This window comes from Oncorhynchus gorbuscha, linkage group LG14 (assembly GCF_021184085.1).
Source record: "Oncorhynchus gorbuscha isolate QuinsamMale2020 ecotype Even-year linkage group LG14, OgorEven_v1.0, whole genome shotgun sequence".
Classification (NCBI taxonomy): Eukaryota; Metazoa; Chordata; class Actinopteri; order Salmoniformes; family Salmonidae; genus Oncorhynchus; species Oncorhynchus gorbuscha.
Genome location: NC_060186.1, coordinates 29,661,855 through 30,238,570, shown reverse-complemented (window position 1 = coordinate 30,238,570; position 576,716 = coordinate 29,661,855). Strand labels below are relative to the sequence as shown.

Here is a 576,716-nt window from a genome sequence, read left to right as displayed (position 1 = left end):
TTAGAAATGACTTCTGTTCTGAAATCCCGCAGCTGCGGCCTTGGATTGATTCATGTAAATGCTAAATCATTGATTTCTAAAATTGCCTTTATTGTGACTCTTCTCAAAACCGACGCAGACGTTTTGGTTATAACCTAATCTTGGCTAAAGAAGTCTGTGCCGGACTCTGATGTGTATCTGACCTGTTAGAATGTTTTTAGATTTGACAGAGGGGCTGTCACCATATGCATAAAGAGCAAGTTAAATGTTTTTCTATCCATTAACATCTCTGTGCCTAAGCAATTTGAATGTCATCTCTTAAATGTGAGCCATGGTAATAATCTGAAGCTCGTGGGGATTTATCACCCGCCCTTTGCCTCCATATGTGCTCTTAACAAATTGTCTGACCTGCTGTCTAACTATTCTAAATCTGAATTATTAACAGTGGATGATCTTAATCTGGACTAGTTGACACCAACATCTGATAATCTGAAAGATATTTGTACAGAGCTAAATCTAACTCAACTAAACTAACTCGCATCAACTTGACTAAACACCCGGAAAAATTTACTCTCTTAGCTATTATTCTAACAAATGCTCCTCATAAGTTTACAGGCAGTGGAATATTTGTTCCATTGCCAGCATAAGAGACCTTAAACTGCCTTAAATCTCGCTCACGAATCATTACAAATGAATATTATAGACATTTTAATGAGCAACATCTTTTGTCTTAGCTGGGGTTGAGTGACTGGTGGGTTATGTCTGTGGCAGTCCTTCAGACATTTCAGAAATACATGTCTATCTATGCATGGTTAAAAAAGCAATATTAATATATTTATTGAATTGAGGATTCACCCCTTTGTGGCCCCAGCAGGTTTTGACAGCCTCTTGTACCAAACAAGACATTTGTAGTGGAGAAAAAAAGAAGGAAGGGAAGCGCTGCTAAGGTACACCATTTGATTTAAAGGAGTGGATACATAAGTCATTGGACAACACCTAGTAAGCAATACTGTACACATTAAAAAGTGAAATACTGTAGATATGCTTTTAATAACAGCTGTTTACAATGATAGTCTCTGAAAATGTATCTCATTCCACTAGAGGGAGTCCTTTAGTCACCTCAAAACAGATTGTGGAGAATGATGCTCTAACAGACTCACATACTTTATTTTCAGTTCAACCATTTTGTCTATGATGTATTAAGTGCCTTGGTAAAGATTGACGCAAAACATATCCACAGGGGCTGATTTACTTGACCCCGTCTTACTAGAGCTCTCTGCCCCACTCATTGTTGAACCTTGAACATGTATTTCTTATTTAACAATTGCTTCTGATGTTATCCCTAAGATTTGACAAGCGGCAAATGTCCTCCCCCTAGATAAGGGCGGCGTTCCTTCTGACTTAGTTAATTACCATCCAATATCCAAGTTATCTTGCCGAGACAAGATATTAGAATCCCTGACCAACTCCCAGCTAAGAACTTTAACTTCTTACTGTATTCTAAACATGCAACAATCTGGTTTTAGACCTGGACATAGATCTGTTTCAGCCACTAAGCTTGTCTTAGATGATGTGTTAAACTGCCTAGATCATAAAAAATATTGTGCTGCCTTATGTATAGACCTTTCCAAGGCATTCGACACCGTTGACCATTCCCTACTCATTCAAAAACTGTCTGAAATGGGCCCGGATATGGAGTCTTGCAAATGGTTTAAGAACTATTTGACAGGCAGGACACAATGTGTGCTTTCTGATGGTGTCAAGTCTAGTTTCCTCGATATTATGAAAGGCGAACCGCATGGGTCCGTATTGGGACCTGTTCTCTTTACTCCTTATATAAATAATATTGGTATATGATTTAAATCCTGCAATATCCATCTGTATTCACTCAATACAGTTATGTATGCCATTGCACCGACTGTTGACCAAGCTATGTTATAGCTGCAATCTGATTCGTTACATTACAAAAAGCCCTTGTTGATATACAGGGGTGTCAAAGTCAAATGGACGGAGGGCCAAATAAAAAATTTAGCTACAAGCCGAGGGCCGGACTGTTCGAATGTTCATTGAAAATTTTTTAAATGACGCATATAGTCTAGTGAACCTAATTGAACCTACTGAAAACCTAACAAATATATTCCAATATGATCAGATAAATAAAGCAATATTTTCTTATGGCTCTGTCAGTAATCTTTAATTTTCAACAGACACAAAAGACAAATTTCCTTTATATAAAAATCCCCATAACATGAACATTAAATGAAAGAAACCGGTATTCAAGGCACCATCAGTAGCCTATATTTTCTATTTTAGCAAAAGTGGGCTAAATTTACTTCAAAGAAAAAAACAATAATAGCAATTTTCTATCATCCACTCAACTGAAATATTTTTAAAATATAATTGGATTGAAATACAATAAAATAAAGTGCAAAAATCTATTAATCAAAAACAACACTTTGTTTAAGGAGAAGTAACATGCAGTGAAAACAAATATTAAACTTTAACTTTTAAACTTGAACTGAGTAAAAACTCTAAATATGTGATTGCACAGTAATGTTCACTTGTTTGAGGTTGAGGGTGATACTTGGTGGTGTCCCATCTTTTCCACAAGTTCATCAATGTTCGGGGTAAGGCTCTGAGCTGAGGAAATCCTCAGAATTGAGTGGAGGTGTTCAGCAGTAAGTCGACTTCTGTGTGATGTTTTGTTCAAGTTCATCAAAGAAAACAGTTGTTCACACAGGTATGTGCTGCCAAACATAGACAACGTTTGAGCAGCCTGGATGCGTAGCTGGGGCATTGTGTCTCATTTACACATCTTGACACCTCTTCATACAAATCATGCCCCGTAGTTGTGCCATGCATAGGACGTAAAGCCAAAAACTCCTCTGTCACGCTTAGGCTGGAGTCCACTCCGCGGATGAAAATTGACAACTGGGCAATGTCAGAAATGTCGGTGCTCTCATCCACAGCCAAGGAATATGCAATGAAATCTTTTCCCTTTTTCACAAGCTGCTCTTTTAGATTGATGGACAACTGGTCTACTCTCTCGGCAATGGTGTTTCTGCTCAGACTCACATTTAAAAAGAGTTGCCTTTTTTCTGGGCAAACTTCGTCACAAACTTTAATCATGCAGTTTTTGATGAAATCCCCCTCCGTAAATGGCCGGGCTGATTTAGCAATCTCTTCTGCCAAAATAAAACTGGCCTTGACAGCAGCCTGGCCTTGTGATTTGGCTTTTTTGAACAGAGCCTGTCGAGATTTGAGGCCTCGTTTTAATTCCTCTGCCTTTTGTAGCCTTTGTTCCATGTCCATATTCTTGTTTTTGTCCGCGTGTTTCGTTTCATAATGTCGTCTCAGATTATACTCTTTCAGTACCGCCACACTTTCTCCACACAGAAGACACACAGGTTTTCCAGCTACCTCCGTGAACAAATACTCCGACTCCCACCTTGTTTGAAATCCCCGGTTCTCAGTGTCCACCTTCCGTTTTGCCATTTTTGATGGGTATCTGAAAGTTAATTTTACTGTGATGCTGACAACTGCTGTGCCAATAAATATTGAAATGAAGCAGCCTACTGCTCGGTGCGTCACCGTTGCATTGTGGGAAATGTAGTATTGGTGCGTGTAAAAGATCTGCGGGCTGCCGGCTTGCTGCGGTCTGCGGGCCGGTTCTAATAATAAATCAAGATCATCCCAGGGGCCGTAAAAAACCTTCTCGCGGGCCGGATGTGGCCCGAGGGCCTTGACTCTGACATATGTGATATAAAACGTTTACTTAATGCAGGCAAAACGAAATATATGTTATTCTTTAAATTAGAGAAGAATGTCTCAGATGGGCTACATTTTCACTTATAAATATCTGGCCGTTTGGATTGATACAGATCTAACGTTTAAAAAGCATACCGATGAGCTAGTTAAAAAGCTAAGATTTAAAGTGGGTTTCTTTTTTAGGAATAGATTTTGCTTCTTCATGAACAGCAGGAAGCAGCTTGTAACGTCAACTTTCCTGCCAGTTCTTGACTATGGTGACACCATTTACCAGAAAGCAGCAGCCACTACTCTTAAACCTTTGGCAGCCATCTACCATAGCACCCTTCACTTTATTACAGGTGACAGTTTTAATACTCCTCGCTGCATCCTGTATCAGAAGGTCAGCTAGACCTCACTAAAATCCTGTAGATACCTTCATTGCTCCCTTCTTGTTTACAAAGTTCTGCTCCAGAAGCATCCATCATACCTCACTCCCCTGTTGAAGTATTGTCACGACTCCTGCCGAAGGTGGCTCCCCTTCCTATTCGGGTGGCGCTCGGCGGTCGTCGTCACCAGCCTACTATCTGTCACTGATCCCTTTTTTCCCCTTTTCTGTTTATTGGTTTCACCTGTGTCTAGTTTAGGCTGATTGGTTGGGCTTTATTTACCAGCCGGCCCACCTGCTGTTGTGCTGGATTATTTCGATGCACATGTGGACACGGCTGTATGTCACGGTTGTCCGTGTGTTTGGGTTTTTGCTGGACTGTTTAAGTCCCCCGTGTTTAGGGCATTTGGTTTGGTTGGCGTCTGTTCACTGTTGTGGTGCATTAAAAGTGAACGCTACCCTGAACTCTCTGCTTCCTGCGCCTGACTTCTTCCCCACTACACCCCGGGCGTTACAGAATCCTTAAAAATGGAGTCAGCAGGAGCTGCTGCCAACCCTCTCCCATCGATGGAGGAACGTGTCCTCCACCATACCATACATTAGCTCAACCGTCCCGTGGAAGGGACACCGATCCCGAAGAAGTTTTAATGTCCCGTAAAATGTATTTCAAATACATGTAGATAGATTTACATCGTTGCTCAAATGCATGTAATGCCTGACAATATTCCAGAAATGTATGGATAATGACATCAAGTCTACACAAGGTGGCCAAAGTGGTTTCTTAATTCGGCTTCATAAATTCTTTACGTATTGATCAACGGAGATCATTTTTGGAACAACAAGCCAAAACTTGTTTTGTGATATCATTTGAATGGTGATGGTGAATAAAAATGAGCAAGTTTGATTTTACCAAACGTTTACATTCTATCATCAAGAGCATATGTTCAAAAAACTAGTTTTCCCATCTCACGTGAAAAAAAAATTACTATAAGGTTTCTGTACCAAATATTAAGTTCTGCTTTTCTGATGTATCAAATATTTACGTCATGCAATAAAATGCAAATTAATTACTTAAAAATCATACAATGTGATTTTCTGGATATTTGTTTTAGATTCTGTCTCTCATAGTAGAAGTGTACCTATGATAAACAATTACAGACCTCTACATGCTTTGTAAGTAGGAAAACCTGAAAAATCGGCAGTGTATCAAATACTTGTTCTCCCCACTGTATATTAAAACAACATTTGGTTACGATTTTGTTTGCTTTGATCGTTTTGAACAGGTTTTCTTTTAGCTGTTCGTGAATGCAAATGTTTTTCTTGAGGCAAGTCGAATTTCAGGAACCTAAATTTACGCCCCTTCGTTAATGGTACTACCCTAGTAGGAGTGGGAACATTAAGTGTTTGTTGTCATTCAAAGAGCGGGGAGTTGTTTTCGTACACATTTTTTAACTTGAGAAATACTGCACCTTAACTAGATGTAAAATTGAGCTACTAAGACCTCATCGGCAAAAACGTAAAATAATTCTGACTATTTTGAGGTAATGTTGCTGGCTTTGTTTTTGCTATGATGGCTCAAGAGGGACCAACGACAGCAATATTGCTGCTTTTTTCTTGTTTTTCAAGCAAAGTTCTTTATAGGGAGTATGAGAGCACAGACGGTCGCTTCGCCTAGCCAAGTTCTGCTAGGAGCAAACCGAAACTATGTATGCGGACACCTTTAGAAGTCTTGGAGACTTGATCAGGCTGACACTATTGGCTCTGAGACCCGTCTGAAACAACTTTACTAGTTTTCTGTGGTGTGTGTGTGTGTGTGTGTGTGTGTGTGTGTGTGTGTGTGTGTGTGTGTGTGTGTGTGTGTGTGTGTGTGTGTGTGTGTGTGTGTGTGTGTGTGTGTGTGTGTGTGTGTGTGTGTGTGTGTGTGTGTGTGTGTGTGTGTGTGTGTGTGTGTGTGTGTGTGTGTGTGTGTGTGTGTAAAGAACTACCTGAGCTCCCATAATTGGGCTTGAAAGTATAGATTTTATTACCCCTTTTTCAAATTAGGTCGTATGCTTTAATGGAGTAGCATAGTTATGCAGTGAAATAAGACCAGAATAATAGAGAGAGAAAATAATTAGGGGGAAAATAAAATATATACTTATGGAACGGTATGCATTTTTCCTTCTCTCAGGTGATACATGCAGCAGTGTAGAAAGGGGTCAGACAGGGAGATGAAACACTACTCTAACTCAGCCTCTCAGACGTGTAATAAGAAACAAGAGAGAAGAGTCAGTGGTAGTGGTGGCAGAGGACTTGGCCCATGGGGAAATTACCAGGACAGTTTTTAGTGCCTCTGAGGGGAAAACAGCAATGAGCTGTGGTAAATATCAGAAACCTTATTTGGTTCGCACCTTTCATACAAAATGTAAGTGGGTGCTGTGACCTTTTGAGAAGATTTATGAGCCAGCACTGCAGGCATCTGTCCAACAGTACAGGAAAAGACATGTGAGAGGGGAATCTGACCCATTTACTCCATTTGACAGCTAGAGAGGGAAGAGCTGATCCCTCTGATATAGATATGCTTCTCTTGACTCCTATCCAAACCAAACAAACAGACCAACACTCATCCACCTGCCCACACCCATATTCATGCATGCCTGTGTGCACACACACACACACGCACACTTACACACCCCATGCCTGCCCAGTACCCTATGTTGAGTGATGCCTGTGCCAGCTCAGAGAGGCGTATTGGTGCTATGTATAAAGCTACTGATTGAGTCCTGCCTGTTTCAGTTTACCTAACGTCTGCCTAGCATTTACCCAATGTCTGCTGCCTTTATAAGGACCTGTGGAGAGCAATGCTCTGTGCTGCTCTCCCTTGCTCAGTCTACCCCCTCCAGACTGGTACCCCTGAAAGGAGAGAGAGAGAAGTAAAAAGTCAAATCTGAGCAAGGTCGCACACACACACTCCTCTGATAATCTGGCACGAGTGAGCCCTGTTATTTCTCAGCATGAAGGTCTGGTTCTAGGTCGGTATTGGCTTTCAGTGTCGACCCTCGCCAAAACATTACACACCCCTATCCTTACCCAGACCTCCACCCTCTCCATGCTTCAGACAGGTGTCTGGACCAAAACATACTGTTGTTCTCCATGGAAACTAATCAGACAGAATGGATATTGGTTAGGTGATGGGGGTGTTGTCATTCACACACCTTTATATTTCTACCTGTTCTGACTGTGGTTTACGTCATCATTCTGACTTTCTGGAAAATGGTAAGAAGTGTTTTACCCTCATTAAAAATGCTTTAATGAAGGATGTTGACTGATTCCACTCTGTGTGTGTGTGTGTGTGTGTGTGTGTGTGTGTGTGTGTGTGTGTGTGTGTGTGTGTGTGTGTGTGTGTGTGTGTGTGTGTGTGTGTGTGTGTGTGTGTGTGTGTGTGTGTGTGTGTGTGTGTGTGTGTGTGTGTGTGTGTGTGTGTGTGTGTGTGTGTGTGTGTGTGTGTGTGGGTGCGTGTGGGTCCCCACAGGGATAGTAAAAACAAGGAAAATGCTCCCATTTCCCACGTCCCCATGACGACAAAGGCTATTTTAAGCTTAGGGGTTAGGTTTAGTGTTAGGTTTGCAATTGGGGTTAGGGTTAGGTTAGGGTAAGGTTTAGGGTTAGGTTTAAGGGACATTTAGAATGTAAATAAGTTTTAGGTCCCCACAAGTTAGAATAAAAAACAATTTGCATGTGTGTGTGTGTGTGTGTTGACTGCCTGTGCCAGGGCAGGAGAAATGTGAGGACTGGGTGTGTATTTGGTTCATTAGACTGCTGTAATAACACAGGCTGTGATGTGTGTATGAGGTCAGCTCTAAGGATTCTCCTCTCCGCAGTGGGAGTGAAAACATTCAAGGTATGACAATGGACAATCAAGGGTTATTTTTCTCTCCCCTGCAATACCTCTAATGTACATTTACCTGTTATTTAAGAGTATCTGTTATTCAGTGAAGAGTAAATTACTCTATATTACATTCCAAATCCTATGGGGGCACAAAGCAGGGACAATAGAGTAGAGAGGATAAATACTTGTCTAAATGAAATGTGTCACTATGAACACCATAATCTCACCTAATAATGGGGATTAGATTAAGAGTGGATGACCACCCAGGATAGCTCACAGAAAAGGAGAACAAAAATGCATTTGCACACGCTGTCACGTTCTGACCTTAGTTATTTTGTTATGTCTTTGTTTTAGTATGGTCAGGGTGTGAGTTGGGTGGGTTGTCTATGTTCTTTTTTCTATGATTTGGGATTTCTGTGTTTGGCCTGGTATGGTTCTCAATTAGAGGCCGTTGTCAATCGTTGTCCCTGATTGAGAACCATACTTAGGTAGCCTGGTTTCACTTTTGAGTGGTGGGTGCTTATTTCCTGTTTAGTGTTTTTGTCATTCACCTTACGGGACTGTTCGTTTGTTATTTATTGTTTTGTTCAGTGTTCTTGTACTTCATTAAACACTATGAACACTTACCACGCTGCACCTTGGTCCTTCTCTCTTTCTCCCAACGACGAACGTTACACACACACACGCACACACACACCCACACGCATACTACTGATGTGAGTTCACCTTTGTCAAATAGTACCTGTGAGAATAGGTCATATCCTTAGAGACAAGGTCGGCAAGGCAACAGACTCCCCTGATCTCATGGCAACTGCAAATACCAATGTATGTAGAACTTCTTCTTCTTTTTCTCTGCTCCAGTTGTTAAAGTAAGACAAAGTTCATTGTCTTCATCATGACTTTATTTCACAATCACTTTCTCCCTGGAGAAACCAAAGGGGAACATCATGAGGAAATATTGTTGGTTACACCCCCCGCCTTATCAAATGATGTCTTAGTAGTAATTTTCCTACCAGAGTTATGGTTTGCTTTTAATGTCAAGGAAATGTTATACAAAGTCAGGGGGATATCCCTGACTGAAACTATCTGACATTGTTTTAATGATGAAGTTAGTTAGATAACGTTAGATAACGTTAGTATCTCAGGCCCTTTACCCAGACCATGTTACCTAATAATAAAACATTAGTCAATGTTGCAGGTATTGTATTGCTCATGTAAACCTCATGCATTGCATGAGGCTTTCAGGTATTTCCACCCTCCACAGTGATTGAACTGACGCAAAGCCAAACCCCCACCCCATGCCCAGCTGCAGGCATTTATTTAAGTAATAATTCCAAAGAGGCTGATATTTGAAGGATATATTGGCACGGGTGTTGTTTTTATTTAAAAAATGCATTTAACTTTAACTTAAACTATTTACAATGATGGCCTACTCCGGCCAAACTTGGACAACGCTGGGCCAATTGTGTGCCGCCCTATGGGACTCCCAATCACAGCCGGATGTGATGCAGCCTGGATTCAAACCAGGGACTGAGGTGACGCCTCTGGCACTGAGACGCAGTGCCTTAGACCGCTGCGTCACTTGTTAGGCCCAAGACGAAGTGCAGCCAGAATAAGCTCAAAAGTACCTGCATTTGCATAAACTGTTTTCTAGTGACATTTATTTGCATACATCAATAACAATAAGCTGATGAGACGCGATTTCGCCCGGCATAGAAAATGTGCTTACTTGTCAGGACACTGTTGTTCAGAGGAGCTTTCCAACAACACATATACAGTAACATAATCACTTCAAACTGAAGCTGGAAAGACTGCAAATTAGCTGTGTTTCGTTATATCTTTTTTCAAATTACATTTTTTTTTTATCTATAAAAATTATGGCAGCTGAATCGTGATTTAAACTGGTTGAGAAACGTTGCCTGCCTACACGTTCATTACTATGGGACAGCAGGAGATCGAATTTGAAAATTGAAACAATGTTGCAAATGTCGGACAGACAGACAGCAAGGTTTATACAAATCTCCGCTGTTGAAAACTAAATGTTAGTGTAAAAGAATGAGATAATGTCTATAATGGAGATCAAGTTTATATGTTGCTTGGCTGGGCTGATGAGACAGTGGATTGCGCAGTCAGATGGAATAGAGTAAATAGGCATTTCAACATCATAGATTTAGCCGGTGGCAACCGGCTCGAATGCGGTTTTAACCAATCAGCATTCAGGATTAGACCCACCTGTTGTATAGTATTGGTATCATTCTAAAGTATGTTATACAAGAAACTCCAACCTATGTATAGCTCATCAACATATCACAAATCACACAGGGGTCAGGCCTGTAACATGTAACAGACATGTTCTATATCTCTCTCTGTTCTCTAGGTGTAGGCATTTACATATCAGGCATGACACAGCTCCAGGATTGTAGTAATCCCACACCTTATGTATAGCTCATCAGCACATCACAAGTGACATAGGGGTCAGTCATGTAACATGTCTTAATTATTTCATATCCATCTCTCTGATCTATATACCCCCTAACCCCTGACATGTGATCCCCCATACAGGACAGGAGCTCTTAGTTGAGAACAGAGAGGATGAGACGCTCCCTGTCATCACCGTAACGTAAGGACTGTAACATCTCATCTGGACATAATTTAGGATCTGTAATCATCCCGTTCCCCTGCTGACATCACCATTAGACCAATTATACTGCAGGCTCATCTATCCTGTGTCTGATCAGAGACCGTTTAGACTTCCTAGATCAATGGTTACCAACCGGTCGATCTTCAAGGCATTCCGAGTCGATCACCAAACATTTCTGTAGAATATCTAACGACAAAGCCTTGCGCTGCTATTTTTTGCAAACCGGGTAGGCAACGTGTTCCCATTTTGAACCATTTAATTTGTCTGAAGGGACAGATTCCGCCTCCCGGTGAACCAGGAGAGCTAAATCAAGTGTGCCTACCGCGCTGGCCAATCAGATAGCTAAAAATCATTGCGTCAACAGCTTCCATGACCCCACAGCAAAGTGTGATACTAGCCTATGTGAGATTTCACAACTTTTAAAACCATGACCGGAGAGAGATTGTCAAAGAATACTGCAAAGAGTATGTTCATGTTTAAGTTTTATTCAGCACTGCCAACACTGTGTTTATTCAACACTTTTCCAAAACATATGATGCGCTTCTCCCTACTTCCACTCATGCTACAACCAGCACTGCAGCTGCAATGAATGAGTAGCCAAGTGTATTGACAGGCCTGCCTTTTTATTCTTTGCAGCTCATTGTGTCTATTTTAATATCTGGGAATATTTCACTTCATTTGTTCATAGGAACAACATGCATTTGTGGCCCTCTCTCTGGTCAGTCTCACAGGAGGGAGGAAGAGAGCAGGGACTGTGAGAGGCAGACCCTCTGCTGCTCTCTCTCCCTCCCTTCGCTGAGACTGACCATCAAATACAGGTACCATTTGGTACAGTAAATGAAAAACATAATTATTTGCTAATTATTTCAATTTATGCTCAGATATGCCTTGCAAGTGATACAACAACTGATAAATGTTTTTAACAAAGCTTGAGTTTTGAAATATAATATGGTCTGAGAAAGAACAACATTGGCAGGCCAAGCATATAGCCAATATGCTGTGATTATGTATTAGGCCTACAGCACAAACCTCATTCCTACAGAACTGTTTTTATTTGTTTAATGTTGCATAGGCTTACACGTGGTAAGTCATGTTGAAAAAAAATACAGAGCGGTAAGATCTCAGCTTGCTTTTTGACTCCGAAAGTGATAATGACTCAGAACAAGATGGTGACCACTCCTATGGGTTTCCGTGAGTTACTATTTCTGAGCACACTGATTGGTCACATTCTGCCAAATGAAGGCTTGGAATGATGAATGAATGGAATTGTAATGTCCTCCAGAATACTGGAACCCATGCTATTTACCAACCTTCAATCAATTGTTTATATAGGTCCTAATCAAGAAAACGTCACAATACAATGCAGAGCTTTCGTAATGACTGCTGGGGGGCAAGGAGACCCCCAGCTCTGCTAAAACCATTGACGATGTGCCGTTTTCAAAGGGATTGTTAAATAAATGTTATAACTATTTGGTTTAAATATCATCACCTCTTGAAGGGCATAGTCAGAACTACACATTTCCGACGATTCCACATTTAGCTCTATCATCAGAGTTATACAGTTTTCATGATCAGTAAACATCAATTTATTATTTATTTTCAGATACGTGAGAGAAGTTGACGCATTTGGCAAGTTGCTAGCTAGGCAAACAGCGTGTCATTTAGCTTGCTTCATCAGAGATGAGGCTTTTGGTAAGAATTTGACATCGGCAAGTCCTCGTCCTGGTAAAGTTGTCAGTCTGACTACTGTCATCACCAGTATAGATGGCAAGCAAATCAAACAATATTTGCATATAGCCATCTACAGTGGGCTCCTGACTGGCAATGCACAAACAATTCTTTAAAAAATCTAAACAAAATAATTATAGAGATGAACTCATAATACCAACATGTGAGAAATACTGTACTTTATTAATGCGACTTTTTATTGATAACGACCTATTGCTGAGTGTGGATTCCAGAAATCAACCCCCAAAAGTAACCCTCCCCATTGGCCTTCCAAAACCCTCATGCACCCAGAAAAAGACACACACATGTACGCACGACCTAACACAAGTTATTGGGACCCTTGCTAAAGATGAGCAAAAAACACTGTATGAAATATATAATACATATTCTGAGCTATATTGTATACTACACTTTACAACATTTTCTCAGAGAAAGAGATTTTGTTGAACAAGTTTTTATTTTTCTCAAAATGATAGGGCACCCATGTTTTCAATACCTTTTAACGCCTCACATTGAGAGGATAACGGCAATGAGCCTTTTTTTAAACAAAAACATTTGGAGATTAAAGAACACATGGGGGGGGATCTTAGAACATTCCTCCATACAGAATCTTTCCAGATCCTTGATATCCTTCGTCTGAGTTTATGGACTGCCCACTTCAATTCAAACCACAGGTTTCCAAGGGGTTTCAAATCCAGAGACTGAGATGGCCATTGCAAAATGTTGATATTGTGGTCAATTATCCATTTTTTTGTGGATTTTTATGTTTGTTGGGGCTATTTACTTGCTGGAATATCCACTTGTGGCAAAATTTCAGCCTCCTAGCAAAGGCAACCAGGTTTTTGGCTAAAATGTCCTGGTACTGGGTAAAGTTTATGATGCTGTTGACCTTTCTGCTTACACTTCCTTATTTAGATGCCAAAACCACCACTGGTGTCGTGGCCAAAGAGCTCTATTTTCATGTCGTCCAACAAAAGTAAATGCTGGGAGTTTGCTAAACCGCATGAGAATTTAGATTGTAACCGGTGTTATGGTCAGATTACATGAAAATAGAGCTCTCTCTCTCGCTTTCTCTCTCTCTCTCTGGCTCACTCTTTTTCTCTCTCATTCTCTCCCTATCTCTACAAGACTGCAGCAAAGAGTTATCATTTCTCCCTCTGGCTCTAACATTGAAATCCAAAACAGATATTGGTTGAGAACTAATAGCTTTTCAGAGCCAACCTGCAGTCCCAGCTGAAGCCATTTACTAATCTTTAATAATGTTTAGTTTATGTGGGATGGAGAGCAGCCAGTCAGATAAGAGAGCTGGTGCTCCCTGAGAGAGCAATGACCTGCTGTCTGACCACGTTAATAACAGCACGCTGACGCAACTGGATGGAAACACACACATTTCCGCCCACACGCAGTCTCACGCACAGCGCTCACATGTTCACAGACAAAGAAACACACACCATATTAGCTATCACAGATTGATCACTTGCTTGCTCGCTAACTCTCACTCACACACACATACACACACACTGATTTCTTGCACACATGGGCCAATATTTTAAGTAACATTAATCAGTTTTGCACGTACCAAGCACAAAAACCCTTGGCTTGTGGTGACTAATTGTCCTTCGATGTGGTATGTATTTTTTTGTTGTTGAGCTGCACGAATGTTTTAAAAAGCAAGTGTGGGCGTTAATTAGAGAAACTAAACTAGACCAGCTACACATCTGAACCTGGACTGTCAGTACCGCTGTAGTGTGTGAGTTAATTAGAGAAACTAAACTAGACCAGCTACACATCTGAACCTGGACTGTCAGTAACGCTGTAGTGTGTGAGTTAATTAGAGAAACTAAACTAGACCAGCTACACATCTGAACCTGAACTGTCAGTACCGCTGTAGTGTGTGAGTTAATTAGAGAAACTAAACTAGACCAGCTACACATCTGAACCTGGACTGTCAGGCCCGCTGTAGTGTGTCCCAAATGGCACCCTATTCCTTATATAGTGTGTTTCCATTGACCAGAGCCCTATGAGTGAATGAGGTCCCATTTTCCAATATGTTATGTTGCGTCAACTATCTAGAAGCATAACTTATTAAAGTCCCGTAGATCTCTTCACTATTCCCTTTTTGTTTACAAAGCTCTACTACATTCCGACTTACCTAACTCCGCTATTAAAATATAATGACGTAAGATACAAAACCTATTCACAAGGATGGTTAACTCTTGAGGTTCCTCGGGTCTCCAGCGAACTAGAAAATCCACTTTTAGTTTTAAAGCACCTCATTGCCGGAACCATCTACAAAATACATTATAAATGTATGTTCTGTTGCCGCTCAGGCAGTTACATATATTGACTGGGGACATTCTTATTGAGGAATGTGACCGTTTTTCTTGAACATTTGTGTCGTGCTGTATTTTACATTTGAATTTGATGTCTATGAAATTGTATATGCAGGACTCCCTCGTGAAAGAGACCCTGGTATCAATGATGACTCCTTGCTTAAATAATGATAAAAAAATATGTGTGTATAATAATCCAATGGGGAAACTATTTTTGGTTTAGTTTCCACCCAAATGTCTATCACTGTGCTTCACTCATTGTAAAGTTCAACAGGATTACAATTGAGATATTTTGTTGAACTACACAACATATTGATGTGTTATCACTGTTCCTCATCTATTAGCAGAACCAAATGACTTGGATTTCAGTTGAGATTACATTCGAAATTCAAAAAGCACTCGCACATCTGAGCTATCTTTTTTTTGCAGGTGCGTGGGTAACAGTTGAATAAAATGAGAAGGAAGTTAGACACACTGGTCTTGCTAGTATCACTGCTCTTTAATAAGCTTTACGTGTCGGCCTCACGGCCTTCACCAGAGCTTTTGAGACATTAAAAGTACTCGGTACAAGTTAGAAATGCCGTTCGAGATTCTGCGCATACTATTACAGCAATTGTGAAGATCTCCACTGACCTATTTTGAACATGTAAGCTGTATATGATTACATAACAATACATTTACAGACCAAGTAACCTCACAATGTGGACATATATGTGCTACTAATTTTAAGGTTGAATGTTACATGGTAAGAAAGCTTTAGGCGATCTACTGTATTACTAAGGTGATTACTCTGTTAAATTACACATTTCCCGAGGTAGGAATATCACCAAAATATGATCAATGTCTCATTCGAGAGAAGACAACCTCCAACATTATGACATTGTCCCGTATTGAAAACTGACATTGATAGATGCTTTTGTGATCTAAAAGTCGTATTCCTAGTAACATCCAGTGTAGTGAGAGCGGCTTTTCACAATGCTACTTCATACCTGCCGAATTTCTGCCTGCTTGAATAGCAATAGCTCAGATGCACATGAAATGAACCTGGGAATCGACAGAACATCACTCAGAGATGCACAAAAACAATATAACACTCAAAACGGGTGAATCTGTTTTTTAAAACCTTACAAAGAAATCCAAGTGAACTGCCACTTCCGGTTCTGGAGGTCTGAAGTTTGTGCAGGCTTTTGTTCCAGCCCAACACTTACACACTTGATTAAACTAATCATGATCTAAATAGAAAGCAATGTTTAGTTGACTAGTTTAATCAGGTGTATTAGTGCTATGCTTGTGGAACAGACTATACACATCGTATACAGCTCTCCAGGCCCAGCGTTGCCATGCCAATCCCTGAGTTAGGCCAATAGCAATTATAATGGCAAACTACGGCACAACTCAAATGGCACCCTATTCCCTATGTAGTACACTGCTAAAATACACTAACCATGCTGCCCCTGGTCATCACAGGCTTATCCATATGATGAATGTCATCAGAGTGGCACAAGGTCTGTGTTTGACACAATACATTATATAGTCTCATTCATTTATCCTTCACTCAACAATCTGCCTTTACACAGCCAAGATCACACACTGTACTGTACCACATACTTTACATGCCTGTCATTCATAGTCACATTGAGCTCCAAAAGTATTGGGACAGTGACAAATGTTTTGTTATTTTGGCTCTTTATTCAAGCAATTAGCATTTGAAATGAATCAATGATTATGACGTTAAAGTGCAGACGGTCAGCTTTAATTTAAGGGAATTGTGATCCATATCGGGTGAACCATTTTGAAATTACAGCACTTTTTGTACATGGTCCCCCCATTTTAGGGGACCAAAAGTACTGGGACAAATTAACTTGTGTTTTAAAGTAGTAAAAAGTTAAATCTTTGGTCCCATATTCCTAGCACGCAATGACTACATTAAGCTTGTGACTGTACAAAGTTGTGACTGTACAAACTTTTTCTATAAATGTACTGTTTGTGTTGATTGTGTTTCAGGTTATTTTGTGCCCAATAGAAAATAATGGAAAATCATGTATTGTGTCATTGCTGTGACTGGTACAGGCCTAAAACGTGTGTGTGTGTGTGCGTGTGTGTGCGTGTGTGTGTGTGTGTGTGTGTGTGTGTGTGTGTGTGTGTGTGTGTGTGTGTGTGTGTGTGTGTGTGTGTGTGTGTGTGTGTGTGTGTGTGTGTGTGTGTGTGTGTGTGTGTGTGTGTGTGTGTGTGTGTGTGTGTGTGTGCGTGTGTGTGCGCGTGTGTGTGTGCGCGTGTGTGTGCGCGTGTGTGTGCGTGTGTGTGTGCGCGTGTGTGTGTGTGCGCGTGTGTGTGCGCGTGTGTGTGCGTGTGTGTGCGTGTGTGTGTGCGCGTGTGTGTGTGCGCGTGTGTGTGTGCGTGTGTGTGTGTGTGTGTGTGTGTGTGTGTGTGTGTGTGTGTGTGTGTGTGTGTGTGTGTGTGTGTGTGTGTGTGTGTGTGTGTGTGTGTGTGTGTGTGTGTGTGTGTGTGTGTGTGTGTGTGTGTGTGTGTGTGTGTGTGTGTGTGTGTGTGCAGGACACCAGTGAGATGTGCGATGACTACACGTGAATACGTCTGTAACCATGGTGATGCATGATGCCTGCTGTGTTTAGAAGAAGAGAGAAAGAGAAGGGTGGTTGTTGTGTTTTCCTTAGTGTCTGGGCAGATGAGGAGAGGACGGGCGCTCCTGAGAACGAAGGATAAACAAACATACGAATGGATACGAATGGAATGGATGACAAAATCAACAGGAGGACACCCATTAAGCATTAGACATCAGGCAACGTCTTTTGGCAGGCTTTTTTTGGTCCGGACTTGCCTTGACAAAGAATTGATCAGTCTATAATGTTAATGATAGGTTTATTTGAACAGTGAGAGACAGAATAACAACAAAAAAATCCAGAAAAACACGTCAAAAATTTTATAAATTGATTTGCATTTTAATGAGGGAAATAAGTATTTGACCCCTCTGCAAAACATGACTTAGTACTTGGTGGCAAAACCCTTGTTGGATATTACCGCCTGGTACGGCAACTGCTCCGCCCACAACCGTAAGGCTCTCCAGAGGGTAGTGAGGTCTGCACAACGCATCACTGGGGGCAAACTACCTGCCCTCCAGGACACCTACACCACCCGATGTTACAGGAAGGCCATTAAGATCATCAAGGACATCAACCACCCGAGCCACTGCCTGTTCACCCCGCTATCATCTAGAAGGCGAGGTCAGTACAGGTGCATCAAAGCTGGGACCAAGAGACTGAAAAACAGCTTCTATCTCAAGGCCATCAGACTGTTAAACAGCCACCACTAACATTGAGTGGCTGCTGCCAACACACTGACACTGACACTGACTCAACTCCAGCCACTTTAATAATGGGAATTGATGGGAAATTATGTAAATATATCACTAGCCACTTTAAACAATGCTACCTTATATAATGTTACTTACCCTACATTATTAATCTCATATGCATACGTATATACTGTACTCTATATCATCGACTGCATCCTTATGTAATACATGTATCACTAGCCACTTTAACTATGCCACTTTGTTTACATACTCATCTCATATGTATATACTGTACTCGATACCATCTACTGTATCTTGCCTATGCTGCTCTGTACCATCACTCATTCATATATCCTTATGTACATATTCTTTATCCCCTTACACTGTGTATAAGACAGTAGTTTTGGAATTGTTAGTTAGATTACTTGTTGGTTATTACTGCATTGTCGGAACTAGAAGCACAAGCATTTCGCTACACTCGCATTAACATCTGCTAACCATGTGTATGTGACAAATACAATTTGATTTGATTTGATTTACTTACATCCACTTACCACTGCCCCTGCACATTGACTTTGTACTGGTACCCTCTGTTTTTAGCCTCGCTATTTTTATTTTACTGCTGCTTTTATTTTTCTATTTTTTTACTTAACACATTTTTGCTTAAAACTGCATTGTTGGTTAAGGGCTTGTAAGTAAGCATTTCACTGTAAGGTCTACAACTGCTGTGTTCGGCGCATGTGAAATAACATTTAATTTGGCTTACAGTCATCCAGTGCATTCAACTAAGGTAGATAAACAACAAAATGCCACATTCATAGCAACAACATAAAAATCTGTAACCATTACTCAGAATGTTATTGTAGTTGAAGTCATCTGTTGGTTTATTCTTTATGTTGGACTACTTATAACATAATTGCTGCCAATTTTAAAGCTTTTGAAAAAGCTACCATAAGTGCACGTGTTATTTGGTTGCAATTTAAAGTTGACTCCCCTTTCCTATTAAGAGACGTGAACGATTATTAATGTATATGATGCTTACTTAATTTAGGATGTCTAGCAGTTGAAATTTGGCCATAGAATCAATGACTGAAAAAAAGTATTTTCAATGTCTGTAAATTATATATTTTCAATGTATTTTTACCTTTCATTCATCACCTAAAATGTCCGTATCTTTTCAACGTTCATATAAGACGTATTTCTGACATCCGGAAAAGAGGTCTTCTAAACCTGAAAAGCACGTGATTTCAACATAATTTTGCTTACTGGGTGCATGTTTATGTTGACTGGCACAGCCATGGAAAAGTAGGAAAAGCCTCTCTGGTGTCCACCCAAAGTCACAGCACAATGGTGTAAGTTATGAGCTCACAGTGTTTCATATAGGCCTGCTTTGTATTTATAAATGAGGGCCATGCTTGCTTAAAAGATAAACAACACGCTCAACTCCACATTAAATGACCTTAAATCGGGCGCTGAATCCTCGTATATAATCCAAAGAACAAAAATAGGACAGCACTCCGGTGAGTAAACTTAAATGAAAAATCAAATAAAAACAACCAGGCTCTCAGGAGCCAGGACTTTGGGAGGAACTGTCCAGCACAGAAAATACCAGCCACATGCAGAAGGAGCTACAGTACACGAGCTAAGGCAGGAATTTCTCAGCTGCAACCATCCACTCTAAAAGAGTCCCACAAAAACCCAGAACCAAGCCAACAGCTGAATCAGTACCCACAGAAACCAACCAACCAACCAACCAACCAACCAACCAACCAACCAACCAACCAACCAACCAACCAACCAACCAACCAACCAACCAACTAACGCACCAATCCAGTTGACCCATTTCATCCCCATCGCACTGGAGAGGTGGCCACATCACTGAGTGATAGAGAGGGCCTCCACCATCTTCCCCCTTAGAAGATTGTATTATCTACACTACACCAGAGGAGAGATTTCCACCCCGCCACCATCCAGAGTGTAAATGTCAGCCTCTCTCGGGACTCTGTGCTATGGCCCAACATACACCTGGCCCACCATCCCATCTTCAGCCTGGACTTGTCTTTATGATCATGTACACATGTACAAAGAGACAGTCTCCACATTCGAAAGGGCATTAAAAGATGTTGCTCTGTGTGGCCAGTCCGCCTCACCCCACAGGAGCAGTAGACCAGCCACCAACTCCCCTAGACAAATTAGACACTCCTTTAGACATGTGTCTGGTGGTGCTTCACAGAGACTGGAGACCAGCCACCAACTCCCCTAGACAAATCAGACACTCCTTTAGACATGTGTCTGGTGGCGCTTCACAGAGACTGGAGAACAGCCACCAACTCCCCTAGACAAATCAGACACTCCTTGAGACATGTATCTGGTGGCGCTTCACAGAGACTGGAGACCAGCCACCAACTCTCCTAGACAAATCAGACACTCCTTTAGACATGTATCTGGTGGTGCTTCACAGAGACTGGAGACCAGTCACCAACTCCCCTAGACAAATCAGACACTCCTTTAGACATATGTCTGGTGGTGCTTCACAGAGACTGGAGACCAGCCACCAACTCCCCTAGACAAATCAGACACTCCTTTAGACATGTGTCTGGTGGCGCTTCACAGAGACTGGAGACCAGCCACCAACTCCCCTAGACAAATCAGACACTCCTTTAGACATGTATCTGGTGGCACTTCACAGAGACTGGAGAACAGCCAGCAGACACTGCCCCCCACACCACTCTCCACCACTTATCTCCCAGGAACTGCATGCAGATACACTGAGCTATGCCCAAGCTATACGCAGTAAAAGAGATCCCACACAGAGTTTGGAGCATCGCCGGCCACACTTCCCTCTTCAATACCCTCTAAAACCTCCCTCCCGTGCTACCAGACCAGGCCCATCACAGCACAGCTCAACCAGACCAGGCCCGTCTCAGCACAGCTCAACCAGACCAAGCCCGTCTCAGCACAGCTCCTCCAGAGCTGGCCCATCACAGCACAGCTCTACCAGACCAGGCCCTCCTCAGCACAGCTCAACCAGAGCCGGCCCATCACAGCACAGCCCTACTAGAGCCGGCTCATCACAGCACAGCTCAACCAGACCAGGCCCGTCTCAGCACAGCTGAACCAGACCCGGCCCGTCTCAGCACAGCTCTTCCAGAACTGGCCCATCACAGCACAGCTCTACCAGACCCGGCCCGCCTCAGCACAGCTCTACCAGAGCCGGCCCATCACAGCTCTACTAGACCAGGCCCACCTCAACTCAGCCCAGCTCTACTCTAGGATCTGCACAATTGGTGGCTGACTAAATAGTTTTTTGCCCCACTGTAAATGGGCAAAGTATGATTAATAAAATAGGACACAATTTATATTAGGACTGACAGTCTGGAAACATGATTATATGGAAACATGGTTCAATAGTTTTGTCTCTTATTATAATGTATTTACAGAAAAGGGGAGGAGTGGCCATATATGTACAATTTAATTTTATGGCATCCCAATCTTTAAATATTTATGTTCCCAAGAAAGTTGAGCTCTTGATTGTAGATGTGTTCGTAAACCAGAATAAACATTAATTTGTTGCTGGGATTTACCGCCTCCATTGCTGCCATGGCGGATGCTATTGGTGCTATATCTGAGTGTTTAACACCTTTTCTGTCCTCGGTGTTGGTCATTTTACGGGATTTTAATCTGGATTGGCTATCCCTGGCCTCAGATCAATTTAAGAGTTTATGCATTGATTTTAATCTGACTCAATTGATGTCAAAACCCACACAGCTAAATGTGAAAAAACCTGTTAACTTCTTATGGCTGGGGGCAGTATTGAGTAGCTTGGATGAATAAGTTGCCCAGGGGTGCCCAGAGTAAACTGCCTGCTACTCTCCATTGATTGATTTAATTACTAATAACCTCCATAAATATGTGTCTAGTGGAGTATCTGCACATGATCTCAGTGACCATTATCCCATAGTATGTATTAGTGATACGAAACAGCAAAATGCTAATCCTCGTTTAATTAAGAAGTTACATTTTTTCTGCTCAAGGATTTTTACATGACATGTTCTACTCTGATTTAGCCACCGTCTCCTGTATTCCTGAACCTGAGTTGGCTCTAGAAAATGTATCCTCCATATGTATTCCTCTGGCAGATAAACCTTCCCCTTTTAAACAATTCAGATTCATCTTAGATCGTAACCCTTGTGTTTCTTCTGAGTTATCTGAGTGTTATGCAGGTGAATGAGGACCCAAAAGCGACTTGGCGAAAACAGAGTCTTTATTCCAGTAAAGGAAATATGCAATACTCCTAGACAAATCGGAGCGGTAAACAAAGCATAAAAAACTAATTCCACTCGTGGTGACGAGGACAGACTGGAGACTCGACCATAAACTGTAGGTTGCCTCGGGAAGGCACCGACCGTAGCAGACTCAGACACCTGCTCACACGCAGCATCTGAGGGAAACACGACACGACAGGGCGAGACAAAGACACAGCACGGTGAACAATATACAAGGATCCGACAGGATAGAAACGGAAGACAAGGGGAGAAATAGGGACTCTAATCAGAGGGCAAGATACGGAACAGGTGTGAAAAGATTAGATGATTGATTAGGGGAATAGGAACAGCTGGGAGCAGGAACGGAACGATAGAGAGAAGAGAGAGAGGGAGGGAGAGAGAAAAAGGGAACGAACCTAAAAAGACCAGCAGGGGGAAAACGAACAGAAGGGAAAGCAAAAATGACAAGACAATATAAGACAAAACATGACAGTACCCCCCCACTCACCGAGCGCACTCGAGGAGGAATCCTGGCGGCAACGGAGGAAATCATCAATCAGCGAACGGTCCAGCACGTCCCGAGACGGAACCCAACTCCTCTCCTCAGGACCGTAAACCCTCCCAATCCACTAAGTATTGGTGACCCCGTCCCCGAGAACGCATGTCCATGATCCTACGTACCTTGTAAATAGGTGCGCTCTCGACAAGGACGGGGGGAAGACGAACGGGGTGCGAAGAAAGGGCTTGACACAGGAGACATGGAAGACAGGATGGACGCGACGAAGATGTCGCGGAAGAAGCAGTCGCACAGCGACAGGATTGACGACCTGGGAGACACGGAACGGACCAATGAACCGCGGAGTCAACTTACGAGAAGCTGTCGTAAGGGGAAGGTTGCGAGTGGAAAGCCACACTCTCTGGCCGCAACAATACCTAGGACTCTTAATCCTACGTTTATTGGCGGCTCTCACAGTCTGTGCCCTGTAACGGCAAAGTGCAGACCTCACCCTCCTCCAGGTGCGCTCACAACGTTGGACAAACGCTTGAGCGGAGGGAACGCTGGACTCGGCAAGCTGGGATGAGAACAGAGGAGGCTGGTAACCCAGACTACTCTGAAACGGAGATAACCCGGTAGCAGACGAAGGAAGCGAGTTGTGAGCGTATTCTGCCCAGGGGAGCTGTTCTGCCCAAGACGCAGGGTTTCTAAAAGAAAGGCTGCCTAGTATGCGACCAATCGTCTGATTGGCCCTTTCTGCTTGACCGTTAGACTGGGGATGAAACCCGGAAGAGAGACTGACGGACGCACCAATCAAACGACAGAACTCCCTCCAAAACTGTGACGTGAATTGCGGGCCTCTGTCTGAAACGGCGTCTAACGGGAGGCCATGAATTCTGAACACATTCTCGATGATGATTTGTGCCGTCTCCTTAGCGGAAGGAAGTTTAGCGAGGGGAATGAAATGTGCCGCCTAAGAGAACCTATCGACAACCGTAAGAATCACAGTCTTCCCCGCAGACAAAGGCAGACCGGTAATGAAGTCTAAGGCGATGTGAGACCATGGTCGAGAAGGAATGGGAAGCGGTCTGAGACGACCGGCAGGAGGAGAGTTACCTGACTTAGTCTGCGCGCAGTCCGAACAAGCAGCCACGAAACGGCGCGTGTCACGCTCCTGAGTAGGCCACCAAAAGCGCTGGCGAATAGAAGCAAGAGTACCTCGAACGCCGGGATGACCAGCTAACTTGGCAGAGTGAGCCCACTGAAGAACAGCCAGACGAGTAGAAACAGGAACGAAAAGAAGGTTACTAGGACAAGCGCGCGGCGACGCAGTGTGCGTGAGTGCTTGCTTAACCTGTCTTTCAATTCCCCAGACTGTCAACCCGACAACACGCCCATAAGGAAGAATCCCTCGGGATCAGTAGAAGCCACAGAAGAACTAAAGAGACGGGATAAGGCATCAGGCTTGGTGTTCTTACTACCCGGACGGTAAGAAATCACAAACTCGAAACGAGCGAAAAACAACGCCCAACGAGCTTGACGTGCATTAAGTCGTTTGGCAGAACGGATGTACTCAAGGTTCTTATGGTCTGTCCAAACGACAAAAGGAACGGTCGCCCCCTCCAACCACTGTCGCCATTCGCCTAGGGCTAAGCGGATGGCGAGCAGTTCGCGGTTACCCACATCATAGTTGCGTTCGATGGCGACAGGCGATGAGAAAAATAAGCGCAAGGATGAACCTTATCGTCAGACTGGAAGCGCTGGGATAGAATGGCTCCCACGCCTACCTCTGAAGCGTCAACCTCGACAATGAATTGTCTAGTGACGTCAGGAGTAACGAGGATAGGAGCGGACGTAAAACGTTCTTTGAGAAGATCAAAAGCTCCCTGGGCAGAACCGGACCACTTAAAACACGTCTTGACAGAAGTAAGAGCTGTGAGAGGGGCAGCAACTTGACCGAAATTACGAATGAAACGCTGATAGAAATTAGCGAAACCTAGAAAGCGCTGCAACTCGACACGTGACCTTGGAACGGGCCACTCACTGACAGCTTGGACCTTAGCGGGATCCATCTGAATGCCTTCAGCGGAAATAACAGAACCGAGAAAAGTAACGGAGGAGACATGAAAAGAGCACTTCTCAGCCTTCACGTAGAGACAATTCTCTAAAAGGCGCTGGAGTACACGTCGAACGTGCTGAACATGAATCTCGAGTGACGGTGAAAAAATCAGGATATCGTCAAGGTAGACAAAAACAAAGATGTTCAGCATGTCTCTCAGAACATCATTAACTAATGCCTGAAAAACAGCTGGCGCATTGGCGAGACCAAACGGCAGAACCCGGTACTCAAAATGCCCTAACGGAGTGTTAAACGCCGTTTTCCACTCGTCCCCCTCTCTGATGCGCACGAGATGGTAAGCGTTACGAAGGTCCAACTTAGTAAAGCACCTGGCTCCCTGCAGAATCTCGAAGGCTGATGACATAAGGGGAAGCGGATAACGATTCTTAACCGTTATGTCATTCAGCCCTCGATAATCCACGCAGGGGCGCAGAGTACCGTCCTTTTTCTTAACAAAAAGAACCCCGCCCCGGCCGGAGAGGAAGAAGGCACTATGGTACCGGCGTCAAGAGACACAGATAAATAATCCTCGAGAGCCTTACGTTCGGGAGCCGACAGAGAGTATAGTCTACCCCGAGGGGGAGTGGTCCCCGGAAGGAGATCAATACTACAATCATACGACCGGTGAGGAGGAAGGGAGTTGGCTCGGGACCGACTGAAGACCGTGCGCAGATCATGATATTCCTCCGGCACTCCTGTCAAATCGCCAGGTTCCTCCTGAGAAGTGGGGACAGAAGAAATGGGAGGGATGGCAGACATTAAACACTTCACATGACAAGAAACGTTCCAGGATAGGATAGAATTACTAGACCAATTAATAGAAGGATTATGACATACTAGCCAGGGATGACCCAAAACAACAGGTGTAAAAGGTGAACGAAAAATCAAAAAGGAAATAGTCTCACTGTGGTTACCAGATACTGTGAGGGTTAAAGGTAGTGTCTCATATCTGATACTGGGGAGATGACTACCATCTAAGGCGAACATGGGCGTAGGCTTCTCTAACTGTCTGAAAGGAATGTCATGTTTCCGAGCCCATGCTTCGTCCATAAAACAACCCTCAGCCCCAGAGTCTATCAAGGCACTGCATGTAGCACCCGAACCGGTCCAGCGTAGATGGACTGACATAGTAGTACAGGATCTTGATGGAGAGACCTGAGTAGTAGCGCTCACCAGTAGCCCTCCGCTTACTGATGAGCTCTGGCTTTTACTGGACATGAATTGACAAAATGTCCAGCAAGTCCGCAATAGAGGCACAGGCGGTTGGTGATCCTCCGTTCCCTCTCCTTAGTCGAGATGCGAATACCTCCCAGCTGCATGGGCTCAGTCTCTGAGCCAGAGGAGGGAGATGGTTGCGATGCGGAGCAGGGAAACACCGTTAACGCGAGCTCTCTTCCACGAGCTTGGTGACGAAGATCTACCCGTCGTTCTATGCGGATGGCGAGTGCAATCAAAGAGTCCACACTGGAAGGAACCTCCCGGGAGAGAATCTCATCTTTAACCACTGCGTGGAGTCCCTCCAGAAAACGAGCGAGCAGCGCCGGCTCGTTCCAGTCACTAGAGGCAGCAAGAGTGCGAAACTCTATAGAGTAATCCGTTATGGATCGATCACCTTGACATAGGGAAGCCAGGGCCCTAGAAGCCTCCCTACCAAAAACTGAACGGTCAAAAACCCGAATCATCTCCTCTTTAAAGTTCTGGTAATTGTTAGAACAATCAGCCCTTGCCTCCCAGATAGCTGTGCCCCACTCTCGAGCCCGGCCAGTAAGGAGTGATATGACGTAAGCAACCCGAGCTCTCTCTCTAGAGTATGTGTTGGGTTGGAGAGAGAACACAATATCACACTGGGTGAGAAAGGAGCGGCACTCCGTGGGCTGCCCGGAGTAACAAGGTGGGTTATTAACCCTAGGTTCCGGAGGCTCGGCAGACCAGGAAGTAACAGGTGGCACGAGACGAAGACTCTGGAACTGTCCAGAGAGGTCGGAAACCTAAGCGGCCAGGTTCTCCACGGCATGACGAGCAGCAGACAATTCCTGCTCGTGTCTGCCGAGCATGGCTCCTTGGATCTCGACGGCAGTGTTACGAGCGTCTGTAGTCGCTGGGTCCATTCTTTGGTCGGATCCTTCTGTTATGCAGGTGAATGAGGACCCAAAAGCGACTTGGCGAAAACAGAGTCTTTATTCCAGTAAAGGAAATATGCAATACTCCTAGACAAATCGGAGCGGTAAACAAAGCATAAAAAACTAATTCCACTCGTGGTGACGAGGACAGACTGGAGACTCGACCATAAACTGTAGGTTGCCTCGGGAAGGCACCGACCGTAGCAGACTCAGACACCTGCTCACACGCAGCATCTGAGGGAAACACGACACGACAGGGCGAGACAAAGACACAGCACGGTGAACAATATACAAGGATCCGACAGGACAGAAACGGAAGACAAGGGGAGAAATAGGGACTCTAATCAGAGGGCAAGATACGGAACAGGTGTGAAAAGATTAGATGATTGATTAGGGGAATAGGAACAGCTGGGAGCAGGAATGGAACGATAGAGAGAAGAGAGAGAGGGAGGGAGAGAGAAAAAAGGGAACGAACCTAAAAAGACCAGCAGGGGGAAAACGAACAGAAGGGAAAGCAAAAATGACAAGACAATATAAGACAAAACATGACACTGAGCTCATTCAGATGAGAAATCAGGCCTGGGCCAAAGCAAGGAAAAAGCAACAGTTTCTCATCATTGCATTCTATACCAGAAAGTTGATTGGCCTTCTTTGATGTCACAGTGGTTGATGCCACAATCTCAGGGATGGCTATCTCTGAAAATTCTCTGGAAATGCTCTACTGAGTTCAGCAAATCAGCTTTTCTTGCACCTTATTATGTGGAACAATCTTCAAAATATTCTTAAAGTTGATGTTCTGGTGCCTCTAGGATAATTCAGAAAGGTGATTGAGGACCTCATTACTGATGAATGCGATGTTCTGGTGCCTCTAGGGCAATTCAGAAAGGTGATTGAGGACCTTATTACTGATTAATGTGATGTTCTGGTGCCTCTACGGCAATTCAAAAAGGTGATTGAGGACCTTATTACTGATTAATGTGATGTTCTGATGCCTCCAGGGCAATTCAAAACAGTGATTGAGACCTTATTACTGATTAATGTGATGTTCTGGTGCCTCCAGGGCAATTCAAAATGGTGATTGAGACCTTATTACTGATTAATGTGATGTTCTGGTGCCTCTATGGCAATTCAGAAAGGTGATTGAGGACCTTATTACTGATTAATGTGATGTTCTGATGCCTCCAGGGCAATTCAGAAAGGTGATTGAGGACCTTATTACTGATTAATGTGATGTTCTGGTGCCTCCAGGGCAATTCAAAACAGTGATTGTGGACCTTATTACTGATTAATGTGATGTGCTGATGCCTCCAGGGCAATTCAGAAAGGTGATTGAGGACCTTATTACTGATTAATGTGATGTTCTGGTGCCTCCAGGGCATTTCAGAAAGGTGATTGTGGACCTTATTTTTGATGAATGTGATGTTTTGGTGCCTCTACGGCAATTCAGAAAGGTGTTTGTGGACCTTATTACTGATTGTGATGTTCTGATACCTCCAGGGCAATTCAGAAAGGTGATTGAGGACCTTATTACTGATTAATGTGATGTTCTGGTGCCTCTACGGCAATTCAGAAAGGTGATTGAGACCTTATTACTGATGAATGTGATGTTCTGGTGCCTCTACGGCAATTCAAAGAGCTGATTGAGACCTTATTACTCATTAATGTGATGTTCTGGTCCCTCTACGGCAATTCAAAACAGTGATTGAGACCTTATTACTGATGAATGTGATGTTCTGGTGCCTCCAGGGTATTTCAAAAAGAGGGTTGAGGACCTTATTACTGATGAATGTTTTTTAAAATTCGTTCTGCTTGCATTTTCTGTTCTTCATGTAAATTGGTAAAAGAGACCTTGGTCTCAATATGACTCCCTGATAAACTAAAGGTTAAATAAAATACAAATATACAAACACACAATAAAGATACATTAGTATGTCATAACCTAAATGTAAGGAGGGTATTTTTGGCCTACATATTTATAGAGAAAGAAAAAGAACATTCGTCATTGAGACTTGCTGGGCAAAGGTGCCCAAGCACTTGTTCCAATGTCTCTGTGGAGATGTCATTTATCCCTATCTCCTCCCCTATGTCGCACCTTCACCAATTCAATGCCCATATAACGTAAGGTCATGATTATGGCGATTGAAATGCCTGGCAACAGGTCATTCTTCATTGTTTTGTGAATGGAGCTCTTATGCTCACAAATCAATGCTTGCTTGGATATTAATGGAGGACTTATTCAATTTTTTATTTATTTTACCTTTATTTAACCAGGCAAGTCAGTTAAGAACAAATTCTTATTTTCAATGACGGCCTGGGAACAGTGGGTTAACTGCCTGTTCAGGGGCAGAACGACAGATTTGTACCTTGTCAGCTCGGGGGTTTGAACTCGCAACCTTCCGGTTACTAGTCCAACGCTCTCTCTAACCACTAGGCTACGCTGCCGCCCCAGTGTTGCAGTCAGACATGCAAAGTAATTCAAATAATTCAATAAAACCAGTACAAATCATGATAAAAGTGAAAAAGCCAAAACTAAGCACCTTTAATGTCTGCTGGTCTATACGTGTGCCAAGACACTCTCCCAGTGTAGTGTGTGCTCTTGCAAGTGTGAGTGCACATGTTCTTACAAGTGTGTGTGTGTGTGTGTGTGTGTGTGTGTGTGTGTGTGTGTGTGTGTGTGTGTGTGTGTGTGTGTGTGTGTGTGTGTGTGTGTGTGTGTGTGTGTGTGTGTGTGTGTGTGTGTGTGTGTGTGTGTGTGTGTGTGTGTGTGTGTGTGTGTGTGTGTGTGTGTGTGTGTGTGTGTGTGTGGCAAATATCAGTGCATGCCACAGTTATGAGCACACAACGTCTGATTCAGACCTCTGAATCACTGCACAAACAGAACACAGGAATGTAATCACTCCAAGCAGAGAGCAGAAGATGGAGAGAGAAAGGGAGAGATAGACACGGAGAAACACAGAGAGAGAGAGAGAGAGAGAGAGAGAGAGAGAGAGAGAGAGAGAGAGAGAGAGAGAGAGAGAGAGAGAGAGAGATTGACACAGAGAAACAGAGAGAGAGAGAGAGAGAGAGGGAGATTGACACAGAGAAACAGAGAGAGAGAGAGAGAGGGAGAGAGGGAGAGATAGACACAGAGAAACACACACAGAGAGAGAGAGAGAGAGAGAGAGAGAGAGAGAGAGAGAGAGAGAGAGAGAGAGAGAGAGAGAGAGAGAGAGAGAGAGAGAGAGAGAGAGAGAGAGAGAGAGAGATTGGGCCAGCCTGTCAGTCAAAGTCCTGGCAGCAGCAACCAGCAGCCCACTCCACTAGTGACCACATACCTGCATTCTTTACTTCTGACCATACATAGAATCAGCCCCTATCACAGACTGCCGAGCTGAGACGCGCTATAAATATTGATTTTAGATACTTTGGCAAGTTCAAACTGTGAGGTAAACCCTGAAACTATGAACAGTTCGTTTTTTTAAATAAATAAAAGGAAAGAACTGAGTATTACTGTAATCTTTTTCTAGTCTGTGTGCTGTGCTGACTGTGATGTGACATACAGTACCATTAATTATATAGAGAGTGGACTGAAGGGCTTCACTCATTAACGTTAGACCATTGCTAAAGCACACCTCTGACATATGAGACTGATGTGGCTGTCACTCAGTGTCACTCATTGTGTCACTCAGCCTGCCAAACAGACTTTCATTAATCAAAGGCTCTTACCCAGAGAGACGAACACACCAACAACAGACATGAATTGCGGTATAGTATTCAGAATAATAATTGATTAAAGTAACTAACTAACTAACTAACTAACTAACTAACTAACTAACTAACTAACTAACTAACTAACTAACTAACTAACTAACTAACTAACTAACTAACTAACTAACTAACTAACTAACTAATGCAGTCAGACATGACTGTTTGGCTGTCTTGTCCCATCTGCATACAACACATTGATGCTAATGACTCATTAATCTATGGTATCTGTTGCTAATAAATACATTTATTGAATAACAAAATAATAATTGTTCAGAGACAGGGACGTCCCTTGAGTCCATCTAAACTCTGTCCAGAGATGCTTTCTGTCAATCAGACTCTCTTTTACAGTGCATACCCTAAAATAAAACTGGGATGTGATGAATTCATCCAATGACAAATCAGAAGAATAGCCCAATGTGATTAAACCATTATGGCCACTGTTCCCTCACAGATTGCCATAATTACACTTACAAATAGAATCCTATGTAGGACTAGGTGCCCCAAATTGCACTCTATTCCCTACATAGTGTACTTTTGACTAGAGCCCTATGGGGGCGATTCCACACCAGGACTGCCTGAAAATATTTTGGGTATCTCAGATTGTTCTGCCAATTCTCACATAGGATCTTCATCGTGAGGAAGGATGTTTGACATGCTTTTTACATTTGCATCACATATTTTGGGGGGGAGATCATGATGAGAGTGGCCATCTTAGGCACTTTTTATAGCTATAGATGCCTCCTGTAAGACTCATCTTGGTGTCATTATCCTCCTTATAGTGTGCTCTAACATATGGAGTATGTCTAGATTAATAATATAATAATAATAAATGCCATTTAGCAGACACTTTTATCCAAAGCGACTTACAGTCATGTGTGCATACATTCTACGTATGGGTGGTCCCGGGAATCTAACCCACTACCCTGGCGTTACAAGCGCCATGCTCTACCAACTGAGCTACAGAAGGACCATAGATCATAAAATACAATTTAGTTTGTTTGGAAAGCAAATGCCTACTGATGAAAAGAGAAGACTAATCCATCTGTAGAAGCTATCAAATGTTTTCTCAGCTCTCAATTTTGAGCGAACAGCACTGTTTTTCAAAGTAGTCTAGCCTGAGAAAAGCTATTGGTGCAAGAGCATCGGCCAATGCATATTCATGCTTTCTTTCTCAGTGGGTGAGTCAGTGCCACTCAAAAGTTTATTTAGTAGCCTATAATGTAGCCTATTATATTTCTTCCTAATATTGTCTCTTTTCATTGTCCTGGGCTATTGGTTGCATTCACAATGAGGTCTTTTTTATTGATTTCAGTATTTCAATGTCTGAGTAGCTACTCATTTCGGTTAATTGTGTGGTATTAAAAAATATTCTGCTAATGTCTCCAGCAGGGGTTGGAACTGGTTCAGGGAACAGAACAGAAAACCAGGAAAGATCAACATTTTTCAAAGATCAGAAATGGAACCTGGAACGAAACTGATCCATACTGTTCTGAAAAATAATCATTCTTTTAAAAGCCTGGGAACTGGTTTGTAACGTTTTTTTTATGTTTCAGGCATTTTTTTTATCAACTTCCACAACAAGCGCCTCGGCAAAGCCCTCTGTCTGTTACTCAGATTCCAGTGTCTGCATGCAAGCTGAAAATCTGTGCTTGTGCGTGTTTAGGCGACCTGCCCCTCTCCCCTCTGAAGCATAGGCTACTGTACTGACATTACTAGTTTGATTCAGAAGATAGGGAGTAGAGATTTTTTATTAGCTACAAAATAATGGATTCACTTTTTCAATGCTATATAAGGACACTATAGTCCTATTTATTCACTACAAAAAGGTAAGACGTGTTTTTAATTGTGGTGCCACTCTGCACACACAAGCTTGTTTGCTAGCTAGCTCAAAGGACAGATGAAGATAATACATGTCATAACAAGATGCCCAGCGGTTGAAGCCTCCTCCTCAACCCTCTCTCACTCTCTCCCCACCCTGAAAAATCTCAGTGGCATCTTGTGCCATTGACTACACTTGTCTGTCACGCATGTAAACAATCAGCTTTCCTGCACTGACTGGTGAAGTCATTTAATGAGCTAAATGTAAACAACAGTTGATTTCACGGGTTGAAAAAGGAACAGAAAGGAACCATATAAAACCAGTACTTTTTGGGGGTTGGAACCAGTCCAGAACTTTTTCTTCCTCTGGTCGGGAACAGTGGAACGAAAAGAAAAAAAATAGTGGTTCTGTTCAGAAAGTAACGATTGGAAAATAATTTTGGTTACAATCCCTGGTCTCTAGTCATGTAAATTACGTAGAATTGCATGAAATGTGTTAATGAAAGGCCCCCAAAAAATGTGGGTGTGCAAATCCTGGGGTACGGTGTGTGTTCTGTTGGTTTGCCTGGGATTTGTGGAGTAGGACAATGCCTATCTATGCACACATGCACAAGCACAAGCACACGTACACACACGCATGCATGTGCATACACACGCAAGCATTAACAGCTCCGTAAGATAGGACTGAGCCCGTAATTGCCTTATCTGTGGAAGGCCCAGACTTCAGCCATGACCTCAGTGCGCTGGGGTGGAAAAGATCTCTGGTATTCTACAGCCATCATTGTTTTAATGTGACATCACAATGTGTGTGATACACTTTCACACAATCAGCACTGGAGTTCCCATTACTGGGAAGTGGGGAATATTCTGATTGATTATGGTGGGAATCACACACATACCAATGCATGAAGACACACGCAGACACACACATACTCACATGAAGACATACAGCCATACAAACATACACACAAAACACAGACACACACATATCTTCTGTATCATGGTCTTGGTGAAGCCTACACTAAATATTACAAGAGTCTATGCATATCAGTGCTGCCCAATGAGAAGAGTCGTCGTGGAGAGGTCGTGGTATCTGTGGATTCAGAGCGAGAGAGAGGTCATGATTAAGTGACACTCATCCTTCATGCATGACAGATTTGGTGGTCAGGTCTGGAGAAGAGCCGACAATAACTGACATCATCATTAAGGGACAATTATCTTTCTAAAATGATTAGAAAAAAAAACAAGATTGGCTTGCTACATCACTGGGGCTAAGCTCCCTGACAAAAATGTAATTCATTACATGTGTTATGTTTTATATTTCACATGTATCCTAAAAAATTTTTTTTTAAATATATTTAACGATTTTCTTTCCGTATGGGAATTCTCTCCCTCTGTCCTCTTACATCACCTTTACCTCCTATCTCTCTTTCGCTCTTCCTGCTCCTCTTCCAGCTCATTCTCTTTTTCTACAATATCATTCTCCCCTCTGGTTTCATCAGACCAGAGAATCTTTTTTTTAGGTGTCTTTTGGCAAAATCCAAGCGTGCTTTCCTGTGCCTTTTACTGAGGAGTGACTTACGTCTGGCCACTCTACCATAAAGGCCTGATTGGTGGAGTGCTGCAGAGATGGTTGTCCTTCTGAAAGGTTCTCCCATCTCCACAGAGGAACTCTAGAGCTCTGTCAGAGTTACTAAGTTACTAAGGTTTCTTGGTCACCTCCCTGACTAAGGCCCTTCTCCCCCGATTGCTCAGTTTGGACCGGCGGCCAGCTCTAGAAAGAGTCTTGGTGGTTCCAAACTTCTTCCATTTAAGAATGATGGAGGACTCTGTGTTCTTGGGGACCTTAAATTCTGCAGAAACGTCTTGGTACCCTTCGCCAGATCTGTGCCTCAACACAATCCTGTCTCGGAGCTCTAAGGACAATTCCTTCAACCACATGCCTTCGTTTTTGCCCTGACATGCACTGTCAACATTCCCTCAAAAATCCAAGATGGCATAGCAGTCAGGCATCGTTGTCTTTGTCTTGTCGTGTCCCATGTATATATCTTTTTATATCTTTTTTTCTTCGCATATCTTTTTTTTTTCTTAACCCCAACTTCAACATACTCTCCTGCAACCCGTCTCACCCCATGTGTTATGTATCTGCTATTTTCTTTACTTTAGAACCGAAACCCCCAACAGAAGCTAGCCAGCTAATTAGCTACTAGCTAGTAGTCAGCTAGCCACTGCTAGTGGTCATCAGCTAACCTTTAGTCCAGACAACTCCTGCCAGTCCGCACAGCGCAATTCAACCCAGAGCTTATTGGACTTCATTTTCTCCATATCCCCAGATTCCTACCACAAGCTCTGAACCTCTTCACCTGGATCATCGCAGCTAGCTAGCTGCTATCCAATTGGCTTCTCCTGGCTAACGTCTCTGTCCTGAAGCAAGCACCAATTAGCCAGGAGCTAGCCTATGCTAGGCCCATCTCCCGGCTAGCTGAAGAGGTCCATCAGCCACTCTTTGGGCTACAATACCTATTTTGCCAATTGGCCTGGACCTAATTTATTGCCAATACGGAGCCCCGCCGATCCATCACGACTGGACTTCCGACGTAATCCGCCCAAGGTTTTTTTTTCAAAAGGCTCCTCCATTGTGACGTCCCCTGAATGCCCATCTGCTAACCTGCTAGCCATGGCCTACTGGCTGTCGAGAGTGTTAGCTGAAGTAGTCCATCAGGCAATTTACAACACAAACCCCTGAGGATCCATCATGACTGGTCTGTTAGCTGAAGAGGTCAATCAGTCAATTTACTACATGAACCCCTGAGGATCCATCACGACTGGTCTGCCGACGTAACTGCACGAGGGGGCTACAACAGATTTCATCCATTGCGACGTCCCTCTTTGGCCCTTCTGCTAGCCTGCTAACCCCGGCCCGCTAGCTGTCTGAATTACCGTGTCTCCAGCCCGCCCAGCTACTCACTGGACCCTATGATCACTCGGTTACGCATGCCTCTCCCTAATGTCAATATGCCTTGTGCATTGCTGTTTTGGTTAGTGATTATTGTCTTATTTCACTGTAGAGCCTCCAGCCATGCTCAACATGCCTCAGCTAACCCTCTTGTCCCACCTCCCACATATGCGGTGACCTCACCTGGTTTAATTGATGCCTCTAGTGACAATACCTCTCTCATCGTCACTCAATGCCTAGGTTTACCTCCACCAAATTCACATCCTACCATAACTTTGTCTTTACATTATGCATTGAATATATTCTACCGCACCCAGAAACCTGTTCCTTTTACTCTCTGTTCCGAATGTACTAGATGACCAGTTTTTATAGCCTTTAGCCATACCCTTATCCTACTCCGCCTCTGCTCCTCTGGTGATGTAGAGGTTAATCCAGGCCCTGCAGTGCCTAGCTCCATTCCAATTCCCCAGGCACTCTCATTTGTTGACTTCTGTAACCGTAAAAGCCTTGGTTTCATGCATGTTGACATTAGATTATCCTCCCTACGTTTGTTTTATTCGCTGCTTTAGCAGACTCTGCCAACCCGGATGTCCAAGCCGTGTCTGAATCCTGGCTTAGGAAGGCCACCAAAAACCCTGAAATTTCCATCTCTAACTATAAACCTGCCCTCCAAATACACCTCTGCTGTCTTCAACCAGGATCTCAGCGATCACTGCCTCATTGCTTGCATCCATAATGGGGCTCCGGTCAAACGACCACCCCTCATCACTGTCAAATGCTCCCTAAAACACTTCAGCGAGCAGGCCTTTCCAATCGATCAGGCCCGGGTATCCTGGAAGGATTTTGACCTCATTCCGTCGGTAGAAGATGCCAGGTTATTCTTTAAAAGTGTTTTCCTCACAATCTTAAAGAAGCATGCCTCATTTCTGTAGAACCAGAAACAGATATAACCCATGGTTCACTACAGACCTAACTGCCCTTGACCAGCACAAAAACATCCTGTGGCGTACTGCATTAGCATCGAATAGCCCCCGCGATATGCAACTTTTCAGGGAAGTTAGGAACCAATATACACAGTTAGTTCGGAAAGCAAAGGCTAGCTTTTTCAAACAGAAATGTGCATCCTGCTGCACAAATCCCAAAATGTTCTGGGACACTGTAAAGTCCATGGGGAATAAAAGCACCTCCTCCCAGCTGCCCACTGCACTGGGAAACATTGTCACCACTCATAAATCCACGTAAATTGAGAATTTCTGGCTTTCCACCTGGCCACCCCTACCCCGGTCAACAGCCCTGTACCCCCCACACCAAGCCTCCCCATTTCTTCTTCACTCAAAGCCAGATAGCTGATGTTCTGAAAGAGCTGCAAAATCTGGACCCCTACAAATCAGCCAAGCTAGACAATCTGGACCCTCTCTTTCTAAAATTATCAGCTGAAATTGTTGCAACCCCTATTGCTAGCCTGTTCATCCTCTCTTTCGTATCATCTGAGATCCCCAAAGATTGGAAAGCTGCTGCGGTCAGCCCCGTCTTCAAAGGTAGAGACACTCTAGACCTAAACTGCTACAGACCTTTATCTATCCTACCCTGCCTTACTACGGTCTTCGAAAGCCAAGTTAACAAACAGATCAACAAACATTTCTAATCCCACAGTACCTTCTTCGCTATGGAGTGTGGTTTCGGAGCTGGTCATGGGTGCACCTCAGCCACGCTCAAGGTCCGATATGAAATCATAACCTATATCAATAAGAGACAATACTGTATGCAGCTGTATTCAAAGACCTGGCCAAGGTTTTTGACTCTGTCAATCACCATATTCTTATCGGCAGACTCAACAGCCTTGGTTTCTCAAATGACTGCCTCACCTGGTTCACCAACTACTTCTCAGACAGAGTTCAGTATGTAAAATTGGAGGGCCTGTTGTCTGGACCTCTGGCAGTCTCTATGGGGGTGCCACAGGGTTCAATTCTCTGGCCGACTCTCTTCTCTGTATACATCAATGATGTCGCTCTTGCTGCTGGTGATTCTCTGATCCACCTCTACACCGACGACATCATTCTGTATACTTCTGGCCCTTCTTTGGACACTGTGTTAACTAACCTCCAGACGAGCTTCAATGCCATACAACTCTCCTTCCGTGGCCTCCAACTGCTCTTAAATGCATGCTCTTCAACCGATCGCTACCAGCACATGCCTGCCTGTCCACCAACACTACTCTGGATGGTTCTGACCTAGAATATGTGGACATCTACAAATACCTTGTTGAGACTGTAAACTCTCCATCCAGACTCACATTAGGAATCTCCAATCAAAAATTAAATCTAGAATTAGCTTCCTATTTTTTCAACAAAGCATCCTTCACTTATGCTGCCAAACGTACCCTTGTAAAATGGACTATCCTACCAATCCTTGACTTCGGCGATGTAATTTACAAAATAGACTCCAACACTCTACTCAGCAAATTGGATGCAGTCTATCACAGTGCCATCCGTTTTGTCACCAAAGCCCCCAAAACTACCCATCACTGCGACCTATATGCTCTCATTGGCTGGGCCTCAATTCATATTCATCTCCAAACCCACTGGCTCCAGGTCATCTAAAGCCCCGCCTTATCTTAGCTCACTAGACACCATAGCAGCACCCACCTGTAGCATGCGCTCCAGCAGGTATATTTCACTGGTCAAAGCCCAAAACCAATTCCTCTTTTGGCCTCCTTTCCTTCCAGTTCTCTGGTGCCAATGACTGGAACGAATTGCAAAAATCACTGAAGCTGGCAACTCATATCTCCCTCTGTCACGTTCTGACCTTTATTTCCTTTGTTTTGTCATTATTTAGTATGGTCAGGGCGTGAGTTGGGGTGGGCAGTCTGTTTGTTTTTCTATGATTTGGGTATTTCTATGTTTCGGCCAAGTATGGTTCTCAATCAGAGGCAGGTGTCATTAGTTGTCTCTAATTGAGAATCATACTTAGGTAGCCTGGGTTTCACTGTGTGTTTGTGGGTGTTTGTTTCCGTGTCTGTGTTTTTCACCACACGGTACAGTTTTGGGTTTCGTTCATTCCACGTTTATTGTTTTTGTATTCAGTTGTCCATGTGTACATTTTCATATTAAAAGAACCATGGACACTTACCACGTTGTCCTCTGATCCTTTTCGCCTCTCCTCTTCGGAAGAAGAGGAGGAAATCCCTTACACCCTCACTAACTTTAAGCACCAGCTGTCAGAGCAGCTCACAGATCACTGCGCCTGTACATAGCCCATATATAAATAGCCCATCCAACCACCTCATCCCCATACTGTTATCTATTTATTTTGCTCCTTTGCACCCCAGTATCTCTACTTGCACATTCATCTTCGGCACATCTATCACTCCAGTGTTTAATTAGCTATATTGTAATTATTTTGCCACTGTGGCCTATTTATTGCCTTACCTCCCTTATCTTACCTCATTTGCACACACTGTATATTGACTTTTTTTATATTGTGTTATTGACTGTATGTTTGTTTATTCCATGTGTAACTCTGTGTTATTGTTTGTGTCGAACTGCTTTGCTTTATCTTGGCCAGGTCGCAGTTGTAAATGAGATCTTGTTCTCAATTAGCCTACCTAAAGGTGAAATAAAATAAAAAATAAATGTGAGACCTTATATAGACAGGTCATGTCCAATCAATTGAATTTACCACAGGTGGACTCCAATCCAGTTGTAGAAACATCTCAAGAATGAGCAATGAAAACAGGTTGCACCTGAACTCAATTTCGAGCCTCATAGCAAAAGGGCCTGAATACTTAAGTAAATAAGATCTTTATGTTTTTATTGTTAGTACATTTCTTGGAGTCACGTGGGACAGCGGGAAAAGATAGCAACACTTTAGAGAGCTCCTAATACCTGCATGAAATCCAACGGCATACACTTTCAATTTATTCTTAATAAATTGACATGAAGTACAGTTTAATATAAAGATCATTTACATGAGAAACTTCAAGACTTCAAGACTAACACGCAGTATTCACAGAAGTGTTCACAGAAGGCCACATTGACTAGTACACTAACAGCAAGTCCTCACGAATCCCCCGACCAAGACATGGATAAACACGTAAACCCAGAGACATTGGTAAATTAGAAGAAGCTACAGTTGAAGTCGGAAGTTTACATACACTTATGTTGGAGTCATTAAATTTGTTTTTGAACCACTGAACACACAATTTCTGGTTAACAAACTATAGGTTTGGCAAGTCGGTTAGGACATCTACTTTGTGCATGACACAAGTCATTTTTCCAACAACTGTTTACAGACGGATTATTTCACTTAGAATTCACTGTATCACAATTCCAGTGGGTCAGAAGTTTACATACACCAAGTTGACTGTGCCTTTAAACAGCTTGGAAAAATCTAGAAAATTATGCCATGGCTTTAGAAGCTTCTGATAGGCTAATTGACAACATTTGAGTCAATTGGAGGTGTACCTGTAGATGTATTTCAAGGCCTACCTTCAAACTCAGTGCCTCGTTGCTTCACATCATGGGAAAATGAAAAGAAATCAGCCAAGACCTCAGAAGAAAAATTGTAGACCTCCACAAGTCTGGTTCATCCTTGGGAGCAATTCCCAAACGCCTGAAGGTACCACGTTCATCTGTACAAACAATAGTACTCAAGTATAAACACCATGGGACCACGCAGCCCTCATACCGATCAGGAAGGAGACACATTCTGTCTCCAATAGATGGACGTACTTTGTTGCTAAAAGTGCAAAAAAAAGAGCAAAGGACCTTGTGAAGATGCTGGAGGAAACAGGAACAAAAGTATCTTTATCCACAGTCAAACGAGTCCTATTTCGACATAACCTGAAAGGCCACTCAGCAAGGAAGTAGCCACTGCTCCAAAACCACCATAAAAAAGCCAGACTATGGTTTGCAACTGCACATGGGGACAAAGATTGTACTTTTTGGAGAAATGTCCTCTGGTCTCATGAAACAAAAATAGAACTGTTTGGCCATAATGACCATCGTTATGTTTGGAGGAAAAAGGGGGAGGCTTGCAAGCCGACGAACACCATCCCAAATGTGAAGCACGGGGGTGGCAGCATCATGTTGTTGGGTGCTTTGCTGCAGGAGGGACTGGTGCATGAGGCAGGAAAATGATGTGGATATATTGAAGCAACATCTCAAGACATCAGTCAGGAAGTTAAAGATTGGTCCAAATGGATCTTCCAAACGGACAATGACCCCAAGCGTACTTCCAAAGTTAATGCAGAATGGCTTAAGGACAACAAAGGCAAGGTATTGAAGTGGCCATCACAAAGCCCTTTCCTCAATCCTATAGAAAATTTGTGGGCAGAACTAAAAAAGCATGTGAGTGCAAGGAAGACTACAAACCTGACTCAGTTACACCAGCTCTGTCAGGAAATTCACCCAACTTATTGTGGGAAGCTTGTGGAAGGCTACCCAAAATGTTTGACCCAAGTTAAACAAGTTAAGGGAAATTCTACTGTCGTGTCTATGGCATCATTACACTGAAGATTGTGATTTTAGCAAATCAATTCCCTGTAATTGTTATAACGTGATTAAACTAATCATGTAAATGTAATTAACTAGGATGTCAGGGCACCAAGGAAAATCTTCAGATTACAAAATTATAATTTTCCTAATATAACTTTCAGATATTTTCATATCTGATCAATTAGTCTTCTTATTAATTAATTATTCTTTACCTCATGTTATTCTCATTCCAAATGTCGTAAATTGTTGGTTATCTGCACGAACCCAGTCTTCACTATGAATCATCCATACATCAATTGTCTCAATCATTTCTTTATTAACAAACAAAATAGTCACAGAAATGCACAAACAAACAAACAAAGTAGATATGGTTACAAAGAAATGATAGGGAATGAGCCCTAGTGGGCTAAACCAGTATGGCGGCTTGGTAGACAAAGGGACTGAGAAGGGCGCGAAAGACAGAAGACACTACACAGTTGATGATTATAACAATTGAAATGCTAATCCTTTGCACATGAACGCACACTCATTCAGAAATAATTGCAATAAATACATGTATTTACGTTCAGTGTGTCGTCGTGATCGCTGTTGGAATCATCCTTCTTTCTGTTGGAAGTTCATCCACTCGTCTTTCGTGGTTAGAAAGGATTCTTCAGAGTCACATTCCGAAATGTTCTTACAGAATAGATGTTTCGGTGGTTGTCAGCCTTCGCATTCAATGGTACACAATTCCTAGCTGCAGACTAGTAATTACAATCGAAGATTTGCTCTTATTCTGTCGGTATCGATAGTCTCAACAACCATTACAACCTTAGGGTTTATGGTCTCTACTTAAACCTTAGCCCTCTCGGTAATCGAGGTAAGCTTGGTCTCCTGGGAAATTGCCAAGGTGGGGGTAATATCCAGAACGGTAGGAAAGGGCTGTCCCATGACACCAGACCAATGTCGGTGCTCATGGGGCGGGCCTATGACTGAGTTAACCTCTCTGGGATTAGTGGGACGCTAGCGTCGACCTCGATAACAGCCAGTGAAATTGCAGGGCGCCAAATTCAAACAACAGAAATCTCATAATTAAAATTCCTCAAACATACAAGTATTATACATCATTTTAAAGATAAACTTCTTGTTAATCCAACCCCAATGTCCGATTTCAAAAATAATTTACGGCGAAAGCATACCATGCGATTATGTTAGGACAGCACCTAGCCACAAAAACACACAGACATTTTCCAGCCAAGGAGAGGGCTCACAAAAGTCAGAAATAGCGATTAAATTAATCACTAACCTTTGATGATCTTCCACTGGTGGTACTCCCAGTTACACAATAAATGTTTGTTTTGTTCAATAAAGTCCCTCTTTATGTCCAAAAACCCCAGTTTAAATTGCCTCGTTATGTTCAGTAATGCATTGTATCAATAACATCTGGTGAAATTGCATAGAGCCAAATCAAATTACAGAAATATTCATCATAAACATTGATGAAAGATACAGGTGTTATACATAGGCTTAAAGATAAACTTCTTGTTAATCCAGCCGCTGTGTCAGATTTCAAAAAAGTAAACCATGCTATTATCTGAGGATAGCACTCCATCAAACAAACACATAACATTCATATTTCAATCCGCCAGGCACGACACTAAATGCAGAAACAACGATATAATTTATGCCTTAATTTTGAAGATCTTCTTTTCTTGGCACTCCAATATGTCTATAAACATCACAAATGGTCCTTTTGTTCGATTAATTCTGTCGTTATATATCTCGAAAATGTCTATTTATTTGGCGTATTTGATCCAGAAAAACACCGGTTCCAACACGTGCAACATGACTACAAAATATCTAATAAGTTACCTGTAATCTTTGTCCAAACATTTCAAACAACCTTCCTAATACAACTTTAGGTATTTTTTAAGGTAAATAATCGATCAAATTTAAGACTGCGTTGAAAACTGTGTTCAATAGCGGATAAAAACAAATTGAAGCGAGCCCCAACCACAACAGGACACTTCACTCAACCCTCATTCTGAACTGCCCTACTTATTCATTTCTCAAAGGAAAAACATCAACCAATTTCTAAAGAATGTTGACATCCAGTGGAAGCAATAGAAACTGCAAGCAAGCGCCTTATAAATTTAGATCCCCACTGAAAAACATTGCAAAAAAAATCCTGGTTGGTTTGTCCTCGTGTTTTCGCCTGTCAAATATGTTCTGTTATACAGACATCATTCAAACAGTTTTAGAAACTTCAGAGTGTTTCCTAACCAAATCTACTAATAACATGCTTAACCTAGCTTCTGGGCCTGAGTAGCAGGCAGTTTATTTTGGTAACGCTTTTCATCCGGAAGTGAAAATATCGCCCCCTAGCCTAGAGAGGTTTTAAACTCCAAAAGGAATTGGAGTTGCCTTCATTAAACAGTTTATTTACATTACATAATTTCACAAATTGTTTCATCTTTCATTCATTTTATACAACAATTGGATGCAAGCCTCACAACTGAGACCCTTGTATAAACAGAGTTATGGTACTGTGGCTGTATTGTCTCTCATGAGTTTCACAAACATTAAATGAAATGGACCGGTCATAGTAGGATTCTTCCCCGACCGTGTACACATTCTCCAAAACATGGACATTGTCCAGTTCTCAAGTTCTATGATGGAGAAGAGGTTTGTTTGTTCTCCTGTGAAACCTTCTGCCTCTATTCTGCCTGGCCATGAGGAGAGAGACTCCTCTAGGAATTTATGACCTGCGATAACAGAGCCTGGGTGTAGGGGGAAGAGAGAGATGGTGAGAGAGAGAGAGAGAGAGATGGGGATGGTGCTTGCTATACCCAAAGAGAGCCACGTCATGACACTACCAAATACTAATTGAGTGTATGTAAACTTCTGACCCACTGGGAATGTGATGAAGGAAATCAAAACTGAAATTAATCAATATCTCTACTATTATTCTGACATTTCACTTTCTTAAAATAAAGTGGTGATCCTAACTGACCTAAGACAGGGAATTTTTACTAGGATTAAATGTTAGGAATTGTGAAAAACTGAGTTTACCTGGTATTAAAAAATATTTTGGAGGAGTTTGTATCATTTGATTTACACAACATCTTTGAATATGTTATTTCTTGTTTGTTTCATAATAAAAAATATTTAAGACAAAAAAACTGAATTTGAGTGTGCATAACTATTTACCCCTCCTAAGTCAATAGAGCCACTTTATAATACTTTATAGAGCCACAATTACAGCTGTATGTCTCTTTGGGCATGTCTCTATAACCTTGACATATCTAGCCACTGGGATTTCTGCCTATTCTTCAAGGCAAAACTGCTTCAGGTCGGATGAGTTCAGCTGGTGTACAGCAATCTTTAAAACTTATTCGGGATTGGTGTCCCTTCCACAGGACGGTTGAGCTAATGTAGGTTAATGCGATTAGCATGAGGGTATAAGTAACAAGAAAATTTCCTAAGACATAGACATATCTGATATTGTCAGAAAGCTTAAATTCTTGTTAATCTAACTGCACTGTCCAATTTACAGTAGCTATTACAGTGAAATAATAACATGCTATTGTTTCAGGATAGTGCACAATTTTGAACATTCATTTAGTTTAGTTAATAAACAAACGAGTTATTAAGTGATTCATAAACAACATCAGGCACATTTGGGCAGTATTGATTCAACAATTTGAACAGAAATGCAATGGTTCATTGGATCAGTGAAAGACTTTACACATACACTGACAGCCATCTAGTGGCCAAACTCTAAATTTACCTGGACTGGAATAATACATTATTGCTTTTCTCTTGCATTTCAAAGAAAACAAAATAACGGTTGGTTCTTTCTTTGTATGATCATTTACCAGATCTATTGTGTTATGTTCTCCTACATTCCATTCACATTTCCACAAACGGCAAAGTGTTTCCTTTCAAATGGTACCAAGAATATGCATATCCTTGCTTCAGGGCCTGAGCTACAGGCAGTTAGATTTGGGTATGTCATTATAGGCGAAAATTTAAAAAAGGGGAGGATCCTTAAGAGGTTTTGAAGTCATACAACAGGTTTTCAATTGGATTGAGGTCTGGGCTTTGACTAAGCCATTCCACAACATTAAAGGTTTCCCCTTAATCCACTTGAGTGTTGCTTTAGTATGCGTAGGGTCATTGTCCTGCTGGAAGGTGAACATCCATCCCAGTCTCAAATCTCTGGAAGGTTTCCCTCAAGAATTTCCCTGTATTTAGCTCCATCCATCATTCCTTCAATTCTGACCAGTTTCCCAGTCCCAGTCCTGCCTATGAAAAACATCGGCATGGTGTTCTCAGGGGGATGAGAGGTGTTGGGTTTGCGCCAGACATAGTGTTTTCCTTGATGGACAAAAAGTTACATTTTAGTCTCATCTGCAGCTACTTCAGGGTTCTCTTTGATCGCTTTGTTGCCTCTCTGATTAATGCCCTGCTTGCCTGGTCTGTGAACTTTGGTGGGTGGCCTTATCTTGGCAGGTTTGTTGAGGTGCCATATTCTTTCCATTTTTTAAATAATATATTTCATGGTGCTCTGTGGGATGTTCAAGAAACTGAAGATCTCGTACAACGCTGTGTTTACACCCTTCACAGAACAGTGCAAACTCTCCCTAACCAGAATAGAAAGAGGAGTGGGAGGCCCCGGTGCACAACTGAACAAGAGGACAAGTACATTAGAGTGTCTAGTTTGAGAAAGAGACGCCTCACAAGTCATCAACGTCAACAGTGAAGAGGTGACTCTGGAATGCTGGCCACGTGTTCTGGTAATATTGCTAGCAAGAAACGCCAATTGGGTTGAACGTGAGATGTCTTTAGTAAACCCCCATTCCCGAATTGAAGGGGACCTTTTTGTGCTTGAAGTGAATGTTTTTGTACAAGAACGGCTAGCTTGGCATTAGTTATGCTAGAAAACAGAGAAAAGCCGTTCTCCTTTGTTTACAGAAGAAATCCCGCGCTTTGCGTAACAGAAGTTCCGCCTTTGCTGGAATCCCGTGTGATTTCAGCTTTCAGGGGTAAGTGACCCCTTGTGGTTAAGAATCGGCAGCAATTTCTTGTGATTTTTTAAATCTTCCATTGTGATGGAAAAACATTTTCTCACATCTGTAACAACTGGTTACACTTCATAATATACAACCAACCTCAACTGATTGGATATTGTTGTCTCATTCAATTTAACTTTGGGACTGGGGGCAGTATTGAATAGCTTGGATAAAAAGGTGCCCGGAGTAAACTGCCTGCTACTCAGGCCTAAAAACTAGAATATGCATATGATTAGTAGATTTGTTTAGAAAACACTGAAGTTTCTGAAACTTTTTGAATTATGTCTGTGAGTGTAACAGAACTCACATGGCAGGCAAAAACCTGAGAAAAAATCCAACCAGGAAGTGGGAAATCTGAGGTTTGTAGTTTTTCAAGTCATTGCCTATCGAATATACAGTGTATATGGGATCATATTGCACTTCCTAAGGCTTCCACTAGATGTCAACAGTCTTTAGAACCTTGTTTGAGGCTTCTACTATGAGGTGGGAGAGAAAGAGAGCTCTTTAAATCAGGTGTCTGGCATGAGCTGATCATTACATTTACATTTAAGTCATTTAGCAGACGCTCTTATCCAGAGCGACTTACGTGAACACCCGTGAGAGCGACCTGCGTTCCACGAAGACAAAGGAATTCTCCGGTTGGAACATGCATAATTACTGAACCCTCACCCACAGAAAGATTGATCGCTGACCTCAGCAGCGATTTAAACCCAAACTATGCCAAAGGGATGAAAATGTTAGATCACAATGCAATAAGCAAAAATCAGCAGAAATTGCGGAAAATGCCCTCCAAAATAAACCATCAGGCGCAGGCCCTGTAAAGGTTCTCTCCAGTTTAGCTAGGATGTATGGCCGCCATACATCAGGGTCCATTACAAGCAAGTAACGGTTGAGATGAAGGGACGGGTGGAGAGAACCAGGAAACTATTGACAAAAGCAGAAAGGAAAAGATAATGCTAGCCGAGTAACTGCGTTTCAGAACAATTTGTTTTAAAGAAATGGCAAAAACTTATGAATACGAACGAGCACAAACTCTTCAACAAAATTGTCTTCAACAGGAACAAAGTAACCTTCTACAGGAACAACTCAGTTTAGCCCAAATAAATACGCCGAAGTCCACGCCAAACTAGATAAATCTGCCGAGTTATCTACAAACAGGGGTGCGCAACTTAATAACACTCAAAGCAATAATGTTCTGGTCCAAATGCTGCAGACCAAAGAAGATCAATTAACGAACACAATCACCAAGTTGGATGACATAACAGCGGAACTCATTGAAGTCGATGACCGAATGAATGATGAGAGAAGTCAGGCGAGGAATATGGACAAAATGATCTCTGAACAAGTGGAGGAAATCTCATCACTGATTTTATTAATTCATTATTTTACCAGGTCAGTTGCCTGAGAACACGTTCTCATTTGCAGCAATGACCTGGGGAATAGTTACAGGGGAGAAGGGGATGAATGAGCCAATTGTAAACTGATTGTCGCACTGCACTCAAGACCTCTACCTGCAAACCATGACAGATAAGTATGAGGCTGATCGGAGCAAGTTCGACACTCATGTGTCTACAATAACTACTCTAAGCACCAAAGTGGACTCTGCTATGCAGCAGAATACCACCCTTAGGTACCACCACTTCAAATCAAATCAAGTTTTATTAGTCACACGCGCTGAATACAACAGATGTAGAACTTACAGCGAAATGCTTACTTACGAGCCCATAACCAACCATGTAGTTTAAATAAAATATGAATAAGATATAAAAGTAACAAGTAATTAAAGAGCAGCAGTAAAATAATAATAGCGAGACTATATACACGGGGGTATCGGTACCACATGGAGAGCGTGACTCCGGTTGCAACCAAGCTCGTAACCGGAGCTTGGTACACAAAAGAGTGAAGATGACAGAAGGTTTCAGACTTTACCTCTCTCAGGTATCCCTACGTCTCTTCCACTTGGCCATTCGGCCCAGAGAAGAATGGTGCATCCTCGCCAACATAGCCTACATAGCAACATCGCTATACACCAAGTCACTTGGCTCTGTCATAACCTCACATGGTCTCTCCTATCATTGCTATGCAGACGACACACAATTAATCTTCTCCTTTCCCCCTTCTGATGACCAGGTGGCGAATCGCATCTCTGCATGTCTGGCAGACATATCAGTGTGGATGACGGATCACCACCTCAAGCTGAACTTCAGCAAGACGGAGCTGCTCTTCCTCCCGGGGAAGGACTGCCCGTTCCATGATCTCGCCATCACGGTTGACAACTCCATTGTGTCCTCCTCCCAGAGCGCTAAGAACCTTGGCGTGATCCTAGACAACACCCTGTCGTTCTCAACTAACATCAAGGCGGTGGCCCGTTCCTGTAGGTTCATGCTCTACAACATCCGCAGAGTACGACCCTGCCTCACACAGGAAGCGGCGCAGGTCCTAATCCAGGCACTTGTCATCTCCCGTCTGGATTACTGCAACTCGCTGTTGGCTGGGCTCCCTGCCTGTGCCATTAAACCCCTACAACTCATCCAGAACGCCGCAGCCCGTCTAGTGTTCAACCTTCCCAAGTTCTCTCACGTCACCCCGCTCCTCCGCTCTCTCCACTGGCTTCCAGTTGAAGCTCGCATCCGCTACAAGACCATGGTGCTTGCCTACGGAGCTGTGAGGGGAACGGCACCTCAGTACCTCCAGGCTCTGATCAGGCCCTACACCCAAATAAGGGCACTGCGTTTATCCACCTCTGGCCTGCTCGCCTCCCTACCACTGAGGAAGTACAGTTCCCGCTCAGCCCAGTCAAAACTGTTCGCTGCTCTGGCTCCCCAATGGTGGAACAAACTCCCTCACGACGCCAGGACAGTGGAGTCAATCACCACCTTCCGGAGACACCTGAAACCCCACCTCTTTAAGGAATACCTAGGATAGGATAAAGTAATCCTTCTCCCCCCCCCCCCTTAAAATATGTAGATGCACTATTGTAAAGTGGCTGTTCCACTGGATGTCATAAGGTGAATGCACCAATTTGTAAGTCGCTCTGGATAAGAGCGTCTGCTAAATGACTTAAATGTAATGTAAATGTAATAGCCAACAAAGCTCGGCTTCTCCTCTTTGCCTTTCGGCCCACACTTCCTCACAGGATGAGGCAAACCCTTACGTTTGTGTTGGGGTCTATATTCAGAACCACATTCCTGTAAACCTAAGAGACGATCTAATGTTAAATACTGTTGATGTAATGTGGCTACAGGTTCATCTGCCTCACCTAAAGCCCATTCTTGTGGGAAGCTGCAATAGACCACCAAATGCTAGCAGTCAGTATCTGGATAATATGTGTGAAATGCTTGACAATGTATGTGATATCAACAGAGAAGTTTATTTTCTGGGTGATTTAAATATTGACTTGCTATCATCAAGCTGCCCACTCAAGAAAAAAAATCAAACTGTAACCAGTGGCTGCAACCTGGTTCATGTTGACAGTCAGCCTACCAGGGTAGTTACAGCATAGGAATTAAATCATTAAATCATCAATATCTGTTGTCACATCTTCACTAATGCTGCAGAAATTGACTTTAAAGCAGTATCCAAATCCATAGGATGTAGTAATCACAATATAGTAGCCATATCTATGAAAATCAAAGGTCCAAAGGCTGGGCCTATTATAGTGTATAAGAGGTCATACAAGAAGTTTTGTAGTGATTCATATGTTGATGATATAAAGAACGTTTGTTGGTCTGTGGTGTGTAATGAGGACCAACCAGAAGCTGCACTTGACACATTTATGAAACTACTTATTCCAGTTACTAATAAGCATACACCCATTAAGAAAATTACTGTAAAAACTGTGAAATCCTCTTGGATTGATGAGGAATTTAAAAATTGTATGGTGGAGATGGATGAGGCAAAAGGTATGGCAAATAAATGTGGCAGGACAACTGATTGGCAAACATAATACAAAATAAGAAATCAAGTGACTAAACTAAATGAAAATAAACTATATTATGAAACAAAGATCAAATACACTGCTCAAATAAATAAAGGGAACACTAAAATAACACATCCTAGATCTGAATGAATGAAATATTCTTATTAACTACTTTTTACTTTACATAGTTGAATGTGCTGACAACAAAATCACACAAATATTATCAATGGAAATGAAATTTATCAACCCATGGAGGTCTGGATTTAGAGTCACACTCAAATTAAAGTGGAAAACCACACTACAGGCTGATCCAACTTTGATGTAATGTCCTTAAAACAAGTCAAAATGAGGCTCAGTAGTGTGTGTGGCCTCCACGTGCCTGTATGACCTCCCTACAATGCCTGGGCATGCTCCTGATGAGGTGGCGGGTGATCTCCTGAGGGATCTCCACCCAGAACTGGACTAAAGCATCCGCCAACTCCTGGACAGTCTGTGGTGCAACGTGGCGTTGGTGGATGGAGCGAGACATGATGTCCCAGATGTGCTCAATTGGATTCAGGTCTGGGGAACGGGCGGGCCAGTCCATAGCATCAATGCCTTCCTCTTGCAAGAACTGCTGACACACTCCACCCACATGAGGTCTAGCATTGTCTTGCATTAGGAGGAACCCAGGGTCAACTGCACCAGCATTTGATCTCACAAGGGGTCTGAGGATCTCATCTCGGTACCTAATGGCAGTCAGGCTACCTCTGGCGAGCACATGGAGGGCTGTGCAGCCCCCAAAGAAATGTCACCTCACACCATGACTGACCCACCGCCAAACCGGTCATGCTGGAGGATGTTGCAGGCAGCAGAACGTTCTCCACGGCGTCTCCAGATTGTCACGTCTGTCACATGTGCTCAGTGTAAACCTGATTTCAAATGTGAAGAGCACAGGGCGCCAGTGGCACCAATCTTGGTGTTCTCGGGCAAATGCCAAACGTCCTGCACGGTGTTGGGCTGTAAGCACAACCCCCACCTGTGGACGTCGGGCCCTCATACCACCCTCATGGAGTCTGTTTCTGACCATTTGAGCAGACACATGCACATTTGTGGCCTGCTGGAGGTCATTTTGCAGGGCTCTGGCAGTGGTCCTCCTGCTCCTCCTTGCTCAGAGGCGGGGGTAGCGGTCCTGCTGCTGAGTTGTTGCCCTCCTACGGCCTCCTCCACGTCTCCTGATGTACTGGCCTGTCTCCTGGTAGCGCCTCCATGTTCTGGACACTACGCTGACAGACACAGCAAATCTTCTTGCCACAACTCGCATTGATGTGCCATCCTGGATGAGCTGCACTACCTGAACCACTTGTGTGGGTTGTAGACCCCGACTAATGCTACCACTAGAGTGAAAGCACCACCATTCAAAAGTGACCAAAACATTAGCCAGGAAGCATAGGAACTGAGATTGAACTGTGATTGACTTGGAGTTACATTGTGTTGTTTAAATAAGTGTTCCCTTTATTTTTTTGAGCAGTGTATTTAAAGATGATGGTAAAAAGCTTTGGGGCACCTTAAATTATATTTTGGGGAAAAAAGTAAACTCAGCTCCATCATTCATTGAATCAGATGGATAGTTCACCAGAAAGCCCAGTGATTTCTGGGGGTCAAACTACCTGCCCTCCAGGACACCTACACCACCCGATGTCACAGGAAGGCCATAAAGATCACCAAGGACAACAACCACCCGAGCCACTGCCTGTTCACCCCGCTATCATCCAGAAGGCGAGGTCAGTACAGGTGCATAAAAGCAGGGACCGAGAGACTGAAAAACAGCTTCTATGGCCATCAGACTTCAAGGCCATCAGACTGTTCAACAGCCACCACTAACATTGAGTGGCTGCTGCCAACATACTGACTCAACTCCAGCCACTTTAAAAATGGGAATTGATGGGAATTGATGTGAAATGTATCACTAGGCACTTTAAACAATGCTACTTAATATAATATTTACATACCCTACATTATTCATCTCATATGTATACGTATATACTGTACTCTATATCATCTACTGCATCTTTATGTAATACATGTATCACTAGCCACTTTAAACTATGCCACTTTGTTTACATACTCATCTCATATGTATATACTGTACTCGATACCATCTACTGCATCTTGCATATGCCGCTCTGTACCATTACTCATTCATATATCTTTATGTACATATTCTTTATCCCTTTACACTTGTGTGTATAAGGTAGTAGTTTTGGATATGTTAGTTAGATGACTCGTTGGTTATTACTGCATTGTCGGAACTAGAAGCACAAGCTTTTCGCTACACTCGCATTAACATCTGCTAACCATGTGTATGTGACAAATAAATGTGATTTTTTTTATTTGATTTAATTTACTAGACAAATAGTAATTAAAAGCACCACAAATGTAAATTCTTGCTTCAGCTGGCCACTTGTTTGAAATGATAGTCTCTGAAAATGAATCTCATTCTACCCGAGTCCTCTAGCCACCTTAGAACAGATTGTAGTGAATGAGGAAGTCATATTTTATTTTTATTTTGACTATTTCATGTCTATGATGTTGTAAGTGCTTTTCTAAAAATTGATGTAAAAAAAATCCATAGGGGCTGATTCACTTAATCCGTTCTTACTGCAGGTCTCTGCTCCACTTATTGCAGAACCGTTGACCTATATCTTTCAATTGTTTTTGGTGTTATCCCTAAAATCTGGAAAGCGGCACATGTCCTCCCCCTACATAAAGGTAGAGATCCTTCTGACTTATACAACTTGTCATGTTTTGTCTTAGATTGTCTTGTCATTTTGCTTTTCCTCTGTTCATTTTCCCCCTGCTGGTCTTTTTAGGTTCGTTCCCCTTTTTCTCTCTCCCTTCCTCTCTCTCTTCTCTCTATCGTTCCGTTCCTGCTCCCAGCTGTTCCTATTCCCCTAATCAATCATTTAGTCTTCCCACACCTGTTCCTTATCTTTTCCCCTGATTAGAGTCCCTATTTCTTCCCTTGTTTTCCGTTCCTGTCCTGTCGGATCCTTGTCTATTGTTCACCGTGCTGTGTCTGTGTATCGCCCTGTCGTGTCGTGTTTCCCTCAGATGCTGCGTGGAGAGCAGGTGTCTGAGTCTGCTAGGTTCAAGTGCCTTCCCGAGGCAACCTGCAGTTCTTGATCGAGTCTCCAGTCTGTTCTCGTCATTACGAGTGGAATTATGTCTTATGTTTGTAAAATTACTTTTCTGGATTAAAGACTCTGTTTCCGCCAAGTCGCTTTTGGGTCCTCATTCACCTGCATGACAGAAGGATCCGACCAAAGAATGGACCCAGCGACTACAGACGTTCGTAACACTGCCGTCGAGATCCAAGGAGCCATGCTCGGCAGACACGAGCAGGAATTGTCTGCTGCTCGCCATGCCGTGGAGAACCTGTCCGCTCAGGTTTCCGACCTCTCTGGACAGTTCCAGAGTCTTCGTCTCGTGCCACCTGTTACTTCCTGGCCTGCCGAGCCTCCGGAACCTAGGGTTAATAACCCACCTTGCTACTCCGGGCAGCCCACGGAGTGCCGCTCCTTTCTCTCCCAGTGTGATATTGTGTTCTCTCTCCAACCCAACACATACTCTAGCGAGAGAGCTCGGGTTGCTTACGTCATTTCACTCCTTACTGGCCGGGCTCGAGAGTGGGGCACAGCTATCTGGGAGGCAAGGGCTGATTGTTCAAACAATTACCAGAACTTTAAGGAGGAGATGATTCGGGTTTTTGACCGTTCAGTTTTTGGTAGGGAGGCTTCTAGGGCCCTGGCTTCCCTATGCCAAGGTGATCGATCCATAACGGATTACTCTATAGAGTTTCGCACTCTTGCTGCCTCTAGTGACTGGAACGAGCCGGCGCTGCTCGCTCGTTTTCTGGAGGGACTCCACGCAGTGGTCAAAGATGAGATTCTCTCTCGGGAGGTTCCCGCCAGTGTGGACTCTTTGATTGCTCTCGCCATCCGCATAGAACGACGGGTAGATCTTCGTCACCAAGCTCGTGGAAGAGAGCTCGCGTCAACGGTGTTTCCCTGCTCCGCATCGCAACCATCTCCCTCCTCTGGCTCAGAGACTGAGCCCATGCAGCTGGGAGGTATTCGCATCTCGACTAAGGAGAGGGAACGGAGGATCACCAACCGCCTGTGCCTCTATTGCGGATTTGATGGACATTTTGTCAATTCATGTCCAGTAAAGGCCAGAGCTCATCAGTAAGCGGAGGGCTACTGGTGAGCGCTACTACTCAGGTCTCTTCATCTAGATCCTGTACTACTATGTCGGTCCATCTACGCTGGACCGGTTCGGGTGCTACATGCAGTGCCTTGATTGACTCGGGGCTGAGGGTTGTTTCATGGACGAAGCATGGGCTCGGAAACATGACATTCCTTTCAGACAGTTAGACAAGCCTACGCCCATGTTTGCCTTAGATGGTAGTCATCTTCCCAGTATCAGATTTGAGACACTACCTTTAACTCTCACAGTATCTGGTAACCACAGTGAGACTATTTCTTTTTTGATTTTTCGTTCACCTTTTACACCTGTTGTTTTGGGTCATCCCTGGCTAGTATGTCATAATCCTTCTATTAATTGGTCTAGTAATTCTATCCTATCCTGGAACGTTTCTTGTCATGTGAAGTGTTTAATGTCTGCCATCCCTCCCATTTCTTCTGTCCCCACTTCTCAGGAGGAACCTGGCGATTTGACAGGAGTGCCGGAGGAATATCATGATCTGCGCACGGTCTTCAGTCGGTCCCGAGCCAACTCCCTTCCTCCTCACCGGTCGTATGATTGTAGTATTGATCTCCTTCCGGGGACCACTCCCCCTCGGGGTAGACTATACTCTCTGTCGGCTCCCGAACGTAAGGCTCTCGAGGATTATTTATCTGTGTCTCTTGACGCCGGTACCATAGTGCCTTCTTCCTCTCCGGCCGGGGCGGGGTTCTTTTTGTTAAGAAAAGGACGGTACTCTGCGCCCCTGCGTGGATTATCGAGGGCTGAATGACATAACGGTTAAGAATCGTTATCCGCTTCCCCTTATGTCATCAGCCTTCGAGATTCTGCAGGGAGCCAGGTGCTTTACTAAGTTGGACCTTCGTAACGCTTACCATCTCGTGCGCATCAGAGAGGGGGACGAGTGGAAAACGGCGTTTAACACTCCGTTAGGGCATTTTGAGTACCGGGTTCTGCCGTTTGGTCTCGCCAATGCGCCAGCTGTTTTTCAGGCATTAGTTAATGATGTTCTGAGAGACATGCTGAACATCTTTGTTTTTGTCTATCTTGACGATATCCTGATTTTTTCACCGTCATTCGAGATTCATGTTCAGCACGTTCGACGTGTTCTACAGCGCCTTTTAGAGAATTGTCTCTACGTGAAGGCTGAGAAGTGCTCTTTTCATGTCTCCTCCGTTACTTTTCTCGGTTCCGTTATTTCCGCTGAAGGCATTCAGATGGATTCCGCTAAGGTCCAAGCTGTCAGTGATTGGCCCGTTCCAAGGTCACGTGTCGAGTTGCAGCGCTTTTTAGGTTTCGCTAATTTCTATCGGCGTTTCATTCGTAATTTCGGTCAAGTTGCTGCCCCTCTCACAGCTCTTACTTCTGTCAAGACGTGTTTTAAGTGGTCCGGTTCCGCCCAGGGAGCTTTTGATCTTCTAAAAGAACGTTTTACGTCCGCTCCTATCCTCGTTACTCCTGACGTCACTAGACAATTCATTGTCGAGGTTGACGCTTCAGAGGTAGGCGTGGGAGCCATTCTATCCCAGCGCTTCCAGTCTGACGATAAGGTTCATCCTTGCGCTTATTTTTCTCATCGCCTGTCGCCATCTGAACGCAACTATGATGTGGGTAACCGCGAACTGCTCGCCATCCGCTTAGCCCTAGGCGAATGGCGACAGTGGTTGGAGGGGGCGACCGTTCCTTTGTCGTTTGGACAGACCATAAGAACCTTGAGTACATCCGTTCTGCCAAACGACTTAATGCCCGTCAAGCTCGTTGGGCGTTGTTTTTCGCTCGTTTCGAGTTTGTGATTTCTTACCGTCCGGGTAGCAAAAACACCAAGCCTGATGCCTTATCCCGTCTGTTTAGTTCTTCTGTGGCTTCTACTGATCCCGAGGGGATTCTTCCTTATGGGCGTGTTGTCGGGTTGACAGTCTGGGGAATTGAAAGACAGGTTAAGCAAGCACTCACGCACACTGCGTCGCCGCGCGCTTGTCCTAGTAACCTCCTTTTCGTTCCTGTTTCCACTCGTCTGGCTGTTCTTCAGTGGGCTCACTCTGCCAAGTTAGCTGGTCATCCCGGTGTTCGAGGCACTCTTGCGTCTATTCGCCAGCGCTTTTGGTGGCCGACTCAGGAGCGTGACACGCGCCGTTTCGTGGCTGCTTATTCGGACTGCGCGCAGACTAAGTCGGGTAACTCTCCTCCTGCCGGTCGTCTCAGACCGCTCCCCATTCCTTCTCGACCATGGTCTCACATCGCCCTAGACTTCATTACCGGTCTGCCTTTGTCTGCGGGGAAGACTGTGATTCTTACGGTTGTCGATAGGTTCTCTAAGGCGGCACATTTCATTCCCCTCGCTAAACTTCCTTCCGCTAAGGAGACGGCACAAATCATCATCGAGAATGTGTTCAGAATTCATGGCCTCCCGTTAGACGCCGTTTCAGACAGAGGCCCGCAATTCACGTCACAGTTTTGGAGGGAGTTCTGTCGTTTGATTGGTGCGTCCGTCAGTCTCTCTTCCGGGTTTCATCCCCAGTCTAACGGTCAAGCAGAGAGGGCCAATCAGACGATTGGTCGCATACTACGCAGCCTTTCTTTCAGAAACCCTGCGTCTTGGGCAGAACAGCTCCCCTGGGCAGAATACGCTCACAACTCGCTTCCTTCGTCTGCTACCGGGTTATCTCCGTTTCAGAGTAGTCTGGGTTACCAGCCTCCTCTGTTCTCATCCCAGCTTGCCGAGTCCAGCGTTCCCTCCGCTCAAGCGTTTGTCCAACGTTGTGAGCGCACCTGGAGGAGGGTGAGGTCTGCACTTTGCCGTTACAGGGCACAGACTGTGAGAGCCGCCAATAAACGCAGGATTAAGAGTCCTAGGTATTGTTGCGGCCAGAGAGTGTGGCTTTCCACTCGCAACCTTCCTCTTACGACAGCTTCTCGTAAGTTGACTCCGCGGTTCATTGGTCCGTTCCGTGTCTCCCAGGTCGTCAATCCTGTCGCTGTGCGACTGCTTCTTCCGCGACATCTTCGTCGCGTCCATCCTGTCTTCCATGTCTCCTGTGTCAAGCCCTTTCTTCGCACCCCGTTCGTCTTCCCTCCCCCTCCCGTCCTTGTCGAGAGCGCACCTATTTACAAGGTACGTAGGATCATGGACATGCGTTCTCGGGGACGGGGTCACCAATACTTAGTGGATTGGGAGGGTTACGGTCCTGAGGAGAGGAGTTGGGTTCCGTCTCGGGACGTGCTGGACCGTTCACTCATTGATGATTTCCTCCGTTGCCGCCAGGATTCCTCCTCGAGTGCGCCAGGAGGCGCTCGGTGAGTGGGGGGGTACTGTCATGTTTTGTCTTAGATTGTCTTGTCATTTTGCTTTTCCTCTGTTCATTTTCCCCCTGCTGGTCTTTTTAGGTTCGTTCCCCTTTTTCTCTCTCCCTTCCTCTCTCTCTTCTCTCTATCGTTCCGTTCCTGCTCCCAGCTGTTCCTATTCCCCTAATCAATCATTTAGTCTTCCCACACCTGTTCCTTATCTTTTCCCCTGATTAGAGTCCCTATTTCTTCCCTTGTTTTCCGTTCCTGTCCTGTCGGATCCTTGTCTATTGTTCACCGTGCTGTGTCTGTGTATCGCCCTGTCGTGTCGTGTTTCCCTCAGATGCTGCGTGGAGAGCAGGTGTCTGAGTCTGCTAGGTTCAAGTGCCTTCCCGAGGCAACCTGCAGTTCTTGATCGAGTCTCCAGTCTGTTCTCGTCATTACGAGTGGAATTATGTCTTATGTTTGTAAAATTACTTTTCTGGATTAAAGACTCTGTTTTCGCCAAGTCGCTTTTGGGTCCTCATTCACCTGCATGACACAACTACTGTTCATCTACAAATTATTTTGCCTTTACAACGTTTTTGAAACCCTGGCAAACTGTCAGCTAAGAACTTTTTTGACTTATTATTATACCAATCTGGTTTTAGACAGTGTAAATTGCTTAGATCATAAAAGGCATTGTGCTGCCTTATTTATAGAACTTTCCAAGGCCTTTGACACTGTTAAAGATCACACTCTCATTCAAAGGTTGACTGAAATAGGTCTGGATCAGGCTTCTTGCAAATGGTATGAAAATTATCTGTCAGACAAGACACAATGTGTGATTTCTGATGGTGTTAAGTCTAGGTTAGTGGATATTACGAAAGGTGTGTCACAGGGGTCAGGATTTTTGCCTGTTCCCTTTATTCATATAAATAATATTGGTCTGTTAAATCGTATTAATCTGTATGCAGATGATACTGTTATGTATGCCATTGTCCAAACTGTAGACCAGGCGTTGTTAGAGCTGCGATCTGACTTTGTTGCCTTACAAAATGTCCTGGTTGGGTTAAAACTTAATGTGGGCAAGATTAAATATACAGTGCATTCAGAAAGTATTCAGACCCTTTGACTTTTTCCACATTTTGTTACGTTAGAGCCTTACTCTAAAATGTACTAAATAGTTTTTTCCACTCATCAATTTACACACAGTACCCCATAATGACAAAGCAAAAACAGGTTTTAAAAATATTTGCAAATGTATTAAAAATTAAAAACTGAAATATCAGATTTACATAAGTATTCAGACCCTTTACTCACTACTTTGTTGAAGCACCTTTGGCAGCGACTACAGACACAAGTCTTCTTGGGTATGACGCTAAAAGCTTGGCACCCCTGTATTTGTGGAGTTTCTCCCATTCTTCTCTGCACATCCTCTCAAGCTCTGTCAGGTAGAACAGCTGTACAGGTGTAGAACCTTTTGAGGATCTGAGGACCCATCAGGGTCCTTTAGGTGCTTTTTGGAAAATTCCAAGCGGGCTGTCATGTTCCTTTTACTGAAGAGTGGCTTCCATCTGGCCACTATACCATAAAGGCCTGATTGGTGGAGTGCTGTTGTCCCTTTGGAAGTTCTCCCATCTCCACAGAGGTACTCTGGAGCTCTGTCAGAGTGACCATTGGGTTCTTGGTCACCTCCCTGACCAAGGCCCTTCTCCAAATCATGTCCAATCAATTGAATTTACCACAAGTGGACTCCAATCAACTTGTAGAAACATCTCAAGATTACTAATGGAAACAGGATGCACCTGAGCTCAATTTTGAGTTTCATAGCAAAGGGTCCGAGTACTTACGTAAATAAGTTATTTCTGTTTTGTTTTTTTATAAATTTGCAAACATTTCTAAAAACCTGTTTTCGCTTTGTCATTGTGGGGTTCGGATGAGTTTGATAAAATATATATATTTAATCCATTTTATAATATGTATTTTATAATACTTTCTGAACGCACTGTAACTGTGTCCCAACATGGGTAAATGTCGTTTCCAAAATCAATTTACTGTCATCTACTTCACAGCCATCCTCGTCGAGATCACACGTGACCATATAGTTTTTTTAATGATGTAGTCTATTGTGTTGTAATGATGTGTTCTTTTGTTCTTGTTTGGACACCAGGAAGAGTAGTGGCTACCTTGGCAGCAGCTAATGGGATCCTAATAAAATACAAAAATACTAATACAATATATTTTCATTTTATATAGTTTTTAACTTGAAATATTATTTTATTCCTGAAGAACACCAGATATGAGCACCAACCACTCCCCATAAAACATGTATTTTTCAACTAAACCCACTGTAACCCACTGTAGCCCTTATAGCTGTCAGGGATGATGAGTTTAGAGAGATGTAGGTACAGGAGATGTCGCATTGTTCCTTTGGTGCCTCTGTACCAACTTCTTGATGTTCTTCAGAGAGGGCATTTCTTCCCAAATCGACACAGGCAAGCCGTGTGTACTACGATACAAAAGTTGGTTGGTTTCTTCCTGGGTTTCCAGCCTTCTCCTTCAGGCCATTCATCACCTTTTGGATCCGAATCCAAGCCATTTCTGGGATATAGTTGTGTTCTCCAGATAACCTAGGTTATGCTGTAACAGCAGTTTTCATGGGCACACAAATCCAAAATAATTCATAATTTTGGAAAATTCTGCTATCAAATTAGTCACCTTAACTTGATTCATAACATCAACATTGATAGGCCTATAGTGACATTAACATGGTTTTTCACTCATTACAAACAGACTTATTAGACTGTTAAAAGTGTAGGGGAAAGGCAGACATTTTATATAAACACTGTATTTCCGTGGTCCAAATTCCATAATAATTTTCATTGTCAGACGTTTTCCCTTGGTAGGCTTACACATGTGTCTCTCCTCACTTGGAAAGCCTGCTTACTGATGCTAATGAAAGGGCAATCGAAAGTCATACTAAAGCTGATAACTGTGATTTGATTACATTTGTGAATAATGATAATGATGATGATGGTGAGAGCCCAGTATGTCAGAGTTTACTAGGAGTGGTGGGTTGGAGTCAGGCGCAGAGAGCAGGGGGTTTGAAAGATCGTAATTTATTATCCGGCACAAAACGGTCAAGCCAAGATACAGGGCGCATAAAACAGACCAGCCCAAACACAGGACCAAACAGTCCGGAGAAAACAAACACGAAAACACATCCACAACCAACAGAGTAGCAATCCCGCACAAACCTAGACGGACCTAACAGGCTTAAATAGACATAAATCAAGAAACAAAACAGGGAACAGGTGCAACCAATAAGACAAAACGAAAAGGAAAGGGATCGGTGGCGGCTAGTAGACCAGCGAAGACCGCAGAGGGCCTCCCGAACAGGCAGGGGAGCCACCTATCGGTGGGACTCGTGACACAGATGGACTGCAAACCCTTAAATCATATCCTATTGTTACTTTCTGTCTCTAAAAGCACAATGTTTACAGTTCTATAATCATGTGACAGTCTTTTTTTATTCAAACTAATCAAAAGCCTACACCCAACTACCTCATTCCCATATTGTTATTTATTTTGCTCCTTTTGCACCCCAGTATCTCTACGTGCACATCCTCTGCACATCTAATCACTCCAGTGTTAATTGCTCAATTGTAATTCTTTCGCCATTATGGCCTATTTATTGCCTTACATCCCTAATCTTACTATATTTACTGACACTGTATATAAATTGTTCTATTGTGTTATTGACTGTACGTTTGTTTATCCCATATGTAACTCTGTGTTGTTTGTGTTGCACTGCTTTGCTTTATCTTGGCCAAGTCTCAGTTGTAAATGAGAATTTGTTCTCAACTGGCCTAGGTGAAATAAATAAAATTAAATAAAAATAATATTCTGCCCATATGAACACATGTATTTTAGGCCATAGCCTAAAGAACAGCTATACATGATTTAATAAAAAGTAGCAAACAGACACAACGTTGACATCAGAAATAGACATCTCACTTCACAGTTTCCCGCCCAAATACAGGGAAACTTGACATATTTTGATGTATTCTGCAAACCATGTTCGTTAAGTGCGCGGGGAGGTCTGTACATAGTGTAATAGCTAGCGTAAACATTGTCATTTAGGATAGCTAGATTTATTAATTTCACAACATGCTCTTTTCCACAGCAACGTATTCACTGAGTGCAGTCAGTCATTTTGTGATAAGGTTAAAAGCTTATAGTGACAGATTAGCGAAACAGAGGCAGCGTCTAGCGGTTAGCGGGCCTGAGGAAGAGAAGGATGAGGCTGGTGGGACAGGAAGCGTCTCGGCCGGGTAGGCAGTACTGGTCAGCTAACATACATGACTTGTAACGTGTTTGTTTTCACAACGCATTGATTTACTGAGGGGTTAACGAATGCGCTCCCCAGGGGCTGACAGACCCTGTTTAAGCACAGCCAGTGATGATTAGAGCAGTGTGTGTGTGTGTGTGTGTGTGTGTGTGTGTGTGTGTGTGTGTGTGTGTGTGTGTGTGTGTGTGTGTGTGTGTGTGTGTGTGTGTGTGTGTGTGTGTGTGTGTGTGTGTGTGTGTGTGTGTGTGTGTGTGTGTGTGTGTGTGTGTGTCAGAGAGATGGCTGTGTGTGTGAGAGATGGCTATCTAACCGACCCACCCTACATTAAGACCAGGGACCTGTCTGTCTCATGTTTCTCCTTCCCTCCAGTCAGTGTTGATGTGGAGGTGGTGCTGGTTTAACCTCATAGCTCAGAACTGCAGCCACCATGGTACATGGCTAAACAGATGAGCAGTGAGAGAGATCACAGCAGGGCTGTGGTCAATTCTAATAGACGTAAACTTACATAACAATTCAAAATGTTTAAAAAACTGCATCTATTTGCAATAAACTGAGTAGTAGAAGCTATTTCATTCAAAAGTTTTTTTTAAAGTTACATGTAAAAAATACAAATAAATCTAATTGATCCCAGCCCTGGTTCAAAGGGTCAAACAACTGGCTAATCTAACATTTTAATTAGTTTAAATTATTTATTGTTATTCACTGCACATACAGTGTGTGTGGATGCCTGAGGTCCATAGCATACCATTAGTGATTCTGTATTTTAATCTCGTATAGTGTGCAAAATAAATTCTGTTGAAGTGCTTGACTTTTGACTCAACCTTCGTGCATGACTTAGCAGAAAGAAAATAGCGTGAAACTATTTACTCATAACTGTATAATTGTAACCTTGTTCCACAGTCTCATTTGCTCGCTGTGACCTCATTTGAAGAACTGTCCCAGGTGCAATAAATGATTGGTGTGTGGTGACCTCACATAGCGTCTCATTGGCCGGAGGTGAGTTTGTTCAACAACCACCATGTCCCATTAGTCAACGATGACATCGGCACAAACATGAGATTCTGGCTTTTCCTTGGCCTTCAAGCATCATTTCCTTCATATGGAGCATTTCAAAGTACTATTGGAGTGTGTACTTACTCCAACACTTCTAATGCTGTTGCTACAGCTAATACTAATAATGAATGGTGTCTGTTTAAACCTTTATTTATCTGTGAATGTGTCACTGTGTCCTGTTTGTGTCCATAGTGTACACAGGTGCTGTTTGACACAGGCTGGGGTCTGTGTTGTCTGTCTGGCTCATACTTATGACATTACCTGTTGGAGAGAAGGCTGTAAATCATCTAATAATTACCACAATAATATTCCACTTGTATAGGTCATATACTGTAAGTAGAATCACAAAACACACACACACGGAATCCCAGAGCTCCATGGGATGTCATGTCAGTGATGCATGCAGGTTTTCGTTCCCCTCCATGTGTCCTTCCCATGCAGTCCTTCTTTATTCATCCCTCCTTCTATCCCTGACCCCCTTTCCTTTTCTCTCACTCCCATTTCTGTGTTTGTTTGGTCTGAGAAGTACAGACCTGTCCTGTTCATGATGATTACGCAGACACAGCCATATAGACAAAAAATACATTTAAAATACCTTTTTTAGTATATATGTCAAATATAAAACTTGGCCAAATAATGTATGTTAAAAAAAGAGTAGATAATACGTTATAAATACATTCAAACATCAAACATATATAAAGGATTTTTTAAAGTGTGTATATATATATATATATATATATATAGGAGGTTGTTAAGCCTTAATTGGGGAGGATGGGCTCGTGGTAATGGCTGGAGCAGAAGAGATGCCATTCCATTCTGCTGTTCCAGCCATCATTATGAGCTGTCCTCCCCTCAGCAGCCTCCACTGATATAAATGTATGTCAAACGTACATCACAATATACACTCAACGGCCAGTTTATTAGCTACACCCATCTAGTATCGGGTCGAATCCCCCTTTGCCTCCAGAACAGCCTGAATTCATCAGGGATTGTAAAAGGTGTTGAAAACTTTCCACAGGGATGTTGGTCAATGCTGACTGGATGGCATCAGGCAGATGCTGCAGTTTGGATGCCGGTACATTCATGCTGGGAACAGCCCATTCCATCTCATCCCAAAATGATCTAATGGATAGAGGTCTGGGGACTGAGCAGGCCACTCAAGTAAAATTAAATCACTGTCATGTTCCAGGCAATGTTTTTCCACTCCTCAATTGTCCAGTGTTGGTGATCGCGTGCCCAATGAAGCCTCTTCTTCTTGTTTTTAACCGATAGGAGTTGAACCCGGGGTGGTCGTCTGATGCAATAGCCCATCCCTGACAATGATCGGTGAGTTGTACGTTCCGCAATGCCGTTAACACCACTGTTGTACTGCGCCATTATTCGTCTGTTTGTGGCCCGCCTGTTAGGACTGCTGTTTTTACAGCTGTTTGAAACTGGTGGACCAAAACTAAAGTTCTTTTGGTTATACTTTTGTTTTGTTCCACCAGTTTCAAACAGCTGTAAAAACGGCAGTCCTTCGGTTTTGGTCCACCAGTTTCAAACAGCTGTAAAAACGGCAGTCCTAACAGGCGGGCCGGGCCACAAACGGACAAATAATGGCGGCGTTATAATGCCACATACAAAAGTAGGTGGATACCCCTTCAAATGAGTGGATTCTGCTATTTCAGCCACAACCGTTGCTGACAGGTATATCAAATCGAGCACACAGCTTCACCATCTGGCAGTCTGACAGACGAATCTCGGTTTGGTGAGCTACCTGATTGATGGTTTGGTGGAGGAGGAATAATGGTCTGAGGCAGTTTTTCATTGTTCAGGCTCCTTATAGCTCCAGTGAAGGGAAATATTAATGCAACAACGTACAATGACATCCTATACGACTCTAGCCTTTCCAGAAAAGTGGATGTTGTTATAGCAGCAAAGGGGGGACCAAGTCCATATTAATGCCCATGATATTGGAATGAAATGTTCGATGAGCAGGTGTCCACATACTTTTGGTCATGTAGTGTTTATTTCACATCAATTTAAATGGTTCAATGATTCCCTATACTACAATGAACAAAGAAATAAACGGAACTTGTAAAGTGTTGGTCTCATGTTTCATGAGCTGAAAAACAATTACTCACAGAAAGCTTATTTTTCTCAAATGATGTGCTGAAATGTGTTTACATCCCTGTTAGTGAGCATTTCTCCTCTGTCAAGATAATCCATCCACCTGACAAGTGTGATATATCAAGAAGCTGATTAAACAGCATAATCATTACACAGGTGCATCTTGTGCTAAGGACAATAAAGATCCATTTAAAATGTGCAGCTTTGTCACACAACACAATGACACAGATGTCTCAAGTTTTGAGGGGGCGTGCAATTGGCATGCTGACTGCAGGAATGTCCACCAGAATGTCCATTTCTCTACCATAAGCCGCCTCTAAGGTCTTTTTAGAGTATTTGGCAGCATGTCCAACCGACCTCAGTGGCTGAAGCTACTAACCTGGAAGCTGAGCTCTCTCACTCCTGCCGGTCTTTTGGGAGGGAGGGTGGACAATGAGCCTGTTGTAGCGGATGTAAGCAATGTACCCATGCTCTCTGGCAGTTTTCATGGCCGGGATAAGTTCTTCCCATCTCTGGCGCACAGCTTCCGAGTAGTTAAGGAAGATGTTGGTTCCTCTCAAGTTCTTGGCTCTCTCCAGAGCAGCCATCTTGTCCTTAAACTTTAGGAACTTGACTACTATCAGTAGTCTGTCACCTTGGCTGGTTACATGTTATGCAGGTGAATGAGGACCCAAAAGCGACTTGGCGAAAACAGAGTCTTTAATCCAGTAAAGTAAAAATACAATCATAAAGCACAATTCCACTCGTAATGACGAGAACAGACTGGAGACTCGATCTTGAACTGCAGGTTGCCTCGGGAAGGCACTTGAACGTAGCAGACTCAGACACCTGCTCACCACGCAGCATCTGAGGGAAACACGACACGACAGGGCGATACACAGACACAGCACGGTGAACAATAGACAAGGATCCGACAGGGCAGAAACGGAAAACAAGGGGAGAAATAGGGACTCTAATCAGGGGGAAAGATAGGGAACAGGTGTGGGAAGACTAAATGATTGATTAAGGGAATAGGAACAGCTGGGAGCAGGAACGGAGCGATAGAGAGAAGAGAGAGAGGGAGGAAGAGAGAAAGAGGGGAACGAACCTAAAAAGACCAGCAGGGGGAAAACGAACAGAGGGAAAAGCAAAATGACAAGACAAAATAAGACAAAACATGACAGTACCACCACTCACGGAGCGCCTCCTGGCGCTCTCGAGGAGGAACACTGGCGGCAACGGAGGAAATCATAGATCACAAACGGTCCAGCACGTCCCGAGAAAGAACCCAACTCCTCTCCTCAGGACCGTAACGAAAAACGATAAAAAGGGAAACTAGGGTACTACTCTAAAAAAAAAAAATGAGACACGGGTAGAGAACTGAAAGCTTTAGAGCAAACAGGACCAAACAGGCCAGGAGAGTAACAACTAGGGACAGACTGAGACACAGCAAGGGCAGGAACAAGAACAGGAGAGATGCGATGGCAGGGAACAGACTGAGACCCAGCAAGACCAGGAGCAGAAGCAGAAAAAAATTACCAGACTTCTTCTGCGCGCAGTCCGAACACGCAGCCACGAAACGGCGCGTGTCACGCTCCTGAGTAGGCCACCAAAACCGCTGGCGAATAGAAGCAAGCGTACCCCGAACGCCGGGATGGCCAGCTAACTTGGCAAAGTGAGCCCACTGAAGAACAGCCAGACGAGTAGAAACAGGAACGAAAAGAAGGTTACTAGGGCAAGCGCGCGGCGACGCAGTGTGCGTGAGTGCTTGCTTAACCTGTCTCTCAATTCCCCAGACAGTCAACCCGACAACACGCCCAACAGGAAGGATCCCTCGGGATCGGTAGAAGCCACAGAAGAACTAAAGAGACGGGATAAAGCATGAGGCTTGGTGTTCTTAGTACCCGGGCAATAAGAAATAACGAATTCGAAACGAGCGAAAAACAACGCCCAACGAGCATGACGCGCATTCAGTCGTTTGGCAGAACGGATGTACTCAAGGTTCTTTTGGTCAGTCCAAACGACAAAAGGAACGGTCGCCCCCTCCAACCACTGTCGCCATTTGCCTAGGGCTAAACGGATGGCGAGCAGTTCGCGGTTAGCCACATCATAGTTACGTTCCGACGGTGACAGGCGATGAGAAAAATACGCACAAGGGTGGACCCCATCGTCAGTATCGGAGCGCTGGGACAGAATGGCTCCCACGCCCACCCCGACGCGTCAACCTCAACAATAAACTGTTTAGTGACGTCAGGTGCAACAAGGATAGGAGCGGATGCAAAACGCTTCTTGAAGAGAACAGGACAACAATCATACGACCGGTGAGGAGGAAGGGAGTTGGTTCTGGACCGACTGAAGACCGTGCGCAGACCATGATACTCCTCCGGCACTCCTGTCAAATCACCAGGTTCCTCCTGAGAAGAGGGGACAGAACAAACAGGAGAAATAGCAGACATTAAACACTTCACATGACAAGAAACGTTCCAGGAAAGGATAGAATTACTAGACCAATCAAAAGAAGGATTATGACACACTAGCCAGGGATGACCCAAAACAACAGGTGTAAAAGGTGAACAAAAAATCAAAAAGAAATGGTCTCACTATGGTTACCAGATACAGTGAGGGTTAAAGGTAGTGTTTCATATAATATACTGGGGAGAGGACTACCATCCAAGGCAAACATGACCGTGGGCTCCCTAACTGTCTGAGAGGAATGTCATGTTCCCGAGCCCAGGCTTCGTCCATAAAACAGCCCTCCGCCCCAGAGTCTATTAATGCACTGCAGGAAGCTGCCGATCCGGTCCAGCGTAGATGGACCGGTAAAGTAGTACAGGTACTTGACGGAGAGGACCGTCTAGTAGCGCTTATCAGTCGCCCTCCGCTTACTGATGACCTCTGGCCTTTAACTGGACATGAAATGACAAAATGACCAGCGGAACCGCAATAGAGACAGAGGCGGTTGGTGATTCTCCGTTCCCTCTCCTTAGTCGAGATGCGAATACCCCCCAGCTGCATGGGCTCAACACCTGAGTCAGTGGGGAAAGATGGTAGTGTCGGGGAGAGGGGGGACACAGTTAACGCGAGCTCTCTTCTATGAGCTCGGTGACGAAGATCTACCCGTCGTTCAATGCGAATAGCGAGTTCAATCAAAGAATCCACGCTGGATGGAACCTCCCGAGAGAGAATCTCATCCTTAACCTTAGCGTGGAGTCCCTCCAGAAAACGAGCGAGCAACGCCTGCTCGTTCCAGTTACTGGAGGCAGCAAGAGTGCGAAACTCTATAGAGTAATCCGTTATGGATCGATTACCTTGACGTAGGGAAGACAGGGACCAGGAAGCTTCTTGCCCAAAAACTGAACGATCAAAAACTCTTATCATCTCCTCTTTAAAGTTCAGATAATTGTTAGTACACTCAGCGCTTGCCTCCCAGATAGTTGTGCCCCACTGCCGAGCCCGACCAGTAAGGAGTGATATGACGTAGGCAATCCGAGCTCTCTCTCTTGAGTATGTGTTGGGTTGGAGAGAGAACACTATATCACACTGGGTGAGAAAGGAGCGGCACTCAGTGGGCTGCCCAGAATAACATGGTGGGTTATTAACCCTAGGTTCCGGAGGCTCGGAAGACCCGGAAGTAGCTGGTGGCACGAGACGAAGACTCTGATACTGTCCTGAGAGGTCGGAGACCTGAGCGGCCAGGGTCTCAACGGCATGCCGAGCAGCAGACAATTCCTGCTCGTGTCTGCCGAGCATCGCTCCCTGGAACTCGAGAGTAGAGTAGAGAGAATCCATAGTCGCTGGGTCCATTCTTGGTCGGATCCTTCTGTTATGCAGGTGAATGAGGACCCAAAAGCGACTTGGCGAAAACAGAGTCTTTAATCCAGTAAAGTAAAAATACAATCATAAAGCACAATTCCACTCGTAATGACGAGAACAGACTGGAGACTCGATCTTGAACTGCAGGTTGCCTCGGGAAGGCACTTGAACGTAGCAGACTCAGACACCTGCTCACCACGCAGCATCTGAGGGAAACACGACACGACAGGGCGATACACAGACACAGCACGGTGAACAATAGACAAGGATCCGACAGGGCAGAAACGGAAAACAAGGGGAGAAATAGGGACTCTAATCAGGGGGAAAGATAGGGAACAGGTGTGGGAAGACTAAATGATTGATTAGGGGAATAGGAACAGCTGGGAGCAGGAACGGAGCGATAGAGAGAAGAGAGAGAGGGAGGAAGAGAGAAAGAGGGGAACGAACCTAAAAAGACCAGCAGGGGGAAAACGAACAGAGGGAAAAGCAAAATGACAAGACAAAATAAGACAAAACATGACATTACAGGTTTTCTAGACCTGTGGGGGCACGCTCCACCCATCTTCCTATGATCCATCTGCAGCTTTTCAGTGATCATTTTCCCTCCTTTCTCCTCTGACTCGGCCCAGTTCTCATGTGAAGACTCTGGTATGCCACCGACAACAATGTTATTCCTCCTGGATTGTCCCTATAGATAGTCTGTTTTCCCAGTCATTGTTAATAATGATTCACAGACAGTGAAGTCACGTGGACTTACAGTTTGTGGTCATATTGCTGCAAGTCTCTTTGAGGACATCCACCTAACCTTGAGAGAACTGAAAACTGTTCTTAAGGTCCTGGACCACTCTGGTCAGTACTCTCTGGTCAGATTTTGTTAGTTGAGTCTTGTATTTGTATTTATTAAGGATCCACATTAGCTGCTGCCAAGGTAACAGTTACTTTTCCTGGGGTCCAGCAACATTAAGGCAGGTATAAACACAATTTAAAATAGTACATGACATTATATTTCATAACACTTTACCCAATACATTTAGTGTCTTCCCCCAGGCCAATACTCCACTATCACACATGTGACCGACTGGCTCGATTCCATCCACCTGACAGATGTGGCATATCAAGAAGCTGATTAAACAGCATGATAATTACACAGGTGCACCTTGTGCTAGGAACAAAAGGCCACTCTAAAATGTGCAGTTTCATCACACAACACAATGCCACAGGTGTGTCAAGTTTTGAGGCAGCGTGCAATCAGCATGCAGACTGCGGGAATGTCCACCAGAGCTGTTGCCAGACAATTAATTAGAATTGTTTTGTTTGGCGTCTTTTTCTAATAAAAATAGATTGTATGCTCACCACTCTGCGCCTTGGTCCTCTTCTTTCAACGGCCGTGACAAAGCGACATGCCGACGACATGCCAAGCAGTCAAATCCACTTGGTATTGACCCCACAACTAGTGTCTTATTCAATAAGGGCAGGCTTCCAGGACACAGATTAAGCCTTTAAAATTGCCATAGTAGAAATCACCCACAATAACCCATGTGTAGACTACAATATGTATTCAATTGTAGTCACATTTAATAGACAATCAACCAAATTAATTTATTTTGTGACAACAATATTACAGACAAAACCAATTGTAGGCTTTAACATGGGACGCAACATTACAGTAACAACTAGATAAATACATGAGCTATATTGTTGCAAGTAGGATATTTCATTTATTTGTGTTAGAAATGTGGATCATGTAGGCCTATGTAATTAGATTGTAAGGATAAAGATGTATTTAATATCTAAATAGTCATCCACCCAAAACAGTAAACATTCATTGATAATAACCAATGATAGGTAGAAACATCAACCATTAATCAGCATTTAGTGTCACACCCTGATCTGTTTCACCTGTCATTGTCTCCACTAACCTCCAGGTGTCACCCATCTTCCTCATTATCCCCTGTGTATTCATACCTGTGTTCTCTGTTTGTCTGTTGCCGGTTCGTCTTGTTTGTCAAGTCAACCAGCATTTTAGTATCAGCTCCTGCTTTTCCCCAGTCTCTCTTTTCTCGTCCTCCTGGTTTTGACACTTGCCTGTCCTGACCTTGAGCCCACCTTCCGGACCACTCTTCATAGGACTGCCTGCTGTCCTGTACCTTTGCCCCTGTTGCTGTAATAAACATTGTTACTTCAACACGGTCTGCATCTGGATCTTACCTTTATCCTGATAGTAGTGCCTTCTGCTTCCAAAAAAACAGAACGTTGTCTCCCACAATTCTTTGGTTCCAACTTCATGTTGCAGTTGGTGAGAAGCAACTGCAGAAATGTCCAGTCAAGTGCAGTTGAAAGTTCATGACCTTTGATCACGTGGTTGTTGTAAAGGTCATGCAGTCGACATGTAGTCGCAAGTCTGACAATTGTTATACCCATAATGCAATAAAAACATGAGCTGGCGCACACCCAGAGAAAATGGTTTTATGTAGAGGTGCTGACTAATGACAAATAAACTATAAGCTATGAAAATAGAGTCGCACACTCCATATATAACTCCCAGTAATGTATGCCAAAACATTCAGGAGATAAAGGTGCTCAAAGTTGACCTATTTAGTATCCCCCACCGTACAATGAGACATCCATGTCTTCATTACTGGAAAATATAAATGGTTGAGATTTATATCATTTAAAAGCCTATAAACAGGGTTGTCAAACTGTTTCTTTTCTTAAACATATATATATTATTTTACTTTTAACGTCAATTATTTAAAAAAATCTAATCTGATTTCTTTCAAATTAAAATATCAAATTTTATTGGTTGCATACACATATTTAGCAATGGTATTGCGGGTGTCGTGAAATGCTTGTGTCCCTAGCTCCAACACTGCAGTAATATCTAACAATACACACATCTAAAAAGTAAAATAATGTAATTAAGAAATATTAGGACAAGCAATGTCAGAGTTGTGTGTGTGTGTATATATATTGTTAGGTTCTGAACAAATCGAGTAAAATCTCAGACATCTAGAAAAAGCTAAAACTGTGTTAATTCAACCCACTGGGTGCTTCTGCTGCGAACACAACATACAAGTCACAAAATAACATATTTATACCGTCTGACTAGGCAGTCACCTCCTTTACAATTCTCAGTCTGTTCCTCCAACTGGTATTGTCATGGCCTGCCTAAATCTAGGTGTGGAAGTGTGTGCATATAAGATAGGACTGTAGTCAAATAGTGGTCCTTCTGTAGCTCAGTTGGTAGAGCATGGTGCTTGTAACGCCAGGGTAGTGGGTTCGATTCCCGGGACCACCCATACGTAGAATGTATGCACACATGACTGCAAGTCGCTTTGGATAAAAGCGTCTGCTAAATGGCATATATATATATAACCCAATCAACCCAATCAATTACTGGGAATTTATATATGGAGTGTGCGACTCTCGTTATTTTTTATACCAAAAATGCAACATGCCAAAAGTGATCTTCTCGAATATGCCTAATGTTACTAAGAAAAGACTATAAAAGACTATAAGTTACCTGCCTGACCATACCGAGGGCCGAAATTATGATAGTCTGGAGAAGGAAAGGCTAATCATTGTGGAGGAAATTAAAAAGAGAAGGAGAGATTCAACATTCATCAGTCAGAAGATGCACCTGACCTTTTCTCTGTGAAGGACAGAGATTGTCAACATGGCTCCAATGGTATCTGAGGTCCAGGACCGATGGCCCGTCCTATTTTGTCCAGATGAGGTAAATTGAGTAGATTTTTTTATTCTTTGATAGTTGCTGCAGACTGAGCATGTGTCTTTCATAGCTTGGCCGTAGGCTTAACTGTACTTTCATTGTCAAGATAGGCTAGACAAAATGTTCACAATCTTGTGGTACTACTTTAACCGTGTGTGTTTTTCTCTGTCTAAAGTTGTACTTTCAAAGCCTATCAAGTAGCAGGCAGTATGAGCTTTCAGCAAAGGCCTTTGATCTGTTTCCTTTTTGTTGCCATCAACAGATCCTTGATGTGTTTCATTTAAATGTGAGGGTGACGTATGTTAGCTCAAGGGAGCGCCTCAAAATGTTTAATCTTTCAGCTATTTAACACGTTTTAGCACTATCGGCATTTAAAGATGCACTATGCAGAAATCGCTCCGCTATTTCCTGGTTGCTAAAATTAGAACAGTATGCCTAATTTCAGTTTGTGACAAAACATCACTGTACCATCTAAACTGCTGTGAAATATATATATTTTCCATAACCGAAAATATTGTATTTTCAGTTGTTTGATCCTGGTGTACAAACCCGAAAGTATAAGCTATTCTTAAGCATGGGAAGCATAGAAATAGCACACATAGAACATATCTACCGCTTCTTAGACTTGCGTTCAATGCGAATGGCAGATCTATAACTCACATTTCTATGTGAATTATGTTGGGTAGCCCAGATATTTACAAATTGCTTTAAGGTATCATAAATGCCACAAAGTACTCACAAATATGTAAAGTAAATCCTATTTTTTTCTTGTATGTATTGTTTTTCAGAACTCCAACACTGTGGCACACCGGAAAACAACAGTCCTGGAAGGTCTACCCTTGTTTGTTTGCGAAAATCCAGCAAGGCTACTGAAGACGTGTGTTAATGAAAGCACCTCTGCAGATTTGAAAAAGAACTACCATACAAAGTACAATTCATTCGTGGGGAGGTATAGATTTGAACCCTAAACCCTAACCCTCCAGCAAGGCTACTGAAGACGTGTGTTAATGAAAGCACCTCTTCAGATTTGAAACAGAACTTCAATTTAAAGTACAATTCATTAGTTGGGATGTATAGATTTTTGACTGATCATGTATGTTTCACACCCATTGTCTTTGTTTAACCAGGACACCACTCCAGACCTCCTCATCACGGTTGACAACTCCATGGTGTCCCCCTCCAAGAGTGCAAAGAACCTTGGCATGACCCTGGACAACACCCTATCGTTCTCTGCAAACATCAAAGTAGTCACTCACTCCTTCAGGTTCATGCTCTACAACACCCGTAGAGTACGACCCTACCTCATACAGGAAGCGGCACAGGTCCTAATTCAGGCGCTTGTCATCTCTCGTCTGGATTTATGCAACTCGCTGTTGGCTGGGCTCCCTGTTTGTGCCATGAATCTCCTGCAACTTACCCAGAGCCTAGATAGGAAACAAAAAGGGTCTAGGAGTGTACCTCAGATATCTAGTCAGATATACAGTATAGTCTGTAAAGAGTTGTCTCTCACACTCTGCTATCATAGAAACCATGAGGAAGATAGTTCTGGTATCTCATATAGTATTTTATGTTTGAATGTAACTATGTTTTTTTTTACTATTCGTATTTCTTAGCATCCACAACTAGCTGCTGCCGAGGCAACTCTTCCTGGGGTCTAAACAGGAAACAACACAACAAATAACATACATATGACAACATTTACATTACAATTTAGCCATTCAAAGCGACTCACAGCTACGACCCACAGCTAGTGCATTCATCTTAAGATAGCCAGGCGAGACTACAAAATATCAAAATCATATCAAACACAAATCACATACACTATACAGTGCAATCGGAAAGTATTCAGACCAATTGACTTTTTCCACATTTTGTTACGTACTGTCTTATTCTAAAATTGATTAAATACATTTTTTTCCTCATCAATCTACACAAAATACCTCATAACGACAAAGCAAAAACAGGCTTTTAGACATTTTTGCAGATATATTAACAATAAAAAACATAAATACCTCATTTACATAAGTATTCAAACCCTTTGCTATGAGACTAGATATTGAGCTCAGGTGCATCCTGCTTCCATTGATCATCCTTGAGATATTCCTCAAACTTCTTTGGAGTCCAACTAAGGAAGTGGGGGAGAAGGGCCTTGGTCGGGAGGTGACCAAGAACCTGATGGTTACTGACAGAGCTCCAGAGTTCCTCTGTAGAGATACGAGAACCTTCCAGAAGGACAACTATCTCTGCAGCACTTCACCAATCAGACCTTTATGGTAGAGTGACCAGACGGAAGCCACTCCTCAGTAAAAGGCACATGACAACCCGCTTGGAGTTTGAGACCTAAAGGACTCTCAGAACATGATTAACAAGATTCTCTGGTCTGATGAAACCCATATGTAATTATTTGGCCTGAATGCCAAGTGTAACGTCTGGAGGAAAACTGGCACCATCCCTATGGTGAAGCATGGTGGTGGCAGTATCATGCTGTGGGGATGTTTTTCAATGGCAGGGAATGGAGGACTAGTCAGGATCGAGGGAAAGATGAACAGAGCAAAGTACAGAGAGAGCATTGATGAAAACCTGCTCCAGAGCGCTCAGGACCTCAGACTGGAGCGAAGGTTCACCTTCCAACAGGACAATGAGCCTAAGCACACAGCCAAGACAACGCAGAAGTGGCTTTGGGAAAAGTCTCTGAATGTCCTTGAGTGGCCAGCCAGAGCCCGGACTTGAACCCGATCGGACATCTCTGGAGAGACCTAAAAAGAGTTGTGCAGCAACACTCTCCATCCAACCTGACAGAGCTTGAGAGGATCTGCAGAGAGGAATGGGAGAAACTCCACAAACACAGGTGTGCCAAGCTTTTTAACGTCATACTCAAGAAGACAAGAAGCTGTAAACACTGCCAAAAGTGCTTCAGCAAAGTACTGAGTAAAGGGTCTGAATACTTACGTAAATGTAATATTTCAGTTTAGTTTTTTAATCAAATTTTTTTTAACTGTTTTTGCTTAGTGATTATGGGTTATTGTGCGTAGATTGATGAAAATAAAAACTATTTAATCCATTTGGCTGTCCGACGGACGAATCTGGATTTGGCATATACCAGGAGAACGCTCCCTGCCCCAATGCAAAAAGCCCACTGTAAAGTTTGGTGGAGGAGGAATAATGGTCTGGAGCTGTTTTTCATGGTTCAGGCTAGGGCCCTTAGTTCAAGTGAAGGGAAATCTTATTGCTACCGCATACAAGGACATTCTAGACGATTCTGTGCTTCCAACTTAGTGGCAACAGTTTGGGGAGGGCCCTTTCCTGTTTCAGCATGACAATGCCCATGTGCACAAAGTGAGATCCATACAGAAATGGTTTGTGGAAAAACTTGACTGGCCTGCACAGAGCCCTTACCTGAACCCCATAGAACACCTTTGGGATGAATTGGAACGCCGACTGCGAGCCAAGCCTTATTGCCCAACATCAGTACTCGACTTCACTAATGCATTTAGGGCTGTTTGGCAGAAAGACCCTGCAGCAACGTTCCAACTTCTAGTGGAAAGCCTTCCCAGATGAGTGGAGGCTGTTTTGGCAGCAAAGGGGGACCAACTCCATGTTAATGCCCATGAGATGTTCGAGCAGGTGTCCAGGTGTCCACATACTTTTAGTCATGTAGTGTACATAATAAAATACATACTGTACATAATTAAATGCAAAATACTGAAGATGCAAAATGCTGAATACAAAATGCATTCAAATGTCTGTGTGCCTCTTCACAGTCCCTGTCATGCCATAAGGTGTTCTTTTATGTGGTTTTTAATCTGGTTTTATTGCTAGCTTGAGTTACCTGGGTGGCAGAATGTTCCATTTAGTCATGACTTTATTTCATACTTTGTTTCGCAGCCTCTGTTCTGGAACTGGGGACTGTGAAGAGACCTCTGGTTGCATGGCTTGTGTGACTAGACATCCAGTCATTATGTCACAGCCCATGAGGGTCTTTCATGACACCACATGATACAGAGCTGACTAACCATGCCAGTAATCTTGTGAAAACATACACATGCATGTACTTTTAAGGATGTTTTTATCCCATATGCAAATATAAAACCGTTATAACAGCATGTTATAAGCATGTAAAGTTTGAGTTGATATCCTCAAGTTACATTCATACATCGATACCTCATTCACAACACTTAGAATATGTATAACACAAAGATGATCTAAATTACATCTCGTCATTTGACCTCCCTGGCTACAGTAAATGTACACTATGTGATGCTGATATATTAGTGAGCGTTATGAGTGGTCCTGTTCTACGGGGTAGTCTATGTTCTGTTGGCTGTTATCTGTAAGTCAGTGCAGAGGCAGCGGTAGACCTGGGCTAGATATCCACAGTGTTTCCCTTAAATGGGAAACTAACACGAGGAGAACCAGACCTATTGTGTTCTCTCCTCAGCATGTGCCTGATTAAGACCAGATTGGCCTGTGGTTGGTTGGTTCTGACATGCATCCAATTCCCACTCAGGGACGGAGCGAACTGTTTACTCTCTGCTATGCATACATTTGCTATGATTTCTGACTTCACTTTCTTTTTTCTCTCTTCTCCAGTGGAAAACAAAGAGGGATGTGTTCCAATGCCAAACGATTGGTCTGATTAGAAGCTGCAGGCTGGGGGGTTATTGCTGTGTTAAAATGACCAGACATGCAGATAAGAAAACTTAAAAGTGAAGAGCCTGACAAAATCATTTTGTTCTGTTCCAATCTGACTAAGTTAAGACATTATGAAAAAACCAAGAGTTATGTTTTTTAACAGATCGAGTGGTAACACTGGAGGGTGGCTGACAAAGTACATTTTCCTAGCTTCTATTCCACTATTGAACTAGGCTATACCAGCTCTCAAGAACCCAAGGGGGGTATATCCAGCCCTTGAATTCTTAAACTGAAGGTATGGACCATATCTGGATCAATGAACTACTATCCAGACACTCTGTTTTAACATTTATGAACTGTATTAATCCTCGCCAGTGATAAGGTTTTGGAAATCTTTGGAACTTGAATTGAATTCATTTTTGGGTAACAGACATATACAACAAACTGTACAATGTGGACCCAGAGGATATCCCTTGAAAGTATTCGTTAAAATGCTTGTTTCCAAAGTGGTTATCGATGGTAAAAATGTTCATATAAGCGAGAAAGAATCTTTCAAATACAAAAGATACACTTACTGTACGCTGTTTAGCAAGGTTGAACCCAGCTGTTTTCACACACTGCTTCAACTACAACACATCCTTTCACCTTGCGCTAGCTTTTCCATTGGACCATTCCATTCCAAATTTCCGGTTGGATTGTATGTGGTTCTGGAAATATAGCCGGGTACTAAACTGCATACAGTATGTGTATCTGTTGTAAATTATTAAGTTCCAAATGTTTCCAAAAACCGAGGAATATTCACATTAAGATGGAGCATTTGGACAGCATCCGACAGCTTTGGAGTGTTAGTGCATTTTCCTCACATGGCAAAATGTGACGTGGAATATCTCCACTGTCATGGAATGGAATTAGAGTCATGAGAAGGGTTAGGCTATATTGAACTCTTGGACCTAAACATCTCTTGTCTGTCACAAATGTTGAATAAAATTATATTTTAACTTACTCTACCAATTGTCCATGGGGATGGTTCTCATATAGGGTGGAATTTGAGATACGAGTCCCCCAGACTACAAGTCCCCTACGAGTTATTGCTTGTTTGTGCACATTTGGCACAAGTCCAGGACTTTTATTTTGACAGGAGGAAAGCTGAGAAGAAGTGGGTCTACAACAGACCCACGTCTGTTTAATAATACGTTCCTTTGGATATTTTGTCTCAAATTCCACCTATAGAAAAACCAACCCCACAGACAATTGGTAGAGTAAGTTCAAATATGTGGATAAACAATAAGAAAGTACGAAATGTGATTGATTGATGTAAAAATATTACTGTGTATATCACTAAGTATTTACTGTGGAAAGGAATGCCCATGCGATTTGAGGAAGATAATCAACCAAGAACCAAACGGCAATGTATTGTTCCTTTTTATGCTCCGTAGTTACGTCATCATTATTCCGTAGGTACGTCATCAAAACAAGCCAGAGTCGGTCGGATCGCATTGACACAATTCTGACCTTCACTTGAACAGTTACCCAATAAAGTAAGTCGATTTGCCTATTTATATCTTGACATTAAAATAGCATTACTGTTAAGTTCAATGTTGAGGTTGCTGTTTTGCTTGTGTGCTTTTTTTATTCATGCCAATGCGAAGTCAGATGATCAAGAAATGCTAACGTTAACTGGCAAGCTAACGTTAGTTTGCCGTCCGTCCAATCTATCTGGTGGTGTCATATTACAGTTTGTATATAACTAGGCAAGTCAGTTAAGAAGAAATTATTATTTACAATGACGGCCTAACCCGGCGACGCTGGGCCAATTGTGCGCCGCCCTATGGGACTCCTAATAACGGTTGTGATACAGCCTGGAAGCAGGGTCTGTAGTGACGCCTCCAGCACTGAGATGCAGTTCCTTGTACCACTTCGCCACCCAGCAGCCAAAGTCTGTGGTCAAATACTTTAAATAGGTACAAGGCTTATCAGTTAAACAACCCTCGTGCAACTTTGTCATCCTATTTAGCCTGTCTGTGTGTAATGTGTTCTAGGAATTTGTAAGCTTTAGCAGGATGTCTGTAAAACAGGCTTCAGTCCATGCTAAATGGATCATCGGCAGAGTGATCGGGACCAAGATGCAGAAGACAGCAAAAGTTAGGGTCACCAGACTGGTTCTGGACCCGTACCTGCTCAAGGTAAACACAGACGGGGTCAGCCCAATGTCACAGGTGGGATCTCCCACGGGAGAAAGAAAACGTCTTGACCATTAGTCCGAGAGTGACACTGATTTTGAAGTTGCTGGCAGGGCTACATCATCACGAGACAATGAGCCTGACTCATGCCCATTACATTAGTACTCTAGGCCAGTCCAGCACATTCACTTAATAGGTGCATATATATGGAGGCAACCTCTCCTCGTCGGCTTTACGTCATCTGCACTGAAAAAAAAACTAGACAGATACCGGCAAATTTGTATAGAAAATTCTCTATTGCTTTGGTTATTTCTCACTCAATGTTATAGCTTATTTTTATTCAGGGTACTGTAACATCTACCATCCCTAGTTGTCCAACAACTGTACCAGTCCTCACTCTCACCTCTCTCTTACAGTACTACAACAAGAGAAAGACCTACTTCGCCCACGATGCCTTGCAGCAGTGCACTGTGGGAGATATAGTCCTTCTGAAGGCCCTTGCTGAGCGCAGGTCTAGACATGTGAAACATGAACTGGCGGAGATCGTCTACAAGGTGGGCAACGTGGTGGACCCCCTGACAGGGAAGAGGGTGGCGGGGAGCGAGTTTCTAGAATGCCTCACTGACCCCCCACACAGTCTGGAGCAGGAGTGTCCGACGCTAACAGAGAAATTACAGGAACTCAACATCTCTGCTGCTACCTCTTCAGGTGCAACCTTGGTCTCGTCATCCACAACCACACCTTGACTTTGCATCATTATTTGATTGGGGTGATTTGTATTTTGTATATCTATGTTGGTTTTTTTTCTAACTCAAAGTGCTTGACGTTGTATGGGGGTGTAACTAATCACCAATTCCACCTGCTGTTATTTGATGTTTTTGTTTGTCATTGATTATGTTGTCTTGGTTTATATGCAATCCTGCAATCAAGTCTAAAATGTTTCCATCTTTAAATTTAAGGTGAATTCATTAGATTTCAGGTGTTGCATAGTTCAGATGTTTTGAATTCAGGTTGTGTAAATCTATTAACCACATCCAATGCCATACAATTATATTTTATCATCAAATAAAAAGACCCCAATGGGAAAACAGTCATTTCCCCCTGCATTTGTTCCCCCACATAAGCCTACATGAAGTTGTTGATACAAACTTTTGCTTCATTCATTTGGATTTATGTTGATCAGAGGCATGCATTTAATTCTCATTTTGATAAAAGATCATTCAGATGACTTCACGTTGACACATGCAATGATTTTTGGTCATAGCATCCTGTGGTCACTTTTTCAGATTTGTCGGTATTAGTGAATGTGGCTTTACCGCCATCTAGTGGAAACAGTTGATATTCTATTTTGTATGACCTGGAACGTTATAGCAGAGTTTCTATACCCAGATACGAGTTCGAGAAGTCAATGAGAAAAGTAACATTCTTCCTTAGTTGTTCATTTTGCAAACTAGTTTTTCCGAAATAGAAAAAAAACAACCAAGAGTCGAGGCAATATCTTAAGCAGTTGAACTTATTCCTCCAACCTCGTGAAACAAACCGTTTTCATTTGCGTCGAAAACAACTTTATATCGAAGGAGTCCCGTTGACGGCCTGCACATGCGCAGTTATGCGTAAAACGACGCGATTAGGCGCTTCTACGCATGAGTTTAGCTTGCCAACGTCGCTATGACGCATCATTCAGAGCCCCACCACAAAAATACATATTTTTGGGAGGGGTTTCCTGTTTTGCATTTTATTTTGGCAATTAACATGTGTCACATCTCAGATTACACTATCAAAATAAAGAAAGTCGCACACTCCATGTATAATCTCCCAGCAATTTAATGGGTATTTACCAATGTTTCGGCATCACTGTGCCTTCATAAATAAACATAATGGAATATTGTACATCATATTAGCGTCAACATACATTGTTTCATTCAATTTCACATAATTTCGTATTTCATTTTTGTTACATGTAATCTTTTGGTTCAACCTTAATATATAATGAGCATCAACAGGGGGAACATATTAGGTGTACGCTAAAAAGCTGTAAAAATATTTTTTACATTTATAAGACTTGTTCATAAAGGAAAATGTGTTCATAAGAAGGGCCTGAGATCAAAGTCAATATTCAGACCACTAGGGGTCAATGTTTTTAGGCAGGATATCCATTAAGCCTCTCTTTGTAGTAGTAGGATCTCAATGTTACCTCTCCTTGGTAGAGCAACAAGCTCAATGTCTGTATATTTGAGGGAGGAGATGGGATGGTTAGCTTCAACAAAGTGAGCTGCTACTAGATAGTCAATGTTCTTACACCTGATTGAGCTGCGATGTTCAGCTATGTGTTGTTTTAATTGTCTTTTCGTTTGTTCTATGTCGGCTTTTCCACATGACAGGTGATGAGATAGATTACTCTCTTGGTCTTTTATGAGATGATTACCCCTCACAGGGATCTTTCGACCTGTATGTGGGTGTCTGAAGAAAGATATTTTTATGGTGCTATTACACTGTGCGCATGAGCCACATTTGTAGTTCCCATTTGGGATAGGTGTCAAGAGTATCTGAGTGGGCTCAGGGGGCAGGTCAGATCTCGCCAAACTATCTCCAATATTGTGACCACACTTATAGACCACCAGTGGGGTTTCCCTGAAGAGCTGTGCAATTTTTTTGTTGTCTGATTGCAGAATATGCCAGTGCTTTTTCAGAATTGCTTTAATTTTCTCCGAACCCTTGGTGTACTTAGTACAAAAGACGGTTGCCCTGTTTTTCTTCTTTGGTTAATTTTTAATAATTCCGCTCTTGGTTTTTAGTTTGCCGTTAGTCAGCACCTCCACCCACACAAGCTATTTTTCTGGATGTGTGCCAGCTCATGTTTTTTTATCTGTTGTTTTTTTACATATCAGATTACAAACAATATTTTTTTAAACCATATGATTCAGTTAATAAAGCTGCATACAAACATGGTCTCTTTTTGTTTTCTAGAATAAGGAAGCTCCAAAATGCAGGTGTTTCAGCCTAGCTCAGTGCTTTCTGTGGTGGGGCAAGCCAGCAGAAAATACGGAGCGTTGCGCCGTGATTGGCTCAGTGTTCTGTCACTCATGGGGACACTATGTCACGTCCAAGTCTAAGGGTAGAGCTAGACAATTCAAGCCCTAGAGTTACATTACCTGCCATAGAGTTACATTAGAAGTGCCCATCCAAGAAGGCTCAAGGTGATTGGCCACAGCTAAAATGACATCAAATCACGTATCTACAGTTGCATTATAGTCATTAGTCATTTAGGTCAACATTGGATCATTCAGAGATCCTCACTGAACTTCTGGAGAGAGTTTGCTGCACTGAAAGTAAAGGGGCTGAATAATTTTGCACGCCCAATTTTTCAGTTTTTGATTTGTTAAAAAAGTTTGAAATATCCAATAAATGTCGTTCCACTTCATGATTGTGTCCCACTTGTTGTTGATTCTTCACAAAAAAATACAGTTTTATATCTTTATGTTTGAAGCCTGAAATGTGGCAAAAGGTCGCAAAGTTCAAGGGGGTCGAATACTTTCGCAAGGCACTGTATCTAGTGGCTATGCAGGCCATGGAAGACCTAGGACATTTTCAGCTTCCAGGAATTGTACACAGATCCCTGCTACATGGGGCTCTGCATTATCATGCTGAAACATGAGGTGATGGCGGTGGATGAATGGCACGACAACGGGCTAAAAAGACAATTGTGTTCGTTGTCCATAGCTTATGCCTGCCCATTCCATAACCCCACTGCCACCATGGGTTACTCTGTTCACAATGTTGACATCAGAAAACCACTCGCCCACGCGATGCCATACCACGTGGTCTGCGGTTGTAAGGCCGGTTGGACATACTGACACATTCTCTGAAATGACGTTCGAGGCAGCTTATAGTAGAGAAATAAACATACAATTCTCTGGCAACAGGTCTGGTGGTCCTTCCTGCAGGCAGCATGCCAATTGCACGCTCCCTCAAAACTCGAGACATCTGTGGCAGGCATTGTGTTGTGTGGCAAAACTGCACATTTTAGAGTGGCCTTTTATTGTCCTCAGTACAAGGTACACCTGTTTAATAATCATTCTGTTTAATCAGCTTCTTTATATGCCACACCTGTCAGGTGGGTGGATTATGTTGGCAAAGGAGAAATGCACACCATCAGGGATGTTAACAAATTTGTGCACAAAATTTGAGAGAAATAAGCTTTATGAGACCAACACTTTACATGCTGCGTTTATATTTTTGTTCAGTACATGAAGACTATGCCTTTGTACATAGATGGAAACTGGTACAAAATACACGAAAAAACATTGCCCACGTTATCCGATTTCCTGGTGTTTAGGCCTACTGTTGGTCAAGGTCTAAGACTCCGTTTACACAGGCAGGCCAATTCCAATTATGGGCAAAAGAGCTAATCTGATTGGTCAAAAGATGGTAAAAAAATATCGAATTGGTCTGTCTGTGTAAACACAGCCTAATGCTGTACATAATAACAATACACATCTAACAAATACCACATTATTTGATGTCTAGATTGAGGAAAGTACAGTGCGCTCTAAAATAGAGACCTCCCAAGCTATGAAGTCAGCGCTAAGTGAAAAACCCAGTTCAGTGAAGGCAAAGGTTGTTTACTGTATCAGGTTTCCCTCTCTCTGTCTGGGTATAGCTCACATGCAGTTGTTGACCAGGTAAATATACAGTATATAAGAATGCTGATTAAGTTACCTCTTACCTACTTATGATAAACCCCTGTATTCTTTATCCAACAGGCAGCTGATGTTAGGGAAGCTGTCGATCAAATCAAATAAAAAATGTAATTGTATTAGTCACATGCGCCAAATACCACAAGTGCAGACCTTACAGTAAAATGCTTACTTTACAAGCCCTTAACCAACAATGAAGTTTTGAGAAAAATAAGTGTTAAGAAATAACAAATAATTAAAGAGCAACAATAAAATAACAGTAGCGAGGCTACATACAGGGGGTACCGGTATAGAATCAATATGCAGGTTAGCTGAGGTAATTGAGGTAATATGTTCATGTAGGTAAAGGTAAAGTGAGTAAGCACAGATAATAAACAGAGTAGCAGTAGCGTAAAAATGGGGGTGGGGGGATGAGTCAATGCAAATAGTCCAGGTAGACATTTAATTCACTTATGGCTTGGCGGTAGAAGCTACAGTAGCAAAGAGAACAGTCTCTGACTAGGGTGGGTGGAGTCTTTGGCAATTTTTAGGGCCTCTGACACCGCCTGGTATAGAAGTTCTGGATGGAAGGAAGCTTGGTCCCAGTAATGTAATGGGCCATATGCCCTACCCTCTGTAGTGCCTTGCGGTCGGAGGCTGGGCAGTTGCCAGATGCAACCATTCAGGATGCTCTCGATGGTGCAGCTGTATAACTTTTTGAGAATCTGAGGACCCATGCCTCTCCTGAGGGGGAATAGCTGTTGTCGTGCCCTCTTTGGACCATGATAGTTCGTTGGTGATGTGTACACCAAGGAACTTGAAGCTCTCAAACCGCCCCCGTGTTGAGGATCAGCGTGGCAGATGTGTTGTGTTGTTACCTACTCTTACTACCTGGGGGCGGATCGTCTGGAAGTCCAGGATCCAATTGCAGAGGGAGTTGTTTAGTCTCAGGGTTCTTAGCTTAATGATGAGCACAATGGTGTTTAATGCTGAGCTGTAGTCAATGAATAGCATTCTCACGTAGGTGTTTCTTTTGTCCAGGTGGGAAAAGGCAGTGTGGAGTGCAATAGAGATTGTGTAATCTGTGGATCTGTTGGGGCAGTATGCAAATTGGAGTGGTATATGGTTTCTAGGATAATGGTGTTGATGTGAGCCATGACCAGCCTTTCAAAGCACTTCATGGCTACAGACGTGAGAGCTACAGGTCGGTAGTCATTTCAAATCAAATCATATTTTATTAGTTATATGCGCCGAATACAACAGATGTAGAACTTACAGTGAAATGCTTACTTACGAGCCCCTAACCAACAATGCAGTGCAAATAAGAATAAGAAATTAAAGTAACAAGTAATTAAAGATCAGCAGTAAAATAAACAATAGCAAGACTATACACAGGGGGATATCGGTGAGTCAAGGTAATTGAGGTAATATGTACATGTAGGTAGAGTTATTAAAGTGACTATGCATAGACGATAACAACAGAGAGTAGCAGCAGTGTAAAAGGGGGGGCGCAATGTAAATAGTCTGGGTAGCCTTTTGACTAGATGTTCAGGAGTCTTATGGCTTGGGGTAGAAGCTGTTTAGAAGCCTCTTGGACCTAGAGTTGTTGCTCTGGTACCGCTTGCAGTGCGGTAGCAGAGAGAACAGTCTATGACTAGGGTGACTGGAGTCGTTGACAATTTGTAAGGTCTTCCTCTGACATCGCCTGGTATAGAGATCCTGGATGGCAGGAAGCTTTGCCCCAGTGATGTACTGGGCTGTACACACTAACCTCTGTAGTGCCTTGCGGTCAGAGGCCGCAGGAGGCTCTCGATGGTGCAGCTGTAGAACCTTTTGAGGATCTGAGGACTCCTGGGGGGGGGGGGATAGGTTTTGTCTTGCCCTCTCCACAACAGGTAGGTTACCTTGGTTTTCTTAGGCACAGGGACTATGGTGGTCTGTTTGAAACATGTTGGTATTACAGACTCGGTCAGGGACAGGTTGAAAATGTCAGTGAAGACCCTTGCCACTTGGTCAGTGTATGCTCGGACAACACGTCCTGGTAATCCGTCTGGCCCTGTGGCCTTGTGAAGGTCTTACTCACATTGGCTGTGGAGAGCGTGATAACACAGTTGTCCAGAACAGCTGGTGCGCTCATGCATGCTTCACTGTTGCTTGCCTCAAAGCGAGCAAAGAAGGCAAGAGAGCCGGTGTAGTACGATTCAATCTTAGTCCTGTATTTACGCTTTGCCTGTTTGATGGCTCGTCAGAGGGCATAGCGGGATTTCTTAGAAGCATCTGGGTTAGAGTCCCGTTCCTTGAAAGCGGCAGCTCTACCACTTAGCTCAGTGCGGATGTTGCGTGTAATCCATGGCTTCTGGTTGGGATATGCATGTACGGTTACTGTGGGGACGACGTCATCTATGCACTTTTTTGATGAAGCCAGTGACTGATGTGGTGTTGTCCTCAACGCAATCGGAAGAATCCGGGAACATATTCCAGTCTATGCTAGCAAAACAGTCCTGTAGCTTAGCATCTGCATCATCTGACCACTTCCGTATTGAGCGAGTCACGGGTACTTCCTGCTTTAGTTTTTGCTTTTAAGCAAAAATCAGGAGGATAGAGTTATGGTCAGATTTGACAAATGGAGGGCGAGTGAGAGATTTGTACGCGCCTCTGTGTTTGGAGTAAAGGTGGTCTAGAGTTTTTTTTCCCCTCTTGTTGCACATGTAACATGCTGGTAGAAATGAGTGAAAACGGATGAAAGTTTTCCTGCATTAAAGTCACCGTCCACTATGATCTCCGCCTCTGGATGAGCATTTTCTTGTTTGCTTATGGCTTTATACAGCTCGTTGAGTGAGGTCTTAGTGCCAGCATAGGATTGTGGTGGTAAATAGACAGCTATGAAAAATATAGATGTTAATAGTGTAGTCTACAGCTTATCAAGAGATTTGTATTTGTATTTATTATGGATCCCCATTAGCAGCAGCTTCTCTTCCTGGGTTCCTGCTAAATTAAGGCAGTTATACCATTTTAAAAACATTACAATACATTCATTACATAATTCACAACACACTAAGTGTGCCCCCAGGCCCATACTCCACTACCACATATCTACAAAGCAAAATCCATGTGTACGTGTGTGTATAGTGCATATGTATGCATGTGTCTGTGCCTATGTTTGTGTTCACAGTCCCCGCTGTTCCATAAGGTGTATTTTTACCTGCTTTTTAAATCTGATTCTACTGCTTACATCAGTTACCTGATGTGGAATAGAGTTCTGTGAAGTACTGTGCGCCTCCCATAGTCTGTTCTGGACTTGGGGACTGTGAAGAGACCTCTGGTGGCATGTCTTGTGGGGTATGCATGGGTGCCAGTATTTTAAAACAGACAGCTCAGTACCTCTTACAAAAACAAGTTATGAGGAAGTCAATCACTCTTCCACTTTAAGCCATGAGAGATTGACATGCATGTCATTCATGTTAGCTCGCCGTGTACTTTTAAGTGCCAGCAGTGCTGCCCTGTTCTGAGCCAATTGCAATTTTCCCAAGTCCCTCTGTGTGGCACCTGTCCACACGACTGAACAGTAGTCCAGGTGTGACAAAACCATGGCCTGTTGGCCCTGCCTTGTTGATAGGGCTGTTAAGAAGGCAGAGCAGCGCTTTATTATGGACAGACTTCTCCCCATTTTAGCTACTGTTGTATCAATATGTTTTGACCATAACAGTTTACAATCCAGGGTTATTCCAAGCAGTTTAGTCACCTCAACTTGCTCAATTTCTACAAAATTGATTACAAGATGTGGCTGAGGTTTGTCCTAAATACATGGTTTTAGTTTTGGAAATATTTAGGACTAACCTATTCCTTGCCACCCATTCCAAAACTAACTGTAGCTCTTTGTTACGTGTTTCAGTCATTTCAGTTGCTGTAGTAGCTGACGTGTATAGTGTTGAGTCATCCGCATACATAGACACTCTGGCCTTACTGAAAGTCAGTGGCATGTTGTTGGAAAGATTGGGAAAATAAAGTAAGGGGCCTAAACAGCTACCCTGGGGAATTCCTGCCTCTACCTGGATTATCTTTGAGCGGCTTCCATTAAAGAACACCCTCTGTGTTGTGTTAGACAAGTAACTCTTTATCCACAAAATAACAGGGGGTGTAAAACCATAACACATATGTTTTTTCCAGCAGCAGACATAAGGGCACAGGGAGAGATCCAGATGCAGACACGGGAGTCAGATGGTTCAAGTCTCTGATATTTATTAGTATCCAAGCGGCAGGCAAAATAATGGTCGTGGACAGGCAAAAAGGTCCAGGAGGTACAGAGTGGCAGGCAAGCTCGAGGTCATGGCAGGCAGAATGGTCAGGCAGGTGGGTTCAGAGTCAAGACAGACAAGGGTCAAAACCGGGAGGAGTAGAAAAAGAGAGATATGAAAAAGCGGGAAAACCATGCTGTTTGACTTGACAAGACGAACTGGCACAGAGAGACAGGAAAAACAGGGATAAATACACCGAAAATAAGTGATACCTGGAGGGGTTGGAGACAATCACAAGGACAGGTGAAACAGAACAAGTCTATGATCAACAGAGGTGTGACTTGGGCTCAGACTGACTTCAGTCAGACTCAATCCACAAATATGATGACTTGCAACTCGACTTTGACTTTAACACCAATGACTCGTGACTTGATTTGGACTTGAGCCTTTTGACTCAACCTGAGTTGATACCCTAGCCAAGCCCAAATATGAAAAATTATGCTATTAAAAAAAGTGTGCAGCGCATCAACTATTCATTTAACGGATTACATTTTGAATTGGACAGCAGCCAATCAAATTGTGCCAGCTGACAAAAAGTTGTGCGTGGCAGTGCAGAGGAACGTCGGTGAATTCCGATGGAGCCCTTGGAAAGATGATACCCAAAATTATGATTTTTGGATATAAAGACGACGCTGTATCAACAAAAAACGGATTGCAACTTGCAAAACACGTGGGAAGAAAATGACAACGGAGGGCATCTATTTCCAACTTTGTTCGACATTTGAAGCTTCACAAAGAATGGTAAGTCGTGGCTAATATAGCCGACAGCCATATAGTTTATAATTTTACTAGTGTAGCATGTAGGCTAACGTAACGTTAAATCAATGAGCCTCCACACAGTCAGTCAGTCAGTACAGGAACGTGATCATTGCACCCAAGATTGAGCTACACCTGGCTGTTCCTAAAACCATTGACATACTTTAGCCTACTGTAACCACACAGAGAGAGTGTGTGTGTGTGTGTGTTAAGGTTGGGCGATTGTGTACAAGCCTACATCGGCAATTGCGCCCCATAGCGATCCTCGATAGTCGATCACTATTGGGGGGGGGAGGTCTTTCTCATGGCTACACATGTATTTCCATGGAAATATAACGTTTATTTGGAATGTAATACATATATAGATCTTTTTAAAAGCATTCATGATTTGCGTAAATGTAATATATGAACTATTACTCTTGTTAAAAATATGAAATGGTATTACATTTGGTGAAGAGCACATTAGGGACTTGAAACTCAAAGTTTAGAACTTGAGACTTGACTTGATCCTTGACGGTCTTGACTTGAGACTTGACTGCTAAGACTTGAGACTTACTTGTGACTTGCAAAACAATGACTTGGTCCCACCTCTGATGATCGATAATCTCAAAAGCTGCACTGAAGTCTAACAAGATAGCCCCCACAAGCATCAGTCATTTGTGTACAGTGGCTTGCGAAAGTATTCACCCCCTTGGCATTTTTTCTATTTTGTCACCTTACAACCTGGAATTAAAATAGATTTTCGGGGGGTTGTATCATTTGATTTACACAACATGTCTACCACTTTGAAGATGCAAAATATTTTTTCTTGTGAAACAAACAAGAAAGACAAAAAAAACAGAAAACTTGAGTGTGCATAACTATTCACCCCCCAAAAGTCAATACTTTTTAGAGCCACCTTTTGCAGCAATTACAGCTACAAGTCTCTTGGGGTGTCTATAAGCTTGGCACATCTAGCCACTGGGATTTTTGCCCATTCTTCAAGGCAAAACTGCTCCAGCTCCTTCAAGTTAGATGGGTTCTGCTGGTGTACAGAAATATTTAAGTCATACCACAGATTCTCAATTGGATTGAGGTCTGGGCTTTGACTAGGCCATTCCAATACTTTTAAATGTTTCCCTTGAAACCACTCAAGTGTTGATTTAGCAGTATGCTTAGGGTCATTGTTCTGCTGGAAGGTGAACCTCCGTCCCAGTCTCAAATCTCTGGAAGACAAACAGATTTCTCTCAAGAATTTCCCTGTATTTAGCGCCATCCATCATTCCTTTAACTTCTTGACGCACCCATCCCGTTAGCGGAATCATTTTCATCAACACTCGCTGAATTGCAGCGCGCCAAATTCAAATTAAATCACAAGTGCAATATAGCAAAACACAGCTTAGCTTGTTGTTAATGCACCTGGCGTGTCAGATTTCAATACAGCTTTTCGGCGAAAGCATAACAAGCGTTTATGTAAGAACATCTCTCTCAGTAGACACAATATTACAAACACCTAGCAGCCAAGTAGATTGGTCACGAAAGTCAGAAAAGCAATCGATTAAATCGCTTACCTTTGATGATCTTCGGATTTTTGCACTCACGAGACTCCCAGTTACACAATAAATGTTCCTTTTGTTCCATAAAGATTATTTTTATTTCCAAAATACCTACATTTGTTTGGCACGTTATGTTCAGAAATCTACGGGCTCGAGCGGTCACGACATCGCAGATGAAAATTCCAAATAGTATCCGTAATGTCCACAGAAACATGTCAAACATTTTTTATAATCAAACCTCGGGTTGTTTTTAAAATATATAATTGATAATATATCAACCGGGACTGTCCCTTTTTCAATCGGAGAGGGAAAGACAATGGCTGCCCCACTCTGTTGCACAAGCAAAACTCTGCGAACACCCAGCTATCCACTGACACGATGTTATCTTTCTCACTAATCTTTCAAAATAAAAGCCTGAAACTATGTCTAAAGACTTTTGACACCTTGAGGAAGCCATAGGAAAAGGAATCTGGTTGATATCCCTTTAAATAGAGGCAAGGCATCCAATGGAACAGAGAGCTTTCAGGAAAAACAACACTTCCTGGTTCTGTTATACTCACAGACAATATTTTGACAGTTTAGGAAACTTTAGGGTGTTTCTATCCTAATCTGACAATTATATGCATATTCTAGTTTCTGGGCCTGAGAAATAGGCAGTTTCAAATGGGTACGTTTTTTTGTTGTTGCCAAAAGCGAAAATTCTGCCCCTACACTCAAGAAGTTAATTCTGACCAGTTTCCCAGTCCCTGACGATGAAAAACATCCCCACAGCATGATGCTGCTACCCCGCTTCACTTTGGGGATGTTGTTCTCGGGGTGATGAGAGGTGTTGGGTTTGCACATCAGGCTTTCCTTGATGGCCCAAAAGTTCAATTTTAGTCTCATTTAACCAGTACCTTCTTCCATATGTTTGGGGAGTCTCCCACATGCCTTTTGGTGAACACCAAACATGTTTGCTTATTTTTTTCTTTAAGCAATAACTTTTTTTCAGTCCACTCTTCTGTAAAGCCCAGTTCTATGGAGTGTATGGCTTAAAATGGTCCCTTGGACAGATACTCCAATCTCCTTTGTGGAGCTTTGCAGCTCCTTCAGGTTTATCTTTAGTCTCTTTGTTGCCTCTCTGATTAATGTCCTCCTTGTCTTGCAGGCTTGTTGTGGTGCCATATTCTTTCCATTTTTTAATAATGGATTTCATGGTGCTCTGTGGGATGTTCAAAGTGTATGATATTTTTTTAGAACTCAACCCTGATCGGTACTTCTCCACAACTTTGTCCCTGACCTGTTTGGAGAGCTCCTTTGTCTTCATGGTGCCGCTTGCTTAGTGGTGTTGCAGACTCTGGGGCCTTTCAGAACAGGTGTATATATACTGAGCTCATGGGACACTTGGATTACACACAGGTGGGCTTTATTTAACTAATTATGTGACTTCTGAAGGTAATTGGTTGCACCAGATCTTATTTAGGGGCTTCATTGCAAAAGGGGTGAATACATATGCACGAACCAATTTTCACTTTTATTTTTTTGAGTAATTTTTTTCATTTCACCTCCAATTTGGAATATTTTGTGTATGTCTATTACATGAAATCAAAATCAAAATCTGTTTAAATTACAGGTTGTAATGCAACAAAATAGGAAAAACACCAAGGGGATGAATACTGCATTGTCGGAACTAGAAGCACAAGCATTTCGCTACACTCGCATTAACATCTGCTAATCATGTGTATGTGACAATTAACATTTGATTTGATTTGATTTACTTTTGCAAGGCACTGTAAGTGCCATGCTTGTGGAGTGTCCTTCCCTATAATGAATGTCTGGTGTCAATTTGGCTACTGTGAAATAGTAAACTTCTGGAAAAAATGGTACAATGCTAAGGGTTAATAACAGGCTGATTGGTCAGCTATTTGAGCCAGTAAAATGGGCTTTACTATTCTTGGGAATGACTTTAGCTTCCCTCCAGGTCTGAGGGCACACACTTTCTAGAAGGCAAATAGGAGTGGCAATATCGTCCGCTATTAACCTCAGTAATTTTCCATCCAAATTGTCAGACCCCGGTGGCTTGTCATTGTTGATGGACAACAATACTTTCTTCCCCTCTTCCACACTGACTTTACATAATTCAAAAGTACAATTCTTGTCTGTCTGTCATGGCCTGACTTGTTTCACCTGTCTTGTGATTGTCTCCACCCCCTCCAGGTGCGCTTATTTTGCCTGGTGTATTTCACCCTGTGTTTTCTTTCTCTCTGTGCCAGTTCGTCTTGTATGTTGTCAAGTCAACCAGTTGGATTTTCTGTACTCCTGCTTCTCTTCTCTTTTGCCAGTCCTCCACAACCATCCCACAGTAAGTTGGGTGAATGTTGTCTCATTCCTCCTGACAGAGCTGGTGTAACTGAGTCAGGATCGTAGGCCTTCTTGCTCGCACAAGCTTTTTCAGTTCTGCCCAGGTCAGGGCTTTGTGATGGCCACTCTAATACCTTGACTTTGTTGTCCTTAAGCCATTTTGCCACAACTCTGGCAGTATGCTTGGGGAAATTGTCCATTTGGAAGACCCATTTGCAACCAAGCTTTAACTTCCTTACTGATATCTTGAGATGTTGCTTCAATATATCCACATAATTTTCCTACCTCATGATTCCATCTATTTTGTGAAGTGCACCAGTCCCTACTGCAGCAAAGCACCCCCACAACATGATGCTGCCACCCCTGTGCTTCACGGTTGGGCTTGGCCAATAAACTGAAACGGTCCATTGCTAGGTCCTTTGCGGTTGAAGACTTCAACCGGAACCTGGCTGAACTGGGAAACAGCAGACCGTGGATTGAGAACCCAAAGCTGAGGGGTCGGTTCTCTCACAAATGGCTGCCACTGTCACGGGAAACTTGGTGCGTGAGGGAAGAATCAGGCGCAGAGAGCATATAGTTCCACAGGAAGACGTGCACTTTAATATCGCACTGAGAACAATGCCCAACAACACAGGGCGCGGAAAATGTGGACCAACCCAACACACAGGGTACCAAGTCCAGAGCACGAACACCAAAAAACATACACACGTAACATATAAGTAATCCCGCACGAATCAAGGGCGGGTAAACGTACTTTAAATAAGGAAGCCCATCAAGCACACAAATAGACACAGGTGCAACTAATAAGACAAAACAAACAGACAACGAAAAAGGGATCAGTGGCGGATAGTAGGCCGGTGACGACGACCGCAGAGCACCGCCCGAACAGGCAGGGGAGCCAACTTCGGAGGAAGTCGTGACAGCCACAAGCTCAGGTTTCACATTGATTTGTAAGTATAACTTTTTAGTGTAACAGGCTGATAAATGATTGATTGTTAAAACCTGTCTAGGACACAGGTTCCGCTAACGGAACCTAATGCAACCGCTGTGCGCTAAGAAGTAAATATATTTCTCCGCCATGTTGGAGTCAACAGAAATACGAAATTACATCATAAATATTCCCTTACCTTTGATGATCTTTCATCGGAATGCAGTGCAAGGAATCCTAGTTCCGCAATAAATCGTTGTTTGGTTCCATAATGTCCATTACTAGTGTCCAATTAGCTACTTTTGCAATATATCCACATAATTTTCCTACCTCATGATGCCATCTATTTTGTGAAGTGCACCAGTCCCTACTGCAGCCCTAGTTCACATGTCCAAAAGCTGGCGCTGGTCCAGGCGAACTCGGACGAAAACTTTAAAAAGTTATAGCCCAGGTCGAATAAACTGGTCAAACTAAGTAGAGAATCAGATGGGTTGAGATGTAGAGATGGGTGCATGTGTTTCATGATGAGGTGATGAAGGTCACCATTTACACACATAATGGGTTTGAGCTGCAGAATTAAGCTCTCAAGTATGGTCATCTGGAAGGCTACAAAGTGATCTGTTGACAGTCTTGGTGACCAACAGCCATTCGAAAGTCAGTACAATAGTTTATTCTTGTATTTGTTTTATTTTGTTTCAGTGTATTTAGTCTATTCTCATGAATATGCTCAGTGCTTTAAAATGTGGATTTGAATGATGTAATTAGTCACTTCAATTTAATCTTTGCACCAAGATTCACAGAGCTGAATGTGAAGTGCTCGTCAACTTACAAAAAATACAATCAATCCACCAAACCGTTCCTGCGAGACTGATCCCGCAGGATGGTATAGCATGTCACCAACTAAATTAAGAAGGCCAGCACAATCAGGGCAGAGGAAGACACCAAAGTTGGTGAAGGGGTGTTCATAGTGAGGAGCCAGACTGACCCTATAGGCTGGTACTCTGGGAACTTTGGGAATGATTGTACGATGCCCTCTTGCACATGCAGAGTGGGGGAGATACACACGCTCCCTTGTAAGCCCTTCTGTGCTGTTTTTAGTTTAGTTGAAGGGTGGGGTTGGGATCAGCTCGGGAACGTCAACAAGGACAATCCCCTGCTGAATCTCCATTATGCCACTTTCAGCCAACAACCCAACTCCACATCTGAGCAGGATGGTGATTTTGATGAAGAAGATTTCCGTCCATACGGAGGTCCACCTGGAAGAGGACCTTTAAGGTGTTGCACGACCAATGTGCAGGCTATCTTAAAGAGATCACAGACCTCACTTATCTCCAAGATGAAGAGATCATGACTGACCTGTGTCACACCCTGATCTGGTCCTTTATGTCCTTGTGATTGTCTCTATCCCCTCCAGGTGTCACTTATTATCCCCGGTGTATATATCCCTGTGTTTCCTGTCTCTCTGTGCCAGTTTGTCTTGTTTGCCAAGTCAACCAGCGTTTTTCCTTGTTCCTATTTTTCCCAGTCTCTGTTTGTTTCTAGTCCTCCTGGTTTCGACCCTTGCCTGTCCTGACTCCAAACCTGCCTGCCTGTCTGTTCTGACTACCAGCCTGCCTATCCCCTTGTACTGTTTTGGACTCGGATCTGGTTTCTGGCCCCTGCCTGGCCTGACCTCGAGACTGCCTACTGTCTGGTACTGTTTGGACTCTGACCTGGTTTATGAACTCTCGACTGTCCCCGACCTCCCTTTGCCTACTCCCTTTGTTATAACAAATATAAGAGCTCTACCATCTGCCTCCTGTGTCTGCATTTGGGTCTCGCCTTGTGGCCCTATAATAAGAGTGATCATTGTTCATGAGGAGGGACTGATGTATATTGAGTAATTGATTTGAGAATGTTTTAGTATGTTTATAACTGTAGAAGTGCATTAGGAGTAGTAACTAGTGTGTTATGGGTTAGATGGAATGATATATGTGAAAATGTATCTGTAGCAGGGGGAGGTCCACACACAGTACTCCTTACAGTACCTCTGATTCCAAGATGGCGTAGCAGTCAGACGTCTTTGTCTTTGTCCTGTCGTGTCCCTTGTATATATATTTTTATATATTTTCCTTCGCATATCTTTTAAAAATATTTTCCTAAACCTCAACTTCTACTCTCCTGCAACCCGCCTCACCAAATGTGGCGTGGATGTGTTTTTTTCTAAAGTATTTCTATTTACTTTAGCTCTGGAATCCGTCAACTGAAGCTAGCCAACTAACTAGCTACCAGCTATCAGTCAGCAAACCACTGCTAGCAATCATCAGCTAACCTTTAGCTTGGAAAGCTCTTGCCAGTTCGTACAACGTGACTCAAACTAGAGCATAATGGACCTATTTTTCTCTCCATGTCCCCAGATTCCTACCGCAAACTCTGAACCTTTTCAACTGGATCTTCGCAACTAGCTAACCGCAATCCCGGGTGACTACTCCTGGCTAGCGTTTCCATCTCGGAGCAAGCATAAATTAGCCTCCCACCGAAGCCCACTACTGGGCTACAATATCCGGACCCCTTCTACTGCCGGTTCGGGGCACGGAACCCCGCCGATCCTCTAAGACTGGAATACCGACATAATCTGCCAGAGGATTCCAACAGGCCCCTCAAGCGCGACGTCCACTGAAGTCCCATTCTGCTAACCGTGGCCTGCTAGCTATCTAGAGCTACTTGGAACCCTACTTATCCACGACTGGTCTATTGACGTCACCGCATGAGGAGGCAAAAACAGACTTAGACTTAGCCCCAGCCTACTAACTGCTAGCTTGTTAGCCCCGGACTGCTAACTGTCTGAATCACCATGTCCCCAGTCAGCCCAACCACTCACTGGACCCATATGATCACTTAGCTACACATGCCTTTCTCTAATATCAATATGCCTCGTCCATTACTGTCCTGGTTAGTGATTTCACTGTGGAGCCTATAGCCCTGCTTAATATGCCTTAACCAACCATGTTGTTCCACCTCCTACATATGCGATGACATCATCTGGTTTAAATGTCTCTTGAGACTATATCTCTCTATATCTTTTACTCTCTGTTCTAGATGTCCAATTCTCATAGCTTTTAGCCGTACCCTTATCCTACTCCTCTGTTCCTCTGGTGATGTAGAGGTGAATCCGGGTCCTGCAGTGCCTAGCTCCACTCCCGCTCTCCAGGTGCTCTCACTTGTTGACTTCTGTAACTGTAAAAGCCTTGGTTTCATGCATGTTAACATTGGAAGCCTACTCCCTAAATTTGTTTTACTCACTGCTTTAGTACACTCTGCCAACCCGGATGTCTTAGCCGTGTCTGAATCCTGGATTAGGAAAACCACCAAAACCCCTGAAATCTCCATTCCTAACTATAACATTTTCCGCCAAGATAGAACTACCAAAGGGGGCGGTGTTGCAATCTACTGCAAAGATAGCCTGCAGAGTTCGGTCTTACTATCCAGGTCTGTACCCAAACAATTCAAGCTTCTACTTCTAAAAATGCACTTTTCCAGAAACAAGTCTCTCACTGTTGCCGCTTGCTATAGACCACCCTCTGCCCCCAGCTGTGCCCTCGACACCATATGTGAATTGATTGCCCCCGTATATCTTCTGAGCTTGTGCTACTAGGTGACCTAAACTGGGACATGCTTAACACCCCGGCCATCCTACAATCTAAGCTTGATACCCTCAATCTCACACAAATTATCAATGAACCTACCAGATACAACCCCAAACCTGTAAACATGGGCACCCTCATAGATATCATCCTAACTAACTCGCCCTCCAAATACACCAATCAAGATCTCAGCGATCACTGCCTCAATGCCTGCATCCGTAATGGGTCTGCGATCAAACGACCACACCTAATCACTGTCAAACGCTCCCTAAATGCCTTCTGCGAGCAGGCCTTTCTAGTCGACCTGGCCGGGGTATCCTGGAATGACATTGACCTCATCCCGTCAGTAGAGGATGCCTGGTTATTCTTTAAAAGTGCCTTCCACGCCATCTTAAATAGGCATGCTCCATTCAAAAAAATTAGAACCAGGAATAGATATAGTCCTTGGTTCACTCCAGACCTGTCTGCCCTTGACCAGCACAAAAACATCTTGTGACGAACTGCATTAACACCGAATAGCCCTTGCGATATACAACTTTTCATGGCAAGTTAGGAACAAATATACACAGGCAGTTAGGAAAGCTAAGGCTAGTTTTTTTCAAACAGAAATTTGCATCCTGTAATACAAACTCGTGTCTGGGACACTGTAAAGTCCATGGAGAATAAGAGCACCTCCTCCCAGCTGCCCACTGCTCTGAGGCTAGGAAACACTGTTACCACCGATAAATCCACTATAATTGATAATTTCAATAACCATTTCTCTACGGCTGGCCATGCTTTCCACCTGGCTACCCCTACCCCGATCAACAGCCCTCCACCCCCCACAGCAACTCGCCCAAGCCTCCCCACTTCTCCTTCACCCAAATCCAGATAGCTGGTGTTCTGAAAGAGCTGCAAAATCTGGTCCCTACAAATCAGCCGGGCTAGACAATCTGGACCCTCTCTTTCTAAAATTATCTGCCGAAATTACTAGCTTGTTCAACCTCTCTTTCGTATCGTCTGAGATTCCCATAGATTGGAAAGCTGCCGCGGTCTTCCCCTTCTTCAAAGGGGGAGACACTCTAGACCCAAACTACTACAGACCTACAGTATATCTATTCTACCCCGTCTTTCTAAGGTCTTCGAAAGCCAAATTAACAAACAGAACATTTCGAATCGCACCGTACCTACTCCGCTATGCAATCTGGCTTCAGAGCTGGTCATGGGTGCACCTCAGCTACGCTCAAGGTCCTAAACGATATCATAACCTACATCGATAAGAGAGACATTACTGTGCAGCTGTATTCATCAACCTGGCTAAGGCTTTCGACTCTGTCAATCACAAAATTCTTATTGACACACTCAACAGCCTTGGTTTCTCAAATGATTGCCTCGCCAGGTTCACTAACTACTTCTCTGATAGAGTTCAGTGTGTCAAATCGGAGGGCCTGTTGTCCGGACCTCTGGCAGTCTCTATGAGGGTGCCACAGGGTTCAATTCTCAGGGTGACTCTCTTCTCTGTATACATCAATGATGTCGCTCTTGCTGCTGGTGATTCTCTGATCCACCTCTAAGCAGACGACACCATTCTGTATACTTCTGGCCCCTCTTTGGAGACTGTGCTAACTATCCTCCAGACGAGCTTCAATGCCATACAACTTTCCTTCCGTGGCCTTGCTCTTAAATGCAAGTAAAACTAAATGCATGCTCTTCAACCGGTCGCTGCCTGCACCTGCCCGCCCATCCAACATCACTACTCTGGACGGTTCTGACTTAGAATATGTGTACAACTACAAATACCTAGGTGTCTGGTTAGACTGTAAACTCTCCTTCCAGACTCTCCAATCCAAAGTTAAATCTAGAATTGGCTTCCTATATCACAACAAAGCATCCTTCACTCATGCTGCCAAACATACCCTTGTAAAATTGACCATCCTACCGATGCTCGACGATGTAATTTACAAAATAGCCTCCAATACCCTACTCAATAAATTGGAGGCAGTCTATCTGTAACAATCGTCGTTGGAATGAGACCAAAGCGCAGCGTGGAAATGGTTCATACTTAATGTTCACAAAAAAACACAAACAAAATGACAAAACGGAGAAAACAAAAGCGCACAGTTCTGTCAGGGAAACAACCTAAACAGAAAACAATCACCCACACCTGACCAACTAAAACAAAGACATAACAAAGGAACTAAGGCCAGAACATGACACTATTACAGTGCCATCCGTTTTGTCACCAAAGCCCCGTATACTACCCACCACTGTGACCTGTACGCTCTCGTTGGCTGGCCCTCGCTTCATACTCGTCGCCAAACCCACTGGCTCCAGGTCATCCACAAGCCCCTGCTAGGTAAAGTTCCCCCTTATCTCAGCTCGCTGGTCACCATAGCAGCACCCACCTGTAGCACGCGCTCCAGCAGGTATATCTCTCTGGTCATCTCCAAAACCAATTCTTCCTTTGGTCGCCTCTCCTTCCAGTTCTCTGCTGCCAATGACTGGAACGAACTACAAAAATCTCTGAAACTGGAAACACTTATCTCCCTCACTAGCTTTAAGCACCAGCTGTCAGAGCAGCTCACAGATCACTGCACCTGTACATAGCCCATCTATAATTTATCCCAAACAACTACCTCTCCTCCTACTGTATTTCTGTATTTTCCTCCTTTGCACCCCATTATTTCATTATCTATACTTTGGACTTTCTTCCACTGCAAATCTACATTTCCAATGTTTTACTTGCTATATTGTATTTACTTCGCCACCATGGCCTTTTTTTGCCTTTACCTGTTATGCAGGTGAATGAGGACCCAAAAGCGACTTGGCGAAAACAGAGTCTTTAATCCAGTAAAGTAAAATACAATCAAAAAACACAACTTCCACTCGTAATGACGAGAACCGACTGGAGACTCGATCTTGAACAGCAGGTTGCCTCGGGAAGGCACTTGAACCTAGCAGACTCAGACACCTGCTCACCACGCAGCATCTGAGGGAAACACGACACGACAGGGCGATACACAAACACAGCACGGTGAACAATAGATAGGATCCGACAGGGCAGGAACGGAAAACAAGGAGAGAAATAGGGACTCTAATCAGGGAAAAGGATCGGGAACAGGTGTGGGAAGACTAAATGATTGATTAGGGGAATAGGAACAGCTGGGAGCAGGAACGGAACGATAGAGAGAAGAGAGAGAGGGAGGGGGAGAGAGAGGGATAGAAAAAGGGAACGAACCTAATAAGACCAGCAGGGGGAAACGAACAGAAGGGAAAGCATAATGACAAGACAATATATGACAAAACATGACATTACCTCCCTTATCTCACCTCATTTGCTCACATTGTACTGTATATAGACTTATTTTTCTACTGTATTATTGACTGTATGTTTGTTTTACTCCATGTGTAACTCTGTGTTGTTGTATGTGTCGAAATGCTTTGCTTTATCTTGGCCAGGTCGCAATTGTAAATGAGAACTTGTTCTCAACTTTGCCTACCTGGTAAAATAAAGGTGAAATAAAATAAAAAATATAAAAAATACCCTGAATACTCCGACAGGTTTAACACTTATGTTAAAATGGTTGTTGGAGAAGTGTCTTTGAGGGAGGGCCACATGTTTAGGTGTCATATTGAGAATGATGTTATAATGATTTATGAGGTTGAGTTTATTGTTTTTATTGTATTCTACATAACTGAGAAAACCTCCGGCAAGGTAAAGCAATGCATGCACATGCTTATACAGTATGTTAAAAAACAATTGGCTAGAGGATGGATCTTTTACTTCTTTCTAGCTATATGTGAAAGCATCATTTACATTACATTTAAGTCATTTAGCAGACGCTCTTATCCAGAGCGACTTACAAATTGGTGCATTCACCTTATGACATCGAGTGGAACAGTCACTTTACAATAGTGCATCTAAATCTTAAAGGGGGGGGGGGGTGAGAGGGATTACTTATCCTATCCTAGGTATTCCTTAAAGCAGATGTTTGGTCCTGATTCCCCAGTATGGTTGAGGAAGCGGAGAGACGGTTGATAAGTAGAAAGGGAGGCAGATTGCCTCCATTGCAATACATACAGAAGGTGCTTCTCCTTCTCACTTGTACTGGATCAAATTTAAGGGTTGGGACTTAGTAAGTCCCAAAGGGGGGGAATATATGGGTGCTTTCTGTTAAGAGAATGTGTTTCTTGTTAAAAGGCTGAACAGCTCTAAAGGGAGGCACTATGTGGCACTATGTGTAATCCTGGGATGTATTTATTGGTATAATTCTATAACGGCCTATAGTTATCTGTACTTAATCCTACAATGGCCAGTAGTAATACTATAGTCCGATAATGGCATGTCGCAATCTAATAATTGCCAAGAGTAATGAAACTGTATAAAAGCAGTTGGTCTATGGGCCAGCTTGGCTTGTTACTTTGTAATAAAGTCTATTCACAATTTCCAGTATCTGCGAAATATGATTGAGCGAATATTTCCACGACATTTCCCGTGGTTGAGAACCACTGTTGCAGCTAATAAACCTGGGTTGTTTATAAACAACCAAGTCTTGTTTTTCTACATCAACAGTATCCTCTCTTGAAATCGGGGTCCTTGAGTTTTCCAGCCATAGCCTGCCTACTCTATATGCCAGTGATCGAAATCAACACAGGTAGGCTGCAATTGTTTTCATACATCATCGGATTGGTCGTTGCCTGAGAACTCTAAACCAGCATAGGTGTCGAGCCTTATGACTTTGTGGCTGTGGTAATTCGTGACTAATTAACAACCTTAGCATTACGAAACTTCTATTCGATCAAATAAGCCACCTGTAGAAAATAAACCATTACATTTTTGTTAACCTAATTCGACACTCATTGACCTCCATACAAAAACAAATCTATGAAAAACCCAACCTGCTGGAGAAGATTTTGGCCCCAGTTATCCCCGCTGAGGTATAATAATGCCACTTTCACATGCTAGTCAGAATTAGAAAACTCTTGCTGATTCGTTGAACACGGCACGTGTATACCACTTAGTATACCACTTAGTAACTTGAACATTTCAGAGTTTCCTAGTTCCGACTACCACATGAATGCAGCATAAGAACGGGTTGTCCCTCTCGCTTCACCCCTCCCTCTTCTTGGGTGGATATGAGAGGGGATGTGGATAGTATTAATAACTGGGTGAGAACAGCAGCCGAGCGGAAATGGAGGAAAACTCGCCTCCCTGCGGACCTGGCATCCTTTCGCTCCCTCCTCTCTACATTTTCCTCCTCTGTCTCTGCTGCTAAAACCACTTTCTACCACTCTAAATTTCAAGCATCTGCCTCTAACCCTAGGAAGCTCTTTGCCACCTTCTCCTCCCTCCTGAATCCTCCTCCCCCCCCCCCTCCTCCCTCTCTGCAGATGACTTCGTCAACCATTTTGAAAAGAAGGTCGACGACATCCGATCCTCGTTTGCTAAGTCAAACGACACTGCTGGTTCTGCTCACACTGCCCTACCCTGTGCTCTGACCTCTTTCTCCCCTCTCTCTCCAGATGAAATCTCGCGTCTTGTGACGGCCGGCCGCCCAACAACCTGCCCGCTCGACCCTATCCCCTCCTCTCTTCTCCAGACCATTTCCGGAGACCTTCTCCCTTACCTCACCTCGCTCATCAACTTATCCCTGACCGCTGGCTACGTCCCTTCCGTCTTCAAGAGAGCGAGAGTTGCACCCCTTCTGAAAAAACCTACACTCGATCCCTCCGATGTTAACAACTACAGACCAGTATCCCTTCTTTCTTTTCTCTCCAAAACTCTTGAACGTGCCGTCCTTGGTCAGCTCTCCCGCTATCTCTCTCAGAATGACCTTCTTGATCCAAATCAGTCAGGTTTCAAGACTAGTCATTCAACTGAGACTGCTCTCCTCTGTATCACGGAGGCGCTCCGCACCGCTAAAGCTAACTCTCTCTCCTCTGCTCTCATCCTTCTAGACCTATCGGCTGCCTTCGATACTGTGAACCATCAGATCCTCCTCTCCACCCTCTCCGAGTTGGGCATCTCTGGCGCGGCCCACGCTTGGATTGCGTCCTACCTGACAGGTCGCTCCTACCAGGTGGCGTGGCGAGAATCTGTCTCCTCACCACGCGCTCTCACCACTGATGTCCCCCAGGGCTCTGTTCTTGGCCCTCTCCTATTCTCGCTATACACCAAGTCACTTGGCTCTGTCATAACCTCACATGGTCTCTCCTATCATTGCTATGCAGACGACACACAATTAATCTTCTCCTTTCCCCCTTCTGATGACCAGGTGGCGAATCGCATCTCTGCATGTCTGGCAGACATATCAGTGTGGATGACGGATCACCATCTCAAGCTGAACTTCGGCAAGACGGAGCTGCTCTTCCTCCCGGGGAAGGACTGCCCGTTCCATGATCTCGCCATCACGGTTGACAACTCCATTGTGTCCTCCTCCCAGAGCGCTAAGAACCTTGGCGTGATCATGGACAACACCCTGTCGTTCTCAACTAACATCAAGGCGGTGGCCCGTTCCTGTAGGTTCATGCTCTACAACATCCGCAGAGTACGACCCTGCCTCACACAGGAAGCGGCGCAGGTCCTAATCCAGGCACTTGTCATCTCCCGTCTGGATTACTGCAACTCGCTGTTGGCTGGGCTCCCTGCCTGTGCCATTAAACCCCTACAACTCATCCAGAACGCCGCAGCCCGTCTAGTGTTCAACCTTCCCAAGTTCTCTCACGTCACCCCGCTCCTCCGCTCTCTCCACTGGCTTCCAGTTGAAGCTCGCATCCGCTACAAGACCATGGTGCTTGCCTACGGAGCTGTGAGGGGAACGGCACCTCAGTACCTCCAGGCTCTGATCAGGCCCTACACCCAAATAAGGGCACTGCGTTCATCCACCTCTGGCCTGCTCGTCTCCCTACCACTGAGGAAGTACAGTTCCCGCTCAGCCCAGTCAAAACTGTTCGCTGCTCTGGCTCCCCAATGGTGGAACAAACTCCCTCACGACGCCAGGACAGCGGAGTCAATCACCACCTTCCGGAGACACCTGAAACCCCACCTCTTTAAGGAATACTTAGGATAGGATAAAGTAATCCTTCTCACCCCCCCTCCCCCCCTTAAAATATTTAGATGCACTATTGTAAAGTGGCTGTCCCACTGGATGTCATAAGGTGAATGCACCGCACCAATTTGTAAGTCGCTCTGGATAAGAGCGTCTGCTAAATGACTTAAATGTAAATGTAAAAAACATTGTTAGTGGGGGCAGTTACTGAGGCTATACCTAAGACTTCAGGGAGGAGAAGGAGGAAAGCAGTCCCATGTTGGATGCAGGAATGTGGGGAAATGGCGAGGATTAGGAACAGGGCATTTAAAGTACTGACTGAAAAGGATGCATGACTTCCAACATCTGAGGAGGAGGGGCAGAGGGGTAGAGAGAGAACAAGAGAGGAGCATCCTGGAGTGCTGGATAGGAGGAAGATGTAAATTATGTGCTGAATTCACCATTTACCATGACAGAGGTAAAAAGGGTAAAGATGCAGTGTGCTATGTTATGTTGGCCCATCTAGGTAATAAGGCACTGGATAAGGTTTTGGTGTTGTGCAACAGCGTGTGGGAGGAGGAGAAACTACCTGGCAGTTGAAAGGAGGCAGTAGTGGTACCAATCCAGAAGCCAGGGAAGGACCCAACGAGGCCAACAAGCTATTGGCCAATAGCTTTAACATCACATGCATGTAAGATTATGGAACGTATGATTACAGAGAGGCTAACTTACTTCCTGGAGAGCAGGGGGCTAGTATCGCCACATCAGAGTGGAGTCAGGAAGGGACAGGGAACAATGGACCCAGTGCTCTGCTTAGAAGCAGAGGTCGGGAAGGCTCAGGTGAACAAGGAGACTGTTGTAGCTGTATTTTTTGATGTGGAGAAGGCATATGATATGATGTGGAAGCAGGGAGTTAATCAAGCTTGATATTGTGGAGGTAGGAGGAAGAACGTACAACTGGATAAAGGATTTCCTGTTTGGAAGGCCTATCTAGGTGAGGGTGGGAAAGTCACTAACAGGCAGGTGCCTGGTGGATTATGGTATACCACAGGGGAGTTTGATTAGTCCTATGTTCTTCTCAATCGGGATTAATGATGTGGACTCTTAGGTTGAGCCGGATATTGGGAGGTCATTATTTGCAGATGGGGCCTTATGGACGAGGGGACGTAGTCAGGAAGGTACAGTAAGCAATTGACGAGGTAGAGCGGTGGGCATTAATGTGGGGTTTCAGGTTCTCTGTAGAGATAACTCAGACAGTGTTCTTTACCAGGAGGAAGGTGGGAGACAAGGTTTGCTTGAGGTTATATGGGAGAAACTATGAGAGGGCGGGGGCCATCAGGTTCCTTGGGGTATACTTTGACACTGGACTGACCTGGGCAGAACACATCAAGAGAGCAGTGGGATGTAAGACGTGTAAGAAGGTGCTAAATGTGATATGCTGTCTGATGGGGAAGGAGTGGGGGGCTGGGCGTGCCTCACTGAGGACCATGTATGTTGCATTGATCCAATCTGTAATAGACTATGGCAGTATAGTTTATGATTCGTCAGCCCGGACCTCATTGGAAAGGCTAGATGTCATACAGGGGCAAGGACTCAGAATATGTAGTGGGGCGTTTCAGTGGCTGCACTACAGGTGGAGATGGGGGATATGCCATTGCAGATTTGGAGACATCATCTGGCAACGAATTATTGGGTCAACCTACAGGGACATGGGGTGTCTCATTTACAGGCATGCTGGAAACATGAGCGAAGACAGAACACGAGCTTTGGGTGGGTGGGTAGCTATTCCTGTAAATCCACCATGGCTTCTCCTGCCTCCAATTGTTGGTCCAGAAGTTTTTGAGAGACTAGAGAAAGATAGGGTGTTGATCCATTTGATTAGTTCAAGAGATGTCTGGATACTGTGCATCAGGATTTTGTGGTCATTTTTTAAATCCTTTATTTAACTAGGCAAGTCAGTCAAGAACAAATTCTTATTTACAATGATGGCCTAGGAACAGTGAGTTAATTGCCTTGTTCAGGGGCAGAACAACAGATTTTTACCTTGTCAGCTCTGGGATCCGATCATAGCAACCTTTCGGTTATTGGCCCAACACACTAACCACTAGGCTACCTGCCACCCCATTTACATTATTTACAATTAGTTGAAAGAGTATATTGAGTAGAACGTTATTAGATATAGTCTCAAATATTGTGTTGTATTTTTTAAGAGCAACAGGGCTGGCAGGTAGGATTTAGTTTCGCCCTGTCGCTGGACCAAACTCCAGTACAGTAGGTGACGGTAAAGCACCATATAACGTTGGATGCCACCGCCGATAAACACCACTGAAGAAGAAGCAGAACAAGAACAAGAACAACTCTTCCTCTGGCTATAGCAAGTATTCAATCAAGCCGGGGAAAGATGGCGAGCCGAGTCCTTCAGAAGGTGGGCAACGGCCTGAAACAGACGAGAAACGGAGTCCAGATGAACGGACAAGTCATACTTACAATCAGGTTAGTTGGATATTTGTATGAGAAAGTAAGTTTGAAAGTAAATATGCATTTGATCGTTAACAACTCTTTACACTTCCCACTAAGCCAGTGCTAGCTATCTAACTTTAACGGAAACTGTTTACATTTTAAGAAGCAAACGGAACGAAACAGGGAGGGACCTACCTTAATTTTACCCAATAGAAACTCTCGTTTTCGTTGCAAAACCTTTTCCGTTTGGGGGAAGCAGTTTCAGTTGCAAAACGTTTTGCAACAGAATTGGCGTAATGAATACACCTGAATGACGCTGGAATGCGAAGGGAAGCCAGCTAACTAAGAGGCTAAGCTGGGAGCTTAACACTTAAAGGTTATTCATGACTTGGTAGGACATTTCTACAAAACTGTTGCAACGTATCGACACTTTTAAATGGGTTTTGCACCGTTTATATATAATACTTGTCCTATCGTTGCAAATCAGTGCACATGACAACTATTTGCAGAACATTTGCCCGTGGAATTGCACTGCAGGTTAGTTGGCTGCGTAATAGTACATTTGTAGGATACAAGGGAAGTTCAATTAACATCTCTTTCAAGGTCATAGACAGTGTTGGGGAACGTTAATTTTAAAAGCAACTCATTAGTTTACGTTACTGGCATTGAAAGTAACGTTAGTCGTCATTACTTTTGCGTTTCCAAAACCAGAAAACCCTCATGCCTTGCGTGTGAAGGTCTTTTTATGCCAAGTAGAGGGCGCACGCTACCTTGGAATGACTTGCCTACTTAGTACCAGAGGTGTGGACTCTGATGACTTGAGGCTCCGGTCCAAACACTTAAGATGCACCTTATCCCCTCAGCCCTCAAATTAAGTGGACACTTCTGATGACCTCTCATGACATGTGAGGATTATACATACATTTACATTTACATTTAAGTCATTTAGCAGACGCTCTTATCCAGAGCGACTTACAAATTGGTGACATCCAGTGGAACAGCCACTTTACAATAGTGCATCTAAATATTTTAAGGGGGGGGGGGGGTGAGAAGGATTACTTTATCCTATCCTAGGTATTCCTTAAAGAGTAATAAAAAATAAAAATACATAACAAGCAAAATAGTAATAGTCACATGCAAACTCATAAACCTAAACAAACAAATCATAGTAATGAATAATACACGTTTTAATTACCTTTTTGTTTTTCATTTTAGTGGTGCCATATTGTTTAAATTAATTTATAAAGTGAAAAAGGTAGACCCTTTGTGAATGTGAAATGTACCTAATAGCAGCAGTTGAATTAAATATACTGATCTATGTCAGAATTTCTGAAAAATAATTATATCAATCTATTAAATAGTACAACTGGTCCTATTTTTATTTATTTTTTTGTAACAAAATTCTGTCAATCCAAAAAATTGTGCTATAAATGCAGGCAAAAAACAAATGCAAAATTGTCTCCTCCATTCCACAGAAATCACATTTATAGTCAATATTCAGCTTGAATCTTTCCAAAACATTTTATTCTCAAACCAGTTACAAAAAAGATACTTATTTTTAAGTCATATCTTTGTTGTTCCATAGAAAGTATCTGTGAGGGGAAACATTGTTTATACGCTAACATCCAAGCTAAAATTGCCTGCTTATGGAATTTGACCATTCAGATTTATATATATCTAGTGAAACAACTGGCTCCTTGTTCGATCTGTGATATTGTCTGCTGTACTTCCTCTTTGAAGTTGTCAGACAGTCAACTCTGTGGATATGAGCTAACGTTACTGTAGTGGCTTTAAACAATGTCCCAACGCTAACTAGGCCACTTCTATAGATGCCATAACAGTATGTTCCAATGCGTTTTCCATCTATCCAAGAAAAGGCAAACCACTTTTGGTGATTTCTGGTATATATTTTAAAAAATCTATCGCAGCATATTTTTGGCCTCATTTAGCAGATTTAAGTAGAAACCCGTTGGAAATTAATGTTAAATTCAATTTTATATTCCCAAAATTGTTATTGCTGCTTCCTGTTGACAAGACCTTTTTGATAAATAGCTGAATGTCTAAATAGTTTTGTATCCAAACCAATATGCAGAAACAGTTTGCGATTATTGAAAACATACTATCTACACATACAGTGGGGTAAAAAAGTATTTAGTCAGCCACCACCATTGTGCAAGTTCTCCCACTTAAAAAGATGAGGCCTGTAATTTTCATCACGGTACACTTCAACTTATGACAGACAAAATGAGAAAAAAAATCCAGAAAATCACATTGTAGGATTTTTTTTAAATGAATTTATTTGCAAATATGGTGGAAAATAAGTATTTGGTCACCTACAAACAAGCAAGATTTCTGGCTCTCACAGACCTGTAACTTCTTCTTTAAGAGGCTCCTCTGTCCCCCACTCGTTACCTGTATTAATGGCACCTGTTTGAACTTGTTATCAGTATAAAAGACACCTGTCCACACTCCAAACTCCACTATGGCCAAGACCAAAGAGCTGTCAAAGGACACCAGAAAGAAAATTGTAGACCTGCACCAGGCTGGGAAGACTTCTGCAATAGGTAAGCAGATTGGTTTGAAGAAATCAACTTTAGGAGCAATTATTAGGAAATGGAAGACATACAAAACCAGTGATAATCTCCCTCCATCTGGGGCTCCACGCAAGATCTCACCCCGTGGGGTCAAAATGATCACAAGAACGGTGAGCAAAAATCCCAGAACCACACGGGCGGACCTAGTGAATGACCTGCAGAGAGCTGGGACCAAAGTAACAGCCTACCATCAGTAACACACTACGCCGCCAGGGACTCAAATCCTGCAGTGCCAGACGTGTCCCCCTGCTTAAGCCAGTACATGTTCAGGCCCGTCTGAAGTTTGCTAGAGAGCATTTGGATGATCCAGAAGAAGATTGGGAGAATGTCATATGGTCAGATGAAACCAAAATATAACTTTTTGGTAAAAACTCAACTCGTTGTGTTTGGAGGACAAAGAATGCTGAGTTGCATCCAAAGAACACCATGCCTACTGTGAAGCATGGGGGTGGAAACATCATGCTTTGGGGCTGTTTTTCTGCAAAGGGACCACGACTACTGATCCGTGTAAAGGAAAGAATGAATGGGGCCATGTATCGTGATATTTTGAGTGAAAACCTCCTTCCATCATCAAGGGCATTGAAGATGAAACGTGGCTGAGTTTTTCAGCATGACAATGATCCCAAACACACCGCCCGGGCAACGAAGGAGTGGCTTCGTAAGAAGCATTTCAAGGTCCTGGAGTGGCCTAGCCAGTCTCAAGATCTCCACCCCATAGAAAATCTTTGGAGGGAGTTGAAAGTCCGTGTTGCCCAGCAACAGCCCCAAAACATCACTGCTCTAGAGGAGATCTTCATGGAGGAATGGGACAAAATACCAGCAACAGTGTGTGAAAAAACTTGTGAAGACTTACAGAAAACGTTTGACCTATGTCATTGCCAACAAAGGGTATATATCCGTCGCCAGACCCAATGGCTCCAGGTCATCTATAAGTCTTTGGTAGGTAAAACCGCTCTTTATCTTAGCTCACTGGTCACCATAACAACAGCACGCGCTCCAGCAGGTTTATCTCACTGGTCATCCCCAAAGCCAACACCGCCTTTCCTTCCAGTTCTCTGCTGCCAATGACTGGAACTAATTGCAAAAATTGCTGAAGTTTGATACTTATTTCTCCCTCACTAACTTTAAACACCAGCAATCTGAGCAGCTTACCGATCGCTGCAGCTGTACACAGCTCATTTGTAAATAGATTGGATGGGCTATATACCTCATCCCCATATTGTTTTTATTTACTTTTTTGCACACCAGTATTTCTACTTGCACATCATCTGCACTTCTATCACTCCAGTGTTAATTTGCTAAATTGTAATTACTTCTCTACTATGGCCTATTTATTGCCTTACCTCCTTACTCCATTTGCACACACTGTATATAGATTTTTTTTATTTTATTATTGACTGTACACTTGTTTATTCCATGTGTTAACTCTGATTTTGTCGCACCTGCTTTGCTTTATCTTGGACAGATCTCAGTTGTAAATGAGAACTTGTTCTCAACTGGCCTACCTGGTAAAATAAAAGTAAAATAAAATATTTGATTAATCCCTCAGGGGCCAGATTGTTTCACAGTTCATGGTGTGCAACATTCTGGCCCCTGTTTGTCAGACTGATGGATAATCAGACATAAGTTCATAGATGACCAGCAGGATTAGATTTGAACCGTAAAGGCTATATATGATACACACACTGCACGACCCATGTTCAGATGACTTAGCTGGTTGTCTTTTGTAGGGGAGGTGGGGATTTAGATAATGTTAGCTGACTAGGGGTGATTAGGGGAGGGAGGGAGATTTCAGTCACTAAGCTTCTCGTGACAGTCTTAATTAATAGTTCTCCAACTTATGTTATTTTCTGATCGTGGTTTTCTATTACTAATCAGGTAGCAGCTTAACAGTGCAACACGGATGCAGATAGCTCATTAATGTAATGTCAACAAACTCCTTGGCTTTCCGTGTGTCTTTTTTTTGTTGTTGCTTTTTGTCATAATCATTTTAAATACTCCAGTAATTGTTTTATATAGTCGACAAGTTACCTGGCCATAGAGTATCTTTTCGCAGAAAGCAAACCTCAATCGTTCCGGTGCCAATGCTGAAAGCTCCTCAAACTGTCTGGTTGAAAGCCTCCCCTCTTACCCAGGCCTGCATCCCACCTGTCTGGTATAGGTATCCATGCCACTTACCTCCTACTCCCCTGAGTTTCGCTCACCTCCAGCACACATTTCACGCACACACCGTGGTCTCTGATCCTAATTTTACCTTTAGCCTGTGGACATCTGGACTTTTACACAGGAATTTGTATTAATTGGCTTTATTGGTATTTTATTGTAGATTATTTATTGTAGCTTAGGCCCATCTGTTATTAGTGCAACCTCCATAGACCTAATATTTTAGACTGGAGTCTTAAACGCAGTTTCTTTTTTTCTCACATTGATAGGCTACAAATGAATATGTTGCTATTGTCTATCTTTGACTTTTAAAATGAGGATGATGCATTTTCGTCCTGGGAGAGACCATATGCTTTCCCTCTATTGAACTGGAGAACTATTGCGCTTACATGTCTGGACTGTTTTGGTACTTAACCATGTCTCTGGACGTCTCTGGACTGTACGCACCTTTTGAAATATGTTGTGTTAAAGACTGGTTCCTTTTGGACTATAGTCCTAGTGCTGTCTGTGAATCCAAATGCAGTAAAATCCTATCTAGATTTTCCATTATTTTGCTGCTTTTACTGTCAGGAAATATGCAATCCAACCCAGGTCCTGACATTTCTACCCCCCCAAAGATAGAGGGTCGGAAGTTTCTGCAAATAAAAACTAGATTTAAAAAAAAAAAAATTTAACAGCCGACCCAGATGTATTTATGCATACTGAAATCTACCTAAAAAAAATCTAGCAACCGCAAAAACTCATGCTGCTTATGCCAAATCCTTTACTCTGCCTAAATCATGATGCAACAGGAACCGGGATTCGTCGGACCAGGCAAGTTTTTTATTTTTTTATTTTATTTATTTATTTATTTTTCTTCTCAATTGTCCAGTGTTGGTGATGGCGTGCCCACTGGAGCCGCTTCTTGTTTTTAGCTGATAGGCGTGGAACCCGGTGTGGTCCTCTTCTGCAATATCCCGTCCTTGACAAAGACAGACGAGTTGTGCATTCCAAGATGCTGTTCTGCAAACCATTGTTGTGTTGCGCTGTTATTGTCTGTAGCTTGCGCGATTCTTGCCATTCTCCTTTGACCTCTCATCAACAAACTGTTTTCCCCCACAACCCTTGGTTCTCAGATGAAGTAGCTGAAATCATAAGAACTAAATGCTCTGTTGGCTAAAGCAAAAGGGTCTGATTCAGCTGATAATTGGATGGCTTTTAAACACCTTTGAAGTCAGGTTGTGTCTATGACTCGAAAGCAGACCACTACCTCAAATCTCCTGCTGATCATTTTGAGTAATCCTTACAAATTTTGGCAAGTAGTGAAAGGTTTGAACTGCAAAAATGATGCACAGCTTCCAAAACAACTGCTGGTAAACTCAGTCTTTTAATCTTTTTTTTTTGTGATGCTGGTTCCCTTCCAATTAGTTACCTTAATTCATCAATCAAGTACAAGGTTGGATCAAAAACCTGCAGACACTCGGCCCTCCATGGAATAAGTTTGACATGTGATCTAGACCCCTGCCTACTACTATTTTTAGCTGCAGATACCATTGCTCTACCTTCTTTAACATGCACCTTCAACCTCACCCTAGAATGTAATGAAATCTCCAAGTTGTGGAAGGCAGCAAATGTCCTACCTCTTTTGAAAGGTGATCCCACTCTCTAGTGAATAACTATAGGCCCATATCTCATTTCTGTTTTGGCAAATTTATTGGAGTCCCTAGTCAAGCAGCTTAAAGCCTACCTACAGGAAAACAATATGTTGTGTGGCATGCAATCAGGTTTCAGGCCAAGCCACAAGCACTGTTACAGCAACTTTTAAGGTTTTGGATGACATTTTACTATGCCCTGGATAAGAAGTGGCATTGTGTATCTGTGTTCATAGATATGTCAAAGGCGTTTCACACTGGACCATACTAAAGTTTGTTGGGATTACTGTTCACTTTCTGGAGTGGTTGTGAACTTACATGTCAAATAGAACCCAGTGTGTGAAGGCAGATGGTTTTAAGTCTGACACCATAGAGCTGCACTCAGGTGTGCCTCAGGATCAATTGGAGCTTTATATCTATATCAACAACATTGGGAGATAGAGTCCGCTGATGTACATTTTTATGCGGATGACACTTCTCTTAAGTGGCAGCAGTTTGACTTTTGAAAAAGCTCAAACAGCTTTTAACATCCATTCAAGTCTTTTTACGATTTTTAAAGCTCGTTCTGAATTCCTCAAACAAAATGCATGGTCCAAGGCTAAACATTCTGATAGCCATGTCATTGCTACTGGCTCAAATAGCCCACCAATCAGCCTGTTGGAAACTTTTAAAATAAATTGTTTGATCAGATACAATGCTATTTTACAGTAAACAAATTGACAATGCTTTCAACACACTTATAGGGAAGGACATTTCAACAAGCACATGACTTACACAAATGACTGATGATTGGCTGGGAGAAATTGGTGATAAAAAGATTGGGGGGGCTGTTAGACATCAGTGCGGCTTTTGACCTTATCGATAGTAGTCTGTTGCTGAAAAACGTGTGTTATGGCTATATTGTGGATAAAGAGTTACCTCTGTAACAGAACAGAGGGTGTTCTTTGATGTAAGCCTCCAACAAAATCCAGGTATAATCAGGAATTCCCCAGGGCAGCTGTCTAGGCCCCTTTTTTCAATCTTTACTAATGACATGACACTGGCTTTGAGTAAAGATGACAACACTATACACATCAGCTACCACAGCGACTGAAATGACTGCAACACTTAACAAAGAGCTGCGGTTAGTTTCAAAATGTGTGGCAAGGAATAAGTTAGTCCTAAATATTTCAAAAACTAAAAACATTGTATTTGCAACAGCATTTACTAAACCTCAACTAAATCTTGTAATGAATAATGTTGTAATTGAGGCAGTTGCGGTCAAAACATTGATACAACAGTAGCCAAAGAAGTCTGTCCATAATAAAGTGCTGCTCTGCCTTAACAGCACTATCAACAAGGCAGGTCCTGCAGGCCCTAGTTTTGACACAAAAAATAACTCTGCAATTTCAAAAATTGCAATTGGCTCATAACAGGGCAGCACAGCTGGCCCTTGGATGTACACAGCTAATGTTAATGATATGCATGTCAATCTCTCCTGGCTCAAAGTGGAGGAGACATTGACTTCATCACTACTTGTATTTTTGAGAGGTATTGCCATGTTGAATGCACCGAGCTGTCTGTTTGACTACTGGCACACAGCTCAGATAACCATGCATACGCCACAAGACATGCCACCAGATGTCTCTTCAGTCCCCAAGTCCAGAACAGACGATGGCAGGCGCACAGTACTACATAACCATGACTACATGGAACTCTATTCCACATCAAGTAACTCATGCCAGCAGTAATATTAGAATAGATGCATAGACACATGCATACAAACACATGGTAACATTCACACTATACACACATTTACACATGGGTTTTATGTTATAGGCCTGAGGGCCCCTATTTGTTGTGAATGTATTGTAATGTTTAAAAAAGTGTATAACTACCTTAATTTAGCTGGAACCGAGGAAGAGTAGCTGCTTCCAAGGCAGCAACTAATTGGGATCCATAATACACATACCTTGGAAGGAAATGCCATAGAGCAAGTCAAAACTTACAAATGTTTGGGAATGAGAAGCTGAGCTTCACTAATCATCTTGAGAACCTGGTAAAGAAACTCAAATTGAGAATAGGTTTATTACCAGCCAAATTCTTTATTACGAACCAAAACTGTGACACATTACTGTGATCTCTAGTGCTTTTGGCTGGTTTTCATTGACTCTACTTATGATTAAACATTAGTATACTGTGTGTGTGTGTATATTGAAAAATAATATCTCAAGGAGACCATCCTGGATAAGTAAAGGTTAAATAAAAATATATGATGGTGTCCTAATGCTGTCTCACGTCTTGTCAAGGAGTCTATCAGCGTCCACCAATAAGAACCGTGAGGACAGCTGGTTCAAGTCTCTGTTTGTCAGGAAGGTCGACCCCAGAAAGGATGCCCACTCTCAACTACTGGCTAAGAAGGAAGAGACCAACCTCTACAAAATACAGTGTAGGTTCTCTCACACACACACACACACACACACACACACACCCTCAAGGGTTTGGTTGTGACGCCTGTGAGTCTACACTACAATTGCCTCATTGTGTTTTTTTTAACATAGATTTAAAGGTTTCAGACTTTTTTCCCCAGGCCACGCCCACACTCTGTTACATGCTGGATTACCTCTTTCTCTTTTACAGTTCACAATGTCAAGCCCGAGTGCCTTGATGCTTACAACAAGGCAAGGTAAGGTACACCTACCTCCGATCAAACTCTCGAACGGCAGCATTGTTAGACTGTTATTGTTAGAGTCTAAATGCTTTTGATGATGTCTGTAAGAAGATCAGTACAGCGTCACCAAGATTCTGAATGATTATGTAATTTTTGTTTTGTTATGCGTGTCCTCAGTGAGGAGGTTCTGCCCTCCATCAACGCTGACTCTCACTACCCCTGTGAGCTGATTGGCACCTGGAACACATGGTATGGAGAGCAGGACCAGGCTGGTAAGGACACACTCCTACACATGCTCGCACACACTCTCACCTGGTAGCCTAGTGGTTAGAGCGTTGGGCCAGTAACCGAAAGGTTGCTGGATCGAATCCCTGAGCTGACAAGGTTAAAAATCAGTCGTTCTGTCCCTGAGCAAGGCAGTTAACCCACTGTTCCCCGGGCACCTAAGACGTGGATGTCGATTATGGCAGTCCGCCGCACCTCTCTGATTCAGAGGGGTTGGGTTAAATGCAGAAGACACATTTCAGCTGAAGGCATTCAGTTGTACAATTGACTAGGTATCCCCTTTCCCTCCCCTCTCTGTGTTGCAGTTCACCTGTGGCGATATCGGGGAGGCTACCCAGCTCTGACGGAGGTCATGAACAAACTCCGTCAGAATAAGGTTGGTAGAAAAGTTGGCTCACAAATGTCGCTATATAGGGTTTCTATAATGAAAAGTAAGAAATTCCTGCACAGTACTTACAATACTGTGTTATTACTTTGAATTTCATCTTTTGAATCATGTTAGGTATGCATTACAAAAAACCTGCATATGCCTCCTACCAAATTTGGGAGTGCATTTCCTTTTCAGTTCTTGAACCAATACTTGTGGTTTTGTAGGTGTTCATGGAGTACAGGAATGAGCGGGGGAAGATGTTGCTGTCTCGTCGTAACCAGCTGCTCCTGGAGTTCAGCTTCTGGAACGAGCCCACCCCCCGCCCAGGACCAAACATCTATGAGCTCCGCTCATACCAACTCAGGGTTAGACTGACTTTCTCTCTCTGTCTCTTTATCTCTCTCACTCCGTCTAATCCTCCTCCTCTCTTCTTTCAGCCTGGAACTATGATTGAGTGGGGAAACTACTGGTAAGGCAGGTTCTCTTATTTTTCTGTAGGATTAGCATAAATATCCTCCTTTTTAATTTGACACTTCTTAGACACCGACGTCACTTGGTTCCTTCTATCATGTAGTTGATACACCTGTACAGTACCTCTGATCTGCACTTCTGTTTCACGGCGTCTTGAGCATGACTAAAAATGGACGAGGGATTGTTATGTGAAATACGATTATTCGATATCGTGACTATAAGTAGAATATGGCTGCTGTAATTTGTCAATTCAAACCACTGTTTGACAGAACAACAATGTCAAATCCTTATACCTGGGTGGACTGAACAGCGATGCAGGAAATTGGATGATTGGAACATTGCATTGATTAATACATGAAATCGATAACTCAATGGTGAAATCGTTTTATTTATAGTTTTGAAAAATCTGTCTGAAGCAAGATGGTGTGTTCAGCAGAAGGTATCCGTATTCCCTCCGTGCTCTGTAGTTATTTAATAACACAGGATGAACACAGGATGAACGACTGCAGTCATAAGGCTGCTTGATTGGCTGCTGTGTGTCATGTGACATCAGCGTGTGTTCCGTGTGTACGGCAGGGCTCGGGCCATAGAGTTCCGGCAGCAGAACAGTGAGGCTGTGGGAGGGTTCTTCTCACAGATCGGCAGCCTCTACATGGTACATCACCTCTGGGGTAAGACGGGACAACCACAAGGATCAAATCAAATTTTATTGGTCACATAAAATAAACTTTCAAAGTTCTTGAAATGTTCCATATTGACTGACCATGTGTTAAAGTAATGATGGACTGTCGTTTCGCTTTGCTTATTTGAGCTGTTCTTGCCATAACATGGACTTTGGTCTTTTACCAAATAGGGCTATCTTCTGAAATCAAATGTTATTGGTCACATAAACCTGTTTAACAGATGTTATTGTGGGTGTAGCGAAATGCTTGTGCTTCTAGTTCCGACAGTGCAGTAACATCTAACAATTACACAACATATACCCAATACACACATCTAAGTGAAGGAATGGAATATATAAATATTTGTACGAGCAATGTCAGGGCAGCATAGACTAAGATACAGTAGAATAGTTTAGAATGCAGTATATACAGAGTAATGCAAGTTATGTTAACATTATTAAAGTGACTAGTGTTCCATTTATTAAAGTGGCCAATTATTTCAAGACTGTGTATAAAGAAGGCTCTATATAGCCCCTCTGTGCTGGAGATGGCTATTTAACAGTCTGATGGCCTTGACTAATTAATTTCCAGGCAGACTACTGATTTTTATTTACTTATTTCCCCCAAGTGGGCTCATTCCACCCACACTGCCAATCAGACGGGTGCAGAATTGACTGCCAAATGCCACATCGATAGCTAAAGTGCCGGGAAACTAGATTCAACCCTGCCTTTTGTGCGTATGGAACATTTCTGAGATCTTTTATTTCAGCTAATTAAACATGGGTCCAACACTTTACATGTTGCGCTTTATATTTTTGTTCAGTATAGTTTACCCACTTTTTTGCGTCAGACTTTGACATTGCAAACATGGGTGACTCGGCCCAGAAGAGCCACATGAAGGGGGAAAGATGCAACGCTGCATCTGGCGCTAGTTCTACATTGACTTTTTCTCTGCAACAAACTCCAGAGCTTTATTTGCCAATCGCCTCATTCACTTAGCGCCCGCGATAGCGGCAGCCTGCTCCTGCAGTTCTGGGAGCCGTTCACGTGCCGTTTTCCTCACATAAAAGAAACTTAACTCTTTGACTTGCCACTGTCAGTACGAACCCTAATTTTGAGCAGTGTTTCTTAATCCTGCCTTAGCTTTTTTTTTTGCCATACCTTATTCAAATAATCAGTTCATCATCAATAAGTGGAATCAGGTGTGTAGTACTAGGGCAAAATCTATAATGTCCACCACTTTGGGTCCCCAGGACCAGAATTAACGAACACTGGGTGACATGGAAATGTACCTGGGATACATTTTGTACCAACTCAATTATTATAGTTTCACTCTGGTGTCTCGTTTTGAATTTGCTGTATTTTGTTGAGTTGTACATACATTGTACCTACTCAACAAAATAATGAATCAACTATACAGCATGGACATTTTTCAGGGACTTTGATATGAATGCTTTCTGTGTATTGTCTGTTTCTAGCCTACAAAGACCTCCAGTCGAGAGAAGACACCAGGAACGCAGCTTGGCAACATGAAGGCTGGGATGAGGTTGTCTATTACACAGGTCAGTTGGCTCTTTTTCTGTGTATCTCACTCGCTGTCTGTCCATCCTTCGAGCGACATTATATATGAAGAGCTGAAAGTGTAGTAATATGTTTAAGTGACCCTCTTCATTCCTCTCCTCTGTCAGTTCCGCTGATCCAGCACATGGAGTCCAGAATAATGATCCCCATGAAGACCTCCCCTCTGAAGTAACCCCTGCCAGCACCCAGGGGAGATCCCGACTACCAAGCCCACCACCACACTGATATGTAGACAACGTAACTGACCAACAATGTGCTCTCACTGTACTTCCAGGAGTTTCAGCAATGACATCAACACGCTTGACACTTCTGCTTTCACTTATATCTTTTTGTTGTCTTTCCTGTGTCGGCATCAAATGTCTTATTTCGGTCAAAATGACATGCGTACAGAATGTAGATAGTAGGGCTCTAACCAGACTTGGAGATGTTATCATTAATTGTAAATGACTAGTTGGACTGTGACTCTCCCATACTGCTAGACAGGGGGACAGGATAGGAACGGTTTCTCGATGTATTACATGTGAAATCCAGTGCTTTATTAAGAATCGTGTACATATTGAATTAAACTTCTGATGAAAGATGAGTCTGTCTCGCAAGCTCTTTGCTACGCATATCTTCATTAGAATGGGAGAGGAATAAAGCTGTGGGTCTTGGTAAATAACTTATCAAAACAGACCTTAAACCGGAGCAGTCCTGTAGGATTTCGCACCAACCATAATCTAGCGCACCTGATTTGAATAATTAGCTGGTTGCTAAGCAGAAGCAGGAAAACCGCATCTAGAATGTCCCCATAATCTAAAATAGACAAGTGGCATGGACAATATCCTTACTATTAATGGAAGTCAGACATGCTTTGTTTCTTAAAAAATATAGATTTTACTTCAAAAACCAGCTCTGTGACATGTTTTTTTCAATGACAGCTTGTGATCAAGACTGATACCAAGATATTTGTAGGAAGTGTCGTGTCTCTGACTTCTTTAATGTGACGACAAGCTATTTTATCAAATTGATTACCTAACGTTTGATAACACGATTGAATTAAACCATGCAACGGTTAACTCGTCAATAACCTGGGGCACCACGGAAGCATTAGTTTATATAGATCGCATCTCTGCATGTCTGGCAGACATATCAGTGTGGATGACGGATCACCACCTCAAGCTGAACTTCGGCAAGACGGAGCTGCTCTTCCTCCCGGGGAAGGACTGCCCGTTCCATGATCTCGCCATCACGGTTGACAACTCCATTGTGTCCTCCTCCCAGAGCGCTAAGAACCTTGGTGTGATCCTGGACAACACCCTGTCGTTCTCAACTAACATCAAGACGGTGGCACGTTCCTGTAGGTTCATGCTCTACAACATCCGCAGAGTACGACCCTGCCTCACACAGGAAGCGGCGCAGGTCCTAATCCAGGCACTTGTCATCTCCCGTCTGGATTACTGCAACTCGCTGTTGGCTGGGCTCCCTGCCTGTGCCATTAAACCCCTACAACTCATCCAGAACGCCGCAGCCCGTCTAGTGTTCAACCTTCCCAAGTTCTCTCACGTTACCCCGCTCCTCCGCTCTCTCCACTGGCTTCCAGTTGAAGCTCGCATCCGCTACAAGACCATGGTGCTTGCCTACGGAGCTGTGAGGGGAACGGCACCTCAGTACCTCCAGGCTCTGATCAGGCCCTACACCCAAATAAGGGCACTGCGTTCATCCACCTCTGGCCTGCTCGTCTCCCTACCACTGAGGAAGTACAGTTCCCGCTCAGCCCAGTCAAAACTGTTCGCTGCTCTGGCTCCCCAATGGTGGAACAAACTCCCTCACGACGCCAGGACAGCGGAGTCAATCACCACCTTCCGGAGACACCTGAAACCCCACCTCTTTAAGGAATACTTAGGATAGGATAAAGTAATCCTTCTCACCCCCCCCCTTAAAATATTTAGATGCACTATTGTAAAGTGGCTGTTCCACTGGATGTCATAAGGTGAATGCACCAATTTGTAAGTCGCTCTGGATAAGAGCGTCTGCTAAATGACTTAAATGTAAATGTAAATAGAGATGCTATCTCCTGGATCCACTCTTAAAGATCTGAAGATCTTTTATATCAATAGCAGTCGATCATTCATTATTCTTTACCTTCTATCAGTCTCATCTGAACGTCGTAAAATTATTGCTTATCTGCACGGACACATTGTTCTCTTTTTTTTATTTTTTTATACACAAATTGGCTCAATTATTTATTTACTAACTAATTAAACAATACATAACATTGAGCTGGTGGTGTGGTGATCTGGTTTGCCCAGTTGAGGTCGCCTTTGTAGACTTCTGGGTTGTCGTCGAGTGAGATGTTGTGGTTTTCTGTGTCGGTCAATGTTCTTACTAGATTTGCTACCTTTCCAGCTGCAGTCTAAACTTTTTCTTGAGTGATCAATAGTTCAGAGTTCATACCATTTCACGCATGGTGCAAGCTCTCATGTTTTCTAGCCTGTAGAGTTGAAATTAGACTTGGCCCTTTTTAAAAGTGAGGACAAGTCCTTCATGGTATTTGGAACTGAGGTGACTTTTTGTCACGGAGGCTATTATTTAAATGAAAAGGGGTTGGTTCATAATTTCCAACCAATGTCTATTCACTTGGGTGTGGCTCCTGACTTAGTTCAACTTTACAATTCTCTCATTTTAAAGGTTAACATCACGTTGCATCATTTTGCAAATAGTTTCATCTTTACTCTTTAATTTTTATAAAAAAATTAGATGCAAGCCTCACAACTGGGAACCTGTATAAACAGAGTTAGGGTAATGTGGCTGTATTGTCTTTATATGGTCACAAACATGAAACAAACGGACCGGGTCGTAGCTGGCTTCTCCACTGACCGTTTGAACGATGTTCAACGAAGATGTTCATAAATGACCAGCAGAGTCAAATAATAATAATCACAATCACAGTAGTTGTCGAGGGTGCAACAGGTCAGGACCTCAGGAGTAAATGTCAGTTGGCTTTTTATAGCCGATCATTCAGAGTATCTCTACCACTACTGCTGTCTCTAGAGAGTTGATAACAGCAGATCTGGGACAGGTAGCACGTCCAGTGAACAGCTCACGGTTCCATAGCCGCAGGCAGAACAGTTGAAACTGGAGCAGCAGCACGGCCAGGTGGACTGGGGACAGCAAGGATCTGATCAGGCCAGGTAGTCCTGAGGCATGGTCCAATGATGTGAAAAGGCCAACCAACGGAGCAACGGAAAATAACACAATCTACATACAATTTCATTTATCATTTTTTTTACAGCATTATCAACGTTATTTATTTAGATTGTAAATATTGGTGGTGTATCAAACCTTGGGGCACCCCTTTATTTAACTCAGATTTGACACCATCTACCTTGATGGCCTGAGTTCTGTCATTGAAATAATTATGAAACCGTCGGCAATAGTCTGTACCCAACCCTATCGAGGACAGTTTATTCAACAGAATAACAGTGTACAGTACAGTATCAAAAGCTTTTGACAAGTCTACAAACATGTCAGCACAATTATTTCTAAGGCATTTGCAATATTATTTACAACAAGCATGGTAGCCATAGTGGTGCTGTGATTAGGTCATAATCTGGATTGATTAACATTAAGAATACCATTTACAGAGAGAAAATAACGTAGCTGTTTGGGTCAAATTGTCAGCCCCTTATGACTTCTTGGTGTCAATAGCTAATAAGGCAGCAATAACTTCTGTTTCTGTGAATTGCCGATAAGACAAACCCCGACTACCATCTCCCATGTGCGTGAGGTTGACTGATCATCCATCGAGGCAACTGGAGGCTTTAATTGGGAAGAACAGTTGACTGACTGGCCAAGACCAGTATGACCCCCATTTCTTTCATAAAGAATGCAGCGGAGATAAAATGATGATTAATTAAAAGCATCACATCTGAACTTTTCCAGTAATAATACAGGAGTCTAAAACTACTTGCTTTAGGCAGGGAAGTAAATGAATTACCCCGCTTCAGTGAATTCAGTGAATTTTCCAGAATTTAGTGGGATCACTAACAGAGCCTGTCATAGTGCTAGGGAGTAGTTTGATTAAGACTGTTTAACCGAGGCAGTGCACGCACTTCTCAATTGCCTAAATAGCTGCCAATCAGTTAACATGTCTAGCCTTGGCCCTGGCTTGATTTCTTATCTAGAGGTCTGAGAGTACAGGAGAGTACCATGGGTTATTTCAGTTTTTGACTCTGAGTCACTTGAAAGGGGCATGTTTATCAGCCAGAGGTAAAAATGGATGAGAAGAAATGTGCCAAAACAGGGTCTGGAATGCAAGCCAGAAGAAAAAAAACTCACGAAGGAACGCCTTGGGTGAGATTTTTTCAAGAATTTATCTTCACAATTATACAACGGTCAGAGTTCTTCAATTGTGTATCTCTTATGCAAGCTGTAGAGCAGTGGTCTTTTTTTATTCTATCATCTCTGAAAATGGTCTAGTCTGTAATTGTTCTTATCCATAATCAAATGATTCAGCCATGTCTCTGAGATAACTGGGGGTAATTCCAACGTGTGTAGTACATGGGGATGTGTGAAACTTACTCCTCAGCCTGAAGTATCCCAACTTGCACCAGCAAATAGCTAGCTTGTTCGCATGGTGCAGACTGGTAAGACTCTTCAGGTGGGCGGTCACGTGTGCTAGCAAGGCAGAGGTCCAGAGTTCGTGCTAGGTATTGGCCGAATTGGGATGATGTCAAACTCGCTAAGTGTGACGGCCTTTACACACATACGATCCAATAAAATTGAGGAATCCAAGAATATGTTTAGTTATTATCCTTTTAATAATTCAAAATCACTGGGATGTCAATCATGGAACTGTATGACAATGTTCAAGTCATCATGAACGGTTCTCCAGGTTTAATCTTCTACGTGGGGTCTGGAGTGTGACTGTTTGAGGTTGTGGACAGGTGTCTTTTATACTGATAACAAGTTCAAACAGGTGCCATTAATACAGGTAACGAGTGGAGGACAGAGGAGCCTCTTAAATAAGTTACAGGTCTGTGAGAGCCAGAAATCTTGCTTGTTTGTAGGTGACCAAATACTTATTTTCCACCATAATTTGCAAATAAATTCATTAAAAATCCTACAATGTTATTTTCTGGATTTTTTTTCCTCATTTTGTCTGTCATAGTTGAAGTGTACCTATGATGAAAATTACAGGCCTCTCTCATCTTTTTAAGTGGGAGAACTTGCACAATTGATGGCTGACTAAATAATTTTTTGCCCCACTGTATATGTATGTGATTTTCTCTCTTTTATTTTACAATTTGCATCATGTTAAATATTAGACACTAGCATAATTCCATTCTGTTTATCTTTCTTCTGTCATGTCCTTGTAAATTGTCCCTGAGGGTCACTAGCATTAGTGGATCATAGGCTAACTTTGTGCAATGATTAAGGACATGTAGCCTATTGAATCATGACACAACTCCACGTAGAAGATTAAACCTGGAGAACAGTTCATGACGACTTGAACGTTGTCGTACAGTTCCACGATTGATGATAATCAAGGTAGATTTATTGGATTAATGTTCTACCCCTGTTGTACACTTTTTTCCACCTTCCAAGATGTAATGAATTGAACTAGAATATGACGACCATGGAAATAAGAATGAATAGATCAGGCTTGGAACTTCTAAACCTTGCAATTTGACTGGTAAACTCATAGGTACATTTGCAATGGTGGACCTGGTATTGTCATGCAGGGTAAAGAAATGCCCTGTGCATGTACATTTACTGAGCGCCACAAAGTAACCTCTGGAGTGGGGGGCAGATCAGAATTGACTGGGGGAGGGGTGTTAAACATATTTTTTGGCATTGGGGCGGGTTGTGTGTTTTTTTTATTGGGCACAGGGGAGGGTTCTCTTGTTTACATTTGCTCTTTTGCAGGTTTTACTATATAATATCTTCCATCCTTGCCAAATTTCCTCATCTGCTTGCATGTGCCTCCCCTATATCAAGGTGTTTTGATACTTCCTTTATGTACTACGTTTCCTCATGTGCTAACTTTTACGATACCACAGGTCAGTATAGTCTATCAGTCCAATGGTCTATCCTGCCCTCTACAGTGGTATGTGGATTGTTTCTCCAGATCTGCAATAGGCTAACTAGCAATCATACCACACATAAAAACAGTCAAAGCTGCATACATTTTTTATATGAATCGACAAGAAAGAATAGTAAAAGCTGATAGGCAGCGGAGAGGCCAGGTGCATCATTGCGCATGAAAGAACAGTGAAGACATGAGACACACAGCTCAAATCTCACCTATTGATCAATCAAAAGGCCTGTGATTTGCCGTTTCATTCAATCTGGTTCAGATGTGGATCTACTCTCGACAGCTTATGGAGGTCTAGAAAGGCACAGCAGCAGAACAGTCTGGCTGTATTTTTTACAACTGATACTAAATGCGTTGTCTGTTGCAGATCATCATTCTGCCAAGTCGTCCTATTGTAATGTGGTCACATATGCCCCCCTGCAGGCCTAGTTATTGAGGAAAGCTTAACACATACTCTGCATTCTTTACAATTCAAGCGGCTATTCCTCGTGCACCTAGAACCTAACGCTTCAATTTAGCCTAAATACCTTTTATATGTGGCATAAACACAACCAGTCGCAATCTTTCAATCTGATTAGGCTACTTCAAAAATGTATTACATTTTTCCCCCCTCGTCAATTACACACAATACCCCATAACGACAAAACAAAAACTGTTTAAAAAAACAACATTTTAGCTAATTTATTAAAGTATTCAGACCCTTTACTCAGTACTTTATTGAAGCACCTTTGGCAGCGATTACAGCAACAATTCTTCTTGGGTATGACGCTACAAGCTTGGCTCACCTGTATTTGGGGAGTTTCTCCCATTCTCTGTAGATCATCTCAAGCTCTGTCAGTTTGGATGGGGAGCTTTGCTGCACAGCTATTTTCAGGTCTCTCCAGAAATGTCCAGTCGGGCTCAAGTCTGGGCTTTGTCTTGGCCACTCAAGGACATTCAGAGACTTGTCCCGAAGCCACTCCTGCATAGTCTTGGCTGTGTGCTTAGGGTCGTTGTCCTGTTGGAAGGTGAACCTTCACCCCAGTCTGAGGTCCTGAGTGCTCTGGAGCAGGTTTTCATCAAGGATGTCTCTGTACTTCGCTCCGTTCATATTTCCCTTTATTCTGACTAGTCTCACAGTCCCTGCCGCTGGAAAACATCCCACAGCATGATGCTGCCACCACCATGCTTCACCGTCGGGATGGTGCCAGGTTTCCTCCAATCTTGGTTTCATCAGACCAGAGAATCTTGTTTCTCATGGTCTGTGAGTCTTTAGGTGCCTTTTGGCAAACTCCAAGCAGGCTGTCATATGCCTTTTACTGAGGAGTGGCATCCGTCTGGCCACTCTACCATAAAAGGTGTGATTGGTGGAGTGTTGCAGAGATGGTTGTCCTTCTGGAAGGCTCTCCCATCTCCACAGAGAAACTCTAGAGCTCTGTCAGTGACCATCAGGCCCTTCTCCCCTATTCCTCAGTTTGGCCGGACGGACAGCTCTACGAAGAGTCTTGGTGGTTCCAAACATCTTCCATTTAAGAATAACGGAGGCCACTGTGTTTTTGGGGACCTTCAATATTGCATAAATGTTTTGGTACCCTTCCCCAGATCTGTGCCTCGACATAATCCTGTCTCGGAGCTCTACGGACAATTTCTTTGACCTCATGGTGCTCTGACATGCACTGTCAACTGTGGGAGCTTACATAGACAGGTGTGTGCCTTTCCAAATCATGTCCAATCAATTGTATTTACCATAGTGAACTCCAAGTTGTAGAAACATTTTAAGGATGATCAATGGAAACAGGATGCACTGCAGCTTAATTTCAAGTCTCATAGCAAAGAGGCTGAATACTTACAGTAACAGTCAAAAGTTAGGACACAACTACTCATTCAAACTATAAATTGACTTGATTATTTATTTACTAACAAGCTAAATTTCTACATTGTAGAATAATAGTGAAGACATCAAAACTATGAAATAATACATGGAATCATGGAGTAACACAAAAAGGTTTAAACACATCTGTCATGATGTTGTTATCGTTAATGTGATGACATGCTATTTATTGAATAATAAACTGTTTATAATTATGTGATTACGTTAATCATGTAACCATTAACCCAGTAACCTGAGGCACCACAGGAAAATTAATGAGTTACCAATTCCAGTATCACCTCAAAGAATATCAGAATATTGTCACGTTCTGTCCTTAGTTCCATTGTTATGTCTGTTTTAGTATGGTCAGGGCGTGAGTTGGGTGGGTTGTCTATGTTCGTTTTTCTATAATTTGGGATTTCTGTGTTCGGCCTAGTATGGTTCTCAATCAGAGGCAGCTGTCAATCGTTGTCCCTGATTGAGAATAATTTATAGGTAGCCTGGTTTCACTTTTGAGTTATGGGTGTTTGTCTTCCATGTCAGTGTTTGTTACCACACGGGACTGTTTCGTATATTTCACGTTTATTGTTTTGTTCCAGTGTTCTGTTGTGTTTGATTAAACATTATGGACATTTACCACGCTGCGCATTGGTCCTCCGATCCTTCTCGCTACTCCTCCTCAGAAGAGGAGGACGAGATCCATTACAAATATATCGATTTCATAGCAGTAATTCGTAAATCTGCAGGTCTCACTAAACCCAGGTCTCACTAAATCATTCCGTACCATACAAATTGACTTGATTATTTATTTACTAACAAGCTAAATGATAACATAAGATACACATACAGAAAACAGTCTAAGTTATTGGTTAGAACTTAATACAATGACAACAGGTCCCTAGCGGACCAACACACAATGACATGTGTTACACAAGATGGAGATTTAAAGAAAGAGAGAGAAAAGCACACTTGGATACATTTGTAAACTTTGCTTAGTTTAGCCCAAACACCTTGCCCCGAACGGCCTTTCTTATAGGTCAGAATTATAATGCATATATGTACGCGTTGGGCCATCTCTTCATGGACCGAGTTTAGCTTAGTGGGATAGGTTTTTGCTGACACCGTGTTCTTTCGATGGCCACGTCTCCTTAATTACTGGGTGTAAGTCTCTGATTGTCCACACGATTTCACAATGTCCTATATAATGGTTGTCTGTTTCCTTGAACTCATTCTGTGAGAGTGGTCTTCTTAGGAGACTAATCAGCCATGTCAACGCTCCCAGCTTGGGTAGGAGGGCTGTGTAGACAATCAATGACTTGAAGAGAATAACCAGTTGGTCCTTCTTGAATTCACCTTTTTAGATACAGTACTCAATCGTAGCATTGATTGTTAAGAGGTTCTTTTGTTCTCTTCCTCGTGTTGCGTTTCAGGGTCACAACTAATCGCAGATCACAGCTGCAGCGCGCAGTCAACTTAGTCTGGTATGAAAATGATTAACTCACATGTTTTATACCCCAGGGTAAAAAGGGGTGTTCCCGTCTTTATAACACGCTCGCTGGGTTCCCTGGGGCATAGCCAGTTACTCTTCAAGTTAATGTTTCCATTATAAGGTTGTCTTTTAACTTTTAATGACTTCACAAAATCGACATTCATTTTTACATTCCATCTATCATTGTTACCACCATTTTGGCTGATGAAATATAATGTCCCAAAGTCCATTTATTGCATGTTACAGACCACTCTTAGCCTCTCTGCGGGAGGGAGAGATATCTCTGTAGAACCGTGATCCACTGGAACCTGAGCCAGTCACGACACATCAAACTATATTTTAGATTTTTCAAAGTGACAGCTTTGCACACTCTTAGCATTCTCTCTACAAGCTTCACCTGGAATGCTTTTCCAACAGTCTTGGAGTTCCCACATATGCTGAGCACTTGTTGGCTGCTTTTCCTTCACTCTGCGGTCCAACTCATCCCAAACCATTTCAATTGGGTTGAGGTCAGGTGATTGTGGAAGACAGGTCATCTAATGCAGCACTCCATCACTCTCTTTCTTGCTAAAATAGCCCTTACACAGACTGGAGGTGTGTTGGGTCATTGTCCTGTTGAAAAACAGATTATAGTCCCACTAAGCGCAAACCAGATGGGATGGCGTATTGCTGCAGAATCACCATTCACCTACTCTGCGTCTCACAAAGACATGGCGGTTGGAACCAAAAATCTCAAATTTGGACTCATCAGACCAAAGGTCTAATGTCTATTGCTCGTGTTTCTTGGCCCAAGCAAGTCTCTTCTTATTAATGGTGTCCTTAAGTAGTGGTTTCTTTGCAGCAATTCGACCATGAAGGCCTGATTCACACAGTCTCCTCCGAACAGTTGATGTTGAGATGTGTCTGTTACTTGAACTCTGTGAAGCATTTATTTGGATTGCAATTTCTGAGGCTGGTAACTTTAATGAACTTATCCTGTGCAGCAGTGGTAAGTCTGGGTCTTCCTTTCTTGTGGCTTGATGGTTTTTGCGACTGCACTTGAAGAAACTTTCAAAGTTCTTGAAATGTTCCATATTGACTGACCTTCTTGTATTAAAGTAATGATGGACTGTCGTTTCTCTTTGCTTATTTGAGCTGTTCTTGCCATAATATGCACTTGGTCTTTTACCGAATAGGGCTATCTTCTGTATACCACCCCTACTGTGTCACAACACAACTGATTGGCTCAAACACATTAAGGAAAAAAATTCCATAACTTAACAAGGCACACCTGTTAATTAAAATGCATTCCTCATGAAGCTGGTTGAGAGAATGCCAAGAGTGTGCAAAGCTGTCATCAAGGCTAAAGGTGGCTACTTTGAAGAATCTAAAATCTATTTTGATTTGTGGTTACTATATGATTCGATATGTGCTATTTCATAGTTTTAATGTCTTCACTATTATTCTACAATGTAGAAAATAGCAAAACATTATTATTTTTTTAAACCTACCAAAAACCCACTACTGAAATTCCACTACTTTGGCCCTATCTGCTCCTGCACCATGCTAATGACCTCGGAGAACGGGACACCACCACTCAACACACCCTGTAACTCTGAAGTCAAATCTCATATATCCAAATACTTCTCTGCAGCTGCCACCAACACATCTATTTTCTGTGATTTACACTCCATTTCTGCCATACAGTTTATAACCATTGCTATGAACGCTAAGAATCCAATCTTACTGAAGCATATATCACTCTTTGGCCTATCCCTCTGTGCTGGCACAGATCTACTACTCACAGGGATCCCCTCCAGATCTCTCACCTTACATCTCGACATTCTTCAATGCCTCAGCATACAACACCTTCTGCCTCTGGCCACCTCAACCGGACTCTCACACCGGACACCTCCGATCCCCAGCAACATGAGCACCCCCTACCGTTGAAACACAATTCTATCCCCCGAAACTACACAATCCTCTGTCCCATGCCCTCCGGCACACTTCCCACATCTTGGCATCTCCCTCCTCCACACTGCTGTAACATGACCATTAAGTTGCACCTGAAACAGAGTAGTGGATTCGGTACAAAAGCTCTAACCGGATACCTGATATATCCTAACATGACTGTCAGGTAAAAACTCTTGACTGACTCCTCTGTTTCACCACGCTCATCACCGGGTCTGAGTCACACCAAAAGGCAGGCGTCACAAATACCAGGAATCTTCAACTTCAATTTCTCCACCTCCACACGTATTGCTACCCCAGATATAATTCCTTTCAATGATGCCCTATTCCAAAGTGTGAAGCAAGAAACAGATCGACACAAGTTGGAGCACCCGCTCCCTCTGGACAGAAGAAACACAAACAAGTCCACTACAGGTTACCTTCACTGATTCCACTGAACCTAACTCCTTCCCCACCCATCCTGAAACCACAAATGGATCCACCAAAAGGCAAGGATCTACTTTCTCCTAAATGTTCTCATACTGGACCAGATCCTTAAAAAAAATAAAAAATAATGTCCATCAATGCCAGACTAAGGCTCCGAGCTCTTCGCCACACCTTCCACCTAACTTATCTCACCCTCATTCGCTTTCATTTCACCTCCAGAACTTGGTCTGGCACATGGTTCACTGTTTGCCCTTGACATCAATCTCTTCAACACCCCATCGCCATCTCCACCCTCTGCTTTCCTCATTCTAGTCAACTTCTTCAACCACCATTCTTCCACAGGAACCCACCTTTCTGTGTCTCTGTCCCAATAGTCCTCTTCTGTCGCCATCTGAGAATGTTCAGATCTCTTGCAATTATGTCAGCCAATGAACTCATCCACATTACGCAACGTCACGTAATGCCGGACATTTTACACATCAATGTTAGCGTCTTATAATCGTAGCGAACTCATTTAAATATGTTTGACCTTAAAACCGTCATCACATGTGCACATCATACAGCTTTGTTTAGAAAACCGTTAGCTCAAGCAGAGTGTTACGAATCCCCTTTGGCCCGACAGACTAGTGGAGATGGTAACGAGACCCATAACATAACTCATGCAAATTATAACAGTGAAAAAGTAAAAGTGAGAACGAAATAATCACAGACAACTAAATTACCATCAAACACATGGTTTATTAGAAAACACACGGTAATGGGGGGAGGAGCAGGAAAAGGGGCTGAGCGGGACCAAAGGAAAGAAATAGTAACTATTCAAAAACACCCCTAAACTAGACTAGCCTATTTCAACAACAGCTAACTAACCAAAAATACAGTGGGTGCTCCGCCCAGTTCTAACTAGTGTTTTTAACAAAGTTTACCTATGGGTAGTGTATGCCCATGGGCGACTTGTCTTGGTTCCCCCTTTTCCCATGAGCAAACAAACACAAACAAACTGGTAATTATACAACAGGTGGGTCTAATGCTGGACGCTGATTAGTTGAAACCACATTCCAGCCGGTGTCTATTCCACAAGTTACCACCGGCTAAAGCTATGACGTTGAAATGCCTTTGAATTTTCCTCTGTTACTCTTTCACATTCCATCTCCTTTCTTCTTTCCACTATCATCAAGCTGTAATGATAGACATTTTAGAAAATTCAACATCTACCCTGTCTGCACATCTTCCCAGGCAACCACCGCAGCAGGAATGCTGTGATACAAAATCAGCTTTCCCAAGGCAAAAGGGGGATATGCTGTGAAGCCTGTAAAGACAGGCCAAAGGGGGGATACGCTGTGAAGCCTGTGAAGACAGGCCAAAGGGGGGATATGCTGTGAAGCCTGTAAAGACAGGCCAAAGGGGGATATGCTGTGAAGCCTGTAAAGACAGGCCAAAGGGGGATATGCTGTGAAGCCTGTAAAGACAAGCCAAAGGGGGGATATGCAGTGAAGCCTGTAAAGACAGGCCAAAGGGGGGATATGCTGTGAAGCCTGTGAAGACAGGCCAAAGGGGGGATATGCTGTGAAGCCTGTAAAGACAGGCCAAAGGGGGGATATCCTGTGAAGCCTGTAAAGACAGGCCAAATGGGGGATATGCTGTGAAGCCTGTGAAGACAGACCCAACATACTGTAAGGCATAGTTATTCATTTAAAATAGAATTTCAGGCACATACATTCCAAATACTAACATTGAAAAAAAAATGCAATACCAAATATTGCATATTCAGACTCAGTACTCGTCAGTGAAGAGCACTTTTTGACCGTCTTGTCTGGTCCAGCGACGGTGGATTTGTGCACATAGGCGACGTTGTTGCCGGTGATGTCTGGTGAGGACCTGCCTTACAACAGGCCTACAAGCCCTCAGTCCAGCCTCTCTCAACCTATTGCAGACAATCTGAGCACTGATGGAGGGATTGTGCGTTCCTGGTGTCTGCCACTGCGAGGACGATCAGCTGTCCGTCTTGTCTCCCTGTTGCGCTGTCTTAGGCGTCTCACAGTATGGACATTGCAATTTATTGCCCTGGCCACATCTGCACATCCTCATGCCTCCTTGCAGCATGCCTATGGCACGTTCACGCAGATGAGCAGGAACCCTGGGCATCTTTCTTGTACTGTTTATCAGGGTCAGTAGAAAGGCCTCTTTAGTGTTCTACATTTTCAGAACTGTGACCTTAATTGCCTACCGTCTGTAAGCTGTTAGTGTCTTAATGACCGTTATACAGGTGCATGTTCATTAATTGTTTATGGTTCATTGAACAAGCATGGGAAACAGTGTTTAAACCCTTCACAATAAAGATCTGTGAGGTTTTTTGGATTTTTACAAATTATCTTTGAAAGACAGGGTCCTGAAAAAGGGACGTTTCTTTTTTTGCTGAGGTTATGATATCACATTTGGTAAATTATTATCATTTACAAAAAAATGCATTTGGACGGGAGATGAGTGTTCAAAATATACAAGTCTATGGGGTCCTGCAAACTGGAGGGTGGTGGGGTGCCTATATTGGGCATATGACTCCAATATACAGTGGGGAGAACAAGTATTTGATAACCTGCAAAATCGGCAGTGTTTCGTACTTACAAAGCATGTAGAGGTCTGTAATTTTTATCATAGGTACACTTCAACTATGAGAGACGGAATCTAAAACAAAAATCCAGAAAATCACATTGTATGATTTTTAAGTAATTCATTTGCATGACATAAGTATTTGATCACCCCCCAACCAGTAAGAATTCCGGCTCTCACAGACCTGTTAGTTTTACTTTAAGAAGCCCTCCTGTTCTCCACTCATTACCTGTATTAACTGCACCTGTTTGAACTCGTTACCTGTATAAAAGACACCTGTCCACACACTCAATCAAACAGACTCCAACCTCTCCACAATAGCCAAGACCAGAGAGCTGTGTAAGGACATCAGGGGTAAAATTGTAGACCTGCACAAGGCTGGGATGGGCTACAGGACAATAAGCAAGCAGCTTGGTGAGAAGGCAACAACTGTTGGCGCAATTATTAGAAAATGGAAGAAGTTAAAGATGACGGTCAATCACCCTCGGTCTGGGGCTCCATGCAAGATCTCACCTCGTGGGGCATCAATGATCATGAGGAAGGTGAGGGATCAGCCCAGAACTACATGGCAGGACCTGGTCAATGACCTGAAGAGAGCTGGGACCACAGACTCAAAGAAAACCATTAGTAACACACTACTCCGTCATGGATTAAAATCATGCAGCGCACGCAAGGTCCCCCTGCTCAAGCCAGCGCATGTCCAGGCCTGTCTGAAGTTTGCCAATGACCATCTGGATGATCCAGAGGAGGAATTGGAGAAGACAAAAATAGAGCTTTTTGGTCTAAACTCCACTCGCCATGTTTGGAGGAAGAAGAAGGATGAGTACAACCCCAAGAACACCATCCCAACCGTGAAGCATGGAGGTGGAAACATCATTCTTTGGGGATGCTTTTCTGCAAAGGGGACAGGACGACTGCACCGTATGGAGGGGAGGATGGATGGGGCCATGTATCACGAGATCTTGGCCAACAACCTCCTTCCCTCAGTAAGAGCATTGAAGATGGGTCGTGTCTGGGTCTTCTAGCATGACAACGACCCAAAACTCACAGCCAGAGCAACTAAGGAGTGGCTCCGTAAGAAGCATCTCAAGGTCCTGGAGTGGCCTAGCCAGTCTCCAGACCTGAACCCAATAGAAAATCTTTGGAGGGAGCTGAAAGTCCGTATTGCCCAGCGATAGCCCTGAAACCTGAAGGATCTGGAGAAGGTCTGTATGGAGGAGTGGGCCAAAATCCCTGCTGCAGTGTGTACTCTAACTTCCGCGACGCATATAAGGCCCTGCCCCGCCCCCCTTTCGGAAAAGCTGACCACGACTCCATTTTGCTGATCCCTGCCTACAGACAGAAATTAAAACAAGAGGCTCCCACGCTGAGGTCTGTCCAACGCTGGTCAGAACAAGCTGACTCCACACTCCAAGACTGCTTCCATCACGTGGACTGGGACATGTTTCGTATTGCGTCAGATGGGAATATTGACGAATACGCTGATTCGGTGTGCGAGTTCATTAGAACGTGCGTCGAAGATGTCGTTCCCATAGCAACGATAAAAACATTCCCTAACCAGAAACCGTGGATTGATGGCAGCATTCGCGTGAAACTGAAAGCGCGAACCACTGCTTTTAATCAGGGCAAGGTTTCTGGCAACATGACTGAATACAAACAGTGCAGCTATTCCCTCCGTAAGGCTATCAAACAAGCTAAGCGTCAGTACAGAGACAAAGTGGAATCTCAATTCAATGGCTCAGACACAAGAGGCATGTGGCAGGGTCTACAGTCAATCACGGACTACAAGATGAAATCCAGCCCAGTCACGGACCAGGATGTCTTGCTCCCAGGCAGACTAAATAACTTTTTTGCCCGCTTTGAGGACAATACAGTGCCACTGACACGGCCTGCAACGGAAACATGCGGTCTCTCCTTCACTGCAGCCGAGGTGAGTAAGACATTTAAACGTGTTAACCCTCGCAAGGCTGCAGGCCCAGACGGCATCCCCAGCCGCGCCCTCCGAGCATGCGCAGACCAGCTGGCCGGTGTGTTTACGGACATATTCAATCAATCCCTATACCAGTCTGCTGTTCCCACATGCTTCAAGAGGGCCACCATTGTTCCTGTTCCCAAGAAAGCTAAGGTAACTGAGCTAAACGACTACCGCCCCGTAGCACTCACTTCCGTCATCATGAAGTGCTTTGAGAGACTAGTCAAGGACCATATCACCTCCACCCTACCTGACACCCTAGACCCACTCCAATTTGCTTACCGCCCAAATAGGTCCACAGACGATGCAATCTCAACCACACTGCACACTGCCCTAACCCACCTGGACAAGAGGAATACCTATGTGAGAATGCTGTTCATCGACTACAGCTCGGCATTCAACACCATAGTACCCTCCAAGCTCGTCATCAAGCTCGAGACCCTGGGTCTCGACCCCGCCCTGTGCAACTGGGTACTGGACTTCCTGACGGGCCGCCCCCAGGTGGTGAGGGTAGGCAACAACATTTCCTCCCCGCTGATCCTCAACACGGGGGCCCCACAAGGGTGCGTTCTGAGCCCTCTCCTGTACTCCCTGTTCACCCACGACTGCGTGGCCACGCACGCCTCCAACTCAATCATCAAGTTTGCGGACGACACAACAGTGGTAGGCTTGATTACCAACAACGACGAGACGGCCTACAGGGAGGAGGTGAGGGCCCTTGGAGTGTGGTGTCAGGAAAATAACCTCACACTCAACGTCAACAAAACTAAGGAGATGATTGTGGACTTCAGGAAACAGCAGAGGGAACACCCCCTATCCACATCGATGGAACAGTAGTGGAGAGGGTAGCTAGTTTTAAGTTCCTCGGCATACACATCACAGACAAACTGAATTGGTCCACTCACACTGACAGCGTCGTGAAGAAGGCGCAGCAGCGCCTATTCAACCTCAGGAGGCTGAAGAAATTCGGCTTGTCACCAAAAGCACTCACAAACTTCTACAGATGCACAATCGAGAGCATCCTGGCGGGCTGTATCACCGCCTGGTACGGCAACTGCTCCGCCCTCAACCGTAAGGCTCTCCAGAGGGTAGTGAGGACTGCACAACGCATCACCGGGGGCAAACTACCTGCCCTCCAGGACACCTACACCACCCGTTGTTACAGGAAGGCCATAAAGATCATCAAGGACATCAACCACCCGAACCACTGCCTGTTCACCCCGCTATCATCCAGAAGGCGAGGTCAGTACAGGTGCATCAAAGCTGGGACCGAGAGACTGAAAACAGCTTCTATCTCAAGGCCATCAGACTGTTAAATAGCCACCACTAACATTGAGTGGCTGCTGCCAACACACTGTCATTGACACTGACCCAACTCCAGCCATTTTAATAATGGGAATTGATGGGAAATGATGTAAATATATCACTAGCCACTTTAAACAATGCTACCTTATATAATGTTACTTACCCTACATTATTCATCTCATATGCATATGTATATACTGTACTCTACAACATCGACTGCATCCTTATGTAACACATGTATCACTAGCCACTTTAACTATGCCACTTTGTTTACTTTGTCTACACACTCATCTCATATGTATATACTGTACTCGATACCATCTACTGTATGCTGCTCTGTACCATCACTCATTCATATATCCTTATGTACATGTTCCTTATCCCCTTACACTGTGTATAAGACAGTAGTTTTGGAATTGTTAGTTAGATTACTTGTTGGTTATCACTGCATTGTCGGAACTAGAAGCACAAGCATTTCGCTACACTCGCATTAACATCTGCTAACCATGTGTATGTGACAAATAAAATTTGATTTTGATTTGATACAAAGCTGGTCAAGAACTACAGGAAACGTATGATCTCTGTAATTGCAAACAAAGGTTTCTGTACCAAATATTAAGTTCTGCTTTTCTGATGTATCAAATACTTATGGCATGCAATAAAATGCAAATTAATTACTTAAATCATACAATGTGATTTTTCTGGATTTTTGTTTCAGATTCCGTTTCTCACAGTTGAAGTGTACCTATGATAAAAATGACAGACCTCTACATACTTTGTGTAGGGAAACCTGCACAATCGGCAGTGTATCAAATACTTCTCCCCACTGTACATATATTTTTGTTACTGTCAAATGATGTTTTGCCATGATTTTAACCTTTTATTTCTCATGAGTGTTGATCAATATCTTGGCTATGAAAGATTTCAAATAAATGTCTGATAAATGCAATTCTGTATTGCTGCTGTTTTGTCTGATATCCAACAGTTCATGATCAGCTCTGTTGACCATGAGCATTTTGCAGAGAAAATGGGGTGAGGTATACTATTTAGGCTCGGAATGACATGTGGCCCATTGTTTCCCTTGTTACCTGGCAACGATCACTAGGGTGCTTCCAACAACTGTCAGTTAAGGCGAGCTCATGAATATAAGCTCCCCGCCCACTCAACCTGTTCATTCAGGCTTCCTGATAGTTAGAGATGAAAGAAAAGGTGCCGTTTCTTCAATACTGAGCATCTTTAATAGTGTAAAAAATATTATGGGTCATGTTTTAGTTATTCAAAGGCAATTTTTATTTGGGACCTTCAATCAGAGGAGTTCTAGCAGGGATAATCAACTATATTGAGCAACAAGCTTGCGGGGCTAAATAAAACCATCTGCGAGCCAAATTCAGCCCGCCAGTTGGGGAAACCAGAGTCATAGGAAACTTTACCACTGCTGTTCTAAGAGGTCCAATTTGTATTTTATGACAACACATGAGCCTTTTCATATACATTTGATTTGTGAGCTTAATCATATACATTAATAAAGAATAAGAAATGAAAAGTGCTTGAATTTTAGTTTTTGCAAAAATCATCTTTATCTATGCTCATTTATTTCAGAGTGAAAGAATCTGGTGAAGTCACTTTGCTAGGTAGGTGCAATATGCTATCTTTGGTCTTGGCCATTTGATTCCTGACATTGGGTTTGTCTTTTTCTATGGTGCTGTGCCGGTCCATAGACTGGATAGGGTATCAGACGAGCAGGGAGATGAGCCATGTTATCAGTGTGTTTCCCTCCACAATGGCTCCACTGGTTGGGTTGAAGCAGCGCTCCAGATCACACAGGCTATGTAGGCTGGCCTCAAACGGAACCTGGCACGCAGAGGGAGGGAATCATTTCTCAAGTAATATCTGCATGTCTAACAACCTTAACAGGGTAAACGGGTAACAAAAATGCCATGGAAGAGGCATAAGATCAAATGTTTCACACATTCAAGCCATAGTAAAACATCAACAGTACAGTATATCTTAGGTTTGTGTAAGTGTAATGGACATGTTTAGTGTCCTCTGTAAATGTGTGACTACATGTAGCGTGTTGTTTCCTGATTATTGTGTTAGGATGTTCTGGGACTGTTCTCAGGGAGGGGACTGATAGGACAGAAACAAAGGAACACATTGTTACTTTGGCCCAACACCTAGAAACTATGTGTGTAAGGTCATGATCAGCCTATTGCACCCTGAGAGCAGAGACACCTAGTTTGTGCATGAGTATAAAAAGTGCAAAGGGAGAGCATCCCTTCAGAGCTTCTTACAGACTTGTACTTTGATTATGAAGCTTGTTGTAACCTCTCTGGCCTTGAAAATAAAGATCTGTTCATTTAACTTTGAGTCCTTAGTGGTAATTTCCACTAAACAAGTTAACCCCTTACTGGTATGTGAACTTTGGGGGGTGTTGAATCAGTGTGTGGTGTGTTTAGCCTACCTCAGTGAGAACAGCTGCCTCTGAACCAGGCTGCAGTAAGTCCTTTATAGCAGCACAGCAGCACCTGGTCTGCTCCTGTAGCATCTGAAACAACCAACCAACAAAACATGTACTCATTTACAGGTAGATTCACTTACATGCACGTTTGACCAGTGCTTAATTTGTAAATGGGGAGGTGACGGAACAAAAGTGAGTGCTACATTTGCGTAGTGGTATAGAGCAGAAGAGTAGAGGCATTTACAGAAGTTGCACACATGAGGAACATTTTTAGTAGCCTAGGGTCTAGGAAAATGTTGGCCTTCTATAAACACATTTAATGCAATTCTACATCATTTTAGATGACTGGAGACAGGATATTTTTTAATACCACACAAATGATGGAAATGGCAGGCTACTTTGACACTGACCAAAACGACCTTGTCTTGAATCGATCAATAGCCTAGGCCTAGGTGTGTGGAAACAGAGCAGAGCGGACGAGAGATCATAGAAAGTGAATCTCATTCTAGTTATATGAGAGATACTGGCGCGCTTCTCACACAGCCACGCGTTGGTCTCAAACATAGATTACAATGTTGCGTAAATCTGGCCCGGTCCAATCCAAATCAACTCTTAGAGTATTAGGCCTGGTCTACTTTATCACATCACATTGTTTTTGTGGGGGCAGGAGAATTAACAAAGAGTCAACTTGAATGATCTTTATTTGCTTTTATTTAAATGTTTACATTGCAAAAAGTTACAATTATTTTTCATGCCACGAGAAGTACCGGACAGTCCAAAACGGAGAGGTGCCTGATCCTGTTGCGTCAGTATCCGGCTCAAATTAAACACTGCTGTTGACAATTCAAGTCCATTTGAGACCTTTTTACTATTCTTTTCAGAAAGTGTATCCAGAAGAGTGTGTGGTAGGAAAATCCCTGTCCCCATAGCATTAACGTGCAGTGGCATAAAGTAACTAAGTAAAAATAGTTTGAAGAAGGGGAGAGTGGGGCATGTTGAGCCATTTTTTACATTCAGCATCACTAGATCAAGGGAAATATAGTATTCTTTCTTTCTACATACACTACCAGTCAAAGGTTTGGACACACCTACTCGTTCCAGGGTTTTTCATAGTGAAGACATATATGTTATATCTGAGATTCTTCAAAGTAGCCACCCTTTGCTTTGATGACAGCTTTGCACACTTTGACATTCTCTCAACCAGCTTCATGAGGTAGTCACCTGGAATACATTTCAATAAATAGGTGTGCCTTGTTAAAAGTTCATTTGTGGAATTTCTATCCTTCTTAATGCGTTTGAGGCAATCAGTTGTTTTGAGACACTATAGGGGTGTATACAGAAGATAGCCCTATTTTGGGCAACAAGTGCTCAGCATATGTGGGAACTCCTTCAAGACTGTTGGAAAAGAATTCCAGGTGAAGCTGGTGGAGAGAATGCCAAGAGTGTGCAAAGCTGTCATCATGGCAAAGGGTGGCTACTTTGAAGAATCTAAAAAATAAAACATATTTAGATTTGATAAACACCTTTTTTGGTTACTATATGTTTCCATATGTGTTGTTTCATAGTTTTGATGTCTTCACTATTATTCTACGCTGTAGAAAATACAAAAAATAAAGAAAAACCCTGAAATGAGTAGGTGTGTCCAAACTTCTGACTGGTACAGTATGTTAATAAAAACATATTCTTTTATGAATTTATTCATACTATTTTATCCTTCCACGAGATATACTGTCAAGGCCGTTGCTGGAAGAAGACCCAAGGTGCAGCGTGGTGAGCGTACATTTTATTTTTTATTTCAAAATGTCCCCAACAAAACAACAAGCGAAAAAACATCCGTGAAGCTTACAGGGCATTAGTGCCACAAACAAAGTTAACTACCCACAACGAAAGGAGGGAAAAGGGGCTACCTAAGTATGGTTCCTAATCAGAGACAACGATAGACAGCTGTCCCGGATTGAGAACCATACCCTGCCAAAACATAGAAACACAAAATCATAGAAAACAAAACATAGAATGCCCACCCCAAATCACCCCCTGACCAAACCAAACCAGGGCGTGACATACACAAATCGAAGGTTGCTATCCAAGCCAGCTGGTCGTTCGTTTTATCGGTTCGGCTGCCAGAAAAGCGACCCAGTCGTCAAGTCTTTTTGTTCTGTATCTATGGATGTGACCCAATCGTTCTATTGCCATACTGGCTGGCAACGTCCTTATCCCTTGCTTGCTAGTTAGCCAACTACGGATAATTTACAGTCATGTCAAACAGTGCAGCCAAAATAACAACAAAGTTGCTGCATTTGCATTTGTTTAAGCTGTTTCGAGTGACATTTATTTGGATACATCTATAACAATGAGCTAATGATACACGATTTTACCTGGCATAGAAAATGTGCTCTCTTGTCAGGACATTGTTGTTCAGAGGAGCTAGCCAACAACACAGCTAACACAATCACTTCAAACTGAAAAAGGAAAGACTGCAAACTAGCTGCATTTAGCTTTGTTTGACCTATTTTCTGTGGACATTTCTTTATATATCCATGAAAATGATGCCAATTCCTCCCTGTCTTGCCAGACTCCCGACCCCTGCACGTTCATTACTACAGGACAACTGGAGATCGAATTTCAATATTGAAACAGACAGCGAGGTTTATACAAATCTCCTCTTTTGAAAACTCAGGTGTTCCAAAATGGCATAGCAGTTCAGACGTCTTTTGTCCTCGTCTTGTCGTGTCCCGTATATATATATATATATATATATATATATATATATTTACAACTTTCTTCACATACCTTTTTATATATAAAGTTTTTATTTTCCATTTCCATCTTCAAAACACTCTCCTGCAACCCGCCTCACCAATTTATATTTATAAAAAATAAAGTATTATTTACCTCAAATCTGAAATCATCCACAGAAGCTAATCCAGAAGCTAGCCAGAAGCTAGCCTGAAGCTAATCAGAAGCTAGCTAGCTTCTTTACTGGCTAATCATTAGTATTCAGCTAACCACGGTTTCGCTCGAAAATCTATCGGCAGTTTTGTACGGCGCGGCTCAGACCGGAACATACCGGACCTATTTTTCTCTCCATGTCCCTGGATTTCAACCGCTAACTCTGGACATTTATACCTGGATCTCGCAGCTAGCTAGCTGCTATCCGGCTTTCGTCGATTCCGGAGCAAACATCAATTATTCCGGAGCTAGCCAGCTGAAGAGTTCCATCAATCACTCCTGGGCTACAATCACCTGTCCGGACCCGGTTTACTGCCAACGCGGAGCCCCACCGGGCCTTCACAACTGGACTACCAACGTTATCTTCCCGGGGAGTTATCCGGCTGGCTCCTCCGTCGCGACGTTACCTGAACGCCCATCTGCGGTCCGCTAATCGTTAGCTGTCTTTTCAGATAGCAGCTGATTAGACCTATCGGACCATTTACTTTTTTGTTTACATTTTTTCTTGGGCCTCTATAACTATATCTATTGTTTGTTTTTTTGTGTGTGAATTGTATTCATCCCCTCTACCACACGGAACCCCACTAATCCTACCGACGGAAACGCACGAGGTGGCTAATCAAAGACCTCCATCCTATGCTAGCTGTCTAAATCGCCGTGACCCCAACCAACCTCACTACTCACTGGACCCTTTTGATCACTCGACTAAGCATGCCTCTCCTTAATGTCAATATGCCTTGTCCATTGCTGTTCTGGTTAGTGTTTATTGGCTTATTTCACTGTAGAGCCTCGAGTCCTGCTCACTATACCTTATCCAACCTATTAGTTCCACCACCCACACATGCAATGACATCTCCTGGTTTCAATGATGTTTCGAGAGACAATATCTCTCTCATCATCACTCAATACCTAAGTTTACCTCCACTGTATTCACATCCTACCATACCTTTGTCTGTACATTATACCTTGAAGCTATTTTATCGCCCCCAGAAACCTCCTTTTACTCTCTGTTCCAGACATTCGAGACGACCAATTCTTATTGCTTTTAGCCGTACCCTTATCCTACTCGTCCTCTGGCGATGTAGAGGTGAATCCAGGTCCTGCAGTGCCTAGCTCCACTCCTTTTCCCCAGGCGCTCTCTTTTGATGACTTCCGTAACCATAATAGTCTTGGTTTCATGCATTAGAAGCCTCCTCCCTAAGTTTGTTCTATTCACTGCTTTACCACACTCTGCCAACCCGGATGTTCTAGCTGTGTCTGTATCCTGGCTTAGGAAGACCACCAAAAATTCTGACATTTTCATCCCAAACTACAACATTTTCAGACAAGATAGAACTGCCAAAGGGGGCGGTGTTGCAATCTACTGCAAAATAGCCTGTAGAGTTCTGTCCTACTATCCAGGTCTGTACCCAAACAATTTGAACTTCTACTTTTAAAAATCCACCTCTCTAAAAACAAGTCTCTCACTGTTGCCGCCTGCTATAGACCACCCTCTGCCCCCAGCTGTGCTCTGGACACCATATGTGAACTGATTGCCCCCCATCTATCTTCAGAGCTGGTGCTGCTAGGCGACATAAACTGGAACATGCTTAACACCCCAGCCATCCTACAATCTAAACTTGATGCCCTCAATCTCACACAAATTATCAATGAACCTACCAGGTACCTCCCCAAAGCCTTAAACACGGGCACCCTCATAGATATCATCCTAACCAACTTACCCTCTAAATACACCTCTGCTGTCTTCAACCAAGATCTCAGCAATCACTGCCTCATTGCCTGCATCCGTAATGGGTCAGCGGTCAAATGACCTCCACTCATCACTGTCAAACTCTCCCTGAAACACTTCAGCGAGCAGGCCTTTCTAATCGACCTGGCCGGCGTATCCTGGAAGGATATTGATCTCATCCCGTCAGTAGAGGATGCCTGGTTATTTAAAAAAAATGCTTTCCTAACCATCTTAAATAAGCATGCCCCATTCAAGAAATTTAGAACCAGGAACAGATATAGCCCCTGGTTCTCCCCAGACCTGACTGCCATTAACCAACACAAAAACATCCTATGGCGTTCTGCATTAGCATCGAACAGCCCCCGTGATATGCAGCTGTTCAGGGAAGCTAGAAACCATTATACACAGGCAGTTAGAAAAGCCAAGGTTAGCTTTTTCAAGCAGAAATTTGCTTCCTGCAACACTAACTCAAAAAAGTTCTGGAACACTAAAGTCCATGGAGAATAAGAACACCTCCTCCCAGCTGCCCACTGCACTGAAGATGGGAAACACTGTCACCACTGATAAATCCACCATAATTGAGAATATCAATAAGCATTTTTCTACGGCTGGCCATGTTTTCCACCTGGCTACTCCTACCCGGGTCAACAGCACTGCACCCCCCACAGCAACTCGCCCAAGCCTTCCCCATTTCTCCTTCTCCCAAATCCAGTCAGCTGATGTTCTGAAAGAGCTGCAAAATCTGGACCCCTACAAATCAGCCGGGCTAGACAATCTAGACCCTTTCTTTCTAAAATTATCTGCCGAAATTGTTGCCACCCCTATTACTAGCTTGTTTAACCTCTCTTTCGTGTCGTCTAAGATTCCCAAAGACTGGAAAGCAGCTGCGGTCATCCACCTCTTCAAAGGGGGGACACTCTTGACCCAAACTGCTACAGACCTATATCTATCCTACCCTGCCTTTCTAAGGTCTTCGAAAGCCAAGTCAACAAACAGATTACCGACCATTTCGAATCTCACCATACCTTCTCTGCTATGCAATCTGGTTTCAGAGCTGGTCATGGGTGCACCTCAGCCACGCACAAGGTCCTAAACGATATCTTAACCACCATCGATAAGAAACATTACTGTGCAGCCGTATTCATTGATCTGGCCAAGGCTTTCGACTCTGAGGATTTGGTGATTGACATTGGCAGACTCAACAGCCTTGGTTTCTCAAATGATTGCCTCGCCTGGTTCACCAACTACTTCTCTGATAGAGTTCAGTGTGTCAAATCGGAGGGTCTGCTGTCCGGACCTCTGGCAGTCTCTATGGGGGTGCCACAGGGTTCAATTCTTGGACCGACTCTCTTCTCTGTATATATCAATGATGTCGCTCTTGCTGCTGGTGAGTCTCTGATCCACCTCTACGCAGACAACACCATTCTGTATACTTCTGGTCCCTCTTTGGACACTGTATTAACAACCCTCCAGGCAAGCTTCAATGCCGTACAACTCTCCTTCCGTGGCCTCCAATTGCTCTTAAATACAAGTAAAACTAAATGCATGCTCTTCAACCGATCGCTGCATGCACCTGCCCGCCTGTCCAACATCACCACACTGGACGGCTCTGACTTGGAATACGTGGACAACTACAAATACCTAGGTGTCTGGTTAGACTGTAAACTCTCCTTTCAGACCCACATCAAACATCTCCAATCCAAAGTTAAATCTAGAATTCGCTTCCTATTTCGCAACAAAGCATCCTTCACTCATGCTGCCAGACATACCCTTGTAAAACTGACCATCCTACCAATCCTCGACTTCGGCGATGTCATTTACAAAATAGCCTCCAATACCATACTCAACAAATTGGATGCAGTCTATTCACAGTGCAATCCGTTTTGTCACCAAAGCCCCATATACTACCCACCATTGCGACCTGTACGCTCTCGTTGGCTGGCCCTCGCTTCATGCTCGTCGCCAAACCCACTGGCTCCATGTCATCTACAAGACCCTGCTAGGTAAAGTCCCCCCTTATCTCAGCTCACTGGTCACCATAGCAGCACCCACCTGTAGCACGCGCTCCAGCAGGTATATCTCTCTGGTCACACCCAAAACCAATTCTTTCCTTGGCCGCCTCTCCTTCCAGTTCTCTGCTGCCAATGACTGGAACGAACTTCAAAAATCTCTGAAACTTGAAACACTTATCTCCCTCACTAGCTTTAAGCAACAACTGTCAGAGCAGCTCACAGATTACTGCACCTGTACATAGCCCACCTATAATTTAGCCCAAACTACCTCCTTCTCTACTGTATTTATTTATTTTGCTCCTTTGCACATTCTTCCACTGCAAATCTACCATTCCAGTGTTTTACTTGCTATATTGTATTTACTTTGCCACCATGGCCTTTTTTTTGCCTTTACCTCCCTTATCTCACCTCATTTGCTCACATCGTATATAAACTTGTTTATACTGTATTATTGACTGTATGTTTGTTTTATTCCTCTTCTACCCTGTCACAGCCTCTCTTTATCAAGCTCAGACTCCATGTCATCGGACCTTGTGGTCCTCTGCTACTCTATCATAGCCTCTCTTTCGCACAGGTACATCTACTTTTTATTTTTTGTCAATGTAGCTCTTTAGTTTTATTCAGTACATTTGTTCATCCCTTGCTGCTGCTCGAACAGAGTCTTACCTTCTCTCACTTCCTTGGCTGCTCTTTCAAGAAACTCAAGGGGGGCTAGACTACTGATTGTTTTACGTTTGTATACACAGGGAATGATGATGGCAGCAATGTACCAATTAAAATACACTATTTTGAGTTCACATGCATGACAAATTGTAAAAATATTATGCATATTGTGCCTGATTCCAATTTAGGAATTGATGCCTTTCCTACGCACTTCTCAGCAGTTGGTATTAAGACTTACCTTCTGAAGGTAAGTAACAGGCTTTGCAGGCGTGGTTCCCTTGCGCACACTGAATAAATGTCATTCAACTGCTGAAAACCCTCCCATTGCTGGTAAACAGATTTTCTTGTGGAGATTTCATTAAATAGGGTTTTCAGTGTATTTATCTTAAACCATTCCTTTAAATATGGTGTACCTCTAATTAGAAATTTGTCGACAGACGAGAATACATTGTGAGAACAGGTTCAGAAAATAGGGATCCCTGAAAGAAATCAATCCAAATATAGTTTTAACACCAATTGGTAGATTAAAAATACTTTTAGATTTATTAGGCAAATTTTAGTGTTAGGAAAGTACGTATAAACCATTAAAAAAACTGTTTTGGAGAGCCTTTACGCACAAAATATACAGTGCATTTATAAAGTATTTCCGAACCCTCAACTTCTTCCACAACTTTTTGTTACATTACAGCCTTATTCCAAAATGGATTATATAGTCCCCACCCCATCAATCCACACACATACCCCATAATGACGAAGCGAAAACAGGTTTAGACATTTTAGAAAATTTGTTAAAAATAAAAACAGAAATACCTTATTTACATACACTTAGGTTGGAGTCATTAAAACTCGTTATTCAACCACTCCACAAATTTCTTGTTAACAAACTATAGTTTTGGCAAGTCGGTTAGGACATCTACTTTGTGCATGACACAAATAATTTTAAGTAATTGTTTACAGACAGATGATTTCACTGTATCACAATTCCAGTGGGTCAGAAGTTTACATTAACTCAGTTGACTGTGCCTTGAAACAGCTTGGAAAATTCCAGAAAATGATGTGAAAATGATGTCATGGCTTTAGAAGCTTCTGATAGGCTAATTGACATAATTTGAGTCAATTGGAGGTGTACCTGTGGATGTATTTCAAGGCCTACCTTCAAACTCAGTACATCGTTGCTTGTCATCATGGGAAAATCAAAAGAAATCAGCCAAGAATGAGATTTTAAAAAATTGTAGACCTCCACAAGTCTGGTTCAACCTTGGGAGCAAATTCAAAACGCCTGAAGGTACCACATTCATCTGTACAAACAATAACTCGCAAGTATAAACACCATGGGTCCACGCAGCCGTCATTCCGCTGAGGAAGGAGACGCGTTCTGTCTCCTAGAGATGAACGTACTTTGGTGCGAAAAGTGCAAATCGATCCCAGAACAACAGCAAAGGACCTTGTGAAGATGCTGGAGGAAACAGCTACAAAAGTATCTATATCCACAGTAAAACAACTCCCATATCGACATAACCTGAAAGACCACTCAGCAAGGAAGAAGCCACTGCTCCAAAACCACCATAAAACAATCCAGACTACGGTTTGCAACTGCACATGGGGACAAAGATTGGAGAAATGTTCTCTGTTCTGATGAGACAAAAATAGAACTGTTTGGCCATAATGACCATCATTATGTTTGGAGGAAAAAGGGGGAGGCTTGCAAGCCGAAGACACCATCCCAACCATGAAGCACTGGGGTGGCAGCATCATGTTTTGGGGGTGCTTTGCTGCTGGAGGGACTTCACAAAATAGATGGCATCATGAGGTAGGAATATTATGTGGATTTATTGAAGCAACATCTCAAGACATCAGTCAGGAAGTTAAAGCTTGGTCGTAAATGGGTCTTCCAAATGGACAATGACCAAGCATACTGCCAATGTTGTGGAAAATTGGCATAAGGACAACAAAGTCAAGGTATTGGAGTGGCCATCACAAAGCCCTGACCTCAAACCTATAGAACATTTGTGGGCAGAACTGAAAAAGCGTGTGCGAGCAAGGAAGCCTACAAACCTGACTCAGTTACACCAGCTCTGTCAGGAGGAATAGGCCAAAATTCACCCAACTTATTGTGGGAAGCTTGTGGAAGGCTACCCGAAACGTTTGACCCAAGTTAAACTATTTAAAGGCAATGCCACCAAACACTAATTAAGTGTATGTAAACTTCTGACCCACTGGGAATGTGATGAAATAAATAAAAAGCTGAAATAAATCACTCTACTATTATTCTGACATTTCACATTTTAAAAATAAAGTGGTAATCCTAACTGACCTAAAACAGGGAATTCTTACTAGGATTAAATGTCAGGAATTGTTAAAAACTGAGTTAATGTATTTGGCTAAGGTGTATGTAAACGTCCAACTTCAACTGTAAGTATTCAGACCCTTTGCTATGAGACTAGAAATTGAGCTCAGGTGCATCCTCTTTCCTTTGATCATCCTTCAGATATTTCTACAACTTGTTTGGAGTCCACCTGTGGTAAATTCTATTGATTGAACATGATTTGGAAAGGCACACACCTGTCTATAGAAGGTCCCACGGTTGACAGTGCAAAAACCAAGCCATGTGGTCGAAGGAATTGTCTGTAGCACTCTGAGACAGGATTGTGTCGAGGCATAGATCTGGGGATGGGCACCAAAATATTTCAGCAGGATTGAGGGTTCCCAAGAACACAGTGGCCTCCATCATTCTTAAATGGAAGAAGTTTGGAACCACCAAGACTCTTCCGAGAGCCGGCTGCCAAGCGGGGCTTTATGGTAGAGTGGCAAGAATGAAGCCACTCCTCAGAAAAAAGGCACATGACAGCCCACTTGGAGTTTGCCAAAAGGCACCTAAATGACTCTCAGACCATGAGAAACATTATTCTCTGGTCTGATGAAACTCAGATTGAACTTTTTGGCCTGAATGCCAAGCATCACATCTGGAGGAAACCTGGCACCATCCCTACGGTGAAGCACGGTGGTGGCAGCATCATGCTGTGGGGATGTTTTTCAGCGGCAGGGACTGGGAGACGAGTCAAGATCGAGGGAAAGATGAAAGGAACAAAGTACAGAGAGATCCTTGATGAAAACCTGCTCCAGAGCGCTCAGGACCTCAGTCTGGGACAAAGTTTCACCTTCCAACAGGACAACAACCCTAAGCACACAGCCAAGACAATGCAGGAGTGGCTTCAGGTCAAGTATTTGAATGTTGCCCAGCCAGAGCCCAGACTTGAACTCGATCGAAAATCTCTGAAGAGACGTGAAAATAGCTGTGCAGCAATGCTCTCCATCCAACCTGACAGAGCTAGATAGAATGCAGAGAAAAATGGGAGAAATTCCCCAAATACAGGTGTGCCAAGCTTGTAGCATCATACCCAAGACAAGTAGAGGCTGTAATCGCTGCCAAAGGTGCTTCAACAAAGCACTGAGTAAGGGTCTGAATACTTATGTAAATGAGATATTTCAGATTTTTTTATATTTCTAAAAACCTGTTTTTGCTTTGTCATTATGTGGTATTGTGTGTAGATTGATGACGAAATAAAACAATTTCATCAATTATAGAGTAAGGCTGTAACATAACAAAATGTGGGAAAAGTCAAAGGGTCTGAATACTTTCCGAATGCACTGTAATATTTACTTTTGACCTTTTACTCAAGTATGACAATTGAGAACTTTTTCGACCATTCAAAACCATTACTTTCACGCAAGTAGTAATTTACTAGGTGACTAACTTTTACTTGAGTTATTTTCTACACTGAACAAAAATATAAACTCAACATGTAAATTGTTGGTCCCATGTTTCATGAGCTGAAATAAAAGATCCCTGAAATGTTCCATACACACAAAAAAAAGCTTTCAGTATTTCTCTCAAATGTGCACACGTGTTTACATTCCAGTTAGTGAGCATTTATCCTTTGCCAAGATAATCCATCCACCTGACAGGTGTGATATATCAAGAAGCTGATTAAACAGCATGACCATTACACAGAGATGCACCTTGTGCTGGGGACAATAAAAGGACACTTTAAAATGTGCAGTTTTGTCACGCAACACAATGACACAAATGTCTCATGTTTTGAGGGAGCGTGCAATTGGCATGCTGACTGCAGGAATGTCCACCAGAGCTGTTGGCAGAGAATTGAAAGTTCATTTCTCTACCGCCTCCAATGTTGTTTTATATAATTTGGCAGTACATCCAACCGGCCTCACAACCACAGACCACTTGTAACCACACCAGCCCAGGACCTCCACATCCGGTCGTCTTAGACCAGCCACCCAGACAGCTGATGAAACTGTGGGTTTGCACAACTGAAACATTTCTGCACAAACTGCCAGAAACTGTCTCACGAAAGCTCATCTACGTGCTCGTCGTCCTCACCAGGGTCTTGACCTGACTGCAGTTCGGTGTCGTAGCCGGCTTCAGTGGGCACTGGCACACTGGAGAAGTGTGCTCTTCGTGGATGAATCTCGGTTTCAACTGTACTGGGCAGATGATCATGTGATCAATGTTGATTAGAGTGCCCCATGGTGGGGAGGGGGGGGAGGGGGGGTTATAGTATGGGCAGGCATAAGCTACGGGAAATGAACACCATTGCATTTATCAACGGCAATTTGAATCCACAGAGATACATACTGTACCGTGACGAGATCCTGAGGACCATTGTCGTGCCATTCATCACCTCATGTTTCAGCATGATAATGCACGGCCCCATGTCGCAAGGATCTGTACACAATTCCTGGAAGCTGAAAATGTCTTCAGTTCTTCCCTGGCCTGCATACTCATCACACATCTAAACTATTGAGCATGTTTGGGATATTCTGTATCGATGTGTACGACAGCATGTTCCAGTTCCCGCCAATATCCAGCTAGTTTGCACAGCCATTGAAGAGGAGTATGATAACATTCCTTAGGCCACAATCAACAGCCTAATCAACTCTATGTGAAGGAGATGTGTCGTGCTGCATGACGCAAATGGTGGTAACATCAGATACTGACTGGTTTTCTGATCCAAGCCCCTGAATCTTCTTTAAGGTTGCATACAGATTGCATATCTGTATTCCCAGTCGTGAAATCCAGAGATTAGGGCGTAATGAATTTATTGCAGTTGCATCTCTTTTTGTTCAGGGTAGTAAGATATCTGACATTTGAGTGTTTTTTCCATCACTGTTAACATGTGTGAATGTGGACTATAAGGCCTGTCAGAGCCGTTACCAGTAGCATACATACCTGTATGTGAGGGCTGGAGGTAGCAGCCTTGTCTGGGATCTTGGTGCGGCGTTGTCTCTCCATCTTGGGGCTGGGGGAGGAGGGGGCGCTACTGTCAGCAGGCGGAGAGGAGACGTTACCCCCAACACAGGCTGAGGCCAGCTGAGCATGGACTGCACACAGTCTAGAGGAGAACACATGGGGTGGTGCTGGTGGTCACAGAGGTTACATTACATTTAGTTACCAACATTCATTTAATTTAGTTAAATACGGTTGGTGAATTCAACTAAAGTAGATAAGACAAAAGGGTTTAGGGAGAGATTCTGGAAGAGATACAGTAAGAAATATTACAGAGGGAATGGATACAGATGTGGCCAGGTCCATATCGACTTCCGGCTCCTAAACGAACCATATTAGCCACTCGTTAGACGCTACAATATGGTGATAGCTCCATCTCGCCCCTAGCACCTAGGCTGCTGTACATGGAAAGCAGCTACCTACTTCGCCATGCTGACGAGTTTCTGTCCACACTGCAGCTCTATGACAGTGCAGGCTGTGGCCCTCATGGCCGAGAGTGGCACTTTGTTCAGCCCAAACAGCAGCATGACCTGACGAACACAGAGACGAAAGGAGAAACACTGTCAAAGTCAAGGCAGTGGTAAGGCAGTGGTTACCGACCTGTTTGACATGACAATAAGTGACAAGGAGTTGGTAAGATAGCACAAAACAGATCTGAGACCAGGCTAGCTCCTTCTATGGTTGATGAGTGTGTGTGGTTGGATGAAGAGTGTGTGTGTGTGTGTTGTGTATTGTACCGTATCCGTGTCTTCTTGGGTGTGGCTGAGAGCAGGCCGGTGCCACTGGATACACAGCTGCTTCCTGTCAGCAAAGGACCAGGGGTACATCTGAGCTCCCATAGTGCCTCTCACTGTAGGACACATCTTTAACACAAACAAAATCAACATACACTTGAATAAACATGCCAATACAAGACATGGTACAGTATATGCATGCATCTCTTCAGGATTCAGCCCATAGTGCCTGTACCTGTATAATCTGTGGCTGCATGATGATTTCAGTGGGGGGTTCAGGGGCGCAGCAGGACTCTCTGTAGCCCACCATGTGGGAACAGAAGAAGGTCTGGAGCTGAACCAACCTCAGCGCCAGACTACTGTCTTCTGACTGGGACACCAGGCCCTCCACACACTGGGGCACCACTGGAACACACACCCACGTAGGCAAGCATGCACACATACACACATGCAGATGAAAATCTCTGAACGTCAGGTAACAAAATTATTTACTGTGACACCGGGGTAGTGTACCTTGGCGCATGGCGATGTGCTGCAGGTTGAACAGGTGTTTGTAGTAGCGGGACAGGTGGACCCATGTGAGCTGGGAGCGTTTCCTGCTGCTCAGCCCTGGATCAAGCTCTGGAGACGAGCTGGAGACAGTCCTCACCATCACATCTATCCCTCCTGGTAGAGTCACACAACACACAGACAGAAATATGGTAACTAGCACTGTTACGATTTCCATAAAGAAAAGACATGATATCTCCTTTCCTCATAAAGAGGAGAGAACATTACAGAACCGCTAACAATGTAGATCACAATCTAACACGAACATGGGCACGAATCACACTACTGTAGCGACTTTTATAATAGCTGTTATTGTAAGACCAGATGTAGCCCTGGCTAAAGGAAATAATGGTTGTAGTGAGGGATGTTTGTTTACCACAGGGGTTGAGCAGGTCGTTGGAGGCAAAGTCAGGCAGGAGCTTGAGGGAGATGAGAGGCAGGTGTCCTCCTTTAGCTCCGGTACTACCACACAGCTGGCTACATGTGGACATGGCTTCAGACGCCTGAGGAACACACACAACATTATAAGTGTGTGTGTGCGTGTGTGTGTGTGTTCAGTCTATTTACCTTAGTAGCAGCTCGGACAGAGACCCAGTAGAGCAATAAGTAGGCCTCCCCTGGAGTCAGGCCTCTGTTCAGAGTTGTCCTGACACGCTTCCAACCTGGAGGCTGAAACAAGACAAATACACGCCATGATGCAGGCGTACACACACACACAGTCCTCTCCAAAGACAAATACTGCCCCGCGGAACCACAATTGAATGTCTCATGACACAGACAGGTACCTTCAGTATGGCATTTTTAGGTGGTGAAGGTGGGACGGGGTTCTGCTGGTCCTGAGTTGCTGGGATGCTCTGCTCCCACTGGTGCAAGTACACTAACGCCATCTCCAGATAACACTTACGGATCAGCCTGACACACACACACACACACACGCTTTAGTCAAACAAGCACACTGGTGTTTGAGGAGGTCCGTACACTACTCTCAAAGATGATCATTCACACTACTGTAGGCGACTTACTGTAGATTGTGACTCTGGGACAGAGAGATATTGATGCTCTCCAGTAGTGTCAGCGCAACTGTCTGAGGCTGGAAGTCACCGAGAGACATCAGACAGCGCTCCACCATCCCTGGACACAAACACACACCAAAAATAATCAAACCAACATGGTCACTCTGACATTCAATGAGTAGATGCACACATACATATTTAATCTCATGATTGAATAAGGTTGGAAATAAATGTTTTACCCTTGCAGTAGAGGATATCAGCCTCCAGCTGTCTGTCTCTGGTAGCGCATGCCTGGGAAACGAGCAGGGCTGACTGCAGCACCTCCTGAGCACACACCCAGGGATGGCTGGAGGGGCTGGGGGTAGACAGGCTGGAGGAAGGGGCGCTGGTCATGGCCTGTACAGCCAAGCAGTGACCTGTTCAGAACAGATAGAGAGACTGATTAAGTGGTTGTTCATAAGATAGGTACTGGATGTGGACCTATGTGCATTACTGGGTGGAGACTTTTGAGAACTATGATACAGTATGAATCATACCCAGGCGCATGGTGGCCTTGGCCAGTAGTGGGAGATGTGGGAGGTAGATGTTAGAGAGACCAGGGGCTGGAGGGAGGATTACTCTGCCTCTCTCTCCCAATGACACACTCTCCCCCAACACACACAGCTGAGAAGAGACAATGCACACACATTAAGACAAATCAGTGTTCCGACTGTAATACAGGCAGTAAGGTAAGTTAATCGGGTGACAATGTAAAGGAATAATGAACAAGTGTAAGTCGCTCTGGATAAGAGCGTCTGCTAAATGACTTAAATGTAATGTAATGTAATGTAGAGAGGAGAGAGGACTTATACTTTGAATCTAGCCTGTTGTGGTACAGAAAAAAAGAGACAGGAGAGGTAAGAAAATAAGACTGTGGTTGGAGTCATGAGAGAAGAAAGAGATGTTGGAGGGACTATGTCTGACAGACCTGTTGCTGTAGTAGTTTCTGTGTGAGCAGGTGTAGGGCCTGGCTGCCTGTCCCTCTCAGATCACTGAGCAGTAGAGTAGCCTGGGCCAACGTTACACTGGAGCCAGGAGGCAGACAGGAGTGACCCGACAGAAGACTCACTGCCTCCTATAGTACACAACACATTCATAAGTCTACTTGTATGTATAGATTAGCGTATACACTAGTAAAGAATGTGTGTATAAATATCTACTGTAAGTGATTGAGTGGTCGGTATGGAATTATAGAACGATTATTACACAGACTAACCAATATTATACAGACCTGATCAATTGTAATGTAGTGTTGCACGGTATACCAAAGCTTCTGATACCACAACATGAAAAACGGTTCAGTACTAACATTTTTGTTCATTAATTTCGGTACTTCTATCGTGTCTCTCGTCGTATAGTGAGTGATTGAGAGGATCACGTCTGTCGAGTAATTGGTCTGAATTTTCTCAAGCTTACTACTGAATGTTCGTAGTGGTAGGCCAGGTTTCCTATAGTAGACATTGGTAAGTCAGCTGACAAGAGTGCGAGACACTTTTGAAAAGCAAGGAGTGCGAGAGAAGACAGGGAGAGTTATCGGGCGTCTGCCCACAAAACGAGTAACGAACAGCAAAATCAGACAACCCCATAGTAGAATAGTTTAACTATGTACCTAGTCGTTGTGCGTTCCATGCGAGAAATAAAAATTCCTATCGAGGCGCAATCAAGTTGCGAGTGCAACAGGGAGAGAGCCATGCATTCTGATAAGAAAATGTTGTGCTTTGACTGCAGTTTTGATGGCTTTTGATAAAAAGTCAGGGGATCGCAGCTTTCCATTGCTATCTCATGTATTTCTCAACTCCAAAAAATGAGCCTGAACTGTATCAGCATAGTTTGTCGCATTAGCGACCCGCAATTCGACATGACTGCATAGGGGAGACAGGGGCTAAATGTAACACAGGTCAATTGTAACAGGTAGGCCTACTTTATATTCACTGTTGCAAGTTTTTGGGGACATTAAAGTAATCAATACATTAACTAGTAACAAGATACTTTTTGAGTTTGGTATCTAGGTAATGATTAGCCCAATGGGGTAGTGTAATGTGTAGAACTTATGTTGAATAATAAACTACATTTATCAATCTGACTCCATTACCATGTGAATAGATGCTTAAATCATGCATATATATCCATAGCTATAGCCAGCTTGCGAGTCTCTGCATTGCTATGGAATAATTTAATTATATTTGATTCTCAAATATTAAGAGGCTTATGGTACTTATGAGCTGTTAATAGTTAGGCCAGTAACCGAAAGTTTGCTGGATCGAATCCCTGAGCTGACAAGGTAAAAAAAAAATCTGTCGTTCTTCCCTGCAGGGAGCCACCATTGGGAGACATCAGGAGTTGCTACATGGCCTTTTGGAAGGGCTCATTTCCTTGATGGAACGCCACGATAATGGGTTATTATTGAGAAAATCAGGGAGTTAGCTCAGACTGTCTGCCACATCTGAAAAACCCCAATAACTCATTTTTACCCTATCTGTGGTGAGTTTGTACAGTCTATCTCGACTCCCCGTGAACCCTGCTTACCTCCTACAGAAAGATATTTGGGGAATCCTGATATTCAGGGAATCCTGGTACCTGCTGGGGTTTTCTTTCTCAGTGCTCGCTTATTTTTGAGCTACAGCCTTCTTAGTTTTCTTCAGACCGTTCGAAGATGGCGTATATAATTGGGCTAATGTCGGGAAGGGCGCTCTCCTGGGCTACGGCAGTTTGGGAACAACAATTTGCCATTTGTAGTCATTTGGAGGAATTCATGGCAGAGGTGAGAAAAGTTTCCGAGTCTCCGGTATCCGGGAGAACGGTGCCCAGCAAACTGCTTGACTTACGTCAAAACTCCCGTAGTGTGGCAGACTACGAGGTGGACTTTCGCACGTTGGCCGCCGAGAAAGTCTGGAATCCGTAGTCACATTTCGATACTTTTCTGCACGGATTATCTGAGGAGGTAAAGGATGAGCTAGCTGCTCGGGAACTGCCTGTGGACCTCGACTCTCTTATCGCCTTAACCATTAAAATTGATGGACCCCTTCACCTCCTATGGAATCCGGAAGACTCTGAAGGCAGCTCTTCGTGGAGTCGTTGAAATCACCCGAGCATCTACGACAGGTGAGTTGGATACTCCTGAGCCTATGCAGTTGGGAAGAACTAGGCTATCAGTTTGGGAGCGCTCACGGAGGATGAATAATAACTGTTGTCTGTACTGTAGAGGGGCAGGACATTTTATTGCTACCTGCCCTATTAGGAAACCCTTGTCTCTAGTGGGTGTTCCCTAATTCCCATCACCTGCACACCCCTTTTTGCTCTTGTGCTGTGGGGAGACCAATCTAAGGCTCCCCAAGTTCTCATTTACTCTGGGACTGATGAATGTCTTATGGATGCCACAATAACTTCAGAGCTTGGTATTCTTGGAAGTCACCCATAGTACTGTGCCCGTTCAATTACGGGTTTCTGATAACCACAGTGAGACAATAAAATTCCTCCTCATCGCATCTCCCAATGTTCTGGTTGTGTTGGGATTTTCCTGGCTCCAAAAGCATAAACTTGTGATTGACTGGACCACAAGCTCCATCCTGGGTTGGACTCCATTCTGCCATTCCCACTTCCTTCAAGCAGCACAGCCTTCCCCTAGTCGTCTTCCTCAGGAGGTTAGCAAGACTGTGGATGTCTCTCTTATGCCCACGGAATACCATGACCTCCTGGAAGTGTTGAGCAAGACACGTGCTACTTCCCTTCCCCCGCACCGTCCTTATGATTGTGCCATTGAACTTCTCCCAGGCACTACCATACCTCGGGGTGGGTTGCACTCTCTCTCCCGACCAGAGACCATTGCTATGGAGGAGTACATAGAGGAGTCTCTGGCCACTGGGGCCGCCCGTCCGTTTGCATCTCCTGCTAGAGCAGGGTTTTTCTTTGTGGAGAAGAAGGACGAGACCCTGTGCCCGTGCAATGACTACCGAGGACTTAATGATATCACTGTCAAAAATCGTTACACCCTACCTCTCCTCTCCTCGGCGTTTGAACCTCTCCAGGGAGCTACCATGTTTTCCAAGTTGGACCTTCGGAATGCCAACCACCTGGTTCGGATACGTGAGGGGGATGAGTGTAGTCGGCGCGATGCTTTGCCACATCGGGTGCATAATCCTCATGGGATGGAATGGGATGCCCTTTATGTGACAGGTTGCCCCTCATTCGAGCTTCACGCAGGATAAGATCCTTGGTCTTGAAACTGTGACAACAGATGATTACTGGGCGAGGACGTTGGCCCGGTCCAGGCACTGGGACAAGGGAGCGATGTGCGCGGTCCAGCTGGGGATCCGAATCCAAAACATCCGATCCCATTGCATCCTTCAATAGCTTGGCGAAGAAGTCGGTGGGGCGAGAGCCCGCCTCTACCCCCTCTGCCAGACCAACAACGCGAAGGTTATTACGTCTGGATCGGCCCTCCAGGTCCACCACTTTCACAGAAAGCCTCTGCACAGTATCCTGCAATGACGTGCATAGCTTCTCTAACTCGTCGATCCTACCAGCATTGAATTCAGAAGCTTTCTCAAGGTCCACAATACTTTGGCCATGCGAAGCGACCGTTCGAATGATGCTCTCGATTTTGGTGTCCAGCTCAGCAATAGTGGCCTTAAGATCCTCAGCTATAGCAACACGTAGCTCCGCCAAAGCCCGGGTAAGTTCTGTAAGTGTCACGTTGTTGCATGTGCCTCCCGCCATGTCTGTCTCGTTGTTTAGTGGGGAGTAGGCCTCCGTTGTGGATTTATTGTCCTTTGGTCGCTTATTACTCGCCATTTTCATATAAAAAGTTACAATCTTGTATTAGAAAGAAATGTTTGTTGTAAAAAGTGCCATAAAGTAGGTTAAATTAGATTATTTCGCAAAAACGTTGCAGGAGCCTCTCACGCACAGCCGTTCACTCCAACATGCTAGCTCCGCCCTCAACTTTACAATTTTTTTACTAGTGTATACGCTAATCTACCGTCCAGGGTCTAAAAACCATTCTCCCTACCTCTTGCCTTGCTGCCACTGTAGATTGGGGTATTGAGAACCTGGTTCGCGAGGCGGAACGCTCCCAGCCTGGATCTGAAGGGGGCCCGGCTAGCCGGCTGTTTGTTCTGAATCCAGTCCGGTCCCGGGTCCTGGAATGTGCTCATTCCTCCAGGCTGTCCTGTCATCCAGGGTTCCGACATACACTAGCCTTCCTTCGACAACGATTTTGGTGGCCCACAATGGTCCCTGACCTCTCTGCCTTTGTCACCACATGCACTGTATGTGCTCAAAACAAGACGGCAAGCTCCTTCTGGCCTCCTACAGCCACTACCGGTTCCTCATCGTCCCTGGTCTCATATATTTCTGGACTTTGTCACTTGGCTCCCTCCGTCTGATGGCAACACTGTCATTCTAACGGTAGTCGACTGGTTCTCCAATGCCACCCATTTCATCCCTCTCCCCAAACTACATTCTGTCAAGGAGATGGCCCAGCGTATGGTACAGCATGTCTTCCGGATCCATGGACTCCCGGTAGACATGGGTCTCCTATCGGGATTCTCGTCTCAGTTCTGGAAGGCATTCTGCACCCTTATTGGGTCGTCGGCCAGCCTGTCATCCAGATTTCATCCCCAAACTAACGGTCAGTCGGAGCGAGCCAACCAAGACCTGGAGACCACCTTAAGGTGCCTGGTCTCAACCAACCCCACTTCGTGGAGCCGTCAACTGGTTCTGCCACGAGACTCTCCCCTTTCGAGTGTTCCATGGGGTGTCAGCCTCCACTCTTCCCTGAACAAGAGCAGGAGGTCAGCGTACCCTCGGCCCAGATGTTTGTCCGCCGCTGTCGACGTACCTGGAGAAGAGCCAGGCAGCTATTCTCAAGACCAACTCCAGATATCGTCAACAAGCGGACCGTCGCCGGACCCCAGCTCCCCGCTACCGCATTGGGTATGGCTTTCCACTTGGGATCTGCCCCTTCGGGTAGAGTCCCGCAAGCCGTCTCCCCAGTTCAGTGGTCCTTTTCCCATCTCCAGAGTTCTGAGTTCCACTGCTGTTCGTCTTGTGTCACCCCGTATCCTCCGTATTCACCCTACCTTCCGGCGCTGATAGAGATGGCCGCCCCGCTTCGTGTTCCTATTTTTTTACGTGTGTAATTATTACATTGGTACCCCAGGTAATCTTAGGTTCCATTACATAGTCGGGATGAACTACTGAATATAAGAGCAACGTCAACTCACCATCATTACGACCAGGAATACGACTTTCCTGAAGCAGATCCTGTGTTCTGCCTTCCACCCAGGACAATGGATTGGATTCCAGCTGGCGACCCAAAACAATGACGCCGTAAAAGGGGCAAAGAGAGCGGTCTTCTGGTCAGGTTTCGGGGACGGGCACATCGCGCACCGCTCCCTTAGCATACTACTCGCCAATGTACAGTCTCTTGACAACAAGGTTGATGAAATCCGAGCAAGGGTATCATTCCAGAGAGACATCAGAGACTGTAACGTTCTTTGCTTCACGGAAACATGGCTCACTCGAGAGACTCTATCGGAGTCGGTGCAGCCAGCTGGTTTCTTCACGCATCACGCCGACAGAAACAAGCATCTTTCTGGCAAGAAGAGGGGCGGGGAGATATGCCTTATGATTAACGAGATGTGGTGTGATCATAACAACATACAGGAACTCAAGTCCTTGTGTTCACCTGACTTAGAATTCCTCACAATCAAATGTCGACCCAAGCAGACACATCGATGGCCCTGAACAAACTTTATTTGACTCTATGTAAACTGGAAACCACATATCCTGAGGCTGCATTCATTGTAGCTGGGGATTTTAATAAGGCTAATCTGAAAACAAGACTCCCTAAATTCTATCAGCATATCGATTGCGCAACCAGGGCTGGTAAAACCCTGGATCATTGTTATTCTAACTTCTGCGACGCATATAAGGCCCTTCCCCGCCCTCCTTTCAGAAAAACTGACCACGACTCCATTTTGTTGCTTCCAGCCTACAGACAGAGACACACAGAGACACACGCACACACACGCACACACACACACACAATTACAGTACCATGTTCTAAGATAGAGAGTCAACGTTAATGAGTTGTGCCGAGAGCAGGGGGTTCACGAGAGGAATGACAGACATATACTAATATATGATCACATACAACCGTAACAGAGTTAATTAAGAATGTACCTTTCAGCTTCAATGGGAACCAATCCTTCAAAACTAACCTGCTCCACAAGCTAGCTTGAAATGTTGAGGATAGAGCCATCCAATTGGTACCTTTTGGGTAGCTCAAACTGTTGGTATGTTGTCAAGGAGGATGGTGTTGTGACGTTAGTACCATTAATGCAATGACGATTATTGTATCAAATAATTACATACCACATCAAATTATTGCGCGATTAAATTACTCATGTAACAATAAACTCATTAGTAATCTTGGGGCACCACGGAAAAAGTTTGTTGAATTAGTTACCGTTTCCCAAATTAATTCTACAGATATAAATATATCGTTATCATTTTAGTCATCCATTTTTAATCATTATTACGTCATCAGTCTCATTCTGAACGTCATTGACTTCCATCCATTAATTATCATTATTACCTCATCAGCCTCATTCTGAACGTCGTTGACTTCCATCCATTAATTATCAATATCACCTCATCAGTCTCATTCTGAACGTTGTTGACTTCCATCCATTAATTATAATTTACCTCATCAATCTCATTCTGAACGTTGTTGACTTCCATCCATTAATTATCAATATCACCTCATCAGTCTCATTCTGAACATCATTGACTTCCATCCATTCATTATAATTTACCTCATCAGTCTCATTCTGAACGTTGTTGACTTCCATCCATGAATTATCATTATTACCTCATCAATCTAATTTTGAACATCATTGACTTCCATTCATTATCATCATTACCTCATTGTAGTATCCTATAAATCTGCACAAACTCTAGTCTCCATGATGAATCAGCAATACACAAATTTGATTATTTATTTATTTACTAACTAAATAATCACACAGAAATACATAAACACACACACAGTACAGTCGTGGCCAAAAGTTTTGAGAATGACACAATGTCACGCCCTGACCTTAGAGATTCTTTTTATTCTCTCTATTTTGGTTTGGTCAGGGTGTGAGTTGGGGTGGGCATTCTATGTTTTGTGTTTCTATGATTTTCTATTTCTATGTTTTGGCCAGGGATGGTTCTCAATCAAGGAGAGCTGTCTATCGTTGTCTCTGATTGGGAAGCATGCTTAGGTACCCTTTTTCCCACCTGTGTTTGTGGGAAGTTGACTGCTGTTTAAGGGCACATAGCCGTTGAGCTTCTTGGTTTGTTTTTGTAGTGTTTATTGTTTTGTTCGACGTCATTTTGATTTAATAAAGAAAATGTACGCACAACACGCTGCACATTGGTCCTCATCTTTCAACAGCTGTGAAACACAAATATTAATTTTCACAAAGTTTGCTGCTTCAGTGTCTTTAGATATTTTTGTCAGATGTTACTATGGATAACTGAAGTATAATTACAAGCATTTCAATTTGTAAGTCGCTCTGGATAAGAGCGTCTGCTAAATGACTTAAATGTAAATGTAAATGTCATAAGTGTCAAAGGCTTTTATTGAAAATTACATGATGTTGAGGCAAAGAGTCCATATTTGCAGTGTTGAGCCTTCTTTTTCAAGACCTCTGCAATCTGCCCTGGCATGCTGTCAATTAACTTCTGGGCCACATCCTGACTGATGGCAGCCCATTCTTGCATAATCAATTCTTGGAGTTTGTCAGAATTTGTGGGGTTTTGTTTGTCCACCCGCCTCTTGAGGATTGACCACAAGTTCTCAATGGGATTAAGGTCTGGGGAGATTCCTGGCCATAGACCCAAAATATAAATATTTTGTTCCCCGAGCCACTTAGTTATCACTTTTGCATTATGGCAAGGTGCTCCATCATGCTGGAAAAGGCATTGTTCATCACCAAACTGTTCCTGGATGGTTGGGAGAAGTTGCTCTCGGAGGATGTGTTGGTACCATTCTTTATTCATGGCTGTGTTCTTCGGCAACAGTGAGCCCACTCCCTTGGCTGAGAAGCAACACCACACATGAATGGTCTCATGATGCTTTACTGTTGGCATGACACAGGACTGATGGTAGCGCGCACCTTGTCTTCTCCGGGACAAGCTTTTTTCCGGATGCCTCAAACAATCCGAAAGGGGATATATCAGAGAAAAGGACTTCACCCCAGTCCTCAGCAGTCCAATCCCTCTACCTTTTGCAGAATATCAGTCTGTCCCTGATGTTTTTCCTGTAGAGAAGTGGCTTCTTTGCTGCCCTTCTTGACAGCAGGCCATCCTCCAAAATTCTTCACCTCACTGTGCGTGCACTCAACACTTGCCTGCTGCTATATTCCTGAGCAAGCTCTTTACTGGTGGTGCCCCGATCCCACAGCTGAATCAACTTTAGGAGACGGTCCTGGTGCTTGCTGGACTTTCTTGGGCGCCCTGAAGCCTTCTTCACAACAATGCAATGATACGTCTCTATTGGACTAACCCGATATGACGGCTTGTTAGACAATGATTCGTCCCTATTGGACTAACCCGATATGACGGCTTATTAGACAATGATACGTCCCTATTGGACTAACCCGATATGACGGCTTGTTAGATAATGATACGTCCCTATTGGACTAACCCGATATGACGGCTTGTTAGATAATGATACGTCCCTATTGGACTAACCCGATATGACGGCTTGTTAGATAATGATACGTCCCTATTGGACTAACCCGATATGACGGCTTGTTAGATAATGATACGTCCCTATTGGACTAACCCGATATGAAAGCTTGTTAGATAATGATACGTCCCTATTGGACTAACCCAATATGACGGCTGGTTAGATAATGATACGTCCCTATTGGACTAACTCGATATGACGGCTTGATAGATAATGATACGTCCCTATTGGACTAACCCGATATGAAAGCTTGTTAGACAATGATACGTCCCTATTGGACTAACCCGATATGATGGCTTGTTAGATAATGATACGTCCCTATTGGACTAACCCGATATGACGGCTTGTTAGACAATAAAAGGGGGGGAGAAAGAGCGGGAGATGAAGAGACAAAATAATTCAACTATCGTACATTCAGTTGAACAATACGCTCATTGTAAATATGGATATTTCTACAAAATAAATTACCCTCTTTTTTTGTTGTGCTATCGAGTATCATTTTGGCATTGAGTATTGTGAGACTAAACCTGGTATTACCTAGTCCAATTCTGGTATCGCGACAGCACTATTGTAATGTGAGAGTGTGTTTTTGTATCTGACCTGTATCAGTATGGTACTCGCGTGTGTGTGTGTTAGCTACCTGTAGCAGTGAGGTGCTGTTCTCGCGGGGCAGTCCTCTGTGTGTGTCCAATCTAGCCCCTTGGAGGAGAAACAGGGCTCTGGTGTCTGGGTCTCCCCACACCTCAGCCTCCTGTAGACCCTCCTTCAACAGCTTGGTGGCCTCCACACTGCTGTCCATACCTACGCACACACACACACACACACACACACACACACACACACACACACACACACACACACACACACACACACACACACACACACACACACACACACACACACACACACACACACACACACACACACACACACACACACACACACACACACACAGGATAGTGTAAGATACGCACATACCTAAATGTAACCTGTCCCGCCTTTTTAAAGATACATATAAGCATTCGGAATGTTCAGACCCCAGACTTTTCCCACATTTTGTTACGTCATTTCCCCCCCTCATCAACCTTTACACAATACCCCATAATAACAAAGCAAAAACTGGTTTGTAGAAATGTTTGCAAATGTATAAAAATACAAAACTGAATGTATTCAGACCCTTTACTCAGTACTTTGTTGAAGCACCTTTGGTAGCGATTACAGCCTTGAGTCTTCTTGGGTATGACGCTACAAGCTTGACACACCTGTATTTGGGGAGTTTCTCCCATTCTCCGCTGTTGATCCTCTCAAGCTCTGTCAGGTTGGATGAGGAGTGTCGCTACACCACCATGCTTCACTGTAGGGATGGTGCCAAGTTTCCTCCAGAAGTGACGCTTGCCATTCAGGCCAAAGAGTTCACACTTGGTTTCATCAGACCAGAGAAAATTGTTCCTCATGGTCTGAGTCCTTTAGGGACCTTTTGGCAAACACCAAGTGGGTTGTCATGTGCCTTTTACTGAGGAGTGGCTTCCATCTGGTCACTCTACCATAAAGGCCTGATTGGTGAAGTGCTGCAGTGTTGGTTGACCTTCTGGAAGGTTCTCCACAGAGGAACATGGCTTCTTGGTCACCTATCTGATCAAAGCCCTTCTCCCCAATTGCTCAGTTTGGCCCGGCGGCCAGCTCTACGAAGAGTCTTGGTGGTTCCAAACTTCTTCCATTTAAGAATGATGGATGCCACTGTGTTCTTGTGGACCTTCAATGCTGCATAAATGTTTTGGTACCCTTCCCCAGATCTGTGCCTCGGCACAATCCTGTCTCTGAGCTCTACGGACAATTCCTTTGACCTCATGGCTTGGTTTTTGCGCTGCACTGTCAACTGTGGGACCTTATATAGACAGGTGTGCGCCTTTCTAAATCATGTCCAATCAATTAAATTTATCAAGTTGTAGAAACATCTCAAGGATGAGCAATGGAAGGATGCACCTGAGCTCAATTTCTAGACTCATAGCAAATGGTCTGAATACTTATGTAAATATGTTTTTTATATTTTTAATGTAAACATTCGTTTTTGCTTTGTCATTATGGGGTATTGTGTAAAGGTTAATGAGGGGGAAACATTATGTAATCCATTTTAGAAAAAAAGCTCTAATGTAACAAAATGTGAAAAAGGTGAAGGGGTCTGAATTACTTTCCGAATGCATTGTATTTAGGGGGAAATGTACCATACACATACAGAGCAACAATAGAATAAAATAAAGAGTTGGAGTGTAAGTCGATATGAGGTGCAGGGCGTGATATTCACTTTTTTAGCCACTTGTCCTTTGGACAAGTAGGACTGATTTTTTACTTGCTTAAAAGCTCAAGTCAATTGTCCCACCCAAAAAAATGGTCAAACACCATGGGCCAAAAAGGTGTTGTATGATGCAAGAAACTACTTCACAAAATAGCGTTCATTATTATCACTGGTATTGACAATGGAAGGCTGCTGGTCCCTGGTACCATGTAATATATCTCCTGCCGTTGTGGCCCTGAGAAAGACACTCCCCACAAAGTAAAATACTGCAGTAATAGGTTACTGTATCAAACACGTGTGGTCATCAACTCTCCATCTGAAGAGTTACTGGGTGTCCAGGCTTTTAACCCAACCCTGCTCAAACACACCAGTCAGCTTATCAAGGTGCTGTTGAGCAGCTCATTTTTTACAATGTGGTGTGTTTGAGCAGGACTGGAGCAAAAGCCTGCACACCCAGTAGCTCTCCTGGAGGATGGTTGGCCACCCTGCAACATTACAATTACAACCAAATACTTTTGTTTTTATAAAATAATTCCCTCATTCAATGAATCAGGGATTAAATGGCCACAGTGGGCGAGGTAGCTAACTAAGATATTGATCTATTTGTAAGGCTAAAATATTAAGTGTTCAGGGGAGATGATGACAGCATAGGAGTTTGGCTACTTCTCAATTAGGCTATTCTAAAAATATTATTTTAACTTTGTTAGAATTACATGGCCAGTATTGAATAGAGGAGAATCCTAGACAATTTTGAGCACTTGAGAGACGGTTTTAAAACCGGAGTATGCAGCATTGGCTTCATCAACTGTGCAACCATATCAACTGTGTGTTGGCCATTTGCGGTTGTACTTCAACACCCGTATCAACTGTGTGTTGGCCATTTTCGGTTGTACTTCAACACCTGTATCAACTGTGGGTTGGCTATTTGCGGTTGTACATGTGTGCCGGTGGAAAGTAATCAGACATGACAATGGCATTAATACATGCTACACGCTAAATAGTTAACCTGCCAAACTACACAATATGTTTTGAATTGGCTAGGCTATATCATTATTTTACCTACTGCACAATGTCTCTCGCTCTCTCCTCTGACAACACCCACTGGCACACATGCAGGTGATGTACACCATGACTTTTCCAGGATTGTCATTGCTGATCACAAATGTGCTATAACTGGACAAATAACTCAATAACTAGCAATGAATATCAACAAATGTGCACAAGCAGCTAAGCTGGCTTTGATCTCAAAACTAATCTCACGACTGCATGATTGAAAGACCGCTTGTGCCTGTCAATGTATGCCCACAATAATTAACACATCACATCCGGCGGACACTTTGATCCAATTCTGATCGGTGTATCCTAATTATTTGATATTGCGATTTTTTCGTGATTTTTTTCACTTGTCCATTTGGACAACTTAAATCTATAATCTGCTTGTTCGCCTTTTTTAAAATATATATATTTTTTAACTTGCCCTGTGTAAGAGGACAAGCGTTAATATCAACACATACAAACAAGTACCTGGGTAGATGGCAGTGCCAGGGATGTGTGCGACCAGACTGCGTACCACAGCCAGTCTACAGCGGAGCCACAGAGCCCGTTCCATCCTCTCTCTGGCCTCTACTACCTGGGGACAGTCACCTGGCTGTGGACTGGGGGCATGGTGCTCAGCCTCCCTCATACCGCCCTGGGGAGGGTATTCACACACACACACACACACACACACACACACACACACACACACACACACACACACACACACACACACACACACACACACACACACACACACACACACACACACACACACACACACACACACACACACACACACACACACACACACACACACACACAGCTACCTCTAGGTCTTGGCTGGGTCTGAGTGGCAGGGGGAATATGAGGAACCAAATTTCCCAAATGGTTCCTTTTTGAGTCATGACATAAACCAAAATAAAATTACTTTATTTTTGTTAGTCAAAAGACAATTCTGAAAACTCTAGCTATGCAAAAAGCATTTTGTGGTACAGTTAAGAGAGGTAATTACAAGGTGATTGTAGGTACCTGTTCACTCTTAGGTCTGGACTGTCTTCTGAGGGAGGAGGAGAGGGGTCTGTGGACAGGAGAGGGGCTTCCCCTCAGAGTGATGGGAGAGTTCTGTAGCAGACTCATAGCAGACACTGCCATGTCAGCACTGCAAATAATAAACAGACTTTTGATAGATGGGTGGATGGATGTAGGAATGTATGGATGAATACAAACACATTTATACACAGGATACAGTCCTTTACCTCACCTGTAAGCGGTTTTGCCTTGCTGCAGGTAGAGGTTAGACAGTAGCAGGTAGGTGTCTATAGCCAGCTCCAGTTCCTCAGGGTCAGAGTGGAGCTGAGAGGAAAGACAGAGCTGCAGCTGGGGGCTCAGGAGACGACACACCTCTCTTAGCAGTAATGCCTACAGGAGAGGAGAGAGGTTAAGAAAATGCCAGTTATACTTTAGCATTTTAACAGATGCTCTTTTCCACAGTGATTTCAGGCTGAATCAATCAGATATGCCATTCTTAAGAGTAAACATTTAAACATGACTTTAAAAAACATGACTAGTGCATGGTTTGGTGGATGTCACCTAATGTAGAGTGCAAAATGTTCTAAAACTGTGAAAAGGAAAAATCCAAGAAGGCAGAGATGCAAATATATACTCAAATGAATTCATCTTCGGAAGAATACAAAAAAGGTGAAAGTGCTAAACAAATGTCACCGAATGACTTTCTATTTCACCTAATGTACACTCTACAGAGAGACACACACCTTGAATTTGCTGAGGGTGAGCTTGTCTTTCTGGGGGTCAATGTGCAGTCCTTTGGGCTCCCTGGTCTTCCTGGTAGGGGAGCCACTGTGTGATTTGTCACTGTCACTATCCCTCTCTCCGGGGGGAGAGTTAGGGATACCTGGGGTACTGGATGTCCTCCTCACAACACTGCAACGCACCGCCCCATCTGAGATATCTGGAGAATATCAACAAACACTATTATACAGTCCTACTGTGCATCACCCTGCCATAGCTGTTCAGAATTGTTAGTCAAAAGTCTTGAATCTCCTTCATGTCCCTGACTAGCAGTGGGATGTGAACAAGATAGACACAAACAAACATTAGGGGGGAAATGTCCACAAGTTCATTCAAATGAAAATATACTGATGAAAGAGTTAAGTGGAATGATTTTCTGAACTCTTGATTTATCAGTATTGTATTGTGTCATTTATTTGTATATACACTGAACAAAAATATAAACTCAACATGTAAAGTGTTGGTAACATGTTTCATGAGCTGAACTAAAAGGTCCCCGAAATTTTCCACCCAAACAAAAAGCTAATTTCTCAGGTTTGTGCACAAATTTGTTTAATCCCTGTTAGTGAGCAGTTCTCCTTTGCTAAGATAATCCATCCACCTGACAGGTGTGGCATATCAAGAAGCTGATTAAACAGCATGATCATTACACAGGTGCACCTTGTGCTGGGGACAATAAAAGGCCACACTAAAATGTGCACACAACAATGCAACAGATGTCTCAAGTTTTGAGGTAGTGTGCAATTGGCATGCTGACTGCAGGAATGGCCACCAGAGCTGTTGCCAGAGAATTTAATGTTAATTTCTCTACCATGTTTTAGAGAATTTGGCTGTTCGTCCAACCGGCCTCACAACCGCAGACCACGTGTAACCACGCCAGCCCAGGACCTCCTCATCCGGCTTCTTCACCTGCGGGATCATCTGAGACCAGCCACCTGGACAGCTGATGAAACTGGCACACTGGAGAAGTGTGCTCTCGACAGATTAATCTCAGTTTCAACTGTATCGGGCAGATAACGTGTATGGCGTTGTGTGGGCGAGCGGTTTGCTGATGTTAACTTTGTGAAAAGAGTGCCCTATGGTGGCGGTGGGGTTATGGTATAAGCAGGCATAAACTACGGACAACGAACATAATTGTATTTTATCGATGGCAATTTGAATGCACAGAGATACCGTGATGAGATCCTGATGCCCATGGTCGTGCCATTCATCTGCCGCCCTCACTTCATGTTTCAGCATGAAATCCAGAGAGTAATTAAATAATTTAAATTGTCTGATTTCCTTCTACGAACTGTAACTCAGTAAAATCTTAGAAATTGTTGCAATTATATTTCTGTTCACTGTATATAGATAGGTATAGTGTAATTGTTGTTTATTGATGTGTTCATGCAGGGCTAATCTTCAAGAGACTGTGGTCTTAGCATACTTCACTCCCTGCTTAAACGAAGGTTAAAAAAGAAATCTGGAGGAAAAAACATCTGTTAGAGTACTATATTGTTACCTTGAGGTTCAGGCAGGGAGTGTATGGTGGAGCTGAGGGCCAGTATGAGCTGTACTCTGGCCAGGGTGAGACGCCTGCTCAGTCTGGAGCCATACAGAACACTGGCCTCTGTGCCCAGGCGACGGTTCACTAAGTCCTCTAGGGCCTGAACATAGGATACAGATAAACAAATGTGAGAGCAAAATTGCAAGATTATGTTATAATGCTGTAATTGCATCAAATTGTTGTTTTATGCAACAGAACAAGGGGTTGTTAGAACGCTCATCTGTGTGTGTTCTACTAAGGATGGGCCTCTGGAAGATTTACCATGTCTTTGGGTGATACCGCATTCCAGAGCATGAGTTAATGTTTCTGTTCTATATGGTACCAGGGAGACATGACTCCAGGGCCAGACCCTGGTCTGTACAATGAAAGATAACTGTTTTTACAGCAGATACTGCCTGCTGTGAATTATAAGTATCTTTCACACAAATCTTAACCTTGTGACCCATTCTATATATCTGTTGTGTGTCATGTAGACTGAAGGAGGATGGACTTTACTATACAATTCTGTGGCTCAAACCAGCTGGTTGAGTTCTCAGTGATCACCTCCAGCGGTGATTACCGACCAGCTCCATTACTGCAGTAATTACATAATAAAGTTTGATGGTTTTGAAGAAATCTAACGAGTCTCTCCTTTTGATTACAATAATGCCACCACACAATCAAACATACACTAGTCAGATACACACACACACACACCATCATCAGATACATACAGTACAATAAGATACTCACTAAAATCAGATACATACACTACCATCAGGGGTTAAATTTGGCCGGGTCCCGCCGGGGCTGAGACGCGGCTCCGATGATCCAAATGAGAGCCATGCGGAGCAGAGACCCGGTACCTTTGATTTTGCGAATTTTGAATTATCCAATGAAAGATTGTTTTCCACATTTACTTTTCCTAAGCCAACAATATGAGAAAGTAACAGCAACCCCATAGTAGAATAGTTTATCTATTCAATTGGCCAGCTTGTCGCATTCTGTGCGAGAAAATAATATCCCGCACAGGGAAAGAAACATGCATGCCCAGTCATTGTACAGCATTCTTAATGCAATCGTGGTGAAACACACATTTTGAAATCCGTTTTGATGGCCACTGTCAAAAGAGGAGGATCACAGGGCTTTCAATTGTTAAATCTCAAAATGTGTGAACTGCATCATTTTAGAACCAGAGTGTTTAGCAGCGGCATGGTTTATTTGCGTCAGTGCTGACCATTGGCGAGACTGGGGCTAAATATGCCATGGGTCAGGTGTAACAGGTAGGCCTTCATTACATTCACAGTCCACAATCATTGGCTGAGTGCCAGTGGACTGTTTTTTGCAGATACAAAAATATGTAATGGGGTGTAATGGTTCACCAAACCCACGGTTCGGTACGTATTGCAGTTTTGGGGCCACCGTTCGATTCAGTTTCAATACAGCAGGAAAATGAAATGCCAACAGTTACTGTAGTTATTTTTGGTTTATTTAAGAAAATACAAAGTGTTGGTATTCCTGAATCCAATACAAGGTAAGTCATATAATGCCTGATGAGAGGATAAAAAAACAAAACAGGAATACCAACACTATTTTCTTACATTAAAACACATGATTACTCATCAACAACACAAAAATTAAGTGCAATATGCATTTGAAATAAATTTGTAAACATGGCTCAGACATTGTATCGGCCTATCCTGTAATGTTTTCTTACAAAGAGAAAAAGATGTGGACTTGTGTGACTCTCATAAAGAGGGCGGGTCTGTAACACGGTACTTCTCATCTCCCACTCCGGGGTAATGTGATGGGCTGTCACTAAGTAGCTCTCTGTAGCCCTGGAGGTCCATCCATCTGTAGTGAGCGCAACACAGGTTGCATTGGCTAATTCATTGACAACTTCAGATTTAGCTTGCTTATATAGGCCGAGTACTACCTGTTTGCTGTAATGGGTGGGAGAACCAAACTATTTCTGTATGGAGATTTGTTTTGTGCACAGAGACATTGTTATGCTGAAACAGGAAAGGGCCTTCCTCAAACTTTCGCCACAAAGTTGGAAGTACAGAATCGTCTAGAATGTCATTGTAGGCAGCAGCGTTAAGATTTCCCTGCAACTAAGGGGCCTAGCCCGAACCATTAAAAACAGCACCATTATTCCTCCTCCACCAAACTTTACAGTTGGCATTATGCATTTGCTAAGGTAGCGCTCTCCTGTTATCTGCCAAACCGAGATTAGTCCGTCGGACGATTCATCACTCCAAAGAATGCATTTCCACCAACACTCCTTCCGTGGCCTCCAACTGCTCTTAAATGCTAGTAAAACCAAATGCATGCTTTTCAACCGATCGCTGCCTGCACCCGCATGCCCGACTAGCATCACCGCCCTGGATGGTTCCGACCTTGAATATGTGGACATCTATAAGTACCTAGGTGTCTGGCTAGACTGCAAACTCTCCTTCCAGACTCATATCAAACATCTCCAATCGAAAATCAAATCAAGAGTCGGCTTTCTATTCCGCAACAAAGCCTCCTTCACTCACGCCGCCAAGCTTACCCTAGTAAAACTAACTATCCTACCGATCCTCGACTTCGGCGATGTCATCTACAAAATGGCTTCCAACACTCTACTCAGCAAACTGGATGCAGTCTATCACAGTGCCATCCGTTTTGTCACTAAAGCACCTTATACCACCCACCACTGCGACTTGTATGCTCTAGTCGGCTGGCCCTCGCTACATATTCGTCGCCAGACCCACTGGCTCCAGGTCATCTACAAGTCCATGCTAGGTAAAGCTCCGCCTTATCTCAGTTCACTGGTCACGATGGCAACACCCATCCGTAGCACACGCTCCAGCAGGTGTATCTCACTGATCATCCCTAAAGCCAACACCTCATTTGGCCGCCTTTCGTTCCAGTACTCTGCTGCCTGTGACTGGAACGAACTGCAAAAATCGCTGAAGCTGGAGACTTTTATCTCCCTCACCAACTTCAAACATCAGCTATCTGAGCAGCTAACCGATCGCTGCAGCTGTACATAGTCTATTGGTAAATAGCCCACCCATTTTCACCTACCTCATCCCCATACTGTTTTTAGTTATTTACTTTTCTGCTCTTTTACACACCAATATCTCTACCTGTACATGACCATCTGATCATTTATCACTCCAGTGTTAATCTGCAAAATTGTAATTATTCGCCTACCTCCTCATGCCTTCTGCACACATTGTATATAGACTCCCCCTTTTTTTCTACTGTGTTATTGACTTGTTAATTGTTTACTCCATGTGTAACTCTGTGTTGTCTGCTCACACTGCTATGCTTTATCTTGGCCAGGTCGCAGTTGCAAATGAGAACTTGTTCTCAACTAGCCTACCAGGTTAAATAAAGGTGAAAAAAAAGAAAGAAAAAAAACTTCAACTATGACAGACGAAATGGGAAGGAAAAAAATCCAGAAAATCACATTGTAGGAATTTTAATGAATTTATTTGCAAATTATGGTGGAAAATAAGTATTTGGTCACCTACGAACAAGCAAGATTTCTGGCTCTCACAGACCTGTAACTTCTTCTTTAAAGAGGGTCCTCTGTCCTCCACTTGTTACCTGTATTAATGGCACCTGTTTGAACTTGTTATCAGTACAAAAGACACCTGTCCACAACCTCAAACAGTCACACTCCAAACTCCACTATGGCCAAGACCAAAGAGCTGTCAAAGGACACCAGAAACAAAATTGTAGACCTGCACCAGGCTGGGAAAACTGAATCTGCAATAGGTAAGCAGCTTGGTTTGAAGAAATCAACTGTGGGAGCAATTATTAGGAAATGGAAGACATACAAGACCACTGATAATCTCCCTCGATCTGGGGCTCCACGCAAGATCTCACCCCGTGGGTTCAAAATGATCACAAGAACGGTGAGCAAAAATCCCAGAACCACACGGGGGGACCTAGTGAATGACCTGCAGAGAGCTGGGACCAAAGTAACAAAGCCTACCATCAATAACACACTACGCCGCCAGGGACTCAAATCCTGCAGTGCCAGACGTGTCCCCCTGCTTAAGCCAGTACATGTCCAGGCCCGTCTGAAGTTTGCTAGAGAGCATTTGGATGATCCAGAAGAAGATTGGGAGAATGTCATATAGTCAGATGAAACCAAAATATAACTTTTTGGTAAAAACTCAACTCGTCGTGTTTGGAGGACAAAGAATGCTAAGTTGCATCCAATGAACACCACACCTACTGTGAAGCATGGGGTTGGAAACATCATGCTTTGGGGCTGTTTTTCTGCAAAGGGACCACGACGACTGATCCGTGTAAAGGAAAGAATGAATGGGGCCATTTATCGTGAGATTTTGAGTGAAAACCTCCTTCCATCAGCAAGGGCATTGAAGATGAAACGTGGCTGGGTCTTTCAGCATGACAATGATCCCAAACACACCGCCCGGGCAACGAAGGAGTGGCTTCGTAAGAAGCATTTCAAGGTCCTGGAGTGGCCTAGCCAGTCTCCAGATCTCAACCCCATAGAACATCTTTGGAGGGAGTTGAAAGTCTGTGTTGCCCAGCAACAGCCCCAAAACATCACTGCTCTAGAGGAGATCTGCATGGAGGAAGGGCCAAAATATCAGCAACAGTGTGTGAAAACCTTGTGAAGACTTACAGAAAACGTTTGACCTCTATCATTGCCAACAAAGGGTATATAACAAAGTATTGAGATAAACTTTTGATATTGACCAAATACTTATTTTCCACCATAATTTGCAAATAAATTCATTAAAAATCCTACAATGTGATTTTCTGGATTGTATTTCCTCATTTTGTCTGTCATAGTTGAAGTGTACCTATGATGACAATTACAGGCCTCTCTCATCTTTTTAAGTGGGAGAACTTGCACAATTGGTGGCTGACTAAATACTATTTTGCCCCATTGCATTAGTTCCAGGCCTAGACTACTTATGAATCCATGGCAAAAATGCCCTGGATGCAATCAAGAAACACTGTAAAGCGTCACAGAAGTCCCCAGATCGTCTTTTGCCAAGCCATCCACTCCAGCTCCTGGTCTGACGAAAGCTAGCTCACAAAACGACTGGAGCCTCTATCCAACACAGGCATCCAGTAAATCCAACAGACCACCCTTTTTAACTATACTTTTTTGTAAAGTAAGTAAAAGTGTGTCTGTTCAAAATAAATGTTATCTTCAAATATAAAAAATAAAGTTTAAATTCGACACCAACGATAAAAAAATTGTCCCACACTTGACAGTGCATTTCAGAGCAAAACCAAGCCATGAGGTCGATGGAATTGTTCGACCCGAATCACCCGTGCAGACTCCCATACCCCCACAAACCCCAAGTCCCTGGATTGGCCCAAAATGTAAAAAGCCTTATGATTGGCTAATCTAGCCAGGTCACCAAGCTTACATGCACAGTTCACATGCACAGGAGAGAAAAATAAATAATTAACATTACAGAATTCAACCAACTGTAAATTCGCAAATAAAATAAAAACCCAAGTATTTGCCATGCAAAAACAACAGACTCAACATCAAACTGAATTGAACCATTGTCCTTCTAATACATGTGTGAACCTATAACAGTCTAAACCCTGTCTAACTGGGGGACTCCTACTAAGCAATATTGAACTGTTTTAAAAGGTCATACCAAGGATCATTTAGATACTTGATTTAGAATTTTAAGACTCCTTGAAGTATAAAAAAATATATACAAAATGTATTTGATTAAAAAAAAGAAGTGCCTTACTGCTAACATATTCACACACAGAAGTTATCAGATTTGCTGTACCGCCTTCAGACGAGTCCCAAGACGCTTGTGGGGGTCAACAAGCCAAACGGAAAACACCATCGTGAGAGACTCATCGTCCAATAAGGGTCATTGTTTGTAGGCCAAACCATTCGGAAGCTACAGACAAATATGTGAGAAGACAGATTTTTGGGATGCCTCATGGTCTGACAAACACCGCTCTAACTCTGTCACCTTTCAGCCCAGATGCGGATGTGCGACATTGGCGGATATCTCTAGCTTAAACTGACATATTTTTATGGGGATTTGTTATATTATGCTAATTAGATTAACACAGGGGGCACGGACATCGACTCTAGGGGTTTTTAACAGGATATTACTATACTACACACTACCATCAGATATACTCACTACCATTAGATACACTACGGTCACACACAGTACAGGACACAGATACAGTCACACACGCTGTTACAGCCATACAATGAAAACTGTTACAAAACATAATTTTTTAAAAGTGTTATTACAACCATATATACCTGTATGTTTGCAGAGTCCATGAGAGACTTGTTGGTGAAGAACTTTCTGATTGTCTGCAGATCAATAAAATCAATCATATACAAACTCTGTTCAAAGAATATGCTGTATTAACTGTGTGAGAATGTGTGTGTGTGTCAGTAGTACCGCATGTTTCTCTATGCCGCTGTAACATCCGTGGGGCAGTGGGATCTCCTCTCCCTGAGTCATCTGGGATGTCTCCTTCATGGCCTGACAGTACTGACCCAGCTCTGTCAGCACCTTCACCTGCGCACAGTAGAAATACACATATCCTAATGGGCCCACACACACATACACTGTACATACAGTGGAATTACATGCAACTGAGATATTCATACCAACCTTCAGTATCCTTCCTTTAATGGTGAGGTGTGGGTCTCGGCACACAGTCCCCACAAAATGCAGGTAGAGAGCAAGCATAGGCAGGGCCTGTAACAGCAGAACACAGAGGCATTGAAACCAATAGCTAACTTTCTTGAGACGCCTACGAAACTCCCTGGTCAGATGCTTGGTCAATTCAAAATGAAAAAGAAGAATACATTGCCAGTCATGCTTTATTGGACTTTGACCAAAAAGTAGTGCACTAAATAGGAAATATGGCACCATTTCAGATGCAGTCTGCGTATGTACTGTGAGATGGTGTCCTGAGGTGTAGAGCCAGTGGCAGAGGAAGGCCAGGCTGGACACAGTGGTTCCCAGGTGTCCTCGGTCAGGTTCAGAGAACAGGTCCAGACCAGGAACCAGCTCCTCTCCTACAGTATAGGATGAGTACTGCAGGTCACTCTGAGGGTGGGGCAGGGAGGCCCGCAGGAGACACTGGTGGAAGAGACACACACAGGACATGATTAACTACACAGGTGGTCACCCTGGTCCAGGAGACACCCAGGGTGAGCAGGCGTTTGTTCCAAGCACTAATCTAATTCAACTAATCATGGTATTACGTTTATTAGATTAACAAGATGTGCTAGTACAAACACAACATGTCAAACACAGACAATACCTTGAAAAGCTGGGCAGATAGGAGGCAGCATTTTGTGCGCTGACTGATATTGGAGGTCAAGGCATACCTGTTGGCCAAAACACAATGAGGTCAGTGGCATCACTACAATACATTTGTGAAAGTGACTTTATCAACGGATTATTTATTGTTTCAGTGAACATACAGTGCATTCGGAAAGTATTCAGACTTGACTTTTTCCACATTTTGTTAAGTTACAGCCTCATTCTAAAATGGATTAGATCTACACACAATACCACATTATGACAAAGATAAAACAGTTAAACAAGTATTCAGACCCTTTACTCAGTGCTTTGCTGAAGCACATTTGGCAGCGATTACAGCCTCGAGTCTTCTTGGATATGACGCTAGAAGCTTGGTACTAGAGGTCGACCGATTATGATTTTTCAATGCAGATAACGATTATTGGAGGACCAAAAAAAGCCGATACCGATTAATCGGCCGATTTATATGTTTATTTATTTACTTATTTATTTGTAATAATGACAATTACAACAATACTGAATGAACACTTTTATTTGAACTTAATATAATACATCAATAAAATCAATTTAGCCTCAAATAAATAATGAAACATGTTCAATTTGGTTTAAATAATGCAAAAACAAAGTGTTGGAGAAGAAAGTAAAAGTGCATTATGTGCCATGTAAAAAAGCTAACGTTTATGTTCCTTGCTCAGAACATGAGAACATATGAAAGCTGGTGTTTCCTTTTAACATGAGTCTTCAATATTCCGAGGTAAAATGTTTTAGGTTGAGGTTATTATAGGAATTATAGGACTATTTCTCTCTATACCATTTGTATTTCACATACCTTTGACTATTGGATGTTCTTATAGGCACTATAGTATTGCCAGTGTAACAGTATAGCTTCCGTCCCTCTCCTCGCCCCAAACCAGGGACACATCGACAACTGCCACCCTCGAAGCATCGTTACCCATCGCTCCACAAAAGCCACGGCCCTAGCAGAGCAAGGGGAACAACTACTTCAAGGTCTCAGAGCGAGTGACATCACCGATTGAAACGCTATTAGCGCGCACCCCGCTAACTAGCTAGCCATTTCACATCGGTTACACCAGCCTAATCTCGGGAGTTGATAGGCTTGAAATCATAAGCAGCTCAATGCTTGAAGCACAGCGAAGAGCTGCTGGCAAATGCAGGAAAGTGCTGTTTGAATGAATGCTTACGAGCCTGCTGCTGCCTACCCCCGCTTAGTCAGACTGCTCTATCAAATCATATAATTAATTATAACATAATAACACACATAAATACAAGCCGTAGGTCATTAATATGGTCAAATCTGGAAACTATCATTTCGATTAAAAAACATTTATTCTTTCAGTGAAATATGGAACAGCTACGTTTTTTATCTAACGGATGGCATCCATAAGTCTAACTATTGCTGTTACATTGCACAACCTTCAATGTTATGTCATAATTATGTAAGTCGCTCTGGATAAGAGCGTCTGCTAAATGACTTAAATGTAATGTAAATGTACAATTCTGACAAATTAATTACGGTCTTTGTTATGGTCGTCACACAGTTCGCAACGAGCCAGGCGGCCCAAACTGCTGCACATACCCTGACTCTGCTTGCACAGAATGCAAGAGAAGTGACACAATTTCCCTAGTTAAAAGAAATTCATGTTAGCAGGCAATATTAACTAAATATGCAGGTTTAAAAATATATACTTGTGTATTGATTTTAAGAAAGGCATTGATGTTTATGGTTAGGTACACATTGGTGCAACGACAGTGCTTTTTTCGCGAATGCGCTTGTTAAATCACCCGTTTGGCGAAGTAGGCTATGATTCAATGATAAATTAACAGGCACCACATCGATTATATGCAAAGCAGGACAAGCTAGATAAACTAGTAATATTATCAACCATGTGTAGGTAACTAGTGATTATGTTAAGATTGATAGTTTTTTCTAAGATCAGTTTAATGCAAGCTAGAAACTTACCTTGGCTTCTTGCTGCACTCGCGTAACAGGTAGTCAGCCTGCCACACAGTCTCCTCGTGGAGTGCAATGTAATCGGCCACAATCGGTATCCAAAATGTGGAAAAAGTCAAGTGGTCTGAATACTTTCCGAATGCACTGTATACTGTATGCTTGTGTTAGCTACCAGAGAATATATTTATGCAGCAGTAGTTTATGTGTCGGGGGGCTAGGGTCAGTCTGTTATATCTGGAGTATTTCTCCTGTCTTATCCGGTGTCCTGTGTGAATTTAAGTATGCTCTCTCTAATTCTTTCTTTCTTTCTCTCGGAGGACCTGAGCGCTAGGACCATGCCGCAGGATGACATGATGGCATGATGACTCCTTGCTGTCCCCAGTCCACCTGGCCGTGCTGCTGCTCCTATTTCAACTGTTCTGCCTGCGGCTATGGAACCCTGACCTGTTCTCCGGATGTGCTACCTGTCCCAGACCTGCAGTTTTCAACTCTCTAGAGACAGCAGGAGCGGTAGAGGTGCTGACGTTGCACCCTCGACAACTACTGTGATTATTATTATTTGACCCGGCTGTTCATCTATGAACGTTTGAACATCTTGGCCATTATAATCTACATCCGGCACAGCCAGAAGAGGACTCGCCACCCCTCCTGGTTCCTCTCTAGGTTTCTTCCTAGGTTCTGGCCTTTCGAGTGCTTCTTCACCTGCATTTCTTGCTGTTTGGCTTTTTTAATATTTTTTTAATTATTTTTTTTAGGGGCATTGCTAACAATTTAATAATGCTACAGAACTGACAGTATACAAGCATAATGTTTATGAACAGAATACAACATGGCGCATTAACTGGGATAACATTCCCTATCATGGGAGACTAAAAAAGCCACGCCTCAAATAAGCCACTCTTGCAATCTTCTGATAGGCTGACACTGCTACAGTAGTTTCCACTTTTAAAAAATGACAAATTCACAGCAACTTCTGACAATAAGTTCAATTAAGGTTCTGGAAAATGTGCAATATCCTCTTTACAGCGCAGCTCATTACTGACTTATTTTCTTGCAAAATTTGCAGAACAGGGTCAAAGGAGTTGCTCAACTTGCATTGGCATAAACATCAAACATTTCAACTGCTCCAACACTTCCACTGATGGTTGGCACAAAAACACATATGGTTAAACACACCCCCAAATATGCTAATAAGCCCTAACCAGCACATTGCCCCAGCTGTATTCTAAAGCACGGTGTTGATTGTGCCTTATATTCTAGAAAAAATCTTCCATACCTACAAGGTACTGAACTGTACCCTGTGAGTTTATATGTGTAGCTGTGAAGTGTACCTTTGACCTTTGAAAAACAGGTTTTGTCTATACATGAAGACACTTCCTTCTTGGCTTGCGACTTTCATTGTCAATGATATAATATTGCCAACTCAAACTGGTTGAGAACGATTGATTTCTAATGCTCTACTATGAAGTTGTTTAATTCAAATAATTAATGAGAACTGAAAATATGCTGTTGTTTTATATCAGGGTTCCCCAACTAGCAGGCTGCAGGCCAAATATGGCCCGCGAGTGGTTTTATTGGCCCACCAAGTTTTCTGAGCCCCCCCAAAAATAATTGTGTAATTTTTATTGTTGGACATAATAGACTGTAGAACACCGGATAATCAGCTTCAAGTGAATTTAATTTAATACATTTGTTCCCAAGTATTCCCATGCATAATAGATAGACACATGCTCGTATACAAATGTAAGGAAGGTTTGAAATTATTGTGTTTTAGTCAAACATATATGTTTGGGCTTCTTGTGGTCAATTTGCAGTCTACAAATATTTTCTTTTTTTTCTTTTTTTTTCCTTATTACCTGTTTCAAATATTTTTATTAAACACACACAAGAATGGTGTATAGGTATACATGACAGGTATACAATTCTTATCTAAACATAAAAGAGCATACAGGAACAACAAGACCCAGAGTTCTGGGTGCAGAACAAATAATTACAAAACACGACATACAAAACAAGGACACGTAGAAAGAAAGAGGGAAGATGTCCCCCCTATCCCCCATCCCCTATTCCCCCCTCCCAACTGCTCGGGTGGTAGGGCCAGCACGCGCTGCCCAAAGGTAGATTAAAATTTTACCATTGAGAGTGCGTTAATAAGTACAAATTCACAGCGCCGACTCGTCCAAGTAGGAGAGGAAAGGCTGCCAGATTTGATCAAATGTTGATAATTTATTGTTCAGAATATATCTAATTCTTTCTAAGTGTACAGTGTTTGCCAATTCACTGAGCCATAATTTGGTAGAGGGCGCTTCCCTCCTTTTCCAAAACAACAAGATTAGTTTTTTTGCCGAGATGAGACCATACGAAATTAGTTGTTTTTGGGGGTTGGTTAATCTGTTTAGGGACTCAGATACTCCCAGGATTATCAGAAGCGGGTCTGGATCTATTGAAGTCTCCAAAACTTCAGAGAGGATCCTAAAAATTCCACACCAATAACCATGCAAGCTAGAGCATAGGGCAAAGCAGTGGAGTAGTGTACCCTGCGTAGCCTGACATTTATCACATGTAGGGGATGTGTCAGGAAATATCCTATGCAGTTTAGTTTTGGAATAGTGTAATCTGTGTAATACCTTGAATTGTATGAGACGATGTCTGGAATTAATGGAGCATGTGTGGATATACTCCAAGCTCTCTTCCCAGTCTGCCACTGAGATGTCAGTCCCTAGTTCTTCCTCCCATTTTGCCTTGATGGCATCAGTAGAAGGTGTGCTAACAGATTGAAAAGCATCATATAGACGCGATATCAGTTTATCTGAGGTGGGGCATATTTTTATGCATCCGTCAAACATGGAAGGTTTAGCATTCCCAAATGTTGGGAGGTGTTTTCTACCGTAGTCTCTAATTTGTAGGTATCTGAAAAAATTACTTCTGGGAAGATTATAAGTTTCCCTCAGCAGCTCAAAGGAAGCAAAGGTCCCTTCTATGTATAAATCCCCTATGGTGCTTATCCCCAACTCTCCCCATCGCTCAAAAGTGTTATCAAGGTTAGAAGGGGCAAAGGAGGGATTCCTGGAGACAGGGAGCATGAATGACATTGGTCTGAGCTCAAAGTGGACTTTAATTTGCTTCCAGATTCGGACTGTGCTATGTATTATAGGATTGTTACAATAAAGTGACATCTCCAGATTGACAAGCGACAAAATCACAGCGCCAATAGAGAAGGGGTGACACTCCTGCCGCTCCATACTAAGCCAGCTGTATGCCGGGAGTACGTCATCCAACAGAAACGTAACAATGCGGAGGTTAGCGGCCCAGTAATAAAATATCAAATTTGGGAGAGACAATCCTCCTTCCATCTTGGATTTACAGAGGTGTTTTTTACCTATCCTGTGTGTTTTATAATCCCAGATGAAAGGATTGATAATTGAGTTCAGTTGTTTATGAAAGGATTTAGGTATGAATACTGGGATGTTCTGATATAGGTAGAGCAGTTGTGGGAGGAAGACCATTTTAATGGCATTAATTCTTCCGAGCAGAGAAATTGGGAGAGTTCTCCAAAATAGTATGTTTGCTTTGAGTTTTTGTATCAGAGAGGGGAAATTCTCTTTAAATAGTAAGGAGTATTGTTTGGTAACTACAATTCCTAGGTAGGTACATTTTTCTGAAGATAACTTAAATGGGAGATGTTCTAGCCAGGAGGTATTTTGCGACCGTATGGGCATTAATTCACTCTTGTTCCAATTTATTCTGTATCCCGAGAAGGTACCAAACAAATTGATCACATCAAGAATAGCTGGGATACTAGCCTGGGGTTCTGTTACATAGAGGAGGATGTCATCTGCGTATAGGGAGATCTTATTTAGAGTATCTTTAGTATTATAGCCGTGTATTGCTGCATGAGATCTAATCGTCTGAGCGAGCGGTTCGATAATTAGGGCGAAGAGCATAGGCGACAGCGCACAACCCTGCCTTGTCCCCTGTTGAGGTTAAATCGGGCGACAATGATTGGTTAGTGAGTATTCTGGCACAGGGGTTCCTATATAAAAGCTGGATCCAATTTATGAACCTATCTCCAATATTAAATTTCTGTAGGACCTTGAATAGATAGGGCCACTCAACTTGGTCAAAGGCCTTTTCGGCGTCAAGAGATATGAAAGCAAGGTCCACGTTGGGTAACCTCTGAGAATACATAATATTGAAGAGGCGCCTGAGATTGAAGAATGAGTTTCTGTTAGGAATAAAGCCGGTCTGATCCGAATGGACCAATTTGCCAATTAAAGTGCTAAGCCTGTTAGCCAGAGTTTTTGCTAAAATCTTTTGGTCTGTATTAAGGAGAGATATTGGTCTGTATGACCCTACCTCTTCTGGATCTTTACCCTTCTTATGTATAACTGTAATGAATGCTTCGTCCAAAGTAGAAGGGAGAGCTCCATCCTCATTGGCCTGAATCAACATTTTGTGTAGATAGGGGGAGAGCATGTTGCTGAATGTTTTATAGAATTCACCAGGGTATCTGTCATGTTTTGTCATTGATTATCATGTCTTGTCTCTGTGCTTCCCTTCTATTCGTTTCCCTCTGCTGGTCTTATTAGGTTCTTTCCCTCTTTCTATCCCTCTCTCTCCCCCTCCCTCTCTCTCTCTCTATCGTTCTGTTCCTGCTCCCAGCTGTTCCTCATTCTCCTAACTACCTCATTTACTCTTTTCACACCTGTCCCCTATTTTGCCCTCTGATTAGAGTCCCTATTTCTCCCTCTGTTTTCCGCTTCTGTCCTTGTCGGATCCTTGCTTGATGTTCGCTGTTCTGTGTCCTTGTTCCGCCCTGTCGTGTTTTACCTTCTTCAGATGCTGCGTGTGAGCAGGTGTCAATGTCAGCTACGGCCGGTGCCTTCCCGAAGCGACCTGCAGTCTGTGGTCGCGTCTCCAGTCATTCCTCTCTACTGACGAGTGGATTTCAGTTTTCCTGTTTTTACATTTACCTAGATAATATCCAGGATTATCGCTTTTGTTTAAAACTGGAATAAAGACTCTGTTTCCGTTAAGTCGCTTTTGGGTCCTCATTCACCAGCATAACAGAAGGATCCGACCAAGAATGGACCCAGCGACTACAGATTCTCGCAACACTGCCGTCGAGATCCAGGGAGCAATGCTCGGCAGACACGAGCAGGAATTGTCTGCTGCTCGTCATGCCGTTGAGACCCTGGCCGCTCAGGTTTCCGACCTCTCAGGACAGTTTCAGAGTCTTCGTCTCGTGCCACCAGCTACTTCCTGGTCTTCCGAGTCTCCGGAACCTAGGGTTAATAACCCACCATGTTACTCTGGGCAGCCCACTGAGTGCCGCTCCTTTCTCACCCAGTGTGATATTGTGTTCTCTCTCCAACCCAACACATACTCAAGAGAGAGAGCTCGGATCGCTTACGTCATTTCACTCCTTACTGGTCGGGCTCGGGAGTGGGGCACAGCTATCTGGGAGGCAAGGGCTGAGTGTTCTAACAATTATCTGAACTTTAAAGAGGAGATGATACGGGTTTTTGATCGTTCAGTTTTTGGTAAGGAGGCTTCCAGGGCCCTGGCTTCTCTAAGTCAAGGTGATCGATCCATAACGGATTACTCTATAGAGTTTCGCACTCTTGCTGCCTCCAGTGACTGGAACGAGCCGGCGTTGCTCGCTCGTTTTCTGGAGGGACTCCACGCTGAGGTTAAAGATGAGATTCTCTCCCGGGAGGTTCCTTCCAGCGTGGACTCTTTGATTGCACTCGCCATCCGCATAGAACGACGGGTAGATCTTCGTCACCGAGCTCGTGGAAGAGAGCTCGCGTTAACGGTGTTCCCCCTCTCCGCATCTCAACCATCTCCTCCCTCCGGCTCAGAGACTGAGCCCATGCAGCTGGGAGGTATTCGCATCTCGACTAAGGAGAGGGAACGGAGGATCACCAACCGCCTTTGCCTCTATCGCGGTTCTGCTGGACATTTTGTCATTTCATGTCCAGTAAAAGCCAGAGCTCATCAGTAAGCGGAGGGCTACTGGTGAGCGCTACTACTCAGGTCTCTCCATCAAGATCCTGTACTACTTTGTCGGTCCATCTACGCTGGACCGGTTCGGCTGCTTCCTGCAGTGCCTTGATAGACTCTGGGGATGAGGGTTGTTTTATGGACGAAGCATGGGCTCGGAAACATGACATTCCTCTCAGACAGTTAGGGAAGCCCACGCCCATGTTCGCCTTAGATGGTACTCTTCTCCCCAGTATCAGATGTGAGACACTACCTTTAACCCTCACAGTATCTGGTAACCACAGTGAGACCATTTCCTTTTTGATTTTTCGTTCACCTTTTACACCTGTTGTTTTGGGTCATCCCTGGCTAGTATGTCATAATCCTTCTATTAATTGGTCTAGTAATTCTATCCTATCCTGGAACGTTTCTTGTCATGTGAAATGTTTAATGTCTGCTATCCCTCCTGTTTCTTCTGTCCCCTCTTCTCAGGAGGAACCTGGTGATTTGACAGGAGTGCCGGAGGAATATCATGATCTGCGCACGGTCTTCAGTCGGTCCAGAGCCAACTCCCTTCCTCCTCACCGGTCGTATGATTGTTGTATTGATCTCCTTCCGGGGACCACTCCCCCTCGGGGTAGACTATACTCTCTGTCGGCTCCCGAACGTAAGGCTCTCGAGGATTATTTGTCTGTTTCTCTCGACGCCGGTACCGTGGTGCCTTCTTCCTCTCCCGCCGGAGCGGGGGTTTTTTTTGTTAAGAAGAAGGACGGTACTCTGCGCCCCTGCGTGGATTATCGAGGGCTGAATGACATAACGGTTAAGAATCGTTATCCGCTTCCCCTTATGTCGTCAGCCTTCGAAATTCTGCAGGGAGCCAGGTTCTTTACTAAGTTGGACCTTCGTAACGCTTACCATCTCGTGCGCATCAGAGAGGGGGACGAGTGGAAAACGGCGTTTAACACTCCGTTAGGACATTTTGAATACCGGGTTCTGCCGTTTGGTCTCGCTAATGCTCCAGCTGTCTTTCAGGCATTAGTTAATGATGTACTGAGAGACATGCTGAACATCTTTGTTTTCGTCTACCTTGACGATATCCTGATTTTTTCACCGTCACTCGAGATTCATGTTCAGCACGTTCGACGTGTACTCTAGCGCCTTTTAGAGAATTGTCTCTACGTGAAGGCTGAGAAGTGCGCCTTTCATGTCTCCTCTGTCACATTTCTCGGTTCTGTTATTTCCGCTGAAGGCATTCAGATGGATCCCGCTAAGGTCCAGGCTGTCAGTGATTGGCCCGTTCCTAAGTCACGTGTCGAGTTGCAGCGCTTTCTAGGTTTCGCTAATTTCTATCGGCGTTTCATTCGTAATTTCGGTCAAGTTGCTGCCCCTCTCACAGCTCTTACTTTTGTCAAGACGTGCTTTAAGTGGTCCGGTTCCGCCCAGGGAGCTTTTGATCTCCTCAAGAAGCGTTTTACATCCGCTCCTATCCTTGTTACTCCTGACGTCACTAAATAATTCATTGTCGAGGTTGACGCTTCAGAGGTGGGCGTGGGAGCCATTCTATCCCAGCGCTTCCATTCTGACGATAAGGTCCATCCTTGCGCTTATTTTTCTCATCGCCTGTCGCCATCGGAACGCAACTATGATGTGGGTAACCGCGAACTGCTCGCCATCCGCTTAGCCCTAGGCGAATGGCGACAGTGGTTGGAGGGGGCGACCGTTCCTTTTGTCGTTTGGACTGACCATAAGAACCTTGAGTACATCCGTTCTGCCAAACGACTTAATGCACGTCAAGCTCGTTGGGCGTTATTTTTCGCTCGTTTCGAGTTCGTGATTTCTTATCGCCCGGGTAATAAGAACACCAAGCCTGATGCCTTATCCCGTCTCTTTAGTTCTTCTGTGGCTTCTACCGACCCCGAGGGGATTCTCCCTGAAGGGCGTGTTGTCGGGTTGACTGTCTGGGGAATTGAGAGACAGGTAAAGCAAGCACTCACTCACACTGCGTCGCCGCGCGCTTGTCCTAGTAACCTTCTTTTCGTTCCTGTCTCTACTCGTCTGGCTGTTCTTCAGTGGGCTCACTCTGCCAAGTTAGCTGGCCACCCCGGCGTTCGGGGCACGCTTGCTTCTATTCGCCAGCGGTTTTGGTGGCCTACTCAGGAGCGTGACACGCGCCGTTTCGTGGCTGCTTGTTCGGACTGCGCGCAGACTAAGTCGGGTAACTCTCCTCCTGCCGGTCGTCTCAGACCGCTCCCCATTCCTTCTCGACCATGGTCTCACATCGCCCTAGACTTCATTACCGGTCTGCCTTTGTCTGCGGGGAAGACTGTGATTCTTACGGTTGTCGATAGGTTCTCTAAGGCGGCACATTTCATTCCCCTCGCTAAGCTTCCTTCCGCTAAGGAGACGGCACAAATCATCATTGACAATGTGTTCAGAATTCATGGCCTCCCGTTAGACGCCGTTTCAGACAGAGGCCCGCAATTCACGTCACAGTTTTGGAGGGAGTTCTGTCGTTTGATTGGTGCTTCCGTCAGTCTCTCTTCCGGTTTTCATCCCCAGTCTAACGGTCAAGCAGAAAGGGCCAATCAGACGATTGGTCGCATATTACGCAGCCTTTCTTTTTGAAACCCTGCGTCTTGGGCGGAACAGCTCCCCTGGGCAGAATACGCTCACAACTCGCTTCCTTCATCTGCTACCGGGCTATCTCCGTTTCAGAGTAGTCTTGGGTACCAGCCTCCTCTGTTCTCGTCCCAGCTCGCCGAGTCCAGCGTTCCCTCCGCTCAGGCTTTTGTCCAACGTTGTGAGCGCACCTGGAGGAGGGTCAGGTCTGCACTTTGCCGTTACAGGGCGCAGACTGTGAGAGCCGCCAATAAACGTAGGATTAAGAGTCCTAGGTATTGTCGCGGTCAGAGAGTGTGGCTTTCCACTCGTAACCTTCCCCTTACGACAGCTTCTCGCAAGTTGACTCCGCGGTTCATTGGTCCGTTCCGTGTCTCTCAGGTCGTCAATCCTGTCGCTGTGCGACTGCTTCTTCCGCGACATCTTCGTCGCGTCCACCCTGTCTTCCATGTCTCCTGTGTCAAACCTTTTCTTCGCGCCCCGTTCGTCTTCCCCCCCCGTCCTTGTCGAGGGCGCACCTATTTACAAGGTACGGAAGATCATGGACATGCGTTCTCGGGGACGTGGTCACCAGTACTTAGTGGATTGGGAGGGTTACGGTCCTGAGGAGAGGAGTTGGGTTCCATCTCGGGACGTGCTGGACCGTTCGCTGATTGATGATTTCCTCCGTTGCCGCCAGGGTTCCTCCTCGAGTGCGCCAGGAGGCGCTCGGTGAGTGGGGGGGTACTGTCATGTTTTGTCATTGATTATCATGTCTTGTCTCTGTGCTTCCCTTCTATTCGTTTCCCTCTGCTGGTCTTATTAGGTTCTTTCCCTCTTTCTATCCCTCTCTCTCCCCTCCCTCTCTCCCTCTCTCGCTCTCTCTCTCTATCGTTCCGTTCCTGCTCCCAGCTGTTCCTCATTCTCCTAACTACCTCATTTACTCTTTTCACACCTGTCCCCTATTTTGCCCTCTGATTAGAGTCCCTATTTCTCCCTCTGTTTTCCGCTTCTGTCCTTGTCGGATCCTTGCTTGATGTTCGCTGTTCTGTGTCCTTGTTCCGCCCTGTCGTGTTTTACCTTCTTCAGATGCTGCGTGTGAGCAGGTGTCAATGTCAGCTACGGCCGGTGCCTTCCCGAAGCGACCTGCAGTCTGTGGTCGCGTCTCCAGTCATTCCTCTCTACTGACGAGTGGATTTCAGTTTTCCTGTTTTTACATTTACCTAGATAATATCCAGGATTATCGCTTTTGTTTAAAACTGGAATAAAGACTCTGTTTCCGTTAAGTCGCTTTTGGGTCCTCATTCACCAGCATAACAGTATCCATCTGGGCCCGGGGTCTTGCCACTCTTTAGAGATTTAATTGTTTCTCGGATTTCATCAAGAGATATTTCCTTATTCAGGAAGTTAGAATCTTCCTGGTTCAGGGTAGGAAGATTACAGTCCTCCAAAAATGTTTGCATAATTAAGGGGTTAGGATCCGCTTTAGATGTATATAGAGTCTCATAAAACTGCCGAAATCTGTCATTGATGTCTTTGGGGGAAGAGAGTAATTCCCCAGATGCAGATTTAACCCTGTGAATAATTCGGTCACTCACATTTTTTCGAAGTTGTCTGGCGAGTAATTTGTGTGGTTTGTCACCAAACTCAAAATATTTTTGCTTGGCATAGAGAAAAGATTTAGCAATTTTAGCTGAGAGAATCTGATTATATAAAAATTTTAAAGAGGTATTTTTTTTAATGTTTCTCCATAGATGGGTGGCTAGCATTCTCCCTATCCAGTAAGTGAATTTGTCCCTCTAGTTCTTCCAGTTTTCTGTTTTGCCTACTCCTGGCAGCCTGAAAGGAGATGATACAGCCTCTCAGATAAGCCTTCAGTGTTTCCCACAATAATGCTGGGGAGGTCTCTGTGTTGTCGTTGGTATCAAAGAAAAATTTAATTTGGTCTTTAAGATATTCACAGAATGTTGGTTCTGTGAGGAGCTGAGGATTCAACCTCCAGACCCTCTCGTTTGGTACAATGTCACCCAATCTCAGGGAGAAGGTGAATGGACTGTGGTCCGAGATTATAATATCATGATACCTCACATTACAGGTATAGGGGAGTAGTCTAGCATCCAACAAAAAGTAGTCAATTCGAGTGTAAACCTTGTGAACATGAGAGTAAAAGGAGTATTCCCTACCCGTAGGGTTAGCGATCCTCCATATATCAAATAAGTTTGAATTTTTTATGTAGGTATTCAAGAATTCGCTTGAATAGGAGGTAGGGGTTCGCCGGGTAGAGGATCTATCCAAATATTGGTCTAGCACACAGTTAAGGTCCACTCCAATGACCAGGTTAGTATGGGAGATATCTGGAAACAGGGCAAGGACTCTTTTGAAAAAAGAGGGGTTGTCAATGTTTGGCCCATAGATATTTAGTAGAGTTACTGAGGTAGAGTGGATTTCTCCTATTGCGATCACATACCGACCCTCTTTATCCGCAATAGTGGTTTTATGTAGAAAGGGAATTCCTTTCCGTACCAGAATCGCTGTGCCTCTCGTTTTGGCAGAGAGGTTAGAGTGATACACTTGCCCCACCCACCTACACTTAAGTCTGCTATGAGAGTTATTCTTCAGATGGGTTTCTTGCAAAAATATAATATCAGACGAGAGTGCTTTCAAGTGGGCTAGGACCTTGCCCCTCTTAATTGGTTCGTTTAAACCCTTGACATTCCAGGAAGTGAATGTAAGCCCCACCCTCCTCTCATTTGTAGTTCCTATGGTGGCCTGCATACCATGTAACTTGATAAAAAGGTAAGAAAGCGCACCAAACCATCACGATCAGCATATGTAGCACCTACACCCGAGCAGTATCCAACCCACCCCTCCCCCTGCAAGCACCTTTACTTCCCACCCTGTTCCCCTAATTTCCACAACACTTACCCCCCCCCATCAACCCACATTTAACAGGAATGTACAAACAGGAGAGAAAAAAAGGAAAAATAAAAATAATAAACACATTGTCTGGACGATGCCAAAAAAGCACGGCGTGACCTCGAACAAGAGGTAAAACAAAAATAAAATACCAACTATACGTTCACCTCTCACTATCCTAGAACTTCTACTAACATATGAACTGAGGAGGCTCCCGCGAGTTAAGTGTTCAGTAAGCATCTAATAAACCTAAACCGAATAAGTTGCAACTTAAACATATTGCGCATTTAAGCGTCATCCTGGGTCAATCCCAGAGATAAGCAAGATATAGCCTCAAGATAATATTGCTAAGCACTGCCGGTCAAAAAATAAACCATCCGCAACCGACCTAGTCAGCCGTACCTTTACATACTGTGGGTCAGGAGATCAGAACAAGGATTTGTTAAATTAAACGTTCCCCCCATAAAAAAAATATGTTTAATAAAAAATAAGTAAAAATATATACCTTATATATATATATATACACACATACATATACACATGCATACACACATACATACATACATATACACACACACATATATATATACATACATACATACACACACCCATATATACATATATATATACATACACACACACACACACACATCCATACATATACATACCCACACAAAAAAATCATATATAAAAATATATATTTAAAGAATATGTATATACATCCATATGCACACATACACATACAAACATTCATACCCCAGAATAACAATCTACACTGATTTAAAATATACACATACATAATACTAAAATGCTAAGAGAAAATAGTAATAAAGTACAAATAGTAATTATATTTACGCACACCTACACATACATAAGCACTACAGAGGGCTGGTGGGACTCTAGTCGGGAGAGAGGCCCACGGCCAGACAAAGGCAGAACGGCACAAAACATCAACTTGCTAACCAGGCGTCTGACCCCTCCCAACCATCACCCCCAGTCCCCTGCAAGCAATAAATAAATGGTATGGTAGTAAGAGTGATGTAAGGATTGTAAAATAAATAACGAAACAAAACAAAAGTGGGGGAATATAAGTATATCCGTCCGAAGGTGTCAGTGATCAAACCTGGAAGTAAAAAATATGCATCGCTGAGCACAGCCGGGATGAAAGTGAATTTAACGTTAAATGAGAGCTCTGACCGCCATCCATTGGTCTGCTCAGCGTCTTACATGTTCGGTAGCCCTTGTTGAGCCCGTTTAATACGTTTTCACCCAATATGGTATAGTATGGATTCGAGTCCATGAGCAGACCCTAACACGCACTAACAAGTCACTCTAACCTGTACGGGGGATTGGTGTATATCCCCGGATAAACTTCTCTGCGTCCAAAACCGAGGAGAGCCAAATCTTCTCACCGGAAGGTGGGGTAATTCTTAGTCTTGCAGGGAAGAGTAAGGCTGGGCGAAGATGGAGTTTGTAGAGTTTGGTCATGACATCTCTGTAGTCGGCGCGATGCTTTGCCACATCGGGCGCATAATCCTCATAGACACGGAATGGATGCCCTTTATGTGACAGGTTGCCCCTCATTCGAGCTTCACGCAGGATAAGATCCTTGGTCTTGAAACTGTGACAACAGATGATTACTGGGCGAGGACGTTGGCCCGGTCCAGGCACTGGGACAAGGGAGCGATGTGCGCGGTCCAGCTGGGGATCCGAATCCAAAACATCCGATCCCATTGCATCCTTCAATAGCTTGGCGAAGAAGTCGGTGGGGCGAGAGCCCGCCTCTACCCCCTCTGCCAGACCAACAACGCGAAGGTTATTACGTCTGGATCGGCCCTCCAGGTCCACCACTTTCACAGAAAGCCTCTGCACAGTATCCTGCAATGACGAGCATAGCTTCTCTAACTCGTCGATCCTACCAGCGTTGAATTCAGAAGCTTTCTCAAGGTCCACAATACTCTGACCATGCGAAGCGACCGTTCGAATGACGCTCTCGATTTTGGTGTCCAGCTCAGCAATAGTGGCCTTAAGATCCTCAGCTATAGCAACACGTAGCTCCCCCAAAGCACGGGTAAGTTCTGTAAGTGTCACGTTGTTGCATGTGCCTCCCGCCATGTCTGTCTCGTTGTTTAGTGTGGAGTAGGCCTCCGCTGTGGATTTATTGTCCTTTGGTCGCTTATTACTCGGCATTTGCATATAAAAAGTTACAATCTTGTATTAGAAAGAAACGTTTGTTGTAAAAAGTGCAATAAAGTAGGTTAAATTAGATTATTTTGCAAAAAAGTTGCAGGAGCCTCTCACGCACAGCCGTTCACTCCAACATGCTAGCTCCGCCCGCTGTTTGGGGTTTTAGGCTGGGTTTCTATACAGCACTTTGTAACATAAGCTGTAAGAAGGGCTTTATAAATACATTTGATTTGATTTGAGCTACTAAAGTTGGTACAAACTTTACTCAGACTCACTGTGCGATCTTAGCGGTCAGTAAAGCTCCCTGCAGACAGCCCCAGACTCCAGCCTGCTTCAGGGTGGGTTGGTGTTGGAGGGAACTTGTACCCCACGACACCCCGTCCCATGAGTCTAGCACCCCAGAGCTCTGCAGGGCACAGTCCACTCCCTTGCTCCAGTAGGAATGAGCTGCCCTTGGTTTACAAGCAGAATCACACAGAATCAGAAAAAACTTTGGTATTCAACAATTTTGTGTATAATCATGTAGACATACAAATTAAACACAATACAAATAGTACTGTACATTATGAGTACAGTCATATCTTACCTTCTGTTTCCATTATAATAGTGCAGGTTTCCCAGGTCATGTAGCGCCTGTACCCTGAGAGAGTCATGGTTGTTGGCCTGAAGGTACTCTAGATTGAAGTAGGATAAAAAAGTCCAGTGTCCCTCATCTTTCATTAAAAAACACACCCAGAAACACACCCAGAAACAAATATTCAGTACAATCAGTACAATCAGAAGGATCAATCACAACCATTTCTTTGCAGATACAAGTGGAATATCAGTTACTGGTATTGTGAGCAGCAAAGGACTAGTGAACAGCAAAGGATTGGTGAAGAGTAACAGTGTAACAGTCTGATTGTGACTATAGCTTTAAAAAAAACAATGTTAGTGGCGTAGCGGTCTAAGGCACTGCATTGCAGTGCTGAGGCGCCACTACAGCCTGGGTTCCATCCCGGCCGTGACCAGAAGCCTCATAGTGCGCAACACAATAGGGTCATTTGGGTTAGGGGGGGGGGGGTTTGGCCGGGGGAGCTTCCTTTGCTCATTGCACTCTAGCAACTCGTGGCGGGTCGAGCGCCTGCAAGCTGACTTCGGTCGGAAATTGAACAGTGTTTTTTCCGACACATTTGTACGGCTGACTTTTGGGTTAAGTGAGCAGTGTGTTAGGAAACATGACCCAGAGTGGTGGGTCATGTTTCGGAGGACGCATGTCTCGACCTTCGAGCCCATTGGGGAGTTGCGGCGATGAGACAAGTTCGTAAACTACCAATTGGATATCATGAAAATGTGTGTAAAAAAAAAAATGTTGGCCTCCCGGGTGGCGCAGTGGTCAAGGGCGCTGTACTGCAGCGCCAGCTGTGCCACCAGAGACTCTGGGTTCGCGCCCAGGCTCTATCGTAACCGGCCGCGACCGGGAGGTCCTAGCGGGTTAAGGAGGGCTTGGCCGGTAGGGATATCCTTGTCTCATCGCACACCAGCGACTCCTGTGGCGGGCCGGGCGCAGTGCGCGCTAATCAAGGTTGCCAGGTGCACGGTGTTTCCGCCGACATATTGGTACAGCTGGCTTCTGGGTTGGAATGCGTGCTGTGTTAAGAAGCAGTGCGACTTGGTTGGGTTGTGTATTGGAGGACGCATGACTTTCAACCTTCATCTCTCCCGAGCCCGTACGGATACCATGGATACCATGAAATTGGGGAGAAAAAGGTGTATATTTTTAAAAAATGAAATGAAAATTAAAAATAAAAGTGTTATATGGGTCATGTCTCTTACGTATGGAGTTGCTATAGGAGTTGATGACGGTGTGTATCTGGTTGGGGGGCAGAGGGCAGCCGTAGATTGAACTCAGGGTCTTGTAGTCCTCAGTGGCCAGGTCTGGAGGGCCGATGGCCGGGGCAGTGCACACCGTCACGTTAAAGTCCACCCTGCCATGACCCTGAGCCTTGCTACTGTTCTCCTTACAGAATGGAACCTCAAACACTGGCAAAGAGACACAGATGTCAATTTCATAGACATAGTTCCAAGCATGCAATGAAATCAGTTAAGACAAAGAATACATTTCCACAAAAATAGTGTAGCATTCACAACTGTATATTGTCTTCATTAGGCTTCGCTAAGATGAGAACATTTGATATAATTTATGCTAATGTAAATAGACTGAGTGTACAAAACATTATGAACACCTTCCTAATACTGAGTTGCATGCCCTTTAGCCCTCACAACAGCCTCAATTAGTTGGGGCATGGACTCTACAAAGAATCAAAAGCGTTCCACAGGGATGCTGGCCCATGTTGACTCCAATGCTTCAAATTGGCTGGATGTCCATTGGGTGGTGGACCATTTTTTTTTTAAAACACAGGAATCTTTTGAGCAACATTGCAGTTCTTGACACAAACCGGTGCGCCTGGCACCTACTACCATACTCCGTTCAAAGGCTCTTAAATCTTTTGTCTTGCCCATTCACCCTCTGAATGGCACACATACAGTGCATTCGGGAAGAATTCAGACCCCTTAACTTTTTTCCACATTTTGTTTTGTTACAGCCTTATTCTAAAATGGATTAAATCGTTTTTTTACCCTCATCAATCTACACACAGTACCCCATAATGACAAAGCAAAAACAGGTTTTTAGATTTTTTTGCAAATGTATTAAAAATAAAACACTGAATTATCACATTTACATAAGTATTCAGACCCTTTACTCAGTACTTTGTTGAAGCACGTTAGGCAGCAATTACAGCATCAAGTCTTTTTGGGTATGACACTACAAAGCTTGGCACACCTGTATTTGCGGAGTTTCTCCCATTCTTCTCTGCAGATCCTCTCAAGCTCTGTCAGGTTGGATGGGGAGCGTTGCTGCACAGCTATTTTCAGGTCTCTCCAGAGATGTCCGATCAGTTTCAAGTCCGGGCTCTGGCAGGGCCACTCAAGGACATTCCCAAAGCCACCCCTGCATGGTCTTGGCTGTGTGCTTAGGGTCAATGTCCTGTTGGAAGGTGAACCTTCACCCCAGTCAGAGGTCCTGAGCGCTCTGGAGCAGGTTTTAATCAAGAATCTCTCTGTACTTTGCTCCATTCATCTTTTCCTCGATCCTGACTGGTCTCCCAGTCCCTGCCGCTGAAAACATCCCCACAACTTGATGCTGCCACCACCATGCTTCACCGTAGGGATGGTGCCAAGTTTCCTCCAGACGTGATGCTTGGCATTCAGTCGAACCAATCTTGGTTTCATCAGACCAGAGAATCGGTTTTCTCATGGTCTGAGAGTCTTTAGATGCCTTTTGGCAAACTCCAAGCGGGCTTTCATGTGCCTTTTACTGAGGAGTGGCATCCGTCCGGCCACTCTACCATAAAGGCCTGATTGGTGGAGTGCTGCAGAGATGGTTGTCCTTCTGGAAGGTTCTCCCATCCCCACAGAGGAACTCTTGGTCAGTTCTCCCTAACCATGCCCTTCTCCCCAGATTGCTCAGTTTGGCTGGGTGGCCAGCTGTTAGGAAGAGTCTTGGTGGTTCCAAACTTTTAAGAATGATGAAGGCCACTTTGTTCTTGAGGATCTCAACACAATCCTGTCTCGGAGCTCTACAGACAATCCCTTCGACCTTGAGGCTTGGTTTTTGCTCTTACATGCACTGTCAACCGTGGGACCTTATATAGACAGGTGTATGCCTTTCCAAATCATGTCCAATCAATTAAATTTACCACAAGTGGAGTCCAATCAAGTTGTAGAAACATCTCAAGGATGATCAATGGAAACAGGATGCACCTGAGCTGTCTTAATACTTTCCGAATGCACTGTACACAATCCATGTCTTAATTGTGACTCGTTTCAGGAAACTAGGCTTATGTTGTGCGTCACTTTTTCACAGGAGAGGCATTGTAACATATACATTTTTTTTAGCAGGAATGCCTTCTGGAACATGTGATCGTTCATGTACCTTAATAACAAACTGCTATGCCATCTGTAAATACAAATAAAATGGTTAAGTCACAAGCCTAGGTGGTTTAGCCATGGAAAAGCTATATGAACCTTCCTGCTAGCCATGATTGGCTGAGATAATGGATGGGCTGGACATGCAGAGTGATGAGTTTGGATTGGTCTGCCATGTAGCACGCTTCCTTCTATAACATAAGACTCAATATGTGTAGGTCAAAAATAGATATATCAGGAAATCGGTGGAAGTAGAATATGATAGCTAAAGAGATGGAGAAAATTCAGGCGTTAGATTGCAAATGCGGAGAGAGTGGAAAAGAGAACACAGAAGGCTGTTGTATTTAACACCTGTCTCCAGATTACATCTTCAAACTAAGGGCAACCATGGCATCTGTGACAGAGAGGGAGAAGCGTTCATCCATGTATCAAATCAAATGTATTTATAAAGCCCTTCTTACATCAGCTGATTTCTCAAAGTGCTGTACAGAGATATACACACTGCTCAAAAAAATAAAGGGAACACTTAAACAACACAATGTAACTCCAAGCCAATCACACTTCTGTGAAGTACCGAGATAGGTACCGATGGTGCGGTTGGCCCTGGGTTCCTCCTAATGCAAGACAATGCTAGACCTCATGTGGCTGGAGTGTGTCAGCAGTTCCTGCAAGAGGAAGGCATTGATGCTATGGACTTTCCCCAGACCTGAATCCAATTGAGCACATCTGGGACATCATGTCTCGCTCCATCCACCAACGCCATGTTGCACCACAGACTGTCCAGGAGTTGGCGGATGCTTTAGTCCAGGTCTGGGAGGAGATCCCTCAGGAGACCATCCGCCACCTCATCAGGAGCATGCCCAGGCGTTGTAGGGAGGTCATACAGGCATGTGGAGGCCACACACACTACTGAGCCTCATTTTGACTTGTTTTAAGGACATTACATCAAAGTTGGATCAGCCTGTAGTGTGGTTTTCCACTTTAATTTTGAGTGTGACTCCAAATCCAGACCGCCATGGGTTGATACATTTGATTTCCATTGATAATTTGTGTGATTTTGTTTTCAGCACATTCAACTATGTAAAGAAAAAAGTATTTAATAAAAATATTTCATTCATTCAGATCTAGGATGTGTTAATTTAGTGTTCCCTTTATTTTTTTGAGCAGTGTATATAGTATACGGGCAAGAGAGTCTAGCTAGCTACATTGAATCAAATTCATTGCAAGTTAAAGCGTACCGTTAGCTAGCTAGCTAACATTAGCTGGCTGGCTCGCAAGCTAACGTTACGTGTATGATCTGTGTAGTAAAATTAGTCATATCTCAAATCCATTTGCATTGCTAGATATAGTCTAATGTTAGCTAGCTAGCTAACAATGAATCTAGTTAGATTCATGCAGGGTAGTAACGTTAGAAGTTGGGATTATGTTTCATTGTTTAGCTAGCTAGCGACCCCCGTGATATGCAGCTGTTCAGGGAAGCTAGAAACCATTATACACAGGCAGTTAGAAAAGCCAAGGCTAGCTTTTTCAAGCAGAAATTTGCTTCCTGCCATACTAACTCAAAAAAGTTCTGGGACACTGTAAAGTCCATGGAGAATAAGAACACCTCCTCCCAGCTGCCCACTGCACTGAAGATAGGAAACACTGTCACCACTGATAAATCCACCATAATTGAGGATATCAATAAGCATTTTTCTACGGCTGGCCATGCTTTCCACCTGGCTACTCCTACCCCGGTCAACAGCACTGCACCCCCAACAGCAACTCGCCCAAGCCTTCCCCATTTTTCCTTCTCCCAAATCCATTCAGCTGATGTTCTGAAAGAGCTGCAAAATCTGGACCCCTACAAATCATCCGGGCTAGACAATCTTGACCCTTTCTTTCTAAAATGATCTGCCGAAATTGTTGCCACCCTATTACTAGCCTGTTCAACCTCTCTTTCGTGTCGTCTGAGATTCCCAAAGATTGGAAAGCAGCTGCGTTCATCCCCCTCTTCAAAGGGGGGGACACTCTTGACCAAAACTGCTACAGACCTATATCTATCCTACCCTGCCTTTCTAAGGTCTTCGAAAGCCAAGTCAACAAACAGATTACCGACCATTTCGAATCTCACCATACCTTCTCTGCTATGCAATCTGGTTTCAGAGCTGGTCATGGGTGCACCTCAGCCACGCTCAAGGTCCTAAACGATATCTTAACCGTCATCGATAAGAAACATTACTGTGCAGCCGTATTCATTGATCTGGCCAAGGCTTTCGACTCTGTCAATCACCACATCCTCATCGGCAGACTCAATAGCCTTGGTTTCTCAAATGATTGCCTCGCCTGGTTCACCAACTACTTCTCTGATAGAGTTCAGTGTGTCAAATCGGAGGGTCTGCTGTCCGGACCTCTGGCAGTCTCTATGGGGGTGCCACAGGGTTCAATTCTTGGACCGACTCTTCTCTGTATACATCAATGAGGTCGCTCTTGCTGCTGGTGAGTCTCTGATCCACCTCTACGCAGACGACACCATTCTGTATACTTCCGGCCCTTCTTTGGACACTGTGGACACAACCCTCCAGGCAAGCTTCAATGCCATACGACTCTCCTTCCGTGGCCTCCAATTGCTCCTAAATACAAGTAAAACGAAATGCATGCTCTTCAACCGATCGCTACCTGCACCTTCCCGCCTGTCCAACATCACTACTCTGGACGGCTCTGACTGTAAACTCTCCTTCCAGACCCATATCAAACATCTCCAATCCAAAATTAAATCTAGAATTGGCTTCCTATTTCGCAACAAAGCATCCTTCACTCACGCTGCCAAACATACATACCCTTGTAAAACTGACCATCCTACCAATCCTCGACATTGGCGATGTCATTTACAAAATAGCCTCCAATACCCTACTCAACAAATTGGATGCAGTCTATCACAGTGCAATCCGTTTTGTCACCAAAGCCCCATATACTACCCACCATTGCGACCTGTACACTCTCGTTGGCTGGCCCTCGCTTCATACTCATCGTCAAACCCACTGGCTCCATGTCATCTACAAGACCCTGCTAGGTAAAGTCCCCCCTTATCTCAGCTCGCTGGTCACCATAGCATCTCCCACCTGTAGCACACACTCCAGCAGGTATATCTCTCTAGTCACCCCCAAAACCAATTCTTTCTTTGGCCGCCTCTCCTTCCAGTTCTATGCTGCCAATGACTGGAACGAATTACAAAAATCTCTGAAACTGGAAACACTTATCTCCCTCACTATCTTTAAGCACCAACTGTCAGAGCAGCTCACAGATTACTGCACCTGTACATAGACCACCTATAATTTCGCCCAAACAACTACCTCTTTCCCAACTGTATTTAATTAATTTATTTATTTTGCTCCTTTGCACCCCATTATTTTTATTTCTACTTTGCACATTCTTCCATTGCAAAACTACAATTCCAGTGTTTTACTTGCTATATTGTATTTACTTTGCCACCATGGCCTTTTTTGCCTTTACCTCCCTTCTCACCTCATTTGCTCACATCGTATATAGACTTGTTTATACTGTATTATTGACTGTATGTTTGTTTTACTCCATGTGTAACTCTGTGTCGTTGTATCTGTCGAACTGCTTTGCTTTATCTTGGCCAGGTCGCAATTGTAAATGAGAACTTGTTCTCAACTTGCCTACCTGGTTAAATAAAGGTGAAAAAAAATAAAAAAAATAAAAATAAAAAGTGATTTTCTGTAATTAGCTCGTCATTAACTTGTAAATAGTACTTGTTGTGAGTTTTTATTAAAGTGACTAGTGTTACATTATTAAAGTGGCCAGTGATTTCAAGTATATGTATATAGGGCAGCAGCCTTTAATGTGCTAATGTCTATACAGACATGTCGATATACATATTATAGTCTTGAAATCTTTGGATGTTTAGTACACTCACTACCATACTGACTGTTTAGCACAAGGCCTCACATGTGAATCCTTAAAGAGAAGGGTGGGCTAAGGCTTAATAGGGTGTAAACAATGCTGAATGGGTTTAGACAAAGAGCTCTCCAGCAGGTGTACCAAAAAATTCAAGGTCCAATTTCTCAAAAGTGAGTTTACAAGTTTATAAACTTTCAAAGCAGAATTACTTTCCCATTGTTCCTCAAATGTAGTGTACAGTTGTGGCAAAAGTTTTGAGAATGACACAAATATTAATTTTCACAAAGTCTGCTGCCTCAGTTTGTATGATGGCAATTTGCATATTCTCCAGAATGTTATGAAGAGTGATCAGATGAATTGCAATTAATTGCAAAGTCCCTCTTTGCCATGCAAATGAACTAAATACACAAAAAAAACATTTCCACTGCATTTCAGCCCTGCCATAAAAGGACCAGCTGACATCATGTCAGTGAGTCTCTCATTAACACAGGTGTGAATGTTGATGAGGACAAGGCTGGAGATCACTCTGTCATGCTGATTGAGTTTGAATAATAGACTGGAAGCTTCAATAGGAGGGTGGTGCTTGGAATCATTGTTCTTCCTCTGTCAATCATGGTTACCTGCAAGGAAAAATGTGCTGTCATCATTGCTATGCACAAAAAAGGGCTTCACAGGCAAGGATATTGCTGCCAGTAAGATTGCACCTAAATCAACCATTTATCAGATCATCAAGAACTTCAAGGAGAGCGGTTCAATTGTCGTGAAGGCGGCTTCAGGGCGCCCAAGAAAGTCCAGCAAGCGCCAGGACCGTCTCCTAAAGTTGATTCAGCTGCGGGATCGGGGCACCACCAGTAAAGAGCTTGCTCAGGAATAGCAGCAGGCAAGTGTTGAGTGCACGTACAGTGAGGCAAAGACTTTTGGAGGATGGCCTGCTGTCAAGAAGGGCAGCAAAGAAGACACTTCTCTCCAGGAAAAACATCAGTGACAGACTGATATTCTGCAAAAGGTACAGGGATTGGACTGCTGAGGACTGGGGTAAAGTCATTTTCTCTGATATATCCCCTTTCCGATTGTTTGGGGTATCCGGAAAAAAGCTTGTCCATAGAAGACAATGTGCGCCCTACCATCAGTCCTGTGTCATGCCAACAGTAAAACATCCTGAATAATCCAAAAATATCTAAAGACACTGAAGCAGAAAACTTTCTGGAAATTAATATTTGTGTCATTCTCAAAACTTTTGGCCACGACCGTATGATATACCATTTTCTAGCTCAGAGTCTTTACTTTTATCCAATGTAAAAAACACAATTTCAAATGTTGCTACATAAGATCGAATCGAGACGGTCGGTCACAATTGTCTCAAGGCTTAAAAATCCTTCTTTAACTTGTCTCCTCCCCTTCACCTACACTGATCGAAGTGGATTTAACAAGTGACATCAATAAGGAAACATAGCTTTCACCTGGATTCACCTGGTCAGTCTATGTCATGGAAAAAGCAGGTGTCCTTAATGTTTTGAGTCCTTAATATACACTCAGTGTAGATATAGTTGATAAATGTTTTTAAGAATTTGAAGTTAGGATAGCCTGAATGTTCACAAGTTAGCCTTGTAGCTTAATTGGCCAAGGAGCAGGACCATTTTGAATAGCTACCTCTGTATTCCTATGGTTCTCATTCAAACCTATGTTAATTCATGTAAATGTAATATGGTTATAGTTGAAGAAGTATACACAGTAGGGGTCTTCACGGGGCCACACGAACCCGAGAGAGGCACGTGTTTTTCACGAGTGGGGCGTGTAGCTTTTTGTTTTTGTCGGCCAATCACAAGCCACCAAAGTGGCACTAGTCTCTGGCTCTGTGTCTGTTGTGGCAATCAACTTAGGAGATCAATGGAAGATGCAATTAAAATCACGGAATGAAAAGTTAAATGAGAATGATATCAACAACCAAGGGCCAAGAGGTAGGCTGTTCCTTAATACATTGATTTGAGCTGCTGATGTTATTGTGAAGGACGGGGGAAAGCGCAGCCTATGTAGATTTGATAAGCCAACCCAGCTACCTAGCTAGCTTAACTGTCTTCTCTTCTCAGGTTGATGCAGTCAAAACAGGTACTATATAATCAGATTGGACGATAAAAACATAGCTTTGGCAGCTAAAAGTTAGTAACTAATGCGAGTCGGCTTGGCTGCTGCTGTCTCTCTCTTTCTCCTCCTCCCGCCACTCAGCAACACACAGGGGTTATCTCGTCCCTTCTCCTTTGTGACCCGGAAACCCAGATAAGTGGTTGAGTGGTCGAGGAGTGTGTCAATTAGCTAGTAGGCAAATGGAAGAGTGTCCTCCCCTCCTCGATAGACACCTCTCATCGAGGATATTCATGTATATCCTATTTTTTAAATCTGCAACACCCCTTTTGAATCAGATTTTGTTTTGATAAAGGAAAAAAATATGCACACGTTTAAAAACAATACGCTATTTATCTATAAAATGTCTAACATTTCTAACTTCTAATTTGTTTTGATCCTGTAAACTTAATTTGCCTAATGACGCGCAAGTGTAGAAGGACCGTCTCATTTCAAGCACATTTCCATCCACGTTCACTCGCTGACTCTCCTCGATTAATTTGACCATTTTTTAAAAGGAGGCGAGAAAGACGCAGGAGATGAGCAAATGTACTTGATTAAAGGCCAGAGTCACAAACACACAGCAAAGTGAGATAGAAAGGATGTACTCACAGGGCTGTGTGTGTGCCAGCAGCAGTAGTAGCAGTGTGCGGCTGTGTTGGAAGTTCTTCAGAGTGTGATGGCCCTTCTCCAGGGCCTCCCTGAAACAACACAGTGTATCCTCCACATCCAGAGGAACACACACCAAACACATGGCCCGGCGCACCTCTACAACAGACCAAAACACACACACACACACACACACACACACACACACACACACACACACACACACACACACACACACACACACACACACACACACACACACACACACACACACACACACACACACACACACACACACACACACACACACACACACACACACACACACACACACACACGGCTATATGACTACGGCGACACATCAATATACCCACAGACCAGAATGACTGATGATTTATTTTAGAAAGGAATGGTTGAATGCAGGGCTTGACATTAACACTTGTCCTCTTGTCCGGGAGAAGAAGAATATAGAAAAACAAATCACAAAAAAATCACTCTGAAAATAATTGAGAGGCAAACATTGGAATAATATTATATTTATTCCATCTATTTTTCATGTACATACTGTAAAAAAGTAAAAAAGCCTACAAGGTGTAGGTGATATACAACACATATTGCCCAAACCAATGCTGACATTCAGAAAATATAGCCAAACATTAATGAGACTTTTAATGATATGATGCGAATCGCATCTCTGCATGTCTGGCAGACATATCAGTGTGGATGACGGATCACCACCTCAAGCTGAACCTCGGCAAGACGGAGCTGCTCTTCCTCCCGGGGAAGGACTGCCCGTTCCATGATCTCGCCATCACGGTTGACAACTCCATTGTGTCCTCCTCCCAGAGCGCTAAGAACCTTGGCGTGATCCTGGACAACACCCTGTCGTTCTCAACTAACATCAAGGCGGTGGCCCGTTCCTGTAGGTTCATGCTCTACAACATCCGCAGAGTACGACCCTGCCTCACACAGGAAGCGGCGCAGGTCCTAATCCAGGCACTTGTCATCTCCCGTCTGGATTACTGCAACTCGCTGTTGGCTGGGCTCCCTGCCTGTGCCATTAAACCCCTACAACTCATCCAGAACGCCGCAGCCCGTCTAGTGTTCAACCTTCCCAAGTTCTCTCACGTCACCCCGCTCCTCCGCTCTCTCCACTGGCTTCCAGTTGAAGCTCGCATCCGCTACAAGACCATGGTGCTTGCCTACGGAGCTGTGAGGGGAACGGCACCTCAGTACCTCCAGGCTCTGATCAGGCCCTACACCCAAATAAGCGCACTGCGTTCATCCACCTCTGGCCTGCTCGCCTCCCTACCACTGAGGAAGTACAGTTCCCGCTCAGCCCAGTCAAAACTGTTCGCTGCTCTGGCTCCCCAATGGTGGAACAAACTCCCTCACGACGCCAGGACAGCGGAGTCAATCACCACCTTCCGGAGACACCTGAAACCCCACCTCTTTAAGGAATACCTAGGATAGGATAAAGTAATCCTTCTCACCCCCCCTTAAAATATTTAGATGCACTATTGTAAAGTGGTTGTTCCACTGGATGTCATAAGGTGAATGCACCAATTTGTAAGTCGCTCTGGATAAGAGCGTCTGCTAAATGACTTAAATGTAAATGTAAAATATAAATTATAGCCCGGAGTGAAGGACCATGCCATTGGCGCACCGTATATCACCCACCTTGAATTGGAGGCGGTCAGCATTGTTTTGTAAACACTTAATATGCCATTGAAACCAGAACTTTTCTCATGTTCTATTGGTTTTTAAATCAACGTTTGAGTTCATTAGTCATATACAGTGCCTTCAGAAAGTATTCAAAACCCTTGATCTTTTCTATTTTGTTTTACGTTACAGCCCTATTCTAAAATTGATTGAATTGTTTTTTCCCCTCATCAATCTACACACAATACCCCATAATGGCAAAATAAAAAGAGGTTTTTAGAAATATTAAATTTACATAAATATTCAGACCCTTTAGTCAGTACTTTGTTGAAGCACCTTTGGCAGCGATTACAGCCTCGAGTCTTCTTGGGTATGACGCTACAAGCTTGGCACACCTGTATTTGGAGAGTTTCTCTCATTCAACTCTGCAGATCCTCTCAAGCTCTGTCAAGTTGGATGGGGAGCATTGCTGCACAGCTATTTTCAGGTCTCTCCAGAGATTCAAGGGTTCAAGTCCTGGGCCCCTGAAGAACATTCAGAGACTTATCCCGAAGCCACTCCTGCATTGTCTTGGCTGTGTGCTTAAGGTTGTCATGTGCCTTTTACTGAGGAGTAGCTTCCATCTGGCCACTCTACCATAAAGGCCTGATTAGTGAAGTGCTGCAGAGATGGTTGTCCTTCTGGGAGGATATCCCACAAAGGAACTCTAGAGCTCTGTCAGTGTCCATTGGGTTCTTGGTCACCTCCCTGACCAAGGTCCTTCTCCCCCGATTGCTCAGTTTGGCCAGGCGGCCAGCTCTAGGAAGAGTCTTGGTGGTTCCAAACTTCTTCCATTTAAGAATGATGGAGGCCACTGTGTTCTTGGGGACCTTCAATGCTGAAGACATTTTTTGGTACCCTTCCTCAGATCTGTGCCTCAACACAATCCTGTCTCGGAGATCTATGGACAATTCCTTTGACTCGTGGCTTTGTTTTTGGTCTGACATGCACTTTCAACTGTGGGACCTTATATAGACAGGTGTGTACCTTTCCAAATCATGTCCAATCAATTGAATTTACCACAGGGGAACTCCATCAAGTTGTAGAAACATCTCAAGGATGATCAACAGAAACAAGATGTACCGTAGCTCAATTTCAGGTCTCATAGCAAAGGGTCTGAATATGAATGTAAATAAAATATTTCTATTTTTAATAGATTTTCAAAAATATTTTTAACCTGTTTTCACTTTGTCAATATGAGGTATTGTGTGTAGATTGCTGAGGATTTTATGTTTTTTAAAATTCATTTTAGAATAAGGCTGTAATTTAATTAACAAAATGTGGAAAAAGTCAAGGGGTCTGAATACTTTCCATAAGCAAAGTAAGTAACCCATGCTAGACGGTAGTTGCAAGTTAGATCTCACCTCTTTCTTAATTTCTAATGGGTATTATCTCTGTTACATGAAACTGCTCAAACTTTTGAGAAAGGTGTTTCCCGCTATTTGCATTTTGGAACATTCCCACCTAACCTACAGTCATTTGCGCATTGTTGAGCTTATAATATGAAGAAATAAAACTTGATCATGTTGGATCCGTTGCATCAGCCTCATTGCTTTTTTAAAATAGTTTAATGTGCAGTATGAATTTTGGATCTGTCGACCCAGAACTGTCCCAGAGTCTGTTTTGAACTGTAATCATATTTGTTATCGTCCCAGGGACAACAGGACGCCCTTAATCTTGAGCTCTGGATTGAATTATTCTATAAACACATAAAAAGTACTCGTTTTGTAATTGTAATGTTGCAATATTTTATAGGCTTAAAGAAGAGCTTTAAAGGGGCAGTGTTGTATTTTGAGACAGGCTAATTACCCTGGCTCATTGGGCTGCACAACGAGTCGATAAGCCAGCGACCAGTGCACCAGTGTTGTATCGACATGCCTGCCAACTTGAAGCGCTTCCTACTGGGTATCACGGTCATGTAGCTAATGTGGCCATTTTTTGCTCTCATGGGATTTTATATTAAGTAGGATAACCGTCTACACAAGAAATAACTAATATTAATAACCATTTAGATGTCACTTTGATACATACATACGGTCTACTCCTCAATGGGTAGGGCGTGAATTGCAACATCACCGAGACCCAGTGCCCTTCGCCTCCACTTGACAAGTACTATTGTCCGGCAACGGTGTGGGAAGTAGCTACCTTGTATCCAATATCAGGGTGACAGTCACAGTAAACACACGCATACAACGTATCAACAGTACACCCATCATCAATACTTTTAATCAAAAATAAACAATCGTCAGTTTTAGAAGTGAAAATCTACAATTATTATTTGTGTAAAACCAACAGTGAAATACGACGCAAATTCATTCACTCAAAGTCCAAACTCTTGCGGTACGGTAGTTGCACTACTTTGATTGCACTGCTCAATCAAACAGTCTAACCTACAGCAGAGCGCTTTTGACAAACCCACTACTTTCCTTTCGACAAACCCACTACTTTTCTTTTGACAAACCCACTACTTTCCTTTTGAGAAACCCACTACTTTCCTTTCGAGAAACCCACTACTTTCCTTTCGACACGCCCACTACTTTCCTTTCGACAAACCCACTACTTTCCTTTCGACACGCCCACTACTTTCCTTTCGACAAACCTCCTTTCGACAAACCCACTACATTCCTTTCAACACGCCCACTACTTTCCTATCGACAAACCCACTACTTTCCTTTCGACAAACCCACTACTTTCCTTTCGGCAAACCCACTACTTTCCTTTCGACAAACCCACTACTTTCCTTTCGACACGCCCACTACTTTCCTTTCGACAAACCCACTACTTTCCATTCGACACATCCACTTGCCCATACTATGTTGCTATATTGGGATACAGCTACCCACTTCTCCTTGAATATGCATCAGAAACCAATAGGCAGAGTGTAGCCTACTAATGCATTTTATTTTGTAAAGTGGTTCCTTGCATTATTCAATGACGTAGAAATGGTGTTAAATACCATTTACATTTTTGGAGGGACAAGTGACTTAAACTTTGACAAGTAAAAAAAAAAAGTCCTACTTGTCCGAAGGACAAGAGATAAAAAAGTTAATGTCAAGCCCTGGAATAAATAGCATAATAAGGTTGGCCTATATCAATAGTGCTAGGCTTATCGACTTATAGCAATAAAATATGATTAATTGATTGACTGATTGATTTCCAGCTGCTACTGGATTCCTGTACCAGAGAGTTCGAGGAGCTCAGCGTTTGGGTTGGTGGGAGTGTTGCACCCTCGCCTGGGGGCAGGCACAGCAGGGGGAGTCCAGCAATTCAGCAGCTGTCTCCCTGCATAGTTCTTACAGGTGATCTGACACGCAGGGGTAGAGACTGTTCAACACACACACTGTACACACACAAACAGCATGCTAACACACAGCAGTAGTCTCAATTCTGTCTCTACAGTATTAATTATAAACCATACCCCATAGAAGCAGAGTTATCCTCTAGTCCACACTAAGCCTTAGGAATGGATTAGTGTCCTGACATTGAGTTCAAGTATGACACCCTGTTCATTGGGTGGTAAATGTTTGTGTCTATTCTCTCTAACCTTCTCTCCAGTGACGTTCTGTGTTTTGATGAAGTGTGGCTGAGGGACCGGAGGTCCTCCGAAGTTGCTGATCCTCTCTAGCAGTCTCCTCTGAGCATGGACCAGGATAGGAGTGACCATGTGGGTGTAGCGCTCTCTGGGATGCACAACATACAGGACAGAGACAGTACTGGCACACAGGCACGCACATCTCCCTGTGACAGGATGGAAACTACCTACTATGTGTGTGAGTTGAAGAGCAGGGTCGACTGTGCGAGTGTATGGAGAGCAAGAGAGAGAGCAAGAGAGAGAGAGATAGTGTGTGTGTGTGTGTGTGTGTGTGTGTGTGTGTGTGTGTGTGTGTGTGTGTGTGTGTGTGTGTGTGTGTGTGTGTGTGTGTGTGTGTGTGTGTGTGTGTGTGTGTGTGTGTGTGTGTGTGTGTGTGTGTGTGTGTGTGTGTGTGTGTGTGTGTGTGTTTGGAGAGCAAGAACGAGAGGGAGAGAGAGCAAGAGAGAGAAAGGTAGTGTGTCTGTGTGAGTGTGTGGAGAGCAAGAGAGAGAGCGAGAAAGAGAGAGAGCAAGAGAGATAGTGAGAGAGCAAGAGAAAGAGAGCAAGAGAGAGAGAGAGTGTGTGTGTGTGGGATTTTACCTACCGTGTGTGTGAGTTGAAGAGCAGGGCAAGGTGAGCCAGAGTCTCCCAGCGAGCCTCGAGGTAGAGCAGCTCAAGGGTGTGAAGGGTGAGACTCCTGATCCATCTCAGGTCCACCAGGGTACTGTCATCCAGAGGGGCGGAGAAGTGCATGCTGGCCTCCATCTCCTCATCCTCCAATTCAAACACCTGCCAGAGCTAAGGATGGATAGAGGGAAACAGACACACAAAAGTACAATTATTCACATGGTATAATAGTGGTGTCAATTATTTAATTATATTTTCGACTCAAGTTAAAGATTTTTGTACAAAAAATGAAGTTTGTTTCAATGTTGTACATACAGTGGGGCCCAAAATTATTGACACACTTGATGAGACAAAATGACTGAATAAAATAAATAATTCAAATACTGAGCTATATTTTACGGGGGAAAAATGGGGACATTATATTATTTCACACAATAAAATTGCTCAAAGAAAGACATTTTATTTAAAAAGTAATCTTTTTTTTCTCTCAAAGAGGTAGAGGTCAAAATTATTGATGCCTCTGTTTTCAATCATTTTGACCCCTATGTTTTTGAAAAATAGATATTTACTGAACAAAAAATATAAATGCAACATGTAAAGTGTTGGTCCAATGTTTTATGAGCTGATATAAGTTTTCCCAGACATTTTCCATATGGACAAAAAGCTAATTTCTGCCAAGGAAGCAGCAACTCTTCCTGGGGTCCGGCAAAATTAATGCAGTTATACAGAATTCACAACACACTAAGTGTGTGCCCTCAGGCCCCTACTCCACTACCACATATCTACAACACAAAATCCATGTGTACGTGTGTGTATAGTGGGTATGTTATCATGTGTGTGTAGGTACACTACCGTTCAAAAGTTTGAGGTCACTTAGAAATGTCCTTGTTTTTGACCACACGACTGTATAAAGGCCAGTTTTATTGCTTCTTTAATCAGGACCACAGCTTTCAGCTGTGCTAACATAATTGCAAAAGGGTTTTCTAATGATCATTTAGCCTTATAAAATTATAAACTTGGATTAGCTAAGACAATGTGCCATTGGAACACAGGAGTGATGGTTGCTGATAATGGGCCTCTGTACGCCTATGTAGATATTCCATTGTAAATGAGCAGTTTCCAGCTACAATATTAATTTACAACATTAGCAATGTATATTACTGTGAAATAGCATTGTATCAGGCCAAACATAATTTTTTCTTAAAGCTAACAAAGGGTTGGTAACAGGCTGATTGATCATCTATTTGAGCCAGTAAAGGGGGCTTTACTATTCTTAGGTAGGGGAATGACTTTTGCTTCCCTCCAGGCCTGAGGGCACACACTTTCTTTCAAGTAGGCATACATTGAAGATATGGAAAATAGGAGTGACAACGTCGTCTGCTATTATCCTCAGGAATTTTCCATCCAAGTTGTCAGACCCTGGTGGCTTGTCATTGTTGATAGACAATATTTTTTTCACCTCCTCCACACGCGGAATTCAAAATTACAATTCTTGTCAATAATAGTTTGGTCAGATATACTTGGATGTATCGTGTTAGCGTTTGCTGCTGTCACGTCATGCCTAAATGTGCTAATCTTGCGAATGAAAAAAGTATTAAAGTAGTTTGCAATATCAGTCGGTTTTGTAACAAATGAGCCATCTGATTCAATGAATTATGGAGCTGAAAATTTAATTAAAGCTTTTTACTCTCATTCTTTATGTCATTTATGTGTGTTTCATAGTATAGTTTCTTCTTCTTTTTATTCATTTGAGTCACATGATTTCTCAATATGCAGTACGTTTGCCAATTGGTTGTATAGCCAGACTTACTTGCCATACCTTTTGCCTCATCCCTCTCAACCCTACAATTTTTCAATTCCTCATCAATCCATGGGGATTTAACAGTTTTTACAGTAATTTTCTTAATGGGTGTATGCTTTTTAGTAACTGGGATAAGCAATTTCATAAATGTGTCAAGTGAAGCGTCTGGTTGGTCCTCATTACGCACCACGGACCAACAAATATTCTTTACATCAACATAGGAATCACTACAAAACTTATTGTATGACCTCTTATACACTATATTAGGCTCAGCCTTTGAAACGTTGGTTTTCCTAGATATGGCAACTATATTGTGATCACTACATCCGATGGATCTGGATACTGCTTTCAAGCACACATTTAGTAAAGATATGATCAATAAATGTTGATTTAATTCCTGTGCTGTTTGTAACTACCCTGGTAGGTTGAATGACTACCTGAACCAGGTTGCAGGCACTGGTTACAGTTTGAAGTTTTTTCCTCAGTGGGCAGCCTGAAGAAAGCCAGTCAATATTTAAATCACCCAGAAAATATACCTCTCTGTTGATATCACATACATTATCAAGCATTTCACACATATTATCCAGATACTGACTTACCACGTGTTGGTCTAAAGCAGCTTCCCACCAGAATAGGCTTTAGTTGAGGCAGATGAACCTGTAGCCATATTACTTCAACAGTATTTAACATGAGATCCTCTCTTATCTTAACAGGAATGTGGTCCTTAATGTAGACTGCAACACCTCCACCATTGGCATTTCTGTATTTTCAGTAAATGTTATAACCATGTATTGCTACCACGTATCATCAAAGGTATTATCTAAGTGAGTTTCAGAGATAGACAGAATATGAATGTCATCTGTTACTAGCAAGTTACTAAGTTCATGAATCTTGTTTCTTAAGCTAGATATGTTAACATGCACTTTGAGCAGTTTTTTGGGATGCTTGCTTGTTTTCATTGCTTTTTAATCGTAATTTTTAATTTTACCTTTATTTTACTAGGCAAGTAAGTCAGTTAAGAACAAATTCTTATTTTCAATGACCGCCTAGGAACAGTGGGTTAACTGCCTGTTCAGGGGCAGAACGACAGATTTGTACCTTGTCAGCTCAGTGATTTGAACTTGCAACCTTCCAGTTACTAGTCCAACGCTCTAACCACTAGGCTATCCTGCCGCCCCAGCTTTACTGAGAAGCTTAGCAGCAGTAGATATTCCCCTGTTATTTATGTTGTTGCAGGGTGAGCTGCACACAGAGGACTTCCTACAAGGGCACACTGCCTCAGTGATAACAGCCTAAATCTGGTTCATAGACACATAATTGCTGCATAAAACAGTTGTAGGATCAGCAGAGGCATTCAGGGCAGTTAGCGGGACATAAATAGGGTTACGTACATTGTTTCTACCAATGCCCCTGGTATAATGTACATTTGCTAAAGCATTATGATAACTCAGCGGCCCAATGGTAGGGATTAACTGAGCTGGACATGGGTCATTGATAAATCATTGTCTCAACGCAGCCTTATAATGCTGTGAAAGGATCCAGGAACCCAAATTATTTGGGTGGATCCCATCCTCATGTTTTGTTTCCAAAATTGTCAACAAAAGTTATCGCCATTGAGCTGCAATAATCACGAAGCCATATCAAGAAGCTGATTAAACAGCATGATCATTACACAGGTGCATCTTGTGCTGGGGAAAATAAAAGGCCACTGTAAAATGTGCAGTTTTGTCACACAACACAATGCCTGCCACAGATGTCTCAAGCTTTGAGGGAGCGTGCAATTGGCATGCTGACTGCAGGAATTTCCACCAGAGCTGTTGTCAGAAAATGTTAAGTTATTGTCTCTACCATAAGTCGCATCCAAGGACGTTTTAAAGAATTTGGCAGTACATTTAACTGTTAAAGGATTTAACTGTAACTCAGTCATTCAGTCACTCATTTTTGTTCAGTATATATTACCTGTTAAACGTAAGTTATATCTCTGAGCAATAGCATTAGTATAAAATAATATAATGTCCCTTTTTTTGCATACAATAAACACTGAGTATACCAAACATTAGGAACAACTTCCCAATAATGACTGACATCAATAAGCCTGGATTCACCAGCTCAGTCTATGTCATGGAACCTGCAGGTGTTCCAAATATGTTTTGTACTCAGTGTAGCTCAGCATTTGAATTATTTATTATATACAGTCATTTATGCTTTTCTTTATCAAGGGTGTCAATAATTTCGGACGCCACTGTATATTAGTTTATACATTACTTTGATGTTGCTTTAGCAATATCGAGTGTTTGGTGAAGTTGTGTAGACAAATTAGTATGTTTATGAGTTGAACAATAATCGAGCTCAAAAGCAAGTAAGAGTAAAGTGATAAAGTGAGACCTGCATCGTCTCCATCATGTTCATGACGAGGTCTGTAGCCAGCTCAAACAAAGGGGTGAGGACAGTGTTGAGCTGGTCCAATGTTAAAGGGATGGGGGGCTCCATGGATGTACCCCTGTCTACTAGTAGAGTGATGGTACAGCCCTGGTCCCATAGTGTCCGACACACACACTGCAACGTTGTCCAGTGGCCCCCACGATGGGCAAGTACCTGTTTACACACACACACACACACACACACCCTTCAAAAATACCATACATAAACATACCAATATACAGGTCATTGCCAAACACATTACACTCTCAACATAAATACAGATATTGTTTGTACTGACGTTACGGTTTACATTTTGGAGTGTGTGTGGGCACATGTATGCATACATACAGTGCATGATTATTTAATTTTTGTTGCCTGTTTGTATGTGTGTGTGTGTGTTCGTGTGTATATGCATCCGTGTCTGTTTGTGTGTGTATATCAGGTACCATGGCTCTGCGGAGGTGCAGGGCAGCCTTGTTGAGTGACTCCAGCAGCTGAGTGGAAGTGCGTCTGGTCGGGGAGGTGGTCATCACTGAGGGCTCACTATAGTCCGAGTCCACAGCCGGCTGGGTACGGGGAGAGTCCTGCTCACTGTCCTGCTCACTGCTCTCTGTCGTGCTGAAGTCCTCTCCACTGGTGGTGGTGGCAGCTGAAGGGTGGGGAGAGAGAAAGTGTGAAAGATAGCAAGAATGTTCTTGTCCTCTGATGTGTGACTCCTCTGGTGATGGGTCAAAAAAAGAGACATAGGGAGAGGGAGAGAGAGTGAAAGAGAGAGATATAGACAGCAAAAGAAAAAAAAGAGAGACAGGGAGAGGGAGAGAGTGTTGATGACAGTTAGCTGGTTTAGTTAGTTATTTCCTTACCCTGTCCTCTCTCCTTGGCCTTGTGGAGAATGGCTCTGAGGCAGGGCTGGGGCGTGGCTTTGGGGGCCGGGGGGATCAGGTCAGGGACTCCGATGTGCTGATGCATGTTCCTCCACCTCACCAGAGTACCAGAGTGGGCCAGGGAGAACAACGACGGAGGCAGCTGGCTGTAGCTACAAGAACAAAAATGTCATCATGGTCTATTGTCTTTGTTGTAAAATGTAAAATGTACACAAAAATATTGTAAATATATGTACAATTAATAAAACACAGAAATGTAGCTAACTCCTATGCTTGCTTAAAAGTGAGCTGGCACCAGATACGTTATAGGGCTAGCTCAGCTCACTTTTAGCTACACTCTTAGCGAATCGTGCTGGAAAGGACAGTGACTGTGAAAACATCTGAGCCAGCACAGTACAATCTGGAGGGAATGATAGCGTGACAAGGGTACAGTATGTATATGTGGAAAACAGTGATCTGTATGTGTGTGTGTATATGTGTATGTATGCATGTGTGTGTTTGTGTCTATATTTACCTGTGTTGTTGGGCCCCAAGGCCCTGTTGGTTCTCCAGGCTCCTTCTCAGTAGTCCCAGGTGAGCCCTGGCGATGCTAAGGTTGAGGTGACACCTCCACAACCACTCCTCAGAACACACCTGTCTCAGACGCCTCCGACGCTGGTGACGGCGCACCAGGGGGGCTAGCTGGTTCAGCATGGTGTCCACCGCCTTACACTCCCTGACACACAGATGTGAGCAGAGCATACATGCAGGTAAGGACACACATGTACACTTGCATAAACAACACTCATGCAATTGGTGTAAACGCTGAACAGTAATTGGTCATAAGCACAAAGAGAGACAGTTGCTGTAAAAGTACTGTACCTGTCACATTCTGACCTTAGTTCCTTTGTTTTGTCTTTGTTTTAGTATGGTCAGGGCGTGAGTTGGGGTGGGCAGTCTATGTTCTTTTTTCTATAATTTGGGATTTCTGTGTTTGGCCTGGTATGGATCTCAATCAGAGGCAGCTGTCAATTGTTGTCCCTGATTGAGAACCATACTTAGGTAGCCAGGTTTCACCTTTGAGTGGTGGGTGATTTTTTCTGTTCTGTGTTTTGCTTCACTGTTCAGGACTTTTTGTTTTTTCGTTTTATTGTTTTTGTTCAAGTGTTCAGTATTCGTATTAAAGACAATATGGACACCTACCACGCTGCGCATTGGTCTGACATTTCTTACTCCTCATCAGAGGAGGACGAAGACAAGTATTACAGTACCCACCTCTCTGTGTTCTGTGCTTTCAGAGCAGTCAGTTGTTTCTTCTGGAGAAGCTCTTTCCTCTTCTTGTCACTCCAGAATGTACTAGCTTTATTCTTCTAAAGGAGACAACAAACGGCTATCAGATTTATTGAATTATTCTTCTGCAATAGCTTCATGGGAGGGACAGAAAAGAAAAGGGAAGGATTTTAGCTGAGCTCACCTTGTACTCCACAATGGAGGAGGAGTACTTCTTCAGTTCTTTCCCTGAGGTTGATCTGTCCCCTGGGCCCTTCTTAGGCCCTATCAGTCCCTCATCCCTCCTGTCACACACACGCACACACCACATCACATACAGTTGGGTTCTGAGTCTGACCGCGCAAGTGTTTGTCCTGGTCTGTCACTTGGTATATATAAATCAGAGCCCTAAAACAACAACAACATACTGTACATCATTCTTTAAACTCTTAAATGTAACTAAAGATAATCAAAATGTAATCTACGTAATCCCCAAAAGTAATTATTTATCATGAGGGCCATAAAGTGGGGACTGTGAAGAGACACACACAAGCGACAGCACACGCACTCTAAACACACCTACACTGTAATATTGTTGTATGGTGGTACTATACATTTTGTATTGTAGATATTTAGTGGTGTAATAATGTTATATGATGTACTATTTTAACATTTGTACTGTTTTATCTGTTGTTTTACAGTACCAGTCAAAAGTTGGACACACCTACTCATTCAACGGTTTTTCTTAATTTTCTTACTATTTTCTACATTGTAGAATAATAGTGAAGACATAACACATATGGACTCATGTAGTAACCAAAAAAGTGTTAAACAAATCAAAATAGGTTTTATATTTGAGATTCTCCAAAGTAGCCACCCTTTGCCTTGATGACAGCTTTGCACACTCTTGACATGACAAGGTAGGGGTGGTATACAGAAGATAGCCCTATTTGGTAAAATACCAAGTCCATATTATGACAAGAACAGCTCAAATAAGCGACAGTCCACCATTACTTTAAGACATGAAGGTTAGTCAATCCGGAAAATTTGAAGAACTTTGAAAGTTTCTTCAAGTGCAGTCAAAAAAATCTAACAAGTGTGTAGAAAATAGTAAAAAATAAAGAAAATCCCTGTAATGAGTAGGTGTCTCAAAAACCTTTGACTGGAACTGAATATGTAATGTAAATGCCTTGTGTTTGGACACCAGGAAGAGAAGCTGCTGCCTTTCCCGCAGCTAATGGGGATCCTTAATAAATATAAATACATAATAACTAGTAATGCTGCAAACTCCAAGAAAGGTTAAAATCTCACCTTTCTGGTAAAAATAGTTATACATTGCTGAGGTGTAGTCACTTTTGAGCTCAAGTACACAGCAGAAATATAATGAAAATATGAAATGTTTAATATGATGTATTTCATATTCAACCAAACTGTGTGGTTTGAAATTACTTATATTTGATACACTGCCGATTTTGCAGGTTTTCCTACTTACAAATCATGTAGAGGTCTGTAATTTTTGTCATATGTACACTTCAACTGTGAGATATGGAATCTAAAACAAACATCCAGAAAATCACATTGTATGATTTTTAAGTAATTTATTTGCATTTTATTGCATGACATAAGTATTTGATCACCTACCAACCAGTAAGAATTCTGGCTCTCACAGACCTGTTAGTTTTCCTTTAAGAAGCCCTCCTGTTCTCCACTCATTACCTGTATTACCTGCACCTGTTTGAACACGTTACCTGTATTAAAGATACCTGTTCACACACTCAATCAAACAGACTCCAACCTCTCCACAATGGCCAAGACCAGGGTGTCAGGTAGGGTGGAGGTGATATGATCCTTGACTAGTTTCTCAAAGCACTTCATGATGACGGAAGTGAGTGCTATGGGGCGGTAGTCATTTATCTCAGTTACCTTAGCTTTCTTGGGAACAGGAACAATGGTAGCCATCTTGCAGCATGTGTGAACAGCATACTGGGATAAGGATTTATTGAATATGTCTGTAAACACACCAGCTAGCTGGTCTGCCAATGCGCTGAGGACGCGGCTGGGGATGCTGTCTGGGCCTGCAGCCTTGCAGGGGTTAACACGTTTAAATGTTTTACTCATGTTGGCTGCAGTGAAGTAGAGCCCACAAGTTTTGGTAGGGGGCCGTGTCAGTGGCACTGTATTGTCCTCAAAGCGAGAAAAGAAGTTGTTTAGTTTGTCTGGGAGCGAGACATCAAGGTCCATAGACCCTGCCACATACCTCTCGTGTCATTGCCGTTGAATTGCAGCTCTACTTTGTCTCTATACTGGCACTTAGCTTGTTTGATTACCTTGCGGAGGGAATAGCTACACTGTTTGTATTCGGTCATGTTTCCGGTCACATTCCGGGAATGTTTTAATAGACGCTGTGGGTACAACATCACCGATGCACTCGCTAATAAACTCGTATTCATCAATGTAGTGGTTCGACGCTATGCGGAACATATCCCAGTCCACGTGATGAAAGCAATCTTGAAGCGTGGAATCCGATTGGTCGGACCAGCATTGAACAGACCTGAGCACGAGTGCTTCCGTTTTTAGTTTCTGTCTATAGGCAGGAGCCATGGTCAGCTTTTCCGAAAGGAGGGCGGGGAGGGCTTTATATGCGTCGCGGAAGTTAGAATAACAATGATCTAGGATTTTACCAGCCCAGGTCGCGCAATCGATATGCTGATCAAATTTAGGGAGCCTTGTTTTCAGAATAGCCTTTTTTAAATCCCCAGCTACAATAATGCAACCTCAGGATATGTGGTTTCCAGTTTACATAGAGTCCAATGAAGTTCTTTCAGGGCCGTCGAGGTGTCTGCTTGGGGGGGATACACACGGCTGTGATTATGATCGAAGAGGATTCTCTTGGTAGATAATGCGGTTGGCATTTGATTGTGAGGAATTCTAAGTCAGGTGAACAAAAGGACTTGAGTTCCTGTATGTTGTTATGATCACACCACGTCTCGTTAATCAAAAGGCATATACAACCCACCCTTCTTCTTACCAGAGAGATGCTTGTTTCTGTCGGCGCGTTGCGTGAAGAAACCAGGTGGCTGTACCAACTCCGATAGCGTGTCTCGAGTGAGCCATGTTTCCGTAAAACAAAGAACGTTACAGTCTCTCTGGAAGGCAACCCTTGTTGTCAAGAGACTGGATATTGGCGAGTAGTATGCTCGAGAGCGGTGCGCGATGTGCCCGTCTACGGAGCCTGACCAGAAGACTGCCCCTTCTGCGGCGCGGTTGTTTTGGGTCGCCGGCTGGGATCCAATCCATTGTCCTGGGTGGTGGGCCAACAGAGGATCCGCTTCGGGAAAGTCCTGCCTCTCAAATCTCCTCTTTGGTTTTTAGCATATACCCACGTGCCATCTCCTCACTGGTTTTAGGAGCACATACCCACGTGGGTGATTGAAAGATGAACTGACGTCCACACTCCAGTCAGTAACGCACCGTAAAGCTGGTAGCCAACCTCCATATAAAGCCCAAAGAAGTAAAAAAGAATGCTGTGGAAGGAGGAGAGATGACGAGAAAGGAATTCGGTTTGCCGTTTTATCTGTGTATTAATTGTCGCAGTAGAGGACTTGTGAATTTCAGGAAAAATAACAACAAAATGTTTATATCCCAGGACCAGCTAGCTAAATAAATGCTTAATGCTTTTCGACCTGTCCCCAAATTAATATAATTGGTTCAGTTTGTTATGATATTTCAACATGCGTGTCCTGATCATGTCTGGTGTGGGGGTACAAAATCAACATGGGCATTATGGAGCACGCAGGGGTGCGAGCGGTTTGGTCAGCTTGTCAGTGTTAGGGAAAATATATCTAAACTAGGAAATCGCCTTTCATCTCATGTTAATACTGTCTGTCTATGGCAAACAGAAAGTGTTTTTTTTTGTTTAAAATATATAAATTATTTTAGATTACTGGCTATTAATTTATCTCTGAATGTGTTACAATGACGAAACCACTCTCTCCTGCTGCGTTAGTTGTTAGTTAGAGTTCAGTCAGGAGTTGATGGACAGTCGGTAGAGCAAATGAAATGATAGGAGGGACAGCCCAGCTTCAAGTGGTGTCAGATTTCACATCCTGCTACACACAGGCAGAAGAGACATACTCCTGTGTCTGTGTGAATCCTACCGTGTCCACAGATCGATTTATAAGCAAAAATGTCTGTCAGAACCACGCAAGTCCACTAAACTGGTCCACAGAGGTCCACGCAGGTCTACTAACTAAAATGTGATAATAGTACTTAGAGGGCGGTTCTATACAGTACCTGCTAAGCCAGCCAAATATGTCGTGTCCCCACTGCAGGACCAGCTCTAGATGGTCTGCCTGCATGGTCCTCTGGAGCAGCAGCACAGCAAACTCCATGAAGCACGCCTTGCGCTTGAACTTCATCACTGAAACACAGGCCAAATACTCATTGATCATACAGTACAGCCAGACACATACACAAAGTGCCTTCAGAAAGTATTCATACCCCTTGACTTATTCAATATTTTGTTGTGTTACAGCCTACATATATTTTTTCTCAAAAGGTGAAAACATGTTTTTAGAAATCTTTACACATTTATTGAAAATAAAATATAGAAATATCAAATTTACATAAGTATTCATATCCCTGAGACAATACATGTTAGGATCACCTTTGGCAGCGATTACAGCTGTGATTATTTCTGGGTAAGTCTCTAAGAGCTTTGCACACCTTGGATTGTACAATATTTGCACTATTATTGAAAAAATGTAATCTTTGTCAAATTGCTTGTTGACCATTGCTAGACAGATCATTTTTAAGTCTTGTCATAGATTTTCAAGCCGATTTGACTCAAAACTGTAACTAGGCCACTCAGGAACATTCAAGTAGGTCTTGGTAAGCAATTCCAGTACATATTTGACCTTGTGTTTTAGGTTATTGTCCTGCTGAAAGGTGAATTTGTCTCCCAGTGTCTGTTGGAAAGCATCTTTTCCTCTAGGATTTGCTTGTGCTTAGCTCTATTCCATTTCTTTTTATCCTAAAACACTCCCTTGTCCTTGCTGATGACAAGCATATCAAATGAAGAAAACGTCAAGGACTGTGAATACTTTCTGAAGGCACTAAACACCTAGGGAAGACAGGTACAGTAAACACAGAGGGAAGACAGAGATAGGGTTAATAAATACGTACAATCTTTGAAAGCAGCCTTCAGAGGGCTGTTGGTGACGATGGGGTACAGCAGAATGGGGTCCTCCTGTCCAGTCAGTTCATGAGCATGGGCCACCGCTAAGAATAATGTAGAAGAGAAGAGAATATAATAGAATCAATCCATATTCAATCATACATATACAGTGGGGCAAAAAAGTATTTAGTCAGCCACCAATTGTGCAAGTTCTCCCACTTAAAAAGATGAGAGAGGCCTGTAATTTTCATCATAGGTACACTTCAACTATGACAGACAAAATGAGAAGGAAAAAAATCCAGAAAATAACATTGTAGGATTTGTAATTTATTTATTTGCAAATTATGGTGGAAAATAAGTATTTGGTCACCTACAAATAAGCAAGATTTCTGGCTCTCACAGACCTGTAACTTCTTCTTTAAGAGGCTCCTCTGTCCTCCACTCGTTACCTGTATTAATGGCACCTGTTTGAACTTGTTATCAGTATAAAAGACACCTGTCCACAACCTCCCACTCCAACTCCAAACTCCACTATGGCCAAGACCAAAGAGCTGTCAAAGGACACCAGAAACAAAATTGTAGACCTCCACCAGGCTGGGAAGACTGAATATGCAATAGGTAAGCAGCTTGGTTTGAAGAAATCAACTGTGGGAGCAATTATTAGGAAATGGAAGACATACAAGACCACTGATAATCTCCCTCGATCTGGGGCTCCACGCAGGATCTCACCCCGTGGGATCAAAATTATCACAAGAACGGTGAGCAAAAATCCCAGTACCACACGGGGGGACCTAGTGAATGATCTGCAGAGAGCTGGGACCAAAGTAACAAAGCCTCCCATCAGTAACACTCTACGCCGCCAATGTCTCAAATCCTGCAGTGCCAGTGTCTCCCTGCTTAAGCCAGTACATGTCCAGACCCATCTGAAGTTTGCTAGAGAGCATTTGGATGATCCAGAAGAAGATTGGGAGAATGTCATATGGTCAGATGAAACCAAAATATAACTTTTTGGTAAAAACTCAACTCGTCGTGTTTGGAGGACAAAGAATGCTGAGTTGCATCCAAAGAACACCATACCTACTGTGAAGCATGGGGGTGGAAACATCATGCTTTGGGGCTGTTTTTATGCAAAGGGACCAGGATGACTGATCCGTGTAAAGGAAAGAATGAATGGGGCCATGTATCGTGAGATTTTGAGTGAAAACCTCCTTCCATCAGCAAGGGCATTGAAGATGAAACGTGGCTGGGTCTTTCAGCATGACAATGATCCCAAACACAGACCTCTCTCATCTTTTTAAGTGGGAGGAACTTGCACAATTGGTGGCTGACTAAATACTTTTTTTGCCCCACTGTATAATAGAATATTGCCAATCAACAACAGTTGATAGTAATTTGTTTTAATGTCTACAATGTTACAAACAGGACAGTTAGCACAGGACAGTACAGCAAAGGCCTGTAGTATCTCATACCCCTGCTCCAGGCTGAGCTGTCATGCTGCATGAAGGTTCCAGTCCTCTTGTTCTTCATGGCACTGCCCTCCAGAGCCTTCATCTGTTCATTCTGCTCCTCCTCTCCCTGGATGCTGCCTGCCTTCTTCATCAACTTCTCAATCCGGTCACACACACACACACACACACACACACACACACACACACACACACACACACACACACACACACACACACACACACACACACACACACACACACACACACACACACACACACACACACACACACACACACACACACACACACACACACACACACACACACACACACACCAAGGTTTCCATTAGCCGGCTTTTGCCCCCCCCCCCAAAGAAAATGTGTCTGGGAGAAGAAAACAAATCCCATTGTGAAGTAATGTATTTTAGCCTATCCATACCAGTAGATGTAACGCGAGATGCAAATAGTCTGGATGGCAATGCAAATAGTCTGGATAGCCCATTGATTAGCTGTTCAGGAGTCTCATGGCTTGGGGTAGCTGTTAAGAAGCCTTTTGGACCTAGACTTGGCGCTCCAGTACCTGCTACCGCTCCAGTGCGGTTGCAGAGAGAACAGTCTGTGGCTAGGGTGACTGGAGTCTTTGACAATTTTTAGGGCCTTCCTCTGACACCGCCTGGTAAAGAAGTCCTGGATGGCAGGAAGCTTGGCCCCAGTGATGTACTGGGCCGTACGCACTACCCTCTGAAGTGCTTTGCGGTCAGAGGCCGAGCAGTTGCCATACCAGGCAGTGATGCAACCAGTCAGGATGCTCGTGCCCTCTTCACGACGTTCGTAGTGTGTTTGGACCATGTTAGTTTGTTGGTGATGTGGACAACAAGGAACTTGAAGCTCTCAACCTGCTCCACTGCAGTCCTGTCGATGAGAATGGGGGCGTGGTAGGTCCTCTTTTTCCTGTAGTCCACAATCATCTCCTTTGTCTTGTTTACATTGAGGGAGAGGTTGTTGTCCTGGCACCACACGGCCAGGTCTCTGACCTCCTCCCTATAGGCTGTCTCTTCGTTGTTGGTGATCAGGCCTACCACTGTTTTGTCTTCAGCAAACTTGATAATGGTGTTGGAGTAGTGCCTGGCCATGCAGTCATGAGTGAACAGGGAGTACAGGAGGGGAATGAGCAAGTACCCCTGAGGGGCCCCCGTGTTGAGGATCAGCGTGGCGGATGTGTTGTTACCTACCCTTACCACCTGGGTCAGCCCGTCAGGAAGTCCAGGATCCATTTGCAGAGGGAGGTGTTTAGTCCCAAGCTTAGTGATGAGCTTTGAGGGCACTGTGATGTTGAACGCTGAGCTGTAGTCAATGGGAAAGTTTCTTGCAGTGTTGAGTGCAAGAGACCGCATCATCTGTGGATCTATTGGGGCGGTATGCAAATTGGGTCTAGGGTTTCTGGGATAACGGTGTTGATGTGAGCCATGACCAGCCTTTCTGTAGTCTGTAGTCATTTAGGCAGGTTACCTTAGTGTTCTTGGGAACAGGGTCTATGGTGGTCTGTTTGAAACATGTTGGTATTACAGACTCCATTAGGGACAGGTTGAAAATGTCAGTGAAGACACTTGCTAGGAGTACACGTCCTAGTAATCCATCTGGCCCTGCGGCCTTGTGAATGTTGACCTGTTTAAAGATCTTACCCACATCGGCTACGGAGAGCGTGATCACACAATCGTCTGGAACAGCTGATGCTCTCATGCTTGCCTTAAGTGTTACTTGCCTCGAAGCGAGCATATAATAATTTAGCTTGTCTGGTAGGCTCATGTCACTGGGAAGCTCACGACTGTGCTTCCCTTTGCAGTCTGTAATAGTTTGCAAGCCCTGCCACATCTGACGAGCATCGGAGACAGTGTAGTACGATTCAATCTTAGTCCTGTATTGACACTTTGCCTGTTTTATGGTTTGTCGGAAGGCATAGCAGGATTTCTTATAAGCTTCCGTGTTAGAGTCCGGCTCCTCAAAAGTGGCAGCTCTACCCATTAGCTCAGTGCGGATGTTGCCTGTAATCCATGGCTTCTGGTTGTATGTACGTACAGTCACTGTGGGGACGATGTCATCGATGCACTTATTGATGAAGCCAGTGACTAATGTGGTGTACTCCTCAATGCCATCGGAAGAATCCCGGAACATATTCCAGTCTGTGCTAGCAAAACAGTCCTGTAGGACTCTGCTTCATCTGACCACTTTCTTATTGACCGAGTCACTGTTGCTTCCTGTTTGAGTTTTTGCTTGTAAGCAAGAATCAGGAGGATAGCATTATGGTCAAATTTGCCAAATGGAGGGCAAGGGAGAGCTTTGTACGTGTCTCTGTGTATGGAATAAAGGTGGTCTAGAGTTTTCTTCCCCCCCTGGTTGCACATTTAACATACTGGTAGAAATTAGGTAAAACTGATTTGAGTTTCCCTGCATTAAGGTCCCCGGTCACTAGGAGCGCCACCTCTGGATGAACGTTTCCCTGCTTGCTTATGGCCGTATACAGCTCATTGAGTGTGGTCTTAGTGCGAGCATCGGTTTGTGGTGGTATATAAACACCTATGAAAAATACAGATGAAAACCATCTTGGTAAATAGTGTGGTCTACAGCTTATCATGAGATACTCTACCTCAGGCGAGTAAAACCTTGAGACTTTCTTGGATTTCATGCACCAGCTGTTGTTTACAAATATACATAGACCGCCACCCCTTGTCTTACCAGAGGCTGCTGTTCTATCCTGCCGAATAAGCTTAAAACCCGACAGCTGTACGTTATTCATGTCGTCGTTCAGCCACGACTCAGTGAAATATAAGATATTACAGTTTTTAATATCCCATTGGTAGGAAATTTGTGATCATAGTTTGTCTATTTTATTATTGATTGATTTTACGTTGGCTAATAGGACCGATGGTAAAGGTAGATTACCCTCTCGGCGACAGATCCTTACAAGGCACCCGGACCTTTGTCCTCGATACCTCTGTCTCTTTCTCCTGTGAATGACGGGGAAGAGGGCCTTGTCGAGCGTCTGAGGTAAATCCTTCCCGTCCGACTCGATGAAGAAAAAGTATTCCTCCAGTACGGGGTGGGTAATCGCTGTCCTGATATGTAGAAGCTCTTTTCGATCATAAGACATGGTGGCAGAAACATTATGTACAAAGTAAGTTACAAATAACGCGAAAAAACATACAGTGGTTGCTCAACTAAAAGTTTGAATTATGCTGCGGGATTTAGAGGTAATTTGTGGTTTAGTACGGTACTCTGAGTCATTACTTCTTTGCTCCAGACCAGCGCAAGGAGGAGTTAGAGCACTGATTATGCTTTTGGGTCCCAAGGTGCTACTGTGTCTCTAACTGACAATGAATGGGTGACATAAACCAATGATAATTGTGCATGACTTCAAAATTGAATTTCAATGAACTGAATGATGAGGATGAAGAAGGTGATTGAATTTAGAACAATAGTGTTAGAATTGCTATTCCTCTGTCCTGCACATGCACACCCGGTAAGATACACTTATTTAATTTGTTACTACTCGTCAGTATTACTTACTAATAAAACTGTTGTTACACTAAGGTTTTTATTCTAAGAGAAAAGTAGACTACAATTAGGGTGTGGAAATCTTAGGATTATTTTGCTATTACTGTAGTACTGCAGCCTACTCCCGACCAGTCACATTGTACAGCGCCCGAGCGGCGCAAAGTTCTAAGACACTGCATCACTGAGTTTCTACAGGTGCTGGTTCAATACCTGTGCCGGCTGTACACACTAAATTGCCCTTTTCTCAAAAGTGATTTTTCAAGTGTATCAGCTTCCAAAGCAGAATTACTTTCCGATTGTTCCTCAAAAATGCAGTGTATGATATACCATGATGCAGCTCTGAGTCTCTACTTTTTACCAATGTTAAAAACCCAATTTCAAATGTTGCTACATAAATCCAGGTGGTGAGTCACAATTTCTTCAATGATCAGTCAATTAAAATGCTGCTGGTTAAATGTCCGGAAACCCTGACACACACACAAAGCAAAGAGCACAATCCTCAATGTGACATACAGTACCAGTCAAAGGTTTGGACCCACGTACTCATTCCAGGCTTTTCTTTATTTTTTACTATTTTCTGCATTGCAAAATAATAGTGAAGACATCAACTATGAAATAACACATATGGAATCATGTAGTAACCAAAGAAGTGCTAAATAAATCCAAACAAATTTTATATTTGAGATTCTTTAAAGTAGCCAACCTTCGCCTTGATGACAGCTTTGCACACGCTTGGCAATATCTCAACCAGCTTCATTATATATTCACCTAGAATGCATTTCGATGAACAGGTGTGCCTTGTTAAAAGTTCCTTTGTGGAATTTCTTTCCTTCTGAATGCGTTTGAGCCATTCAGAACTCGCATGGGCCAGGAAACACGAGCAATGGACATTAGACCGGTGGAAATCTGTCCTTTGGTCTGATGAGTCCAAATGAGAGATTTTTGCTTCCAACCGTCTTTGTGAGATGCAGAGTAGGTGAAAGCATGATCTCGGCATGTGTGGTTCCCACCGTGAAGCATGGAGGAGGAGCTGTGATGGTATAAGGGTGCTTTGCTGGTAACACAGTCAACAATTTATTTAGAATTTTAAGGCACACTTAACCAGCATGGCTACTACAACATTCTGTAGCGATACGCCATCCCATCTGGTTTGTGCTTAGTGGGACTATCATTTGGTTTTCAACAGGACAATGACCCAACACACCTCCAGGCTGTGTAAGGGCTATTTGACCAAGAAGGAGAGTGATAGAGTGCTGCATCAGATGACCTGGCCTCCACAATCACCCAACCTCAACCCAATTGAGGTGGTTTGGGATGAGTTGGACTGCAGAGTGAAGGAAAAGCAGCCAACAAGTGCTCAGCATATGTGGAAACTCCTTCAAGACGGTTGGAAAAGCATTCCAGGTGAAGCTGGTTGAGAGAATACCAAGAATGTGCAAAGCTGTCATCAAGGCAAAAGGTGGGTACTTTGAAGAATCTCAAATATGAAATATATTTTGATTTGTTAAAGACTTTTTTGGTTACTACATGATTCCATATGTGTTATTTCATAGTTGATGTAGTAAAAATAAAGAAAAACCCTTGAATGAGTAGGTGTCCAAACTTTTGACTGGTACTGAACAACGTGAGGCTATTTGATGAGTTTCCAAGTATAGTTTTTTTTCTGTAGTGATTCTTTGAATCCTCTGCTTCATTTAGACAACATGGCAATTAACAGACAAAACACACTATTGATGTGTGTAACAGGGGCTTAAGTGTGGGACGTTACCATAGTAATGGGGCCACTCAAGCCTAGTCACGTCTGTGTGAGATTTTGAATCTGACAACTGACTAGGAGTAGACCATGTCTCTTTGCAAGCAGTTGAAGCCAACTCCAACTAACATTGAAAAACAACCAAGCTCGTGAACAAAACCATGTAAATAGCCAAGAAACACGAGGACAAAGTCTCACTTTGTAGGCTTTTGAGTAAATTATACCAACTTTTATGCAGCTCACCAGCCAGTCATTGATGCTGTGTGAGGTGGGATATAGGATACTTATTTCTATGAAACAAAACTGCAGAAATACATTGAAAACAGCTACTTCATTTTATAAATTGCAACTCGCAAGTGCTCATACTTGACTTCTGACTATATTTTTATTAGCAAATGCGAATGGAATGCTCACAATGTAAAGCCCTGCAAATTGACCACCCGCCAACGTGGCTGGTGGAATAGACATTCTTACCCACCAATACCAAAATCTACCGGCATTTGGCGGGTGTTCATTTTATGCCCTGCTTGGGCTGTAAATGGAGGTGTGCTTTGATGAGTAATTGATTAAAAGGCAGTATAGGTTACAGTGCAGTACATACCCCGTCTGGCTCCACTGGAAGGGGCTTACTGGGTCCCTGCACGGTCTCCAGGATATCACGGAGGACTTTCTTTCCCTGTTCAATCACTGTTGCTGCCAAACGGTGCTTCTCCAGGGTGCGAAGGGCCTATGGGTTAGTAGAAGACTGGTCTTAATAGATCTAGATGTATGGAACTCGCACACACACAATGAGTTAAAACCTTTTCCAGCTCTCCCTCTTTGGTTGGTATATAGCTCAAAGGCCCAAAACGGAACACACAACCGTATCCTTACAAACACTTTGGGTGGCTGCGCAAAATCTTCTTCAGCTCTTCTTCTTTTTCACACACATACACACACTAGGGTTTAATAGCGGGATCCGGGTTACCGAGATCCGAGTTACCGAATGCATTTCAATTAACAGGCGTGCCTTCTTGAAAGTTAATTTGTGGATTAACTTTTTGTGGTGTCACGCCCTGGTCTTAGTATTTTGTGTTTTCTTTATTATTTTGGTCAGGCCAGGGTGTGACATGGGTTTATTATGTGGTGTGTTTTGTCTTGGGGTTTTGTAGGTATTGGGATTGTGGTATAGTGGGGTTATCTAGAAAAGTCTATGGTTGCCTGAAGTGGTTCTCAATCAGAGGCAGGTGTTTATCGTTGTCTCTGATTGGGAACCATATTTAGGCAGCCATATTTTTTTTTGAGTGTTTTGTGGGTGATTGTTCCTGTCTTTGTTGCACCAGAGAGGACTGTTTCGGTTTTTCACGTTTATTGTTTTGTACTATGTTCATGTTTGAGTTTTTTTCTTTATTAAAGAACATGAACACCAACTACGCTGCATTTTGGTCCGATCCTTGCTACACCTCCTCTTCAGAGGAGGAAGAAGAGAACCGTTACATGTGGGTAATTCATTCCTTCTTAACACTTTTGAGCCAATCAGTTGTGTTGTGACAAGGTGTGGGGGTGGGGGGTGTATAAAGAAGAGAGCCCTATTTGGTAAAAGACCAAGTCCATATTATGGCAAGAACAGCTCAAAAATGCAAAGAGAAACGACAGTCCATCATTGCTTTAAGACATGAAGGTCAGTCAATCTGGAAAAATTCAGGAACATTGAAAGTTTCTTCAAGTGCAGTCACAAAAACTATCAAGCGCTATGATGAAACTGGTTCTCATGAGGAGGGCCATAGGTATGGAATATCCAGAATTCCCTGCAGAGGATACATTCATTAAGAGTTGCCAGCCTCAGAAATTGCAGCCCAAATAAATGCTTCACAGACACATCTCAACATCAACTGTTCAGAGGAGTCTGTGTGAATCAGGCCTTCATGGACGAATTTCTGCCAAAAAAAACACTACTAACGGACACCAATAAGAAGAGACTTGCTTGGGCCAAGAAACAGGAGCAATGGACATTAGACCGGTGAAAATTTGTCCTTTTGTTAGGAGTCCAAATTAGACATTTTTGGTTCCAACCGAACAGATGATAATCATGTGTATGTGTATTTCCCACGGTAAAGCATGGAGGAGGAAGTGTTATTGTGTGGGGGTGCTTTGCTGGTGACACTGCCTGTGATTCATTTAGAATTCCAAGGCACACTTAACCAGCATGGCTACCACAACATTCTGCAGTGATACGCCATCCCATCTGGTTTGCGCTTAGTGGGACTATCATTTATTTTTGAACAGGACAATTACCCAACACACCTCCAGGCTCCAGGAGTGATGGAGTGCTGCATCAGATGATCTCTCTTCCACAATCCCCCGACCTTAACCAAACTGAAATGGTTTGGAATGAGTCAGACCGCAGAGTGAAGGAAAAGCAGCCAACAAGTACTCAGCATATGTGGAAACTCCTTCAAGACTGTTCTAAAAGCCTTCCTCATGAAGCTGGTTGAGAAGCTGTCATCATGGCAAAGGGTGGCTACTTTGAAGAATCTAAAAATCTAAAATATGTTCATATTTGTTTAACACTTTTTTGGTTGCTACATTATTCCATATGTGCTATTTCATAGCTTTGATGTCTTCACTATTATTCTGTAATGTAGAAAATATAAAACATTTACAAAAAACCCTTGAATGAGTAGGTGTGTCCAAACCTTTGACTGGTACTGTATTTATTTTAGACTGCTGGACTAAACAAATCTTGGTCGACCAACAGCCTATCAACCAAACAATCTACCAGTCAACTAAATGGGGTCAGCCCTAAAACAGCCACAACCTTCCCAAATTCCCCCGGGAGCCAGGTGCAAGCGGAGAGAAAAGGGCCAACAAGTGTCATCTTTCAGTGAAAGGTAGATTAAAACAAATGTAATTTTCACTAGACCGCATAATATTTTACCAGTTTGCCAACAGTGCTTCATAGGCCTACATTAATAGGCTACACCAACAAAATAATATGGTGACTTTGAGAGAACTTTGAGTTTATTAAATTGCAACAAATACAACAAGAAAACTTTAGATTAATGTGTTAATTTCTCCATTTAGAGTGGTATAATCGTTTCAGTTTTATTCACTGGTAATATATGCTTTTAAATAGCACCTTCGGTTTGAACGGGAATACCGGTATGCCCGGTAATTTCTTGGCTTTTCTCGGGAAGGAAAATTTGTAGATTCTCTGGAAAATATTATACTCCGACACACACAAACACATGGTTACCTTGGCAACATAATATGTTATACAGGCTATCATGTGCAGGAGAGACTCTGAGGTGGTGGCTGAGCGTTTTTGTTTGACAACTCCTGAGATCTCTGTCAGCACCGCCAGGCACTTCATCAGCACCTGGAAGAGACATACATACTGTTTACACCCACATTTACAAGATCAGCACAGCAATGTGATAATCATAATAGTAAAGCAATCATTTACAAACAATAAGCAACATTTTTCCAAAAACAATTAAAAATCATGCTAAATGGAGAATCTACATCGAAGGTTCTTAGACATACACCAATAGGCTTAATCTGGGTCCAGGAAACAGTCATTCAGACCCAAGAGTCAATCAGGAGCTCAGTAGGTTTATTGTACCTTACCTGTACAACAGGCTCTGCTGGGATTTGGTGAAACATGAGCGGGGCCAGCAGGCCATAACACCCCACCACAGCCTGCAGGGCAGCGCTGCTGTCATTCAGCCAGAGAGCCAGGTCTATGGCCACCAGCATCCGCTCACACTCTGCCAACCTGGCCTCCTGAAGGGGTTAAAAGTAAACACAGCTGCCATCATATCACCCTCTCTAACATCTCTCACTGTCATGCTTGGTTCTCTCTCAGAGTCACATATATTACATTCTGAAAAATCCAAATTCCACATGTGACTCCCACGCAGGAACTTTCCCTTTTTCTTATGACGCACCAAGTAAAATAAACAAATGTCCTTACCCAGAGCCCAGTTTACAGCCATGACCATAAAGGAGCCATCCATTTAGGAAACAGTGCCTTAGTGTACTTACCTGTCCCCAAATGAGTGGTCCCCCGTCACTGAGGGTGTCACAGAACAGCGCACCCTCCTGGATGTGGATCTCGGTCTGCATCAGGATGGAGGAGAGGAAGAGGTGGAGGAGGAGAGGAGAGGAGCGCTGCAGAGTCTCCAAACGCAGCCTGCAGAGGAGGAGGGAGAGAGGGGGGGGGGTTAGAAAACAAGAGGTAAATCGGGTGAAAGAGGGGATAGATTAACAAGAGCCATGACAGAAAGGAATATGAGGGAATAAATATCTCAAACAAACACATATCCTCAGTCAGAGTGTGTTGTCCTCACTTGGTCTGAGCTAGCCCCTCTAAAGTGGCCCCTGGCTCTTGAAGACCTTTAGGTTGGTTGAAGTGGCTCCACAGTTCACTGCAGGCTCTCTTGGCTAGAGCGTGTTGCCCTGTCTGGTACGCTGCCTGCATGGGACACAACACAGACAGGGAGAGAGGGTCCTACAGTCACCAGATTATACATAGAGGAACCCACACACACTAAATAAATCGGTGACCTTATATATGGCCGAATCCTAACGTGAGATGTGTGTGTAGCTATAACCCAAACTTTCTAACTAGTCTTTGATTGACAAACACAGCTACAGGATTTGAATATCATGCTACATGATAAGTCTTTGAGGTGTGAGTGTTAGGATTCCTTTCACAGTACCTGTGCCAGGTGTGCCCAGGTGGTGAGCAGTGGCAGAGGCAAGGAGGCTAGCAGAGGCCTGGTTGTCTCTCCAATGGCATTGCCCACCAGTTTACCCCCGGCGTTGTAGGCTGCTACAGCGAACACATACTTCTGGTTCGGCTCCAAGCAGTCAACTCGTAGCAGTCGCTCCCCTGATGCAGGAACCTGGGCAGAAACACAGGGACAGAGAGTTTATGAAAAATCTAGCCATTGAAATTGAATAAAAATCTATTCAATCTATTTCTATGAATCTAGCTAGGCCAACCATGAGTACAGATGTCTTGGGAATAATTAGTGGTGGCCAATTCTCCCTCTAAGCTGCATATATTGCCATATATGGATCTGTCATTCACTTTGAACTGGACTATGTTTACAGCATGAGCAGTCGTTAGTAGAAGTGATTATTTTGAGATCAAAGTGAGAGCTGCATGTAGCCACCTGTGCACATTTGTTCATATTCTTTGCTAGTTAGTGAGTTATTAGCCCAGTTATAGCTAATTTCTAGCCAACAATGGGGGAGTGGTTGCTTCCTATAAGACATCTTTGAAAAGCAAGTCAGGTGAAGAGTTTTTTTTATGTCTTAAATGGGAAGTGTTGTATTTTGAGACGGCTATGTAGCCAATAGGCAGATTGCAGCATAATTTGTCTGACTTTCTGTAATAATGGGAATAATAATTCATTACATTTTGTAAGGTGGTTTCTTTCATCAAACAATAAAACATTTTCAGTCACCTCTTTGTCTGAAGGACAAGTGGATAAACAGGTTCATGTCAAGTCCTGCATGTTTTTGTTTTTTTCAAAAGTCTCATGTAATGTAGGCCTACATTGAACACTACACATGTGCTGCTACTGTAGCATTGTTTCTGATGGTAGGCCACTCTGGTAGGCCAACATTATGATCAAATAGCCACAGTAGGCTACTTGGCCACTTTTAAAAACACCCTTTAAAGCGGGTACAGCCTCAGTGTTCACAGTAAACATGCGGCAATAATTTTTACAACGTTCAAGTTTGCACTCTGCAGACCTGAAATTTGTCCAGTGCTGAAAACAAATTGAGGAAACATTGGTGGGGCTGCATTGAAAAGCAACAGAACTGTAATACATACCCATGGCCATATAAAATGTGTACCTGAAGAGGGCAGCAGACAAGGTGAGAACTTGCTGTGGTAGGTGTCAGTAGACATTATGTAGAGTAACTTACCTCGTCTCCAGTGCCCACCAGGTTGCTGTCTCCTAGTCTGACTTTCAGGTTGATTCCCTCAGCCTCACGTGCATAGATATGGTACCAACACACCTGCACCACACAGTGGAGAGACAACATGCTACTGTCTATATAATATGATACTATCCTTATAATATATAATACTATCCTTACAGTAAAACACTATCATATGAATCCCTAAAATAGCACCCACAAAGACATACAGTATGACATACAGTATGTCATTCTTCCCAGATACAGTATGAGTAAAATAGCACCCACAAAGACATACAGTAGGTAATTCCTCCCAGATACAGTATGAGAGTAGCATGAGAACACTACTGCCCCTACTTCAGACTGTACTTAGAGTGACAGTTGCTCTGGATATGATCCTCATGATCCCAATCATAATGATCACCATCCTCATACTGTAAGCTACACACTGACTGATCCAGACAGGAGTGTCTCCTTATTGTAGACATCCTATCACCTGTTCCTCCAGGGCGTAGGGTGCAGGGGTGAAGGTCATGGAGTGGTAGGTACGGGACAGGAGGATAGGGGAAGGAGGAGGTCTAGTGTTTCGCTCCTCCTCTCCTCCTCTCTCCTTCCTCTCTGACGGACCAGAGGAGCTGAATAGCTTCCTCTCCTCCACCTCTGCCTTCTCTATCAAGACAACAGCCTCCTGTGACCAACACATGGAGGATACAAGGAATGGGTGAAAACCTCAATGGTGGGCAAACCTCAAGTATGGCTAGCAGAACTAGCTATTTATTGTGTATACCAAAAGGCATTAGTCATTCTCTTGTAATGTACATATCAACGTGACGGACAAGCGAAGCATTTTTATAGAATGGCATTTGTGATATAATGTGTCTCCAATCATAATGTGTCATATCGACAGTAAGACTAGCTGTTGCCATTGGCATCGGCTAATGGGGATCCTAATAAATCAAATCAAAATCAACATGATATTCAATTGACATTTTCAGTGTCTTTACCTCTAGCAGTCTCTTGGTGGCGCTGCTGTTCTGATCCTTCCTGTGGGACAGCAGAGCCTTCTGGACCAGGAACAGAGCTATGGAGATCGTATTCTTTCTGATCCGCTCCAGAAGCACCGACTCTGTAAACAGAGGTTTTAGGGACCACACAATCATTATCACAATAATTGGCAATAGCTTCTGTTTATAACTAATGCATTACCTAAATACTGATTCATGACGTAATCAAACTTAAGCACAATATCAGCTTGAAATACACAACTGCTTGTGTCAAAGATGAGAACCTGATGCAGCCATGTAAAGTATGGAGTGCAGGGCCATGGTTAAGGGCTCTCAGTCTCACCTCCTCTGGCTCTGTTAGCCATGGTCTCAGGTATGTCCACACCACCAGGGGGCCTCATAGATCTCCTACTGTCACCAGCATGCTGCTGCAGCTCAGCTAAGGGAAGGGACACAACACAGCACAGCACAGCATACAGAGTGGATGGGTCGAGGGGAAGTGAGGATGGCAGATTTGAGATGATGAGCACGACAATAACTCTTAAGAAGAGGGGGTCTTGGAAAAGCAGGAAATCCTGATTAATCTGGTGGGAAAAAATCACAGAAAAGCATTCTGGGATGGTGGAGGACTATCTGTCTGGAGGCCTTGCTGACATACCTGGGCAGGTGTTGAGCAGCTTGAGGGAGACTCTGTGCTGGACAGACAGCAGTTCCAGATGCAGGTCCATGGGGACCAGAGAGAGAGAGAGAGACAGGGAGGGACTCTTCACCCCCTCTCCCTCTCCTCCTTCTGCAGGGGAATGCATGGCTGGCCCAGCAAACTTCTGTAAATAGAGAATGATGTGTGGTGACAGACCTGGGCCAAAATAGCTGTCATCTCGGAGGTGGTTGTGTAGAGTCTTGCACAATGCAAAGCACCTAGTGAAAAGCACTAGTCTAGCAATGCAATAATACATTATCATCCTTACTATCAGGTAGTAGTCTACCCACAGTGGTGAAAACGTGCTTGAGTGATTACATTTATAACATATATTTTACCAAGACAAATATGATTATTCATGTTCTAATTGTTCAGGGTTTTTTTCTCTAACATTTCATTAACAGTATATCAAAAAAGTTGGATTTCGTAACCCAATACATCCGATAATAAGCACCAAGTTCTGTTCACAGAGCGGTGGGTGCATCTTGCTCGCCTCAACTTTTGAGGATTTTACATGTTGTGGTGGTCGTCTTCATAGCTGTTTCCGATGGTTGCAAAAAGGTCAATTAGCATGACACAAGCTGAATTAAACATAAAAGGCTTTGAGAAAAAAAAGCTTGGGGCAAGCTCAGTGCTCATTTGACATTTTACATTGATAAGCTTGTTTTTGTGAGAAATCTTTGAAAAATAACAGGAATTTCGGATGAATAAGAAGCGCATACACTGAGTATACCAAATATTAGGAAAATATTCCAAATATAAATCATATCAAATCAACTTTTATTTGTCACATACACATGGTTAGCAGATGTTAATGCGAGTGTAGCGAAATGCTTGTGCTTCTAGTTCCGACAATGCAGTAATAACCAACAAGTAATCTAACTAACAATTCCAAAACTACTGTCTTATACACAGTGTAAGGGGATAAAGAATATTTACATAAAGATATATGAATGAGTGATGGTGCAGAGCAGCATAGGCAAGATACAGTAGATGATATCGAGTACAGTATATACATATGAGATGAGTATGTAAACAAAGTGGCATAGTTAGTGGCTAGTGATACATGTATTACATAAGGATGCAGTCGATGATATAGGGTACAGTATATACGTATGCATATGAGATGAATAATGTAGGGTATGTAACATTATATTAGGTAGCATTGTTTAAAGTGGCTAGTGATATATTTTACATCATTTCCCATCAATTCCCATTATTAAAGTGGCTGGAGTTGAGTCAGTGTCAGTGTGTTGGCAGCAGCCACTCAATGTTAGTGGTGGCTGTTTAACAGTCTGATGGCCTTGAGATAGAAGCTGTTTTTCAGTCTCTCGGTCCCAGCTTTGATGCACCTGTACTGACCTCGCCTTCTGGATGATAGCGGGGTGAACAGGCAGTGGCTCGGGTGGTTGTTGTCCTTGATGATCTTAATGGCCTTCCTGTGACATCGGGTGGTGTAGGTGTCCTGGAGGGCAGGTAGTTTGCCCCCGGTGATGCGTTGTGCAGACCTCACTACCCTCTGGAGAGCCTTACGGTTGTGGGCGGAGCAGTTGCCGTACCAGGCGGTGATACAGCCTGCCCGGATGCTCTTGATTTTGCATCTGTAGAAGTTTGTGAGTGCTTTTGGTGACAAGCCAAATTTCTTCAGCCTCCTGAGGTTGAAGAGGCGCTGCTGCGCCTTCTTCACGATGCTGTCTGTGTGAGTGGACCAATTCAGTTTGTCTGTGATGTGGATGCCGAGGAACTTAAAACTTACTACCCTCTCCACTACTGTTCCATCGATGTCTCTGCTGTTTCCTGAAGTCCACAATCATCTCCTTAGTTTTGTTGACGTTGAGTGTGAGGTTATTTTCCTGACACCACACTCCGAGGGCCCTCACCTCCTCCCTGTAGGCCGTCTCAAGCCTACCACTGTTGTGTCGTCCGCAAACTTGATGATTGAGTTGGAGGCGTGTGTGGCCACGCAGTCGTGGGTGAACAGGGAGTACAGGAGAGGGCTCAGAACGCACCCTTGTGGGGCCCCAGTGTTGAGGATCAGCGGGGTGGAGATGTTGTTGCCTACCCTCACCACCTGGGGGCGGCCCGTCAGGAAGTCCAGTACCCAGTTGCACAGGGCGGGGTCGAGACCCAGGGTCTCGAGCTTGATGACGAGCTTGGAGGGTACTATGGTGTTGAATGCCGAGCTGTAGTCGATGAACAGCATTCTCACATAGGTATTCCTCTTGTCCAGATGGGTTAGGGCAGTGTGCAGTGTGGTTGAGATTGCATCGTCTGTGGACCTATTTGGGCAGTAAGCAAATTGGAGTGGGTCGTCAGGTAGGGTGGAGGTGATATGGTCCTTGACTAGTCTCTCAAAGCACTTTATGATGACGGAAGTGAGTGCTACGGGGCAGTAGTCGTTTAGCTCAGTTACCTTAGCTTTCTTGGGAACAGGAACAATGGTGGCCCTCTTGAAGCATGTGGGAACAGCAGACTGGTATAGGGATTGATTGAATATGTCCGTAAACACACCGGCCAGCTGGTCTGCGCATGCTCTGAGGGCGAGGCTAGGGATGCCGTCTGGGCCTGCAGAATTGCGAGGGTTAACACGTTTAAATGTTTTACTCACCTCGGCTGCAGTGAAGGAGAGTCCGCATGTTTTCGTTGCAGGCTGTGTCAGTGGCACTGTATTGTCCTCAAAGCGGGCAAAAAAGTTATTTAGTCTGCCTGGGAGCAAGACATCCTGATCCGTGACTGGGCTGGTTTTCTTCTTGTAGTCCGTGATTGATTGTAGACCCTGCCACATACCTCTTGTGTCTGAGCCGTTGAATTGAGATTCTACTTTGTCTCTATACTGACGCTTAGCTTGTTTGATAGCCTTGTGGAGGGAATAGCTGCACTGTTTGTATTCGGTCATGTTACCAGTCACCTTGGCCTGATTAAAAGCAGTGGTTTGCGCTTTCAGTTTCACGCGAATGTTTTAATCGTTGCAATGGGAACGACATCGTCAACGCACGTTCTCATGAACTCGCACACCGAATCAGCGTATTCATCAATGTTGTTATCTGACGCAATACGAAACATATCCCAGTCTACGTGATGGAAGCAGTCTTGGAGTGTGGAATCAGCTTGGTCGGACCAGCGTTGGACAGACCTCAGCGTGGGAGCTACTTGTTTTAGTTTCTGTCTGTAGGCAGGGATCAACAAAATGGAGTCGTGGTCAGCTTTTCCGAAAGGAGGGCGGGGCAGGGCCTTATATGCGGCACGGAAGTTAGAGTAACAATGATCCAAGGTTTTTCCAGCCCTGGTTGCGCAATCGATATGCTGATACAATTTAGGGAGTCTTGTTTTCAGATTAGCCTTGCTAAAATCCCCAGCTACAATGAATGCAGCCTCAGGATGTGTGGATTCCAGTTTGCAAAGAGTCAAATAAAGATCGTTCAGAGCCATTGATGTGTCTGCTTGGGGGGGAATATATACGGCTGTGATTATAATCGAAGAGAATTCTCTTGGTAGATAATGATTGTGAGGAATTCTAAATCAGGTGAACAGAAGGATTTGAGTTCCTGTATGTTTCTTTGATAACACCACGTCTCGTTAGCCATAAGGCATACGCCCCCGCCCCTCTTCTTACCAGAAAGATGTTTGTTTCTGTCGGCGCGATGCGTGGAGAAACCCGCTGGCTGCACCGCCTCCGATAGCGTCTCTCCAGTGAGCCAAGTTTCCGTGAAGCAAAGAACGTTACAGTCTCTGATGTCCCTCTGGAATGCTACCCTTGCTCGGATTTCATCAACCTTGTTGTCAAGAGACTGGACATTGGCGAGAAGAATGCTAGGGAGTGGTGCACGATGTGCCCGTCTCCGGAGTCTGACCAGAAGACCGCCTCGTTTCCCTCTTTTACGGAGTCGTTTTTTGGGGGGGTCGCCGACTGGTGTCCATTCCGTTGTCCTGGTTGAAAGGCAGAACACAGGATCCGCGTCGCAAAAATCATATTCTTGGTCGTACTGATGGTGAGTTAACGCTGATCTTATATTCAGTAGTTCTTCTCGACTGTACGTAATGAAACCTAAGATGACCTGGGGTACTAATGTAAGAAATAACATGTAAAAAAACTAAAAACTGCATAGTTTCCTAGGAACGCGAAGCGAGGCGGCCATCTCTGTCGGCGCCGGAAAGAGTTGCGATCTCCGATTTCCCTGTACTGCCCTCAGAGCGAGTGGTCGCATCTGCACGTCGCTCCAACGGGTAGTATAACTTTTTCATTATATTTCATTATATCACAACGGTTTGATTTGTCTTATCTTAGCAATTTCTTCTCAGCTAGCTACATAGCCGTCTTTGTATCAAAGATAATTGCGTAATTATCGTATTTCGCCGTCCTAACGTAGTCTTCACTAGCCAGCTAGCTAACGTCCACTGATTAGCTGCACTGGAGAAACTGTTACACTCAACTGAACGACTTGATTAGTTTAGTGTTAGCTAGCTACATAGCTGTCTTTGCTGTCTTCGTATCATCGTATCATCGTATCCAAGATAATTGTGTTGTTTAGGTTTAGAGTGTGTAGTCTTAGAGTGATTATCTTAATTTACCGAGGTTAACTAGCCAGCTATTTGTCGTCCTTAACGTAGGTGACTCTGCTAGCTAGCCAACAGCTAGCCAACGCTAGCCAACGTCTTCTGTATAGAACTCAACTACCCGGTCGCATTCACAGGTTGTATCACATTTTCACTTCATTTTCATTACAGTACAACGGTTTGATTTGTTTGATCGTAGCTAGCTACTTAGCTAGCTACATAGCCGTCTTTGTATCAAAGATAATTGTGTAGTCTAGAGCGATTTTCTAGGTTCGCTAGCCATCTATTGTCGTTCTTTTAACGCAACGTAACGTAAACAACACTGCTAGCTAGCCTGCTAGCCCCCGAATAGCAACACTGCAGAAACTATTACACTCAACGGAACGACTTGATTAGTGTAGTGTCAACAACGCAGCCACTGCCAGCTAGCCTACTTCAGCAGTACTGTATCATTTTAATCATTTTAGTCAATAAGATTCTTGCTACGTAGCTTAACTTTCTGAACATTCGAGACGTGTAGTCCACTTGTCATTCCAATCTCCTTTGCATTAGCGTAGCCTCTTCTGTAGCCTGTCAACTATGTGTCGGTTTATCCCTGTTCTCTCCTCTCTGCACAGACCATACAAACGCTCCTCACCGCGTGGCCGCGGCCACCCTACTCTGGTGGTCCCAGCGCGCACGACCCACGTGGAGTTCCAGGTCTCCGGTAGCCTCTGGAACTGCCAATCTGCGGTCAACAAGGCAGAGTTCATCTCAGCCCATGCCTCCCTCCAGTCCCTCGACTTCTTGGCCCTGACGGAAACATGGATCACCACAGACAACACTGCTACTCCTACTGCTCTCTCTTCGTCCGCCCACGTGTTCTCGCACACCCCGAGAGCGTCTGGTCAGCGGGGTGGTGGCACCGGGATCCTCATCTCTCCCAAGTGGTCATTCTCTCTTTCTCCCCTTACCCATCTGTCTATCGCCTCCTTTGAATTCCATGCTGTCACAGTTACTAGCCCTTTCAAGCTTAACATCCTTATCATTTATCGCCCTCCAGGTTCCCTCGGAGAGTTCATCAATGAGCTTGATGCCTTGATAAGCTCCTTTCCTGAGGACGGCTCACCTCTCACAGTTCTGGGCGACTTTAACCTCCCCACGTCTACCTTTGACTCTTTCCTCTCTGCCTCCTTCTTTCCACTCCTCTCCTCTTTTGACCTCACCCTCTCACCTTCCCCCTACTCACAAGGCAGGCAATACGCTCGACCTCATCTTTACTAGATGCTGTTCTTCCACTAACCTCATTGCAACTCCCCTCCAAGTCTCCGACCACTGCCTTGTATCCTTTTCCCTCTCGCTCTCATCCAACACCTCCCACACTGCCCCTACTCGGATGGTATCGCGCCGTCCCAACCTTCGCTCTCTCTCCCCCGCTACTCTCTCCTCTTCCATCCTATCATCTCTTCCCTCCGCTCAAACCTTCTCCCACCTATCTCCTGATTCTGCCTCCTCAACCCTCCTCTCCTCCCTCTCTGCATCCCTTGACTCTCTATGTCCCCTATCCTCCAGGCCGGCTCGGTCCTCCCCTCCCGCTCCGTGGCTCGATGACTCATTGCGAGCTCACAGAACAGGGCTCCGGGCAGCCGAGCGGAAATGGAGGAAAACTCGCCTCCCTGCGGACCTGGCATCCTTTCACTCCCTCCTCTCTACATTTTCCTCCTCTGTCTCTGCTGCTAAAGCCACTTTCTACCACGCTAAATTCCAAGCTGCTGCCTCTAACCCTAGGAAGCTCTTTGCCACCTTCTCCTCCCTCCTGAATCCTCCGCCCCCTCCCCCCTCCTCCCTCTCTGCAGATGACTTCGTCAACCATTTTGAAAAGAAGGTCGACGACATCCGATCCTCGTTTGCTAAGTCAAACGACACTGCTGGTTCTGCTCACACTGCCCTACCCTGTGCTCTGACCTCTTTCTCCCCTCTCTCTCCAGATGAAATCTCGCGTCTTGTGACGGCCGGCCGCCCAACAACCTGCCCGCTTGACCCTATCCCCTCCTCTCTTCTCCAGACCATTTCCGGAGACCTTCTCCCTTACCTCACCTCGCTCATCAACTCATCCCTGACCGTTGGCTACGTCCCTTCCGTCTTCAAGAGAGCGAGAGTTGCACCCCTTCTGAAAAAACCTACACTCGATCCCTCCGATGTCAACAATTACAGACCAGTATCCCTTCTTTCTTTTCTCTCCAAAACTCTTGAACGTGCTGTCCTTGGCCAGCTCTCCCGCTATCTCTCTCTGAATGACCTTCTTGATCCAAATCAGTCAGGTTTCAAGACTAGTCATTCAACTGAGACTGCTCTCCTCTGTATCACGGAGGCGCTCCGCACTGCTAAAGCTAACTCTCTCTCCTCTGCTCTCATCCTTCTAGATCTATCGGCTGCCTTCGATACTGTGAACCATCAGATCCTCCTCTCCACCCTCTCCGAGTTGGGCATCTCCGGCGCGGCCCACGCTTGGATTGCGTCCTACCTGACAGGTCGCTCCTACCAGGTGGCGTGGCGAGAATCTGTCTCCTCACCACGCGCTCTCACCACTGGTGTCCCCCAGGGCTCTGTTCTTGGCCCTCTCCTATTCTCGCTATACACCAAGTCACTTGGCTCTGTCATAACCTCACATGGTCTCTCTTATCATTGCTATGCAGACGACACACAATTAATCTTCTCCTTTCCCCCTTCTGATGACCAGGTGGCGAATCGCATCTCTGCATGTCTGGCAGACATATCAGTGTGGATGACGGATCACCACCTCAAGCTGAACCTCGGCAAGACGGAGCTGCTCTTCCTCCCGGGAAGGACTGCCCGTTCCATGATCTCGCCATCACGGTTGACAACTCCATTGTGTCCTCCTCCCAGAGCGCCAAGAACCTTGGCGTGATCCTGGACAACACCCTGTCGTTCTCAACTAACATCAAGGCGGTGGCCCGTTCCTGTAGGTTCATGCTCTACAACATCCGCAGAGTACGACCCTGCCTCACACAGGAAGCGGCGCAGGTCCTAATCCAGGCACTTGTCATCTCCCGTCTGGATTACTGCAACTCGCTGTTGGCTGGGCTCCCTGCCTGTGCCATTAAACCCCTTCAACTCATCCAGAACGCCGCAGCCCGTCTGGTGTTCAACCTTCCCAAGTTCTCTCACGTCACCCCGCTCCTCCGTTCTCTCCACTGGCTTCCAGTTGAAGCTCGCATCCGCTACAAGACCATGGTGCTTGCCTACGGAGCTGTGAGGGGAACGGCACCTCAGTACCTCCAGGCTCTGATCAGGCCCTACACCCAAACAAGGGCACTGCGTTCATCCACCTCTGGCCTGCTCGCCTCCCTACCACTGAGGAAGTACAGCTCCCGCTCAGCCCAGTCAAAACTGTTCGCTGCCCTGGCCCCCCAATGGTGGAACAAACTCCCTCACGACGCCAGGACAGCGGAGTCAATCACCACCTTCCGGAGACACCTGAAACCCCACCTCTTTAAGGAATACCTAGGATAGGTTAAGTAATCCCTCTCACCCCACCCCCCCCTAAGTTTTAGATGCACTATTGTTAAGTGACTGTCCCACTGGATGTCATAAGGTGAATGCACCAATTTGTAAGTCGCTCTGGATAAGAGCGTCTGCTAAATGACTTAAATGTAAAATGTAAATGTAACAGCCTCAATTCGTCTGGGAATGGACTCTACAAGGAGTCGAAAGCATTCCACAGAGATGCTGGCTCAAGTTGGATCAATAATGGATCATAGTTTTCACCTGGTGAGTCTTTGTCATGGAAAGAGCAGGTGTCTTTAATGTTTGGTATACTCAGTGTTTACTAAAATATGAAAATACTACATGTCATGTCTAAAAATCGATATCTATCTTACTTCTATATTGTTTTATGTCCTGCGGACTCGAGAAGACAGATGACGAGTTCAATGGGAAAGTGAGCCTGTCAGGGAGCCTTCATTCTCGCACACAACCCAGCCTAGCTGATGTCAAAGCTGTTCCATCTTCCTTATTTTTGACCACTTTTTTTCTCTGGCCTCCATTGATTTAGTCACCCTAATTTTGGCCATCCTACAAGGGTAAAACAACAACAACAAAAAACTTTTAAACAGATTATGATAGAGACATGAGATTGGGACCATTGGTTTTCTTAGAGGATTATCTACACAATTAACATATTATTTTACCCATTGGTCAAAAAAAATGCTTTTGATTGGACACCCTACAGTTAGGTAGGAATATGGTATTTTTAGTGCTTCACACTTCAAGGTTCTTCAAGGGTTCTTGTTAAGGGTGTTGGGTCTATGTGGAACTCTAATGACTCAAAGAACCCTTTAAGCGCTTAAATTGTTCTTTGCAGTTCAGAAAATGGTTCTTTACTCTTTTAGTGATTAACATGTGGTGGCTTATTAGAATATTTTGGGGCGTGTTTTTGTATGTACAACCATGAGTGAGACGGTCATTCCAGTTTATCTGTTCTGTTGTGTTATGCCACAACATGCTAACTATGCACGCGGACAGTTATGGGGTCTGATTACAGACTAAAAGAAGAGCATTATTCCAATTAAGAAATGTTATTTAAATCCTTTATTGTTCAGTCACCATTTTCACTATTAAAGTAGATTAAATGAAATACAGTGGCTTGCGAAAGCATTTTTCCTATTTGTTGCCTTATAACCTGGAATTAAAATAGATTTTGGGGGGGTTGTATATCATTTCATTTACACAACATGCCTACCACTTTGAATGTGCTAAATATTTTTTATTTTGAAACAAACAAGAAATAAGACAAAAAAAAACAGAAAAGGTTAGCTTAAATAACTATTCACACCCCCAAAAGTCAAAACTTTGTAGAGCCACCTTTTGCAGCAATTACAGCTGCACGTCTCTTGGGGAATGTCTCTATAAGCTTGGCACATCTAGCCACTGGGATTTCTGCCCATTCTTCAAGGCAAAACTGCTGTTTGGATGGGTTGGATGAGTTCCGCTGGTGTACAGCAATCAATAAGTCATACCACAGATTTTTAATTGGATTCAGGTCTGGACTTTGACTAGGCCATTCCAAGACATTTAAACGTTTCCCCTTGAACCACTTTAGCAGTATGCTTAGGGTCATTGTCCTGCTGGAAGGTGAACCTTCGTCCCAGTCTCAAATCTCTGGAAGACTGAAACAGGTTTCCCTCAAGAATTTCAGTGTATTTAGCGCCATCCATCATTCCTTCAATTCTGACCAGTTTCCCAGTCCCTGCCGATGAAAAACATCCCCACAGCATGATGTTGCCACCACCATGCTTCATTGTGATGAGAGGTGTTGGGTTTGCAACAGACATAGGGTTTTCCTTGATCGCCAAAAAACTCAATTTTAGTCTCATCTGACCAGGGTAACTTCTTCCATAGGTTTGGGGAGTCTCCCACATGCCTTTTGGCGAACACCAACACTGCAATCTTCGCTGTGGAGCTTTGCAGCTCCTTCAGGGTTATCTTTGGTATCTTTGTTTCCTCTCCGATTAATGCCCTCCTTGCCTGGTCTGTGAGTTTTGGTGGGCGGCCCTCTCTTGGCACATTTGTTGTGGTGCCATATTCTTTCCATTTTGTAATAATGGATTTAATGGAGCTACGTGGGTTGTTCAAAGTTTCTGATATTTTTTTATAAACCAACCCTGATCGATACTTCTCCACAACGTTGTCCCTGACCTGTTTGGAGAGCTCCTTGGTCTTCATGGTGCCGCTTGCTTGGTGGTGCCCCTTGCTTAGAGGTGTTGCAGACTCTGGGGCCTTTCAAAACAGGTGTATACTGAGATCATGCGACAGATCATGTGACACTTAGATTGCACACAGGTGGACTTTATTTAACGAATTATGAAGGTAATTGGTCGCACCATATCTTATTTAGGGGCTTCATAAAAAAGGAGGTGAATACATAAGCACACACCACTTTTATTATTTTATTTTTTAGAATTGATTGAAATAAGTTTTTTTTTTTATTTAACTTCAGCAATTTGGACTATTTTGTTATTTGGACTATTAAGTACAAATAAAAATCTATTTAAATTACAGGTTGAAATGCAACAAAATAGGAAAAACGCCAAGGGGGATGAATACTTTTGCAAGGCACTGTATAGAGGAACATTTGGACACAAAGCAATATGGCTAACCATATAAAGAAAACAAAATGAGGAAACCTGTACGGTTCTTCAAAGGGTTTCTTTGTAAAAACTTTGAGAATGGCTCTTTATTAGAACCTTACGAAATGGTTCATCATAGCACCATAAAGATTCCATATACTGTAGAACCTTTTGAGCAGGGTTCTTTATACAACCTTTAAAAAATGATTATATAGGTTGTAATAATCTGATATTCGGTATTTCACCTGAGTGTCTATTCGATTAAAATGTGGTAAAAATATATACACAGTTCCAGTCAAAAGGTTGACACACCTACTCATTCAAGGGTTTTTCTTTATTTGTACTATTTTCTACATTGTATAATACTAGTGAATATATCAGCAACCAAAAAAGTGTTAAACATTCCTCTTGGCATTCTCTGAACCACCTTCACTCAACCACCTGGAATGCATTTCAATTAACAAGTGTGCCTTGTTAAAACTTAATTTGAATTTCTGTCCGCCTTAATGCGTTTGAGCCAATCAGTTGTGTTGTGACAAGGTAGGAGAGGTATACAGAAGATAGTCCTATTTGGTAAAAGACCAAGTTCATATTATGGCAAGAACAGCTCAATTAAGTAAAGAGAAACGACAGTCCATCATTTCTATAAGACATGAAGGTCAGTCAATACGGAAAATGTAAAGAACTTTGAGAATTGAATCGAGTGCAGTCGCAAAAACCATCAAGAACTATGATGAGACTGGCTCTCATGAGGACCGCCACAGCAAAGGAAAAAGTTCATTAGCGTCTTTGTGAGACGCAGAGGTGAACAGATGGTCTCCGCATGTGTGATTATGTTATGAGTGAGGACCCAAAAGCGACTTAACAGAAACTGAGTTTATTAATGTCCAAACAGGGAAAACATAAATCCTCAATCTTTACAGGAGATGTCCAAACAGGGAAAACATAAATCCTCTATTTGTAGAGGAGAATTGCAGGACTAGCGGCAACAGACTGCAGGTCCCTTCGGGTAGGCGCGGGCCGTAGAGGACAGAGACACCTGCTCACACGCAGTATCTGATGAAGAGGCAGCACACGACAGGACGGAACAAGGGCAAAGCAAACAAGAATCCGACAAGGACAGAAGCAGAAACAGAGAGAGAAATAGAGACTTAATCAGAGGCAAAAGAGGGGACAGGTGTGAGAGAGTAAACGAGGTCGTTAGGAGAATGAGGAACAGCTGGGAGCAGGAACGGAACGATAGAGAGAGAGAGAAAGTAACCTAATACGACCAGCAGGGGGAAACGAAGAGAAGAGAAAGCACAGGGACAAGACATGACAATACATGACAGTACCCCCCCCCACTCACCGAGCGCCTCCTGGCGCACTCGAGGAGGAAACCTGGTGGCAACGGAGGAAATCATCGATCAGCGAATGGTCCAGCACGTCCCGAGATGGAACCCAACTCCTTTCCTCAGGACCGTACCCCTCCCAATCCACTAGGTACTGATGACCACGTCACCGAGGACGCATGTCCATAATCTTCCGGACCCTGTAGATAGGTGCGCCCTCGACAAGGACGGGGGGGGGGGGGGGGGAGACGAACGGGGGGCGCGAAGAAAAGGCTTGACACAGGAGACATGGAAGACTGTGTGGACGCGACGAAGATGTCGCGGAAGAAGAAGTCGCACTGCGACAGGATTAACAATCTGAGAAATACGGAACGGACCAATGAACCGCGGGGTCAATTTGCGAGAAGCTGTCGTAAGGGGAAGGTTACGAGTGGAGAGCCATACTCTCTGAACGCGACAATACCTAGGACTCTTAGTCCTACGCTTATTAGCGGCTCTCACAGTCTGCGCCCTATAACGGCAAAGTGCAGACCTGACCCTCTTCCAGGTGCGCTCACAACGTTGGACAAAAGCCTGAGCGGAGGGAACGCTGGACTCGGCGAGCTGGGACGAGAACAAAGGAGGCTGGTACCCGAGGCTACTCTGAAAAGGAGATAGCCCGGTCGCAGATGAAGGAAGCGAGTTGTGAGTGTATTCTGCCCAGGGGAGCTGTTCTGCCCAAGACGCAGGGTTTCGAAAGGAAAGACTGCGTAAGATGCGACCAATAGTCTGATTGGCCCGTTCTGCTTGACCGTTAGACTGGGGATGAAAACCGGGAGACTGACGGAAGCCCCAATCAAACGACAAAACTCCCTCCAAAATTGAGACGTGAATTGCGGACCCCTGTCCGAAACGGCGTCTGACGGAAGGCCATGAATTCTGAACACATTCTCAATGATGATTTGTGCCGTCTCTTTAGCGGAAGGAAGCTTAGCGAGGGGAATAAAATGAGCCGCCTTAGAGAACCTATCGACAACCGTTAGAATAACAGTCTTCCCCGCTGACGAAGGCAGACCAGTAATAAAGTCTAAGGCGATGTGAGACCACGGTCGAGAGGGAATGGAAAGCGGTCTGAGACGACCGGCAGGAGGAGAGTTACCAGACTTAGTCTGCGCGCAGTCTGAACAAGCAGCCACGAAACGATGCGTGTCACGCTCCTGAGTGGGCCACCAAAAACGCTGGCGAATAGAAGCAAGCGTACCCCGAACGCCGGGGTGGCCGGCTAACTTGGCAGAGTGAGCCCACTGAAGAACGGCCAGACGAGTGGAAACGGGAACGAAAAGAAGGTTCCTAGGACAAGCGCGCGGCGACGGAGTGTGAGTGAGTGCTTGCTTTACCTGCCTCTCAATTCCCCAGACAGTCAACCCGACAACACGCCCCTCAGGGAGAATCCCCTCGGGGTCGGTAGAGGCTACTGAAGAACTGAAGAGACGGGATAAAGCATCAGCCTTGGTGTTCTTAGAGCCCGGACGATAAGAAATAACGAACTCGAAACGAGCGAAAAACAACGCCCAACGAGCCTGACGCGCATTGAGTCGTTTGGCAGAACGGATGTACTCAAGGTTCTTATGGTCAGTCCAAACGACAAAAGGAACGGTCGCCCCCTCCAACCACTGGCGCCATTCGCCTAGAGCTAAGCGGATGGCGAGCAGTTCGCGGTTTCCCACATCATAGTTACGTTCCGACGGTGACAGGCGATGAGAAAAATACGCGCAAGGGTGGACCTTATCGTCAGAATGGGAGCGCTGGGACAGAATGGCTCCCACGCCCACCTCTGACGCGTCAACCTCGACAATGAATTGTCTAGAGACGTCAGGTGTAACAAGGATAGGAGCGGATGTAAAACGCTTCTTGAGGAGATCAAAAGCTCCCTGGGCGTAAACGGACCACTTAAAGCACGTCTTGACAGAAGTAAGGGCTGTGAGAGGAGCTGCCACCTGACCGAAATTACGAATGAAACGACGATAGAAATTTGCGAAACCGAGAAAGCGCTGCAGCTCGACACGTGACTTGGGGACGGGCCAATCGCTGACAGCATGGACCTTAGCGGGATCCATCTGAATGCCTTCAGCGGAAATAACAGAACCGAGAAATGTGACGGAGGAGACATGAAAAGCGTACTTCTCAGCCTTCACATAAAGACAATTCTCTAAAAGGAGCTGGAGAACACGTTGAACGTGCTGAACATGAATCTGGAGTGACGGTGAAAAAAAGCAGGATATCGTCAAGGTAAACGAAAACAAAGATGTTCAGCATGTCTCTCAGTACATCATTCACTAATGCCTGAAAAACAGCTGGAGCATTAGCGAGACCGAACGGCAGAACCCGGTATTCAAAGTGCCCTAACGGAGTGTTAAACGCCGTTTTCCACTCGTCCCCCTCCCTGATGCGCACAAGATGGTAAGCGTTACGAAGGTCCAACTTAGTAAAAAACCTGGCTCCCTGCAGGATCTCGAAGGCTGATGACATAAGGGGAAGCGGATAACGATTCTTAACCGTTATGTCATTCAGGCCTCGATAATCCACGCAGGGGCGCAGGGTACCGTCCTTTTTCTTAACAAAAAAAAACCCCGCTCCGGCGGGAGAGGAAGAAGGAACTACGGTACCGACATCGAGAGCAACAGACAGATAATCTTCGAGAGCCTTACGTTCGGGAGCCGACAGAGTATAGTCTACCCCGGGGGGGAGTGGTTCCCGGAAGGAGATCAATACGACAATCATACGACCGGTGAGGAGGAAGAGAGGTGGCCCTGGACCGACTGAAGACCGTGCGCAGATCATGATATTCCTCCGGCACCCCTGTCAAATCACCAGGCTCCTCCTGTGAAGAGGGGGCAGAAGAAACAGGAGGGATAGCAGACATTAAACATTTCACATGACAAGAAACGTTCCAGGAGAGGATAGAATTACTAGACCAATTAATAGAAGGATTATGACACACTAGCCAGGGATGACCCAAAACAACAGGTGTAAAAGGTGAACGAAAAATCAAAAAAGAAATGGTTTCACTATGATTACCAGAGACAGTGAGGGTTAAAGGTAGCGTTTCACATAATATCCTGGGGAGAGGACTACCATCCAAGGCGAACATGGCCGTGGGCTCCCCTAACTGTCTGAGAGGAATGTCATGTTCCCGAGCCCAGGCTTCGTCCATAAAACAGCCCTCCGCCCCAGAGTCTATCAAGGCACTGTAGGAAGCTGCCGAACCGGTCCAGCGTAGATGGACCGACAAGGTAGTACAGGATCTTGACGGAGAGACCTAAGTAGTAGCGCTCACCAGTAGCCCTCCGCTTACTGATGAGCTCTGGCTTTTACTGGACATGAAATGACAAAATGACCAGCGGAACCGCAATAGAGACAGACGCGGTTGGTGATTCTCCGTTCCCTCTCCTTAGTCGAGATGCGAATACCCCCCAGCTGCATGGGCTCAACACCTGAGCCAGTGGGGGGAGATGGTAGTGATGCGGAGAGGGGGGACACTGTTAACGCGAGCTCTCTTCCACGAGCTCGGTGACGAAGATCTACCCGTCGTTCTATGCGAATGGCGAGTTCAATCAAAGAATCCACGCTGGAAGGAACCTCCCGGGAGAGAATCTCATCCTTTACCTCAGCGTGGAGACCCTCCAGAAAACGAGCGAGCAACGCCGGCTCGTTCCAGTCACTGGAGGCAGCAAGAGTGCGAAACTCTATAGAGTAATCCGTTATGGATCGATTACCTTGACATAGGGAAGACAGGGCCCTGGAAGCTTCTTTCCCAAAAACTGAACGATCAAAAACCCGTATCATCTCCTCTTTAAAGTTCTGATACTCGTTAGTACACTCAGCCCTTGCCTCCCAGATTACCGTGCCCCACTCACGAGCCCGTCCAGTGAGGAGAGATATGACGTAGGCGATACGAGCTCTACCCCTGGAGTATGTGTTGGGCTGGAGAGAGAACACAATATCACACTGGGTGAGGAACGAGCGGAATTCAGTGGGCTGCCCAGAGTAACACGGTGGGTTATTAATTCTGGGCTCCGGAGACTCGGAAGCCCTGGAAGTAGCTGGTGGATCGAGACGGAGATTGTGAAAATGTTTTGAGAGGTCGGAGACTTGGGCGGCCAGGGTCTCAACGGCATGCCGAGCAGAAGACAATTCCTGCTCGTGTCTGCCTAGCATTGCTCCCTGGATCTCGACGGCTGAGTAGCGAGGATCCGTAGTCGCTGGGTCCATTCTTGGTCGGATTCTTCTGTTATGCAGGTGAGTGAGGACCCAAAAGCGACTTAACAGAAACTGAGTTTATTAATGTCCAAACAGGGAAAACATAAATCCTCAATCTTTACAGGAGATGTCCAAACAGGGAAAACATAAATCCTCTATTTGTAGAGGAGAATTGCAGGACTAGCGGCAACAGACTGCAGGTCCCTTCGGGTAGGCGCGGGCCGTAGAGGACAGAGACACCTGCTCACACGCAGTATCTGATGAAGAGGCAGCACACGACAGGACGGAACAAGGGCAAAGCAAACAAGAATCCGACAAGGACAGAAGCAGAAACAGAGAGAGAAATAGAGACTTAATCAGAGGCAAAAGAGGGGACAGGTGTGAGAGAGTAAACGAGGTCGTTAGGAGAATGAGGAACATCTGGGAGCAGGAACGGAACGATAGAGAGAGAGAGATAGAGAGAGAGAAAGTAACCTAATACGACCAGCAGGGGGAAACGAAGAGAAGAGAAAGCACAGGGACAAGACATGACAATACATGACAAGTTACCACCGTGAAGCATGGAGGAGTTGGTGTGGGGGTGCTTTGCTGGTGACACTGTCTGTGATTTTAGAATTGATATAGAATGCTTAACCAGCATGCCTACTACAACATTCTGCAACGATATGCCATTCCATCTGGTTTGCGCTTCGTGGGACTATCATTTGTTTTTCAACTGGACAATGACCTAACACACCTCCAGGCTGTGTAAGGGCTATTTGACCAAGAAAGAGAGTGATGGAGTGCTGCATCAGATGAGCTGGCCTCCACTATCACCCGACCTCAACCCAATTGAGAGGGTTTGGGATGAGTTGGATTGGAGAGTGAAGGAAAAGCAGCCAACAAGTGCTCAGCATATGTGACCCAATTCAGTAAGCTAGGAGTATGTCGCAAGTCACAACTTTACAGGAGAGCCGTTTGAACGTGAAAAATGTTTTTATCAAGGCAAAGGATGGCTATTTGAAGAATCGAAAATCGAAAATATATTTTGATTTGTTTAACACTTTTTTTGGTTACTATATAATTCCATGTGTTATTTAACATATATTTCATATTTTTTTGCAAATGCATTATACATTTAAGTATCAGATTTACATAACTATTCAGACCTTTTACTGAGCACTTTGTTGAAGCACCTTTGGCAGCGATTACAGACGAGTGTTCTTGGGTATGACGCTACAAGCTTGGCAGACAAGTACTTAAGAAGTTTCTCCCATTCCTCTCTGCAGATCCTCTTAAGCTCTGTAAGGTTGGATGGGGAGCGTCGCTGCACAGGTATTTTCAGGTCTCTCCAGAGATGTTAGAGGTTTTGCAATGATTCCTATATTGAAGATGTGAAAAATATTTGTTGGTCTGATGTAGAATATCCTGAAGCTGCACTTGAAATGCTAATGAAATTGCTTCTTCCGGTTACTGACAGGCATGCACCCATAAAGAAACGGACTGTTAAAACAACCAAATCCCCATGGATTGATGATGAATTGAAAAACTGTATGGCTGAGAGGGATGAGGGTAAGGGAAAGGCAAATACACTTGATATACACAAAAGTATGTGGACACCCCTTCAAATTAGTGGATTTAGCTATTTCAGCCACACCTGTTGCTGACAGGTGTATAAAATCGAGTGAACAGTCATGCAATCTCCATAGGAAACCATTGGCAGTAGAATGGCCTTACTGAAGAGCTCAGTGACTTTGAACATGGCGCTGTCATTTTTTAAATGTTATTTAACTAAGCAAGTCAGTTAAAAACAAATTCTTATTTACAATGACGGCCTACACCGGGCAAACCAGGACGACGCGGGGCCAATTGTGCGCCGCCCTATGGGACTCCCAATCACGGCCGGTTGTGTGATACAGCCTGGATACAAACCACCTATAGCACTGAGATGCAGTGCCTTAGACCACTGCGCCACTCTGGGATAGGATGCCACCTTTCCGACAAGTTATTTAGTCAAATTTCTGTCCCGCTAAAGCTTCCCTGGTCAACTGTAAGTGCTGTTATTTTGAAGTGGAAACGTCTAGGAGCAACAACGGCTCAGCTACGAAATGGTAGGCTGAAGCGCGTAAAAATCATTTGACCTAGGTTACAAAACTCACTACCAAGTTCCAAACTGCTTTTGGAAGAAACGTCAGCATAAGAACTGTTCATCGGGAGCTAAATTACAGTGGCAAGAAAAAGTATGTGAACCCTTTGGAAATACCTGGATTTCTGCATAAATTGCTCGTAAAATTTGATCTGATCTTCATCTAGGTCACAAACAAACAAAAAAAGTATGTGAACCCTTGGAGTTAATAACGGATTGATACTCCATTGGCATCAATAACCTCAACCAAACATCTTCTGTAGTTGCAGATCAGACCTGCACAATTGTCAGGAGGAATTTTAGACCATTCCTCTTTACAAAACTGTTCAGCAATATTTGTGAGATGTCTGGTGTGAACTGCTCTCGAGGTCATGCCACAGCATCTCAAATCAGGTTGAGGTCAGGACTCTGACTGGGCCACTCCAGAAAGCGTATTTTGTTCTGTTGAAGCCATTCTGTTGTAGATTTACTTCTGTGTTTTGGGTCGTTGTCCTGTTGCATCACCTAAGTTCTGTTGAGCTTCAATTGGCAGACAGATAGCCTTACATTCTCCTGCAAAATGTCTTGATAAACTTGGGAATTCATTTTTCCGTGATAGCAAGCTGTCCAGTCCCAAACCACGATGCTCCCTTCACCATACTTTAGACGTGCAGCAATGTTTTTTTGGGACAGCAGTGGCTTCTTCTGTGGTGTCTGAGATCTCTTTTGTTCAATGCATGGTTCACATCAGGCAATGCTTCTTATGAATAGCAAACTCAAATGTTGTGTTTTTTACTGGACAAGGCAGCTCCAATCTTGTCTCATTGATTGGACTCCAGGTTAGCTGACTCCTGACTCCATTTAGTCATTAGCCTAGGGGTTCACATACTTTTTCCAACCTACACTGCATTTTTAAATTATGTATTCAATATAGACAAGAAAAATACAATAATTTGTGTGTTATTAGTTTAAGCACACTATGTTTGTCTATTGGTGTGACTTAGATGAAGATCAGATCATATTTGATGACCAATTTATGCAGAAATCTTGATAATTCCAAAGGGTTCACATACTTTTTCTTGCCACTGAAAATAGGTTTCCACGGCCGAGCAGATGCACACAAACATACGATCACCATGCACAATGCCAAGCGTCGGCTGGAGTGGTGTAAAGCTCATCGCCATTGGACTCTGGAGCAGTGGAAACGCGTTCTCTGGAGTGATGAATCATGCTTCATCATCTGGCAGTCCGACAGACAAATCTGGGTTTGGCAGATGCCAGGAGAATGCTACCTGCTTGAATGCATAGTGCCAACTGTACATTTGGGTGGAGAAGGAACCTTTTGGATGAATTGGAGCGCCGACTGCGAGCCAGGCCAAATCGCCCAACATCAGTGCTCGACCTCACTAATGCTCTTGTGACTGAATGGAAGCAAGTCCCCACAGCAATGATCCAACATTTAGTGGAAAGCCTTCCCAGAAGAGTGGAGGCTGTTATAGTAGCAAAGGGGGGACCAACTCCATATTAATGCCCATGATTTTGGAATGAGATGTTCGACATGTGTCCACATACTTTTGGTCATGTAGTGTATGATATATCCTCTTAGTCCGCCCCATCCCGGATCCGGGATCGTGACTACAACCTCAAGCTCATTACCATAACGCAAAATTAGCGATTTCTGAAAATTGCAAATTAAATGAAATAAATATGCCTATCCCCAAGCTTATCCTTTTCTTAACAATCCTGTCGTCTCAGATTTTCAAAATATGCTTTAGAACCAGAGAAAATCAATAATTTATGTAAGAGTGGTGATAGCTAGCTTAGCATTTAGCGTTAGCATTTAGCACGCAACATTCACAAAAACCAGCAAAGGGATCAAATAAAATAATTTACCTTTGAAGAACTTCAGATGTTTCAATGAGGAGACTCTCAGTTACATAGCAGATGTCCAGTTTTTCCTGAAAGATGCTTGTGTAGGACACAACGTTCCGTTTTGTTACTATGCATTTGGCTACCGAAACTAACCGAAAATTCAGTCACCTAAACGTCAAACTTTTTTCCGAATTAACTCCATAATATCGACTGAAACATGGAAAACGTTGTTTGAATCAATCCTCAAGGTGTTTTGTCATATATCTCTTCATTGAAATCCCTTCCCTGGAAGCGTGCATTCTTCTCTGATTCGGATGGAAAAATACTGGTACCTGACTTTTGCGCACCAATTTCCACGCAGACACCGTGCGGGACACTTGGTAATTGTAGGCTCTTATGGTCAATCTTCCAATGATATGCCTACAAATACGTCACAATGCTGCAGACACCTGGGGGAAACGATAGGAAGTGTCCGTTCATTCCTGTCGCATTCACAGCCATATAAGGAGATCATGGAAAACGTGCCTCCAGAAATCCTGTTGATTTCCTGGTCACTCAAACATCTTGGTTTTGCCTGTAGATTCTGTTCTATGGCACTCACAGTGAAAATCTTTACAGTTCTGGAAACGTCAGAGTGTCTTCTTTCCAAAACTATCAATTCCAAGCATAGTCGAGCATCTTTTCGTGACAAAATATTGCGCTTAAAACGGGCATGTCTTTTTATCCAAAAATGAAATACTGCCCCTAGAGTCTTAACAGGATATACAAGTGGATGTCACAGATCCAACACTATTAGTATACACTTTAGTTGGTTGAGTGATAACCTGAGTCATGTTACAAGCATTAGTAACAGTAAGAAGCTTCCTCTTGAGAGGAAAACTAGATAATAACCAGTCAGTGTTCAGGTCACCAAGAAAATATATTTATCTGTTAGCATCACAGACCTTATCTAACATCACACACATATTCTCCAGATATTCGACAGTTTGCACTTGGTGACCTATAGCAGCACCCTAAAAGAAGAGGCTTCAGAGGAGGCAGGTGAACCTGCCACCAGAGCACTTCTATCCTCCTCAGAGTTTTACAGGAATATGGTTCAGAATATATACAGCAACACCTCTCCCGTAGACATTCCTGTCTTTTCTATAGATGTTGTATCCTTGTATTCCTACTGCTGTATCATGAAAGATGCTGTCAGTGAGTCTCAGAAATGGCTAATATATTCATATTATCTAAGATTAGCAAATTACTAATCACATGAATTTTATTTATGTGGCTAGATATATATAGTATATTTATATGAGCCAACTTGAACCCTTTCCTGTGTATCTTATATACAACTGAACTCATAATGATAATAGGTTGTATTTCTAATAAATATATTTCTGATAATAAAATAATGGATTTTTCAGATTATGTTCAGCAGATGCCTAATCTGGTTTAGCTCGGCTGCAGCAGGGTTCTCTATTCTTTGTGCAACTTCTGCAAAGCTGTCTTGCTGGACTGTTGGTCTATTCTGATTGGGGTGCTGTCCTGTTAGCATGGTGGGGTGCAGTCTGCCCTAGAAGGGGCCCGATGTTGGGGCCCGATCACAGGCTGGGCTCATGGCTGGAAATTTCCACTGTCCCCTCATTGAAAGTGCTGTATCTCCCTCATTTTTCAGAGTAGAAGCCTGAAACAATGCCTAAAGACTGGCCACATGTAGAAGAAGCCATAGAGATCGTGAACTGGGTCCTAAGTCTTTCTATGGTGGATAGGCTTTCAATGGAAGAACAGTCTTTCAAAATAATAGTACTTCCTGGAAGGATTTTCCTCAGGTTTTCGCCTGCCATGTCAGTTCTGTTATACTCACAGACATTATTTTAACAGTTTTGGAAAATTTAGAGTGTTTTCTATCCAAATCTACTAATTATATGCATATCCTAGCTTCTGGGCCTGAGTAGCAGGCAGTTTAGTTTGGACACCCTTTTTATCCAAAATTCAGAATGCTGCCCCCTACCCTAGTGAAGTTAACTGCCTTCGTCAGTGGCAGAACAACATATTTTTACTTTGAAAGCTTGGGGATTCAAGCCAGCAACCTTTCGGTTACTGGCCCAATGCTCTAACCACTAGGCTACCTGCCGCCCCAGGTTGTTACTTTACAGGGTTGCTACTGGTAAAATGGTTAGACTCAACCAGACCAGAAAATGGTAAGACCCTCAAACTCTCAAGTTAAGAAGATAAAGACTACATCAGAACATTCAGTCTGCAGCTGTTTAAGTATACCTTTGAAGGATCCAGTCTAACGAAGATGAGAGGGGAAGAATATTTCCCTATCAAAAGACCATTGGTACATCTGATGTATCCATTCTAAAAAACACTTCCATAACAAAGGAATACCTACTACAACTACTAAGGACATGGTCCAGAGACTTGCACAACTAGAGACTTTCTGTCAAACTATTCGTCACAGACTGATGGGGCGACTTCAACAGAGCAAGACAACAAAGACATACAAGTGTAAATATGTACTTTGCATTTCTAAATCCACACTTACGATGAGAGTACTTTAAACTTTGTCTCTCCTTCCCCACTCTTTCTTTCCCCACCCCTTTTCATTGTGTACCCAACCGTCATAGCGGGTTTGTCCACTAGGGATTTTTCATTACATTGTTAGTAATCAACGTATAATCTATCCTGTGTGTGTGTTTATGTCATTCTTTGTGATTATTCGAAATAATTATGACAATTTGTGTAAACGGATTCATCATGGAGACTTGGGTTCGTGCAGATTTATAGGATATTACGACGTTCAGAATGAAACTGAAATAGGAGCAAATTATTGATAGATGATGGATTGTATATTGAGATATTCGGATATTTTTTAGTTAATTCCGGAAACGGTAACTCGTTAAATAAACATTTCCCATGGTGCCCTAGATTAATACTTAAGTAATTGTTATGATTAATTTAATCGCGTAATAATTGAATGTTGTATGTAATTATTTGATGAATAGCCGCCACCGCATTAATGGTAGCAACGTCACGACACACCATAAACATGTATACTCCTGGAGTAACTTGTTGTCGGTTTGGCAGGAGGCCTTGACCAATGGGAGGTCAAGGGTGAAGAGCTGAGGGCTTACAGTGGAGTGAGAGCGTAGTTAAACACAAGAAGATACAACTTGGTTGAGCTGGTTGAGAGAATTCCAAGAGTGTGCAAAGCTGTCATCAAGGAAGAGGGTGGCTATTTGAAAAATCTCAAATATAAATATATTTTGATTTATTTAACACTTTTTGGTTACCACATGATGCCATGTGTTATTTCATAGTTTTGATGTCTTAATCAAATAAAGAAAAACCCTTGAATGAGTAGGCGTTCTAAAACTTTGACCGGTAGTGTATACTTAACAAAAATATAAACGCAACATGTAAAGTGTTGATCCCATGTTTTATGAGCTGAAATAAAACATCCCAGAAATTATCCACACGCACAAAAATCGTATTTTTCTCAAGTTCTGCGCAAAAATCTGTTTACATCCCTGTTGTGAGCATTTATCCTTTGCCAATATAATTCATCCACCTGACAGGTGTGGCATATCAAGCATCGTCATTACACAGGTGCACCTTGTGCTGGGGACAATAAAAGGCCACTCTAAAATATGAAGTTTTGTCACACAATGCCACAGATGTCTCAATTAGCATGTTGACTGCAAGAATGTCCACTACAGCTGTTGTCAGTGAATTAAATGTCAATTTCTTCACCATAAGCCACCCCCTATAACCAAAATTGTTTCAGTAAGAGGAGGGCAATGATCGGTGTCGTTTTGGTTTACCGTCCCAGCTCTAGTTAGTGTTCTTATCTATCAGATTGTATAATCTACCTTGCTCTCTCCTCTATCTCCTCTGGCAACAGCCCGACTCAGAGGCGCACATGTGGATAGCTCTCTTGAAAATTTGCCTTGCATATTATTTGATGATCAATTGTTTGTCTTTTGTTGCCGTGGTGGCAACAATTAAGCAGCGGCACGGTATAACGGTAAAACACTGTAGTCATCTCCGACGCAATTTGCAAGATCTTTGAAAATTGAATATTTTAAGACTTATTAAGGCCTTTAAATCAGATGAATGAATTTAAGACTTTTTAAGACTGTAAGTATGTACTTTATTTGCTGTGCAGGAGAGGAGATAACATTAGGTGTTAAGGTGAGGTCTTACCTGCATGAAGACCATGTCAGAGATGGCTGATCCATCACAGGGCAGTAGTCTGGTCCAGCCTCTGATCACTCCCTCCAGACCTCTCTCTACCACGTTCCACACGGACTGCAGCTGCTCCGCTGTCGACTTCTTGAACATTGAAAAAGTCTCTGTGTTTTTCTCTGTGGGTGTCGACTCCAAGCTGTCGTCTTCGCTTGAGGCTGTGGGACAACATGGGAAAAATACATCACTGCAGATCCATGGACCTAGGTACACTGACATTGGAAAAGAGTCAGGGAAAATCTGGAATGAGACCATCATTTCAATATAGTGCAAGGGTGATCATACAGTTCAGAAAATCTTCGGACCCCTTGACCTTTTCCACCTTTTGTTATGTTACAGCCTCATTCTAAAATGGATTAAGTTGTTTTTTCCCCCTCATCAATCTACACACAATACCTCATACTGACAATTAAAAAACAGGTATTTAGAAATGTTTGCAAATGTTTTTTTTACTGAAATATCATACAGACCCTATTCAGACCCTTTGCTCAGAACTTTGTTAGAGCACCTTTGGCAGCAATTACAGCTTTGAGTCTTCTTGGGTATGGCACTACAAAAGCTTGGCACACCTGTATTTGGGGAGTTTCTCCCATTCGCCTCACACAGGAAGCGGCGCAGGTCCTAATCCAGGCACTTGTCATCTCCCGTCTGGATTACTGCAACTCGCTGTTGGCTGGGCTCCCTGCCTGTGCCATTAAACCCCTTCAACTCATCCAGAACGCCGCAGCCCGTCTGGTGTTCAACCTTCCCAAGTTCTCTCACGTCACCCCGCTCCTCCGTTCTCTCCACTGGCTTCCAGTTGAAGCTCGCATCCGCTACAAGACCATGGTGCTTGCCTACGGAGCTGTGAGGGGAACGGCACCTCAGTACCTCCAGGCTCTGATCAGGCCCTACACCCAAACAAGGGCACTGCGTTCATCCACCTCTGGCCTGCTCGCCTCCCTACCACTGAGGAAGTACAGTTCCCGCTCAGCCCAGTCAAAACTGTTCGCTGTTCTGGCCCCCCAATGGTGGAACAAACTCCCTCACGACGCCAGGACAGCGGAGTCAATCACCACCTTCCGGAGACACCTGAAACCCCACCTCTTTAAGGAATACCTAGGATAGGATAAAGTAATCCTTCTCACCCCCCCCCCTTAAAAGATTTAGATGCACTATTGTAAAGTGGCTGTTCCACTGGATGTCATAAGGTGAATCCACCAATTTGTAAGTCGCTCTGGATAAGAGCGTCTGCTAAATGACTTAAATGTAAATGTAATTCTTCTCTGCAGATCCTCTCAAGCTCTGTCAGGTTAGATGGGGAGCATTGCTGCACTCAATGGAGGCTGGATAAGAGCCAGGGGCCTGGAAAGTTACTAAGTAAGGGAAACGGCAATCACATGGTTGAGGTCACTGAAAAGGTGGACAGCTGTGGATTAGTGAGGAATGTGGGCCGAGGTCAGATCAGGTCACTGATAAGGTGGGACAGCTGCGGATTAGTGAGGAATGTGGGCCGAGGTCAGATCAGGTCACTGATAAGGTTGGACAGCTGTGGATTAGTGAGGAATGTGGGCCGAGGTCAGATCAAGTCACTGATACGGTTGGAGAGCTGTGGATTAGTGATGAATGTGGGCCGAGGTCAGATCAGGTCACTGATACGGTTGGATAGCTGTGGATTAGTGAGGAATGTGGGCCGAGGTCAGGTCAGGTCCCTGATAAGGTTGGACAGCTGTGGATTAGTGAGGAATGTGGGCCGAGGTCAGGTCACTGATAAGGTTGGACAGCTGTGGATTAGTGAGGAATGTGGGCCGAGGTCAGGTCACTGATAAGGTTGAACAGCTGTGGATTAGTGAGGAGTCTGGGCCAAGGTCAGACCAGGTCACTGATAAAGTTGGACAGCTGTTGATTAGTGAGGAATGTGGGCCAAGGTCAGGTCAGGTCACTGATAAGGGTGGACAGCTGCGGATTAGTGAGGAATGGGGGCCGAGGTCAGGTCACTGATAAGGTTGGACAGCTGTGGATTAGTGAGGAATGGGGGCCGAGGTCAGGTCAGGTCACATGAAGGGGGAAGGAACAGTTTATTACACACATCACTTAAATTCCTGCCTAGCAACAAAGATGTAGTTTTTAGAGAAAAGAAGGAGGGTACAAATATATGTAATCATGCCAACATGTCTTCGTAGCTGTTTGACCCATTGGGTGAATAAACGGGCAAAAACCTGAGGAAAATCCAACCAGTAAGTGCCTCTTATTTTGAAACGTCCCTATTCCATTGCATGCCTTCCCTCCATTTGAAGGGATATCAACCAGATTCCTTTCCCTATGACTTCCACACGGTGTGAACAGTCTTTAGACATAGTTTCAGCATTTTATTCTGAAAAATGAGCTTTTTCTGACTTTCGTGACCAATCTACTTTGCTGCTAGCTGTTTCTAATGTTTTGTCTGCTGAGAGAGATGTCCTCACATAAACCCTTGGTTTGCTTTCGCTGTAAAGCTTTTTTTAAATCTGACACGCCAGGTGGATTATCAACAAGCTAAACTGTGTTTTGCTATATTGCAATTGTGATTTCATGAAAATTAAATATTTGTAATAAGCCCCAGCCTGAGGTCCTGAGGACTCTGGAGCAGATCTCTCTGTACTTCGCTCCGTTCATCTTTGCCTCGATCCTGACTCGTCTCCCAGTCCCTACCGCTGAAAAACATATCCACACAGCATGATGCTGTCGCCACAATGCATCACCATAGGGATGGTGCCAGGTTTCCTCCAGACGTGACGCTTGGCATTCAGGCCAAAGAGTTCAATCTTGGTTTCATCAGACCAGAGAATCTTGTTTCTCATGGTCTGAGAGTCTTTAGGGGCTTTTTGGCAAACTCCAAGCAGGCTGCCATGTGCCTTCCAAATAATTTCCAATCAATTGAATTTACCACAGGTGGATTCCAATCAAGTTGTAGAAACATGGCCTCCCGGGTGGCGCAGTGGTTAAGGGCGCTGTACTGCAGCACAAGCTGTGCCATCAGAGTCCTGGGGTTCGTGCCCAGGCTCTGTCGGGCGACGCACAATTGGCCTAGCGTCGTCCAGGTTAGGGAGGGCTTGGTCGGTAGGGATGTCCTTGTCTCATTGCGCACCAGCGACTCCTGTGGCGGGCCGGGCGCAGTGAGCGCTAACCAAGGTTGCCAGGTGCACGGTGTACCCTCTGACACATTGGTGCGGCTGGCTGTGGATGCGAGGCTGTGTTAAGAAGCAGTACGGCTGGTTGGTTTGTGTATCGGAGGACGCATGACTTTCAACCTTCGTCTCTCCCGAGCCCGTACGGGAGTTGTAGCGATGAGACAAGATAGTAGCTACTACAACAATTGGATACCACGAAATTGGGGAGAAAAAAAAAAGAAAAAAAAGTTGTCGAAACATTTCAAGGATGATCAATGGACTCAAAGTCTTAGAGGAAAGGGTCTGAATACTTATGTAAATAAGGTATTTCTGTTTTTTTTATTTTTTTTTTATTTGCTGAAATTGATAAACTGTTTTCGCTTTGTCATTATGGGGTATTGTGTATAGATTGCTGAGGATGTTTTTTTATTTAATCAATTTTAACAAAATGTGGAAAAAGTCAAGGGTTCTGAAATAAGGTATCAGTGTGACCCACAGTGTGGTAGTGGTGGTAGTAACTACCTGTTTTCCTGCCTGAATGGACAGTGGAGTCAGCAGTGCTCTCCAGCACCATGGCCAGCCTGATGGTCATCTCAGCTAACACCATGGGATCTGAGTCAGCTAGCTCACACACATGAGCCACCTCACTGAGCACAGACAGGGTCCACACCCACTACACAGAGAGAGAGAGAGTAACACATTAAATAAGTAGCTATCATGTACAGTACATATTTGCAGAGACTGATTTGTGTAGAGCAGTGGTTCCCAAACTTTTTTATAGTCCCGTACCACTTCAAACATTCAAACTCCAGCGGTGTGCCCCCTCTATCACCAGGGTCAGTCAGCGCACTCTCAACTCTCTTTTGCCATCATTGTAAGGCTGCCACACACACAGTATATGATCTATTTATTAAACATTAGAATGACTGTGAATTTGTCACAACCCGGCTCCTGGGAAGTGAAAAAGAGCTCTTATAGGACCAGGGCACAAATAATAATATAATAATAATCAATAATTTGCTCTTTATTTAACCATCTTACATATAAAACTATATTTGTTCATCGAAAATGGTGAATAACTCACCACAGGTTAATGAGAAGGGTGTGCTGGAAAGGGATGCACGTAACTCTGCAATGTTGGGTTGTATTGGAGAGAGTCTCAGTCTTAAATCATTTTTCACACAGTCTGTGCCTATATTTCGTTTTCATGCTAGTGAGGGCTGAGAATCCACTCTCACATAGGTACGTGGTTGCAAATGGCATCAGTGTCTTAACAGCACAATTTGTCTGGGCAAGAAACTCTGAGCGCAGCCCTGTCCAGAAAGCTGGCTTCTGATTAAATTCAATTTTCACAGAACCGCTTGTTGCTATTTCGATGAGGTTCTCTTGTTCAGATATCGGTAAGTGGACTGGTGGCAGGGCATGAAAGGGATAACGAATCCAGTTGTTTGTGTCATCCATTTCTGGAAAGTACCTGCGTAATTCCACACCCAGCTCACTCAGGTGCTTCGCTATATCACATTTGACATTGTCCGTAAGCTTGAGTTCATTTGCACACAAAAAATCATAATGACGGAAAGACCTGTGTGAAGTCCTTGTTAATGTAGACAGAGAAGAGCTCCAACTTATTAATAATTTTGTCCCGCACATTGAATATAGTTGAGTCCCTGCAATCCTAGATTCAGATCATTCAGGCGAGAAAAAACTTGTCATCTTGCAATCGGTCAGACAAGTGAAAACGATGGTCAGTAAAGAAACTTTAAGCTTAAAAAAAACGTGTCAATAATTTGCCCCTTGATAACCAGCGCACCTCAGTACGTTGTAAAAGCGTTACATGGTCGCTGCCCATATCAACACATAGTGCAGAAAATACACAAGAGTTCAGGGGCCTTGTTTTAACAAAGTTAACCATTTTCACTGTAGTGTCCAAAACATATTTCACGCTGTCAGGCGTTACCTTGGCAGCAAGAGCCTCTCGGTGGATTCTGCAGTGTACCCAAGTGGCGTCGGGAGCAACTGCTTGCACGCGCGTTACCACTCCACTATGTCTCCCTGTCATGGCTTTTGCTCCATCAGTACAGATACCAACACATCTTGACCACTAAAGTCCATTTGAAGTCACAAAGCTGTCCAGTACTTTAAAAATATCCTCTCCTGTTGTCCTGGTTTCCAGTGGTTTACAGAAGAGGATGTCTTCTTTAATTGACCCCCCATAAACGTAAAGGACATATACCAGGTGTCATGCAGGTAAAAGAGGACCCAAAAGCGACTTAACAGAAACAGAGTTTAATAATGTTCAAAACGGAATAACTGACATCCTCTAGATTTGTAGAGGGGAAAACAACTGGAGAAGCGGCCACAGACTGCAGGTCGCTTCGGGTAGGCGCAGGCCGTAGTCGACTGAGACACCTGCTCACACGCAGCGTCTGATGAAGGCACAAAACACGACAGGACAGGGTGATACACAATCACGGCAAAAAACACGACAGGACAGGGCGAAACGCAATCACAGCATGGTGAAAACAATACAAGGAACCGACGGAACAGGAACGGATCACAAAGGAATAAATAGGGAGTCTAATCAGGGGAAAGGATCGGGAACAGGTGTGGGAAGACTAAATGATGATTAGGGGAATAGGAACAGCTGGGAGCAGGAACGGAACGACAGAGAGAAGAGAGAGCGAGAGAGTGAGAGAGGGAGGGGGAGAGAGAAGGATAGAACCAAACAAGACCAGCAGAGGGAAACGAATAGCATGGGGAGCACAGGGACAAGACATGACAATAAATGACAAACATGACAGTACCCCCACTCACCGAGCGCCTCCTGGCGCACTCGAGGAGGAATCCTGGCGGCAACGGAGGAAATCATCGATGAGCGAACGGTCCAGCACGTCCCGAGACGGAACCCAACTCCTCTCCTCAGGACCGTAACCCTCCCAATCCACTAGGTATTGGTGACCCCGTCCCCGAGAACGCATGTCCATAATTTTATGTACCTTGTAAATAGGTGCGCTCTCGACAAGGACGGGAGGGGGGAGGGAAGACGAACGGGGGTGCGAAGAAAGGGCTTAACACAGGAGACATGGAAGACAGGATGGACGCGACGAAGATGTCGCGGAAGAAGCAGTCGCACAGCGACAGGATTGACGACCTGGGAGACACGGAACGGACCAATGAACCGCGGAGTCAACTTACGAGAAGCTGTCGTAAGAGGAAGGTTGCGAGTGGAAAGCCACACTCTCTGGCCGCAACAATACCTTGGACTCTTAATCCTGCGTTTATTGGCGGCTCTCACCGTCTGTGCCCTGTAACGGCAAAGTGCAGACCTCACCCTCCTCCAGGTGCGCTCACAACGTTGGACAAACGCTTGAGCGGAGGGAACGCTGGACTCGGCAAGCTGGGATGAGAACAGAGGAGGCTGGTAACCCAGACTACTCTGAAACGGAGATAACCCGGTAGCAGACGAAGGAAGCGAATTGTGAGCGTATTCTGCCCAGGGGAGCTGTTCTGCCCAAGACGCAGGGTTTCTGAAAGAAAGGCTGCGTAGTATGCGACCAATCGTCTGATTGGCCCTCTCTGCTTGACCGTTAGACTGGGGATGAAACCCGGAAGAGAGACTGACGGACGCACCAATCAAACGACAGAACTCCCTCCAAAACTGTGACGTGAATTGCGGACCTCTGTCTGAAACGGCGTCTAACGGGAGGCCATGAATTCTGAATACATTCTCAATAATGATTTGTGCCGTCTCCTTAGCGGAAGGAAGTTTAGCGAGGGGAATGAAATGTGCCGCCTTAGAGAACCTATCGACAACCGTCAGAATCACAGTCTTCCCCGCAGACAAAGGCAGACCGGTAATGAAGTCTAAGGCAATGTGAGACCATGGTCGAGAAGGAATGGGGAGCGGTCTGAGACGACCGGCAGGAGGAGAGTTACCCGACTTAGTCTGCGCGCAGTCCGAACAGGCAGCCACGAAACGGCGCGTGTCACGCTCCTGAGTCGGCCACCAAAAGCGCTGGCGAATAGACGCAAGAGTGCCTCGAACACCGGGATGACCCGCTAACTTGGCAGAGTGAGCCCACTGAAGAACAGCCAGACGAGTGGAAACAGGAACGAAAAGGAGGTTACTAGGACAAGCGCGCGGCGACGCAGTGTGCGTGAGTGCTTGCTTAACCTGTCTTTCAATTCCCCAGACTGTTAACCCGACAACACGCCCATAAGGAAGAATCCCCTCGGGATCAGGAGAAGCCACAGAAGAACTAAACAGACGGGATAAGGCATCAGGCTTGGTGTTCTTGCTACCCGGACGGTAAGAAATCACAAACTCGAAACGAGCGAAAAACAACGCCCAACGAGCTTGACGGGCATTAAGTCGTTTGGCAGAACGGATGTACTCAAGGTTCTTATGGTCTGTCCAAACGACAAAAGGAACGGTCGCCCCCTCCAACCACTGTCGCCATTCGCCTAGGGCTAAGCGGATGGCGAGCAGTTCACGGTTACCCACATCATAGTTGCGCTCAGATGGCGACAGGCGATGAGAAAAATAAGCGCAAGGATGAACCTTATCGTCAGACTGGAAGCGCTGGGATAGAATGGCTCCCACGCCTACCTCTGAAGCGTCAACCTCGACAATGAATTGTCTAGTGACGTCAGGAGTAACGAGGATAGGAGCGGACGTAAAACGTTCTTTTAGAAGATCAAAAGCTCCCTGGGCGGAACCGGACCACTTAAAACACGTCTTGACAGAAGTAAGAGCTGTGAGAGGGGCAGCAACTTGACCGAAATTACGAATGAAACGCCGATAGAAATTAGCGAAACCTAAAAAGCGCTGCAACTCGACACGTGACCTTGGAACGGGCCAATCACTGACAGCTTGGACCTTAGCGGAATCCATCTGAATGCCTTCAGCGGAAATAACGGAACCGAGAAAAGTAACGGAGGAGACATGAAAAGAGCACTTCTCAGCCTTTACGTAGAGACAATTCTCTAAAAGGCGCTGTAGAACACGTCGAACGTGCTGAACATGAATCTCGAGTGACGGAGAAAAAATCAGGATATCGTCAAGATAGACAAAAACAAAAATGTTCAGCATGTCTCTCAGAACATCATTAACTAATGCCTGAAAAACAGCTGGCGCATTGGCGAGACCGAACGGCAGAACCCGGTACTCAAAATGCCCTAACGGAGTATTAAACGCCGTTTTCCACTCGTCCCCCTCTCTGATGCGCACGAGATGGTAAGCGTTACGAAGGTCCAACTTAGTAAAGCACCTGGCTCCCTGCAGAATCTCGAAGGCTGATGACATAAGGGGAAGCGGATAACGATTCTTAACCGTTATGTCATTCAGCCCTCGATAATCCACGCAGGGGCGCAGAGTACCGTCCTTCTTCTTAACAAAAAGAACCCCGCCCCGGCCGGAGAGGAAGAAGGCACTATGGTACCGGCGTCAAGAGACACAGACAAATAATCCTCGAGAGCCTTACGTTCGGGAGCCGACAGAGAGTATAGTCTACCTCGAGGAGGAGTGGTCCCCGGAAGGAGATCAATACTACAATCATACGACCGGTGAGGAGGAAGGGAGTTGGCTCGGGACCGACTGAAGACCGTGCGCAGATCATGATATTCCTCCGGCACTCCTGTCAAATCGCCAGGTTCCTCCTGAGAAGTAGGGACAGAAGAAATGGGAGGGATGGCAGACATTAAACACTTCACATGACAAGAAACGTTCCAGGATAGGATAGAATTACTAGACCAATTAATAGAAGGATTATGACATACAAGCCAGGGGTGACCCAAAACAACAGGTGTAAACGGTGAACGGAAAATCAAAAAGACATAGTCTCACTGTGGTTACCAGATACTGTGAGAGTTAAAGGTAGTGTCTCAAATTTGATACTGGGAAGATGACTACCATCTAAGGCAAACATGGGCGTAGGCCTGTCTAACGGTCTGAAAGGAATGTTATGTTTCCGAGCCCATGCTTCGTCCATGAAACAACCCTCAGCCCCAGAGTCAATCAAAGCACTGCATGTAGCACCCGAACCGGTCCAGCGTAGATGGACCGACATAGTAGTACAAGATCTAGATGAAGGGACCTGAGTAGTAGCGCTCACCAGTAGCCCTCCGCTTACTGATGGGCTCTGGCCTCTTACTGGACATGAAATAACAAAATGTCCAGCAACTCCGCAATAGAGGCACAGGCGGTTGGTGATCCTCTGTTCCCTCTCCTTATTCGAGATGCGAATCCCTCCCAGCTGCATGGGCTCAGTCTCAAAGCCAGAGGAGGGAGATGGTTGCGATGCGGAGCAGGGAAACACCGTTGATGCGAGCTCTCTTCCACGAGCCCGGTGACGAAGATCTACCCGTCGTTCTATGCGGATGGCGAGAGCAATCAAAGAGTCCACATCTGAAGGAACCTCCCGGGAGAGAATCTCATCCTTAACCGCTGCGTGGAGTCCCTCCAGAAAACGAGCGAGCAGCGCCGGCTCGTTCCACTCACTAGAGGCAGCAAGAGTGCGAAACTCAATGGAATAATCCGTTATGGACCGTTCACCTTGGCATAAGGAAGCCAGGGCCCTAGAAGCCTCCTCACCAAAAACTGAACGGTCAAAAACCCGAATCATCTCCTCTTTAAAGTTCTGGAATCTGTTAGAGCAATCAGCCCTTGCCTCCCAGATAGCTGTGCCCCATTCTCGAGCCCGGCCAGTAAGGAGTGAAATGACGTAAGCAACCCGAGCTCTCTCTCTAGAGTATGTGTGGGGTTGGAGAGAGAACACAATCTCACACTGCGTGAGAAAGGAGCGGCACTCAGTGGGCTGCCCGGAGTAGCAAGGTGGGTTATTAACCCTGGGTTCTGGAGGCTCGGCAGGCCAGGGAGTAACAGGTGGCACGAGACGTAGACTCTGGAACTGTCCAGAGAGGTCGGAAACCTGAGCGGCCAGGTTCTCCACGGCATGGCGAGCAGCAGACAATTCCTGCTCGTGTCTGCCGAGCATGGCTCCTTGGAACTCGACGGCAGTGTAACGAGCGTCTGAAGTCGCTGGGTCCATTCCTTGGTCGGTTCCTTCTGTCATGCAGGTAAAAGAGGACCCAAAAGCGACTTAACAGAAACAGAGTTTAATAATGTTCAAAACGGAATAACTGACATCCTCTAGATTTGTAGAGGGGAAAACAACTGGAGAAGCGGCCACAGACTGCAGGTCGCCGGGTAGGCGCAGGCCGTAGTCGACTGAGACACCTGCTCACACGCAGCGTCTGATGAAGGCACAAAACACGACAGGACAGGGTGATACACAATCACGGCAAAAAACACGACAGGACAGGGCGAAACGCAATCACAGCATGGTGAAAACAATACAAGGAACCGACGGAACAGGAACGGATCACAAAGGAATAAATAGGGAGTCTAATCAGGGGAAAGGATCGGGAACAGGTGTGGGAAGACTAAATGATGATTAGGGGAATAGGAACAGCTGGGAGCAGGAACGGAACGACAGAGAGAAGAGAGAGCGAGAGAGTGAGAGAGGGAGGGGGAGAGAGAAGGATAGAACCAAACAAGACCAGCAGAGGGAAACGAATAGCATGGGGAGCACAGGGACAAGACATGACAATAAATGACAAACATGACACCAGGAGCTGTGACAGGCCCGCCACGTCTGTTGACTCATCCAGCTGTAACACATAGAATTCACTGGCTTGTATGCAAAGTAATAAATTTTTCAAAACATCTTCTGCCATGTCACTGACACGTCGCAAAACAGTGTTGTTTGATGAAGACATTGTATAGTTTTTTTTTGCCTTTTCCCCCAGCATTGTACCAGCCATATCCGCAGCAGCAGGAAGAATACAATTGTATGGGGCATGCCTGTCTTAGCCACTCGGTAGCTCACCATATAATACGCTTCTAGCCCCTTCTTATTAATGGTATCTGTTGCTTTTATACATGTCTTACTACTCTAAAGTCATCTTAATTCTCGCTCAAAAAACACCTGCGGCTTATTTTTCAAATTGGCATGTTTTGTTTCTAAATGTCTGAGCAAGAGTGACAGTTTCATCGAGTTGTGAGATAGTACTTTTACACATATAAAACACTGTGGCTGAGGAAATGCACTACTCCCAATATAAGTGAAGCCCAAATCAATGTAGTTCTCATCATATTGGCGCCTCTTTGATGGTCTGTCTGTCTGTTGTTCGGTGCTTTCCCGGGTAAGGGGGCAGTAGCTCTTCGGCTGCATCAGATTTACAACTGTCAGTGATAGCATTGGTTGTGATCGTGGAAGCAGAACAACTTGTGTCGTCAACAGGTGCAAGTGTAGTACTGCTGGTAGTATCAGTACTACTAGAGCTGGTATGTGTCTCTATGGACACGGGCCTTACTTTTTAATTTTTTATAATTCATATATTTTAGAGCAAACAGAATGAGCAGCAGCTACATTTGGCTACATATGGACCGTTAGTGGAATTCCCGCGAGAGAGTAATGGTTAATGTGATTGGATGTTAATTATTTGACTAGGCTACCTGTATTTGACATTGTGCTGTTATTTCGCTCAACACTAGATGGTTTAATTGTATTTTTGGCAGTGAAACGAGGCTACTCAGGTGAGAAAAAAACCTCCCCCAAATGTATATCCCTGTTGGAAAATATAAATGTATTGTTTGAAAAAAAAAAGTTTTTATTATTATTTTTTAAATGTGAATCACTTTTTTGTTTGGCGTACCCCAGACGGGTATGTACAAGCAATGCCAAGTTTAGGAAAACCTGGTGTAGAGCTACTGTACCTTGTCCAGGTTCTCCATCTTGCCCAGGAAGTGTATAGGGTCCCAGTGTCGAACCTGGGCTCTCTGGAAAATTATCTTACATTTAGACCAGAGGTACAGCACTATGTCCATCACCAGGTCTCTGTCAGGTTGCACGTCCTATACAAAGAAGAAAGATACACACAGGTATTCAGTAAGCAGTCACTGATTCAATATGGAATAGATAGATACTATAGGATTCTACAAAGCACTGTCTAACCTGAGCTGAACCACAGACACAGCTGTATAAGGCCTGCACCAGACCAACAAACTCCTCACTCATAACCACTCCCAGATGCCTGTCCTTCTCTGTGGAGACACCACAACAACACACAACATCTTAAATCACTGTCCAGCACTCTTTTGTTATATGCCATTTCAATAGTTCTACAGCTAGTTGACAGAAGTATCGACAGCTACAGTACCAGACACAGTGTCGTCCTTCGTGTTGAGTCTGATCTTCTGTGTAGACATGAGGTGCTCCATGGAGTCCAGCAACCTCAGCTCCAGCTCTGACTTCCTAAAAGACCTCCCCTCCATTCTCTGTCCGCACACGCACAAGTCGTACATTATAACTGTGTATTATAACTGGAATCTAGTCATTCTCACTCCACAAGCATTACAGTAGTTGCTACAGTAGGACCATTTTTATCTGGACACAATGATTCTTCTGATCCAAATGTTTTAACCCAGTATATGTTGATCTCATAGATCTAGATCCAGAAGACGTATGGCTTAGTTAGTCAACTGTGTATGTAACTGATACGACATAATTGTATGAAGCCAGTCCCAGTAGAGGTGTGTTGTGACTTACAGGCAGTACGGTGTGCTGCAGTGTGTCAGAGAGGATACAGAACATGTCCCACTGCTCATATCGAAACAGCAGCTTGACAAACTTCACCGCTGCATCCAAAGACACCTTGTTCTCCCCTGGGGGTACAAAGCAAAGCAGGATAGTCCTCTCAACAACATCGTCACTTTTTTCCAAGAAGTTCTGGTATTCATTAGGACAAGTTACAGTCAGTAAAAAACATAAATCCAGTATTAAATCATTGTTTCATATGTATTCAAATCAACCCACTAATACCATCACCAAATGTCACTATTGACAACATTCAGGTGGAAATTGCCTTCAATTCCTAGTAGTTTTTAAATTCACCGCATTGTGACTGCTATAGTAGCGTGGCTACCCCCTCCCTCCCTCTCTCCCCTGGCCCCTGGGAACAAACACACACTGCTCAACGCGGGCTAGCAGTTGCAGAGCAATAGTGTAGGAGGCTGCTGCCACTATTTATCTAAATAATGTGCACCTCTATAGCACTGGTGATGTCATTCCCAATCCTAATTCAGGCTTCAAAGCAAGCAGTGTTTTGCTAAGAAAACTGGCTTGTGTACAATATACTTTGCGTGCTTGCTCGGCTGGCTGAAATACTTTTTATTGATGGTCCCTAATGAAGTTAACATAGTGATAGGCCTATATTTTTTAGATACACTATATACAGTGGGGCAAAAAAGTATTTAGTCAGCCACCAATTGTGCAAGTTCTCTCACTTAAAAAGATGAGAGTGGCCTGTCATTTTCATCATAGGTACACTTCAACTATTACAGACAAAATGAAAAGAAAAAAAAACAGAAAATCACATTGTGGGATTTTTAATGAATTTAATTGCAAATTATGGTGGAAAATAAGTATTTGGTCACCTACAAACAAGTAGGATTTCTGGCTCTCGCAGACCTGTAACTTTTTCTTTAAGAGGCTCCTCTGTCCTCCACTCGTTAACTGTATTAATGGCACCTATTTGAACTTGTTATCAGAATAAAAGACACCTGTCCACAACCTCAAACAGTCACACTCCAAACTTTGGCCAAGACCAAAGAGCTGTCAAAGGACACCAGAAACAGAAGTGTAGACCTGCACCAGGCTGGGAAGACTGAATATGCAATAGGTAAGCAGCTTGGTTTGAAGAAATCAACTGTGGGAGCAATTATTAGGAAATGGAAGAGATACAAGACCACTGATAATCTACCTCGATCTGGGGCTCCACGTAAGATCTCACCCTGTGGGGTCAAAATGATCAGAACCACACGGGGGGACCTAGTGAATGACCTGCAGAGAGCTGGGACCAAAGTAACAAAGCCTACCATCAGTAACACACTACGCCGCCAGGGACTCAAATCCTGCAGTGCCAGACGTGTCCTCCTGCTTAAGCCAGTACATGTCCAGGCCCATCTGAAGTTTGCTAGAGAGCATTTGGATGATCCAGAAGAAGATTGGGAGAATGTCATATGGTCAGATGAAACCAAAATATAACTTTTTGGTAAAAACTCAACTCGTCGTGTTTGGAGGACAAAGAATGCTGAGTTGCATCCAAAGAACACAATACCTACTGTGAAGCATGGGGTTGGAAAAATCATGCTTTGGGGCTATTTTTCTGCAAAGGGACCAGGACGACTGATCTGTGTAAAGGAAAGAATGAATGGGGCCATGTATCGTGAGATTTTGAGTGAAAACCTCCTTCCATCAGCAAGGGCATTGAAGATGAAACGTGGCTGGGTCTTTCAGCATGACAATGATCCCAAACACACCGCCCAGGCAACGAAGGAGTGGCTTCGTAAGAAGCATTTCAAGGTCCTGGAGTGGCCTAGCAAGTCTCCAGATCTCAACCCCATAGAAAATCTTTGGAGGGAGTTGAAAGTCCGTGTTGCACAGCAACAGCCCCAAAACATCACTGCTCTAGAGGAGATCTGCATGGAGGAATGGGCCAAAATACCAGCAACAGTGTGTGAAAGCCTTGTGAAGACTTATAGAAAACGTATTTTCCACCATAATTTGCAAATAAATTCATAAAAATTCCTACAATGTGATTTTCTGGAATTTATTTTCTCATTTTGTCTGTAATAGTTGAAGTGTACCTATGATGAAAATTATGTGTGGGGGAACTTGCACAATTGGTGGCTGACTAAATACTTTTTTGCCCCACTGTATACACTAAAGTATCCCTTCAAATTTGTGGATTTGGCTATTTCAGCCACACCCGTTGCTGAGAAGTTGCTGACAAATTCAGGCACAGAGCCATGCAATCTCCATAGACAAACATTGGCAGTAGAATGGCCTGTACTGAAGAGCTCAGTTACTTTTAACGTGGCACTGTCATAGATTGCCACCTTTTCAACAAGTCAGTTTATCAAACTTCTGCCCTGCTAGAGCTTCCCCGGTCAACTGAAAGTGCTGATATTGTGAAGTGGAAACGTCTAGGAGCAACAACGGCTCAGCCGCAAAGTGGTAGGCCACACAAGCTCACAGAACGGGACCACCGGGTGCTGAAACACGTAAAAAATTGTCTGTCCTCGGTTGCAACACTCACTATTGAGTTTAAAACTGCCTCTGGAAGCAGCGTCAGTAGTTAGTAGTTTTTGTGGCGAGTAGTTGTGGTCAGCAGTTGTGTGGTTGTGGTCAGTAGTTGTGGTTAGAAGTTGTCAGTGGTTGTGGTCAGTAGTTGTGGTTGGTAGTTGTGGTTATAATTTGTTGTCAGTAGTTGTATGGTTGTTTTGCAGGTTCTTTGGGACCGACAGTATGGATGTGGTGAGTGGTTGTGGTCAGTAGTTGTATGGTTGTTTTGCAGGTTCTTTGGGACCGACAGTATGGATGTGGTGAGTGGTTGTGATCCGGAGTTGTATGGTTGTTTTGCAGGTTCTTTGGGACCGACAGTATGGATGTGGTGAGTGGTTGTGGTCAGTAGTTGTATGGTTGTTTTGCAGGTTCTTTGGGACCTACAGTATGGATGTGGTGAGTGGTTGTGGTCAGTAGTTGTATGGTTGTTTTGGAGGTTCTTTGGGACCTACAGTATGGATGTGGTGAGTGGTTGTGGTCAGTAGTTGTATGGTTGTTTTGCAGGTTCTTTGGGACCTACAGTATGGATGTGGTGAGTGTGGTTGTGGTCAGTAGTTGTGGTCAGTAGTTGTATGGTTGTTTTTCAGGTTCTTTGGGACCTACAGTATGGATGTGGTGAGTGGTTGTGGTCAGTAGTTGTATGGTTGTTTTGGAGGTTCTTTGGGACCGACAGTATGGATGTGGTGAGTGGTTGTGGTCAGTAGTTGTATGGTTGTTTTGCAGGTTCTTTGGGACCGACAGTATGGATGTGGTGAGTGGTTGTGGTCAGTAGTTGTATGGTTGTTTTGCAGGTTCTTTGGGACCTACAGTATGGATGTGGTGAGTGGTTGTGGTCAGTAGTTGTATGGTTGTTTTGCAGGTTCTTTGGGACCTACAGTATGGATGTGGTGAGTGTGGTTGTGGTCAGTATTTGTGGTCAGTAGTTGTATGGTTGTTTTTCAGGTTCTTTGGGACCTACAGTACGGATGTGGTGAGTAGTTGTGGTCAGTAGTTGTGGTCAGTAGTTGTATGGTTGTTTTGCAGATTCTTTGGGAACGACAGTATGGATGTGGTCAGTAGTTGTATGGTTGTTTTGCCGGTTCTTTGGGACCTACAGTATGGATGTGGTGAGTGGTTGTGATCCGTAGTTGTGGTCAGGAGTTGTGTGGTTAAATAGTTGTGTGATCAATAGTGGTGCGGTTGTGGTCAGTAGTTGTGTGGTTGTGGTCATTGATTATGGTCAGTAGTTGTGTGGTTGTGGTCAGTAGTTGTGATGTTGTGGTCAGTAGTTGTGGTGCATCCTCTTTGTGGCACCTGACCACATGACTGGAGAGTAGTCCAGCTGCGACAAAACTAGTGCCTGTAGGACCTGCCTTGTTGATAGTGGTGTTAAGAAGGCAGAGCATCGGATTATGACGGACAGCCTTCTCATCTTAGCTACTGTTGCATCAACATGTTTTGACCATGACCCAGGGTTACTCCAAGCAGTTTAGTCACCTCAACTATATTTCTAAGAATTAGTTGAGGTTTAGTGAACAATGTGTTGCTTTTAGTTTGTAAAATATTAGGGACCAACTTATTTCTTGCCACCCATTCGGAAACTGACTGCAGCACTTTCTTAAGTGTTGCAGTAATTTCACTCGCTGTAGTAGCTGATGTTTAAAGTGTTGAGTCATCTGCATACATAGACACACTGGCTTTACTCAAAGTTGTTCTGTGGCTGTGGTCAGTAGTTGTGTGGTTGTGGTCAGTAGTTGTGATCAGTAGTTGTGTGGATGTGGTCAGCAGTTGTGTAGTTGTGGTCAGTTGTTGTGGTAAATTGTGTGGTTGTGATCGGTAGTTGTGATCAGTAGTTATATGGTTGTGGTCAGTAGTTGAGGTAAGTAGTTGTGTGGTCAGTAGTTGTGTGGATGTGGTCAGTAGTGTGTTTGTGGTCAGTACTTGAGGTCAGTAGTTGTGTGGTTGTGGTCAGTACTTGCGATCCGTAGTTGTGGTCAGTAGTTGTGTGGTCAGTAGATCTGGTCAGTAGTTGTGTGCTTGTGGTCAGTAGTTGTGTGGTTGTGGTCAGTCGTAGGCATATTTTGGTCACTGTAGACCTCCATGTTAAAATTTGAATATTCAACTGATTATATTTCAAAAAGTATGAGTATCAAAAATGTAAATGTAACCAACTCAAGTTAAACCTCTCTGCACGATATAAAGTTAAAATGGTATATTTTGCATAAAAGCTGAAGGAGTAGCAGTGGGAATAATAACAATAATAAGCAATTGAAGTATGACAAATAGTGGTGTGTTGTTTCGCAATCACACTAATCACAAGTTCAATAGCTCAATATAATTCAATTGTTTTTAAATTGGCCTGTTTCGGCCTCCCGAGTTGTGCAGGGGTCTAAGGCACTGCATCACAGTGTTAGCTATTCCACTAGAGATCCTGGTTCGAGTCCAGGCTCTGACACAGCCAACAGTGTTTCCTCCGACACATGCGGCTGGCTTCCGGGTTAAGCGGCATTGTGTCAAGAAGCAGCGTGGATTAGCTGGGTCCTGTTTCAGAGGACGCACGCCTCTCCCGAGTCCGTACAGGAGTTGCAGCGATGGGACAAGACTGTAACTACCAATTGTATATGATGAAATTGGAGAGAAAAAGGGTAAAAAAAGAATTTTGAAAATAAACCTAAAATATTGGTCTGTTTCCTTGTTGCATACTTGAGAATACCACGAACTTGATCAATGTAATTTCTTTATTGATGAACCAACTTGGGGTTTTGCTACCTGTTCAGACACAAACAAGCTTGATGGGCATACTTCAAATGACTAGGCGATAGCTTGAAGGGGTGGACTGATCATGTTGTTTTATACCAACAGACAGTGTAACATTAGGAATAGTGGCCAATTTTGGTTTTATGATAAGCTTCACCTTCAGCACCATACTAGCTAATATGGAAAGACAGTACTCCAAAGTTCTCACCAGCAGCCGCCATGTCCATCAGAGTAAAGTTGGCTGTCACTGCATTTAAACAGGTGGGGATACTGTCATCCCTGGCACGCTCAGTGGACCCTCCAATTCCTAAACATATAATGACAGGAAACAGCATCAATCTCAATCAGTCCAATCAATGGTAGTCTTTTCCAACAGCCACTGTGAGACTACTGAAGTGTAGTCTAATGAAGCTAGCCTATGAGTGTGTGGGCTAAAGGATCTATCTTGCAAAATAGATTCTAAATCTCAACGATACTAACTGGGATAACGGTTATATACAGTGCATTCGGAAAGTATTAAGACCCCTTAACTTTTTACAATTGTATTATGTTACAGCCTTATTCCACTCAATCTACACACAATAACCCATAATGACAAAGCAAAAACCGTTTTTTAGATATGTTTGCAAATGTATTAAAAATGGACGGGGAGCATCGCTGCACAGCTATTTTCAGGTCTTTCCAGAGATGTTTCATTGGGTTAAAGTTATGCGTTCTGGCTGGGCCACTCAAGGACATTGAGAGACTTGTCACGAAGCCACTCCTTCGTTGTCATGGCTGTGGAAGGCGAACCTTTGCCCCAGTCTGAGGACCTGAATGCTCTGGAGCAGGTTTTCATCAAGGATCTCTCTCTGTACTTCGCTCCGTTCATCCTTTGCCTCGATCCCGACTCGTCTCCCAGTCCCTGCCGCTGATAAACATCCCAACAGCATGATGCTGCCACCACCATGCTTCACCATAGGGATGGTGCCAGGTCTCCTCCAGATGTGATGCTTGGAATTTAGGCCAAAAATTTCAATCTTGGTTTCATCAGACCAGAAAATCTTGTTTCTCATGGTCTCAGAGTCTTTAGGTGCCTTTTGGCAAACTACAAGTGGGCTGTCATGTGCCTTTTCTGAGGAGTGGCATCCGTCTGACCACTCTACCATAAAGGCCTGACTGGTGGACTGCTGCAGAGATGGTTGTCCTTCTGGAAGGTTCTCCCATCTCCAAGAGGAACTTTGGACCTCTGTCAGAGTGAACATCGGGTTCTTGACCAAGGCCCTTTTCCTGCGATTCCTCAGTTTGGTTGTTCCAGACTTCTTCCATTTAAGAATGATGGAGGCCACTGTGTTCCTGAGGACCTTCAATGCTGCAAAACATGTTTGGTACCCTTCCCCAGATCTATTCCTCAACACAATCCTGTCTTGGAGCTCTATGGACAATTCCTTCGACCTCACGGCTTGGTTCTTGCTCTGACATGCACGCTCAACTGTGGAACCTTATATAGACATGTGTGTGCCTTTCCAAATAATTTCCAATCAATTGAATTTACCACAAGTAGACTCCAATCAAGTTGTAGAAACATCTCAAGGATGATCAATGGAAACAGGATGCACCTGAGCTTCATTTCAAGTCTCATAGCAAAAGGTCTGAATACTTATGTAAATAAGTTATTTATGTTTTTTATTTTTAATACATTTGCAAAAATATCAAAAAGACTTATCGCTTATTTTTTTATTGAATCCATTTTGGAATAAGGCTGTAACATAACAAAATGTGGAAAACATCAAGAGGTCTAGAATAGTTGCCGAATGTAATGTAAGTACAATACTAACCAGACAGTATACTGATGCCTGCAGACATGAGTTCCAGGGAGACCTCCTGTATCTCTGGCTCCTCGGGCATGCCTGTCTGAAGTGGGCGACGGGAGGTGTCCCACAGCGCTTCCACTATTGCCAGGAACTGGGCAGCGTTCCCCTCAAACAGCTCCATCAACACTCGCTCTGTAGGGGTTCGAGGCCACGGCATCTAAAGAGGAGCGAGGGAAGGGGGAGATCGGGGGAGAGAGAGAACGAGAACGCGAGAGAGAGAGTGAGAGAGCGAGATATTAGGACTATAGTTATCAAAATCCAGAAAATAGCTGTTAACTTCTATAACCACCTAAAAGGAAGCGATGCCCACACATTCCACCACAAACACAAACAGGCCCAATCAACACAATTAGACCCAACCAAAGCAAAGAAAGCAAAGAGATAACTATTTGACACACTGGAAAGAATCAACCAAAAAACGGAGCAAATTGGAATGTTATCTGGCCCTAAATAGTAATAGTAAATAGTGAAAAAAAATCATTTTTTAATCATTTGTAGATACAATTACACCAAACAATTTATTAAAACACACTGTTTTCCATTGAAGGTCGACAGTAGCCTCAACATCACTCTGTAGGGTAGAACCATGGTGTAGCTAGAGGACAGCTAGCTTCTGTCCTTCTTCGGGACATTGACTTCAATACAAAGCCTAGGAGGTTCTTGGTTCTCATCCCCTTCCATAGACCTACACAGTAATTATGACAACTTCCAGAGGACGTCCTCCAACCTATCAGTGCTCTTGCAGCATAAACTGAAATGTTGTCCACCCAATCAAAATATCAAAGAATTAATCTAGTACTGAAAGCATACGCTACAGCTAGCTAGCACTACAGTGCATAAAATGTGCTGAGTAGTTGACTCAAAGAAAGAGAAAGACAATAGTTGAAAATGTTTATACAAATAGCATATGGTTAGCATATGAAGGTTTGGCTTGGAAAGGTTTTTTCGGCTGGTCACAGGCAGCTGATGTCTTGTGCACTGAAGTCCACAAGCGAAGGGAAATGGTGAAATGAGGAATTATGTGTGAACCGTTTCAAGAAGCTAGGCGTAAGTCGTACGTCTCTATGAGAAGAAAATAAAATCTTCATCAAAATGCAATTTTTGGCAGAAATGCCTTCTGGAAGATGTGACCTTTCATGTGACTTAATAACAAAATGTTATTCCATCTGTAAATACAAATTCAATTGTTAAATTATGAGCCTAGTTGGTTTAGCCACAGAAAAAGACATGAACATTCCTGCTAGGCATGATTAGCTGAGATAATGGATGGGCTGGACATGCTGAGAGATGAGTTCAGATGGGTCTTCCATGTAGCACGCTTCTGTCTATAGCATGAGCTTCTCAGTATGTGTAGATAATCCTGTCTAACTCTGCTTTTTTGAAAAGATATAACGTTAACCATGAAGAACTGCAAAAGTGTTGCTACTGCTCTCAACAACATTGCTGCCCTGAATTTAGCAGGTTCTATCGACAAAGATCAGTGGGAAAAAGTTGGGATGGACTACTTTCTGCACACCGTCATTGTAAAACGTAGTGGCTTGACACAACAGGTCAAACAAGCTGTAGCTAGCTACAAACAAAACGGAAAAGTCACAGGACATCTTGCTTAGTTCACAGATCACTGAACCTGTACATAGCCCATCTGTAAATAGCCCATCCAACTACCTCATCCCCATACTGTATTTATTTATTTATCTTGCTCCTTTGCACCCCAGTATCTCTACTTGCACATTCATCCTCTGCACATCAATCACTCCAGTGTTTAATTGGTATATTGTAATTACTTCGCCACCATGGCCTATGTATTGCCTTACCTCCCTTATCTTACCTCATTTGCACACACTGTATATATACTTTTTTATACTTTATTATTGACTGTATGTTTTGTTTACTCCATGTGTAACTCTGTGTTGTTGTATGTGTTGAACTGCTTTGCTTTATTCTTGGTCAGGTCGCAGTTGTAAATGACAAGTTGTTCTCAACTAGACTACCTGGTTAAAAAAAGGTGAAATAAAAAATAAATAAATAAAATAGTTAAAGTGGTTCCAGTCTGCCGTGAAGTGTCCCATCTATGTAAGAGTCTAGACAAAGAATGCTATCTGGCCCTAAACAGAGTGTACACAGTGGCAGAATACCTGACCACCGTGACTGACCCAAAATGAATTAATGCACAGACTCAGTGAGCATATCCTTGCTATTGAAAAAGGCTGCCGAAGGCAGACCTGGCTCTCAAGAGAAGACATGCTATGTGCACACTGCCCCCAAAATTATGTGGAAACTGAGCTGCACTTCTTAACCTCCTGTCAAATGTATGACCATATTAGAGACACATATTTCCCTCAGATTACACAGATCCACAAAGAATTTGAAAACAAATCCAATTTTGATCATCTCCCATATCTATTGGGTGAAATACCAGTGCGCAATCACAGCAGCAAGATTTGTGACCTGTTGCCACAAGAAACCAGTGAACAACAAACTATATTTATGTTTATTTATTTTCCCTGTTGTACTTGAACTATTTGCACATCAGCACAACCCTGTATATAGAGTTAGTTTGTAAGTGTAATGTTTACTGTTCATTTTTTATTGTTTATTTCACTTTTGTTTATTAACTATTTCACTTGCTTTGGCAATGTAACATACGTTTCCCATGCCAATAAAGCCCACTGAAATTGAACTAAGAGAGAGAAATACATGAGTAAGAATTGGAGTACTAGGCTGTTTTCACAATACCCGGATAAAGCAGGATTTTGAAGGATTGATACAATAGCAGTGCTTACGCTCTGAATCTCCTTGAGGTTACTCTTCTGTTTGTGTCTGAAGAGGCCTTTAGGTTTCCTCCTGGGTTCATACACCGACCGTTTAAACACCATGGTAGCTAGCTGTAGGTGAGTAGAATAAAATACCATTCATGTGGTTATAGTCCAGTGCATTTGGAAAGTATTCAGACCCCTTGACTTATTCTAAAACAGACTGCGCAGGCTCATATTTCCTCTGTGAGGCAGTCTGCGCGGCAGTTTAGAGGGAACATTGCCAAAGTCCGAAACGAACAAAACGTCACAAAATGTTCAGTTCACACGGGTGCAGAGACAACAGGTTCTTATTGCTATGTCAGTACATGCCGATACTTACCAGTTTCGGAGTATATAGTGCATTCTGAAAGTATTCAGACCCCTTGACATTTTCCATATTTTGTTAAGTTACAACCTTGTTGTAAAATGGATTAAAATATTTTTCTCCCTCATCAATCTACACACAATACTCCATAATGACAAATCGAAAACAGGTTTATAGAAATGATTGCAAATGTATTACAAATAAAAAACAGAAAGACCTTATTTATATAAGTATTCACACCTTTTGCTATGAGACTCGAAATTGAGCTCAGGTGCATCCTGTTTCCATTGATCATCCTTGAGATGTTTCTACAACTTGATTGGACTCCACTTGTGGTACATTTAATTGATTGGACATGATTTGGAAAGGCACACATCTGTCTATATAAGGTCCTGCAGTTGACAGTGCATGTCAGAGCAAAAACCAAGCCATGAGGTTAAAGGATTTGTCCATAGAGCTCCAAGACAGGATTGTGTCGAGGCACAGCTCTGGGGAAGGGTACCAAAACACTTCTGCAGCATTGAAGGTCCCCAAGAACATAGTGGCCTCCATCATTCTTAAATGGAAGAAGTTTAGAACCACCAAGACTCTTCCTAGAGCTGGCCGCCCAGCCAAACTGAGCAATCGGGGGAGAAGGGTTGGGGAGGTGAGCAAGAACCAGATGGTCATTCTGACAGAGCTCCAGAGTTCAGCACTTCACCAATCAAGCCTTTATGGTAGAGTGGCCAGACGGAAGCCACTCCTCAGAAAAAGGCGCATGACAGCCCGCTTGGAGTTTGCCAAAAGGAACCTAAAGGACTCTCAGACCATGAAAAAGAAGATTCTCTGGTCTGATGAAACCAAGATTGAACTCTTTGGCCTGAATGCCAAGTGTCACGTTTGGAGGACACCTGGCAGGCCCAATCCCTACGCTGAAGCATGGTGGTGGCAGCTTCATGCTTCAGGGATGTTTTTCAAGTGGAAGGGACTGGGAGACTAGTCAGGATTGAGAAAAAATTGAACGAGAGAGATCCTACAGAGAGATCCTTGATGAAAACCTGCTCCGGAGCGCTCAGGACCTCAGACTGGGGCTTAGGTTCACTTTCCAACAGGACAACGACCCTAAGCACACAGCAATGACAGCACCGGAGTGGCTTTGGGACAAGTCTCTAAATGTCCTTGAGTTCCCCAACCCAATCTAACATCTCTGGAGACCTGAAAATAGCTGTGCAGCGACGCTCCCCATCCAGACTGACAGAGCTTGAGAGGATCTGCAGAGAATGGGAGAAACTCCCCAAATACAGGTGTGCCAAGCTTACCCAATACCCAAGAAGACTCGAGGCTGTAATCACTGCCAAATGTCCTTCAATAAAGTACTGAGTAAAGGGTCTGAATCCTAATGTAAATGTGATATTTAAGTTTTTTATTTGTAACACATTTGCAAAAATGTCTAAAAACCTGCTTTTGTTTTATAATTATGGGCTATTGTGTGTAGAATGATGAGGAAAATGTTTTATTTAATACATTTTAGAATAAGGCTGAAACTTAACAAAATGTGAAAAGTCATGGGGTCTGAATACTTTCCGAATGCACTGTATATTATTGTAATTAATGGCTGAGTACCAGTCATTTTATTTAATCCTGTTTATCTGGTCTTCATGGCATAGTATATGTGTGTCGTTGCTATTAAGGCCATGAGGTAAAATCTCCCCATTAATTACAATAGGTCAAGATGAACCCCCCCCCCCCCATTTTTTTTTTTTTACATTTGTCACATCCCTACTAAAGACAGTGCATCATGCCTTTTGGACCTGTATGTAGGTAGACACTGCACAAAACTTGCAATGTTTTGAATCAACCTGTCCCATACCTTAATGGTGGCCACTTTGTATGCTCTCTGAGTCTCAGTGGTGGCAGGTAGACCACTCATCTCTTCCAGCTTGCCCAGCTCACTGACTTTACCCAGGGCTCGTCGTGCAAACACCTCTGCCTGAATATTGGCTTGGCTGTCATAGTAACACTGGCACACAGCACAGTACAGAGTTGCCCTCCAGGCCAGGAACCTGGCAGTCATCAGGGGGATGGAGGTCTCCAGACAGATACAGGCCCACAGAAGGAACTCCATAGCCTGGAGGGGAGGAAGGGACAACATACGCATTTACCAAACTTTCACATGCACCATGGAAATAAATGTAATTGTTAGATTGTGTACCTGTGCAGCGCGGCTCATGGACATCAGGTATCTACAGATGTTGTAGATATAGAGTGAACCTGAAGAGAGAGAAAGATAGAGAGTGATAGAAAGACACAGAGACAGACAGACAGACAGAGAACACTGAACCACAACTGACAACTTCAGACATTGATTCAACCAAAATACTGCTTATACCACTGTAATTGCTACTGTATTACTGTACCATTGTAAAGAAGCCAGCAGAGATGTTCGTGGGGAAGCACGGCCTGCATCATGATCCTGACAAACCCCAGGATGCTTAGGAGTCTCTGGACCCCCTTCTGGGTGGGCTGGCTCCCTCTTTCCCTCTCCAGCTGGAAGGCACATAGGCAGCAGCCCTGCAGAGCCCGGAACTAACAGACACACAGACCACGGGGACACAGGTAAGACACACAAAGAGGTGGAGGATAGAGACCGTCACAAAAATTACAACATAAACGGCAAGCCCATTATGTGAGGTGTGTTCTTGTCGGCTTTGTCTCATTCTGAACACAGATCCACAGACACAACATATACACACACGAGAACACAGATAAGCACACACACACAAATACTGTCCTCACCGTCAGCTTGGCTTGGTCTGTGTCGAACCCCTTGGGGAAGAAGGAGGTCTTGAAGTGGTCAACATCCCTAATGTCCTCTATGGTCACAGTGCTGAACTGCTGCAGGTAGCGACAGTAGCCCTGCCATAGACCCAGCCTGTATAACTGGAGAGAAAAAACTGAGCTTGAACTAACAAAAAAGATAGTAATACAATAGATTGGGTGTGGCGGGGAATCCTTGTGGTCAAATCAAATATATGTAGCTCTGAGTGAGTGAGTGAGTGAGTGAGTGAGTGAGTGAGTGAGTGAGTGAGTGAGTGAGTGAGTGAGTGAGTGAGTGAGTGAGTGAGTGAGTGAGTGAGTGAGTGAGTGAGTGAGTGAGTGAGTGAGTGAGTGAGTGTGTGTGTGTGTGTGTGAGAGAGAGAGAGAGAGAGAGAGAGAGAGAGAGAGAGAGAGAGAGAGAGAGAGAGAGAGAGAGAGAGAGAGAGAGAGAGAGAGAGAGAGACAGAAGGGAATACAAACAAACCTTGATGCCAAAAAGAAAATCTGCCATTTGCAGCATGTGTTCATCATAGTAGTTGGTTGGTAGTAGAGGTTTGTACTTGTTCCATATTTCAAACAGAGTTTTGGCACTACATACATTGGAGAGAAAAAATCAAATCAAATGTATTTCTAAAGCCCTTTTTACATCCGCAGATGTCACAAAATGCTATACAGAAACCCAGCCTAAACCCCCAAACAGCAAGCAATGTAGAAGCACGGTGGCTAGGAAAAACTCCCTAGAAAGGAAAAAATCAAGGAAGAAACCTAGAGAGGAACCAGGTTATGAGGGGTGGCCAGCCCTCTTCTGGCTGGAGAAATTCACACATCAGGCTGCTAGCTTGCACGTAAACTGAAGTTACTGCTAGCTAGCTAGCTAACGTTAGGCCTAGTTTTCAAACAAGAATAAGATAGCCGTTAGCTAACGTGACACTTGATTGGGATACAGCCAGGAAATGTCTCACCCTCTTGCGTAGGAGTTGTGGTCGTAGGTTGGCAAAGTACTAATTCGTTTCATAAATGACATAAACTTTCTTATGTCTCCATCAAACGCTGATATTACTGGGTTTCTTTTACACATGTTCCCGTAAAATGAAGCTGGCAGTAGTTCCATTTCGGTCGACAAAAACGGCTTCACTGACTCAAACCCAACAACAAACTCCACCGTACCAAAGTGAGAGCGGTTGTCATGGTAGCGACCCTCGTTGTCGGTGGTTTGGCGCCATCTGCTGGACAACACACACCGACCCTCCCGTCTCACATCAAAGATGGGACACTTCACGACACTTTGAATCGAAGTGATTTTTATAGCAGGTTACTGCATTTTCGCTGACCCAAACCCGTTTCCTACCCTTAAAATGCTACATTAATTACCCCAAACTACGAAAAAATCACATCGGTATCGAAGTGGTGTGAAAAGAGTGTTTCTCAATCAATGGTGGCTGGTGAAGGGGAGAGACTATGGACACAGTTCACGCTTAAAACGACTACCAAACACGTAAAACTCACTCTTACCTTAATCCTAACCCTGACCCTAGCACTTAACCTAATTGTAATACATTTTTAAATGAACTATCGGTTTGGGCATCAGGCATGTCCTTGTAGCCTTTTCTGGTCCGAAGCAGAAAAACGTGAAGTTGATCGATCCCGGTTGAGGGAGTTGTTTTTTTTAATAACTGGTCGCAGGATTTGAGAAAAGGGTGCAATCGCGTGATTGTTGGTAGTCTTAACAAAGAAACTTTGAAACAAAAGTATTCACCTCACACACATGATTAAGGGACTGAAAAAAAGAAGACATGTACCATGTCCAGCAGCAGTGTGTGGGTAAAATCACTGGGGATAATTGCTTTGTTTGCTCTACCCTTACAAAAAAATATTGCCGTTTTGAAACTGCAGTAAAAGTGCAGTAACTGCACTCGACTGTGGTATTTTGGACGCAGATTTGCAGAACTGTAGTTATTCTACACTCTAACAGCGATATTTTTTTCGTGAGGGTATTCCCTGTTTATACATATGCCTTGCTCCCATGATATACAGTGCATTTGGAAAGTATTCAGACCCCTTGACTTTTGCCACATTTTGTTACGTTACAGCTTTATTTAAAAACAATCTCCCTCGTTATGCTACACACAATACCCCATTATGACAAAGCGAAAACAGGTTTTTAGATTTTTTTTTAAATATTACTATATAAATAAAAAAACAGAAATATCACATTTAGATAAAAGTATTCAGACCCTTCGCTATGAGATTCGAAATTGAGCTCAGGTGCATCCTGTTTCCATGGACGCCTTAACCCCCAACACAGTCTCTGCTTCAGTTCACACGGGTGCAGAGACAACAAACAGATCAAAAGGACTCTGCACCACCTCAACACAACTAACCACTGGGCCCTTGCTACAAGGACAAGCCTCCACCCTGGACTTCCCAACCATGTGTTAGTTTGTCTTTGACCAAATAAGTGTACTTGTAACGGTTAGAGTTCAGTTGATGTATTTTTAATCTGGACATGTCATAGGTTCTTATTGCTATGTCAGTACATGCCGATTACATACCAGTTTCAGAGTATACAGTGCATTCGGAAAGTATTCAGATCCCTTGACTTTTTTCAATATTTTATTAAGTTATAGCCCTATTCTAAAATGGATGAAAATATTTTTTCCTCATCAATCCACACACAACACCGTAATAACAAAGCAAAAACAGGTTTTTAGACATTTTTGCTGATTTATTACAAATAAAAAGCAGAAATACCTTATTAACATTAGGCCTTCTACATCTAGCTACAGTACCAGTCAAAAGTTTAGACACACTTACTCATTCAAGGGTTTCTTTATTTTTACTATTTTCTACATTGTAGAAAAATAGTGAAGACATCAAAACTATTACATCTACTTTGAAACAAAAGTATTCGCCTCACACGCATGGTTATGGGCTTAAAAAAAGACACCTGTGCCATGTCCAGTAGCAGTGCGTGGGTAAAAATATATATATAAAAATTCAATGGGGATAATTGCATTGAAACTGCACTCGACTGTGGTATTTTGGACACAGTAATTGCTGAACTGCAATTATACTACACTCTGACTGCAATGTTTATTTTGTCAGGCTTGACAATGGAGATCGGGAGAACATTTAATAAATAATGGACATGAAACAGGACAGGAAGTGTGTCTGGAGTGGACAAAGTAACAACATCAATGCTGACACAGGGAACAAACAGACAGATAAAGGGGAAGCAATCAAATAATGATAGAGTTCAGGTGGGTCCAATGAGGCGCAGGTGTGGGACTTGCTTGGCACCTGCTGTCTCTAACTCTGAATAATCAACTATGAAAAGCCAACTGACATTTACTCATCAGGTGCTGACCTGTTGCAACCTCTACAACCACTGTGATTATTATTATTTGACCATGCAGGTCATTTATGAATGTTTGAACATCTTGGCCATGTTCTGTTATAATCTCCACCCGGCACAGCCAGAAGAGGACTGGCCACCCCTCAGAGCCTGGTTCCTCTCTAGGTTTCTTCCTAGGTTCTGGCCTTTCTAGGGAGTTTTTCCTAGCCACCGTGCTTCTACATCTGCATTGCTTGATGTTTGGGGGTTTAAGCTGTGTTTCTGTATAGCACTTTGTGACATCGGCTGATGTTAAAAGGCTTCATAAATACATTTGATTGATTGATGAAAAAACACATGGAATCAAATGTAGTAACCAAAAAAGTGTTAAACAAATCAAAATATATTTAAAATTCTTCATAGTATCCACTTTTTGCCCTAATGACAGCTTTGAACACTCTTGGCATCCTCTGAACCAGCTTCATGAGGAATGCCTTTCCAACGATCTTGAAGGAGTTCCCACATATGCTGAGCACTTGTTGGCTGCTTTTCCTTCAGTTTGAGGTCCAACTCATCCCAAACCATCTGAATTGGGTTGAGGTCGGGTGATTGTGGAGGCCAGGTCATCTGATGCAGCACTCCATCACTCTCCTTGTTGGTCAAATAGCCCTTACACAGCCTGGAGGTGTGTTGGGTCATTGTCCTGTTGAATAACAAATGATAGTCCCACTAAGCGCAAAACAGATGGGAGGGCAGAGGAAAGCCCATAAAAATGTCAGAGACTCCAGCCACCAAAGTCAGACTGTTTTCTCTGCTACCGCACGGCAAGCAGTAACGGAGCGCCAAGTCTAGGTCCCAAAAGGCTCCTCAACAGCTTCTATCCCCAAGCCAGTAGACTGCTGAACAATTCATAAAAATCGCCACCGGACAATTTACCTCATTATTCTTGTGTTACTTTTTATTACTACTTTTTATTTTCGCCTACTTGGTGAATTGGTTCTTCTTCTTGAACTGCACTGTTGGTAAAGGGTTTGTAAGTAAGCATTTCACGGTAAAGTCTACACTTGTTGTATTCGGCGCATGTGGCAGATAAAGTTTGATTTGATGGCGTATCACTGCAGAATGCTGTGAAGCATTTATTTGGGTTGCAATCTGAGGTGCAGTGAACTCTAATGAACTTATCCTCTGCAGCAAAGGTAACTCTGGGTCTTCCTTTCCTGTGGTGGTCCTCATGAGAGCCAGTTTCATCATAGCGCTTGATGGTTTTTGCGACTGCACTCGAAGAAACGTTCAAAGTTCTTGAAATCTTCCAGATTGACTGACCTTCATGTCTTAAAGTAATGATGGATTGTCATTTCCCTTTGCTTATTTTGAGCTGTTCTCTCCATAATATGGACTTGGTCTTTTACCAGATAGGGCTATCTTCTGTATAGCACCCCTACCTTGTCATAACAGAACTGATTGGCTCAAACGCATTAGGAAGAAAATAAAGTCCACAAATTAAGTTTTAACAAGGCACACCTGTTGATTGAAATGCATTCCATTTCATGAAGCTGGTTGAGAGAATTCCAAGAATTAGCAATGCTGTCATCAAGGCAAAGGGTGGCTTTACAATAAAAAAATAAAGATACCCTTGAATGAGTAGGTGTGTCCAAACGTTTCACTGGTAGTGTGTATATATATATAACAAATAAATGGAGAGCTTCAGTGTTGGCTGTTAAAGACAAAAAGTATATACAGTGCCGTCGGAAACTATTCAGACCCCATGACTTTTTCCACATTTTGTTAAGTTACAGCCTTATTCTAAAATTGATTAAATAAAAATGTTCCTCAATAATCTACACAATTCCCCTTAATGATAATGCAAACAGGTTTTTAGAAATTTTTGCAAATGTATTAAAAATCACAAACATAAATATCTTATACAGTGGGGCAAAAAAGTATTTAGTCAGCCACCAATTGTGCAAGTTCTCCCACTTAAAAAGATGAGAGAGGCCTGTAATTTTCATCATAGGTACACTTCAACTATGACAGACAAAATGGAGAAAAAACATCCAGAAAATCACATTGTGGGATTTTTAATGAATTTATTTGCAAATTATGGTGGAAAATAAGCATTTGGTCAATAACACAAGTTTATCTCAATACTTTGTTATTTAGCCTTTGTTTGCAATGACAGAGGTCAAACGTTTTCTGTAAGTTTTCACAAGGTTTTCACACACTGTTGCTGGTATTTTGACCCATTCCTCCATGCCCCACTGTAACTCTCAGCTGTATTCACACCCTTTGCTATGAGACTCCAAATTGAGCTCAGGTACATCCTGTTTCCATTGATCATCCTTGAAATGTTTCGACAACTTGATTGGAATCCATCTGTGGTAAATTCAATTAATTGGACTTGATTTGGAAAGGCACACACCTGTCTATATAAAGTCCCACTGTTGACAGCGCACGCCAGAGCAAAAACCAAGCCTTGAGGTTGAAGGAATTGTCCGTAGAGCTCCATGACCGGATCGTGTCGAGTCAGGTATTCGGAGGAAGGGTACCAAAAAATGTTTGCAGCATTGAAGGTCCACAATAACAGTGGTTTCCATCATTCTTAAATGGAAGAAGTTTGAAACCACCAAGACTCTTAGAGCTGGCCACCCGGTCAAACTGAGCAATCGGTGGAGAAGGGCCTTGGTCAGGGAGGTGACCAAGAACCCGATGGTCACTCTGACAGCTCTAGAGTTCCTCTGTGGAGATGGGAGAACCTTCCTACAGTGAAGCATGGAGGTGGCAGCATTGTGCTGTGGGGATGTTTTGCAGTGGGAGGGACTGGGAGACTAGTCAGTATCAAGGCAAAGATGAGAGGAGCAAAGTGCAGAGAGATCCTTAATGAAAACCTGCTCCAGAGCACTCAGGACCTCTGACTGGGGTGAAGGTTCACCTTCCAACAGGACAATGACTCTAAGCACACAGCCAAGACAACGCAGGAGAGGCTTCGGGACAAGTCTCTGAATGTCCTTGAGTGGCCCAGCCAGAGCTCAGACTTGAACCTGATCAAAAATAGCTGTGCAGCAACGCTCCCCATCCAACCTTACAGAGCTTGAGAGGATCTGCAGAGAATGGGAGAAACTCTCCAAATACAGGTGTGCCAAGCTTGTAACATCATTTTAAAATTCGTTATTTTACCTAGTAAATTGACTGAGAAAACATTCTCATTTGCAGCAACGACCTGGGGAATAGTTACAGGGGAGAGGGATGAATGAGCCAATTGTAAACTGGAGATTAGTAGATGATAGTGATGGTTTGATGGCCAGATTGGGAATTTAGCCAGGACACCAGGGTTAACAGCCCTACTCTTATGATAACAGCCATTGGATCTTTAATGACCTCAGATTCAGGACACCCGTTTAACGTCCCATCCGAAAGACAACACAGGGCAGTGACCTGGGGAATTGGGATCTTTTTTTAGACCAGAGGGAAGAGTGCCTCCTACTGGCCCTCCAACACCACTTCCAGCAGCATCTGGTCTCCCATCCAGGAACTGACCAGGACCAACCCTGCTTAGCTTCAGAAGCAAGCCAGCAGTGGTATGCAGGGTGGTATGCTGCTGGCTTGTAGGGTGGTATTCTGCTGGCATGTAGGGCGCAGACAGCATGTTCTGCATCAGCTGGGGGTTCTCAGAGATCTGCTGCATCAGACTCTGCATGCCAGGGCTACCAAACACACCGTTGCCCAGCCCAGAGGCGTTGATGCCCAAGGGGTTGGAGGCACTGGGTGCAGTGGGTGCAGGGTCTGACATACAAATCATTAAAATCCAGACAGAAAATATTTACACAAGAAGCAACCTAATATAACAGTCAAACTCTCAGTCATTTAGTAAATTCACCATTCTGCGATTCTCACTGTTAAACATAAGATCATACCCAGGAAGACTCAATGCTGTATCAGTAAAGGGTCTGAATGCTGTATCAGTTAAGGGTCTGAATACTTATGTAACTGTGATTTTTCATTTTTTTGTTTTAATAAATGAGCAATTAACATTCTAAAAACCTGTTTTTGCTTTGTCATTATGGGGTATTGAGTGTAGATTGATGAATAAGGCTGTAACGTAACAAAATGTCGAAAAGGTCAAGGGGTCTGAATACTTTCTGAAGGCACTGAGTGTACAAAACATTCGGAACACCTTCCCAATAATGAGTTGCACCCCATTTATAAATTCCATCAATAGCATTGAAGTACTGCATTAAAGCTGACTGAGAATTTTAAGGGCTGCAAAATGAGCAGCAATACTCCTCTGTGGATTTGGAAACTAGAAGAGCACCTGAGTAGACTGTACCACCCCCCACTTTTTATGACACAATGTACATAATTGTTTACGGTGCAGTATGTATTTCCAAGCGGGGAAAAATTAATATATTATTTAAGTTGATGGGCCACTATATAAGGGCGGCAGAATGAGCAGTGACGCTCCTTGTGTTGTACACTTTGGATTAGGGAACTAAAAGGTACTCCTGAGTAAAATGGGCCACCCTTCACTGGGACACAATGTACAGATTATTTTGTCCGTTACAATACTTATGTCCAATATTTAAAAAACTATTGGATTGAGGCTGATGGGTTTGTGAGAGGACTTGAATAAAGGAACCTCACATTCCATGAGAGTGAAAGGTTTATTAAACCAGTGTCAGTAAGGGTCTGATAACCTCTAGTTGTTTTTCTATGAACACTGATCCTCTCTTGACAAGACGTGGAATATCGCCGGGAGGCAAACACATGTGCAATGATCTGGCACTTCACAGCCAAAGAAATACTGGCATACTGTCGGACAAACATAATGCATTTCAAAGTGTCATTACAGTCAAGACTTCATAAACCTGTAGAGACTGTTCGGAACGTCATTTGTCACCTCTAGACATTGGAGATGTAAACTGCGTTTATTTTCAGCAAACTTAACGTGTAAACATTTGTATGAACATAAGATTCAACAACTGAGACATAAACTGAACAAGTTCCACGTACATGTGACTAACAGTTATGTAATAATGTGTCCTTGAACAAAGGGGAGGGGTCAAAATCAAAAGTAACAGTCAGTATATGGTGTGTTCACCAGCTGCATTAAGTACTGCAGTGCATCTCCTCCTCGTGGACTGCACCAGATTTGCCCGTTCTTGATGTGAGATGTTACCCCAATGTTCCACCAAGGCACCTGCAAGTTCCTGGACTTTTCTGGGGGGAATGGCCCTAGCCCTCACCCTACGATCAAACACGTCCCAGACGTGCTCAATGGGATTGAGATCTGGGCACTTCGCTGGCCATGGCAGAACACTGACTTTCCTGTCTTGCAGGAAATCACACACAGAACGAGCAGTATGGTTGGTGGCATTGTCGTGCTGGAGGGTCATGTCAGGATGAGCATGCAGGAAGGACACCTCATGAGGGAGGAGGATGTCTTCCCTGTAATGCACAGCATTGAAATTGCCTGCAATGACAACAAGCTCAGTCCGATGATGCTGTGACATACCGCCCCAGACCATGACGGACCCTCCACCTAAAACAATTATTCCCGCTCCAGAGTCCAGACCTCGGTGTAATGCTCATTCCTTCGACGATAAACGTGAACCCAACCATCACCCCAAGTGAGACAAAACCGCGACTCGTCAGTGAAGAGCACTTTTTACCAATCCTGTCTGGTCCAGCGACGGTGGGTTTGTGCCCATAGGTGACGTTGTTGCCTGTGATGTCTGGTGAGGACCTGTCTTACAACAGGCCTACAAGCCCTCAGTCCAGCCTTTCTCAGCCTATTGTGGATAGTCAGAACACTGATGGAGGAATTGTACGTTCCTGGTGTAACTCGGAAAGTTGTTGTTGCCATCCTGTACCTGTCCCGCGGGTGTGATGTTCAGATAAACCGATCCTGTGCAGATGTTGTTACACGTAGTCTGCCACTGCGAGGATGACCAGCTGTCCGTGCTGTCTCCCTGTAACACTGTCTTAGGTGTCTCACAGTACGGACATTGCAATTTATTGTCCTGGCCCCATCTGCAGTCCTCATTGCAGCATGCCTGAGGCACCTTCACATAGATGAGCAGAAACCCTGGGTATCTTTCTTTTGGGGGTTTTCAGAGTCAGTAGAAAGGCCTCTTTAGTGTCCTAAGTTTTCATAACTATGACCTTAATTGCATACTGTCTGTAAGCTGTTAGTGTTTTAACGACCGTTCCACAGGTGCATGTTCATTAATTGTTTGTGGTTCATTGAACAAGCATGGGAAACAGTGTTAAAACCCTTTACAATGAAGATCTGTGAAGTTATTTTAATTTTTACGAATTATCTTTGAAAGACAGGGTCCTGAAAAAGGGATGTTTTTTTTGTTGTTGCTGAGTTTATAATTGGATTGTCACTGGTGTAAAGAGGAGGCGGCAGTCGCAGATTTAGAACTACTGAATTTATTTAAGCACCATAGATCAAAGCGGGACGAAACCCAAACGCTGTTGTGCTCCAAATGTATCTTCATTAATAAAAAGGCACAGGGCGAACCCAAAGTGCAAAATATAATGTACTCGGGAAATAGTAGTAGAGATTTCTCTCAGGAAAACAAGTAACATTTACAATGACCTACAAATGGCAGAGGGAGTGTGTGTGTGTGTGTGTGTGTGTGTGTGTGTGTGTGTGTGTGTGTGTGTGTGTGTGTGTGTGTGTGTGTGTGTGTGTGTGTGTGTGTGTGTGTGTGTGTGTGTGTGTGTGTGTGTGTGTGTGTGTGTGTGTGTGTGTGTGTGTGTGTGTGTGTATATGAGAGTCAGTGAAGGGCCAGCAGTAAGTTCGGCAGGACAGAAGGGGGAGCCAAGGCGAAGGCTTGTGTGACGGATGGTCAGTCCTTGAATCCATAGTTCTATGAATTTGAGAGTAATTACATTTCTCCAGCCCCAACACTCAGATTTTTACGACCCAGGGGTGGGGAGGCCACTATGTTTTCTCGTGCTGATTGCCGCTTTAACTACAAAATGTATTCTAAATGATTATCAGTCGGGGTTTCAGACCAAAGCACCAATGATGTTATTAAATTGTATGAATAGGAAGAAACATTGTGCGGCCATTTTTATTGTCTAAGGCTTTTGACACAGTGGGTCACTCATGACTTATTCTGAGGCTTTCCTCAATTGGCAGAACCAGCCTGCGTGTAGCTGGTTTGAAAACTATTTAACGGACAAAATGCAGTGTGTATTTACTGATGTACAATAAGGTTTTCTGGACATAACAAAGGGTGTCCCCAGTGATTGATTCTTGGTCCAGTGCTTTTAAAAAAAATACATAAACCAATATTGTTAATCTGTTAAAAAAAAAAAAATTAAAAGATGACAGTTGCGTATGCTACTGTCCCCACAGCTGACCAGGTACAGGGCTCAGAGCTCAGAGCCCTGACCTCATCTCCATCTAACACCTTTGGGATGAATTGGAACGCCAGGCCTAATCACCCAACATCATTGCCTAATGCTTGTGGCTGAATGGAGCATGTCCCCACAGCAGTGTTCCAACATCTACTGGAAAGCCTTCCCAGAAGAGTGGAGGCTGTTATAGCAGCAAAGGGGAGACCAACTCCATATTAATGTCCATGATTTTGTAATGAGATGTTCAACGAGCAGGTGTACACATTATTTTGGTCATGTAGTGTATCTGGCGCTAATAGTGTGAGGTTCTGAATTATGCACTATAGCCCGGTACCATATATGTGATTGAATATTATCTGCTGTTGGCTTGTTTGGATGTATGTGTTATGCAACATTGCTGACTTGAGACATTGTTAACAGTTTCAGGGCCATGGGCCTTTCTCATGATGGAAAAATACAGAATAACATGAAGACTGGAACTGTGCAATAAGTTGGGGGGGCACATTCAGAAGGTAGTGTTGCGAGAACAAACAGTCTTTTGTTAGATAACAGGAGCCAGGTGCCTGATAACTGTATATTCTACACAACTACAACGACTGGCCGCTGAAGCGCCCCGGGGGCCGGGACCAGCTCTGCGCCAACAAACAACTAGTCTAAACCACGCCCAGTCTCTACTCTGACAGGTCGGCTCGGAAGCAGGAACTACCTCTGTCAAGAGTATATTTATAATATCTTTGTCAGGAACAAGTCAGTTCTCTGTTTGCCCTGCGAGGTGGAACAGAGAGCCCCTATATACGAAAATTGCATTTACCACTTATTGCTTAGCTAATAAAAAATACATAGTATACAATCTGTGACTCAGTGTCATACTTATCCTGATACCAGATTCGAATTGACGCAACCCTAACAATAGTGGAATGAGATGTTCAAAGAGCAGGTGTCCACATACTTTTGGGCATGTAGTGTATCTCAATGTAAACAGTTGCAGGAATTAGATCGCCCAGCATGAATCGCTAACAAATAAAACATTATAGAAATTAACATTAGCATACAGCCTGCAGAATATTAGCACAACAAGGGCACAGCCAATTTCACCTGACACATTCAAGTTTAAAATGTCAAAGTTTAAGCATAACGTTTTCTACAGATCATGTCTTGCAAACACAGACACTGAAATGTCTTCACATCGATTAACTACTAGAGCATTCAATCAAATGAAACTTCCTCCGAAGTCCCTTCAGGGACAAAAACAATGGCCATTTACAATGGCAGACCTGCGGTGTGGTACTGGCACATGACGTGGGGCGCTATTGAGTCTCGGCAGCTAACCAAGCGAGGGTCATAATATACAACAGTTAGATCGATGGATATGTTCCCCTGACCAATTATAACGATGAACAAAATGTTATGATTGTTTACGGTTGAACATTTGGAACTGGCTCCAGTGTAGGCCCTTTGCGATTTGATATAGCGCTGAGCGTCTATTTAAACAATGAGGCCCAAGAGTGTGGTATATGGGTTATATACCAAGGCTACGGGTTGTTCTTACCACGACGCAACGCGGAGTGCCTGCATTTACAACCCTTAGCCGTGGTACATAGGCCATTTACCACTAACCCCCAAAGTGCCTTATTGCTTTTATAAACCGGTTGCCAACACAGTAAGGAAAGAAACTACACATCTATATTGAACATGTTGCTTTAATAAATACATTCACAATAAATATATACTGCCAGAAAAAGTAGTCCGGACGAAAGTATCGACGCTAAACTGGTTGCAACATAACCACAGGCTAGATGGCAAGCTTACATTAAATGTATGCAAAACCGAGCATTAGCGCCCCTTTATAGAATGACTAACACATTACAATTATTTATTAACGTTGATCTGAATGTTGTCATTTATTGTGCACAAATGAAAAAAAATATTCCATGTTTGTTTAATGACTTAAATGTAAATGTAAATGTTGTTGGCTCCACGCTACTATAAATGGATGACGAGGTAGTAGTTTGTGTACATCTGTGACGAGCCAGCTATTTTTCAGGGTTTTGGCAGCATTGTTGCGAGGGTGTTCACTCCTATCGGCTCTTGACATGTGTACCTTGAAACACAGGGGGAAACAACTTTAGCTAATAGTTAGGACTACAAAACGACCGGTTATATTGTCAGTGTAAATTTAGAATGATGTAACTAGCCAACTAACAGTTACATAACATAGTATCCATTCACTGCTTTGTCGCATCCCTCTTCCTCAACTTTTTAATTACGCTGAGAGACAACACATTGTTGCGCGTTGTGATTTCGGTGTCCTGTATATTCCATGCCAGACTGAGAGGGGGTCATTGATATGTCGGTTCAAATCCAGCGGCAGTTTAGCTGCTAATCCCATCCTTTTCGCCATTCATGTTTATCACTTAAAAGTCCCGTAGAATGACTTTCAGCTCCATTTTGGTTGTATTCACAAACTCAATATATCCCTTGTTCGGCGCACCAGTCAGTGAAGCGGGTAAAGTGCCCACTTTGTTTGTTTCACAATTCGTTTCGGTTTCTCTCAAATTCATTTGAACGTTTATTTTCTACATCGGCATGTGTTCCACATTGTTTGCTGTAGCCATTTTATCGAGGTGAAAAGGCGCAATGATCGTGGTGACCGTATACAGTCTCACATACACACGGCTAAATGCTGTTTTTAGCCAATCAGCTACCAGTATGCAAACTACCCGGTTTATGAAGGGCTCTATACTAAGAATAACGCGTCTGACCTGTAAAGTTTCTGACTGAGGGCCCTTTTTATTCAACACCTCAGTTCAGATGAGGACAAGGAGTCATCCTCCAGTGAAGATGAGAGGACGATCGGGACAGACCGGACATCCTGGTACCTGGTCACATCCAGCTGTGACCTGTCAATCCAGGCAGGTGGGGCGGAGCTCCACCTGTTTTGAGAGAGGCCCAACATGTTTTGCATGTTATTCTGACATTAATACCTGTCACATATCAGTTTTTTTTATGTGAATAAAATAATTGACTTAATATAGTCACATACAAACGTGGTCTCTTTTTTGCTTTCTTGAGTAAGGCAGCTCCAAAATGCAGGTGTTTCAGCCTAGTTCAGTGCTTTTTGTGGTGGTGGGGCAGCCAGCGGAAAATGCGGAGCGAAGGGGTTGGTAATGTTCTCCAGTTGCGCCGTGATTGGGGAATGTTCTCCAGTTGCGCCGTGATTGGCTCAGTGTTCTGTCTCATGGGGACATGACATCACCGCAAAATCGAAGTACCCATCCAAGTAGGCTCAAGGTTATTGGCCACAGATACAATGACGTCAAATTACATATCTACAGTAGCGTGGTTTTCCTATAGCAGGAAGCAGAATGCAGAGTACCTTTAATTTATTTATATATATATATGTATATATATATATATATATGTTGAGACTGGTGTTTTGCGGGTACTATTTAATGAAGTTGCCAGTTGAGGATACTAGAGGATACTCTTCTCATACTAGACACTCTAATGTACTTGTCGTCTTGCTCAGTTCTGCACCGGGGCTTCTATTCTGGTTAGAGACAGTTTGCTCTGTTCTGTGAAGGGAGTAGTACACAGCGTTGTACAAGATCTTTCTAGTTTCTTTGCAATTTCTCACATCGAATAGGCTTCATTTCTCAGAACAAGAATAGACTGACGAGTTTCAGAAGGAAGTACTTTGTTTCTGGCCATTTTGAGCCTGTAATCGTTTTGAGCCTGTTTCAGCTGTGCTAACATAATTGCAAAAGGGATTTCTGATGATCAATTAGCCTTTTCAAATTATAAACTTGGATTAGCGAACACAACGTGCCATTGGAACACAGGAGTGATGGTTGCTGATAATGGGTCTCTGTACGCCTATGTAGATATTCCATAAAAAATCAGCCGTTTCCAGCTACAATAGTCATTTACAATATTAACAATGTCTACACTGTATTTCTGATCAATTTGATGTTATTTTAATGGACAACATTTTTTGCTATTCTTTCAAAAACAAGAACATTTCGAAGTGACCCCAATCTTTTCCACTGTTATATATATTAATTTATTATTTCCCCCTAACCCTACCACCCCTCCTCTAATTGGAGTAAATTAATGGATAACTACACTTAGGCTTCTACTTACAGCTTATACATACCATAGACATTTTATGGACACAGTATATTTTACAATAGTTACCTTTTTGTTCGTTTTTAGCTTCCTCCCATCTACAGTATCTCTGAAGAACAGCCAGTTTTGATTTCTGTATATTTTTCAACTGTGCTATTTCACAAAAGTTCTGAACCTTTCTATTCTCATAGTTTCTGTCATGCAGGTGAATGAGGACCCAAAAGCGACTTGGCGAAAACAGAGTCTTTAATCCAGTAACGTAACATACAATCAAAAAACACAACTTTCACTCGAAATGACGAGAACCGACTGGAGACTCGATCTTGAACAGCAGGTTGCCTCGGGAAGGCACTTGAACCAAACAGACTCAGACACCTGCTCACCACGCAGCATCTGAGGGAAACACGACACGACAGGGCGATACACAAACACAGCACGGTGAATTCTAGACAAGGATCCGACAGGGCAGGAACGGAAAACAAGGAGAGAAATAGGGACTCCAATCAGGGAAAAGGATCGGGAACAGGTGTGGGAAGACCAAATGATTGACTAGGGGAATAGGAACAGCTGGGAGCAGGAACGGAACGACAGAGAGAAGAGAGAGCGAGAGAGTGAGAGAGGGAGGGGGAGAGAGAGGGATAGAAAGAGGGAAAGAACCTAATAAGACCAGCAGAGGGAAACGAACAGAAGGGGAAGCACAGGGACAAGACATGATAATTAATGACAAAACATGACAGTACCCCCCCACTCACCGAGCGCCTCCTGGCGCACTCGAGGAGGAATCCTGGCGGCAACGGAGGAAATCATCAATGAGTGAACGGTCCAGCACGTCCCGAGACGGAACCCAACTCCTCTCCTCAGGACCGTAACCCTCCCAATCCACTAAGTATTGGTGACCCCGTCCCCGAGAACGCATGTCCATGATCTTATGTACCTTGTAAATAGGTGCGCTCTCGACAAGGACGGGAGGGGGAGGGAAGACGAACGGGGGTGCGAAGAAAGGGCTTGACACAGGAGACATGGAAGACAGGATGGACGCGACGAAGATGTCGCGGAAGAAGCAGTCGCACAGCGACAGGATTGACGACCTGGGAGACACGGAACGGACCAATGAACCGCGGAGTCAACTTACGAGAAGCTGTCGTAAGAGGAAGGTTGCGAGTGGAAAGCCACACTCTCTGGCCGCAACAATACCTTGGACTCATAATCCTGCGTTTATTGGCGGCTCTCACAGTCTGTGCCCTGTAACGGCAAAGTGCAGACCTCACCCTCCTCCAGGTGCGCTCACAACGTTGGACAAACGCTTGAGCGGAGGGAACGCTGGACTCGGCAAGCTGGGATGAGAACAGAGGAGGCTGGTAACCCAGACTACTCTGAAACGGAGATAACCCGGTAGCAGACGAAGGAAGCGAGTTGTGAGCGTATTCTGCCCAGGGGAGCTGTTCTGCCCAAGACGCAGGGTTTCTGAAAGAAAGGCTGCGTAGTATGCGACCAATCGTCTGATTGGCCCTCTCTGCTTGACCGTTAGACTGGGGATGAAACCCGGAAGAGAGACTGACGGACGCACCAATCAAACGACAGAACTCCCTCCAAAACTGTGACGTGAATTGCGGGCCTCTGTCTGAAACGGCGTCTAACGGAAGGCCATGAATTCTGAACACATTCTCGATAATGATTTGTGCCGTCTCCTTAGCGGAAGGAAGTTTAGCGAGGGGAATGAAATGTGCCGCCTTAGAGAACCTATCGACAACCGTAAGAATCACAGTCTTCCCCGCAGACAAAGGCAGACCGGTAATGAAGTCTAGGGCGATGTGAGACCATGGTCGAGAAGGAATGGGGAGCGGTCTGAGACGACCGGCAGGAGGAGAGTTACCCGACTTAGTCTGCGCGCAGTCCGAACAAGCAGCCACGAAACGGCGCGTGTCACGCTCCTGAGTCGGCCACCAAAAGCGCTGGCGAATAGACGCAAGAGTGCCTCGAACACCGGGATGACCAGCTAACTTGGCAGAGTGAGCCCACTGAAGAACAGCCAGACGAGTGGAAACAGGAACGAAAAGGAGGTTACTAGGACAAGCGCGCGGCGACGCAGTGTGCGTGAGTGCTTGCTTAACCTGTCTTTCAATTCCCCAGACTGTCAACCCGACAACACGCCCATAAGGAAGAATCCCCTCGGGATCAGTAGAAGCCACAGAAGAACTAAACAGACGGGATAAGGCATCAGGCTTGGTGTACTTGCTACCCGGACGGTAAGAAATCACAAACTCGAAACGAGCGAAAAACAACGCCCAACGAGCTTGACGGGCATTAAGTCGTTTGGCAGAACGGATGTACTCAAGGTTCTTATGGTCTGTCCAAACGACAAAAGGAACGGTCGCCCCCTCCAACCACCACTGTCGCCATTCGCCTAGGGCTAAGCGGATGGCGAGCAGTTCTCGGTTACCCACATCATAGTTGCGCTCAGATGGCGACAGGCGATGAGAAAAATAAGCGCAAGGATGAACCTTATCGTCAGACTGGAAGCGCTGGGATAGAATGGCTCCCACGCCTACCTCTGAAGCGTCAACCTCGACAATGAATTGTCTAGTGACGTCAGGAGTAACGAGGATAGGAGCGGACGTAAAACGTTCTTTTAGAAGATCAAAAGCTCCCTGGGCGGAACCGGACCACTTAAAACATGTCTTGACAGAAGTAAGAGCTGTGAGAGGGGCAGCAACTTGACCGAAATTGCGAATGAAACGCCGATAGAAATTAGCGAAACCTAAAAAGCGCTGCAACTCGACACGTGACCTTGGAACGGGCCAATCACTGACAGCTTGGACCTTAGCGGAATCCATCTGAATGCCTTCAGCGGAAATAACGGAACCGAGAAAAGTAACGGAGGAGACATGAAAAGAGCACTTCTCAGCCTTAACGTAGAGACAATTCTCTAAAAGGCGCTGTAGAACACGTCGAACGTGCTGAACATGAATCTCGAGTGACGGTGAAAAAATCAGGATATCGTCAAGATAGACAAAAACAAAGATGTTCAGCATGTCTCTCAGAACATCATTAACTAATGCCTGAAAAACAGCTGGCGCATTGGCGAGACCAAACGGCAGAACCCGGTACTCAAAATGCCCTAACGGAGTGTTAAACGCCGTTTTCCACTCGTCCCCCTCTCTGATGCGCACGAGATGGTAAGCGTTACGAAGGTCCAACTTAGTAAAGCACCTGGCTCCCTGCAGAATCTCGAAGGCTGATGACATAAGGGGAAGCGGATAACGATTCGTAACCGTTATGTCATTCAGCCCTCGATAATCCACGCAGGGGCGCAGAGTACCGTCCTTCTTCTTAACAAAAAAGAACCCCGCCCCGGCCGGAGAGGAAGAAGGCACTATGGTACCGGCGTCAAGAGACACAGATAAATAATCCTCGAGAGCCTTACGTTCGGGAGCCGACAGAGAGTATAGTCTACCCCGAGGAGGAGTGGTCCCCGGAAGGAGATCAATACTACAATCATACGACCGGTGAGGAGGAAGGGAGTTGGCTCGGGACCGACTGAAGACCGTGCGCAGATCATGATATTCCTCCGGCACTCCTGTCAAATCGCCAGGTTCCTCCTGAGAAGTGGGGACAGAAGAAATGGGAGGGATGGCAGACATTAAACACTTCACATGACAAGAAACGTTCCAGGATAGGATAGAATTACTAGACCAATTAATAGAAGGATTATGACATACTAGCCAGGGATGACCCAAAACAACAGGTGTAAAAGGTGAACGAAAAATCAAAAAAGAAATAGTCTCACTGTGGTTACCAGATACTGTGAGAGTTAAAGGTAGTGTCTCAAATCTGATACTGGGAAGATGACTACCATCTAAGGCAAACATGGGCGTAGGCTTGTCTAACTGTCTGAAAGGAATGTCATGTTTCCGAGCCCATGCTTCGTCCATGAAACAACCCTCAGCCCCAGAGTCAATCAAGGCACTGCATGTAGCACCCGAACCGGTCCAGCGTAGATGGACCGACATAGTAGTACATGATCTAGATGAAGAGACCTGAGTAGTAGCGCTCTCCAGTAGCCCTCCGCTTACTGATGAGCTCTGGCCTTTTACTGGACATGAATTAACAAAATGTCCATCAAATCCGCAATAGAGGCACAGGCGGTTGGTGATCCTCCGTTCCCTCTCCTTGGTCGAGATGCGAATACCTCCCAGCTGCATGGGCTCAGTCTCTGAGCCAGAGGAGGGAGATGGTTGCGATGCGGAGCAGGGAAACACCGTTGATGCGAGCTCTCTTCCACGAGCCCGGTGACGAAGATCTACCCGTCGTTCTATGCGGATGGCGAGAGCAATCAAGGAGTCCACATCTGAAGGAACCTCCCAGGAGAGAATCTCATCCTTAACCACTGCGTGGAGTCCCTCCAGAAAACGAGCGAGCAGCGCCGGCTCGTTCCACTCACTAGAGGCAGCAAGAGTGCGAAACTCAATAGAGTAATCCGTTATGGATCGATCACCTTGGCATAGGGAAGCCAGGGCCCTAGAAGCCTCCCTACCAAAAACTCAACGGTCAAAAACCCGAATCATCTCCTCTTTAAAGTTCTGGTATTTGTTAGAGCAATCAGCCCTTGCCTCCCAGATAGCTGTGCCCCACTCTCGAGCCCGGCCAGTAAGGAGTGAGATGACGTAAGCAACCCGAGCTCTCTCTCTAGAGTATGTGTTGGGTTGGAGAGAGAACACAATCTCACACTGGGTGAGAAAGGAGCGGCACTCAGTGGGCTGCCCGGAGTAGCAAGGTGGGTTATTAACCCTAGGTTCTGGAGGCTCGGCAGGCCAGGAAGTAACAGGTGGCACGAGACGAAGACTCTGGAACTGTCCAGAGAGGTCGGAAACCTGAGCGGCCAGGTTCTCCACGGCATGGCGAGCAGCAGACAATTCCTGCTCGTGTCTGCCGAGCATGGCTCCTTGGATCTCGACGGCAGTGTTACGAGCGTCTGTAGTCGCTGGGTCCATTCCTTGGTCGGATCCTTCTGTCATGCAGGTGAATGAGGACCCAAAAGCGACTTGGCGAAAACAGAGTCTTTAATCCAGTAACGTAACATACAATCAAAAAACACAACTTTCACTCGAAATGACGAGAACCGACTGGAGACTCGATCTTGAACAGCAGGTTGCCTCGGGAAGGCACTTGAACCAAACAGACTCAGACACCTGCTCACCACGCAGCATCTGAGGGAAACACGACACGACAGGGCGATACACAAACACAGCACGGTGAATTCTAGACAAGGATCCGACAGGGCAGGAACGGAAAACAAGGAGAGAAATAGGGACTCCAATCAGGGAAAAGGATCGGGAACAGGTGTGGGAAGACCAAATGATTGACTAGGGGAATAGGAACAGCTGGGAGCAGGAACGGAACGACAGAGAGAAGAGAGAGCGAGAGAGTGAGAGAGGGAGGGGGAGAGAGAGGGATAGAAAGAGGGAAAGAACCTAATAAGACCAGCAGAGGGAAACGAACAGAAGGGGAAGCACAGGGACAAGACATGATAATTAATGACAAAACATGACAGTTTCCACAGATTGTAAAAACATTTTTTTTGCTCTAAGTAATATTATATTATTGATCTATTTGACTTTTTTAAAATCACCCAGCCGTACTATTTACAGAGTTAGCTCCAGGTAAATGTTAAAATTCTTCAGCCGTTCCTGAACCTGTGACCAAAAACCAGCTATATATGAACCAAAACAAATGATCTAACGATTCTGTGTCTTCACAGCATAATCTGCAGATCTGGGATGGTTGTATCCCACATGTATAACATGCGGGATTACAACCATGGTTGGACGGGACAGTGCATTTCCTCAAAATCAAGTTGATCCCTGACAGTTGGATGATGGACATGAGTGAGATCTTAGAATCATCCAGCAGCGAGGAGGACACGGAAGGAAAGGAGAGTGAAGAGGAGGTGCTAAGGGTGGTCACACCATTGTGGTTTCCTACCTCCTCAACTACCCCAACAACATCCTGTTGGTCCCCGAACCAGACCTATCGCAGCTCATACCCCCCTCACATGACACCTCTCAGGTAGGGACCACTGGTTTAATAAAAGACAAACAACTATTGTACTTCTACAAACACGTTTGTTTATTTGTCTGGATGGAGTTGTATTGACACCACATGTTGATACCAAATATACTTTTGTAATATCTCCTTACATCTTACCTAACCCAAACAGGCTTCACAAATTACATTCCAAGCCCTGGCCATGGTGGTGCCTTGCTATCAGCCAGACAGAGTACCATCCAACATCGCAGCACCTCCACCCATCATCGCAAAAGTTCAGTCCAACAGTAAATATAGGTCTAACCCTGACCAAGTTGACAACTAGACACCAGCTTACTGCACAAGACATCAAAGCGTTACAGGTCATGTCCACTGTAATATTGTAGGGTAAAGCCTTGGCTGTTGTCTTGTTGGCTGTCAGAAGGCTCCAAGCAGAGGCTAAGCCTACTACAGGGGGGTAACTCCGTTGCTGCAGATGGTCCAGACTAGAGGTCGACCAATTATGATTTTCCAACGCCGATACCGAATATTGGAGGACCAAAAAGCCGATAACAATTAATCGGCCAATGTATTTATTTATAATAATGACAATTACAACAATACTGAATTAATACTTATTTTAACTTAATATAATACATCATAAAATCAATTTAATCAAAAAAATGTTCAATTTGGTTTAAATAATGCAAAAACAAAGTGTTGGAGAAGAAAGTAAAAGTGCAATATGTGCTATGTAAGAAAGCTAACGTTTCAGTTCCTTGCTCAGAACATGAGAACATATGAAAGCTGGTGGTTCCTTTTAACACGAGTCTTCAATATTCCCAGGTAAGAAGTTTTAGGTTGTAGTTATTATAGGAATTATAGGACTATTTCCCTCTATACCATTTGTATTTCATTAACCTTTGACTATTGGATGTTCTTATAGGCCAGTATAACAGTATAGCTTCCGTCCCTCTCCTCGCTCCTCCCTGGGCTCGAACCAGCAACACACCGACAACAGCCACCATCGACGCAGCATTACCCATACAGAGCAAGGGGAACAACTAACTAGCTAGCCATTTCACTTCGGTTACACCAGCCTCATCTCCGGAGTTGATAGACTTGAAGTCATAAACAGCACAATGCTTGACGCACAACGAAGAGCTGCTGGCAAAATGCACGAAAGTGCTATTTGAAAGAATGTTTACGCGTCTGCATCTGCCTACCACCACTCAGTCAGATACTTAGATACTTGTATGCTCAGTTAATTATATGCAACGCAGGACACACTAGATAATATCTAGTAATATGATCAACCATGTGTAGTTAACTAGTGATTATGATTGATTGTTTTTTATAAGATAAGTTTAATGCTAGCTAGCAACTTACCTTGGCTTACTGCATTCGCATAACAGTGGAGTGCAACGAGAGAGAGGCAGGTCGTTATTGCGTTGGACTAGTTAACTGTAAGGTTGCAAGTTTGGATCCCCAGAGCTGATACGGTGAAAATCTGTCGTTCTGCCCCTGAACAAGACTGTTAACCCACCATTCCTAGGCCGTCATTGAAATAAGAATGTGTTCTTAACTGACTATAAAGGTATAAACATTTTTTTATCGGCACCCAAAAGTACCGATTTCCTATTGTTATGAAAACTTGAAATTGGCCAAAATTAATCGCCCATTCCGATTAATCGGTCGACCTCTAGTTGAGAACCAGGGCCTCATGCTTAAAGATGAGCTTGGAGGGTACTATGGTGTTGAATGTTGAGCTATAGTCAATGAACAGCATTCTTACATAGGTATTCCTCATGTTCAGGTGGGATAGGTCAGTGTGATGGTGATTACATCGTCTGTGGACATATTTGTGTGGTAAGCAAATTTAAGTGTATCTAGGTTGACAGGTAAGGTGGAGGTGATAGGATCCTTGACTAGTCTCTCAAAGCACTTCATGATGGCTAGGGATTCCGTCTGGACCGGACCGGCAGCTTTGCGAGGGTTAACACGTTTAAATATCTTACTCACATCGGTCACAGAGAAGGAGAGCCCACAGTCCTTGGTAGCGGGCCGCATCGGTGGCACTGTATTATCCTCGAAGCGGGCAAAGAAGGTTTTTAGTTGTTCTGGAAGCAAGATGTCGGTGTCCGTGACGTGGCTGGTTTTACTTTTATTGTCCATGAAAGTCTGTAGACCCTGCCACATACGTCTCGTGTCTGAGCTGTTGAATTGCAACTCCACTTTGCCTCTATACTGACATTTCGCTTGTTTGATTGCCTTGCGGAGGGAATAACTACACGGTTTATATTCGGCCATATTCCCAGTCACCTTTCCATGGTTAAATTTGGTGGTTCAGGCTTTCAGTTTTGCGCAAATGCCGCCATCTATCCACTGTTTCTAGTTAGGGTAGGTTTTAATAAACACACTTGGTACAACATCTCCTATACACTTCCTTATACACTCAATCAGTGCATACGACGATACTATTCTCTGAGGCTACCCAGAACATATCCCAGTCCGCGTGATTAAAACAATCTTGAAGCGTGGATTCCGATTGGTCAGACCAGCGTTGAATAGTCCTTAGCACGGGTACTTCTTGTTTGAGTTTCTGCCTATAGGAAAGGAGGAGCAAAGTGGAGTCAGGGTCAGATTTGCTGAAAGGGGGTGGGGGAGGGCCTTGCAAGCATTGCGGAAGTTAGTGTAGCAATGATCCAGTGTTTTTCCAGCGTGAGTGCTACAGCCGATATGCTGATAGAATTTAGGTAGCTTTGTTAAAATCCACAGCTATAATAAATGCAGCTTCAGCATATATGGTTTACAGTTTGCATAAAGTCCAGTGAAGTTCCTTGAGGGCCGTCGTGCGATCGCCTTGAGGCGGGATATACACGGTTGTGACAATAACCGAAGACAATTCTCTTGGGAGATAATACGGTCGGCATTTGATTGTAAAGAATTCTAGGTCAGGTGAACAAAATGACTTGAGTTCCTGTATGTGGTTAAAATGACACCATGAGTCATTAATCATGTGTCACAGGCCGGCTCATAGCCTTTAGCAAAAATGAGGGGACGCGAACAACAGGTATAAACCAATTAAAAAAATATATTTCATGAAAACGAAACTATTAACTTTAAACTTAGAAAAAGGAATGAGGTGTGGAAGTATCATAATGTAAGGTGTATGTAAAGTGCATGGATGCGTGAATCTGTGTGTGTGAATGACTGAGTGAAAACTATGCAAAACCGGATGTAACTCTAAGCCAGATGCTTGATGTAAGTATGTGACAGATGCTGTATATAACTCTCAGCAGGTTTTTGGATATAACTCTCAGCAGGATGCTGGATATAACTCTCAGCCAGATGCTGGATGTAACTCTCAGCCAGATGCTGGATGTAAGTATGTGACAGATGCTGGATATAACTCTCAGCAGGATGCTGGATGTAACTCTTTGCCAGATGCTGGATGTAAATATGAGCCGGACGCTGTATATACCTCTCAGCTGTATTCTGGATGTAAATCTGAGCCAATGGTGGAACAAACTCCCTCACGACGCCAGGACAGCGGAGTCAATCACCACCTTCCGGAGACACCTGAAACCCCACCTCTTTAAGGAATACCTAGGATAGGATAAAGTAATCCTTCTAACCCCCCCCTTTAAGATTTAGATGCACTATTGTAAAGTGGCTGTTCCACTGGATGTCATAAGGTGAATGCACCAATTTGTAAGTCGCTCTGGATAAGAGCGTCTGCTAAATGACTTAAATGTAAATGTAAATGTAAATCTGAGCCGGATGCTGGATGTAAATCTGAGCTGGATGCTGGATGTAAATCTGAGCCAGATGCTGGATGTTAATCTGAGCCGGATGCTGGATGTAAATCTGAGCCATATGCTGGATGTAAATCTGAGCCGGATGCTGTATATTTCGTGGGGCAAAAAAGTATTTAGTCAGCCACCAATTGTGCAAGTTCTCCCACTTAAAAATATGAGAGAGGCAGGCCTGTAATTTTCACCATAGATACACTTCAACTATGACAGACAAAATGAGACAAAAAAATCCAGAAAATCACATTGTAGGATTTTTAATGAATTTATTTGCAAATTATGGTGGAAAATAAGTATTTGGTCAATAACAAACAAGCAAGATTTCTGTCCTCCACTCGTTACCTGTATTAATGGCACCTGTTTGAACTTGTTATCAGTATAAAAGACACTTGTCCACAACCTCAAACAGTCACACTCCAAACTCCACTATGGCCAAGACCAAAGAGCTGTCAAAGGACACCAGAAACAGAAGTGTAGACCTGCACCAGGCTGGGAAGACTGAATATGCAATAGGTAAGCAACTTGGTTTGAAGAAATCAACTGTGGGAGCAATTATTAGGAAATGGAAGACATACAAGACCACTGATAATCTCCCTCGATCTGGGGCTCCACGCAAGATCTCACCCCGTGGGGTCAAAATGATCACAAGAACGGTGAGCAAAAATGCCAGAACCACACAGGGGGACCTAGTGAATGACCTGCAGAGAGCTGGGACCAAAGTAACAAAGTAACAAAGTAACACTACGCCGCCAGGGACTCAAATCCTGCAGTGCCAGACGTGTCCCCCTGCTTAAGCCAGTACATGTCCTGGCCCGTCTGAAGTTTGCTAGAGAGCATTTGGATGATCCAGAAGAAGATTGGGAGAATGTCACATGGTCAGATGAAACCAAAATAGAACTTTTTGGTAAAAACTTAACTCATCGTGTTTGGAGGACAAAGAATGCTGAGTTGCATCCAAAGAACACCATACCTACTGTGAAGCATGGGGGTGGAAACGTCATGCTTTGGGGCTGTTTTTCTGGAAAGGGACCAGGACGACTGATCCGTGTAAAGGAAAGAATGAATGGGGCCGTGTATTGTGAGATTTTGAGTGAAAACCTCCTTCAATCAGCAAGGGCATTGAAGATGAAAAGTGGCTGGGTCTTTCAGCATGACAATGATCCCAAACACACCGCCCGGGCAACAAAGGAGTGGCTTCGTAAGAAGCATTTCAAGGTCCTGGAGTGGCCTAGCCAGTCTCCAGATCTCAACCCCATAGAAAATCTTTAGAGGGAGTTGAAAGTCCGTGTTGCCTCGCAACAGCCCCAAAACATCACTGCTCTAGAGGAGATCTGCATGGAGAAATGGACCAAAAAAAAACGTTTGACCTCTGTCATTGCCAACAAAGGGTATATAACAAAGTATTGAGATAAACTTTTGTTATTGACCAAATACTTATTTTCCACCATAATTTGCAAATAAATTAATTACAAATCCTACAGTGTGATTTTCTGGATTTTTTTTCTTCTCATTTGTCTGTCATAGTTGAAGTGTACCTATGATGAAAATGACAGGCCTCTCTCATCTTTTTAAGTGGGAGAACTTGCACAATTGGTGGCTGACTAAATACTTTTTTGCCCCACTGTAATTCTCAGCTGTATTCTGGATGTAACTCTCAGCCAGATGCTGGATGTAAGTATGTGAATGATGCTGGATGTTAATGTAACTCTGAGCTGGATGTAACTCTGAGCCGGATGCTGAATATTGTAACTCTGACTTGGATGATATTCTGGATGGAACATCCAGCTAAGTGTTACAGCTCCTACTGGATGTCAGGGCAGAGTGAGACGTATAATAATTTTTGTCGCCCACAACCATTTTACATTTCCACGTAGAGCCAACTGGCTCCTTCAGTTCGGGAAAATTTGATTTGATCTATAAACATTGATTTTGGAAAAGCAAAAAGTGGGATGATTGATAACCAATGACCGTCACACGCGATCTGTGGTAGTTTCCACGTACATTTTACTCTCCATTTGTCATTTCAGTCGGGTTGTTTATTCCACGAGCCTCGAAACAGGATCACTCCGTCGACATTCTCCTGCGTGGTGCGCAGTAAGTCAATGATTTATTTTTCTGTAGTTTTCAAAAACATTATTATCACGATCATCAATACAAGTCATAGCACTACGCTTTACGAAACCATTGTCTTATGTTGCCTATTTGTATTTATTATAGCCGCACAGGACTCTTTTGTAGTCTTAAAGTTTGATACAGCCTATGCATTTGTGAACGTCAAATGCGCTCATGAATTGGTTGCATATGATAAAGACACAGTCGCCACACTTTTGTCAGAATTGGGAGCTAGCCTACTTTCATTTCGTGTAATAGACTCGTCTACTCTTTCTATATGCTGACGATTTAAAACGTAGGCCTACTCTGTGCCGTTTTTGATCATTTAAATTAGCCTAATGATATACCCATTTTGATTATTGAATAGTATACTAGATAATGCTCGATGATTTTAGCTCAACTGTTTAACCCCACCATTATACATTCCCCATGGTCTTAGTTCACCCCATCATAACCCAAATAGTATGGCTTAGAAAAAATGAAAACGAACTACCCACTGGGCTAACACTGGCTGAATCAACGTGGTTTCCATGTCATTTCAATTCAATTACGTTGAACCAACGTGGAATTGAAGTTGATTTGATGTCTTTGCCCAGAGGGTAGTTTCAAAATATGGTTAAAACTTTCATGTTTACCTAATGGACTGCTAGTCCTTGCATTCATAGCCATCTATTAATTTGAGATCGGTTACATTTATTCAGCTCTATCCCTCAGCTTTATGGCAAATCAAGTGGCGGGGCTGCTCTTTTTTGTTTTTCGAGTTAAGGAGCCGGCCTTAAATTGAAGTTTTCAGCAGGAGGTCACTAGTCAGGCATGCCTCTTTGTGACCGTGATGATATAATAGCTTTGGCTACTACACATAGACTAATGCATAGCCTACTTGGCCTTCCAATTTGCATGGTTGTCTTGCGTTGTACTTTTGCAGTAGTGGCACCTTGCAAAGCGGTAACACTTTTCTTAAAACTATTCTTTATAATTTGTTATAAGCAGTATGAGCCAATTATTATAAGGTTCATGATATGTAAAGTATCTATGTATCAAGACACAGGATTATAACCACATCATAATGCATAATACCTGCAGTAAAGTGTTACCATCTTGTAGACCCTAAGATTATTTGTATTTATCTCAGTGTATAGACAATGGCAACTGCTCTAAGTGGCCATAACCCAGGTGGACGCGGACCAAACCAACGCAAAGGTCGGATTTTAGGCATTATTGATGCCATTCAGGATGCAGTCGGACCCCCAAAACAGGCGGCTGCTGACCGCCGAACAGTTGAAAAAACTTGGAAACTTATGGACAAAGTGGTACGTTTGTTTCAATTCAATTGCATCATTTATGCTTCAAATGAGCTTATACCTGCAGTAGACTGACTTTTCCTCCCTATTTGATCGAATGCTTTCCAGTTTCAATAACGTAAACCTAAATTGCCTTTCCCCCTATGTGTGCAGGTCCCCCTATGTGTGCAGGCAAATTAGGGGTTGTTTAATCATTAGGTTTTAAGCATTGGTCAAAATACAATGTTGTTATTTTAGTTAAGATTTAATATATTGGGATGAACATGAGTCAAAGGGAAATTGCAATTGTAGCTCAGTTAGGCAGAATGCAACAAACAGAATTAACATGTCTGAACTATCCTCCTAATAATTCATGGTATTGCAAACTTCTCTCCGCAGGTTCGTCTCTGTCAGAACCCTAGACTACAGCTGAAAAACAGCCCCCCATACATCTTGGATATCTTACCTGACACGTACCAGCATCTGCGGCTAATTCAGTGCAAATATGAGGAGAGCCAGAGACTGACTCAGCTCAGCGAGAATGATTACTTTAAGGTCTACATTGAAAGCCTAATGAAGAAATCGAAAAGGGCTATCCGGCTTTTCAAAGAAGGCAAGGAGAGGATGTATGAGGAGCAGTCCCAGGACAGGTAAGGAAAAGAAGGTCTACGTGTGTTTTGAGTATAAGTTTACCATGCCTCTGTTTGGTGAATATCCTATGTTACTGTTGCTATTGGTGTTGTTTCCATCACTTGAGGCAGGCGCACGTGGTGTAAATACAGAGCATTCAGAATGTATATACACACATGGACTTTTTCCACATTTTGTTGTGTTACAAGGTGGGATTAGAATGGATTTAATTGTCATTTTTTTGGTCAACGATCTACACAATACTCTAATATCAAAGTCTTAAGAAATTCTAACATTTATAAAAAAGAAATAAAACACAAATATACAGTATCTTGATTAGATAAGTTGTCAACCCCCTGAGTCAATACATGTTAGAATCACCTTTGGCAGCGATTACAGCTGTGAGTCTTTCTGGGTAAGTCTCTTAAGAGCTTTGCATACCTGGATTATACAATATTTGCACATTATTCATTCAAAAATTCTTCAAGTTCTGTCTAGTTGGTTTTTGATCATTGCCAGACAGCCATTTTCAAGTCTTGCTGATTTGACTCAAAACTGTAACGAGGCCACTAAGGAACATTCAATTAGGTCTTGGTAAGAAATTACATTTTATATTTGGCCTATTTGGTTTTAGGTTATTGTCCTGCTGGGAGGTACATTTGTCCCCCAGTGTCTGTTGGAAAGCAGACTGAATCAGGTTTTCCTCTAGGATTTCCCTGTGCTTAGCTCTATTCCATTTCTTTTTATCATAAAAAACTCCCTTGTCCTTGTCGATGACAAGCATACCCATAACATGATACAGCCACCACCATGCTTGAAAATATGAAGAGTGGTACTCAGTGATGTGTTGTGTTGGATTTGCTCCATTCATAACGCTTTGTATTCAGGACATAAAGTTAATTTCTTTGCCACTTTTTTTTGCAGTTTTACTTGAGTGACTTATTGCAAACAGGATGCATGTTTTGGAATATTTTTATTCTGTACAGGCTTACTTCTTTTCACTCTGTCTGTCAATTTGGTTAGTATTGTGGAGTAGCTCCAATGTTGTTGACCCATCCTCAGTTTTCTCCTATCACAGCCATTAAACATGAACCTAATGGTGAAATCCCTGAGAGGTTTCCTTCCTTTACATCAACTGAGTTAGGGAGGATGCCTGTATAATTGTAGTGACTGGGTGTATTGATACACCATCCAAAGTGTAATTAATGACTTTACCATGCTCAAAGGGATATTCAGTGTTGGCTTATTTTATTTTTTACCAATCTACCAATACAGTAGGTGCCCTTCTTTTCGATATCCAGCATCTGGCTACAACAATATGTAGAAAAAGTCAAGGGGTGTGAATACTTTTTGTAGGCACATTACATGTATGCAGTGTGATTAACACTAGCAGAGCTCGTGCACGTGTTTACATCGTGTGCGCATGCCTCAGATGATAGAAAGAAACCAGTAAGTGCCAGCATTTTGAAATGTTGGTTTTATGATACTTTCCTGTGGATATTTTGTCTTAAATGTAGAGTAAGTTCTATGGACAGTGACAGGGAATATAGGCCTAAATTGGGAAAGGAAATACTGGTTTGAGCCAGTGGTCCACCACGCATGAGCACTGTCACCCACTTTAATTGTTCTTATGGTATGTGCTACGCAAAAACATCTCATTTGTGCATCGCACTGGGCACACATTGGTTTAATCAACGTTGTTTCCACCTAATTTCAATGCAATTATGTTGAATCTATGTGGAATAAACGTTGAATTGACATCTGTGTCAAGTGAGATGTTACCTCCCATAAATACTAAATTATTTAACTGGACTTCACTCCATGATCTGCAGTTACTAGTGAAATAATTGACAATTGTGTGGTGTAGGGGTTGACCGAACACACAGGGACCATAAATAGGCAGGATGATAACTGCACAAATGCTATTGAGACAGGTTTCAGTAAAAAATAAAGGCTTTAAATTAAAAACATAGAAATACACTACATGCTCAAAAGTGTGTGGACACTCGCTCGTCAAACTAATTCCAAAATCATGGACATTAATATGGAGTTGGTACCCCTTTGCTGCTACAACAGCCTCTTATGGGAAGAATTTCCTGTCTTAGGTCTCTCTTTATGTAGTGTTGTGTTGTCTCTCTTGTCGTGATATATAGATTTAAAAAAAATCCCAGCACCCGTCCCCACAGGAGGCCTTTTTGCCTTTTGGTAGGCCGTCATTGTCAATAAGAATTTGTTCTTAACTGACTTGCCTAGTTAAATAAAGGTTAAATAAATAAAATAAATGTTGGAACATTGCTGCGGGGACTTGCTTCCATTCAGCCACAAGAGCATTAGTGAGGTCGGCGCTGATGTTGGGTGATTTGGCCTGGCTCGCAGTCAGGGTTCAAATTCATCCCAAAGGTATTCGATGGGGTTGAGGTCAGCGTTCTGTGCAGGCCAGTTCTTCCACACCGATCTCAACAAACCATTTCTGTATGGACCTCGCTTTGTGCATGGGGGCATTGTCATGCTGAAACAGGAAAAGGGCCTTCCCCAAACTGTTGCCACAAAGTTGGAAACACAGCATATAGAATTTCATTGAACGCTGTAGCATTAAGATTTCCCTTCACTGAAACTAAGGGGTCTAGCCCGAACCATGAAAAACAGCCCCAGACCATTATTCCTCCTCCACAAACTTTACAGTTGGTACTATGCATTGGGGCAAGTACAGTTCTCCTACATCCGCCAAACACAGATTAGTCCGTCGGACTGCCTGATGAAGCGTGTCTCATCACTCCAGCCGACGCTTGGCATTGTGCATGGTGATCTTAGGCTTGTGTGCAGTTGCTCAGCCCTTGAAACAGTTATTGTGCTGACATTGCTTCCATAGGCAGTTTGGAACTCGGTAGTGAGTGTTGCAACCAAGGACAGACGATTTTTACGCGCTACGTGCTTCAGCACTCTGCAGTCCTGTTCTGTGAGCTTGTGTGGCCTACCACTTCGTGGCTGAGCCATTGTTGCTCCTAGATGTTTCCACTTCACAATAACAGCACTTACAGTTGGCCGGGGCAGCTCCAGCAGGGCAGAAATTTGACGAACTGACTTGTTGGAAAGGTGGCATCCTATGACGGTGCCACGTTGAAAGTCACTGAGCTTTTCAGTGCAGGCCGTTCCACCGCCATTGCTTGTCTATGGAGATCGCATGGCTGTGTACTCGATTTTATACACCTGTCAGCAACGGGTGTGGTTGAAATTGCTGAATCCACTAATTTGAAGGGGTGTCCACATACTTCTGTATATAGTGTACATGATTAAACTTCCCTTAAAAGGCCTAGCTCTGTCTGGGTATAAAATGACTTAATCATCAACACTTGACTCAAACACTAAAGTTAATTGAGCTGTGGAGAGCCTTCAGCAGGCCATGCTAGTGTTCTGGTGCCAAGCTCTCAGTGCTGCACAGGCGCTGCCAACTTAGCCCATAACTAGGTCAGGTGACCTGTAGCACAAAGGATTATGGGAGCTGTAGCTGGTGGCCATCTTTGGTCAGACCCCCCCCCCTTGTGACACCACAATTGAAAATACTGAGAAAACAAGTGGCTTTTACTCTGCACTTCAACCAGTCTTTACATCAAATAGACTTGTATCAATACAATTTCTTGCAGAAGAATACAAACTGTGTGATTGTATTGATCATATCGACCCTGATAGTCGTAACATTTTTTTGGGGGAAAACCAGGAGCAATTGTTTTGTATCGGGTCAGTGTGCTGGTAACTGTCCCATATGGCGCTCAAACCAGTGATCCTATGTTTCGCAACACACGTGACCGCCCTCCTTGACAACGTTCCAACTGGTTGAGCCACGCAAATTCTGCTTTGCAATTGTAACACCCGTGTTCCATTCCACTGGGCGGCAAATCTGTATGCAGACAAAACAGGCCTTTCGCAATATTTCAAATGCAATCGCGGGAAAACTAAGGTTGGAAAGCAAATGGCTCCTGATGAGAGGGAAGACTCTAATCAGTGTGCTGTAGGCTATCAAAATATTTGATCAACTTCCAAATATTGTTTTACAAAGTAAAACAGGAGAGAGAGAGGCTTTTGTTTCGAGTGCATCGGCCATCACCAGCGAGTGAGCTGTGCAATCACTGGAAAGCTTTTTTAAGACTATAATCTCCTCCTCATATTGTAGCCTACAATGCGTCTCCACACACCTAGGCCTGGGCTATTGATGGATTCAAGGCCACGTCGTTTTCATTGATCTCAGTTTCTTAGTGTCAAAGTTGTCTTGTCATTTCGATGTGGGATATTGAATAAGATTCTGCGAAGCTCTCCAGTCGTGTAATATGACATAGAATTGCATGAAATGTGTTTAAAAAAAGACTACGAAAAATGTTCCCCGTGGTGTGGAACTTCTGTAAGTGCCACTACTCTATTGCTCTTTGGCACTACGCAAGTTTAATTACACGTATGCAATGTTTTATTATAAAGGCGATTTTTATCATACATTCCGGTACCTCAGAGCTCCCCAGGTCACCCCCTCTCACGCTCACCTTTTGTTCCGGCACCTACCGATTTACAAATTAAGCACTGGCTGGGTGTTTAAAAAAAAAACGGTAACATCAACATGCACACCTGTTCAGACCCATTTAGAAGTGCAACAGTAAGTTAATATTATTTTGTTTTCTGGGGGGGGTTCAACCAAGGTGCGCTTTGAAGAAATAGGTTTTCAGACATTTTTGGATGCTACTGTTCAAACCTGCAGCTTTCAAACACACAGCAACCCTGAGTCTGCCTAGTGAGTGCATCATCTTGATCGCTAGGTGCTCCGTTACAGGGACATGAAGTCGGGTCTAGTATATTTTTAACCTCAGCAAACAAGATCCAATCGTGAAACAGGAAGCACCTGGCTGGCTGGGTAGAGAAAACTCCCAGCTAGCACATATCGTTCCGAGAACCATATGTTTCTTAGAGCTTGGTGATTGTCGGCTGTCTCATCATTGTTGGTTGTGGGTAATCTATGGTTCTATTTGAAGTTAAATTGTTCTGAGAATGTTAAGAAACAACATTCTGTGGGAATTTCAGTACTTCCACAGAACATTCCACACAAGTTCCAAAGTGGTTTTAGTTTTATGTCATATTGTACTACATTCTGGGAATGTTCACAAAAATGGTGTGACTCAAGCAATGTTCTCAGAAGGTTCAGAGGTTGTATGATTCTCTTTAATGTCAGTTGTTGGCAATATTCTGGGAATGTAAAAAATATATATATTCCACACAATTCACTTTAAAACATTTCTCAGAACATGAAGAAAACTTAATAAAAAATCACAAGAAAACTTGAATCATGTTCAAAAATGTTTAAGGATGTTATTTAAAAACATATACATTCCATTCTCAGCATCAACAAAACTGTTCCCCTCATGTAATTTCATTCCTTTGTAAGGATCCCCATTTGGCAGCAGCTTCTCATCAAATCAAATTTCATTTTTCACATGTGCCGAATACAACAGGTGTAGACTTTACCGGGAAATGCTTATAAGAGCCCATTCCCAACAATGCAAACTTAAAAAGTATAAACAATTTACCAAAAAGGAAGTAGTAACAAAATAACAATAACAAGATTTTATACAAGGACTACCAGTACCCAGTCAGTGTGCAGAGGTGCAAGGTAGTTGAGGTAATTGGTACAGTACCAGTCAAAAGTTTGTACACCTACTCATTAAAGGTTTTTCTTTATTTTTACTATTTTCTACATTGTAGAATAATAGTGAAGATATCAAAACTATGAAATAAGTGTTATAATATATAATTATAATATATAATAAAGATTCTTCAAAGTAGCCTCCCTTTGCCTTGACAGCTTTGCACACTCTTGGCATTCTCTCAACCAGCTTCACCTGGAATGCCTTTCCAACAGTCTTGAAGTAGTTCCCACATATGCTGAGCACTTGTTGGCTGCTTTTCTTTCACTCTGTGGTCCAACTCATCCCAACCATCTTACTGGGGTTGAAATTGGGTGATTGTGGAGGCCAGGTCATCTGATGCAGCACTCCATCACTCTCCTTCTTGGTCAAATAGCCCTTACACAGCCTGGAGGTGTGTTGGGTCATTGTCCTGTTGAGAAACAAATGATAGTCCCACTAGGCGCAGACCAGATGGGATGGCGTATCGCTGCAGAATGCTGTGGTAGCCAGACTGGTTAAGTGTGCCTTGAATTCTAAATGAATCACACAGTGTCACCAGCAAAGCACCCCCACACTATCACACCACCTCCTCCATGCTTTACAGTGGGAACCACACATGCGAAGATCATCTGTTCACCTACTTTGCGTCTCACAAACACACAGAGGATGGAACCAAAAATCATCAAATCAAATCAAATGTATTTATATAACCCTTCGTGCATCAGCTGATATCTCAAAGTCCTGTACAGAAACCCAGCCTAAAACCCCAAACAGCAAGCAATGCAGGTGTAGAAGCACGGTGGCTAGGAAAAACTCCCTAGAAAGGCCAAATCCTAGGAAGAAACCTAGAGAGGAACCAGGATATGGGGGTGGCCAGTCCTCTTCTGGCTGTGCTGGGTGGAGATTATAACAGAACATGGCCAAGATGGTCAAATGATCATAAATGACCTGCATGGTCAAATAATAATAAAGCAGAACAGTTGAAACTGGAGCAGCAGCACGGCCAGTTGAACTGGGGACAGCAAGGAGTCATGATGTCAGGTAGTCCTGAGGCATGGTCCTAGGGCTCAGGTTCTCCGAGAGAGAGAAAGAAAGAGAGAAAGAGAGAATTAGAGAGAGCACACTTAAATTCACACAGGACACCGAATAGGACAGGAGAAGTACTCCAGATATAACAAACTGACCCTAGCCCCCGACACATAAACTACTGCAGCATAAATACTGGAGGCTGAGACAGGTAGGGGTCAGGAGACACTGTGGCCCCATCCGAGGACACCCCCGGACAGGGCCAAACAGGGAGGATATAACCCCTCCCACTTTGCCAAAGCACAGCCCCCACACCACTAGAGGGAAATCTTCAACCACCAACTTACCATCCTGAGACAAGGCCGAGTATAGACCACAAAGATCTCCGCCATGGCACAACCCAAGGGGGGGGGGCGCCAACCCAGACAGGAAGATCACATCAGTGACTCAACCCACTCAAGTGACGCACCGCTCCTAGGGACGGTATAAAAGAGCCCCAGTGACTCAGCCCCTGTAATAGGGTTAGAGGCAGAGAATCCCATTGGAAAGAGGGGAACCGGCCAGGCAGAGACAGCAAGGGCGGTCCGTTGCTCCAGAGCCTTTCCGTTCACCTTCCCACTCCTGGGCCAGACTACACTCAATCATATGACCCACTGAAGAGATTGGACTCCTCAGTCCAAAGGACATATTTCCACCAGTCTAATGTCCATTGCTCGTGTTTCTTGGCCCAAGCACGTCTCTTCTTCTCATTGGTAGTGGTTTCTTTAGTAGTGGTTTCTTTTCAGCAATTTGGCAATGAAGGCGTGATTCACCCTGTCTTCTCTGAACAGTTGATATTGAGATGTGTCTGTTACTTGAACTCTGTGAAGCATTTGTTTGGGCAGCAATTTCTGAGCCTGGTAACTCTAATGAACTTATCCTCTGCAGCTGAGGTGACTCTGGGTCTTCCTTTCCTGTGGCGTTCCTCATGAGAGCCATTTTCATCATAGCGCTTGATGGTTTTTGCGACTGCACTTGAAGAAACAAGGCACACCTGTTTAATTAAAATGCATTCCAGGTGATTACCTCATGAAGCTGGTTGAGAGAATGCCAAGAGTGTGCAAATCTGTCATCAAGGCAAAGGGTGGCTACTTTGAATAACATAAATATAAAATATATTTAGATTTGTTTAACACTTTTTTGGTTACTACATGATTCCATGTGTGTGTTATTTCATAGTTGTGATGTCTTCACTATAATTCTACAATGTAGAAAATAGTACAAATAAAGAAAAACCCTTGAATGAGTAGCTGTGTCCAAAATTTGACTGGTACTGTACATGTAGGTAGGGGTAAAATTGAGTTGGCAATCATGATAGATAATAACGAGTAGCAGAAGTGTATGTCAATATGCCTATGTGTGCATGTTCTGTGTGTGGGTTTGTGTGTTGGAGTGTCAGTGTAGCATGTGTGGGTAGAGTCCAGTGAGTGTGCATAGAGCCGGTGCTAGAAAGTCAGTGCAAATAGTCAGGGTAGCCACTTGATTAACTGTTCAGCAGTCTTATGGCTTGGGGGATGAAGCTGTTCAGTAGCCTTTTGGTCCCAGACATGATTCTCCGGTACTGCTTGCCGTGCGGTAGCAGAGAGAACAGTCTATGACTTGGGTGGCTGGAGTCTTTGACAATTTTTATGGCCTTCCTCTGACACCGCCTGGTATAGTCCTGGATGACAGAGAGCTCAGCCCCAGTGATGTACGGGGCCGTACGCACTACCCTCTGTAGTGCCTTACGGTCGGATGCTAAGCAGTTGCCATTCAAGCGGTGATGCAGCGGTCAAGATGCTCTCAATGGTGCAGCTGTATAACGTTTTGAGGTTCTGAGGGCTAGGCTTGGGCGAAATAATGTTTATACCCTATACCGGTGTATTTCGAAATACCGACGATATGATTTTCAATACCACAGGCTGTGGGGGTGCGTGCTATGCCACTGCTTCTAAGTAATTATTAAATATAACTATAAGAAGTCGAAGATAAATACATTATATCCAGCCCAGGGCTCGAGCTATGCATTTGGTTTGCTAACTTGCTAGATTAGTGTCTAGATGTCAAAATCAAGCTTCTTGTTTACAGCAGAGACCTTCAGTCCTCTCCTGGATCAAGATCCCTGTTGCTTAAACACTTTTGTCCATTAAAAAAATGGTGAACCTTGTGTGTACATTTGGTAATACCGTATACCTGGTATGGTACAGAAACAGAATGACAATCTGGATACCGCCCAAACCTACTGAGAGTCCATGCCAAGTCTTTTCAGCCTCCTGTCGTTCCCTCTTCCTGACTATGTTGGTATGTTTAGAACATGATACATCCTTAGTGATGTGGACAGTAATGACCTTAAAGCTCTCGACCCACTCCACTACAGCCCCTTCAATGTGAGTGGGGGCGTGTTTAGTGCTGTTACGGTGACTGTATTTCCGCCACACCGGTGGTCACGGGTCATGATGGCAGTCAAATTCCATGTGACCGTTTAGTCACGGTAATTAGTCTTCTCCAAGCTCTGATGCTGCTGATGGTCATTAGTAGACTACCAAACTTGCTAACTGCCTTGTACTCAGCACTCCATTGTCCCTTTAATCACTCTAACATCAATGCAAATGTAATCAAAAATCTAATCAAACACTTCATGAAAGCCCATGAATTCATGTTGCGCAACATTTCTAAAGGCTATACAATTGTGTTAGGAAACAGAGTGATGGCCTCTTAAAAAGAGGAGGATCCTATCAGCTTTCTATAGGCTAGGCCTACTATATTTATTTTTCAACATTCCTAATATTAAGCACATTGCTTCTCTTTAAAACAGGAGTATAGCCTACCTGGCTGGCATGAAAATTAACCAAGGGAACAGCGTCCTCCTTTCACTATGGATTACATGTATTTTTCCCCGCTGCCCCTGATTCGAGATACGTTCATGATAATGGTCCATTCAAAATCAAAACAAATTTCACACACATATTAATTAGTATGTGTAAAGACAAGATTCAATCAAGAATAGTGTAATTGGTGACAATATTAGCCTATCACTTGTGAAGGCAAACAGTGCATGCTTTTTCAAATCATAGTTTCACACCTCATGTCGCCTAGCCCATAGGCCTATATGTGTTGATAAGGTCTGTATCAAGTGGCCAAATAACTTCTTAAAATAAAGCCCATTATCCGGTTTAGAACGGGTGTAGAGTTTAACTGGCATACATACGCAGCGTGAGTTTCAAGTTTGGGCAAGATAATTTTCACCATAACAATGCCCCTTTTATAATAAAAGCATTACATGCATAATCACATTTGTGTTCATGGTGTTTTCCTGCTAATAGAACATTTTCTCTTATTGCTGTGTGGACATTGCTGCGCCTATTAGTTCATCAACATTTTAAGCTAAACGTCCCATCTGTTGCGTCAGGCTCATTGCTTAAAATCGGGTTTTTTAATGCTAGTGGTTGTATTAATTCGGGATCTATCGCATCTGTCATGTTTTGTCTTATATTGTCTTGTCATTTTGCTTTTCCTTCTGTTCGTTTTCCCCCTGCTGGTCTTTTTAGGTTCGTTCCCCTTTTTCTCTCTCCCTTCCTCTCTCTCTTCTCTCTATCGTTCCGTTCCTGCTCCCAGCTGTACCTATTCCCCTAATCAATCATTTAGTCTTCCCACACCTGTTCCCTATCTTTTCCCCTGATTAGAGTCCCTATTTCTCCCCTTGTTTTCCGTTTCTGTCCTGTCGGATCCTTGTATATTGTTCACCGTGTTGTGTCTTTGTATCGCCCTGTCGTGTCGTGTTTCCCTCAGATGCTGCGTGGTGAGCAGGTGTCTGAGTCTGCTACGGTCAAGTGCCTTCCCGAGGCAACCTGCAGTTTATTATCGAGTCTCCAGTCAGTTCTCGTGATTACGAGTGGAATTGTTTTTTATGCTTTATTTACCGCTCCGATTTGTCTAGGAGTATTGCTATTTCCTTAAACTGGATTAAAGACTCTGTTTTCGCCAAGTCGCTTTTGGGTCCTCATTCACCTGCATAACAGCATCCCACAACTGTCCTGGACTACGTTCAGAATGCTAATTGTGTTCAGCCTGCGCAAAAAGCAAAGCAGAGCTCATGCCTTTCATGCAACTTTCAGATCATCATTAGAGTCGCATCATGCAGCCTTGCAATGTATAAAAATCAGAAAATATAGCCCAGCGTTTGTAGAACAACTAAAGTTACATGAATAACTCTACATTAAGCATATAGGAGCATATAGCTCAATATACATATATAAAATAATGCCATGGAATTCTAAGCAAATCTGACATAGCCACATCAGGGCCTAGCATAAGGACAACTGTTCTTCTGAAATAGACTACATTTTCTTCGTATCATGTTTCTTTAGACCTGTCTAAAATAAATAATGGATTTATTGTGATGGTGTAGGCTATATTACATGGATTTATTAGACTTTTTAAAATGTAGCTGTTCCAAAGGTCTGTATCAGTGGCTTGTAGGCTATGCGTGGAAGCCAGGAGATGCTAAATGTGTTTGTTAATTAACGGTTAATTACCGTGAGACCGGCAGTTATTTGCTTGACAATCACCGGCTGACACAATGTCATGTCTGCCACAGGTCCAGGTGTGCTTCAACCTTCCGTTTCCTGTAGTCCACTATCAGCTCCTTTGTCTTGCTGACATTTAGGGAGAGGTTGTTTTCCTGGCACCACATTGCCAGGTCTCTGACGACCTCTCTATAGGCTGCTTCAGTGTCATTGGAAATCAGGCCTACCACGATTGTGTCATTGGCAAACTTATTGATGATGTTGGAGTTGTGTACGGCCACACAGTCGTGGGAGAACAGGATGGGGCTAAGCAGGCATGTGTTAAGGGTCAGCGTGGCAGATGTGTTGTTGCCTACCCTTACAACCTGGGGACGGCCCGTCAGGAAGTCCAGGATCCAGTTACATAGGGAGGTGTTCAGTCCCAGGGTCCTTAGCTTAGTGATGAGCTTGGTGGGCACTATGGTGTTAAATGCTGAGCTGTAGTAAATAAACAGTATTCTAACGTAGGTGTTCCTTTTGTCGAGGTGGGAAAATCCAGTGTGGATTGCAATAGAGATCCGTCATCTGTGGATCTGTTGGTGCGGTATGCAAATTGGAGTGGGTTCCGGGTGTCTGGGATGATGGTGTTGATGTGAGCCATCACGGCATTTCATGGCTACAGATGTGATCGTCATTTAGACAGGTTACCTTGGTGTTCTTGTGCACAGGAACTATGATGGTCTGCTTGAAACATGTAGGTATTACAGACTTGAAGACTGGGTCAGGGAGAGGTTGAAAATGTCAGTGAAGATACTTTTCAGCTGGTCAGCGCATGCTCTGATTATCCGTCCTGGTAATGCGTCTGGCCCTGCGGCTTTGTGAATGTTAACCTGTTTGAATGTCTTACATCCGATACAGAGAGTGCGATCACACAGTCATCCGGAACAGTTGGTGCTCTTATGCATGGTTCAGTGTTGGTAGCCTCAAAGCGAGCATAGAAGGCATTTAGCTCATCTGGTAGGCTTGCATCACTTGGCAGCTTGTGGCTTGATTTCCTTGTTACCCGGGATAGTTTACAAGCCCTGCCATATAGAATGGATGGTAGAGGCGGTTTATCCACTCGCCAACATAGTCTCGTCAGGTATCCCTGAACGACTTCTTCGGTTTAGGGTTTTCAGTATCTGGAAGAATCAGCCTGCGGCTGAATCTAGTTGATGATCCCTGTCATTGTATGTGGACACCAGTTTATTTTGCATCATTGAAGTAATGAAGTAGAAGTCATACAGTTGAAGTCGGAACTCAGTTTTTCACAATTCCTGACATTTAATCCTAGTAAAAATCCCTGTCTTAGGTCAGTTAGGATCACCACTTTATTTTAAGAATGTTGAATGTCAGAATAATAGTAGAGAGAGATTTATTTCAGCTTTTATTTCTTTCATCACATTCCCGTGGGTCAGAAGTTTACAAACACTGAATTAGTATTTGGTAGCATTGCCTTTAAATTGTTTAACTTGGGTCAAACATTTCGGGTAGCCTTCCACAAGCTTCCCACAATAAGTCAGTGCTGGTGTAACTGAGTCAGGATGTGGACCTCCTTGCTCGCACACGCTTTTTCAGTTCTGCCCACAAATGTTCTATAGGCTTGAGGTCAGGGCTTTGTGATGGCCAATCCAATACCTTGACTTTGTTGTCCTTAAGCCATTTTGCCACAATTTTGGAAGTATGCTTGGGGTCATTGACCATTTGGAAGACCCATTTGCGACCAACCTTTAACTTCCTGACTGATGTATTGTTGCTTCAATATATCCACTAGAGGTCGACCTATTATGACTTTTCAACGCCGATACGATACTGATTATTGGTGGACCAAAAAAGCCGATACCGATTAATCGGCCGATTTTTAAAGAATATTTGTAATATTGACAATTAGAACAATACTGAATGAACACTTATTTTAACTTAATATAATACATCAATAAAATCAATTTAGCCTCAAGTAAATAATGAAACATGTTCAATTTGGTTTAAATAATGCAAAAACATTGTGTTGGATAAGAAAGTTGAAAAATCCTGATCGGTCGACCTCTCGTAGAGTGTTGCTAGCCCTGCTATGGCTAGAAAGGAGGATACTGCCTAGCATTTGTACCAATTTGTATTGTAAATTGAAGCCGCTGCTGTCTCAGGTAATGCGTACTATTATTACATCTCAACGCCAACAGTGACAGATACACAATATGTAGGGTGGATTGGGGTGAATTCTGACAATTTAATTTCCATTGCTATGCAGCCTTTGGTTATCAATAATAGGTTGGAAAGTAATGACTCAGATTTTGTTGACACTCCAGGTGATTTCAAAGCCCGAAAAGCTTTGAAATTCATGCACCTAAATGTTCTCAGCCTTTTTCCAGAAAGGGACTACATCAAATCTGGGCTGACCATGCGGATCCAGATATTTGTATTTGATCAGAAACATGGTTTTCTGAGAAAATGGTGGATACTGAGGTTTTACTATTGATGGTTTTAAAGTTTTCAGGGCTGATAGAATGGGCAAAGGTGGTGGTGTTGCTATCTATACTAAAAGTAACCTTTCTGTGTCTCTTTTAAAGGCTTTGTCCAGTCCTAAACAATTACAATTTATAGCTTTAAGTATTCAACTTTGTTCTAATTCTAAAGTAACTGTTCTGGGAGTCTCACTGACTAAATAGCTTCCTTTTCTACTTCTGAAATGTTGGTCATAGGTGACTTTATCCTGTCCTGGGGAACTCAAGACTCTTGTAATAACCTAAACCTTACTCAGTTTATTACTAAACCCACATGTCCAAATCTGAGGGATTCTACTAAATCAACAATAATTTACCTTGTGTTATCAAATACTCCAGAGAGATTTGTGGCTAGTGGTGTTTTCTCCCTTGATATTAGTGATCACTGTCCTATTGTTTGTATTAGAGATGTTAGGACTCAGGAGTCAGGAAGCAAGTTCAGGGAGTGAGTGATTCAATAAGTAAACAATACAAACCACGAACAACGCACAGACATGAAACAGAAACAATAATGCCTGGGGAAGGAGCCAAAGTGAGTGACATATATAGGGAAGGTAATCAAGGAGGTGATTGAGTCCAGGTTAGTGTCATGAGGAGCTGGTGCACGTAATGATGGGGACATGATGGATGGATGAGCAGCATGGTGACCTAGAGGCCGGAGAGAGAGCACAGATGACAGTACCCCCTCCCAGACGCTTCATCCACAGGACGCCAACCAAGGGACATTCCCTGGTATGAGGGAACCTGTCAATCTGGTTGAGTCTCGCGAGCATGGTGACCTAGAGGCCGGAGAGAGAGCACACATGATGGTACCCCCTCCCAGACACTTCATCCACAGGACGCCAACCAAGGGACATTCCCTGGGATGAGGGAACCTGTCAATCCGGCGGAGTCTCGCGAGCATGGTGACCTAGAGGCCGGAGAGAGCATGTGACAATACCGGATTCTGAATTGGCTCCAAGTCACTTTAAAACTGTTTTGAAACAACATTGCAGATAAGCATGCCCCGTTTAAAAAATGGAGAGTTCAAAATAGATTGTATTCTTGGTTCACACCTGAAATATCTGAGTTCATACCAAAAGAGATGTTGCCTGGGCCATGGCTAGAAGTACTGACTCTGACCGGGACTGGCAATCCTTACGAAAATTGAGAAATCTATGTGTAAAACTTCTTTGAAAAGCGAAGTCTAATTGTTATATTAACACTCTGGCTGAATGTACTGGAAATCCATATAAATTCTGGGAAACTCTCTTCCCTTACATATGAATGTAGCGTCTGACACTATTACTGATCAAACTGATATAATTAATGAATTTGATAAATTATAAAATAAATCAATTACCTTTGAAGATCTTTCTCTGTTTGCAATCCCAAGGGTCCCAGCTACACAACAAATGGTCGTTTTGTTCAATAAAGTCCTTTATATCCCGAAAAAGTCAGTTTAGTTGGCGCTTTTGATTCAGTAATCCACCCTTTCCACTAGTTCAACATGCATACAAAGGAATCCCAAAAGTTACCAATAAACTTCGCCCAAACAAGTCAAACAACGTTTCTAATCAATCCTCCGGTACCCTAAATGTAAATAAATGTAAATAAATGATAACATTTAAGACGGAATGTAGTATGTTGAATTCCGGAGATAAATAATGAGGTGTGCACCCTCATCCACGCGCGCCACAAGACTACAGTCAAAATGAGAGCCACCTTGAAAAACTACAACTTCTAATTCATTTTTCAAAAAACAAGCCTGAAACCCTTTCTAAAGACTGTTGACATTAGTAGAAGCCATAGGAACTGCAATCTGGGAGCTATTTATTTGTATATCCCATTGACAAGCGGCGAAATGGACAGTGACTTAAAAAAAAGAAATTCCGGATGGATTTTTCTTGGGTTGTTTCCTGCAATATCAGTTCTGTTATACTCACATACATTATTTTAACAGTTTTAGAAACATCAGAGTGTTTTCTATCCAATGCCACCATTATATACATATCCTAGCTTCTGGGCCTGAGTAACAGGCAGTTTACTTTGGGCACATCATTTATCCAAACTTCCGAACACTGCCCCCTAGCCCTGAGCATAGAAAACCATCTGAGTTCCATTAGATAGCTCTCAATCCAAGATACAGCAAAGTTACTCTGGGTTTTCTAATGATCAATTAGCCTTTTAAAATTATAAACATGGATTAGCGAAAACAACATGCCATTGCAACACACGAGGGATGGTTGCTGATAATGGGCCTCTGTACGCCTATGTAGATATTCCATAAATAACCTGCCGTTTCCAGTTACAATAGTCATTTACAACATAACAATGTCTACACTGTATTTCTGATCAATTTGATGTTATTTTAATGGACAAAAAATGTGCTTTTCTTTCATTAACAAGGACCTTTCTAAGTGATCCCAAACTTTTGAACGGTAGTATATGTGTGTATGTCTATCGATCTATCGATCATAAGCATTCCTGTCTATTCTATAGATGTTACATCCTGGTATTGCTACTGCTGTAGGAATTATCTAAGTGAGTCTCAGAAATTGCTAATGTGTTAATGTTATCTCATTTTTATCAAGTTATTGATTATGAACCTTATTTCTGAGGCTACATATATTATGAGCTATTTTCAGCCCTTTCCTGGGTAGCTTCTCAGAGATCAACATAATATGGAAAAGAGCAAACAAAACAAGAGAAAATAAAACATACATTCAGCAGTCCATTAATCCTTTGGTGTGTGTGTGTACGCAGCGGGGTTAAAGCTACAAACCCATTGGCTTGGCTCTCTCATCCCTTCCAGGCTTTTGGGAAGGAGGGTGGACAATGAGCCTGTCATATCGGATGTAAGTCTCATGTGGAGATTCTGCAATTCCGTCTACAATAATGTTGTTCCGCCTTGATCGTTCCTCGAGATAATCGAATTACTGTCATTGTCATGTATTCACATACGGAACTGATGTCCTCTCTCAATGACTTACAGATTGCTGTCATCTTTCCGTTCTCCTGTTTAAACTCATTGATATGACCCTGGGAGAACTGCATTCTGTTCTTCAGGTCCTGGACCTCTCCGGTCAGGTCATCCATTCTTTTATTAGTTGACTCCATCAGTATTTAAACAAAACACTATGTTCTTGTTGTTGTAACAACTGCTTGTAGAATTATTTTTGTTTGTTTAAAAGATCCTTCACCTGTGATAGAGAGATACACCTGGGTACACACTTTCCTGTAGGCTTAGATTTAAGAGGTGGTAATATAGTCTGCAATCATCCTCAGAAATTGTCCATCCTAGTTGTCAGACCCAGTGACTTGTCATTTTTGATGGACAAAAAGAAAATCAGCTCTTCCACATTATACAGTGCATTCGGAAAGTATTCAGAACCCTCAACCTTGTCCACATTATTCAAAAATGGATAAAATTGTCCCCCCCCATCAATCTACACACAATACACCATAATGACTGAGCAAAAACAGATTTTCAGAACATTTTGCAAATGTATTCATCTGGTAAAAATACACCTTATGGAACAACAGGGACTGTGAAGAGAGACACACAGGTATGGACACGTGCATACACATACAATGTGATATTGTTGTATGGTAGTGATGTAATAATGTTGCACTCTTTTGTCTTATATGTAATGTAAGTGCTTTATTATGTTTGGACCACAGGAAGAGTAGCTACTGGCAGGAACTAATGGGGATCCATAATAAATACAAATATGCTATAGGACCACATGCCTGTCACAATAAACATGGATTAGTCTATTTGAAACTTTTTTAAATAGCTAAAGACAGGTTTCATAAGATTTCTGTTTTTACAATTTGTGCTGTTTTTCATTCTTCTTTAATATCAGAAATGGAGTTAATGAAGGGGGGAGTAGAAAAGCCGTAGTTACATCCTGTTCATGTGTTTCCTTTTTGCATTCACTCTCTTAATGATCACATCACAAAGAAGGGGCTGTACTGGGCCTCTGATCTGTCTCTTCTTCTAGAGTCTGAGGGACTGGTGCCTTCCTCCCCTCGCAGACAGAGCCAAACATCTCCCCCCTCCCATCATCAGCCACCCACCCGCTTATTTTTTTCTCCCAAAGGGCTATCTGCCTTTTGCGGAAGCCATCTAGATTGACCACAATACAAAAGCTCACACTGTAGACACATTTTGAAGAAGTACATATGTATATCCCGTTAAGTGATGATTTATGTTGAGGTTTATTTGTTTCATGCTGGTGGGTTTTTGAGTGTCATGAACATCGGTTCTCATGTCCTGCCCTCTTCCTTTTCGGGCTTTTCTAGCCGTCTTTCTTTCATTGTCTTACTCCCCCCAACCCGCTAATCTATCAATTTCTCTGTGTCCTCAGTTTCAGGTACTCTGGGTCCCTCTTGTATTCATACCTCATGTGGGCGGATGTCATCATTATTTCCGTAGCACTCCAAACGTTAGTCTTTGAAACCTGAGAATACCTTCTTTTGTCTCATGGGCCTTTGGTTAAAGCATTATCGCGACGTGTGTGCGCTCACTGGAATGTACAGTATGTTGGGGATGAAGAAAGATGTCATTTTTTTATTACATTTCTAAAACCATAATTCCACTTAGACATTATGAGGTGTTGTGTGTAGGCCAGTGACAAAAAAATCTAAATGTAATTCGTTTTAAATTCAAGCTGTAACACAACAACATGTTGGAAAAAGTCTAGGGTTGTGAATACTTTCTGAGGGCTCTGTTAAATGTTGACTGTGTCATCCATTCTTGTTGTAATTTTGTGGAGGGCTGTGAACCTGATTTATACATATACTTAGGAATGAACAATATGGTCAAAAATACTGCTCAACCTAAATCAAGGTCTTGGGGACCAACTGTTGTCAAATAGACGTCCAGATGTGTCTGAGAACAATTAGCTCACTTGTATTTTATGAATTTTTAGGCTTGATGCCTTTATGTTATAGTTTTCTCTCTCTCTCTCTGATGGAATGATACCCAACTAAGATCAGCGTGGCTTTGAGAATGTATCTTTAAAGTCTAAAGCAGGGGTTCCGAACTTTTTATTTTCCCGGGACCGGGATGTCCAAATCACCTGACAAAAGCTCTTGAGGTCCGCCATGCGCAGTTGGAATCGCGGAATCTTTTAAAATAACAAATCTTAAAGGGAGTCAAATTTACCAGTGAATTTCCAAGATGAAAGGCCTATTATTACAGATCGATGTTTGTTAAATATTTTGCATTGTGAAAAGTAATGTATAAAATTGGTCATGATACCATTACTAATCCCAACTTTTATAGTTTTTCACACAAAAAACCTACTAATTTGTGGACCACCTGCAGTAGTGGTCCGCGGACCACAGGTTGGGAACTGCTGGTTTAAACAAAAATAAACTTGCAACAAGTGGACTACACAAAACGTTTGTCCGACATACTTTTGTATATATAGTGTATGTGGACACCCCTTCATATTAGTCGATTCGGCTATTTTAGCCACACCCATTGCTGACAGGTGTATAGAATTGAGCATACAGTCATGCAATCTCCATAGATCAACATTGGCAATAGAATGGCCTTACTGAAGAGCTCAGTGACTTTCAACCTGGCACCGTCATAGGATGCCCTTTCCAACAAGTCAGTTCGTAAAATTTCTGCCCTGTTAGAGCTGCCCCGGTCAACTGTAAGTGCTGTTATTGTGAAGTGGAAATGTCTAGGCCACACAAGCTCACAAAATGGGACAGCCGAGTGCTGAAGCACGTAGCTTTACACTCACTACCGAGTTCCAAACAGCCCCTGAAAGCAACGTCAGCACAAAATCTGTTCGTCGGGTTCATGAAATGGGTTTCCATGGCTGAACACAAGCCTAAGATCACCATGTGCAAAGCGTTGGCTGCAGTGGTGTAAAGTTCGCCTCCATTGGACTCTGGAGCAGTGGAAACGCGTTCTCTGGAGTGATGAATAACGCTTTACCATCTGGCAGTCCGATGGGCAAATCTGGGTTTGGCGGATGCCAGGAGAATGCTACCTGCGCCAATGCATAGTGCCAACTGTAAAGTTTGGTGGAGGAGGAATAATAGTCTGGGTCTGTTTTTTATGATTCGGGCTAGGTCCCTTAGTTCCAGTGAAGGGAAATCTTAACGCTACGGCATAAAATGACATTCGAGACGATTCTGTGCTTCCAACTTTGTGTCCACAGTTTGGGGAAGGCCCTTTCCTGTTTCAGCATGACAATGCCCCCGTGCACAAAGGGTGGTCCATATAAAAAGGCTTTGTCGAGATCAGTGTGGAAGAACTTGAGTGGCCTGCACAGAACTGACCTCAACCCCATCGAATACCTAGGGGATGATTTAGAACGCTGACTGCGAGCCAGGCCTAATCGCCCAACATCAGTGCCCGACCTCACTAATGCTCTTGTGGCTGAATGGAAGCAAGTCCCTGCAGCAATATTCCATTATATAGTAGAAAGCCTTCCCAGAAGATTGGAGGCTGTTATAGAATCATCTGGATTTAAAGTGCTGGGTTTTTGACTGGAAGTAGAATGTTGCTGTGGGGGAACAGGACTTGCTCTATGTTTTGACCTCTCTCAAGGCTGACTGTGAAATGGCCATATACAGTATAAACCACCCCCTACTCTGTGGCTTCAATAGGGAGCCAGTGGAATTCCAGTGTTTTACTGATTAAGTATGGGCCCAGGACTTTGTGTGACTGCGTCTATCTGTAAGGTTTCAACTAACACTAGACTTTTGAGTTGCAAATACGCTACTTGAAATAGCCTGCTAGGAATAACCCTTTGAAGTCTTGACAAGTTAATCCATTTATTTTTTAAGTCACTGTCACAAATATAGGCAGTAGCCACATTTAGGAGAATGTCCACAGAGGATCATTTGTCAATTTTAAAGAGAGCCAGTGCACACTCATGAAATAGTGGTGTGGAAGTGGATGGCAAAACACTCCTTTTAAGGATATCCCTTACATCAGAATATCCTCAGAATGGATGAATATTACTATCTTCAGTAATAATAATATATGCCATTTAGCAGACGCTTTTATCCAAAGCGACTTACAGTCATGTGTGCATACATTCTACGTATGGGTGGTCCCGGGGATCGAACCCACTACCCTGGCGTTACAAGTGCCATGCTCTACCAACTGAGCTACAGAAGGACAGATATTCTAATTTGTAATCCTGAGAGGACTGATGTCATTTCCTGTGTTGTGTCCAGCTGATTCTCAATTACTTCATTGCAAAGTAGTTTATATTTAAGCTTATTAGCAAAGCTGTGTGCACAAGAGAACACAATATTTTACAGCAGCAAGGATTGTTGTTTGAATGCTGACAAGAATAGTAGGCAGAATGTATTGATGACATTCACCTATCCTAACAGTCTCTTGAAATGTACTTTACCTGTTGCTTCTGGGGAGATATTGTGGGACCAGAAGGGCCCAGGATGCATAAGGGCGGACGCTCTTCTTACTCAATCCCTCCCTTCACATGATATGTGCATAGATACTTATAACCACTAGGCTAACAAACAACTACATTTTTCTTTCAATTATTTAATTAACCTACAGTACATCATGTTAACTTAAGCAGAATATCACCTTGTTAAAAAATAAGCCTAAATTGGTTATTCCCATAAGTGGGCATTTAAAAGCATTTCATTGTGTTCTGTAAAAATCTTATACCTTTCAAATGTTTTCTGCAACATTATCTGCAAGTAACTACTCTGCCAATTCAAAGTATTATAGAGTTGTTTAACGGGAGTGATGAGTGTGTGGATATAATGGTAATATTATAAAAATTCTACTGTACGATTCCGTGCAAAATGCAGATCACATTATTCAAAATATCAGAATTGGTAACAAAGGTTATGCATGCCATATTAGGCATGAATTAAGAGTAGGCTAAATTAAAATGATATCCAACGTTTTACCATTGCATGGTTGTCTGAAATGTGCTATAAATTTCACAGCTGGTGATGCCTCCTTGCGATTGGTTATTCCCCATCATTTGCAACATGTCAATGAGCGTCATCACTATCTTTCCTCAAACTGTTGTGATTACTAGTTAAGATAAACTTTTATGAGTTGATTTTACTTCTGGCTCAGTTTGTCTGAGCAGTGTCTTAACGTCATCCTAAAACCTATTCTGAGCTGGGAGTTTTTGTTGTTGTCTTAAAACTGGTTTTAACAGGATTCCTAGGACCTTTTCCGAGATGCTTTGTGGATACGGGCGCAGGCCTAAGGAATGAGTTTCCCTATTCCCTCCAGCCATGTAGGAAACAGCAGGACTTTACCAAACATTCCCACTTACTCACTCTCACAAAAGCCATCTGATGACAAAGCAGTGGATCACTGCAAGCAGGCAATCCTAGCCTCACTCCCCACTTCACTGCTTTCCACCTCCTCATCCTCCTCTTACCTTTGCACATCATTGCAAATGGTCACCTATCCATCCATACCCCTAGACCAGTGGAGGCTGGTGACTTGAAAAATTGCGGACCATGGGAGACATACGGTATAGGCGCTGAACGCACGGAGACGACAAAGTGTGATTAAAATAATTAGTCTTTGACAATTTTTTAATCTAAAGCATTTATAGTACAATACTATGGGAACTGGAATGAGAGGGCTACTTACACCGTGTTGGAAAGGGATCACAGCAGTGATTGAATGAGGGTATGAGGCATGAGTTGAGGGGTTCAGAGACTTGACCTGTGCAGGACAGGATTTGACTGGGAAGACAAAAACAATAACACAACACACTATACAGTTAGACAAAAGAGCTAAGAATGAGTCCAAACAACAAGTAAAATCATTGATGTGTAATAATGAGATTGTGTTTGTGATTGACTCTACATACATTAATGAGAGAAAAATGATAGGTGTACTTACAGTGCTTACAGAGGGGAAACATTCAATGTGCCTGTGGATACGTGGGCACATGAGACGTGGTTTCAGTTCATGTCAGGAGAAAGTTGACAATGGTAGTGGAGGGGAGTAGTCATCACCTCTTAATCAGGAAACAGGAGGGGTCTTAGCTGTAAATACAAATAGCAGATACATTCCATTACAGTTGCGCCATCGTAGGTTTGGACAACAATTTTCACTTTGAAGTTAAACTCAAACATTTCAAAATTCATAAAGTCCAACACAGACCTCGCATCTCGTCCACTTGACACATCAAAGTATCCCTAGAAACGTTCCTGAATAAAGCCCTGATCATCCACATACCCGATGATGTTATCACTATTATGTTGATTGATTAATTCCAGGTAATAATTTGGTATTAAAAACATATAGGCAGTCTAGCCAGACCAATTTTGAATATAAACTAAATTTGATCACATTCACATTTTCTCCTGACACACAAATGGACTATAAATACATAACGTTACCAATTAGTTACCCTGACCAGATGGACAGCGCGCATAGGCTGTATGCAGCTGCTCTTATTCGTAACCTCCATCTCCGTCTTATTAGTAACCACTGTCTCTGTCCATCTTTGCTAAATGAATTGCAAAAAAAATGCTCTGCGTCAACCTCTCTCTTGAATCTTTTATTTTTATTTTTAAATTTTACCCCTTTTTCTCCTCAATTTCGTGGGATCCAATTGTTAGTAGCTACTCTCATTGCTACAACTCCCGTATGGGCTCGGGAGAGATTTTTTATATATTTTTTATTTTATTATTTATTTTTTAAACCTTTATTTAACCAGGCAAGTCAGTTAAGAACATATTCTTATTTTCAATGACGGCCTGGGAACAGTGGGTTAACTGCCTGTTCAGGGGCAGAATGACAGATTTGTACCTTGTCAGCTCGGGGGTTTGAACTCGCAACCTTCCGGTTACTAGTCCAACGCTCTAACCACTAGGCTACGCTGCCACCCCAAGATGAAGGTTGAAGGTCATGCGTCCTCCGATACACAACCCAACCAAGCCGCACTGCTTCTTAACACAGTGCGCATCCAACCCGGAAGCCAGCCACACCAATGTGTCGGACGAAACACTGTGCACCTGGCAACCTTGGTTAGCGCACACTGTGCCTGGCCCGCCACAGGAGTCGCTGGTGCTCAATGAGACAAGGATATCCCTACCGGCCAAGCCCTCCCTAACCCGGACGATGCTAGGCCAATTGTGCGTCGCCCCACGGACCTCCCGGTCGCGGCCGGTTACGACAGAGCCTGGGTGCTAACCCAGAGTGGCACAGCTGGCGCTGCAGTACAGCGCCCGTAACCACTGCGACACCCGGGAGGCCCTTCTCTTTAATCTTTTAATGGATGATGCATGGAAGCTATCAAATCATTCGGAATTGTTTTCGACAGAAAAGGCATTTGAAAGTTTGATATGTTCAGCAAGTAAAGCATCGTGACGTACAATTACCTCTGCAAGCTCCTAGTTGCCCTTGTCGGCAGAACTTTCCCTCTCGTCGGGTCCTCTAAAAGCAAATTATTGCATGCATAAAAACGCAGTGGTGTTGATAAGACGCTTGAGAACATCCCTGATTCTTCTTACTTTGTCGTTGCGCAGTTTGAATACACAGACCTTCGTCATAATCGATGCAGATTTTCAAAGAAGCTTGAATTTGATGTGAGCATTTTTATGCTCCATGATTTTGTTTTGCCATTTAGCTGAACGATCGATGTTCTTCAGGTCACTGTACCCACCTTTCGACCAAGGCTTTCCAAAAAGCAGTCAAGGCCAGCAATACAGGCGGTTTGATGAAAAGTTCCCTGTTAACTAGATATACCTATATACTTTTGATACCAGTTGGTATTGAACACCCTCACCTTTTCATCCTTCTTCATGAAACTGATCTCAGGCAGAGGTCAACCCTCGCTTTTAATTCACACCTTTTCCGTGTACCCCAGAGAATGAAAGGGGTTCTTAAACAAAAAGTCCACAACATTTTCGGCAGTGTTGACCATTCTGCCAGAGAAAACTGCACACTCACACTGGTAGCTAGCTAGCTACTGAAGTTAGCAGGGCAAATTTCAATAAATTGCACTAACTGGACACAAAAATAAAGTTCTAAAACCAAGAAAATAATTTATAATATACCTCCTCCATCTCCTGTCATTTGAAAAAATGAATTTGAATTGAATAATATCCAAAAAAGGCTAAACTTTCACTCTTAATCTCTATTCAACAATGTAAACAAGCTTCTCAACACATAGAACCCCCATAATGCTCTGTGGCACAATCCCAATACAACACACTAGGTTCATTCTCTGATCCTAAATATATGATTGGATGGACAACATATCAGTTCATACTGCAAAAGCTTTGATTGGTTGGAGGACGTCCTCCGGAAGTGGTCCTACTTACCATCAGGCCTACGAGCCTCCTAGGTTTTGTATTGAAGTCAATGTAGCCAGAGGAGGACGGAAGCTATCTGTCCTCCAGCTACACTATGGTGCTTTCCCAGACAGTGCTGTTGAAGTTACTGTAGACCTTTAAACCTCTTATCCTGTTGAATCTAGGGGGCACTATTTTCATTTTTGGAAAAATAACGTTCCCAAAGTAAACAGGCTATTTTGTCAGGACAAGATGCTAGAATATGCATATAATTGACAGCTTAGGGTAGAAAACACTCTAAAGTTTCCAAAACTGTAAAAATATTGTCTGTGAATATAACAGAACTGATATTGCAGGCAAAAGCCTGAGAAAAATCCAATCAGGAAAGGAATGTTATTTAGAAAGCTCTGCGTTCCTATGCGTCCCTATTGAGCAGTGGATGAGATATCAACCAGATTCCTTTTTCTATGGTTTCCCTAATGTGTCACAATACATAGTTTCAGGCTTTTATTTTGAAAATGAGCCTGAACGTCAACATTGCGTCAGTGGTCAGCTGGAGTCTCTCAGAGTGTTTTGTGCGTGAAAGACAAATGCGGCCATTGTTTCTCTCTTTCCTACTAAGCCACCTGTCCCGGTTGATTTATTATCGAATAGATATTTGAAAAACACCTTGAGGATTGATTATAAACAACGTTTGCCATGTTTCTGTCGATATTATGGAGCTAATTTGGAATATTGTTCAGCGTTGTCGTGACCGCAATTTCCGGGCAAATTCTCAGCCAAACGTGAAGAACTACAAAAATAGTCGGCTACAAAAATAATATTTTTGGAAAAAAGGAACATTTTGTCATGTTTTGTCTTAGATTGTCTTGTCATTTTGCTTTTCCCCCTGCTGGTCTTTTTAGGTTCGTTCCCCTTTTTCTCTCTCCCTTCCTCTCTCTCTTCTCTCTATCGTTCCGTTCCTGCTCCCAGCTGTTCCTATTCCCCTAATCAATCATTTAGTCTTCCCACACCTGTTCCTTATCTTTTCCCCTGATTAGAGTCCCTATTTCTTCCCTTGTTTTCCGTTCCTGTCCTGTCGGATCCTTGTCTATTGTTCACCGTGCTGTGTCTGTGTATCGCCCTGTCGTGTCGTGTTTCCCTCAGATGCTGCGTGGAGAGCAGGTGTCTGAGTCTGCTAGGTTCAAGTGCCTTCCCGAGGCAACCTGCAGTTCTTGATCGAGTCTCCAGTCTGTTCTCGTCATTACGAGTGGAATTATGTCTTATGTTTGTAGAATTACTTTACTGGATTAAAGACTCTGTTTTCGCCAAGTCGCTTTTGGGTCCTCATTCACCTGCATGACAGAAGGATCCGACCAAAGAATGGACCCAGCGACTACAGACGTTCGTAACACTGCCGTCGAGATCCAAGGAGCCATGCTCGGCAGACACGAGCAGGAATTGTCTGCTGCTCGCCATGCCGTGGAGAACCTGTCCGCTCAGGTTTCCGACCTCTCTGGACAGTTCCAGAGTCTTCGTCTCGTGCCACCTGTTACTTCCTGGCCTGCCGAGCCTCCGGAACCTAGGGTTAATAACCCACCTTGCTACTCCGGGCAGCCCACGGAGTGCCGCTCCTTTCTCACCCAGTGTGATATTGTGTTCTCTCTCCAACCCAACACATACTCTAGCGAGAGAGCTCGGGTTGCTTACGTCATTTCACTCCTTACTGGCCGGGCTCGAGAGTGGGGCACAGCTATCTGGGAGGCAAGGGCTGATTGTTCAAACAATTACCAGAACTTTAAAGAGGAGATGATTCGGGTTTTTGACCGTTCAGTTTTTGGTAGGGAGGCTTCTAGGGCCCTGGCTTCCCTATGCCAAGGTGATCGATCCATAACGGATTACTCTATAGAGTTTCGCACTCTTGCTGCCTCTAGTGACTGGAACGAGCCGGCGCTGCTCGCTCGTTTTCTGGAGGGACTCCACGCAGTGGTCAAAGATGAGATTCTCTCTCGGGAGGTTCCCTCCAGTGTGGACTCTTTGATTGCTCTCGCCATCCGCATAGAACGACGGGTAGATCTTCGTCACCAAGCTCGTGGAAGAGAGCTCGCGTCAACGGTGTTTCCCTGCTCCGCATCGCAACCATCTCCCTCCTCTGGCTCAGAGACTGAGCCCATGCAGCTGGGAGGTATTCGCATCTCGACTAAGGAGAGGGAACGGAGGATCACCAACCGCCTGTGCCTCTATTGCGGATTTGATGGACATTTTGTCAATTCATGTCCAGTAAAGGCCAGAGCTCATCAGTAAGCGGAGGGCTACTGGTGAGCGCTACTACTCAGGTCTCTTCATCTAGATCCTGTACTACTATGTCGGTCCATCTACGCTGGACCGGTTCGGGTGCTACATGCAGTGCCTTGATTGACTCGGGGGCTGAGGGTTGTTTCATGGACGAAGTATGGGCTCGGAAACATGACATTCCTTTCAGACAGTTAGACAAGCCTACGCCCATGTTTGCCTTAGATGGTAGTCATCTTCCCAGTATCAGATTTGAGACACTACCTTTAACTCTCACAGTATCTGGTAACCACAGTGAGACTATTTCTTTTTGATTTTTCGTTCACCTTTTACACCTGTTGTTTTGGGTCATCCCTGGCTAGTATGTCATAATCCTTCTATTAATTGGTCTAGTAATTCTATCCTATCCTGGAACGTTTCTTGTCATGTGAAGTGTTTAATGTCTGCCATCCCTCCCATTTCTTCTGTCCCCACTTCTCAGGAGGAACCTGGCGATTTGACAGGAGTGCCGGAGGAATATCATGATCTGCGCACGGTCTTCAGTCGGTCCCGAGCCAACTCCCTTCCTCCTCACCGGTCGTATGATTGTAGTATTGATCTCCTTCCGGGGACCACTCCCCCTCGGGGTAGACTATACTCTCTGTCGGCTCCCGAACGTAAGGCTCTCGAGGATTATTTATCTGTGTCTCTTGACGCCGGTACCATAGTGCCTTCTTCCTCTCCGGCCGGGGCGGGGTTCTTTTTGTTAAGAAAAAGGACGGTACTCTGCGCCCCTGCGTGGATTATCGAGGGCTGAATGACATAACGGTTAAGAATCGTTATCCGCTTCCCCTTATGTCATCAGCCTTCGAGATTCTGCAGGGAGCCAGGTGCTTTACTAAGTTGGACCTTCGTAACGCTTACCATCTCGTGCGCATCAGAGAGGGGGACGAGTGGAAAACGGCGTTTAACACTCCGTTAGGGCATTTTGAGTACCGGGTTCTGCCGTTTGGTCTCGCCAATGCGCCAGCTGTTTTTCAGGCATTAGTTAATGATGTTCTGAGAGACATGCTGAACATCTTTGTTTTTGTCTATCTTGACGATATCCTGATTTTTTCACCGTCACTCGAGATTCATGTTCAGCACGTTCGACGTGTTCTACAGCGCCTTTTAGAGAATTGTCTCTACGTGAAGGCTGAGAAGTGCTCTTTTCATGTCTCCTCCGTTACTTTTCTCGGTTCCGTTATTTCCGCTGAAGGCATTCTGATGGATTCCGCTAAGGTCCAAGCTGTCAGTGATTGGCCCGTTCCAAGGTCACGTGTCGAGTTGCAGCGCTTTTTAGGTTTCGCTAATTTCTATCGGCGTTTCATTCGTAATTTCGGTCAAGTTGCTGCCCCTCTCACAGCTCTTACTTCTGTCAAGACGTGTTTTAAGTGGTCCGGTTCCGCCCAGGGAGCTTTTGATCTTCTAAAAGAACGTTTTACGTCCGCTCCTATCCTCGTTACTCCTGACGTCACTAGACAATTCATTGTCGAGGTTGACGCTTCAGAGGTAGGCGTGGGAGCCATTCTATCCCAGCGCTTCCAGTCTGACGATAAGGTTCATCCTTGCGCTTATTTTTCTCATCGCCTGTCGCCATCTGAACGCAACTATGATGTGGGTAACCGCGAACTGCTCGCCATCCGCTTAGCCCTAGGCGAATGGCGACAGTGGTTGGAGGGGGCGACCGTTCCTTTTGTCGTTTGGACAGACCATAAGAACCTTGAGTACATCCGTTCTGCCAAACGACTTAATGCCCGTCAAGCTCGTTGGGCGTTGTTTTTCGCTCGTTTCGAGTTTGTGATTTCTTACCGTCCGGGTAGCAAAAACACCAAGCCTGATGCCTTATCCCGTCTGTTTAGTTCTTCTGTGGCTTCTACTGATCCCGAGGGGATTCTTCCTTATGGGCGTGTTGTCGGGTTGACAGTCTGGGGAATTGAAAGACAGGTTAAGCAAGCACTCACGCACACTGCGTCGCCGCGCGCTTGTCCTAGTAACCTCCTTTTCGTTCCTGTTTCCACTCGTCTGGCTGTTCTTCAGTGGGCTCACTCTGCCAAGTTAGCTGGTCATCCCGGTGTTCGAGGCACTCTTGCGTCTATTCGCCAGCGCTTTTGGTGGCCGACTCAGGAGCGTGACACGCGCCGTTTCGTGGCTGCTTGTTCGGACTGCGCGCAGACTAAGTCGGGTAACTCTCCTCCTGCCGGTCGTCTCAGACCGCTCCCCATTCCTTCTCGACCATGGTCTCACATCGCCCTAGACTTCATTACCGGTCTGCCTTTGTCTGCGGGGAAGACTGTGATTCTTACGGTTGTCGATAGGTTCTCTAAGGCGGCACATTTCATTCCCCTCGCTAAACTTCCTTCCGCTAAGGAGACGGCACAAATCATCATCGAGAATGTGTTCAGAATTCATGGCCTCCCGTTAGACGCCGTTTCAGACAGAGGCCCGCAATTCACGTCACAGTTTTGGAGGGAGTTCTGTCGTTTGATTGGTGCGTCCGTCAGTCTCTCTTCCGGGTTTCATCCCCAGTCTAACGGTCAAGCAGAGAGGGCCAATCAGACGATTGGTCGCATACTACGCAGCCTTTCTTTCAGAAACCCTGCGTCTTGGGCAGAACAGCTCCCTGGGCAGAATACGCTCACAACTCGCTTCCTTCGTCTGCTACCGGGTTATCTCCGTTTCAGAGTAGTCTGGGTTACCAGCCTCCTCTGTTCTCTTCCCAGCTTGCCGAGTCCAGCGTTCCCTCCGCTCAAGCGTTTGTCCAACGTTGTGAGCGCACCTGGAGGAGGGTGAGGTCTGCACTTTGCCGTTACAGGGCACAGACTGTGAGAGCCGCCAATAAACGCAGGATTAAGAGTCCTAGGTATTGTTGCGGCCAGAGAGTGTGGCTTTCCACTCGCAACCTTCCTCTTACGACAGCTTCTCGTAAGTTGACTCCGCGGTTCATTGGTCCGTTCCGTGTCTCCCAGGTCGTCAATCCTGTCGCTGTGCGACTGCTTCTTCCGCGACATCTTCGTCGCGTCCATCCTGTCTTCCATGTCTCCTGTGTCAAGCCCTTTCTTCGCACCCCCGTTCGTCTTCCCTCCCCCTCCCGTCCTTGTCGAGAGCGCACCTATTTACAAGGTATGTAGGATCATGGACATGCGTTCTCGGGGACGGGGTCACCAATACTTAGTGGATTGGGAGGGTTACGGTCCTGAGGAGAGGAGTTGGGTTCCGTCTCGGGACGTGCTGGACCGTTCACTCATTGATGATTTCCTCCGTTGCCGCCAGGATTCCTCCTCGAGTGCGCCAGGAGGCGCTCGGTGAGTGGGGGGTACTGTCATGTTTTGTCTTAGATTGTCTTGTCATTTTGCTTTTCCCCTGCTGGTCTTTTTAGGTTCGTTCCCCTTTTTCTCTCTCCCTTCCTCTCTCTCTTCTCTCTATCGTTCCGTTCCTGCTCCCAGCTGTTCCTATTCCCCTAATCAATCATTTAGTCTTCCCACACCTGTTCCTTATCTTTTCCCCTGATTAGAGTCCCTATTTCTTCCCTTGTTTTCCGTTCCTGTCCTGTCGGATCCTTGTCTATTGTTCACCGTGCTGTGTCTGTGTATAGCCCTGTCGTGTCGTGTTTCCCTCAGATGCTGCGTGGAGAGCAGGTGTCTGAGTCTGCTAGGTTCAAGTGCCTTCCCGAGGCAACCTGCAGTTCTTGATCGAGTCTCCAGTCTGTTCTCGTCATTACGAGTGGAATTATGTCTTATGTTTGTAGAATTACTTTACTGGATTAAAGACTCTGTTTTCGCCAAGTCGCTTTTGGGTCCTCATTCACCTGCATGACACATTTGCTATCTAACTGGGAGTCTTGTGAGTGAAAACATCCTAAGCTCATTAAAGGTAAACGATTTAATTTGATTGCTTTTCTGATTTTCGTGACCAGGTTGCCTGCTGTTAGCAAGGCATAATGCTATGCTAGGCTATCGATAAACTTACACAAATGCTTGTCTTGCTTTGGCTGTAAAGCATATTTTCAAAATCTGAGATGACAGGGTGATTAACAAAAGGCTAAGATGTGTTTCAATGTATTTCACTTGTGATTTCAAGAATATTAATATTTTCTAGTAATATTTATGTCCGTTGCGTTATGCTAATTAGTGTCAGCTGATGACAACGTTCCCGGATCCGGGATGGGGAGTTACAAGAGGATCAGACCATTAAAAAAAAAAATCGCCTAAAATGACATACCCAAATCTAACTGCCTGTAGCTCAGGACCTGAAGCAAGGATATGCATATTATTGATACCACTTGAAAGGAAATGTAGGATAATATAACACATTAAAAAGATAATACAAAGTAAAAAACATGCGTTTTCAACTTTTTGTTTTGTTCCAGTCATGGCAGCTTCATTAAATAGTACCCGCAAAACACCAGTCTCAACGTCAACAGTGAAGAGGCGACTCCGGGATGCTGGCCTTCTAGGCAGAGTTCCACTGTCCTGTGTCTGTGTTATTTTGCCCATCTTAATCTTTTCTTCTTATTGACCAGTCTGAGAATGGCTTTTCTTTTTCCTTCCAGGATACCCGGGCCAGGTCGATTAGAAAGGCCTGCTCGCTGAAGTGTTTTAGGGAGCGTTCGACAGTGATGAGGGGTGGTCGTTTGACCGCAGACCCATTACGCACACAAACCCATTACGCACGCAGGAAATGGGGCAGTAATCGCTGAGATCCTGGTCGAAGACAGCAGAGGTGTATTTGGAGGGCAAGTTTTTCAGGATGATATCTAAGAGGTTACCGATTTTGGATTTGACCTGGTACGTTCCTTGATAGTTTGTATGAGATTGAGGGCATCTAGCTTAGATTGTTGGACGGCCGGGGTGTTAAGCATGTCCCAGTTTAGGTCACCTAACAGTACGATCTCTGAAGATAGATGGACGCAATCAATTCATATATGGTGTCCGGGGCTAACACAATGTGCTATTGGAACGAAGGAGTGATGGTTGCTGATAATGGACCTCTGTACGCCTATGTATATATTCCATAACAAATCATCCATTTCCAGCTACAATAGTCATTTACAACATTAACAATGTATACACTGTATATCTGATCAATTGTATGTGTCATGTTTGTCATTTATTATCATGTCTTGTCCCTGTGCTCCCCATTCTATTCGTTTCCCTCTGCTGGTCTTATTAGGTTCTTTCCCTCTTTCTATCCCTCTCTCTCCCCCTCCCTCTCTCACTCTCTCGCTCTCTCTTCTCTCTATCGTTCCGTTCCTGCTCCCAGCTGTTCCTATTCCCCTAATCATCATTTAGTCTTCCCACACCTGTTCCCGATCCTTTCCCCTGATTAGAGTCCCTATTTCTTCCTTTGTGTTCCGTTCCTGTCCTGTCGGTTCCTTGTTTAGAATTCACCGTGCTGTGATTGTGTATCGCCCTGTCCTGTCGTGTTTTTGCCTTCATCAGATGCTGCGTGTGAGCAGGTGTCTCTGTCAGCTACGGCCTGCGCCTACCCGAAGCGACCTGCAGTCTGTGGCCGCTTCTCCTGTTATTCCCCTCTACAGACTAGAGGATTTCTGTTATTCCCTGTTTGGACATTTCCTGTTAAGGATTCAGGATTTGTCGTTTTCTGTTTGGACTTGAATAAACTCTGTTTCTGTTAAGTCGCTTTTGGGTCCTCTTTCACCTGCATGACAGAAGGAACCGACCAAGGAATGGACCCAGCGACTTCAGACGCTCGTTACACTGCCGTCGAGATCCAAGGAGCCATGCTCGGCAGACACGAGCAGGAATTGTCTGCTGCTCGCCATGCCGTGGAGAACCTGGCCGCTCAGGTTTCCGACCTCTCTGGACAGTTCCAGAGTCTACGTCTCGTGCCACCTGTTACTTCCTGGCCTGCCGAGCCTCCAGAACCTAGGGTTAATAACCCACCTTGCTACTCCGGGCAGCCCACTGAGTGCCGCTCCTTTCTCACGCAGTGTGAGATTGTGTTCTCTCTCCAACCCAACACATACTCTAGAGAGAGAGCTCGGGTTGCTTACGTCATTTCACTCCTTACTGGCCGGGCTCGAGAATGGGGCACAGCTATCTGGGAGGCAAGGGCTGATTGCTCTAACAAGTTCCAGAACTTTAAAGAGGAGATGATTCGGGTTTTTGACCGTTCAGTTTTTGGTGGGGAGGCTTCTAGGGCCCTGGCTTCCTTATGCCAAGGTGAACGGTCCATAACGGATTATTCTATTGAGTTTCGCACTCTTGCTGCCTCTAGTGAGTGGAACGAGCCGGCGCTGCTCGCTCGTTTTCTGGAGGGACTCCACGCAGTGGTTAAGGATGAGATTCTCTCCCGGGAGGTTCCTTCAGATGTGGACTCTTTGATTGCTCTCGCCATCCGCATAGAACGACGGGTAGATCTTCGTCACCGGGCTCGTGGAAGAGAGCTCGCATCAACGGTGTTTCCCTGCTCCGCATCGCAACCATCTCCCTCCTCTGGCTTTGAGACTGAGCCCATGCAGCTGGGAGGGATTCGCATCTCGACTAAGGAGAGGGAACGGAGGATCACCAACCGCCTGTGCCTCTATTGCGGAGTTGCTGGACATTTTGTTAATTCATGTCCAGTAAAAGCCAGAGCTCATCTGTAAGCGGAGGGCTACAGGTGAGCGCAACTACTCAAGTCTCTCCATCAAAATCCTGTACTACTTTGTCGGTCCATCTACGCTGGACCGGTTCGGGTGCTACATGTAGTGCCTTGATAGACTCTGGGGCTGAGGGTTGTTTCATGGACGAAGCATGGGTTCGGAAACATGACATTCCTTTCAGAGAGTTAGAGAAGCCTACGCCCATGTTCGCCTTAGATGGTAGTCATCTTCCCAGTATCAGATTTGAGACACTACCTTTAACCCTCACAGTATCTGGTAACCACAGTGAGACTATTTCTTTTTTGATTTTCCGTTCACCGTTTACACCTGTTGTTTTGGGTCATCCCTGGCTAGTATGTCATAATCCTTCTATTAATTGGTCTAGTAATTCTATCCTATCCTGGAACGTTTCTTGTCATGTGAAGTGTTTAATGTCTGCCATCCCTCCCGTTTCTTCTGTCCCTACTTCTCAGGAGGAACCTGGCGATTTGACAGGAGTGCCGGAGGAATATCATGATCTGCGCACGGTCTTCAGTCGGTCCCGAGCCAACTCCCTTCCTCCTCACCGGTCGTATGATTGTAGTATTGATCTCCTTCCGGGGACCACTCCTCCTCGAGGTAGACTATACTCTCTGTCGGCTCCCGAACGTAAGGCTCTCGAGGATTATTTGTCTGTGTCTCTTGACGCCGGTACCATAGTGCCTTCTTCCTCTCCGGCCGGGGCGGGGTTCTTTTTGTTAAGAAGAAGGACGGTACTCTGCGCCCCTGCGTGGATTATCGAGGGCTGAATGACATAACGGTTAAGAATCGTTATCCGCTTCCCCTTATGTCATCAGCCTTCGAGATTCTGCAGGGAGCCAGGTGCTTTACTAAGTTGGACCTTCGTAACGCTTACCATCTCGTGCGCATCAGAGAGGGGGACGAGTGGAAAACGGCGTTTAACACTCCGTTAGGGCATTTTGAGTACCGGGTTCTGCCGTTCGGTCTCGCCAATGCGCCAGCTGTTTTTCAGGCATTAGTTAATGATGTTCTGAGAGACATGCTGAACATCTTTGTTTTTGTCTATCTTGACGATATCCTGATTTTTTCTCCGTCACTCGAGATTCATGTTCAGCACGTTCGACGTGTTCTACAGCGCCTTTTAGAGAATTGTCTCTACGTAAAGGCTGAGAAGTGCTCTTTTCATGTCTCCTCCGTTACTTTTCTCGGTTCCGTTATTTCCGCTGAAGGCATTCAGATGGATTCCGCTAAGGTCCAAGCTGTCAGTGATTGGCCCGTTCCAAGGTCACGTGTCGAGTTGCAGCGCTTTTTAGGTTTCGCTAATTTCTATCGGCGTTTCATTCGTAATTTCGGTCAAGTTGCTGCCCCTCTCACAGCTCTTACTTCTGTCAAGACGTGTTTTAAGTGGTCCGGTTCCGCCCAGGGAGCTTTTGATCTTCTAAAAGAACGTTTTACGTCCGCTCCTATCCTCGTTACTCCTGACGTCACTAGACAATTCATTGTCGAGGTTGGCGCTTCAGAGGTAGGCGTGGGAGCCATTCTATCCCAGCGCTTCCAGTCTGACGATAAGGTTCATCCTTGCGCTTATTTTTCTCATCGCCTGTCGCCATCTGAGCGCAACTATGATGTGGGTAACCGTGAACTGCTCGCCATCCGCTTAGCCCTAGGCGAATGGCGACAGTGGTTGGAGGGGGCGACCGTTCCTTTTGTCGTTTGGACAGACCATAAGAACCTTGAGTACATCCGTTCTGCCAAACGACTTAATGCCCGTCAAGCTCGTTGGGCGTTGTTTTTCGCTCGTTTCGAGTTTGTGATTTCTTACCGTCCGGGTAGCAAGAACACCAAGCCTGATGCCTTATCCCGTCTGTTTAGTTCTTCTGTGGCTTCTACTGATCCCGAGGGGATTCTTCCTTATGGGCGTGTTGTCGGGTTAACAGTCTGGGGAATTGAAAGACAGGTTAAGCAAGCACTCACGCACACTGCGTCGCCGCGCTTGTCCTAGTAACCTCCTTTTCGTTCCTGTTTCCACTCGTCTGGCTGTTCTTCAGTGGGCTCACTCTGCCAAGTTAGCTGGTCATCCCGGTGTTCGAGGCACTCTTGCGTCTATTCGCCAGCGCTTTTGGTGGCCGACTCAGGAGCGTGACACGCGCCGTTTCGTGGCTGCTTGTTCGGACTGCGCGCAGACTAAGTCGGGTAACTCTCCTCCTGCCGGTCGTCTCAGACCGCTCCCCATTCCTTCTCGACCATGGTCTCACATCGCCTTAGACTTCATTACCGGTCTGCCTTTGTCTGCGGGGAAGACTGTGATTCTTACGGTTGTCGATAGGTTCTCTAAGGCGGCACATTTCATTCCCCTTGCTAAACTTCCTTCCGCTAAGGAGACGGCACAAATCATTATTGAGAATGTATTCAGAATTCATGGCCTCCCGTTAGACGCCGTTTCAGACAGAGGCCCGCAATTCACGTCACAATTTTGGAGGGAGTTCTGTCGTTTGATTGGTGCGTCCGTCAGTCTCTCTTCCGGGTTTCATCCCCAGTCTAACGGTCAAGCAGAGAGGGCCAATCAGACGATTGGTCGCATACTACGCAGCCTTTCTTTCAGAAACCCTGCGTCTTGGGCAGAACAGCTCCCCTGGGCAGAATACGCTCACAATTCGCTTCCTTCGTCTGCTACCGGGTTATCTCCGTTTCAGAGTAGTCTGGGTTACCAGCCTCCTCTGTTCTCATCCCAGCTTGCCGAGTCCAGCGTTCCCTCCGCTCAAGCGTTTGTCCAACGTTGTGAGCGCACCTGGAGGAGGGTGAGGTCTGCACTTTGCCGTTACAGGGCACAGACGGTGAGAGCCGCCAATAAACGCAGGATTAAGAGTCCAAGGTATTGTTGCGGCCAGAGAGTGTGGCTTTCCACTCGCAACCTTCCTCTTACGACAGCTTCTCGTAAGTTGACTCCGCGGTTCATTGGTCCGTTCCGTGTCTCCCAGGTCGTCAATCCTGTCGCTGTGCGACTGCTTCTTCCGCGACATCTTCGTCGCGTCCATCCTGTCTTCCATGTCTCCTGTGTTAAGCCCTTTCTTCGCACCCCGTTCGTCTTCCCTCCCCCCCCGTCCTTGTCGAGAGCGCACCTATTTACAAGGTACATAAGATCATGGACATGCGTTCTCGGGGACGGGGTCACCAATACTTAGTGGATTGGGAGGGTTACGGTCCTGAGGAGAGGAGTTGGGTTCCGTCTCGGGACGTGCTGGACCGTTCACTCATCGATGATTTCCTCCGTTGCCGCCAGGATTCCTCCTCGAGTGCGCCAGGAGGCGCTCGGTGAGTGGGGGGTACTGTCATGTTTGTCATTTATTATCATGTCTTGTCCCTGTGCTCCCCATTCTATTCGTTTCCCTCTGCTGGTCTTATTAGGTTCTTTCCCTCTTTCTATCCCTCTCTCTCCCCTCCCTCTCTCACTCTCTCGCTCTCTCTTCTCTCTATCGTTCCGTTCCTGCTCCCAGCTGTTCCTATTCCCCTAATCATCATTTAGTCTTCCCACACCTGTTCCCGATCCTTTCCCCTGATTAGAGTCCCTATTTCTTCCTTTGTGTTCCGTTCCTGTCCTGTCGGTTCCTTGTTTAGAATTCACCGTGCTGTGATTGTGTATCGCCCTGTCCTGTCGTGTTTTTGCCTTCATCAGATGCTGCGTGTGAGCAGGTGTCTCTGTCAGCTACGGCCTGCGCCTACCCGAAGCGACCTGCAGTCTGTGGCCGCTTCTCCTGTTATTCCCCTCTACAGACTAGAGGATTTCTGTTATTCCCTGTTTGGACATTTCCTGTTAAGGATTCAGGATTTGTCGTTTTCTGTTTGGACTTGAATAAACTCTGTTTCTGTTAAGTCGCTTTTGGGTCCTCTTTCACCTGCATGACAGTATGTTATTTTAATGGACAAAAAATGTTGCTTTTCTTTCAAAATCAATGCCATTTCTAAGTGACCACAAACTTTTTAACGGTAGTGTATGTGAGAGTGGATTCTCTGCCCTTACTAGTATGAAAACTAAATACAGGCGCAGACTGTGTGGAAAATGATTTAAGACTGAGACTCTCTCCAATACAGCCCAATATTGCAGAGTTATGTGCATCCTTTCAAGCACACCCTTCTAATTAACCTGTGGTGAGTTGTTCACAAAGGTTTTATATGTAAGATGGCTAAATGAAGAGCAAAAGGATTGATTATTATTATATTATTATTTGTGCCCTGGTCTTATAAGAGCTCTTTGTCACTTCCCACCAGCCAGGTTGTGACATAACTCACACTTATGTTCTTATGTTTAATAAAGGTATCATATAGTGTGTGTGTGGCAGGCTTGCAACGATGGCAAAAACAACATTTGAGAGTGCGCTGACCCTGGTGCTAGAGGGGGTGCCCAGATGGAGGTTGAATGTTTGAAGGGGTACGGGACTATAAAAAGTTTGGGAACCACTGCCGTAGAGGTTAATTGCAAAACAGTGTATTTTAATAAATTATTTGGTGACATATGAATATATTTAGTATAGTTTTATCTAAAAAGGATAACTTTTTAAATGTTTCACAATAAAAAAAATAAAAAATCAATTGGATGGTCCTCCCCTTCCTCCTCTGAGGAGCCTCCACTGCCCTAGACCGTGGCTTTCATGAACTAATATTTTTCATATATCATTAATATTGTAACCAAAAATACTATTCATGTATTTCCCATACATTCTATCAACATGATTATCACATATTTCATGGTCCCATTACGTCACTATATTCTGCACTGTTGTATTGTGCTTCACTGGTTGACATGGTATTTGACACCTGGCTTCACTTTTGATTAACTAACCAACTTTATGTATTTTTTTTAATCAATGGAGTGAACTACAATTTACCTCCTTCTCAATGTTATTATGTGTTGGGGTTTTGAAGAGAAAATAATAGTATTGTTTCTAGATCTCTTACGCAAACTGAAGACCTACATTACCATAATTCACAGGTCTTTCTGGCAGGCGCATTTTTGCTTTGGAATATGAACAGAAGTTGATTTCTTATCACATCAAGGCAGGTGGAGGTGTTGTTTTCTTTGAGACTTCAAGCTGTGAAAATGATATCCTGTTAATTCCCTACACTTCCTAATGCCCTCTCTCTCTCTCCTTTGAATTTGCAGTAGTTGCATTTTCTCTTGAAAAGCCATGAAAGCTTCCCCCTCAGTGAACATGAACTGATTCCCTACCCCCCTTCCCTGGAGTATTGTCAGAGGAAGAAGAGACTATATATTGTAGGATCCAGTGGAGCCATTTCTCTTGCAGACAATTAGCCTCCTATAAACGGCCATCCTCTTTGTTTGAATTAGTGGTTTTACAGCTCAGTCACAGATGAATATGTGGATAAAAGAGAGCAATGAATGAATAGTTCTCAATGAATACATAGTCCCGAAGAGTCCTGAATGATTCAAAGACAATAGTCCTAGGTTAAAGAGGTGGTTGAGTCAAATTGCTACTGTAAGCAGTGATGTAGTCAAGTCACTAAACCTCAGGTCCGAGTCGAGTCCTAAGTCCCTAGTGTTTGAGTCCAAGTCCTTTATACTTGAGTGACGAGTCGAGCCATGACTCGCTTGAACCTGCCACATTTGTAGATTCTATATTTCTGTGTGGGTGGCTCTTGAAGGGATACTTTGCTTTTATTAAAGTAAAATAGAATATGAATGCAGCGGATTGGAGGTATGCACCCGGACAACCCAACAATATGGGGCTTGTTAGCATTAGCATCAGCTTTTTAGGAAAGGCTGGGAACATAATGAGACGCATGAACATCGCTGAAAATGGTATATGACCTACATCATTATCCGATTTATTTCTGTCAAAAGTACAAGTCAAGTCAAGTATTGTTAGATTAGCATACATGAAAAGATGGACCGTTTTTTAAAATTTTGTATGACAATCGTCATTTGTTGTCATTCATCTGGCAACAGATGACTCCCAATAAATAAATCATTGTCTCATCCTCTTTAGTCGGAGGTCTGCAGTATGACAGCCCCGTGTTTTCTGGGTCCTTATAATTTGGGGCTAAAATTCAACATGGCCACACACGATGAATACTGGCATTCTCCTCTTCGTTGCGAAAACAGTAGCCATGTTTTTCTCTTACACTCTCTTTCTCTCAAGCTAAGTGGGGTCACCTAACCTAACCACCATGTATTTATTCATCTTAAGTTCATGTTCACATTGACCAAAACAACTGACAGAGGCCCTTGAAGTATATCTGATACAGAAATGATTAAACCATGCACATCCCCCTGCAGATAGCTAATTGCTGTGGTGGCGTAGTGACTTCTCATTAATTATTCATATATAAAGGCCTTGTTTCTTCATTCACATTGATATTCTCTCATTCACAATTCTCTCTCACCCATGTCTTTGTGTCACAACTGTCGTCACTTCCTGTTGACCGCTGAACGAGGGAGAGCTCGGTTTGTTGTTTTGGGAAGTTTTGAAAGTCTATTGAAAAAGTTTGGTTACTAGCTAGCTACCTTTTGAGTTTGGATCCCGCGACGCTGCCTATCAAGCTGCAGGGTTTTGTGGTGGGACCGTGGACTATCTCTGGCTTGTGGCTGTCTAGATCCCTGCTGTTTGTTGTTGTTTTCAATCTTCCTTGTGACCTGCCCTGTCTGGAACTGCGAGGAGTAACAGCGTAACCTACATTGTTACCATGACAAAGACCAAAGCTGGGGAGAGTACCGTTGAGGACAGTGGGTTCTCTCGATCACAGGTGAAGGATATTTTAAACAAACAAAAATAGTTCTACAAGCAGTTGTTACAACAACAAGAACATAGTGTTTTGTTTAAATACTGATGGAGTCAACTAATAAAAGAATGGACGACCTGACCAGAGAGGTCCAGGACCTGAAGAACAGAATGCAGTTCTCCCAGGGTCATATCAATGAGTTTAAACAGGAGAACGGAAAGATGACAGCAATCTGTAAGTCATTGAGAGAGGACATCAGTTCTGTATGTGAGTCCATGATAATAATGATGGAGAAATCAGATTATCTCAAGGGATAATCAAGGTGGAATAACATGGTTGTGGACGGAATTGCAGAATCTCCACGAAACCTGGATGGACTCTGAAGACAAAGTGAGGGAAATGATCTCGGAGAAACTGAAGAGACCACAGGAAGATTGAGGTGGAGCAAGCCCACAGGACTGGAAAACCCACCACCGGCCCAGGTGATAGGCCCTGGCTGTTGGTGGCCAAGTTCCTGAGGTTCAAGGACAAGGTAGCTGTTCTGGAAAGAGCCAATAATTTGAGAGGAACATATATCCTGAAGCTGTGTGCCGGAAGAGGAGAGAACTTATCTCAGCCATCAAAGCTTCTAGAGCGCATGAGGACATTGCTTACATCCGCTATGACAGGCTCATTGTCCACCCTCCCTCCCAGAAGCCTGGAATGGATGAGAGAGCCAAGCCTATGGGTTCGTAGCTTCAACCCCACAGCACACACACACACTTACACACACCAGGAAACTAAAAAGATTTGGCATGGGTCCTGAGATCCTCAAAAGGTTCTACAGCTGCAACATCGAGAGCATCCTGACTGGTGGCATCACTGCCTGGTACGGCAATTGCTCAGCCTCTGACCGCAAGGCACTTCAGAGGGTAGTGCGTACAGTCCAGTACATCACTGGGGCAAAGCTGCCTGCCATCCAGGACCTCTATACCAGGCGGTGTCAGAGGAAGGCCCTAAAAATTGTCAAAGTTCCCCAGGCACCCCAGTCATAGACTGTTCTCTCTACTACCGCATGGCAAGCGGTACCGGAGTGCCAAGTCTAGGACAAAAAGGCTTCTCAACAGTTTTTACCCCCAAGCCATAAGACTCCTGAACCGGTTACCCGGACTATTTGACTCCTGAATGGTTACCCGGACTATTTGCCTTGTGAGCCCCCTCCCCCAACCCCTCTTTTATGCTGCTGCTACTCTCTGTTTATCTTATATGTATAGTTGCTTTAACTATACATTCTTGTACATACTACCTCAATTGGCCCGACCAACCAGTGCTCCCGCACATTGGCTAACCGTGCTATCTGCATAATTTGCAAATAAATTAATTACAAATCCTACAATGTGATTTTCAGGATTTTTTCCCCTCATTTTGTCTGTCATAGTTGAAGTGTACCTATGATGTCAATTACAGGCCTCTCTCATCTTTTTAAGTGGGAGAACTTGCACAATTGGTGGCTGACTAAATACTTTTTTTGCCCCACTGTATATGTAGCCTTAGAAATAAGGTTAATGAAATCAATAACTTGTTAACATCAGATAACATTCATATATTAGCCATTTTTGAGACTCACTTAGATAGTTAATTTGATGATACAGCAGTAGCAATACAAGGATATAACATCTAAAGAGACAGGCATACTTATGGGGGAGGTGTGGCTGTATATACTCAGAGCCATATCCCTGTAATGCTTAGAGAAGATCTTATGTCAAGTGTTATTGAAGTGTTGTGGCTGCAGGTTCACCTGGTACATCTAGAGCTTTTTCTTTTGGGGTGTTGCTATATGCCACCAAGTGCTAACTGTCAGGATTTGGCCAGGGTTGTTCCGGTTTTGGTCACTAGATGCCCCCATTGTGCTTCTTGACCCTTTTGTTTTCCCTTGTTCCCAGTTATTATTTGCACCTGTGCCTCGTTTCCCTTGATTGTATTTAAACCTTTAGTTTTCCTCAGTTCTTTGCTCTGTGTTTGAATGTTAGCACCCAGCCCCAATGATGCTGTGAACATTTGTTGCGCCCTCTTTTGGTACTCTGTTTTGGTATCTTTTGAGGCTTTTTTTCTGCTGTACCTACCACCTTGTGGATTTACCTTTTTGACTTGGAGGATTACCCTTGTTCTCTTGGAATTACTTTTGACGTTGTGGATTTATATTTTTGCCTGAAGAACATTCCTTTTTACTTTATTAAAACACCATCTCAAGTACTGCTGTTTCTGCCTCATCTATTTGTGGCTCAGGTTGCTAAGTGACTGTTTCTCACACTGGAGACCTGGGTTTGCAACCGGGTCCCGACAGCTAACAGTCAGTATCTAAATAATATGTGTGAAATGCTTGATAGGGTGTGTGATTTAAACAGAGGTCTACTTTCTTGGTGACATGAATATTGACTGGTTTTCATCAAACTATCCGCTCAAGAGGAAACTTCTCACTGTAGCCAGTGCCTGTAATCTGGTTCAGGTTATTAATCAACCTACCAGGGTGTTTACAAACACTACAGGAACAAGATCATCCACCTATCACATTTTTATTAACACTGTAGAACTTTGTTCTAAAGCTGTATCCGCACCCGTTGGATGCAGTGATCACAATATAGTGGCTACATCCAGGAAAGTTCCAAAAGCTCAGCCTAAAATAGTGTATGAGGTCATACAAAATATTTAGCTGTGACCCTTATGTGGATGATGTTGAAAATATTTGTTGGTGTGATGTGATTAATAAGGAGAATCCAGATGCTGCAGTTGATGAATTCATTAATGTCTTTATTCAAATTTTTGGTAAACATGCACCTGTTAAGAAACTGACTAGAACTGTTACAGCTCAATTGATTGATGAGCAATTTAAAAACTGTATAGTTGAAGGTGATGGGCAAAAGGAGTGGCTAATTATTCTGGCTGCACATCTGACTGGTTGACATACTGCAAATTGACAAATGATGCGACTAAACTCAACAAAAAAAGAGGAGCTCTATTATGAAGCCAAGATCAATGATAAAAAGATTGATTGAAAAAACTTTAGAATACTTTAAATGAAATTATGGACAGAAAGACAAAATCAACTCCATCTTTCATCCAATCAGACGGCTTATTCATCGCAAAACCATTTGATGTTGCCAATTATTGTAATGATTATTTCATTGGCAAAGTGGGCAAACTTGGGCAGGAAATGCCAACAACAAACAGTAAGCAGTCGTACTCATGCATGAAAAAAACTAGTAATGAAAAAAGCATTGCAAGTTAGAATTTTGTTAAGTTAGTGTGGGAGAGGTGCAAAAAGTATGTTATCGATCAATAATGACAAACCTCCTGCCATTGACATCTTAGATGGAAAGCTACTGAGGATGGTCGGAGTGCCTATAGAGTCAGCTATCTGTCCTATCTTTAATCTGAGCCTAGAGGAAAGTATTTGTCTTTAGGCCTGGAGGGAAGCCAATGTAATTCCTTTACCCAAGAATGGTAAAGCGGCCTTTACTGGTTCTATCAGCTTGCTGCCAGCTCTTAGCAAAATTGTGTTTGATCAAATACAATGCTACTCTGTAAACAAATGAACAACAGTTTTTCAATATGCTTATAGAGAAGGGCACTCAACCTGCACTGCACTGACACAAATGACTGTTAGTTTTCAGTACAACCTTTGAAATTATTGACCCTTAACAAGAAGTTGCAGTCAGTTTGGAAATGGGTGGCCAGTAATAAACTGGTCCTAAACATCTCTAAAACTAAGAGCATTGTATTTGGTAGAAAATCGGTCTCTAAATTCTAGACCTCAGCTGAATCTGGTAATGAATGGTGTGGCTGTTGAACAAGTTGAGGAGACTAAATTACTTGGTGTTAACTTTGATTGTAAACTGTCATGGTAAAAACATATAGATTCAATGGTTGTAAAGATGGGGTGATGTCTGTGCATAGTAAAGAGATGCTCTGCTTTTTTGGCACAACACTTCACAAAACAAGTCATGCAGGCTCTAGTTTTGTCTTATCTTGGTTTATTGTCCTGTCATATGGTCAAGTGCTGCAAAGAAAGACCTAGTTAAGCTGCAGCTGGCCCAGAACAGAGTGGCACGTCTTGCTCTTCATTGTAATCAGAGGGCTAATATTAATACTATGCATACCAGTCTCTCTTGGCTAAGAGTTGAGGAAATGTTATCATAAGGGTTATCTTATGGTGACAGGCAAAGAATCCTTTTTAGGTTCTAGATACACTCTTTTAAAAAGGAGCTGTCAGGTTTTTAAGGTAAGACCCAAATGCAGACCGTTGAAGTAACAATGTTTATTACAGCAACAGGGGCAGGCAAATGACAGGTCAAGGCAGGCAGGGGTCGGTAATCCAGAGTAGTGGGGCAAAGGTACAGGACGGCAGTCAGGGTCAGGGGCAGGCAGAGTGGTCAGGAAGGTGGGCTCAGAGACAGGACAGGCAAGGGTCAAAACCAGGAGGGTGAGAAAAGAGAGACTGGGAAAAGCAGGAGCTGAGACACAAAGGCTGGTTGATTTGACAAACAAGACGAACTGGCAACAGACAAACAGAGAACACATGTATAAGTACCCAGGGGATAATGGGCGACACCTGGAGGGGGGTGGAGACAAGCACAGGGACAGCTGAAACATATCTGAGTGTACAAATGTAAGTAAGCAAGGTTTGAAATAATTATGTTTTAGCCAATCATATATGTTTGGGCTTCTTACGGTCAATTTGCAGTCTACAAATTATTTATAATTATGCTCCGGCCCCCTGACCATCTGCTCAGGAAAATAAATTGGCCTGCGGCTGAATCTAGTTGATGATCCCTGCTCTATCCAATTGCCTCTCAAGACAGTATCGAGAGCACTCCTGATTACGTTTGGACAGTATTCAGTTATTTAATCAATAAAGCCATGAGCATGTAGTGTTTATGACATGTCTTCCCCTTTTGTGTTAATGAATGGAGAAGCAAATGAAACGTCAACCAATGTCTAAGAAGGCATACAGTGAGCAGTCCCAAGCATGTCTTTCATAGTTGCACTCTCTGTCACAGCTTATGTAATGAGCTTGAAATGTCAAACATATGTGAGTGTTGGACAGGGAGCTGTGGGGCAGCCAGCCAGCCATCCATCCATCCATCCATCCATCCATCCATCCATCCATCCATCCATCGCCCTTGGGGACCATCCTACCCTTCTCCACATCTTCAATTAGGATGGCATTTAGCATGGTTTGGCACAAATAGCTTTAATACAAACACACACATATGCAAACTAGCCCCATTTTGTTTCAATGTGATTGATTAAGCCGTCTTGCCAAGTGATAGTCATGTTGTTGTGGTTGTTGCAGAATTTGACAGTTAGTATTTGGGATGTGTTTGTATTCAACGTTTTATTTACTGTGACACGGTCGTAACCAAAATGAGGGCATTGTTTTTTAGACAAAACATTGGTGTGTGGATGAATATGTTGAAAGGATTTGCATATTTCTTGATATGCTCTGAGCATCTGAGAGCAAGTTATTTGCACGAGACGGAAATGGGTGAACATATTGTGTTGCCATGTGTCCGTAATCACCCAGATGTCTTCATGTTGTCAGAACTCCACAATGATGGACATCTGAAATGCCTGATCTGCCCACCAATAATACACTGTTGATGATAATGCCCATTTGTACTGGGGGCTGGATTTCCCTAAAATGCAAGGGTAAGACTTATTTCAAGGTGTATCTATGAGTTATCCATGTGGCACAGTATCACTGAGAGAGGGAGTGTATTCGTCTGGTCTGGTGGAGGTGTATTGTTTCCAGCAAGAGAGAACCCAGGGATTTCCTCTTCATACCCCCATTAATGGTCCAATGGTCCAGGCAGACAATGGAGATTAAAAAAACCCATTGAAGGTGGGATCCTCTTGTTTCCATTTCTCCCTCTTTCAAACTTGCTTAATATTTATTACAGTGGGGCAAAAAAGTATTTAGTCAAGCCACCAATTGTGCAAGTTCTCCCACTTAAAAATATGAGAGAGGCCTGTAATTTTCATCATAGGTACACTTCAACTATGCCAGACAAAATGAGAAAAGAAATCCAGAAAATCACATTGTAGGATTTTTAATGAATTTATTTGCAAATTATGGTGGAAAATAAGTATGGTGGGTTTGGCGACGAGTATGAAGCGAGGGCCAGCCAACGGGAGCGTGCAGGTCGCAGTGGTGGGTAGTACAGTGAGGGGAAAAAAGTATTTGATCCCCTGCTGATTTTGTACGTTTGCCCACTGACAAAGTGGGCAGTTTTAATGGTAGGTTTATTTGAACAGTGAGAGACAGAATAACAACAAAAAAATCCAGAAAAACGCACGTCAAAAATGTTAGAAATTGATTAGCATTTTAATGAGGGAAATAAGTATTGGACCCCTCTGTAAAACATGACTTAGTACTTGTTGGCATTGTTGGATTTTTTTGTTGTTATTCTGTCTCTCACTGTTCAAATAAACCTACCATTAAAATTATAGACTGATCATTTCTTTGTCAGTGGACAAATGTACACAATCAGCAGGGGATCAAATACTTTTTTCCCTAGCCTACCTGGTTAAATAAAGGTGTTCTCAACTAGCCTACCTGGTTAAATAAAGGTGAAATAAATGTAAAAAGGTGAAATAAATGTTTATGCCCATGTTTACAGATTTGGGGTTGTATCTGGTAGGTTCATTGATAATTTGTGTGAGATTGAGGGCATCAAGTTTAGATTGTAGGATGGCTGGGGTGTTAAGCATGTCTCAGTTTAGGTCACCTAGCAGCACAAGCTCTGAAGATAGACGGGGGGGCAATCAGTTCACATGTGGTGTCCAGGGCACAGCTGGGGGCAGAGGGTGGTCTATAGCAAGCGGTAACAGTGAGAGACTTGTTTCTGGAAAGGTGTCCATGCACTTTGGATATCAAATGTGTATTTGCTGTGGCTGGTATCATATTACAATTTTCAGAAAGAGAAAGTGTGTGCATGGACAGTCATTTGTAAATAAAATCACTGTGTAAACATTGCTGTGCCATGTTTGATTGGGTTCCAGCCCCTGTTATCATGGGGGGGAATGTATGTCGCAGTGACCTCGTTGGGAACATGTTAGTCACAGAGACTGGGTAGTGTCGTCTCACAGGTGACAGGAAAGCAGGAAAATATCACATCGACTGTTAAGCTACACCAACGCAGGTGTCACCGCGACAGTGATGGTAAAGTGTTGTCTTGTATCGACTTAACTTTTAACCTCCTCTGACTCTCAGACAGAGGAGAACTTTGAGCTTGATCTGTACAACCCAGGTCAATGTGATTTGACTCTGAAAGCTAATTGGGCAGGTGGGACTAGGGCTGTTATGAGTCATGACCGCAGTCAAATTCCATGTGACTAGGCTTCCAAACTTGCTAGCCTCCAGTCAGAAATGGCCTGGTACTCAATGCTCTATTGTCCCTCTAATTACTCTGACATCAATGCAAATCCATCGAGATTCTTATCAAACACTTGAGAGCCCTGGCATTCAGAGTTTGAGCAGAATAGGATCACCTGTTGCACAGCGAGAGACAGCTCCTCATATCTGGTTAAGGCATGGATTTAAATACGTGTTCCTATAAGCCCAATTTGCGCATCATTTCTATAGGATATGCTATAAAATTGTGTGAAAACAGTGATGGCTGCTAATAAAAAGAGGAGGATCCCATCAGCTTTCTACAGGCTAGGCCTACTATATTTATTTCTCAACATTCCTAATATTAAGCACATTGCTTCTCTTCACAACAGGAGTATAGCCTACTTGGCTGTCATCAAAATGAACAACAGGAAGAGCATCCTCCATTCACTATTTAAGTGTGTATTTATGCCCCTGCTCAGAGACAGGTGCATGAAAATGGTCTATTCTAAATCAAAACTAATCTCACATTTATTATTTAGTATATGTAAAGACAACATTCAATTAAGAATGGTCTGACGGGTGACAATATTAGCCTATCACTTGTGAATGATATAGAATCACTTGTAAATGATATTGTATCACTTGTGAATGATGTAGTATCCCTTGCGAATGATGTAGTATCCCTTGTGAATGCTGTAGTATCCCTTGTGAATGATGTCGTATCACTTGTGAATGATGTAGAATCCCCTGTGAATGATATAGTATCACTTGTGAATGACTTGTGAATGATGCCCAGCTTGTGTAGTAAGGAAAGAGACAGCTGTGACAATGGAGAAAGAAACAAACAAGCTAAAAGGTACAGTCAATATGATTGAAATTTGGAAGTTAATAAACTTAAAAAGGAGAGCATGTTTCTGAAAGAAGCCTTACTTGACATACAGACTAGATCTATGAGTGAAAATCTGGTACTTTCTGGTATCAAAGAAAAAGAGGGTGAAGATCCTCGAATGTGTACACCGTTTCGGACAGAGGACAGAGATATGAGAGCCCAATCTTTTCCAAATTTGCATTCTTCCATGATAAAATAAAGGTTAAAAGCCTGGGTAAACGACACGCTGGAACGAAAATAGGGATGAATGATCAGTTCCCGAAGGAAATTGCAGAACGTCGCAGAGTTCTATGTTTATAATAGATTAAAATGGAAATGTGTAGCTCTCATAGTCGATAAACTGTATATTGATAACCACATGTTCCTCGACACCAAGACCACTCCATGGCTATTTGAAATACAGTGGGGCAAAAAAGTATTTAGTCAGCCACCAATTGTGCAAGTTCTCCCACTTAAAAAGATGAGAGGCCTGTAATTTTCATCATAGGTACACTTCAACTATGACAGACAAAATGAGAATTTCTTTTCCTGAAAATCACATTGTAGGATTTTTTATAAATTTATTTGCAAATTATGGTGGAAAATAAGTATTTGGTCAATAACAAAAGTTATATATACCCTTTGTTGGCAATGACAGAGGTCAAACATTTTCTGTAAGTCTTCACATGGTTTTCTCACACTGTTGCTGGTTTTTTAGCCCATTCCTCCATGCAGATCTCCTCTAGAGCAGTGATGTTTTGGGGCTGTTGCTGGGCAACATGGACTTTCAACTCCCTCCAAAGATTTTCTATGTGGTTGAGATCTGGAGACTGGCTAGGCCAGAAGCCACTCCTTCGTTGCCCGGGCGGTGTGTTTGGGATCATTGTCATGCTGGGGGCTGACTAAATACTTTTTTGCCCCACTGTGTTACAAAGTTCCCATAGAGGAGTTGAATAATGGAACACCCAATACTATCCATGGTAGGGATTGTAATGTCAAAATATATAGGAAAACCATCAAATACAACAATTGATACATAGAAGGCACACTATGTCGGTATGAGTGGGTGTAGGTGGGGTGTGTGGTTTTGTGTTTGGATTATTGTGGAGTTAAGTGAGTGAAAAAGGATTATGGTTGCAAATCCCAGACCACATGTGTGTCTGCAAGCAGGGGTTATGAGAGAGAGCTTTCAATTTTGTTCAGATATGGGATACACTTTTGTATTTTTTTTTATTGTCCTATCATGATAGAATGGTCCCCAACCCTATACCCTAGACACCCACCTGAGAGACCCATACACTAAGGAGAAGTCCTTATCTGTTTTATGGGCCAACTGTAAGTAGCCTATATGCAGCCAAATCAGAAAGATGAATGTGGTCAGAGGCCTACTAAAGCAGCACTGCCCCCTGAAGATTCTGAGCCTGCCTGGCAGGGTTGGTCCTACAAAGCCAAAGCCCCCTGATGGGAGAGCATAATATACAAGGAATATACAAGGCACTGCCACCCAGGTAGTGGCAGTGCTGGCAACACTAGCTGCAGTAACGCATGGCTAGGACTTCACATCGGTTAATCAAATTTCCCAATTTTTGCTAAACTTTGCAGGCCTCCTTAAACAGCTGCAGCTGTATATGCATTCGCACATCAAGCCTTTTCTTGAGTTGGGCTCGTAGATGGAACCGTTGAACAGCTGAGCTTGTGGTTGTTTTGGGGGGATACGGGTTGAGTGTGAATGTGTGTGTGTGTGTGTGTGTGTATCCCACATCTGTTGCTATGGGGTAATGACTTTAGGGACAATATAGGATGAATCACAATAACTGTTTGCTAATATTATGGTACAGCTATATGGACACTCAATCACTATGGTACTTTATAATGGTAAGTTTACAAACATATATTATGATAAATAGATTAGAAACTTGAATCTCATTATGGTAAATAGTGAAAGTATAGTCAGTTATAATTGTAATGGCTTAGCAGATAATAAGAAAAGATGACCCGTATTTACTTGGATTAAAAGAGAAGGAATCTGATATCTATTGTTTACATGAAACTCATGAAATATATTTCTCCCATGGGCAAAGAAACTCAAAAGGGGTGAGGATATTCATTAACAATAATTTTGATCCAAATGTGCAAATTGTCCAACAGATCCTCAAGGTGGATGGATGATTTTAAATATGTTATTGGACCATAAACAGATATGGCTTATTAACCCATACAGTCCGAATAATGATGATCCACACTTTTTTTAAAATAAATAATGTATCAACCTACAAGCAATACAATACTATTATTATGGTGGGAGATTATAATATGGTTTTAAATACCTCAATGTACCGTAAAGGAAATCACATTAAACTATCACCCTCATGCACTTAAGGAAATCATGAATGTCATGGATATAATAGAACTAGTGGCTATATGGAGGCTTAAATATAATGACCTAGTTAGATATACATAGCAGAGGCTCAATCAAGCTAGTCATCTTCTTTTGTCATTCTCGCTGGCACCAAAAGTTTAAAAAGAGTTTATAGAGGACAAAATGAGGTCGGGTCATCAAATAATTGGCATATACATTACTCTTACAGAATTTCCACGTGTGCGAGGATATTAGAAATGTAATCAAAACCTGTTAGATGATATAGATATATAGATGACTTGTTTATAACTAGGACAGAATAATCCATAACTGACTTTTCCCGACAACGTAGGAACAATAATAATAATAATAATATATGCCATTTAGCAGACTCTTTTATCCAAAGCGACTTACAGTCATGTGTGCATACATTCTACGTATGGGTGGTCCCCTTACTGTATAAGACACTTAAATGTGTCTTTAGAGGTCATGCCATTCTGTACTCATCTCTAAAACAAAAGCACTTTAGGTCAAAAGAGACCGTATTAACAAAGGAAATGGACTAACTGAACAGATAGTTATAAAACTGTAGCATAGAGGCACAGAATAAGTTAGAGGAAAATCAAAAAGAAATGGAGGAACTTAATCAAGAAAGATCAAGTGTAATATCTTATAGAAATAAATCTTATAGAAATAAATAAATGAATGGAATATGGGGGGAAAAATGCACCAATTTTATTTAAAGTTCTTGTTTTTCAATCAACACATACAAGACATTCCACATTCACAGATTGCGGCAGACAAATAATATAAATAAAATATAAAACAAAACAAACAACAAATTTTGCAGCTGCACTATCTGTGATCATGTTAGCTTTTTCCATCTTTAGCTGAGACAACGAGCAAAGAATTTGCTTTTACAGCACCTTACACAACATACAGTTGAAGTCAGAAGTTTACATACACCTTAGCCAAATACATTTCAACTCAGTTTTTCCACATTCCTGACATTTAATCCCACTAAAAATTCCCTGTTTTAGGTCAGTTAGAATCAACACTTTATTTTAAGAATGTGAAATGTCAGAATAATAGTAGAGAGAATGATTTCAGCTTTTTTTTTACTTTCATCACATTCCCAGTGGGTCAGAAGTTTACATACACTCAATTAAGTATTTAGTAGCATTGCCTTTAAATGGTTTAACTTGGGTCAAACGTTTCGGGTAGCCTTCCACAAGCTCATTTCTCCTGACAGAGCTGGCGTAACTGAATCAGGTTTGTAGGCCTCCTTTTGCTCGCACACACTTTTTCAGTTGACATGGATCTAGGGTGTCAGGGAAGATAGAGGTGATACGATCCTTGATTAGTCTCTCAAAGCACATCATGATGACAGAAGTGAGTGCTAAAGGGGCTATAGTCATTTAGTTCAGTTACCTTTGCTATCTTGGGTACAGGAACAATGGTGACCATCTTAAAGCATACGGGGACAACAGACTGGGATAGGGAGTGATTGAATATGTCCGTAAACACACCAGGCAGCTGGTCTGCGCATGCTCTGAGGACAAGGCTAGGGATGCCGTCTGTGCCAACAGCCCTGCTAGGGTTAACACATTTAAATGTCTTACTCACGTCTGCCACAGAGAAGGAGAGCCCACAGTCCTTGGTAGTGGGCTGCGTCAGTAGCACTGTATTATCCTCAAAGAGGGCAAAGAGGGTGTTTTAGTTTGTCTGGAAGCAAGACGGTGTCCGTGACATTGCTGGTTTTCTTTTTGTAGTTCGTAATTGCCTGTAGACCTTGCCACATACATCACGTGTCTGAGCCATTGAATTGTGACTCCACTTTGTCCCTTTACCAACATTTCACTTGTTTGATTGCCTTGCGGAGGGAATAACTACACTGTTTATATTCAGCCATATTCCCAGTTATCTTTCCATGGAATACATTGTGTATTCCGAGTCACCTTTCCATATATATTATTTTCTGAGATATTGTGTAGAAACAATGGGTACTTATGGGTATTTACTTTCTGTATTAAGAATTCAATGCAATGAGTTACAACCTAGTAATTGGCCAGCACAGAATTGATTATTTGATCATTATTATGTATTCATAATATTACCATGTAAGTTTGACTTTCCGGGGTTCAAGTCTCAGACAAGGTTACTCATGTTAATATTTTACAGGGTTACTCATCTCTCCTTCTCTGTCTCTACTGACAGGCGTAACCTGACCAAGCTCTCACTCATCTTCAGCCACATCCTGGCAGAGATCAAGGCCATCTTTCCTGGGGGTCAGTTCCAGGGTAACACGTTCCGCATCACCAAAGCAGACGCCGGCGAATTCTGGAGGAGATTTTTTGGAGAAAAGTACGTTTCATCCTTATATTATTTTGTGGTTGTATGCAAGTTATCAGTTCAATTACATAAATAAAACATCAAAATCTCATCCACCATAAATGTGGTGTACCAATGGCAACAATTTGGTGACTGAAACTTTACCATTGGTTGTACCATTGGATTGGTTGTTTACACTAAAGGGTAAAAAAAATATGCTTTGAGCAAAATAGTGTTATTTAGACAACTTCAAACTTCAAAGAGTAAGGCATTCAAAGATTTGGTCTGATGGGAATCCGTGATGTCATCGGCCTCCCCCCTTGCTTGAGGAACAATAGAGGAGTAATAGAGAACTAAAGAGGAAAGGCCCACCCCCCCACTTGTTCTATGTCATGACATACCTGGACCACCTATTGAGATGTGCCTTTTGTGAAGTAAATCAGGTGTTAAATGAGGTGAAAAGGAGACTGGGTCCAGCGGTTCAGGAGAAGAATATGCGTAATGTAGTCAATATCATAAAAAAAACATCTAAATGACATCAAAAGCATATTGCATGATCTGGTTGATTTTGAGTTCTGATATTTGCCAAACGTGCTAAGGAGTACAGAAGTACCTCATCCTTGCGCGTTGTGTCCAATTTTTGCTGATGGTGGCACAGTGGGCCAACAGGTTGAACCCCCAACATTGCTGCTTGCAACTATATTTATTAGATGTGCTTGCTGAAGGCAACGTTTTCATTTTCGTCAAAAAAAAACTTTATATTGAACGAGTGCCTTTGATTTGACGGCCTGAACATGCGCAGTTTGGCCCGAGAGGACAGTTAGATCCAATGACGTGTTTCTGCGCATGAGCTTAGCTAGCTAATGTCGCAATGACATCCCTATAAGCGTGAATGGGGATTTCTATTGGAGAAGCAGTTTCTGCATATCTTCATACTGTACTGTCTTTGGTATGACATTTGTCTACTGCTCTGCTATTCAGATCTGGAATCAGAACAAAATGATCTGCTAGCAATCAAAGTTACAGCTGTTTGTTGGAGTTGAGTGACAAAAAGTAGGTAGCTAACGCCAACTAACATCTCTCTCATGTCTCATCATTCAGTCGAAACGGAGCTGTTGCTATGGATACCAATGTATTTGAGTGTGCAAAAAAGGGTGCCAGGTGCAGAACTTTTGATAAAAAAAGAAAAAAAAAGATTTGATGGCCCTTTTTTGCACACTCAAATGCATTGGTATCCATAGCAACAGCTCCGTTTCGACTGCTGAATGACGAGACATGAGAGAGATGTTAGTTGGCGTAGATGCACTTGATTCAGCAGCCCTATAGGCCTACCCCTGGCCAATTAGATAGCTAAGATATGCACCTTTTCCTCTAACCATAGACTTTAAAAAGAAGCCTTGAATGCATAGCAAAGTTGATACTGTGAGATTTCAAAAGTTTTCAAATTATGCATAGAGAGAGAGTAAGTTCATGTTTAAGTTGTTATTTAGCACTGTCAACACTTTGTTCAACACTTATATAAGCCATAAAAAGTCACTACAACCAGCATTGCAGCTGCAATGTAAACTAATCAAAAAAGAAACGTCCTCTCACTGTCAACTGTGTTTATTTTCAACAAACTTAACATGTGTAAATATTGGTATGAACATAAAATTCAACAACTGAGACAAACTGAACAAGTTCCACAGACATGTGACTAATAGAAATGTCATAATGTGTCCCTGATCAAAGGGGAGTGGTCAAAATCAATGTAACAAATAGTATCTGTTGTGGCCACCAGCTGCATTAAGTACTGCAGTGCATCTCCTCCTCATGGACTGCACCAGATTTGCCAATTCTTGCTGTGAGATGTTACCCCACTCTTCCACCAAGGCACCTGCAAGTTCCCGGACATTTCTGGGGGGAATGGTCCTAGCCCTCACCCTCCGATCCAACAGGTCCCAGACGTGCCCAATGGGATGGAGATCCGGGCTCTTTGCTGGCCATGGCAGAACACTGACATTCCCGTCTTGCAGGAAATCACGCACAGAACAAGCAGTATGGCTGGTGGCATTGTCATGCTGGAGGGTCATGTCAGGATGAGCCTGCAGGAAGGGTACCACATGAGGGAGGAGGATGTCTTCCCTGTAAGGCACATCGTTGAGATTGCCTGCAATGACAACAAGCTCAGTCCTATGATGCTGTGACACACCGCCCTAGACCATGATGGACCCTCCACCTCCAAATCGATCCCGCTCCAGAGTACAGGCCTCGGTGTAACACTCATTCCTTCCGATAAACGTGAATCCGACCATCACCCCTGGTGAGACAAAACTGCAACTCCTCAGTGAGGAGGACTTTTTGCCAGTCCTGTCTGGTCCAGCGACGGTGGGTTTCTGCCCATAGGCGACATTGTTGCCTGTGATGTCTGGTGAGGACCAGCCTTACAACAGGCCTACGAGCCCTCAGTTCAGCCTCTCTCAGCCTATTGTAGAAAGTCAGAGCACTGATGGAGGAATTGTACGTTCCTGGTGTAACTCGAGAAGTTGTTGTTTCCATCCTGTACCTGTCCCGCAGGTGTGATGTTCCGAAAAAACGATCCTGTGCAGGTGTTGTTACACGTGGTCTGCCACTGCGAGGATGATCAGCTGTCCGTCCAGTCTCGCTGTAGCGCTGTGTTAGGCATCTCACAGTATGGACAGAGCAATTTATTGCCCTGGCCCCATCTGCAGTCCTCATGCCTCCTTGCAGCATGCCTAAAGCACGTTCACACAGATGAGCAGGGACCCTGGGCATCTTTCTTTGTGTTTTTCAGAGTCCGTAGAAAGGCCTCTTTAGTGTCCTAAGTTAAATAATAATAATAATAATAATAATATATGCTATTTAGCAGACGCTTTTATCCAAAGCGACTTACAGACAAGTGTGCATACATTCTATGTATGGGTGGTCCCGGGGATCGAACCCACTACCCTGGCGTTACAAGCGCCATGCTCTACCAACTGAGCTACAGAAGGACCACAAAGTTTTCATAACTGTGACCTTAATTGCCTACTGTCTGTAAGCTTTTAGTGCCTTAACAACCGTTCCACAGGTGCATGTTCATTAATTGTTTATGGTTCATTGACCAAGCATGGGAAACAGTGTTAACCCCTTTACAATGAAGATCTGTGAAGTTATTTGGATTTTTACGAATGAGCTTTGAAAGACAGGGTCCTGAAAAAGGGAAGTTTCTTTTTTTTGCTGAGTTTTTACGGCAACGTGTTCCGATAAGCTTGCGTTGTTAGTTTTTTTATTAATATTGAGGCAGAGATAATCAAATCAAAGTTTGTCACGTGCACCGAATACAACAATGAAATTCTTACTTACAGGCTCTAACCAATGGTGTAAAAAAGGTATTAGGTGAACAATAGGTAAGTAAATAAAACTGTAAAAGACAGGCTATATACCTTAGCAAGGCTACGTGCAGATAATGCAGTGCAACTGTAATTTTGCCATCAGCTAGAAGACTGTGCCCCCTTTTCTTAGTGGAGAGAGGGAGAGCGGAGGGACGGTGAGAGGCAGCCTATCTATTACAAGTGTGATCGCATAACGTTTAAAAAAATATATAATTTCAAAATGAGAAAAAACGCATTGGTAGGGCAAATCAAGCACAGCTAATATGCTCTGATAATGTATTGGGCTTATAGCCAATGGCACAAACCTTGTTGCTACAGAACTGTTTTTAATTGGTTAATGTTTCATAGGCATTGTTTTTTTAAAGTCAGGTAAAAATATATTTTGACTCAGAAAGTGATCTTATACCATAGGGCGGCGCACAATTGGCCCAGCGTCGTCCGGGTTAGGGGAGGGTTTGGCTTGGCGGGGGGCTTTACAAGTAGGCCGTCATTGTAAATAAAAATTTGTTCTTAACTGACTTGCCTAGTTAAATAAAAAGTTACATTTTTTTTTATATCCTCTATTTTCACTACTTAAGCTAGCAACACCAAACCAATGTTAAGATGTTCAGACTGACCTTAGATTTTTTTTGTCAAAATATTTAGAATGCTATATATACACTTTTTGAACTATAACCATTTAAAAAGTGTATAAAATGTCTTAGAATCTTTATTCTTGACCCGTTCAAGCTACAGGCACCAAAACGACTTTTACAAGTTCAGGCTATCCTAACAAAAATGATTTTTTTAAAAAATTGTATCAATTATAACTATATACAAGATAACCCACCAACAGTAACTCCATTGCTCTCCAAATCAGTGATGCCAACAAGATTTAGGAACTTCAGACTACCCTGGCAACTTTCTTTTCAAACAGCACCTAGCAACAAATTTAGCTACTTTTAGAAATGTATTTGGAGGTTTTAGCATCTTTTGAAAAGTGACTCAAATGCTAAAATGCACGCAATTTCCCTCTAAATTACACAAAAACGATGTTCTCTGTCACACACTCAGTCACAACACATGTGTCTGGCTGAAAATGTGTTGTGAGTGACATCAGCAGGCGCTCAGCTCGTGCACAGGCAGCAGCAGGCCAGCAGCAATTTCAGCAAATTGCAAATCATTGTTGGCTGACTGCAGCAACAGTACGGGTTCGACGAGCCAACCTCAATGAATATAGTTGCTCACGAATGTTTGAGCTTGAACAGAATTTACAACATCAATCAACACGTCTCAGTCAAAATTGTACAGCCAGATGTACAAAAAAGAGTGGGAGTCTGTACCTGAACAAATGTCAAATCATATTTTTTGCCAAGCTGGCCAATCAATTTGAGTAACGTTATTGTGTATTCAACTTAATGACACAGTTTTACGTTATCACGCAAATGACATCACAACATCATTTAGCAACAAAACAACCTGCCTCTAGCAACTTACCCTGAAAATTAGTTGGCAACACTGTATCCTATGCTACAAAAATACTTTCAAAGAGCTGAACAAGTCACAAAAATGTTCATGGAAAATCACAATCTAGTTCTGATTATATTTCTTCAGCTCACTTTAGAGCTTAAAAAGATTTAAGCTATCAAAACTTCCAAATGTCCAGACTGACCCAACTTAGATTGCTTGAGAAAATATTTGATTTAATTTATACTTTTTGAACTACAATAATATTTAAATTAGCTCCCAATGCATTTCAGTAGCAAAAAATGGCCCCTAGGCTTGGTTAAAAAATATAAAAAATGTGATAATCTATAACCATCTTGTAATGGCCGTTGGTGGAAGAAGGTGAGGACCAAAGCGCAGCACGTGTTTGTCATTTATTAAATAAAAATGAACACTAAATACAAAGTAACAACCGAAACAGCTCCGTCAGGTACAAAACAGAAAGCAACTACCCACAAGACCCATGTGGGCAAGAGCTACCTAAGTATGGTTCTCAATCAGAGACAACCATAGACAGCTGTCCCTGATTGAGAACCATACCCGGCCAAAAACAAAGAAATACAAAAACATAGAAAAAGGAACATAGAATGCCCACCCTAGTCACACCCTGGCCTAACCAAAATAGAGAATAAAAGCCTCTCTATGGCCAGGGCGTGACACATCTCCTCTTTCACCAAACAAACGTTGAGATGTTCAAACTGACCCAATTTAGATTGCTTGCATTCAGAATTTTGATAACATTTATTTGTTTTTAAGTATAACCATTTTAAATGTTCATAAAAGCTCCATTGGTTTGAATGGGAAATATTTCAATTTGCTACTGCTCTACACCGTTCAAGCTATTAACACCAAATCAACGTTGACATGTTCAGTTTGACCCAGCTCAGAGTGCTATTAAACAGATTTATAATACTATTTATACTTTTTTAACAATTACCATTTAACATTTGCATAAATTAACATGGCTTAAACTGAATTTTATACATTAGTATAAATTAGCGTAAAATTACCCACCAATAGTACCTATTGAATTGTTCAAGCTTGAGACACCAAACCAACTTTAACCTGTTCAGGCTATCCTCACTTCAAATTATTCAAAACCTTTATAAAATATGAACAGTGGTAATTATCATAAATTAGTATAAAAATTCCTGGTTTCAATACCAAAAATAAGAACGAAGTGGTAGAAATTTAAATGTGACTGCTCTTCGAACATTTCAGCTACAAACATTAAAACATTGTAAAAAAATGTAAACTTTTCAAACCATAAATACTTTAAAACAAGCACACTACATTTTTTTCAGGAAATCCACTTTTCTAGTTTGATTAGCTTTTGTTTAGCCAATTAATCCAGAATGTGTATCAAAATGCCTTGGACTTGGTCAGTAAGGCCATGATGTGTTTGGTGTACTACAAAGAAGTGTCTTTGTTAGTAGTGATGATGTGCTTAGTGTGCTGGGTGCAAATCAAATCAGAGTTTATTTGTTGCATACACGGATTAGCAGATGTTCACTGCAGGTGCAGTGAAATGCTTTTGTTTCTAGCTCCAGTAGTGCAGTAAATGTCTAACAATACAATACAGTATATATAGTATATATAGTATTTACATATGAAGTGAGTAATCAATTAGTTACATTTTTCAGAGATCAAATGACATTTTAACAGAACAATCTAGCATTGTTTACGGTGCGGAAGCCGGCTAATAACAGATTAACAGTCTGATCGCCTGGAGATAGAAGCTGTTTTTCATTCTCTCTGTCCCAGCTTTGATGCTTAGTACACAAGAGGGTGCCAAAAAACACATAAGAAGCCAATTGAGAGTCTATTAACGAGAATGCTAACAAAATGAACACATGTAATAACGAATTTCCATGGAGGCTGCTAGCTAAATATGCTAACAAGTGCATAGGAAAAATGAAAAAAAAATGGAAAAAATGCAAAGAAATCAAAAGATAGCAGTGGCAGCTGTACAGATAACTCATGCAAAGGGCTTTGACTTCTCAAACATAGTAGAAAGCCAACACAATATGATGCCGCGTCATTAATTCAGCCACTTAGATAACTAACAAGTTAAATTTAGGGGTCATGTTAGGGTAGAATTATTTGTTTTTCACGCAGGAAAAAAATATAAAACGCATGATAAATATCTTGCTGCTACAATGCTTCTTATTGTAATTTCTGCTCGGCATCAGACAAATTCTATGCTTCAGTTGCACTTCTCTACTCGGATGAGAATTCACGAACGGGCATTCAATCAGCAGACAGTAATCTGACTGATGTGTAGCTACTTTTCTTGGTGTAGCCAGCCTGCTTTTCTCTGGTAAAATGCAAGATTATACCCTGATGAAGACAGCTTGTCTGTCGAAACATTGGACCTAACTTTTTTGCATCTGTGCTTCTAGGGTATGCGGCTCTCCTTTATTTTTCAAAATGCAAGATTAACTTTAAGAAAAACATTAGGAAATGTAGCTGGCTACCTTCTGTCTATGATTAACATAAATATTATGGCCACGCATAGGTTTTGCAGAAATGCCTTGCTTTTTCATTGTAAGCTCATTTAGCCTACTTGTGTGGCTGCCAGCCAAATATTTTGCACTTGTCATCTAATGAAAATGAAGATATTTTCTGTGCAGGAAAACTATAGGTGTACGTCCCTGATCAATCTATTGAATATAAAACACTACCCCTGTCAATACACATCTGGAAAGCTCCCACTTTCTCCAGTTGTGCAATTTACAAACAAACATGTGATTGGTTAAACTGTTCTGGGGAACTACGGTAAGCTTCATGACACCAGGTACTGTAGATGTCCTGGAGGGCAGGCAGTGTGCCCCCAGTGATGAGTACAAGAAGGGGCTGAGCATGCACCCCTGTGGGGCCCCCGTGTTGAGGATCAGTGTGGGCTACCTTCACCACCTGGGGTTGGCCCTTCAGGAGGTCTAGGACCCAGTTGCACATTGAGGGGTTGAGATCCAGGGCTCTGAGCTTAGAGATGAGCTGTGAGGGCACTATAGTGTTGAAGGCTGAGCTGTAGTCGATTAACAGTATTCTCACATAGGTATTCTTCTTGTTCTGGTGGGATAGGGCAGTGTGAAATGCACTGGCGATTGCGTCGTCCATGGATCTGTTGAGGCAGTATGCAAATTGTAGTGTATCTAGCATGTTTGGTAAGGTGGCGGTGATTGGGTCCTTAACTAGCCTCTCAAAGTACTTCATGATGACAGAAGTGAGTGCTATGGGGAGATAGTCATTTACCCTGAACAAAAATATAAACATGTAAAAGGGTTGGTCCCATGTTTCATGAGCTGAAATAAAATATCCCAGAAATGTTGCCTTCTCTCAAATATTGTTAGTGAGCATTACTCCTATGCCAAGATAATCCATCCACCTGACAGGTGTAGCATGTCAAGAAGCTGATTAAACAGCATGCTCATTACATAGGTGCATCTTGTGCTGGGGACAATAAAATATGCAGTTTTGTCACACAACACAATCACGTACTCGCTGATGTACTCACGTGACAACATTCCACAGACCACAATCAACAGCATGATCAACTTTATGCGAAGGAGATGTGTTACGCTGCATTAGGCAAATGGCGGTCACCCCAGTTACTGACTGGTTTTCTGATCCATGCCCCTACTTTATTTGTATTTTTATGTTATCTGTGACCAGGTATCTTTAAGGTATTAAATCCATAGATTAGGGCTTAATTAATTAATTTAAACTGACTGATTTACTTATATGAACTGTAACTCAGTAAAATCTTTGAAAGTGTTGCATGTTGCGTTTATAGTTTTGTTCAGTGTAGTTTAGTAACCTTCACTTTGGTACAAGAACAATGGAGGATGTTTTAAAGCAAGTGTGAACAACTGAATGGGATGGGGAGAGATTGAATATGTCCATAAACACCCGCTGTTCTGCACATGCTCTGAGGACGCGGCTTGGGATGCCGTCTGGGTCGGCAGCCTTGCGAGGATTAACATGCTTGAATGTCTTAATCACGGCGGCCATGGAGATTGGGAGCACACAGTCCTCATGAGTGGCGGGGGCCCAAGTCGGCGGCTAAGTGTTGTTTTCCTTGAAGCAGGCGAAGAAGGTGATTAGCTTTTCCAGGAATGAGGCATCGATGTCTCTGACGTGGGCCTTCCCCAAACTGTTGCCACAAAGATGGAAGCACAGAATAATCTGGAATGTCATTGTATGCTGTATGCTAGCCTAGGCCGAACCATTAAAAACAGCCCCAGACCATTACTCCTCCACTAAACTTTACAGTTGGCACTATGCATTGGGGCAGGTAGCGTTCTCCTGAAATCCGCAAAACACAGATTCGTCCGTTACCAGGTGATGAAGAGTGGTTCATCACTCCAGAGAACGCGTTTCCACTGTCCGGAGTCCAATGACAACGAGCTTTACAGCCGACGCGTGGCATTGCGCATGGTGATCTTAGGCTTGTGTGTGGTAGCTCAGCCATGGAAACCAGTTTTTTGGACTTTATATAAATATATATATATATATATATATATATATATATATATATATATATATATATATATAAGTCCAAAAATGGATGTAGCAACTACAGATTGCCCCTTTAAGTCTATCGAAAGTGTCTTGAGTGTGAGCATGTGTCCATTAGGCCTATTGATAAAAAAAAATGTATCACCATGAATTAGATTCAGAAATTAAAGCCCCACTTTTATTCTATAGGTTGGGATCCGCACTATGGAGCTGTTGCAAGAGCGCATTTTTCACTTGTTGTCCACTAGTTTCAAAAACTATGATTCATAGGCAGCTTAAACTTCTTGAATTCAACCATTATTGGGTTCAAATACACATTTAGATTTGTGAACAGCCATCCACAACAAACACAATCCGTAAGGCGCAAATAGTTAAATGAGAGAGCAGCAGTGGGATTCACAGCAATGCGCTATGTAGATATCAATAATAAGTGATATCCGTATCGCCGTAGACGACACCACTGCTGTCATCCTTACCTCCAAGCGTTTAGTCAAGTTGGATAATCTTTGGATGCCGACAGCAGTCGCACCATTGGAAGACATAGCTTGGACTGTAGCTTACGAAAGCCTATTCCTGCTCTTTTCCCGCGATCTATCAAACACATTTAGTGTGTCATCATAGTGGTCTCTGACTTGTGGTCAGACTCGCTCAGGTGGAACAAACTTAAACTTGCGCCTTTTTTCAATTATCATTTCAATGTCATTGAGAAAACAAGTGTCAATTACCAGAAACTGAATTTATAAGTAATCCTCAAAGTAATAATCTAGTTTTTCAGAAGTATCTGTAATGGTGATTACAATATTTTTTGCTGGTAACATAATGGATTAGAGTTACCGTTTTTTGTAGTCTCTTACATGTTGTTGTTCCCCAACCCTGCCTATGACGATGCCAAGTTAAAAGTCATTGAGCTCTTCAGTAAGGCAATTATACTACTAACGTTTGTACACACCTACTCATTCCAGGGGTTTTCTTTATTTTTACATTTTTTTTCTACATTGTAGAATTATAGTGAAGACATCAAAACTATGAAATAACACATATGGATTCATGTAGTAACCAAAAAAGTAAAAATCTAAATATATTTGATATTTGAGATTTGTCAAAGTAGCCACCCTTTGCCTTGATGACATTTGTGCACACTCTTGGCATTCTCTCAACCAGCTTCATGAGATAGTCACCTGGAATGCATTTCAATTAACAGGTGTGCCTTGTTGAAAGTTAATTTGTAGAATGTCTTTACTTCTTAACCTCTTGCTCCTACCTGGCACGCAGGCGTCCCATCTAGAGCTCTGGAAATGCAAATGCACTACGCTAAATGCTAATAGTATTAGTTAAAACTCAAACGTTCATTAAAATACACATGCAGGGTATTGAATTAAAGCTACACTCGTTGTGAATCCAGGCAACAAGTCAGATTTTTAAAATGTTTTTCGGCGAAAGCATGAGAAGCTATTATCTGATAGCATGTAACACCCCAAAAGACCCGCAGGGGACGTAAACAAAATAATTAGCATAGTCGTCGCTACACAAACCGCACAAATAAAATATAAAACATTCATTACCTTTGACCATCTTCTTTGTTGGCACTCCTAGATGTCCCATAATCACTATTGGGTCTTTTTTTCGATTAAATCGGTCCATATATAGCCTAGATATCGATCTATGAAGACTGTGTGATAAACTGAAAAAATAGCGTTTCATAACGTAACGTCATTTTTTAAAATTCAAAAAGTCGACGATAAACTTTCACAAAACACTTCGAAATACTTTTGTAATGCAACTTTAGGTATTATTAAACGTTAATAAGCGATCAAATTGATCACGAGACGAAGTATACTCTTTAGCTGTCCGTCTGGAAAAATTGTCCGTGTAACTCTCAACCAAAATATCCGGTCGGAGACCGGAGGGAATCGGTTCCCTTGATTCGGTTTGACCAAGAATCAAAGCCGAATCAAATGACAAGACTCTAGACATTGTATGGAAGCTGTAGGCACTGCAACCTCGGCCTCATGTAATTCGGTTCACTTTGAACAATTCCTGGAAGTAGCGCAAGGATATTTATTTCCATTTTCAGTGATCAGATTTTCTTGCACTTTTCGATGAAACGCACGTTCTGTTATAGTCACAGCCGTGATTTAACCAGTTTTATAAACGTCTGAGTGTTTTCTATCCACACATACTAATCATATGCATATACTATATTCCTGGCCTGAGTAGCAGGGCGCTGAAATGTTGCGCGATTTTTAACAGAATGTTCGAAAAAGTAGAGGGTCGAATGAAGAGGTTAATGCTTTTGAGTTAATCAGTTGTGTTCTGACAAGGTAGGGGTGCTATACAGAAGATAGCCCTATCTGGTAAAAGATAAAGCCCATATTATGGCAAGAACAGCTACCATAAGCAAAGAGAAACGACAGTCCATCATTACTTTAAGACATGAAGGACAGTCAATCCGGAAAATTTCAAGAACTTTGAAAGTTTCTTCAAGTGCAGTCCCTACAATGAAACTGGCTCTAATTAAGAATGCCACAGGACAGGAAGACCCAGAGTTACCTCAGCTGCAGAGGATAAGTTACCAGCCTCAGATTGCATCCCAAATAAATGCTTCACAGAGTTCAAGTAACAGACAGACGTCAACATGAACTGTTCGGGGGACACTGCGTGAATCAGACCTTCATGGTCGAATTGCTGCAACAAAAAAAAACATTACTAAAGGACATCAATAATAAGAAGAGACTTGTTTGGGCCAAGAAACACAAGCAATGGACATTAGACCAGTGGAAATCTGTCCTTTGGTCTGATGAGTCCAAATTCGCAATTTTTGGTTCCAAACGCCTTGTCTTTGTGAGACACAAAGTAGGTGAACGGATGATCTCCGCATTTGTGGTTCCCATCCTGAAGCATGGAGGAGGTGGTGTGATGGTGTGGGGGTGCTTTGCTGGTGACAGTGTCAGGGATTTATTTATAATTGAAGGCACACTTAACCAGCATGGCTACCACAGCATTCTGCAGCGATGCACCATCCCATCTGGTTTGTGCGTAGTTGGACTATCATTTGTTTTTCAACAGGACAATGACCCAACACACCTCCAGGCTGTGTAATGGCTATTTGACCAAGAAGGAGAGTGATTGAGTGCTGCATCAGATGACCTGGCCTCCACAATCACCCGACCTCAACCCTATTGAGATGGTTTGGGATGAGTTGGACTGCGGAGTGAAGGAAAAGCAGCCAACAAGTGCTCAGCATATGTGGGTCCGCCTTTAGTTTTTGTGGTGATTGTGGTGCTGAAATTGTAAATGATATTTTTGTTTGTTTTTATTGTTATTGGGAAAATATTTATGAAGTGTTGTCCTCGGGGCACCATTGAAAATGAGACCCCTGAATAAATAAAGGTACAAAAATAAAAATGTGCCTGTGAACCTGCTGTTCATGTAAATTGAGGTTTACAGTAGTATTGACTTGGTTTTAAATGAAACTCTCATGTTTAATGATATAATGCCCTAATTTATGTCTTCTAGGCAGTCTGAAAATAGTCTACATCTACAATAAAGTTGTGTTAGTTTCTAAAACAGTCATATGCAGACACAGTAATGTCTGCCCCCACACGCACACCCACATGCACCCCCTAAGAAAACACTGACTGTGGAGAAGTACTCATGAAGTATGAGTCAAATAAGAAAAAGAACAAAGAGGGTAAATCACCCAAATCTACAATGATGGTTTCACTGTGTACAGTCCCAGTACATAGATAATATGTTACCATACCATTTCCACCTCCCAAACAAATACCACTTGGAAGATAAAAGGAAGCAGGTCAACAATTTTGGCCAGTGGCCTTTGGTGTTGCTGCTGGAAACACAAGTAATTTTTAAAGGTTTTTATATCAATATCAAATCAATTTAGGACCTTACTATAATAGATCTCCATTCAAATGTGCAAAAATAGCTTTTGAGCTAATAACTATTTTTCAAGCAAGAATTTTAATAGGACTCTGGTAGTGTACTGCTGAAAAGTGAATTTGTCTCCCAGTGTCTGTTAGAAGGCAGACTGAACCTGGTTTTCCTCTAGGGTGTTGCCGGTGCTTAGCTCTATTTCTTTTCTTTTTATCCTTAAAAACTCCCTAGTCCTTGCCGATGACAAGCATATACATGACATGATGCAGCCACCACCATGCTTGAAAATATGAAGAGTGCTAGTCAATGATGCGTTGTGTTTGATTTGCACCAAACATAATGGTTTATATTCAGCACAAAAATGTCATTTATTTGCCTTATTTTTTATTCTGTACAGGTTTCTTTCTGTTCACTTTGTCATTTAGGTTTATATTGTGGAATAACTACAATGTTGTTGATCCATCCTCAGTTTTCTCCTATTTCAGTCATTTAACTCAAACTGGTTTAATATGACTATTGGCCTAATGTTAAAATCCCTGAGCGCTTTCCTCTCTTTCCGTCAACTGAGTTAGGAAGAACATCTGTACCTTTGTAGTGACTGGGTGTATTGATACACCATCCAAAATCTAATTAGTAACTTCACCATGCTGAAAGGGATATGCAGTGTCTGCTTTTTACCCATCTACCAATAGGTGTCCTTCTTTGTGAGGCATAGGAAAACCTCACTGGTATTTATTGTTGAATCTGTGCTTGAAATTCACTGCTCGACTGAGGGACCTTACACATCATTTTATGTGTGGGGTACAGAGATGGGGTATTCATTCAAAAATCATGTTAAATACCATTATTGCACACATAATTAGTCCATACAACTTATTACGTGACTTGTTAAGCAAATGTTTACTCCTGAAGTTTAGGCTTGCCATATGAAAGGGGTGGTATACTCATTGACTCAAGACATTACATCTTTAAAATTATTATTATTATTTTTTTAATTTCTAAAAACATAATTCCACTTTGACATGATGGGGTATTGTGTGTAGATCAGTGACACAACATCTAAATTAAATCAATTTTAAATTCAGGCTGTAATGCAACAGAATATGGAAAAAGTCAAAGGGTGTGAATACTTTCTGAAGGCACTACAGTAAACTTAATTACTTCCACATAGCAGGGCCTTGTGTAGGGTGATTTGCCAAATGTGACATAATCCACTATGTCATCATATCCCAAAAAGACTGCTTTATGACAAGTGAAATGTGATGCTGATGGTGACATATGTTACCTAGCTTTATTTAGAAGTTTTCCCAGGGAACCTTGACTGAATGAGACCCAGACTATTCAAAGGCATGGGGTTTCATCATCTCAGTGTCCCTCAAAAGCCTGCATGGACTGACTGTGTCACTCAGTGGGTGCCACTCATTTTGAAAATGACACCTGTGATCATAAACATCAGAAAAGACTCCTGGTGACAATTCTATTGTGATTTTCCCCAATGGCTGCAGCTATCCCTGGCTTAAATATACAGTGGGGCAAAAAAGTATTTAGTCAGCAACCAATTGTGGAAGTTCTCCCACTTAAAAAGATGAGAGAGACCTGTAATTTTCATCATAGGTACACTTCACCTATGACAGACAAAATGAGAAAAAAAATCCAGAAAATCACATTGTAGGATTTTTAATGAATTTATTTGCAAATTATGGTATTTAGTCGTGACAAAAGGCTCAGTATAGGTGTGATGTTGTCTTGTTAGCTTCCAATTCCCCTAAAGGGGCCAACCACCGAAACCTCCCTTGAGGGTTGTTAAGGGTGTATTGTGAACTATCTTTCCATGCTCACACAACTCTGTATCTGAGTTATTTGTCTTGTGACAGGAAGTGCACCTTTCTGTCTGTCTCACAGCACGCAGCCGTTTTACCTCACAGTTTTGGTTTTGGTTCCCCTTGTTTTATTGCTGGCTGATTTAGAAAGGTCATAGGTGACTGCCGTTTTTCCATTATGTTGTTCTAAAGTGACAGCCATAGTGTTCAGCACGCCAAATTTTACTGTTAGTGTTTTAGGATGACAACATTCCCCCCTGTTTTGTTTTTGTTAAGCAGTGAGGGGTGGTGCTGGAGAAATAAAATCACTCTCAAATTCATTGGTGGGGCTTTGGATGCAGGACTGACTCTATATTTGAAGCTATACACTGTTTGTATAGCTTCAAACAAGCTTGGGTTGTGATGGAGCAAGGCAGTTGAACTAAAGCTCATGAGGCATTTATTTACCAGTTCTTTTCTTCAAGGATTAATGTCTATACTATTAATTTAAAAGTTTCATAAAAATGGATGATCAAGCCCATTTAATGAGGTTTATTATGGTCAGGGGTGAAAGTAGATTTAATTTATTAAAGGTACGGGACACCCAAGTGTGTGCATGCATTTTTTTTATACTACAAAAATGACAGGGTAGCCTATTCTGCTGACACTGACAAACAGATCAATAAAAACGGTGATCCATATATTTGTCTTATGGAAAGGGGAGACACAAATACAATATAATGTCCATCTAACCTGGTGGAGGAAATGATTGTCCAAAAATAAACAAAACTGGCATTGACCCAATGACAAAAACGGTGAATATGCACACCCACCAGGGTTATGGTCGATGTTCTCCGCTGGTTTTAGTAATTTTCATCTCTTTACAGCCATAGATAGATATTCACTTTACAAACAGTTTTTCCGCGATTGTATAAAAAAATGATTATATGCCTGGCTGGGACTCTCTGCTTTTCACTGACAGTCGCAACAATCGTGTATTTGGTATTTGCTGTGCGCTACACAAATTGTGGGTCCTTCCGACTGTAGGTTTAAAACAATTTTATTTTTTAAGAAGCTAATGATCCTCTGTAGCCAAATCATGCTTTCTGGTGTAGTAGCCTATTTTGAATGATTGTATTTATTTCAAGATTTCAAGTTTTCAAAACAATCAGTAATCGTCATTTTTGGACACTGATCATGGCGGATTGCATTGAACGCCACGAGGAGACTGCGTGGAAGGCTGACTACCTGTTATGCGAGTGCAGCAAGGAGTAAGGTGCTAGCTAGCATTAAACGTATCTTATAAGAAACAATCAATCTTAACATAATCACTAGTTAAATACACATGGTTGATGATATTACTAGTTTATCTAGCTTGTCCTGCGTTGCATATAATCGATGCGGTGCCCGTTAATTTATCATTGAATCATAGCCTACTTCCCCAAACTGGTGATTTAACAAGCGCATCCGCAAAAAAAGCACTGTCGTTGCACCACTGTGTACCTAACCATAAACATCAACGCCTTTCTTAAAATCAATACACAAGTATATATTTTAAACCTGCATACTTAGTTAATATTGCCTGCTAACATGAATTTATTTTAACTAGGGAAATTGTGTCACTTCTCTTGCATTCTGTGCAACAGAGTCAGGGTATATGCAGCAGTTTGGGCCGCCTGGCTCGTTGCAAACTGTGACGACTATTTCTTCCTAACAAAGACAGCCAACTTCGCCAAACGGGGGATGATTTAACAAAAGCGCATTTGCGAATAAAGCATAATCGTTGCACGAATGTACCTAACCATAAACATCAATGCCTTTCTTAAAATCAATACACAGAAGTATATATTTTTAAACCTGCATATTTAGTTCAAATAAATTAATGTTAGCAGGCAATATACAAAAAATATCTAGTTAACAGAAGAAAGGAAGACAAAATAAGGACAAAAGAAGGACAGAAGAAAAAGGAAAAGAAAGAGGACAACAAAGTGAAACAGTCAGCACTTCTATTGCAACTTCGTATTTCGTCGTCCTAACGTAGTCTACACTGCTATCTGCCCAGCAGCTAGCCAGCTAGCAAACGTCCACCGTCTACCGAATAGCAGCACTGTAGAAACTATTACACTCAACTGAACGACTTGATTAGTGTAGTGTTAGCTAGCGACATAGTTGTCTTTGCTGTCTTCGTATCCAAGATAATTGTGTAGTTTAGAGCGTGTAGTCTTAGAGTGATTATCTTAATTTACCGAGGTTAGCTAGCCAGCTATTTGTCGTCCTTAACGTAGGAGACACTGCTAGCTAGCCAACAGCTAGCCAACGTCTACTGAATAGAACTTCCGCACTCAACAACCCGGTCGCATTCCGCTTCGCTCCACAGGTAGTATCACATTTTTCATTTCATTTCATTACAGCACAACGGTTTGATTTGTTTGATCGTAGCTAGCTACATAGCTAGCTACATAGCCGTCTGTGTATCAAAGATAATTGTGTAGTCTAGAGCGATTTTCTAGGTTAGCTAGCCAGCTATTTTCGTTCTTTTAACGCAACGTAACGTAATCAACACTGCTAGCTAGCCAGCTAGCCCCCGAATAGCAGCACTGTAGAAACTACTACACTCAACGGAACGACTTGATTAGTGTAGTGTCAACAACGCAGCCACTGTCAGCTAGCCTACAAAGTCAACAACGCAGCCACTGCCAGCTAGCCTACTTCAGCAGTACTGTATCATTTTTAATAATTTTAGTCAATAAGATTCTTGCTACGTAAGCTTAACTTTCTGAACATTCGAGACGTGTAGTCCACTTGTCATTCCAATCTCCTTGCATTAGCGTAGCCTCTTCTGTAGCCTGTCAACTATGTGTCTGTCTATCCCTGTTCTCTCCTCTCTGCACAGACCATACAAACGCTCCACACCGCGTGGCCGCTGCCACCCTAATCTGGTGGTCCCAGCGCGCACGACCCACGTGGAGTTCCAGGTCTCCGGTAGCCTCTGGAACTGCCGATCTGCAGCCAACAAGGCAGAGTTCATCTCAGCCTATGCCTCCCTCCAGTCCCTCGACTTCTTGGCACTGACAGAAACATGGATCACCACAGATAACACTGCTACTCCTACTGCTCTCTCTTCGTCCGCCCACGTGTTCTCGCACACCCCGAGAGCTTCTGGTCAGCGGGGTGGTGGCATAGGGATCCTTATCTCTCCCATGTGGTCATTCTCTCTTTCTCCCCTTACCCATCTGTCTATCGCCTCCTTTGAATTTCATGCTGTCACAGTTACCAGCCCTTTCAAGCTTAACATCCTTATCATTTATCGCCCTCCAGGTCCCCTCGGAGAGTTCATCAATGAGCTTGATGCCTTGATAAGCTCCTTTCCTGAGGACGGCTCACCTCTCACAGTTCTGGGCGACTTTAACCTCCCCACGTCTACCTTTGACTCATTCCTCTCTGCCTCCTTCTTTCCACTCCTCTCCTCTTTTGACCTCACCCTCTCACCTTCCCCCTACTCACAAGGCAGGCAATACGCTCGACCTCATCTTTACTAGATGCTGTTCTTCCACTAACCTCATTGCAACTCCCCTCCAAGTCTCCGACCACTACCTTGTATCCTTTTCCCTCTCGCTCTCATCCAACACTTCCCACACTGCCCCTACTCGGATGGTATCGCGCCGTCCCAACCTTCGCTCTCTCTCCCCCGCTACTCTCTCCTCTTCCATCCTATCATCTCTTCCCTCTGCTCAAACCTTCTCCAACCTATCTCCTGATTCTGCCTCCTCAACCCTCCTCTCCTCCCTTTCTGCATCCTTTGACTCTCTATGTCCCCTATCTTCCAGGCCGGCTCGGTCCTCCCCTCCCGCTCCGTGGCTTGACGACTCAATGCGAGCTCACAGAACAGGGCTCCGGAAGGCCGAGCGGAAATGGAGGAAAACTCGCCTCCCTGCGGACCTGGCATCCTTTCACTCCCTCCTCTCTACATTTTCCTCCTCTGTCTCTGCTGCTAAAGCCACTTTCTACCACTCTAAATTCCAAGCATCTGCCTCTAACCCTAGGAAGCTCTTTGCCACATTCTCCTCCCTCCTGAATCCTCCTCCCCCTCCCCCCTCCTCCCTCTCTGCAGATGACTTCGTCAACCATTTTGAAAAGAAGATCGACGACATCCGATCCTCGTTTGCTAAGTCAAACAACACCGCTGGTTCTGCTCACACTGCCCTACCCTGTGCTCTGACCTCTTTCTCCCCTCTCTCTCCAGATGAAATCTCGCGTCTTGTGACGGCCGGCCGCCCAACAACCTGCCCGCTCGACCCTATCCCCTCCTCTCTTCTCCAGACCATTTCCGGAGACCTTCTCCCTTACCTCACCTCGCTCATCAACTTATCCCTGACCGCTGGCTACGTCCCTTCCGTCTTCAAGAGAGCAAGAGTTGCACCCCTTCTGAAAAAACCTACACTCGATCCCTCCGATGTCAACAACTACAGACCAGTATCCCTTCTTTCTTTTCTCTCCAAAACTCTTGAACGTGCCGTCCTTGGTCAGCTCTCCCGCTATCTCTCTCAGAATGACCTTCTTGATCCAAATCAGTCAGGTTTCAAGACTAGTCATTCAACTGAGACTGCTCTTCTCTGTATCACGGAGGCGCTCCGCACCGCTAAAGCTAACTCTCTCTCCTCTGCTCTCATCCTTCTAGACCTATCGGCTGCCTTCGATACTGTGAACCATCAGATCCTCCTCTCCACCCTCTCCGAGTTGGGCATCTCCGGCGCGGCCCACGCTTGGATTGCGTCCTACCTGACAGGTCGCTCCTACCAGGTGGCGTGGCGAGAATCTGTCTCCTCACCACGCGCTCTCACCACTGGTGTCCCCCAGGGCTCTGTTCTAGGCCCTCTCCTATTCTCGCTATACACCAAGTCACTTGGCTCTGTCATAACCTCACATGGTCTCTCCTATCATTGCTATGCAGACGACACACAATTAATCTTCTCCTTTCCCCCTTCTGATGACCAGGTGGCGAATCGCATCTCTGCATGTCTGGCAGACATATCAGTGTGGATGACGGATCACCACCTCAAGCTGAACTTCGGCAAGACGGAGCTGCTCTTCCTCCCGGGGAAGGACTGCCCGTTCCATGATCTCGCCATCACGGTTGACAACTCCATTGTGTCCTCCTCCCAGAGCGCTAAGAACCTTGGCGTGATCCTGGACAACAAACTGTCGTTCTCAACTAACATCAAGGCGGTGGCCCGTTCCTGTAGGTTCATGCTCTACAACATCCGCAGAGTACGACCCTGCCTCACACAGGAAGCGGCGCAGGTCCTAATCCAGGCAGTTGTCATCTCCCGTCTGGATTACTGCAACTCGCTGTTGGCTGGGCTCCCTGCCTGTGCCATTAAACCCCTACAACTCATCCAGAACGCCGCAGCCCGTCTAGTGTTCAACCTTCCCAAGTTCTCTCACGTCACCCCGCTCCTCCGCTCTCTCCACTGGCTTCCAGTTGAAGCTCGCATCCGCTACAAGACCATGGTGCTTGCCTACGGAGCTGTGAGGGGAACGGCACCTCAGTACCTCCAGGCTCTGATCAGGCCCTACACCCAAATAAGGGCACTGCGTTCATCCACCTCTGGCCTGCTCGCCTCCCTACCACTGAGGAAGTACAGTTCCCGCTCAGCTCAGTCAAAACTGTTCGCTGCTCTGGCTCCCCAATGGTGGAACAAACTCCCTCACGACGCCAGGACAGCGGAGTCAATCACCACCTTCCGGAGACACCTGAAACCCCACCTCTTTAAGGAATACCTAGGATAGGATAAAGTAATCCTTCTCACCCCCCCCCCCCTTAAAATATTTAGATGCACTATTGTAAAGTGGTTGTTCCACTGGATGTCATAAGGTGAATGCACCAATTTGTAAGTCGCTCTGGATAAGAGCGTCTGCTAAATGACTTAAATGTAAATGTAAATGCAATATTAAACTAGGGAAATTGTGTCACTTCTCTTGCATTCATTGCACGCAGAGTCAGGCTATATGCAACATTTTGGGCTGTCTGTCTCGTTGCGAACTAATTTGCCAGAATTTTACGTAATTATGACATAACATTGAAGGTTGTGCAGTGTAAAACTGAGGATGGATCAACAACATTGGAGTTACTCCACAATACCAACCTAAATGACAAAGTGAAAAGAAGGAAGCCTGTACAGATTACAAATATTCCAAAACATGCATCCTGTTTGCAACAAGGCACTAAAGTAATACTACAAAAAATGTGGCAAAGCAATTGACTTTTTGTTCTGAATGCAAAGTGTTATGTTTGTTGCAAATCCAATTCAACAAATTACTGAGAACCACTCTCCATACTTTAAGCATAGTGGGGGCTGCATCGTGTTATGGGTATGCTTGTAATCATTAAGGACTGGGAAGTTTTTCAGGATAAAAAAGGAACGGAATGGAGCTAAGCACAGGCAAAATCCTAGAGGAAAACCTGGTTCAGTCTGCTTTACATGTAACGATTCTCGTTGGTGGAAGAAGGAGTAGACCAAAGCGCAGCGTGGTACGTGTTCATGATGCCTTTAATAAACTGAACACTGAATACAAACGACCAAAATTATAAAGGAAATACGAAACAGTCCCCGTATGGTGAAAACACTGAAACGGAAAATAATCAACCACAACTCAAAATGGGAAAACAGGCTACCTAAGTATGGCACTTAATCAGAGACAACGATAGACAGCTGCCTCTGATTGAGAACCATACCAGGCCAAACACATAGAAAAGGAAAACCTAGACCTACAACATAGAATACCCACCCACATCACACCCTGACCAAACTAAAAATAGAAACATACAAAGCAATCTACGGTCAGGGCATGACATTACACCAGACACTGGGAGATGAATTCACCTTTCAGCAGGACAATAACCTAAAACACATGGTCAGATCTACACTGGAATTGCTTACCAAGAAAACAGTGAACGTGGCCGAGTTACAGTTTTGACTTAGATCTATTAGAAAATCTAGGGCAAGACTTGAGCATGGTTGTCTAGCAATGATCAACAACCAATTTGACAGAGCTTGAATCATTTTTTAATTAATAAATTGCAAATGTTATACAATCCAGGTGTGAAAACCTCAAGAGAAAGACTCAGCTGTAATCGCTGCCAAAGGTGCTTATACAAAGTATTGACTCCAAGACATATTTCTGTATTTCATTTTCAATACATTTTCAAAAATGTCTAAAAACATGTTTGCACTTTGTCATTATGGGGTATTGTGTGTAGATGGGTGAGAAAATGTAATATATTTAATCCATTTTGAATTCAGGGTGTAACATAACAAGATGTGGAATAAGTCAAGTAGGATGAATACTTTCTGAAGACACTGCACATAGCATGAAAAGCTCTGTCTTTATTGTGATATTCCACAGAAGGTCATTGCTATCAGTAAAAACTAGAAAACCCTGTTTCTTATTATGAGCTACCGCTCGGTTTATTTTGGTGACCTTAGACTGTTGTTTAGCTCCACTGACTTTTGGTTTGTGGTCTGGTTGTGCCCTCCAGGACCATCGTGCCTTGGAAAGTGTTCCGACAGTGCCTTCACGAAGTGCATCACATCAGCTCTAGCCTGGAGGCCATGGCCCTTAAGTCCACCATCGACCTCACCTGCAACGACTACATATCTGTCTTTGAGTTCGACATCTTCACCAGGCTGTTTCAGGTAAATTTCACTTTGTTAATTTTCTCATGCTTTTTTAATACATCCCCCCCCCCCCCCCACGTTCTTTCTCTTTTAGTAGAATTCGGAATGATCCTCCCCCTTTCCTCCTCCTCGGGTTACCCAAATAACATAAATAGACTGTCATAGCCATTTGAGAAAGATGAAAACTGAAACGAGGGTTCACTCCACACTCGCCTCCCCCACCCCATTTCATAAAGCAAGACAATAATGTATATAGATCAAAGCGACAAGCCGGGTGCGTTCAGAGAAACAATGTAGGGCCAATTGCATGCCGCCCTTTGGGACTCTCGGTTATGGACAGTTGATGACACAGCCTCAAATCATCAAATCAAATGTTACTGGTCACAAACACATGTTTAGCAGATGTTATTGCGGGTGTAGTGAAATGCTTGTGTGTCTAGCTCCAGCAGTCTAAAAATATCTAACAAGTAATATCTAAAAATCTCACAACAATACACACAATACACACACATTTCGAGTAAAGGAATGGAGTTAGGAATATATAAATATTTGGACGAGCAATGTCAGAGCGGCATAGACTAAGATAGAATAGAATGAAATATATACATATGAGATGAGTAGTGTAAAATATGTAAACATTATTAAAGGGACTAGTGTTCCAATTATTAAAGTGGCCAGTGATTTTAAGTCTATGTATACAGGGCAGCAGCCTCTAAGGTGCTAGTGATGGCTATTTAACAGTCTGATGGCTTTGAGATAGAAGCTGTTTTTCAGTCTCTCGGGCCCAGCTTTTATGCACGTGTACTTACCTCACCTTCTGGATGATAGCGGGGTGAACAGGTAGTGGCTCGGGTGGTTGTTGTCCTTCATGATCTATTATTAATAATTTGGCTTTCTCCCGGCTCCAACAAATAGTGCCCTTGAAGTAGATGCATACTCTGTCCAAGTGATCCTGGTTTAGTACACTATAAGAATGGAAGACAGAATGGAATCTGATGCTTCCTCATCACTTAAGTTGTCTTATTTGATAAGTTATTTTGTTATTTGAGTGGCCCATCTGTGACCTCCAAGATTTAGGAGTCCTTGCATGCACAATGTTTCATTGTTGATCCAAATGGAAGTATCTGGGTGTGTGTGTGTGTGTGTGACTCCTCTCCTTATTCTCTCTTCCCTATCAGCCATGGGGCTCCATCCTGAGAAACTGGAACTTCCTGGCTGTGACTCACCCTGGTTACATGGCTTTCTTGACCTATGACGAGGTTAAGGCACGGCTACAGAAATACACCAACAAACCCGGCAGGTATGTACATGCCACAGGAAGGTGTGTTGGTGTGCGTGTGTAAACATGTGTGCTTGCGTGTGTGTTCTTAGGGACATGTGGTGAGGGTAAGTAGGGCTCTTATTGGAAACAGGTTTACGCTCTTTTAAATCTGTTTATCCGTGATTGATTCTTCGGGCCTCTTGATTTACTCTCAGACAGACTACTCCTGCTTGAATTTTTGGCCATCAATGGGCAGGTGTGACATGGAAACATTTTATTTTTGTAAAGCTTGGAAGTTTCGACACACCTACTTAAGGGGTTTTGTTTATTTTTACTATTTTCAACATTGTAGAATAATAGTAAAGATATCAACATTTTGAAAGAACACATATGGAATCATGTAGTAACCAAAAAAGTGTTAAACAAATATATTTTAGATTTGAGATTCTTCAAAGTAGCCACCCTTTGCCTTGACGACAGCTTTGCACACTCTTGGCATTCTCTAAATCAGCTTTTCCAACAGACTTGAAAAGCTGAGTTCCCACATATGATGAGCACATGTTGACTGCTTTTCCTTTGCTGTGCGGTCCAACTCATCCCAAACCATCTCAATTGGGTTGAGGTCGGGTGATTGTGGAGGCCAGGTCATCTGATGCAGCACTCCATCACTTTCCTTCTTTGTCAAATAGCAATTTCACACATTGGAAGTGTGTTGGGTCATTGTCCCAACTAGGTTCAATGTTAGCTAACTAACATTATGCTATAAATAACAAAGCAAATGGCTCTGAGATATGAACAACATTACTGCACAGATCATACACGTAACGTTAGCTCGCGAGCGAGCCAGCTAACATTAGCTAGCCAGCTAACAGTACACTTTAACTTGAATTGGAAATGACTTTCTGACCAAATTAGAAACGTGTAATATCTGAAAATGTAGCTAGCTAGACTCTCTTACCCATATACATGGATGGACGATTTTCCCTCTCTGTCACAGATGCTGTGTTTGCTCTTAGTTTGAAGATGTAATCCGGAGACAAGGGTTTTCTCCATCACCTTAGCTATCATAATCTAATTCCACTAATTACAAAACTCGGTCCTCCAGAAAGTGGAGAGCAACACTTATGCAGTTCTACTATGCAATACATATTTTTTAAAGCAGTGTTAGACAGGATTACCTACACATACTGACCAGCTCAAATAGACAGAAGCATGCTACATGTCAGACCAATCTAAACTCATCTCTCGGCATTTCCAGTCCACTCATTATCTCAGCCAATCATGGCTAGCTGTAAGGTTGCTGTCCTTTTCTGTGGCTTAACCAAGTGGGCAGGGAATTTAATCTGTTTTGCCATGTATAAATGTGTTTCTATGGGCTAATATCAGTAAGGTCAGTTTCAATGTTTCATCAAATCATTTTTTAAATCATTTTTTCATACCTACAGGGGTCTTAAAATGTAAATAGCTAAATGGTCCATGGTATGACCATCTTCTGTCTAGTTAAAACAATTCCATATGTTAGCCTATATATCACCATCTAGTGGCTTAGACTCTAGGGCAGGGATGGGCAGCTCAAATCAAATCAAATCAAATTGTATTGGTCACGTACACATATTTAGCATATGTAAAACAGCATTGTATCTGGTTAAACACAATTTATTCCCAAAGTTTACCAAGGGTTGGTAACAGGATGATAGGTTGGCTATTTGAGCCAGTAAAGGGGGCTTTACTATTCTTAGGTAGCGGAATGACTTTTGATTCCTTCCAGGCATGATGGCACACACATTCTAGTAGGAGTGGCAATATCATCCGCTATTATCCTCAGTAATTTTCCATCCAATTTGTAAGACCCCGGTGGCTTGTCATTGTTGATAGACAACAATCGTTTTTTCACCTCTTCCACACTCACTTTACGGAATTCTAAATTACAATGCTCGTCTTTCATAAATTGGTCAGATATAGGCAGAGCTTTTTGCTGGCATGTCATGCCTAAATTGGCTAATCATGCAAATTAAAAATAATTAAAGTAGCTGCCAATATCAGTGGGTTTTGTGATGAATGAGCCATCTCAATGAATGATGGAGCTGAGTTTGCTTTTTTGCCCAAAATGTTATTTAAGTTCTTCTAAAGTTTTTACTATCATTGTTTATGTAATTTATCTTTGTTTCATAGTGTAGTTCTTTTTATTTAGTTTTGTCACATGATTTCTCAATTTTCCGTACGTTTGCCCATCAGTTGTGCAGTCAATTCCACATCAATCTTCAGGGATTTTACAGTTTTTACAGTCATTTTCTTAACCTTTCTGGCGCAGGCATTCCGCTAGCGACCCACCTCGACAACATCCGGTGAAATTGCAGAGCGCCAAATTCAAAATACAGAAATAGTCATAATAAACATTCATAAAAAATACATGTGTTATTGTCACGGCTGTCGGTGGAAGAAGGTGAGGACCAAAGCGCAGCGTGGTACTTGTTCATATTATTTATTTAAACTGAACAAGATCAAACAAAGAAACAAAAAGCACAACCGAAACAGCTCTGTCAGGTGCAAAGAACACACTAAACAGAAAGTATAATCACCCACAACTCAAAGGTGAAAACAGGCTGCCTAAGTACTAAGTATGGTTTTCAATCAGGGACAACGATGACAGCTGCCTCTGATTGAGAACCATACCAGGCCAAACACAGAAATACCAAATCATAGAAAAAGGAACATAGACATCCCACCCAACTCACGCCCTGACCATACTAAAACAAAGACATCACAAAAGAACTAAGGTCACAACGTGACAGTTATACATCGGCTTAAAGATGAACTTCTTGTTAATCCAGCCGCTTTGTCAGATTTCAAAAGGATTTACGGTGAAAGCATACCAAATCAAATCAAATCAAATTTTATTTGTCACATACACATGGTTAGCAGATGTTAATGTGAGTGTAGTGAAATGCTTGTGCTTCTAGTTCTGACAATGCAGTAATAACCAACAAGTAATCTAGCTAACAATTCCAAAACTACTACCTTATAGACGCAAATGTAAGGGGATAAAGAATATGTACATTTTGATATATGAATGAGTGATGGTACAGAGCGGCATAGGCAAGATACAGTAGATGGTATTGAGTGCAGTATATACATATGAGATGAGTATGTAAACAAAGTGGCATAGTTATAGTGGCTAGTGATACATGTATTACATAAAGATGCAGTAGATAATATAGAGTACAGTATATACGTATACATATGAGATGTATAATGTAGGGTATGTAAACATTATATTAGGTACCATTATTAAAGTGGCTGGAGTTGAGTCAGTGTGTTGGCAGCAGCCACTCAATGTTAGTGGTGGCTGTTTAACAGTCTGATGGCCTTGAGATAGAAGCTGTTTTTCAGTCTCTCTGTCCCAGCTTTGATGCACCTGTACTGACCTCGCCTTCTGGATGATAGCGGGGTGAACAGGCAGTGGCTCGGGTGGTTGTTGTCCTTGATGATCTTTATGGCCTTTCTGTGACATCGGGTGGTGTAGGTGTCCTGGAGGGCAGGTAGTTTGCCCCCGGTGATGCGTTGTGCAGTCCTCACTACCCTCTGGAGAGCCTTACGGTTGTGGGTGGAGCAGTTGCCGTACCAGGCGGTGATACAGCCTGACAGGATGCTCTCGATTGTGAATCTGTAGAAGTTTGTGAGTGCTTTTGGTGACAAGCCAAATTTCTTCAGCCTCCTGAGGTTGAAGAGGCGCTGCTGCATCTTCTTCACGATGCTGTCTGTGTGGGTGGACCAATTCAGTTTGTCTGTGATGTGTACGCCGAGCAACTTAAAACTTACTACCCTTACTATCCTACTGTTCCATTGATGTGGATAGGGGGGTGTTCCCTCTGCTGTTTCCTGAAGTCCACAATCATCTCCTTAGTTTTGTTGACGTTGAGTGTGAGGTTATTTTCCTGACACCACACTCCGAGGGCCCTCACCTCCTCCCTGTAGGCCGTCTCGTCGTTGTTGGTAATCAAGCCTACCACTGTTGTGTCGTCCGCAAACTTGATGATTGAGTTGGAGTCGTGCGTGGCCACGCAGTCGTGGGTGAACAGGGAGTACAGGAGAGGGCTCAGAACGCACCCTTGTGGGGCCCCAGTGTTGAGGATCAGCAGGGTGGAGATGTTGTTGCCTACCCTCACCACCTGGGGGCGGCCCATCAGGAAGTCCAGTACCCAGTTGCACAGGACGGGGTTGAGGTCCAGGGTCTCGAGCTTGATGACGAGCTTGGAGGGCACTATGGTGTTAAATGCCAAGCTGTAGTCGATGAACAGCATTCTCACATAGGTAGTATTCCTCTTGTCCAGATGGGTTAGGGCAGTGTGCAGTGTGGTTGAGATTGCATCGTCTGTGGAACTATTTGGGCGGTAAGCAAATTGGAGTGGGTCTAAGGTGTCAGGTAGGGTGGAGGTGATATGGTTCTTGACTAGTCTCTCAAAGCACTTCATGATGACGGAAGTGAGTGCTACTGGGCGGTAGTCGTTTAGCTCAGTTACCTTAGCTTTCTTGCGATTATCTGAGGACAGCGCCCGCTTACAAAAGCATACAAACATTTTACAACCAAGTAAAGAAATTACAAAAGTCAGAAATAGCGATCAAATAAAATTAATCACTTTGCTTTGAAGGTCTTCATATGGTTGTGTAACGGATGTGAAACGGCTAGCTTAGTTAGCGGTGCGCGCTAAATAGCGTTTCAATCGGTTACGTCACTTGCTCTGAGACCTTGAAGTAGTAGTTCCCCTTGCTCTTGTGGAGCGATGGGTAACGATGCTTCGAGGGTGACTGTTGTCGATGTGTGCAGAGGGTCCCTGGTTCGCGCCCGGGTATGGGCGAGGGGACGGACGTAAAGTTATTCTGTTACAGTTGCAGTCCCAAGAGTCCCCGCTACACAATAAATGTTCATTTTGTTTGATAAAGTCCCTCTTTATATCCCAAAAACAAAGCATGCAGACGAATACATCCTAATAGTACCGGCAAAGTTCGTTGAAACATGTCAAACGATGTTTATAATTAATCCTCAGGTTGTTGTCTAAATAATCGATAATATTTCAACTGGACAATAGCGTATTCAATAGAAAGGTAAAACAACGAAGGGCGTGCACTCTGTCATGCACACAAACCAGCACTGCATGATTCTACAGTCCACTGACAGAAAGGTCTCATTCTTAATTTTACAGAAAACAAGCCTGAAACAATGTCTAAAGACTGTTGACATCGTGTGGAAGCCATAGGAACTGCAATCTGGGTCCTAACCCATTAGATACTCTATAGGCATTCAATTGAAAATTGCCACATCAAAAAAATCCCACTTCCTGGATCGATTTTCCTCAGGTTGTCGCCTGCCATATCAGTTCTGTTATACTCACAGACATTATTTTAACAGTTTCGGTACCTTTAGAGTTTTTTTTCTATCCAAATCTACCAATTATATGCATACCCTAACTTCTGGACCTGAGTAACAAGCAGTTTACTTTGGGCACGCTTCTCATCCAGATGTCAAAATACTGCCCCCAAGCCATAAGAAGTTAATGGGTGCATGCTTATTAGTAACTGGGATAAGCAATGTCATAAATGTGTAAAGTGAAGCGTCTGGTTGGTCCACATTACGCACCACGGACCAACAAATATTCTTTACATCAGGAATCACTACAGAACTTCTTGTATTGGTTTTCCTAGATATGGCTACTATATTGTGATCACTACATCCAATGGATTTTGATACAGCTTTAAAGCAAATTTCTTCAGCATTAGTAAAAATGTGATCAATACATGTTGATGATTTCCTTCCTGTGCTGTTTGTAACTACCCAGGTAGGTTGACTGATAACCAGAACCAGGTTGCACTAGTTACAGTTTGAAGCTTTGTCTTGAGTGGATTGATGCCCTAATAAAAGCCTGTCAATATTTAAATCACCCAGGAAAATATACTTCTCTCTTGATTTCACATATATTTTCAAAAATGTAATCCAGATACTGACTGTTAGTCCTTGGTGGTCTGTAGCAGCTTCCTATAACGACACAGGGCGAGACCCAGATGCATTCGTGGGAGGCAGATGATTTGAGTCTCTGATATTTATTGCAATACAAGGGGCAGGCAATAGACAGGGCAAGGACAGGCAGAAGTTCATTAACTAGGTCAGATTCCGAAAGGTACAGGGGGGCAGGCAGGCTCGAGGTCAGGGCAGGCAGAACAGGTCAGAACCCGGGAGGGCTAGAAAACAGAGACTAGGAAAAACAGGAGCACAGAAAAACATGCTGGTAGGCTTGACAAGACAAGACAAACTGGCAACAGACTGAGGACACAAGTATAAATACACTGGGGATAATGGGGAAGATGAGTGATACCTGGAGAGGGGTTGAGGACCACGATCAGAGACAATGTCGACAGGGAGTCCATGGATTCTGAAGACGTGCTGCACCATGAGTTGGTCCGTCTCCTTAGCTGAAGGTAACTTGGGGAGAGGGATGAAATGGGTGGCTTTACATAACCTATCTACCACTGAGGAAGTACAGCTCCCGCTCAGCCCAGTCAAAACTGTTCGCTGCCCTGGCCCCCCAATGGTGGAACAAACTCCCTCACGACGCCAGGACAGCGGAGTCAATCACCACCTTCCGGAGACACCTGAAACCCCACCTCTTTAAGGAATACCTAGGATAGGTTAAGTAATCCCTCTCACCCCACCCCCCCCCCTAAGTTTTAGATGCACTATTGTTAAGTGACTGTCCCACTGGATGTCATAAGGTGAATGCACCAATTTGTAAGTCGCTCTGGATAAGAGCGTCTGCTAAATGACTTAAATGTAAATGTAAATGTAAATGTGTTGCCATCAGACTATGGAAGCCCAGTGACAAAATCCAGGGATACATAAAACCAGGGGCGATGAGGAACAGGGAGGGATTGAAGGAGTCTAGCCGGAGCTTGCCGCGGAGTCTTATTCTGAGCACACACTGTGCATGCGGCAACAAAGGCTGAGACGTCAGGAACAATAGTGGGCCACCAGAAGCATTGTCCGAGGAAGGCCAGGGTCCGACGGGAGCTGGGATGGCAGGTAAGCTTGGAGGAATGAGCCCATTCCAGGACCTGAGATCGGGCCGAATCAGGGACAAACATTCGGTTAGCCAGGGCTCCCCCCCTGACATTCTTAGACCCTGGGTGGTAGGTGATGGTGAAGTTGAACCTGGTGAATAACAGGGCCCAACGGACCTGCCTAGAATTAAGGTGCATGGCGATGCGGAGATATTCTAAATACTTATGATCAGTCCACGCCAAAAATTTATATTTCGCCCCTTCCAGCCAGTGCACCCGCTCTTTCAACGCAATCTTGATCCATTCAACACGTCACGGAGCACATTGTTGACCAGAGCCTGGAACACTGCGGGAGCACTGGTGAGTCCAAACCGCATGACCAGGTACTCATGGTGTTCACTAACTGTGTTGAAAGCCTGAGGAAAATCCAACTTGGAAGTGCCTCTTATTTTCAAACCTCCCTGTTCCATTGCATGCCTTCCCTCCATTTAAAGGGATATCAACCAGATTCCTTTCCCTATGGCTTCCACATGGTGTGAACACTCTTTAGACATAGTTTCAGCCTTTTATTCTGAAAAATTAGCGAGAATGATCACATTGCGTCAGTGGACGGCTGGGTGTCCCCAGAGTTTTACATGCGCCAACAGCTCTCTCTCCTATTGAAAAAGCTACGGTCCGGTTGAAATATGATCAATTATTTATTTTAAAAACAACCAGAGGTTTGATTATAAAAAAACGTTTGACATGTTTCTACGGACTTTACGGATACTATTTGGAATTTCATCTGCCCCGTCGTGACCGCTCGAGCCTGTGGATTACTAAACAAAATGCGCCAACCAAATGGAGGTTTTTGGATATGAAAATAATCTTTATCGAACAAAAGGAACATTTATTGTGTAACTGGGAGTCTCGTGATTGCAAACATCCGAAGATCATCAAAGGTAAGCGATTCATTTAATTGCTTTTCTGACTTTCGTGACCAATCTACTTTGCTGCTAGCTGTTTCTAATGTTTTGTCTGCTGAGAGAGATGTCCTTGGTTTGCTTTCGCCGTAAAGCTTTTTTGAGATCTGACACGCCAGGTGGATTAACAACGAGCTAAGATGTGTTTTGCTATATTGCACTTGTAATTTCATGAAAATGAAATATTTTTAGTAATTTAATTTGAATTTGGCACAGGTATAAATACATGGGGAAGACGGCGACATCTGGAAGGGGGTGGAGACAAGCACAAAGACAGGTGAAACAGTTCAGGGTGTGACAGTTTCCCACCAGAATGAGATTTAGGTGGGGCAGATGAATCTGTAGCCATATTACTTCAACAGTATTTAACACAAGATCCTCTCTAAGCTTTACAGGAAAGTGGTTCTGAATATGAATGGCCACACCTCCACCTTCTGTCTTTTCGGTCTTATAACCATGTATTGCTACCACTCTATCATCAAAGGTGTTATCTAAGTGAGTTTCAGAGATTATATGAGAGACTATGAATGTCATCTGTTACTAGGAAATGATTGATTCATGAACTTTCTTCAGATACATATGTTAACATGGGCTATTTTTAGCACTTTTCTGGGATGCTTGATGGTTTTGTATTGCTTTACTAGGAAGGTAAAAAAGTTACAGGAAAACCCACCTCAGTCTTCTGAAAATCTAACCCCTTGGATAGAGTTTTATTTTTCAACGGTTCTATTACCCAAATTGTAATGCCAAAGACACACCAGAATGGCTTTCCAGGAGGTGTTGATTGTTCCAGAGACAATGTTTTAATATTGCTGTCCATCCATAATTCCCAAATTTACTGAGCTTAAGCAATTTTAACAAAAACTATGTATATACTGTACACTGAAGGTATTACACATTAGAAACACCTTCCTAATATTGAGTTGCACTCCGTTGTTGACCTCAGAACAGCCTCCATTGGCCAGGGACTGGACTCTACAAGGTGTCTAAAGCGTTCCACAGGGATGGTGGCCTGCGACCAGAGAACACGTTTCCACTGCTCCACTGCAAAGGTGGCGAGCTTTACACCACTCCAGCCAATGCTTGACATTGCTCATGGTGATCTTAGGCTTTTGTGCGGCTGCTCGGCCAAGGAAACTCGTTTCATGAAGCTCCCTAAGAACAGTTATTGTACTGACATTTCTTCCAGAGGCAGTTTGGAACTCGGTAGTTAGTTTTACAACAGAGAACAGACCATTTTTATGCGCTATGTTCTGTGAGCTTGTGTGTCCTACCACTTCGCGGTTGAGCCGTTGTTTCTCCTTGATGTTTCCACCTCACGATAACAGCACTTACAGTTGAACTGACATGTTGGAAAGGCGGCATCTTATGACAGTGCCACATTGAAAGTCACTGAGCTCTTCAGTAAGGCCATTCTACTGCAGATGTTTGTCTATGGAGATTGCATGGCTGTGTGCTCTATATTTTACCCCTGCCAGCAACGGGTGTGGCTGAAGTAGCCGAATCCACTCATTTGTATTTATTATGGATCCCCATTAGCTGCTGCTCTTCCTGGGGTCCGGCAAAATTAAGGCAGATATACAATTTTACAAATATTACAATACGTTCATTACAGAATTCAAAGCTGTTTTATTAAGTTTGTGCACACACTAACAGATCAGTCGATAGATTTAATTAATCCTGTGCCAAGGAGAGACGAATTAGGCTATGTGTTCCACCGGTATGCTGTAGTCCATTGGGAGAACGAGCGAAAGAGCAGGGTAAAGTAAGCAGACACGCTGGGTTTAATTCAGACAGAGTGTGAATCTACACTCATAAAATATAAATACACATATAAAATGATCTTTGATGCTTGTCAATTAATGGAGAATTAATGCAAATGTGGCAATGCATTCACAGGTTCAGACGCTGCCCGTTCTAATCAATGATAATAAAATCACATATCACCACGTAGAATGTGCTCAAAATGTGTCATTCCAATTTAACATAGATTTTTTTGTTGTTGAAAACAGCAATGTTTTAGTGACGTGTGAATATCTGACCCAGAATGTGGTCAAATTATGAACTTTTTGTTGAAATAATGTCTCAGTTCTTTAAAAATGGCCTTTTTGGAGATACAAGGTTTCTATCTGACAGTGACAATATTACTGTTTTCATGTTTGATTTGTCTGACCTCCCTGTTTCCCATCTCTCATTCTAGCTACATCTTCAGACAAAGCTGCACACGACTGGGCCAGTGGGCCATTGGCTACGTCACCAACAACGGGAACATCCTGCAGACCATCCCCCACAACAAGCCCCTCTTCCTGGCCCTCATCGACGGATGCAGGGAAGGCTTGTACGTAAAAACTTGGGAATTAAGTTCTTCACATTGCATTTTTCTGTAGCACAAGTTGCATTCCATCTAAATTCTAATCAAATAAATCTAGCTGAAGCATTCAAAATATACTGAAAACATCCAAATACATAATCTATACAGCTAAAAACAACAATGTGATGTCAAAACAAGTTTTCATTGAGTTTAAAGAAAGACTGCTTCATCAATTTACCTGATTTTGATAACCGTTACTTTGGACAAAATCAAGACGTGAGTATTCTTGTATAAAAAATCTTAAATTACGGCTCAATTTGAGCAAATTTTGATTTTGCGATTATTTATGATTTATCACATCAAATCCTGTGATTAAGTCAATTAAATGTTTTTATCGTTTGACAGACCTAATTTAAAGACATGCATATTTAAGAATTTTATTTTAAATACTTATTTTCTGTGTATTTTTGTATTTTCAAATATATTTTTGTATTTGTATTTATTATGGATCCCCATTAGCTGCTGGGGTCCAGTAAAAATTGTGGCAGTAATACAGTTGAAGTTGGAAGTTTACATGCACCTTAGCCAAATACATTTAAACTCAGTTTTTTTTATTTTTATTTTTATTTTTACAATTCCTGACATTTAATCCTAGTGAAAATTCCCTGTCTTAGGTCAGTTAGGATCACCACTTTATTTTAAGAATGTGAAATGTCAGAATAATAGTAGAGAGAATGATTTATTTCAGCTTTTCCCAGTGGGTCAGAAGTTTACATACACTCAATTAGTATTTGGTAGCATTGCCTTTAAATTGTTTAACTTGAGTCAAACGTTCGGGTAGCCTTCCACAGGCTTCCCACAATAAGTTGGGTGAATTTTGGCCCATTCATCCTGACAGAGCTGGTGTAACTGAGTCAGGTTTGCAGGCCTCTTTGCTCGCACAGACTTTTTCAGTTCTGCCGTCACATTTTCGATAGGATTAAGGTCAGGGCTTTGTGATGGCCACTCCAATACCTTGACTTTGTTGTCCTTAATCCATTTTGCCACAACTTTGGGAGTATGCTTGGGGTCATTGTCCATTTGGATGACCAATTTGCAACCAAGCTTTAACTTCCTGACTGATGTTGTGAGATGTTGCTTCAATATATCCACCCAATTTTCCTTCCTCATGCTACCATCTATTTTGTGAAGTACACCAGTCCCTCTTGCAGCAAAGCACCCCCAAAACATGATGCTGCCACCCAGGGCTTCATGGTTGGGATGGTGTTCTTCGGCTTGCAAGCCTCCCCCTTTTTCCTCCAAACATAACGATGGTCATTATGGCCAAACAGTTCTATTTTTGTTTCATCAGACCAGAGGACATTTCTCCAAAAAGTATGATCTTTGTCCCCATGTGCAAACCATAGTCTGGCTTTTTATGGATGTTTTGGAGCAGTGGCTTCTTCCTTGCTGAGCGGCCTTTCAGGTTATGTCGATATAGGACTCGTTTTACTGTGGATATAGATACTTGTACCTGTTTCCTCCAGCATCTTCACAAGGTCCCCTGCTGTTGTTCTGGGATTGATTTGCACTTTTCGTACCAAAGTATGTTCATCTATAGGAGACAGAACGCGTCTCCCTCCTGAGCGGTATGATGGCTGTGTGGTCCCATGCTGTTTATACTTGCGTATTATTGTTTGTACAGATGAACGTGGTACCTTCAGGCATTTGGAAATTGCTCCCAAGGATGAACCAGACTTGTGGAGGTCTACAATTTTTTTTCTGCTGTCTTGGCTGATTCTTTTGGGATTTTCCCATGATGTCAAGCAAGGAGGCACTGAGTTTGAAGGTTAGGCCTTGAAATACATGCACAGGTACACCTCCAAATGACTCAAATGATGTCAATTAGCCTATCAGAAGCTTCTAAAGCCATGACATCATTTTCGGGAATTTTCCAAGCTGTTTAAAGACGTTAGTGTATGTAGACTTCTGACCCACTGGAATTGTGATACAGTGAATTATAAGTGAAATAATCTGTCTGTAAATAATAGTTTAAACAATCTGTCTGTAAACAATAATATCCGACTTGCCAAAACTATAGTTTGTTAACAATACATTTGTGGAGGGGTTGAAAAATGAGTTTTAATGACTCCAACTTAAGTGTATGTAAACTTCCGACTTCAACTGTATCTTTGTTTCATAGTATAGTTTATTTTGATTTGCTTAGTCACATGATTTCTTAATTTGCAGTATGTTTGCCAATCAGTTGGGCTGCCAGCCTTATTTGCCATACCTTTTGCCTCATCCCTCTCATTATATTACATCTTTTTTACATTAAAATACATTTTTACAACAGATTTCACAATACATTAAGTATGTGCCCTCAGATTACTACTCTACTTAAACACACAATCCAGGTGTACATGTGTGTACAGTGCCCAATCAGGCCATTATGGTAGAGTGACCAGCCGGAAGCCACTCTTCAGTAAAAGGCAAATTACTCTCAGACCATGAGAAACAAGATTCTCTGGTCTGATGAAACCAAGATTAAACTCTTTGGCCTCAATGCCGAGCGTCACATCTCGAGAAAACCAGGCTCAGCACATCACCAGGCCAATACCATCCCTATGTTGAAGCATGGTGGTGGCAGCATCATGCTGTTGGGATGTTTTTCAGCAGCAGGGACTGGGAGACTTGTCAGAATCAATTGAAAGATGAATGGAGAAGTAATGAGATCCTTGATAAAAACCTGCTCCAGAGCGCTCAGGACCTCAGACTGAGGCGAAGGTTCACCTTTCAACAAGACAACAACCCTAAGCACACAGCCAAGACAACGCAGGAGTGACTTCGAGACAAGTCTGAATGTCCTTGAGTGGCCCAGCCAGAGCCCGGACTTGAACCCGATCGAACATCTCTGGTGAGACCTGAAAATAGTTGTGCAGTGACGCTCCCCATCCAACCTGACAGAGCTTGAGAGGATCTACAGAGAAGAATGGGATAAACTCCCCAAATACAGGTGTGCCAAGCTTTTTGCATCATACCCAACGAGACTTGAGGCAGTATTCGCTGCCAAAGGTGCTTCAACAAAGTACTGAGTAAAGGGTCAGAATACTTATGTATATGTGATATTTCAGTTTTTGTGATTATTGTGTATTGTGTGTAGTTTGATGTGAAAAAAAAACATTTGATCAATTTTAGAATAAGGCTGTATCGTAACAAAATGTGGAAAAAGTGAAGGGGTCTGAATACTTTCCAAATGCACTGTATGTTATGTGTGTGTGACTCTTCACAGTCCTCGCTGTTCCATAGTGTCTATTTGTATCTGTTTTTTAAATTAGATTTTATTGCTTGCGTGAGTTACTTGATGTGGATTAGAGTTCCATGTAGCCACGGCTCTGTTTAGTACTGTGCACTTGTCAGCTCAGGGATTTGATCGAGCAACCTTTTAGTTACTAGTCCAAAGTCGCCGCCCGTTTTGGAGGTGTTCAGAACAAGGTTAAGGGGAGAGAAAGCTTGTTGGACACTAAGAAAGTTTTGTTGTAGAGCATTTAACACAAAATCCAGGGAGGGGCCAGCTGAGTATAAGACTATTACCTGTATATCCAGTATATCACAAAAGTGAGTACACCCCTCACATCTTTGTAAATATTTGAGTATATCTTTTCTTGTGAGAACACTGAAGAAATGACACTTTGCTACAATGTAAAGTAGTGAGTGTACAGCTTGTATAACATTTACATTACATTTAAGTCATTTAGCAGACGCTCTTATCCAGAGCGACTTACAAATTGGTGCATTCACCTTATGACATCCAGTGGAACAACCACTTTACAATAGTGCATCTAAGTATTTTAAGGGGGGTGAGAAGGATTACTTTATCCTATCCTAGGTATTCCTTAAAGAGGTGGGGTTTCAGGTGTCTCCGGAAGGTGGTGATTGACTCCGCTGTCCTGGCGTCGTGAGGGAGTTTGTTCCACCATTGGGGAGCCAGAGCAGCGAACAGTTTTGACTGAGCTGAGCGGGAACTGTACTTCCTCAGTGGTAGGGAGGCGAGCAGGCCAGAGGTGGATGAACGCAGTGCCCTTATTTGGGTGTAGGGCCTGATCAGAGCCTGGAGGTACTGAGGTGCCGTTCCCCTCACAGCTCCGTAGGCAAGCACCATGGTCTAACAGTGTACATTTGCTGTCCCCTCAAAATAACTCAACACACAGCCATTAATGCCTAAACCTCTGGCAACAAAAGTGAGTGCACCCCTAAGTAAACGAATGTCACTTCATGTGTACCCTTTGATAGAGGTGCGTAACCAGAATAGTAGCGTCAGTTTGTTTTGCTGCTGTATTGAACACAGATCATTCCGTTTTCAATTTGATCGATTATATACGTTTAGAAATACCTACAGTTGTATTACAAAAGTAGTTTGAAATTTTTTGAAGTTTACAGGTAACTTTTGAGATATTTTGTAATGACGTTGCGTAAGTTGGAAGCAGTGTTTTTCTGGATCAAATGTGCCAAATAAATGGACATTTTGGATAGATATCGACGGAATCAATCGAACAAAAGGACCATTTGTGATGTTTATGCGACATCTAGGAGTGCCAACAAAAGAAGCTCATCAAAGGTAAGACATGATATATATTTTATTTCTGCTTTTTGTGTCGCGCCTGCAGAGTTGAAATACGCTACTCTCTCATTGTTTGTTGTGCTATCATCAGATAATAGCATCTTATGCTTTCACCGAAAAGCCTTTTTGAAATCTGACATGATGACTGGATTCACAACGAGTGTAGCTTTAATTTGCTATCTTGCATGTGTAATTTAATGAAAGTTTGATTTTTATATAAATGTATTTGCATTTTCCCTGGCTATTGGCCATGTGGGACGCAAGCGTCCCGCCTACCTCAGAGAGGTTAAGGCCATGCAACCTGAGTTGTAACCTGAGTGAGGTACACATGAAACAGTACATAAACAGATGCATGCACCATATTTTTATGTGGATGCGCCATATATTTATGTGGTGGACACTTGATACTGTTAAGTTCTAATTTTCAGAGTAAATAACTCACGCACACCTAAAAGCTTAACCAAGTTTAATTCTTCCCAAAGGGTTGATACAGCTGGATTCAGACAAACCGACATTTCACACAAGCACTGATATTTAATCCTTTCTCCTAAGCTGAGTCTCTTCCTCCACAACTGAACAGCCAATGCATCTCTGTTGCTAGACAGAACGTTAGTGATTGATATCTATTCTTCCTCACTTCATCTAACCTGACCTCTACCCCAAAGTGCTCACTCCTCCCCAACTCAAGGCTTTCATGTTTATTGATACCAGACTGTGTCTCTTCTCCTCCCAGAGTATCCCTGATGGCCAGCAATAACATATCCTGAGATAATGTAAACATTATACATCTCCCTCTCTCCCTCAGTGACATTGTTAGTTTCTAAGATCTCCACCCGTCTCCCCTTATCAATGCCTGCCACATGTAATCTCTTCCTTGCACTCAACACATTCCAAGCTTAGCGTAACAAACTTCTTCGTCTGATGAGGAGTAGGATAGATCGGACCAAAATGCAGCGTGGTATGTGTCCATGTTACATTTATTACAACTGAACACAAAATAACAAACTTGAAACAACGAAAATCAAAACAGTTCTGTATGGTGAAAACACAGACACAGAAAACAACTACCCACAACCCATAGTGGGAAAACAGGCTGCAACGACAGACAGCTGTCCGTGATTGAGAACCATACCCTGCCAAAAACACAGAAATACAAAAACATAGAAAAAAGAACATAGAACGCCCACCCTAGTCACACCCTGGCCTAACCAAAATAGAGAATACATAGCCTCTCTATGGCCAGGGCGTGACACTTAGTTGCACACACTATATACCTTCCTCCTATAATCCTTAACTTCTGGTGTAGACCCTCAACCTTAGCACTCCATCAGTGACATGAATAAGTATATTTTCTCTTCTCGGAACCCAACAATATGGTCAAATGATATTGTTGTGGTATGTAACAAAATCATGTTACGACCACACATATCAATATTCATTTTATATATCAATATTTTGCTAAGTCTTGCTAAGTGGATGGATCTCTACAGAAGGTGTAAATGGTACAGCCAAATGGTTACTTGCATATTAGCAATATCAGAAATAGATAGTGTTAAAATAATACACAGTACAAGAACAATATCAATAACAATATCAGTGAAAGATGAGGTAGTTATATCCATACAATCAGGGGAAAAGTGGCTGAGCAGCAGGATAAAAAATAAAAAATAGTAGCAGCAACGTATGGTGTGCATGTTAAGAGAGAGTCATTTGAATAGAGGCACTGCAGATAGTGCTGATGACTGGTCCGTCAGAACCACACATCAACAAGAGAATCTATATTCGGAGAACCAGTTTCTGTCCTGCCCTTGATTTTGGTGCAGGGCATGTGATGTCCATAGCCTCTTCATCGCAAAACTCCCTGATCTTCTCAAAAAGATAAGTTTGTCTAGCTGTGTCCAGTCCAGGTGGGGCTTGTACTGGCAGACCATCTATTTGGTGAAGAAATGGTGAATGGATGATCTCCGCATGTGTGGTTCCCACCGTAAAGCATGGAGTTGGAGGTGTGATGGGGTGTGGGTGCTTTGCTGGTGACAGTCAGTGATTTATTTAGAATTCAAGGCACACTTAACCAGCATGGCTACCACAGCATTTTTAAGCGATACGCCATCCCATCTGGTTTGCACTTCGTGGGACTATAATTTGTTTTTCAACAGGACAATGACTCAACACACCTCCAGGCTGTGTAAGGGCTATTTGACCAAGAAGGAGAGTGATGTAGTGCTGCATCAGATGACCTGGCCTCCACAATCACCCGACCTCAACCCAATTGAGATGGTTTGGGATGAGTTTTACCGCAGAGTGAAGGAAAAGCAGCCACAAGTGCTCAGCATATGTGGGAACTCCTTCATGAGTGTTGGAAAAGCATGGTGGCTACTTTGAAGAATCTAAAATCTAAAATACATTTGGTTGGTTTAACACTTTTTTGATTACTCCAAGATTCCATATGTGTTATTTCATAGTATTGATGTCTTCATTATTCTACAATGTAGAAAATAGTAAAAATGAAAGAAAAACCCTTGAATGAGTAGGAGCATCCAAACTTTTGACTGGTACTGTATGTTTGGACTGCAATTCAGGTTTTATCTGCCAGTGTTATACATTGTGACATAAACTAAACCTTATTATTTTGCTTCTACTACAAATCTGCAATCATTGACGGGGTAGGGAGGGAATTGGGGCCTGCAATGCAAGTGCACATTTTGGGAGAAAGGTGGGGAATTGGGATGTAGCCATTTACACAGTCTTATTTCCTCTCTGTCTTGACTGCTCAGGCGAAGAGGGATGATTACCTCTGTAAATGTAGTTTGATCTCTTTCGCCACACTTGAGTGGTTTCGGTTCAGAGCGCCTTTGGGAGGCGAGCAAAGGTGGCCCACTTCTGCAAATATTCTAATGGAGGATTCCTAGGATACAATTATGCATGAAAGAACATTAGGCTCACTGCCTGTGTGTGTCGGTGGACAAAGCAGTCAGATCATGGGGACTCGATTTGGAGAGAGCACTTCATGACTTCACTCTTCATAGTGCTGTCTTAAGAAATGTATTGCGGTAAAATACAAATTGAAGAAATAAACTACCTTGGGCTCCCGAGTGGTGAAGTGGTCTAAGGCACTGCATCTCAGTGCTAGAGGTATCACTACAGACACCCTGGTTTGAATCCGGGCTGTATCACAACCAGACGTGATTGCGAGTCCCATAGGGCGGCGCACAATTGGCCCAGTGTCGCCCGGGTTTGGCTGGTGTAGGCCGACATTGTAGAATTTGTTCTTAACTGACTTGCCTAGTTAAATAAAGGTCACAAATGCATTCATGTGCCATGCTCCATGAAACAAAAATATTTCGCCCAAAAAGTATTCTGTGTAAAAGGATAATGCCGAGTCTCTTAAAGTGGTCCTAATTTGAGATGCCATGCAATGTCATTTTTATGACTGTGTTATGAAGATGTTTGATAATAGATGTTAAATTTGGCTTGTTGTGCCTTCTGTGACATCTCTGTATCGTTCTTAGTTTTTGTCAGCAGTCTGCAAGGAATGCTGGGATATCTAAGCTCTCTCTCTTCTGTCCCCAGCTACTTGTTTCCTGACGGACGCAGCTACAACCCTGACCTTAAAGGCTTGTGTGAACCCACCATCCATGATCACATTAAAGTCACACAGGTCAGTGTGTGTGTGTGTGGGTTGTGTGTGTGTGTGTGAGAGAGAGAGAGAGAGAGAGAGAGAGAGAGAGAGAGAGAGAGAGAGAGAGAGAGAGAGAGAGAGAGAGAGAGAGAGAGAGAGAGAGAGAGAATATTGCATTTTTGCAATTTGCATTTGTGTCCCACCCAGCCGCCGGACAGGCTGTTTTGATTCTGCAACAATTGTTTTCTAAAGCCAGTGTGACATGTTGAATTAGTTTTCTTTCTATGAATTTGGCTCTGGCGTTGGTTTGGGCTATTAGCTATTATGAACCCATCACTGAAAGCTAACACTCTCAGGAACATGTGTTGTGATCTGTTTTCCTCTAAAACTTTCACAGGTCACACAGGACTCGTTAGAAGGGATAATCGCACAAAATGACTGGGGGACATAAATAGAATGCAATTGTGATCTTGTTCCTATGAATTTGGTTATAGCGTTGGAACGGGCTATTTAAGCAATAAGGCACAAGATGGAGTGATGTATCAGGAATACAGTCACAGGTAAATGGTGTTGTGACTGTATTTACCTTTGACTGTATTCATGATGCAGCACTCCATCTTGTACCTTATTGCTTTTATAAAAATTTTACCAACATATTAAAACAACAATGAATGACACATTTTCATTAAAAACCTTATTTTGATAAGTAAATTCATACAATTTCAACTGTATTTAAGGCACAAGATGGACTGTATTTACCTTTGACTGTATTCATGATGCAGCACTGACTCAAGTGCCTTATTGCTTTTATTAAAAATTTACCAACATATTAAAACAACAATGAATGACACATTTTCATTAAAAACCTTATTTTGATAAGTAAATTCATACAATTTCAATCTTCCATCAGAGGAAATAGTCTGGACAGGTCTTTAGTTTTTTGGTCATGTTGCTGCAGACACGCTCCAGTCATTAATTATTTTTAATTATTCTTAAAACCTCTCGCCAACAGCCAGTGAAATTTCAGGGCGCCAAATTAAAAACAACAGAAATTCCATAATCAGGTACCTGATGTGGAATAGAGTTCCATGTAGTACTATGCGCCTCCCATAGTCTGTTCTGGACTTGGGGACTGTGAAGAGACCTCTGGTGGCATGGATTGTGGGGTATGCATTGGTGTCCGAGCTGTGTGCTAGTATTTTAAACAGACAGCTCCATACCTTCTGCTTCTCAACACCTCTTACAAAAACAAGTAACGAGGAAGTCAATCTCTCTTCCACTTTGAGCCATGAGAGATTGACATGCATGCCATTAATGTTAGCTCTCCGTGTACTTTTAAGGACCAGCCGTGCTGCCCTGTTCTGAGCCAACTGCAATTTTCCCAAGTCCCTCTTTATGGTACTTGACCACACGAGTCCAGGTGCGACAAAACTAGGGCCTGTAGGACCTGCCTTGTTGATAGAGTTGACTCCGCTGTCCTGGCGTCGTGAGGGAGTTTGTTCCACCATTGGGGAGCCAGAGCAGCGAACAGTTTTGACTGGGCTGAGCGAGAACTGTACTTCCTCAGTGGTAGGGAGGTGAGCAGGCCAGAGGTGGATGAACGTAGTGCCCTTCTTTGGGTGTAGGGCCTGATCAGAGCCTGGAGGTACTGAGGTGCCGTTCCCCTCAGCTTAGCTACTGTTGTATCAATATGTTTTGACTATGCCAGTTTACAATCCAGGGTTACTCCAAGCAGTGTAGTCACTGTTATGCAGGTGAATGAGGACCCAAAAGCGACTTGGCGAAAACAGAGTTTTTAATCCAGTAAAGTTACTTTACAAACAAAAGGCATAATACTACTCGTAATGACGAGAACAGACTGGAGACTTGATCAAGAACTGCAGGTTGCCTCGGGAAGGCACTTGAACGTAGCAGACTCAGACACCTGCTCACCACGCAGCATCTGAGGGAAACACGACACGACAGGGCAATACATAGACACAGCACGGTGAACAATAGACAAGGATCCGACAGGGCAGGAACGGAAAACAAGGGAAGAAATAGGGACTCTAATCAGGGGAAAAGATAAGGAACAGGTGTGGGAAGACTAAATGATGATTAGGGGAATAGGAACAGCTGGGAGCAGGAACGGAACGATAGAGAGAGGAGAGAGAGGGAGAGGAAGAGAGAGAGATAGAAAAAGGGAACGAACCTAATAAGACCAGCAGGGGGAAACGAACAGAAGGGAAAGCATAATGACAAGACAATCTAAGACAAAACATGACAGTACCCCCCCACTCACCGAGCGCCTCCTGGCGCACTCGAGGAGGAATCCTGGCGGCAACGGAGGAAATCATCAATAAGTGAACGGTCCAGCACGTCCCGAGACGGAACCCAACTCCTCTCCTCAGGACCGTAACCCTCCCAATCCACTAAGTATTGGTGACCCCGTCCCCGAGAACGCATGTCCATGATCTTACGTACCTTGTAAATAGGTGCGCTCTCGACAAGGACGGGAGGGGGGAGGGAAGACGAACGGGGTGCGAAGAAAGGGCTTGACACAGGAGACATGGAAGACAGGATGGACGCGACGAAGATGTCGCGGAAGAAGCAGTCGCACAGCGACAGGATTGACGACCTGGGAGACACGGAACGGACCAATGAACCGCGGAGTCAACTTACGAGAAGCTGTCGTAAGAGGAAGGTTGCGAGTGGAAAGCCACACTCTCTGGCCGCAACAATACCTTGGACTCTTAATCCTGCGTTTATTGGCGGCTCTCACAGTCTGTGCCCTGTAACGGCAAAGTGCAGACCTCACCCTCCTCCAGGTGCGCTCACAACGTTGGACAAACGCTTGAGCGGAGGGAACGCTGGACTCGGCAAGCTGGGATGAGAACAGAGGAGGCTGGTAACCCAGACTACTCTGAAACGGAGATAACCCGGTAGCAGACGAAGGAAGCGAGTTGTGAGCGTATTCTGCCCAGGGGAGCTGTTCTGCCCAAGACGCAGGGTTTCTGAAAGAAAGGCTGCGTAGTATGCGACCAATCGTCTGATTGGCCCTCTCTGCTTGACCGTTAGACTGGGGATGAAACCCGGAAGAGAGACTGACGGACGCACCAATCAAACGACAGAACTCCCTCCAAAACTGTGACGTGAATTGCGGGCCTCTGTCTGAAACGGCGTCTAACGGGAGGCCATGAATTCTGAACACATTCTCGATAATGATTTGTGCCGTCTCCTTAGCGGAAGGAAGTTTAGCGAGGGGAATGAAATGTGCCGCCTTAGAGAACCTATCGACAACCGTAAGAATCACAGTCTTCCCCGCAGACAAAGGCAGACCGGTAATGAAGTCTAGGGCGATGTGAGACCATGGTCGAGAAGGAATGTGGAGCGGTCTGAGACGACCGGCAGGAGGAGAGTTACCCGACTTAGTCTGCGCGCAGTCCGAACAAGCAGCCACGAAACGGCGCGTGTCACGCTCCTGAGTCGGCCACCAAAAGCGCTGGCGAATAGACGCAAGAGTGCCTCGAACACCGGGATGACCAGCTAACTTGGCAGAGTGAGCCCACTGAAGAACAGCCAGACGAGTGGAAACAGGAACGAAAAGGAGGTTACTAGGACAAGCGCGCGGCGACGCAGTGTGCGTGAGTGCTTGCTTAACCTGTCTTTCAATTCCCCAGACTGTCAACCCGACAACACGCCCATAAGGAAGAATCCCCTCGGGATCAGTAGAAGCCACAGAAGAACTAAACAGACGGGATAAGGCATCAGGCTTGGTGTTTTTGCTACCCGGACGGTAAGAAATCACAAACTCGAAACGAGCGAAAAACAACGCCCAACGAGCTTGACGGGCATTAAGTCGTTTGGCAGAACGGATGTACTCAAGGTTCTTATGGTCTGTCCAAACGACAAAAGGAACGGTCGCCCCCTCCAACCACTGTCGCCATTCGCCTAGGGCTAAGCGGATGGCGAGCAGTTCACGGTTACCCACATCATAGTTGCGCTCAGATGGCGACAGGCGATGAGAAAAATAAGCGCAAGGATGAACCTTATCGTCAGACTGGAAGCGCTGGGATAGAATGGCTCCCACGCCTACCTCTGAAGCGTCAACCTCGACAATGAATTGTCTAGTGACGTCAGGAGTAACGAGGATAGGAGCGGACGTAAAACGTTCTTTTAGAAGATCAAAAGCTCCCTGGGCGGAACCGGACCACTTAAAACACGTCTTGACAGAAGTAAGAGCTGTGAGAGGGGCAGCAACTTGACCGAAATTACGAATGAAACGCCGATAGAAATTAGCGAAACCTAAAAAGCGCTGCAACTCGACACGTGACCTTGGAACGGGCCAATCACTGACAGCTTGGACCTTAGCGGAATCCATCTGAATGCCTTCAGCGGAAATAACGGAACCGAGAAAAGTAACGGAGGAGACATGAAAAGAGCACTTCTCAGCCTTTACGTAGAGACAATTCTCTAAAAGGCGCTGTAGAACACGTCGAACGTGCTGAACATGAATCTCGAGTGACGGTGAAAAAATCAGGATATCGTCAAGATAGACAAAAACAAAGATGTTCAGCATGTCTCTCAGAACATCATTAACTAATGCCTGAAAAACAGCTGGCGCATTGGCGAGACCAAACGGCAGAACCCGGTACTCAAAATGCCCTAACGGAGTGTTAAACGCCGTTTTCCACTCGTCCCCCTCTCTGATGCGCACGAGATGGTAAGCGTTACGAAGGTCCAACTTAGTAAAGCACCTGGCTCCCTGCAGAATCTCGAAGGCTGATGACATAAGGGGAAGCGGATAACGATTCTTAACCGTTATGTCATTCAGCCCTTGATAATCCACGCAGGGGCGCAGAGTACCGTCCTTCTTCTTAACAAAAAAGAACCCCGCCCCGGCCGGAGAGGAAGAAGGCACTATGGTACCGGCGTCAAGAGACACAGATAAATAATCCTCGAGAGCCTTACGTTCGGGAGCCGACAGAGAGTATAGTCTACCCCGAGGAGGAGTGGTCCCCGGAAGGAGATCAATACTACAATCATACTACCGGTGAGGAGGAAGGGAGTTGGCTCGGGACCGACTGAAGACCGTGCGCAGATCATGATATTCCTCCGGCACTCCTGTCAATTCGCCAGGTTCCTCCTGAGAAGTGGGGACAGAAGAAATGGGAGGGATGGCAGACATTAAACACTTCACATGACAAGAAACGTTCCAGGATAGGATAGAATTACTAGACCAATTAATAGAAGGATTATGACATACTAGCCAGGGATGACCCAAAACAACAGGTGTAAAAGGTGAACGAAAAATCAAAAAGAAATAGTCTCACTGTGGTTACCAGATACTGTGAGAGTTAAAGGTAGTGTCTCAAATCTGATACTGGGAAGATGACTACCATCTAAGGCAAACATGGGCGTAGGCTTGTCTAACTGTCTGAAAGGAATGTCATGTTTCCGAGCCCATGCTTCGTCCATGAAACAACCCTCAGCCCCAGAGTCAATCAAGGCACTGCATGTAGCACCCGAACCGGTCCAGCGTAGATGGACCGACATAGTAGTACAGGATCTAGATGAAGAGACCTGAGTAGTAGCGCTCACCAGTAGCCCTCCGCTTACTGATGAGCTCTGGCCTTTTACTGGACATGAATTGACAAAATGTCCATCAAATCCGCAATAGAGGCACAGGCGGTTGGTGATCCTCCGTTCCCTCTCCTTGGTCGAGATGCGAATACCTCCCAGCTGCATGGGCTCAGTCTCTGAGCCAGAGGAGGGAGATGGTTGCGATGCGGAGCAGGGAAACACCGTTGACGCGAGCTCTCTTCCACGAGCTTGGTGACGAAGATCTACCCGTCGTTCTATGCGGATGGCGAGAGCAATCAAAGAGTCCACACTGGCGGGAACCTCCCGAGAGAGAATCTCATCTTTGACCACTGCGTGGAGTCCCTCCAGAAAACGAGCGAGCAGCGCCGGCTCGTTCCAGTCACTAGAGGCAGCAAGAGTGCGAAACTCTATAGAGTAATCCGTTATGGATCGATCACCTTGGCATAGGGAAGCCAGGGCCCTAGAAGCCTCCCTACCAAAAACTGAACGGTCAAAAACCCGAATCATCTCCTCTTTAAAGTTCTGGTAATTGTTAGAACAATCAGCCCTTGCCTCCCAGATAGCTGTGCCCCACTCTCGAGCCCGGCCAGTAAGGAGTGAAATGACGTAAGCAACCCGAGCTCTCTCGCTAGAGTATGTGTTGGGTTGGAGAGAGAACACAATATCACACTGGGTGAGAAAGGAGCGGCACTCCGTGGGCTGCCCGGAGTAGCAAGGTGGGTTATTAACCCTAGGTTCCGGAGGCTCGGCAGGCCAGGAAGTAACAGGTGGCACGAGACGAAGACTCTGGAACTGTCCAGAGAGGTCGGAAACCTGAGCGGCCAGGTTCTCCACGGCATGGCGAGCAGCAGACAATTCCTGCTCGTGTCTGCCGAGCATGGCTCCTTGGATCTCGACGGCAGTGTTACGAGCATCTGTAGTCGCTGGGTCCATTCCTTGGTCGGATCCTTCTGTTATGCAGGTGAATGAGGACCCAAAAGCGACTTGGCGAAAACAGAGTTTTTAATCCAGTAAAGTTACTTTACAAACAAAAGGCATAATACTACTCGTAATGACGAGAACAGACTGGAGACTTGATCAAGAACTGCAGGTTGCCTCGGGAAGGCACTTGAACGTAGCAGACTCAGACACCTGCTCACCACGCAGCATCTGAGGGAAACACGACACGACAGGGCAATACATAGACACAGCACGGTGAACAATAGACAAGGATCCGACAGGGCAGGAACGGAAAACAAGGGAAGAAATAGGGACTCTAATCAGGGGAAAAGATAAGGAACAGGTGTGGGAAGACTAAATGATGATTAGGGGAATAGGAACAGCTGGGAGCAGGAACGGAACGATAGAGAGAGGAGAGAGAGGGAGGGGGAGAGAGAGGGATAGAAAAAGGGAACGAACCTAATAAGACCAGCAGGGGGAAACGAACAGAAGGGAAAGCATAATGACAAGACAATCTAAGACAAAACATGACAGTCACCTCAACTTGCTCAATTTTAATTACGAGATGTAGTTGAGGTTTAGGGTTTTGTGAATGATTTGTCGCAAATACAAAGCTTTTAGGTATTGGAAATATTTAGGACTAACTTATTCCTTGTTACCCATTCCGAAACTAACTGCATGTTTCGTTTAGTGTTGCAGTCATTTCAGTTGCTGTAGTAGCTGACGTGTATAGAGTTGAGTCATCCACATACATAGACACATTGGCCTTACTCAATGCCAGTCGAATGTCGTTAGTAAAGATTGAAAAAAGCAAGGGGCCTGAACAGCTACCCTGGGGAATTCCTGATTCTGTTGGAGAAGCTTCCATTAAAGAACACCCTCTGTGATATGTTAGACAGGTAATTATTTGTCCACATTATAGCAGGGGATGTAAAGCCATAACACATACATTTTTCCAGCAGCAGCCTATGATCGATAATGTCAAAAGCTGCACTGAAGTCTAACAAAACAGCCCCACAGTCATTTAATCAATTTCTCTCAGCCAATCATCAGTCATTTGTGTAAGTGCCGTGCTTGTTGAGTGTCATTCCCTATGAGTGCTGAAAGTCTATTGTCAATTTGTTTACTGTATCTGGTCAAACACAAAGTTTACTAAGGGTGAGTAACAGACTGATTGGTCTGCTATTGGAGCCAGTAAAGGGGGCATTACTATTCTTGGGTAGCGGAATGACTTTAGCTTCCCTCCAGGCCTGAGGGCAAACACTTTGTGGTAGGTTCCAGGGGAGTTTGCATTTCAAAAGTGAAACAAATCTTTAGAGGTCAGACAGGCAGACAGCTTATATTACCCCAGCTGTACCAAACTAAATGCTACACTACAATCAAGGGGAAATAATGTGCGAGTTGAGATAAATAGAATAGATGCAAATTCTTATGATGGTGAAATTCTGATGGTAGTGCAATGATAATTGATGGAACTGTTAGCAGGCATAGTGTGCCTGTAACGGCCAATACAGCACAGCTTGGAACGCTGCCCCTCCAATCAGCATCTAGGATCCAAACAACCTGTTTTATAATGGCAATTGTGACCGCATCGCAGAAAGCTAAGACTCTCAGGAACATAGTGCCGTGGAAAAAGTATTTGTTCCTTTTTAGATTTGTGCATATTTTTGACACTGAATGTTATCAGATCTTCAACCCAAACCGAATTAGATAAAGGGAAACTGAGTGAACAAATAACACAAAATGTTGATACTTATTTCATTTACTGAATTAACAAAAGTATGCAACACTCAATACCCCTGTGTGAAAAGGTAATTGCCCCCTTATACTCAATAACTGATTGTGTCACCTTTAACTGCAATGACTGCAACAAAATACTTCTTGTAGTTGTTGATCAGTCTCTCACATTGCTGTGGAGGAATTTTGGCCCACTCGTCCATGTAGAACTGCTTTAACTCAGCGACAATTGTGGGTTTCCTGAACTTTCCAATAATTGTCTGATGCATTTCAATCACTTCAAAGCCTACTTCATTTAGACTAATTTTGGCATGACCTGATTTGACATGTCTTTGTGTTATTTATAAGGCCTGATTCAACATTTTCATAAAGTACTTTTTACACATTTGTTTCGGATACCCCCAAGAGTTCTAAAGTAGAGAATAAAATAGTCTAATGGTCCATGTTATCACCAACTTAAAACAAATATGTGTTAATAGGAAAGTAATATAATAAAGAAAACACTTAGTATTCTGAGGAATTCACTGTACATCAACATTGTAAAGGTCTGCCAAATCTGTTTCTGTCTCTCATCATCCCTAAAAAGTGGTTATCAATCAGAGCTTGTCAAACCTCACATGATTCAAATGAATCAGCCAATAAGTCTGCCGATCATATGCTGAGGTTATGAAACAATATCTTGTTCTAGTTGAGCTTTAACCAAAAACTATGGATAGGGGCAAACTCACCATGTTCAAAATTACATGACCAAATCAACTCAATGACTTGGTTTGAAGTTACTTAGAGGTGATTAGGCCACAACATTTTGAACATGGTGAGCTTGCCACCATCACCCTTAGTTTTTTGGTTATTTTGTCTACTTTTCACTCAAGTTGGCAGTGGCTTTTGAAACAAATCTGAACCATGGATGACTGTCTCTCCTGGCCCCATATATTACTTTCTGGGTAAATGACAAAACAGGGGAAGAAAGTAATGCATTTGTCTGTTGGTCCTGCATTAAAGACCAACATTTGTGGCAAAAATTGTGATAAAGTAAACCAGTTTAATTTAAGCACCGAAAATTGATAGCTGTGCCTTACGGATTGCAAAATAGTTGGGAAGAGTTTTTTGATGTACCGTTTCCATGGCACATGGTTTATGAACTAATATACAAAACGAATCGGCCGGATTCTAAACTTTGAGTTTTTCAATTTAAATGATTATACAAAATTCTTGCAACCAATAGGATGTTATATATATCGAGGATGCAAACGTCTCAGTTCTGCAGATTTTGCTGCGAAGAGACAGAATCGTTAGATAATTTGTGTTGGTACTGTCTATATGTAGCTTGTTTTTGGTTGCATGTTCAGGAATGGCTACATTGGCTAGCTTGCTAGCTACTTCCAGACACAATTGAGAGAACACCCCACTCTGACCATTTTACTCGTCCTAGCAGAGCTGGTTAGGCTGTTTTCATGTTAACTGTGTTGCTGGCAACAATTGACCTTTTTTTTGCCAATGTTTACTGACACCGGCCATATTCAACGGACGTTGAGCGTGTGTAAATTCATCAGTTATTCTGCGCTCTGGCACCCAGAAAGCTTGCTAGCTAGGTAAACAATGTACCTAGCTTGGTAAACAAAGTGTAAGTTCACACCACACGTCACATAACGCATTAGCTAATGAGCCAGACAGCTAACGTTAGCTAGTCAAACAACAATGAACTATCCATGTTCAATGTTAGCTAGCTAACATTAGGCCCTACCTAGAACAGCAAATGGCTCTGAGAAACAAATAATAACATCAGCTAGGGAGCCAACCAACTAACGTTAGCTTGAAATGAAACCACTTTCTGTCAAAATTAGAAAACGTGTAATATCTGAAAATGTAACGTTAGCTAGCTAACGCTTGACTTTCTTACCTATATGCATCATCGTGCATGGATGTGTCTCCCTGTCAGGAATGCCATATCACGGTTGCCCTTAGTTTGAAGATGAAATATGGAGACAGGTGTTTCCTCCATCTCTTTAGCTATCATGCTATAATTCCACTGATTTCAAAACTTGAACCTCCAGAAAGTGGACGACACACTTATGCAGCTCCACTACACAATACATTTAAAAAAAAGCCGCGTTCGACTGGATTACCAACACAGACTGACAAGCTTCTATGGCAGACCAATCCGAACTCCTCTCTCGGCATGTCCAGCCCACTCATTATCTCAGCCAATCATGGCTAGTGGGAAGGTCGCTAATGTTTTCTGTGGCTAAACCAGCAAGGCTTGTAATTTAACAATTTTATTCATATTTACAGATGGCATACGAGTTTGTTAGTAAGGCACAGGAACGTTCACATGTTCAAGAAGGCATTTCTGCCCAAAAAACGCATTTTGATTAAAAAAACTTTTTTACGTTCAAACGGCTCTCCTGTTAAGTCGTGACATGCGACATATGCCTAGTTTCCTGAATCGGTGTGTCCAAACTTTTGACTGGTACGGTATGTAAATGTGATATTTCCGTTGTTTTTCTTATTATAATTTTGCAAACAAAAAAAAAACGTTTTTGCTTTGTTATTATGGGGTATTGTGTGTAGATTGATGAGGGAAAAAAAACAATTGAATCCATTTAAGTGTACGGCTGTAACGTAACGAAATGTGGAAAAAGTCGAGCAGTCTGAATACTTTCCTGAATGCACAATACATCTCACTTGATTCAAATTCACTTCCTTTAATTCAAATTCAATTAAAGTTCTGCTTCATGTGGAGTGTGACCAATTCTTATTTTAATTCACGAGTTGTGTGTGCTGCCTCATAACTGACCCCTCTTTGGTCCTAAAGGAGCAGTACGAGCTCTACTGCGAGATGGGCTCCACCTTCCAGCTGTGCAAGATCTGCGCAGAGAACGACAAGGATGTAAAAATCGAGCCCTGCGGACACCTCATGTGCACCTCCTGCTTGACTGCCTGGCAGGTAATCAAATAAAATGTTGACGATGCATTGCAGAGTGTATTTTATCATTGTCAGTAGGGTTTGAATCTCAGGTTTACATGACAGGGATGGATCATGTTACACTAACACAATCTATCTTGGCATTGCATGCGTGTCAATTGCTAGGCTAGTACACAGAAAACCAAACAGGTTTTCCCATATTTGTTCGATTGAGCCACAATTTATTTGAGTATCTGTGGTGCAAACAAGGCATTTCTGTGTTTCCACTGTTAATTAATGCTTTTCCAACAGTGTTCTTTATGTCTACTTAGTTGTCATGACTTTACCTTCTGGGTGAGGATCAGAGAGAGCCCCCCCCAACAGAGAGGAAGTTGGGGAAGTTGGCCAATACCTTGCAGGAACTCTCTCTCCCACTTTGCAGAAATTGAAGTTAAAAATCCCTTTGTTACAACAGAGAGATTTTGCAGTAGTGTAACATCAAAAGGTTGGACATTGAAACAATATTTCTTACCTAATTAATGTGGGAAATTGATGGTGGGGTCCAAACAATAATTATGTCAAACCAGTTGTTGTTTGGTGATATCATTAAAAATGTTAGAACGGAAACATTGTAACTTTAAGAGCTTTCACAATATACATGTCAGAGTCACATCTAAATGTTATAAAACTTATATGATTAAATATGAAACTATTGTTGAGAAGATGTGATTTTAGCCTTCTAAATAAGATAATGGTTTTTCATATAGACTTTGGAACCGCCCTCCAAGGCAAGTGCTTAAAAGGACTAGCTGAAGAATTAACATATTAGACGAAAACATGCCGGTGAGGACAGTGGTCATAGTTGTAACCTAAATAAACAATCATTTAGACCAGTACATGGCCGGGTTGCTACTGGCGTGTAAAATGGTTAGACTCTACCAAACCAGAAAATGGTAAGACCCTCAAACTCTCGACTTAAGAAGATAAAGGCTACATCGGAAAATTCAGTCTGCAGCTGTTTAAGTACTTTAGTCTAGTAAACTCGACTGAGGACCACCGCGTGTGTACCTCTGAAGGATCCATTCTAAGGACGACGAGAAAATAACATTTTCCGATCAAACGACCATTAGTATGTCAGGTGCTACAGTAGGTGCTAGTGATTAACACGGGTATCCGGAATCCCGGGACTGTCCCGGTAACACTCTTTACATTTCCCGAAAAAATAAAATGACAAGATCCGAGAAATGACAAAAACAATTATCCAATGTCGGCACTAATGCAGGCCCTACACAACATGCGCAACCTCAGATTAGCAACAAATAAAAGAGCACATTATCCAAACAGCTTTTTGCATGGGAACCTTTTACATCACACAAAGTCGCCATAAATTCAAAGCACATGCATAGTTGACAATGCCGGACTGCACACGCGACCCAAATGCAATCAATAAATTCTACAGGGAACCCCTACAGTAGGCCTATAGCCTATAAAAGAACGTGCCTCTTTGAGCTGTCATTGTGAATTTTCAGGCAGTCACAAATTTGATAGGCCTATGCACAACTCACTGTCACATGAAGTCTGTTATTAATTCAGAGAGTCATGAGGGAATGTTATATCTGCTCCTGTCCTAGAGCCTAGGCTATTTTCCTATCCAGTCCCAAAATCTTGACTCATGTCTCGCATGAAAATTCTTAACTTTATTATGTAATCCATAGGTTGCATTATCAGAGCACATCATTTGTGTATGCCTGTCAAAATACCGCTATAACTATTTCCACTCTTCATCTCCCAGTTATTCGTGAGCTGATCTACTATCTGTATAATCATCAACTCGATTTAGCCAAATATAGGAGATATTCTGTAATTCGTTGGAGGTTATCTAGCAAGTTTAGCAACTTTGGTCTTTTCACTTTTGTTTGACTGAGTAAGAATGACTATACAACGCTATACTCGGAGTGCGCTCTTGTGCATTGAGATAGCCTACTGCTGAAATGCGCTGCCGAACAAAGATAGTTTCTCTATCATTAGTATATACCGTTTAATTTGATCTGAAATCTTGGTGCAGCCAAGCCGACAGGGTGGCATAGCGCCCCTCTTATCTGGGGAGAACCCTGGCATAGTGACCATATCTTGATTTTAAACGCTTTAAATGGGCACTTCCAGGATAACTATGAATTATTACCGGTATTGAAACTTAGTAGATTTTCTTGAAAATATTAATCCTTAGTAGGTGGTACATCTGCAGATAAAGCAAAACCCTGCTTGAATGGAACATTGGTGTGTGTGTGTGTGTGTGTGTGTGTGTGTGTGTGTGTGTGTGTGTGTGTGTATCAGATGGGACGGCAATGTGTGTATGTTTGTAATTACTGTCCTAATAAGTGGCCTCCTCCCGTAGTGGGACATCTGTGCTGCTTTTCCCAAGTAAACAATCTATTGTGTCATATCTTATTGATCTTCAGCAGAAACACAGACTTTCTTACAGGAGGTACTGTTTTGCACTGTTAGGTGTCATATATTTGTGGTGGATTCATTTGTTTATTTCTTTCAGCGATGTGTGTTAATAACCCTTTCATATTGGAGGTGGTCCTGATATACAGTAATTACAGATACACATCTATAGATGCTGTACACATCACAAACAGACAGCTATGTATCATGTGCAAATACTGTAATATAAACCTATGAACTTGATAATGCAGGAGATACAGAGATACATAAGAAATGATCTTGGGCACAGTTAGTTTTTTTCTGTTTTAGTACACAAGCCTTACCCATCTCCTCCCTGTATGTAGGGCCCTATAAAAATCTGCTTTACAAAGAATGCGGACAGAATCACGGAATCCAGACATTAAAAACGGAATTCAATAATATTGAAAAATATATTGAACTCAAGGTGGTGTCCTGGAGTAGTTTAAGCATTGTTGTGGACTTAGAACATCCAATTTTGTTTTTCTATTAAAAAAGGGTGATCTTGAGAGCGAAAATCTGAAAAAATAAAGAGAAACAGAGAAAATATTCACCCAATTTTATAGGGCCCTAGGTATGGTTGATGTCAAGTTAGTGATGGTTTTAGAATGGCTTAGCCCATCCCTTAATATTTCGCTATTGTTCCACCAGTGATTCCCATGGCTCCATCTGAAGTGGGCCCAAGGGCACGTATCTGTGTGTATGTGTGTGTGTGTGCCTTTGTCAACGCAGTGATGTCAGGTGTGGGCCGTGTAAGTCATAGAGGGAACCTCTGTTCTCACTATTTTATGACTAACTAAAAACCCCAGATATGTTCCAGTTGAGTCAAATACGGGGGGGGGGGGTTCCCTTGTCACATTAACCTACTCAACAAGGACTTCTGGTGCTACTTATTATTTAAAAAAATTAAAACATCTGCCATTACTCAAAGATTCTTGATCACATCCTGTTATTTGAACTTAAGAAAGTTTCGTAAGGCAGAAGGGGTGGGCCCTGGGGGGATTTGAATGAACATTCTGATTTTTGGAAAGGACGTGTTTGCGGGGCTTCTCTTCTGTTGTGATCAGATGTGGTTGTTTTTGGCCAAGAGCGGTGATGCATATATTATACTGTAATGTACAGTATGTACATACATGGCTCTGCAACTCTGAATCTTCTGATTTGATTGATCAGATTAATATCTAACCTAGGACCAAAATGTACATGTCATATGACTGGGATCGTCTGCATTTACTATACCTAGGGTTGCAAAATTCTGGGAACTTTCAATAAATTCCCTGGTTTTCCAGAAATCGTGATTGGAGGATTCTGGATTTCCTGCTTATTCCCGCCTGATTACGGAACCATCCAGTGGTGTAAAAATTACCCAATTGTTATACTTGAGTAAAAGTAGAGATACCTTAATAGAAAATGACTCAAGTAAAAGTCACGCAGTAAAATACTACTTGAGTAAAAGTCTAAAAGTATTTGGTTTTAAATATACTTAAGTATCAAAAGTAAATGTAATTGCTAAAATATACTAAATTATCAAAGTAATAGTAAAAGTACAAATAATTTCACATTCCTTATGCTAAGCAAATCAGACTGCTCTATTTTCATTTTTTTCTTTAAATTTAAGGATAGCCAGGGGCACACTTCAACACTTTGACAATCATTTACAAACAAAGCATGTGTGTTTAGTGAGTCCGCCAGATCAGAGGCAGTAGAGATGACCAAGGATGTTCTGTTGATAAGTGTGTAAATTAGACCCTTTTCCGTCCCTGCTAAGCATTGGAAATGTAAGGATTACTTTTGGGTGTCAGAGAAAATGTATGGAGTAAAAAGTACACTATTTTCTTTAGGAATGTAGTGAAATAAAATTTGTCAAAAATATAAATAGTAAAGTAAAGTACAGATCCCCCCCCCCCCAGAAAATACTTAAGTAGTCCTTTAAGCTTTCTAGGGCAGGCGTTACACTAGCGGAACCCCTGGACAACATTCCGCTGAAAAGGCAGTGCTCGAAATTCAAAAATAAATTTTTTGAAATATGTAACTTTCACACATTAACAAGTCCAGTACATCAAATGAAAGAAACTTCTTGTCCAATTTCAAAAAGGCTTTACAGCGAAAGCACAACATATGTTTATGTTAGATCAGAGCCAAGTCAAAAAAACACACAGCCATTTTTCCAGCCAAAGATAGCAGAAATATAGATAAAAATAATCACTAACCTTTGATGATCTTCATCAGATGACACTCATAGGACATCATGTTACACAATACATGTATGTTTTGTTCAATAATATGCATATTTATATCCGAAAATCTCAGATTACATTGGGGCGTTACGTTTAGTAATGTTTTGATTCCAAAACATCCGGTGATTTTATAGAAATACTCATAATAAACATTGATAAAAGTGTTATTCACAGAATTAAAGATAGACTTCTCCTTAATGCTACCGCTGTGTCAGATTTCAGAAAAACCTTATGGAAAAACATAATCTGAGTACGGCGCTCAGAGCCCAATCTAGCCAAAGAAATATCCGCCATGTTGGAGTCAACAGAAGTTAGAAATAACATTAGAAATATTCACTTAACTTTGATGATCTTCATCAGAATGCATTCCCAGGAATCCCAGTTCGACAATAAATGACTGATTTGTTCCATAAAGTCCATCATTTATGTCCAAATAGCCACTTGTTGTTAGCGTATTCATCTTCATGAGGCGTGCGCACTTCGTCCAGACAATAACTCGAAAAGTTCCGTTACAGGTCGTAGAAATAATTCAAACGATGTATGGAATCAATCTTTAGGATGTTTTTAACATAAATCATCAAAAAGGTTCCAACCGGAGAATTCCATTGTCTGTAGAAAAGCACTGGAACGAGAGCCAACTCTGTCGGGAGCGCGCTTCACGAGCCTGAGACACTCTGCCAGACCCATGACTCAATCAGCTCCAATCCCCCCTCCTTTATTGCAAAAGCCTGAAACAAGTTTCTAAAGACGGTTGACATCTAGTGGAAGCCTTAGGAAGTGCAGCTTGACCCCATAGATACTGTGTATTTGGTAGGCCAAGCTTTGAAAAACTACAAACCTCAGATTTTCCACTTCCTGGTTGGATTTTTCTCAGGTTTTCGCCTGCCATATGAGTTCTGTTATACTCACTGACATCATTCAAACAATTTTAGAGACTTCAGAGTGTTTTTTTATCCAAATATACTACTAATAATATACACATGTTAGCATCTGGAACTGAGTAGGAGGCAGTTCACTCTGGGCACGCTATTCATCCAGAAGTGAAAATGCTACCCCCTATCCCAGAATGGTTAAAGTATTTTTTCTAAAGTACTTTACACCACTGGAATCCTCCAACCAGAATTTTGGAGAAACCAGGGAATCTATACTATCAGAAACAATGTGTTGCGTTGTCAGCCGATGCTGAATGTGTCTTTAGGGCTGCCTGCGTAAAATGTGTCCGTGGATGGACAGGCTCACGGGAGGCCAGTTTCTGAGGACAGGGGATTTTTATACAGTGTCAGTGAGCCTGACCAGCCTCCCACTCTAATTAGGATTGGTTTCCAAAAATGCTTTGATGCCTTTCGCAAGTCCCCAACCAGATATATGTCTGCCACAATCAGGCTTTTGTTCTTGTAAATATCGCCTGCCTTTGATTCACTAAAGTTGAAACAGAGGGAAACCTCATCATGAAAGATGGAAGCATTTTATTTATTTATTTTTAGTGCTGATTGTTTTCCTCTGCCATGTGAAATCTGTATTCGGGGCACTGAGGCTTGTAGATTGTCAAAATAGCTTCCTTCTTAATGTGTGTGCATGTCTTCACTTTACTCTGCCAGTGCTCTTTTTAAGGGGGGAAAGGAAAGATGTCTTACCAAGGCCTACAGGTTCTTCTGAATGAAACCATGTGTCCCAGCTGTCTACAATTGCCTCTCTTGCTTTAGATCCCACAGCGTCCGTGCGTGTGTGTTGTATGCCTGAATGTGTATAGTTTCTGGGCATGTGTATGTGGGATTGCATTTATTTGAATGTTTGATTCATTTACTTACTTATGTATGTAGGCCTATATACTACAGTGCATCTTTTAGCTGCAAATGTACTAAAGCTTGATGTGTGTTTCTCGACAGGAGTCGGACGGACAAGGGTGCCCTTTCTGCCGGTGTGAGATCAAAGGCACAGAGCCTATCATCGTGGACCCTTTTGACCCGCGCAACACAGGGGCTAAGTGCTTCTTCCTGGATGACTTTAGCTTGCCTATGCTCGACCTGGACGACCTGGACGAGGATAGAGAGGACTTTCTGGTCATGAACAGACTGGCCTCCATCAGGAAGGTACTTCACACTCTTCATTTACTATCACTTTTAGTCAATCATTATACTCCGTAATTGTGTGAATTAATTTATTTATTTGAAAAATATAAAATACATATAGAGTTGCCTCAGCCATGTGAGTACAACAAAATACACACACAAAACATTATAGAGGATTTAAAAATCAAGGTAGCGCTTCATAACAATTTCACGTAATAAAGTATTTATAATTTATTAGTAAATCGTTTCTTTATCATGTATTAATCCTTACTCCCACATTGGTAAATGCCAGTAACGTAGTTATTCACACATAAACAACCTTTAAAAGTATTTACGAATTATTCATAAGATCATTAATAAGATGTTTTATATAGATCCTTACATTATAAACCATTTACTAACTAGTCATTAGTCAAGTCTTTTTGTGTGGCCTCATCTAAAGTGTGGGATATTTAAATCAAATCAAATTTTATTGGTCACACACACATGGTTATCAGATGTTTTTGCGGGTGTAGCGAAATTCTTGTTTTCAATGACCAGTGTAATTTCATACAAAATTATGGATATGCCATTGGTAGACATTCAAGCAGTAACTGATGCTCCTAAAGGTCTCAAAATGTCCCCTTGAACATATCAATGGTTAAACAATAAGCATACAATACAGAGGATGTCTTTGCTTTTATTCCTAAACAGTCACACTGTTGTAATAGTGTGATTTGTAACTTCAGACACCCTTAATGCTGAGTAAAACAATGTTTTAGTCCAAAAATGCTAACATAAGTGTTTCTTGACTGTGACTTTTCTACCAAAACCAAAGTGTGGATTGCAGTCACTCTTTAGATCAGTCTAATCTTGGTTAACCCAGAACTAAAATATTGAGTCATTTGGTCAGCTGTATGATTAAGTTCTGGGTCCATACGTGTTAGAAACCTGGAGTTCCAGTTGGCAAAGTCTCCACCCTCGCGAAGGGAAACTCGCAGCACCCTCTACCTTAATCACATATCAGTAGTAATGAAGGAATAGAAATCCACTGGAGAAAACTGTCCAGCCCAGCCAGCTGTTGTGTGTAGGCTACATCTCCTTTCTGCGTTTTATGATCAGTTCAATTAGTTATTTAACTAGGCAAGTCAGTTAAAAACAAATTCTTATTTACAATGACGGCCTACCCCAGCCACACCCTCCACTAAACAAGACGACGCTGGGAAAATTGTGAGCCACCCATATGGAACTCCCAATCACCGCCAGTTGTGATACAGCCCAGGATCAAACCTGGGTCTGTAGTGATGCCTCTAGCACTGCAATGCAGTGTCTTAGACCGCTGCTCCACTCAGGATCCCACAAACAAAACAATAACAGCAATACAGTCATTGCCAAAAGTTTTGAGAATGACACTATTAATTTTCACAAAGTTTTCTGCTTCAGTGTCTTTAGATATTTTTGTCAGATGTTACTCTGGAATACTGAAGTATAATTACAAGCATTTCATACGTGTCAAAGGCTTTTATTGACAATTACATGAGGTTGATGCAAAGAGTCAATATTTGCAGTGTTGACCCTTCTTTTTCAAGTCCTCTGCAATCCGCCCTGGCATGCTGTCAATTAACTTCTGGGCCACATCCTGACTGATGGCAGCCCATTCTTCCATAATTAATGCTTGGAGTTTGTCAGAATTTGTGGGTTTTTGTTTGTACACCCGCCTCTTGAGGATTGACCACAAGTTCTCAATGGGATTAAGGTCTGGGGAGTTTCCTGGCCATGACCCAAAATATTGATATTTTGTTCCCCGAGCAACTTAGTTATCAATTTTGCCTCATGGCAAGGTGCTCCATCATGCTGGAAAAGGCATTGTTCGTCACCAAACTGTTCCTGGATGGTTGAGAGAAGTTGCTCTCGGAGGATGTGTTGGTACCATTCTTTATTCATGGCTGTGTTCTTAGACAAAATTGTGAGTGAGTCTGCTCCCTTGGCTGAGAAGCTACCCGACACATGAACGGTCTCAGGATGCTTTACTGTTGGCATGACACAGGACTGATGGTAGTGCTCAACTTTTCTTCTCCGGACAAGCTTTTTTCTGGATGCCCCAAACAATCGGAAAGGGGATTCATCAGAGAAAATGATTTTACCCCAGTCCTCAGCAGTCCAATCCCTGTACCATTTGCAGAATATCAGTCTGTCCCTGATGTTTTTTTCTAGAGAGAAGTGGCTTCTTTGCTCCCCTTCTTGACACCAGGCCATCCTCCAAAAGTCTTCACCTCACTGTGCGTGCAGAAGCACTCACACCTGCCTGCTGCCATTCCTGAGCAAGCTCTGTACTGGTGGTGCCCCGATCCCGCAGCTGAATCAACTTTAGGAGATAGTCCTGGCGTTTGCTGGACTTTCTTGGGTGCCCTGAAGCCTTCTTCACAACAATTGAACCACTCTCCTTGAAATTCTTGATGATCCGATAAATAGTTGATTTAGGTGCAATCTTACTGGCAGCAATATCCTTGCCTGTGAAGCCCTTTTTGTGCAAAGCAATAATGACGGCACGTGTTTCCTTCCAGGTAATCATGGTTGACAGAGGAAGAACAATGATTCCATGCACCCCACCTTCCTTTTGAAGCTCCCAGTATGTTATTCGAACTCAATCAGCATGACAGTGATCTCCAGCCGTGTCCTCGTCAACACTCACACCTGTGTTAACGAGAGAATCACAGACATGATGTCAGCTGGTCCTTTTGTGGCAGGGCTGAAATGCAGTGGAATTTTTTTGGGGGGATTTAGTTCATTTGCATGGCAAAGAGAGACTTTGCAATTAATTGCAAATCATCTGATCAGTCTTCATAACATTCTGGAGTATATGCAAATTGCCATCATACAAACTGAGGCAGCAGGCTTCGTGAAAATGAATATTTGTGTCATTCTCAAAACTTTTGGCCACGACTGTACACTTCTTCATATAAAACACGTTATCCTTTACGTTATCCTTTTCTCTGTCTAAGGTTACCTGCTTTGGTCCGCATGACATAATAGTCTCAGCACTGTCTGGTAACAATCCACATACCCAACAATCTGATACATTCTGTGGTACAGAGACATTACTAGCTTTTTGTAAGAAAGTGTTTGACCCGGGGAAAACCTCAATCCATTTGGAGTAACTGTCAACCATTACCAACATATATGTGACCCGTTTCAGGAAACTATTCGTATGTTGCGGGTCACTACTTAACAGGAGAGCAGTTTGAACGTAGCTTTTTTTAAACAAAAACATTTTTGGGGGCAGAAATGCCTTCTCGAACATGTGAACTTCCATGTGTCTTAAAATACCTCTTGGAGCACCGATCGCTTTAGCGGGATCATTTTCGTCGACATCCTCTGAATTGCAGAGTGCCAAATTCAAATTAAATGACAAAAAACATTTCATTTTCATGAAATCACAAGTGCAATATACCAAAACACAGCTTAGCTTGTTGTAAACCTCTTCAGTCTACCCTATACTTTTTCGAACATTCTGTTAAAAATCGCGCAACATTTCAGCGCCCTGCTACTCAGGCCAGGAATATAGTATATGCATATGATTAGTATGTGTGGATAGAAAACACTCGGACGTTTATAAAACTGGTTAAATCACGGCTGTGGCTTTAACATAACGTGCGTTTCATTGAAAAGTGCAGGAAAATCTGATCACTGAAAGTGGAAAAATATATCCATCCGCCGCTTCAACCCATTGTTATGGGCGAAAGACATTAAATATGGCTGAGGTTGCAGTACCTACAGCTTCCACACGATGTCAACAGTCTTGTCATTTGCCTAGGATTTGTTTCTTGGTCAAACGAACAAGAGACAGCCCATTTCTTCCGGTCTCCGACCGGATATTTTGGTTGAGAAATAGACGGACAGTATTTCAAGATGGATCCCTATAGAAAACACTTCGTCTCGTGATTAATTTGATCGCTTATTAACGTTTACTAATACCTAATGTTGCATTACAAAAGTATTTCAAAGTGTTTTGTGAAAGTTTATCGTCGACTTTTTGAATTTAAAAAAATGACGTTACGTTATGAAACGCTATTTTTTTTCATTTATCACACAGTCTACATAGAACGATATCTAGGCTATATATGGACCGATTTAATCGAAAAAAGACCCAATAGTGATTATGGGACATCTAGGAGTGCCAACAAAGAAGATGGTCAAAGGTAATGAATGTTTTATATTTTATTGTGCGGTTTGTGTAGCGCCGAATATGCTAATTATTTTGTTTACGTCCCCTGCGGGTCTTTTGTGGTGTTACATGCTATCAGATAATAGCTTCTCATGCTTTCGCCGAAAAGCATTTTAAAAATCTGACTTGTTGCCTGGATTCACAACGAGTGTAGCTTTAATTCAATACCCTGCATGTGTATTTTAATGAACGTTTGAGTTTTAACTAATACTATTAGCATTTAGCGTAGCGCATTTGCATTTCCAGAGCTCTAGATGGGACGCCTGCATGCCAGGTAGAAGCAAGAGGTTAATATACCTGGCATGTCAGATTTAAAAAAAGCTTGACAACGAAAGCAAACCAAGCATTTATGTGAGCACAGCTCTCTCAGCAGACAAAACATTACAAACAGCTAGCAGCAAAGTAGATGGTCACGAAAGTCAGAAAAGCAATAAAATGAATCGCTTACCTTTGATGATCTTCAGATGTTTGCACTCACGAGATTCCCAATTACACAATAAATGTTTGTTTTGTTCAATAAAGATTATTTTTATATCCAAAAACCTCCATTTGGTTGATGCGTTTTGTTGAGTAATTCACAGGGGCGTGCAGGCCACGACGGGCAGACGAAAATTCCAAATAGTATCCGTAAAGTTTGTAGAAACATGTCAAACATTTTTTATAATCAATCCTCAGGTTGTTTTTACAATAAATAATCGATAATATATAAACCGGACCGTAGCTTTTTCAATAGGAGAGAGAGAAAAAATGTCTGCTCCAAGCCCCAATATTTTGACAGTTGTGGTAACTTTAGAGTGTTTTCTAACCTAATCTGCCAATTATATGCATATTCTAGCTTCTGGTCCTGAGAAATAGGCAGTTTCATTTGGGCATGTTTTTCACCCAAACATCAAAATACTGCCCCCTAGTCTCAAGAGATTAATAACCAACTTGTATGCCATCTGTAAATACAAATACAATTCTTTCATTACGAGCCTAGTTGGCAACCTTCCCGCCAGCCATGATTGGCTGAGATAATGAGTGGGCTGGACATGCCGAAAGATGAGTTTGGATTGGTCTGCCACGCTTCTGTGTATTTGAGCTGGTAGGTAATCCTGTTTAACGCAGCTTTTTTTATGTATCGCCTAGAAAAGTGTTGCTCTCCACTTTCTGAGTTTTGAAATCAATGGAATTCGAGTATGATAGCTAAGGAGATGGAGAAAACACCTATCTCCGGATTACATTTGTATTTTTCACCTTTATTTAACCAGGTAGGCTAGTTGAGAACAAGTTCTAATTTACAACTGCGACCTGGCCAAGATAAGACATAGCAGTGTGAACAGACAACAAAACAGAGTTACACATGGAGTAAACAATAAACAAGTCAATAACACAGTAGAAAAAAAATAACAAAAAAAAGAGTCAATATACATTGTGTGCAAACGGCACGAGGAGGTAGGCGAATAATTACAATTTAGCAGATTAACACTGGAGTGATAAATGGTCAGATGGTCATGTGCAGGTAGAGATACTGGTGTGCAAAAGTGCAGAAAAGTAAATAAATAAAAACAGTATGGGGATGAGTTAGGTAAATTGGGTGGGCTATTTACCGATGGACTATGTACAGCTGCAGCGATCGGTTAGCTGCTCTGATAGCAGATGTTTAAAGTTGGCGAGGGAGATAAGAGTCTCCAACTTCAACGATTTTTGCAATTTGTTCCAGTCACAGGCAGCAGAGAACTGGAAGGAAAGGCGGCCAAATGAGGTATTGGCTTTAGGGATGATCAGTGAGATACACCTGCTGGAGCGCGTGCTACGGGTAGGTGCTGCCATCGTGATCAGAGAACTGAGACAAGGCGGAGCTTTACCAAGCATGGACTTGTAGATGACCTGGAGCCAGTGGGTCTGGCGACAAATATGTAGTGAGGGCCAGCCGACTCGAGCATACAGGTCGCAGCGGTGGGTGGTATAAGGTGCTTTAGTAACTAAACGGATGACACTGTGATAAACTGCATCCAGTTTGCTGAGTAGAGTATTGGAAGCTATTTTGTAGATGACATCGTCGAAGTCGAGGATTGGTAGGATAGTCAGTTTTACTAGTGTAAGTTTGGCGGCGTGAGTGAAGGAGGCTTTGTTGCGAAATAGAAAGCCGACTCTAGATTTGATTTTTAGATAGATCTTTGTTTCACAACTACTTCAGGAGTTGAGACACGTTCTTCAGGAATGACATTTTTCGAAAATAATTTGGTCAGAGAATCCACATACACACACCTGGGGTCCCATTCCCCTGATTAGAGGGACAGAAAGTTGTTGAAAAATAATGATACAAATAAAAATAATAACACCAAGAATAAAATACACAAGAATGAAATAAAATTGTATTTGTCACATGCATCGTAAGCAACTTGTGTAGACTAAGCAACATGTGGGACTTGCCAACAATGCAGAGAGCTAAAATAGAAAAAATAGAAAAAGGAATAAATGCTCAACGAAGACTTGCATATGTACACACCCATTTTAAAATAAATATTATGTGGAAACCATATCGCGCTGCAGTTTGGTCCGATAATTATTCCAGCGAACGTGACAGAATATCCCATCAAACCAGGGCCTAGCAGCGTGCCCAAAGAGGGAAGGATTTCTGGACATGGAAAGAAGTGATGGGGAGATGCGAAACCCTTCCTTGGCGACAGACGGAAAGAGATTATGGAGGACAGCGACGACGACAGGGTTTGTGGCTACAGAAAGCCCAAGGACGTTTTTTGAGGTGGAGGCACATGGAGCTGGCGGCTGAGCAGAGGGAAGAGCCAGAGACTGTCAGGGAGGCAATGGCGTAGTTGGGAGAGAGTGAGATGAGAGAGATGTTGTGCAAGTGTATTATGCTCAACATCTGACCAGAGGGTCCAGTTAGCAGTCTGGTGCAACCTGTGCCGGTTCCACGCTTTCTGGCCTCAAGTGCACCTCTCCAGTCCGGTGCGTCATGTGTCTCCTCCTTGCACTCTCCCTGAAGTGCGTTTCCTCAGTCTGGTACGTCCTATGCCTGCTCCTCGCACTCTCCTTGAAGTGCGTATTCCCAGTCAGGTACGTCCTGTGCCTGCTCCTCGCACGCTCCCTGAAGTGCGTGTCCCCAGTCAGGTACGTCCTGTGCCTGCTCCTCGCACTCTCCTTGAAGTGCGTGTCCCCAGTCAGGTACGTCCTGTGCCTGCTCCCCGCACTCGCCCTGGAGTGCGTGTCACCAGTCTGGCGCCACCTGTGCCGGCTTCATGCACTAGGCCTCCAGTGCACCTTCCCAGTCCGGTGCGTCCTGTGCCTGCTCCTCGCACTCTCCCTGAAGTGTGTGTCACCAGTCTGGCGCCACCTGTGCCGGCTTCACACACTAGGCCTCCAGTGCGCCTTCCCAGTTCGGTGCGACCTGTGCCGGCCCCAAGCATCAGGCCTCCAGTGCGCCTCCCCATTCCAGAGCTTCAGGCGACAGTCCCAAGTCCAGAGCTTCCGGCGATGGTCCCCAGTCCAGAGCTTCCAGCGACGGTCCCCAGTCCAGAGCTTCCGGCGACGGTTCACAGTCTAGAGCTTCCGGCGACGGTTCACAGTCCAGAGCTTCCAGCGACGTTTCACAGTCCGGGTCCTCCAGCGACGTTCCACAGTCCGGAACCTCCTGAGACGGTCCACGGTCCGGAACCTCCTGAGACGGTCCACGGTCCGGAACCTCCTGAGATGGTCCACGATCCGGAACCTCCTGAGACGGTCCACGGTCCGGAACCTCCTGAGACGGTCCACAGCCCAAAACCTCCTGAGACGGTCCACAGTCCGGAACCTCCTGAGATGGTCCACGATCCGGAACCTCCTGAGACGGTCCACGGTCCGGAACCTCCTGAGACGGTCCACGGTCCGGAGCCTCCTGAGACGGTCCTCGGTCCGGAACCTCCTGAGACGGTCTACAGCCCAGAACCTCCTGAGACGGTCCAGAGTCCGGAACCTCCTGAGATGGTCCATGATCCGGAACCTCCTGAGACGGTCTACAGCCCAGAACCTCCTGAGACGGTCCACAGTCCGGAACCTCCTGAGATGGTCCATGATCCGGAACCTCCTGAGACGGTCCATGGTCTGGAACCTCCTGAGACGGTCCACGGTCCGGAACCTCCTGCGACGGTCAACAGTCCGGAACCTCCTGCGACGGTCAACAGTCCGGAACTTCCAGCTCCATGGCCGGAGCCTAACCCTGCGCCGATAACCAGTCTAAGCCCGGCGTCCAGTCCAGCTCCAAGGGCAGAGTCTTCTTCTGCACCTAGGTCCAGTCCAGGCACAGTTTTCCATGGATCCATGGGATGAGCGGGTTCTTCATCCCGCACCAGAGCCGCCCCCGATGCTGGCAGATCCGTGGGATGAGCGTGTTCTTCGTCCCGCACCAGAGCCGCCCCCGATGCTGGCGGATCCGCGAGCTGAGCGGGTACTTCATCCCGCACCAGAGCCGCCCCCGATGCTGGCGGATCCACAAGCTGAGTGGGGGCCACGACCTGCCCCAGAGCCGCCACCGATACTAATCACCCCCCTACCCTCCCCATTTGTTTCAGGTTTTGCGGCCGGAGTCCGCACCTTTGGGGGAGGCACTGTCACACCCTGACCATAGAGAGCCTTTGTTTTTCTATGGTATAGTAGATCAGGGCGTGACTGGGGGGTTTTCTAGTTATTATTTTCTATGTGGGGTTCTAGTTTAGTTTTTCTATGTTGGTGTTTGGTATGATTCCCACTTAGAGGAAGCTGGCTATCGTTGTCTCTAATTGGGGATCTTATTTAAGAAGCATTTTTTCCACCTTTGTTTTATGGGATATGGTTTTGAGTTAGTGCACGTAGCACCTCTGTTGTTACGGTTCGTTGTTTGTTTCGTTTCTTCCTTTCTTTTTTGTTTTGTGCGTTTTAAAATAAATATAATAATTATTCCAGCGAACGTGACAGCATGTGTGTGGGTTTTGTGTGAGAGTGTCTGTGTGTATATACAGTGCCTTTTCCCAATTTTTTAAATGTATTAAATCTCCAGAAATGTTCAAGTCCAGGCTCTGTCCAGGCCTGTCATGTTTGTCATTTATTATCATGTCTTGTCCCTGTGCTCCCCATTCTATTCGTTTCCCTCTGCTGGTCTTATTAGGTTCTTTCCCTCTTTCTATCCCTCTCTCTCCCCCTCCCTCTCTCACTCTCTCGCTCTCTCTTCTCTCTATCGTTCCGTTCCTGCTCCCAGCTGTTCCTATTCCCCTAATCAATCATTTAGTCTTCCCACACCTGTTCCCGATCCTTTCCCCTGATTAGAGTCCCTATTTCTTCCTTTGTGTTCCGTTCCTGTCCTGTCGGTTCCTTGTTTAGAATTCACCGTGCTGTGATTGTGTATCGCCCTGTCGTGTCGTGTTTTCCTCAGATGCTGCGTGGTGAGCAGGTGTCTGAGTCTGTCTGGTTCAAGTGCCTTCCCGAGGCAACCTGCTGTTCACCTGCTGTTCAAGATCGAGTCTCCAGTTTGTCCTCGTCATTTCGAGTGAAAGTTGTTTTTTTGTTTGTATTTACTTTACTGGATTAAAGACTCTGTTTTCGCCAAGTCGCTTTTGGGTCCTCTTTCACCTGCATGACAGAAGGAACCGACCAAGGAATGGACCCAGCGACTTCAGACGCTCGTTACACTGCCGTCGAGATCCAAGGAGCCATGCTCGGCAGACACGAGCAGGAATTGTCTGCTGCTCGCCATGCCGTGGAGAACCTGGCCGCTCAGGTTTCCGACCTCTCTGGACAGTTCCAGAGTCTACGTCTCGTGCCACCTGTTACTTCCTGGCCTGCCGAGCCTCCAGAACCTAGGGTTAATAACCCACCTTGCTACTCCGGGCAGCCCACTGAGTGCCGCTCCTTTCTCACGCAGTGTGAGATTGTGTTCTCTCTCCAACCCAACACATACTCTAGAGAGAGAGCTCGGGTTGCTTACGTCATTTCACTCCTTACTGGCCGGGCTCGAGAATGGGGCACAGCTATCTGGGAGGCAAGGGCTGATTGCTCTAACAAGTTCCAGAACTTTAAAGAGGAGATGATTCGGGTTTTTGACCGTTCAGTTTTTGGTAGGGAGGCTTCTAGGGCCCTGGCTTCCTTATGCCAAGGTGAACGGTCCATAACGGATTATTCTATTGAGTTTCGCACTCTTGCTGCCTCTAGTGAGTGGAACGAGCCGGCGCTGCTCGCTCGTTTTCTGGAGGGACTCCACGCAGTGGTTAAGGATGAGATTCTCTCCCGGGAGGTTCCTTCAGATGTGGACTCTTTGATTGCTCTCGCCATCCGCATAGAACGACGGGTAGATCTTCGTCACCGGGCTCGTGGAAGAGAGCTCGCATCAACGGTGGCTCCCTGCTCCGCATCGCAACCATCTCCCTCCTCTGGCTCAGAGTCTGAGCCCATGCAGCTGGGAGGGATTCGCATCTCGACTAAGGAGAGGGAACGGAGGATCACCAACCGCCTGTGCCTCTATTGCGGAGTTGCTGGACATTTTGTTAATTCATGTCCAGTAAAAGCCAGAGCTCATCTGTAAGCGGAGGGCTACAGGTGAGCGCAACTACTCAAGTCTCTCCATCAAAATCATGTACTACTTTGTCGGTCCATCTACGCTGGACCGGTTCGGGTGCTACATGTAGTGCCTTGATAGACTCTGGGGCTGAGGGTTGTTTCATGGACGAAGCATGGGTTCGGAAACATGACATTCCTTTCAGAGAGTTAGAGAAGCCTACGCCCATGTTCGCCTTAGATGGTAGTCATCTTCCCAGTATCAGATTTGAGACACTACCTTTAACCCTCACAGTATCTGGTAACCACAGTGAGACTATTTCTTTTTGATTTTTCGTTCACCGTTTACACCTGTTGTTTTGGGTCATCCCTGGCTAGTATGTCATAACCCTTCTATTAATTGGTCTAGTAATTCTATCCTATCCTGGAACGTTTCTTGTCATGTGAAGTGTTTAATGTCTGCCATCCCTCCCGTTTCTTCTGTCCCTACTTCTCAGGAGGAACCTGGCGATTTGACAGGAGTGCCGGAGGAATATCATGATCTGCGCACGGTCTTCAGTCGGTCCCGAGCCAACTCCCTTCCTCCTCACCGGTCGTATGATTGTAGTATTGATCTCCTTCCGGGGACCACTCCTCCTCGGGGTAGACTATACTCTCTGTCGGCTCCCGAACGTAAGGCTCTCGAGGATTATTTGTCTGTGTCTCTTGACGCCGGTACCATAGTGCCTTCTTCCTCTCCGGCCGGGGCGGGGTTCTTTTTTGTTAAGAAGAAGGACGGTACTCTGCGCCCCTGCGTGGATTATCGAGGGCTGAATGACATAACGGTTAAGAATCGTTATCCGCTTCCCCTTATGTCATCAGCCTTCGAGATTCTGCAGGGAGCCAGGTGCTTTACTAAGTTGGACCTTCGTAACGCTTACCATCTCGTGCGCATCAGAGAGGGGGACGAGTGGAAAACGGCGTTTAACACTCCGTTAGGGCATTTTGAGTACCGGGTTCTGCCGTTCGGTCTCGCCAATGCGCCAGCTGTTTTTCAGGCATTAGTTAATGATGTTCTGAGAGACATGCTGAACATCTTTGTTTTTGTCTATCTTGACGATATCCTGATTTTTTCTCCGTCACTCGAGATTCATGTTCAGCACGTTCGACGTGTTCTACAGCGCCTTTTAGAGAATTGTCTCTACGTAAAGGCTGAGAAGTGCTCTTTTCATGTCTCCTCCGTTACTTTTCTCGGTTCCGTTATTTCCGCTGAAGGCATTCAGATGGATTCCGCTAAGGTCCAAGCTGTCAGTGATTGGCCCGTTCCAAGGTCACGTGTCGAGTTGCAGCGTTTTTAGGTTTCGCTAATTTCTATCGGCGTTTCATTCGTAATTTCGGTCAAGTTGCTGCCCCTCTCACAGCTCTTACTTCTGTCAAGACGTGTTTTAAGTGGTCTGGTTCCGCCCAGGAGCTTTTGATCTTCTAAAAGAACGTTTTACGTCCGCTCCTATCCTCGTTACTCCTGACGTCACTAGACAATTCATTGTCGAGGTTGACGCTTCAGAGGTAGGCGTGGGAGCCATTCTATCCCAGCGCTTCCAGTCTGACGATAAGGTTCATCCTTGCGCTTATTTTTCTCATCGCCTGTCGCCATCTGAGCGCAACTATGATGTGGGTAACCGTGAACTGCTCGCCATCCGCTTAGCCCTAGGCGAATGGCGACAGTGGTTGGAGGGGGCGACCGTTCCTTTTGTCGTTTGGACAGACCATAAGAACCTTGAGTACATCCGTTCTGCCAAACGACTTAATGCCCGTCAAGCTCGTTGGGCGTTGTTTTTCGCTCGTTTCGAGTTTGTGATTTCTTACCGTCCGGGTAGCAAGAACACCAAGCCTGATGCCTTATCCCGTCTGTTTAGTTCTTCTGTGGCTTCTACTGATCCCGAGGGGATTCTTCCTTATGGGCGTGTTGTCGGGTTAACAGTCTGGGGAATTGAAAGACAGGTTAAGCAAGCACTCACGCACACTGCGTCGCCGCGCGCTTGTCCTAGTAACCTCCTTTTCGTTCCTGTTTCCACTCGTCTGGCTGTTCTTCAGTGGGCTCACTCTGCCAAGTTAGCTGGTCATCCCGGTGTTCGAGGCACTCTTGCGTCTATTCGCCAGCGCTTTTGGTGGCCGACTCAGGAGCGTGACACGCGCCGTTTCGTGGCTGCTTGTTCGGACTGCGCGCAGACTAAGTCGGGTAACTCTCCTCCTGCCGGTCGTCTCAGACCGCTCCCCATTCCTTCTCGACCATGGTCTCACATCGCCTTAGACTTCATTACCGGTCTGCCTTTGTCTGCGGGGAAGACTGTGATTCTTACGGTTGTCGATAGGTTCTCTAAGGCGGCACATTTCATTCCCCTCGCTAAACTTCCTTCCGCTAAGGAGACGGCACAAATCATTATTGAGAATGTATTCAGAATTCATGGCCTCCCGTTAGACGCCGTTTCAGACAGAGGCCCGCAATTCACGTCACAGTTTTGGAGGGAGTTCTGTCGTTTGATTGGTGCGTCCGTCAGTCTCTCTTCCGGGTTTCATCCCCAGTCTAACGGTCAAGCAGAGAGGGCCAATCAGACGATTGGTCGCATACTACGCAGCCTTTCTTTCAGAAACCCTGCGTCTTGGGCAGAACAGCTCCCCTGGGCAGAATACGCTCACAATTCGCTTCCTTCGTCTGCTACCGGGTTATCTCCGTTTCAGAGTAGTCTGGGTTACCAGCCTCCTCTGTTCTCATCCCAGCTTGCCGAGTCCAGCGTTCCCTCCGCTCAAGCGTTTGTCCAACGTTGTGAGCGCACCTGGAGGAGGGTGAGGTCTGCACTTTGCCGTTACAGGGCACAGACTGTGAGAGCCGCCAATAAACGCAGGATTAAGAGTCCAAGGTATTGTTGCGGCCAGAGAGTGTGGCTTTCCACTCGCAACCTTCCTCTTACGACAGCTTCTCGTAAGTTGACTCCGCGGTTCATTGGTCCGTTCCGTGTCTCCCAGGTCGTCAATCCTGTCGCTGTGCGACTGCTTCTTCCGCGACATCTTCGTCGCGTCCATCCTGTCTTCCATGTCTCCTGTGTTAAGCCCTTTCTTCGCACCCCGTTCGTCTTCCCTCCCCCTCCCGTCCTTGTCGAGAGCGCACCTATTTACAAGGTACATAAGATCATGGACATGCGTTCTCGGGGACGGGGTCACCAATACTTAGTGGATTGGGAGGGTTACGGTCCTGAGGAGAGGAGTTGGGTTCCGTCTCGGGACGTGCTGGACCGTTCACTCATTGATGATTTCCTCCGTTGCCGCCAGGATTCCTCCTCGAGTGCGCCAGGAGGCGCTCGGTGAGTGGGGGTACTGTCATGTTTGTCATTTATTATCATGTCTTGTCCCTGTGCTCCCCATTCTATTCGTTTCCCTCTGCTGGTCTTATTAGGTTCTTTCCCTCTTTCTATCCCTCTCTCTCCCCTCCCTCTCTCACTCTCTCGCTCTCTCTTCTCTCTATCGTTCCGTTCCTGCTCCCAGCTGTTCCTATTCCCCTAATCAATCATTTAGTCTTCCCACACCTGTTCCCGATCCTTTCCCCTGATTAGAGTCCCTATTTCTTCCTTTGTGTTCCGTTCCTGTCCTGTCGGTTCCTTGTTTAGAATTCACCGTGCTGTGATTGTGTATCGCCCTGTCGTGTCGTGTTTTCCTCAGATGCTGCGTGGTGAGCAGGTGTCTGAGTCTGTCTGGTTCAAGTGCCTTCCCGAGGCAACCTGCTGTTCACCTGCTGTTCAAGATCGAGTCTCCAGTTTGTCCTCGTCATTTCGAGTGAAAGTTGTTTTTTTTGTTTGTATTTACTTTACTGGATTAAAGACTCTGTTTTCGCCAAGTCGCTTTTGGGTCCTCTTTCACCTGCATGACAAGGCCACTCAAGGACATTCAGAGTTCTGAAGCCACAACTGTCACGCCCTGATCTGTTTCACCTGTTCCTGTGATTGTCTTCACCCCCTCCAGGTGTCGCTTATTTTCCCCAGTGTACTTATCCCTGTGTTTCCTGTCTCTCTGTGCCAGTTTGTCTTGTATGTTTGTCATGTCAACCAGCATGTTTTTCTCCTAATCGTTTCTCTATTCTCTTATTTATAGTCTTCCCGGTTTTGACCCCTGCCTGACTCTGAACTACTTTTCCACCTTCCTGATCATCCTGCCTGCCCTGCCCTTGATTCTGCCTGCCCTTTGGTACCTTTTGGACTCTGAACTTTTTGCCTGTCCACGACCATTCTCTTGTCTTACCCTATCGGATTAATACATATTGTAAGACTCCAACCATCTGCCTACTTTGTCTGCATCTGGGTCTCGCCTGTCATGATAACTCCTGCATTGTCTTGGCTGTGTGATTAGGGTCGTTGTCCTTTTGGAAGGTGATCCTTCGCCCCCAGTCTGAGGTCCTGAGCGCTCTGGAGCAGGTTTTCATCAAGGATTTCGCTGTACTTTGTTCCGTTCATCTTTGCCTCGATCCTGACTAGTCTTTCAGTCCCTGCCGCTGAAAATCATCCCTACAGCATCCCTACAGCATTATGCTGGCACCACCATGCTTCACCGCTTGGAATTCAGGCCAAAGTGTTTAATATTGGTTTCATCGGACCATAGAATCTTATTTCTCATGGTCTGATAGTGTTTTGTTGCCTTTTGACAAACTCCAAGCGGGCTGTCATGTCAATACTTATTTTCCACCATAATTTGCAAATAAATTCATAAAAAATCCTTCAATGTGATTTTCTGGATTTGTTTTCTTCTCATTTTGTCTGCCATAGTTGAAGTGTACCTATGATGAAAATTACAGACCTCTCTCATCTTTTTAAGTGGGAGAACTTGCACAATTGGTGGCTGACTAAATACTTTTTTTGCCCCACTGTATAGGCGTACAGGAGGCTAAGTTCAACTACTAGAGTCAGTTGGAGTGCCAGTATGCATTGCCTTCATAGGCCTGCAGTAGCTAAGCCTAATAATTGCCATACCATACCAAACCTTCACAAAGGTTGCTTAACTTTATTAGGGTAAAAGTAATAAGCACAGCAGGGCCGCCGGCAAACATGTGGCGTGCCGGCATTTGCCCCACCACAATTGACTTGGTTTATAAAAAATATTGACACAAAAGCGTTGGAAAGAGGGACAAAGTAATGTTGTTTAGATTTTTATGTTTTCATCCTTTCCAGGATTTTTTTTAACCATTAGAACAATTCTGATCCCATCACAGCCTGTATAAAACAGTTTTTTACAGGTGATTTATTCCTATGACATACTTGGAGTTTTACTTGGTTAGGTTAGGTTACCAGATAAGGAGAAACTCTGGGCCCCAGGAAAAACATTTCCCCATTTACATTACATTTAAGTCATTTAGCAGACGCTCTTATCCAGAGCGACTTACAAATTGGTGCATTCACCTTATGACATCCAATGGGACAGTCACTTAACAATAGTGCATCTAAAACTTAGGGGGGGGGTGAGAGGGATTACTTATCCTATCCTAGGTATTCCTTAAAGAGGTGGGGTTTCAGGTGTCTCCGGAAGGTGGTGATTGACTCCGCTGTCCTGGCGTCGTGAGGGAGTTTGTTCCACCATTGGGGGCCAGGGCAGCGAACAGTTTTGACTGGGCTGAGCGGGAGCTGTACTTCCTCAGTGGTAGGGAGGCGAGCAGGCCAGAGGTGGATGAACGCAGTGCCCTTGTTTGGGTGTAGGGCCTGATCAGAGCCTGGAGGTACTGAGGTGCCGTTCCCCTCACAGCTCCGTAGGCAAGCACCATGGTCTTGTAGCGGATGCGAGCTTCAACTGGAAGCCAGTGGAGAGAATGGAGGAGCGGGGTGACGTGAGAGAACTTGGGAAGGTTGAACACCAGACGGGCTGCGGCGTTCTGGATGAGTTGAAGGGGTTTAATGGCACAGGCAGGGAGCCCAGCCAACAGCGAGTTGCAGTAATCCAGACGGGAGATGACAAGTGCCTGGATTAGGACCTGCGCCGCTTCCTGTGTGAGGCAGGGTCGTACTCTGCGGATGTTGTAGAGCATGAACCTACAGGAACGGGCCACCGCCTTGATGTTGGTTGAGAACGACAGGGTGTTGTCCAGGATCACGCCAAGGTTCTTGGCGCTCTGGGAGGAGGACACAATGGAGTTGTCAACCGTGATGGCGAGATCATGGAACGGGCAGTCCTTCCCCGGGAGGAAGAGCAGCTCCGTCTTGCCGAGGTTCAGCTTGAGGTGGTGATCCGTCATCCACACTGATATGTCTGCCAGACATGCAGAGATGCGATTCGCCACCTGGTCATCAGAAGGGGGAAAGGAGAAGATTAATTGTGTGTCGTCTGCATAGCAATGATAAGAGAGACCATGTGAGGTTATGACAGAGCCAAGTGACTTGGTGTATAGCGAGAATAGGAGAGGGCCAAGAACAGAGCCCTGGGGGACACCAGTGGTGAGAGCGCGTGGTGAGGAGACAGATTCTCGCCACGCCACCTGGTAGGAGCGACCTGTCAGGTAGGACGCAATCCAAGCGTGGGCCGCGCCGGAGATGCCCAACTCGGAGAGGGTGGAGAGGAGGATCTGATGGTTCACAGTATCGAAGGCAGCCGACAGATCTAGAAGGATGAGAGCAGAGGAGAGAGAGTTAGCTTTAGCAGTGCGGAGCGCCTCCGTGATACAGAGGAGAGCAGTCTCAGTTGAATGACTAGTCTTGAAACCTGACTGATTTGGATCAAGAAGGTCATTCAGAGAGAGATAGCGGGAGAGCTGGCCAAGGACGGCACGTTCAAGAGTTTTGGAGAGAAAAGAAAGAAGGGATACTGGTCTGTAATTGTTGACATCGGAGGGATCGAGTGTAGGTTTTTTCAGAAGGGGTGCAACTCTCGCTCTCTTGAAGACGGAAGGGACGTAGCCAGCGGTCAGGGATGAGATGATGAGCGAGGTGAGGTAAGGGAGAAGGTCTCCGGAAATGGTCTGGAGAAGAGAGGAGGGGATAGGGTCAAGCGGGCAGGTTGTTGGGCGGCCGGCCGTCACAAGACGCGAGATTTCATCTGGAGAGAGAGGGGAGAAAGAGGTCAGAGCACAGGGTAGGGCAGTGTGAGCAGAACCAGCGGTGTCGTTTGACTTAGCAAACGAGGATCGGATGTCGTCGACCTTCTTTTCAAAATGGTTGACGAAGTCATCTGCAGAGAGGGAGGAGGGGGGCGGAGGATTCAGGAGGGAGGAGAAGGTGGCAAAGAGCTTCCTAGGGTTAGAGGCAGATGCTTGGAATTTAGCGTGGTAGAAAGTGGCTTTAGCAGCAGAGACAGAGGAGGAAAATGTAGAGAGGAGGGAGTGAAAGGATGCCAGGTCCGCAGGGAGGCGAGTTTTCCTCCATTTCCGCTCGGCTGCCCGGAGCCCTGTTCTGTGAGCTCGCAATGAGTCATCGAGCCACGGAGCGGGAGGGAGGACCGAGCCGGCCTGGAGGATAGGGGACATAGAGAGTCAAGGGATGCAGAGAGGGAGGAGAGGAGGGTTGAGGAGGCAGAATCAGGAGATAGGTGGGAGAAGGTTTGAGCGGAGGGAAGAGATGATAGGATGGAAGAGGAGAGAGTAGCGGGGGAGAGAGAGCGAAGGTTGGGACGGCGCGATACCATCCGAGTAGGGGCAGTGTGGGAGGTGTTGGATGAGAGCGAGAGGGAAAAGGATACAAGGCAGTGGTCGGAGACTTGGAGGGGAGTTGCAATGAGGTTAGTGGAGGAACAGCATCTAGTAAAGATGAGGTCGAGCGTATTGCCTGCCTTGTGAGTAGGGGGGAAGGTGAGAGGGTGAGGTCAAAAGAGGAGAGGAGTGGAAAGAAGGAGGCAGAGAGGAAAGAGTCAAAGGTAGACGTGGGGAGGTTAAAGTCGCCCAGAACTGTGAGAGGTGAGCCGTCCTCAGGAAAGGAGCTTATCAAGGCATCAAGCTCATTGATGAACTCTCCGAGGGAACCTGGAGGGCGATAAATGATAAGGATGTTAAGCTTGAAAGGGCTAGTAACTGTGACAGCATGGAATTCAAAGGAGGCGATAGACAGATGGGTAAGGGGAGAAAGAGAGAATGACCACTTGGGAGAGATGAGGATCCCGGTGCCACCACCCCGCTGACCAGACGCTCTCGGGGTGTGCGAGAACACGTGGGCGGACGAAGAGAGAGCAGTAGGAGTAGCAGTGTTGTCTGTGGTGATCCATGTTTCCGTCAGTGCCAAGAAGTCGAGGGACTGGAGCCACTGTGGTACTTGTTGTGCCACCTCTGAAATGACCAGACAATGTTAGAAATTTAAAAAAAAAATCTATTTGTATCGTTTACTATCTCAGCATTTTGACTTACGTATCTAATTTTTTTTTAGATAGTATCTGCATTTTTAAAAATGGTGGGTGAATATGGGCTTCCGTAGTTTTACGTATCTCGGTGAAACCTTCTGACAGCAGCTACTGTGACAATTTCAGAATGTAACAGGCTGTTACTGCACTTTCAGGTAAAACAATTTTAGCTGGTTCAAAAACATTGCTCTGCTATTACCATTTGTACTGTAAGAGTATTGCGTTTGACACAGTTCTTTTTACACTGGATGGGGGCGCTCAAGACGTGATCATTTCGCAAGTTCACACAACAGTATTGTCTCTCCAAAATCGATAACTCTCGAGAACCTCTCGAAAATGGCCCTTTGCTATCGCCAATGTGAAACGGTCTAAATGTGTGATCTTGGACAAAGTCTGTGTCACGCCCTGACCTTAGAAAGCCTTTTTATGTCTCTATTTGGTTTGGTCAGGGTGTGATTTGGGGTGGGCATTCTATGTTTTTATTTTCTATGATTGTGTATTTCTATGTTTCGGCTGTGTATGGTTGTCAATCAGGGACAGCTGTCTATCGTTGTCTCTGATGGGAACCATACTTAGGTAGCCCTTTTCCCTCCTTTCAGTGTGGGAAGTTAACTTTGTTTGTGGCACATAGCCCTTAATTAAGCGTCACGGTTGTTTTTGTATTGTTTATTTTTTTTGTCGCCGTCATCCTAATAAAAAGGAATATGTACGCTCACCACGCTGCGCATTGGTCTACTTCATTTTACGGCCGTGACAGTGTGACTATGGCCTCTGTGCTCAGTCAACTTAACTCACATGCTGTCAAGTAGAATTACCCAGCGATTAATTAAATGGACTACTGCCATTTATCTACGTATCTACTAACTAAATATGCAGGACGTTGAACTTGTGTGTCAGAATCACTGAAGAGGATAGTTGTATTTTGTGTTTTTTTTTATGCAGGTCTGGTCAAACTATGATGAGTTACTAAGCATTCTGTCAGTTCAATTGCTGTCTGGTATTTAAAAAATGTAGCGTCAGTTCAATTGCTCTCTGGTATAAAAAAAAGTCAAGTCAGCGCAATCTCAGAAATGCCACATTTCAGGATTCCAAACAGTACTTGTCATGTCATGAAACATCATGCTGTGCCAGGAAGAGAAAGGATCCTGTTCAATGCTACAGACTCTGGTGATTAAGTGGCTAATGCTACAATTGGCTGATTAGCCATAGAGTAAGTGTTGTCCAACCCCGGAATGCCGAGTTTGCCTACTCATTCGAGGGTTTTTATTTATTTTGACTATTTTCTACATTGTAGAATAATAGGGAAGACATCAAAACTATGTAATAACACATATGGAATCATGTAGTAGCCAAAAAAAGTGTTAAACAAATAAAAATATATTTGAGATATGAGATTCTTCAAAGTAGCCACCCTTTGCCTTGATGACAACTTTGCACACGCTTGGTTTAGTATTATTATTATTATTTTTTTCACCTTTATTTAACCAGGTAGGCCAGTTGAAAACAAGTTCTCATTTACAATTGCGACCTGGCCAAGATAAAGCAAAGCAGTGCAGCAAAAACTACAACACAGAGTTACACATAAACAAATGTACAGTCAATAACACAAGAAAAATCTATGTACAGTGTGTGCAAATGTAGAAGATTAGGGAGGTAAGGCAATAAATAGGCCATAGTGGCGAAATAATTACAATTTAGCATTACCACTGGAATGATAGGTGTACAGATTATGATATGCAAGTAGAGATACTGGATTGCAAAAGAGCAAGAAGATAAATAACAATATGGGGATGAGGTAGTTGGATGTGTGATTTACAGATTGGCTGTGTACAGGTACAGTGATTGGTAAGCTGCTCTGATAGCTGATGCTTAAAGTTAGAGAGGGAGATCTAAGTCTCCAGCTTCAGTGATTTTTGTAATTCGTTACAGTCATTGGCAGCAGAGAACTGGAAGGAAAGGCGGCCAAAGTAAGTGTTGGCTTTGGGGATGACCAGTGAAATATACCTGCTGGAGCACGTGCTACGGGTGGGTGTTGCTATGGTGACCAGTGAGCTGAGATAAAGTGGAGCTTTTAACTAGCAAAGGCTTATAGATGTCAATGGAGACAGTGGGTTTGGCGACAAATATGTAGCGAGGTCTAGCCAACGAGAGCATACAGGTCACAGTGGTGGGTAGCATATGGGGCTTTGGTGACAAAACGGATTGGCATAAAAGCACATTTCACTCCAGCAGCAACCAATGAGCTGTTTGAGAAGCTGTAGCAGGAGCTCTCATGCACATTATATAAACATAACGACTAACGAAAATACACACGCAACAATTTAATTCCACTAAATGATGCAAATGAACCTATAGACCGATAAGCATGACCGGTCAAATGCATTTCCATCAACTGTTATTTCCATCAATGAAAATGATTTTGTAACATGATTTTCCCTCTTTTTTTGGGACAATTGGCCAGCAGCAGTTTTTTTAATCTACTTTTCATCATTTTATAGGCCAAAATCCGGCTACCGGAAACCCTGTTATAAATGTTACATCCATGTATTTCAGTGTCTATGACTGCCACATCGGTATTATTAAAAACCTGAACTTGTTTTGTTCTTTCCATATCAGCAGTGTGCCGAACAGCAGAACTCCCCCGTGATGTCGCCAAACTCCTCCCCGGTGGCCCAGAGGAGGAAAGCCCATGGTGAGGCCCTCAGCATCCAGCACCTCAGCCTGCCCCCCGTACCCCCTCGCCTGGACCTCATCCAGAAGGGCGTCATCCGATCCCCCTCTGCCAGCCCCTCCAGCTCCCCAAAGGTGGGTCAAGGTTGTTAGGTTCTAAATAACAGGGTACAAACCGACGCTCAAACCAAGTTTATTCACCCAAAGGGTCAGACAGCTGAACAGACAAAGAACATATTCACACAAGAACTGGTATTTAACCCTTTCTCTTATGCTGAGCCCTCTCCTTACACATCTGAACAGCCAATACACAGCTTTTGCTATTCAGAACTTTAGTGATATCTGTTCTTCCCCACTTCATCTAACCTGACCTCAGCCCAAATTTCTCACTCCTCCCCAACTCCCGGCTGTCCTGTTGACTTGTACCAGACTGTGGCCATTCTCCCCCCATTGGATCCCTGATGGTTAACAATAATATATCCTCGCAGAATGTAAATGTTCTACATTCCCCTCTCTCCCTCAGTGACATGAATAAGGATACTTCATATTTTCAAGTTTAGAACTCAGAACCCATCAGCATGTACCATATGTCTATGGGGTGTACAGCCTAAACCCCCTTTCAAACTGGTTTGGTGTGATCTATTGTTTTTCATTCAGCACACCAAAGAGGTACTTATTCAGATTGTTTAATAGTCACATGTACAGGGTTGCAGGTGTGATTGTAGGGCACAGTGAAAATCTGAAACTGCAGGTTTGCACTCCACATCGACACCCTTTTCATATTGTTGTGCTGACCCAAACTCTTTTGGCTCACTTTTGTGTTCACTTTATCAACAGAATTTGACCAGGAAGTAGGAACCGAAAAGTTTGGACTGACGATACAGTGCTTCAGTGTTTTATACTTTTTAAAACACTTGAAATCAAGCTTTATTTATAGCGCACATTTCAGACATGAATGCAACGCAATGCACTTCACAGGAAAATACATAAATAAAAAACTGAAATATTTACTACACAATAAACAAAAGAATAACAATAAAAACTGAAAGACAAAAAAGCACCCTAACAAAAACAACGCTGAAGAAGTTTGTTTTAAGATCTCTTTTTAAAATGTCCACAGTTTCGGGCCCCCTCAGGTTCTCTGGTAGTCTTGGTCAGTACCCGTGCTGCAGCATTCTGTATGTTTTGTAGTTGACCAATGGTTTCTTGGGTATTCTTGCACATGCTAGCTAATTTGTCCTATTTAGCTAGCTTGCTGTTGCTAGCTAATTTGTCATGGGATATAAACATTGAGCTGTTATTTTACCTGAAATGCACAAGGACCTGTACTCCGACAATTAATCCACACATAAAACGGTCAACCAAATTGTTTATAGTCATCTCTCCTCCTTCCAGGCTTTTTCATCTTTGAACTTGTATGGTTTTTGGCATCTAAACTTTCATAGTATTGCCACGACGACCGGCAAAACAGTTTGTCTTTCAATCACCCACGTGGGTATAACCAATGAGGAGATGGGAGAGGCAGCGCGATCTTCATCAGAAATAGGAATGGCTTCTATTTTAGCCCTTGGCAACGCAGACGCAATAATTGAATAACATGGATTTCTACATTTATTTTGCAATGCTCATGCACGTGACGTGTCCGGTCTGGTCAGCATGTTACAGTAGTCAAGCCTTCTTGTAATAAAAGCACGGATGAGTCTCTCTGTATCCGCCTGAGAAAAACGGCCGAACCTTGGCAATGTTCATCATGTGGTAAAAAGCTATTTTGGTCACATTCCTAATGTGGGATTCGAAATAGAGTTCAGAATCTAAAATGACACCTAAGTTTTTGACCTGGTGTTTTATCTTTATTGCCTGTGAATTAAAATCTGCTGCCAGATTCTCACTCTCTGTGCTTTGGCTACAACAATAAGTACCTCGGCCTTTACCTGGAGGAAGTGAGACATCCAAGTATTTAGATCACTAATACAGTCTAATAATTTAAGTCTAATAATTTATCCGTGGAGCTGAAAACCTCTGGGGACACAGGAATGTAAAGTTGCTTAGCAGTGAAAGTCAATGTCATGCTCGCTGATAACACTGCCAAGGGGTACATAAATAAACTGAACAGTACCGGACCTAAAATTGAACCTTGCGATACCTTGCCACGTGTGATATCTATTTTCTCTGGGCTATGTTCACAATTGGTGACAAAAAACTCTTGACCGGTTAAATAGGTCCTAAACCAATTTAGAACTGGACCGTAGAGGCCAACCCACCTCTCCAGTCAGTCCAGAAGGACACCACGGTCAACGGTGTTGAATGCAGCACTTAAATCAAAGAGTACCAGGACAGAGAGCTGTTTGGCATCTGTGTTGGCTTAAAGATCATTTACCACTTGGTCCTTCTCTAGCTCAGTTGGTAGAGCATGGCGCTTGTAACGGCAGGGTAGTGGGTTCGATTCCCGGGACCACCCATACGTAGAATCTATGCACACATGACTGTAAGTCGCTTTGGATAAAAGCGTCTGCTAAATGGCATATATATATATATTAACTAAGGCTGTCTCTGTGCTGTGGTGGGCATGAAAACCAGATTGGAATTTTTCACTTAGCTATATATTTTATATTTCTAACACTTGTACCTTTATACACGTTTAAATGGCAGATTTGGACACTTCTAAATTTGAACGTAGTGGCTGTACACTAACATGCTATACGTAACGTCAGAGCTCTGGCTCTGCGCATCATCAGCGCTGTATGGGTTTTGACTGACACCCGTTCTGAACTTGAGCACCGCGCAGGACAACACTATACCCCATCCTTTGCGATAATTGAGGACATTTTGAAAAATATTTGTTGTCTGAATGAGGGAAGTGCTGTAAATTTAGATGACATTATGTATGTTGTAAGATGAGACGTTGAGGATTATGAATGCTACAAGAAAGCCAAACACCCGTCAGTCCAGATGTGCACTTCACATTTCCAAATCATAAAACTCATGTCATATACAGTGTTAACGTTTATCATCACTATGTTTTATGTACAGTTAAAAGATGACATGGCATCATACCCTGATGTTCTGAATAGAATGAGCCTGTTTTTTTTTAAATTGTGAAGTAAATTCACCGAATGCACTCATGACTCCTTTCTATGCACACAACAATTCCCATTTGTTTCTCTGAACTGTAATATCTGTAATATCATATTTTACAACTTAGCTAGTCGGGTGGCAATATAACACGATTTGCAATTATGCCCACCTGACCCAAATTGTGATTTATAATGGACTTTTTGGGGATTAAGTAAACAAAAACAGTGATTGTGTGCTGGCGGGGATAGAGGGTTGCGTTCCAAACAGAACAACTATAAGTGTACTTGCTCTATTTTCTTGACAGCACAGTTAGGAGCGCTCAAAAAAAGTAGATTGAAAAAAAGTAGTTAGTCTTCTACTCAAATGCCTTTGTCTTATGTTGTACCTGCCCCACATTTTCCAGAAATAGTCTTATCATGTTACTGAATGTATCCTGAGTATTTTCAGATTTCGTTATCAACAAATGTGGAGAACAGTACAGTAAATGTCAAACAGTGCAATGTTTGGATTCAGTCTTGTTTCAGGTGAATTGTTGTGTACTCACCTTTGATCGAATCATTTCCCCATTATTCCCAAACTGTTCCTTTCAATTGCTACCATGGTTATGTTTATGCATATCCTATTTATTCTGTAAGAAACTTTTCAATTTAGCCCTATCCATATAGGCCAATTCCCACAAGTGTAAAGGGAAAAAGTGATTCAGGTAAAACTAATTATATGTTATTTTTCAAAAAGCTGAAACATTTATCGAATGATTTATGCTTATGTATATTGGATGGATTGTGTCCCTGCTTATAAATGTCTGGGTATCTGGATTGACGAAAAGCTATCTTTCAAAAAGCATATTGATGAGTTAGTTAACAAGTGGCCTTCCTTTATAGGAGAAGTTTATCACATTTTATTACGTGTAATGATTTCATTACACATCACTGCATTCTGTATCAGGAAGTATGTTGGCCCTCTTTAATCTCATCGATCAATGCAGGTGGTATCAGGAATTCCCCAGGGCAGCTAGGCCCCTTACTTTTCTCAATCTTTACTAATGACATGCCTACTGGCCTTGAGTAAAGCCAGTGTGTCTATGTCTGAGGATGACTCAACACTACACACGTCAGCTACTACAGAGAGTGAAATCACTGGAACACTTAACAAAGACCTGCAGTTAGTTTCACAATGGGTGGCATTGTATTTGAGACAAATCATTCACTAAACCCTAAACCTCGACTAAATATTGTAATACATCATGTGGAAAGTTGAGGTGACTAAACTGCTTGGAGCAACCTTGGATTGTAAAACTGTCACGGTCAAAACATATTGATACAGCAGTAGCTAAGATGGGGAGAAGTCTGTCCATAATAAAGTGCTACTCTACCTTCTTAACAACACTATCAACAAGGCAGGTCCTGCAGCTGGACACTGTTCAGTTGTGTGGTCAGGTGCCACAAAGAGGTACTTAGGAATATTCAAATTGGTTTAGAACAGAGCAGCACGGCTAGCCCCTAAATGTACACAGAGAGGTAACATGAATAATAATCATGTCGATGGCTCAAATTGGACGAGAGATTGACTTTATCACTACTGAGGATCCTTAAAAACAAATAGAAATACAAATCCTCTGCTCTATTTTTGTCTATAAAGCCCTCTTGTGCAAACTTCAGACATATGCGTCACCTGACCCGGTCATAGGGACGGCTAACTCTGGAGATTCCTTCAGTCTCCACTAAGTTAGGTAGATCTGCGTTATGGTTTTTTGCAACTTGTGGAATGATCTCCAGAAATCTCTAAAGTTGAATGTTTTGGTGCTGGTTGATGCCACCCCTCGGAGCCTTGGTTCCTCTCTAGGTTTCTTCCTAGGTACCTGCCTTCTAGGGAGATTTTCCTAGCCAGTGAGCTTCTTCCTCTGCATTGCTTGCTCTTTGGGGTTTCAGGCCGGGTATCCCCTAGAATCGATGTGTGCGCCCGGGCACACATTGAATTAGCATAATAAAAAATGCCCAGAAAAATCGGTCTTTTAAAACGAGTGATATCTCTTCTATTTTTCAATCTACCGCATCCACCGATATCGGCCTTGCAAATTTGCGGTGGAAGGTGGCAAGGCTACAGCCGTGTTTGCCATACCAGGAGACATCACAAAAATTGTCCTTCCCACCTCAGACAGAGGACTGACACTTTAAAACATACTTCCTTTTGATGTACTTTTGGACTATCTGTTATTCAGTGCGTTTCTATGGGCTAATAGCAGTAAGGCTAAATCAATGTTTCATCCCCAAAATGTTGTTTTTTTTTAACCTAAAGGGGTCCTAAAATTGTAAATCAATAGCTAAATGATCCATGGTATGACCTTCTCAAATCAATTCCATATGTTAGCTTAGCAGAACAACCCCCCCCCCCTCCCCAGACTTTTTGGGGTTAGCACTTTGAGATAACTGCTGATATAAAATGGCTTTATTTAAACAGGCAAGTCAGTTAAGAACAGATTTGTATTTACAATGATGGTCTAGCAAGAGGCAAAAGGCCTCCGGTGGGAACAGTTGCTGATATAAACAAATTTTAAAAAACTATGTAAGACAGACATAACACAGACAGAAGACACTAGCAACAGCACAAATACAACAGCAAACAATCAAAGGATGTGTGTGTGTGTGCAGGCATGTGTGTGTGTGAAGTAAAACAACATGCTTCCTTCATAAAATGCATTTGATTGATATGTCAGCCTGCTTTAGCACTGTTTATTTCTGTGTAGTGTAAAACGAACACATGCCCTCCTCCCCAAGTCCTCTCCAGGGCTGGCCAGAAAACAAGACAAGCCTTTGCCTGCTCTCCCACCCCCCAAGAGGGACCCTCCACCCCCACCACCTCCTGAGCGCCCACCACCCATCCCACCAGATGGATGTGTCTCCTTGGTCCCCTCCTCCATCAACGGCGTGCCCTGTGACCCCGCGCTACCCCCTGAGGCCTGGTGTCCCAAAGAGAGCCCCCTGGTGGACCCCCACAAAACGGGGACAGGGGCGGACCGCTTCTCCAAGATGGCCCACTCTGCCCCCTCTGATGGCAACGGTAGACCACTCAGCTGGCCCTTGGCGGATGCAGGCATTGGCGGCTCGCATCCTAGAATAGAGGCCCTCATGGAGAACCCCAAGGTAAGAATCACTAGGGTTCTGTTAGCGCACATGTTATACAGTATTTTTAAAACAGTACAATACATTCACAACACATTTCACGCAACACATTAAGTGTGTGCCCCCAGGCCACTACTCTACTACCACATATCTACAACACAAAATCCATGTGTACGTGTGTGTATAGTGCGAATGTTATCGTGGGGTTGTGTGCATGTGTCTGTGCCTGTGTTCGTGTCTCTTTACAGTTCCCGCTGTTCCATAAGGTGTAATAGTATCTGTTTTTTAAATCAAATTTTACTGCTTGCATCAGTTACTTGATGTGGAATAGAGCTCCATGTTGTCATGGCTCTATGCAGTACTGTGCGCCATTCACCACAACAGTGACTGTTCTTGCAAGTGTTGGGGTTTGTGAGATGATTGAGTTGATTTTTGCATTTGCAACATAGAAAAGTGGTTTGCTGAATATTAGCTGATTTTCACATTTGTTCTGTGTGTCTCTCGCTCACTCATTTGAACTCTCTTTCTCAAATACACCCACAAACAAACACATCAGAGGGGCATATTGTTGTTATTCTATCAATAGGTAACACTTTATAATAACTCCGCATAATTAGTAAATAGTGGGTTATTGTAAAAAATTCACTTGATCCCTTTTTGCAGTAGCTTTCTGCCCCAATTATTGCAGAATCATTAACCTATATTTTTTAACTCCGTTGTTTTCTGGGGTTATCCTTAAGATCTGGAAAACGGCGCAAGTCCTCCCCTTACACAAAGGAGGCAATCCTTCTGACTTGGATAACTACTGTCCAATTTACAAGTTATCTTGCCTTGTCAAAGTTTTACACTCCCTGGCCAACTCTCAGCCAACTTTTTAAACTTCTTAATGAGCACCAAGATGGGTTTTAGACCTGTACAAAGCAGTATTTCAGTGGCTACACTTGTCTTAGAGGACGTGCCATTATAGACCATAAAAATCATTGTGCTGCCTTATTTATTGACCTGTCCAAGACATTTGATACATTTGACCATTTCTGACTTGTTCAAAGCGGGTCTGAAATAGGCCTAGATCAGGCATCTTGCGATTGGTTCAAGAACTATCTACCGGACAGGACAAAACGTGTGCTTACTGACGATATCAAATGTCATTTCCTCGATATTAGGAAAGGTGTGCCGCAGGGATGGATTTTGTGCCCTGTTCTCTTCACTATTTCTATAAATGATATTGGTCTATCTGTATCATTCATCTCTATGCGGATGATACAGTTATTCACTCCTGTGCCCCCTCAGTACAGCAGGTACATGCAGTGAGTCTCTGTGCATTTAGCAGAAGCTCTTATCCAGAGTTGAGTTACTGGAGAAAGTAGGGTTGAATGCCTTGCTCAATGGCACATCGGCTCGGGGATCAAACCAGTGACCTTTCAGTTACTGTCCCAATGCTCTTAACCGCAGGTCTAATTTCAGCACCTGTATTAGTGGGGAGGGCTGTTGATGTGGGTATGGACAATTTATTAATAACCAGATAATTGTTTGGTGATTAAAATATAATACAACATAATTACAAAACATTCATGTTTTATTTACCCCCACGTTGGTACCCCAGTTTGCATATGTCTGTTTCTCTGTGTCTTTGTGTGTCTATCATTGTTTGTGTGTTTGTGTGTGTGTGCTGGTCAAGGGCTAGTGTATGGGTTGTATGGAGCCTCTGGGGCAGAGATGCGTCCGGACATGCAAGGCCAGGGTGACGTCTGGTTATGAATCATAAACAGCTCAATGCTAGACGCACAATGAAGAGCTGCTGGCAAAACGCACGAAAGTGCTGTTTGAATGAATGCTTACGAGCCTGCTGCTGCCGACCACCGCTCAGTCAGACTGCTTTATCAAATCAGAGACTTAGTTATAACATAATAACACACAGAAATATGAGCCTTAGGTCATTAATATGGTCGAATACGGAAACTATCATCTCGAAAACAAGATGTTTATTATTTCAGTGAAATACGGAACCGTTCCGTATTTTATCTAAAGGGTGGCATCCATTAGTCTAAATATACCTGTTACATTGCACATGTTATGTCATAATTCCGTACAATTCTGGCAAATTAGGCGGCCAAAAACTGTTGCATATACACTGACTCTGCGTGCAATGAACACAAGAGAAGTGACACAATTTCACCTGGTTAATATTGCCTGCTAACTTGGATTTCTTTTAGCTAAATATTCAGGTTTAAAGATATACTTCTGTGTATTGATTTTAAGAAAGGCATTGATGTTCATGGTTAGGTACATATTGGAGCAACGATACGCACCGCATCAATTATATGCAATGCAGGACACGCTAGATAAACTAGTAATATCATCAACCATGTGTAGTTAATTAGTGATTATGATTGATTGATTGATTGTTTTTTATAAGATAAGTTTAATGCTAGCTAGAAACTTACATTGGCTTACTGCATTCGCGTAACAGACTTACTGCATTCGCGTAACAGGCAGTCTCCTCGTGGAGTGCAATGAGAGGCAGGTGGCTAGAGCATTGGACTAGTTAACTGTAAGGTTGCAAGATTGAATCGCCCTAGCTGACAAGGTGAAAATCTGTTGTTCTGCCCCTGAACAAGGCTGTTAACCCACCGTTCCAAGGCCGTCATTAAAAATAAGAATGTGTTCTTAAGGAGTGTGTAACAACTCACCTGCCGCTAATAGCGTTTCAAATGTCACTCACTCTGAGACTTGGAGTGGTTATTCCCCTTGCTCTGCATGGGTAACGATGCTTCGAGGGTGGCTGTTGTCATTGTGTTCCTGGTTCGAACCCAGGGAGGAGCGAGGAGAGGGACGGAAGTAATACTGTTACACTGGCAATACAAAAGTGCCTATAAGAACATCCAATAGTCAAAGGTATATGAAATACAAATGGTATAGAGGGAAATAGTCCTGTAATAACTACAACCTAAAACTTCTTACCTGGGAATATTGAAGACTCGTGTTAAAAGGAACCACCAGCTTTCATATGTTCTCATTTTCTGAATGTAAAAGTAAAAAATGTAAGAACATAGCAATTATCAAAAAGGACAATGAACCACCAGAGGACCACAGAATAATACTGAATCTAATAAAACCTGAGATGAATTGTAAACGGTATAATGTTGAAATCAAAAAATTAGAAAATGACTCGAATAAGACTGTATATCAACCGGGACAGCTGTATTTTCAGTAAGACGCTCATTCTTCAACATAAAGGCGTGAAACTATGTCAAAATGCTGTAGACACCTTGGGGAATACGTAGAAAAAGGAATCTATCCCAGAATGGAATATTTTGGAATATTTATTTCTCACACAGAATACAATAGGTTGACTATTGTACTATGGGGGATAGTAGGTTGACATAGCTAGTGCTTTTGCTGTTCATTAGGCCTACTCATCTTGTTGGCTGACGAAAAGTAAATGTGGACTGTTCTTCCGCTATTTTCAATATGCACCTCGGAATTACTCCAAGATAGCGTAGCAGTGCAGACGTCCTCTCGTTTACTTTTGGTGATTTTTGTCTTTTTTGTATATATTTCATTTTTTTTTTCATTTTTAAATTAAATATGCATTCCAGTAACCCGCCTCACCCAATGTGACACGGATCCGCAATTATTTTTTTAGACCTTATAGCCAGATCCTCCATCAGAAGCTAACCATCTAATTAGCTACTATTTAGTCATTGTTAGCCACTGCTGGCGGCCTTTATCTTCTGAACAGACACCAGACGTTTTTTCAGCCTGGATAATACTTGCCAGCCTGCCTGTATCGGACTGTTTTCTCCACTACAACCCTGGATTCCTGCCGTAAGCCCTGGACCATTACTCCTGATCATCACAGCTAGCTTGCTGCCACCAAGTGACCCAGCCCCGAAGCTAGCCCTGAGCCAGGCCCAACTCCCGGCCTACTCTCTGATCACTCGGCTACTCAGCTGATGCCTCCCGGACCCTACCCCTAACACAGCTAGAATTGACTGTTCCACCTGATCCTTGCCGTTAGCTCTGGACCTTTCCATCAGATCATCGCTGCTAGCTAGCTGCTACCGAGTGGCTATAGTGGCTAATGCCCCTGCCCCGAAGCTAGCACCAGTTAGCCGCGAGCCAGGTGCATCTCCCAGCTAGCAAACGAAATTACTACAACTACAATACCTCTTTCGCCATCTGGCCCGGACCCTATGTTGACACGGCGCCCTGCCATACCACCACAACTTTTCCGCCGACGTAACTCCATCCGCTGTCCCCTCAACAGGCCTTTGCTAGGCGTTGGAGCAGACGCTTCTACTTACCCCGACCTGCTAACTTTAAACGCAGTGTCTCCCGCGTGCTAGCGTAATAACGACTACCCCGCGGCTTCCCTCTTCCCTGTTCCATCTATTGCTGTTCACTGGACCCTATGATCACTTGGCTACATAGCTGATACCTGCTGAACTGTTCATTAATCACGGTACTCCATTTAGTTTATTTTTTGTTTATCTGTCGGCCCCTGCCTCAAACTCGAGCCCTGTGTGTAGTTAACTGACCCTCTGCCCATTCATCGCCATTTTACCTGTTGTCGTGGCTGATTAGCTGTTGTTGTCTTAGCTAGCTCCCCCAATCAACACCTGTGATTGCTTTATGCCTCGCTTTATGTCTCTCTCAAATGTCAATATGCCTTGAACACTGTTGTTTAGGGTAGTTATCATTGTTTTAGTTTACTGCGGAGCCCCTAGTCCCCCTCAACATGCCTCAGATACCTCCTTTGTCCCACCTCCCACACATGCGGCGACCTCACCCAGCTTAACTAGCCCATCCAGAGATGCAACCTCTCTTATCATCACTCGGTGCCTGGGCTTGCCTCCACTGCGCCCACACCCCACCATACCCCTGTCTATACATTATGTTCTGAATCTATTCTACCACACCCAGAAATCTGCTCCTTTTATTATCTGACCCCAATGCACCACACGACGAGTTTTGATAGCCTTTAGCCGTACCCTCATCCTACTCCCCCTTATTCTTCCGGTGATGTGGAGATTAACCCAGGCCCTGCGTGCCCCCAGGCACTGTCATTTGTTGACTTCTGTAACCGAAAAAGCCTTGGTTTAATGCATGTTAACATCAGAAGCCTCCTCCCTAAGTTAGTTTTACTCACTGCTTTAGCACACTCCGCCAACCCTGATGTCCTTGCTGTGTCTTAATCCTGGTTTAGGGAGGCCACCAAAAATTCTGAGATTTCCATTCCCAACATTTTCCATCAAAGATAGAACTGCCAAAGAGGGAGGAGTTGCAGTCTACTGCAGAGATAGCCTGCAAAGTAATGTCATACTTTCCAGGTCTATTCTCAAACAGTTCGAGCTCATAATGAAAAAAATGAATCTCTCCAGAAATAAGTCTCTCACTGTTGCCGCCTGTTATAGACCCCCCTCAGCTCCCAGCTGTGCCCTGGAACCCATTTGTGAATTGATTTCCCCCATCTATCTTCAGAGTTCGTTCTGTTAGGTGACCTAAACTGGGATATGCTTAACACTCCGGCAGTTCTACAATCTAAAATAGATGCCCTCAATCTCTCACAAATTATCATCGAACATGGGCATCCTCATAGATATTATCCTGACCAACTTGCCCTCCAAATACACCTCTGCTATTTTCAATTAGGATCTCAGCGATCACTGCCTCATTGCCTGCATCCGCTATGGGTCCGCTGTCAAACAACCACCCTCATCATTGTCAAACGCTCCCTAAAACACTTCTGCGAGCAGGCCTTTCTAATCGACCTGGCCCGGGTATCCTGGAAGGATATTGACCTCAGCCCGTTAGTCGAGGATGCCTGGTCGTTCTTTAAAAGTAATTTCCTCACCATCTTAAATAAGCATGCCCATTTCAAAATATTTAGATCTTAGGACAGATATAGCCCTTGGTTCACTCCAGACCTGACTGCCCTTGACCAGCACAAAAACATCCTGTGGCGGACTGCACTAGCATCGAATAGTCCCCGCGATATGCAACTGTTCAGGGAAGTCAGGAACCAATACACTCAGTCAGTCAGGAAAGGCTAGCTTTTTCAAACAGACATTTGCATCCTGTAGCTCTAACTCCTAAGGTTTTGGGACACTGTAAAATCCATGGAGAATAAGAGCACCTCCTCCAAGCTGCCCATTGCACTGAGGCTAGGTAACACTGTCACTACCGATAAATCCACGATAATCGAGAATTTCAATAAGCATTTCTCTACGGCTGGCCGTGCTTTCCTCCTGGCTAGACCACCCCCCGCAGCTACTACTCCAGATAGCAGATGTTCTGAAAGAGCTGCAAAACCTGGACCCGTACAAAACAGCCTGACTAGACAATCTGGACCCTCTCTTTCTAAAATTATCCACCGTAATTGTTGCAACCCCTATTACCAGTCTGTTCAACCTCTCTTTCGTATCATCCTAGATCCCTAAAGAATGGAAAGCTGCCGTGGTCATCCCCCTCTTCAAAGGGGGTGGCACTCTAGACCCAAACTGTTATAGACCTGCCCTGCCCTGTCTTGCCCTGTGTTTCTAAAGTCTTTGAAAGCCAAGTTAATAAACAGATAACTGACCATTTCGAATCCCACCGTACCTTCTCCGCTGTGCAATCCGGTTTTCGAGCTGGTCACGGGTGCACCTCAGCCACGCTCAAGGTCCTACACGATATCATAACCGCCATTGATAAAAGACAGTACTTTGCAGCCGTCTTCATCGACCTGGCCAAGGCTTTCGACTCTGTCAATCACCGTATTCTTATCGGCAGACTCAACAGCCTTGGTTGCTCAAATGACTGCCTCACCTGGTTCACCATCTACTTCTCAGACAGAGTTCAGTGTGTCAAATCGGAGGGCCTGTTGTCCGGATCTCTGGCAGTCTCTATGGGGGTGCCACAGGGTTCAATTCTCAGGCCGACTCTTTTCTCTGTATATATCAACGATGTCGCTCTTGCTGCGGGTGATTCCCTGATCCACCACTACGCAGACGACACCATTCTGTATACATCTAACCCTTCTTTGGACACTGTGTTACCAAACCTCCAAACGAGCTTCAATACCACTCAACACTACTTCCATGGCCTCTAACTGCTCTTAAACACTAGTAAAACCAAATGCATGCTTTCAACCGATCGCTGCCAGCAACCGCCCACCCGACTAGCATCACTACTCTGGACGGTTCTGACTTAGAATATGTGAACAACTACAAATACCTAGGTGTCTGGCTAGACTGTAAAGTCCTTCCAGACTCATATTAAACATCTCCAATCCAAAATTAAATCTAGAATCTGCTTCCTATTCACGCCGCCAAAAATATACCCTCGTAAAACTGACTATCCTACCGATCCTCGACTTTGGCGATGTCGTTTACAAAATAGCTTCCAATCTGGATGCAGTCTATCACAGTGCCATCCGTCTTGTCACCAAAGCCCCTTACACTACCCACCACTGCGACCTGTATGCTCTAGTCGGCTGGCCCCCGCTACATATTTGTCGCCAGACCCACTGGCTCCAGGTCATCTATAAGTCTATACTAGGTAAAGCTCCGCCTTATCTCAGCTCACTGATCACGATAACAACACCCACCCGTAGCACGTGCTCCAGCAGGTATATCTCACTGGTCATCCTTAAAGCCAACACCTCTTTGGCCGCCTTTCCTTCCAGTTCTCTGCTGCCAATGACTGGAACGAATTGCAAAAATCGATGAAGCTGGAGAGTTATATTTCCCTCACTAACTTTAAACATCAGCTATATGAGCAGTTAACCAATCACTGCAGCTGTACATAGCCCATCTGTAAATAGCCCACCCAATCTACGTACCTCATCCCCATATTGTTTTTATGTACTTTTTTGCTCTTTTGCACACCAGTATCTCTACTTGTACATCATCATCTGCACATCTATCACTCCAGTGTTAATTTGCTAAATTGTAATTACTTTGCTACTATGGCCTATTTATTGCCTTACCTCCTTAAACCATTTGCACACACTGTATATAGACTTTTTCTATTGTATTATTGTATTATTATATGTTTGTTTATTCCATGTATATCTCTGTGTTGTTGTTTGTGTCACACTGCTTTGCTTTATCTTGGCCAGGTCACAGTTGTAAATGAGAACTTGTTCTCAACTAGCTTACCTGGTTAAATAAAGGTGAAATAAAAACTAGGACGCATGCAGTTGCGTCCCCGATGTGTCTGTTTTAACTTGTAGCCTGTGAGAAAGACCCGATCACTTGAAGGATATCCGTGTGAGTGAGAGACACTTCGGATTGTGCAGCACTCAGGGAGAAGGGCACAACGCATGCCCACAAAAGACATGTGAAATTCGAGGCATTATCAAGTGCTTGTAAAAATTGTGAATGAGAGACTATTGGAGTGTGTAAAGCCTGCGCAAAAAAAATAAAAACATGTCCCTGGGCCTGGAAATTGTTGATCTCCCCCTCTAGGATGGAGAAGCTGTCATCATTAAAGTATGGTAATTCTATTGGGGGGATATACAGTGGGGCAAAAAAGTATTTAGTCAGCCACCAATTGTGCAAGTTCTCCCACTTAAAAAGATGAGAGAGGCCTGTAATTTTCATCATAGGTACACTTCAACTATGACAGACAAAATGAGAGAGAAAAAATCCAGAAAATCACATTGTAGGATTTGTAATGAATTTATTTGCAAATTATGGTGGAAAATAAGTATTTGGTCACCTACAAACAAGCAAGATTTCTGGCTTTCACAGACCTGTAACTTCTTTAAGAGGCTCCTCTGTCCTCCACTCGTTACCTGTATTAATGGCACCTGTTTGAACTTGTTATCAGTATAAAAGACACTTGTCCACAACCTCAAACAGTCACACTCCAAACTCCACTATGGCCAAGACCAAAGAGCTGTCAAAGGACACCAGAAACAAAATTGTAGACACCAGGCTGGGAAGATTGAATCTGCAATAGGTAAGCAGCTTGGTTTGAAGAAATCAACTGTGGGAGCAATTATTGTGGCCTGCAGTTTAAGGCCAGGATTCAATTCGGAGATCTCATTCCTGGTAAATTCTGCATATGTCCGCACAATCAGATATGGTCTTTCAAAGCCGCAATGGCTATAACCTGCAATGGGATTGAATTCTGGCTGAGTAGGTTTGGAAGCTAAAGTGGTGTCGACAGTACATGACCAAAAGTATGTGGACACCTGCTCGTTCAACATCTCATTCCAAAATCATGGGGCGGCAGCGTAGCCTAGTGGTTAGAGCGTTGGACTAGTAACCGGAAGGTTGCGAGTTCAAACCCCCGAGCTGACAAGGTACAAATCTGTTGTTCTGCCCCTGAACAGGCAGTTAACCCACTGTTCCCAGGCCGTCATTGAAAATAAGAATATGTTCTTAACTGACTTGCCTGGTTAAATAAAGGTTAAAAAAAAAATATAGAGTTGGTCCCCCCCTTTGCTGCTATAACAGCCTCCAGTTTTCTGGGAAAGCTTTTTGCTAGATGTTGTAACATTGCTGCGGCGACTTGCTTCTATTCAGCCACAAGAGCATTAGAGAGGTCAGGCACGGATGTTGGGCAATTAGGCTTAGCTCGCAGTCGGCATTCCAATTCATCCCAAAGGTGTTCGATGGGGTCTGTCCTCGGTTAAGGTCAGAGCTCTGTGCCGACCAATTAAGTTCTTCCACACCGATCTCGACAAATCATTTCTGTATGGACCTCGCTTTGTGCACAGTGGCATTGTCATGCTGAAACTGGAAAAGACTTTCCCCAAACTGTTGCCACAAAGTTGGAAGCACAGGATCGTCTAGAATGTCATTGTATGATGTAGCGTTGAGATTTCCCTTCACTGGAACTAAGGGGCTTACCCCGAACCATTACCCCTGAACCATTATTCCTCCTCCACAAAAGTTGACAGTCAGCATTACGCATTGGGGCAGGTGGTGTTCTCCTGGCATCTGCTAAACCCTGATTTGTCTGTCAGACTGCCAAATGGTGAAACGTGATTCATCACTCCAGTGAAGGCGTTTCCACTGCTCCATAGTCCAATGGCAGCAGGCTTTACACTACTCCATCCGATGCTTAGCATTGCACATGGTGATCTTAGGCTTGTGCGCGGCTGCTTGGCCATGGAAACCCATTTCATAAAGCTCCGGACGAACAGTTCTTGTGCTGACGGTAGTGAGTGTTGCAACAGACGATTTTTACGTGCTACGATTTTTTTGTTGATCCTAGGCATTTCCACTGCACAATAACAGCACTTACACAGTTGACCGGGGCAGCTCTAGCAGGGCAGAAACTTGTTGGATGGTGTCAAGTTGAAAGTCACTGAGCTCTTCAGTAAGGCCATTCTAATGCCAATGTTTGTCTATGGAGATTGCTTGTGTGAATGAAAATAAGTGGATTACCGTAGACTTTGTTCTTGTGCACTTTTGTATACTGGTGTTTCCTTCTTGTCAGTCTGTGTGTCTCTCTTGGTCTGTATGTCTGTCTGCAGCCTTACTCAAATGGTCTCCATGTCAGTGATGAGTACGACATTCCTCCTCTCCGACACTCCGCTCCCTTGCCCGCTCTCAACAGCAGCCACAAGTGAGTCTCTCCCGCAATACTGTCACACACACATACGTTGAAAGATTGACTATTGATTTTCTGTTAGTCTGTTAATTTTTGCGGGCAAGCTTTATGAATGGGTGTACAATATGTGTTTTATATATATTTTCACACTATGAGGTTGGAATAATACTATAAAATTATGAAAATTATAATAATGCCCTTTTAGTGTAAGAGCTGTTTGAAACACCGCCTGAAATTTCTGCCTGTTTTCGTGGGAGTTTTGGCCTGCCTGCTGACATCACCAGGTGGTAAATTTGTGAATATACCAATAAGAAAGAGTTCCAAACCTTTGCCAATACCAGCTAGTTTTCAGTTTTCCCCTCCTAGACCACTACCAGACAGTTCTAGCAAAATTGTTGCTTGAGAAATTGCTCTTTGCTAAGAAGCTAAACAACAGGTGTAAACTAACAATGAAATGCTTACTTACAGGACCATCCCAACACTGCAGAGAGAGAAACACATAGTTATAACACAAGGAATAAATACACAATTGGTAACAATAACTTGATTATATACAGGGAGGATGTACTAGTACTGAGTCGATGTACAGGGGTACAAGATAATTGAGGTAGATATGCCTTTTGTTAGTTACAGTGTTATTCTACAATGTATTCAATATTTATTTCCTCATCAATCTACACACATAATGACAAAGCAAAAACAGTTTTTTTGAATTATTTGGCAGATTTATAAATTCACGTAGCGAGTAAAAACTGTTTGTCCTCAGTTGCAGAAACTCACTACCAAGTTCCAAACTGCCTTGAAACAACCTCAGCACAAGAACTGAATCTTAATGAAATCTTAATGAATCTTAATGAATCTTAATGAAATGGGTTTCCATGGCCGAGCAGCCGCACACAAGCCTAAGATCATCATGCACAATGCCAAGCCTCAGCTGGAGGGGTGTAAAGCTCGCCGCTATTGGACTATGGCGCTGTGGAAACACGTTCTCTGGAGTGATGAATCACACTTCACCATCTGGCAGTCCGATGGACAAATCTGGGTTTGGCGGATGCAAGGAGAACGCTACCTGCCCAATGCCTAGCGGCAACTGTAAAGTTTGGTGGAGGAGGAATAATGGCCTGGGGCTGTTTTTCATGGTCGGGCTATGCCCCTTAGTTCCAGTGAAAGGAAATCTTATCGCTAAAGCATACAATAACATTCTAGATGATTCTGTGCTTCCAACTTTGTGGCAACAGATTGGGGCAGATCCTTTCCTGTTTCAGCATGACAATGCCCTTGTGCACAATGCTAGGTCCAAACAGAAATGGTTTGTCGAGATCGGTGTGACGCAATGTTCTAAGGCACTTGCAGTGCTTGAGGCGTCACTACAGATCCGGGTTCGATCCAGGGCTGTGTTGCAGCTGGCTGCGAACGGGAAATCCATAAGGCGACGTACAATTGACCCAGCGTCGTCTGAGTTAGGAGAGGGTTTGGCTGGCCACGATGACCTTGTCCCATTGCGCTCTAGCGACTCCTGTGTGGGCCGGCACATGCATGCTGACATGGTCGCCAGTTGTACGGTGTTTCCTCCGACACATTTGTGCGTCTGGCTTCTGGGTTAAGTGAGCAGTGTGTCAAAAAGCAGTGCGGCTTGGCAGGGTCGTATTTCAGAGGACAGATGGCTCTCAACCTTCGCCTCTCCCGACTCCGTGCGGGAGTTGCAGCTTTGGGACAAGACTGTAACTACCAATTTGGATATCATGAAATTGGGGAGAAAAGGGGATAAAAATGTACCTTTAAATTAAACTTGATGGCTTGCATAGAGCCCTAACCTCAACCCGTATCGAACAACTTTGGGACGAATTGGAATGCTGACTGCGAGCCAGGCCTAATCGCCAAACATCAGTGCCCGATCTCACTAATGCTCGTGGCTGAATGGAAAGCAAGACTCCATAGCAATGTTCCAACATCTAGTGGAAAGCCTTCCCAGAAGAGTTGAGGCTGTTATAGAAGCAATGGGGGGTACCAACTCCAAATTAATAATGCTCATGATTTTGAAATGAGATGTTGGACGAGTAGGTGTCCACATACTTTGGTCATGTAGTATGTCGGGAAAACTTGATCCTAATCGAGGAGTCAGGAAATCCATCAAATTCCAGGCCTTTTCTCTTACATCCTCTTCCCCTCCACTCTTAGTGTTTTGCAGCTGAAACACATGGCCTTGTACCAATAATGTAATATAGTTGCTGAAGGGTCCTGTCATGATTGAGAGTGGTTCTGTGAATGTTGGCTGCAGAATATCTAATTCCCTTTTAGCTGACAAAGACATTTGATTTGGTATTTTTCTATTGTGTTTCACAGTGGATGTTATGGGCAATAGTGCAGTGAAGCTATAATGGCAGCTGCTGGACACTGAACAGTGAGGCCACAGGGTGAAGCTTTCTCTCCCTCCACATCTGTGCACACAAAACACACACACACACACACACACACACACACACACACACACACACACACACACACACACACACACACACACACACACACACACACACACACACACACACACACACACACACACACACACACACACACACACACACACACACACACACACGGAACTGTTGAGGTCATTTCCCAAATAAGCAGCAATAAAAGCTGACACAGCAGGTTTAAGTCGTGAAGTTTAGTACCTGCAAATCACCAGTCTCAATGTCAACAGTGAAGAGGTGACTCCGGGATGCTGGCCTTCTAGGCAGAGTTGCAAAGGAAAGACAATATCTCAGACTGGCCAATAAAAATAAAATATTAAGATGGGCAAACGAACATAGACATTGGACAGGGGAACTCTGCCTAGAAGGCCAGCATCCCAGAGTCAGCTCTTCACTGTTGACGTTGAGACTGGTGTTTTGCGGGTACTATTTAATGAAGCTGCCAGTTGAGGACTTGTGAGGCATCTGTTTCTCAAACCAGATACTCTATTGTACTTGTCCTCTTGCTCAGTTGTGCACTGGGGCCTCGCACTCCTCTTTCTATTCTGGTTAGAGACAGTTTTTGCTGTTCTTTGAAGGGAGTAGTACACAGCTTTGTACGAGATCCTCAGTTTCTTTGCAATTTCTCGCATAGTCATCATTTCTCAGAACAAGAATAGACTGACGAGTCTAAAGTTCTTTGTTTCTGGCCATTTTGAGCCTGTAATCGAACCCACAAATGCTGATGCTCCAGATACTCAAGTAGTCTAAAGAAGTCCAGTTTTATTGCTTATTTAATCAGAACAAACAGTTTTCAGCTGTGCTAACATAATTGCAAAAGAGTTTTCTAATGCTCAATTTGCCTTTTAAAATGATAAACTTGGATTAGCTAACACAACGTGCTATTGGAACACAGGAGTGATGGTTGCTGATAATGGGCATCTGTACGCCAATGTAAATATTACATAAAAATCTGCCATTTCCAGCTACAATAGTCATTTACAACATTAGCAATGCCTACACTGTATTTCTGATCAATTTGGTGTTATTTTAATGGACAAAAAAAATGCTTTCTTTCAAAAATAAGGACATTTGTAACTGACCCCAAACTTTTGAACTGTAGTGTATATATTTGAGATTCTTCAAAGTAGCCACCCTTTGCCTTGATGACAGCTTTGCACACACTTGGCATTCTCTCAACCAGCTTCATGAGGTAGTCACCTGGAATGCATTTCAATCAACAGATGTGCCTTGTTACAAGTTAATTTGTGGAATGTCTTTCCTTCTTATTGCATTTGAGCCAATCAGTTGTGTTGTGACAAGGTAGGGGTGGTATACAGAAGATAGCCAGCCCTATTTTGTAAAAGACCAAGTCCATATTATGGCAAGAACAGCTCAAATAATCAAAGAGAAACAACAGTCCATCATTACTTTAAGACATGAAGGTCAGTCAATCCAGAACATCTCAAGAACATTGAAAGTTTCTTCAAGTGCGGTCTCAAAAACCATCAAGCGCTATGATGAAACTGGCTCTCATGAGGACCGCCACAGGAAAGTAAGACCCAGAGTTACCTCTGCTGCAGAGCATAGGTTATTTTTATTAAATGCATCTCAGATTGCAGCCCAAATGCTTCACAGAGTTCAAGTAACAGACACATCTCAACATCAACTGTTCAGAGGAGACTGCGTGAATCAGGCATTCATGGTTGAATTGCTGAAAAGAACCTACTATTAAAGGACACCAATAAGAAGAAGACTTGCATGGGCCAAGGAACACGAGCAATGGACATTAAGACCGATGGAAATCAGTCTTTGGTCTGATGAGTCCAAATTTGAGATTTTTGGTTCCAACCGCTGTGTCTTTGTTAGACGCAGAGTAAGTTAACGGAGGATCTCTGCAGTTGTGGTTCCCGTCGTGAAGCATAGAGGGGGAGGTGTGATGGTGTGGGTTTGCTTTGCTGGTGACACTGTCAATGATTTATTTAGAATTCAAGGCACACTTAACCAGCATGGCTACCACAGCATTCTGCAGCGATACGTCATCCCATCTGGTTTGCGCCTAGTGGGACTATCATTTGTTTTTCAACGGGACATTGACCCAACACGCCTCTAGGCTGTGTAAGGGTTATTTGACCAAGAAGGACAGTGATGGAGTGCTGCATCAGATGACCTGGCCTCCACAATCACCTGACCTAAACCCAATTGAGATGGTTTGGGATGAGTTGTAACGCAGAGTGAAGGAAAAGCATCCATCAAGTGCTCAGCATTTGGAAAACTCCTTCAAGACTGTTGGAAAAGCATTCCTCATGAAGCTGGTTGAGAGAGTGCCAAGAGCGTGCAAGGCTTTCATCAAGGCAAAGGGTGGCTACTTTGAAGAATATAAAATATATTTTGATTTTTTTTTTTTATGTTGGTTACTACATGATTCCATATGTGTTATTTCATTGTGTTGATGTCTTCACTATTATTCTACAATGTAGAAAATAGTACAAATAAAGATAAAAACCCTTGAATGAGTAGGTGTGTCCAAACTTTTGACTGATACTATATTTGTAGCACAATGGAAGTTTGTTTGGAAAAATCTATACTTTATCGTTAAAACCTGCGTGGTCTAAAAATGTAAAATGGTTGCTTTGTCTTCCAGACACCTCAATCCTTTCACCACACCTGGTGTTGGGAGAGCAAGAGGAACAACCGAGCGTGTTGAAGACGAGTATCAGATCCCTTCATCCTACCCGGTGTGCCTATCCCATTCCCCAGTCTGCGTCTCCGTCCGGATCCCTAACAGGTACCAGCACAGACAATGCATCCCAAGTGGAACCCTATTCCCTAAATAATGTACTACTTTTGCCCAGGGCCCATAGGGAATAGTGTGCCATTTGGGACGTAACTTTTTATTCTGTAATAGAGATACAATAAATTAGTGAAAAAGCTGCCAAATGTAAGAATGAATTCCTGGATCAAGCTGGATTTCAACTGTTACTCAGCAAAGCGCGGGTGCTGTGCAGTATAAAGAGTCTTGAGTTGGTAAAAACCCCAAAATATATGGACAAATGTTAATGGGGAACCAATGTAATATCTCTCTATGTTTTACCTTTTTTTAATCAGAAATCTGGAGAATGGGTCCTCGGAGTCCTCTGCAGGGGAAAACAAGCACAAGCCCTTTGAGTCTGGTAAGGCTGAAGTGGTGATGTCACATTCTGGACCTGATCTACCAGTAGTTGGCTCTGCTTGTTACTGGAAGTGTTCTGTGTGAAAGAAATCAAAGCTGACACTGTTGTTAATACTTAGGGCTCAGTGTCATCTTCATCATCATCATCCCCACGAGTGTGTGCATGTGTGTGCGATCCACGAATGCGTTCTTGTGTCCATCCATTGGCCAATACCACCACAGAGTAAAATCTTAAACATAGAAAGAGGAGGTACCGGCCTAAAATGGTTTTGCTGCAGTATGCTTTCGGTTTATGAGCAGTTGGTGCCTAGCCTGCCATTCCCGATCACGTTAACCTGTCCTTGTGATTCTCAGGTGGGCATTGTGAATCGGGGGTGTTGCTCTCTGGGGCAGCTCGTGCCGCCCTCTGTCCCTTCCACAACAGGACGCCCTCAGACTACGACATTCTACTTCCCCCACAAGGTAAGCTGAGGGCAAACTTGAACGTTAGGAAAATTCTGTGCAACTTCCAGCGAGCGTATTTACTGTGAACCCTGAGGCTGTACACAATTTAAGTTACAGTTTTAACAGTGGCCAAGTAGGCTTCTGTGGCTATTTGATCATAATGTAGGTCTACCAGAGTGGCCTACCATCAAGAACCAAGGAGAAAATGCATCTCATAACATTTATCATGGAAATAGCTGTTCTGTCATTCAGCCTACAGTAACAGCCAATGTATGGTGTTCAGTATAGGCCTACATTCCATGACACTTTTGAAAAAAAAACATGTAGGGCTTACATCAACCTGTTTATCCACTTGTCCTTCAGACACGGAGGTGACTGAAAATGTTGTTGTGTTGTTTGATGCAAGAAACCACTTACAAATTAAAATGTATTATTATTCCCATACTATTACTACAGAGAATCAGGCAAATTATGCTACCATTATGCTACCTATTGGCTACTTAGCTTATTCAAGCCTGTCTCAAAATACAACACTGTAGGCCTCCCGGGTGGCGTAGTGGTTAAGGGCGCTGTACTGCAGCGCCAGCTGTGCCATCAGAGGCCCTGGGTTCGCGCCCAGGCTCTGTCGTAACCGGCCGCAACTGGGTCTGTGGGGCAACGCACAATTGGCCTAGCGTCGTCCGGGTTGGGGAGGGCTTGGTCGGTAGGGGTGTCCTTGTCTCATCGCGCACCAGTGACTCCTGTGGTGGGCCGGGCGCAGTGCGCGCTAACCAATGATAGGTACACTGTGTTTCCTCTGACACATTGGTGCGGCTGGCTTCTGGGTTGGATGCGTGCTGTGTGAAGAAGCAGTACGGCTTGGTTGGGTTGTGTATTGGAGGACGCATGACTTTCAGCCTTCGTCTCTCCCAAGCCCGTACGGGAGTTGTAGCGATAAACAATTGGATACCATGAAATTGGGGAGAAAAAGGGGTGAAAAAAAATACAAGACAAAATATCTTACGTAGTTTGTTTTGTTTCGTGTATGTTGCATTGTGTTGATTTGATCCCAAATTGCCACAGTAAAGGGAAATCGTGATAGGGTTAACTAACCCTGGGGTGGCAGGGTAGCCTAGTGGTTAGAGAGTTGGACTAGTAACTGCAAGGTTGCAAGTTCAAACCCCCGAGCTGACAAGGTACAAATCTGTCATTCTGCCCCTGAACAGGCAGTTAACCCACTGTTAGCTGTCATTGAAAATAAGAATTTGTTCTTAACTGACTTGCCTGGTAAAATAAATAAATAAAAAAACAGGGAAAACTCTAGAAAATTGAGTGAAGTTCAATCTGGTGCTTCTCTCCATGGGCTGATATTGGGAGCTGCACTGCAGCCTCAGGCTACTGCCCGCTCGCACACTCGCTCAGCTTAGAACACAATATATGTTAAATGCCTCTGGATTTTTTTTTTTTATCCACATATTTGGTAAATATATTTTAAAATGTATTTGAAATGTTTTGTACAATATATTCCAATATGATTTTAAATGTATTTGTAAGAAATATATTTTAGTTTTATGAAACTGTATGGCAAATATAAAAAACATAGCTGTTAGCAGCAATGATCGGGGTTCAGTTGGATAACAAAGCAGGCACTCTATCATGTATCTTCCTTTATGTGCAATCAGTAAAAGCATTGCCATGTTGATTAGTGTTCCAAAATACTTAAATACATAAATCCCACAGCTGTAATAAGTTGTGCAAGCGGCAGGACGTACGATTTCTAATTTTAAAATATCCTCTTTTTACTACGTTCAGACCACACAATAGGGCAACAATATGTGATTATACAGATATACTAATCACATCAAATGTTATTTGTTACACGCCGAATACAACAATGTAGACCTTACCGTGAAATGCTTAATTATGTAACGGCATTCCTCCTCTGAGGAGGACCAATAAGAATAAGTATCCATAACGTTTATTATAAGATATAAACAAAACACTATGAAATACAAAACAATAAACGTGAACATGAACAAAAACCGAAACAGTACCGTGTGGCAACAAACACTCACACGGAAACAAACACCCACAACTCAAAATTGAAACCCAGGCTACCTAAGTATGATTCTCAATCAGAGACAACTAACGACACCTGCCTCTGATTGAGAACCATACTAGGCCGAAACAGAAACCAAACATAGAAAAACACACATAAACTGCCCACCCCAACTCACGCCCTGACCATACTAAATAAAGACAAAACAAAGGAAATAAAGGTCAGAACGTGACAAATTACAAGCTCTTAACCAACAATGCAGTTCAAGAAATAGTTCAGAAAATATTTACAAAATATACTAAAGTTTAAAATATATATAAAAATGTAACAAAATAACAATAACGAAGCTATATACAGGGGGTACCGGTACCGAGTCAATGTGCGAGGGGAAAGGTTAGTCGAGGTAGGGGCACATGTAGGTCGGGGTAAAGTGACTATGCAAAGATAATAAACAGCGAGTAGCCACAATGTAAATACAAAGGGGGGGGGGGGGGGTGGTGTATCAATGTAAATAGTCTGGGTGGCCATTTGATTAATTGTTCAGCAGTCTTATAGCTTGGGGGTGGAAGCTGTTAAGGAGCCTTTTGGTCCTAGACTTGACGCTCCGGTACCGCTTGCCATGCGGTAGCATAGAGAACAGTCTATGACTTGGGTGATGGGAGTCTTTGACAGTTTTTTGGGCCTTCCTCTGACACCGCCTAGTATATAGGTCCTGGATGGCGGGAATCTTAGCTCCGGTGATGTACTGGGCCATACGCACTACCATTTGTAGTGCCTTACAGTCAGATGCCGAGCAGTTGCCATACCAGGCGGTGATGCAACTGGTCAAGATGCTCTTGATGGTGCAGCTGTAGAACATTTTGAGGATCTGGGGACCCATGCCAAATCTTTTCAGTCTCCAGAAGGGGAAAAGGTGTTGTTGTGCCCTCTTCACAACAGTTTTGGTGTGTTTGGACCGTGATAGTTTGTTGGTGATGTGGACACAAAGGAACTTGAAACTCATCGATGTTAATGGGGGCCTGTTCGGCCCGCCTTTTCCTGGAGTCAACAATCAGCTCCTTTGTCTTGCTCACATTGAGGAGGAGGTTGTTGTCCTGGCACCACACTGCCAGGTCTCTGACCTCCTCGATATAGGCTCTCAGATCAGGCCTACCACTGTTGTGTCGTCAGCAAACTTAATGATGGGGATGGAGTTGTGATTGACCACGCAGTCCTGGGTGAACATGGAGTACATGAGGGGACTAAGCATGCACCCCTGAGTGGCCCCAGTGTTGAGGATCAGCGTGGCAGATGTGATGTTGCCTACCCTTACCACCTGGGGGTGGCCGGTCAGGAAGTCCAGGATCCAAGGTCTCTTTTCCAGATGAGCTCTGTATAGCACCAAAATACACATCAAAATACAATAAACACATTAAACTACACATTTATATACACATTCAAATACACGTTATTATGCACAACAATACGCAAAACAAAATGATAAAAAATGATTCAGTAAAAAGGCCTTCTAACCGTCTGAAATGCCCTAGATGCACTAATTCCTCCAGTTTTAAAGTGCATTGTAGATCATTCCACATGCAAGGCACAAGGAAACCAAAGGCTGTCCTGAGCTGCCAGAGTCGCCCGTCTGTCCTGAGCTGCCAGAGTCGCCCGTCTGTCCTGAGCTGCCAGAGTCGCCCGTCTGTCCTGAGCTGCCAGAGTCGCCCGTCTGTCCTGAGCTGCCAGAGTCGCCCGTCTGTCCTGAGCTGCCAGAGTCGCCCGTCTGTCCTGAGCTGCCAGAGTCGCCCGTCTGTCCTGAGCTGCCAGAGTCGCCCGTCTGTCCTGAGCTGCCAGGGTCGCCCGTCTGTCCTGAGCTGCCAGAGTCGCCCGTCTGTCCTGAGCTGCCAGAGTCGCCCGTCTGTCCTGAGCTGCCAGAGTCGCCCGTCTGTCCTGAGCTGCCAGAGTCGCCCGTCTGTCCTGAGCTGCCAGGGTCGCCCGTCTGTCCTGAGCTGCCAGGGTCGCCCGTCTGTCCTGAGCTGCCAGAGTCGCCCGTCTGTCCTGAGCTGCCAGGGTCGCCCGTCTGTCCTGAGCTGCCAGGGTCGCCCGTCTGTCCTGAGCTGCCAGGGTCGCCCGTCTGTCCTGAGCTGCCAGGGTCGCCCGTCTGTCCTGAGCTGCCAGGGTCGCCCGTCTGTCCTGAGCTGCCAGGGTCGCCCGTCTGTCCTGAGCTGCCAGAGTCGTCGTCTGTCCTGAGCTGCCAGAGCCACCCGTCTGTCCTGAGCTGCCAGAGCCGCCCGTCTGTTCAGAGCTGCCAGAGCCGTCCGTTACTCCGGTGCTGCCGGAATCGCCCTTCACTCCGGAGCTGCCGGAATCGCCCGTCACTCCGGCGCGGCCGGAATCGCCCTTTACTCCGGAGCTGCCGGAGTCTCCCGCCTGTCCGGTGCTGCCGGAATCTCCCGTCCATTCGGGACCCATTTCTAGGGTCCCCAGTCCGAGGTCGGCGGCGAGGGTCGCCACTCTAAAGAGGCCATGGAGGCGGGCAAGGACTATGGTGGAGTGGGGTCCACGTCCCGTGCCAGGGCCGCCACCGCGGACAGACGCCCACCCAGACCCTCCCCTATAGGTTCAGGTTTTGCGGCCGGGGTCCGCACATTTGGGGAGGGGTACTGTCACGTTCTGACCTTAGTTCCTTTGTTTTGTCTTTGTTTTATTATGGTCAGGTGTGAGTTGGGGTGGGCAGTCTATGTTCTTTTCTCTATAATTTGGGATTTCTGTGTTTGGCCTGGTATGGTTCTCAATCAGAGGTAGCTGTCAATAATTTTCCCTGATTGAGAACAATACTTACGTAGCTACATAAGTATATACTTATGTAGCTACAAATGTACTTTTGTTATGTAGCTACAATAATTATGTAGCTACAAATGTTCCTTATGTAGCTACAAATGTTCCAAATGTTCCTTTTGTTCCATAAAGATTATTTTTATACCCAAAATACCTCTGTTTGTTTGTCGCGTTATGTTCAGAAATACACAGGAAAGAGCGGTCACTTCTATTCCAAATAATATCCATAATGTCAACAGAAACATGTCAAACGTTTTTTATAATCAATCCTCAGGTTGTTTTTAAAATATATATTCGATAATATATCAACCGGGTGTGTAGGTTTTTACTGCGTTTGCCAGCAGCTCTACACTTCAAGCATTGCTCTGTTTATGACTTCAAGCCTATCAACTCCCGAGATTAGGCTGGTAATACTTAAGTACATATTAGAACATCCAATAGCCAAAGGTATATGAAATACAAATGGTATAGAGGGAAATAGTCCTATAATTCCTATAATAACTATAGATGCACTATTGTAAAGTGACTGTTCCACTGGATGTCATAAGGTGAATGCACCAATTTGTAAGTCGCTCTGGATAAGAGCGTCTGCTAAATGACTTAAATGTAAATGTAAATGTACAACCTAAAACTTCTTACCTGGGAATATGTAAGACTCGTGTTAAAAGGAATCACCTGCTTTCATATGTTCTCATGTTCTGAGCAAGGAACTTAAACGTTAGCTTTTTTACATGGCACATATTGCACTTTTACTTTCTTCTCCAACACTTTGTTTTTGCATTATTTAAACCAAATTGAACATGTTTCATTATTTATTTGAGACTAAATAGATTTTATTGATGTATTATATTAAGTTAAAATAAAAGTGTTCATTGTTCATTCAGTATTGTTGTAATTGTCATTATTACAAATATATATATACAAATCGGCCGATTAATCGGGATCGGCTTTTTTGGTCCTCCAATAATTGGTATGGGTATCAGCGTTGAAAAATCATAATCAGTCGACCTCTAGTGGACACTGAGGAGGTCCAGGGAGAAGACATGGAAGCCTGAGTGAAAGACAACCAAAGCTTTAGTTTCTAGACTATCATTTTACAGATGTATGTTGAAAATGTTTTTGGGAGATGCGATGGATCATTGGGGATCATTCAATATTCTCTTTCTTTTGTTGTTCAGTCAAATCATCCCATGTGAAGAGTCAACTCATTTAGTTCAAGTTAAATTCGTAACTAAATGTTTTATTTTATTTTTATTGTAAGGATTTAATAATTCGCAATTATGTCTACTTATGATAAGGTAAAAGGTTTATGTTTCTGTCTCCATATGATAAGGTAAAATATCCAATGCAAAAGACATCAACATTTAAATGGTATTAATTTGCATATATTTCCGTTAATTCCCATATATTCCCGTTAATTCCCTTGGAAGGTTTCCACCTCTGAATATTCCCCAAAATGTGCATCCATAGTAGTGAATATATCTGTGACAGTAAATGTGTAAAATTGGGAAATCTATTAATTACCCCCGGGAAATCTTTAGATTATCTGTCACACTGTTGTGGACATTTCCCTTCTCATTGGTAAAACTAAATGATCTAAGGTCTGAACAAGCCTTCACTGGAAAGTAACTGCATAAACCAAGGGTGTCAAACTGATGTTTCGCTCCTTGTTTGTTTTTTCAATTGAGGTAATTGATTAGTAAGGAACTCCCCTTATCTGGTTGTCTAGGTCTTAATTTACATTAATTGGGAGGAAATAAAAACAGCAGACAGACGGCCCTCCAGGAATTAAGTTTGGCCAATTCAATACGATCTCGCTTTGTCGTCTCTGCTCCTTTTAAAGGTAATTTCCTATGAAGCCAACATATGCAGTGTTTACCAAGATGGTAACATTACCTTTTAACCCTAGCCCATTATCTGCTTGTCCTCTCACTATTGTGTCTCAGCACCAGAGGAGCTGTTCAACAACCTGCCTCCCTCACAGCCCTCGCCCCCTTCACTCGTCAGACACAGCTTCACAGGTCTCTCCTCGTCCCCCTCCTGCTCACGAGCTCCCCGGCCTGCCTCCGGACATGACCATTTCCTGTTAACCCCCGGTGAGCTGTTTCTTCCCTCCAAACTCTAGAATAGCAATAGAAAAGCAGTTTGAGTGCCAGAATCTGGTCTAGTAATAACACTACCAACTCTGAACCACATATACCCTCAGTGGCAAGGGTTAGATCCATCAGATGGCCACAAATCTGCCGCCTCCCTATTCCACTGTCCTTTAAAAAAGCTTGATTCTACAAAATGCATATCTCTGATATCAAACTCGGAAGTTCTCCTGACTTCAGAGTCTAGGGAGTTAGTTTTGATGTTGTCGGCACGAAGCCCCAATAATGAATGGGGCTCTGCTTGTACTGGTTGGTTCTTCCCTGTCTTTCTCACTCAAACACCCACACACAGACACACACAGCCCCCCCGTTCATTACAACTGTTTGATTTTCAAATCTAAACAACCAGCGTTCTCAACTCCCCAGGAAAAAGATAACATTTGAGAGAACCAATATATGCATTCGCTTTGGAGGAGAACGGAATATGGAATTATAGCGACAGCATGTCCAGACCAGTGGGTCACAGCTCCTCTTGCTGTGCCACCTGGTCTGCACATCTGCCAGGTCTGTGCATCTATCACTCTCATACACTGTAATTTAAAAAATGAAAGTCCACAATTCTACGTGGATAGATGACAAACATGCAGTTATTGTTTGAAGTGTAGACAATCTTTTCCCCTCACAGTTGTAAATGGTTTGGTTTCAGATACTGTGTTTGATATGTTGAGCGCTGTGGCCCCTCTGCCCCCTGTGAGGAGACAAACGGGGGACAACATGAAGAGCCCTATCCGGACATCACAGTCCCAGGAGTATGACCCATTACCCCCCACCCAAGGTACAATTTTTTAGGATTTTTTATTATTTAATAGTTTCACTTTTTTGAATTATTTAAAATACAACAAACAATAATGTATGGAAAAAAATGTTAAATATCTGTGGATTGATGAGGAATTGTTAGAAAATGTTATGGGTTAGAGGGATGAGGCAAAAGGAATGGCAAATAAGTCTGGCTGCATAACCTACTGCACATTTTGAAATCATGTGACTAAACAGAACAAAAAGAAGAAGAAACTATACTATGAAACGAAGATAAATTATATAAAGATTGATAGTACAAATCTTTGAAGCACCTTAAATAAAATTTTGGTCAAAAAGGCAAACTCTGCTCCATCATTTATTGAATCAGATGGCTCATTCATCACAAAAAACACTGATATTGCCAATTACTTTAATGATTTGTTCATTGGCAACTTAGACATGACATGCCAGCAACAGATGCCGAACCAACACATCCAAGTATAACTGACCAGATAATGAAAGACAAGCACTGTCATTTTGAATTCAATAAAGTGAGTGTGGAAGAGGTGAACAAATTATTGTTGTCTGTCAACAATGAAAAACCACCGGCGTCTGACAACTTGGATGGAAAATTACTGAGGATGATAGCGGACGATCCTATTTGCCATCTCTTCAATCTAAGCCTCAGGCCTGGAGGGAAGCACAAGTCATTCCGCTACCCAATAATAGTACAGCCACCTTTACTGGCTCAAATAGCTGACCAATAAAGCATGTTACCAAACCTTTGTAAACTTTACATTAACAACAGGCTTTCAGCCTGATTATAGGGAAGGGTATTCAACATGCACGGCACTCACACAAATGACTGATGATTGGCTGAGAGAAATTGATAATAAAAAGATTGTGGGAGCTGTTTTGTTAGACTTCAGTGTGGCTTTTGACATTATTGATCATAGTATGTTGCTGGAAAAACGTAGATGTTATGGCTTTACACCCCCTTCTTATATTGTGGATTGAGATGTATCTGTCTAACAAAACACAGAGGGTGTTCTTCAATGTTAGCTTCTCCAACATAAGCCAGGTAGAATCAGACATTCCCCAGGGCAGCTGTCTAGGCCCCTTACTTTCAAAAAATCTTTACTAATGACCTGCCACTGGCCTTGAGTAAAGCCAGTGTGTCTATGTATGCAGATGACTCAACACTATACACGTCAGCTACTACAGAGACTGAATTGATTGCAAAGAGCTGCAGTTAGTTTCAGAATGGGTGGCAAGAAATACGCCAGTCCTAAATATTTCAAAAACTAAAAGCATAGTATTTGGGACAAATCATTCATTAAACCCTAAACCTCAACTACATCTCGTAATGAATAATAATGTGGGAAATTGAGCAAGTCGAGGTGACTAAACTGCATGGAGTTACCCTGGATTGTAAACTGTCATGGTCAAAACATATTGATACAATAGTAGCTAAGATGGGGAGAAGTCTGTCCATAATTAAGCACTGCTCTCCTTTCATAGCAACAATATCAACAAGTCAGGTCCTACATGACCTAGTTTAGTCACATGTGTGGTCAGGTGCCACAAAGAAGGACTTGGGAAAATTACAACTGGACCAGAACAGGGCAGCACGGCTAGCCCTTAAATGTTCACAGAGAGTGCATGTCAATCTCTCATGGCTCAAACTACTTGTTTTCGTCAAAAATATAGACATCTTAAACTAATAAACTGTCTGTTTAAACTACTAGCACACAGGTCAGACACCCATGCATAACCCATAAGACATGTCACCAGCGGGTCTCTTCACAGTCCCCAAGTCCAGAACAGACTATGAGCCATGGCTACATGAAACTCTATTCCACTTCAAGTAACTCACGCAAACAGTAAAATCAGATTTTTTAAAAACCCAATTAAAAATACACCATATGGAACAGTGAGGGCTGTGAAAATTCACAAACACACACATACAAACACACATAACATACAGACTATACACACGTGTACACCTGGATTGTGTTGTAGTAGGGTAGTGGCCAGAGGGCGCGCACACACTTAATGTATTGTGAAATCATTTGTAAAATGTATTTTAATGTTTCAAAATTGTTTTATAGTGTATATTACTGCCATAATTTTTGTCTCAGACCCGAGGAAGAGAAGCTACTGCCTTGGCATAATAAATACATATGCATGAATCCATTATTGATAATTATTTAAACTTTTTTGAATAGCTCTTAAAACCACTTATGCTAAAAGCCACTTGAAAGAAGCTTTTTACCTACCCTTCATCCATTGACTTATCCATTCAATTTTCTTTGCAGTGGACGTAGATTATTTGCAGGCACCTGCCAGGCCGCCTAAGCCGCTCCCTCGGAAGACCCCTCCGGACATCCATCAGAGGAAGAATCATGGGCAGGACTCAGCCAGTGAGAGTACAGATGCCAAAATCGCCAAACTCATGGGAGAGGGCTATTCTTTCGAGGATGTGAAGAGGGCACTCATGATTGCTCAGAACAAAGTGGATGTGGCAAGGAACATTCTCAGAGAGTTTGCCTTAGTGGCCCCTAGACTCAAACTATAACTCTGAGAAGGGGACCCAAATAGGAGACAACTTGTGCCTCTGTGTGCGCTAGGGTAGAAGGAAAGGGCTTATTTTACCTTGTTATCCCTCGCTAACTCGTTCTGACCAAAAAAAGATGGTAAGCTTGGAAAACGCTGATCCGTGGACTGCATTTTCCCACAGATCGGGAGTCCATCCACAACTATCTGTTCGAAGCTAAATCGAATCAGAGAGACAGAGAACAGAGTTTGTCTGCCAGCATGTTAATCCTGTGAAGGAAAGAATTCAGGCGAGCTTTGCCAGTGCTGGCCTCTGCGTTACCCTTCTGCTCCTGCCACCACTGCTGCTGATCCCCCCTCCCCACCTGCCCACCCCCCAGCCTTTCATAATCAGCCAATCAGGGGTGGGGTGTCTGTAACAAACTGGCCTTGGCTCATGTTCTTCTATGTTTATTGCCATTGTTGCCTATGGTCCTTATTCCATCTGTCTCAAACACACCTAAAGGCCCGTCCATCTCTCTCAATCCCCTAATTCTCTCTCTATCCTTCTCTCTCCATCTCTCTGAGAGGTATACTAGTGTGCAGTCCAGTAAAGATGGTGTTCCTGGTGCCCTAGCTGAATTCTCTGCCTTAATGAGCTGGTGCAGTTGTTGTTGTTGTAGGAAGAGGCTGGGAGAGGGAGGCTTTTGAGTGTTGTTATTGACTCCCAGAAGCTCCCAGGTCGGTAGCAGAGGCACCATTAAGCCACTCTGGAAGTCAACGATTGCCTTCTCCACTTCCTTTCTCCAGAAGCAACCTGGCGAATATATAATAAGGAACGGGGTGGGACAGTAACATGACCCTTAACGGTTCCTCTCATCTCAGAACCACAGATGAAACCAGATACAGCCTTGTGTGTGTGCGTGCATGTGCATACGTGTGTGTTTGTTTTGATTTCTTCAGTGAAAGACAACAACCCCACTGAAAGTATGTTAACTTGAGGGGGCACATGCATTCCAGAGACATTCCCCTCAAGGCACAAACCGTTATTAGTACACTTTTGCTCTTAGATTATAAAAAAAACGTATGTTTTTTTATGTGAAAAAATTAAGATAGAAAATGATACCACCGAGCCAATACCTTTGCGTTGACTGGTTCTACAAATTAATATACATTGTGTTGTTAGTGTTAGTCAATATTATTTTGAAATCCTGTGTCCTTTTGTTGCCTAGTTATTGTACGCCGAAATATGTAGACGCATTCCCACACAACCGGAGACAAACTGTACATCCGAATTCCAGGGTGCATTGCTTTGACATGGGTGTCTTTCAGAAAAAACCTCTGATCAACTACGCTGCTCCTAATGTGACTCTTGCGTCGTTAGCCACAATCAGGAATTTTAAAAGACTTCAAGTCGATATCAAGAGGAATGCCCCAAAAACTATTAATAACAAAGGAGGCATTTTCCCTTCACTCCCGTGTCAACTACCTACTACAGTACCAACCCTGGCTTTGTCAGTTTCAATACAATAACTGCATTATTTCTCCTCTCCTCTTTGAAGCTTCATTTTGCACTGGTCTAATTCTTTTTCATCGTTAAACTTGAAAGTCTCAAACTGAACATGTTTTATTCCATCTGGCTCCTAAAAAAGGATGGGGGAAGTGAAGTGGCCTTCATTAGGGTAGATGGGGAGGTTCTCATTCTGTTTCTCTCTCTCCTGCCATGAATTGTGTTTGATGAAAATTAATTGTGGAACGTGTTAAGCATTGTGATGTGTGCAATTAACTTGTACATTATGAAAGCCTTCACTTCATGATTATTGTCATTGTTCAGTAATTAAAGTAACCAGTGATTTGTTTTGTTTAGAAACATTTTTTTTTCTTCATAAAAGCCAGTATTAACATGAGTCTTTCATTTTTTACATTTATTTTTATTTAACTGGGCAAGTCAGTAAAGAACAGATTCTTATTTACAATGGCCTACCCCGGCTAAACCCTAACCCGGACGACGCTGGCATAATATTGGAAGGTCTGACTTGAAGTTGAAGCTTAAATTTGCTGTGATTGTCTGACTTGAAAATATATGAAACGTGTAACCAGTGTAGCTTTAATACATTTAATTTGCATAGCGCTTTTCATTACAGCAAGAATCTCAAACAACAAAACATGATGGAAATGTGTTTTTGTTTAAATTGGTGCTGACATACCTTGGAGAAAAAAACACTACTTAAAAAATGTACACTTTATTCTCAACAAAAGTACAAAAACAAAATTCAGTATCCACAATACTTTTATGGCCTTCACATCTTACCCTCTTTGGTTTCACTGTTGACCTGATTATACTAAATTAAACTAAATGCATGGAAACACAACTTTCCTATCATTCATTCCTATCATCATCCTCGCCGTTTCAATTTACAGTCCTTCAGATCCTAAAAACAAAAACACACAAAAAAAATCTTGACTGTTTTATACGCGCCCCTCTCTCCACGTAACTCTCATTCCCACCATACAGTACATTTTCAACCGTTTAAATAATGCACGTTTTGAGGTTGAAATCAGAATGTGGTGGTTCTAGTAAGCCGAAGTGCAGCTAACCTGACACGTCTCACACAGTATAAATAGAGAACAACACAAAGCTGGACACCTGCCGTATTTACAGGGAACCCCTTCAAACGGCAAAACAGAAACATGACTAAATACACTAGTAAAATGGCCTTTCACTACAGTATGACACCGGAGAGGGAAGACAACGCCGTTTTAACTGAAATCGGAGAGATGCACAATCAAAAATATATTAGTGTTATGACTATATCTGATTTAACAGCTAAAAGAGGGGGGGGGGGTAATGTCAGCAGATTCATATGAATGCTCCATTTTTCTCACATTTATAACAACAGTTCACAACATGTGTAGCTCAAGTCAGGCAAAACGTTTCAGAAAAACAAAAAAAAGGTAGCTACATTTTTGTGCAGAACGGCTGGCACATCTGACCTGCAAGTGTCTTGCATGGTTACTCCATCAACCAATTAGATAAAAGTGAGCTGGTTTGCATTTTGTGGAGGTGTTTGAGGGTAGCATCATTCAGTTTGTTGGTTCCAAACTTACACCGACAACCAACAGTCATAATATATATATATATATTATTCTGTATCTTAGAAATTGGGATGAGACATTTTCCTCACCTTATTTAGTTTGTAGCTAGTAAGTGAGACCCAATGGCTTACGCGAAGACAAGTTGCACTAAAATAAAACACGTAATTGTGATTCAGCCAATTTCTGATTGTCCAGCACAACAAAAAGTGTAACCCCAATAATTGAATTGGTGAGACTTGCAATTGGCCGCCACACTAAAAGAAGAATGTCCAGATATTTCCATTTGCCACTTTCCCCCAGGGGGATAACAAAGAACATTTAGGGGAGTAACAAAAAAAAGGTGCAGCTTCAAAAACAATTGAGTGCAAAGATTTGAAATGTAACCTCGAGGAACAGAAGGGTAACAGTAGTGTAGAGCAGCTAGCTCACCTAAAAAGTGTACAGTGAATTTGACAGGAAAAAAAAGAGAAGACATAAACCCACCACACCATCACAATACGCTAAACAATTGAGCATTCACCAGGAACACAAAAAGAAAATGAGAAGCAGTCTCCAGTGCTGACTGAACAACACAAAATGTTTTTTTATTTTTTTCCTCTGAGACTGTGGGTGGGACTGTTAATCTGGATTATAGGAAGCATTCTGCAATACATGCTGCTCATTTGGAAGCCAATCAAATGCCTTCGTTTCGGTGTCGTTCCAAAGGTCAAGGGTCTTCTACTTATTTCCTGAAACAGAAATCAATGCACTCATTTTTAACAGGAAAATAATCAAGCATCAAACTGTATGGTTGAGTCCTATAAAAACAAGAATTCTTATCAAAACAGAAAAACTTGTCTCGCCACCAAGGCAAGGTAAAATGTCAAATTATATTTAAAAAATTATCAATTCAGTGCATTGTCAGTGCATACCTTCTTCGTCTCGCGAGTACAGCCCGGCTGTCCCTACACCTTAGCTTTGCACTCCTCCAGTTTCTTGCTCTCTTCGGACGTTCCGGCTTCCTTCTCTCCTGTTTTCCAGGTCCCTCGTCTGAAGAAGAGATTCACTTTACTTAAAACTCCTATTTTTATGTAATTCTTCCCTCATTGTAATATACTTATTACACTTTGGGCTCGACTTACTAAGCCAATGCACCAGGAGCAAAGTTTGCATTTACTTCAATGTCTTATACGTTCTCAATCTTTAATATACCTTTTTATTCTGCCCTCAACGTTTACGTCCCTCAAGGTTTAGGTTTGTAAAAGATAAGTGCATATGCTTAATAAATCTGTCCCTTTTTGTTTTGGGCAGGAATATGATCATAATATACAACCAAAAACATATAATGATACGTGTAAGTGTGTACCTTGATTTCATAATGCAAAGCCAATAGAACAGCCCCACAAGAGCAGCAGCTATGATGAGCCCAACAACAATTAACACAATCAGTAAAGCCTGGTCCGAACTGTCATCCTGTGCCCCTACAAACAAAAACAACATGTCAAACAGTGCACCAGCAAAAACACTTGTCTACTCTCTCTATCTCACACACACACAAAGATGAATAGTACTGTATGAGTGGGCAAGCAAAACTAAATGAAGATGTGGGAGCCATGTTTGTATGAGCACTACTGCTGTTTGGTTGTTTATGGGGATGACATTTGAGAAGGGTTTGTCATGCCGGGCTGTTCAATCCCCAGGAGCGTCTACAAAGCCATCCAAGGCTCCCGAGTGGCGCAGCGGTCTAAGGCACTGCATCTCAGTGCTAGAGGCGTCACTACAGACCCTGGTTTGATTCCAGGTGGTATCACAACTGGCCGTGATTGGGAGTCCCATAAATTAGAATTTGTTCTTAAGTGACTTGCCTAGTTAAATAAAAGGTTAAATCAATAAATAAAAAGGCTCTCAGGAGTCTAGGTATCAGAAGATACAGTGTAATCCAGTACCAAATGCTTTCACCTCTACACAATAGTCAACAGGGTTGTTATCGCTTCAAATTAAGTAATACTCATAGAAAATGATGGGCTTTAAAAGGATAAAATATGTAATTCACACCAACCCTGGTAGTTGGTGGCCCTGTATGGTTCAGTTTGTGGATTGTGGGTTCGATTCCCAGGGCCACCCATTTGTAAAATGTATGTATGCATGACTAAGTCGCTTTGGATAACAGCATCTGCTAAACGGTACCTATTATTATTATTTATTATATTAGTTGGGCAGCCATTTTCAAGCCAAATAATTCAAATTGGGGGGTTAGGGGGATATCTTACCTTTTCCTGGTATTGTTTCGTCCTTAATTACTGAAATCAGATATAAAATGAAATTAATTCCAATTAATAATATACATTATTAATTATATATAAAAATTAAACTGGGTACTGTTTCCATGAGTTGAAAAGCAGAAAAACTGTAAAAAAAGTGAAATTGCTAAATTGCTATAAAAAAAGTCAAACAAACCCTAACCATTCCAAATCAGCCAGAAGAGTGTAGATTTGGTGAGCAAACAAGTGGAAATTAGGCACTTTTATTTTGCTTTGTATACTCAGTATAGTAGTCCATTTTGTCAGAAGTCGTGAGAAGGAAATGTAATGCAGCTTGACCCCGAGAGGAAGAGATAAGGGGGGACAGTCCAGCACCTTGACACCATAGAGATAGATAGAGGACTCATCTTTATATACAGTATGGGCAGTGCCATTGAGGTTACAACTCATAGGAATCCCCACCCAGTTGACTACATTGACTATTTTAAAATGGTGGAAGCCCTCAATGGCACTGCCCATGCTAAAACTGCATTTTGGCCACTAGAGGCCTCTATCATTCTCTATGCTCGACAAACCAAACCAAACCGATGCAGAGCAGAAAGAGAGACGGTAAAGGAAAGAGAGAGAAGGGATGAGAAAGGAACAGCCAATGGCACAATGTTCAGTGGATGAAATTAATCTGTAAAGTTCAGCATTAGCCTTCAGCATACCTACCATGGTGACAATCTAATCATCTATGTTTAAAGAGCAACCGCTTTACTTGGCGGTTGTTGATTGGTTTTTACTTATTTACCCTCTGTATAGGCCAATGCATCTACAAATTGACAACCAAGGTAAGTGGAAAGTCATGTGACTTTTCCCACTTCTATCATCCCCAAATATCCAAAACATAACAAGGCCCCATGCACAGGACTTGTATAACTATAGAACATCGGTTATGTAATTATTACCCCAGCATGTCTGTTTTTCAAATGGACGATTCCCATGTGATTAGTTTCACTAAACTTTCACGTCACTAGCCTTCATTATGGATAAAGTCAAAATAACAATGCATATCAATAAGAACCATGAACAGTTTACAGACACTGAATTAACGGATGTGTTATACTCTTTTAAAAGAGAAGTAGCCACGGGTAAAGTTGACATTCATCTGTAGGCTTGCACTAGTCAAGTGGGAAGGGTGTAGTGTAGGCTACTGTAAGTTAGCAGTTAAGAGGGAAGTGGGCTGTGATTTAGTGTTGGAGAGAAGTGACCAGGAGTTAGTGTAGGTACAGTACGCTACTGTAGGTTAGGCACTTGTTTGGCACTTGTTAGCTGCAGTCGCCACAGGTGCACTCACAGGAGGAGACGTTGAGGGCCATGAAGTGATTTCCCAGCTTGTTGGTCGCAATGCAGGTGATGGTCACGTTTCCTGTGGGCACCACCGTGATCTTGTGAGTTGCCTTGCCATTGATATAGGAATTCTCCTCCTGATAGAACAAAGCCATTTGGGGCATTTAGAAGGAGCACGCACAGGCATATGAATAAAAGTCCAACAATAGACTTCGGCCACGCTTTTTCTAACGTATGCCTACACCACATTAAAACATACAAATTTAAACTTTTAACAAATGTCTAAATCTACAGTTGTGGTCAAATATATTGGCACCACAAATGAATAAAAAATGAAAAGCTTGAGTCAATAAGTATTCAACCCCTTTGTTATGGCAAGCCTAAAATAAGTTCTGGAGTAAAAATGTGCTTCACAAGTCATGACTACCTACATGACTACCTCAACTCTGTACCCCACACATACAATTATAAGTAAGGTCCCTCAGTCGAACAGTGATTTTCAAGAAAAGTTTCAACCACAAAGACTAGTGATGTTTCCCAATGCTTTGCAAATAAGGGCACAAATTTAAACATTGAATATATATTTGAGCATAGTGAAGTTATTAATTACACTTTGCATGGTATATCAATACACCAAGTCACTACAAAGATACAGGAGTCCTTACTATCTCAGTTGCCAGAGAGGAAGGAAACTGCTCTGGGATTTCACCATGCTTGGCTTGGCTCCATTCCGTTTCTTTTTTATCCTGAAAAAGTCACTACCTTGTAAAATAGTTAATAGAAGGTGTCTATTAGAGACGGGAGTGAAGAAATCTAAAACACCCTGGACATCGATGAGAGAGGTTTGGGAAAATAACTACTGATATGGTGACATATGGCCCGATTCTCCAAGCGGAGCTAGAGGATTTTAATAAAGCCATGAAAGCGCTGAAAGAAGCGCACCAATTCGGCTCGAATATGGGTAATTAATAGATGTACTGAGCTAAAAAAAGACTGGGTACAGGAGTGCATTGATAGAATTCGCACTTCGGCTTTGATGGCAGGTTTGAAACCTGTGATCAAATCGACAATTGTGGGGGTTGTGGATGAAACGGAGAAAAATGTTTTGAGAGTGGAATATAACTCCGGTCACGTCACAGACGTGCGAGGGGTTAATACGGCCACAGTGAAAATCACTATCAGTGGTTTCAATGACCAAGGTAAGACAAAGAAACACAGCAAAAAAATCACAACAAAAATATATATAAAAACGTAGGGAGATAATTCCCTGTTTTAGATGTGGGACTATCGGATATTGGAAGAATGAGTGTAAGGTGGAATTAGTGAACATAAAAGTTAAATCAGGAGAAACGACAGGGATTATCCAGTCGCAGTACATTTCAATGACCTGAAGCATGAGATTTCTACCTTTAGATTTTGTGGCATAGAGAAAGTTAAGATATCGGACAGGGGGGGGTTATATTAATAATACTCTGAGTAACAGAGAATGTTTTGGGATTTCCACCCTCCAGACATTATTTCCTAAAGGACTTAATTATGAAATGCCAATGTATGTTATGTTGTGAATTTGAACATGAATTATGTGCCTATTGAAGATTACTCTGATGTTTTTCGTACGATGTACCCAATGACTAATGAAAACTTGCCATGTCCTCATTGTGGTTTTACAGACGTGTTTAATACGTCTTATTTATACACTTTTGTAATATTTATGAAATACATATTGTTATATTTGGTAGCACTTATTTGTTTTTCCTTTGCCTCCAACCCCCTCCGGCGTGTGGAACGGATGTGGGTGGGGCCAGGTCTACCTACATAAGGGTGCAATTTTTTTTTTAATTCACAAAGCTCTGACGTAAGCTTATTAAATATTAGTGATACTATCAAGAGCTTTGGGTAAATTTACAAATGTACTTTGTTCAGTCTGCATATAGAGGGAAAAATAAGGGATGACAGTTACTCCAAATGGATTGTGATATGTGTATTGCTGATTTCATTTTTTTGTTTTGTTTCAATACAAAGTTCACCAGATTGGGACTACTGGAGTGTGGGATTCCCCGAGGGGAACTCCCTGATCTGGTCATTCTTCACCAGTAAAAGAAGGGAGTATGAACCAAGTTTGAAAATGGTTTCAACAGTAACAGTATGTTGTTATGCTCTTTGACATTTGTCGTAGAGATAACGTTATTAAGACAATTGGGAATGTAATAATTTGTCATATAGTCAATGCTTGTCTGGATTTCCTGAAACAGAAATGAATTGAACTAAACTGTTATTCTGATCTGTCCTCTCTCGAGGTTATCATGGAAGGTGATGTCAGATCGTGTCTTAATGCATGGTAGGAACAATTTGACCACAAACAAACAGTGTATGTGAACCTCAAAACCCTCCCTAACCGGCTGAAGAAAGAGCAACAAAGGCATTCAATGCGACAGTGACTTTTAACTCTCCCATCTGAGTCGGAGCCAAAACTGGGTACGGTCGGCAGTAGTGCTGAGACCGCGCGTATGGAGTCAGCGTGGAGAGAGAAAATGGCTCAGGTGAGAGACTTGTGTACGTGGGAGAAACGGATGTATCTATTTGGATATTGAAATCGGGACATGATCAAGGGCCATCAAATGTGACAGGCAAAATATATATGGGCCGTTGGGAAGATGAACTGTAACGCTATCCGAAGAAGACACTAGAATGATAAGTGCTGGGAGAACGGGGGGGGGGGGGGGGGGGGGTTGGTCTACACACGGCAAACAATTTAGACTAAGACTGCATTGAGATACCGATCTTTCATTACCAGGCCACTCGCGACAGGAAAACAGGGACAAAGGGGGGTTGTAAAATGAGAAGAATGAATACTTTTATAAAAGGTTCCTTTTATAAATGTACCTTCTAACCGGGATGATGTGTGCTAGGTTGAGAAGCTGGAATTTGAGTCATACTCAAAGTAAGCACTAAGGACTGGCATTCTAAATTTGGGTTGGATCATTTATAAAATGTTTTAAGTTATGATTCGGATACAGCGAGAGAGACTTGCTTTCATACGGTGAGGGGTGGGGGGGGGTGGGGGTGGGGGGGGGGGCACTGCTAAAAGTTATTAGGCCTAAGGAGGCTCCAGAAACCTTATCTCTATCTCTCCTCCGACAGGGAGGTTTATTAGAGAACTCACTGGATGATAGCTTGGGTCATTTATTTTGTTCTCTTTTGTTTTACTATGTCATCAGAATGTTTATGTTAAATCACATCGATGCATAGAGATGGCTGGATGATGCGGTATAAATCATTGCATACACGGCTCATAGTCGGTGTTTTGTAACAACACCCAAGGATGAAAATGAAGGAGACGGCATGGGAGACCAGCATAACATGGGTATTGAACATGACGGATGGACGGTTCTTTCCCAGTTTTAGTTGCATCAAGGGTGGTGTGAAGTTATTTAAAAATGTACTTTTTTTCTCTTTCCCTTTCGAGTCAATATGTTTTTATGTTCCGTGGAACATCAGAGTGATCATTGTTCCAGAGGAGGGACTGGTGCATGTTGACTAACTGATTTGAGAATGTGTTAGTATGTTTATAACTCTAGAAGTGCATTAGGAGTAGTGACTAGTGTGTTATGGGTTAGATGGAATGATATATGTGAAAATGTATCTGTAGCAGGAGGCGAGGTACACACGAGGCCTGTGTTTGAGACAGGATGTTTACACAAGGCTGTTACGTGGGATGGAACGTGACTGCGGTGGAGATCTGTGGGGGCTCATAAATTAAGGTTGTGGTGATAGTGGTATCATTCCCAGACTATGTATATTGTTACAGGAGATAGCTCATAGGAGAGGGAGGACAGCTAACTGTGCACAATATAGGGACGATTATAAAGTGAAATTGAACATTACTCATACCCAGATCATGGTGAGAGTAGAAGCGATAGTGGTGGCATTTCAGACACTATGATAAGATTTCAAGACACCTGTGACTCAGAGTCTTGTTAGAAATTGGAAGAATATCCAACCTAACAGCCAGCGAACACTTGACAGAGTACATGCAGTAGTTATTCTCACGGCAGTCACTGTAGGGACAGTAATTGAAGGAGGTTATAGTCATGGGCCATGTTCGTAGTAGCAGGGGTTACTTTAGTAGCATTGTAGGGATATCAGTTTATGAGGACTCATGCCACATGGATGGGTAACGGTTGGAGAGAAGGAGGAGTGCATCTAAATTGGAGTATATATACTTGTGTTGGTGGAAACGTGTTTTGTCTGGGAGAATAAACTTGGTTAAACTTCCATAGTGTCCGTTGAGGTTTTTACTCTGAAAATTAGAACCTAACAGTAGCTTGTTGCAAACAGAATGCATGTTTTGGAATATTTATATTCTGTACGGACCTTCTTTTCACTCTGTCAATTAGGTTAGTATATTGTACAGTAACTACAAAGTTGTTGATCCATCCTAAATTTTCTCCTATAACAGCCTTTAAACTCTGTCACGGTTTTAGTCACCTCTTTGGCAACTGAGTTAGGAAGGACACCTGTATCTTTGTAGTGACTACCAATAGGTGCCCTTCTTTGGGGCGACAGGTAGCCTAGTGGTTAGAGCCTTGGGCCAGTGATCGAAAGGTTGTTAGATTGGAGATTCTGCCCATGAAGAAGGCAGTTAACCCACTGTTCCTAGGCAGTCACGGTAACAAATTGTTCTTAACTGACTTGGCTAAGGTAAAAAAAAAAAAAAAAGTTTTAACAAAAATAGCGAGGCATTGGAAAACCTCCCAGGGATTTGTGGTTGAATCTATGTTTAAAATTCTCTGCTCGACTGAGGGACATTACAGATAATTGTATGTGGCGGGCACAGAGATGAAAAAATCATATTAAACACTATTACACAGTGAATCCATGCAACTTAATATGTGACTTGTTAAGCAAATTGTTAGCCTAAATAAGTTCAGGAGTAAGGGGTTGAATACTTATTCACTCAAGATTTGAGCTTTTCGTTTAAATTAATATGTAGAAATTAAGAAAAACATAATTCCACTTAGACATTATGAGGTGTTGTGTGTAGGCCAGTGACAAAAAAAATCTAAATGTAATTCATTTTAAATTCAAGCTGTAACACAACAAAATGTGAAAAACGTTAAGGGGGGGGGTATACTTCTGGGGGCACTGTATTTCATTTTTGTCAGTAATGATACCAGAGTCTGACACATCTTGCTTATCATATACACTGAAAAATATATAAACACAACATGTAAAGTGTTGGTCCCATGTTACAAGAGCTGATATAAAGAGCCCAGAAATTGTCCATATGCACAAAAAGCTTTATTTCTCTGAAATGTTGTGCACCTGAGAGGTGTGGCATATCAAGAAGCGGACTAAACAGCATGATCAGTACACAGTTGCACCTTGTGCTAGGGACAATAAAATGTGCAGTTTTGTCACCCAACACAATGCCACAGATGTCTCAAGTTTTGAGGGAGCACGCAATTGGCAAGCTGACTGCAGGAATGTCCACCAGAGCTGTTGCCAGAGAGGTTAATGTTCATTTCTCTACCATAAGCCTCCTCCAATGTCATTTTATAGAATTTGGCAGTACGTTCAACCAGCCTCACAACCGCCATGTATGGCTTCGTGTGGGCGAGCGGTTTGCTGATGTCAATGTTGTGAACTAAGTGCCCCATGGTGGCGGTGGGGTTATGGTATGGACAGGCATAAGCTACGGACAATGAACACAATTACATTTTCTCAATGGCAATTTGAATGCACAGAGATATCGGGACTCGATCATGAGGCCCATTGTGAGGCCATTTCTTCTGTGACCAACATATGCATATCTGTATTCCCAGTCATGTGAAATTGATTTATTACAATTGACTGATTTCCTTATATGAACTGTAACTCAGTAAAATCTTTGAAATTGTTGCATGTTGAATTTATATTTCTGTACAGTATAGTTATATTATATAATAAGCGAGTTGTGTCAGACTCTGTGGCCTTGTGGTTAAGAGTGTATGTCCAGAGATTGAAAAGTTGGGGATACGATCCCCGGCCGAGTCGTACAAAAGACTTTAAAAACGGGACCTGATGCCTCTTTACTTGGCACTAGCGGTCCTGTACATCAAGCTGCCTCAGGCTCCTGCCCCTATGGGCCGTTTTGCCTCAGACAAGGCTTCCTTACCGGCTTCACTTAGTGGGACGTCACTACAGTGGCACAAGCTTGTCTGTAAATTACAAAACACACACGGCAGACTTACGTTTGTGCCGTTGATGCTCCACTGGACACTGGGCCGGGGCACACCCTCGGCCTCGCAGGTCAGAACTTTGTGTCTGCCATCCTCGCTATGGTGCTCGGTCATCTTCTTGATGACCGGTGTGCCTGTTAGACACACAGCACCAGGTTGGTTGTGCACAGCTTACTGAATGACTTGCTTTCAGTTCAGTCCCAGAAAGTGGTTAAATGTTGAGATGTCACCACAAGTTCTGTTGTGTAAATTGACTTACAGTATATGGCTCATTTACATGGACAATAAACATTTTAGACACCATAGCATTTTTATCATTTTCAATAGTGCTTATCTTTCCAATTTTTGGCACTGAGACATACAGCTGAAACTACATAACATATTGACATTAGGCTACCTTTGAGGTCTGAAAACGTGTGAGAGATCAATCACTTTAAACCAACTCAAACTGGAGGAAATGTCAACCTGGGAACCAATATCAAAGAGGGAGAGAAAAGGGATGTGCACCTTCTACTACCAGTTGGAAGGACTGGCTGCGCTTGATGCCTGCAACGGACACCTCACAAACGTAGAACCCTGCATCAGCGTACGTCACATTGTCAAACCTAGGCGTTTCGTCCAGCTTTCTGTTGTCCTGGTAGAGTGAAGTGAACACAGACTCATTAGATCAAGCAACAGTCAAATCCTGGTTTATACACACATTTACTTCGTATATGCAGTATGTCGCTGGGCATAATCATGGGTAGTATTCGAAACTCACTGCGTTGTCTTTTTGTTTTAAATGTTACTTAGGGCTCGTTTCATTCCATATCGCGGAAGATCCGTGCTATAGGGTGATTGAAATTTAAAGGCAAATATTCCCAAGCATTCACGGTAGCGCTGTATATGTCAGCTCAATCAGAAAGGACCTTTTCATTTCCATCACACTACACCGTGGATCTTCCGCGACACAGGTCGAATGAAGCCTTTTTTTTCGGGGTGCAATTTGAATACCGCAAAGGCTGTTTTGTCGACAGAAGATGCCATTGTTAGTATGATGTTATTGGATTTCAGTAACTATTCAGCCTTCTAGCAAAACTATTTTTTTTTTTACCTTGGTCCATGACACTTTAGCGTCGCCGGAGGAGTCCTGCTCCATTTTCACCAGCAAGGTGTCCCTGACCATCTTAAGGACCTTTCCTGTTGGGCTGAGACTGAGATCCAAGTCTAGAGATAATGGGGGTGGAGAGGAGAGAGGGAAGGATTGTTCAGAGTTCCTGTACACTCATTGTGTTGTGCCTATCACTGGTAACAAAGTCCCCACAAAACCGCAGAGGTTATGGGTTCACGTCCCAGTGCCATGAGCAGTCCCGCAACTTGGTGACTTTGTGATTCAGGGAGGACACGTTCCCTCAGAACCCTCTCCTCCCAGGACCCCTTCCAGCAAAGTTATTGTCTCTCCCTCACACACAATTTAGTTGTTAGGAGCGGGACATAAGCTTTTGCTAAAGATGAGTGAAATGTGGCGAGACGGGGATGTGGCTATATTCACAAGACAGTCTTAGCCGGGGCCCTTTTGAACTAAGGACTAAACACACCTCAGAAGAAGGGAGTAATTAAGTGTGTGCGTGTGTGTGTGTGTGTGTGTGTGTGTGTGTGTGTGTGTGTGTGTGTGTGTGTGTGTGTGTGTGTGTGTGTGTGTGTGTGTGTGTGTGTGTGTGTGTGTGTGTGTGTGTGTGTGTGTGTGTGTGTGTGTGTGTGTGTGTGTGTGTGTATATATATATATATGCATAGTGGAGAAGGTACAGTGGGATTCGAAATGGTCGGTGATCTTTCTTGTGGGGACCAGAAGTCCCCAAAATTTGACCAACTGGGGATATTTTGTTGGTCCCCACAAGGTCACATGCTGTTTCTAGGGGGGTTTAAGGTTAGAATTAGGTTTAGGGTTAGGAGCTAGGGTTCATTTTAGGGTTACGGTATGGCGCTAGGGTTAGGTTTAGGGTTAATTAGTTCTTCCCACTGCCCACCCAAACTGCACTCCCCTCCCAGCTAATCCTTTTGAAGATATATTTGATTTACCTTCCCTTGCTCCTGTGACTTCATTTACAGTGGATAAAGGAGCTTGTTAAGAAAGTGCAAAATAAAGATTGAAACACTGAAGATGTTGGCTGCTCACTCCTTTCAAGTCTCAGCGAGTGTTCACAACACAATCCTTGAAGCTTTGTTTAAATCCACAGCGCAACAAATATGCTGTCTATACTCACAGCTCACGACGACCTTTTCCGAGGCCTCCATTTTGTCATCGTCGACCAGCGAGCACTTGTAGTCTCCGGTGCGGTTGCGCGTAACGGCAGTCAGAGTGAAGGTGTCGGAATCTTTCACCATCACTTTCTGGCCCTGTTGAGGGTAGGGGGAAAGGTTTGCATTGTGTTACCGTACCAAAATTGTCAGGCAGACAGCCACTAGTGAAAGAAAGTAGAGGGACAAGGAGTGGTGAGGGAAAGAGGGAGAAGGAGTGGAGAGATACAGGGAGAGGTGGGTGAAGGATGGTTAAGGTAACGGTGACATTCTGTCACGAACAGTGGGGTACTGTCCACATGGCTTGGCCCCACAGAATTAAATTGAACCCAGATATTTTCTATATAAATATTGGTATCCCAATCCTCGATCCCCCAGACACTACAGAGGGAAACCTGCCTTGATGCTGAAGTAGAAGCTGGTTGGAGGAGGGTTGCCGTCCGCATTGCACTTCAACGTCACGTTGTCGCCCTCTCTGATGGGAGCCTTCGCCAGCACCTGGAGGCTCAACTTCTCTGTTGGATCTAAAAGCCAGATTCAGAGAGGTATAAAGGGAGTGGAGAGACCAGAGAGAGAGAGAGAGAGAAAAGAGAGATAGACAGAGTAAGGATAGAGAAAGAGAGAGGGGAAGAGAAAGATAGATTGAATAGCCCCCGCGATATGCAACTTTTCAGGGAAGTCAGGAACCAATAAACACAGTCAGTTAGGAACGCTAAGGCTAGCTTTTTCAAACAGAAATTTGCATCATGTAGCACTAATTCCAAAGAGATTTGGGACACCGTAAAGTCCATGGAGAATAAGAGCACCTCCTCCCAGCTGCCCACTGCACTGAAGTTAGGAAATACTGTCACCACCGATAAATCTACGAGAATCGAGAATTTCAAGAAGTATTTTTCTACGGATGGCCATGCTTTCAACCTGGCTACTCCTATCCCGACCAACAGCTCTGCAACCCCTGTAGCAACTTGCCCAAGACCCCACCTGCTTCTACTTCACCCAAACCCAGATAGCTGATGTTCTGAAAGAGCTGCAAAATCTGGATCCCTACAAATCAGCTGGGCTAGACAATCTGGACCCTCTCTTTCTAAAATTATACGCCGAAATTGTTGCAACCCCTATTACTAGCCGGTTCAACCTCTCATACGTATCGTCTGAGATTTCCAAAGATCGGAAAGCTGCGCGGTCATCCCCCTCTTCAAAGGGGGAGACAATCTAGACCCAAACTGTTGCAGACCTATATCCATCCTGCCCTGCCTTTCTAAAGTCTTCGAAAGCCAAGATAACAAACAGATCACCGACCATTTCGAATCCCACCGTTCCTTCTCCACTATGCAATCTGGTTTCCGAGCTGGTCATGGGTGCACCTCAGCCACGTTCAAGGTCCTAAACAATATCATAACCGCCATAGATAAAAGACAGTACTGTGTAGCCGTTTTCATCGACCTGGCCAAGGCTTTCGACTCTGTCAATCACTACATTCTTATCGACAGACATAAAAGCCTTGGTTTCTCAAATGACTGCCTCGCCTGGTTCACCAACTACTTCTCAGATAGAGTTCAGTGTGTCCAATCGGAGGGCCTGTTGTCTGGACCTCTGGCAGTCTATGGGTGTGCCACAGGGTTCAATTCTTGGGCCTACTCTTTTTCTGTATTTATCAATGATAACGCTCTTGTTGCTGTTGATTCCCTGATCCACCTCTATGCAGACGACACCATTCTGTATAAATCTGGCCCTTCGTGGCCTCCAACTAAATGCATGCTCTTCAACCGATTGCTGCCCGCACCTGCCCGCCCGCCTAGCATCACTACTCTGGATGGTTCTGACTTAGAATATGTGGACAACTACAAATACCTAGGTGTCTGGTTAGACTATAAACTCTCCTTCTAGACTCACATTAAGCATCTCCAATCCAAAATTAAATCTAGAATTGGCTTCCTATTTCGTAACAAAGCCTCCTTCACCCTCGTAAAACTGACAATCCTACCAATCCTTGACTTCGGCAATGTAATTTACAAAATAACACTCTACTCAGCAAATTGGATGTAGTCTATCACATTGCCATCTGTTTTGTCACCAAAGCCCCATATACTACCCACCACTGCGACCTGTATGTTCTCGTTGGCTGGCCCTCGCTACATAGTCGTCGCCAAACCCACTGACTCCAGGTCATCTGTAAGTTTTTGCTAGGTAAAGTCCCGCCTTATCTCCGCTCACTGGTCTCCTTAGCAACACCCACCCGTAGCACGCGCTCCAGCAGGTATATTTCACTGGTCATCCCCAAAGCCAACACTTTCTTTGGCCGCCTTTCCTTCCAGTTCTCTGCTGACAATGACTGGAAGGAATTGCAAATATCACTGAAGCTGGAGAATTATATCTCCCTCACTAACTTTAAGCATCAGCAGTCAGAGCAGCTTACTGAATACTGTACCTGTACACAGTCCATTAATAAATAGCACACCCAACTACCTCATCCCATTTACATTTACATTTACATTTAAGTCATTTAGCAGACGCTCTTATCCAGAGCGACTTACAAATTGGTGCATTCACCTTATGACATCCAGTGGAACAACTACTTTACAATAGTGCATCTAAATATTTTAAGGGGGGTGAGAAGGATTACTTTATCCTATCCTAGGTATTCCTTAAAGAGGTGGGGTTTCAGGTGTCTCCGGAAGGTGGTGATTGACTCCGCTGTCCTGGCGTCGTGAGGGAGTTTGTTCCACCATTGGGGAGCCAGAGCAGCGAACAGTTTTGACTGAGCTGAGCGGGAACTGTACTTCCTCAGTGGTAGGGAGGCGAGCAGGCCAGAGGTGGATGAACGCAGTGCCCTTATTTGGGTGTAGGGCCTGATCAGAGCCTGGAGGTACTGAGGTGCCGTTCCCCTCACAGCTCCGTAGGCAAGCACCATGGTCTTGTAGCGGATGCGAGCTTCAACTGGAAGCCAGTGGAGAGAGCGGAGGAGCGGGGTGACGTGAGAGAACTTGGGAAGGTTGAACACTAGACGGGCTGCGGCGTTCTGGATGAGTTGTAGGGGTTTAATGGCACAGGCAGGGAGCCCAGCCAACAGCGAGTTGCAGTAATCCAGACGGGAGATGACAAGTGCCTGGATTAGGACCTGCGCCGCTTCCTGTGTGAGGCAGGGTCGTACTCTGCGGATGTTGTAGAGCATGAACCTACAGGAACGGGCCACCGCCTTGATGTTAGTTGAGAACGACAGTTTGTTGTCCAGGATCACGCCAAGTTTCTTAGCGCTCTGGGAGGAGGACACAATGGAGTTGTCAACCGTGATGGCGAGATCATGGAACGGACAGTCCTTCCCCGGGAGGAAGAGCAGCTCCGTCTTGCCGAAGTTCAGCTTGAGGTGGTGATCCGTCATCCACACTGATATGTCTGCCAGACATGCAGAGATGCGATTCGCCACCTGGTCATCAGAAGGGGGAAAGGAGAAGATTAATTGTGTGTCGTCTGCATAGCAATGATAGGAGAGACCATGTGAGGTTATGACAGAGCCAAGTGACTTGGTGTATAGCGAGAATAGGAGAGGGCCTAGAACAGAGCCCTGGGGGACACCAGTGGTGAGAGCGCGTGGTGAGGAGACAGATTCTCGCCACGCCACCTGGTAGGAGCGACCTGTCAGGTAGGACGCAATCCAAGCGTGGGCCGCGCCGGAGATGCCCAACTCGGAGAGGGTGGAGAGGAGGATCTGATGGTTCACAGTATCGAAGGCAGCCGATAGGTCTAGAAGGATGAGAGCAGAGGAGAGAGAGTTAGCTTTAGCGGTGCGGAGCGCCTCCGTGATACAGAGAAGAGCAGTCTCAGTTGAATGACTAGTCTTGAAACCTGACTGATTTGGATCAAGAAGGTCATTCTGAGAGAGATAGCGGGAGAGCTGACCAAGGACGGCACGTTCAAGAGTTTTGGAGAGAAAAGAAAGAAGGGATACTGGTCTGTAGTTGTTGACATCGGAGGGATCGAGTGTAGGTTTTTTCAGAAGGGGTGCAACTCTCGCTCTCATCCCCATATTGCTATCTTTTTGTTGTTGTTGCTCTTTTGCACTCCAGTATCTCTACTTGCACATTATCATCTGCGCATCCATCACTTCAGTGTTAATGCTAAATTGTAATTATTTTGCCACCATGGCCTATTTATTGCCTTTACCACCCTAACCTTGCTAGATTTGCACACACTGTACATAGATTTTTCTATTGCGTTTTTGACTGTATGTTTGTTTATCCCATGTGTAACTCTGTGTTGTTTTTGTCGCACTGCTTTGCTTTATCTTGGCCAGGTTGCACTATCAACAAGGCAGGTCCTACAGGCCCTAGTTTTGTAACACCTAGACTACTTTTCAGTAGTGTGGTCAGGTACCACAAAGAGGGACTTGGGAATATTGCAGTTGGCTCAGAATAGGGCAGCACTGCTGGCCCTTAAAAGTGTACAGGGAGCTAACATTAATGACATGCATGTCAACCTCTCATGGCTCAAAGTGGAAGAGAGATTGACTTCATCATTACTTGTTTTTGTAAGCGGTGTTGACAAGCTGAATGTACCGAGCTGTCTGTTTAAAATACTAGCACACATGCATACCCCACAAGAAGTCTAGAACAGACTATGGGAGGCGCACAGTACTAAACTCAGCAAAAAAAAAGAAACGTCCCTTTTTCAGGACCCTGTCTTTCAAAGATAATTCCTAAAAATCCAAATAACTTCACAGATCTTCATTGTAAATGGTATAAATATTGTTTCCGATGCTTGTTCAATGAACCATAAACAATTATTGAACATGCACCTGTGGAACGGTCGCTAAGACACTAACAGCTTACAGACGGTAGGCAATTAAGGTCACAGTTATGAAAACCTAGGACACTAAAGAGGCCTTTCAACTGACTAAAAAACACTAAAAGAAAGATGCCCAGGGTCCCTGCTCATCTGCGTGAACGTGCCTTAAGCATGCTGCAACGAGGCATGAGGACTGCAGATGTGGACAGGGCAATAAATTGCTATGTCCGTACTGTGAGACGCCTAAGACAGCGCTACTGGGAGACAGGATGGAAAGCTGGTCGTCCTCGCAGTGGCAGACCACATATAATAACACGTGCACAGAATCGGTACATCCAAACATCACACCTGCGGGACAGGTACAGGATGGCAACAACAACTGCCTGAGTTACACCAGGAACGTACAATCCCTCCATCAGTGCTCAGACTCTCAGCCTATTGCGGACAGAGGCTGGACTGGGGGCTTGTAGGCCTATTGTAAGGCAGGTCCTCAACAGACATCACCGGCAACAACGTCGCCTATGGTCACAAACCCACCGTCGCTGGACCAGACAGGACTGGCAGAAAGTGCTCTTCACTGACGAGTCGAGGTTTTGTCTCACCAGGGGTGATGATTGGATTCACGTTTATCATCAAAGGAATGAGCATTACACCGAGGCCTGTACTCTGGAGCGGGATCGATTTGGAGGTGGAGGGTCCGTCATGGTCTGGGGCGGTGTCACAGCATCACAGGACTGAGCTTGTTGTCATTGCAGGCAATCTCAACCCTGTGCGTTACAGTGAAGACATTCTCCTCCCTCATAGGGTACCCTTCCTGCAGGCTCATCCTGACATGACCCTCCAGCATGACAATGGCACCAGCCATACTACTCGTTCTGTGTGTGATTTCCTACAAGAAAGGAATGTCATTGTTCTGCCATGGCCAGTGAAGAGCCCAGATCTCAATCCCATTGAGCATGTCTGGGACCTGTTGGATCGGAGGGTGAGGGCTAGGGCCATTCCCTCCAGAAATGTCCGGGAACTTGCAGGTGCCTTGGTGGATGAGTGGGGTAACATTTCACAGCAAGAACTGGCACATCTGGTAGAGTCCATGAGGAGGAGATGCACTGCAGTACTTAATGCAGCTGGTGGCCACACCAGATACTGACTGTTACTTTTAATTTTGACTCCCCCTTCTTTGTTCAGGGACACATTATTCCATTTCTGTTAGTCACATGTCTGTGGAACTTGTTCAGTTTATGTCTCAGTTGTTGAATCTTGTTATGTTCATACAAATATTTACACGTGTTAAGTTTGCTGAAAATAAACGCAGTTGACAGTGATGACGTTTTTTTTTTGCTGAGTTTACATAGAGCAATGACTACATCAAACTCTATTCCACATCAGGTAATTGATGCAAGCAGTAGAATCAGATTTTAAAAAGCAGGTAATAATACACCTTATGGAACAGCGGGGACTGTGAAGAGACACACACAGGTATGGACACATGCATACAATGTGATATTGTTGTATGGTGGTATTGAACATTTTGTGTTGTGGACATGTGGTGGTGTAAAGATGTTATATGATGGACTGTTTTATATTTAGCTCATTCAGTACAAACATAATTCACTGTTTTTTCTTTTGTTTTATATTTAATGTGAGTGCTTTGGTGTGTTTGGACCCCCAGGAAGAGTAGCTGCTGGGGATTCCTAATAAATAGAAATACCTGACAAGACTGAATCCAAACATTACACTGTTGATTTTATGTGCATTTTACATTTAGTGTACTTTTCACACACACAACAAGCACACATTTTTATTTTATTCTTAAAACATGTCTAGTCTATCTATAGACGTGTATACAGGATGTGTTATGACGCGTTATGCTCGACCCGCTCAGTTTACCACAAAACACCAGAGAATTGCCAAAAAGAGTAGAACCAGCGCACCTACTTTTGCACTATGATTTGACTATTAGATATTCAATGTTTCTTTTGAAATAAATATTTCAAGAAGGAATAGTTTCACCATATTAAAACAGTTCAGTTCAAGGTTGACCTTAAAATGAGGGACATGAGTCACTAATAAATAATGATTGTGAGAAATAACTTAGTCAAAGCAATGAAATAGTATTTTGGGTGGTTAGTGGCTTAAAACCGTCCCGTAGGTCACAGAGAATGCACAGAAATTTATTGAATTTTCCATGTGGTCTATATTAAAAGAGTACTTAAATTTCATATAACAGGATTTTAAAATGCAATATTGGTGCATAATTTCTACTTAACATATCAAAAGGCATGCAAAGGCACTCATTTCATGGAACAACCCAGGACACGTAAAGTTCTGCCCATTGGACGTTGGTTGCAATGCTCATAATATGACAAATGAATAAACAAACTTGACGAGAGCATGCACATGAAAGACATGGGGTCATTACATGATGTAGGGGCCACTACTGATAATGTATCATGTTTGTAGTCATTGTTGTAGTCATTTAAAATCATGTTAGTGCTTTTGGTATGTGCCAAGTACAATAAAAATGCATTTTGGCTAAATATATTGTTGCGGAGGCAGCATATTAAAGGCCTTGGTGCATGGCTTGTTGGGGAGCGTGGCTTTATCTTAGTGCCTTTTGGCATCCCATGAGACGGATTGTCCCGCCAGTTAATGTGTAATGTTGTGTTCTGAGGTTAAAGTTCAAGGTTGTACACTAACAGTTCTGCACTCTTAAATTGTATTTATTAACTAGGCAAGTCAGTTAAGAACAAATTCTTATTTAGAATGACAGCCTAGGAACAGTGGGTTAAGTTCCTTCTTCAGGGGCAGAAAGTCAGATTTTTACCTTGTCTGCTTGGGGATTCGATCTAGCAACCTTTTGGTTACTGGCTCAACGCTCTAACCACTAGGCTACCTACCGCCCCCTAATGTACTTGTCCTCTTGATCAGTTGTGCACCGGGGCCTCCCACTCCTCTTTCTATTCTGGTTAGAGACAGTTTGCGCTGTTCTGTGAAGTAGTACACAGCGTTGTACGGGATCTTCTTGGCAATTTCTCACATGGAATGGCCTTCATTTCTCAGAACAAGAATAGACTGATGAGTTTCAGAAGAAAGTTCTTTGTTTCTGGCCATTTTGAGCCTGTAATCGAACCCACAAATGCTGATGCTCCAGATACTCAACTAGTCTAAAGAAGGGCAGTTGTATTGCTTCTTTAAATCAGAACAATAGTGTTTTCAGCTGTGCTAACATAATTGCAAAAGGGTTTTCTAATGATCAATTAGCTTTTTAAAATGATAAACTTGGATTCGCTAACAAAACGTGCCATTGGAGTGATGGTTACTGATAATGGGCCTCTGTACACCTATGTAGATATTCCATTAAAAATCAGCCGTTTCCAGCTACAATAGTCATTTACAACATTAACAATATCAACACTGTATTTCTGATCAATTTTGTGTTATTTTAAATGGATAAAAAATTTGCTTTTCTTTCAAAAACAAGGACATTTCTAAGTGAACCCAAACTTTTTAACGGTAGTGTATATTGATAAATACATGTGAAAATATATTCCTTAATGCATTTCAGAATACATTTTTGAAATACATTAAATCATTTTTGGGATGCAGTTAACATATATACTATGACATAAATTGTACGAACATTTATGTATTTTAAATACATTCAATAATGTATTAAATAGTTTTGAAAAGATACATTATCTGTCCGATTTTAGAATCTTCACACGTAACCTAAAGACATTAATCTAAACATATATATTTTTTTTTTCTCCCGTATGAGTCTTTTCCCATTATACTACATTTTCGTCCATTTTGTTCCTACTGGATACGTCCCAGGGCTGTAGGTTTGATTAAAGCATGTGCTGAATATCCTAAAACAGACTATATTAATACATGATTATCACTCATTCTGTGACAGGTTCATGTACATCTACTGCAGGTCAAAGACCTCCAGGGGGCAGTGTGGTCCACTCACAGTGAATGATGAAGGTCTCGGGAGCGGACACCTGTGTTTCCAGGCTGTGTTTGGCGGTGCAAGTGAATTTGGCTCCCACGTCGCTTTTCACCGCTGTGTACTGCAGACCGGACGTGGTAGTGGACAGGCCCGTCGACGGATCCATCTTCACACTGGGCGTGATGATGATGGCTGTGAGGGCAAACAAACAAAGAGGATGAGTCACTGGTAGTAAGAGTTGTCACGGTCAGAAGAGGAGAGACAGATTAAGCAAATGACAGTCTAAAGGTGAAGTGTAACAATATGGGATAGCCTGAATCCAGACTTGAGATTTACGACTGTCAATAGGTGGTGAATATTTTATCCTATTATTTCATATGTACAGTGCATTCGGAAAAGTATTCAGACCCCTTGACTTTTTCCACCTCATTCCAACAAGAAGAATTGGGTAATATTTGGTTGATATGTTGATCAATGAGATTACAATCTATTTTCACCCCCTCAAAAGGACAGATAAAAGTTTGTTGAATTTCTGAAGTGTTATCACTATGCTTTCAACCATCTAAAAGCATAACCAAATTCTAATGGAAAATCAACGTCAGATGTTTAATTTATTTTATTTAGCTGGGCAAGTCAGTTTAGAACAAATTCTTATTTACAATGACAGCCTACCCCGGCCAAACCCTCACCTAACCTGGACGAAGCTGGGCCAATTGTGTGCCACCCTATGGGACTCCCGATCACAGCAGGTTGTGATCCAGCCTGCAGTCAGCATGCCAACTGCACACTCCCTCAAAACTTGAGACATCTGTGGCATTGTGTTATAATACAAAACTGCACATTTTAGAGTGGCCAGCACAAGGTGAACCCGTTTAATAATCATGCTGTTTAATCAGCTTCTTGATACACCACACCTGTCAGGTTGATGGATTATCTTGGCAACGGAGAAATTCACCCTATCAGGGATGTACATTTTTTAAAATTATTATTTATTATTATTATTTATTTTCAATGATAGCCTAGGAACATTGTGTTAACTGCCTTGTTTAGGGGCAAAACAACAGATTTTTAGCTTCTCAGCTCGGAGATTTGATCTTGCAACCTTTCAGTTACTAGTCCAATGATCTAACCACTAGGCTACCTGCCGCATGCACAGAATTTGAGAGAAATAAGCTTTTTGTGTGTATGGAAAATTTCTGCTATCTTTTATTTCAGCTCATGAAACCTGGGACCAACACTACATGTTGAGTTTATATTTTTGTTCAGTGTACGTATGATGCCTTCGGAAAGTATTCATACCCCTTGACTCATTTTGTTGTGCTACAGCCTGAATTCAAAATGAATTAAAGCACCCATCACCCATCTACAAACAATACCCCATAATGACAGTGAAAACACATTTGTTTGTAATGTTTGCAGATGTATTGGAAATTAAATACAAAAATCAAATTTACATAATTATTCACACCCCTGTCAATACTTTATAGAAGCAGTGATTAAAGCTGTGAATATTTAGAGGTAAGTCTATAAGAGCTTTCCATACTTGGATTGTGCAACATTTGTCCATTATACTTTTCAAAAGCTCTGTCAAATTGTTTGTTGATCATTGCTAGACAACGTTCTGGTCTTGCCATAGATTTTCAAGTAGAATTAACTCAAAACTCAGCCACATTCACTGTCTTCTTGGTAAGCAAATCTAGTGTAGATTTGGCCTTGTGTTGTAGGTTATTTACATCTCTCAGTTTCTGGTGGAAAGCATACTCAACCAGGTTTTCCCCTATGATTTTGCCTGTGTTTAGCTACATTACGTTCATTTTTTGTCCTGAAAAACTCCCCAGTCCTTAACGATTACAAGCATACCCATAACATGATGCAGCCACCACTATGCTTGAAAATATGGAGAATGGTACTCAGTAATATGTTGTATTGTATTTGCCCAAACATAATACTTTTCAAGACAAAAAGTTCATTGGCAATTTTCTTTGCACTATTACTATTACTTTTGGAATATTTACATTTTTTACAGGCTTACTTCTTCCCACTCTGTCAATTAGGTTAGTGTTGAGTAACTACAATGTTGTTGATAAATCCTCAGTTTTCTCCTATCACAGCTATTAAACTCTGTAACTTTTTTAATGTCAGCATTGGCCTCATGGTGAAGTCCCTGAGCAGTTTCCTTTCTCTCCGGCAACTGAGTTAGGAAGGACGCCTATATCTTTGTAGTGAGTGGGTGTATTAATACACCATCCAAAGTGAAATTAATAACTTCACCATGCTCAAAGGTTTATCCAATGTCTGTTTTTTTTATAAAACATTTTTTTTTTTTTACCTCTCCACCAATAGGTGCCCTTCTTTGCCAGGCATTGGAAAACCTCCCCGGTCGATGTGGCTGAATCTGTGTTGAAATGCACTGCTCGAATGATGGACCTTACAGACCTTACAGATAGTTTTAACATAGGCATTTGCCTATGTTAAAACACTATTATTGCACACAGTGAGTCCATGCAAGCTATTTACATAGTTTGTTATGGCAAGCCTAAATAATTTCAGGACAAAGGGATTGAATACTTATTGACTCAAGACATGTCAGCTTTTCATTTGTGATGAATTTTTTTAAGTTTCTAAAAACATGACTCCAGTTTGACATTATGGGGTGGGGTATTGTGTGTAGGCCAGTGACAAAAAAAATGAAATTTAATCCATTTTAAAATTCAGGCTGTAACACAACACCATTTTGAAAAAGTAAATGGGTGTGAATACTTTCTGAAAGCACTGTCATGCATAAATCATCAGATAAATGTTTGTGATTTGGAAAATAACATATACTTGGGTTTACCTGCATTAAGTACCAATTTCAGTTCAACAAAAGGCTTTGACAGAGCCTGGTCAGCTGTGGGGGCAATATCATACACCACATCCCTGTATGACACCCTTTGTTATGTCCAGAATTAAGAAATAAGTCATTTGTGATACACAGAGTCGAAGGCTTTAGACGGGTCAATAAAAAGGGCTGCACAGTGATTCTTCTTATCCAAACAATTAAGAACACCATTTTAAACCAAAGTAGCCGCCGAGATGGTGCTATGAAATGGTCTGAAACCTGACTGGTGTACATTTAGATTACATTTCGTAGTTAAAAAGGATCTAAGTTAAGTATTTACCAAGGATTCTAGAATCTTTACTAGGCAAGAGAGTTTGGAAATGGGGCGACAATTATTTAGGTCACACTGGTACCAGAAATAATTGAAAGGTTAAACAGATGTTTTAAAGATACTACAATCAGAGGAGCAGAAAGCTGCAGCAAGAAAGGATCAAGCAAATCAGCCCCGGTGGATATTTCTACATAAATCTAGCAAAAGGTGTCACAAGTAGGGAGTTGTTGAAATGAAAACAAAGATTCAAAGACTGTTGTCTGACTGTTGTTTAACTGTTTGTGCGGCTGTTGGTGGGACAAGACGTGATGACATACTCTTTCCATCAGCCACCAGCAGCTTGCCGTTTTTGGACCACATGATTGCGGCGGCAGGGTTTGCATCTGCGGCCGTACACACGCCTAGCTGAAAGAGACAAAAAAACAACATAACAAATCAAACCAAAAGCAGCTCCGTTATTAAGAACTCGTTCCCTAGACACAGATTATTTTGGAGATCTTTTGGAGATTGAGAATGCTTTTTAATCCAGGACAAGGCCGGGGAACCAGCCCTAAGATACTAAAGTGAAAGTGTACAGTCTATATATGGATGCACGAGAGTTCATTGCTGAATCTCTATTCCTGGAGCCCAGTGGTTACTGTATGACGGTCAGAGTAAACAGCATTCAGGGGCATGACTAGAGAAACCGAGAGAACAAAGGAGACTAGTGCCTTTTAAATACTGGTGTCATGTGTCATTTCCTACCACACTGATAAAAAGCTGAGTCATTGGTCCAGATAGCCAGATTCTTTCCACGTTATATGGTTGTTATATCAGTCTATAATCTGCATATACCTGTGTAGAACCTGTGTATCTGCCCATTGAAATGTTTGAAGTACTTTGGAACATTTCCTGGTAATCGACCACAGTAGGAATGTTGATTATGACTGTATGCATTTATACAGTGAGCTCCAAAAGTACTGGGACAGTGAATTTTGTTGTTGTTGTCTTGGCTCTGTACTCCAGAACCTTAGATTTTAAATTATACAATGACTATGAGGTAAACAACATTTTTAAAATGATTTAACCTTTATTTAACTAGGCTAGTCAGTTAAGAACAAAGTCTTACTTAAAATAACGGCCTACTCCGGCCAAACCCTAACCCGGATCCCCAATCACGGCCGGTTGTAATACAGCCTGGAATCGAACCAGGATCTGTAGTGACACCTCTGAGATGCAGTGCCTTAGACAGCTGTGCCACTCATTAAAGTGCAGATTGTCAGCTTTAATTCGAGGATTTTTTCATCCATATCGGGTGAACCGCTTAGAAATGTACAGCTCTTTTAGAGTATTGGGACAAATTCACTTATATGTGTAATAAAAAGTGAAGTATTTGATCCCATATTGATAGCACGCATCAAGCTTGTTACTCTAAAAATGTGTTGGATGCCATTCCTGTTTGTTTTGGTTGTGTTTCAGTTTATTTTGTGCCCAATAGAATAGAAAGGTAAATCATCTTTTGTGCCATTTTGGAGTCACTTTCATTGTAAATAAGAATATGTTTTCGAAACACTTCTACATTAATGTGGATGCTACCATGATTACGGATAATCCTCAATGAATCATGAATAATAATGAGAGAGAAAGTTAGACGCACAAATATCATGCCCAAGACATGCTAACCTCTCACCATTACAATGACAGGGGAGAGTAGCATTTTTTTTTACTTATGATATATAAAGGTTTTACTACTTTAATACACATACAATGAGTCCCTTAAAATGAGGGGGACGATGGGCAAAAAGTGCTGTCATTTCTTAAAGGTTCATCCGATGTAAGACAATAACTTCAAATGAAAGCTGACAAATCCAAAATGCTGGATTACAGCCAAATCCAAAACAAATAGTCACTGTCCCAATACTTTTGGAGCTCACTGTAGATCTATAATAACAATCCTTATCGTTATCATGACAACATAAGGCTGTGATTACTCTTTTGATCGACTCCCCTACTATAACATTCCATTTTGGAAGAAAGTGGCCTGTCATTTCCTAGAAATGGGATGGGCTGTATACCTGACAGGTACAGCTAGCTCCGATCTAACCATGAAGGTTCTAAAAGTTCCACCGTGACAGTTGGCACCGGACTGCAGAGGCCTTATTTTAGCAACGCATCCCCAACAAACACTGCCAACCTGGATCGTATGGAGAAAAATGCAAGCGCAAAAAGTCCATCACAGGAAAAGCGTGAGCCTCATCAATAAAGATGTGACACGATTAGGTGATGTGGAGGCAACCATATGTGTGTGTGTGTGTGCATCCGCTAGGCAGGGGGATAAAGCTCAAAGTGGGTCGAAGAGTATTTGCAGGCGGTGTGAGCCACAGGCGGTGTTGGTATGTCGGATGATGCATAGTTTCGGGCGTGTGGGGTGGCATGAGGAATCGAACCCCCCTCCAGAGGAGCGAGGCAGAAGGATGGAAGCGGGGGCCCCACTGGGCAGGCCGTCAACAGCAGAGAATGGACAAGGCCCTAGGAAATCATCCTGCTACAATACATCATGCCACCCCCCCCTCCCACCACTGGTGGCAGAGCTGCTGTTCACAACTTCATTAATGTGTCTGTCTGTCCTAAAGAAACCCACACTCACACAAACCAGACACTAACAAATAACAGACATTATACAGGGCAGTGGGGATCTCCATCTTCTGTGACACTTGGATACCATTCTTAGACAGCAATAAGTCAAGGCTGCGAACCCTCACATGGCAGTCACCGTTTGATGACACGCACGCACACAGTAACACCGTATATCAAGTCTGAAACTGGAATGCTTTGGCTTTGAAGTGACTCGCTGCTCTCGAAGTAAGCTGTCTGAGAAGGCGCTCCGTTCCGTATGCATGTGCATGTTAGAGAGAGCGAGAGAGAAAGAGAGAACGAGAGTGTGAAAGCAAGTGAAAGAAAGAGAGCGTGAGAGAGAGAGCCCTTTGAACATGACATACCTCAGTGGGCGTTTTCTCAAAACAGAGTCCCCCCCACCTATTCCTCTCCATGGATACCATCCCTGTCTCTGCTAATACAAACACTGCAAGAAGTGGAACTACAACGAAAAAGAGACTGGAACCAGTAAGCCTCCGCAACCAAATGGAAACCTCCAACACCACTGAAACCAGACACAAATCTCACAGGCACATGCACATACGCACATTATAATATTATCTATTATTGTCAGACATAGTAACTAGGCACTACAATTTCATTGCATTCTTATGGCACTCAAGTTTCTTAGACAAAAGGACAATCTCTTTTATTCGATGTTGCGTAGTGCAGTACCTATTTGCACATCATTCAAAGTCCTATTTTTACTCTAACTTCTGCAATTAGATTGGCGTATGAACCACGCATGCCTCACCTCATCCCTTTCACGGGTTATCAGCGTAGACGTCTTTCCCGCTCTCCCCCTCCCACACACACAGACCAAAAGTGCAATAAGCTCTTCAATAATGTTTCAATTGTTAGGCGAGAATAGTAATAAAAAACGGCGACTCGAGATCCAAAAGAAATGTACATTGTATTCTGGTGGATTGACTCCCAACAGTTTACATCTACACTGAACAAAAATAAAACGCAACATGCAAAAATGTCAAAGATTTTACTGAGTTACAGTTCATATAAGGATATCAGTCAATTTAAATACATTCATTAGGCCATAATCTATAGATTTCACAAGACTGGGAATACAGATATGCATCTGTTGGTCACATATACCTTTTAATAAATGGTAGGGACGTGGATCAGAAAACCAGTCAGTATCTGATGTGACCATCATTGACTCAAGCAGCACGACACATCTCCTTCGCATAGAGTTGATCGGGCTGTTGATTGTGGTCTGAGGAATGTTGTCCCACTCCTCTTAAATATTGGCGGGAACTGGAACACGCTGTCGTACACGTCAATCCAGAGCATCACAAACATGCTCGTCCTAGAATTGCAGGAAGTGTAATTGCTGCCTCACCATTGTATTCCCGTCTCTGTCATTTCAGGTCACAACTTGTAAACTTGTTTACGTGCTGCTGTGCGGTTTGTTGCTAACGTTTCTTTGCTACCTGCCAACTTTACGGTTTTAACTTTTTAATTATCGTTTTATATGTTTTATTTTTCCCCTCGCTCAACCTTTTTCATTCAACTTTTTCATTCCGGATGCTTTATCTGGACATGGTTCGTCAGGACCTCCAAAACTAAGTAGTAACATTAACACGATGCCTTCTAATTCGCTGTACTCATAGTATACAGGAGAACGAACGCCTTACGGCGAGGATAGCTGTGCTGCAAGCCCAGCTTCAGACGCAATCGTTAGGCAAGGGTAATTTCAGTGTAGGAAAGGATGAAACAGCGTCTGTGCCTCCAGTACAGATTAGTAGTATAAATCCCCTCGCACGGTCCCCGCAGCCGGACAACTTTCTCATGGCTTCTGGAAGGAAATGCTGTAGGAATGCTCAACCTGTGTCGCTCATTCAGCCGACAGAAACTTTCTACCGGTTCTCCCCATTAAGCAATGAGTCGGAGTCAGAGTCCGAGCCTTCTCTGGTCTCTCCTCCTCCCGTTACGGGGTCTGAGCCTCCCACCATTAGCTCTGACAAATTGAACACCCTAGTCATTGGTGACTCCATTACCCGCAGTATTAGACTTCAAATGAATCATCCAGCGATCATACACTGTTTACCAGGGGGCAGGGATACCGACGTTAAGGCTAATCTGAAGAGGGTGCTGGCTAAACCTAAAACTGGCAAGTATAGAGTATAGAGATATTGTTATCCACGCCGGCACCAACAATGTTAGGATGAAACAGTCAGAGGTCACCAAGCTCAACATAGCTTCAGCGTGTAAATCACCTAGAAAGATGTGTCGGCATCGAGCAATTGTCTCTGGCCCCCTCCCAGTTAGGGGGAGTGATGAGCTCTACAGCAGAGTCTCACAACTCAATCGCTGGTTGAAAACTGTTTTCTGCCCCTCCCAAAAGATAGAATTTGTAGATAATTGGCCCTCTTTCTCTTTCCCACAAATAGGACCAAGCCTGGCCTGTTGAGGAGTGACGGACTCCATCCTAGCTGGAGGGGTGCTCTCATCTTATCTATGAACATAAACAGGGCTCTAACTCCCCTAGCTCCACAATGGAATAGGGTGCAGGCCAGGCAGCAGGCAGTTAGCCAGCCTGCCAACTGAGTGGAGTCTCCCACAAGCACAGTCAGTGTAGTCAGCTCAGCTATCCCCATTGAGACTGTGTCTGTGCCTCAATCTAGGTTGGGCAAAACTAAACATGGCGGTGTTTGCCTTAGCAATCTTACTGGAATAAAGACCTCCTCCATTCCTGTCATTATTGAAAATAGGGCTACGTAATGTTAGATCCATCACTTTGAAGGCAGTTATAGTCAATGACCTAATCACTGATCATAATCTTGATGTGATTGGCCTGACTGAAACATGGCTTAAGCCTGTTGAATTTACTGTGAGGCCTCTCCTCTCCTCCTACACCAGGAGACCATATCCTCTGTGCATCCCGCAAAGGTGGTGTTGCTAACATTTATGATAGCAATTTTCAATAAAAAAATTTTTTTTTTTAAATGACTGCATTTTCGTCTTTTGAACTTCTAGTCATGAAATCTATGCATCCTACTCAATCACTTTTTATAGCTACTGTTTACAGGCCTCCTGGGCCATATACAGCGTTCCTCACTGAGTTCCCTGAATTCCTATCGGACCTTGTAGTCATGGCAGATAATATTCTACTATTTGGTGACTTTAATATTCACATGGAAAAGTCCACAGATCCTCTCCAAAAGGCTTTTGGAGCCATCATCGACTCAGTGGGTTTTGTCCAAAATGTCACAGGACCTACTCATCGCCACAGTCATACTCTGGACCTAGTTTTGTCCCGTGGAATAAATATTGTGGATCTTTATGTTTTTCCTCATAATCCTGGACTATCGACCCCCATTTTATTATGTTTGCAATTGCAACAAATAATCTGCTCAGACCTCAACCAAGGATCATCAAAAGCTGTGCTATAAATTCTCTGACAACCCAACAATTCCTAGATGCCCTTCCAGACTCCATCCACCTACCCAAGGACATCGGAGTACAAACATCAGTTAACCACCTAACTGAAGAACTCATTTTAACCTTGCGTAATGCCCTAGATGCAGTCGCTTCCTAAAAACAAAAAACATTTGTCATAAGAAACTAGCTCCCTGGTATACAGAAAATACCAGAGCTCTGAAGCTTCCAGAAAATTGGAACAGAAATGGCGCCACACCAAACTGGAAGTCTTCCGACTAGCTTGAAAAGACAGTACAGTGCAGTACCGAAGAGCCCTCATTGCTGCTCCATCATCCAATTTTACAACTTAATTGAGGAGAATAAGAACAATCCCAAATGTATTATTGACACTGTCGGAAAGCTAACTAAAAAGCAGCATTCCCCAAGAGAGGGTGGCTTTCACTTCAGCAGTGTTAAATTCATGAACTGCTTTGATGAAAAGATCATGATCATTAGAAGGCAAATTACGGACTCCTCTTTAAATATGCGTATTTCTCCAAAGCTCAGTTGTCCTGAGTCTGCACAATACTGCCAGGACCTAGGATCAAGAGAGACACTCAAGTGTTTTAGTACTATATCTCTTGACATATTGATGAAAATAGTATTGGCCTCTAAACCTTCAAGCTGCATACTGGACCTTATTCCAACTAAATTATTGAAAGAGCTGCTTCCTGTGCTTGGCCCTCCTATGTTGAATGTAATAAATGGCTCTCTATTCATCGGGTGTGTACCAAACTCACTAAAAGTGTCAGTAATAAAGCCTCTCCTGAAAAAGCCAAACCTTGACCAAGAAAATATAAAAAACTATTGGCCTATATCAAATCTCCCATTCCTCTCCAAAAATGTTGAAGAAGCTGTTGCGCAACAACTCACTGCCTTCCTGAAGACGATGTATACAAAAACGCTTCAGTCTGGTTTTAGAACCCATCATAGCACTGAGACTGCACTTGGTCTACATGGACAAGTTCTGGCCTGGTTTAGATCTTATCTGTCAGAAAGATAGCATTTTGTCTCTGTGGATGATTTGTGTTCTGACATATCAACTGTAAATTCCGATGTTCCTCAAGGTTCTGTTTTAGGACCACTATTGTTTTCAATATATATTTTACCTCTTGGTGACGTCATTCGGAAACATAATGTTAACTTTCACTGCTATTTGGATAATACACAGCTGTACATTTTGATGAAAGACCCAAAATTGCCCTCCCTGGAAGCCTTTGTTCAAACATAAGGAAGTGGATGGTGGCAAATGTTGTACTTTTAAACTCGGACAAAACAGAGACCCTAGTTCTAGGTCCCAAGAAACAATGAGATCTTCTGTTGGATCTGACAATTAATCTTGATGGTTGTACAGTCATCTCAAATAAAACCTTGGCGCTACACTGGACCCTGATCTCTCTTTTGCCAAACATAAAGAATATTTCAAGGACAGCTTTTTTCCCATCTTCGTAACATTGCAAACATTTGTCCAAAAATTATGCAGAATAATTAATCCATGCTTTTGTCACTTCTAGATTAGACTACTGCAATGCTCTACTTTCCTGTTACCCGGATAAAGCACTAAATAAATACAGCTGCTAGAATCTTGACTTGAACCAAAAGATTGGATCATATTACTCCAGTGCTAGCCTCCCTACACTGGCTTCCTGTTGAGGGCTGATGTCAAGGTTTTATTGCTAACCTACAAAGCATTACATGGGCTTGCTCCTACCCATCTTTACGATTTGGTCCTGCCGTACACACCTACACGTACGCTACGGTCACAAGACGCAGGCCTCCTTACTGTCCCTAGAATTTCTAAGCAAACAGCTGGAGGCAGGGCTTTCTCCTATAGAGCTCAATTTTTATGGAATGGTCTGCTTACCCATGTGAGACGCAGACTCGGTCTCAACCTTTAAGTCTTTATTGAAGACTCATCTCTTCAGTAGGTCCTATGATTGAGTGTAGTCTGGCCCAGGGGTGTGAAGGTGAATGGAAAGGCACTGGAGCGACGAACCGCCCTTGCTGTCTCTGACTGGCCAGTTCCTCTCTCTCACATTTACATTTACATTTAAGTCATTTAGCAGACGCTCTTATCCAGAGCGACTTACAAATTGGTGAGATCCTCTGCCTCTAACCCTATTACAGGGGCTGAGTCACTGGTTTACTGGTGCTCTTCCATGCCGTCCCTAGAGGGGTGCGTCACTTGAGTGGGTTGAGTCACTGACGTGATCTTCCTGTCTGGGTTGGTGCCCCCCCTCTGGTTTGTGCTGTGGGAGAGGTCTTTGTGTGTCATTCTCTGCCTTGTCTCAGAATAGTAGGTTGGTGGTTAAAGATATTCTTCATGTGGTGTGAGGGCTGTGCCTTGGCAAAGTGGGTGGGGTTATATCCTGCCTTTGGCCCTGTCCGAGGGTATCATCGGGTGGGGCCACAGTGTCTCCCAACCCCTTCTGTCTAAGCCTCCAGTATTTATGCTGCAATAGTTTGTGTCGGGGGACTAGGGTCAGTCTGTTATATCTGGAATATTTCTCATGTCTTATCCGGTGTCCTGTGTGAATTTAAGTATGCTCCCTCTAATTCTCTCTCTCTATCTCTCTTCTCTCGGAGGACCTGAGCCCTAGGACCATGCCTCAGGACTACCTGGCCTGATGACTCCTTGCTGTCCCCAGTCCACCTGGTCGTGCTGCTGCTCCAGTTTCAACTGTTCTGACTGCGCCTATGGTACCCTGACCTGTTCACTGGACTTGCTACCTTGTCCCGGACCTGATGTTTAGGACTCTCTCTCTACCGCACCTGCGGTCTCTAACTCTGAATGATCGGCTATGAAAAACCAACTAACGTGTACTCCTGAGGTGACCTGTTGCAACCTCTACAACCACTGATTATTATTATCTGACCCTGCTGGTCAACTATGAACGTTTGAACATCTTGGCCATGTTCTGTTATAAGCTCCACCCGGCACAGCCAGAGAGGACTGGCCACCCCTCAGAGCCTGGTTCCTCTCTAGGTTTCTTACTAGGTTCTGGCCTTTCTAGGGAGTTTTTCCTAGCCACCGTGCTTCTACATCTGCATTGCTTGCTGTTTGGGATTTTAGGCTGGGTTTCTGTACAGCACTTTGTGACATCGGCTGATGTAAAAAGGTCTTTATAAATACATTTGATTGATTGATTGATTGACTGCTCAATGGGTGACATGCCTGGTGAGTATGTACGCCATGCTAAAAACTGGGCCATTTTCTGTGCATTATCATGCCGAAACATGAGATGATGGCGGCGGATGAATGGCAAGACAGAGAGGAAGTGGATAGAGTCAAAGTTGCAGGACCATTATCATATTCTGAGAGAGCAACTTGGCATATATAACAAGGCAATTAGAAAAATGAGCCCGTCTGGCATTTCTAACTTGATCACTATTAATCAGAATCATTTGAGAGTGCTCTTCTCGACCATTGATGATCTGATAAATCCTACCCCATATTTCAGAGATAAGATAACAAACATGATGCTGGGTATCAGTCAAGCAAGACCCGATGAGAAGTTTGATGATTTGTGCCGTAGCCTACCACGCAAAGGCACTATGGATTTATTGTCCCTGGTTGACACAAACATGTTCGGGGAAAGTGATATCACATTCACAACGTAAGCCTTCTAACTGCCTTCTCGATCCGATCCCCACCACCTTCTTCAAAACAGTGGTTACATATCTAAATAAGTGCAAGCTATTGTTAATCATTCTCTGTTCACAGGCACTTTGCCCACAGCACTAAAAACTGCTAACTTGAAACCCCTTCTGAAGAAAATTAATCTTGATTCTTCAGCTCTTAGCAATTTTCAGCCAATCTCCAACCTTCCATTCTTAAGCAAAATTCTGGAGAAATTGGTTTTCATACAGCAAAATTATTTTTTACGTGCCAACTGTATTTTTTAAAATTCCCAATCTGGTTTTCAGGCCCACCACAGCACAGAGACAGACAAGTAATAAATTATCTTTAAGCCAACACAGATGCCAAACAGCTCTATGTCCTTGTGCTGCATTTGACACGGTTGACCATGATGTCCATCTGGACAGACTGGAGAGGTGGGTTGGTCTAAATTGGCTTAGGACCTATTTAACAGGTTGAGTCTTTTGTCACCTGTGGTGAACATAACTCAGAGAAAATTCATATCACATGTGGCATTCCATAAGGTTTGATTTTGGTTTGGGTACTGTTCAGTTTATATATGTTACCCCTTGGCAGCGTTATCAGAAAGCACGGCATTGATTTTCACTGCTACGCAGATGATACACAACTTTACGTTTCTGTGTCTCCTGAGGATTTTAGCTCCACGGATGAATTAGACTGTTTGAGTGATTTAAATACATGGATGGCTCACAACTTCCTCCAGCTAAATCAAGACACAGCCGAGGTACTTATTGTTGGAGCCAAAGCACAGAGAGAGAATCTGGCAGCACATTTTAATTCACGGGCAATAAAGATAACACCAGGTAAAAAACCTAGGTGTTATTTTAGAACTACATTTCAAATCACACATTAGGAATGTGACCAAAATAGCTTTTTACCACCTGAGAAACATTGCCTAGGTGCGGCCGTTTCTCTCTCAGGCTGACAGAGAAGCTCCTCCATGCTGTTTTATTACAGCAGGCTTGACTACTATGATGCTCTCCTGTCTGGTCTACTCAAGAAAGCCATTGGTCAACTGCAAAACATACAGAATACTGCAGCAAGGGTACTGATCAAGAACAGATGGAGAGCACACATTACAGTTTGTGTAGAAATGTTTCGATTGTGCAAACCCAGTTTCATCAGCGAGACGGGTGGCTGGTCTCAGACCATCCCGTAGGTGAAGAAGCTGGATGTGGAGGTCCCTGGGCTGGCGGGGTTTCATGTGGTCTGCAGTTGTGAGGCCGGTTGGGCGTACTGCCTTATTCAATAAAACAACTTTGGATGCAGCTTATGGTAGAGACATTAATATTAAATTCTCTGGCAACAGCTCTGGTGGACATTCCTGCAGTCAGCATGCCAATTACACGCTCACTCAAAACTTGAGACATCTGTAGCACTGTGTTGTGTGACAAAACTGCACATCTTAGAATGGCCTTTTATTGTCCCCAGCACAAGGTGCACCTGTGTAATGATCATGCTGTTTAATCAGCTTCTGGATATGCCACACCTGTCAGGTCGATGGATTATCTTGGCAAAGGAGAAATGCTCACTAACAGATGTAAACAAATGTGTTTACATTTTAGGGAAATAAGCTTTTGTGCGTATGGAACATTTCTGGGATCTTTTATTTCAGCTCATGAAACATGGGACCAACACTTGTGTTGATATTTTTGTTCAGTATTTATAGTTGGTGAGTTGGGGCAAAAGTCTGCTATGTTCTGTGTTAAATGTGTTCTACTTACCGACGTCAGTTTGCCGTTCTCCAGCTCTTTGGCTTTGTCTTTTATCTGTGGTGGCAACGGCTTCTCTGCAAAAACGATAAACAATGAACCCGTGAATAATGTAAGTGCTCTACTCAATGCTCAAATTTAACCAGTAATACTACTACATAGTGTAATGAGTGGATGACGTAGGCTGGACTTATGGTTGGTTGGCAATATGGCAACATGACAACAAGTTGCATAGAATTAGTACTATTTTCTCTATGGAAATAAATCCATCTATACACTCTCATCCTGCCTTCAGGGTGGTGTCTGACAACCCCATGAAACCAGGCCTGAAGGTTCCCTTGAAAAAGGTAATGTCCCTAACTCTGTAATGCTCCCCTGTGATTCACTGAGACACACACATAAGACAATGTTTCGATCAGGATCGTATATATTTGGTTTTTCTGCCTGCACCTATAGGCTATCCCCGAAGTGGAAGTGACCTCCCAAGGGAGAACAGGTTTGTCTAAGTGAGGCGAAACCTTGGACCTGTGTATCTCCATCAAAAAGTTTGTAACTTTTCTAGACTTTGAATATATCATCCAGTGCCTAGGGAGACATGTTTTTACATTAAGTGTCATTACAGCTTCCACTTTAGGTCTGAGATTAAATGTTGATTTCAATCCACCCACTATTTTAAATCTTTTCAAAGGCTTCTCAAGCTCGCCACAACAAGGGGAAGCTTTAAGATACATCCATTTTATTTTATACCTAATGAACATAACCCAGATGTAGCTACTACTTACTGTGGACCAAGACGTCGACAGGGTGCTCGTCCAGGTTGGAGCCGTACACAACCATGCAGGTGAAGGTCCTCTGGTCCACCAGGGAACCCCCTTGGATCATGAGGCTAGAGTTGGCCGCGATGGTCACTCGGTCCTTGTAGCCGTCCATGGCCTGGATCTGGGCCTGCTCCTTGTGCGCCTGCTTAACCAGGAGGTCTCCGGAGGTGCCGTCATCCATCTTCTGATTTGAGCAAAGCCACAGAGAACCGTCACGTTAAGTTGCACAGTCAGACTTCAGCAATTCATCAGACACTTTCATCTTGAGACAGATTTGTGTTGACCTTGAGTCAAGAGTAGCCTTCACTGTAATTGTTTTAATGTATTTTATGTACAGTACCAGTCAAAAGTTGGACACCTACTCATTCTATTTTTTTTTACGTTTACTATTTTCTACATTGTAGAATAATAGTGAAGACATCAAAGCTATAAAATAACCCATATGGAATCATGTAGTAACCAAAAAGTTGTTAAACACATACAAATATGTCATATTTGAGATTATTCAAAGTAGCTAGCCTTTGCCTTGATGACAGCTTTGCACACTCTTGGCATTCTCTCAACCAGCTTCATGAGAGAGTCACATGGAATGCATTTCAATTAACAGGTGTGCCTTGTTAAAAGATCATTTGTGGAAGACCTTGCCTTTTTAATGTGTTTGAGCCAATCAGTTAGGTAGGGGTGGTATACAGAAGATTGCCCTATTTGGTAAAAGACCAAGTCCATATTATGGCAAGAACAGCTCAAATAAGCAAAGAGAAACGACAGTCCATCATTACTTTAAAACATGAAGGTCAGTCAATCTGAAAAATTTCAAGAACTTTTAAAGTTTAAAGTACAGTCTCAAAATCATCAAGCGCTATGATGAAACTGTCTCTCATGAGGACCGCCCCAGGAAAGGAAGACCCAGAGTTACATCTGCTGCAGAGGATAAGTTCATTAAGAGTTACCATTAAGAGTTACCAGCCTCAGAAATTGCAGCCCAAATAAATGCTTCACAGACAGTCAGATTCCAAAGGGCTACAAGACCATCGCCAAGCAGCTTGGTGAGAAGGTAACAACAGTTGGTGCGATTATTCGCAAATGGAAGAAACACAAAATAACTGTCAATCTCCCTCGGCCTGGGGCTCCATGCCAGATCTCACCTCGTGGAGTTAAAATTATCATGAGAACGGTGAGGAATCAGCCCAGAACTACACAGGAGGATCAGCTGGGTGACAACTGGGTGAAAGTGTTGTGAACAGATGAGACCAAAATGGAGCTCTTTGGCATCAACTCAACTCGCTGTGTTTGGAGGAGGAATGCTGCCTATATGACCCCAAGAACATCATCCCCACCGTCAAACATGGAGGTGGAAACATTATGCTTTGGGGGTGTTTTTCTGCTAAGGGGACAGGACAACTTCACCGCATCAAAGGGACGATGGAACAATCAAATCTTGGGTGAGTACCTCCTTCCCTCAGCCAGGGCATTGAAAATGGGTCGTGGATGAGTATTCCAGCATGACAATGACCCAAAACACACGGCCAAGGCAACAAAGGAGTGGCTCAAGAAGAAACACATTAAGGTCCTGGAGTGGCCTAGCTAGTCTCCAGACCTTAATCACATAGAAAATCTGTGGAGGGAGCTGAAGGTTCGATTTGTCAAATGTCAGCCTCAAAACCTTAATGACTTGATGAAGATCTCCAAAGAGAATATTGGACATAATCCCTCCTGCGATGTGTGCAAACCTGATGGCCAACTACAAGAAATGTCTGACCTCTGATTGCCAACAAGGGTTTTGCCACCAAGTACTAAGTCATGTTTTGCAGAGGGGTCAAATACTTATTTCCCTCATTAAAATGCAAATCAATGTTCAACATTTTTGACATGTGTTTTTCTCGATTTTGTTGTTGTTATTCTGTCTCTCGCTGTTCAAATAAACCTACCATTAAAATTATAGACGGATCATTTCTTTGTCAGTGGGCAAACATACAAAATCAGCAGGGGATTAAATACTTTTTTCCCTGACTGTAGATGGATATAATTACTTTTGGCATAGACATTGCCATTTAGGTCTTCCAATATTTAAAAGTAAACTGGGTGGGGATTCCTATGGGCTGGAACTGCTCATACAATGCACTCAGAGAGCATAGGGGCTAGGGGCTTTATTTAATCCGCAAATAAATTTAAAGGCAGAGTGCATTCATGATAAACACTGCATGTCGGCTAAATCAGAAATTATCTTTACATTTCTATCGCGGAATCTGTAACACTTCAAGACCAAGATTTATACCAGGACCTTGGTCCCAAAATACAAACCCAGACTCACTGAGTTGAGACCATGACAGGTTAAATACCAAATTGATGTGGTCTCAAGAGTCCATCGGCCCTTTCTTCAATTGTAAGAAACTCAAGTAGAGTACAGCACAGTAAAGTAGAGCACAGAGAAAGCATTCTTTTGAGAAAGGTGTTTAAAAAATATACTACTAATTAGATAATTATCATTCAATGTAATAATAGATGAACTCAAGATGTTCTATTGAAATAAAAAAAAAAGAATATTGAAATAAAAAAAATACTGAATTGCTTCATTCTCAATTATGAATTTTAGGAGTTAGGGTTTGGGACAGCCACTTCTCAATATAAATAGGTGTATAAAAAATGACTTTGGATTTTAAAAAAATCAACAATATGTATGTTATTGCCTTGGATTGAATTACAACATATGAGATTTGACCGTTTTTTTAAATAGTTTTTTGGGGGGTGGAACAGGGTTTCAACCACCATAAACGTGTTCCGTCTCCAGACGCTGTCTAGACCACCTCATTAATGATTCATTACGCTTGTTGTCATGTGCTCTTGGATAATAATCATGTGGAAAGTGTGCGTGTTAAATGTGCTGATTTAAAATCAGTTTGTTTGACTTCAGCTTTTGGATGACCTACATCTGTAACTGGAACAGACAATGGGAGACAAATGACAGTAAAAAGACAACTTACATATTTCCATTTAGTGAAGATAAGATCCTCTGGCTTGGCAGCTCCATTATTGCATGGCACTTCGATCGTCCCTCCGTACAAGCCTATCACAGTTACTGTGCTACGAACTGAAAAACAAAAAATTAAAGAATGTTGAAAGTGCAACACAGGATTTTCCACAAAAAATGGCATTGTAATTTCAGAAAATGTCCATAATATACATACACTATATATACAAAAGCATGTGGGGACCTCTTCAAAAACAGCTGATTCAGCTATTTCAGCCACACTCGTTGCTGACAGGTGTATAACATCGAGCACAAAGCCATGCAATCTCCATAGACAAACATTTGCAATAGAATGGCCTTACTGAAGAGCTCAGTCACTTCTAACGTGGCACTGTCATAGGAATGCCACCTTTCCAAAAATAAAATTTGTAAAATTTCTGCCCTGCTAGAGCTACCCCGGTCAACTGTAGGTGCTGTTATTTGTGAAGTGTAAACATCTAGGAGCAACAGCGGCTCAGCCTCGAAGTGGTAAGCCACACAAGCCCACAGAACAGGACCACCACGTCGTGCGTAAAACATTGTCTGTCCTCCGTTGCAACACTCACTACGAAGTTCCAAACTGTCTCTGGAAGCAACGTCAATAATAACTGTTTGAGCTTAATGAAATGGGTTTCCATGGCCAAGTAGCCACACACAAGCCTAAGATCACTATGCGCAATGCCAACTGTCAGCTGGGGTGGTGTAAAGCTTGCCTCCATTGGACTCTGGAGCAGTGAAAACGCGTTCTTTGGAGTGATGAATCGCGCTTCATCAGCTGGCAGTCTGACGGACGAATCTGGGTTTTGCATAATGGCAATTGTAAAGTTAAGTGGAGGAGGAATAATGGTCTGGGTCTATTTTTGATGGTTCGGGCTAGGCCCCTTACTTCCAGTGAAGGGAAATCTTAACACAATTCTGTGCTTCCATCTTTGTGGCAACAGTTTGGGGAAAGCCCTTTCCTGTTATCGGGATGAATTGGAAAGAAGACTGCAAGGCTGAATCGCCCAAAATCAGTGCCCAACTTCATTAATGCTCTTGTGGCTGAATGGAAGCAAGTCCCTGCAGCAATGTTCCAACATCTAGAGGAAAGCTTTCCCAGAAGAGTGGAGACTGTTATAGCAGCAAAAGGGGGACCAACTCCACATTAATGTCCATGACTTTGGAATGAGATGTTCGACGAGCGGTTGTCCACATACTTTTGGTCATGTAGCGTATCTGGCGCAAATAGTGGAATGATAGTGTTTCACAGTATTACTTACCCACCAGTGTTGTGATTGGCTGTGATATTCACCTATTGATTTATCCTGCCGGAGAGGCATCTGCTGTCAAACTGGGAAAGTTGTTCTGACTTTGGGGCGGTGTTTAGTGGAAATGACAAATTTCCTGGTTGCAAAAATTCTACACTGTTCGCTCAATTTCAGTTTATGTGAGAAAACAAGCACTGAATAGTTAAGGCAATCATTGTACCATCTAAATTCCCGCAAAATATCTTTCCAATAACAAATATAGTTTTAACAGCTGTTTGAAGCTGGTGGACAAAAACCACTGTGGAAGCAGGTGGACCTAAACCGAAAGTAACTTTCGTTTTGCCCCTAGATTGACAACAGATACCACTCCAACGGTAGAAATCAATAGGCAAATATCACAGTCAAACAGTACACTGGCTGGTAAGTATTACTGTGAAACAATATAATTTAATGCAAAAATTGTGTGTGCAAATCCTATGTGTAGCACCTTAAAAATTGAGCTCTATGGGGATCGCAGTGTTAGATCACTGTGGGGTACCTGGACAAGGTCATGCAAAACAAAGCCACCTGGGAAGGCAAACAATGCAAGCAGGGATCCTGCAACTGAGTAACATAATTCTAAGAAGGTGCCACATTTTTGGTGAAGAACTTCCCAACCAAACAGTTTCCATTTCAAAGTGCTTCTCTGTGAGTAATATGTGACAGTGGTAAGCCAGGGTCCAACACCCCGACGAGGCAGCTGAGCCACACTGCCATCCCTAACCATTTCATTCCAGGAAAACAGAGCAGGCCCTATGGTAGAGGTTGCCATGGTGACAATGAGGCCCCGCCAGGCAGTGAGTTGGACAGCTTTAGGAGAGGAGATGAATGGCACAGGTCACAGGGAGCAGGACTGGAGGGATCTTCTCGCTCCAACCACTTCTATAGGTTCCTTGCTGTCTTTGACAAAGAAGCAGAGCAAGGCAGAGTTCAAATTCTGGTCATACCAAAGCAATAAGCTATTGGCAATCCCAACACAAATCAACAGTACACAGACAAAGTGGCATTTGCACTTGCCTAAGTAGCCTCATGTTCCCATTCTATTTACACTCTCAATATCCCATGCGTAAGTGTATTACGGTGCTGATGAAGAAAATGGGCGCATGTGATTTGTCACTTAATATAAGACACGAGGTACAAGACAATTCAGCACAGAGCTTATAGTTAAGAGTACTCTAAATATAACTGCTACAATGCACAAGAGTCAATTGAGGAAGTGGTGTGAGTGTCTGACTCAAGGTCCCTTCAATAAGTTCATTGTTTGAGTCAAAGATATACATCAAACTTTATTGCTTGGAATTTGAGAAGACGCTAACCTTTCAAAGTGAGTATGTGAGAGGAACTCAAAATGGATTTTAACCAACTGTTTTTCTCCTAATTCCACTTACACAAAATAAAACGTATTTCACAAAATGGAAGACCTTGACATTTTCCAGACCTGGCTCAAAATGTTCTTTCAAAATACTTTAGGTGCACTTGATGAATGTAGCGAACCGGGAATGCAGGTCTAGTTTGAACAGCCCAGTCTCATCCGAGAATTAAATGAAGCTGCCCTCTGATAACCCCATGCTGAGCTGTCTGGAATTGGAGGGAAAAATCTCCAAGTATGATAGGAGCAGCATGTGCAGTCAGCCTACTGCTCCATGTAGCCCATGAAAGTGTGTCCGTTCAAATAAAATCAAAATACTCTCCGACTAGTAACTGCCCTTCCTCAAAAACAAACCCTGGCAACTGATTCTGACCTGCAGCAATGGGGTTGTTCCCACTGGTTTATAACGGGTTGAATCAATGTTGCTTCCACATCATTTCCACGTGTGATGACGTTAAATCAACGTGGGAAAGTAATTAGGATTTGTAAAAACTCCAAACGTAAGGGCATTTGTCTTTTCTTTTTTTTTACCCAACGTTTAACTGACTCCAATGACCTGGTGAAGTGTTTAATTCATTTCACGTTGAACTCACGTTGACAACTCAAAACTAGACGTTGAAATGATGTCTGTGCCCAACGGATTTGCTCTGGCTGAGAAGTGCTATGGTTTTTATCTTGTACAGGTGATTGTGCAACCTAACAAATGAATGCTTTTGACCAGGGAACAGATGTTTATTTGCATGGCCTATACCCTTTAAACTATTTCCTCAAGCGCATACTATACTTGTACTATGAGGAAAGTGTCGGTGGACAATCTTTCTTTGCTGTCAAATTACAAGTAATCTATATGGATTTGTATAAAGAACTAGAGTTTAACCCATTCGATGCTTCACGCACATCTAATATTAATGTTTCATGATTTCTTAGAACTTATTCAGAATGATGATACTGAGAAATGTACTTTGACAGCTTTTGAATAATTTAATTACAGGCTCAAAATATGATGGAAGTTTGCCTTCATGTGGTTGTGCAGGTGTGCGAATAATTAAAAACACGAAGGAAGATAAGTCTGCCTTCAGGTGTTCAAGGAGTGAGAAAAAAATCAACAGCTTGGTGTTAGGCTAACATTTACAATAAATTCAACTGTCAAAATCAAAATATGTCTCTATGTGGAATAAGGGATTAGCTGCATAAGGAAATTACACATTTAAAAGCATTAATATTGTTCTATCAAGCACTATCACAAACAATTCTAAAAAATCTTATTTGAAACAAGAGGCATAAGTCATGAATGGTTATAATGGCACTATAATACAATTAGTCTTCAGTAAGGTTTCTTCAAATGTGGCCAACATTACCAAACCGAGCCAAGTAGTCAGACAACAGCATAAACTTGCAATGTAAATGTAAATGTGACCCGTTTCAGGAAACTATGCATATGTCGCAAGTCACAACTTCACAGGAGAGCCATTTTAACTTTTTTTTTTTTTTACATAATGCATTTTTTGGCAGAAATGCCTTCTGGAACATGTGAACTTTCATGTGCCTTAATAACAATCTTGTATACCATCTGTAAAAATGTTAAATTACAAACCTTGTTGGTTAAGCCACAGAAAAAGAGGTCATCTTCCCACTAGCCATGATTGGATGAGATAATGAGTGGGCTGGACATGCCGAGAAAGCAGTTCAGATTGGTATGCCATATAAACTCAGCAAAAAAAGGTCCATATGTGTTTGAACATAACAAGATTCAACAACTGAGACATAAACTGAACAAGTTCCACAGACATGTGACTAACAGAAATGGAATAATTTGTCCCTGAACAAAAGGGGGGGGGTTAAAAAAAGTAACAGTCATCTGGTGTGGCCACCAGCTGCATTAAGTACTGCAGTGCATCTTCTCCTTATGGACTGCACCAAATTTGCCAGTTCTTGCTATGAGATGTTACCACACTCTTCCACCAAGGCACCTGCCAACAGGTCCCAGACGTGCTCAATGGGATGGAGATCCGGGCTCTTCACTGGCCATGGCAGAACTCTGACATTCCTGTATTGCAGGAAATCACACACAGAACGAGCAGTATGGCTGGTGGCGTTGTCATGCTGGAGGATCATGTCAGGATGAGCCTGCAGGAAGGGTACCCTATGAGGGAGGAGGATGTCTTCTCTGTAACGGACAGCGTTGAGATTGACTGCAATGACAACAAGCTCAGTCTGATGATGCTGTGACACACTACCTCAGACCATGACGGACACTCCACCTCCAAATCGATCCCACTCAAGAGAACAGGCCTTGGTGTAACGCTTCAACGATAAACGCGAATCCGACCATCACTCCTGGTGAGACAAAACCGCAACTTTTTGCCAATCCTGCCTGGTCCAGCGACGGTGGGTTTGTGCCCATAGGCAACGTTGTTGCTGGTGATGTCTGGTGAGGACCTGCCTTACAACAGGCCTACAAACCCTCAGTCCAGCCTCTCTCAGCCTACAGTCTGAGCACTGATGGAAGGATTGTGCGTTCCTGGTGTAACCTGGACAGTTGTTGTTGCCATCCTGTACCTGTGCTACAGGTGTGATATTTGGATGTATCGATTCTGTGCAGGTGTTGTTACACGTGGTCTGCCACTGCGAGGGCGATCAACTGTCCGTCCTGTCTCCCTGTAGCGCTGTCTTAGGCATCTCACAGTATGGACATTGCAATTTATTACCCTGGCCACATCTGCGGTCCTCATGCCTCCTTGCAGCATGCCTAAGGCACGTTCAGGCAGATGACAGGGACCCTGGGCATCTTTCTTTTGCTGTTTATCAGAGTCAGTAGAAAGGCCTCTTTAGTGTCCTAAGTTTTCATACCGTCTGTAAGCTGTTAGTGTCTTAACGACCGTTCCACAGGTGCATGTTCATTAATTGTTTATGGTTCATTGAACATAATGGGAAACAGTGTTTACACCCTTTTCAATTAAGATCTGTGAAGTTATTTGGATTTTTACGAATTATTTTTGAAAGACAAGGTCCTGAAAAAGGGAGGTTTCTTTTTTTTGCTGAGATTAGGTTTCTGTCTATTTTAGCTGGTCAGTCTGTGTTGGGTAATCTTGTCAAATGCTGCTTTTTTGGTGTGTATTGTGTAGTGGAGCTGCACAGATAAGTGTTACTCTCCACTTTCTGGGGGATCAAGTTTTGAAATCAGTGGAATTAGAGTACGATAGCTAAAGAGATGGAGAAAACACCTGTCTCCAGATTACATCTTCAAACTAAAGGCATCTGTGGCATGGCATGGAATCCGTGACATGGAGACACGTACATCATGTATGATTTTGTATACAGGTAAGATAGTCTAGCATTAGCTGGCTGGCTCCCTAGCTGACATTATTTGTATCCCAGAGCTGTTTGCTTGCTTCAATGTTAGCTAGCTAACATTGAACCATGGATGGTTATCTCCCATTAGATTCATGCAGCGGAGTAACGACATGATTTGGCACTATGTTCATTGTTGTTTAACTAGCTAACGTTAGCTGGCTGGCTCGTTAGCTAGCGTTACATGATCTTACAGATTCTTTATCTAGCTAGGTAGTTACATGTCTTAAGCTAAAGTGTACAACATGCGTTGGATATGGAAGGTGTCAGTAAACGTCTGCAAAAAGCAGAGCTGGTTAGGCTGTTTTCATGTTATCTATAGGTACACAAATCAAGTGTGCGCTCTGAACGCGCCGAGGGCAAAACGAGATGGGTGGGGCTAAAGCTTAAGAAGGTGTGAACGATGCTGAATGAGCATAGACAGCAGATCCCAAAACATTCAAAGGCCATTTTCTCAAAAGTGAGTTTTCAAGTTTATCAACCTTCAAAGCAGAATTACTTTCCCATTGTTCCTCAACAATGCAGTGTATGATATACCATTTTGTACTACATAAGACCGAATCCAGGTGGTGAGTCACATATGTAAATAAAATGTAAATTTCTAAGGGTTTTTCCCTGTCCTCCAACACTCAAAGTAGTTTCAACCACCTTCCTTTGCATGCCGCCAATAGACTCACAGGATGCCCTCTATAATGCTGGGTCAAACAGTTCCACAAAGAGAAATCTTTCAGCAAAGGTTGCAAGACCATTACCGACATAAAGACCCTCTTCCCTGCCATGCTTTTGTTGCTGAGATCAAACTAAGAGAGGGGAGGATTGCTAAGGTTGGACACAAAATAAAAGAAACATGAGTAAATTATGGATACAAAGTATATTGAAAGCAGGTGCTTCCAAACATGTGGGATCTTGAGTTAATTAAGCAATTAACATCTCATCAACAAGGGACATTTATAAACATTAACAGTTGCCCATTATTTTGGCTACCATGGCTAGAATAGATCTCAGTGATGTTGAAAGAGGGTTCTCAAAGTAGCATATGGGGTTTAAATGGTGTGTGTGTGTGTGTGTGTGTGTGTGTGTGTGTGTGTGTGTGTGTGTGTGTGTGTGTGTGTGTGTGTGTGTGTGTGTGTGTGTGTGTGTGTGTGTGTGTGTGTGTGTGTGTGTGTGTGTGTGTGTGTGTGTGTGTGTGTGTGTGTGTGTGTGTCAGTCACCAGATCTCAACTGAACACTTATGGGAGATTATGGAGCGGGGCCTGAGACAACATTTTCCACCACCATCCCTCCAATAGTGTTCTAGACACTTGTAGAATCTATTGAAGCTGTTCTGGCAGCTCGTGGTGGCCCAACGCCCTTAAGACACTTGATGTTGGTCTTTCCTTTATTTTGACAGTTATCTGTATTTTCACATTTCAGTGTCCTGACACTAGTTCGGATAGACTCTAGCAAGTCAGTCAACCATCTAGCCTGCAGTCCTCTCTGTAATTACTCATATCTAATGCTCAATCCAAATTAACTTCAGAAGATCTGAAAATCCTCCTCTGTCCCCCATTTGACCATTGGCATAATGACAGCAACAAGCACCAAAGAGCTGCTGGAACTATTGGAAATGTCCTCACCTCTTGCATTGCAGCAGACACACATAACGAGCAAGAGCTTCCCCGCCTGAGATGGAGCTGGAAATGAATCGCAAATTGGGAAATCAACGCTTTCCCACTTTTTTCCATAGCAGAGTGTATGTTTTTTTATTTTTATTTATTATTTCACCTTTATTTAACCAGATAGGCTAGTTGAGAACAAGTTCTCATTTACAACTGCGGCCCGGCCAATATAAAGCATAGCAGTGTGAACAGACAACACAGAGTTACACATGGAGTAAACAATTAACAAGTCAATAACACAGTAGAAAAAAAGGGGGGACAATATACATTGTGTGCAAAAGGCATGAGGTAGGCGAATAATTACAATTTAGAAAATTAACACTGGAGTGATACATGATCAGATGGTCATGTACAGGTAGAGAAACTGGTGTGCAAAAGAGCAGAAAAGTAAATAAATATAAACAGTATGGGGATGAGGTAGGTAAATTGGGTGGGCTATTTACCGATAGACTATGTACAGCTGCAGCGATCGGTTAGCTGCTCAGATAGCAGACGTTTGAAGTTGGTGAGGGAGATAACGGTTGAAAGCATGCATTTGGTTTTACTAGCGTTTAAGAGCAGTTGGAGGCCACAGAAGGAGTGTTGTATGGCATTGAAGCTCGTTTGGAGGTTAGATAGCACAGTGTCCAAGGAAGGGCCAGAAGTATACAGAATGGTGTTGTCTGCGTAGAGGTGGATCAGGGAATCGCCCGCAGCAAGAGCAACATCATTGATATATACAGAGAAAAGAGTCGGCCCGAGAATTGAACCCTGTGGCACCCCCATAGAGACGGCCAGAGGACCTGACAACATGCCCTCCAATTTGACACACTGAACTGTGTCTGCAAAGTAGTTGGTGAACCAGGCAAGGCAGTCATTAGAAAAACCGAGGCTACCGAGTCTGCCGATAAGAATACGGTGATTGACAGAGTCAAAAGCCTTGGCCAGGTCGATGAAGATGGCTGCACAGTACTGTCTTTTATCGATGGCGGTTATGATATCGTTTAGTACCTTGAGCGTGGCTGAGGTGCACCCATGACCGGCTCGGAAACCAGATGCACAGTGGAGAAGGTACGGTGGGATTCGAGATGGTCAGTGACCTGTTTGTTGACTTGGCTTTCGAAGACCTTAGATAGGCAGGGCAGGATGGATATAGGTCTGTAACAGTTTGGGTCCAGGGTGTCTCCCCCTTTGAAGAGGGGGATCTCAGACGATATGAAAGAGAGGTTGAACAGGCTGGTAATAGGGGTTGCAACAATGGCGGCGGATAGTTTTAGAAATTGAGGGTCCAGATTGTCAATCCCAGCTGATTTGTACGGGTCCAGGTTTTGCAGCTCTTTCAGAACATCTGCTATCTGGATTTGGGTAAAGAAGAAGCTGGAGAGGCTTGGGCGAGTAGCTGCGAGGGGGGGCGGAGCTGTTGGCCGAGTTTGGAGTAGCCAGGAGGAAAGCATGGCCAGCCGTTGAGAAATGCTTGTTGACGTTTTTGATAATCATGGATTTATCGGTGGTGACCGTGTTACCTAGCCTCAGTGCAGTGGGCAGCTGGGAGGAGGTGCTCTTGTTCTCCATGGACTTTACAGTGTCCCAGAACTTTTTGGAGTTGGAGCTACAAGAATGCACTATTTCTGCCTGAAGAAGCTGGCCTTTACTTTCCTGACTGACTGCGTGTATTGGTTCCTGACTTCCCTGAACAGTTGCATATCGCGGGGACTATTCGATGCTATTACAGTCCGCCACAGGATGTTTTTGTGCTGGTCGAGGGCAGTCAGGTCTGGAGTGAACTAAGGGCTATATCTGTCCTTAGTTCTGCATTTTTTGAACGGCGCATGCTTATCTAAAATGGTGAGGAAGTTACTTTTAAAGAATGACCAGGCATCCTCAACTGTGTGTGGGCACACCAAACACACAAAATTAGCATGCGTTAATGAAAAAACTGAGAAAGACTAATTTCCTGCATGTCTTAATTTATGGGCCATGGATTTTCTGAATTCAAAATGTAGGCTTTAACACTTAAACTGCCGGGCCTCGCTACCCCCTCTTACTACTACATCAATGAGCAGCCATTTGACTGCAACATTCTAAAAGTCAAACAATTATTTTATATCTGCTATCAGAAAAATTGTCCTTTGTTTGTGTTTATGAAAGACTTCGGTAATATTAGAATATGAAAAAAAAATTGCTTTCAAAGAACACAACACTATTTCAATTAGTTTATGTTACTGTAGGCGATGCTGCTGCGTGCTCACACATGGGTCGCAAAGGAACAGCGGTTGTGATATTTTGACAGAGCTCATCTCTTCCATTTTTATTTGGCAGACCTCAAAAAATGTGGAGACCTCAAAATCTGCTCTTTTTGATACGACACTGAACAATAATATAAAAGCAACATGCAACAATTTGAAAGATTTTACTCAGTTTCAGTTCATATAAGGAAATCAGACAATTTAAGTAAATTCACTAGATCCTAATCTATGCATGTCAAATGACTGGGAATATGATATGCATCTGTTGGTCACAGATACAGTACCTTTAAAAAGAAGGTAGGGGAGTGGATCAGAAAACCAGTTAGTATCTGAGGTGACCACCCTTTGCCTCATGCAGCGCAACACATCTCCTTCACATAATGTTGTCAAACTGTTGCTTGTGGCCTGTGGAATGTTGTCCCACTCCTCTTCCATGGCTGTGCGAAGTTGCTGGATATCAATGGCTGTGCGAGGTTGCTGGATCTTGGCATTTATTATGGATCTGCCAATGGAGCAGCTACTCTTCCTGTGTTTCAGCCATATTAAGGCAGTTACACCATTTTAAAAACATTACAATACAGTGGGATCCAGGGTGGTGCTGCTGACTTTTCTCACAGAAAAACTGGATGGAAACAGTTATTGGGAGAGAAAAAAAAAACACAAAAAAAGACAGTCTTTTCTTCCTACTGTGGGAGATGCTGAGGAAGAAAGGCACTTAAAAGCCGAGGCAGAGGAGGAGGAAAAGGGTGGGGGAAGGATAGTGCTGAAAAAAATGGTGTTTGCTGTAGACTGGTACCAAGCACGAGAAAGGGCTGAGTCATATATGGTCACTGCATCAGCGCCACTCTGTCTCTACCTTTCGCCATAAATCTGAATAATGGTGAACTACTGTCAGCCACCCCCATTACCAGGACCACAATGGCTCCTGAATGATTTTCTGTTTGTTAGCTACGGATACTCCTCGTATGTTTTGAGAGGGGGTTTGATTGGTATACCACCCCCCTGGTTTGGTGCTTTACCCGTCAACAGGCATGCGCACAGATAAGGGTATAATATAGTTTATCTTCTCTAGGGTAGGGGGCAGCATTCAGAATTTTGGATGAAAAGCATGCCCAAATTAAACGGCCTGCTACTTGGGCCGTTATATGCATATATAGATAGAAAATTTGAAAGTTTACAAAACTGTTAAAATAGTGTCTGTGAGTACAACAGGCGAAACCCCTGAGAAAAAGCCATTCAGGAAGTATTTTCTTTTGTTGGTTTTGTAGTTTTTTATTCAATGCCATTACAGTATCCATTGACTTAGGACTCAATTTGCAGTTCCTATGCCTTCCACTAGATGTCAACAGTCTTTAGAAATAGTTCCAGGCTTGTATTCTTATGAGGGAGTAAGACCAGTTTGAATGAGTGGACCCTGACGTGTCACAGAGCTTTTTCATGCGCAATCCCGAGAGAGTGCCTTTCTTGTTTACCTTTTATATTGACAACGTTATTGTCCGGTTGAAATATTATAGATCATTTAGGCTAAAAAACAAGCTGAGGGTTGAATATAAACATCGTTTGACATGTTTCTATGAACTTTACGGATACAATTTGGATTTGTCTGCGTTTCAGCCTGTGGATTACTGAACAAAACGGAGAACAAAAGGAACATTTATTGAGTAAATTAATGTCTTGAGTGCAACCATAGGAAGATCAAAGGGATTAATTTTATCTCTATTTCTGAGTTTTGTAACGCTTCTGCTTGGCTGGTTACTGTTCGTGATAATTTGTCAACTGGGCTATGTTCTCAAATAATGGTAAGGTATGCTTTCGCCGTAAAGCATTTTAAAAATCTGACACCGTGGTTGGATTCACAAGAAGTTAATCTTTAAACCCATGTAAAATAAGTTTTGTTTTCAGATTTTTTATAATGAGTATTTCTGTATTTTAATTTGGCGCTCTGAAATCTCACTGGATGTTGGCCAGATGGGACGCTAGCGTCCCACATACCTTAGAGAGGTTATAGTAATATAGTTCGCCAACTGCCCTGTACGGAGCTTGCATGCAGCCGGTTGTGCCTATTTCCCCAGTCTACCCTGTACGGAGATTATGCCCGCCCAGTATCCAAACATGCATGCTACCTAGTTTAAATATGAACATTACTACCACTTCAGCATAACATTTGATTAACATGTGATCTACATCATCAATATTCTGTCTGGTTGGCCTACGCGCAGCAACACTAGCATTTATTTTCTTATAGAATCACAGCACCCTTTATAAATGTAAATACATTTGCTGAAGTTACAGAACTACTGCTGTCTGTTAAAAAAGAATGCATAGCTGTGGATTGTGTGTATAGCCAATAAGACATAGCCTACAGTCTGGAACGTGCAGAAAATCTGTCAGTGAACAGCATGCAGACAAAACCAGGCTTTTGCCATATTTAAAATACAATAGCCAGAAAAAACAGGTTGGAAAGCAAAACGTCCCTGACGAAAAATGAAGACTAAATATTTTTACAAACTTCCAAATAGGCCTATTGCGCAAAAAGAAGTAGGCTTTTGGCACGAGTGCATTGCTAGGAAGTGAGTGAACTGCGTATCATTGGATGAGTCAGTGAAACTGGGAAGCTTTTCGGTGTGAGTGTTGAAGTAGCCTGTCATTTTGATCATTAGTGCGGTATTTAAAAAATCTGCAGTCATGTAAAATTACGCAGAATTGCATGAAATGCATTTATAAAAAGGGAGAAAAAATATTCTGAGGTACAGTTTAGAAAACAGCTGGCGCGTTGAATGCTCTGATGAAGCGCGTTAGCATGCCCGGACAAAAATAAAAAGGTGAATGAGGTCACATCTTTTAGTGTTATTATTATTATTTTCATTTTGAAATGCCGCCGTTTCCCAATGTTCTTGAACTTGGGATTTAATTTCAAGTTGGCGTGTTGCTTTTCCCAGGACATATAAAACAACAAGGTCCACACAATAAAAAAAATAACCAACGGTAGCAGTGAAGAGCCTCTGTCTGACACAGTGTTTTCGACGAGCACCTACTCAGACAACATCAGCTCACCCTCCTTATTTTCCATCTGGTTGGCAATACAGGTGTGGGGGGGCAGTTGGACTTTAAGGGAGTCCTTTTCTCCACCGCACAGAACATCGAGAAGGTGCTGCTCTGCATGACTAATCGGCGTGTAACAGGATATGCAAATGTACACACATACAAACATGAATGAAGTAGGAATGCTGTGGTTACTTTCACCACACCTTAAGAGAACACACACAGATGTGACCTCCTCGGTCCTTTCCCCCTGCCCTGAGGAGTAGTAGAATACCCAAGAGTTAATTTATACTCTGCCAAGTGCAAGTTGCCTTCAAATGTCTAGGCACCAAAATGTCTGGACACTAATGCGGATCTGCAATGGGACACGTTCTGCACTTCATTTACGAGAAGAAAAAAAAAGTGAAACCTGAATGCTCTCCAATTACCATTCGGAGGGATGAAACAGCCTCTTATTCTTCAATGAGTGTTTGAAACTGACACAAAGGAGGATAGGAGAGAGGAGTAGACAGGAGAGGGGAAAACAAAGTTGAACACACTGAGCATTTATTTTGGTTTATCACCTCGAGAGACAGTGACATGCAAACACTCATGGCACCACGCAGATTTGTCAGGATAGTTCGAAGCAGAGGAGCCTATATCAGGATGTGATTAATATATACCGTCCAGGTGGTGTAGAGAAAGTCGTGAGTGCCTCGATCTGGAGCTATAATTATGAACTCGATACCTAGCTACATAACCTTCCTACTATCTACCTTAGAAGCCACCCAAACAGTCTCTAAGGAGAGCCATATATACTGTCTCTGTGGTGACTTCTAATTAGTCATATACACCCTGGAAACTTCTTCTCAGGGAACACTAGGGTTAGTTTGTTTGTGTGCATGCATTTAAGTGTGTGTATGTGTTTGTATGTGTACGCATGGGCATCCGCCCAGGGGAGGGGCCATAACGGGAAGGGGAGAGGGAATCGAGAGGGTCAAAGCACTCATGCTAGCGCTCCATGTTTATCTGAGTGGATATTAATGGGCAATGGGCTGCCAAGTGATGCTTTCCAGCAAACGAGCAAGAGGTGAAAGTGATTCCTGCACTGGCTGAGCGCTGAAGCCGCTGACATGTTCATCGTCAGACAGACACTGGGCCCCTGGCCAGAAGGAGGGAGATACGGGGGAGCTCAAACAGTCTACTTGACCTATCTGAGCTGTGTGCAGTTGTTAAAGAGCCTAAACAGAGCCTACATGTTGAAGAACAAGCGTTTGTCATTGCGGACAGGACTGTGGATGGTTCTCCTCAGAACTCCCACTCAGACTTCAAATCAACTCGGCAAGAAGCTCCAGCCCTTAGGACCTGACAACCGATAACAAACAAGGGACTTGAAAGACTACGGGGGGAAAAAAAATGTGTCTGTTGTTTTTTGTTTTTTTTATACCAAATTGGGTGTGGAGGGTTACTTTGAGAAATCTTCCCCTGGAGACCACTTCAATCTTAGCAGAATGAAAACGGAATGACACGTCCTGCAGAGAGAACAGCCGTCTTTTCCCTGCTTCCCTGGTAGAAGATTAGCATCGATCACCATGTCAGAATGAGATCCCACCCTGACAAAATGTACGAGCAAGGATATCACTCAGTCCCCACATTTAACGATTCCAAAAGCCAACTCCTGTGATCGTGCGGCCAAGGTCAAAAATCCGGACTCACACCAACGTTGACATGAGAACAACAGATTAATCAGATGACTCCCTGTATCAAATTAACTAATGGAGTTGGGGAAAAAGCAGACAATATTCGTATCTATACCCAGAAATGCAATCTCAATCTATTTCAGGGTGCGTTTGTCTGTTCACACCTCAATCTAAAAGCAAGGGCATGCTTACAGTGAAAGGTCAAATGGGAGAGGGAGGGTGTAGTGACGAGGGGAATATGACCCATGCCCCAGACAGTGCTGTCACTGAGGCCCATAAAGGAGCCTTTGAGAGGGACGGATAAGACAAGGACGGAACAATGAGAGGTGTGTGACTGACGGAGGCCTTGCCTGGACGCCATGAATGAAATCAGTATTGGGATGTGAGCGGGGTTGTCAGGGCCAGCTGATAGTTGTCCAGGCTTCAGTTCTAAGTTCAGATGCCCATCTCTGTCTGGACAAGGGGCGTTGAGGGGACAGGTGTGACTGACACTGGCCAAAGCAGCCCTGTGTGTGTGTGCGCACATGTTGATGACAGAGGTCATCCAATCGCCAAAGTACCGGCACCCACCTCCCTGAATCCCCATAACCTCACACCCAACCCAAGTATACAAATCCCCTACCCCAGTCCCACTGATGATAACTTATCAGGGGACAGATGTCCATCAGAATGGGCCATCTGCTCACGCTGACAAAGACAAACCTATGGAGGCCTGGGAAAAGACCCTGGGGGACCCAGGGACCCTGGGAAAAGAGCCTCTTACCCCCCAATGCAAACTTCACATCCACATTTTAGTCATTTAGCAAAGGCTCTTATCCAGAATGACTTGCTTTTTTCGTACTGGTTCCCCGTGGGAAATGCAAGCGCCATGCTCTACCAACCGAGCCACACGGGACTGTACTTGAGAACACAGGGAGAAAAAGCTCTGCCAACCGAGCCACACGGGACTGTACTTGAGAACATGGGGAGAAAAAGCTCTGCCAACGCCCCATGAAATGGCGTTAAGGCAAAGTGGAGAGAGTTGGTGTTTCTGGTAACGAGGGGTGGGTTTATATTCGAGCTCCCACTCTTGAATGACTCAGGGTCTATGCAAAGGCACTCCCCCAAATATAATAAAAATATGCTAATGAGATGTTTATATCAAACATGCCTGAGTCAATTAAAAGAAGGACTGTTTCCCCAACAGCCTGCGATAAATTGCAACAGGACTCACTCAAAAGTGTTGCATTTATTAAATTAGAGTGCATGTTCAAAATCTATGACATGGGGCTTTTGTCATTGGACATTTTGCCTCAGATGCATTGACAACGTTTACATGCACACTAATAACTCGATATTAAACTGATTATGGCTGAAGGCCAAGTATGGCAATAGTCATGTAAACACCTTCCTCTGCTTTTCTTAATTGGTGTTAAGGTCATAATCGAAGTAAGCATACACCAATTAAAACACCTGATTTTCTGAGCAATCTTTTTTTTTTAAATGGGCATATTTTTTTATTTTATTTTACCTTTATTTAACTAGGCAAGTCAGTTAAGAACAAATTATTATTTTCAATGACAGCCTAGGAACAGTGGGTTAACTGCCTTGTTCAGGGGCAGAACGACAGATTTGTACCTTGTCAGCTCGGGGATTTGAACTTGCAACCTTTTGGTTGCAACACTCTAACCACTAGGCTACCCTGCCGCCCCTATAAACAGCTTAAACAGCCTTTATCAAAAGTCCCTTCAGTAGCCTGATTTGAGATGTGTCCATGGAAACAGGATTATTAGGGAAATCCTTCTTCTTGCAAACATTTTAAACAAACTATTATATTAACCTGACTATCCACAATAATCACATTATCGTGTGCAAGTAACAGTACTCATTGAGTCCAAGCTAAAATCCTAAAAGACACCTATACCTGATACAGGTGAGCGTCATTCCCAATGAAAGATTGTGAAAGTGAGAAGCGACATATGAATCAACCCCCGGGAAGCTGTGGGGGAAAAAAAACACGAGTCATTGTTAGTTGACGGGAACACGTTTTAAATTCTAGGTCTGCAAACAGGATTTAGCGACGGAGCACCAGGGAGAGTCTGCTGCTGACCCGCCAGTGATGAAAAACTCCCTGGAATCTTACAATGCGAGTCAAGGACAGGGAGAGCTGGGAAGATATGCTCGGAGTGTGATCACATGAGTAGTGAAGTGGCATTGAGTTCATGAATTAAAACTGGTGGCATACCAACATAGATCCAAGGTAGAGCTATATTTGATATGAAGACAACAACATTTATGCTGGATCAAAAGAGGTACTATTGGCATGCATTAATTATTGCTAACATTTTTAGAGGAAATATAAGCCTTCACTAGCAGTAGTTCATACTTACTTTAGAACCATGCACAAACACACACACACACTCACTCACCAATAATCCCCCTTTGACCATCCATCACCTTATCTCATCACAGACCCCGTTCTTCATTCATGCATGTCCTCAAACTGATTGCAGTATCTCCCCACAACAACAAGGCCATGTCGATTTGGTGCAGCAAAGGATTAGGTCACAGATAATAAGGTGTAAAAAAAATAACAAAGCACCTCGGCCTTTGATATGGGACTCAAACATTCTTACGCTGACCAGAATATTATTCCACGACAGAGCTGGGTCCCCACGTCAATCAATTTGGCATCAATTGGTATCAATTGCTAATTAAAAATATGAACGCATGCGGCGGTAGATTACTTTGTGCCACACAATGTTCTAGGGAAGATTTGCAGAGTGTTTGAAGTAGTATTCTACCAACTTGAACCACCTTTGGACGAGCAGTCTCCATGTAAAGTGGTGGCACCACTTCAGTTGCTAAGAAGTATCCAAAGAAACCAAAGTGACAGCATTAGCAAAAACAAGCATATCGTATCTTGGCCAAATTGGAGGATTCAGAGTGAAGTGAGCCGAACCCAAACATTTCTTGCCTTGGTGGCTGTGTGAAGACATCTGAAAGCATGAGTGTTTGGCTCTCCAATGTGTGATGACTAATAGCACCCAGCCATACACAAACAAGCACACACACACGCTGCAACCATTTACAGTTTGATCTATTGCCTCCGCCAGGACTATTTATAAGCAAACTAGCTTGGGAAGACAGGAAGACCGGCTCAGACGGGTATACTACAAAGCAAGATCAATGAGTTAGTCAGCTAACTTTGATAAACAACCAGAAATAAACTATTGATTTTCTGGTTCATTAAGAAAGATCAACTTTGATATGCGTTTTGGTTGTTGAGTCAATTAGAACATCCCCAGTTCAAGCTTATCTTTTAACATTTTTTTTTATTTCATAATATTTGGGCAATTTAGCTGGCTAATGCATAAGTCTTGCTTTGTAGTATACCTCTTTGGAGAAAAGCAGAGCCAGTTTACAGCTCTGCTCATCACTCCAGGATTCGTTGGAAAAAATATGAGGAAAACCAATGAGACTTATTTCACTGGGAGGATATTTCATGTGAAATAATCCACAAAGATAATCAAACCCCTCACTTGGAATGAAATGTGCAACGGTGGAGGTATCTATGAATCAGACAGTTTATTGCCCACAATTTCTCCTCCAGCATTAAGCAACAGGAAAGACGGGAAAAGGAATGATTTTGTAATGGCTCGTGGCACATCCAATACTCAATATGAAATGCCCAAAGGTTTATTAGGTGTGCTTGCTGAGGAATCAATCGATCTTTCCATCTATCTATTCTTTGCCATTTCAGCTACAAGAGGTATCCTAACTTCCAATTCTTTAAAACCTTTAGAAATCATAGCCATCATCTACCTACTTTTTCCAACTATAAAAATCAGTCACTACCATTACAACTTATTTCACAACCATACAGTGGGGCAAAAAAGTATTTAGTCAGCCACCAATTGTGCAAGTTCGACCACTTAAAAAGAGGAGATGCCTGTAATTATCATCACAGGTACACTTCAACTATGACAGACAAAATGAGGGGGGAAAAAATGAGACAATCACACTGTAGGATTTTTTATTAATTTAATTGCAAATTATGGTGGAAAATAAGTATTTGGTCAATAACAAAAGTTTCTCTATACTTTGTTATATACCCTTTGTTGGCAATGACAGAGGTCAAACATTTTCTGTAAGTCTTCACAAGGTGTCCACACACTGTTGCTGGTATTTTGGCCCATTCCTCCATGCAGATCTCCTCTACATTTACATTTACATTTACATTTAAGTCATTTAGCAGACGCTCTTATCCAGAGCGACTTACAAATTAGAGCAGTGATGTTTTGGGGCTGTTGCTGGGCAACACGGACGTTCAACTCCCTCCAAAGATTTTCTATGGGGTTGAGATCTGGAGACTGGCTAGGCCACTCCAGGACCATGAAATGCTTCTTACGAGGACACTCCTTCGTTGCTCGGGCGGTGTGTTTGGGATCATTGTCATGCTGAAAGACCCAGCCACATTTCATCTTCAATGCCCTTGCTGATGGAAGGAGGTTTTCACTCAAAATCTCATGTTACACGGCCCCATTCATTCTTTCCTTTACACGGATCAGTCGTCCTGGTCCCTTTGCAGAAAAACAGCCCCAAAGCATGATGTTTCCACCCCCATGCTTCACAGTAGGTATGGTGTTCTTTGGATGCAACTCAGCATTCTTTGTCCTCCAAATACGATGAGTTGAGTTTTTACCAAAAAGTTATATTTTGGTTTCATCTGACCATATGACATTCTCCCAATCTTCTTCTGGATCATCCAAATGCTCTCTAGCAAACTTCAGACGGGCCTGGACATGTACTGGCATAAGCAGGGGGACACGTCTGGCACTGCAGGATTTGAGTCCCTGGCGGCGTGGTGTGTTACTGATGGTAGGCTTTGTTACTTTGGTCCCAGCTCTCTGCAGGTCATTCACTAGGTCCCCCCGTGTGGTTCTGGGATTGTTGCTCACCATTCTTGTGATCATTTTGACCCCACGGTGTGAGATCTTGCGTGGAGCCCCAGATCGAGTGAGATTATCAGTGGTCTTGTATGTCTTACATGTCCTAATAATTGCTCCCAACGTTGATTTCTTCAAACGAAGCTGCTTACCTATTGCAGATTCAGTCTTCCCAGCCTGGTGCAGGTCTACAATTTTGTTTCTGGTGTCCTTTGATAGCTCTTTGGTCTTGGCCATAGTAGAGTTTTAGAGTGTGACTGTTTGAGGTTGTGGACAGGTGTCTTTTATACTGATAACAAGTTCAAACAGGTGCCATTAATACAGGTAACGAGTGGAGGACAGAGAAGCCTCTTAAAGAAGAAGTTACAGGTCTGTGAGAGCCAGAAATCTTGCTTGTTTGTAGGTGACCAAATACTTATTTTCCACCATAATTTGCAAATAAATTAATTAAAAATCTTACAATGTGATTTTCTGGATTTTTTTCCTCATTTTGTCTGTCATAGTTCAAGTGTACCTATGATGAAAGTTACAGGCCTCTCTCATACTTTTTTGCCCCACTGTAAATACTTTAAAAACAAGCTAGCAAGCATACTACAATTTCTTCAGGAAATGTACTTTTCTAGATTTATGCTGTGCTCTCTCTCATATTGAGCTGCCATTTCATATGCACCAAAATTGATTCAGTGGAATGTTGTGTGGAGCAACATGTTCCTTCCAATTTGTTTACCCACGGTCGGGGCTGAACCATGCAGGGGTTTTGTGGAAAAACCGAGGTTATGGCGTTGGCATGAGTCTTTTGCGGCACCCAGGCACTCCCATAAGAGGGCAACACAGTCAATAGCGGAGTTAATGGTTGCCATGGCCCGAAGTGGGATTGAGATCGGCAAAAGTAATCTAATTTTCCGCATTGCAAATAAGGTGCCATGCATCGTATCCAGAACACGTCCCTTTTGGCCCTGCATTTAATAACTCTGTCAGTCATTTCTCTAATGGCACTGGTACTTAAACATTCTAACAAAGACCATTTTAGTCAGAAAGTGAAAGAGGACCAGTAACATGTAAAATGCGCAACAAGATAGGAGTGCATAGCTACAATGGCAAGAATGTAGCAGTACAGGTATTTCTGGTTAAAGAACACATTTAAAGCATGACTCATGACAGGAAGGTGAAGACAATGAGGTAATCCAAGGTTCTTCCAGAAGGGTCCTAAGGTGACGACACGTATTTCATAATGCCTCTTCAGCGTGACAGGTTTACAAAACTTAAGGGTTTACTCAAAAACAGCTTAGAAACAAAACATTGTGCTCAAGACAAATGAAAAGGTTACAAAAGTGAGTGAGGCCCTGTACACACATATACAGTCTAGATAATGTAGACTTGTTTCAAGACTTGTGGCTGAATGTGCCTGGCTGCAACCCTAAAGAGACTTTCGCAACAGTAATATGACAGGATAATGAGTCACACACAGCCTCTGATAAACGCTCATTTCAGTCCAGCTATTTACAGAGACAGGACTGAGACAGGAGTTCTGAGAAAATTATGCAGCAACGATTCATCAAATTTCATGAATAATTTGACGAGAAATTCACGAGTAAATAATTTCTGACTTTGGTGAATTTTTAACACACTCATAATGAGGCCGTAACAAGCATGTGGTTTAAAAGGTGCCCACTTCATTGGGTTTCCGTGTCTTACAGACATAAGGTCTCTTGCTCAGAGAAGCGGATGTGGACAGAAGTAATCTAATTTTAACAGTCATAGAGAGAGGAACAAAAACAATTGTATTCTAAGGTGACTTCAGACATGCTGAATTGTACTGTCTAGTCCAATCGCACCATGGATAATTACCACGCCGATGTAAATACATTTTCTTTAAAAAAAACGTGATAAGTGTAATTTACTGGTTTTCATTGCAATCCCCACATTTTACCAAAACATAATTTAATTTGAAAACAGAATAAACACATCTTTATCATCTTTATATCACTGTCCCAAATGATGTCACCTCAACACGCGCTCTCATTCAGACATGTACACATACACTAAGTGTACAAAACATTAAGAACACCTTCCCAATATGTGACTCCTTTCAGGAAACTAGGCATATGTCGCGCATACTTTTTATTTATATATATTTTTTTAAGTATAAAGAATTGGTACTTTACCCCAATTTCGTGATATCCAATTGGTAGTTAGTCTTGTCCCATCGCAGCAACTCCCGTACAGACTGGAAGAGGCAGAAGTCATGCGTCGTCCAAAACACGACCCTGCCATTCTGCACTGTTTCTTAACACACTGCTCGCTTCACCGGAAAGACAGCCGCACTAACTTTTCGGAGGAAACACCATACAACTGGCGACCGTGTCCTGCATACATGCGTCCCGCCCGCCACGAAAGACGCTAGAGCGTGACGTGACAAGGACATCCCAGCCGGCCAAACCCTACCCTAACCCGGACAACTGAGCCAATTGTGGTTCACCTTATGGGTCTCCCGGTCGCGGCCAGCTGCGACACAGCCCGGGATCGAACCCAGATCTGTAGTGACGCCTCAAGCACTGCGATACATTGCCTTAGACCGCTGCGCCATTCAGGAGGCAGCGCGTCACTACTTCACAGGAGAGCCATTTGAACATAAACTTTTTGGGGGCAGAAATACCTTCTGGAACATGAGAACTTTCATGTGCCTTAAACGTGTACGCCATCTGTTAATACGAATACATTTGTTAAAATTACGAGCCTAGTTGGTTTAGCCAAGGAAAAAGACGGTACCTTCCCGCTAGCCGTGATTGTCTGAGATAAATGGATGGGCTGGACATGCCGAGAGAGGAGTTCAAATTGGTCTGCCATGTAGCACGCTTCTGTCTATAACATGAGCTGGTCAGTATTTGTAGGAATTAATTTCTAACGCAGCTTTTTTTTTAAGTGTTGCAATCCACTTTCTGGAGGACCGAGTTTTGAAATCAGTGGAATTTGAGTATGACAGCTAAGGAGAGAAAATTCCGGCCTTTGATTGCAAATACGCAGAGAGAGTCGAAAAGAGAACACACTGAAGTCTATAAAAATAACCTGTCTCTGGATTACATCTTCAAACTAAGGGCATCTGTGACAGAAGGAGAAGCGTCCATCCATGTATACGGGTAAGATTGTCTGGCTAGCTACATTTTCAGATATTACACGTTTCTAATTGTCAGAAAGTCATCTTTGTTTCAAGTTAAAGCGTACTGTTAGGTAGCTACCTAATGTTACATGTATCAGCTGTGTAGTAATATGATTTGTATCTCAGAGCCATTTGCATTGCTAGTTATAGCCTAATGTTAGCTAGCTCACATTGAACCTGTTTGGTTAGCTACCTGCAGATTCATGCTGGGTAGTAACATTATGAATAGGGATTATGGGTCATTGTTTAGCTAGCCAACTACATGTCTAAACAAAAGACTCCACAATGCAACTAACCATTTCAATAGAGACATGTGTCTTACAAAGGAGTTGTTTAATCTAAATGCTTAACTGTTTCTGTACATGGAATTGTATGTTTGTTTTTTTACTATTTCTTTTCTAATCTTTACAGGAAAATGCCATCTGATGTGTGGAGATGTTTCACTGCAGCTAATGTAGAAGGAAAAGCTGTAGCCTAGTGGTTAGAGCGTTGGACTAGTAACCGGAAGGTTGCGAGTTCAAACCCCCGAGCTGACAAGGTACAAATCTGTTGTTCTGCCCCTGAACAGGCAGTTAACCCACTGTTCCCAGGCCGTCATTGAAAATAAGAATATGTTCTTAACTGACTTGCCTCGTTAAATAAAGGTAAAAAAATAAATACATTTAAAAAATAATAATAATAATCTGCAAATACTGTGCCAAATCATGTGAAGAATGCAACAAAGATGCAGAATCATCTGACCAAGTGCATAAAGTTCCCTCAGCGCTCACAACAAGCAACCTCTGACAAAAGTCCCTCTACTTCTATTCGAGGTGAAAATGATGAATCAGATAGCAACAGCTCGTGGTTCTCTTGAAATCAGAAGTTTTTTGACTCAATAGAGGAACGTACTCAGAAATGCTGATGAATGTCTTGCTCGAGCTGTGTATGCAACTGGTTCACCTCTGATGTTCACAGGCAATGTGCATTGGAAGAGATTTCTGAATGTTCTTCACCCAGCATACACCCCTCCAACCAGACATGCTTTATCTACTCATTTGCTGGATACAGAGTTCCACAGATTTCAAGTTAAGGTCAAGTAAATCATTGAGAAAGCAGACTATTGCAATCATCTCTGATGGGTGGTCAAATGTTCGTGGGCAAGGAATAATTAACATAATCATCTCCAACCAGTATTCCCCTCAACCAGTATTCTACAAGAGCACAGACACAAGGGACAACAGACACACCGGTCTCCACATTGCAGATGAGCTGAAGGCAGTCATCAATGACCTTGGCCCACAGAAGGTATTTGCACTGGTGACAGACAATGCTGCGAACATGAAGGCTGCTTGGTCTAAAGTGGAGGAGTCCTACCCTCACATCGCACTCATTGGCTGTGCTGCTCATGCATTGAATCTGCTCCTCAAGGACATCATGACACTGAAAATAATGGATACACTATAAGAGAGCCAAGGAAATGGTTAGGTAAAATAGCAAACAGCCGGTGCCAGTGGGCCATTGAGTTGAGCAGCTATAGCCCCATAAATGTATGTTCAGTGTAATTGGGTGCTTTAGTGATCAATGGTAATCCTCCAACCCTACCACATCAATACATTTATATTACCTGGCCTGTAATGAGCTATAATATGCTTTTAAAAGCCTGTATGCAGGGCACTTTAAGTATCTAGCCACTGACTTGTAAGTCGCTCTGGATAAGAGCGTCTGCTAAATGACTTAAATGTAATGTAATGTAATGACTAGAAACTTCCATGTAGGAAGCTTTCAACTGAACTCCAGTCCTGAGTCTGGAAACGTGTGCGTCGCTGGCCTGCTGAGACTGACAACATGACATGGAACACAGAGAGAGCAGTTGACTGCAGTTACTGTTGACTGCCTGTCAGTCTCTCATTAGGATCAGTGTGTGGCAGGTGCCTGATTAATCCCACCCAGTTCAAGAACAGCTCATAGCAAGCTCACCCGTTGATTGACGTCTAAGACTGTGATAAACACCACTTTTTTCACTCCAGGAAGTAGTAAACGCCCTTTCCCTCCCCGACAGCACGGGAGTCCATGTCCAGTTTAGATTTCGTTGATGGCTATTGATTTCCTTTTAAGTGCGTTGACAGGTCGCCCTGAGGTTTTCACAATCCAATTCTAATAACAGCAGTCCGAGAAGGTGTGTGGTGACAGCTGCAAGTAGGAAGGCTGCAAACTTTATAAACTTCTGTCACTGATGGCCACAATACCTGATAAAGCACTGCGTGTGTAGGACTCAGGTGAGTCTTGCTCCCATTTAAAGCTCATCTTTCCAAATATTGCAACACACTTCAGTCCATTGTGTGATTTGAGGAGCCATGGATGAACAACCTTGCACCTTCAGAGTTCGAGAACAATACTCAGCAAACGCTGACTCTCGGTTAAAATGCTCCACCAAGAAGCACTATTAATCCAATCGCCCAAAAAAACTATTTCTAAGCCTCTTCCGTACAACAGCAATGGACTCTGTGAAGAAAAATTATTATAAACTTTGAAAACATTGTTTTAATTGCCAGGTAGGCCATTGATGGAAACGGGGAGGGGGGGGGGGGGAGGGGGGGGGGGGGGGGGGGGGGTTCCGGCTGAGCATTACCGGGGAACCCCCATTCTTTGACATGGCCAAAGAAATTCACTATAAAAGACTTTGATGGCCAGGGGTTTCACTCCATGTCCCTTTTTGCCCAGAAGCAATTCAATACTCAAATCAAAATGAGGTGGCATGAAAACATGAGCACATTCCACTGCCTCCATTCTGCTGCTGGTGCCTGTATTTATTTCCCCACGGAGTCGCTTCTTGGCATGGTGGACTTAAGCAAAGCTTCGTCTCCAGAGACATGAGCAAACAAAGTGTTTCACTTCCCCATTTTGATACAGTCACATGTTCCCAGGCAGTCAAATGACATTTTACCCATGACATCACCGAAAGTAAACTTTCTGTCGCTCTGAATGGAAGACCAAAGTGCATTCCTAGTTTGCAACTGGTGAATCATGCATTTGCTCACAGGAAGGGAAGAGGGAGGGTTGCCCATGCCTCTAGTTATTCCCCTTTCCTACCAGGAACATGACATCAATAGTGGTGTTTCGACAAGATAGTGATCAAGTTGGTTGTGGTTCCCCAATTGTTTAAGAACAATGGAACAATTTGACAGGCCAGAAACTATTATTTCTAAGTCCTGTGACAGACAGCGCTTTAGGAGGGTGCTTCAAAAAGACGCTAAACTTTCCAAGAGGTGTTGGGAGTTTAAGGTAAAATACCAGCACACCATCACACGAACTGCCCCAGTGATTGATGGAAACTCCCCCACTGTCCCGTTTAGCACTAATACTCAGTCATTGAATTCATCAATAAGTACATCGATGACGTCGTCCCCACAGTGACTGTACATACATACCCCAACCAGAAGCCATGGATTAGAGGCAACATCCAAACTGAGCTAAAGACTAGTGCTGCCGCTTTCAAGGAGCGGGACTAACCCGGCAGCATATAAGAAATCCCACTATGCCCTCCGACGAACCATCAAACAAATCGTCAATACAGGACTAAGATTGAATCGCACTACACCAGCTCTGATACACGTCAGATGTGGCAGGGCTTGCAAACCATTACAGACTACAAAGGGAAGCCACCGCACATTGACTCTGTACCAGTAACTCCCTGTATATATTCTCACTATTGTTATTTTACTGCTGCTCTTTAATGACTTGTTACCTTTATTTCTTATTCTTATCCATGTTTTATTTTATTTTTTTAAAGGCATTGTTGGTTAGGGGCTCGTAAGTAAGCATTTCACTGTAAGGTTGTATTCAGCGCATGTGACTAATACAATTTGATTTGATTTCTCTCCGGTAACGGAAAACCAATGCCATTTTACATGTCTGGGCGAGGTGGCTGGCGTTACCAGCACTTTCCACCTGAGGCTAAAGCAATTGGTGGTACAATAAAACGCAGCCGGATACCACACCCATTATCTTGTCAGCTACAACATATCACCAGCAGCCTTGTCAAGTGAAGTTTTATTCCATTACATTCAACGAGACACATCTGTGACTGTTATGCAACATATTTCCACTAACACACATCCCAAAGGAATTGTAGTTATACTTTTTCCAGTTTCAATGGAAAATGCAACCACCTCAGTGTAACATAAAATGTCATGTCAGTCAATTGTCATTTGAACTTATAAATAATAATAAATACTGTAAGGCACTACGCAACTCTGTAACTTAACAGATCAGGCCAGTATGCCATGAAACTTCTCAGCAACAACAACAGCAAAAAAGAAAGTACAATGACTTGACAATTTTTCTATTACTATTCTTGAGAGGCTCAACTTCAAACATCAAACAACTTCAAACATCATCCATCATGTCATCAGTGGCCTGGTGTGGCTTTCAGCATAGCTTAAATCAAACCAAAATAATTCTGGTGCCCACCTTTCATGGGTCAGTTGGTTAACCAGATAAGTGAAATGTCCAGACAACCCCCTCTCCCTTTAACAAAGAGCAGTGCTGTTAACAGCAGGAGTGTGGAATGACAGATGATGCCAATGATAAGGGATGGAAATAGGTGCTGTAACTCTTTTTTTCACAAAACAAATGGGTAAGGACTAACGTATTCAAATGGATTCGTCTCCATGACACACTATGTTGCTGTAGTAACGTATATTCTTAAGCATTGCATTTCAATTACATCACATGCCTCATCATATTGAATGCTATTAAAAAAATATATCCTCCTTTCCAAAAACACGCACACAATGGAGATATGAACACGCACAAGTGGCCGCAACCAAAAATACCCACACTTAATAAAATGTATAAATAACGATAAATTATCGAGATATTGAAATAAAGTTCTAAATTACATGTTGATTTGCTCACATCAACATCCCAAAGTAGGCTTGCGTTAGAACAGAGTGCGCCTATATACAAGTCTGATTGTAAAACCTTAAATGATGATTCTTTCAGTATAACGTCATTGTTTTATCAAGGCGTATCAAAGGTGATTCGCTTATAAATTAACGTATGTTAGGCCAACTCGTTTCACTACAGTAGTGACTGACAGCACCGCTTCCCTGCGGTATCGGGTTACTCATGTACAGCCATGGGAGGCTCGGGAGTCCATACATTTGTGGCGAAACCGTACATATCAGGAAAACAAGCTGCAAAGGCAAAAGTCAACACAGCGATATGGAAGACGTCCCATCGTTTTATTTCGAATTTAAAAAATAAAAAACGCACAAAAATTTAAGATGTGAAACAAAACCAGTGTTCATTACAGGAGGGACAAACTTGATATTAGATGAAACCTGAGATCGAGACAAATCAGTAGATTCGCTAGCCAACTCTTACAGAGCGATAGACAACAATGAATGAGAGCAGTCCACCAGGAATGAAGTCGCATTAGGCATTACTAGGTACTGTTCATGGCCCTCTAACATAAACATTTAACATTCAGTCCACTTAACGGTAACGTTCAACAATTAGACCCCACCACAAAATGTGACGAGTGTGTCTCGTTTGAGAAGTTTATATCATCAGTCGACTGTAGCCTAGTCTACATAGGCTTCCTATACAGGCAACACACGTGCACTCCCGCTGGTGTTCAATTGTGGTCGACTTTCTGCTATGTATCACTTTGTCTATTATAATCATCGTTATTAGGCCAAAAACATTGTTTCATTTAAAAGTTCAGAAACGAAAGTGATTTTTTTTAAATGTCAATTAAAATTTATATTGCAATATTTTTTTAATGGTCCGACTACAAAACGTTGATTCAACGTGTGATGTGTCACTTTGGACAAAAACGTATTACACCATGTTGTTTGTGTTCAGATAGGCTACCTCAAATATGAAACTTGTGTATGTGTAAATCGCTCTACATACCTTGTAGAAAAGTAGCAGCAGTGACGAGGGAAAGCAAGAACCGGCCAGTCGAATCCATCCTTCGAAAGATTTCTTCCTCTTGAATTTACCTGTGATACCCAAGAACGCTTGACGCTATAATAGTAATAAGACTAGGTTTTTCGTCGCTTATGATCTGGTTTCTCTACACCCGAAAAGAGAAGCGCTTGATACACGTATGAATGAGCAGGTGAAAGTACGAGGGGTGTGTGTTTTGGGAGGGCTGGCTCCCATGACGAAATTGACGCTAGAGTAGTCTGAGTAAAATACGAGCATGGAAAGAAACGTACCTGTTTATAACGTCGTAACGAGTCCTGCAAAACATGTTAGTTCATGATGAAGCATATGTTTTTGAAAATACTTATTTAGCAAGCTAGCTGACTACCTCAAATTAGCCAGCTATCTAGCTTTATGGGTGTTTTACAAGTTCGTGTCACTCGTGCTGTCATACTCGTGTCACTTCGTGCTGTTTCATGTTTTTGGGACTCCTCAGAAATAGTGGATGTGAGGAATCTAGCTAGCTAAAGCATTTACTGCAAATGTAAGGTACATTTTTGTGATCTTGCTTTGCTGATATTTGCCATGCAATGCAGATAGATGAAGTAACGTAGCTAGCTACTGTAACTATTTTATTGCTTATTGTGCAGTGGAGGATACAAATGCCTGTATGCCTATGGGTGTGGTGTGTAGCTAACGTTAGCTATGTAGCCGATCTGTGTATGGACCGTAAAACGTTTGGCATCAGAAGCTAGTTATGAACCTCAGCTATTATAGCCAGTTGTATCGACTTCAAACCTGTCTGAATGGCATTAATGAAGCCTATGGATTGAGTAGAATATAATATAACTTTGTGCCAAGGATGCAACTCGTAGTTATTACCAAGCATACCCACATTGTAGCCTGTACATTTAATAGTCACTGATCATGTACTCTACTTTGGTAAATAAAGGTGCAGTTCAGATATGAATGTCTGAGAGACATCATTTTTCAGTCATATACAATATTAGGAGTTGAGGTTGACCGATTATGATTTTTCAACTCCGAAACCGATTATTGGAGGACCAGAAAAGCCGATACCGATTAATCGTCCAATTTATTTTATTTGTAATAATGACAATTACAACAATACTTGATGAACACTTATTTTAACTTAATATAATACATCAATAAAATCAATTTAGCCTCAAATAAATAATGAAACATGTTCAATTTGGTTTAAATAATGCAAAAACAAAGTGTTGGAGAAGAAAGTAAAAGTGCAATATGTGCTATGTAAGAAAGCTAACATTTCAGTTCCTTGTTCAGAACATGAGAACATGAAAGCTGGTGGTTCCTTTTAACATGAGTCTTCAATATTCCCAGGTAAGAAGTTTTAGGTTGTAGTTATTATAGGAATTATAGGACTATTTCTCTCTATACCATTTATTTCATATACCTTTGACTATTGGATGTTCTTATAGGCACTTTAGTATTGCCAGTGTAACAGTATAGCTTCCGTCCCTCTCCTCACTCCTCCCTGGGCTCGAACCAGCAACAACAGCCACCATCGAAGCAGCTTTACCCATGCAGAGCAAGGGGAACAACCACTGCAAGGCTCAGAGCGGGTAACGTTTGAAACGCTATTAGCACGTGCTAACTAGCTAGCCATTTCACTCACACTGTAACTATGCAATAGACTAGAAACAGGATTGAACTAGTTAAAGGCTGATTTGTAATTCATATATACAGAAATATAATTTTAAAACACTACACTTCCTATGCATCATGTAAATACTCTAAAACCGGTTCATCTCAATATCTAACTCCATCTGCATTGATGAGGCTCCCAAGTGAGGCAGCAGTCTAAGGCACTGCATCTGTGCTAGAGGCGTCACTACAGACACCCTGGTTCGAATCCAGGCTCTATCACAACCGGCCGTGACTGGGAGTCCCATAGGGCGGTGCACAATTGGCCAGTGTAGGCCGTCATTGTAAATAAGAATGTGTTTCTGGATGACCAGGGCCATCTGGGACTGCTTCCTGGGGGAATTCAGGCATGTGAAGGCAACCTGTGTCCTGCATAACTTCATGATGGACACGAGGACCAGGAGGGGCTCTGCAGCTTCCTGCAGTGTGCCAGAGGAGAAGTCTGCAGCTCTGCAGGATGTTTCAAGGATGGGGTCCAACAATGCAGCAAGAGAGGCAATCCATGCGATCTTCACCTCCTACTTCTTTGAAGAAAGGGTGCTGTTCCCTGGCAACACCGTAGACAACACTATGCTATCCAAGGACCTCTATACCAGAAGAAGGCCCTAAAAAATTGTCAAAGACTCCAGCCACCCTAGTCATGGACTGTTCGCTTTGCTACCGCACTGGAGTTTCTCTCCCTTTTCTACTTCTCAGGTGAGGGTGCTGTTTAGGTAAGGATGTGATGTCTGTCCAAAAACAAAACAGGCTCTTAAGATTCACCCATATTGAATAAATGTAGAACCCACACACTCATGTATCAATCTGATTGATGGATTGTGTTGTGCAGGTTCAGGTGTATAACTGTGGCACCTTCCACCTTCAAAAGAATATGCAAGAGGGTCAACTATGGAGAATAGTTAGACACTTCATTATTTCTACAACTACGCTATATTGTTTGTCCTCGTATGTCTGCATGTTTTCCGCAAAAAACTCACATTCCTGTTGAACACTTTCTCTTTAACTACCTTTATTTCTCAAGAACAGTCTCCTTCACTTCATCCCTCTCTCCCTAAATCCTCTAGGTTGTCGGTGAACAGTATCAACTCCCGAAAATCAGCAGAGGTGTTAGCTTTGCTGGCTGAACACCAGCAATTAAACAGAGACTCTTTGTCCCTTGCAAACTCAACAAACATACAGTGAGGTTTTTTTTTGTGGTTCCTGAAGCACTGCCTATAAGCTTCAGGCACCAACTCAGAAGCTCAAAACAGTAGTTTTAACTGTATCATAGTGTAAACTGTCTTCCAGGGAGAGAGCAGCTACTACCTCCTGGACTTACCCAGACAATTTACATTACAACAGGAGTGTCCAAACCTCGAGTGGCCAATGCAGCGCAGTGGCAGCGCAGCGCACTCAAACGCAGAGAAATATGAATCAACTCCCAGAATGGATGGACTAAAGCTATATTTTCACTCACATCGAGGTGGGCTTGATGAGCAGGTTGTGGAGTCGCACTGGAGCCAGTGTCTAGCTCCAGTTGTCAGATCCTAACCTTGTCGATTTCCATTTTCCTAATTTCTAGATCAAACTGCATCCGTCTATCTTTTTGCTCCATTTCTAAAGGGGCCAGCCTCACCTTCAGCCTAGCGGTCCTGTCTGAACGACCCGAAGTAGAAGATAAAGGGTAAAATCGGGGCAATGTAAAGGGGGTACGAGCAACTCCTTCCTCCGCCCTGTCCTCCGACTTGGCATCGGAAGGTCTATCAGTCTCCTCTCCTGAAGCCTCACTCATCTTTCAATGGGAGAATTTGTTATCTCACTAAACCCTTCCTGACTAGCACCAAAAGCTCAGCCTTTAGGGCTTTCGCAGGGACAAAGAGTCCATATTGGTCAGCTATAGCGACAAGGTCTACTTTCCGCAACCCCACCAAACGGTCAACAGATGGCGCTTCAATAAATTTGGAGGTGGCAGAGGCAGCCATTTTGTACACTGCAGTTTACTGAACACAAACTATACAAGTCATCCAAACTCACAACCTACCATCCCACCTCAATCACTAACCAGAGAGCTCAGAGCAGCAGGGTCCGGTGGGTTTAAAGGAATTATCCCGGATAAGCCCCCATTATGTTACATATGCCTCTAGGAAGAGGGAACGCAGCACCCTGCTACAACTCAACTCTCCGTGGTGTGGAAGAGGTATGGGACTGTAGGTGCGAGTAAGGATGACGAAGGCAGAGAATGTACCGCTTACAGGGAATTTATTGATTCCTTCACACTGTAAATTTGGGGAAAAGGGGCTGGATGGAACCAAAACAAAGAAACTAAATGTCAAAGCCCCCGCTCCTACCTTACCTGCCTACCCACTACTTACCTATCTCAGCACCACCTGGTGCACTAACCAAAATACAGGGGGTAGTCCGCCCAGGCCTTACCTAGTGTGCATAGACAGTGAATACTGCAGGTTATGTATGCCCGCTGGCCTCTTGCCTAAGCACTCCCTAGGTGCCCCCAGGAACAAAAACAGAATTACTAATCATAACGGTCCTTTTGGCATGCACATACCTTTGCAGAATCGGCTAGAAAATATTATACACAAACTATATGAGCAACAACCAACACAAGATGTCAAAGAAGCTCTCTCTGAGCAACAACCAATACAGGATATAACAATAAACTCTTTCTAAGAAACAACCATCACCCTCAGCTCTCTTAATAACAACAATCAACACAGAACACACTAATCATCGCTCTTCTGAGCAACAGAACACTGGCTTATATAGCTTCAGAAGGAGTCGGTAATTGAAGACAGCTGTTTCTGACAAGAGGGCGGGGTCAGCTCCAATCATCAATGGGGCTGACCAATCAGCTGCTTGGGGGAATATCAGGAAGCCATCCTGAAACCCACACATATAAACAAAACCACAACACAGAAACGGGTACGTAAACACAGATCAATGCATATGGAGGGAGTCAGATATTGAGATGAACCGGTTTTAGAGTATTTACATTTACATTACATTTACATTTAAGTCATTTAGCAGACGCTCTTATCCAGAGCGACTTACAAATTGGTGCATTCACCTTATGACATCCAGTGGAACAACCACTTTACAATAGTGCATCTAAATATTTTAAGGGGGGAGGGGGTGAGAAGGATTACTTTATCCTATCCTAGGTATTCCTTAAAGAGGTGGGGTTTCAGGTGTCTCCGGAAGGTGGTGATTGACTCCGCTGTCCTGGCGTCGTGAGGGAGTTTGTTCCACCATTGGGGAGCCAGAGCAGCGAACAGTTTTGACTGAGCTGAGCGGGAACTGTACTTCCTCAGTGGTAGGGAGGCGAGCAGGCCAGAGGTGGATGAACGCAGTGCCCTTATTTGGGTGTAGGGCCTGATCAGAGCCTGGAGGTACTGAGGTGCCGTTCCCCTCACAGCTCCGTAGGCAAGCACCATGGTCTTGTAGCGGATGCGAGCTTCAACTGGAAGCCAGTGGAGAGAGCGGAGGAGCGGGGTGACGTGAGAGAACTTGGGAAGGTTGAACACTAGACGGGCTACGGCGTTCTGGATGAGTTGTAGGGGTTTAATGGCACAGGCAGGGAGCCCAGCCAACAGCGAGTTGCAGTAATCCAGACGGGAGATGACAAGTGCCTGGATTAGGACCTGCGCGATGCATAGTCAGCTAGCTTGCTAAATCGCGATTTCCCTAAATTAACTTGACAACAACATATGCGTAATCGTTTGTCTCCACATTAACTAACATATTCCTGTCATGTTTTGCCTGATTCGTTATAACGTTGTAATCACTTGGGTAGTGGGTTCGATCCCCGGGACCACCCATACGTAGAATGTATGCACACATGACTGTAAGTCGCTTTGGATAAAAGCGTCTGCTAAATGGCATATATATATCACTTACACTTCCCTCCGTCCCAGTATTTTTGTCAGCCATCTTTGCTAAAGACGGTCTCCAGCCTTGGGTCGCATAGCGTCAATCTCGTCATGGGAATCACTCGATATGATTGGTCATCGCCCAGCGGTCGCCGGTGGTGATTTTTATTTTTATTATGAACACAACAAATACAACAACAGAAAACAGAAATATACAAACAAGAGTACATAAACCTAACAGACAGGGGTATTACATATCCAGATTAATTTTACATTTGTTAAATACTTTTATGGTGCGTAATTGCTTTTTTGTTTTTTCATTTACTGAGAATTTCAAAATAATATTTCAATTCTATCTTAAATAATGTGAAAAAGGGGTTTGTTCTCTGCCCACTTCATTTTATGGACAAAGAATCTTCCATGAAAGATAAACAAATGAACAATGAAAGTTAAATCAGGGTCCATATCATTTGGTTCAAAATAAAACACAATATATAGTCTTTCAAATAGTCTTTCAAATTAACATTAATAGTTGTTTCTCTTCAAATAAAATCTTCTAACTCACACCAAAATCTTCTGACATAAGAGCAGTCCCAAAATGGTCAAGAGTCTCTGGGTCACAATCACAAAATACACGTTTGTTATCAATAGCTATTTTAAATCTGTGTATAATAAAGGTCTTTACAGGGTAGATTCTATGAATGAGTTCGTATGATACCTCTTTCACCTTATTAGATGTACAATATTTACCAGATAACAACGAAACTGTTCCAGTTCACTTGTCCGAGGGCTGCATTCCAGTACATTTTAGCAGAGGGAATAGTAACATAGACATAGTTTCCTTATATACGTTATTTTAAATTTGATACTCCTCTGGAGTGAATGTAACATTCTGTGTTCTAATAAATTCTGGATAATCATATAGTTGTCCAAAGTTTGTATTTTTCACCGCTTCCCGCCGACATTTGCAATGCAATGCAGCTGAAGTGACGTAGCGAGCTAACTATTTTGTAGCTTATTCCCTTCAGGAACAAAAACAATGGCCATTTACAATGCCAGACCTGCCGTGTGGTACTGGAACATGACGTGGGGCGCTATTGAGTCTCGGCAGCTAACCAAGCGAGGGTCATTATATACAACAGTTAGATCGATGTGTAAATCTAAGTGTGCGTTCTCTAATTCTCTCCTTCTCTCTTTCTTTCTCTCTCTCGGAGGACCTGAGCCCTAGGACCATGCCCCAGGACTACCTGACATGATGACTCCTTGCTGTCCCCAGTCCACCTGGCCATGCTGCTGCTCCAGTTTCAACTGGCCTGGGCCCTAGGACCATGTCCCAGGACTACCTGACATGAGGACTCCTTGCTGTCCCCAGTCCACCTGGCCATGCTCCTGCTCCAGTTTCAACTGTTCTGCCTTACTATTATTCAACCATGCTGGTCATTTATGAACATTTGAACATCTTGGCCACGTTCTGTTATAATCTCCACCCGGCACAGCCAGAAGAGGACTGGCCACCCCACATATGCTCTCTCTAATTCTCTCTTTCTTTCTCTCTCTCGGAGGACCTGAGCCCTAGGACCGTGCCCCAGGACTACCTGACATGATGGCTCCTTGCTGTCCCCAGTCCACCTGACTGTGCTGCTGCTCCAGTTTCAACTGTTCTGCCTTATTATTATTTGACCATGCTGGTCATTTATGAACATTTGAACATCTTGGTCATGTTCTGTTATAATCTCTACCCGGCACAGCCAGAAGAGGACTGGCCACCCCACATAGCCCGGTTCCTCTCTAGGTTTCTTCCTAGGTTTTGGCCTTTTTATGGAGTTTTTCCTAGCCACCGTGCTTTTACACCTGCATTGTTTGCTGTTTGGGGTTTTAGGCTGGGTTTCTGTACAGCACTTTGAGATATCAGCTGATGTACGAAGGGCTATATAAATAAATGTGATTTGATTTGATCGATGGATATGTTCCCCTGACCAATTATAACGATGAACAAAATGTTATGATTGTTTACGGTTGAAAATTTGGAACTGGCTCCAGTGTAGGCCCTTTGCGATTTGATATAGCGCTGAGCGTCTATTTAAACAATGAGGCCCAAGAGAGTGTGGTATATGGGTTATATACCAAGGCTACGGGTTGTTCTTACCTCGACGCAACGCGGAGTGCCTGCATACAGCCCCTTAGCCGTGGTACATAGGCCATATACCACTAACCCCCAAAGTGCCTTATTGCTTTTATAAACCGGTTGCCAACACAGTAAGGCAAGAAACTACACATCTATATTGAAAATGTTGCTTTAATAAATACATTCACAATAAATACATACTGCCAGAAAAAGTAGTCCGGACGAAAGTATCAACGCTAAACTGGTTGCTATGCAACATAACCACAGGCAAGATGGCAAGCTTACATTAAATGTATGCAAAACCGAACATTAGCGCCCCTTTATAGAATGACTAACACATTACAATTATTTATTAACATTGATCTGAATGTTGTCATTTATTGTGCACAAATGAAAAAATTATTCCATGTTTGTTGGCTCCACCCTACTGTAAATGGATGACGGAGGTAGTAGTTTGTGTACATCTGTGACGAGCCAGCTATTTTTCAGGGTTTTGGCAGCATTGTTGCGAGGGTGTTCACTCCTATCGGCTCTTGACATGTGTACCTTGAAACACAGGGGAAAGCTAATAGTTAGCTAATAGTTAGGACTACAAAACGACCGGTTATATTGTCAGTGTAAATTTAGAATGATGTAACTAGCTAACTAACAGTTACATAACATAGTATCCATTCACTGCTTTGTCGCATCCCTCTTCCTCAACGTTTTAATTACGCTGAGAGACAACACATTGTTGCGCGTTGTGATTTCGGTGTCCTGTATATTCCATGCCAGACTGAGAGGGGGTCATTGATATGTCTGTTCAAGTCCAGCGGCAGTTTAGCTGCTAATCCCATTTTTTTCGCCATTCATGTTTCTAACTTAACCATAAAACTCCCGTAAAATGACTTTCAGCTCCATTTTGGTTGTATTCACAAACTCACAATGTATCCCTTGTTCGGCGCACCAGTCAGTGAAGCGGGTAAGTGCCTACTTTTGTTTGTTTCACAATTCGTTTCGGTTTCTATCAAATTCATTTTAACGTTTATTTTCTACATCGTCATGTGGAACTATTATTGTTGTAGCCATTTTATCGAGGTGAAAAGGCGCAATGATATCATGGTGACCGTATACAGTCTCACATACACACGGCTAAATGCTGTTTTTAGCCAATCAGCATCCAGTATGCAAACTACCCGGTTTATAAAGAGCTCTATACTAAGAATAACGATTCTGACCGAGACTGTCGCTTCTGACCTGTAAAGTTTCTGACCGACGGTCCCTTTTATTCAACACCTCAGTTCAGATGAGGACATGGAGTCATCCTCCAGTCAAGATGAGAGGACGATCGGGACAGACCGGACATCCTGGTACCTGGTCACATCCAGCTGTGACCTGTCAATCAAGGCAGGTGGGGCAGAGCTCCACCTGTTTTGAGGGAGGCCCAACATGTTTTGCATGTTATTCTGACATCAATACCTGTCACATATCAGCTTTTTTTTTTTTTATGTGAATAAAATAATTGACTTAATATAGCCACATACAAACTTGGTCTCTTTTTGGCTTTCTTGAGTAAGGCAGCTCCAAAATGCAGGTGTTTCAGCCTAGTTCAGTGCTTTTTGTGGTGGTGGGGCAGCCAGCGGAAAATGCGGAGCGAAGGGGTTGGTAATGTTCTCCAGTTGCGCCTTGATTGGGGAATGTTCTCCAGTTGCACCGTGATTGGCTCAGTGTTCTGTCTCATGGGGACACTACATCACCGCAAAATCTAAGTACCCATCCAAGTAGGCTCAAGGTTATTGGCCACAGATACAATGATGTCAAATTACATTGCATCTACAGTAGCGAGGTTTTCCTATAGGAGGAAGCAGAAAGCAGAGTACCTTTTAATTTATATATATACACTGCTCAAAAAAATAAAGGGAACACTAAAATAACACATCCTAGATCTGAATTAATTAAATATTCTTATTAAATACTTTTTTCTTTACATAGTTGAATGTGCTGACAACAAAATCACACAAAAATTATCAATGGAAATCAAATTTATCAACCCATGGAGGTCTGGATTTGGAGTCACTCTCAAAATTAAAGTGGAAAACCACACTACAGGCTGATCCAACGTTGATGTAATGTCCTTAAAATAAGTCTAAATGAGGCTCAGTAGTGTGTGTGGCCTCCACGTGTCTGTATGACCTCCCTACAACGCCTTGGCATGCTCCTGATGAGGTGGCGGATGGTCTCCTGGGGGATCTCCTCCCAGACCTGGACTAAAGCATCCACCAAATCCTGGACAGTCTGTGGTGCAACGTGGCGTTGGTGGATGGAGCGAGACATGATGTCCCAGATGTGCTCAATTGGATTCAAGTCTGGGGAACGGGCGGGCCAGTCCATAGCATCAATGCCTTCCTCTTGCAGGAACTGCTGACACACTCCAGCCACATGAGGTCTAGCATTGTCTTGCATTAGGAGGAACCCAGGGCCAACCGCACCAGCATATGGTCTCACAAGAGGTCTGAGGATCTCATCTCGGTACCTAATGGCAGTCAGGCCCCCCAAAGAAATGCCACCCCACACCATGACTGACCCACCGCCAAACCGGTCATGTTGGAGGATGTTGCAGGCAGCAGAACGTTCTCCACAGCGTCTCCAGACTCTGTCACGTCTGTCACATGTGCTCAGTGTGAACCTGCTTTCATCTGTGAAGAGCACAGGGCGCCAGTGGCGAATTTGCCAATCTTGGTGTTCTCTGGCAAATGCCAAACGTCCTGCATGGTTTTGGGCTGTAAGCACAACCCCCAGCTGTGGACGTCGGGCGTGGGTTGTAGAATCCATCACATGCTACCACTAGAGTGAAAGCACTGCCAGCATTCAAAAGTGACCAAAACATCAGCCAGGAAGCATATGAACTGAGAAGCTGTCTGTGGTCCCCACCTGCAGAACCACTCCTTTATTGGCGGCGTCTTGCTATTTGCGTATAATTTCCACCTGTTGTCTATTCCATTTGCACAACAGCATGTGACATTTATTGTCAATCAGTGTTGCTTCCTAAGTGGACAGTTTGATTTCACAGAATTCTGATTGACTTGGAGTTACATTGTGTTGTTTAAGTGTTCCCTTTATTTTTTTGAGCAGTGTACATTATTCATAACCTTTACATGATATTGTATACACATTACTACATGATAGGAATACCGTTTGATACACTCTATACCTCATGGGACCTTTAGTGACCAGAGGTGGGCCAACCGTTTAAAATCTTCTTACATTTTTATTGAGGAACAGTCCATTGTTAGTTAGAGTACTTCAACATTATTACAATGAAATGAATGTTGTAAAAGTGTATGGTGTAAATTAAAGTGATCCGTCTTTGAATTTACTTCATTCTGGTTCATTTCATCAGCTTATTCCTCTTTGGCATTTGTTTGTCTGTCTTTCATGTCTTTGTGCCCACAACTTGAAATGAAAGGCCATAGTATGAGTTATAATACCCATAAAACCTAACGGCCAAACAAGAATATCGTTCCAATCTTTTTTCCACCATTAATTCTTCCCGTAGGGTTTTTTAGAAACACTTAAAGTAAGGGCTGTGTTTTGTGTAGGCTTACCCTGTCGTGACGTTTTGATAACCGTCTAACTCTCTCTAAGACAAGGTAACTTTTATCAATATCCGGGGGCTCATTGAGAAAAAAAAGTGTCAAACACAGCGTAGCAGCCAAGTAGCCTACTACAGTGGGGAGAACAAGTATTTCTAACACTGCTGATTTTGCAGGTTTTCCTACTTACAAAGCATGTAGAGGTCTTTAATTTTTATCATAGGTACACTTCAACTGTGAGAGACGGAATCTAAAACAAAAATCCAGAAAATCACATTGTATGATTTTTAAGTAATTCATTTGCATTTTATTGCATGACATAAGTATTTGATCAAATACCAACCAGTAAGAATTCCGGCTCTCACAGACCTGTAAGTCTTTCTTTAAGAATCCCTCCTGTTCTCCACTCATTACCTGTATTAACGACACCTGTTTGAACTCGTTACCTGCCAAATCGTCAGTGTATCAAATACTTGTTCTCCACACTGTATATGGTGGTGAAACGGACAGGACTCTCCAAGGTGCTGATTAATTCAAAGCATTTTAGACATCACTGCAGTATGCCCACATACTCGAGAATAGCTGCAGGCCAAATTTCTTATAGCCTAATTTTCTAGACATCAATGTACACCATGAAAATTGACAATAGTGAAGAACACCCACAATATGCACACATACTCAGCTGTGTGGCTTATAATGTTCAAGACACCAATGTAGCAGTAGAACAAATATCATAATATTGGAATATAACTTAAAAGTATGCGTGATGGGCAGTGTTAGTAGTAGAAGGGGTTACCTTGGTAACACTGTTGGGATATCATCTTCTGAGGGGAGTGTTAGTAGTAGCAGGGGCTACCTTGGTAGCACTGTTGGGATATCATCTTCTGAAGGCACTGTTAGTAGTAACAGGGATAACCTTGGTAGCACTGTTGGGATATCATCTTCTGAGGGCAGTGTTAGTAGTAGCAGGGGTTACCTTGGTAGCACTTGTTGGGATATCATCTTCTGAGGGCAGTGTTAGTAGTAGCAGGGGTTACCTTGGTAGCACTGTTGGGATATAATCTTCTGAGGGCAGTGTTAGTAGTAGCAGGGGTTACCTTGGTAGCACTTGTTGGGATATCATCTTCTGAGGGCAGTGTTAGTAGTAGCAGGGGTTACCTTGGTAGCACTGTTGGGATATCATCTTCTGAGGGCAGTGTTAGTAGTTGCAGGGGTTACCTTTGTAGCACTGTTGAGATATCATCTTCTGAGGGCATTGATGTGAAACATATATACCGTGTTGAGTTACCTCAAGATGAGGTAAAGTTGATTAAAGCCACCGCACATGTATATTGAGTGGCTATGGAGGAAGAAGGAGATAGAGAACAAAGTGAAAATTATATGGCTTGGGAACACTTCTTGGAAACTGTAGCCTGACAGGGGCAATACTGGGTGAATGCATGAGGATTTTAAAAAAAAATTTAGGGCCTTCGTGTTTTTTGAACCCAGCAGAAAAAGTATCCTGAAGGCATAGAGTAAAGTGAAGAGAGAGTGAGAATCGTCATGTTATCAAACTTTTTTCGTTGCATATATAATTATGCATAACTTAACACATTATTAATACTCGTTATGTTTTGTATTTCTTTTTGGTTTTCAAGTTTTGTGTAACGGTTTTCTTCTGGTGAAAGAGAGCTGGACCAAAATGCGGCGTGGTGGTTATTCATGTTTAATTTATAAAGACACTATACATGAATAAACTAACAAAAACAGTAAACGTGCGAAAACCTAAACAGCCCTATCTGGTGCAAACACAGAGACAGGAACAATCACCCACAAAACCCAACACAAAACAGGCTACCTAAATATGGTTTCCAATCAGAGACAATGACTAACACCTGCCTCTGATTGAGAACCATATCAGGCCAAACATAGAAATAGACAAACCAGACACACAACATAGAATGCCCACCCAGCTCACGTCCTGACTAACACTAAAACAAGGAAAACACATACGAACGATGGTCAGAACATGACATTTTGTGCTTTCAATCTCTTAGGAACCCGATGGAGGAAATGGAGGAAGTCAAAAGCTCCAGCTGAAATGGAGGAAGTCAAAAGCTCCAGCTGAAATGGAGGAAGTCAAAAGCTCCAGCTGAAATGGAGGAAGTCAAAAGCTCTAGCTGAAATGTCATTATCAGTTGTCCGACGAGAGATGGAAATACGAGTGTACATAGTGTGATTATAGATCAGAGGGCATAAGTCTCAGAGGGGTAAACCTAATCATCAACTGTGAATATTAATAATATTTTATTTGTTCTTCGTGCTTTATTTTTTTGTTTATTTATAAGTTATTTCCAAGTTTATATAATGTTGAACAGCATGGAGTTCATGTTCAAAGGGGGAACTGATGAGTTCTAAACTTGAAATATCCTTTTTCATGTTACTGAGGGAGAGAGGGGATTGTAGAATGTTTACGTTCCGTCAGAACATGTTATTGTTAGACATCAGGTATCCTATGGAAAGGAGAAGGGTCACAGTCTGATACAAGGACAGCCGTGATTTGGGGAGGAGTGGGGAATTTGGGCAGAGGTCAGGTTAGATGAAGTGAGAAAGAACAGGCATCACTAAAGTTTTGTCTAGCAACAGAGATATAGTGGCTATCCCGATGTGTAAGGAGGAGACTCCTTAGGAGGTAGGTTTAAACTCCAGTGCTTATGTAAATATGTTTTTGTCTTACGCAACTGTGTGACCCAGTGGGTGAATAAACTTGGTTTGAGTTTTTAATCTGTTTAATGAAGACATAAAAACGATGCAATAACTCATATAGAATCATGTAGTAACCAGAAAAAAAGTAAAGCCTCTGAATTGGCAGTGAGTGATCAATAGTATGGAAAGCCTTTGACAGGTCAATGAAGAAGGCAGCAGAATGTTTTATCCATAAAGTTAACCACATCCCTAATTGTAATTAGGGATGAGGCAGAGCTAGTGCTATGGCCTGGTCGAAAACTCGAATGATGTACATTTAGAAAAAAAATTCACAGATAAGAAAGATCTTAGTTGAGAATTAATCAAAAATTATAATATTTTAGCTAGGAAAGAAAGTTTATAAAATAGGCCAATAATTATTTAGGTCACAAGGGTCACCACCTTTGTGAAGGGGGAGTACATTGGCTGCTTTCCAAACTTGGGGATAGTACCAATTAATGATGCCTGAGCCTGTTATATTTGATATTGTATAGGCTTAGGCCTATTTATTTTCTTGATTGTTGTATTTGTCATTGTCATGTATTTATTTTCTGTCTCTAGACAATACAGACTTGTCTCTTATTGGATGACTCTGGAGTGGATGCTGAGGGGAGAACGTCTAAGTCGAGGCCAAAGACGGGTACTCCCAGCCTGTTTGGTGGCAGCAATTAGATCTAACTACCCTGATCCCAACTACAGCTATGTTGGATTCCAGGAAGTTGAGGAGGCTCATAGCATCTTATACGAATAACATTTTCAAGAAATAACGTAATTTCTTTAGTATTTTTTATTATAAACACTTAAAAATGTTATTATAAACACAACAATTACACAGTTACTATGCCAATCACACTTTCACTCGGCATTAGTTGGACCAGGGATTTACAAACTTGTTCCTGGTGAGCTACAGTCTTGTAGGTTTTCACTCCAATAGGTGAGCTTGTGTAGGGTTGGGTTGGAGTGAAAACCTATGGGACGGTAGAGCTCTAGGTACAAGGTTTGAGAACCGTGGGGTCATAGAGATAGAGTGGGCTGATTCGAATATGCTGAGCCAGGGCACCAGAATATAGCAGCATGGTGCATCATCCAGAAACATATTTTCCATAAATTATATGTTTGAATTTTCAAAATACTTTTCATTGGGAAAGCAGATCAAGCTTTTTAATAAAAAGTAGGGCTGTGGCGGTCACAACATTTCGTCAGCCAGTGTTTGTCAAGCAATTATAGTGCTGCGTTGTGCCCTTCTCCCTGAGTGTGCTGCGCAATCTGGTACGTCTCTCACTCACACAGCTCCCCGTCAGGTCTTTCTTACAGGCTTCAAGTGAAGACAGACACATCAGGGACGCAACTGCACACGTCCTTATCCAATTCCGAGGTGCATATTGAAGATATTGGAAGAACCGTCCACATTTACTTTTTGTCAGCCAACAAGATGAGTAGGCCTAACGAACAGAAAAAGCACTAGCCAATGTCAATATACTATCCCCCATAGTACCAAAGTCAACGAAAAGTTAAGTATTCCAAACATAGTCTGGGAAAGTTGTGGGATATGATAGATCCCAAATTAACACAACCACTAGCATGCAATGTGGCTGACACAACAGTTCAGAACATTTAGCTTAAAATGTTGATAAACTATTAAGCTATTTCTTCACATTATAAGCGCAGCAAAGCACTATAAGCACAAATGTTCCATTAGCGTACAACACCGTTATCAAAAGTGAATGCAATTATGCATGTAATGATTTTATTATAAGGTGCATTTTTATGGTGAAAATTATCTTCCCCAAACTTGAAACTCACACGCTGCTTATATATTTGGGCTCCCGAGTGGGGCAGCGGTCTAAGGCACTGGATATCAGTGCTAGATTCTTCACTACAGACCCTGGTTAAATCACGGGCTGTATCACAACCGGCAGTGATCGGAGGTCCTATACGGTGGCGCACAATTGGACCAGTGTCGTATGGTAGCGGGGAGGGTTTGGCTGTTATTGTAAAATAAAATAAAAGTTCTTAACTGACTTGTGTAGTTAAATGAAGGTTAAATAAGAAAAATGAAGGTGCATTTTTAGGTGAAAATTATCTTCCCGAAACATGAATCTCACGCGCTGTGTAGGTATGCCAGTTAGGCTCTACACCCCTTGTAAAGCTGATGAAATGTGCTTAATTTTAAGAAGTTATTTGGCCAATTTAGTTGTGATACAAACCTTATTAAAACATATAGGCCCATGGGCTAGGCTACATGAGGTGTGCAACTGATTCGTACAAGTCGCAAAAAAAACAATGCTTCTTATTCTGGGCATCTGTCATGCAGGTGAATGAGGACCCAAAAGCGACTTGGCGAAAACAGAGTATTTAATCCAGAATAAACTTTACAAAACAAAAAGCATAACACTACACGTAAAGACAAGAACAGACTGGAGACTTGATCGAGAAATGCAGGTTGCCTCGGGAAGGCACTTGAACCTAGCAGACTCAGACACCTGCTCACCACGCAGCATCTGAGGGAAACACGACACGACAGGGCAAAACATTGACACAGCACGGTGAATTATAAATGAGGATCCGACGGGGCAGGTACGGGAAACAAGGAGTGAAATAGGGACTCTAATCAGGGAAAAGGATCGGGAACAGGTGTGGGAAGACTAAATGATGATTAGGGGAATAGGAACAGCTGGGAGCAGGAACGGAACGATAGAGAGAAGAGAGAGCGAGAGAGTGAGAGAGGGAGGGGAGAGAGAGGGATAGAAAGAGGGAAAGAACCTAATAAGACCAGCAGAGGGAAACGAATAGAATGGGAAGCACAGGGACAAGACAAGATAATAAATGACAAAACATGACAGTACCCCCCACTCACCGAGCGCCTCCTGGCGCACTCGAGGAGGAATCCTGGCGGCAACGGAGGAAATCATCAATGAGTGAACGGTCCAGCACGTCCCGAGACGGAACCCAACTCCTCTCCTCAGGACCGTAACCCTCCCAATCCACTAAGTATTGGTGACCCCGTCCCGAGAACGCATGTCCATGATCTTATGTACCTTGTAAATAGGTGCGCTCTCGACAAGGACGGGAGGGGGGAGGGAAGACGAACGGGGTGCGAAGAAAGGGCTTAACACAGGAGACATGGAAGACAGGATGGACGCGACGAAGATGTCGCGGAAGAAGCAGTCGCACAGCGACAGGATTGACGACATGGGAGACACGGAACGGACCAATGAACCGCGGAGTCAACTTACGAGAAGCTGTCGTAAGAGGAAGGTTGCGAGTGGAAAGCCACACTCTCTGGCCGCAACAATACCTAGGACTCTTAATCCTGCGTTTATTGGCGGCTCTCACAGTCTGTGCCCTGTAGCGGCAAAGTGCAGACCTCACCCTCCTCCAGGTGCGCTCACAACGTTGGACAAACGCTTGAGCGGAGGGAACGCTGGACTCGGCAAGCTGGGAAGAGAATAGAGGAGGCTGGTAACCCAGACTACTCTGAAACGGAGATAACCCGGTAGCAGACGAAGGAAGCGAGTTGTGAGCGTATTCTGCCCAGGGGAGCTGTTCTGCCCAAGACGCAGGGCTTCTGAAAGAAAGGCTGCGTAGTATGCGACCAATCGTCTGATTGGCCCTCTCTGCTTGACCGTTAGACTGGGGATGAAACCCGGAAGAGAGACTGACGGACGCACCAATCAAACGACAGAACTCCCTCCAAAACTGTGACGTGAATTGCGGGCCTCTGTCTGAAACGGCGTCTAACGGGAGGCCATGAATTCTGAACACATTCTCGATAATGATTTGTGCCGTCTCCTTAGCGGAAGGAAGTTTAGCGAGGGGAATGAAATGTGCCGCCTTAGAGAACCTATCGACAACCGTAAGAATCACAGTCTTCCCCGCAGACAAAGGCAGACCGGTAATGAAGTCTAGGGCGATGTGAGACCATGGTCGAGAAGGAATGGGAGCGGTCTGAGACGACCGGCAGGAGGAGAGTTACCCGACTTAGTCTGCGCGCAGTCCGAACAAGCAGCCACGAAACGGCGCGTGTCACGCTCCTGAGTCGGCCACCAAAATCGCTGGCGAATAGACGCAAGAGTGCCTCGAACACCGGGATGACCAGCTAACTTGGCAGAGTGAGCCCACTGAAGAACAGCCAGACGAGTGGAAACAGGAACGAAAAGGAGGTTACTAGGACAAGCGCGCGCGACGCAGTGTGCGTGAGTGCTTGCTTAACCTGTCTTTCAATTCCCCAGACTGTCAACCCGACAACACGCCCATAAGGAAGAATCCCCTCGGGATCAGTAGAAGCCACAGAAGAACTAAACAGACGGGATAAGGCATCAGGCTTGGTGTTCTTGCTACCCGGACGGTAAGAAATCACAAACTCGAAACGAGCGAAAAACAACGCCCAACGAGCTTGACGGGCATTAAGTCGTTTGGCAGAACGGATGTACTCAAGGTTCTTATGGTCTGTCCAAACGACAAAAGGAACGGTCGCCCCCTCCAACCACTGTCGCCATTCGCCTAGGGCTAAGCGGATGGCGAGCAGTTCACGGTTACCCACATCATAGTTGCGCTCAGATGGCGACAGGCGATGAGAAAAATAAGCGCAAGGATGAACCTTATCGTCAGACTGGAAGCGCTGGGATAGAATGGCTCCCACGCCTACCTCTGAAGCGTCAACCTCGACAATGAATTGTCTAGTGACGTCAGGAGTAACGAGGATAGGAGCGGACGTAAAACGTTCTTTTAGAAGATCAAAAGCTCCCTGGGCGGAACCGGACCACTTAAAACACGTCTTGACAGAAGTAAGAGCTGTGAGAGGGGCAGCAACTTGACCGAAATTACGAATGAAACGCCGATAGAAATTAGCGAAACCTAAAAAGCGCTGCAACTCGACACGTGACCTTGGAACGGGCCAATCACTGACAGCTTGGACCTTAGCGGAATCCATCTGAATGCCTTCAGCGGAAATAACGGAACCGAGAAAAGTAACGGAGGAGACATGAAAAGAACACTTCTCAGCCTTTACGTAGAGACAATTCTCTAAAAGGCGCTGTAGAACACGTCGAACGTGCTGAACATGAATCTCGAGTGACGGTGAAAAAATCAGGATATCGTCAAGATAGACAAAAACAAAGATGTTCAGCATGTCTCTCAGAACATCATTAACTAATGCCTGAAAAACAGCTGGCGCATTGGCGAGACCAAACGGCAGAACCCGGTACTCAAAATGCCCTAACGGAGTGTTAAACGCCGTTTTCCACTCGTCCCCCTCTCTGATGCGCACGAGATGGTAAGCGTTACGAAGGTCCAACTTAGTAAAGCACCTGGCTCCCTGCAGAATCTCGAAGGCTGATGACATAAGGGGAAGCGGATAACGATTCTTAACCGTTATGTCATTCAGCCCTCGATAATCCACGCAGGGGCGCAGAGTACCGTCCTTCTTCTTAACAAAAAGAACCCCGCCCCGGCCGGAGAGGAAGAAGGCACTATGGTACCGGCGTCAAGAGACACAGATAAATAATCCTCGAGAGCCTTACGTTCGGGAGCCGACAGAGAGTATAGTCTACCCCGAGGAGGAGTGGTCCCCGGAAGGAGATCAATACTACAATCATACGACCGGTGAGGAGGAAGGGAGTTGGCTCGGGACCGACTGAAGACCGTGCGCAGATCATGATATTCCTCCGGCACTCCTGTCAAATCGCCAGGTTCCTCCTGAGAAGTGGGGACAGAAGAAATGGGAGGGATGGCAGACATTAAGCACTTCACATGACAAGATACGTTCCAGGATAGGATAGAATTACAAGACCAATTAATAGAAGGATTATGACATACTAGCCAGGGATGACCCAAAACAACAGGTGTGAAAGGTGAATGAAAAATCAAAAAAGAAATAGTCTCACTGTGGTTACCAGATACTGTGAGAGTTAAAGGTAGTGTCTCAAATTTGATACTGGGAAGATGACTACCATCTAAGGCAAACATGGGCGTAGGCTTGTCTAACGGTCTGAAAGGAATGTTATGTTTCCGAACCCATGCTTCGTCCATGAAACAACCCTCAGCCCCAGAGTCAATCAAGGCACTGCATGTAGCACCCGAACCGGTCCAGCGTAGATGGACCGACATAGTAGTACAAGATCTAGATGAAGAGACCTGAGTAGTAGCGCTCACCAGTAGCCCTCCGCTTACTGATGGGCTCTGGCCTCTTACTGGACATGAATTAACAAAATGTCCATCAAATCCGCAATAGAGGCACAGGCGGTTGGTGATCCTCCGTTCCCTCTCCTTAGTCAAGATGCGAATCCCTCCCAGCCGCATGGGCTCAGTCTCAGAGCCAGAGGAGGGAGATGGTTGCGATGCGGAGCAGGGAAACACCGTTGATGCGAGCTCTCTTCCACGAGCCTGGTGACGAAGATCTACCCGTCGTTCTATGCGGATGGCGAGAGCAATCAAAGAGTCCACACAGGAAGGAACCTCCCGAGAGAGAATCTCATCTTTGACCACTGTGTGGAGTCCCTCCAGAAAACGAGCGAGCAGCGCCGGCTCGTTCCAGTCACTAGAGGCAGCAAGAGTACGAAACTCTATAGAGTAATCCGTTATGGATCGATCACCTTGGCATAGGGAAGCCAGGACCCTAGAAGCCTCCCCACCAAAAACTGAACGGTCAAAAACCCGAATCATCTCCTCTTTAAAGTTCTGGTAATTGTTAGAACAATCAGCTCTTGCCTCCCAGATAGCTGTGCCCCACTCTCGGGCCCGGCCAGTAAGGAGTGAAATGACGTAAGCAACCCGAGCTCTCTCTCTAGAGTATGTGTTGGGTTGGAGAGAGAACACAATCTCACACTGGGTGAGAAAGGAGCGGCACTCAGTGGGCTGCCCGGAGTAGCAAGGTGGGTTATTAACCCTAGGTTCTGGAGGCTCGGCAGGCCAGGAAGTAACAGGTGGCACGAGACGAAGACTCTGGAACTGTCCAGAGAGGTCGGAAACCTGAGCGGCCAGGTTCTCCACGGCATGGCGAGCAGCAGACAATTCCTGCTCGTGTCTGCCGAGCATGGCTCCTTGGATCTCGACGGCAGTGTTACGAGCGTCTGTAGTCGCTGGGTCCATTCCTCGGTCGGATCCTTCTGTCATGCAGGTGAATGAGGACCCAAAAGCGACTTGGCGAAAACAGAGTATTTAATCCAGAATAAACTTTACAAAACAAAAAGCATAACACTACACGTAAAGACAAGAACAGACTGGAGACTTGATCGAGAAATGCAGGTTGCCTCGGGAAGGCACTTGAACCTAGCAGACTCAGACACCTGCTCACCACGCAGCATCTGAGGGAAACACGACACGACAGGGCAAAACATTGACACAGCACGGTGAATTATAAATGAGGATCCGACGGGGCAGGTACGGGAAACAAGGAGTGAAATAGGGACTCTAATCAGGGAAAAGGATCGGGAACAGGTGTGGGAAGACTAAATGATGATTAGGGGAATAGGAACAGCTGGGAGCAGGAACGGAACGATAGAGAGAAGAGAGAGCGAGAGAGTGAGAGAGGGAGGGGGAGAGAGAGGGATAGAAAGAGGGAAAGAACCTAATAAGACCAGCAGAGGGAAACGAATAGAATGGGAAGCACAGGGACAAGACAAGATAATAAATGACAAAACATGACAGCATCATTCACAAGTGATAAT

At 43.4% G+C, this 576,716-nt stretch overlaps 5 protein-coding genes and 2 long non-coding RNA genes across 14 annotated transcripts; 4 read left to right on the top strand and 3 right to left on the bottom strand.

The window, feature by feature from the left end:
• Window positions 1-78,568: 78,568 nt before the first annotated feature.
• On the top strand, window positions 78,569-80,433 carry mrps17 (mitochondrial ribosomal protein S17). 2 transcript variants are annotated; one of them, XM_046299272.1, is made up of 3 exons: window positions 78,569-78,697; window positions 79,199-79,342; window positions 79,756-80,433. In XM_046299272.1, the coding sequence occupies exons 2-3, from the start codon at window positions 79,220-79,222 to the stop codon at window positions 80,083-80,085; spliced, it is 453 nt and encodes a 150-aa protein (XP_046155228.1). In that variant the 5' UTR covers window positions 78,569-78,697; window positions 79,199-79,219; the 3' UTR covers window positions 80,086-80,433. The 2 variants fall into 2 exon arrangements, with proteins under 2 accessions (XP_046155228.1, XP_046155229.1); XM_046299273.1 differs by having other exon boundaries at window positions 78,620-78,697; window positions 79,235-79,342.
• Window positions 80,434-106,834: 26,401 nt separating this feature from the next.
• Window positions 106,835-119,949, top strand: LOC123994764 (protein NipSnap homolog 2-like). The gene is made up of 10 exons (XM_046297744.1): window positions 106,835-106,992; window positions 115,636-115,775; window positions 115,967-116,012; window positions 116,175-116,269; window positions 116,588-116,658; window positions 116,877-117,017; window positions 117,090-117,121; window positions 117,700-117,794; window positions 119,264-119,347; window positions 119,474-119,949. Exons 1-10 carry the CDS (start codon window positions 106,901-106,903, stop codon window positions 119,536-119,538), a joined length of 861 nt encoding a protein of 286 aa, XP_046153700.1. The 5' UTR covers window positions 106,835-106,900; the 3' UTR covers window positions 119,539-119,949.
• An 18,316-nt stretch (window positions 119,950-138,265) lies between these two features.
• On the bottom strand, window positions 138,266-287,718 carry cfap54 (cilia and flagella associated protein 54). 4 transcript variants are annotated; one of them, XM_046297739.1, is made up of 67 exons: window positions 287,530-287,718; window positions 287,052-287,157; window positions 286,547-286,690; window positions 286,168-286,336; window positions 285,963-286,021; window positions 285,621-285,878; window positions 283,435-283,536; window positions 280,616-280,808; window positions 279,007-279,105; window positions 273,486-273,601; window positions 273,097-273,214; window positions 272,892-272,980; window positions 272,654-272,791; window positions 264,397-264,547; window positions 260,705-260,904; window positions 236,238-236,403; window positions 235,923-236,018; window positions 235,580-235,701; window positions 235,072-235,263; window positions 234,582-234,674; window positions 233,360-233,545; window positions 232,988-233,112; window positions 232,683-232,830; window positions 232,266-232,421; window positions 231,892-232,014; window positions 229,258-229,383; window positions 223,373-223,505; window positions 221,912-222,007; window positions 221,021-221,147; window positions 216,933-217,032; window positions 216,734-216,828; window positions 215,994-216,194; window positions 215,459-215,631; window positions 215,042-215,244; window positions 214,560-214,769; window positions 210,351-210,544; window positions 209,720-209,855; window positions 209,356-209,479; window positions 204,478-204,633; window positions 195,691-195,897; window positions 194,462-194,588; window positions 194,151-194,327; window positions 178,216-178,282; window positions 177,819-178,031; window positions 177,558-177,644; window positions 177,342-177,461; window positions 177,197-177,250; window positions 170,881-171,025; window positions 169,343-169,539; window positions 168,832-168,989; window positions 168,600-168,729; window positions 168,057-168,222; window positions 164,880-165,040; window positions 155,423-155,569; window positions 154,992-155,118; window positions 154,695-154,871; window positions 154,465-154,573; window positions 154,228-154,354; window positions 154,010-154,111; window positions 153,819-153,945; window positions 153,407-153,559; window positions 153,129-153,298; window positions 152,897-153,022; window positions 152,583-152,689; window positions 152,103-152,265; window positions 139,502-139,585; window positions 138,266-138,891 (listed from the first exon to the last, which is right to left on the bottom strand). In XM_046297739.1, exons 1-67 carry the CDS (start codon window positions 287,676-287,678, stop codon window positions 138,772-138,774), a joined length of 9,420 nt encoding a protein of 3,139 aa, XP_046153695.1. In that variant the 5' UTR covers window positions 287,679-287,718; the 3' UTR covers window positions 138,266-138,771. The 4 variants fall into 4 exon arrangements, with proteins under 4 accessions (XP_046153695.1, XP_046153696.1, XP_046153697.1 ...); XM_046297740.1 differs by having other exon boundaries at window positions 177,846-178,031; XM_046297741.1 differs by having other exon boundaries at window positions 194,462-194,549.
• Window positions 287,719-299,148: 11,430 nt separating this feature from the next.
• On the bottom strand, window positions 299,149-300,199 carry LOC123995824. Its single transcript, XR_006831898.1, has 2 exons — window positions 299,476-300,199; window positions 299,149-299,373 (listed from the first exon to the last, which is right to left on the bottom strand). It is a non-coding gene; the product is annotated as an uncharacterized LOC123995824 (long non-coding RNA).
• A 10,567-nt stretch (window positions 300,200-310,766) lies between these two features.
• Window positions 310,767-486,047, top strand: cblb (Cbl proto-oncogene B, E3 ubiquitin protein ligase). Of its 4 annotated transcripts, none has more exons than XM_046297737.1 (20): window positions 310,767-310,784; window positions 313,267-313,333; window positions 314,484-314,661; window positions 315,031-315,281; window positions 368,732-368,878; window positions 391,456-391,612; window positions 392,773-392,894; window positions 403,068-403,205; window positions 411,349-411,436; window positions 422,472-422,603; window positions 429,151-429,354; window positions 450,992-451,180; window positions 456,895-457,260; window positions 467,714-467,805; window positions 472,888-473,031; window positions 473,352-473,416; window positions 473,770-473,877; window positions 480,661-480,810; window positions 481,514-481,642; window positions 483,924-486,047. In XM_046297737.1, exons 3-20 carry the CDS (start codon window positions 314,494-314,496, stop codon window positions 484,181-484,183), a joined length of 2,910 nt encoding a protein of 969 aa, XP_046153693.1. In that variant the 5' UTR covers window positions 310,767-310,784; window positions 313,267-313,333; window positions 314,484-314,493; the 3' UTR covers window positions 484,184-486,047. The 4 variants fall into 4 exon arrangements, 3 of the variants coding, with proteins under 3 accessions (XP_046153693.1, XP_046153692.1, XP_046153691.1); XM_046297736.1 differs by lacking the exon at window positions 310,767-310,784 and adding an exon at window positions 312,863-312,910; XM_046297735.1 differs by lacking the exon at window positions 310,767-310,784 and having other exon boundaries at window positions 312,934-313,333.
• Window positions 486,048-486,242: 195 nt separating this feature from the next.
• Window positions 486,243-555,278, bottom strand: alcama (activated leukocyte cell adhesion molecule a). Its single transcript, XM_046297738.1, has 16 exons — window positions 555,062-555,278; window positions 526,437-526,543; window positions 523,420-523,639; window positions 522,650-522,714; window positions 511,510-511,597; window positions 508,062-508,232; window positions 499,706-499,830; window positions 499,273-499,405; window positions 498,123-498,235; window positions 497,537-497,663; window positions 497,042-497,163; window positions 490,816-490,945; window positions 489,486-489,515; window positions 488,582-488,696; window positions 488,148-488,265; window positions 486,243-487,964 (listed from the first exon to the last, which is right to left on the bottom strand). Exons 1-15 carry the CDS (start codon window positions 555,117-555,119, stop codon window positions 488,181-488,183), a joined length of 1,689 nt encoding a protein of 562 aa, XP_046153694.1. The 5' UTR covers window positions 555,120-555,278; the 3' UTR covers window positions 486,243-487,964; window positions 488,148-488,180.
• An 8,052-nt stretch (window positions 555,279-563,330) lies between these two features.
• LOC123995802 lies at window positions 563,331-569,088 on the top strand. Its single transcript, XR_006831895.1, has 2 exons — window positions 563,331-563,714; window positions 568,362-569,088. It is a non-coding gene; the product is annotated as an uncharacterized LOC123995802 (long non-coding RNA).
• Window positions 569,089-576,716: the final 7,628 nt, after the last annotated feature.

Bases quoted from the DNA above. Each gene is read 5' to 3' on its own strand.
- cblb (XM_046297737.1), top strand. From the start codon at position 314,494: ATGGCAACTGCTCTAAGTGGCCATAACCCAGGTGGACGCGGACCAAAC. The intron at 429,355-450,991 runs GTACTTCACACT...TTTCCATATCAG, and splicing joins GACTGGCCTCCATCAGGAAG to CAGTGTGCCGAACAGCAGAA. The intron at 480,811-481,513 runs GTGAGCTGTTTC...GTTTGGTTTCAG, and splicing joins CCATTTCCTGTTAACCCCCG to ATACTGTGTTTGATATGTTG.
- mrps17 (XM_046299272.1), top strand. From the start codon at position 79,220: ATGTCTGTAAAACAGGCTTCAGTCCATGCTAAATGGATCATCGGCAGA. The intron at 79,343-79,755 runs GTAAACACAGAC...TCTCTCTTACAG, and splicing joins TGGACCCGTACCTGCTCAAG to TACTACAACAAGAGAAAGAC.
- alcama (XM_046297738.1), bottom strand. From the start codon at position 555,119: ATGGATTCGACTGGCCGGTTCTTGCTTTCCCTCGTCACTGCTGCTACT. The intron at 511,598-522,649 runs GTAAGTAGAACA...TGTCTCTTTCAG, and splicing joins AGAACGGCAAACTGACGTCG to CTAGGCGTGTGTACGGCCGC. The intron at 488,697-489,485 runs GTAAGATATCCC...TTTTGTTTGTAG, and splicing joins CGAAACAATACCAGGAAAAG to GGGCACAGGATGACAGTTCG.
- LOC123994764 (XM_046297744.1), top strand. From the start codon at position 106,901: ATGGCGAGCCGAGTCCTTCAGAAGGTGGGCAACGGCCTGAAACAGACG. The intron at 116,659-116,876 runs GTTGGTAGAAAA...GTGGTTTTGTAG, and splicing joins ACAAACTCCGTCAGAATAAG to GTGTTCATGGAGTACAGGAA. The intron at 117,795-119,263 runs GTAAGACGGGAC...GTCTGTTTCTAG, and splicing joins CATGGTACATCACCTCTGGG to CCTACAAAGACCTCCAGTCG.
- cfap54 (XM_046297739.1), bottom strand. From the start codon at position 287,678: ATGGAACTACTGCCAGCTTCATTTTACGGGAACATGTGTAAAAGAAAC. The intron at 279,106-280,615 runs GTTAGTATTGTA...TTATATGTTTAG, and splicing joins AGGCATCAGTATACTGTCTG to GAATTGGAGGGTCCACTGAG. The intron at 264,548-272,653 runs GTACAGTAGCTC...CTCTCTGTGTAG, and splicing joins AGATGGAGAACCTGGACAAG to TGGGTGTGGACCCTGTCTGT.